At 43.5% G+C, this 476,509-nt stretch overlaps 1 protein-coding gene across 40 annotated transcripts; it reads right to left on the bottom strand.

Annotated features, from left to right (window-relative positions):
• Positions 1-516: 516 nt before the first annotated feature.
• FHOD3 (formin homology 2 domain containing 3) lies at positions 517-455,590 on the bottom strand. 40 transcript variants are annotated; one of them, XM_070220943.1, is made up of 29 exons: positions 455,252-455,584; positions 398,902-399,008; positions 386,039-386,103; positions 252,105-252,172; positions 245,508-245,613; positions 185,398-185,492; positions 169,555-169,666; positions 162,729-162,823; positions 155,953-156,096; positions 142,835-143,073; positions 120,713-120,805; positions 117,645-117,998; positions 117,155-117,229; positions 112,225-112,338; positions 93,565-93,699; positions 91,734-91,784; positions 85,057-85,271; positions 71,252-71,548; positions 62,330-63,210; positions 49,191-49,349; positions 38,725-38,907; positions 36,911-37,030; positions 36,030-36,191; positions 31,510-31,700; positions 25,102-25,294; positions 21,240-21,263; positions 19,522-19,696; positions 12,598-12,759; positions 517-1,118 (listed from the first exon to the last, which is right to left on the bottom strand). In XM_070220943.1, exons 1-29 carry the CDS (start codon positions 455,414-455,416, stop codon positions 1,036-1,038), a joined length of 4,863 nt encoding a protein of 1,620 aa, XP_070077044.1. In that variant the 5' UTR covers positions 455,417-455,584; the 3' UTR covers positions 517-1,035. The 40 variants fall into 40 exon arrangements, with proteins under 40 accessions (XP_070077044.1, XP_070077046.1, XP_023504019.2 ...); XM_070220945.1 differs by having other exon boundaries at positions 93,565-93,663; XM_023648251.2 differs by having other exon boundaries at positions 117,645-117,995.
• Positions 455,591-476,509: the final 20,919 nt, after the last annotated feature.

Raw genomic sequence — 476,509 nt, 5'->3', positions numbered from 1 at the left:
CCGTGCCTTCCTCTCTGAACACCTTAACTTCTGATGACCTGTGTTGAGTGCCAAGGACCACACTTGTCATTCTGAAGTTCTCTGTAGACAAAGCTTTAAATTTCCATTTGTTTTGGTGACTTCGTAAACTTTTTAAGAAAATGAATTTTTACGTAAGAGGCAAGGAAGTGAGTTGCAGAATAGTTCAGATGTTGAAATGCTACTCTAATTTTTGCTTCAGCATCACAATGGAACAAAACAAAGCACATGGGTAAGTGACATATATGAGGTCATCGCTAACATATCCTGCAATAAAGACTGATGCCTAATTAATCAGGAGTTGCAAAGAGCACATTGTTGGTGCTTCTCACTCCATTAACCAAAAAAGCAAAATGAAAGACAAAGGGCCTGGAGGCTGTTCCCAGTCAGGGTCCTTCTGATGAACCTGAGAAGAGGTTCTGCTGATTCAGAAGGAAACGAGCGAGCCCATGGAGCTGTTTAAGGTCCTAAACCCAGGAGAATAAAAGTTTCCAGTTATAGCATTAAACTCTATTTATTTAGTATTTGAAACATGGTGTACACTTATGAATTTGTATAAACATTTAGTACATCTAAAATCCACAACTGGAAAACAATCTGTGCTTTCTTTTGTGTACAATTTTGGAGTTTACATCTGGATATTTGGTGTTGTGGAGAGACCCAGTCTGTGAATCTAAACAAATTGCCTCATATGACCATAGTAACTGTGACAGAGTGATTTGCTCCTTAAACGGCTGTTCCTTGCACAGAAAAGGTGTCACGCTTTGGAACTAATAAACCAGGTGTCAAGGAAAAAAGAGAAACACAGCTGACACGATGAAGAAAGTATGCGAAGGAGACTCCGGAGATCTGTGTCAATGCACAGTAGGCAACACAAGCCACGCGGTGACACTAGAAACGGGCCTCCCTTCAGAACCTTCGGATGTTCACGTAGAGTCTCCTTGTCCCCCACTGGAGGGGCTGCATCCAGCAGGAGCTTGCACTGCTTGGGCACACATCTTAGGGCAGCCACATGTGTCACAGCTGCAGCTCCGAGGTGCCGACCAGGCCCAGGGCTCTGGCTTCTTCTGGAGTCAGGCCACTCTTCAGGGTCCTTCGCACTGCAGCGGCATGGGCAGATCACAGTCAATGAGAGAAGAAGAGAAGGAGGTATCAGCAGCCAGGCATATGGCAGTCAGCACACCAGACCCCTTTCCCCCAAGGACCCCACAGGAGTCACAGGGCTCACGGACGCTCTGCCCCATCCTGCTCCTGCTGAAGTGCCTGGAAGTCTGTCTGCCAGGGCAGGAAAAATCATGGGGCTGCAAGAGGCTGACTTGAAGGTGGCACAGGTGCTGACGTGGGGATCCAAGCAGAGGGGGGACCTGGTAAGAGGGGAGGAGAGGCCCATCCTTACAAGGTTTCTGAGAAATGGGTGCAAACCGCAAGAGTGTAGGTGCATGTTGAGAGCTCAGCCTCAGACCTGCATAAGGAGTGGATCAGAGCTGGAAAAGTAACTACATAGTATAGGAAAATGTGAGTTCCAATGATGCAAATTAGGTAAGATAACCCCACAAATCCATAGGAGGAGCAACAATGCTGGGGACATATCAAAGAACCCGTGGCCCTGCAGAGCAAGGTGGTACTAGAACCCAGGGCAGGGAGCAGTCAGGATGAGTCTCTCCATGAGCATTGTGGGTCTTAATCTCAACTCATCAAAGGGCCTCCAGAGAGAATAACCAGCGACTCCTTGCAGACTGGTTGCCAAGGAGCAAATTACTAAACTTCTCCTGGGTGGATTTGGTGGATGGTCTCTGTGAAACACACGAGGCTCAAGAAGGCCCAATGACTCCTTCACTGGGGCTTACAACTGGCAGTTTGAAGAGCACTCATATTTAACTGACTTAGAATTAACTTGTGTTTAGCTTGGGCTTATGGGTTTTCCCATTGTTCAGTGTTGATCAATTTCTATGTCAAAATAAAGGCTGGATAGGGTGAACGAGGAGGCAGCTGCCCCTTCCAAGACAGGTCCTTTTATTTGAAAGTTGCCTAATTACATTTCCCTTAATTTATAAATTGTATTTGGCCTACTATGTATGTAAGGTCATACAGAGTTTAGGGTATTTGTTCTGTTTTCAGAAGAGATGTGTTACAGATCTACTTCCATCCTAAATCCTAAATCAACCAGAGTCCCTGAGATGGTCAGGGCAAGGCCTTGATTAAAAACGTGGAGAAAGTAAAGCTCACCCTTCCCATCTTCCCTTGCCAGACCCAATTCCCCACATCCCACCTGTGACCAGGGGGCCTGTATCCTCTGAGGCATCCCCAGAGGCCAGGGCCCCACCTCATGTTTGTAGGCAACATCCCATATTCCATGCCTCCCCATCATCCCCTGGGCAAAAGCCCACTTAGCCTGTGGACAAAGGATCTACAAGACCCATGGCCACGGCAGAATGAGCAGGGGCTAATATCTATTAATAAATGGTTTCTTCTCTCCCAGGAATCAGCACTTTGATCAGAGGTCAACACCTAACCCATCAATTGGTCAATCAACAAATCCTTTCTGGAGAACCTACTGTGTGCTCAGCACTTAACGAATTAAAACACTTATGGAAGACTCACAGACATCAAGTGTGGATTTTTATAGAGACTTAAAGATCTAGGGTGAGGGGCACCCTCAAATCATGCCACCACACATTACTTTATTTCCAAGCCTAGCTCTGGGCCCCAGAGCCACCCACCTGTAACTTTTCCTGCACTAGCTCTCCCTTCCCCCACCCCTGGCCCCTTGGGCTCCAGACTGAGTGTCTGACTTGTCCAGACAATATGTTTGGCTCCAGAGCATTGGCTGGAGGCAGATTACATTCAACTGAGTAATGGAATTTGCTCTATGGGGCAGCAATAAAATACTAGTTTGCAATAACCTTTTATATTCTTTAAATACTCCAAGTGTTTGTTAAAGAAAGATAATTTTAATGGCAAAAAAGTAAGATAAAATATTTCTCATTCTTGACTAGGACTGCCAAGTCCTCTTATCCAAGACATAAACTTCTGCCTGAAGAAGTCCATGCTGCACTAGTCGGGCATCTTAAATTTCATTAGTCGCAGAAGGGGGCATGGTCATATGTCTGTGAACTATAATCTTTGCGCCTTTAGGTAGGCATGATTGGCCAAATGACAAGAGAAGTCTCCACAAACTGCTAGGCATTTTACCCATGAGGGCACTTAAAGATGCTTCTTTAACACTTCTGTTCACACATTTGCTTTAATCCTATAACTGTAGCGTTTGGTTCACATAAATACTTGAATAAGGACCCTCGCACCTTACAACACATGCCATAATCTCGTAATAGTTATGGCTATTGGGCCAGCCTGTCTGGGACAGGCTCAGAGAGCAGAGCAAAGCTTACTGATGCTGCACCAGCTTTGCTGCCTGACTGCACAGAGGCTGCACCCTTGGCCTCAGGGCCTACTCGCAGTTTTAATGCGCCAGACCCCGTGGGACCCTCCCTCACCCCTCCGGCCTGGGCTCAAGTGTTCTCTGTGGGGAAAAGCCAGTACAGGCTAAGGTCCCTTTGCTCTTCAGATGTGTCCCTGAAAAGTAGGTATTCATAGAAAAATCTGCCCCACCGATGGAATCCGACTTTCTGTGGGCCTTTGTGACAATTCAGATAAATTGTCTCATAATAAATATAATACATAATAAAAATAACCCCATAATAAATACATTAACTGCAAAAAAGACCTTAGTTCCTCTGTTAAACAGTCAAAGTCAATTCAAGTTACCACTTGAAAGAAGGTGTGAAATGAAGGTGATTAGTTGAATCAGTCTTGTGCCCTGATTCAAGCCATGCATAGCAAAAACTTCTTTAGAGGTCCATTTGGCCATCTCTCTGCTCATCAGTTCACTCATTCATTCAGCAACCATTACTTGAGACTCTACACTGAGCCAAGTGTTGCCGTCAAGGGGGCAGGCGGCTGACAGGGATGTTGTGTGAGGAGAAAGGCGCAGGGCAGCAGACCCTGCCCAGACAGAGAGCTGGCTCTCACTCAGAAAGTTTCCGGAAAGCAAAAGAGTGCTGAGGACATAAGAGAACGAGGAGACCGGGACACAGAAGCTTGCAGGATGCAGGATGCAGAATGTGTGCAAGAGAAACAAACCTTCCATCAAATAGGGGGTTTCTCAAGTGCTGGGGGAGGAGGGGTGGTTCATGTCTGATAATGTCTGAGTCCCCCACCGCCCTCCCTTCCTGCTTCCCGCGTGAATGCTCTTGCTACAGTGTGGCTGCTCCCCAGCCTGTCACACGCAACTGCCTCCCCTCCCCACAGCTGCTTAACAGAGAACAGACCATGGAAATGTTTATCCCTGTCTGTTCGCAGCTCTTCCACAGACGCCGTGGGTCACTTTGCTGGCACCAGCAGCCACTCTATGCCCCAGGCACTTGACAACTCTCACAACATGGCAGGGAGAACAGTGGGCTCTGACACAGGCGCCCCGCTGCTGTCGACATGCAGCATAGGGGTGACTGGGGACTCAGGGGAGAAAACTAAATTTTTTCCCTTTTTTTTCTCCCCTAGAATTGAAAAAAAAATGTTAATCCTACAAAGTGCTCTCAGGTGACTCTTTGCTAAGGCGAGTTCAAGCTGAGAATAATGGTGATAGCGGCCGCCATTTACTGAGCCCTACTGTGGATTATTTCATTTACTCTTTGTGGAAACCCTATGAGATGGGTGCTGTTATCCCCAGGATGGGAGCAAATGGTGGCATCGAGAGATCAAGTGCCTGGCCCAAGCACACACAGTAAGTGGTAGAAAAGGATCTAAGCCAGGACATTTGAATCATAACCCACCCTGGAAACAGCTGTGCCCTACCAAAGCTGGGCAGGACGTGTTCTGACAAGCTTTCAATCGATGGGAAATGGACCAAGTTTTACTTCCATGTGACAAAAACCCATTTGTGCTCTTTCACCTTTGGGTCATTGTCAGATATTTATTTTTCACACATAATGTCAAACAATTTGGAAATAAGTTGGATTTTTTTTGTAATCCCTAAGATTCTAAAGATTTTCTACCGGATATACTGAGAGCAGTATGTCTAGGATTATAGAGACTAATATCAGAACTTCAAGATGTGTTAAATGTTTGTGTCTCGTGGTTGGGAGGTAATAGCCTTGTGGCTATTCAACACTGTCCATTTATGCACTCCTCGTTTCTCGAGGGACCTGTCTGCTGAGCAGAGAAAAATGGTGGGTCCAGTCATGCCCCTTTGGACTTAAATAGAGGGAATTGTTTAAACGTGTATCGTTCTTAATGATGTAATGTTAGACTTTCTGTGTTGTTTTTTTTTTTTGTGGGGGGCGGGGTCAATGTCAATTAGTTCTTTTGCATATTTCCACTTTCCATCTTTTTTTCACATAAAATCCTGTCCATTAAAACCAGAAGTTTCCCAAATTGCCAGGCATTCTACAAAATAACTGACCAGTACTTTTCAAAAGTGTCAAGGTCATGAAATGTCCTCCACAGATCAGAGGAGACTAAGGAGGCAATGATGGCTCAGTGCAATGTGGGATCCTGGGTAGGATCGTGGAACAGAAAAAAGACATTAGTAGAAAAACTGGAGAAATCTGAATCAAGCCTATAGCTCAGTTAATAGTTATACCCATGTTATTTTTATACCAATATTATGTAATTATTATGTAATTATTTATTACACATGTATTATGTATTACATATGTATTATGTAATTATTTATATATAATATATAATTATATTATGTAACTACTTATTATCTACTTAATACAAATATTTACTATTATAAATATTTATTAAAATATTATGTAATTTTTCTACCAATATTATACCAATGTTAATTTCTTAGCTTTGGTAAATTGTCCTATGGTGTGTAGGTACCAACCTTAGAGGAAGCTGGGGGAAGGATATAAGGCAACTCTCTGTGCTATTTTTGCAACTTTTTTGTAAGTCTAAAATTCTTTTAAAATAAAAAGTAAAAAAAAATAAAACTTGGAACAATAACAAGAAGCCAAGCTTCCCAACCTGGTTGATTTAAACTTGACTTCTTAGACTCAGCTCAGACACACACAACCAAGGTCTCTGGGAGGGGTCCCCATACTGCATTTGAATCTTCCCCAGGAGATGCAGATGGCTAGCCAGGTTTGGGGGCCCTGACTCGAATCACTGCCATCTGACAGACACAAGGAAAGGCAGGCCCTCAGAAGGCGACAACTTGGGGAAGTCTACAGATAAGGAGGGAGGATGGCTCAGGATCCACAGACTCAGAGTTGCCAGCATTATTTCAAGCCCTGGGTGGGACAGAACTGCCTTCCCCCTTCCCAGATGAAGTCCAGCTCATCAGTTCTCTGTCTGGGACATCACAACAATACTAGACGAATACTATGCTGACAACCCAGCCTGCAGTGCCCAGGTGCAAGCCTAGTCAACCAGGATCCTGGGGTAAAAAGAGAGGTAAAGATGAGTCTGGTCTGCAAATTGTAGCAGGCCAAGTGAGGTAGACAGTGGTGGGTGGGGATGGTGGCAGAGTGACCACCAGGTAGGTATGGTTTCTATGTACAGGCTCTCTGTAACTTCAACATGGCAGCCCCTAAGCACCTGCAGGCAGCTTCATTCCCAACAGGTCTGGGTCCCTTGGGCAGCAGTGTGACAGAGCCTGGAATGGAGGGAGGGTGGTGGGAACCTGTCATAGGTGCCTCACTTAACCCTCACAACTGACCTGGGAGGCTGGCACTACTGCCCTCACTGTATCTAAGAAGACTGAGACTCAGTGAGGCTAAATAATTGATGTGAGACAAGTCTCCTCCTCTGTTGTATGAATGTGCAAATTCCCGAGCATGGAAATCTATTCCATTCGAACTTGGCAGCAAAGGCAATGAAATACCACGACCTCCTCCTGTGGGTAAGGAGTTTAGCACTTTCCAAAACACTCTTCCAGGAACCCTCTGCTTTGCCTTCAGAGCAGCTCTCAGAGGCAGGAAGGACAGATTCTTAGATTGCTCTTTTTACTGATCCTCCTTCCTCTTGAACCTCCACTCTGCTCTGGGCCCAACAGGTGCCTGGCCCACAGATAGACACGGAAGAGGACACACAAGCCAGCCTCCTCTTTCAATGTGCCAGTTCCCAGTTCGAGAGGGTGATTTGTCTGAAAACGAAACAACCAGAGAGCCACTCATTGCAGTGAACCACTTCCAAACTCTTCCTGCATTGCCTCTCTAACCCTGAGGCCTCTACCTGAGCTTCTTGCCACATCAGAGTCCTGGCCTCTGGCCCAGCCCTGCTCTGGAGCACAGGGCTGCTCCCATCCTCATGGACTTGGGTGCAAGACCTGTATACCCTTGTTTTGGACCCACCTCCGGGGCTGGGTGATTTGGGGTCTGTTTGTAGTCCTGATAGCACCTGCCCTTGTTCGGGCCTCACTTCTCTCCCCACTTCCCAGACTCTAATTATGGACCCCATCCCATCTCCCGCATCCCCTTCAAAGTTCCATTCCTGTGTCCATCCACCTCTGCCTCAAAAACCCTCCCAAGGCAGAGCAGAGGCTGCGAATGCCTTCCTCACTTACCTGCCTTCCTTTTCAAGGAAAAAGGTCTTGAAACCCACCACAGGCTCTAAGCAGGCCCCAGGGAATCCAAGAGCCACTGTCAGCTCCATCCTGTTCTGGTCACTCTAAGCCTGCAGCCTGGAGGGGGCACTGATGGTGGCACTCCCCCCAAGAGGCACGAGCCCTCAAGCTGGCCCTCTCAAATGCAGCGACTCTCCACCCGGGTTTAGGGCAGAGACTTCTGCTTCTCTCTTGGACATGTTCTCTTTAGCCTCATGTCCTGTGTCCAGGATACCTGGGTCGGCAGCCTCAGCTGTCTTTAGAGGAGGGATCAGTCCAGGTTTAATGAGCTCTAAGAATAATTAGTGCTGAGTAAGTAGTAATGACACTGTTGTTGAGAAGATGAAAGTTTGATTGAGAAATTTTGGTCCTTTCCACTAACATCTTATTTTATTGTATCCCAAGAGCACTAGATGTAATGCGTCTGGCCTACTGCCATTGTTAGCCTGCCCTAGCAAAGAATATAAAATTAGTTCTCAGTAAGGAAGGAAGAACTATTTAAGTAAAATGCAGGGAAATTTTTCTTAATGGGATTAGTGGGAAAATCCCTGGATATTATCAAATGCCGCTTTGGAAAAGTAGAGACAACTGAACTAAGTTGTGTACTGACCAGATCCAGAGCTGAATCTAATATTTTGTGAGGCATATCTCCTGTTTTCCCTAAAACAGATTCCATAATTTTTCAGATTCCATCATCCTTTTTCTCCATGAAATTCTACTTAACAATAACATAGCTACATCCTTCAACATTCTGTAAAAGAAAAAAGATTTTAGTTATATCAAATCAACGTGCAATATGTCACATGCCCTTCGAGAAGGCTGAAGCTTCATGAGACACACAATGAGAAGGGAGTCATGGTGTGAGGAGACGAGGGTCAGGGCGGCAATCAAATCAGTTCTGCCTTCCTTTCCCAGGAGTCCCTGGAATCGGACTTCTGCCTCTTTCCTCTGAGAGACTGTTCTCGTAAAGGTGACCAACCTTACATTCTTAACTAGCTAAGAAATTGGTCAATTACTTGTAGGTCACATCAAGGTGATCACATCTTCACAGAAACATAGCCCTGAGCCCAAAACTCCACAGTCACATCACAAGTGGGGCCCAGACTCCCCCTTGCAGGGAAATTCAGCAGGAAAAGGGGCATCCATCCATCCACCTCAACTGTAACAAGATCTGGGCTCCCCTGAGGAAAAAGGAAAGGCAGACTGAGTCCCTCATCTCCACTCTGTTCTGTGATAGTCTGGGTTAATAGCCACATGTAGGCAGCCAGTTGGACAGAGACTCTCTTCCAAAGATGGGTCCAAGAGAAATGAACATGAGGGAGGGGCCCCCTGTCCTCCCCAGCTACCAGGGCCTGTCCTGCTAAATCACCCTGGTAAGGATACCTCAAATGTTGGCCAGCTTCAGGGTTTTCTAGGGAAGGCCAACATCCAGGAGGCCTAAGAGAACAAATAGCCCCGGGACAAAATACCTGCCCCAATATGATGAAAAGAGAAAACAAAATAAGAAAAAAACAAAGAGCTCAGAGAACATTCTCTCCCAGTCAAATCCACCATCTGGAGAGCCTTAGCTAGAATCTGGGGGAGCACATGAGGTGCATTAGATCAACCATTTCACAGCCTAGAAATCAACAGGACAAGTAAGATACGAAACATTTTACTTAATGAGACCCTGATGGCACCAGCTGGAAAAGCAGAACTGTGCCATGGGAACCTGCAAATATATTAAGATGTCCTCGGCGTGTCCCAACCGGCCGCATATTTCAGGTGTTAGCAGAATATTCAGCACGTGGAGGCTTAGTCACCAGCATAAACCATGAAAGCAGACATTTAATTATCTGGAAGGATTCTCAAGTGGCTTGCAGGTCATAAATTTCTAGGTTACAGGATGGATTCTCTTTGGCTTCCTGCAATAACTGAACTATTATTGTCTCCAGCCAAACGAGTTCTAGCCCAAATATGCTGGTTATTCATTATGCACTTGCCTCATCGCCATCATTAACAATCAAATCAAATACAACATTGTTTCAGAGTGAAGCCCAAACCATGAAGTCATGTTGATTTTGCAAATTGTTTTTTTCATATTCCTTCAACCTCATGTGAAAAGCTGGAGTTTATCATCCCTTTATAACAGAAATCGAAGTAACTTTCCCCATCTTAAATTTCTGTTGATGGTACCCTTACTAATAAATTAAACCTGTTACAGATAAACACTTACATACATACAGTGCTGTACTTGTAGTAACTGCATCACAGGATAAAATGTTTGGCTAAATAAAAAGAATATACGGCTGTTTTACATAAAATTGGAATGGAAATGGTACCACACGAAATTATTTTATGTCAACCACAAAAATAGGCAAAATATCTCTCTAGCTAGATTGAAGAAGAAAATTAACTGCGGCCATATTATTGTTCCCAGTGACATTATGGGTCTATCTAAGAATCTGGTTCTCTCTAGATCAGAGGACAGGGCCAACACTCTTTGCCAACAGAGACATGTAACCTGTAGGAGGAACACATATCCTGGGCCTCTGGGGACCATCCAGGCCACTGTCTCATGTCGTTTCCATTTCTGAGGTTCCTGGTCCAACCCTGCCCACCTTCTGTGAAGGTATTCCCTGGCCTGGCATCCTTTCTCTACCCATCTCCCTTGGTCTGACCTCCCCCCATGCTTTTCCCAGCTCCTCCAAGTGGCAATTCTTGCACTGAGGTTGCCCATTGCAGGAAGACCAGGAGTTAACCCGTGCAAGGTTTCTGCCATTTGATTACCAGTTTATTGAAATAACTAATAGGAGGGCAATAAAGGTCAATAATGGAAGATAAAGACCTCAAAAAGTCTTTCATAATTTCATTTTAAAAAGCTATTTAAGAAATAGATTTCTTATCATGAAAAAGAGCAAGAGAAAAATAAGCAAATGATATGGACAAGCCACACACAAAAGAAATACAAATGGCAAGAGGCGCAACCTTCCTAGTGTGCAGGGAAATCTAAGTGAAAACCACAAGGAAGTACTATCTCACACCCTTCAGAGAGGCAAAAAGCGAAGTGTGGCCTTGGTCTGGAGCAACTGAGATTTGCTAGCAGTGTAGAGAGAATGGATTAGCCCCACCCCTTTGGAGAAGAGTTTGCCACCAAGGATGTGTAAACCTGAGGACCCTGCAATTCCACTCCTGGCCTCATACCCCAGGGCTGCTCCACCTTCTTGTGCATGTGAGTCACCTTCTTATGCACATGAGTCACCAGTGATCTTATTAAATGCAGATTCTGAATCAGTTGCCCTGGGGTGGGAACCATGAATCTGCATTTCAAACCAGCCTCCAGGAGATGCCCATATTGTCTGAGGACCAACTTTGAGTAGCAAGTTCTTACAAAGCCAAGTTCTTATATGGGTGCACCAGGAGACTGGCAAAGAATTCATAGCAGCACTAGGAAATAGCAAAATGTTGGAAAAAATAAATGTACAGGTCTTTGATATTGAGGTTAGAGCCCACAAATATATTCTTGAAGGGCCCTAGACCTCAGGGCCCCACCCCAGAGGCTCCAAAGTAGTTGACCTGGGTGCAGCCGAGGTACCTGAAATTTTTAAAGCTCTGCAGAAGGTTCTAACGTGCAGCTATGATTGAGAAGAAGCTCAAGAAGTTACTAGAAATGTGTACCAAAGACCAACAGCATTGACCTCATCTAGGAGCATGGCAAAAACAGACTTTCAGCCACACATCTAACTGAATGAGAATCATATCCTCCCTCCAGCCCCCAAACTCTGTGGTTTGAGAAACTCTGTCTCTAGTGGAGTTGTCAAGTGTTAGTTTCCTTTCTGGAAAAAAAAAATTCCTATCAGAAACTAAAGCAGATGATAGAAAAGGAGCAGCGTCCAATAGTCTGCAGCAATTTGGTTTAGTGTTCTTTACCCTGGAAACAAGCATGTCAATGGGTCATACAGAACCGTGGGGTCCAGCATATGCAGCCCAGGCCCGAATCACCTCCTGTGTGAATCGTAAGGGTGGCACCACTTGGCGGGAGTCTGAGTTTGAGTTCCTTACTGAACTCCTGCCTACTTGAGGTCACTCTCCTTTCACTTTTGGGAGCCAGGACATAAGGAGGCAAGCAGGCTTCCTTCTTGTGAAAGGTCATAAATCCCTGCCCTGGAGACAGAGCTGGCAAAGACTCCAGCTGTCTCTTTAGTGACCGGCAGCAGGCCAGGGCTTAGGGGATGAGCCCTCTTCCGAAATATGTGAGGGCCTTGGCAAACACAGGCGGACGTCAAAGGAGCCAGAGCACCCTCCTTCTTTACAGAGAATAGTCCCTGTGAGAGTCAGTGTGGCGCCCACAGAGGCGACTCCACACCCATCATTCAGTGGGCAGGAGCAGGTTGTAGGCTCAGACTACATGAGAAAATCAGTCACTTTGATTTAGTTGAATTCTCTATTTGGTAAGATAAGAAAAAAAAAAAACAGGTCAACGTAGCCTAACATTAAATATTTTAAGCATCCTAATGATCATAAAATCACTTACTACCCCTGGTTTTCACCTTCAACGTGTTTGTGGGCAGCAGTGAACCCTGGGGGAACCGGTTTCCAGCTCAGAAAGTGGGCCCTGAGGCAGGGTGAGGGGCAGAAATACAGCCTCAGCAAAGCAGCTGGGGAAGTACTCGGCAACAGGCCCCACCACGCCCCCTCCTGCAGGCCAGAGGCATTTAAGGGCCTTTCAGACCTTCCTGGGGACAAAGTATGACTTGAGGGAGGCCTCGTCAGAAATGGCAAATACACTGGACAGGTGTCCTTCCTCCACAATGGCCAACATTGATCGCCAAGCATGAAACCTTGTTAACAAGCACAGGTAGGCCCTGCAGTCACCACTGACAGCTCACTGGAGCCGGCCTCTGATTCTCTGCCCTACCCAGGTCACAGAGAACGGGAGGGCGGATCCCTGAAGGGTGAGTCCGTCACCCTAACTCCAAGGCACTTACAAGACTTCCGGTTGGCCCGGGAGCGCTTCCTCTCCCGTGGCACCACTCGCTGACTGGGCACTTGGGTGGCCGACTTGACAATGCGGTCCATGATTTCATCAGCCGCATCATCCGTGACGTTAGGCGAGTCATCTGTTCCCATAGTCCATGAACTAGCGGATCCTGAAGAATTAAACAACCAGAGAGTGCAACGAACTCAGAGAGAAGGAAAATACCAAAGAAAATACTGCCACACTGCTCCTCCAGCAGCGGGACTCCATCGGCAAAGGATCAGAGCAGAGGCCAAAGTTAGAGCTTGAGCCTGACAGATCTGGAACGCTCAGCCATCCCCACTACAGGGGCACCACTGTGACCTGTGACCATTACCCTCCAGGCTCTGAACTCCCACAAATCCATAGTTGGGGCACTTATGTCATGCTAGCGTGTAACACAGCTGTATTTTTGTCTCTCACCGTCCTTTAACTTTCAACACCTGGATGTGTTGCCTCCACCTGCCAGGTCACGTGATCACAGGAGGACAGACTCCTCACGCTGCTTTGCACATCACTGGATATCTGAGACATCTGAGATATCCAGTGATGTATCTATCCAGCAATGTCCAGAGACATTTGTCACCTCTCTATCCATGGTCGTATGTGCCTAGTGAAGGTCAACTAACCGTTAACCTCCTACTCAGTTAAATAAAAATCAATGGATTTTGTAACATATAGTTTATCTTTGGATAGTCTAGAAAATCATCTGGAAAATCATAACAGGACTGCACTCCTTAAACAGCAAAGGGGGAGCTGATACAAAATTTCTTTTGGTATATTCATCTGCTCCCTGACCAGACAAAAAGATGTTTATAAGTAACTATATGTTAAGACAGTCCAAGTCCAGCATAAAAGCAACTGCCTATAGACAAGCAAGAGGACAGCAAAAACATGGGTTCCCCAGTTATATTAAACAATTAGAAATGAATGCTACTTCAATGTATCAAGGACTGTGCCTTTGTGATCAGTCAACTTCCTTGTGAAATCTCTTCTATAAGATGAGAAATATGCTTCTGTAAGAAATAACGCACAATGAGCTCAAAATTGTGAATTTCCTCTACCTACACTTTCCTTTGTAATAAGCATACAACTTCAAAGCTTGTAGGTGAGTGTTCTCAAACTGTATGCCTCAGGAACACAGCTACCCCGAGCCTAACATCAGCTGAAGCTGAAGGACAGTGAGTTTTCCCAAACCACAGGGGAAAAAATGCTAGGAAATGTGCATCTTAGAGTTCTTCTCTCATCCTGATTTTTCAAAACTTTTGGTGTTTGGATATTGATGGAAATACTTGGGAATAGCTGATCACAGTGCAGTAGAGTGTGATTTTCATGGACATGTGTTTGTGGTTGAAATTTGAAATTTTACTGCAAATATGTAATATGTTATAATTTAGTCATAATTTCTCCTAACAAAATTCATATGACTGAATTAAATACATAAATAATTCACACTTTGCAAAAGGAGTACCAGGATTCCAGGTGCTCTGTCACCTGCATGTATTTGAGACCTGTGGCCATAGGACAATGATGTTCTCCAGTGACAAGGTTTTTGTTATTGTTGTTCATGTCATTTAAAAATTTGTTTTGTTTTAAGAATGGGGGCATACCTACTGTGCTGGCATATACAAAATCAGTAAATTTTACTTTTTCTGCTTATATCCAAGGGAATTTGATATTCTTGCTCCCATCAGAAGACTAGTTTTTTCAGCATCATAAAACCCTTCAAAAATATATTCTGCTCAGAAGTGACGCTTTGAAATTGCTGCTGAATTGTTCTGCATTCTCAGGATGGTCCAGGTGTTCTAATCAGAGGCAAGAGGCCTCACAGGGGCACAGATTTCAGAGTAGGACTCTGCAGAGCCTCTGAACAATGGCCTCCTCAGTGTAAAGCAATCAACAGAGCAACTGTGCTTTGCCCAACAATTTCCTGTTTTCCTTTTCATCTATTGATTTATAATTCTGTGTCTTGAAATGCCAGACTACCTTCCAAAAACACACAAAGTTCAATCAATTGTATTTCTGAAATGCCAGACTACCCTTCCAAAAACACTCAAACCTCAATCAATTGTATTAGCTCATAATATAACTTGCACTTGACGGGCCCAAAATGAAGGCGTCATCTGATCTTCCCACTCAGAATTCCCAATACTTCCCATCTTACACAGCCCTAGGGGGACTGCTTCCACTGTAAGTTGTCAGGAGATGCCTAAAAGGAATATCTTGCTGTATTCCAGGATTGTCAGACTCAGTTTTGTGATGATGTCCTTCTCTCATGACCTCATTCCTGGGTCTGCTTTTTCATCCCCACTCCCCTTGGTTACTGTCCTCACTGCCTGATCACCATTTATACCTGTTTTTCCTGGTCACGTATGTTTCTTTTCCTGGAACCTTCGCATCACATAGAGCCATCAGGGGAACACTGCTTATCTCTTTTCCAGACCCCAAGGGGCCATTTGGCTCACCACAGTCTCCCAAGTATTAGCAAGACATTTACATATACTGAGATGTGGTGGAGGGGATAAAGCACTATAGACCATGATAGCACCATATCACTTTATTTTCACTTCATTTTTCTAAATATGTAAATTGTAGTTTGAAAGAAAACACTGTAATTTATTTTTTCCTTGAAAAATCTAACTTAAAGAAATAGTCTAAAGGAAAATAATTATATCAAAGTAGATATACTGTTTTAATGCTTCAAGTAAAATGTAGAAGAAAATTAGTTCTGGAGCAGTGAAAGCTATAATTAGGAATATTTGTAATATAATTTAATAAAAGTTTGCCTTCATTTCTGAAAGAATTTCCCTGGGTATAGACTCCTAGGTTAGAAGCTTTTTTTTTTTTTTTTTTAGCAATTTAAAGATGTCATTCCACTTTCTTCTGACTGCCATAGTTTCTGTTAACAGTGACCCATCCTTCCTACTGTTGTTCCTTAGACAGTAATGTATCTTTTCTCTCTGACTGTTTTAAAGATTTTATGTTAATCTTTGATTTTCACCAGTTTGCCCATGGTATGCCTAAGTATGGTTTTCTTTGTATTTACTCTCCTTTGATTTGCTACATTGCTTAAATATGTGGCTTGATATCTGTCATCAGTTTGGGGAAATTCTTAGCCACTATCCCTTTAATTATTGCTTCTTACCCATCTTTTGGTACTTCAGTTACACATATGTTAGACCATTTGACAGTGTCTCACATATCTCTTACATTTTGTTCTGGTCTTTCCTTTTTCTTCACCATGCTTCAGTTTCTACATTTTTCTATTAACCTATGTTTGAATTCATTAATCCTCTCTTTTGCTGGGGCCAGTTCCCTGTTAAAGCCATCCAATAGGTTCATTATTTCAGTTATGTTCTTTTGCAGTTCTAGAATGTCCATTTGACTTTTTTAGAAATAAATTTCAATTCTCTGTTGAAATTATTCATCAATTTGTCTATATCTTCCTCCATTTTCCTTAACATTTATAATGGTTAAACCTTGACTGAAAATTTCAACATCTGGATCACCAGTGGCTCTGTTGCTATTCTCTACTTTTCCTCTTATTGATCATATTTTCATGTTCTTCTCTTGGCTCATAATTTTGACTATGCACTGGACTTTGTGTATAAAAGAATGCAGAGACTGAGGTCAGTGTCATCTTTCCCCCGTCTTCACCCATTTTTTGTTAAGTAGACACACTGAAATACTGAGTGGGGTCCGGGCCAGATAGCAGTTTTAGTCGAGAATCAGTACACTTGTCTTTAAATATCTGCATGCATTTGTCAAAGGTGCTTACTCTAGCTTGTTTTTGTTTCCTCACAACTTCAAGAATTCCTATGCTGCCTCATCACTTGGCAAATGTCTCATGGAGAAAATTGTCTGTGTTTGGAGCTCCTCTAGTTCCAATCTGTTATGCCAGCTCACGTGGCTACCAGAAGTTCTGCTGGTTTCTCCTTACTGTTAGAGTCACGCTACCCAGGGCAAGTCCAGGTCTCAGCCTGTGCCCAGACTTGGCAAATGCTCCTTGAGAGGCACTCTCAGCTCACCCAGAGTTCTAGTTTGTCTAGTTTGCTTTCCTTTTGCAGTTCTCTGATGTCTTTTAAAGGAAGCTTTGGTCATTTTTTTTTTCTAGTTGTTGTAGCAGGAATGCTGGCTTGTCACTCCCTACAACATGCCACCTTGCAGCAGAAGTCTTTGAATGTGCAGATAAACTGAAAAGCTTTCCTTTCTAATCCCTTTCATCAGTTAGTGGAAATGAACCCATATTGTACAAACCCAGCAACATCTTTTTCTCTCTGTCCTTTCTAGTCTGGAACAAATGTCTATTTTCTCTTTTAAAATTAGCACAACTTGTTATGTTCCATTAGAGATACTGGACTCCATCTCCCAGGATGGCTTCCATTGCACTACCCTCGCATCACCAAGATACAGGGGCTCAAGACTGCTGACGTCTGGGGTCACCACAATGCAGGCGTTAACGCTGACCTGGATCTCCTGGTGGCTACGTCTAGCCTAACACACAAAGCCTGCAAGAGCTGCCGGGGCACAGAGAGACTCATACATGGGATGTTTTAGGGCTTTTAGGACACCAGTGATTCTTCTCCCCACACCCCACCAACGTAAAGCTGGTCTATGCTATTTTTATCCTTGTTTTACGCTCCATCCAGACTGTCTCTACTGCTCAACATTTAATGATATTATTTTCTTCACCTTCTGACCATCCCCACTTTCTTCTCTTACATTCTTTCTTGTTTACACACTCTTTCTCTCCTGTCACTTCTTGGCTTTTCTGAGAAATGGAGGCCTTTTATAGACAGCACTGGCCAAGAAGAGGGCACCTTTCCTTCCACACAGAAAACCAGACAATCGGAATGTACCATGTTAAGTGCTCAGTAGTTCTTCACAGCTGTATCTGTCTGCTGTTGGTCACCAAAAGGCTGCCTTTTCATTGCCAAATCATATTAATTTGTTTTCTTCTCCTAATTCCGCATCTGAAACTACCTAGAAGTCAGAGGGTTTGGAAAAGCTAAATCTCAAAGAACCTAGTCTTCGATTCTTTGATGTAATACTAATACATGCAAGTATTCGAGATACAGTTTGGGAATCAAGGTTATAGCAGGAGGTATGACTCTTCTACTTGTCATCTATGTCTCAGTTAGGATAACACTGGGGTGAGGGTGGAGGGAGGCAGCCCTTCTTCTGGCATATTCTTAACTGCATATCAAAATAAAAGCCCTATTAAAGGGTAGACCAAAGTCCGACATCAAGAATAGAGGGGCACTAGAGTCAGTGATGCTGTACTTACTAGCACGCCACCTGGAGATCCTTTCGAGACTCCTCCTTTGATGGCAGTATGTGGCCCTTTGGTTCACAAGAAGCTCCAAGAAACCATATGCACTGTGTGACCCACTTTCTTCTGAAGAAAACTTGGAACTGCCTTTCTTTCCTCTTTTATGTTAAAGTTATCTTTACTATTATTATTTTTTCATATTTAACATAGTTGACAAAGCAAATTCCGAAAGCACTGGTCAATCAGCAAAGCCAGTTAGAAGTCAGTGGTGGGCCTTCTCAGGGGTTTCTCCAGATCACAACCCTCTAGATTCCGGCTGCCTTTCTGTCATCGTGTGAGCCTGAATGGTCACTGGAGCCTAGGAAGAGCCTAGGAAGATGGGCTGCAAGCATTCATTTGTTCCTGAGTTTCTGCGATGTGTCCCGCATCCAGTAACCCACAATCCAGTTTACCTGGCATGTTCTGTTTACCTACTGTCCCACTATAATTACTACTGGAACCCCTTTCAACTTTAAAGCATCCCAGTTTGGATAATCAATTATATGGTTCCTTCTAGCTGTGCACATAGTGAGTGCTAAGCAAACACCCAGAGGAGAAAGCCTGTCCTCCAGGAGTTCAGTCTCTTTAGTTGTAAAGTTTATCATCTTTAGAAGGCCTCACCTGGGCTCTCAGGAGTCCAGGGGAGAGGAGTGGCCCTGTGAGGCGAGGAGTGCAGAGGAGGTGGATTCTGGAGGTGAATGGGGACTGGACAGGCAGAGGAGAAAGGGACAGCATGAGTGACAGCAGGCGTTCAGGGGGACACAGGGTGTGCAGAGGAGGGTGGTGCCTACAACGTGGGGACAAGTGAAAGCCAAGTTTGGGAGACGGGCTAGGACCAGACCACAGGGGGCCTCAAATGGCAGCGTGAATAGTGTGGGCTTCATCCTGCAAACTGTGAGACTTAGGAAAGGTTAACGTGGTGTCAGACTAGACCAGGGGAACATGTGTAAATATTCTCACATGAAAACATATCTCAATTCTTAATTAAAATAAAAAATCCCTTCCAAGTTAAAACAAATCTGGAAACTCTGATCTGCCTTTACCATCTTGAAGCTTTAGTTTCCTCTCTCCCTCTAAGGATTTAAATAGGCAAAAGGGTGTTTTAATCCAAGGGTCAGCAAACTTTTTCTGTACAGGGCCAGGTAGTAATAATTTTTGGCTCTAGGGTCCCTGAAGCTTCTGTCACAACTACTCAACCCCGCCACTGCAGTGCAAAAGCACCAAGGACAACACATAAACGAGTGTGGCTGTGTTTCACAGGTGGCCGGCCGAATTTGGCCCGGGGGCCATAGTTTGTGGACCCTTGCTTTAATGCATAAGAATTCATTCACAGTAATAATTCTTCTAGTGTGAACTAAGTTATACTTTTGGGAATGGTTGTTTATGAGATGAAGCTACTGAAGGGGGGTCACAAAGGTGTGAGTGAAAGGAAGTGTGTGAATACGTCAGCACTGGGAGTCCTAGGGAGTTGACAGCCCTTAGCAGCCACTTCCTGGGCACAGTCATCTGTACCCTGTGACAGGGACCAGACCTCCACAGGGTGGCCAACCTGGGAAGACACACCCTGCCCGGGCCAGGAGTTACCTCGGCTTGCTCGGCTGCGTGTGCGAACACCCAGCACAGGGGTGGCATCCTCCACGGCGGGGGACGAGGTTTTCAGCACAGCCTTCATGTTCTCGTGCTCAGCGGCGTCCTCAGCGTAGCTCAGGCCTTGTGGCTGGCTTGGAGGTGCCGGAGAACTGCCGGAGAACTTGCCGGACTGCAAGACCAAAGAGGGGTTAGGGCGTGGAGTGAGGAAAATCTTCTCTTCTTTGTCTCTCTGTTTTGTTTTGTGTACATTCTGCAAACATATTAGTTATAGCAGTCACTGAGGTTGTCGATGAACTAATGACAGAATATCTATGTATACAGGAAGTTCTCTTATCAGAAGAAAAGCCCTGGTCCCAGAAGGACCACACCCATCCCTCCATTGCAGCAGGTCTCTGGGCTCACTGCAGATTCCCTCAGTTGGGGGCCTGCTAGGGGTGACTGACATCAACTCTGGGAAGAATTCAGAAACGGAATCTATTTCTAACACTAAAGCCCTGCTATGAGAATTGAAACATGCCTTGTCAATCAAATGTATTGAGTGTTATTTAATTTAGTGCCAGACAACAGTTAAATTTATTGTATATATTACTTATGATGACAGAATTTTAAAAGTGGGATTCAGTCTCAGAATCATACAATGTTAAGAGTTAGGAAGGATTTTTCCAGCTCTAATCCCTCCTCACTTGACAGAGAAGGAAACTGAGGCATTCCAAGATTAAGTGATGCTCCAAAGGCCCCAGGGCGATTCATTTCAGGGCCCAGCTCAGAATACGACACAGAAATTCATGCTTAAACTGAGTTTGGCAACACTTACTACTTCTGTTCGTGTCAAAAATGTAGTTGTTTTAATAAGTGTTACATGCACACGATGATATTCTCTAATTTTGATTGAACAAAGAGTTGTGGCGTATGTTTTACAAGAAGTTTACTAGAACCTCAGGCCGTATATACGCAATCCCAAACATCTGGATGAAAAATAGAAAGTCACTTAGATTAACATTTGCAAGGAGCAGCTCCATAGATTTCTGACATCCTCTTTTCATCCAGTGTCTCAGCCGTAGTGACAGAGCCCAGGACACATCTGTGACTTGTACCATCTACGCTGCTCCCTCCCCTTCTTCCAGGGCCAGCCAGCCCCGACTTGGTCTTGGTTCTCGCTTCTGCACCAGGGCCAGGAGGAGGAGCCCCTGCCATTCCACCCCTCACACACTGATCCCACCAGATCCAGTGGATGCCAATCGGGGTAAGTGGACACAAGTCAGAGGCTGCCCACAGCTGGTGACCGCTGCTCTGGCCTGGGTCTTTGCCTCTGCCCCACTTCCTCTTTGGTTTCAGGACTCTCTATGTGGTTATTCCAGAATCTAGTTCTCATACTTGAGTTGCCAAAAGGCTCAGACAGGGGGCTGGAGGGAAAATTCTCTGTCCACTTTTCCAGCAGCGGGGAGAGATTCGCTAAACCTGACACTCTTGACGGGGCCTGGAACTCAAGGACGACTTGGAAAATGCAGTTAACCCTTTTGTCCCCGGCACACACAGCATGATGAGAACCTGTGCAGGGAAGTTAGCGATCACACGGAAACCAACCCGAAACGTCCATGCATGGTTTAAAGCACTGAAGGGTGCTAACGGTTCATGCTGCTTTTGTTAGGTTAGATTCTACAGCACGCCTGGGAAGGTCAATGTGCATTCTTCGTGTTTATAAACAGTCGTACCTCAACTTCATCCTCTTCATCAGTCTACCCGAGGGGAGAGGTCAGGATGGAAAAGACAGAAGGGATTCTTAGAAGGCACAGAGTCAGCAAAGATCAGATCATTCCAATGACATGTAAAATTTCAAATAAAGAAGTTGGCTACTGCAACAGGGGAACACCCTCCTGATTTGGGAGCTGCCAGGCCCTGCCTGAATAGCCCGTCTGCCCTCATCTGGATATTCTCTCCTTGAGCCCCAAGACCAGTCCTGACCAAAGTCAGGAGGGACTTGCACAGCTCTAGGCCAATCTCCTGAGGCCACCCACAGGGTTGATAACTGGCTTACCTGGTTCCCTGTCCACTAACGGATGTCACTCCCAGCTCTGTGCCCTGCCACTTGGCAGAACCGACCAGCACCTGCCTCAGTAAGGGGACTGGTCTCCACCTGCCTGGCTCTACCTGTCAGCTGTCACCGCCCCTGTCATCCTGAGTGCTGGACTCTCACCCCCTCCGCCCAGGCTGCTGGGTCTGGGTCTCCTTGAACCCTTCCGCACACAGGCCAGACATGACAAGTGGAACAACTGCCCAAGCCGGATGGGTCCTTCTGTTCTCTCCTTAGAAACATGAAATTAAGTTCTTTTTAAAATCTTACCTGTCCCAGATAACTGAACTGACAAGCCATACTTAACTATCACCAGATAAATTTGTTCAACTACCTTTAAACAAAATATCCCTTTCCTAAACATAAATCAGGGGTGAAAGTCATGTCAATCTCTTGATTTTCAATTAAATACACACTCAATGTAAGTGTTTCTGCTGAGGTTACAAGGCCAGACCAACAAATCAGACACAAGGTTTTCGAGAAATGACTAAACTTTTAGGAGCTGAAATGACAAAATGCTTCCAGTTCATCATGTTCCATGCTGCCCCCAGCCAAGTGGCATCGTGACAAAAGATGATAGTCCTGCTCTGCTATTTTTTTTAATCTTAGAGCTTATTTAACCAGGATGTATGGCCTTTTTCCAGCAATTAGCACATGTGCAGGGTGCTGCATAGACAAAATTTCTAGCCCTCTCAATACCCCGCAAGGTAATTATCATTCCTTTTCATAGAAGAGGAAGCTGGGGTTGAGAGTGATGAAGGGCCTCACCCCGCATTGCCACTGCCCTCCGATGTGGGAGTCCTGGGATTGAAGCCTGAATTCCCACAGCCCATCTGGAGTGTGATGACAGTAGACAGGGCCAACCATGGTTGGCTGCTGCTGCCTTGTCTATGTCACCATTTCGTCTAGAACCAGTTCAGGGCACACAAGGAGGAGGAATTATTTAGTTTCTCACTGACTCTTACCTGGGGGGACCCCTAGATTATAAGAAAGGAGGCCTATTGCATTTAAGAAACCGAGAAAGAGGAGCAGGGACAGGCACACGAGAGCAGACACGGAGCTGACTCTATAAACGTAGGGTCTTCCGATTTTATCCATATTTCTCTGTTTGGAAAATAATGGTTTTTCTAAAGTCATCCCTGTTTAATTGCTACCACTTCCATCCTCATTTTATTCAGCTCTATATTAAAAATAACTTACTGTATAGTTTTCTCTAAAAATCACTTCCAGCTCTAACGTTCAGGGACTCAAGGTATGGCCTGGTTTTGTTTTCAGTGCTTTAAGCTGTATGTACGTTATTTTCTAACCAGATCATAACATCCATGATATGTATAAGTTTGTACAAGCTCGTCTTTTACTGCACACACATCCTCCTCAGGGCCCAGTGCTGTGCTGGGCACATAATGGAAATTTAATTGAGAAATTTAATTGGGAAAACTGGAAGCTGGATGCTTTGTCTTAAGTGACAATATCCTAATCTTCCAGCAGATGGCAATCTTTCTACACAAATGATGCCACTTTGACCACTAAAAACAGGGACTACGTTGAGGATGAACCCTGAAGAAGCCTGTACTGTCTAGATGTTAATGACAATTTAAATACTTTTGAATCAAACTCTGGAAACATTTACCCCGTTTATAAATAGGAAAGCCGAATGTTTTCAGAGAAGGACAGAATTTAAAAATTAGTGGGATCTGTAAAAAAAAAATCTCAAGAATTTGGCAAGAAATTTTGATGTGTTTTCATAAGTACAAGCACATTGGGCTTGCATTTTTCACCCTCCAATGTGTCTCATTTCCACAAAAATAAGTAATCCTCTTTTAAAACTTTTAAAAATAATACTTTGGAATGAAATGTGGGCCATGGTTTGCCCAAGTGGATTCAGTCTGCTTCCCGAGTTGCTGACGTCCAGGAAGCTAAAGATCCTATTGAATCCAGATTCCAGGAGAGGAGACAGAAGATGCTTAGCTGATGGCACTGGCATCCAGAACTGCCAGGGGGCTGTAGAAAAGGCCCCTCCCTAAGTGTCCAGAAAATTCCAAGGGAACAGGAGGTCTGGGTAAGATGGATAGTGAGGGAATTAGTCCATGGTTCTCCTGAGGATTGCCTCAAAATTACAACAAAATTTCTAAGACAATGCATCCGGTCTCCATGTGAAGGTCAGACCCCTCAAGAATGTGGACCCTTAGAGAGCAGTATCCACGTGCCCTGTTTCTCCTACAACATGAGCACCCATCTGGGCACAGAGGCAGCTTCACTGAGGTCTTCTTAAGTGATTTATTTTATTTTATTCCTCCGCAAAGAATCCGCCTGATTTGACTTCAGCTGAAGCTTGTAAACTGATGGCACTGCCTTTGGTTTAAGCCTTTATGCGTCCCATTCCCTGTATCATGGGGAGCCAATGTGCTTCTCAAGTATATATACAGATAAGATAAGATAAGTTTCATAAAGGCATGTCAGAAAGAGGAACCTGCACGGTGTGTCATTGTCTCAGGCATCTTCACACATCCCTTCCCCCTCCAGTAATGAAGCATCTCCCATCTGAATGCCCCCTGCACCCATGGCCTGGGTGGGCTCAGGGCTGAGGTGGGAGACATGAGTGAAGAGCCCAGGAGCAGGGGAGGCATGTAAGTGTGCGGGGCCTCCCAAGGGGCTATAGGAAATTTCTGCTGGATTCACTGTCCTCTGGGATATCTTCCTACCCTGATATTCTCTGGCTCAAGGGACTGCCAGGAGCCAATCAGATCATGTCTTTGAGTAACCACATCAATTATTTCTCTATTCAGATGCCTAGAATGGGTGGTCTATGTGTTAATTGGTTGGTTATACATAATCATTATGATGATTAAAATCCTGAATCAATTCCCTAACCAGTAAATTTGTCTTCCTATGATAAGTGGCATTATCTTTTCTATTTGTAATTCTCTTCCAGTTTTACCCACATCACAGAGGTTGAAAAGGAATCATGCATTTAACGTCATCAGTCTCACAAAACACATCAACATGGGTTATAAGTTCTTCCATCAGCCACACATCCTTAATTCTTCATGACCTGGTTCCTTGTTTGTTATAGAGGAAATTTTCACAGAAATGATAGAGGAGGAGCAGTTTAAGAGTTTTTTTGCTTTTTTTTTTTGGTGAGGAAGATTGGCCCTGAGCTAACATCTGTTGCCAATCTTCCTCTTTTTGCTTGAGGAAGATTGTCCCTGAGCTAACATCTGTGCCAATCTTTCTCTGTTTTGTATATGGGATGCTGCCATGGCATGGCTTGATGAGCAGTGTGTAGGTCCACGCCCCGGATCCAAACCCATGAACCCCAGGCCACAGAGGGAGAGTGCACAGACTTAACCACTTCACCACTGGCCAAGAGCACTTTTTAAAAGAGGAAATTTTTTTCACAGTACAAAAAGAAAAAGAGCACAGCTCTCAAACTGAGGGGAGGTTTTATGGTTGATTATGCTTTCAAAATAAGTGACACAAAGAGGCTGATTTCATGAACTTACATCTGTGATCATCTTCCCTCTGGTCTTATTTCTCTCTCTGTGGTTGGCTCGTTTCTGTTTCTGCTGCAAAACCCTCTCCCTGGTGGTGCGGTACTCCAGTGCAAACTCACTGATGATCCTGCAGAATTTGTTTATATTCACCTCCCGAATTGCATAAGGTGGATGCCCCATAAAGAGCAAAAAGGAATGGAACCTGAAAGGAAAAACAATAATGGCAATGATGCCAGTTTTAAGGAACAAAAGTCAATTGTCTGAAAACTTTCATTAAGAAACCAATCAGCCCAAGACACTGTTCTTCATTCCTGGGACCTCGAGACTGAAGAGTCTTCTCAGTGAAAATGGAACCAGAAGTCAAGTTTAACTTCTTTCTCATTGATGAAGGTTATGTATAGGTGGTAGGATTTCAGGACATTAATTACTTTTTTATTTTTGTTTATCTGTGTTTTAATGTTTTCCTAAAATGGACATGTAAAACTTTTATAAGAAAAATGACCAAGTACTATTTTAAGGAAAATATTACACAGTTGCCAGAGCATATAAAAATTGAATAAGGAATATAGACATGTTGCTTAGCAATTCCTTGGGAACCTGCTTTAATGAATACTTGAACTAGACATGAACATGTTATGAATAATACTTTTGATGGTTTGTAAAAAGATGCTTATAAAGTTTTCTGTGAGGAAATATTCTGAAATATTTTCTTGCAATACTATATACAATCTTAATTTAATTAGGAAACATCAAACAAGCATCACAAAATAAATTTATTTTCAGCCATTTAATTCATAAATTAAAAATTCTTGGATTCTATTTACTTAAAATTTTGTAAAAGAAATTAAGTAAGCAAATAAGTACCCAATTTTTAGATATCAGGAAATGAGAAAGAAGATACTAGGAGACAAAGGGAAATTTTTATGTAGAACAAACAGTAGTGTATAAATGATACCACATTGTAGACAAAAACTTTCATTTTTTGAACACTCTCATTTGTATAGTTTGAATAGGAGTTTCATTTGTTTTCAAATGAGGGAAACTGGCTTATTCTTTCTGTGAAGAATAATAAAGCATACAACCTGTAGTTAAAGTAAAGGGGGCTGAAAAAAATGCTATTTGAAACCAAAAATACTAGCTAAAACTATAAAACTCTTAGAAGAAAAAGTATAAATTTTCATGACTTTGGATTAGGCAATGATTTCTTAGATATGATACCAAAAGCGTAAGCAACAAAAAAACAGATAAATTGGACTTCATCAAAATTAAAAACTTTTGTGTTTCAAAGAACACTATTAAGGGTAAAAGGACAACCCAGACAATGGGAGAAAATATTTGCAAATCATATGTCAGATAAGGGATTTGTATCCAGAATATATAAAGAAATCTTACACCTCCACACAAAAAAGACAAATAAGAAATGGACAAAGGATTTGAATAGATATTTCTCAAAGAAAGATATGCAAATAGTCAATAAGCACATCAGAAGATGCTCATCATCATTAGTCATCAGGGGAATGCAAATCGAAACCACAATGAGATACCACTTTGTACACACCAGGATGGCTACAATCAAACAGACAGACAGTAACAAGTGCTGGTGAGGATGTGGAGAAATTGTAACTCTCATACAGTGCTAGCGAGAACATAAAATGGCTCATGGAAAAGTCCGCCACTTCCTAAAAAGTTAAACATAGAGTTACTATATGACTCAGCAATTTCACTCCACATAAACATGTCCACACAAACCTACACAAATGTTCATAGCAGCATTGTTCATAATAGCCAAAAAGTGGAAACAACCCAAATGTCCATCAACAGATGAGTAGATAAACAATACGTAGTATATCCATACAAAGTCCCACATAACCCGCCCCACTACACTACCTCTCTGACCTCATGTCCTATGACCCCAGTCACATTGGACTCCTCATGATTCCTTGAACAAGCCCACTTCAGGGACTCAGGCCTCCTGTGTGGTGTGTAAGGGAGCCTAGAGGGACATGGCTGAGCTGAGAGCTGAGAGCCTGCAGGGCCCGTGGGGCAGGGAAGATGGGGGAGGGGAGGCCACTCTGCTGGGAGGACCATAGGCCTGACGAGTCATCCAGTACCAGCTGTTGCCAATGCTCACAACACTTACGCTACAGACAGCTGCATGGATCACTCTCTCTCCTCCCACAGGTCTCTGCCCAAATATCACCTCCTCAGAGAAATCTTGCTGAACTACTCTGTGTAACAGCACCTTCCTATCACTCCCTGTCCCACTTATACTTGAGTTTTCTTCCTGGCTCTTACTAACACCTGACATTATATGGAGATATGACGTGACATGATACATGATATATTAGGATAGGATAGTGTACTACATATTTTCCCCCTTATCACTACTCAAGATCTGTGTGCAAGATGAAACCAGGGGAGAATCAATCAGCTCATAACTGCGCCCTCTTTTATACATAAGAACAACCCAAGATTTCTTATCCTCCACTTTCTAGAACATTACTTTTTCCTAGAGGGGATCCAAACTTAACATATAAGTTAGAGATATGATTCAATTACATATTTTGCAAACAAGGGTATGACTTTAAGGGAATAAAAAATGTAAGGGACTTTTGTAAGTTGAGTTTGTAGCTTTCAGAACATGTGACGTGAAGGTCTTACGGTTATGGAGGAGCTGGTTTCCTGCATCAGTATCCTGAGGCGCAAGCCAAAACATCTTTGATCTGTTCCATCATCCGCTCTTTTCCTCACGTGTACCACTGAGTAGGGTGTCTGGTCCAGGATGGGGAGAGTGGATATTGGGGCACCAAGAAGCCAGTGTGGGTGTTCACTTCTCTTCTGCCCATCTCCCTCCCTGGAATGCCAGCCCCTTGCTGAGCTCTCCATGCCTCCCAGGAAGGCCTTCCTCCCCACCTCTCACCTGGTCCCCCTCGCTCCAGTGCCTGCCCCAGTGTAACTGTACCTAATGAATTTTTGGGAATAAATGAGTGGTTTGTACACCCACAGGGTGAGATTGGTCTGTTAGTGCAGCAATGCTACAGGAGGTTAATACGCAGATTCGGACATCCAGCACAAGATTTTCTAAGCCAGGCAACAGTTTTGAAAGCCAGAGTTTACCTGAAGAGAACTGTTTAAGTTCTTTTATCTGCTCCTTCACTAAGAGGAGGCCCACTCGAGTAACTAAAGGAGACAGGAAAGAGAGGTGGAAGCACCTGCCCCTTCAGCTCTATGCCTCAGGGGAGCAGAGAAGGTAGGTGGCCATGTGAGTGTCCTCGTCTCCTCTCGCCAAGGAGGTCCTGGAGTGGGGAGAGGTCTGTTGAGAGGCTAAGGGGATGCTTAAGGTAAAAGAGACTCCTTTCTCATCAGAAGGCTCCCGGGCAGGAAAGAGTGGCTCCAGGTCAAAATGGAGCACTTCCGGCAGCGTACAAAGGGCAACCCAGTCGGGTGAGGATGCAAGAGGGCCTGGCGGGACTCGCCAGTTCCTGTGGGATCCTGTGTGGTATACCAGGGACTCTGGGGAACATGGAGGGTACTGAGCTGAGAGCGGCAGAGCCTGGGGAGATGGATGGAGCAGAGGGGCAGACCAGATGACTTGTCGCTTCAGCTGTCAATCACAGCAGGAGGTACCAGCAGAGGCCAGGCAGAGCCAGTCTTGCCTTTCCATGTGGGAGCCTAGTGAGGTTCCAGATGGCACAAGCCATCTGAGAACCTGTCCCTTTCCCATCAGTGAGGTACAGAAATCACTGTTCTTCCCCAAAGCCAACTTCGAGAGGCATAGGAGGGAGGAGTCGAAATCTGGAAGACCATTCAGGAGACTACATGCTGAGTTGTTTACATTTTTGGCTGGGTAAGCAGACTGTACCCAGTCAGGTAGTGGCTGATCAAGGAGGTGGAAGGAATGGTGAAATAAAGAAAAGTCATTTTCTCTGCACATGTGAGTGTCATGAGAGTAAATGTGCAGCCTTGCTGCCTGCAGAGGTTTGAGTTAATCCCCAGGAGATAGGTATCTTTACACTCTGAGAGCCTCAGCGCAGTGTCTGTGTAATAACTGCTTCTTTGAAAAAGTACCCTATTAAATGAATTCCTAATTACGTAGATAAAAATGTAACTTTTTATACTCACATGGGAGGAAAAATGATGCAGGTCTAGCTACTTGCAACTTTCTGAAGCCTTATATTTAGGCTGATCTGCATGCCAAGATGATTCCACCCGTTAGCCCCTGTCTGACCCTACTGAGTTTGTACTCCCCTCTGGGTCAGTTTCCTAATGTATAAAGGGAATATGTCGGATCACAGCAGTCATAGGCTATGCTCCTGGGAGTACTGGTGGTGGGAGGGGGAAAGAAAAAGCACAACCACTGGGGGTCTAAGTACCCCCGTCTCCATTTCAACAAGATATTCCTGCTTCAATCAAGTCTACATATGGAGCTCCCACGAACGACTTCATATGAACCCAGGGTTCTGTGGTTGAGATGCTTTGGCTTGGCCACCACCTGGACCCCTGCTTTAGTCATGCCCCCTTTAGCCACACACCAAACTACAGTGAGTTCCTGGCTCATGCTGGTCATCCTCGATGGGATGGCCAACAGTGAGCAGACAGGGATCCAGGTCATGCGACACCAACCATCATTGATGACCAGCTTACTAGGGAGAAGAGTACAACCAGAGCAAACATATGCAAAAAAACCCCCACTATACACACTCTCATACATACAGGCATTATTGCTTAAGGAATAGATGTATCACCATAGCAAGTTTTATCTGTCCAAGATAAAACGGTTAGTGTAACCAGGCATAATAGCTTTACAAGACTTTCATAAAATTGCTCCAGTTTCATGACATTCCAAATGGAAACTATTTGTTTATTTGGGTAGTTTTAAGTTGGAAATTGCTTGTATCATACAAAGCATGGAGGCCAAAGCAGCTCACATTCCCTGCCTCCCCTTTCTAACCATGTTAAAAGCAGTGTGCTCTGATTTCAGTGAGAAAATCTGACAAAATCTCTGATAAGATCCTCCTACCCAGAGGGCAGCTCTGAGGTCTAGAAGGAGTACCGTGAGGGGGACGTACAGTTGAACAACTAAATTCCAAAAGTACTGAGTAACGGATGGTTGTCAACCTGGAGGGAAGGTTCTGTTCCTTATTCATGTCCTAACATTTAAAGGCTACCCGCCTACCCACCCCAGTCTGGATCAGGACCCAGGAGGTATGACTACGAAAGCAGCAAACGACACAAGCTGGAAGAGGGCTCACATGCGCATGAGAGAATTAGATGTTTAAAAGTTCTGAATGGGTTCAAGGAAAGAAACAAGGAAAGAAGGTGAAAGGAGGGAGGGAAGAGAGAAAAAATAATCAAAAATATGCAATGTACAGGGATAAATGAAAATGCCACGTATTTGTTTAAAAAAATAATGAAGTGATCGAGCACAGGGCTGGAAGGGTCCTTGAGAAGCAGATCTCTGAGAAAGGCCTGTGGTTTAGACGGCCCCCAGGGAAGGCCACCTTCACAGAACTGCGGTGAGGCCAGTTTCCAAGGGTCTGTCGTCAGAGTCCCTGCTCCAGGTAGACCACAGCCTACAGGTCTGCAGACCCACACCTTTGCTCACCAGGATGTAAGGCCCAGGACAGAGCACTCAGACTCTGGAGGCCAGGGTGAGGGACCCACCAGCACGTTCTGTGATGAGATAAAGGAGAAGAAAGTGGTGAGACATGGTAGGAAATGCCCTGGCCCAGGAAGCTGGAAGACCCAGGTTCTAGCCTTGGTGCTGCCACCACTTACAGGTGAAACAGCCTGGGACAGGCATGGAGCCATCCTAGACCCCAGCCAACCTCCTTGTAGGCAAGCAAGGCCTGACACATCACTGCTGTGTCTCCCAGGGTCCTCCTGGATCCGGTTATTGAGGAAGGCTGGTCCAGAGATGGCACCCATGCTGGGCCCAGGCCTCATCCAAGCAGGATGCAGCACAGAGCAGCCATCAGAGAATCAAGGAGTGGAAGGTCTCAGAGGGCAGCCTGCGAATCATATAAAGAAGGAAACTTTTCTAGCAAGTTGAGCTGCCTTGCAAGGACGTATGCTCTCTGCAGGCAGAACCATTTAAGCAGATGCAGAGATGGAGGGGTCAACTTTCCAGAGATCTTACAGATGCAAGCCCTGATGAAGTAGGATTTTTGGATGACGTTATCTCCGAGATTCCTTCCAACCTCAAGATTCAATGGCATTATATTATCACTGAGTGTTGTGCATGTGTGAGAAAAATTAAGCATTTATGAAACAAACATGTGCATCAAAGGTGCACTTGATTGTACCAAAAATCTGTACTGTACAATTTTTGTAAATTTAACCTCCAGATCTTAGTTTGCAGAATATTTTCAACGTGCCATTTTACTGATGTTTCCATAAGTTCCTCGACTGACTTACCTGTTAATTATTCTTCTATGGACAATCTTTAAAATTATAATTCGCTCTGCACAGTCTTTTAGGAACTCTGACATTCGTTGCTTTAAAACTGGTTTCATTTCATGTTTTGCAATTGCCTTGAGGTGATCCCATGAAGCTTTGCATCTTCTCTCCATCTGACATAAATTATCCTGAAGTTGATCAAAGTCAACCTGAAAATCAGAGAGAGAACACTGCAAACGCTCTGAAACAACCGGACACCGACCTGAACCAGGAAACCGAACTGCCTCCGGGAAGAAACAAACATCAAAACCAAATTTACATCTTGAAACACAAACATATTTATAGCCTAAAAATTATCCACATGTGTATTTTCATTATCTCGACATCAAATTATTCAGTGATAAAACTGTTCTCCACATGAACCCAATGCAAGTGTCACCTTTTTTTTTTTTTTTTTTTTTTTGCCGTATTTGGAAGAAAACCTTAGGAAAGTCTTTGGGAACAGTAAATTAAAACACGATATCAAGGAACCCTAGTACAAGATGAACTGAGCAGATGTCTCATAAAATTTTTCAGAGCATTCTTGTTTGTCAGAGATGCTATTTCACTTAAGGTTGGAGGAACACACCATGGATGGCCACATGGATGGTTCTGATATGCTGGGGCCAGCTAAGGGGCAGCCAGCTTCTCTTCACAATGATCTCTTTTATACTGTGTGACAACTTATTTTATTTATCCACTCATTCATTCATTCAACCAATATGCATGGAGAACCTGGTGTATGCCAGTCTCCACACCAGGCACTAGGAACACAAAGACAAATGCTCAAAGAGACCAAGCTGCTGTTCTCAAGGAGGCTCATCAAGTAGCCAGGTGATCAAGCACTGAGGATGTACAGAACCCAGCAGGCCTATGTGCGTGTGTGTCTGTGTGTGTGGGCATGTAGTCTTGTCAGCTGATGCAAGCCATGTGTACAAAGAATGCATGTCACAGAGCACTCACTGTACTCTTCAGGTAAATGGGAACAGTTTGGATGACCAAGGTGGCCTGTGATGAGGCTTCATAAAGTAATGCTATTATAGAATTTATAGACTAAAGATTATATGAATCAGAGAGTTAGTCATGAAAAAATGAACTTTAGGGCATTTAAGGGAGGGAGATGTGGGATAGGGGAAAGAAATTGAGAAGGCTTGGAGGGAAGGAAGAAATAGACAAATAGGTGAACTGAAGGGAGGAGACAGAGAGGTAGATGCAGAATGAGAGATGGTGGGACAAGGCAAGAGCCAGGCAAACAAAGGTGAGAATGAGAAAGAGAAGATGCGCAGAGGTAAGCCACCATTGCTTAGATGCCATGAGAGCAGGCTCTGGATGAGAGTGCCCAAGGGGACTTGCTGGAGTGACCTCAGATCTCCAGCCCCATCCTCAGAAAGACAATGGACAAGATCAAGTCAACAAAGTTGATTCTGTGAGAGGATCTGTCAGCAGACAGCATAAAGATGTGCTGAGCATAGGGAATGCCCTGGGGGCCAGGCAAGACATCGCATGTCCTGGATTTCTTGGATGCTAAAAAGCCAAAAACAGAAGGCAAGCTTAGGCAGAGCCCTGGGATTCAGGTAAGCAGGGGGTTCGTGGGACTTTGAGAAAATGATTTGCATGAAACCAAAGGAATTCTGGGTCCAGATTAGGAAAAGCTTCACTTTCCTATGATATAGTAGAGCTAAGAAAAAAATCTGGCATTCAGCTGAGAGGAAAAGAAATGCAGATTTAGAAAAGAAGGACTGAATAGTTCAAAGAATAAGTCTAGAAAAAGATCCAGATGACCTAGGATTGACAAGTAAAGTCCAGGAGGTCTAGGAGGTTGTAAGCCAAATGTAGTAGGTCTAACCATAACGCCCTGGAGCTGTCCTCATCTGCATCTGGCAGCTCCCTGGATCTACGACAAAATAACTTCAGTTCAGCGCAGATATGTACTGAGTAGCTCTGTACAGTCCAACACAGAGAGGGTAGTCAGACATGATGGGGGACACGGTTTTTCAGGGAAGAGAGTCCACTGTGAGCCCTCAGCGTGGTGGCAGAAGAAAGTAACTGCGTTGTTAATAGAAACCTGGTGGGGAGCCTTTTGACTAGGGTTGAATTTAATGTAGTGTCGTTTGAAGGGGCTGGAAGGCTGCCTCAGCTAGCTGGCCGCCCACCTGGGCTGACGCAGACAGCACACATGATCTGAGTCTCCACAATTACTTCATGACCTCAAATTCTATTACTAGTTCTGCTTCGTAGGGGAGAAACTGATGCATAGAGAGGTTAAGCAACTTGTGAGAGGCCACACAGCTGGTAAGTGGTGGAACTGGGACTTGAACCCAAACCTCTCTGGCTCCAAAGTCTAAGTTCTCAACCATCATTCCTTAAGCCTAGATTTTCCCCTAACAAATTCCACCCAGGGAAGCTGGCCTGGCCTTCTGTTGCGAGAAGGAAGTCCTTGCCAGGAAATCTCCTGAGGACTGCTCCACATAGGCCACTTTCTGTGTTTAAGAAGATACATGAGCTGCGCTGTGAAGCAGAGTCAAGTCTTATCAAGTCAGTCTTGGATGCTGTGGGGCAACTCAGGGGCACAGTTATCCTGCAGATGCCAGAGCAACCTGCCCCTTGGGGTTTGCAGTGTTGAGACTCAAAATGTGACACCAGGGGATGGGATGAATGCACCTGAAGCTGGGGTTTCATGAAGCTTATATTTTACCTATCTACACAGAAGGGCCCCTCAATGCCCCAAAAGGCTTTGGGAGTAAAGGCTGAGAAGTGGTGGTAGATGGCCTCTTGACCTCCTGGTGCAAGTCACGGGGATCTGGGTCAGCAGTCATCTTTAGCAACTGCCAAAGTTAATGGGTAGGAGCTATCTGCAGTTTTGGTTTGTGCAGCCAATCTTCAGGCAAGGATAAATTATTTAGTTATTAGTTAGCTAATAACTAAATATCCTTTGGGAAATGCCTCATACTGAGGGGGGTCCAAGGCAGTCACAGGGGGCCAGCTACTTCTAAGCCAGGGCTACTTTGTTACAAGCAAGCTCTCCCCAGGGGAAGGCCCTGAGAATGGACAAAGAACCACATGTACAAAGGGCACTGACTTGTTCTGGGTGGTTCTGGAAACAGGATCAAGATGAATCTAGATAGCCAGGCAGACTTTGTCTCTAAAATAGAGTTATTCCTAACAAACTGTCTTCTGAGAAGGTGCTCATGTGGAATGTCAGAACAATTGGAGGCCCCCCCCCCCCCCCCCCCCCGCCCTTGGGACGCTCAGAGGGGCTTTCTGCTTTGGTTAGGATAGTGAAGTAATATCTGTAAAGACTTCAGAACAGTGCCCGGCGCAGAGTAAACAGGAAAAGGGCACCTTGAAAATAGAGGGGTCTGTGTTCTAAGAAGTCCTCTGTCAGCTCTCAGAGCTGGGGGATCACTCGTCACGCCTCTTTCTGCCTCAAGGAGGTCCACTGTCAGGCTGGCTCAGGGCCCCCTTGCTTGGCGTACCTGGCAGCTGCCAGCCTGTGGCTCCTGAGGCAGGCAAAAGAGGGTCCCAGCCCCCAGGTCCCCACAAGCCAGTTCTGTGGGAGAAGGCAGAGAGAGGGAGAGCTCCTTCAAGGAGACTTTAGCAAAGTCCCTTCCTCGTTCCTTCCCCACTCTGCCCAACACTCTGCCTCCTCTTCTCATACCAGATTCCAATGTGTCCCAGAGCTAAAGGTCATTCTGCTTTCAGCTCCTCAGCCCAGGTTGTTTCCAGGAGTTTCCTCCACACTGGCTTGGCTCCTGAACCCTATTCAGTTCCTCCCCATGAGTTTCCTTTTGCAACCAAGACCGTCCACATCTCCCAGTTCTCCTGCGTTTGGGACTCCTTGGGGGTTGTTCAGCCTCAGTGATGCTCCTGCAGTGAGGGCAGCTGGGTGTCCAGCTATTGCGACTGTCTCTTTTCTAATAAACCATAAGTTCATGACGATTTTAACTCTGTACTAAATTTAAGAGCTTGCAGCTGAGGGACCAATGCTATATAGTGTTTACAGCCCTATACAACTGTTCCCTCTGTGTAAGATCATAGGGATGGCCAATGTTTGGGGAGCAGAGGGCCAGGCGTGCACTCTGTTTCCCAGCTCCACGCCTCAGTGCAAGGTCCTATGGAAGTCTTAGGAGGAGCCAAAGAACATCTTTTCGATATTTTTACCCACCTAAAACAAGCTGGGGAGTTTTAACGCTTTGGAGAATCCAGCCCAGTGAGTAACACTGCTCAACAGTGGATGCAGGCATTAGGACTGGGATGGCAGGCTTGCCTCACATCCCTCAGTAGGAAAGAATCTGACAGAGAACCAGAGATGGGAAAATGATCTTAAAAGTCCACTAGAAAGGGCATGACACGAGTCATATTCACAAACTCTAGAGTAGGGGATGCAAGCAGCGCTTGGGCATCTTACTTAATAGAGTTTGTGCTCCTCAGAGATGACTGACAAAGATCCAACACGTGAGGGAAAGGAACAGCCTACTCCTCTGTGTCCAAAGACATACCTTGGCTGACCTGGTGACGGCCCCGATCTCCGAGTACAGATCAGAGCTGTCTGGGAAGTTTTCCACCACCATGGTGCACACATGGTGGAGAAGAGACTGCTTGTGCACGGTGTCTTTGACTTCTGGAACCTTCTCGAGGTAGCTTAACTCAAATGCTTTGGCCTGTTTGGTGAACATTAAATAAAAGACAGGAAGAACAAGTTTTACACAGGCTCTTAGAAAGGCACAAATGGTTAAAATCCATGCCCGGCTAGAGTAGCCCAATATTTAGTTCCTCTGTGACTGAAGCGTCTCAGGCCACGTGCTCCATCATCCTTAGCTAATCACTCATGGACCAACCACAGTGAGAATGAAATGAGCCTTCAGACCTTTCCTACCACAGCCATCAGCCACAGGCTGTCCCAGGTTCTACCCCTAAATACAGATGCTGAGGGCTGGGTCTTTGCCATCTGGGAATCTACAACTTGTTTCTCCCTTTGCCCTGCTGCTTTTCCACTTCCTGGCCAAAGGTAGGCCAATCTCTTTAAAAGTGTGCTTATAATGTGTATAAGGACAAACTATTTAAGCGATAAGCTGAGAAATAAAACAAAAAACAGAGTAAGAGAAAATATCTCCAATGTCACTTTTGAGAGTAGCCAAGATTTGTAAGGAACAGTGTACTTATTTTTGTAAGTTTTCCTATTTATAGCAAGATACAGGTTCCGATAAACAGGCTCTAAGAATTTAAGGACAAAATTCCTTCTAGATTTTTCAGCAAGAAAATAGAAAAGTTTCTTGTTCACTTGTGCTTGAGAAGACCAGAGGTACAACCTCCACCAGCAAATGAAGGACAGGTATTTGTGACAAGGGAGGTAGGAGGATAAGGGATGTGAAAGACTTACATTAGTTCCATTTAGAAAGTTCCCAATGGCTAAGAGAGTAGACAGGATAAAGCCCAATGTTTTGTTGTTCTCCAATTGGTCTATTCCCTCCTTGAGGTCCAAAAGTGGTTCTGCTACTTCCTTTCAATTAAAAAAAATTGAGATAAGATTATAAAGAATGTACACTTTGGCTTTACTTTGTTCTTTTTAACTATTGTACAAGGTAATAACAAGTGGAGTTCTCTCAGTATAAGGCAATCTCATGTGATGGGCACATGCTCCTAGGTATGAAGAAGTGCCAAAGGCAGCAGGGAGAAAGTCTAGTCCCCAAAGTCTCCCCACCGGAGACCAAATGGGTACCTGTGGCTGACTGGAGCTTGTGCTTGGGTGACGAATGCTCTGTCTTCTCTTCCTCCCCGTCTTCCAAGCTCAAGCAGGACACTTAGGCCACACCCTCCTCTCATTCTCTCTTCTGACCCTTGTTGCCTCTGTGACACTCATCCTTCCCGCGTCCCCTCAGCGTCTGGACCACGGTCTTCCTCTTTGCCTTTCTCCTCCAGGCGGACAACACTGGAAACTGTGGCCTCCCTGTCCCTGGACTACCCAGACCTCCTAACCTCCCCTCTGGGCACTCTGTGGCTGGCCACCCCTAACCTGGGTTACTTTCTAGAAGGCCATCATCCTTATGACTCCAACTGCCTTCATAACTCCCACTCTCTGAGACTTCTAGCCTGCCCTGTGGCCTCACGGCCTCAGTGTCCCCTTCCCTCTCTACTGTCATTCTTTGACTCCCCACCCCAAGGTGCGTACTGAGTCTCTCCCCTAGCCTATAGCCCAAAGCCAGATGGTTCAGCTTCATTCTCTCCAGCCTAGCTTCTGCCAGGCTGGCCCTACCAATCCCCAACAAAGGCTGACCCAGTTAACTGTTTTCTCCATGACGTTACCTCACTTTGCTAGAGAATGTCACCTAAACATGCTGACTGGTTTTGCAACCAAGTGACGCCAAGACAACTTAGCAGTCCTAAGCTTTTTCATCTCTGCCTGATTCCTGAATGAATGCAAATACAGTGGTTTCTTCCTGAAGCCCACTAAACCCTCTGCCACCTATTTGGGCCTCAGTAAGGACCAGGCTTCCTCCTTCGGAGAAAGAGGAAGACCACACAGCCTCTCCACCTGTGCTTTGAGTCTGTCTCCTCTGAGCACTTCCTCTCAATTAAGCTCACCTCCAACTCACCTTCCATCTCTCCCTTTTCCTCTCCACTGGTTCCTTCTGCTCAGCCTGAAAAAATACTCACATTGCCCCAGTCCAGAGAGGATGCCTGCTTCTTCTGCTTTCTATTCAAGATGAATCTCCCCATGCCTTCATGGTCAAGGTCCCTTTCTTTCTATTCTCCTCTTGCAATCTGTTTCATAGTCAACTTTCTTCTGAGACATGCTCTCAGAGGGACCCAATGACATGCTAATTGCTACAGTCAATGGCACTTTAGATGATTATCATCAGGTGGAAGGATTACAGATCACTTTCTATATTGTGCTTTTCTATATTTTCCAAATTTTCTACAATGGTCATATGGAGTCAGAAAAAAAAATTAATAGTTTTTTTTTAACCAGTCATCTGGTACCCACAATCAAGTGTCTGAGGCTGTGCCAGGCAGACACTTTAGAATAACCCCTCATTGGCAGGCTGTCACTTAGTATAGACCAACCTCATCATAATCAACTTGTGCCCTTTAAATCCTCTCTCAAGAATGACACTTTACTCCCCTCACCAATACAAACTGACTTTCTCAGTACCGGGGATGTAGGATTGGCTGCCTCTCTTCCGCAGTGCTTACCTTTTCTGTGGTTTCGTAATCCATTTTGAATGCCCAGAGGTGGAGCCGAGCCGAGAGCTCGCTGATGGAGGAGAGAGTGAGGAGGAACTGCTCTGCACTGCCCAGTGGCACCTCAGGGCTGGCCAGCTGAGCTTCCTGGATTTTCTGCTTCTCTTCTTCAGTGGGAATCATGGTTAGAATTTTCTGGAAAGATGGGGTGAAATATAGCATGTTCTCTCATATTAATTGACCCTATCCCACCCTTTGAATGTTTCCAAATTCATATTGTAATTTTCCAACCAGGGAGTAGAGATATTCTGTTGTCAGTGTTCTTATCACATACAGGAGTTATGTCATTATAAACCAAATACACTTTAGGGGGAAAAAGCCCTAGGTAGCATGTAAATTCACATTCATTTGTTTTAAAACCAGCTCTCTCTCCTCCCTCTCTCTCTCTCTCTTCTTTAATCTGTTTCATCAGCAGCTTGCCCAAAATTTTCTGAGTCTTGTACATGAAGGACATTCTAGACAAAAAATGGGGATGGAGGTGAGAAAAAGGTCAAAGAATAAGACAGAAGATTAGAGAACCCCTTCCTGTTCCCTAAGAAATAGCATAAAACATGTCAAGAATATATGCTTTCTCATACTTCTCATGGATTAATTTTAAAGCTTACAAAAATGAATCATTTTCAAAGAACTCAGATTGACTTGTACATGGGACATATTATAATTTTAATAGTTTTAAATATTTAAACTATATTTAAAAATTTATATAGAAATGAAAACATATTAAATAATATCAAACTCAAGTCTGATTAAGGAAAAATGATGGTATTTATAAAGAGTAATACCTATCTACTAACGAAAAAAGTCTATCTTTTTGCTTTGCTTCTATTTGTTTCTGGTTAAAATCAATTGCGGAAGATGGAAGAGGCAAAAGGCACCAGAAGGATTACGATTCTTATAGGCTCAAATTCCTTAGTGATTACATTTTAAAAGAAGGTAAAAATTCCCATCATATGACACTTCACATACAACAATATTTAAGGTAAGGTGTTAATATTTTTCTCTCATTTCTCCTTCTCTAGCATCAAAGCAAAGAAGCACACTTTGTGCCATACTTTTTTGTAAGTTATATTTATTCATTAGTTCTAAGTGGCTTTGGTTACTGCTCTATAAGAGAAAGCATCTGGGAGTTCTGGTTCCGGGTGAGATGGGTTAGGCACGCTCCACCTGTCTGTCCCACTGAATGCAACTGTACATCCTGGACAGCACGCATTTAGCAGCTATTTGAAGACTCTAAAAAATAAATAGTGGCAGGTGGATTGGGGAAGAAGACAAGAACTGGAAGTTCTACTGAATTGGTAATGAGTTGACCGCTTTTCCTCTGGTATTCCCCAGCCTGGGCTCAAGGTAGCCCAAAACCTGGAAGAAGGTATCAGGTGCAGACAGAGAGAGCTCCAGCAGAGCCCTCTCTAGTCCTGACCCGAGGAGCAGGAAGGGGGTCTCCTAGCAGTGGCAGCAGGGGTTGGGAGGCACCTAAATCTCTGAGGGAGGGAACCTTCCTCTTTAATCAGTGATGCTGTGGTCCCAAGAGGGTGGGGCAAACCCCTTCTGCTTTTCTTCTCTCTCTGTCTTCCCTTGGCTTGGCCCCCGACATGGGCACAGTCACAGAAAGTGGAAGGCAAAGTGAGGTAACTGAAGCCCCAGCTTTCATCTGGAAGACCAAAAAGGAAGGGCCCAGAGAACTGGAAAGTACTGGGGAGGTCATGGAAAATGAAGAGCCTGGAAAAGCAAGTGTGTAAAGTTGTTAAAGAATTTCTGGATTCGTTCCTGAGCTGGTCATATGTGAACCTGACCTTAAACAGTACATCAAAGACTTTGAGACCTGAACTAGCCTTTGAAAACTGAGCTGACACTGGAACCACAGTCCGCAAGAAGCAGGTCAGAACCTGTGGCCTGACCCCAACAGGTGAGGGATAGTTTTCAATTATTTCTATGAGATCAGAATTACCCCCAAAGAAAATCTAGACAAAGATAGTGCAAGAAAACTACAGACCAACATCCTTGATGAACCTAGATGCAAAATTCCATAACAAAATTTTTTTTTTTTTTGAGGAAGACTAGCCCTGAGCTAACATCTGCCAATCCTCCTCTTTTTGCTGAGGAAGACTGGCCCTGAGCTAACATCCATGCCCATTTTTCTCTATTTTATATGTGGGACGCCTACCACAGCACGGCTTGCCAAGCGGTGCCATGTCTGCACCCGGGACCCAAATCGGTGAACCCCAGGCCGCTGAAGCAGAATGTGAGCACTTAACTGCTGCACCACCAGGCTGGCCCCAATAAAATATTTTAAATATATCAATAAATGTCAATATGTTAAGACATGTAAATATCTCCATATTTCCTACAGTAATATATTAAAAAACAATAACCACAAGGTTGGTCCCTATGAAAAATCAAACAATGCAATTAATCTACCAGATTAACAGCCTGAACAAGAAAATTCACATAATCATTTCAATTGATGCAAAAAGTTTTAGATAAAATTCAATATCCATTCATGATGAAAAACTCTCAGCAACCCAGCAATAGACAGCATTTCCTCCATCTGATAAATGACATTTATAAAAAACCTACAGCTCACATCATGCTTAATGGTGACAGACAGAATGCTTTCCCTCTAAGATTGGGAACAAGACAGGATGTATAAAACAAAAACAAGACAAACAGATTGTAAAGGAAAAAATAAAACTATTCCTATCACAGATGGCATAATTGTCTACATAGAAAATTACGAGGAATCTACAAAAAATTATAAAACAGTGAGGTTAATAACGTGGCATGATATAAGGTCAATATACAGAAAAATTCATCTTATTCCTACATATTGATAATGAACAATTACAAACCAAAATTTAAGAAAAACACTATCTACAATGAAATACTTAGGTATAAATCTAACAAATCACGCACAAGAGCTGTATGCTGGAAAGTAGAAAATGCTGAGGAAGCAATCACAGAAGATCTAAGTAAACGGAGAATACATTGTATTCATGGACTGACTCAACAGAGTCAACATGTTAATTTTTCTTAAAATTCATCTATAAATTTAACTCAATTCAAATCAAAATACCAGCATGAGTTTTTGTGAATATAGAAAAGCTTATTTTAAAAGTTATTTGCAAAGGAAAATGAATTGAAAGAACCAAACCAATTTTGAAAAAGAATAACCTTGGAGGAGTCATACCACCTCACATTAAAATCTACTGTAAAAGTATAGTAATAAGACAGTGTGGCATGGGCAATAGGATAGCCACATGGACCAACGGGACAAAACAGGGAGTCCAGAAATAGACTACACGAATATGCCCCAGGGATTCTGATAAGGGTGCAAAGGCAGTTCAATGGAGAGAAGATAGTATTGTCAACAAATGGTTTTGGAACAAATGGAATCCATATGCAAAAAAAATTAACTTCAACTTAAATCTTACACCTGATATATAAATTAACCCAAAAGGATCACAGATCTAAAAGTAAAAGGTAATGCTATAAAACTTTTAGAAGGAAACATAGGAGAAAATCTTTGTAACTCATATTACACAATGAACTCTTAGACATGATACCGAAAGAGGATAGGTTGACAAACGAACTTCATCCAAATTAAAAACTTTTTCTATGTGAAAGACACTATTAAGAGAATGAAAAGACAAATTACATTTCCTCAAAAGGCTAAATATAGAGTTGCCATATGACACAACAATTCCATTTGCAGGTATTTATCCTAGAAAAGTTAAAACTTAGGTTCACACAAAAATGTGTACTTGAATATTTATAGCAGCTTTATCCACAATTGTCCAAAACTGAACCAAGCTAAATACTCTTCAATGGATGAACAAACTGTGGTACATCTCTCCAATGCAATAGTACTCAGCAATAAAAAGGGACAAGCTCTAGCTGCCTACACAACTGGGCTGAATCTCAAAGGCATCAATCCTGCTGAGCGAAAGAAGCTAGTCCCAAAAGGCTGCACACTGTAGAATTCCACTTATGTGACATCCTCGAAAAGACAAAACCACAGTGATGAGAACAGATCAGTGGTGACCAGGGGCTAGATGTGGGCTGAGGGTGCAACTAGAAAGGGACAGCAGAAGAGCACAATCTTTGAGGAGATGGGACAGTTTTGAACCCTGACTGCAGTAATCATTGCATGAATTTATATTTATTTTAAAACTCATACAACTGTATACCAAAAAGGTCAGTTTCACTTTACATTAATGCAAAAATTAAAAAGAACAAAAGGAAAAACTGGATCTTTGACACCATAATCAGCAAACATGCAGGTGTTTATACAATTGTGCCTCAGGACGGATCTGGGTGGAGCAGAAGTCATCCCGGATTTGAGGAGTGTTATCAAAGAGGGCTGTCTCAGTAGCTTATCAGAAGCCAGTGATGCCAAACAGCACTGAAGGCATGCGTTCTGTGCTGCAGTCTGAAGTGAGGTCACAGAAGGTAAGACCTGGGTGAGACCTCACGTACCTCCTCTTCCAACATTCTCTTCCTCACGGCCCCAAACACTGAGATAGTGCGGGTGGAATTTGAGCATCAGGGGATACATTCAGTGACAATGCTCCTTGCTCTCCCACAGGCTCATGATTGATCCCACCTGTCCACACAGATGGTATTAAAAAATAACCAAAACAATCCAAGCAGATGTCATCTCTTTAAAAACAGCCAGGATTTGATTCAAAATAAAAACGTAACTAAAATTAGTACTTTAATTTTCGTAATGCTCAAATTGTTATAAGCATGTACAAGAATTCCAAAACAAAAAATTGTCAACACTTTTTCCCCTTCTTCAGAAGGCATTTTCCTGTGATGATTTTAGTTGCTTTTTTCCTTTGGGAAAGTAATCAAATGCTCTTACTTTTGTTTTTCACTTTTCTGACTAATTTAAACCATTTGTTCACTGTTGAAGATTTACGAGGTTGCCATCTGCCAGTTTATTTTATTTTATTTTTTTACACATCACTGGCAGTAAAAACAGCCGTAAGACAGTGGAATAGCAGGTCAAGACACCTCCTATGAGCTGCTGGCTCTTTTTTTCCATGAGCAGATGATAAGGGGATGAGTGTGAGGAAATACCCATAATATGCTCTTCTACCATGTCAGGAGGCTTATTGATGACTTTATGATCACCATTTGGTTCCACGGAGAGAAAAACATCAAACAAGACCACTACATAACAATCTCATTGTTTTTTTGTTTTTTTTTTTTGCTTTTTCCCAGACAGTGTCCCTCCAGCACGTCTTTAAGTATACTTGCTTTTATATCTGAAAGCCGTATGTCAGAGAAAAATGCACAAGTCTTATTTTTTATGAACCCAAATGGTTGAGTCTGGTCATCTCATTTACTCACAGATGAGACTATAATGAAAAACTAATTTGCCTTATGAGTTTTGAACAGAACTCTGGCTATAGCTCTGGATGAGAATCTAGCACAAGGATTTTGGTGACAATACAGAAAGTTGGAGCATTTAGAGCCGAGGCTGGTTTGTATACAACTTGCATATTCTCATGAGACAATGGCTTTCTATTCATCTACTTATTCTCACAGGAGGACTTTTTTTTTTACTTCTCAAAGTATCTTGATACTATCTTTTTCCGTTCTTGGGACTACTCAGTGAGGCACATGGGGCAGAAATTATTGCATCAAATTTGCAGATGAAATGTGTTTTCTGAAGCTAAGTTGGATCAACCAAGGCATGCTGGAAAACCACCCAGGGGCTACTCTGAGTTTCCTACCACCAGCTCCACAGTTCATGGCAATTCAACTGGAAATGCAAAACACTGCAGCTAACGTGCCCAACTATCGGGATGTTTTGGGTCCCTTGCACTGCTGACCGATGGTGGCTCCCGAGCTCAGGGTCATCTGTGTGTGTCCAGCATCCACTCGGGCATTTGCAGACAGGGGTTGAGCAACACAAATGGCTTGAAAAGGTGCTGGAGTTTTGTATGTGTGGCCAAAGGGAACTTCTGTTTCTAGCATGCTGACAGGCCTGGCAGCCAACTGGGCCAAGTTAAATGTCATTTGGCACCATTCAATTGTGCTACCCTTTGAGTAGACACAGACACTATAAAAATTAGAAAAGCAAGAACAAAAGGGAAAACTCTTCATACTTTCATTTGTGATGCCTTGATGACATTTTATTTGGGAAAATATCATTAATACTACTTAGAGATGGCCCCCAAATAATATTCTGAAGTTTAATACTCTGATGAAAAACTACTACTTCCTTAACTAAGTTAGTTAATTACTCCCTCAGGTTTTCATGACAAACCCGGATACATATCACTGGGTTGCTAAGCAAAGCCACAGGACGTCATTTATTACATCCTAATCACATTTAGGTACACAGGGGTTTCAAATGGCCTTACTAAGCCGTGGTGCCATGCTACAGTGCCTGCGTCCAAGAAGCAGATGGTTTGGCAGAAGGCCCTTTGGGTGGAAGCTGGAAATCTTATTAGTAAAGATCTGTAAGGACACAACTTCCATCTCTTCTCAGTCTTGATTTAACTCTTGAACACCAAGCCTAGAGAATAAACTCTGGGCAACCGGCTCAGCACATGGGTCTAGACCATCTACGGCCCTCAGGTCCCTGAGATCACGGCCAGAGACAGCAGGTGACGGATGAGAGTGCCTGGGGCCCACCTTCTCCAAGAGGGCTGGTTTCCACTGGAGTCTTCTCAGCATGACTGACAAGACTTGAAAAATATAGATGTTCTCTGGATTCACACAGGCAGCCTTTAGATCAGGGGCTCTCAATCAGGGTGATTTAGTCCCCAGGGGACATTAGACAAAGTCTGGAAACATTTTGGTTGTCACTACTAGAAAATAAACTAATTTCATTATGGAAGTAGTAGTGTTTCATCAGAGTATTAAACTTCAGAATATTATTTTGGGGCCATCTCTAAGCAGTATTAATGACATTTCCCAGAGTAAAATGTTATCTTGTGGGTAGAGGCCAGGGATACTGCTAAACATCCTGCAGTGCATAGGGCAGCTCCCACCATTAAAAATTGTCCAGCCCAGAATGTCAACAATGTCACAGTTGAGAAACCTTACTTTAGACGAAAACTGTGATAAAAATGTGTGACTGTATGTGTTGTTAGACTAAATATGAATTTACTGAGGACTCATGACACAATAAACTCTCAGGAAGGGTTTAGCAGTGTTTTCTGTGGCTGTGTCCTCTCACTTTACATCATTCCATACATCAACGACTCCCAGTGGAAAACTGTAGGCAGCCCTGTGAAGTGGACTGTGTTCCCTCATGAGTCTTCCCACTCCCCTTTCAGATTCCCTCTTATTTTTTTGGCATATGAGCCCAGGCCCAGAGTGCCCTCCTGGGCCAGTCATCCCAAAGACTTTAGACTCAGGCTCAAGGCTCATATTTCAGCCTGATCTCTTACTGGCTTGTGGGCATGGGCACAGACTAACATTGGGACTCACTCTCTTCCTCTTTAAGATGGGGAACATAATAGTATGTGCCTCCTAGGTTTGATGAGCATCTGCGTACAGCACCTACATGGTGCCTGGCCCACAGGAAGAAACCTGTGAAAGGCAAGTTTAGGGCTGTGTTGCTATTCCTGTATCCATCATCATTACGGCTGCTATCATGACTCCTTCCTGGATCAAAAAGATGCTCAGCTGGAAACCAGTCAGAAAAGGAAAAGTAATTTGATTCATTCTAAAATCTAAGTAACTGATTGTATCTGAAACTCCCACCACCCAGGGAGATCTATGTTTCAGGAAAGAACAAAGGCAAAACCTAAAGGAATCAATCTCTCCTGATGGACTTTCAAGTTCTTATGACAAGAAGGGGAAATATTTTTAAAAGGGGAAGCTGTCATTTTTTCCTTCAATCAGGCTGGCTCTGGCTGCATTTGAGGCCTCTCTTTGTATGAGTCTGAAGCTTTTGCAATTTCTAAAAGACACATTAAGTAAATAGGATGGCTGGAATGTGCACTCAGGCCTACTACATTGTTTGTCCTAGGTGAAAGACACTTTGAACTTGGTTCATCCAGGTTGGCAGCCCCCATTTGCCAAATAGCAAACCAATGCCCTTCTCCCATGCTCCTCCAGGGGTCCCAGAGTAGGAATGCCTCACACTGAGGCCTGGCCTGTCCCCTTCTCGCTGTCTGGCAGCTGCCTCAACGTCCCTCTTTATATTTGCCAGCTGTCACTTGCTCTCTCCTTTATACACTGTCCCAGTCTGCCACATGCCCTCAACTGCCTGGCTGCCAACCTGCATATGTTGACCTGCTCTGCCGCCTGGCCTGACTCCAGGGCTCAGGGCTCAACATCCTTTCCAGCCAGAAGGGAAATGCATTTCCCCCGACCCCCCTTATCTGTTCCTGGAACATGGGGTGTGTGTGCTTCTCAGAGTAGAGCTGCTTAGGCCTTATACTGGTTTCTTAGGGTATAAAGTACCACAAACTTTGGTGTTTTTTTTGTTAGTGCCATTGAGTTGATTTTGAATCCTAGCAACTCTGTGTACAGCAAAGCGGAACCCTGGCCCGTGTTTTTGCATCATCCTCTCACCTTCCAGCACTATATCAGAAGATGCTCCACTGCTATTCATAGAGTTTTCACAGCTAATTTTTTCAGAAGTGGGTGGCCAGGTCCTTCTTCCTAGTCTGCCTAGTCTGGAAGACTCCACTGAAACCTGCCCACCATGGGTGACCCTGCTGGTATTTGAAATACCAGTGGCAAAGCTTTCAGCATCAGAGCAACACACAGCTGGCACAGTATGATAACTGGCAGATGGGTGGTGTGGTTCCCTTACTTGGAAATGAACCCAGGCTACAGGGGTGAAAGTACTGAATCTTAACCACCAGACGACCAGGGCTGGCTCTCGGTGGCCGAAAACAACGGAAATTATTCTTTCACAGTTTAAGAGACTAGAAGTCTGATATCAAAGCATCAGCAGGGCGATGTTCTCTCTGAAGGCTCTAGGGAAGACCCTTCCTTGCCTCTTCCTAACTTCTGGTAGTTGCAGGCAATCCTTGGTGTTCCTTGGCTTATAAACACATCTCTCCAATCTCTGCCTCAGTCATCACATAGCATGCTGTTCCGGGTGTCTCCGGGTGTGCTCTCTGTCTCCACATGGCATTCTCCTCTTTGTCTATGTTCAAACTTCCCTCTTCTTAAAAAGATATCAGTCACTGCAGTCAGGCCCACCCTAATCCAGAATGACCTTATCTTAACTTGATCACATCCGTAAAGATCCTATTTCCAAATAAGGTCACATTCTGAGGTTCTGGATGAGCATGGATTTTGAAGGGACACTATTCAAACCAGTACAGACCTCCAGGAACACGGTTTTTTCTGTGGTAACCTCTTCTTTCCAAAGTACAAAGGCACACGAGCCCCACTGGGTTTAGACATCACCTTGCCCCTTGTGCCCTGTGCTCCCTCCCATACTCAGGGCTGTGGGCTAGTCTGGCGCAGTGGCCCAAGGCCTTCCTCACTTCTAACCCTTCTGTCAAGGGCTTGCTCTCCCTTTCTGCAGTCAGTCGTTATTGGTTCCCTCCACTCTTGAGTCTTTCAAATGACTATGCATAAATGAACACCAACTATGGAGAGGCATTAAAGAAATCCAGGGCCCCTTGCCAGTAGTAGGATAGAGTGGGTGTCACTCAATGCCAAGAAGCAGTGTCCTCAGATCCCCACTCTGACCCAGTGGCCCCAGATTATATTCTGTAGGAATCTGTGGGCTGGGCCATTCGTTCCACTCACTTTTTCTCCCTTATTTGAACATGAGATTGAACTTGCTGCCAACTGGCACCAGCCCATGGTGAAGGGAGAACAGGGCCTCGTGGAAGAGCACTGAACCCTCGCAGAGCAGATGAGCTGTGGCTCCAGCTGGGTCACATACCAGCCATGTAGTCACAGCCAAGTCACCCAACCTCTCTCCACTTCTGCCACTCAGATCAACAAATGCTAAAGACTCAGTTGGCTTGGGTTCTCCAGCTTATCAAACAAAACATATCTCTACATACCCCAACAAGTGCCAAGAGAGAAGCAAAGTCATTTACATGGATGTGAGCACACATTGAAAATCCTACTTCTGAAACTGTTCATTAAACACACTTGGTTTGAAATGACGTGAAAGAAGGTCCTATCAGCCTGCTAAGGAGGTTATCATGTTCTCCCACATAGAGGTAGGTGGAGGGTGGTCAGAAGGAAGTCAGTAAATGGACCAGAGAATGAACAGTTTTGAACTTCATAGGGAAGAGGGGCTTTTTAGCCCCCAGAAGTTAAAAAAAAAAAAATGTGAGAATTACTAACATTATTCAGAGTCTGTCTGAGACAGAAATATGGCAAGTGACCCTGTGGAGAAAGTCATAATGGATACAGTAATGCTTTACATGTGCAACGTATTACAGAACACAAACAATGCTCCATAGAGCTTCTCTTACCTCAATTCCTTCTTTGTTTAAGGCATATTCATCAAAATTCAAAATGGCTATCTTAATCGTTCTTGGAGGGGGAAGCACTGTCAGACCAATATTAATGGCATTGCTCCTCTTGGAATCCAGGACGATGATCTCCTGCCTTTTTCCATCTGCAGCAGTTTTCTTGGTGATAAAACAAGGAGAATCCAAGATTAATGCATCATCTTTGGTCCTTTCTGAGTTTCGTTATTAAAAGTAAACTCACTACTTATTTAGAGATGAAAACAAATGGCCCTGATTCAGCTCAGGGAAGGACTGGCTACTGCTCAGCACAGGAGAAAGTGCTCAGGGATTAGCTCTGAGAAGCCGCCAAGCATGGGTCAGCAATGGAACTTCGCGAGTCAGACACATTACAAAATAAAATTGATTTTCCTTCAATTGGGAAAAATGTGATATTTTGCAAGGAAAAAAAACCTGTTTTTTTCCATAGAAGCAGTGGAAACAAAACTAAAAGCTCTCAGAACTCCCTTCCTGTGGGCTGCGAGGTGTCGGAATGTGCCTTGGTTGGCCCTAGGGCATATAGCGTGTGCCCGGAGACAGAGACAGTCGGTACACATGCGAAGAAGACAGGAGTGATGAGGGGAATCCAGCATTACTGGCTAGTCAGCCCCTCTGGATCCACAGCTGCATGGTCTCAGGCCCTCCTCTCACCATTCAAACGTCCTATATCCCTTATCTAGAGCTTCTGCCACACTTACCCATCTGGGCAGCTGCTCAATGGGTGGGAGAAGAGGGGCCTTCCAAGGAAGGAAATTGAAGGGGCACCTGCTGCTAAAGAGGAATGAGGGACAAACAGGTGCAGAGGCCAAGGAGGGGGACAGAGGACAAGAGGTGTCCGGGTGTCCTCATAGAGCCCTTGTGTGTGTGGCTTCCCTGCTGGCTTGGGTGCTCCTTGGGGGCAGGCCCTGGGCTAGCACATAGCCAGAACCTAGCAAGTATATGAGGTGCTGAGGCAACATTTGCCCACAGCTGAGATGACAAGGCCTCCAGCTTTCTCCTTCAGCTCTAGGGAAGTTAAGGATGGAGGGCAATAGGGGCAAATGGAGGAGACCCAGCTTAGCAAGCTCCCTGTGCACACTCAGGTTTCCCTTGGGGCAAACAGAGCTGGGAGGAAGACTATTTTCATTCACATAACAAGCCTAGGATGACGCTGAGGAATAAGGCACAGTGGATCTCCTGAAGGAAGAGACACATTCAGCACGGGATGAGGCGTGCTTACTATGAGGGGGTGCTCAGTGGCAGGGCAACTAACTCACCTGGTGGTGGAGGGGGTCAGAGTCTGGAGGAGCTGACACTTGACCTGGGCCCTAAATAATGTCTAGGACCTAGCCTGGAGCTCAGGAGAGAACATAGGGAGAAAAGAAGTGGCTTTGTCCAGGTTGCTTGGAACTGCCAGGGATGCAGCTGGAGATTTGGAGGGCCACATCTAGGGGACCTCAGGAGCCAGCTGCTGTGACTGCATTGCAGGTAGGCCCCAGCTGAGTAGCTGACTGCCGCCCATCATTGGTCTCCTGCACCAAAGCCCACCCTACTGAACTGTCTGGAGCAGCTGGCCTGCTGCAACACTAGAGGCTGGAAGCTGGCAAGGAGAAATGGACTGTGGCCCCTTAAGTCCTACTGACCCCTTCCAAACTCAATTGCTAAAATTCTATTTTAGATCCTTCAATATGTATTTGGGAATAAATTAGAATTTCTTCACAAAGAAAATAACTGAAAGCATCCAACTGTTTTGAAACCTGGTGGCCGGGAAGAACACTTCCTGTGGGAGTGATCATCAGCTTTGAACAGTGGATCCCCTGGGACATGCGCTGCAGCACCCCCACTCTGCAGGGCAAGCTTGTCTTCTATATATTTAATCAAACAAGCTAATGGGAGCCCCTGAAATTTAGCTTTTAAATCTAACTTAAAATAATTTGTTTGTGGAACGTTAAGAAGAAACGAGGAAAAGTTTGACAAAATGCTGAATATAGGCAATGAAGAGGGATGTTATGACTTGCAATGCCCACACTGGGGTGCTAGGGTGCCCACTCCTTCAGGAACTGCAGGGCATCTACCCAACATCCACTTTCTCTTCCCCGTTAACCAACAGGACCATAATTTTTTTCAGGATGGCAATGTGTCAGTTAAACCAGTCACTTCCCCTGGACCCTTTGTTGCTAAAGCTGGGTCTGTGACTTAGTTCTGGCTTTTGTTTCCTTGACTAAAAATGGATAGACCCAGTGGGCCATGCCTTTTGCCCTTCCCCCTTTTTCCTGCCTAGAATGTGGACGTGAGGCCTGGAGATGCAGCTGTAGATATCCCGTGAGCATAAGGAATGAAGCCACATAAGGACAGCAGCATGGAAGACAGAAGGAGCCTGGGACAGGCAAGCACCCACAGCCAGGATCCAGTGCAGGAGGCATCTATCAGAAGGCAGGGATTCCCTGGGAATCAATCGCCCTTAGCCCCTCATCTATACAGCCTCCCTCACTGTAGGAGCCTGGAGAGATGCCCGAGCAGGCCCAGCCCAATTCCAGCCTTTGTGTGAATGAGAAAAATATGCCCCACTCTGGGGAGACACAGCCTCACGGCAAACAGCTTGAGAGAGAAGCACCACTCAGATTTCAGCCTTTCCACCTCAGCCAGCAGCTATGTGCAGCAAACGACATGCAGAGACCTATGTGGTGGCTCTGAGCCTGACATGTCCTTGTTTCCATTCTCAACAGAAGTCAATTTACACCAGTGGACACAGCCACACACTCCCCTGTAAGTCAGAGAGAAGTGAGCTGCCAAGCATCCTGAGATAACGGGGAGAGCTGTCCCCACACATTGACTCTTGACTCTACACATTTTTAGAGCACTTCCACCCACATCATGAAGGAAAGAATAAGAATATATATAATATCTGAAATCGAATTATTCAATCTCTGGATTTTACCAAAAGGTGTTTTAAATGCTGTTCTTCATAATCAAAACCGACTCCATTGGAGGCCACTGAGCACTCAAATGCCTTAGGGTCTGTTCTGCCTGAGACGAGGGAGAGGTCATGTGGGACTGTCCAACTCTCTCCTTCCCTCCCACAATCAGCTAGAGCAACGTCTGCAAGGGTAAGACAAAGTTCTCTGTGCCTGGGAGCATGTGTCCATGTCTAAGGATTAGCAGTCATCAATTCTGATCCATTTCAATCATCTTTCAGGGTCAAAGCCCCACATAAGCAAGCGTGACCTTCACTATGTCCTTCATATGGTCCTATGACAGAGTAACTGTTGTCCATACTCTTCCACAAAGCCTCTCATCACCACCCTTCCTTCATTGCCACCACTTCCACCCCGAGCCTGACCCCCAGAGCCCAGACTCCCAGAGCAGTCCACCACTCCTGCTTCCAGTCTCTTCTTGTCCCCAAACCATCCATCTCACTTTTCCCAAGAGTCTTTCCCAGATACCTGTTTCCTTATCAAACCTCTCTGATCAGAAAGTCAGTGACTGCCTGTTATCTAAAATTAGAAAAATAAGAAATTGCTCAATGATGGAAATGGATATAAAAGCAGAGGCCAGAGAAGAAAGAGTGGTCCTTGTGAATAAGGTTAGGAAATGCCCTTTTAAAGGGGTAGGATGTGATGGGGAAAAGGTGGAACAGAGATTGAGAAGACAACAGGAGGCAACACCTCCAGGCAGGAAATCAGGAAGTTGTCTTGCCTTTGATAGGAGACCAGACATCACCCAAAGAACACACCCAAAAAAGGAAACAAAATGCCAAAACCTCTTGAAATATAAATACCAGGACTACCTAAAGGAAAACTTTCTTGAAAGTAATAAAAGAAGAGGTAAATAAATGAGAAACATCACGTTCCTGGATAGGAAGTCCTGATGTTATAAGGATGCTCATTACCTCTCATCTCTCTCTATATATTTAATATAGTTCTAATCAAATTCCCATAAGATTTGGTTTTGGTATTAACAAAATATTCTAAAGTTACTATAAAAGAATATCTGTGTAAAAAATCAATAAGTAGAGTTATATACAATATTTACCCAATCAGCTATAAAAAACTTATTATAAAACTGATATAATTAAAACATATAGCACTAGCACTAGAATAGTTAGAATGATAGAACAGAATAGAATAATAGTACAGAAAAAGCTCTTATACAATGACACAGGGCATTCCAACAAAGACACCTAGAGGAATGAGTCACAAGCCATTATGAAAGCCCAATTTCTAATACAGAACCAAAGAAAGTAACTTTAAGTCAAAAAACGCAATATGGCAGGTTAAGATCATGACAGACTGGTTTGAACAACATCTTCCTTCTTAAGAAGAGAGAAAGCTTAAGAATAGGCTTGTGTGGGAACAGCCGAGGGTCAGCATGATGGGAGTATGCCACACCCCACGAGCACCCCTTCTGACTGGAGTCTCAAGACATTATCAGTGATGGTCCTTGACACCAAACCCTGAGCAGATACAGGAGAAGAGGATGAGAACCAAGCTCAGTCCACAGACAGGCTCTTTCTGATCAGCCATATGTCTTCCCATATTTATTTATTTGTTGCCTCTCCTTAATATAGATCCATTTCCTTAAACAGATATTTCCTGAGGGCCTACTCCTTGAGTGGGGACATTTCCATGGGGACTAATGAAAAATGCACACCTGTGGAGGGCCAGGATGCCCCTGACACCAATAGTCAGTCCTAGGGTAAGAGGAAATAGGGGTTTCTGTCTCAATTCTCTGATAAAAGGACAATCAGTAAAATCTCTGCCTTCTTCCTCAGAAAGTTCCAAGAACTTTCAGGAAGGAAAGGATGATGGAAGGAGGCTCCTGTGGGCCCAGGATCCAGGCACAGGATGCTAGACTAGGGTTGACTGGAAGTGAAAACGGGAACAACTGTCTCAGGGGTGAGATAGTTGGTCAGCAAAAGAGTGGAAGTGAGGCAGTATGGGGCCAACAATTGTGAAGCTGTTTCTGAATGTCCTACTTTTCCAAATGTGTCCAGAACTGTTCAGGGAGAAGAGGAACTTACTTCTTTAAGGGGGAAAGGGTACCTTGGGAAGAAGTTAGGCTCTGTTTTGCTTCCAGAAAGCCTAGTTGAGCTGAACTCCTGAGTGGAACCAGGTGGCGACACTCAGTATATAGCCCAGCACATCCTTTGAAGATCCAACTCTCAGGAAGCCTTTAGAATGCCAACAGTTGCCCTTCCAGAAATATTGTCTTTGGAGAAATCTTCAGGCTTGGATGCCATGTAGGGCGTTTGTTCATTTTTGGTTTTGACTCAGCCAAGAAGACTGCAGGGAGAGGGGGAGGGAGTGTGGACAGGCAAAACGGTGCGAGACAGAGGCCATCCTCTGGGGAAAGAGATGCTGTCAAGGCGAGCAGAGACCTTAGAGAGAAGGGGCAGGAAGGAGCTCACTAAGGCAATTCAGCTCCTTTCTCCCAAGCTGTCCAAGAACATTGAGGGGCCAGCTTCCCGGAAGGCAGAAGTGAGCCCCTCCAGGAAGAGGCTTCAAATAGGCAGTACCCAAAGCCGCAAAAATTACAGGATTTCTGAGAAGCACACAGAGGAGGTAGCCAATTTAAGTAGGGACTGCTAACTGCCAAGGCTTAGGGGAAGGGCTGACTGTTCTCTGCAGCCCCACATTCACCTGGTGGTTGGCTTCCCGGGCTGGGCTCTACTCTCTAGAGCCAACCAGCTCCAAGAGGTAGGGCTCCGCAAACTCAGCCGCTCCTAGGAGCAGAAAGTAGGAGCATACAATAGGAGTATTTTCTGGAAGAGTTAAGCCAGATATTTAGGGCCAATCAGGGGGACTCTTGGTGCAACACCAATCCTTGACACAGAGATGGATGACTACGTGCTTCACAGGGAGGAGATGCGCAAGCCAGGATTTTGGACAGAAGACATTCTTGCCTCCAAGAACAAGTATTTTAGAATCTGCAAGTAAAGAAACAAACTGGATTCTGGATGGTCATTGGGGGTGAGGGGTCACTGCGTAAGAGTGCCCATAGCGGGTTTCATTTAACATCCTGAGAAAAAGATCACAACCCCCGCCCCGCCCCACCCATAATCAGTTTGGGAAAAGGGAAGGGTGAGTATTTAGGCAGCAGTTAGGAACAGGTGAGAAGGAAAATTTAAATGCTAAATAGTAGTCATTAAGCTTAGAGACTAATTTAAAATCTCACAATAGAATCTCAGGAAAGTCATGTGACAAAGGTTAAGAAAATTAATAGCACAAAAATGATAGGCCTGTTAACACATCTACATGGCTTCATGCAGCACACAAGCAGATTCAACCCTGTTGCACTGGATCCACTCAACCACCCCAGAAGGTCAGGGACATCGGATCAGGCCTGGATTCTTGTTTCTCCCCAATAGGGAAAAACAGGCTCAGAGAGGTTGACTGACTTGCTCAAGGTCACAGAATTAGACTCCAGACCAAATGAAATTTAAAACTGCAATAGCAAAGTATATAGATCATATGGGGACAGGGAGGGTCCTTTTTTTAAAATGGCAAGATTTAAAGACCCCCAAAGGAAGAGCATGAGGAAGTGTTCAGAGCATAACCTTGCAAGTAACCAGAACAAAATGGAATCCAGGGATCACATGGACAGGAGCCCTGCAGGGTAACTGAAAACATCCAGAGCAGCGAGTCATCCACATGGGTCAGCCCCATTCACGGCTGTGTGACCTTGGCAAGCCACTGAACTTCTCTGTGCCTCAGTTTCCCCTCTGGCACCTATCTCACAGGGTTTGTTGTGAGGATGAAATGAGACAATGGATATAAAGCAGTGAGAACAATGCCTGGCCCATGGTAAGTCCTATAGAAATGTCTGCTAGGACAGTCAGAATAGGATTACTGGTATTAATACGTGTAAAGTATTTATGGCACTGCCTGGAACATAGTGCCTTCTAAGAATTAGTTCTTAGCTATTTTCACCACCACTGACTCCTTCTTATTATTTTTACTCTACTGACATTATATTTTAAAAATATATGGTCTACCAATGTATATTTTTCATAACTAATGCATCTACCGTGTTTCCTGATCAAAGGCGCCTGCATAAATAGGAACGTCAGATCAAATCAGCGTCCCCACCCCGAATGGCGATAGTTCCAGGGGAAAGTATGGAGACTTGATTTTCAATTTAGCCTGCATAGCTGCTTCTCAAGGACTCGGACCACTCGCATGGGGCTTTGTTAATGACTGCAAACAGCTCATGGATGTTCATTAGAGTCTGTGCAGACCCCCAGGCACATAGAATCCCAGAGTGGGAAATAGATCTAGAAAATGAGCACGCCTTGAGTGGTACTGAAGATCTCCTTGCAAAGGACGTGGTAGAGGACATCTTGGCTTCTGTTTTTAATGAGGAGGATATCATGGTGACTGCCACATGCCAAATTCCTCCTGAGGCTAACAGACTAATGGGAAGGACTAATGGGAAGGGGAGCTCTGGAGAAAGATGAGGAAATTCTCCTTCTTTGCCAGGATACACATCTACCTCCATGATTGATGGCAGAATGGGCAAACAGTAAGTCACTACCACTAACTGGGAGAAAGCAACATCACTTACCTGAGGCGGAAACAGGTCTGATCAATATACTGACACTTTCTGAAGGAAAACCAGAAACCATAGTTTATTTATACTAGTGCTTTACAACTTTGGGTACACAAAAGAATTCCCAGGGGTACTTTTAAACAACAGTGGGTTGGGTCCCATCCTCAGAGATCCTGATCTCCTCAGTCTGGAGTGGGGCACAGGGGTCACAGATGTTTAAAAGATCTCTCTTGCAACTGATTTAGACTTTCGAAAAGTCTGAAGGCTTTTAAGACGGGATTGTTGGATGAGTAGAAAGTTGTTCTTTCAAGCAAAGGAATATAATTCAAAAGTAGGAAACAAAAGGCAGGAATAAGAGAATATTTCTTAGGATAGAAAAACAGTAACAGGGTCACCCCCACCCCCACCCCCCATTCCAAGATGCAGCAAGGACTGGTCCTGCCATTTTTATGAATGAAGTGGGATAAAGTTCCCACATAGACAACGCAGGAAGTTTTTATTGATGTTAAAATGAGACTGACACGCCCACCAAATGCCGAGCTCATCTCACTCCTGGGAGCTGAGTTGTCAGTTACTGAGAAACAATCCTTCCACATTCCAGAGTAAGGCAGCTCAGAAGCTCTGGGCTTGGGCACAGCGGAGTCCTGAAGACGTGGCCACACATTCTGCCACAGCTAACACAACATAACCAAATAACAGGTGTGGTTCTTGGAAATAAAACAGAAAACCCTGTTCCACCTCTCCACACAGGATAGGGCCTCTACCTGTGGCACACCATGATAAGAAGGGCCAAGGTCCAGAGATGGGCCACCCTGAAGGCAGAAACTTCCTCATGAGGGGAGAGCACGAAATGAGAAGAGTAAGGAGGGGAACATGACAAAAGACTGTTGGAGGCATGCAGCCTGGGCAGGTGAACAGGGCTTGTTTTCCAGAGTCTCTTGAAATGCTGCCATGAAGGATTACCCTTTTGGATTTTTAAAGAGTAGTTTTACTAGAAATAAAGAATGTAACCTTTACAAAGTGGAGATTCAGCACATAGAACTTGTCACCCCAGAGGGTGCTGCGACTGAAAATAGAACTGGGCTAAGAACACGATTTATTAAGAGAACTCTGTGAGTCTTGGAGAATACCACTAAGTCTGAGAGCACTTCCATGAAAGGCGACCGACCTCTCAAAACGCTTCTCAGCATCACTGTCACAGACCCCAGGCCTGGCTCAGAAAGCACTAGTTCTAAAACGGTAAATCACCCCTCCCACTCCCCAGCAACTGCCAAAAGAGTGACGCCACGGAATGTTTTCAAAACTGTCTGCTGAGAAAGTGACAACAACAATGATGCCACAATACAGATGTCATAAAGATGTGACAGCTATGGAATTTTCCTTAGTCCTGTTACAAGGGAGACAGCGGTATACATGGGAAAGCATTAAGGCAAAAAAAACAAAACAACAACAACAAAACAACTAAGACTAAATAAAGGCTGAAAATCCTTTAGTTAGGAAAAAAAGTTTCTGAGGAACCTGCCATAATAGGCTTGCCTCACTGTTAAGTTTAGGGGAAAAAAGTATCCATTTCTCACATTTGCCTTTTGAGTCTTCCATAGCAGAGGTCAACTGTAAAACAGTTACATTTGCATCGTTAACACGGTTCATCTAGTCCCTAACCAGGAGACTTGTGAGAGAACAAGGGAGCGCTCCTCATAACTATGCCAGACAACAGGCATACCCCAGGACCACCCTGGGGACACTAGGATGTACACTCACCCCACTGAAGTCCCAAACTTGGGTGTGGAATTTCCAGGAAGAATTCAGGCTTTCTGAGGATGATGTTAAATAAAATAACATTTGCTTACGATCTGACCTTGAATATAGGGGTAGGAAGGATTTTACTCTCAGGAGAATAAAACCAGGCTGGGGATGGCTGAGTCAACAGGGAAAGTAGTGGTGAGAAGAAATGCCCCCTCACTGGTATCTCATTTTTCACTTTAAATCAGTGGTTCACAACTTTGTTTGAGTCCATGGGGAGCTTTTAAAAATAACCCAGGCTGGGGCTCATCCCAGACCAAATAAATCATCATCTCTGAATTTTCTTAAAAAGTCACTGCTAATAGTTTCTGATTTGTTTAAAAATGTCATGGTAAATAAAGTTGAACAAACCCTCCAAATCCATTCTGGAGTGTCTCCCCCTCCCCATGAGAAACCTAATGCACCCAGGGGAGTAAGGCGGCATTGAGTCCTCAGAGGGGAAACCAAGTCCCCTTCTTCCTTCTGGTCTCTTCTTCCACTCCACAACTGTCTTGGTCTCTCTGCAACTTGGGACATAAAAGCTGCCACTTGGGAGCAGGAGGGAATTTGCTGCCCTGGATGAGGCATACAGGTTGGAATTCCCCTTCTGGGGCTCCTCAGGATGATGTCAAGTCCATGGAGGGCACTTCCCCACACCCCCAGGGCTTTCTGCCCTGACATCTTTCTCCAGGGTCACTTTAACTACCTCCTATATGATTCAACACGTCTTAGACCAGCAGTAGAAATACAATATGATGATATGTAGCAAAGGATTTCTGTCTTTCTCCAGAAAACATAATTAAAGTCATCTTACTAAAAAGCTATATATATTTCCTGCTGAGAGAGAAAAGCAGATCCAATCCCAGAAACTATTTGGAAAGGAAACCAAAAAGCACATATTTCTGTTCTTATCATTTCCATTAAGTGGTCACAGAGCTTTGGGTCTGGCATGAATGTTTGTTTTTGGGGTGACTTGGATGGTCATAACCATACCCTGTAACTCTGGTCTGGTGTAAGTTTTCTGATGGAAATTAAAACCCGTTCCCTTGGCTCTGTGCTGTTTTGTGAGGTCTATTTCATTTTATTTGTGTTGTGCTCTATTGTGTTTAATGAAAAACATCTCATGAGCCAGAATTCGGAAGTGGCTGTTTATAGCTGTGGTTTGTGAAAATCAGTCAAGGATTAGAAATAGAAGTAAAATTCGTTATTGTCTGTATTGTTAACATACACATAATGGATTCAGCTCTCCAATGTGATGTGTTTCAATCCTAATTTGCTTTCTCACCTTTTGAAACCTTTGTAAATTAGGCCCTGCTTACAGTTCCTATCCCCTCAAAACAAAGGTATGGGCTCCTGGGTCTCATTGTAGAACATTCTGGAGTTTGGTAAATTTTTCAATATATTACTTTCCTTTTATGCTCTCACTTTATAAAAACTAGGTAAACATTTGTCCTTTAGCTAGGCAATAAAATATTTTATTTTAAAGTAGTATTTTATTTATTAAAGTATTTATTTTATACCTCCTTCAAGCAAAAAGAGATGGACTACTGAGAGGACACCAACCAGACTCTTATCATCCACCACAGTGGGACCAGGAGAAGGAGGGAGGGAGGTGAACCATCCATTTTGCGTCTTTCTCAAGGAAGTTTTTAATCTTGCCATTTCCTTTACAAAAATGAAGTCAAAAGCGCCTTTCCTGCCAAACTGTTACTCCCTTTTATTCCTCCTACCCTGAATCAAGGGCCAGACTCTCCCCGGCAGCCTCCAAGGGGGATGAGTAACCAGGGGAAGCCTAGAGGGTGCAGCCAACCAGATGAGCCCACATGGGGGAGGAAGAGGATGAAGGAGATGGCCAACTGGATCAGCAGGCGGGAGGGAGTGTGAGCGAAGTCAAGTCTTGGGTAACTCCTGGCAACCAGAGATGCTGTTTCAACCCAGCCTGGCCATCCTCTCCCAAATTCCAGGCTTGACCGTAAGAAACGAAGGGGGCACGTGGGTGGCTCAGCATCACATGTGACCAGTCCTGGGAAAGTCAGGACACAGAGACACCGAGAGCAGGTGCCCAAAATCACTTTCCTAGGTGTCATTTTCTAGAGAGGACAAAAGGAGGTCTACTTTCAGCTAAAGGAGAGGACCTATTGGGCAGGATTTTCTGTATTGGATCTAGTGGTTTGGATTTACAAAGAGGAGAAAGCTTTAATCCTGACTTGGGATTCCCGAGGCTGGTAAGAGTTTGGATTCACACCCTCACCAAGACTGGGCAGAAATCAACACCAGGGTCAAGGCCAACTAGGGGAGAGTAGCAGGTAGTTCCAGACCCCTGGTACGTGTTTTAACAGGAAGTCGACTGATTATGGCTCTCCTACCCGGCCTTTCAGCATCACATAGTGGTGACAAGCACTAACTCTGTCACTCGCCTCCTTGTCTGAAGGGCACTCTTGTCCTGGCAATACTGCACATACTTTTTGATTCAGAATTGGTGCCCAACTGCCAGGTCAGGGGGTCTGACTCAGGCAGCTTTATATTCACTCCAAAACGATGATAAAGGGAGCAACGCATGGAGCTAGAATTCATTGGTGATAAGAGGTTCTTGCATGTTTAATCTAAATTATACTTTACAAAGTGTTTTTGCATACCCCTAATTCCTGAGAAGAGAGGACAGTTTCAAATTTGTTTTAAAACTGTAAAATACCCAGAATCACAAGGGTTTCTAAGAAACCCAGTTTTGTTTTTGTCCTCCTCAAAGCCCCAGTACATAGTTGTATATCCTAGTTGAAAGTCATTCTAATTCTTCTATGTGGGACGCCACCACATCGTGGCTCGATGAGCAGTGTGTACATCCACACCCAGGATCCAAACAGGTGAACCCCGGGCTGCCAAAGTGGAACACATGAACTTAACCACTCAGCCAGAGGGTAAGCCACAGGCCCCAAAACCCAGTTCTTTAAGATATGTAAAGGAGACCCTATTATGGTGTTAGCAGTGAGTCATCAGAAATAAAATCTGTGATCCAGTATCTTACAGCTTCTTTATCAGTGTTCATTAACCATGACTTTACCTCTGATGCCCAATAACTTCTTGTACCGTGCTTCTCATTTATAAAAGTGGATATAAAATCTCTGTTAAAAATACCATAGCAGCAACGCCTACAGAATTCTCAAACATTTACAAAAAATAAGAAATCTAGATGCATGTGTCATATTTACAGGATGCTAACTACCTGACTCTTTGGAAACATCCGGATAGTTGCGGCATGCTGATTCAGCCAGGAGATTATCCGAAGAAATGTCACTTAGATTACTGCCTTTGCAAAAGCATTGTGTGGTTATACTGTGTGGAACCTACCACTATCAACGATAACCAATGAAGGTAACAGTAAATAAACACATCCCTGAATAAAGTCGATGTGTTTGAGAAATCAACACATCTACTTTCCTCTAGTTCACGTCAACATCTGCTGTTGGGCTCTGCTAATATTCCCCGGTTAATCTTTTCATCTTTTCCTTCAGGTTCTTCGGTTCTTTGCAAGTTACTATGCCTAATGATGCTGGTAAGCTGCCGTCCCCCTTAGCTATTAGAAATTAGCGTCCCTTACTCATTTAGCTTCCACCTAGCGTGTGGTACAAACAGTACTACTTAAAGGTCAGATTTTTTTTTTTTTTTTACCAACTGCCTTTTTTACCAAATAGCGAAAGCAACATGAAGAGAATTTTATATACAATAAATCTCTCAGTCCTACTCAACAGCAGAAAGTAACTCTGCAAATCAAGAAGCATGCTGGATGCGAGTGGTACCTTCGAGACGGACAGTTCCTTAGATTTAGACTCAAACAGGTGCTCCAGCCTGGAAGTGTCCACCTTAATAGGTTCCAGTTTCGACCACAGGAATTCTCTGCAGCGGCGGTTGTTCTTACACGGCCACTCAAAAGGCCGCACTTCATTCCAGAACAGACGGATGGTCTTCTTTTTCTTGGTGAATGCCGGCTGACCCCTGGGTACCTGGGGCCACCCTAAGCCCTGAGGAGCGCTGAATACTGGAGGAGGAGCCAATAAATTACCGGGGACTGGAGGGGGAGGCACGCTGTCCAACAGGGGTGGAGGGGGAGGGGGTGGCAAGCCCAGAAAGGTGGGTGGGGGCGGGGGAGGTGGCCCCGGGGTATCCCTGGGACCCAGGTCCACGTCCAGGACGTCGATGTCGTCCTCCTCCCCCAGGTCGGTGAAATCCATATCTTGGATTCTGAGCTCCCTCGGATTGGCCATGAGCTGGTCCCAGATGTAGTCAGATTCCGTCTTTGGCTGTGTGGATGCTTTCTCCGGGACATTGTCATTGGGCTCGGCGTCGGGAGAGATAGAGCCTCTCCCCAGGTCCCCACTGTTGAATTTTTCAGCAAAGGCTTTCACGCTGCCCCTATTGTCCAGACAGCCAACGTCCACCCTCCTGACACTCTCATCCTGGGCCAGAGAGTTGGCCTGCAGGGTGGATATCCTGCTGGCCAGGCTGGATACGGCCTCTGCCCCCTCCTCAGTCTGCCCAGTCTCACCCTCGCCCTTCTCCTCCTCATCCGTGGGCTTTCTGTTATGGGCATACAGCATGTCCAGCATGAACCGTTTGCTGGTGAGGATGTCGCCACACTGTTCATTTACACCAACATCCTGAACACCTGCAGACCACAAACCTGAAAGTATACAAGAGAAAAAAATGAGAAAGTGCCAGGGGCCTCAATACCATGAGAAGAGCAACTAGGTGATATGTGGGCTTCATACACACAGTGACTTCAGAGAAGACACTGAAATAAAGCAATTGAAGAGGAATGTGGTCATGGCTGATAAGATGCTCTTGACCAGGAAGACACGCTGCATCAAAGGCCCAATGACACACTCCAGGACTCAAGACTCTTGTAGGTGTGACACTGGCTTGTGGCTCCCACCTAGGCTCATGGGGAGAATTTTCCTAACCTTTCCTGCCCACCCGTGACAGCTGGTCAGCACCTACCCAGCCACAGGTAACTAAGGGGCTTCTGCCCTAACGAAACATAAGAAGGCAAGGAAGATGCTCCCTCGCCCACAGCAGGTGTTGGAAAGGCTGTAGAGTTATCTCTGTTTCTCCCCCTTCACATCTGCACCAGTGCAGCTCAAAGTGCCTGGAGAAAGGCACAAACCATGCCATTGGTTGCACTTGAAGTTTGTGGTCACTAGTCTTCAGGAGACACTTAATGCTGCCTGGCAGTCTCATCGATGACCTCTCCTAGATGACTTTTCACACCCCTCTCCTCTAACCTCTCCATCCATCTCATCCTCACACAAGCATGGCCTTGCTTTCTAGTTCAACAACGTAACAGATGAAGTCAGAAGAGATCTTCAAAGGCCTCCATTCCACCTCCACCTACCCACCTGTACATGAACCCCAACCATGGCCTCCCTCCTGTGACTACTGATAAACTGTCCCTCTCAGCAGGGATCAAGCACTCCACTTGCGCATTCGGAAACCACTCCAGCAATTCCCTGTCCTGCATCTCCCAAACTCCTCCCACTAGACCTTCCTACTGGCATATAAATGTGGTATAATTTCACCCATCTTGAAACAAAATGAAACCTCACTTGACTCCATTTATCCCTCCAGCTATAACCCAACTTTTCTCCTTTCCTTTAAAGTAAAGCTGCTTATAAGAGTTGTTTTGCTCACTGTCTCCAACTTCTCTCTTTATTCTCTTTTGAAACAGTCTAATAAAGTTTTGCTCCCACCACCTTTCAAAGCTGCTCCTTTCCAGGTGACCAATGACTTTTCTGTTGCACTAGACCCAGCTGATCACTCCCTTCTCCTTTACTTTATCTTTTGTTTGGCTTCCAGGACATTGCACTGACCTGGCAAGCTTCCTTCTTTCTGGTTGCTCCTTCACAGTCTCCTGTGTTGGTTCCTTTTTATCTTTAACCTTTGTATGTCCTTGGACTTCTTCTCTCCATCTACACTCACTCTCTCGATCATCATCTCATCCAGTCTCCCGGCTTTAAATACCACCTTCTCCCCTCACTCTCATTCCCCTCATGAACCTACTTCCCCTGCAGTCATTTCCTGTCTCAGACATGGCAACATCATCTATCTTGCTGCCAATACTAAAATCCTCAGAGTCATCCTTGACTCCTCCTATTCTTTCATCCTGTACATCCAGTGTAGCAGGGCATCCTGTTAGCTAAATCTTTGTTACATCCAGGATCCAACCACCTTCCTCATCAGCTCCCATGCCACGACCTTGATCCGAGCCAGCATGGTTTCTTGCCCACAGCATTGCAGAAGTGTCCCCTAGCTGGTCCCAGTGTCCACTCTTGCTCCTTTATAGTCAATTCTTAACACAACAGCCATACGATGTGTTAAAATGTCTGAACATATCTTTCTGCTCAAAGTCTTCTAATGGTGCCACATTTCACTGAGACAAAAAGCCAATAACCTTTCAATGTTCACAAGCCTTGAGTGATCCTACCTTCATTTTCTTTAATTTCTTATCACTACCACTGCTGCCGCCACCACCCCAAGACATACATACATGAACCTCTTCAGGTACAGTAGTTCCTTGACAATCCTAGAACTCACCAGGCATGATCAAGCCTCACAGCCTTTGCCCCTCCTGGGACAAACTGCACACAGTTAATCACACAATTTGCCCCTCAACCTCCTTTAGGTCTTTGCTCAAATAGAGTCTTCTCAGTGAAGCCTTCCTCGACCATCTTATTTAAAATTGTGCAACCCTCCCTCTCCCCAACACTGTTTATCATCCTTTCCTACTCTATTCTTCACCAGAGTGTTTATTACTGTCTAACCTTCCACACATTTTCCTTATTTATTTTATGGCTGCCTTCGCCCCGTCACTGAAACGAGTATAATAACTTGTTAAACCATCCACTTCACTGGGATGTAAACTCTGCAAGAGCAGGGGTTTGGGTTTGTTTTGCTCACTGTTTTATTGCCAGCATCTAGGATGAATGAATGAATGAATGAATGGTCGGGAATGTTATTCCTCTGAGTTTGCTTCCTAAGGGCCAGCAGGACTGCGCAGTAGGCATTTCAGGATGTGAGTCCCATCAGATACCAGGGCTTCCACCGGTTCTTGTATTGGGAGGTATCAGGAGACCCAGGCCATGGGCATGAGCAAAGGAGAACAGCCTGATCGAACATGCTGGGGGAGGGTGCTAGTCTCTCTCACGTGGCCTTGCCTTGACCTTAGAGGAGGCATTGATTGGGGACGCACCAAAGCCCCCTGGTGCTTTGTTCTCCCGGTGTAGCTTTGTCCTCTCTGCTCTGCTCAATGGTGGCCTAACCTCACCAAGGGACTAATGCCAGAACAAGGAGCTCTTAAGCCCTCCTGTAGGTTTCACAAACAAAATACACTTTTGTTTGTCAGGAGATAATCACCATCAAAGAGAGAGGAGATGGCATTTGAGGACAGGACAGAAAATTCTGGTTATTTGGAGCCTCTACAACTAGTCAGACAATCCTGTAAATAGGGAGACTGCTCTGACGCCAGGAGATGGCTGCAGCAGATAAAGTGGCTGAGTCTCTCTCAAGAGGCTGCCTCACTCTTTCTCCATTTATTGGGAAATGTTGGCAACTTCTTATTTTGGCAACAGGGAAAAGAGTATAATCAGGTAATATTTTAAATGTTGGTTTTCTTGTGTACTCTCTTCATTTAACTTAGGTCTTGTTTTATCGTTACGTAGTGTGATTTTTTTGTCCTTGGCAATTTCCTTTGCTCTGAACTCTATCTGATATTAATATAGCCAGTCCTGCTTTTCTTTGATTAATGTTGGCATGATATATCTTTCCATCTGCTTATGTCATTATGATCATCAACCATAAGGTGTTACTCCGTCAATGGAATCAGAATATAAGGAAATGAGTTTTGTATAGACAGCATATAGTTGGGTTGTGTTTTTATCCACTCTACAAATCTCTGTCTTTTAATTTAAAGTAATTAGTGATATATTAAGGCTTACATCAGCCATTTTGTTTGTTTTGCTTATTCCCTTTATTTCAGTTCCTGTTTCTCCTTTCTTGGTCTCAGTGGTTACTTGACTGTTTTTTTAGAATTTCAATCTGATTCATTTATAGTGTTTTTGAGTACACTGCTTTATGTAATTTTCTTAGCAGTTATTCTAGGTATTACAATATACACACTAATTGATCTGTCTACTTGTATTGATGTTTTACTACTTTGAAGTGTAGAAATTTTACTTCCACAGAGATTCCCTTACCTTCCCCACTTTTTAAATATAATTGTCAAGTATTTCCTCTACAAACATTGAACACTACATCAAATAAGTTATAATTTTTGCCTCCACCATCAAATCTGACTTAAGAGACTCATATGGAGAAACACAGTCTTTTTTATTTACCCCTATTTTTATCCATTCTGTTGTTCTTTTCATTCTGAAATTACAAGCCTTCTGTCATCATTTCCTTTCTGTTCAGAGAACTTCCTTTAGCCATTCTTTAAGGGTAGGCCTGCTAGTAACAACTTCTCTGAGTTTTTCTTTAACTGAGAATGTCTTTATTTTCCCTTTATTCTTAAAGGCTACTTCATTCTTAAAGGCTGCTTTTACTGAAGATAAAAGTCATGACTGACAGTTCTAGTCTTTCAGCACTTGATGCTATGCCTCTTCCTGCTGGCCTCCATGTTTCAGATACGAAATTTGCTGTCAACTGAACTGCTGTTCCTCTATAGCTAACACATCAAGATTCTTTCTACTCTCTTTCAAGACCTTGTTTTTGGTCATCAGTTTTCAGAAGTTTGATTATGATATGCTTTGGTGTGGATTTCTTTGGATTTATCCTCATTAGGATTTGCTCAGCTTCTTAAATCTGTAGGTTTATGCCTGTTGCTAAATTTGGGAAATTTTCAGCCATTATTTCTTCAAATATTTTTCTACCGCTGCACCTTTCTCTTCTCCTTCTTAGACTCTGATGAAATGAATGTTAGTTCTGTTGATATAATTCCATAGGTCCCTGAGGCTCCTGTTCATTATTTCAGTCTATTTTTTCTCTGCTATTCAGATTTGGTAATTTCTACTGATCTGTTTTCATATACACTGATTATTTCCCTTGCTGTCTCCAATCTACTATAAAGCCCATCAAGTATTTCATTTTGGTTATTGTATTTTTCAGTTCTATAATTTCCCTTTGGTTCTTTTTAAATATCTTTTATTTATTTGCTAAGATACTTTGTTACTTTTTTTCATGTATTTCCTGAGTGTTTGTAACTTCTCACTGAAGTATTATTGTAACGGCTGCTTCAAAATCCTTGCCAGGTATTTTCAGCATCTGGCTCATCACAGTGTTAGCATCTGTTGATTATCTTTTCCCTTTCAAGTTGTGATTGCCCTAGTTCTTGATATGATGAATGATTTTCAATTGTATCCTGGATATTTTGGGTATTATTTATTAGGCTTTGGATCATATTTAATCTTCTCTTTTAGCAGGCAGTCACCCTTTATAGGTGTAGTGTAGAGGTCTTGGTGGGGGTATTGTTCAGCTCCCTGTTGGGTCCTACTGTCACCACCCCAGCAAGAGGGCTGACTCCCACTGCCTCACTGCAGGTAGGTAGGGTGGAGGTTCAGGACCCCCTTGACTCCACTGGCATCTTCTACTGGCTCACATTGCCTCACTGCTTCCACACAGAAATAAAGGCTCAGCTTCCCACCAGTCCCCACTGATTTTGGGTTGGGGAGAGCAGAGTGCAGACTAGTCCCACTCCAAACCACATAATTCTACTTTGTTTATGCTTGTTTGGGATGGAGGCTCAGCTCCCCACTCGGCCCTCCTGGTGTCAGGGATAAAGAGGGTGGTGCCGAGAGCAGCAGTACGCTGATTAGTCCTCTTCCCACTGCTTCTTTAAGTCTTGTTCCTGCTGGGTAGGGTGAAGGCTCAGACCCTCACAGGACCCCAGTGAGACTACCCTGATGGAAGAATTGGGACACCACTTGCTTCTTCCCTGCAGGGAATAGAATATCAGTTCCCCATTAGGCCAATATTACCCTAGCATGGGAATCAGAGCACTGCCTGTTTTCCTGTGCAGGGGACAGAAGACTGGCTCCCTACTGAGTCCCACTAAAACCACAGGGTTGGGGGAGGAGAACTGGAGCAGTTTCTCCTGTTTCCATGGGGTGAGACTATATAGAAGATCACCTCCTCTTTGGTCCCACTGAAGCCACTGGGTCAGGGGAGAGGGAGGACAGTGGAAGATTTTCCAATAATGCTTGTCTAGGGTACAGCATGTATTAATAGCCAAAATATTTTCTGTTCTGTTGGACAATCCTTTTCTCAATGCTTTGGCTAGGGGAATAGGCTTTACTTGGAGCTGCCATGTTGTTCAAGTCCAAAGGTCCCTAGTCAGTCTGCCGTCTTCTTTCCACCATTCAGAGTCCTCCTGTAACTGATTGTTCTGTTATGCCCAGGGGTTAATATTTTAGTTGTAAGAGGGAAGACCTATGAGCAATGGAGCTTCTCCATCTCAGCCAGCACCTTTTCATTCATTTATTCATCAAGGCTTTAGGAGCCCCTACTATGTTCTGGGCACACAGCTAGGAAGTGAGGACCCATAATAAACAAGACAGACATCCCCATCCTCAAAAAGCTTACATTCAAGTGGAGATAAAGGACAGCTATATAAGTAATTACAACAAAGTGTGACAAATGCTACGATAAAGCCTCTCTCACTAATGCCATGGAGTGGAACACAGGAAACAAAGAAAAAGAAAACCACAGGAGCATAATAAGTTGAGCCTCTTTCAAGCCCCACAAATTCATCTTCAAGTAACAGATACAGTCATTAAAAACAAGACTGGGAATCATTTTGATTGCCTTAATGATTCAACTGAGAACATTCTGAAAAGCAAGAGCTATGATGACAGAGCTGTCCTGACTCCATACAACTGCTGACAGTGCCTGTGAGCAGTGGGATCTTTTAGAAATCAATAAGCTACAACAAATAAACATGATCACACCTCTAACAGCACCAGACTGAAGCAGAAAAAATCACTGCAGAGACCTAATTCCTGAGTCTCTACACTTGGAAACCACCAGCTTTTGGTAGAAAGTCAATGGTTCTTCAGTGGGAACAGAGTCTCCATTTTTGGAAACCTGTCCTTATTTGGAAGACTATTGGACAATCTGATCTAAGAAAGTTCTGTTCCCTGGCTTATTTTTACTAAACCAACTTGTTGATACATTTTAGGCCTGCTAAGCGTAGTTATGATGAATAATTCTTAAAGCTGTTCATATAAATAAAACGTGATTTAAGTCCAAACTGATAAAGAAGTCTTACCTGACACCCTGCACTGTGACCATAATTATATTGAATGTGAATAATAAGTAGAATTTGGGAGATTTACTGTAATCTTACTTGGAAAGAAATTAAGAAAGTATCAATATATGTAACACCTCTTAGCATATACATCTTCAACCAAACAGTTATAAGATTTTCAATGCAATAATTCCTAAGACGTAAACTAATAACGTCTTTTAGTCCTTTTTCACTGCATCATAGTAATCAGTAATATAGAGAATAAAATCTAGTGATATATCATAATTGGTGAAAACTCAAATTTTAGCTATTTTAGACTAAGCCATTGATTGACAGGTCTCATGGGCGACATTATGGTGTCATTAATTCATTCCATTTTCATTCATTCATCTATGCTTCAGAGACACTGTATTCTCAAGCTGTGAACTAACAAGCCATACGTGGGTCATGCCACTGGTTGGCAGGTCCTTGTGGAGCCTTCACACTGCCCTTTGAACCCAAGATGTAGGCTCTTTGAGTGTCACTCTGTAGTTTAATGAAGGCTGGCCCATAAGACATCCTTCACTGGTGAGGAGAGTTAGTTGCAAGAGGCGGCTCCCTACCACCCTGACAGCACATAAGTCACAGGCAGGAAAACCAACCCCACAGTGTAGCATAGGAATCATAATCCAAATGATTATAGAAATCATTTCCAATTCCTATAACCCTCCGTAGTGCCCACTCTGAGTCCCTAGTGAGGACTAACATTCCATTTGTCACCATTACACAGGTGAACTGAATGAATATCAGTACCGTATCAAAAAGGTATAATTCCATAAGGAAAAGCATGCACTTTATACCAGAGAAAAGAATAATCCTGAGTATACTACAGAAAATTACTTAAATTATGAATATTCTAGTAGAAAACATCAAATTGACCTCAGCACATTGTGAACTGCCATTTTTTGGAAGCACTCATTCAATTCACTTTAACAAATTTGCTCTGGTCTGAAATGTTCGGTCATAATGGTTTAACCTACTTCATTGAAAAAAGTCTTTCAAGGGAGTAGATAATATGCCATGTCTCCAAATTAAATTAGGAAAAAGCTACACTTACTATTAACAATCAAACAAGTAGAAGGAAAAGGAATTTCTCTGTTGGGGCTTATACCCTAGGAAAAGTCCTCTGTTGCCCTCGAATCGGGCCCTTTCGGCCCCTGGAGAAGTGATGGTGCAACAGCATGGCAGAGGGCGTGGGAGCCACCTTTCTATGGGACAGGAAGTTGCTGGCTGGCTAAGAGTGTGGCCACATTCCTCACTTCCAGATAACAGGTGACACAGCACAGTGAGTGAGCTGAGCCAGCAGGTTGCCTCAGAGGCCAGCAAACCAGGTCCCCCACCCCAGGGTTCCCTGGAATATGTTTATGGAGAAAAGGGGCTTTATTACCAGTTCCCCTGTCCCTGGAGAGCTTGTCCTCCTTCTCTTCCCTCTCCAACGTGCTGCTGGAGGAGGAGATGCTGGAGGCAGAGCAGTTGTCCCTCTCGTTCACCTCCTCGTTCTGCCTCTCTTTCTCACTGAGGGAGGCTCGCTCTTCTGGCTCTTGCTCCAGTGCTCGCTCCACTTCACTCTGTCTTCCCACGTGAGCAGGGGCTATTTCCCGGCTAGCCTCCTCAGCAACCTGCCCCACCTCTGCCTCTGGTTCCGGTTCTGCCTCTGGTTCAGGCCCAGGATCCCTTGCACTTGCTGGAGGAGACAACAATGGAGATTATAATCACAGCAGGAATCTCTTGGAAGTGTCAAGTGAGGTGTCAGAATGGATGTGAGGTTGACTTCTCTGTGCTGGCTGTGGTGGGCAGAATTCTAAAGGTGGCCCCCAAGACTCCCGTCCCCTGGTTGTTCAATCAGGCACGATCTAGGTACTGCAGGGAAAGGAGGCAGCTGACATTCAAGTCTCAAGTCACCTGACCTTAAGGGTATGGAGATTATCCAGGTGGACCTGATCCAATCCAGTGAGCTTTTTAAAAGCTGAGTGTCTTCTGATTAGCAGTAGGAAAGGAAGTCAGAGAAACTAGAAGCACAGAAGGATTTGACACATGAGTGCTGGCTTTAAAGACGGAGAGGCCACATGACAAGGAATGCAAGTGGCCTCTAGAAGCTGACAACGACTCCTGGATGGCCACCAACAAGGAACAGGGACCTCAGTCCTGCAAGTGCAAGAAACTGAATTTTGCTAACAACCTGAAGGAACCTGCAGGTGGGTTCTTCCCAGGGCCTTCTGATAAGAGCCCAGCCGGCACAACTTTGATTTTGGCCTTGTGGTACCCAGGGCTAAGAATCCAGCTGAACCCTGCTGGACTTCTAACCTATGGAAACTATTCAATTTATGGATAATAAATGGGTGCTGTTTGGAATTGCTATGTTGTGGCAATATTTTATGCAGCAATAGAAAACTAATACATGATCCTTTTACCTCTTCAGGAAAAGAGAAAAAAATCCATGGTGAAACAAGCTGACAAGCAAGCAGCAGCCTGATGTTGTATCAGTGGCTAAACCAACGAGGCCTGCCAACCTGTACTTGAGTCATGTTTGCTCACAATGGGAAGTTAACCTATAATTTTGAAAGCTACTTAGAAGAATCACTTATGGGCACAGAACTATTTGTAAACCTTTCAAGACCGGAGTTTTGATGCTTGTACCAAGGTAAAATGCCCAGATTCCCACGTGTGCCATCCTCTAGGGAGCAGGGAAATGGCAGTCTGGCTTATGCATGCTTTTGCTGAGCAAAACTCTCAGCTGTGAGCTGTGGATGGGTAGCAAAATGATTGAGGATACAAAAAATTCTGAGCCCACTGCTGCACATGAAGGCCAGAGGAGGACGGGTTACTCCTGAGGATCTGACCATCAGGGCTGGGCAAAGCCACGTTGCTTGAATCCAGGCAGCGTGCCCCAAGAGCATGTGCTCAAACAAGCAGATTGGGGAGCTCTCTCTCTGTGGAGGTATCATGCCAGCTCCGGTGAGTGAGGACGGCTGGCAACGGGGTGTGCAGAGCAGACCCCGAGGTAGGCCTGGCAGTGGCATTATTATGGGAGAGGAAAGCTTAGGCCTCACTGGGCAGGGAGCCCAGTTGCCCTCAGCTTCCCAGCAAGAAGTCATTCTGCCAGGACTCACTAGGTCCAGCAGACAACCTCCCCTCCAAGTCTGCTCTCAGGCTGCCTTCCAATTGGGTAGGGAAGGAGGGAGACAATGGGGAGGATGACACGCCAGCCTCTCCTTATGTCCTTGGGTAACTTCCAACCACCACAGGGAAGAAATACTCCCTGTGGGAATCCCCCCAACGCCCTTCAGGTAGGAATGGGTCATAGAGGACAGAGGGCCTCTCCCTTCTGCCTGCCTGTGGCTTGATGACACAGTGTATATCTTCCAGCCTAGTACAAGAACCTGCTTCCTGGAGAAACTGGAGGAAGGGAGGACAGGACAGCAAAGGCATTATGCTGTCTATTGGCTGTCCCTGCTGGGTACCACCAATACGGACTGTTATAGGAACTGGTGATATGAGGGCAAAGTTCCCAGGCAGAGATGCACTGTCTGGCAGTAGCAGAGGAAGCCAAAGGGCACAGAGAAATGAACCCACATGCTCAAGAATGGGTGTCAGGCACTTTTCCTTAAAAGCAAAAACTGGGCTGGGTACAAGGAGAGTGAACAGACCTTTGAGAAAAATTCCCTTTGGTGTTGAAGGAATTTTTACGATAATTTCTTTTTCATCTGATAATAGAGTATTTAGCAAAGAGATACAAAACCCCATTCGTTTTACAAGCATGGCAAAAGCATAGTTGTAGCAAGAGCAATGTCATCATTTGGTTGACAGAAAGCATATGTTCTTGCACACATTTACTTCAGAATAGCCACATCAAAAAGAAAATGTGTTTCCAACAGCCTAGCATGTGGCATGCATTTGAGTTTTAATTGGTGAGCATATGGTGAAAACTGGCAAGGGAGCCTCCGTGTGGCTTTATCACTGAAAGAGAGTTGTGCGCAGTTGGTCGCCATGAGCCTGTGTCTACTCACCATCCCCAGGAGACCAGGCAGACAAAGTAGGAAGAATCCACGATTTCATGGTTGTTTGACTCCAGCCTACACACACTCCACTGTTGTGTTTCCTTCCACTTAAGCAGCAACTCTGGCCCCTGAATAGCCAGCGGCTGCATGGACAGGTGTGGTAATGGACATGCAAACTCTAGAAAAGCCACACACTCTTGGGAATAAACAGTACAATTTCACCCCCATATGTAAGGGCCTAACTTCACGGAGTCGGACATTTATATGTGTGATCTGAACAGTGGGGTGGTTTTTCTTTTCCATTACAGCTGGGGAGGTAATCGTCTCCAACACTATCTCCTAATCAGAAAGCATTGACTTGGTGTCCACAAGGTCTGACTGCAACTCTTTGGGGTGTCAGGCTGTCCTAATGATGAACAAATTAAGCAATATTCACATACATTCAAGTCAAGCAAAACCACCAAAAGTGGAGAGTGAAGGTGATAGAGACAGCAAACGTGCATAGCTGCTCATTCCTGACAAGCTCTGTGCTGTATACATCAGGCAAAATGTGGGTCATAACACATATTGCTGCTTTCAGAGGGCCCACCACCTGGCTAGGAACACAGGACATAAAATTCATCAATGGAGGTTATGCTAGTATGTGGCCAGGCACTCCAGTGAGGGTGCTGGATAACAAGTGACAGGGACTCGCTGGAAGGAGCAGCCAGGATCCACGGCAGAGTCCATCTCAAGCTGTATTAATCAAACACAGGAATAATTGCCCAGAGGGCCAAGACCTCGCCTTCCTCTCATGTCAAGAGCCCCCGGCACGGTCCTGAGGCATCTGATCATAAAGTTCACACTGATACTCAGGAAGTACCCAGGATGGCTCTGGGACTGCACACTGAATTCCAGAACATTTCTGCTCCCCTTTCCCATTCTCTTTCCTTAAGACTTCCCTTGTCAACAGCCCCCTCCCACACACACACAACCATTCCTTTTGACTCACTGCCCCAAGCAGATCGGCTGCTCTCTGAGAAGACACAGAGAAAAGTATCATCTACCCACGCTGAGTCCCTAGGAAACTGGAGGAAAAGTCCTAAAGAGAGCTAAGACGTTTGTCAACACCGAGGGGCAAGAACTACTCACAACCTCCCACTGTTGCTAGTCCCAGTATTTAATGAGGCTTTCTCTGGCCCAACAATGGTGTTGGTGGTGACAGACACAGTGATACACAAGACAGACCCAGCTCTCGTCGCCATGGAGGTTATAGAGGAGCAAAGAGATGCCACCCGTCCTGCCATGGCCTCTGCTGGCAAAGATGGCTGAACCCTAGCACCAAAAGACACAGGGTAATCCCAGCCCCTCAGCTCGCACTAGATACAATTAAAAAATATTCATAAATGTGATGGCTGTCCTAACAGCAAGAACACAGTGCTGTAGGAGGGTACGACCAGGGTCTTTGGCAAGGCCTGGGAAGGGACATAAGTCTCTGTGCCAAAATAACATTTAAGCAGAGTCACCAAGGATGAAAGGATTAAAATGGGGAAAAGTGGACACGAGAATCTTCTTGGCAGACGAAAGCGCACATGCAGAGCCTGGGAACACAGGGTGTGTGGAAGGAATGAAAGATGTCCAGTGTCAGGGGCAACAGGCCTTGTAAGGCAAGGTAGGAACCTGCGACTTTACACTAAGGGCAGTGATGGCTGCTTCAGGCAGAGGTAGGCCATGTCTCATTTTGTCTAAGATGACCCCTGCCTACGCCTGCATCACAGGCAAACTATGCTTCCCGCTGGGCCAGTTGAAGCGTGCCTGGTTGGTGTGAGGCAAACAGTCAGGAAACAACCCTGTAGATAAAGAGACTGAGGAGGAAGAGGTGAATGCCAGTTGGTGGGGCTCAAGAGAAAAAGAAAACAAATAAATGGTGCCACTGGAAGAACACATGGGTAAGTGATTGCGATTCTGGACACTGGGAAGAAGTTTTCCATCCCGGAGATCCACTGGGGGAGGTGCTGTGTTAGCACTTGAGGGGAGCAGGGGGCTGCTGGCTCCCTCTGAGGCGCTGTCACTGAGCATTGCACTTGAAGTGTCTACTAAATCCTCAGACCTCTCTATGGGGAGGGATTGCTTACTGCCCTCAGAGAGCTGAGGCCGGGAGGGAATGGTGGAGACCCAGGCCCAGGTGCCAGGCAGGAAGGGGCACGGCCCCCACTCCCAAGCACATGACCGTAAGGACCCAGCAGCCTCGTCTTCAAGGCAGGCTCAGAGTGACTGTGATAAACCAAACTTGCAAGTCAGGAGCGGCCAGGGCTCCCCACACTTGTCCATAACCACCCACGCCTGCCCATCACCTCAGACAGAGGAAGGACACAAAGCTCTGACCGCATCTTCGGGGCTGGGCAGAGGAGGAGGGGAAACACAAGGAGGATTTGGGCCAGGTGCCCGGCAGCCCTTCTCCCTGCGGTGGGTGTTAGTCTGGAAATGAAAGGAGGACATGGCAAGAAGTGCCTGGCAACATAAAAGGCGTCCAGAACTGGGATCTGTCTTCCTGGACCACGTCCTGAGAGAGCAGACTGATGGGATCTTGGCATGGCCAGAACGCATTTAGCAAAGGCCAGAAAAATGTATTTGGCGAGAACCTGCACTGACCTGATTCAGAGGGCTGTAAACTAAACTTTAAGGTTGGAGTAGAGGGTATAGGAGGAGAAAATAAATCAGAATTAAACTGGATAAAAGGATACGGTAATGGATAATTTATGCGATGTGGAAGAAATAATAGGAAAGAGGAGGTCCACAGTATACAGTATTCGGAAGGAAGTAACAAGGAACCTGGTCATCACCACCCTGGGAGGAAGGACCTATAAGCAGAACACAGCCACTAAAGGGCATTTGCTATCCAAAGGAAACAGACCTTACAGAAGAGAGAGGTTGGAGAGTCAGAATGCGAACCCATTAGCACGAGAACCACAGGGAAAGAGGGAAAATTTGAGTGTTTCTGTTGAGAGAATATAAAAGGTGCCCAGTCAGATGACTGGTCTTTCCCTCAAGCAGATCACAAAGCTGGGAGAGAGGTAAGGAAAGAGCAGACCTTGAGGATTTCAGCCAGCTCATCCCCTGTTCCAAGGCAGCGAGGGCAGACATTGACTCATCCTAGCTGGTTCTCTTTCTCTTTCCAACAGCCCAGCACTTGCTCCTCACCTGGTCCCGCAAACCTCACTAGACATCAGGCCCTGCTTGGCCTTCAAGCCAAATAAAAACAAAAGTTACTGTGTATTGAGTGCCTTCTACCCACCAGTGCAGTCCTAGGAACCACATACACAACACCCTATTTAGTTCTCATGTGGACAATATGAAGATTAAAGGAGGAAACATGTTCAGAGAGGTTAGGTAACTTGTCCAGGGCTACACTGCAGGCTGGATACTCTCAGATTGCTCCTCCAGTCCCATTCTCTGTTCTGCTCTGTGTCCTGGGAGGCTGGCCTCTACAGAGAGTACCTCCTGCGTTTGTGTTCTCTCTCACTTTCAGATGGGTCAGCCCCCCGGAGGTGCCAGCAAAGGTGGGAGGAAGGAGAAGCCGGAGTATTTATGCCCCTGCTCTCTCTCCATGTTTGTTCTCAGTTTGACAGAGGTTGTCAGGCCACTGTTTCTGTCCCGTGGGCTCCCTCCCAAGGCCACAGGCCTTACCAGGTCCCAGCCATTCACCAAGTTCCTCCAGGTCTGGAGGTGGGAGCAGGTTGACAGTTTCCCACTGTGGCCGATCTGGTCTCTGGGTGCTTTCCTATCTGCTGATGCTCCCTTGACCCTCTCCACCCCTTGGCAAGCCCGTCCCTCCACTGACTGCCTTCAGACACCCTCTGAACATGTGCCATCTGCTTCCAACAGGACCTCACTGACAAACACAGCAAATGCTAACAGAGCTGGGATCTGAACCTTGATCAGCCTGACTGAAAAAGCTTGAGCTGTTAATAGTGATGTTACACTGTGTGGTCGGTGACTCAGGACACAAAGGAGAAGCACATAATCATTCCTGAAAAACAAACAAACAAAACACACAGTGGGCATGAACCTTCCAGTTCTTCAGTGTCCCTGACAGTGGAGTCCAGAGTGTCCAATTTTTCTTTGAAGAGATAAATCGCTGGTAAAAAAGATCTGAAGTTAATAAGTCTTTGGGTGGCTTCAATTGATTTCATTCTGTGATGGTGTCTCGATGACTTTGCCAGGGCTTGGCTTTCTGACAAGACTTATGAAACCCAAGTCTGGGCTGGCCAGTTCTATAATAGTTGCTCCAAACTGTGTAGATTCCAGGGACCTCCCCAGTTCATAGCTAATAACTAACACCATCAACTTTAAACTTGTGGTCCCAAGAGAAAAAGCTCACAACTTTGAAAATTCTTTAGAATTTGCCTTTGGTCTTGGGCCAGTTTTGCAAAGCTGTTCACTCACATTCACTCTAGAGCAGTGTTTCTCAGCCTTGGTGCTATGGATATTTGGGGTCAGGTAATTCTTTGTGGTGGGGCTGTCCTGTGCATCGTAGGAATGGCAGCATTCCTGCCTTCTACCCACTAGAGGCCAATATCACCTCCTCCCCAGTTGTCACAATCAAAAATGTCTCTAGACACTGCCAAATGTCCCCTAGGGGAAAAATCGCCCCTGGTTGAGAATCACTGCTCTATAGGAATAGTTTCATTAGGAAGGGCCAAATTCCGTCTACTCAAGCTTTACAAAAGAAATACTTTATCATCTGAAAAATACTGTTTCATCAGTCTAATGAATTTGTATGCCTTCAAAATTAAGTCCAGCTTTGTCCTCAAAACTCAGACCTAGATTTTTCCAAACAGGTTTAATTGAGCCTAAGCCACCTCTTAAGATGAAAACCATCCATGGTCAAAAACTATCTTCAACAGCCCCTTTGAAAGGTACCACTTTATAGCTCTTGTACCTACCCTCACAGTTCCAACAATCAAGGTTTTCATTTAGCTTTAATGCCATAAGAAGTACTGGGCTTATAGTCACGAACCATGTGAGCTCCAAAGACAAATCCTTAAATTCTCAAATCACATTTGACGCAGCAAGTCGTCCACACTACAAGAGTCACATGAGAGTCAGGAATGGCTCAAGAATAAAACAGACCCATGGCCCTCATGTCATGCTTACATGGGGACAAACACCTGAGTTGGATGTGGGGAAAGATTACACACACTATTTAAACTGTAATTTCCACTCCCCACTATTGCCCTTGAGAGTATCCTTCTGATTAAGTTCACTTGGTTAAACATGAATATGATATAATTTCACTGTAGTATCAATACAGGACAAAAAAAGAAGTCAGATTCAGGGGCCGGCCCGGTGGCGCAGCGGTTAAGTTCGCATGTTCCGCTTCTCGGCGGCCCGGGATTCGCTGGTTCGGATCCCGGGTGCGGACATGGCACCGCTTGGCAGCCATGCTGTGGCAGGCGTCCCACATATAAAGTAGAGGAAGATGGGCACCGATGTTAGCTCAGGACCAGGCTTCCTCAGCAAAAAGAGGAGGACTGGCAGTAGTTAGCTGAGGGCTAATCTTCCTCAAAAAAAGAAGTCAGATTCAGGTCCAATTATTCTAATATTGATTAACACATAGATTCTACTTCATGCTATAAACAGAAAGTGAAAAGCAATTTAAGTGATTCAGATGGCAATGTCTAAGGAGGTGAGTATACACATCCCGAGTTCAAGAAGGCCAAGGCTGGAGATGCACACTGGGCAGTTTTTAGTGTATGGATGGTAGTTAAAAATCAGGTGGGTGAGGGCACAGTCAGAGGGTGTGGCATGAAAGGAGAAGGTTTCTAGGAAAGAAGCTTAAAAAACAAATCCGACACTTAGGAAATGGGTGGAAGAGTAAGAGGATTGAAACAAAACAATGAGAAAGATTAAGACAAAATGATGAGAAAACAATGATGAGAAATGTAGAAGACATGAAAGCCAAATAACACATTGAGTCTGGAGATTATCTAGAGGATGCACAGGAATCTAGAGCTGCTGGATCTAGAAAGTCAACAAAAAAGTGACTAGAACTTCCCAATGTACCTGGTGGAGGCAGCTTTCTCTGAGGAAGTATCTCCCTCTGGTACAAAGGGAAGACATGCTTACTGCTGAATCTTCGGGATTTGGGGTCCCTAAGCTCAGGGGTCCTCTCAGTGTGTGTGCAGTATCACTTGGGCCTATTCACACCACCTTGTGGGAAATGGGGCTAAGGAAAATAGCATAAATGTTGATACTCTGGCTACTACTATTGCTTTGGGTAATAAAGTCTATTGTCTCTAACCCAGGAGTTTCGCATCTTCTGCCAACATCTATGAAAATCGTGGAAGACTAACTTACCAGCTTGCAAGTACGGTAAAGCCTCAGACTCACAGTTTTTGATACCTAATTGTTGTTTATGAAATTATCATGTTGATCACATAATACCCTTCTTTAACAACTTTCTCAATGCCATTCTGAGCCTTGTCTTTATTTAAGTATCCTTAAGTAAAATTTATACTTTGTCTACTTCAAAAGGACTCAAGACCATTTAATGTTTTAAAATAGGTGCAAGAAAGCACACTGCAGGCAACTGTCATTCTCTATAGGAGGAAATAAGGGAATATTTTGCCTTTTTCCATTTTTAGAGACAGAGAAATAGTAAGGCAGGAAAAATCCAATGATTTGCAAAGGCTCTCAAAACGTTCCATAGCAGGTGTAAAAGCAGGCAGGGCCTTGGCCTTGGGTAGAGTTCCTAAGAGATTTTGTCTAATTGACCAAATGGCATCAAGTAGCAGCAGTCAAGTGAGGTATGGGAAGATGGGGCAGCCCTGAGTCACAGAACCACAAGGAATCTAGTTTCCTGCCAATTCATGAAATACTGGACTGAAGGTGTCCAAAAGCTTTATGCAAGGGAACCAGCATGCATTAAGTTGATGATTGATGATATTCTATTGCTACTGTGCCAGTTGGAAATAGGATACCAGATGTTTCTGATTTCTTCCATGTGGATTAGGCAACCTAGGAGAGTGTCTACACCTGAAGGAGACTCAAAACATGTTACACAACGAAGGTGACAAAGACGCTCAGTGAGTGACTGGTAACAATGACAACAGCCATGATGATGAATGACACCTACATGAAAAACAATTATTCATTTAAATGAACTGCACATTTCATGATATAATTATACGTCTATATTTTATTTCCAGGTTTGAGGATAAGGAGGCTAGAGGAATTGCCATATTTACCAGTACTTTAAATGCCTGGATCTGTGAGAGAAAATATCAGAATACCATGTCAATAAGTTCCATAAATGCCTCCAGGTGAATGCTGGTAAGTAGCCCCCATACTTGATATCTCTGGGGCCAAACAATGAGATAGTTGGAAATACCTAGGAATCAAATTACAGGTAGAAAAAAATCACTATTGAACACATTTTTCCCTGACATAAAATTAATATAGTGTGGCAAAATTTTCAAATGAATTTCTAAGTATTGTTTCTGTGTGCAATATAAAGAATACCAAGCTTAAAATGAGAAAAATAATCTAGCCATTATGCATGCTTTCCTGGATAGATTAGTGGGTGAAAGCTGCTTGTAAACTCTTGACAGCAGCTTCCTTCCACCCGAATGGTCATCTCTCTCCACCTAGCCTCAGGAGGGACTCAGGTGTCAGGACAAGGAACAACAAAGGAACACAGTTCAATCCTGGGACACCCTGCAGGGACCACCACCAACACCGGGTTTTCAGATGAGTGGTTTTCTCCTCTTTGTTTCCATGAAGTAGGTTACCTATATCTGATACCCACTGAGATAATAGGTTACCTTGCTATATCGACTTCACTTGTGGGTACACAGATTGTTATTAATCCTCAGAGTAACTGTCTCAAGAGTCATATTGAAGAACTCCATCCCAATAAGAACACTATACCTATTTCTCTGATTACTCATAATAACTTGTTTCCAGAGTCATCTGTGAGTTTCCTAAAATAATAGGAAATAAACTTATTAGATAGATATTCTGATGTATACCACCAGGCTCAGTGAAAATAAGGGAAGGATAATTAAAACAATGAATGAAGAGAGGGGTCCTTCCATGTTTACCTAAATTGGGTGCTGTCTCTATTAATTACAGCACAGTGCAAATGAGAACACATGTATGTTTGTTCCTCATGTGGGCCTGGCAGTTTCACATGGTGCAAAAATATTCAGACCATCACCACTAAGTCTGGTCCATATTGGGACAAACATCTGCTGTGAGCCACAGTAGGGTCAGATGGAAAAACAATTCAAGCACACATTGACTTGATAGTGGGTGGCATAATTTATACAAAAGTTACAGCAGATTGAGCTGGGAAGCTTTTTTTGGCTGAAAGTTCTCAGTAGATGGCACATAATGGTATTGGTATTTTACCATTAGGCCTTCCCTCTTTCAAAATATATTTTGTAGGAGAAAAGGAAAAGAAGATTCTGATGTTTTCATATCTTCTGCTATTAAAAGTTCTCCAGAATCTGAGTAAGGAGTTTTACTAAAAGAACCCATAAAGTGATTTTAATACTGAAGTACATATAATTCAATAACAAATATTCATTTTTCCTCTTTTTTTGTCAATATAATTCTGAAATGTGGGCCATAATTTTTGCAGATATTGGGGAGAGGTTAAGCAAAGGGATGATGTGGCATTAACGTGAATACCACCACAAACACTGTGGAACCATGACCCTGATCAACAGCTGGGTTTGGTACCAAAACACTGGTTCTACTTCCAGTGTGGTGCCAACAATATCCGAAGCAAATCTTCCCATCTATTTGAGCCTCAGTAAAACACAGATAATAGCATCTCCCCTACTTATTCAGATGCAAGACATTAAATAGTAACACTTGGGAGGAAGGGGCAGAGCATGCGAAAAAAATGTGAAGTGGATTATTATCAGATTATTCCACAAGAATAAAGTATAACAAAGCAAGTCAACCCCTGGCACATTTAGACCACATAACACCAGGTGTTTGGTGTAGGACAAACATCTGGACGTGTGGTTATATTTTTATTCTTCCTCCAGATGTTGGGATATTGTAAATGTTAGGGATAAGCAAAAAATTACTTTGAGCATTTGAAAATGGGGTCTGGTAAACAGAATAGACTGTTAATTGGATGCCAGCAGAATGTTTCAAAGAACAATAACAAGGTAGGCTGACATCAACCTTTCTGTCACCCAACTTTGTACTTCTGCCATAAGGGCAAAGACCTCCAAACCAGAAGGAAGCCTCAGCAGTTCTTTTTGCGACTATCCTCTCACAGCATTTCTTCTTATACACTTACAATTTCCAATTGTATAATTCAGTTAGCATTAGGATAAGGAGGTTAGAATACTTTGCTGGTTCCAACTGATTTGGATGATAATTACTTAACATATGATTGACAGCCTTCTAGATTCCACAGAGCCATTGCTTTTTTTTTTTTTTTTCAGGAAAAAGCAGACATTATATAATGCTATTTTAATAATTTGTAATTATGTCTAAATTCAAGTTCAGTATTTCTTTCTCAGATACAGGTATCACTTATTCTGTGATTTCAGTCAAACATTCTCTCAGAGTCTATTAATCCCTTTTCTGTAGAGGAGAATGACATTTGCTACTCACCCTTCTTATTACATACTGAAATAACTTTATTTTTCCCAAATGCATATTGAGTATATACAAAATAAGTATCTTGTGTGTTCTTATTGAAGTTTAAAATATTCTGTGCTTTTAATTGGATAGAATGGCCTCAAGTTTGACTATAACTGGACAAAATACTGGAGGAACTGTCTTTTTGCCACAAACAACAAGCAGATTAAAAATTCTGAGGACAAACGATATTTATAGATACTGACAATTCCCTCTTAGCTTGGGGCCATTCTGCATTTCACAGTTTAGATAAACATTCTATCAACTGCTGGAGGTACAACTCTTAGAGTCAAAAAAAGTTCCAAGATTAAGTGCTGAACCACAACTGTGCAAGGGAATATTTCTCATATTGCCTCTGGAAATACCACAATTTAGATAGAGGGTGATATCAGGCAGGGTTTGGAAAGCACAGGGCTACTATAGAACAGTCTGTTTTCTTGATTCTCAGAATCTCAATATTTTAAGACCGACATTACTCATCTATGACTGAGCCATCTGCCTGAGACAATCTTCCATGGCTCGGGGACCAGGAGTAACTGGATGTGATGGAAAGCTGTGGTGGAGCCAGCCTGCTCCTGCAGAATGAGCCCCGAGGCTTGGAGAGCCGACGAGGAATTGGACAGACAAGATTGTTCCGTTACATCCAGTTCTGCTGAGGTCATGGAGTCCTGCCTTGTTTAAATTAAACTTTATGCCATATTTAGTCAACCCTCCTAGAGTTAAAAGTTTAGTGTCTCTGTTGTCTTCAGTTGGCTAAGTCTAGATCAGGCTTCCAGCCATAACACTGGATTCAACCAAACAGTGCTAGTTGCAGGGTTAATCAACACAACACTGTGTAGGCGCCTGTGCCCAAGAACCATCCTCTCTCTTAATGCGAAAGAAAATGACCCACAATTTGCAGAGCAATCAAAAAAACAGCTGATGCTCCAAGGCTGCAGTGTACAATATCATTGTTTTTTTTCCAAATAAAGCTAAGACGACAGGGAATTTCTCCAGGGCCAGCCTGTCTGTCTGCACACAAGCATCTGCACCCACACCCACGCACCAGTAATCTTTACTATTTTCAATTTTTTCTACTTCAATATATAACTTCTATTTTCACTACATCCACATTTTTCTTTGCTTGCTTTAATTAATTTCATTCTCCACCATTTTAATTTAAAGCAGACCGACAATTCCTAGGCTAAAAAAATTTAAAAGTGGTCACTTCATTGGGCAGATCCGATAAATAAATAATACCCAAATTATAGAGTACTAAGTTAAAACCTTATGATTTAGTATTAAATGCCAAAGTCAGTCTAATTTTCGATATTCTCCCTTTTCAATGATCATACATTTACAGTCTTTGTAAATAATCTTGTTTTAATATAAGTGGCTCAGAAGACATCTAGTTTATCAGTGGCAGCACAGGTTGCAGTCGCTCCAAACTTACCCTTAGTTGCCTCTCAGTATTAGTTTGCACATAGGAATGGTTACTATTGCCCAGAAGAAGCTTGTCTGATGTTAATTAACCCATCAGTTTCCCCTCTACTCTCCTTGCACTCACCTTGGGGATGCTGAGGTGTTCCTGGGGAGGAGGATGATACTGTGAGAGCCTCTTGTGAGTCTGGAGACGAAGGGCTATGGCTCAGATGGGCGGGGGAGGCAGGGGCTGCCGGTGAGGTCAGGTCCAAGGAGAGGTCAGCTCTGCCCCGGCTCACACTCCGGCTTCTCAGTTCCTTCTCGTGTGCCTCAGCTGCCAACTGCTCCAAGTATTTGTATCTGAAAGTTAAATTCCAAAGGGTTTCCGTAAAAAGAAAGAGGAGCCCGTGGCTGATGCTTGTTTATGGATGAAACACCTGCAGAGTGAGCTGGTTTCCTGATGCACAGAGCACAGCGCAGGGCTGGCTGGAGGGCCAGTCTGCCAAAAACACCCAGCAAAGCCAAGATGCTAATGATTAAAAATCCCGCATCATTCATAACCAAACAAATAGGGGGAAACGGCAACATCACAGTCTCCAGATATTGGATCGCTGTTACAGAATCCTATTTTGCTCTTTTAGAAAGCATTTGTACAAATAAGCAAAACAGCACTAATGACTGTCAAAAAGCCCTAACAGTGACAGCTGAAAACCACACGCCCTCACTGCTCGCAGCTGTGAGGGGAGGGTGCCTTGGGGTGGCGGAGAGGAACAATGCCCCCCAAATACCAAAACGGATTGTTGGACGAAGGCCTCCCTGAATTTCTGAACCTGCTTCAATGCTAACAGCAACACGACTGGAATTCACTTTGTTCTCTCAGTGTCGACCATGGAAACTTTTTTATACTCTAACATATTTCTGAGTAGGGCTCAGACATCCAATAGCTCGGACCTGACGTCACATATAGTTTATTCATCAAAGTCAGTTTAAGAGAACAAAGATACATCTGTTTTGCATTTCAGGCAGGCAGAACCCACTAACTGTTTATTAAGACCAGCTACCAATCATATTCCTCAGAGTGCGCTTTATAGATCAGACCAAAATAACTGAAATATGTGCCTCTTCCAGATGTCTGCTAATTTTACCCACCATTATTTGTGCAGAAATAAATTTATGAATGCAGCTGTAGCTGGTTTCTATCTTATCTACTGTAAACATTGCAACAGCTTCTTCAAGACCCTCGCTCACATCCATCCAGATTCACTACTTCAATGTCTCCCAGTGGGCAAGCCCCCAACCATACACTGCACATGGCACTCCTAATTCACTCCGGTAAGAAAGGCAGAGCATATCTATAAAACCTTTAAAAGAAGGCATTTAAAAAGCATCATTTCTTCATCCAACCCTAAGGTGGGCGTGGCTCCCTCAGGTCTGTAATCATCACCTCTTCTCCCTGCCAGTCCAAAGCTGTCTGCCTTTCATGCCAGGCTCGCACGCTCCTCTCCCTCAGTGAAGCCGGCCTTGACCACCACAGCTGGAAGCGATCTCGGCCTTGCCTCTGAACTCATGTTGGATATGTAGTCCGTTCAACTCAGATGGCATTTTACATTTAATGCCTGACATATTTAGTCATCTTTTCACATGTGTATGTCTGTTTTCAACAAGCAGATAATAGGGTTTTTGAGAAGAGGAAGATTAACATCCTTAGTTCCTTCCCTCGGCGCCTTGCATTTGTCTGCTGACAGGAAGCAGGGAAGCACGCAGGGAGAGCCTGCCCAGCAGCCCCACCCCGGCAGGGGTCCACCTGCAGCACAGGATGCCGAGGGGGCAAACTACCCTATTTCACTTTCTCGGGGAGTGAGCTGACTTTCATGGTGAATCTCTGATAAACTGTGTGATGGCTCAGCATATACAAACATCTGAGGCTTGGCTCCCAGAGCAGCTGCCTCACGGTTAGAGGGGGAAGCTACACCCAGAGAGAAGGCTTTAGAAACTCTGGACTTTCCTTGTCAACAATGTTGCCTCTCAAAAGGTAGGAGAGGTAACAAAAGGAAGATATTTCTGAACTTAATTTAGACCAGCAAGGAAAAACCGCCTGGCTGTGGAAGTGACGGGAATCTTGGAAGAAAGTGGTCTTGGGAGTAAGTGTCAGAGCCCCGTAGGAGGTATATTTTAAGTGAGATGGAAGACTTTGTGAGTGTAGGTGTCCCTGTACTGAGTCCAAGCCTTCTGTGACAGGAGAAAGGGGCAGGTGAGGAATGAACTGCAAATAAGGGGACCTGCCCAGGTGCAGGAAATCGGAATCTTGGAGCCGGAAAGCAGGGCTCTAACAAAATGAGAGTGAAGCCTTGTGTGAAAGGCTTCAGGCCAGGAGGACAATCCATTTACGACCTGCATTTCAGCTGGCCTGGCCCTAGTCCTGGCTTCTCCATACCCATCCCTGTGGGCAGCAAGGCTGGCAGGCATGTGCTGGCAGCGAAAGGGGTCACCCCATTTCTAGGGACTCCAGGGGTTGGGCAGACATGACTCAAATACTATTCTCATGTGCCCCTCAGTCTCATGGATGCCATCCCTGAGGATCCATGAGACATGGGAAGAGCCATGGGTTTAAAGTGAATTTTCCAAGGATGCGTATACGGTAGGGCAGATGACATGGGGACTGGTTCAATGCGTAGAAAGTTTCAGTTCTACAAGATGAAAAGAGTTCTGGAGATTGGTTGCCCAACAAGGTGAATGTACACAACACTACTAGACTGAACACTTAAAATGGTTAAAATGGTAAATTTTATGTTACATGTATTATGCCACGATTAAAAACTTTTACAAAAGGCAGAGGCAGGGAGGTATGGAGGCCAAGAGCCACTACATCTTTGTGAAAAAGTAGCATTAGGCTTCTTTTGCAATGGCTGGAGTGGTGAGGGTGGACTGGCAGGCACAGGGATAGCCAGGCCACCTGGTACTTACAGCTTTATAACTCAGCAACCTCTCCCACCCCATGACAACCGTTGGCAGTTCTTGGGGAGGAAGCTGGCCCTATATCACGACTTCCCTTACAGAGTGACTCTAAGTGTCACGGCACATAGGGGCCCAACAGTACCTGATCCCAGGAGCTCACTAGGCCATGCAATGATGAGTCACACATCTCTGCTGCCTTGTGACACAACCGCCAACCAACAGACTCTGATGATGCCTTTCGTGTGCAGAACACTCGGTGTTCTATTCACAAACCACAGCTCCAAGAAAAGACTTTTCACCTTTGCTCCCTTCGCTAAACATTTCCATTTGTCCTACCTCTGCCTGTACAATTTGTTTATTCTTTCATCTTGTCATAATTTATTGAATATTTGTTGTGTGACTATCATGTGCTATGAACCACAGTAGGCACTAGAGATTTAATAATAAACAAGAAAAAGTCCCACTCTCATGGACCTCATAGTTCAGTGGGAGGGACAGGCAAACAAACCTTTAGGATGGGCTCACACATCCACCATGGGTGCGGGCTGCAGGGCTGGTCCCGCAGCCAACGGAACACATACAGGCTTAGTCTCTTCACAGAGCCCTAGAGAAACCTTGCTTGACTTTAGATTAACCAAAGCCTACTCACTGATGACTTTTCCTGCCACCCTCCTATCAGAAATCCCCTTACGTTAAACCAGAATCTGGCTCCAAGTTCTACTCTGTCCTCAGATCTGTAAGCAATGTTTAGAATCCTCTATAACTTCTTCACAGATCACTTTCATGCATCATTTCCTAAGTCCTAGTCTAGCCCTGACCTTCCCCTTGCACTCTGTTCCCATAACCCCCACTTGCCATGAGGGATTTCCTCTTCATGTCTTGCTATCTCCCTCAGAGTTATCCAAGCCCTGTTGTTAGTGCCACTGAGTCAATTCTGACTTCTAGTGACCCTGTGTAGAGTAGAGAAGAACCCTGCCTGGTCTTTTTGCGCCATCCTCTCACCTTCCAGCGCTATATCAGACAATGCTCTGCTGCTATTCACAGGATTTTCATGGCCAATTTTTTCCGAAGTAGGTGGCCAAGTCTTTCTTCCTAGTCTGCCTTAGTCTGGAAGCTCCACTGAAACCTGTCCACCAGGGGTGACCCTGCTGGGATTTGAAATACTGGTGGCATAGCTTTCAGCATCACAGCAACACGCAGCTGCCATCGCATGACAACCGACAGACAGGTGATGTAGTTTCCTGACCAGGAAAGGAGCTCAGGCCGTGGTGGTAAGGGCACTGACTCTTTTTTTTTTTAAGGTTTTATTTTTCCTTTTTCTCCCCAAAGCTCCCCCGTACATAGTTGTATATTTTTAGTTGTGGGTCCTTCCAGTTGTGGCATGTGGGACGCCGCCTCAGCATGGCTTGCTGAGCGGTGCCATGTCCGCGCCCAGGATCTGAACTGGTGAAACCCTGGGCCGCCGAAGCGGAGCATGTGAAATTAACCACTCAGCCATGGGGCCAGCCCCGAAGGCACTGACTCTTAACCACTAGACCACCAGGGCTGGCTAATCCCTGCCCTGACTCTGCCCCAATATGTCCCCAGCCTGGATCTCATTCCTTACTACTCCCTGTTAAAAGAAAAATTATTTATGAATGTCATTTCAATCAATCATGATCAGACAAAGCTGCTTCTAATATTTTTTAAAAAATTAGAAGTAGCACCTCGACAAAGACTTACTCTGGGTCTGTCCCGTTGTCAATAAAATAGTTTGAAATGAGATGATATGAAATAAAGTAAATAAATCAAAATAAAATTAAATGCGTCTAGACGGCCACTACACCTCAAGATAGGAAAATACATTTATCTTGCACACTAGATGATATAAACTTCAAAAAACCCTTTGCTGTGACTCTGGCCATCTTTTTCTGAGTCGTTGCATTAAGGGTGAGAGACATGGGACCCAACAAACACGCCTGGCTCTATCCTGAAGAGTTAATAGGTGGATTCCTCTTCCTTATTCCTGAACCTCTTTCCACCTCTGATCTCCATGAGTTTCCCCATCCTTTTCCAAATTCCATTATACTTGGAAATCTTATCTTTTCCTGGCTTACCAGGAACCTCCAACAGCTTTCCAAACAGGGATAAAAGGACATCTCCCTCATTCCCATCTTCACCAGGTAATTCAAGAAGCAAACTAATCAAGAAAACTGGCTGGTCCAAACCAAAGGAAAATGCTTGGCTGCTTCCCCAAACCTCCAAGTAAACAGAGAGGCGGGCTGTAAGGAGCGATCCCACAGGGTAGGGACAGCCTGCTTTTGTACCAGCTAAGAAGGCCCAGGCTGATGGGTGGCATAGGGGTGAGGACTAAGTTCAGAAGGAGAGGAGATAGAAGGGCAATGGCAAACTCCTTTGCACAAATTTTCCAGGCAGAAGTGATGCTCTGCTTTGGAAAAAACAACAGTAAATAATATCCAGAAAGAGGTAGCCTTTGGTGGTTTGGGAAAATTTTGAGGTCAGTCTGAGCCAGCTCAGACCTTGACATCTCCCCAGAGCTTTCAAGCCTCGCCTGTGCAGACATAACCTGATCAGCAAGTTTTCAAAAGCTCAGAAAAGTGCAGAATCTGGAGGGAAAGCTAAAAAATAAAATAAAATAAAACGTGATTTCTTAAGCCTGGGCATAAGGTCGGCAGCATTTTCAGTAAAAGTATATGTCATGCCCCCCAATGTCAAAAACAGGTATGAATTTGAGAAATAGAAGTTTCTTGATTCTTTACCTGCATCTTTCACTCTAAATTTGCTGGCCATAACTGGTTATTAGGACGGCAATAATCTAATAGAACGCTGGAACTAAAGCAATGCCAGAGCTTTGTTTATGAGGCTGACCTAAGCATCTAATTTTTTAATTGAACACAGGCAGACTCCACTCTTCCCTGCATTCAGACTGTCCTGATCTATTTAGCTGATGGTGTCTAAAAAAATTAGCAAAATTCCACTTTTTATTGGCATAGTTCAGAGATCGTTAGATTCCCAACTGGCTCTGGTATGAAATCAGCGTTTTCATCGTTCCATGCAGTAACCCCATCTGGTGGTAGAGGGAATGACTGCAGGCTGTACAGTGCCAGGGGGCAAAAAGCTTCTTTTACTGGTTTACTTCCAAAAACAGTTTCATTGGCTTATCGAAGTTTATCAGACACTGAATACATTAATTTTGTATCTTTTAATGTGATTCAAAGGACACTGTCACTGAAATTAACAAAATGGTTTACAGCTCGGATATTTTAAATAAAGCTGTTGGTTCATCTGCTCATTTATACCATACATCCTTCCTAAGTGCCTACTATGTGCCAAGCACTGTGGTGGGCACTGGGACACCCAGGAAAACCAGGCATGGTTCCTGTCTTCAAGGAACTGAGTATATAGTTCAGTAGAGAGACAAGTCAGGCACATCTAGCAAGGAATGTTTGGCAGCCCAGGCAGTGCCGGGATAGTGTGTGTGCTCAAGTATTTGTTGAAGGAATGCTGAACAAGAGACCTTGGAAGCACACAGTAGGGACCTCTAACCCAGGCTCAGTAGTGGTGATGCAGGGTATTTAAATATATACCATATGGAAATATGCTAAAATAATGTGCTTGTTTGGAGAAGAGTTTTGGAGGAACCAAACACATATATTTCATACCATGATGGGACTAAGTAATAAATCTGTACTTTATTGGAATATTTAGGTAACTAGGACACTCTATTCTGCAAAATGCCAGTTACTCAAGGTCTTGGGTGCCTTATGAGAAGCTATTATATTTTAACACAGTATCCTCTGCATGCCTGGTCAAGAGTGCAAAGTCATGCACCATTTGGTTACAATGGGAAAGAAGAAATATACAAACCTTTCTTCTCTTGCTTGTCTTTGTTCTTCTCTTTTGTCTAAATACTCTCGGCTAACAGATATATGCAGAAGAAACAAAATAGGGAAAGAAAATAAAATTAGATGCTCATAAAATTGCCAACAGACGATTAATAGTATATCATGAAAACGCATTCTTCCTTCAGGAATGGAAAGTGGTTGTAGTTGAATTTTTAAAAAACAAATATAAAAGTTGTATTTTAAAAGACGCATCCAATGAACTTTTTATTTTGGCTATTGTATTTTTCAGGTCTATATGTATTTACATTTGGCTCTTCATTATATCTTCTATTTCTTTACAGAGACTTATCTTTTCATTTGTTTCAATAATATTTGCCCTAGCTTCTTAGAAGATATTTATAATAGCTGCTTTAAAGTCTTTGTCTGATAATGACAACATCCATGTCCTTTTGTGGTTAGCATATTTTGATTCTCTTTTCCATTTAAGATTTCCCTGGTTTTTGTATGACAACTTATTTTGGATGGCATTCTGTACATTTTAAACATTTTGTAATGAGAATCTGGGTCTTATTTAAACTCTGTGAAGAATCAGCTAGGTTAGGTTCAGCCTCTAAGTTCTGACTGCCTTTTGATATTGGTTCCAATGTTGGTTTACTTTACGCAGCCCATTAACCCCATCTTACAAAAGCCAGGATTAGTATTTCACCCACAGACTTGAGATATTTGTTTCCATGGAGTACTGAAGTACAGTTAAGGCAACTTCACAACTCTGCTTATATTTTGATCATTTCTACAATTACTCATATTCTTCCCAGCTCCTGGAAGAAAGTTATTGAAGCTATAAATCCTCATTGACAATGCTTTACAAGCTTTGTAGGTTTAACTGGGAGTAATTGATGGGAATATTGTTTGTCAAAGAAACTGAAATGAGGAAACAGGAAGTGGAGAAATGAAGAGAGAAATGAAAAGAAGAAAAAAGCTATAGGAGAACTATAGGAGAGATGCTGGGAAGAAGAAGGTAAAGATTAGGAGAAGGTTACCAGCAAGGTAGAGGAAAGAAAGGGACAGGAAGAGGGGAGAAAGGAAGAATAGAAGGAATGAAATGTGTAAGGAAAGATTTAGCAAGTGTTTGTATTCCATAAAGCATTGCACAGCATGAAAGGAGTGGAAGGAGGTCAACCAGGAGGATGGGGAACACAGGTGAACAGGCTGAAGGAGAAACGGAGAGACACTGGACTCAGCAGGGGCGAAAAGGTCAAGACATGGAACCTGGAGTGGGCCACACCCAGAAGAACATCCGTGGGATTGGACAGAGACCAAAGAGATCAGTGGAATAACGGGCTGGGAGTGATCAGCATAATGACTTTTTCCTCTCCCATAGGAAGAGAGATTACTGTTTAAAAAAATATATTGAAGATTGCTACAGGGAACAAAAAGCACACAAGAAAATGGGAAAAGCATTTTCTTTTAGGCTTCCAATAGAATATGAATAAAACATGAATAGCTTTAGGGGGAAATGGCAAATTAAGTTAAGACAATTAGGTTCTCTGTCTTGAGGAAGGCCTGGATAAGACCATTTTAGATAATGGAGGACCTAAGAATACACAAGTCCTTAATTGTATTTGGCTGGCTGGCTGTGCTTCCTGCCATATGGTTAGAGAAAAAAAAGGCCCTAACAAACCAGATCTAGCCTATTTCAGGTATGTCTTGCTCTTCCTTGAAAACAGAGACAAAATGTGAAGCGAATACGTTACTTCCTAACCTTTCAACACAAGCATTGATCATATAGAGCTGTGAATGCATGTGCTTTAACGTTCAATTCATTATTTTAAAAATCTTAAAATTCTTCTTACTTGAATTTGTTTCTTTCTTCTCGTTCTATTCTCTGTAATCTTTCTTCTCTCTCCTGTCGCCGCCTCTCTCTCTCTGCTGCCAATGACTCTTGGTGCTGCCTAAAGGATGACGTGAGAAGACCACTCAGTGATGACCTAAAGATACAATGAGTTAATGTTTTAGTGACTTGGCCTATGATTAAAAGTATCAAAGCAGGAATTAGTCAGACCTTGGTTAGAACTGAGGGCCTGCCGGTACCTAGGTAGTGCTTGGGGAAAATTACTGAGTGTCTCAGGTCTTCTGTTTCAGGATCTTCAACTGTGAATGGAGATAAGTAACCTGCTTCATGTGCTGGGAGGACAAAAAGGTGGTAATGTATACAAAATACTAAGTAACATGACTGGCATATAAGCAGTCATCAACAATGAATGCTATTATTACCAAAAAGTATTCCAGGAGTACAGTATGCATAAAATATAACACACTCCCCCCCAGCCCTGCCCCACCTCACCACATATACACACATTTTAAACTTGTTCTACAGTAAGACTTTGATGAGCTGGAATCAACATTCAATTTAAAACTGTTTTCTATTTTACACATACTAAAGATGTTTTACCATACACCAGTTTCTCAATATACTTCTCAAAATAATTATGTCATCTTAAAACAAGGCATTGGGATGACAGATGAGGAGAAAAAGACAGCAATGGTCTGAAATCTGAGTGGAACTAAGGAAATCTCGTTCTATGTCAAGAAGCATTCAAGAACATGCAGCATGTTCAAAGGACAGCACTTGACTCTTTGTAATACCACACAAACAACCTGCACTGTTCATTGAAGATGATGTAATAGGAAGGGTCAGCTGTGGGGAGGCCTCAGTGAGGGACCGTGTGGGTAGGTATTACAGGAAATGTTATGGCAGGAAAACAGGTAGGAAAAGAGAAAATTAGGTAAATTCATGAAAATAAAGAAGGGGTTAGCTGGGAAAAGGCATCTGTTAGAACTCTGGAGAACAAAAAACAATCTTCTATGGACAATTGGGCCCTCATTTATTGAAGAAAATACACTTCTAAAGCTAAGACATAAGTATTTCTGAAATATAGGTTGAGTAAAATCTTACTCGAATTAAATGAAAATATGCTTGCCTGGTGGGGAACACAAGGCCCCTTAGTACAGGAGAAAGATGTGACTATTGCACCAAATAAATTTGCCATAAGTCCCACAGCCATTCTCCCTAGAAAAGGTGAGTCACCCTGGCTATCAGTCAGAGGGGGTAGGATAAGTAGAAGGAAAAAACCACCATTTTGGTAGCTACAGGGAAGGAGTAATGAAATCCCATATTCCAGGCTCACTAGGAAGGAACTCCATCAGCTCTGGATACTCAGGCATAGATAGAATTTTATTTATCTTTCACATAAATGGCGGTCTAGACTATCTTGTATATTTATATGTTGTTTTAGCTACTGTTATTTTTTTTTCTGTTACATGCAGCTAAATCTAATCCACAATCAGAGTGGAGAGGTTTATTATACCTGTTGCACTGTGATAGACAGAAATTGTTATGGATATAATAGATTTGTTTAACCTGATGAATAAGTTATATCTAACAAATGAACATATGTACTCAAGTGCCCCAAATTAGAGAAAACACATTCTTCTCAAATACACAGGGATTATTCAAATACTGACCATCAATTCTGCCACAAAGATCATGAATGAATGCCAAGAATTGGTTTCATATGGGCTACCTTCCTAACTACAATGCAACTGAATTGAAAATAAAAAACAAGAAGATAAATTTGAAAAATCCATGTAATTTTAAACACTTCTAAAAACCTCAGGTCAAAGAAAAAAACACAGAAAATTAGAAAACATTCAAAGGGTACTATAATGAAAAAACTATATATCAAGATTTGTAGGATGCTTCTAAAGGACATTTATTGCCTTAAGTATTTATATCAGAAAAGAAGAAAGAGTAAAAATTAATGAGTGGTCAACTCAACAATTTGGAAAGCAACAATGGAATAAATTCAAAGAAGGCAAAGAAGAAAATAAAGATAAGAACAAAGATTAATGAAAGAGGAAAATAAAGATATATAGAGAAAAATCAACAAAAAAAGCTGGCTTATAATTTTTTTAAAAAACAGACAAATTCTGTGAAAATTATTCAAGAAAAAAAGTCCACAAATAAAGCAATAATCAAGAATGGCAGGTAGATACAAATACAGGTATAAAAGAGACAAAAAAACATGAGGAAATGAGGGCAAATTTTTCTGCCAGTACATTTAGAAGCTTCAAAGAAATGGATACTTTTCCAAAAATATATAACTTGTCAAATCTGACTGAGGAAGAAATCAAATTCTTAGAAAGCCCTATTAACCTTAAAAAAATTGAATCAATTAATTACAGATATATTCACACACACCAAAACAAAAACTTCACTAGGCTCAGATTTTTGAAGGTGATTCTACCAAACACTCAAGGAAGAGTTCATCTTAATCATATGCAAAGTTTCAGAGAACATGAAGCTCCCCAGCTCATTTTATGTGATTAATATTACTCTGACACAAAAACCAGACAAGATCAACGTGAGGATAGAAACTTAGACACTGATAGCAACTATGAACACCACTGCAGAAATACAAAATAAAATAATGTTGGGTTTGTCCAATGAATGCAAGGATAGTTTAAGATGAGAACATCAATGCATGTAATTTACCACATTAATAGACTGTAGGAGAAAAACCATGACTACCTCTGCAGATGCAGAAAAAGCTTGAAATGCAATACTCATTTGTTACAGGAAACTTTTCAGGCTTAGGAGTAGAAGAGTTTTCTTAACCTGATAATGGGTATTTAGCACAGAAAATTTTTAAAAACTATGGTAAGCATCACTCAAAGCTGGAACATTAAGAGCAGTTTAATGTTAGAATTAATCAAGGATACCCTATCATTGCTTGTATTTGACATTATTCTGGTGGTCCTGGCCAGTACACTAAGACAAGAAAAATAAATGAAAAGCATAAGGAAGGGAAAGAAATACAATGCCATTATTTGTAGATAATCTGATCATATACACAGAAAATCAAAGAAAATTTACAAGTTATTAGAATTAAAAGTCTACCAAGTTTTCTGGACATAAAATGCACAAATAGCAATTACATTTTTATATATGAGCAACAATTTGCCAAGTTAACATTAAGCTAACTCTAAATTACTAAACTGATATGAAAAATCTTCATAAAATTTTATTAAAAGCCCCAAATAAATAAAAGCTATATCACATTCATGTATAGAAAGATTCAATATGATCAAGATGCTAATTGTCCTTTTTTCAATTAATACAATTCCAAATCAATCCCAATAAACATCACAAAAGGATTTTTCATGGAACTTTACAAGGTGGCTCCATAGTTTTTATGGACGAACTGAGGTCCAAGGATAACCAAGACAATTTTGAACGAGAACAAAGTGGAGCACTGGCCCCACTGGATATCAAGCCCATTCTAAAACCACAATGATCAAGTGTGAATACAGTCTTGGTTCAAGAACAGAAACATGGACTAACAGAATTGGATAGAGAGCTGGGACACAGACTCATACACATATGGAACTGTGATTCACAACACACGTGTCATTTCATATCAGTGGGGAAGTGCTGGACTGTTTAATAATTGGTTCTGAGACAACTACTAGCCACATGAAACAAAATACACCAAACACAAAAATAAATCCTAGGAGTTTAAGGGAAAAATGTGCAAAGCAAAACTTTACAACTTTTAGATCTCAGGAAAGAATTTTTTACACAAGAAACCAAAAAGGGCAATTAAAAAGGAAAAACTTGGTACATCTGCAAATATTAAAGTGCGAAATCTGTATACATTGAAAGAGTATATAAGAATAAAGAAAAGCCACCACCTGGGAGGAACCACTGGTAACACATATAAACTACCAAGAATTAGTATACATAAAACAAAAAGAATCCCTTCAAACCAGAATGAAAAAGGCAAACTACTCAGTGCAAAAATGAGCAATGGAAAAATGGGCAAAAGATAATGCCATCTTGCTGAAGAAGAAAATTCAACGGCCAATAAATATATAAATGATGTTCATCTTCACCAGAAATCAAGGAAACGCAAGCTAAACCCACATATCGTTTCATACCTCTCAGATCGCAGAATGACAAAAATTAATGTCTGATGACACTAAGCACTGGCATGGAACAAGATAAAAATTCTCACATGTTGCTTCTAAGTCAATACACTCATTTTGGAGAAACAATACATTTAAAGATGTGCATATCCTACAATCCAGGAATTCCGCTTTTTGGTTTATATTAGAGAGTAACTTTTGCATGCACAAAGATGACTGACATGTACAAGAATATCGTGTGTTATACTATTTTGCACTGTTAATGGTTAATAATTAGAAACAACATAACTATATAGGAAAACCCAAATAAATTATAGTATATATTGACAAAGAAATACTCTACACCTGTGAAAATAAATAAACCAGAGTGATATGGACTCACAGGGATGACTCCTAAAAGCACAATATACTGATAGTGAAAAGTAGTCTGAAGAATATGAACAGTACACCATCATTTCTGTGAAGTTTAAATGCACGCAAAGCAAAACCATATACTGTTTAGGGACACATGCACATTTAGTAAAAATATAAAAACATATATGGAAACGATAAATGCCAAATCCAGGTGGTCATCTCCAGAGAAGAAGAAAAATCAAGGGGATGAGGGCTTTTATATTATTTTGCATGTAATATAAAATATATGTATATAATAAATATATGCATATAATATGTAGATAATAATATGTATATAATTTTATATGTAATATTCTTTATTGCTCTATAATTTTCTCTAATTAACTAAAATTTTCTGTAAGCCTGGAATATATTTCTTAAAGTCATTCTATTCCTCTTTAAGAATCAAAAGTCCTTCTCTGGCAGATAAATAGCTTATATTTAATATCAAATATCTTTGAATCTCCAAGCTAGCTGGACATCAAAAGTTATGTTCAGTTCCAGAATTTAAAAACAAAACCAAAATTTTAGGAACTGTTTTTCCCCTACATGGGGAATTTTATTCCAGCCCAGCTTCCCAGCCTGCCCTACGTGGTTGTTTCCTTAGGTACTAGCAGCTTGACCTTCTGAGTTCTCTTTTCAGAGAGAAGAGAGAGCAGCAAGCTTGCTGGTCTATGCTCTTGGGTGAGGAGCAAAATATGGACCTTGCCATTCTCCCTTGAAGTCACTTCTGACTTTAGTTTGTTCTTCTAAATATTTCAGCTTATTTAAGCAAGAACTTAACACATAACTTAATAATGGGTCATTAGTGGCTATACTAATGAAGTCACAGTGAAGCTTCTCTATATCATATATTAACATCATTTCCTGGTTTAAAATGAGAATATTAGAGCTTGTTTAAAATTAGGATAGTATTAGAACCTGAGAAAGTTAAAAGTGTCCAATTTAGTCAAGTGGATGTGTCATTCCTCCCTGGGCACCTCTAAGTAAGGGAAATGCAGACATCCTCCCGCCCACTTGGACCTTGTAACAGCAAATCTCATATTGGCTCTGAGGCCAGAATATAACAATGAGTACACTAGCAGGCAGCATTAACATGCGGAGGCTCTTCCCATAATCATTTCAGTTCTGAAAGAAATGAAATGTGAGCTGCTAACTCAAAGCAATGAGGAATGGTTCCTCTTTTCCTCAAATGAAGCAAAATGCCTTGATCAACTCAAGATCCATTCTCTTGAATATCCTAACACAGATCCTTGTAGCAGGAAGGGGAAATTAAAGGAACCCCCTCTTCTCTCATGAGCTTATCTGTCCCATATACATACAAGCTACTTTGGTCAAACTAGAAACAAAGGATTATAAACAACATTAATAAGCTAAATTTCTCTAGGTCTCCTGCTACCTAGATAAGCCTAACATGTGAGAGTATAAACCCTGGTCCTACAAATCCTGTTTCTGGAAATGGACTCAACCTATGATACCAACGGTGGAACGCATCCAAACCATACAAAGGGGGATAACCCAAATCATTGTTAAAAAACAAGCACACACCAAAATTCAAGCTAGCATGGTAAATTCTTCTCTTTATAAAGGCATCTTTAACAGATTTTTCTTTCATATTAAATTTTCCAAGAAAACACATAGAGTGATTAGAAGTTGCTGCGATGTTTAATCTTGGCCGATCTGAGAACCAGCTGAGGTGTAAAGGAATGAGCACAGGGCTTGGACTGAGAAAACCTGAGTGTAGCCAGTTATTCAGCCTCTCTGAGCCTCGGTTTACTTGTTTGTAAAATGGAGATAATAATACTCCCTACTTATGAAGTACTGTAAGGTTTAAATGAGAGTGCGTGTATGAGTTTGCTCAGAACAGCATAGGGGCCATGGAGGCACTCAACAGATATCACTATATGTTGAGAGTCTAAAATCTGTAGATGGGGGGAAGGCTTGTGCTGCAGTCCCAAGGCCAGGTCTGGAATACTACACTGGCAATTCCCAGCCTGAGAGGCTAGAGCAGGCTGCGGGTTTGATCTGAACCTTCCCATCCTGGCTACCAGCTGTGTCAGTCACTGGGACTGCGTGCCACCCCAGAATGCACCTGGAAAGCTGAAATCATCTAAGTTACATCCAAGGCAGCTGCAATGAAGTGAAGCCACATAGGAATGCAAGTGGCGAGACGCCAGAGAGAGAGTGTGTAAGGGAGCAGATGATCTACTCCGAGTGAGAGGAAGTGCAACATGTAATCTTGGCCATACCAGGCTCTGCCCCAGAAATCCCATCTGGTCAAAGCCTTCCTCGCCGGGACGTCTGGAACAGGAACTCTGTTTCACTGAGTTATGGATGGAGTTAACATTTATGGAGACAACATGGTGTGCCAATTATTTTACATGAAATGACCCTTTTAACCCCTACAACCTCTTTACCAAGTTCTATTATTATCCCCCTTACAGATGAGGAAACCGAGGCACAGAGAAGTTTACATTTAGGATGCAGCAGAGCTGGGCTCTGAAACAGGCCGTTTAGGCCAGAGGCCCAGTGCTGACCAATGTCTTACAGAAAGTTGAAGAGGAAGGAGGATCTTTCATTTCATTTTATGAGGCTGGCATTACTCTGGTGTACAACCATTTTAGAAGACACTTTGGCAGCTTCTTAAAAAGCTAAACATGCACCCAGCATACAACTCAGCCATTTCATTTCTACTTATTTATCCAAGAGAAATGAAAGCACGTTTCCATACAAAGACTTGTACACAAATGTTCATAGTCAAATTGGAAACAACTCAAATGTCCATCCACAAATAAACAGATGAACAAATTGTGATATATTCACACAATGAAGTACTACTCAGTAGTAAAAAGGAATTAACTGTTGAAACATGCCACAAAATGGATGAGTCACAAAACAATTATGCTAATTGAAAGAAGCCAACCCCTCCCAAAAGAATACATACTGTAGGATTATATTTATATGAAATTCTTAGAAATGCAAACTAATCTATAAGGACCGAGACCAGTGGTTGCTTGGGGATGAGGAGGAGTAGCAATAATGACAAAAGGGCATTAAGAAAATGCTTGGAGGTGATGGGCATGTGCATTATCTTAATTGTGATACTGGTTTCACTGGTGTATACATAGGTCAAAACTTCTGCGCAATTTTTTGTATGTCAATTATAATGCAAAAGCTGTTTAAAAATATATGCTCCTTTGGTAAGTCTGAGTGAAGCAAAATCTTATTTGTGAAAGAAGCAAATCTTCAAGACTTTTTATTTTAAAAAATTATAATGTCTAGTTAAATATTAACAAACGCCAAACTAAATTCACAGATTACCGGATATTTGAAATTGTCACTTAATTCACAAGCAGACCATTTAATATGAAGACTTAGAGATCAAAAATAATAATAAAATGGCAATTCAGTGATGCAGAACAGTGAGGTTATTCTCAGAATCTGGCTATGAACTTGGGGTCACCCAAATTAATGATCACAGGAGAAGAGGTAACTCTGGGTTATGCCTAGCTGTAAAAGGCATTTGCTTGCTCTGAAATAAGGAAATGTCAGAACCTTCCTTCACACCTTCAAGGCTGTCTCCCAGATCTCATGATGAAATGACTGCCCAGAGGCAGTCTCCAAAAACAGGCTACTTTTCTCCATCATCACTGCTACAATCCTGGAGACATCTGCCATCAAAGATGGGACGTGGATTTAAGGCTTCCTTTTGCTTTCTCCTCTCCAGCCTGACACACACTGCTTCAGTGCAGATCTGGGCTTTCCGGCCACGGGAGGGAACAGCAGGGCTCACACAACTGCCATGGAGACTGGTCCCCCGGGCAGTCTCACATTACCGTGCTGGCTCATGCTCAGAGCATGAAGCTGTTCCTCCAGGCCTGGCTGGCGTCACGCTTTGGCCTAAACCCTGGCCCCTTCCGCAGGCCCCGACCCCGGGCATACAACTGTTCTTTGCCCATTCCCTCTTACTTTCCACCCTCCTGTCCAAAACCAAGTGAATCCTCCAGAAGGAGGTCAGTCCTCTCCTGTCACAGCTCCAGGTCTACCCGCATTTGGCTTCATAATTAAATCATCCTCCTGGCAGTTTCCAAAAGCACTGATTGCCACCAGCATCTCCTGTGTCCCAGAGTTTCCAGGCCTTGTTGGCCTGGACTGAGGCCCATCCTTCCCATCTTCTCTCTTCCTCTACACTCTAGGCCAAGTCACCCCTCCCTTGCACGTTTACCTTTTCTTTAAATACCAAACGTGTTCCAAACACAGTCTTCCAGCCCTTCCAGACCTCAGGATCAGGTTTTAAAGAAAGAAGTGGACTCACTCTATTTTCTTTTTTTCTTTCTTTCTTTTCTTCTTCTTTTTTTTTTTTTTCTGCTGAGGAAGATTTGTCCTGAGCTAACATCTGTTGCCAATCTTCCTCTTTTTTTTTTGCCTGAGGAAGATTGTCCCTGAGCTAACATCCATGCAAATCTTTCACTATTTTGTACTTGGGTCACCACCACAGCATGGCTGTGGTCCATGCTCAGGATCTGAACCCATGAACCCAGGCCACCAGAGCAGAGTGCGCAAACTTAACTACTATGCCATGGGTCCAGCCCCTCACTCTATTTTCTTATCTCCCTTTTTATCTTCCCTCCCCTGCTGCTGCCCACCCTCTGACCAGGCAAACCTAGGGACAAGGTACCATTTGTCTTCCATCAGTGACTCAGCTTCCCAGACCTCCTACCAGAGGTGTCCCTCACGAGAACAGAGCACCTGTGCTAGGCTCCCCACTGTGATGGCCTCTCTCTTTCTAGCTCTTCTATGAAGGTCCATTTTCTTCACAATATTTACTACAGTGGAACCATTATTTGCTGATGGTTTGCTTATATTCTGTTTCCTCCACTAAAGTGTAAGCCTGATGAAGTCAGGGACAGGATCTAATTCATTCAGGGTTGGACTCCCATGCCAGGCACAGCATGGGCACATTGTGAGCACTCAATAAATATTTGCTAAATGAAATACACGAGTATGTAACACGAGAATGTGTGTGTGTGTGTGTGTACATAGCCCCCACTGGCTGGATTTCCAGTTGTCACTGGCTATAATGGTTTTGCACTGGCACTGTATAAAGAGTGAAAAAGGGTAAGGGGAGATTTTTATCTATCTAGATACCTATCTATATCAGTATGCCCATCTATATATGCATGAACACACACACATACACACACTTTCCAAAATGAACCCAGAAACTCAGTCTCTTCCATTATAATAGAAAAGCTTACTCACTCATGGCTGGGCTTTGTGGGAAGGAGTAGGGAAATGGGTAATGGAACAAATACCAGGGACCCAGGAATACATTTTCTGAAGGAGAAATATGCCCCCATTTCTACCTCTTTTTACACTGTAATCTTTGTATAATGCCAGTGCAAAACCACTGTAGCCCATGACAACTGGAAAGCTGGCCACTGGGGGCTGTGCCCCTAGGAGAGGCTGCACAAACAGGGGTGATGGCACACGGGCTCAGTTTATAGCACGGAATAACTGTGCTGTCTACAGCTCTGTGGGGGTGGGTGCACGTTTTTGATGAATGATATTTGCACTTGCTTGATATGGATCTCACCTAACTCTAAGTGTTACACACAACATTCTCACTTCCAAATGGAATTACAACACATCTCTCTCAAGGTCGCTATGTACATCCTTTATGTAAACAAAGGTGAGAAAACTATCTAATTTTAAAAAATCTATTCTAATCCCACTTTCCAAAGGAAGAAAACAGTATTCAGAGGGGTTAAAGCTGCTCACGTGTTTGTTCACCTGGTTGTTGGACAAGAGGTATGGGGGAGGGCAGTGAGCAGCAGGCCAGGGGATCTCATGCGGGAGACACACAGAAACTGCTGCCGCCCAATAGTGCAGAAACCCTAAAGGCAGAAGACGAGGAACAAGAGGATGGCACAAAGGACCTCCCTACAAAAGCAACAACCTTTATCTTTACAATTCATGTGAATATGGATTCTCCAGTCCCGCTTGTCTTAATGATTTTCCCCGAAGCTTTTAATAAAACGGCCAGGCCAGGAAGGTTAACATCTTCATCCTGTGGCTTTGTGGGACCCATGTTTACTACCACGGACCACTATAGGTTTGGGAACCCCATTTTAGAAAAAAATTGATAAACATGTAATGATTCCAAGGGCTGAGAGCTGAAATCGAGGTATATGAACGCACGGGGATGTCACAATTCATTCTGTCTGAGGAACTCAGAGGCATTTTACAGGACAGATGTCACCTACCTGATTCTTGGAGGATAAGAAGGAATTGACTACATGAAGGATGGAGGGAGGCTAGCAAAATACACAAAGGAAGGGGCCTCAGGAGAGCCTAGTATGTGCATGTGGCATTCCCGTGGGTTTAAGGTACAGTGAGGAAGGGAGACACTGATGGGTGATGAAGGTGGAAGGTACATGCAGGACCCAAACTTGAGAGATCCTGCAGGTGCTGTTAAACAGGTTGGTGTTCACAGGCAGTGGGAGTCATTCAAAGTTTCTAAGCATGGGAAGTTACCTGTTCAGGTTTGTATTTCAGAGAGGATGGACAACACATATCAATGCAATATACAGTCCAGGCACGACACAGATCTCAAACTAAATCTATGGTAGCAGGAACAGTGAGAAGGAGTCAGAATCAAAACATGTGGGAGAAAGAATCTCTAGTGTCCACTGAGGAACAAGAGATCCCCCGCAGGGCAGGGGGCTGACACAGAGCCCGGGCCCCCTAAGCCCACAGTCGATGCATGAAGCGGCCATCAAGAAGCCAGACCCTACTGTAAACTCACTCCTTCAACGGGTCGGGTGCTTCTCCTCCCATGCACTTTGGATGTAACACAATCAATTAATCAGGACCACATTTTGCCTTACAGGAACTCACTATAACAAGATCACTATCAGGAACTAGCAGCAGACAAGTAGGAAGTCTACTTTCTGCACAGTACCGGCAGCACACACTTCTCTGTTTGAACGGTGGGGAATCAGTCCGCATTGGCACCTTTTATTTCCTGTTGGCAGTTGTGGGCCAGGTGCCATTAATTGTGATCACACAGTAAGGCAATGCCTTTTATCCTGTTTTACATGCTATTCAGGATTTTCTCAGTGATGTTTGGCCTTTTTTTAAAATCTACTTTGATGAATTTAAAACTAAACTGTTTAATTAGAGCCCCAGTGGACAACAGGGCTCTTGACTCCACTGACACAATTTTTTAAGACTATTGTGTAGATCAAGTGATGGACCACAGCAAGCAAGTATCTCAGCTCCAGAAAAGCTCTCAATCACAAATCTACAAAAAGGATGATTCAAATACTAGACAAGTAGAACGTCAAGGCACCTGTTGATACTAGTGAGGTCAGGGCAAGAAATGATAAAAGGCAAAGCAGACTAGAATAGGAAAACAGAAACACTCAGATTCATATGGAACACAGTCCCCACGGAGGAGGAAATTAGAATGAGGAAGACACGAGTACCAGCGAGTTACACACAGGGCAATGGTCTACAGGCCTGTCAAGCAGGTAAGAACTCCAAGAGCTAAAGTAACTGAAAATAGGCAGGAAACGCCTGGAAACAGAGACCTTCATTCTGAGGGAGGAGTTACTACACCAATGGTGGCGACTGGTGTTGAAGGGTCACAGGAACTGAGATCCCAAGATGGGGAGATTGACCTGGGGGAGGAGAAGCCACTGTTCAGCGTGGCAGGCTTCCAGTCTCCTAGGCCTAGCTGCCTAGTCCCTGCCTCCCCCAATACTCCCAGGCTCTTTCTTCCAGCACTGTCAATCACCAGACAAAACTCCACAACAGATGATAAAGTAACAGGACGGTTTCAAGGTAGTGCATGATAAAGTCGTATTCCAAAGATTACTAACTGAATGGGAAAGACAAGAGCTGAGAGGAGGAAGAGCTCCTGACAGCCTAGAATGGTTGAACAGACATGGTGGGCAGCAGGAAGAGATGAGAGATGCTCCTAAGGGAACAGCTTGAACACACAGATACAATAACGAATCTGTATTCCCGTTGATTTATCACAAATCAGCAGGGAAATGATGGATTATTCAATAAATGGTATCCAAACAAATGAAAAAATTTAAGTTGGATCTCTGCCCCACACCATATGTTGAAATAGCTTCCAGGTAGATAAAATATTTCAATGTTTTCACATTTCACCTTTCACAAAAGGTGCCAATGTAGAAATACTAGAAGAAACCATGGGAAAAAAGGCTTTCCTCATGAGGAACACAAAACCCAGAAGACAGAAAAGATTAATAAATTTAACTCATAAAAGTTAAATTTTTCTGGGGGCTGGCCCCATGGCCGAGTGGTTAAGTTCGTGCGCTCCACTGCAAGCGGCCCAGTGTTTCGTTGGTTCGAATCCTGGGCGCGGACATGGCACTGCTCATCAGACCACGCTGAGGCAGCATCCCACATGCCACAACTAGAAGGACCCACAACGAAGAATATACAACTATGTACCGGGGGGCTTTGGGGAGAAAAAGGAAAAAATAAAATCTTCAAAAAAAGAAAAAAAAGTTAAATTTTTCTGCATGTTAAAAACACCATAAATGACATAAAAAGACCAATGACTCAGGCAAATAACTGTTACTCCTATCACAGCTTATAAAGAACTTCTCTACTTCAATAAGGAAAAGACAAGTCAGGGGGCCGGCCTGGTGACACAGCGGTTAAGTTCACATGTTCTGCTTCCTGGGGTTCCCCGGTTCAGATCCCGGGTGTGGACATGGCACGGCTTGGCAAAAGCCATGCTGTGGTAGGCGTCCCACGTATAAAGTGGAGGAAGATGGGCATGGATGTTAGCTCAGGGCCAGTCTTCCTCAGCAAAAAGAGGAGGATTGGCAGTAGTTAGCTCAGGGCTAATCTTTCTCAAAAAAAAAAAAGACAAGTCAATGACCGTGAAGCAAAAATTCACAGAAAAGGAAATATTGAAGACTCCTGGACATATGAAAACATGTTCAACCACATTCATAATAAGAGAAACGCAAATTTAAATTTTAACGACATACAACTCTTCATTACCAGGTGAGCAGTGGCTGAAAAAAGTTGAATGACCCTTTGGCAGGGATATGGGAAAACAAGCTCTCTTGTACACTGCAGTTGAGACTCAAAACTGGTACAATCTTTATGAAGAGCAATTTGGCAAAAATCAATCAAAGTTTAAAATGTACAAACATTTTGACTTACTAAATCCATTTCTAGGAATTTCTCCTAGAGATGAGCGCAAAATGACACAGGGACAAGAACTGAGCTGCAGCATCATTTGTAATAGCCAAAGGTTGGGGCCCACCAATATGAGAATGAGTACACAAAGTAGCATCGAAGAAAGTATGATGCAGCGATTAAAAAGAACACAGTAGCTACAAGTACTGCTGTGCAAAGAACTAAGATATACTTTTAAGTGAAAAAGCAGGATGTGGAATAGTTTGTGTAGCGTGGGACTATTTGTGTAAAGATATAGCAATCATGTATATGCTTGTATCAACATAAAACATCTCTGGAAATATATATAAGAAATTGTTAGGAGTGGTTGCTTCTGGGGAGGACAATTAGGTTGGAGGGAGCTTCACTTTCAATATACACCCCTTCACACCTTTTAAATGTCAGACTGTGTTCATGTAAAGTCCATACAAAAGTTAATAAAATAAAATTTAAAGTGGAATCCTTTATTCATCCCTTATTATCCATTATTTCTCCCAAAGGAGGTGTCATTTTATATCTGGATTACAGTTTTCCAGGAAATAGGAAAAACTCCACTTGGACAACTATACAAGGCAGACAATTTCCAAATTCTTCTAAGGGCTCTTGACATTAATCTGAACAACAGGCAGGTGACTGTCATCTACAGTAAATAATGGCACTATTGTAAGGGGAAAAGAGAATAGAAAGAATGCTCAGGGCACATGGTGATCCTTCAGGTTTAAGTTCGATGTGTCCACAGGGAAGTCCTTCCTGGCTCCCTGAAATCTGAGCCTGAGGTTCCTCCAAGGTGCTCCCACTAGAGCACCCAGCATTTTTACCTGCCGGTGTGCCTCTTGCACAGGGCAGGAAGGGCCTGGTTACCCGTGCTCTCTCTAGCCCCAGCACAAAGACGGACTGCCTCAAGGCACCTTCAGCCCCAGGCCCTGGACTTAACTGCTCCCTCACAGTCACTCAGTAACTGCTATCACGACACCAAACAAGCCTCCAGCTGCCATTTCTGAAAAGGCCCACAAGATGGAGACGTCACTGCGGGGATGGAAAGAGAACATGACGCCCCTCCCAACTTCCCAGAGCTGCACATTTGCTCTGGTGTGATGATTGTTTGCTTGTTTATTTGTTTCATTTGAATACTTGAACATGAATGGTTCAAATAGTCCTGTAATTTTGTTTTCTTTTAAAGAGAAAATATTTAGAACTTTTCCACTCAAAAAGTACATTTTCAAAATTGAAGTATTTTAAAAGCCTGCTTTCATTTGACAGTTGCATCTTGTATCCCTGAGGGCCTTTGCAAATAGTTCTGGTTTTCTTGTTTTGTTTTCGGACAACTCAAGTTCTAATTTCATGAAAATTCATGCTACACTCTTCTGTTTCTAAAAGAGAACCCTATAAACGCAGCTGTAATAGGAGATGTGGAGATGGATTTGTTTTAATACCCTTGCCTTAATTTTGTATATTGTTTCTTCAGGTCTTCCTTTCTAGTTCAATTTATCATTCCAAGTTTTATTAACATCCAACACACTAATGTGTTCGGGAAAAACATGGAAAACTCCAAGCTCACAATGACACCCAGTTGTATTTCCAAAGTGGGCCAACACGCCAGAAGGGGTGTTCTGGTTGGCCTGACTTTCCTAGAACCTCAGAGAAGTGGGTCTCATTTCTAAATCAAGAGAATGGAGTTCTAAAGCCCCCCAGGATTGCACAGGGCTCTGGCATGCTATTAATTAGTCAGGGGTATGCTGACAGAAGATGCGGGTTCTCGTTGCAAAAATGCAACTACTGTTCATAATAGTTCAATGTCTTTCCTAAGAAAAGAGTTTTTCTTTTCGGTTTCAGTAATTATGGGTATATAAAACATCTCAACAATAAATCTTACAAAGTCTGCTGAAGCATATACCTCAGTAAAAACAATCATCTATCTTACTAGGGCAGAAAATTTTTGTAAATGTGAAAATAGAATGTGGGTGACATCTAAAGAATTCAGTTGTTGAAAATGCAGAAGAAAAAATTAAACTGTATAAAAATATATATTATCCTCAGGGCTGGCCCAGTAGCATAGTGGTTAAGTTTGCACACTCCAGCTTCGGCGGCCAGGGGTTCGCAGGTTTGGATCCTGGGCACAAACTTAGCACTGCTCATCAAGCCATACTGTGGCGGCATCCCACATAAAACAGAGGAAGATGGGCACAGATGTTAGCTCAGTGACAATCTTCCTCAAGCAAAAAGAGGAAGACTGGCAATAGCTGTTAGCTCAGGGCCAATCTTCCTCACACACACAAATATATATATAATCCTCAATACAGCTGACATAATATATTTGGGCCATGGTGTACAAATACGACTTGGAGTTGAAGGCCCCTCTTACTTTTATTTTTCACAGTCACAAAACAGAAGCTAGCAAGGTGAGAGAGAGAAGTGGTGACGCAGCCAGGCCTGGCGGCTTCCTGGTCTTAGTAATGAAACTGCACATCTGACGTTTCCAATGATTCATCACATGGATTTTCAAAGCCACAGATAGAGATAGTTGAAAAAAAAAGCCCATGCATACGTAAAGGAAGAAATAAACTCTTTGGAACTACTTTACTCTCTAGTGGACACAGTAGATGGCAAAGGCAATGAGTGTCCTGTGGCAGAAGTACACGTGAGAGAGAAGAGGTAGCTTAGAAGAGAAGAGGCTCTGGCCACTGCTGTTCCCCCGTGACTGGCTCTTAGCACAGGCTCCTTCAGAAGGATTTCATCTCACTGCCCAATTCAAGCTGAGGACTGCCTAGTCCACACCTCCCCAGGGGCCCCCAACATCTCCCTGGGTATCACACAGACTCCTCATATCTTGCATGCCTCAGGCTGAAGATTTCACCCTGGATTTGTTTTCCTTCCAGTATCTTCTATCTCAGTTTCTGGTTTCTAACATCCAAACACTCACTCAGCTTCCCTTGCTCCCACCCTCCTTGCAACAGCCAAGTCTGCCTAAACCTGCTCCTCCTCTCAAGCTCCATGGTCACTGCATGGTCACCTCTCTCGGACTGAGAGGCAGCTTCTGGTGGCCCCTGTCCCTGCAGCCTTGCCTCACTGTCTTGTTCCGCACTGATGACAAATTAGAGCATATCAGCCTAACAACTCCACACTCTCAGGATGAAGTCCAGCCTTCCCCAGGGCATTCAAGGCACTCGGGGATCCAGCCCCACCCCTCCTTGTTCAATCCCCCTCCCCACCCTCAGGAGACACACTCAGCCAGACTGAGCAGGGGCGGGGTCACAGACAGGAGTCCTTCAGGAGCCTGTGCTCCTGGACCCACCAGCTCAAACTTGGACCTGGGTTTCCAGGGGTCGCGTAGTGGGCAGAAGCTGGGGCTGCCCCTTTAGGACCTGGGAGGAACTTTCTCTAAAGCCCAGGGCTTCAGAACCCTCTGGACCTCCTGTCATTATAGCTTCTCAACTTCAGGGACCTCCAAAAGGTTTCCCAATCAATGAGTGGATAATTCAGCCCATCTTTCAACCAGCGTTTACCACGGCTCTGCCATGGCCAGCCACCAGGGACCCTGGGGGACACAGCAATGAATGAAGCCTGGTTCCTGCTCCCAAGGAGCTGGCAGCATAGCAGATGTGAGACACGTGATGTAATATGAGTCAGACTAAGATTCCTCACTTTGGCCCCAAATCTTGTATCCTAAAGGACAAGGATCCTCTTTATTGGTGACCTATCTAGGACCACAGGTGACCTCGGCTGATCCCAAGAAAAGGTGACCTAGGGTTAAGGACAGAAGGTGTCTTCAGTGTAGTCAACTTGTTACCTTATTACCAAGACCTAACTGAGCATGGATATGCCCAGCCCAGGGCCACACGGGGCTGTGGAACCTGAGAGTTTGACACTGCAAGGCTTACGTGCCATCTTGGAAATCAGTGGTGATGAGTGGCCAGGTAAACCATCTTGGATAGCCCTCTTCCTGGGGCTGTTAGGTCTTCCCTGCTGTACATCCTGACCACACCTCCAACATTAGCAGCGCTCAGGAAAACTCACTTCAGAAGACACAGGAGAGGATCCGAATGTGGAATATGGGTTCAATTTATTTTAAATTTAGGATTGGAGGCAAATCATCTCTGTGAATTGCTCATGTCCAGATTTCTGATCAATCATGAGCTGCTGGAAGTTATATGCCATCCTCATACATTGTCATTTCTCACAGGACCCACATGGCAGGGGTCACACAGCACTTTCATGTGTACCTTTTCATTTGCTTGTCAAAATCGAGCTTTAAGGTAAGGGTTGGCATAACTGACAACTTACCCTCAGGGATTAAATAACTTCCCAGTGAGTGAGTTGGAACCCCAGCCAGTCTTCAGTAACTCAGCACTCTTGCCTTATAAGGGTAACTGTTTTTAATTGTTCTGAAATTACAAGTCTTACCTTCCCCTTGTAAACACATTCTTGTGCAATCATTCGCTTCTAGGAGTTATAATCAGTTAATTTCTGGTGGTCTAATACTTTTGCCAAGTTAAATTCCCTCCATGGACCCAGAGAATTCTTTTCTCTTCTTGTAGGTCCTGGATTAATTACACAATACCTGAATGGGCCCACTACCTCCTGATTTACATAGAATTAGTCATTCAAAGGTGAAAATTGATGTGTATAAAACAACTTATAGAGCTTACACAAAATCTAGAACAGCATTTAAGGGATGAATCCAAAAATTCACATTTAAATATTTTAGAACCAATTTTTATACTTTACTTAGAAAACAGTGTGAAAGAGAAAGAAAATATTCTTGCCTTCAGACTATATTCTGTAAAGGAAAATATTTCAGATTCTACTTTTTATTTATACTTTTCCTTTAGGCACTGCTAATCAAACTGAGTCCCTTCACTCCAAGACAGTGAAGCCATCTACAGGCTTCTTATAAAACCCACCTTTCCAGCCTGGCCTCCTGTGGGGGTGAAAGAGAGGACATAGGGGTGGTGGGCACACTGGAGCCGGATGAAGGTCTTGAGGTGTGGTAAGAGTTGTTGCCAAAGTTGCTGTATCTAAAGAGGGCAGAGGTTTAAGTTGGGGGTGGGGGGAGATGGAGAAATGAGTACAAGTCAATAAATAAAAATACTTAGCAAACTATCTTAATTTTTGCAAAAAAAATAGGTCTGGAAATGCTAACACTGTCAGTGATTACTCTAACTTAAAGAGATTTAATATCTGCTTAGTTTTGATTATTTCTCATTAGAGAAGTTTCCCAAAGTCCAAACCCATTTGGCAGCAGGATTTATGACAAAGGGTTTAAAATAAAATCCTCATATTTCCTTTCTTTTTAAATGCACCTTAAAATTATTTGCTAACATAAATAAGAATCCAGTTATTTTCATTTGAATCATGAAGGTTTTTCTCGCCTCTCACGGTGGTACAATTAGCATTCACTCCATCAAAGATCTGTAGAAAATATCAGATGATTGGCTAAAGAAACATCTTATTAAAAATTCTGCCTTAAGGATCTCCGAATCAATTTCATTCATTAAATGTAATCTCATCATGTGCCCAGTGATCAAGAAGAAACTGTCCCTAGGCCTTCTGGACTGGCTTGCTGCATAGAGGTGCGTGCATCCATGTCTTCATCCAATATTTCCCCAGAACTAAAATTACAGCCACCAGGTTTAAATGAGCCTTTATAGTTTCCCAGTCATCTCTGACAAGTTTCAGGATTTGTAAAATTCTAGAGTTTTCTTTTTGCTTTTCAGAATAGATGTCCTTTAGTAGTTTATATTTAGCTATCATCATTCAGTGCATTCCCAGAAAACAAATTACCATTTGAAGCCCTTGCTTGGGGGCAGACACCTACGATTAGTTACAGATAATGAGATCCAGAGAGCTTTGCCTCTCAACCTACTCCGTCACAAGGCAGGGCCGACTCTTTCCCCTAAACTGGTTAGGACACTGTGTTTGGGTGTGTGGGACCCCAAGGGTCACTATTATGTAAGTGCACAAGGACCTTCCTGCCCACAGTGAATCCAGTTCAAACTCCCATCAACAGAAATCAGTACTAACTGTTCTGGGAGGCAATTTGCCTCAACATGTGGTTATCCTTTGAATGACTAAGTCTACTTTTGGGAGATTAACATAACCTTATGGTTTCTTACATACTGAAAATGTCATGCAGGTAGATACTCACTGGAGCATTATTGAGATCATGGTGAAAAACTGGAAACTACTCAATCAAGTAACAACGCAAGAAGGGCTAAGAAAGTATGATGATAATATTCATCAATGAAATATTAAGCAACCATTAAAAATGACTACCAATTTTGTAAGCGATAACATGGAAAATGTTTATATATACAGACTGAATGAAAACATCAGGATATAATACTACACACCAAGTTTGATCAGAACTGTATAAAAATATTCTGAAATATCAAAAACTACGTGTAGAAAAAAGGCATAAAAACAGGCCATCTATTTTAAAAACTGGAATACAAAGATGAAATTTCAGTTTTCCTTAATAAATTACATTAGGCAAACAGGAAATAGAGTATTTCTGTTACCCCAAGTCCATCTTGTGTTGCTAAGTCTGGTCTGCTTGACTGCTGCTCTTCTTATTTGTTTACTTGGTATCACATGTCAGGTCTGAGCTCAGTACCAGGCATGGTGCCAGGCAGATGGGGACGCAGATCACACAATGTTACCCCGTCACCCTCCTCTGTTAGCACACCACCTTCACGGGACTTGGTTTCTGGGCAATCATTTTCTCTTCTCTTTAGAAACTCAACACCACATGTCTAAAAGGTTAACTGCCTCTTCAAGTGAGAGTTGGTTTGATTTTTTAAGAGGGTTCCCAATTACACAAATATTGAATCATTATGTTGTACACTTGAAACTAATATGTCAATTATATCTTAATAAAAGAAATAAAATTTAAAAAGAGGGCCCCCCCCCAAACCAGGGGCTGCAGAGAAAGCAGAAAAGCAAACGATGAGAAGAAGGCACAAAGAAAGGAGGAAGCAGAGAAGGGAGAAGAAGCTCAGGAGTGAAGGAGAGAACAGGCAGCAGGCGCTGTGATGTGGGAGGGGAAGGGGGCCGCCACCAGGACCAGGGAGTCCTCAGGGAGGCGAGGCCCGTGTGCTCAGGCTTCAGCCTTGTGTCACCCCACTGCCCGGACACCCAGCTTGTTATTCTATGTAAGCATCTAAAACAATCCCCTTCTGACGAAAAGTGGACATCCTGCAGAATGTTTTAACAGGATTAGTTCCCTAAAATTATGTTTAAATGACGTCATGGAAAGAAAACAAGCATAATGCATTTTTCCCTCCCTTGGTTTTTCTGATGGCTGAGCAATTAATTCAAATACCTCACAGTCTGTCTGGTTTTGCTTCTCAGTTTCATTCAAACTAACTGGATGATACAATTCATTCAACTCACTGTCCAGTTTTTTCTTTGTTCTTTTTAATGACTAACTGGTTGGTCTTTATTATAACCCATTCAATTGCACGCATCCACTGATGGTCAAATCTGTTGCCATACAGACCCACGAAAACCACAGTGAGTGAACATCAGAAAGTTAATAGGAATAAACAACATTTATACGGTATTCAAATTCCCATCAAATGATTAAAAATTATACATTTTTCTCAGTTAAATCTAAGTCAACCTCATTCACAAGCACACAGCTACTCTTCTCCATTTACATGTATATTCATTTTGGCAATTTATATGCTTCTATTGCTCCCATCCTCCGGGACTGTAAGTAGTGGTGAAGCTTGGAGACCAAGTGGGAGGGACACGGGTCCCAGGAAAGCCCCATCAGAGGCTGTAAGACCGTCACCAGAAAGTCCTGGATCACTATGATGGGCTAACACCACCCTGCTGGGGAGTAGGAGGTTGTCAAGATCTTTTTATTGCTATCAAATGTACAGCTCTTATCTCACACATAGACGCTGTTCTTGGGGGGCATAAGAGTTGTGTTGGATGTGTTCCCTAAAGACTGTGTGAAATCACAGTGACTCCAGAAGTTTAGACTTGGAAGAGACTGGTAGAGAACTCGGAGTTTGGAGATGTTCAAACTGGAGTTCACATACTCCTGGCAGTATACAAGCCATTCTGGAAACAGGAGGAAACGAATTTTCAGATCCTCAAGTCCCGTATCTGCTCTTTCTTAAAATGGATCTGCCCGTGATGGCTCCCAGGGTCTCCCAGTTCTCCTTTCTTGCCTCGCCTGGCACAACTGCCTTTCGCCTTTAGACAAAAAAGGGACCCTGTCACCCAGGTTGAATCAGGTGGAGCAGTGCTTTGAGCTGTAAGACCTCCAGGGCGCCAACTGAAGCAATAATATGAGAAAGCACCACTCCTGAGGGAATTCCTTAAGAAATAGTGAGGAAGAAGAAGGTGGTCCTTTATTTATCGAGGGACAAAGTCAGAGGCAGGCCTCATGCATTCTCTCTACCCACCTGCCCACCGACCTGTGGATCAGACCCCAGAAGTGGCATGGTTGTCACAGGGATGCATTAGTTTACTTGAATTGAAACACAAAATCAGACTTTTTCTGACGGAAATTGTCTCATTTGACTAAGGACCGACTTTGCCAATTATGATATGTAGGTGTTTTCTATGATTTAATCAGTTAAATCTGAAACCCAAGGGTTTGATAAAAGTAAATTTAAAGCACATATACAATAGACAAATTATATTCCTTACAATGATTTAAACTTATGATAAAATACTTTAGACAGGCTACTTAAAACTTTGAAGGAAGTTTCACAATTCTTTTAGGTTGTATATAAGCAAAAAGGTTGATGACTGGAGTTCTAGATTAATTCTTCTACTTATTAGATGGAAGATCTGACGCCCACAGTGACTTGTCATTTCTGTGGCGTGAAAGCACTGCCTTTCAGATCCTATGAGCCTTCATTCAAAACAAGGTGTAATTAGTCTTTGGGTGGTGAACACGATATAGTCTACACAGAAATTGAAATATAATGGTGTATACCTGAAATTTATATAATGTTATTAAACAATGTTATCTCAATTTAAAAAAAAACAAAACAAGGTTTAATTTCTTGTCAGGCATCCAGGTTGAGGGTCCCCCAAACACAGACTCTGGCAAGAGCATCTCCCTGACAAGGATTTTCCTGAAGAGCCCCTGTCAGGGGGCGGCCCGGGTTAGGGCCTGGTATTAGGAGTGACAGTGTATACAAGCTACGAACGAAAGAAAGTGACAGATTGCCTAAAAGAGAGGCAGCCGCACATGTACAGACGAGGACCAGACTCTGGAGCAGGCTGTCTGGGGTGGAAACCACTCCCCACTTACCTAGCCTCTCTGTGCCTCGGTTTCCTCACAGTAGATAAGGATTAGTAATAGAACCTACCTCTTAAGGGTTAAATGATATTTAAGAGCGCCAATTTCAAGAAAAGTACAGGGCCTGGCTCTTAGTAAATGTTCAATAAATGTTATCAATGATTATTATTACTCTAATATGGGAGTGGCCATCAGCATTATCAGTTAATGATTTTGGACAATCGATTGTTCAAAATATTCAAACCCTCTGTTCCCCATTCCCCACTCCGCAGAGTCCGTAATCCAGGCAACAGTGAAGGTCAGGCACACAGGCAAGCTGACAAGCACCTGCTCAAGATTCCCTGCGCAGTTTTGATCTGCACACCTCCCTCCCTCTCCACATTGTGTAAGAGTTACTGAAGTGTTCATACTTAAATAATGTCATTAGATTAATGCCCGGTGACTCAAACAGCAATTGTTGGCCATCGTGTGGAAGTTAGGAGCAATCTTTGAAAGAAAAATGCATACATTAGAACAAAAACAGAGAGTTATAGCAAAGAGAAAGAAAATAAAGAAAAGACACCCACCTATTAGAAGAGAAAGACCGAAAGTTGTAAGGCTCAGAGGCGGAATACGTGCTCGAATGGAGAGAATCAGGGGAACTGTTAAAGGAAGGAAAACTCCACTCAAAACATTGCATGGAAGGATGGCAAAGCACTGTGCTGTATTCTGCAGGTCAGAAAAGACTCGGTGCCAGCAGATGAGCGAGAGATGGGTGGATCTTGACAGACCATGCATATTCTTAAAAGCCTTACATTTAAAAATCCATATTTAGTAACTGTATTATAACAAAAGAGCTCTTTAATTCAAACAGATAGCAGTTGTCTTCCACATCTTGCCTAAATACTGGTAACTAGTTAGTTAGTGGTGAGAGAGTTAGTTTCTGACACAACTTCTCTCTGCTCTGACTGGAATCCATGCAAACATGACAGAAGACAAGCCAGATGATGCCGTTAATACGCTGTGTCACCCTCCCGGGGTTAACCTCACACAGGCCTCCAAGCGGGCCAGATCTACCTGCTTTCCTTCTGGGACTCAGCTTCCTTTTCCTTGGCGGATAAGGGCGAATCCTCAAAGTCATAGGAGAAGAGGTGGAAGGGGCTGTGGGGTACATAGGGCAGCTTTTCTATGGTCGGTGATGCCTTCGGGGGGCCAGGTGCAGTGGAGGAGGGCCGAGAGGCAGAGGCAGGGGTCAGGGGTGGCAGCAGGGCAGGCCCGGAGGACCCGCTGCACAAGGCGCTCCCCACTGCAGTGCTGGCTGGAAGCTGATTCCCCTGCGAGGTGGCACTGGAGGCAGGAGGAAGGGCTGAACTCTCCGGAGCAGCATCCTTTCCAGCGGGGTTCTGCTCTGAGGCAGGGCTGGCCTCGCTGCTGGGCCAGCAGGGAGAAGAGGAAGAGAGGGGAAGGAAGGGGAAGAAAAGAGGTTCAGGAGAGAGGGAGCAAAGGTTAGGAAAGAGAAAAAGACACATAGAAAACCCACTACTGTTATGGCCACTTCCTTCAGAATCCAGCTGTTTCCTGAGCTGCAGCATAAAGGCCCATGGCCAGAAGTTTTAGTTTGCCCAGTATTCCTGGTGGCCTGGGCTTGACCATCTGGGAGGTGAGACTGCCTGGCCTCTGGGCACACAGGGGCCCTTGTGAGGGGATTTAACAGAGCCCCAGAGGCTCTTCTGCACCCACCCCACAGCCCCCCAAGTTTCTTCCCCCTGGTTGTTTTGGCACTGGAATTTCCACCACTTGAACTTCTTGGTCAAACAGAGCATCTGTCTTCCTCCTAAAAAGCCCAGCTTTGAGGAAGAGGTATCCCACAAGCCCTGTACTTTAGTCACTGCTTTCAGATCCTTTCTCGAAAGCAAGTATGGATAAGGGAAAAGGCAAAGAGATGCCAGCAAGGAATGCAAAGAGCCAGAAACGAGGGCCCGGCACGATGAAGACAAATTCTGCCCATTTCACACTTTCCCCAGGGCCTTCTCTATCACTAAGCCCTAGACATCTAGACTTCTGCAGGCAGGCCTAATTCTGCCACAGTCACAGTTATAAAAAAAACTTTCCACCTTCAGAGGACTGGATTCAGGCCACTTCAATACTTTGATGCACACCCTTCATAGCCTGAGAATCTATGTTAAACTCTGCATTTTTCAAAACCACAGTCCCTTTCCCAGAGAACTTGACTTCCAGCATGCCCGTAAGGGCAGTGACACCCTGGTTTCCTTGGCCTGATGGGATGAGACCACACTGCAGTGTTCCATGCAGGTCTGGCAGAAGGGGTACACACACATGGTGAGCACACATGGTGGGTACACACGGTGAGCACACACAAAGAAGCAGCCAGCAGGAAGGGGGAGCAGTGGAAGACACCAATCCCACAGAAGTAAGCAGAATCTTTCCCCCGACTTTTAAGTCTGATAGGTTTATGCCAGGAAACAAAGAACATCCAGATCAATGGTAACAAATGCCTTAGTTACTGTCAAGATCAAGCCCTGGTGTTTAACATGCACACCTTTATTTCCTAAACTGAAAACCCTAACTGTAGTCTCTGATCAAAAATGCTCTCCAGCATCAGCCATGTAGTCCAAGACACTCCAGAGGGTAGGATAAACAACCATCTACCTGTGTAAATAACAATCCTGTGTAAAGGCAGCACAACGTCATAGGGACGACTTTGAAGGTGGCCCTTCCCAACCGGATTCTTCTATCTGGTCCATAGGTCCATCTAAACAGTGTGAGCCACTGAGGGTTCAAGAGTTTGTGTGGGTGGGACAGTATAGGCACATGTAAAACCAGTGTATTTAGTGAGAGTCTACATAATTTCCTGTGGCTAATTTTCAACCTAAGGTGGGACTGTCAACTCAACCTCTTCCTTTCCCAGAGCATCCCTAACTAAAAGTCACTACCCACAAGCACGGCACTCAGCACGGGTGAGGGGCTATGGTTAATGCTGATCTTTCTCCCCCTCTCATTCTGAAATACGTAGCTTACTCTGCATCACCAGGTCACTCCTCTCCTCTCTCCACATCTGAGAGAGGCTTCTGCTGGCTTCTTCCCAGACATCTCCAAAGGAGGGAAACAATCATTAGTTTGTCAGTTCAAAGAGAATTCCATGACCTCTGGGAAGGGTGGGTGTCTCAGTGTGTCAAATGAGCCCATCTGAGAACTTTTATGTGCACTGGTGGCCTGGCAAATGAGGCCACAGCAGCAAAGAATCACACTGACTTTGAAATTAGTAAGAGAAAGATTTTACCCTCATTCGTCCAAGATCCTTTTGATTTGGCCTATTTGTGGAAAAACCAACAGTAAAATTGTCCCTTGGCAGTGTAATCAATTAAGTGAAGGAAACCATTCAATTTTAGAATATCAGAAAATGAAATTACCCATGATCAATTTTTATTTTTCATATGAATATCATTTTGGGAAAACACTACAAAATTTTTAAATATCCGCAAGGCACCTGCAATCTGTTAACATTGCCTGAAGACAGAAAGAATGCCCCTCGGAGAGGTGACTACAGAACAGTAAACTCTCCAAAGGGCTGCACAACTATATTACTTTTTCTGGACATGAAAATAAATACTGGGGAATTTTTCTAAGCCATCTGGGGTGAAAAGTGTTCCCATCCATTTGCATAAAAAACAAACTTGCATCATGAAACCCACACATTTTAGCTGATACCGTGCTGGTAAATTAGGAGCAAGAAAGGATCATGTGAAATTCTTCTTAATACAGTGCTGAAAGGGTTAAAATTTTCTGAGCAGAGATGAACATCTCTTTAGTCACTGCCAATCTGACTGAGCCAAAGCACTCATTGAAGGAGGAAACAGTGGAGAGAAAACCAGTTGGGTGAGTCTTCCATAAAGCATGGTTAGGAAAGCAGAATTTGAGTAAAAAATACAGTTCTCTAATGAAAACATGCTCAGTTATTTCTACAAAACTAGTCACTCTGTGGCTCTGTGTACAAGGTCAGTAAAGGTTTGTCAGTGGAAGCTAGTGAGGGAGGGAAGAGACTACTGACAGGGGGCTGCAAACTATCCATTAGGAAGGAGCCTTGGGCTTTTAGTGGGAGCCTGGGAGGGTGCAGCCCTCGGTACCTGTCCTTGCCCTGAAAAGGGACATTGTCCTCTCTCTCTTCCTCTGAATTGGGCTCCGTGACTGGCTGCTCTTCATCTTCCTCCTCCTCCTCCCTGAGAGAGGCCAGGAAAAGAGAAATGCACACAGAGACAAGATGGAAAAATGAGATAAGCATTACAGACAAACAGGAAGATGAAGCAAAAAAAAACTCCAGTTGGCTGAAATGAAAAGAACATAACCTGTTAGGAGATAGGAGGACAGTTCTGAGGTGGGAAAACTTAAATGTGAGGTGGAGATGCAATAACCCAGCACAGGACAAATTTCTTCATCAAGGTGGCTGGAGGCCACTGCCCTGCACCCCCACACACAATTCAGATCAGCTTCTGGCCTCGGGTAGGCCCCCGATGTGGTTTCTTCCTCCAAACGGAATCACGCAGTGAGCGCTCCTGGCGATGCCCAGCTCCTGCAGCAAGCAGAGTCCTCACCTCTTCACTACACCCTTCTTGGTTAGAAACCACAGAAGGTCAGGCCAATCCAGCACTAACCTCCATGATGGGCATATGGTTCTTGCATGCGACTCCCTGATTCTCAGTGAATGCTGTTCAGGGGGGCTGATCCACCCCCACTTCAAGGGTGGATACATGGTCCAGGTGGAGTCACTCTACGTCACCCCTGGGATATCTCCTGGCACCTTCAGGGAGGATTAGCTGTAAGGACACCCTAAGTCTGGAGCTGCCTGTAGCTTCAAGTGGAAGAAAGCTGCCTGTGAGTGAAGCTGACCCAAGAAAGAAAGAGGAAGAGGAAGAAGAAGAGAAAGAGAAAGAAAGAAAGAGAAAGAGAGAGACACACACACACAGAAAGGAAAGTAGTTCTATGGCAATTTTAACACCTAGATCCAGCACTTCTGAAGCTCCATCTTGGCCTGTAGCTAATAGAAGATAAATTCTCATCTTTGCTTAAGGCAGCTTAAGCTGGGGTTTGCCCCTGCAGCTAAATGAGTACAGACTAAAGGCTCTGTGAACTGAATCATTACCCTCCTTTGGCCTCCAAGTCCTGTTGACATCTGACTTACGTCCCTGTCCACATGGAACACCTACTCAAGGCCCTGCTGGGATTCTCAATCCCTTGCCTTCTTCAACTCCAATGACCTTCACTTCAGCCCCTCATACACTGGACCTCACCACCATACAGAACCAGTCCACTTTGGAATTTTACATCCAAACTTCCTACCTTCTGACCATAAGCAACCTTTCAGTCAAATCTCTCACTCCACTCTTCCCATCATAACTCTTCTGCAATCTCAGTGTCCACCTTTTAACTATTTTGCCCCACTATCCTTCAGTTGTATTTTTTCTTTTCACTGAAGTATGAAATACATACAAAAAAGTACAAAAATCACTGAAGATTCACAAAATAAATACATCCATATAACCAGCACTCCCATCCAACTGCTACCCTCCCCTACCTCACTTCATATAGCAAGGTTAGCTTTGCCTGTTTTTCTTCTCTGCCTAAAAGGAATCTTACTGTGTCCAGCTTCTTTTGTTCAATATTACATTTGTGAGATTCATCCACATTGTTAGGTGTACTTTAAGATTATTCATTCTCATTGCTGTATAGTTCTCCCCTATATGAGTATAACACAATTTAGTTATCCATTCTGCTGTTGATGATAATGAGGTACTTTGCAGTTTGAGGTTATTTTGACTAGGCTGTTATGAACATCATAGCACATATTTTTAGTGAACATATGTATATAATACTGTGCAGTATACATCTGGAGATAGGATTTCTGGATCATAACATATGCTTGGGTTCATCTTTATTAGAAACTGCTAAACAGTCTTGTAAAATGATTGTACAAATTTACATTCCCATAAGAAGTATATGAGCATGTTGGTTGCCCCACATCATTGCTGAGATTCAGTATTTTTTGTCTATTTCATTTTAGCCATCTAATCTGTGTGTGGTGATATCTCATCGTAGTTTTAGTTTGCTTTCCCTGGTGACTAACGAAGTTGGGCACATTGCCACACTTTTAACAACCATTTAGATATCCTCTTCTTGAAGTGTCTAAGTACTTTGCCCATTTTTTTTAAAGCAGGTTGTATTTTTCTTTTTGATCTGTAGAAGTTCTTTATATAATTTGGATAAAGTCCTTTGTCATATTTATGTGTTACGAATATCTTTTCCCTCTCGTTGGGTTGCTTTTGCATTCACTTCATGGTGTCTTTTGTGTGTGTGTGTGTGTGTGTGTGTGTGTGAGGAAGGCTGGCCTATAGCTATCATCTCTTGCCAATTTTCCTCTCTTTGCTTGAGGAATATTGTCGCTGAGCTAACACCTGTGCCAATCTTCCTCTACTTTGTATGTGGGATGCTGCCACAGCATGACATGATGAGCAGTATATAGGTCTGCACCCAGGACCTGAAGCTGTGAACTCAGGGCTGCAGAAGTGGAGCATGCGAATTTAACCACTACGCCACTGGGCCTGCCCCAAGGTGTCTTTAAATAAACAGAAGTTCTTAATCTTAATGGGGTCCAATTTATCTTTTTTCTTTGATGGTTAGTGCTTTTTATGTCCTGTTTTAAAAATTTTTGCCTACATCAAGGTCTTAAAGGTATTCTCTTTTGTATCCCTCAAAAAGTATATTACCTATCCCAGTTAGATTTACAATCTATCCAGAATTGATTCTTGTCTGTCATATGACATAGGGGTTAAACACATTTTTCCCCATATGGATACAGAACTGGCCCAGAACCATTTAGTAAAAAGGTCATTTTTCTTCCACTTTGGTATCATCATAAATCAGGTACATATCTGGGGTTTCTGGACTTTTTCTCACCATTGGCCAATTTTGCTATCTTTGCATGAATACCTTGCTGTCTTTATCACTATCACTTTATGACAGATCTTGGCATTGCACAATGTTAAGTCCTTGGCCTTTTGCATTTTCGTGACAGTTTTGAATCAGCTTACCAACTTCCACAAAAACCTTGCTGGACTACTGATTGGGATCGTATTGAATTTTTACGCAGATTTGGAGAACTGACATCTTTACATATTGAGTCTTCCAACCACAGTCATAGTATATCCTTTATTTAGATCTAACATTACAATCTTCCTTAATTTCTCTTAATAATGTTTGAAATTTTCAGTAGAGGTCTTACATATCTTTTGTTAAACTTATCTCTAGGTATAAATTTTTATGCAACTGTATATCTTATCAATTTCTAAACTTCATTTTCTATTTATTTGTTGCTGGTATATAGAAGTAAAATTGATTTTTTGTAAATTTAGCTTGTATTCAGCAACTTTTCCAAATTTATTCATTGTAATACTTTTTACATAGATTCTTTGAGATTCCCTATGTAAACAATCATATCTTCCGTAAATAATGATGGTGGTATTTATTCCTTTCCAATTCTTATGCCTTTCTTTTTCTTGCCTTGTTCCATTGGCTAGGAATTCCAATATGATGTTGAACCAAAGTGATGACAGTATGCATTGTTGTATTTTTCCAAATATCGGGAAAGTATGAGGTTTGCCATAGAATTTTTTTGTAGATATTCTTTGTCAGATTAAAGAAGTTTCCATGTTTGCTAAGAACTTTTATCATAAATGAGTGTTGAATTCTGTCGAATGCTTCTTTTTCCCCATTTATCAAGAAAATCATGTGAGTTTTCCATTCTTCTGTTAATGTAATGAATTACAAAGACTGCTTTTTGAAAATATTTAACCAACCTTGCATGCAAGGAACAAACCTTACTTTGTTGCATTATCCTTTTTATATACAGCTGGATTCTATTTGTTAATATTTTATTAAGAATTTTTTACATATATCATCTGGAAAGAGATTGATCTGTAATTTCCCTTTCTTATAACGTGCTTGTCAGATTTTGGAATCAAAGTTATGCAGGTCTCACAGAGTTAGGTAGGGCAGAGAGGGTGAAAGCTGTGAAACTAAGGAAGAAGAGGTGGATCTGAAAAAAACTAAAGCAGATTTGGCTGAACTTGGTGACTGATTAGATGTGGCAGAAAAGGAAGAACGAAGCATTGGCAAAACCCCATGGTTATATGCACCATATCTGAATTGAGGGGTGCCTCTGTCAGAAACAAGGGGGCCAGAGGAATGGTGAGGGCAGCATTCCTCCTGTAATGCCACAAACCATAAACAAGCACACCTCATCTGTCCTTCTGAGCCTGGTACAGTTTGCCCTCACGCACCACCCCTTACCAGCCTTAGTACTTTTTCTTTCATGTGGCCCAACAGCAGCTAAGTTAAAAACTGTACCCTCAACCTTCAACATGAGGCCACCTTCTCTCAGCTCAATGAGGAATTTGCAAATGTTACTACTGCTGGTCTACCCAGAAGACCTCTACCCTAGCAACCAATGGGCCTCTCCTCTTTAGAACAGAACATTGAGCCCGTCCCTCCAAAATGACTTGATTTCACTTGCTTCCCCAGGTGGTAAAATCATTTAGAAGCAAAGTCTGTTGGAGTTGGAGATGCTTGAAGCCAGGCTGCCTGGGTTGCACTACAGCTCCATCACTTAGTAGCTGTGTGACCTTGGGCCCCACTTTCCTCATCTCTATATGGGATAATAACAATACCTACCTCCTCAGAGGATGGAGTTTATATGTAAAACCACTTTGAAAAGGCATGGAATTTAGTGAACACATTACTTTGTTTTAGCTATTAGCTATCCTCCTCATCATCATCACTGTCTTTTGGGCCCTCTTAGGAAATCTCTAACACCGCCCACTAATGGACACTCAGAACTATGTTTGATTCCCTAAGGGAGAGGGCACAGTACTCTGCAAAGCATTCTACACCACTGACAGAGTGCAACATTTTCCCTTTTATAACATCCACCTGTGTAAGCTCTGTTTTTTTTTGATCCCTCTCTCTTCCACGTAGCTGTCCCATGGACGTTATAGACAGGTATTCTGACCTACATGCCAAGCTGTCACCTCTTTGGGCTCAACATCTTCTGATGCTGCAATAAATCCTCACACGACTTGTGTCTGTCACAGCTTTGCTATCATGATTGGCCGAGCAGGACTAAGGGAAGGCCACACCATGACTTACTCGGAGGGCCATCCTCAGAGGGCCCACTTCCAGGATGCCCTACAGGCAAAGCACTGGCCTTGCCCTACAACCCAAACAGGTGGAGAAGGAAATACCCTCTCATAGGGCACAGGACTCTCTCTGTTTGATTTTATTTAGTTTCATCCTATGATGAAATCAGTCAAACACAACAATATTTTATGCTGATAATATTTAATATTGAAGAATTAGTTCAGACAAATTTACTTTTTCCCTAGCTGAGCTTTCTCCTAGAGTGTAATTTAATTTTCTTTATATTTATGCTAAGGAATTCTGGGTCTTTGGCCTTTGGCCTTCACATACCTCCAGAGTATTTTGCTTGTTTTTAATTGATAAAGAGTTACTCTAGCGCATGGGCCTGTTCTGAACGCAACAGGTACCTTCCTTTTTACCACAAACAGTCCCAGACTGGAGGTCACCCTTTCCACACTGGAAAAGCAACCCAGAGGTCTGCAGCCTGACCAACTCTGCAGGGCACAGCTTCCTTCAAAGCCAACTTAACTTTCCCAAATTTGGGTCTCAGGCTGATGTCACATTTCTTAGCCTTCAAAAAAGAGACAAAAAGGAAAATGAATGTTGCTGAGTTGTTTCAAAAGTACAATGGAAACATTTACAACAGCATTAAAGCATATTCTAGCACCAAAACAGTAAGGATGAGCAAAAGTCAAGGAACAAAATAAAAGAAGGTATTTCAATGCACCTAATAGACATAAACTCAGGTTAATAAAAACACAACTATAAAAGGAGTAAAATACATGATCATGGCCAGTAAACTTGTATGAAGAGAGATTTTAACCTCACTATAAATCAGGACAATATAAATCAAGACCACAATGGATACCATTTTATATCTACTTGGCAAGACTAAGAAGTCTGATAATACCAAAAGCTGAAAATATGTCAATCAACTGGCTCTTATATATTGTTGACAGGAGCGTGTACTGGTATCATAAGCACTTTGACAAAATAATTGGTGCCATCATGTAAAGTTAAACATTCGTATCAGGATCCAGCAATGCCACTGCTATACCCCAGAGCAGTGGTTCTGAACAAGGGTGATTTGGCCTCGAAAGGGACTTTTGTCAATGTTTGGAGACAATTTTAGTTGTCACAACTGGGGAGGGGATGCTATTGTCATCTAGCAGGTAGAGGGTAAGGATGCTGGCAAACATCCTACAATGCACAGGATAGCCCCCCAGCAACAAAGAAGTATTCAGTCCAAAATGTCAGTGGTGCCAAGGCTGAGAAACTCTCCCTAGGGATACTGAAGCACACACATGCCAGGATATGAGTCTAAGAATATTCTCAGAGCACTGTTTGTAGTTGCCAGAAAATGGAAACAACCCAAATTCTCAACAACAGGAAAAAGGATAAATAGGTTATAGTATATTCTAAGCAGTGAAAATGGATGAAATTCAGCTTTACATGACAACACGGATAAACACTGGAAGCATAACGTGGAGTGAAAAAAACAAACAGAAGAAGAAACATACAACATGACACACTTTTTATAAAGTTCAAAAAGGCAAAAGTGTATGGTATTTAGTTATACATATACGTTTGATAATATTAACAAACAAACAACAAAAAACCCATATGACAATGATAAACAATATTTAAGAGTGTTGGTTACCCAAGCCCAGAGATGGGAAAGTTGGAAGCACATTGACAGGTGCAAATTAGGAGAAATGCTCTGGTCTTTTAGCTAGGCCATGGTCTCATTGATGTTCTTTATATCTATAAATAAGTAAATTTTATGTAAAAATAAACTAGGAGAGGGTCACACATGGACCAATGATGACAATCTATCAGAAGGCAAGGATTATGATTAATCCAATTCTGTACAATTGGGATTTTTTAAATAGATTTTGTTTTTAGACCACTTCGAGGTTCCTACCAAAACTGAGAAGAAGGTACAGAGATTTCTCACAAATAAGAAAATAAACCAAAATTTTTTCAAAAGCAAGGAAGTCTAACTATGGGGCAAGACTGCTCTTTTCCTTTATCCAACAGATATTTATTGAGCCTTTATTACATGCAAGATGCTGGGGTAAAGTGGTTAAAAGAGGTTCCCACCCTTGGAGTTTACAGGCCCATGGGGGAGAAAAAACATTAAACAACTAACTGTACCAGGAAATATTCAACTTTGGGGGGCGGGCGGTGGGGGAGGTGGGTGGTGCCTGAGTGGCCTGGAAAGTGAGAAAGACTTCTATACAGTGCTGTAGGAGCAAAACTCAGAAAGCCAAGGACAAACTGACCAGAGAACAAGATGGGCTTTTGCACAGGACATTCCCCTGCTCAAACACATCTACAAACCTTAGGATTAAGTCCAATTCGCCTGGCTAATACTCTAACACTCCTACCATCTCTCTGACTTCACCTCCCATTCTCCCTTCATGAACATCCCACCCCAGTCTTAACAGGTCTGTTGATCTGTCCACCCAATACCAAGAGCATTTCAGCTGCAGGGTCCTTGCAGGAGCCATTCTCCCTGCCTGGAGTGACTTCCCCTGCTGTTTCTCGAGTGGACCCAGCCTCCAGGGACATCCATAAAATACTTGCTGACTGGTGCATTTCTTTGGCACTGTAGACCTAGCATGGTACATTCAGCACGAAGGTACTTGCGATGTGTAGCCAAAGAACAAGACTGGCAAGAACTGAGAGATGACCTTAGAGATCTCCCCATGTTGCAGATAAGAAAGATGAAGTCCAGAGAGGGCAAGATCACACAACTTGCCAGTAAGAACACTGATCTCCTAATGGCAAGGCCAGTGTCCTTTCTGCCATGCCAGGCTATCCATGAAACCCAAGCAGAATCTAAACTGGTTTCACCACTCCATCATCACTGCCCCATTTTCTCTAAGCAATGGTCTCCTGAACTGTGCTTCTTAATCCTCCTCTCACACAGCACAGACAACATAATACCATTTGTAGAGCCCGCTAGAATAATGGACAAGGTTGCCTATGGCCCCCAGGAGACTGGCTCAGGGCCCTAGTCACCCCGGATCTGCCTGGTTGCCCTGAGGGGATCAGTCTTCACATAGGTATTACCCATTTGTTTGGCAACTAGTTGTGAAGCTCCGTCTTAAGGTTTAGATAAAAGGCATACATTTTAAATGTTCCATTTAGTTCTGTAAAATGCATATGACATACCATAATTAGATGAAAAAATATTTCACAGAAATATTTTGTTAAATTTATGACAGAGAAAGTGTCCCCTTGGGCTCCATCTGCATCACTCTGTGTTAGCAAATACTTAAACTGGAATTTGAATTTAGCCTCACAGTGACTCATACTTTCTGTTAACCAAAAGGCTGTTTCTAAGTTACCAAGGGCCAAGATGATATTTGAAAATTTCCAATTAGCAATCTTAATCAGTTAAGACATATATCTGACCAACTAAAGCAGTGACTTCATTCAAAAATAGAGTTTTGTTATCCACTAAATTAAAAAAAAAAGTTCCCTTAAAAGATTTTTGCCAGCCAAGAGAATGAAAAGACATCTAACAGAACCCAGCTGTTGCTCTGATGTTTCCATGGTGAGAACCCAAAGTTAGACAGGAAAGTATTTATTGTCTCTGTAGCATGCAAAGTTTAGGAGTATAAAGTACAGGCCATGGATACTGAATATACCCACGAACTGGACTACCAGCCAGGACCTTAATGCATAAGCCATTATTATGTTATTTTGTTTTAGACTGAAATGCTAATGGATCCAGCACATTCTTTCTGCTGAAAACATGGACATGGAGTAGATTAATATAATGAAATTTCAGTCTGCACAGTATAAACATCAATAGGAAAAAAACACAATTAGTGGCCAGGTTGCAGATTTATTCAGTTGTAAAACAAATCAATACAGTGATAATTTACAGACTATGAGGTGTCTTGCTACTTTTCTTGCATGTGTACTTTGATTTAACGTTTTAAAAACTTTCTTCTGGAGCTGGCCTGGTGGCGTAGTGGTTAAGTTCCTGCACTCTGCTTCAGCAGCCAGGGGTTCACAGGTTCAGATCCCGGATGCAGACCTATACACTGCTCATCAAGCCATGCTGTGACAGCATCCCACATACAAAATAGAGGAAGATTGGCACAGATGTTAGTTCAGTGACAATCTTCCTCAAGCAAAAAGAGGAAGATTGGCAATGGATGTTAGCTCAAGGTGAATCTTCCTCGCCGAAAACAACAATAGCAACAACAACAACAACTTTATTCTAAGCCACAGATACTAGCAAATTGCTGTGAATGTCCCTTAGAGGTCTGAGAGAGCAGAAGAGAAACTAGGAGGAAGGAGAACTGAAATTCTCTGCGAACTTTCGGAAATAGAAAGGATGCCAAGCACAGTCTCAGGCTGAGGTTTCAAGATGGTGGCTACAGAGGTGAAAAGAGCCCTGCCCTGGGGTCTGGCTCAGCTTTATCCTGAGACCCAGGGGCTCTCTTATCTCATTCATAAAATAAAGCAGAACAGCAGAATGGCAGCATCCAGCTCTGGTAGCCTCTGACAGCTGAAGACACGAAATTGTGTGGACATTAGACAAGCTCTCCCATTTCCAGAAGTTGTACAATTACTAGTCTTGTGTGTGTTTTCTGGTCAAGCTTAATTTTAAAGTTTCAATAATGGCACTTCTTACACACATTCTTCCACATTTCTTACACACACATTTTTCACAAATGGGAAAAGAAGGGTACTAAAGAGTAAAATACTTTTAGTTAGAAACAAAAGAGATAGGATATATGTGTTTTTAAGCAGCAGATATCAAATGCAACTAATAAGAGGGAGCCAAATGTGTTTCAGAGTTTACGTGCAGTAACATTACTCTAACTCATGACTCAGTTTGATTCTAGAACTCTGTCTTTTCACATGCTTTGAACTTCAACGCACCACAATAAACTCTTAATATGGTAATAAAGTATAGATAATTGACATCTAGAGATAAACCCCAAATCTTATATTTCAGCTAGGGTTCTTCCCAACAGCCTCATTATCTATTTTCTACCCCGTCAAGTCATGGCCCCAAATTACCAACAGTAACCACATGACTTGTTTGGGCAGCATTTGCTTTCTACTTCGTTGGCCATCTACTGTTGGAGATGCCAATGAAGAACGAATTGTGTAAAAGGGAGATAATAGGAAGACAAAAAAGAGCAGCAAAGGGCCAGAATTATCTACAGAGACCATCACGAAAGGAAGGGATGCATGTCATAGGTCCATATGTTGTCCTGCACAGTCACACAGTTCCCACAGTGTCCCAGTTTTGGGCTCAGCCTGGTCCAGGAGGATGGTCCCAGGAGACCCAGCAGAGAGGGCTACTGTTTCTCCAATGTGTGAACACATTGCCAATAGCATTCTCCAGCCTAGTGATCCTCACCCTTGTGATATATTATTTGAAAATGTGAATGCTCAGGCCCTAACTTCAGGAATTGTATTTAACTATTTTGGGGTAAGGACTGAACACGGGTTATTTCAGAACCCCACAGGGGTGAGAACCACTATACTAGTCCAAGCTACCCAGGTTTTTTTCAGCAGTTCTGCATCAATAGCCACCACCCAGTGTCCCTGGCCCACTCTCCCTCACTTCCAATCTGATCCCCACCAGGCAGACAGGTACCTCTGATCCGCTTACTGGGCGACCTCATCTCACCTCCAAGCCACCTCTCTGTCCCCCTCTACCCTCCCTAACCTTGTCTCTTGAGACTCCTATTTCATACCCAGGTACACCAGGCCCTTTCCTCCCTCGGCCCAGGGAGCACATCTTGTCCTTCAGGATTCAGTCTAAATGCCTGAGGAGGCTTCTTGGACCATCCCCATTCCACCATCCTCTTTTCTAAAGAATCTTTTAAAATTAATATTTAATTATAGGAATCCATACTCCCTTTGAAAAAGTCTACTTTTCAAAGTACTACTGATAAAAATGCAGTCCCTTTGACCAGAGGTAACCACTGTTATAAATTTAGTGGGTAAATTTCCAGATTTAAAAAAATTTAAATATATATTATTCTACAATCTTTTGATACAGCAATTGATGCGACACGTATGTTGGTCCTTCTGGTATGGGGCATTTCTTAAAAGCCCTGCTTGCATTCCTCCCTACGGCTATTCCATGTTTTACTTACCTAGCCAATCCCCAATTCTTTGCTGTTACAAGTGATATTGTAATGACAATCTCTGCACACATTCTTGTGCACTTCTGCAAGTTCTCCTCAAGAGCATATCCTTATACCCCTGTTACACTCTATCACACAGACCAATTTGCTCCCTTCCAAAGCCCTCTTCCAAAGCTACAGACGTTTACTTGCTGCAGTATTTATGTGCGTACTGTCTTATGATGCTGGAAGCTTCCTAAGGCTCATGTTTACCATTGCAGTCGCAAAATCAAGAATGTGGCAGGCACAAGAAAATATGAACTGAATGAATAATGCAGGAATGAATGTGATTTTTCTCTCCTTTAGCCCATGAGCTCGTAATTCCTGACTTAACAAACTCAGGGCCACAATCATCACATAAAGTTCATAAAATGTCAATACTGATGAAGAAGTCTATCAACATAAGGTCACTGTGAAATAACATGCTCAGTATTGGGGTTTCTCTTCTAGTGATTAGGTGGCTTGCTCATCTATTTATGGACGTGAGCTATCATGGATGTGGAACTAAGGCCCTGGCATGTTTTGACAAACACAAAGGCACTTCACTCTTGTTTCATGATTTTTTCCCCCATTTCATGATCAAAATTATTCACCCTTCTATTTGAAAGGCAATTTTACAGAGCTTATTATAGGTGAAAAAAATATAAACAAAGAAAAGTATCTTCTCAAGGCCAGTAAGTCAGTATTCATTCCACTTCAGACAGCAGCATGCCATTGGCATGAAGTCATGACACCCTCCATCCCACTCACCCTCTCCCAGCCCAAGACCTCCGGGAGACAAATGCCTGCATGCAGCAGGCCCTGACTGGCCACTTCCTCGTGGGGGCTCATCTCAAGTCAATGTTTAATCCCTTGTTTATAAAACCAGAACTGCATGGCTAGGGGGAAAAAAAAACCCCTCAGGAATATTATTATTTCTCTGGGGCAAAGTGAATACTATTAATTGAGTATTCCTGAAGTCTGATATAATTGTCTCTGAAGTCCTCGCTGAGTTACTGTGTCTTTGGTGGATCTATCAGGTGGATCAAAAGGCACTTAGGATGCCGATGCCAGTCCCAAATGTGCCCAGCTTCCTTGGGTTCTGCAGGGCACGTGCAGAGGGCAAGGGGCAGGCTTCACTCTTCTTTGCTTGGTTCTGCCTCCCAGGGATGTCTCCAGGGAAAGAAGGCTCTACTGGGAGAGCAGCAGTCACTCATTGACTCTAGTTATTTAACTAACTCTGTGCAGAGCGTTCTCAAGCTAAGCCCTTCGCATGGTTCATTCCTTTAATCCTCACAGGAATTGCTGAGGTACGTACTATTATTACCCCATTCATAGATCAGGAGCTGAGGCACAGAGAGGTTAAGGAGTTTCCCCCGAGTTACACAGCTAGTAAGCCAGGATGTGAACTCAAGGAGTCCAATTCTAGCATCCAAGTTCCCAACCACTATGCTATGCTACCTCTGCCATGATCATTTCTTTGTGGCTGGAAAAAAGAAGCCTCTTCTATTTAAGGACTAGAAGAAGTCATTAATTCTCCCTTCTTTCAGATTCTTTCCTGAATATCAATATCTCTTCTCATTGTATTCATGTGCATAGGGACTCTGCCAGCTCTCCCGCAGCCCATCCCACAAAAGCCCCATTCCACGAGGAGGAAAATCAACAACACCTTGATATAGGGCACCACGAGACATACCTGGACACGACTGTAGCCAACATTAATTCTGATCAGTTTCTGAAACAAACACTATCGCAGTTAGAAATAAGTATTTTTTCAACATGAATATGATGCTTCTTTAATGACTATCAGCTTGCTGAGCACATAGTGTGAGACAAGAATGACATTAGGCCAGGTCTCTCTTTCTTTGGGCCTCCCCTCTTCAATTTCCACACCTATTCCCAAAGGGCTCCCTTGCAGCCTGTTTTACCAGCTTCACCTCTGCCCAGTCTCTCTTTTTTGCTGTGTCAGATTTGGCCTTTTCAACCTACATTTTCAGGGTTTCATTTCCCTGTTCATTCAACACTCATCAGTGAAGAGTTACTGCCAGGCTCCCTGCACAGACCATTGTCAAGCAAAGACAATCTCACTCCTCCTTCCATGACTGGATTCCATCAGCTCGGCTGTGTCATCATTAGAAAGGCCCTGCTCCATTTCCAAAGGGATTCTGGGAATTGCATGGGATATACAGAGAGAGATGCTTACTCTCCAGAAGGACCACCCACACCCATCCCTGCACTGACTGCCACAGAAAATCAAGCTCTTCCAGAAAGGGCTGTGAACATTCAGAACACAGATGGGAAGGTGGGCATTACAGGAAATTTGGCATTTGCACAGGTCAAGGGGAGGCAGGGTTGACCCTGAAAGAAGAACATTCCCAATGCAAGTCAAAGATCCAACTAGAAACAAGAACATGTCCTTCTCTTTGAAGAGTGTTCACCAGCACTTTCACAGTAAATGGCTGTCTCTTCCTGAAACACCCCACCAAGTAAGCCCACCTTAGCTTGACAAACATTCACCCTTGAATTTCAAGGTTCATTGACTTAGAAAGTAAGTGATCTTCTCGGTTTCAGAATTTAATGTGATGGTGATTTTACGCCTTCCTTTCCAGGGCTTTATCTATTCACTTCTCTGCTCATTCAGTTTATGGCACCTAAGTCCAGACTTCAACCCTCACCCATATGTACCTGAGTTTCTGAAGTGCCTATCCAACTGACTATGAGAAGTTCTACTTGTGATCCACAGATGCCTCAAACTTAAAATGCCCAAAGCTTACTGAGTGGCCTTACCACCAGCCCAAGACCCTGTCAGTGGCTGACTGGGAATCACTCCAGTCTCCTTCCTCTTTCTCACCACAATCCAGTCACCATCCTACAAATGATGCCCTTCCTGCATCCCGTCACTTCCTCTACTTGCTATTCTTCCTGCCACTGGCTGAGTCGGGTCCTCTCCACCTCTCCCCCCACTGTTGCAACAGCCCTCACCACTCTCCCTGTGTGCAGTGTGCTCTCTTCCATTGCACTCTGCACTCCTCAGAGTGGTCTTGGCTGAAACACAGCCCTGATCTCACTTCTTCACTTAAAATTCATCAGTCGCTTTGTTCAGTTTTAAGGATAAAATTTTGCCTATTTCTTCAGAACGTAGAGAGATCCCCAAATTCAATTCAGCGAAGTCCAAACCCTGAAGAAATCTGCAATCTGGTCACAGAGAATCTTCAAGAAACCAGAAATCCTGCTCCAGAAATCAGAAGGAGCTTTGCAAAGCAACTTCCTCCTCACGTCTCAATGCCTCTGCCTTTTCTTGATGTAAGTTCTTCCAGCTCCAAGCTCACTCCCCTTTCCCTCCCCGTCTTCCCCTCCTGTCCACTCTTCATTATTCAATACTCAGGAAACAAGGAAGAGCCTCTTGGACACTAAACAGTAAATCTGAATCGCTGGCTATATTCCAATCATACCTACCTCGGGAGGTCACATCCCTCGTTGGTGAACCTCATTTATAATGAATCATTTACCATCAGATAAATCTTTCCAAGTAGTTACTTGCTGCTCATGGTACCAGTGGTTATTAACCTGATTGTTGTGAAATCCTCTAGTGTGTTTATGCCAGTGCACAGAATCTTCTCTCCAGTTCATGTCCATATTTATTTAACAATTATCTTCTTCCATAGAACAATATCCGGGAAAGCCCTACGGCATGGAGTGACTATAATAATAAGAACACAGAGCTAAGCACACATTTGTGCTGCCTCTCTTAATTCGCCTACCCCCTCTATTAAAGAGGTATCATCACTGGGAGGTTGCAGTGGAGGAGTCTGTGGCCAAGCCTGGCGAGGAGGCAAGGTCTGTGGCTGCAAACACCACACCTTTCCTCTCAATGACCTCAGCTGCTGCTCCTGTGTGCATGTGGCCAAACCTTCCTCTGGGAGCCAGGACTGAGAGGGTTACCTGAGTTGTAGATTTTGTGGGTTAACACCAATTATATAACACCTACTAGGTGCACGATATATTTTTTTCTTGCAAATTGATTGCTTATTGCCAACTGCTTCCAAGAAAGACAGAGCTAGGGACTAGCCTGTTTTTCTGCTGCAGATCCTGCAGCTAACTGGAGAATGAATTCTGTGACTCCTGGCAATGAAGTCCTGTGGACAAGGGCATGAGACAGACAAGAGAACAACGCACTGCCCTAGAACTCAGCATCCAAACATGCCTCCTTCCTGTCAAAATACAGGCAGATGAGCTCACCCACCCTGCACGGTTCCATAATTAGGCTCCCTCATTTGCTCACTGGTTCCTGTGGCTGGTGGAGAGGGGCCAACATCCTTTCCTACCCCTGCAGGAAAAAGGAAAACAACACCATCTCCAATTGCCTCTTCCAGCTCCTACCCTGGAGGCTCAGCCCCAAGGCTTGGCTCCCTCTTCCTACCACCCACTGGGCCATTAACTGGTGAACTTCAGCTATGAGCGCCAAAAGGTGAGGACAGCTTAGCCTCCAATAATTGATAGGTAACTGTGGCTTCCTCTCAACCATGATGAGTTCCTGTTCTCTATGTCTTCTTTCCTTCTCCCATCACTAAGCTTATGGTTAGTCAATTTTGATTAACTGGGAAGGCTTATTCCAATCTTGTACTTATTGCTCTGACATTTTCAGAACTCCTCTTCAGAAACTGTCTTCAGTGCCAATTTATGAGAAAAACAAGCAAATCAGTATGATTATTTCGGGATCAAAATAAACAGGGACTATAAACAAAATAGCCCATTATGATTATCAAGTTCCAGTAAACATTTACTCTGAATGATTTTCTGCTTTCTCAACAAATCTAATGCATCCTCGAAAGAGAAAAACTTGTTACTACCGCATGTGTTCTACAGGTCCAGAGACTAGAGCCAGGGATGTTGGGTTCTGAGTGCAGACTCTGGACTAGGACGGTCTGGGTTCAAACCCAGTTGTGCCACTTACCGCCTGTGAGATGTGGGGCAAGTTCTTTAACCTCTGTGTGCCTCAGTTTCCTCATCTGTAAAATGGGAAGGATACTACCACCTTCTTCATGGAAATTACAATACATGTAAAATTGCTTGGCACAAGAGCCAATACAAAGTTAAGTGCTCCATAAATGCTGGCTCCTGCTATCATTACTGGTACTGTCACTTACCTCCTAGAGAGTGAAGGAAAAATAACAAACCATTCACCTAGGATGATACAGAGAGGCTGCAGTTAGAAAGAGGACACATTTTCCTGAGTGAGGGTGACACCTAAAAGCTGCACAGGAAAAAAACTAACAAACTGGACTCTCTTATATTTTATGCACACATCAAGAGACACCATAAATTAAAATATATTTAAAAGATATGGAGAAAGTATTTGTGACATAGTCATCTAAAAGTTAATATTGGGAATGGCCCTGTGGTGTAGTGGTTAAATTTGGTGCACTCCACTTTGGCAACCAGGTTCATGGGTTTGGATCCCAGGCACAGACCTACACCACTCATAAACCATGCTGAAGCAGTGACCCACACACAAAATAGAGGAGGATTGGCACAGATGTTAGCTCAGGGCTCATCTTCCTCAAGCAAAAAAAGAGGAAGATTGGCAACATACGTTAGCTCAGGGTGAATCTTCCTCACCAAAAAAGAAAAAAGTTAATATCTATAAAGTATAAAGAATACATATATTCTCTCTGATTTGTATCTGAAAATTTCCATATTAAACATACAGTAGCTATACATCAATTAAAATAGACAAACCATTCAGGAGACAAATGAGCCAAGGGTATAAACAGGAAATACTCAGAAAAGGAAATGTCAGCAGCCAACACAGCAATGAAAGATGAACAACCTCAGTAGTAATAAAAAAACGCAAATTAAAATGCCGAGGCACCACATCTCACTTTTCAGAATCACAAAACTTCTGAAAAGCTCCTAACATCCAGTTTCGGTGATGGTGTGGGAAAACGGTCAATCACATGCTGACTGTGGAACAGCACAATGGCATAGCCTTTGAGAGAGCAACACAGGGACATCAATATTTAAAATCTAAGTATCCTCTGATCCAGAATTCCACTTCTAAGAATCTCTCCTAAAAGAATGCTAACATACACGCACAAACACATTTGTGCGTGTGTGTTCATTACAGAAAGTTTGGTACTAGGAAAAAATTGTCATCAAGCCATAGCAAAATGAATGAAGGCATTATGGTATTACAATATATCCATATAATGGAACACTAAGCCAATAATTTTTTTAAATGTACTTACATAAAAACTCTGGAAGTAATAATATAGAAAGAAGGCAACATGCATTTGATAATTGGTTACTAATTGCCAAGTACTCAGTATATTTGTTTTATTTCTACAGAATCACCAAGAAAAGGTAGGCTAATAAAATGGTGAACAGTTAATTCTTTGTTGTGGGGGGCTGTTTGGGGCATTGTAGAACGTTTAGCAGCATCCCTGGACGCTACCCACTAGATGCAAATAGCACTCCCCACCTCAGGTATGACAACCAAAAATGTATCAAGACATTGCCCAAGTCCCGAGGGACAAAATCACCTCTGGTTGAGAACGACTGCCTTCGGGGACCAGTGGGACTGATCCCAGCCTGCCTCCATGTCCCTGAGAAGCCCAACCTTTCCTGGACTCATCACAAGGCCCCTGTGTCCCCACAGGCTCTGTATGTCCTCTAGTCTGATTCATCTCCTGCCCTCTCCAACCCCCATTCTTCCACTGTGCCCTGGGAACTCATGAGCAGTCATCAGCAAAATCCCCTCTAGTCTCCACCTCTTCATGGAATATTCCTTGCTTTACCCCTAAACTTTAAGGACGTTATTCTCTACAGCCCTCTTATATGGCACAATGGATTCTTCTCTCACATCCCACATACTCCTCTTTGCCACTTCCAGACCATTTTCCTCCCAACCTCCCTCAATAAACTCAGCCTCTGAGAACAGGGGTTGGCAAACTACAGCCTGTGAGTCAAATCTGGCCCACCACCTGTTTTTGTACCGTCTGTCAACTAAGAATGGTTTTAACATTTTTAAATGCTTGGGAAAAAAATTCAAAAGAATATTTCATGACATTTAAATTTCAAATCTCAGTGTCCATAAAGTTTCACTGGAATGTAGCCATGCTCATGTGCTTACCTGCTGTCTGTGACTGCTTTTATGCTACAAAGGCAGAATTCAGTTGAGTAGTTGCAACAGAGACGGTCTCACCTACAAAGCTTAACATAGTTACTATCTGGCCCTTGACAGACAAAGTTTCCAACCTTTGCCTTTGAGGCACGTGGCAGCAGTCTGTACCATCCACTCCCAACCAGTTATCATCATCTACCACCCGCCAGGTCACACTTCCACGTGTACGAAGATAGACACACGACTGAAAGCTGGATGGCACAACCGCTAATATTAGTGACTCAATGATGTTCAAAATTACCTCTATGGGTTGGAATGTTGTGTGGAAATCAACAGGATGAAATCTAAATTTCATATATTAAGTCCCACGCAATGTTCATTATCAGAAAGACCGACATACAGAGCAGAAAGAAGACCTGGTGTGTGTTGACAGAGACAAGAACCGGGATGAACAGAGTAACGTTAGGGGGAAATTGTATCCATATAATGGAATGCTGAGCAACAAGAGAGCTATAACACTATGGAACAAATTTAGGTCAGATGACTTTCCTAACAAGCAGAAAAGTTCAAGAATAGAATGAAATGCCTCAGGGAGGAGAATGTCTGAGCCTGGAAGTGCACAGTAAGGGCTCCTGCTCTGGGCTAGACAACCTTGAAGACTTTTTAGTACTAAATTATATACTATTACAATATAACCAGAGACACTGGTTCTTTTGCTGATTATATGCTAAAAATAATTTTTTGGCAAAAAATGAAAGTGCCAACATTTTTCTTCCTTCTGATCAAATCTGTACATTTAAGTGCAAAGATGAAACTCATACGGCACACACAATCACAAAAGACAATTTTAGGTGACAGATGACCAATAAACTCGCACATTATTTGGTAAATGCTCTATGTGGAGTTTTATTTCTTCAGAAACCAAAGCAAAGCAATGTGAGTTGAGAGTCATTAGTCCTTGGAACTAAAGCACATAGCCTAGCAGGCCTAAGACTCTAAGGAGACTCGGAGACTGTCTCCTTTTCACCTCTCTTTTTATTTTTTTATTTACCTCAAGAAAAATACACCTACATGGTATATAAATCAAATTCCCTCCCTAAAAAGTCAGAAGTGCAAATCTCACTCAGTGAATACACTTAGTAATGGTTGGTTGGGAAGTGGTTTTGTATGACTCAGACACTGAGAGGCAGAGGCCAAAGACTTGCATTTAACCCATGGCTCAGTCCCCCAGTCCTGTGATTTGTCACAAGGCACCCACTCCCTGATGGTTTTCTCACTTGTAAAGCAAAGATAATGACACTTGTCCTGCCTGGATCCTCCAGAGGGTCATGGTGAAAATTAAATTCAAATTCATCTGAGTGCAGAGTGCCATATACATTCTAGGATGACATGAATCTCTTTCTAACATACTGCTATCTTCTCTTCAAAAGCATTGGCATTGGTTGGGTCACAGAGTTAAATTCCTCACGTGCGGTGTATGCAGGCATGTTGCTATAAGTTAGCAATACATAGGGCCAGAATGTTCACACAGATGAAGAGTAATCTACGTCAGGCATGCTTCTGTGTCTTTCAAGGTCTACAGGGAATGGAACACAATGAACGACTGGATTCTAAGGTAATGTTTCGAGGCACAGATGTGGAGCAGGTGACTAAGCTATGCTCGCAGGGATCATTCCCCGTTTGGCTTCTCGTCACCTCTTCCCGCCATCTCACTCCTACCTCTGCCAAAACTGTACTGTTGCTTTAGGGCCACAGGGCAAAATCCTTCCAAGAGGCTTCATGGATGAAACCACTTCATAATCCTCAATCTGTAGAATGCTATCTGTCTTTACAAGCTGGAAAGTGTATTTTTCTCAAATAAATGCTAAGACATTTACATTAAAATAATAATTTCAGTAAAATTAAAAATCAGTCCTATTTGAAAAGATTGAGACAGTAGCATTCAGAGCATCTGTGGCCTCTTGTTCCAGATCCTACCAAGCCCAGTGTCTTGAAACTGTGAACTGTGCCCAGGATAGTCCACTCCACTGTTGTTACCTTTGCCAACAGATCACAAAGCATTGCCACCTGAACTCACAACGTTAAGTGACCAAAGGCATAACAGCAAGAAACAGAACAGAAACAAACACCACGTAAGTCAGACAGAGCAAAAGAACACTGGGTGCTGCTGACAAGGTCTCCTAACTCCCACCCTCAGCATCTCTGGTGATTTTAAATACAGATTTTTCAGCCCATTGCATACACCTCCCTCAACTCTCTCCATGTTAATATCTCAAGCCATTAGCTAGAAGCAGCGCTAGAGAGAGCTTCAAGCACTGCCTGAATTACTTGAAGATCTTAGATCACAAAGTGCAATGTTCACGTTAGATGTTCTCATTTCTCAGCCTGTTTAGAAGTTCTGGTTTCCTTTTCTCTAAAATAGAGCCTGTTATACACAGACTTTTAGGAAGAGAAAAACCTGTAGATGGAGGGCTATGTGGTAGAGAAGGGTGTCAACATGGACAGTACTTTGCATATCCCTCTCAGATTGATGCCCTCCTCCTCCTTCTGCAATTGCAGGCCCCCAGCGGCATGGGCTAGTTCATACTCCCAGGATTCTATAAGTAGCAGACTGCTCAGGGGACTTCTCAGCAGTGGTGGGGGTCGGCGTTCCCTTAGGGATGGAGAGGAAGGGACACATCTTGATCACTCTCTGAAGGCCATCCAACACATTCTGAGTTAAGTTCTTCTTCACTATGCAACCTCCTGACCTTTATTTGGCTCCCAGGTGGATCTGCATGATGGGGGGAAAATGCTGCAGGCAAATGATATGAGCAGGGCTCCCACCTTGCCTGCCACAGGAGGAGGTGCACTGGCAATCTGGTGTATCACTCAGCCCTGGTGGACCCGGCTGGCATGGACGAGTCCACAGAGCCTCATTATCTTAGCGGACTGACAGCATCCATTTGGGAAGATAGAGCTGGACCCAGACCCCAGAGCAGCGTGACCATCCTTTTGCTGCACTTGTTTTTTATGGAACCACTTCTGAGTTCCTACAGATTTTGTCAAACTTTATATTTTGAATATATATAATTTCTCATGGGATTGTCAATCTTCCTATTTCTTCCTTTCTACTTTCCTCATTCTTACTTTTGCCTAGCCCAGATGTGAGGTTCATAAGAACAAAGATCATACCTTTTCCATTTATATATCTTCACAGCTTCAAATAGTCCTGGCCCATAACAGTCACTTAATAAAAATGTTTGCTGTATGACTGAATGAATAAATGATGGCATCCATATTTACTGAAATTTCTATATAGACATATATAATTATCTATTTTATATTTATACATATTTTAAACTTATATGGTTTTGTTCATTTAACTCAACCTCAACTATGTGTTGTCATCAGTATCTCAAGAAAATACAATCTCACATTTATGTGGCGGCATACCATTTATTTCTAGGCTAAAGTTTTGTGTTTTGAATTCTTTTCCATTTGACAAAGCACAGCTTTTCTGAAGAGATATTAATGGAGATATTAGATAATATAAAAATACAAGTGGGTGAAGAAGAGTTCATGAGGTTAGTAAGATCAAATGTGTACATGTCACCAGTGCCACCCTGCCCTGGGAAGATCCGTGGGAACTGGGGATGGGGTTTTAACGGTAGAGAAGGGGCAGAGAGCAAGTGGGCTGGGTGTGTGGCCAGCGGGGCGCGGAGAGTAGCCAGCACCAATGGGGTTAGGGCCTCCCTCCCGCTTTTGGGTATCCTTTCACCCATTCCCGCTGCTGCGTTAATGCTTACTTTTCACTGAGATCTCGCACTTGGCTGGGGTTCAGGGCGGGAGGTGACTGGGGGCAGGGACTGGTGGGAGCCGACGGAGGACTCTTGATGTTCTGTACCGAGTGCCTGCGGCTCCGCCTGCGGTCCAGGCCCCGGTGCTCGCCCCCGCCGCTGGAGCACACGCTGGCCCTCCTCCGGTCCCGGCACCCGCTGGGAGGTGGCTCCGCTGTCTCGTCACCATCTTCGTGCCGAAGGGCCACCTGAAAAAGCAGAGTGTGCCCAGTGCAACGTCAGACTTGACATCCTTTCACAGCCTCTAGGTGTGACTTTGCATTTCAGCCTCACTCTAATGAGGATTTAACACTGTTTTCCCACCCTGTGGCCTCTGCTTCTCTGCGAGGTCTTCACAACCATGCGCCTCCCAAGCACCGTCTGCAAACTTAAAGGGGCTTACTTACCACTGTATATATTTCCCAATCAAATGGATAAGAAAAGATCAAAAGATGTCATGAGTAGGTCTGAGAAATTTTTTGTAATCAGATGGGATCTTTACCCTGGAGCCCAGCATTGCCCTTTCTGGGGCACATCTCTCCTGGGCGACTCTTTACTCTTCTCTGGTGCAGGAGTCAGAGTCCCTCCTGAAGCCCGTTGGCAGGAAGCCCTGAAGCTCCTGATCATTCCTAAGCTTGCATTCTCAGCAAGGCTGCTCAGAAGAGCAGGGCAAGGATTCTGGTCAGAAGTGAGAGCCACAAGATCCAGGGCAGCAGAGCTGCCTCATGCACAGATCTTTTTGGGAAGCCTAGTGCTGCAGAACGTACTACCTAATTCCAGAATCTGGGCACAATGCTCTGCTCTCAGGCCACCCCCAGCAGCCTGGTCTCAGGGCTAGGGGTACAGCCTGTAGTTATACTAGACAACTCGTGTATGCAAGTCACAAAAATATATACCAGAAACAGACTTGACCTCTAGAATAAAGTTTTAAAAAAATTTCCTCTTAGAAGTGATGCATACTTGCACAGAAGAATAATTGGCTTACACTTTGCCACTTTGGCTTTCATGTGAAAACCTTAGCCAACTGGCACCACACTCCCCCAAACCCGGCCCTCTCCCAAGGATATCTAGTCCTGCTCCTAGCTGATGTCCTCTCCAGAGGCCCAGCTCCACCATCTCTTGATCTCGCCCTAGCCTGGATCCTACCCCGTGGCTTTCTCACCTCACATTAACCCCAACCATCTGTGCTTCTGCATGGCTCTCCTCCTCATCCGTGCTCATTCTTCCCAGCCGTAGGCTATACTCATCGGTACCTCCAGCTTCTTTAATTTTTTCATGCCTACCTTCTCTAAAAATAGACAGTAAGAAGAACACAAGTGGTTGACTGGACCTTTGTGTGTATGCTGACTGTGCCACTAATGAACCAGGTGTGACCTGCTGCAAATTACTTGCCCTCTCTCTAGCCCCCCAAACGAGGATAAAAGTATTGCATTTGTAGGTTTGTGGTAAGAATAACTTATATAAAGATAATTTATGTAAAGTAGCTAGGGTAGGGTCTTCTCTGTGGCTGGGACTCAATAAATATGACTATCCTTTCCCAACCTATGCCCTCAGATGAAGGGGCCTAGCATGCCCACAAATTCCTCCATCACACAGTACTGGTAGGTCAGGCCACCTTGCAGCCCAGATGAGCCAGGCCCAACCAAGTCCAGCAGTCTCTCTGACTTGGCAACCAAGGAGTCACACAGTCCCACATCCTCAAAGGTACAAGTTCTCCAGCCTTGTGGGTGCTCTTGGTCACATTTCACCACTCAGTCCTGACATATGAGAGAATGGAGAAGTAACATAAAGATCCAGATAGTAACCACACTATATGGCTTTAGCATCACCTATCTACTGAAAACCTGGCTACTGCAAAACCAGTGGTCCCCTATGCCCAAAGTTTTGGCCCCTATGTTCATCTAACAAGATGAGCTTGGCTGAGTCAAGGCCAGGTTGGCCACACTCATCCAGGTTCACAGGCATGAGCACCTGGGACATATGGCTGACTTCACAGGAGGGCATCCACCCTTTATTTGCTTCATCTCCAGTTTCCTCCAGCTCCAGCTTCTGGATAAGATCAATTTAGTGAAAACTCTTCTATCTATGTGCCAGATACATTTTATAACAAACTCTCAGAGACATGAAGACAATTTAATAATATTGTGACTATTTTGTTCCCCTGAATTTATTAGTGAGACATAATTTGGGGATGTTTGAGGTAGGAACTGATAAGAGTTCAGAAAAATCTTTATTGTTATAAAGTCTCACTAGAAAGTCTATTTTTTAAGGGTCCCCTCTCCAGTATAACTGCCAGAACTAAGAAAGAAATTATACATTTGGCTAATCACATTTATCTTCTCAACTTTACCACTTTGAATGGCATTTTTCTGGGGAAAGTTCAAGAGAGATTATGCACCTAACCAAGGACAGTATTTCTAGCCAATTACTTTTTCTTCATTTTTAGATATAAAAATTCTAGACCATTCGAACTTATTCTGACCTAAGGTATTGATTCTGCTTCTTATTAAGCACACATTCGGAATGATAAGATTAGTGCCTAAAGTGGAGTTCAGATATCTCTAGTTCCTTGTCTAACCTCAGAGATCCAAGGATCAAGTAGCATTCCGCTCATAGTTCTTTTCAGAGAGGCACACCGAGTGTGCACAAAGTGAAATCCACTTTAACTGCCTCTTGTCAAGGAAGAGGAAGACACTCAGAAAGTTTAAATGAAAAGAAAAAGCTGAAAAAATTATCACAGTGACACTATAAAATGGAATTCAGTGGGGGCTTGCTAAAGTTCAGGTCCTCAACAAAACATCTATCTCCTTAAAAAAAGAAAAGAGTGCATGGAGGGGGTGAATGGGGCACAGAATCTCAGTAGATCCACTGGCAGCCTCAGGCTTGGCCGTCAGGAACAGGGTAACATGAAATCTGGGGCTGGTGTTCACTCACGGTTTTGTTTTTACAAGAAGAATCCTAGACTCACCAGTGTCTGCTGATGACAGGAAGTGATGCTTCACTGTCACAGACAGGGCTACAGTGGCAGCTCCAAACCCTCAGATTCTAGGGAGCACTACAGATTGGAGTCAGGAACATTAAGAGCTGGAAAGACCTGGAGAGAACAACAGCACCTCCCAGGAGATGTTCAGACTGACTCTGTGGTGTCAGATGTACTCAACTACAAGCCTGATGAGTGTGCTGTACGGGAACCCAAGGTGAGGTCAATCCTGTCCTGAAAGATCTCTAATCTTGGCCAAATGATAGAGTGATTCATGTGCTGGACCCCTTGTCAAATACCTTCTAACTCCTTTAACTAAGTGTAGAACGCTCTTTATAAACTAAAAGCCAGATGAGGAGCAAGCAGTTTCCAGAACCCAGGGCTGATTGCTTACACATACTACAGAAAGCAGTTAGGAGCAGCTCAGGGTAGCATCTGTGACAAGTGCCACCTGCCTTTGAGGCCACTGAGTGATGTGAACATTCTTTTTAACTTTTTATTGTAGAAATTTTCAAACATACACAAAGTATGGAGAAGAGTATAAAGACTATGATGTCCTCATCACCCACAATAGTTCAGCAATTATCAACCCTGGCCAATCTTGTCTCATTTATACTCTATTCCCTGCCCTTGATCCCACAGCCAGATTTTTTTTAAGGTAAATCCCAGATCATATTATTTCATCTGTAAATATTTCAGTATTTTCCTAAAAGATAAGGATTTCTAAAAACTATAACCATCATACCTCTGTCCCACTTAAAATGGTTTCTTAATATCATCAAATATCTAACAATCTGAACATTCATGATGGAAGTCAAAAGCTATTAACATTTCTTTGAGTTTGTAACATTATATTACCACCAACATCCATGACAGGCAGCCATCTTTACATAACAGATACCATCCTTTTTCATATTGCTATCCCACATGGTCTTTTTAATTCATATTATGTAACTTGATTCCATTTCTAGGTGAAGTAGATGCCAGTGCTAGTACCATTTCAAGAAGGAACTATGTTGACAACAGGTGCTGACAGACTGTTACAGTGCCAGGCTCCCAGAGAATCATGCTTCCCTGTTTACTCACCCTTGTGTAGCCCCCTTCTACACTGAGTCTAGGATTTTCCATATGACTTGCTTTGGCCAATGGGATATCAGCAAACATAATGCAAGTAGAGGCTTGAAAAGTGTTTGTTTATTGGGACTTGCCCTTCTGAGATGCTGCTACCATGTGAAGAAGTAGGCTAGACTGCTAAAGACACAAGGCCCAGCCAACAGCCAGCACTAAATGCCAAACCAGGTAAATGAGGCCATCTTAGACCATTCAGCCCCAGTCCAGGCATCAGAGAACATCACCTACATGGGAATCTCTCAGCTGAACCAGGCCCAAATTTCTGACCCACAGAATCATAAGCAATACTTGCTGTTTTAGGCCACTAAGTTTTTGGTGTATTTGTTATGCAGTAAGAGCTAATTGATACACATATTTTTTTTCTCACATATGACAAAGAAGGATCGTAAGAGATTGGATCTATTGGTTAACTATTCCTACAAGTACCAATTACCCCTCACCCCCAGTCTTCAGCCTTAAGATGCCTTTCCCATTACCAGGACCACATTTGCAAAATCAAAAGTTAGAACATATGATCTGACAAAAGATATTTTGATTCATGAATTTATGTATTTGAAAAATCATATGAAGCTATAAAAATTCAAATGAATTTAATTAAACATGGATTAAATCACCTTTCTGAAATGGAATTAAATTACATGGAATTGGGCCTGTCCCCAGAAAGTCCAGGACATATGGTCACCAGACGTCCTCCACTATTAGGAAACATTCTAGAGCCCAGTCAAGTTCTCTGCAATTGCTTGAAAACATTCATCGTCTTTTGTGAGGAAAATATTGGCTCTGCTTATAGGCCTCCCCGCTGCCCCTACATATACTCAACTTAGTTGTCCTGTGGCAGTAAATACTTTTTAAAACTGCATTAATTTTCAGAAAGGAATTAAAATCCTGCCTCTGCCTGGTGTCTAAAGCATGCAGGTGTCACCTTGAGTTATTCTTCAGGGCACCTTCCCCCTGAGGTGGCTGCTTTCTGATTAAATCATGGCCTTCCTTCAACCCAGCATCTGGCAAACACTGTCATAAAATGTGAAGATATTTAAAAGAGATCTTTATTCTAGCACTTACTGAACTTCTATTCTGGGCAGGTGCACTGCTGTTCTTGGGGCTCGAGAGAGGAATGAGACATATGACATGAAGTAGCTCAGAGGGAAACAGACAGGCAGGTACACCCTGAGGACTGGTCCGTCAGAGGTGTGGAGATAGGCAAGTGCTCTTCCTTGGCTGGGAACAAGGTGTGGGGACAAGCAGCAGGAGCTCCTTTGACCTTGCCAAGGATGCCTCGTGGAAGAGGGGACATGTGAGGCAACTCCTGCAGGAGGAGCAGGAGTCTGCCAACTTGAGAATGAAAAGGAAAAACATTCTAGGCAAAGAAAAGAGAATGGATAAAGGAAAGCTCCCTAAAGACCTGCCTTTCAAGTCCAAGAAACAAGAGAAGCTGAGTATGGCTGAAACTTCAGAGACATCTTAGGAACGCGGGAGACAAGGCCACAGGGGCATGACGGTCACAGACTGTGTAGGCTCTTGTACCAACTCAAGGTGTTTGGGCTTCATCCTGCTGACCGCGAAAAGCATTTCTATTCACTCACTCATCACTGTTGTTTGTTTTTTCAACAAAGGAATGGCATACTCAGATCTGACTTTCAGGAGGGTCACCTGGTTTTCAGCTGCAGAAAGTTAGGAAAGGGGAGAGAGCAGAGACAGCCCCCATGGGATGCAGCTCCCCCAGGATGCCCATCTCTCCTCTCTCAGGCTCTGCTCACACTGCTCTCCCTGCCCCTCCAGCCACCTGCCAAGCCAGAGAGCTCCAGTGCTCTTCCTTCCATCACTGTCTCCTTTAGGCCATCACTTCAGATGAGCCTTCCTTGCCCCAGCCTCAGTTTCTCGCCCCCACCTCACCCCATGTCTTTTCTTTCTAGACATGCTCACAGTCTCGGATTCTTGGCTTATCCATGTACTGCAATCCATCAGAATGTGCACTCCCTCAGGGAAGTGGCCTTGTCTGTCTCATTCACTGCTGTATCCCTGGAGCTTAGAATAGAGCCTGTCACATAGTAGGTGCTCAATAAAGTTCTGTTGACTGAACAAATTCACAGGGGAGCAAACGAACAAGGAGATATCTCAATAATCCAGGTAGGAAACGATGAGGGCCGGAGCTAGGGGATGACAATGGGAATGCAGAAGGAAGTGCAGTGTTCAGCAGTGAGACTCCTAAGTATGGGCACAGAGGAAAAAGAAGCATCTAGGACAGCTCCAGGTTTGTAACTTGGGAGATTCTGCTTTTTGTGGAGGTGGAGACATGAACAGATTGTGCAGGGTTTTTGTTGGGGTCATGGGAGGAAAATCAAGGTGCAGTTAGGGTGGCTGCATGTCGTGTGCAGCTTCCAGGTGGCCATGTCCCATAAAGTCAGAACTCCCCCAGCACGTTCTGTGTCTCTCTGTGCCATCAGATTTAGCTGCTGGAGGAATCGGCTATCTGCTTGTTTTAGACTACAGAATGAAAGTTCCTTGGGGTAGGGACAGATCTTCTTTTTCTGTATTTTCGTACCTAGCAGAATATGTGACATATAATGGGCTCCAATGAATGAATGAAATATAAGACAACAAGCAGGCAGAGGGGCAGGCAGCCATAGGCCTTGGTGGAAATCTCAGGGTCAAGATATCAGACAGCAGCCTCCAAGGCTGCTGAGCTCACTATGCAAATCACAGGGCCAGCCAGGTAGACTGAGAGTGGAGGTCTGATAAGGAAACCTCAACAGTGACAGGGAGGAGACAGAGAAGAAGGATCCAGGGGAGGGCACTGAGGAGAAACAATCAGAGAAGTACCCTGGAGACACCCATCGACATGGCTACCAGGAGTACGTTGTCCAGAAACAATATGTAAGTGTGCTCTCATGACCGTCAGCGTCCTTTTTATGATGCTAGCCTAACAGTGATGTCTAAACTGATAAAGACGGCATACAAAAATGAGGAAGGGGGGATGAAGAGGAGCCCAATCTTACTTATGAACACTTGTGTAAAAATCCTAAACAAATTAGTATCAAATAGAATTCCAACAGCATAATTTTAAAAAAGAACACATCATGACAAGTGGGTTATATTCCAAGAATGCAAGGATGGTTAAAGGATGAAAAGAAATGAATTAAATATCGAACTCAAAAACCTATAAAAAGAATAGCAAAGTAAACCGAAAGAAAGTAAAAGAAGGACGCTATAAGATAAAAATGTATTGAGTTACAAAACAGAAAAGCAGTGTAAATCACAAATAAATCAAAATTATTTGAAAAAAAAAAAACCAACAAAATAGACAAACCACTAGTTAATCCAGAGAACAATGGAAGAAATTGCAAACATAAAAGGTAAAAAATAACAATGGGAAAGTAACTACTGAAACAGAAAATTAAAAACATTTGTAAGAGATTATTTACATATTTCTTTGCTAATGACTTTAAAAATCCAGATGAAATGGGTAACTTCCTAGGAAACTATCATTTTGCAAAACTGATCCCAGTAAAGACAGGAAGTCTAAACAGATCAATTTCCACAGAAAAACATATAGTTACCAAAGATCTCCTGTCCCCCAACACATACACACAAGATCATAGACCCATATAATTTCCCAAGGGAAGTCCATAAAACCATCAAAGACCAGATAGAAAGAAGAAAAACTTCTAAATATTTTTACAAAGCAAGAATAAAACTAATACCTAAACGGAGGAAGTATTGCACACGTACACAAAGAAAAGTACAAGCACACTCAGAGTAACACTGTTTATCATGGCAACAGAACTGTAAACCAGCCAACATCCATTAAGAGAAGAGCAGATAAATAAATCATGCTATATTCATCAGCAGTAAAAATGAACAAACTAGAATGCCACATAACAACATGGGTAGGTCTCAAAAACATTAAGCCAAAGAGAAAATGGTAGGAGGATACAAATGAGACAATTCCGTTTATAAAAAGTTTGAAAGCAGACAAAATTAAACAATATGTTGTTTAGGGATACAGACTAGGATGAAGGAGTTAAAGCAGCTGGGCTGTGACCTCTCCCTCCTTTTCTGGGGAAAGAAAGCAAGCAAGTAACCCATTGACTCTCTTGTAAATATGCTAATAACTAGACTACCTAATAAATAGACTAATGATATTTGCTAAAATGAGAGTTCTTGTTTCTGGAATGCCCTTAGCAGGATGTTCGTGGCTAAGCATTACTTACAGTAAATAAACCCAGAATTCATGAGTTTATGAGCTATGACTCCCTGGGATACGTAATAGCGATGTTTCATAACTGAATGCTACTCGCTGGGCCAGGTGACTGTGAGTCTCACCTGAAGACCTTGTCTGTTATTCTGGGTCAGAGAGCACATGTCGCATGCATGAAGAAAGGACCTGGGGACTCACAAGGGATGTCCCAGATCTCTTGCTGCTTCTCTGCACTGATATAGCCTATATTCTCAAAATTATTAGCATAGCTAGATACGAGGCAAGATCTCTCATTTATCAACTCTGATTTGATAATCTGATTCTTCGTGTTAACTCACAGAATAAGCTATTTTCAGGTAAAATTATAAAGAGAATAGTGCTGGTGGGTAGTGGGATGACACCAGAGAGGGCTACAAAGGACACTTCCAAGCTATGGGCAATGTTCTAGTTCTTAAAGCTAGCACAAGAGTGTATTAGTCAGGGTTCTCCAAGAAACAGAATAGGAGATATATGGAGACTTCTTATAAGGATTTGGCTCACACAATTATGGAGGCTGAGAAATCCCAAGATCTGCAGTCCAAAGGCCTGAGAACCAGGAGAACCAATGGTGTAAGTTCCCGTCAGAGTCCAGGGGCAGGAAGAAACCGATGCTCTCGCTCAAGCCCATCAGGCAGAGAATACGAATTCTCTCTTCACAGCCTTTTGTTCTATTCAGGCCTCCAACAGATTGGGTGAGGCCCTCCCACACTGGGGAGGGCAATCTACCTTTCTCCATCTACCAATTGAATGTTAATCACATCCAGAAACTCCCTCACAGAAACACCTGAACAATGTTTAGCCAAATACATGGGCATCTAGTGATCCAGTCAAGCTAACACATTTGTTCTTTACATGACGTCTAACTACTTTGCAAATGACGTATACTTGATGCAAAAATAGTAAGCAAATACAATTTGACCAAAGGAAGACAGTGAACACACAACAACTTTTGAAAAGTTTGGCATGAAGAGAAATAGGGACATGGGGAGGTAGCTTGAGAGTCAGGTAGGCTGGAGAGAAGGTGTGCCCTGAAACAGGAAGTAGTTTCCTGGAGTAGGTACAGAGGCTATTTCTCAAAACTCGCACCTATTGGTTCACTTATGGAAAATTCACCTGCATCACACTCTGTTCTGGATATACACTGACCACACAGAATCTAAAGCTGCGATCCTATAAGCCCCTAGTTGAGCAGACTCTTGGAGATGGGCGTTCAAATGGGAAAAGGAAGTAAGGAAGGGGAGATGTCTGTACTGACACAAGTCTATCTTCTGCCTTCATGCAAGCCAACTGTCTTTGGTCTCTTCCTTCTCCATCTTTAGTATTCTTAGTTTATCCTATTTTTTAGGAGCCCTAAGAACATACCCCTCCACCACCCAACACCACGTGCCAGTGAAAATGAAAAACAAAAGTCTGAGCAGATAATTGGGTAAGTGAGGCTTGGCTAGAGGAGAAGATACCCAGAGCAAGGTCACAAAAAGCTGGCCAGCTATGGAAAGCTTTAAACTCTGACAGCAAATATCTCTGGTTCAGTTCCCTCTGATTTCTCCTAAGAGCATATAAAGATAATTCTGTTCTGTTTCTCAACTTGTCACTTATTATGATGGTAACTTTTAGGAAATAGTGAGTTACATGTCAGTCTCTTTACTTATAGCCAGTGAAGATGGAGTCAATTAGCTGGGAAATAGCCTTCTTAAGACTCTAGCTGTGCACAAAAATTTGTGAATAAAGTTGTTCATTATAACAGCATTTATAATTGCAGAAACTTTGGAAATAATCTAAACCTGAAAAAACAGAGGTTATGTGTTATGGTACATGCATATAGACAGAATAATATGTTCCTCATAAAATTTAGTTCTTGAAGTTCTAAGGACAAAAGAAAATGGTTCTAACACATTTACTAATAAAAGATTCAGTACACAGAATCTTGTATAAACCATATATAGACTATTATCTCCATAGTTAAGAACAGACACCTACATATACAAAAAAGGCTAGAAAAACAGACCAACATGTTAACCACGGTTAGTAATAAAACCATGGGTGATTTTTTTCTCTTATACTTTTTGGTATTTTTCCAAATATTCTTCAATGAGTACATATTATTTTTATAAGTGGAAGAAGGAAAGATTTAAAAATATATATCACTATGAATAAGGATGAATAAGACTGATCGGTTAGGTCAGAAGTAAAACAGTACAACTCATAGAATGAGAAAAAAACATTAAAATTTATATTGATAAGGATCTAGTATCCAGAATATATAAAGAATTCTTACAACTCAACAGTAACAAAACAACCCAATTTAAAAATGGCCAAAGGATCTGAATAGAACTTTCTCCACAAAAAATGTACAAATGGCCAATGGGCACATGGAAAGGTGCTCAACATCATTAATCACCAGAGAAATATAAATCAAACCCAAAATGTGTACCATTTCACACCCACTGGGATGGCTATAATAAAAAAAATGGACACTAATAAGCATTGAGGAGGATGTAGAGAAAATGGAACCCTCAGTACATAGCTGGTGGGAAGGTAAAATGGTACAGCCACTTTGGAAAACAGTCTGGCAGTTCCTCAAACAGCTAAACACAGAGTCACCATATGACCAGCAATTCCACAACTAGGTATATACCCAAGAGAATTGAAAACATATGTCCACACAGAAACTTGTACACAAATGTTCATAGCAGCATTATTCATAATAGCCAAAAGATGGAAATAACCCAAATATCCATCAACTGATAAACAGATACACAAAATGTGGTACATCCATACAACGGAATATCAGCACCAAAAAGAACAAAGTACTGATACGTGCTATAACATGGATGAACCTTGAAAACATGTGACCACAAAGACCACATGTTGTATGGTTCTACTATATGAAATGTCTAGAAAAGGCAAATCTACAGAAAGAGAGTAGATTAGTGGTTTGGGGATATGAGGTATGGAGAGCAGCGAGGAATGAGGAGTGTCTGCTAATAGGTATGGGGTTTGTTTTGGGGGTAACGAAAACATTCTGGAATATGATAGTGATGATGGTTACACAACCTTGTGAAAATTCTAAAAACCACTGAACGTTATACTTTCAAATGGTTAATTTTGCGGTATGTGAATGACATCTGGGGGGAAAAACTCTGAAAAAAAAAGTGGAATGCCACTGATGGAATGTCCTCAGGGATAGCCTGGCTCATGCCATTATTATGGGCAAGCTCGGGCCTATAAGGAATAAAGGAATTAAGCTTTCCTGATCAAAGTCACACCACCCAAGAGAAAATACATCTCCAGATTCTGCCTCCCAACCAGCCAAAGGAGGAAACTGGGATGATGAGGATCAGTAAAAAGGAATATCATTTGCTACTCATGAAATGTTCTCTAACCTTCACTGAGAGTTCAGACAATAGCTACATCAGATAAGTAACTTTAATAAGAGGGGGGCATTTGGCCTAAAATTAACCCACAGAGAACAGTTTGAACTCAGATCAACAGTCCATAACACCATGACACATAACCCAAAGCAAGGCTAGCTCCATGGGCATATGACCTGTGCAATTGTACAGGGCTCCATGCTCACACTAGGCAGGGCTCTGTGCTTGGTTTAATGATCTGCTTTCACCATCGTGAAATTTTTATTAGTTTTGTCTTTAAACTTGTGTTTTATAAGTGAAGTCCAATGGGACAAAGGAGCATGTGCATGAGCAGACGAAATAGGTGCAATATGCATGTCTGCCCTTCCTCGCGCCCATGAGTGCAGAGGGCTGGTAGACCCACGTTATGCGGGAGTTCAGTGAGACTCGAAGTTAGCACAAAGAAAGTGTGCTACACCTGTGACTGAGCATCCACTTACGACTGACAGCCTGGAGACCATGCTTTCCATGCAAATCAGAACTTGCTTTGAATGCAGACAGATAGCAACCCAAGGGTCCCACTATCTCCTTTCCTACCTATGTTACTTTCCCGCATTAGCCAACCACACGTGGTGAAATAACACAGAAAAAATGAAAAGATAGGGCAGCCTACAGTTCCTTTCCTTGTCAGCCTTCCTTACTCATCAGTAAGTTGAAGGTAGAGTGTTGATGGAATGAACAGGTATCAAGAAGTGAAGTAAAAACAGCTGAGTTCATGTTGTACAGAGTTTCCACTGTTCCAGTAAGAGCAAAATACATAAGCATGGAGGAGCTACAAACACAAATGGGGTAATTTTTCTGATTCTGCATACAAGTTAAATGCTCTTATATTTATATTTTAAACTGGCATTGCACAATATAAAGATGAACAGTAAAATTGATGCTAACACTTTTACATTTTAATATTGCTTTCCTTACAATGACGTTAAACAGCAAATAAAAAATACCATAACGAGGTGGGAGACTGTAAAAGAAAGTAAAAAGTCATTTAGTATGTTTAACAGCACTTTTTCCCTGCATTTTCATGTTGCACTGAGCCCTGCAAATTATGTAGCCAGCCCTGCCTGAAGCTCTGCCACTTCAAGTACAAGAAATGCGATCTCTGTCTGTCTGTCTGTCTGTCTGTTACCCTGAACAGAAGTGCTGCTGACAGAACGCATGCTCCTTCAAATAAAATAGCAATAAATAAATCAATAAGCAAGCAAGCTACTGAGTTTCTCCTAGATCCGGGGTTCTCACACTTGCGTGTGCATCAGAATCACCTGGAAGCTTGTGCGACCCAGACTGTGGGGCCCGGCCACAGAGTTTCTGATTCAGCAGGTCTGGTTACCTCATAAATGTTCAACTGCTCCACTAAGTCCAGGTCAGTCCCTTTCTTGTTCAGGTGCCGCTGGGACACGGCCGCAATGCCCAGCTCCTCCAGGCAGTCCACCACATCATAGAAGGTGTCTTGGTCTGGCAATCCTGACAACGTCTGGACGGAGAGAACAGGACACAGACATGTCTTAGGAGACTGTCTCAAGGCTCTTGAGGCATTTTTTGCATGGTAGCCAGTGGCTACGACTATGACAATATGGGACAAAGCAAGACAGATGACAAGTTCATTTGAGAAAAACTCTTTTAGTGTGGTAAGCAGAATGAACCCCAAGATACCATCCTCTCGCGTACAGGTGCTGTATAATCCCCTCCCCTTGAGTGTAGACAGGACACTCCCATGACTAGGTTACATTATACGACAAAGGTGAAGAGATATTTACAGATGCCAATAAGGTCCCAAATCAGCTGACTTTGAGTTAATCAAAGGGAAGATTATCCTGGGTGGGCCTGAACCAATCAGGTGAGCCACTTAAAAGAGGCTGAGGCCTTTCCTGAGCTCAGAGACTAGAAGAGAGATTATCCTGCTGGCCTGGAAGAAGCAACAAGCCATCATGAGTCCTACAGCTGCAAGGAAATGAAGTCTGCCAACAACCACAGAAGCTTGGGAGAGAATCCCAAGCCTCAGATGAGACTCCGGCCCTGGTCAACACCTCGACTGCAGCCTTGTGAGACTGAGCAAAAGACGCAGCAAGGCGGTATCTGGACCCTGACCCACGGAAACAGGGAGATGATAAGTCTGTGTTGTTTTAAGCTGCTAAATTTGTGGTAAGTTGTTACATGGTGATAGAAAACTAACATGCTCAGTGATTAGAAACTTGGGTTAAGATCAATCTACCAACAGCTGGCGTTGTAATGATGTAATGACTCCCTTTTCTTTCAATTTGGTAGGCCTGCCCCTTGGACTATGAAACTTAGGAAAACAAGAGAAATTTCATAAAGCAGCATCCCGGAGGCAGAAAGACAACCCAGGAAAGAACAAGCAGACTTCTCTATGAATTCCACCTCTCTTAAAAGAAGGAGGGGATCTCAGATAAGACCTCTGCTCAAAACTGGAAGGACCCTTGAGGTGATTTACTACAAGCCCCTTACATAAATGAGGGAGATGAAGGCAGGGAGGGAAGGAATGAGCCTGACTAACAGGCAGTTTCTGAAGACCTGGGGTCCACCCTGTGCTCAGGGCTACTGTTCTAGCCTTCCTCCTTGGACACTCATGCCTTCCACACAAATTATTCTGGCCTGGCATTTCAGGCACAGGTCTTTACTCCCCATTTATTTTACTACCTTCGCATTTCTAAGAACGCTACATATATTTCAAAAATTATTCTAAAATGATGACTCGCCTAGGAAGAAAAAAGCCTAACACTTTCGTAAGGATCATTTGATAGTACCAATTTCTCTAACACTTCCATTTTGGGGCTATTAATATTGGAAAGTATATCTCTACTCAAAACCCAAATGATGGCTTTTTCCTGTCTGTTGTGAGCAAATTAGACACAAATCACTGCTGTCGAGATCAGAAACGAATGAAAAAATAACTGGGATGTGACAGTTTAGTTAATCAGGACCCCAGCAAAGACACACAACAGGAGGTTGAGAACCAGTTAGAAGCTGTAACCAATAGGTGCTCACACCTATGTGGCCAAGTGTGAAAGCACACGCCAGTGTGTGCAGGGGCCAGGCGAAGTGGTCACCATGGCATTAGCAGGCATCAGTCCAGCGAGCTGCCCTGACTCCTAATGCTCACTGAAAAAGTAGGCACCCATTCAGAGAGTCCTGTCATCATAACAAGTCTATCCTTTGCTTTTAGTGAAAACTCTAGAACTTGTCAAAAGATGAGGAGTGGGAAATGGCGATACCAAGGCCAGGGCACAGCTCACCGTTGCAGGGCCCTGACTGCTGACTCCGCCAAACGCACAATTTGAGGAACGCAGGTGAGTTGACCTTTCATGTTAGATTTAAAACTTTCTACACAACACTGTGGGGGCCGGGATGAGGCACAGAGAGAGGCCTCTGGCAGTCTCCTCACCTCTCGGTTCCACTTCCTTCTTCCTTTTTTTCCCTGCTGAGAGTCAACTGAGGTTCTTTCTCTCAGAGGTTTCCAGGGGGGTTAAATTCCTAGACCTAATCCCCATTGCTTTAGCAAGTCCAACTGTGATGGGCTGGGGGATTGCTATTAAATAATTAAACAATTAGATCTATAGAAGCAAATAAACTCAGGGAGCCATGCTCAGTAATGGCCCCAGAACCAAGGGTATTAAGAGGTCATTTGTCATTTCCACTGTGAAAATCTGGGCTTGAGCCAAGCCTGCATACCACTACCTTTCATGTGTGGCTGCAGGGGAGATGGCCTTCTGCCACAAACAAACACAGCTTCTTTCTCCGCCTGCATGAGGGGGGGCACTATTCATCCTAGAAACACACATCCACCTATTTTCAGCTGATTCTCTAATATGCGCAGCACATTTTGCCACACTCCTATCTCTACCTGGGCTCTGTCCTCCCACTTCTACCCTGACACCTCACTGCTAAGTTGCCTACTCCTGGCAAAGGTGGCAGCTGCTCCGGAAAAGTCTGTGAGGCAAATGTCTGTTGACGTCTTCACTTTCAGAGAACACTCATGACCCCCTTTCTGTTTTCTCTCAGGCCTTGTCTCGCCAGGGCTTGTGACAAGTAAATCTTTACAGGCATGTCTCAGAGTGAGAAATCTCTGTCCTAAAAGACATTTTATTTTCCTCTCCCTGAGTTTTCACTGATTCAATCAAATCTTTCTGGTAGGATAAAACCAGAGTGGCAAAAGCCTGTACACGAATGTTCATAGCAGCATTACTTGGGAAAGCCAAAAGCTGTAAATACTCAAATCTCCTTTCACGAGTGAAGAGATAAATAAGTTGTGGTGTATCTACGTAATGGAATATTACACAGCAGCAGAAAGGAGTGAACTATTAATACACACAATAACCTAGATGAATTTCAAAGGCATTATGCTGAGTGAGAGAAGCCGGCCTCAAGGGGATACATCCTGTATGACCCCATTTGACATTTTTGAAATGACAAAACTACCGTGAGAAAGAATAAATCAGAGGTTGTCAGAGGTATGAGTAGGGGATCAGGATGTCACTATAAAAGGATAACATGAGGGAGATTTCTGGGGAGATGGAACTGTTCTACAACCTAATTGTAAGGATTATCCATAATTATATATGTGTTAAAATGTATACAGTTATATACCAAGAGCAAAAAGTTGACTTTACTGTATGGTAATTTAAAAATAAATAAATAAAATGTGAAAACAGAGGCAAATACTTAGCATGGATCCCATCCAGGTTACTTACCCTCTGGCTCCACTGGAGCACCCGCCCTGCACCCCCCAGGGCTCCCCGAAGCCCTCCTTCCCCAGTGCTCCAAGCCAGCCCCACAGTAACACCTCCTATTATTCATTCCCCCCTCTGCCTCATCCTATTCTACAAGGTGGTCAATATCCAAGCCCCCCAAATGTGGGGGATTCCCGCTGAGTGGATTTCAGCTGGAACAAGACAGCTGACGTCATGTAATGCCCTCACAGGGTGAGAAATGGTTAGTTTCTGATGCTCCCTCATTTCTTCTGACAACATGGGGTTGGGAATAGGGGGAAGAATGAGAGGGTTTAGTCTGTATCTTGGAAACCTCCTGTTATAATGTCCCTGTTCAACAAAGGGAGCAGACTTCAGTCTCAGAACCATGAGCAGGCTAGAATTTGCTACCTTTGTTTTGTCCTAAAAATGTTAATTGCTTGAATTCTGTTATTAGGCCATCTTTTATTTTTTTGACAGTTAGAAAAGCAATACAATAATTTCCCAGATTTCAGAGTCTGAGTTTTTTCCAGATCTATATTAACATTTCAGTGTATTATTTTGTTTGGGATCTCAGAAGATTTTACTCACTGGGGCAATGAACATGACTAAAATTCAACCAAAGAAAACAAACCCAGTGTGGATGTCAGTGGTCTGTTGCCCTTTCTAGGAAAGGATGATATTTGAAGTAATGTCCTCAGGACCTTCCTGGACTTCCCCTGGGCCCGAACTACCAAAAGATAAGAAAGAACTGCCAGAAGAGAAAGAGTAAGCAAGGAATTCCTGGACATTAAATGCCATATGATGCCAAGGAGAGTGTGACAGGCACTGAGTCTTTGCCAGTGGTTGAGAGCAGATGCCCACACCATGCAGATGCTTCTAGGATCATTAGAACAGCCGAGCACCGCCTCTGTCAAGAAGATGGACAGCATTACAATGGAAAACACTGTGCAAGAGTGAAAATTCCATTTTTGCTGAATTGTGTTTTCCAAAACAATGTCAATGACTGAAAATGACAGGAAATAGAGGACAATCTTAAAAAACCAACAGAAAATTGCTTCAAAATTGCATGGTAAAATAAACTCACGAATAGACTGAAAATAAAAATAGAACTCTTAGGATTATCCTACAGAAAAGTGGTGCCCATTCCCCACCAAGACTGTAGAACTTCCTGTGTCCTTATCAACAAATGGCATTTCATTAAAAAGCAATCATTGCCAACAGGACCAGGGGAAAATGTCTTGTTGTTTTACTATCTATTTCTTTTGATCTTAGTAGGTTTAATATTATTTATTTTTCAACTAGTTCTTAATATATTTAGGATGGTATAATTTTCTGCCCCTTTTTTTGCAATTTCCCAATTTGTCACTTGTCTTTAGCTTTTTTTTTTTTTCTTTTTGAGGAAGATTAGCCCTGAGCTAACATCTGCCACCAATCCCCCTCTTTTTGCTGAGGAAGACTGGCCCTGAGCTAACATCTGTGGCCATCTTCCTCTACTTCATATGTGGGACGCCTACCACAGCATGGCTTGCCAAGCAGTCCCATGTCCGCACCCAGGATCCGAACCTGTGAACCCCGGGCCACCGAAGCAGAACATCTGCACTTAACCGCTGAGCCACTGGGCCGGCCCTGCCTTTAGCTTTTATTTGTGGTTTTCATTTTACAAATAACACTTGTTATGGTTTTATGCAGTGAAATATTTCAGTCCTTTCCTTTGGAATCTTTTTGACTGGTTTTATTATTAAAATGACCTTCAACAACCAGAGACCAGTTAGGTGAAGACTAATCTTCACCTCTAGTTTCTTCTCATTTTTTTATGGTTTGATGTGTTACATCGAACTCTTTACCTAGAATTTATTTTGGTATGCAGTCAAAGTATGTTTTTGCCTCTTTCCATTTAGCAAAACATCCCCTGATCATAAATGAAACTAACCCACCCCATTGATTTCGATCACAGGGTAAGTTGTTCTGTGCACTGGGTTCTGTTTCAGAGCTCCTCTGCTCCAATCATGAGTCTACAGAAGAAAGAGCCAGGTTCATATTGTTTTAATTCTTAGAGTTTGCACAACATTTTAATATCTCGTAGAAGTTACTTCTCCTAATTATACTGCTTTCTACTAGATTGTCCCCAGTTCATCAGGGAAAATGTTTCTCCAGCTATATTTCAGGAAGAGATTCTGGGTCTTCTCTGAAGAACTAACCATCATGGCAGTGGGGTACTGTAAGCCTGCATCCAGCATCCTGGAGGGTACAGAGAAAGGCCCATGGGGTGGTTGATGTGATGCCTGGGGTCTAGGGCATAGCAATCTGCAGGAGGTAACCACCCTACCCTCCCTCCCTCAACTATTGAGGAGGAAGGGAACGAGGCACTGGAATAGAGGAACTCTAGTCCTGAGAGTGGGCTGTCCCAGGGCAGCATGGAACCCATTGCCAGAGCAGTGCCTCTGGGGATGGACACTGAAGACCGCCACTGCCCTGTGAACTGGTGACCAGGGAGGGATGTGATGGGAGACATGGGAACACAAGGATATAGACACCATCATAAAAGGAAGGTGGGACCTGCCCCCCAGGAATCCTTATCTCACCCCCAACAATCAGAATTCAACATTCACGAGAACAAGAGCACCTTCATTTCTTTCTGATTTGTGAACTGTTCTCTTAGAGCAAAACTTGCTAATTGATATTCTTAAGGAAAAAAGTTTTTAAGGGGATATCTTGATAGGAAAAGTAGTCACAAAATTCTTGCTGTCATCTTTCTGGTTTTATTAGAAAAAAAACCAAAGCATAGAAAGCATGCAGACACAGGCCTTCACATGTATGCGAACCAGCACACATGTACACACGCCATGGTGGGTGTAAATGGTTTTCTCCTGTGAAGCAGCATGCTGCAACCATGGTTCCCACCACCATGATAGGGGTCCACATGTGGCTCTTATTCAGAAGGCAAATTTTAGATTTTCACATTGTTTGAGCTCCCTAGGGCTGCTGTAACAAAGTATCACAAACTGAGTGCCTTAAAACTACAGAAATTTATTCTCTTACAGTTTGAGAGACTAGAAGTCTGATATCAAAGTGTGGGGGCACCATGCTCCCTCTGAAGGCTCTAGGATAGGAAGCTTCCTTCCCTCATCTAGACTGGCTGCTGGTAATCCTTGGCATTCCTTGGCATGTAGATGTATCACGGCATCTCTGCCTCTTCCTCTATGTGTCTCTTTTCCTCTTCTTTGAGGGACAACAGTCACACTGGATTAGGTCCCACCCTAATGATCTCATCTTAACTTGATTACATCTGCAAAGACTCTATTTCCATATAAGGTCGCATTCACAGGTAACACGGGTTAGGACTTCAGCATATCTTTTGGGGGGAACACAATTTAACCCATAACAAACATCAACCAACCTTGTTGACTAAAGTCATTGCATAAACCAGCAGCTCTGTGTCGACCCCATCTTTTTCCTCCAGGATTTCCATGATATTCGACCAAGGTTTAACTCCTACAAGTAAAGTAAAAATCATTAGAAACAGCAATTCAACATTCCTTATCTAATTCACATCACAGTTTATCCAAAGACTTATCACCCAATGACGGCGATACAGAGTGGATTTGAACATGCCTCTAATTAGGGGGCAATATACCATATCATCCTTGTCCACTTGAAAGTGTATATTCTTCAGTGTCAGGATCCCTATTTATTTGCTTGAAAAGTTCCCTTCGTATTAAACATGTAATTTTTTAAAATCCATTCACGTGCAGATTTTTAGGGCATGTATTTCACTCTCCAGGTACGGACACTCTTGATAAGTACTCTCTGTATGTCTGTTAGCATGCTATGCTCTGATCTCCTAAAAGGAAAGGGGATGCGGGAGATCTTTACATCCATTCTAGCAATGGACTCCAAGAAATAACAGCAAAACATTTGTCTAGCAAACCTTTTAAGAACAGAAGTATATTATCGCTACTCAGTCAAGGCACAAATACTGTTCAAGCATCAACCAGGTACAATGAACTGGGTCTGGTGGGAGGCTGCCCTCAAGAGGTTTATATCTAATAGAGTAGTTAGACATCACCACAAGAACCTGTGTCAGTATAGCGTAAAAGCTCTTAAAAGGCAAAGCACTTAGCTAAGCCTGTCACACAGCAAGGGAGTTTTCTTGCAGTGGGGATGGTCGTGGAGGGCTTGTGCAAGAGGTGGCTCCTATACGGGGCTCTGAAGGTGTAGGCTCATGGATGGTTATCCCCTGATTCCAGGAGAGGGCAGGGAAACCCTTCACATTCAGGATGGACAAGCCAAGGCCAAGGCCACAGAGAGGACATGGTACCCTGATCCAATTTCCTATGCCTGAGATAAATATTTGAAGTGAAGTATCGCCTTGCCCTTAGCATGGTGGTATGGAATATAAAGCTCTTTCCTGCTTTCTCTATAAAGATCCCAAAGGGATATTGTTTATTTTTTGCTGATAAAAGTAAATTCTAAAATAATCTAAGACCAGTGGCTTCCAAATGCCATTTCTTGGATGGGTTATATCAGAGCTGATTTCCTGGCCTTGAGAAGAAAAGTTCAGGGGCAGCAAGGTATCTGTCTCATCTCTGTGCTCTAGCACGGTAACTGACCGGTTGTAAGTGCTCAATAAAGGGTTGGCTGAGTCGTGAAGGGAGATCTCAGAGAGGGCATGAAGTGGGTTAAGCTGGAGCAATTATAGAAGGGGTAGATGCACACATAAGAAAAGGAGAGAAGACAAGGGAATTTTTAAAAGGAACAGGCATCTACTATACAATGTGAAAGACACAGATGTAGTTTGATGTAGAGATCCGTTGGCTTTCCCAGCAAGTGATCGGTACCACTTTTCCTTTGGTCAAGTTGCCCAGTTGGTCGGAACCGGGCAAGCTTCTATCACCCTTTCTAACTCTGAACACAAAAGCATGATCCTTCGCCTGCTAACTGCTGAATTATCTTCTTGCTGATATTTATCATCAAACTATTTTGAAGTCCACACCTGTTCTTCAAATCCCTGCAAAGTAATCATTTCCGCCCTCGAGACAGTCAAACAGTGTGGTCACTAGGTCTTGGGCCTAATTATCCAGGTGCAGTTCAAGCCCTCTAAGTGCCTCTGCTTGTGTTTATAACAAGGGCAACTTCTACCATTCACACTCAGCACCCAACCTCAGCATAAAATCCATGTTCTACTGAGTTACCCAGATATGGTTAAAGAGAAGGCTGTGCAGGAGAGAAAGCACTGAAGCTAAGAGTTTCCAAGGGTGCTAGTGAGCCCAGAACAGCTTCCTGGTTGCTTACTTTAGGGCCAAAGATGCCAAACGGGGCCTGGGGAAGAAAAGGCAGCATCCCAGAGAGAAGGAAGTAGCCAGATTATGTCTCCTCTCTTTCTCTCGCATACAGACACACACATCTGTGCATCATTTTATCCTTTATAATGAAAACACTCAGACACCGGCTTACTTTAATTGAAAAATATGTTCTTCAGCTGTGACATCCGAGTCCCTTATTACCATTTAAGGATTTCAAGTCTAGAAACTTGTATATATTCATACATTATTGAGATGAATGTTCACTTGCCTTTGATTGTTTAGGGCCAGAAAATGGAAAATATTTAGAAGAATGAAGATGAAGGGGAGGAAATATTTTGGTTCAACACAAGAGCCTTGGCAGGGCTCGAGCTGGCCTATGGTAAGCACCAACTTTCCACCTATCAGAGCTGCCACCTGTCAGAACTAAGTGGTCCAGTTCACCCCACCACTACCTTTGCTGGCTCCATAGAGTGTTTATGTGTATGTATGTGTGGGTAGGGGGCAGTCTTGTATTAAAGTCATAAACCATATCATCTTACCCATTCACATAACAGGGAAAGAAACTGAGCCCCAAAGTAGCGGAATGAACAGAGGCTCAGGAGATGCATGTAAATTGGAATGATGGTATCAACCTTAAAGGACTACTGTGAGGTGGCTTTATCACTGAGATAAAGAATTTTGTCTCTTTTCCTTAGCACTGATGGAGCACATTAGGAGACAATAATTTACCTAATCATTATCATCTGTCTCTCTCCAACTCCATGCCTCTCCCTTTGCCCCCAAACACCACAGTGAGTATAGGCTCTGTGATTTTTTTCTCTGATGTTCGAAAGCACCTGGCTGGTACTTAAATAGTTGTTAAATAAATGAGTTTGATATGAAAAAATGCTTAGCATAGTGTCTGTTACATGGCTGCCACTCAAATAGCAGTAGGTGTAACCATAATGGTGGCTGTAGGTGACGTGACACCCACGCTTACCCACAGACCTTCTACACAGGCTCCCAGGCCAGGCCTCTCTTCCCACCAGGCTGCAGTGGCTCTCTCTTAACCCAGAATAAATAAGCACAGAATAAATCACTCAATACTTTCTCCTTCTTACTTTCTCCCTTGATATCTGTATTAAATCCAAAAGAAAATAAGTTGTTTAGCCCAATGCCTTGTGCGCAAGTTGGTCTAACACTCGAACAGAAGGTCCTCACAGCACGTTCCATGTCTTTCAACATGATTGATAAACACACTTAACATATCTACTTCTGCTATATATAATAATGTAAATAGAGCTTAAGTTCTGTCAACCTCTGACTTCCACCATGCTTTGTGCATTCTTCACAGGTCAATATATCTTTGAGCAAAAGTCAAGAGACAGGATTGCTTGAAAGGATGGCTGGACTTTTCCCCCTGTTAATCATGTGTGATACACATGTTTCAGAATTATGTCATATCTCATCACCTCACATTCAAATGGAAAATGGAACTTCTTCAAAAGCAGCACTGAACCAAATTAGTGGGACTCAAGATTTATGACTGAAATTTCAAAATAAGTTACCCAGTCTGGCCACCTGCCCCACCCTCTGTCTGAGAGGCAAGCCCACAGAGTCAGAGGGTTCTCAACCAGCTTCCTTGTCAACCACCACAGGGAAGATCCCAAGGGAAGGAAGTCTCTGATGATGGCAAAATGACAAAGCCAGACCCTCTCATGGGCTTCCTTAGGGACTCACTGCCTTTCTCTCCGCCTGCCAGGCCCTGTCCACTAGAAAGGGAAAGTGACTTGAAGTGGTAAGCAAAAGAGAAGACAACCCAGCAGACTGAGCAGACAGGTGTGACACTGCACCACGCCCCAGAGACTAACTGGAATCTACCTTTTCATTGCAGCCCCTGAGCAAAAAAGCCAATTGCCTGGATCAGTGGAGGCATTTTAAATTTTCATTCATAAATATTTATTAGTCCCTATGATAGACTTAGACCCCTCACAGCTTTTATCCCTATTCTCTAACTGGCCCTTTTGGAGCAAATTGTCCACGCTCACAGAATGAACCCTTCTGGTTAACCCACGTGCGGCATGCGTGATGTTTATAAAACAACCAGAGGAATTTATTCTGGGACAACTTCATTTGCCATAGGTAGTGGTAATTTTTGATGACTCATAGCTTATTTGTTGATTTTCTTTGCTGATTCTTTAAATCAGATAGTTATGATTTAAAAGAATTCCTTTCTATTAAAAAAAAAAAGTCTACTTTAACACGCCCATTCTCCCCCCTATCCCCCAGAGGAATGAACTTAAAGCCACTTTGAGAAGGAGAATTTACAGTTGATTCATACACTTGTGAACAAATGGACATGCTCTGACGGCCCTCAGTCAACTCTGTCCACTGTCTCACCAGCTGAGAAGGAATTGGAGAGCTGCTTCTAAACCCGCTGGGAAGAAGCCCACCTGGAAGTCATGTTGCTCTCTGCAGAACACCATGACACATTTATAAGTTTAATTCCATCATAGGCTTCAAGAACAATTTTGCTAGCAGTAAAATAGGATGATGTTATATGTATGCATTATAAAATCATGGCCAAGACCACACATGTCCTTAGAAAAACATGCTATTGAAGCACATGAGATAAGCTATGTCTGAGTTTTTTCCATTATGCTACTCCTTTTTTTAAGTAGCTAGTGCTCAGCAGCAGACAGACGACAGTAGTTGCCAAAACTTAAGAAATTTTACAGGCAAAAATCATGAAGTTGAGAAAATAATCCATTAGCTGCCCTTTTTCTTCTTTTCTAAATTGGGAAAAGATGACCATTGTTTCATCTTGGAGGAAGAGATTCAGTACAGCAGAGAGCCTCTGGCTGGGCTGGTCGATGGAGTCTTGGATGTGGGGTGCCAAGCTGGGTTCATCTCAGGATCACTCCTCTACCCTACCATGGAACGTGAAGTCCAAGGAAAGAAACTCTGAGCTCCCAAGTCAGCGAAGCCAAAGGATAAGCCCAGGGTTGTGAGAAGGCTGTCCCCTCTAACACAGCCCCCATGACAAGGTCCCATGCATTGTCTGAAATTTGGGACAGGAAAATGAAAAGTCCACTAATTGTCCTAAAGTGACCCCTGGAGTTAGAGGATGGAGTATGACTCCTCCAAGGATGAATGAAAGGATCTGCCTTGCTGTCTTCCCAAACACCCACCTTTGACCCTAAACCGCATTAATCGACCTTGGAAACACCAGCTCTGGTTTCTGAGCCATTGGCAGTCTTCACTAAGAATTCTCAGCTGGTCCCATGGTCTGCTCTTAGCCATAAAGGATTTCAAATCTGGCACCACACAGCAACATGCTGTGGTAGAAAGAAATACATAGACTTGCCCTGGTCTGGGACTCACCTTCCAGACTCACAGCCCCTGACACCCTGACCATGCACTAAGGTTTGTCTTGTCACCGCCCCCCCCCCCCACTGCCCCTCCCACACACACATGCCTGCAGTTGCCTGCGATCCACCATGCCTGGGGCTGACATCTGCCTGTGCATTCATGGAAACGTATGGGAGCCCAGTTTAAGGTCCTGGATAGCTTTCATAAACTTATATTCAAACTCTCAAAGTAACTAATGAACTACTTTCTTTTGCCTTTGGATTCAGCACTGAAAGGTGGGTCTCTGAGCAATACTGAGTCAGAGACACAAATGGTTTGCATCAAAGAGGGCTATTTAGGCCCCTAGTTTCTTTTTGACAGTTGTATCAGAGCTGATTTGTGCATAAGCACGTGGGTGCCCACATACATACACACACACCTACACACACAAGAAACCATAAGGAAATACAGCAACTTGTTAACAAGAATTATCTCTGTCTATGAGATTAGAGGTTATTTTTTCATTGTCTTCTTTACATTGTCTTTTCCAAATTTTCTACAGAATATTACTGTCATAATCATAAAAAAAATGTTATCAAGTTTTTTTGTTTGAGTCTTTATGGGGATAATAATAATAATAATGTCTTACTGGGGAGCAAAACCAAAAATTTTTAAAACAGACAAAACAAAACAAAACACCCCTAGCAGTTTAGTTTCAGGACTCACAATATTATTGGGGCCACAGCGTATTACACAATAAGCCACATCCAAAGCTCGTTCTTCATCAAGTGTGTATGGCAGGCCTGCCCTCTGTGGGCCAGCTAGGTGCTGGGACATCAACAGGAGAGACCAACCCTGCCCTCGAGGAGGCACACACTCATGAGAGATGGGCCATGACAACGACAGAGAGGAGGGACATACGAGGGCTTTGAGAGCACATGACTGTCTGACTCAGCTAGGGAGGGTGTGGTGCAGGGCAGGTGCGAGAAGGGCCAGCTGAAGGACTTGGACCTAATCCCGTGGGCACTGGAAAGCCACTGTTGGGTATTAGGTGGAGAATGATGTGAGCCAATGTGTGTTTTAGAAAAATCCTCCAATAGCAGAGGCAAGGGGAGCACTTCCGGGAGACAAGGGTCCCCAGGCGAGAGATGGTGAGGGTCCCCAGTAAAGTAGGACAGGGGATGGAGGGAGGGAGGGAGGGAGGAGGTGCAAGGAAGGTCTGGAGGTCAGAGCCCATAAAGCATGCGTGAGGGGAGGGGAGGCGGGAGCAAGGGCCGCCCCGACAAGAGGGGAAAAGAAAAGGAGCTGGTTCCACATGTTCAGTGGCGGGGGCTGGGGACAGAGTGTAAAGCTAAGCTCAAGGTCAGATCGATCCTGGGTGAGCCCACGGGTGCCTTTCTTTCACTGTCAAACCACGTTCCATCTCAAATCTTTGTATACTTACTATCTTAAAAATGTTTCCTGCAGTGGGAAGTCCACAAAAAGGGAATTCCATTCATTCTTAATTCTGTGTTGACCTTGTAAAAAGCGGAAGCCTTCCTACATCAGACATTTTTACCTTGATGAAATAAGTGGGGGGGGACCACTCACCTCTTTTTGTGTCAACAGCAGAGACAGCCTGAATCAGAAGAGGTGCATTTGACTCCGAGTACTCCACAAAGACGAGCAGCAGCTTCAGGGCTGTCTTCACCACCAGGCGGAACTGCACAGAAAACATAAAACCATCATGTAGCTGCAGACACGGCCACGCGTGCCCGCAGGCGTGGTCCTCCTAACCACAGGTGGCATCCAGCACTTGCTTCAGCCCAGGAGGTCTTCTCGGCAATTACGTAGATTCCCTCATCAAAGCCTCAGAAGGCAGGTATTAGAATTATCCCCATTGCACAGATCAGGACACTAAGGCACAGTGTACCCTGCTCAAGATCACACAATTAAAAGAGAACCAGAATTTGAACCCAGGGCCTCTGGCCCCAGGGTTCACACCCAGGAGTCTCTCAACATCTGAGGTAGAGGCTGCTGAGTCGGTTACTTCATTTTACCCAGCCTAGAACATTGTGAGGTAGCAATGAACACAATCCTCCCTTTTCTGGTGAGGATGCAGGCACAGCAGGTTATACCACTTGCCCATAGTCACAACAGCTAGCCCAAGTGGGCAGGAATCTGAACCAAGTCCCATTCTTAAAACTGAGCAGAGAAGCCACCTGGGCCCTTAAAGACCATACTCGCTAGGTCCAGGGCACAGTATCTGTGAGGAGTCACACACAGCCTGGGGGCCTCCTTCACACAGGTCACAGGTCACTCACTCAGAGAGATTCCCAAACATCTCAATTGCCGTGCAGCCAGCCCTGGGGCTGTGGTAGGTCTCCAGAGCAACTCCCCCCAACACCACCTCCCCCAAGATGCTCCTGCTGCTACCGTTCACCCACGGTCTCCTTTCCTGGACCCCACTTCCTTTTCAGAACCTCCTCCTCAGGAAACTCATACACCAAGTGCCTTCTGGAAATGGGCTCAAATCATGCATCTAAGAAACAGCAAGCCCACCTTGGGCTGCGTGTCCCACCCTGTTTGCTTGTCAGTGTCCCGCCCCCATAGGCAGGGACACTTTCAAGAGGAGACGGGCTGATTCGCACTGTGTCTGCAGGGCCTGGAACTCACTTGGCACGGAGTGGGCTCAGCGATGTTTGCTCACTGAATGAATGAATCAGTTAATGGCCCATCAATCCATGACCCTCACCTCCATCACTGTGGTTGTAGAGAATCAGCTCCAGGTTCTCCATTTGCAGCCTGAGGAAGACCCAGGCCTCCTGGAGGCATCTGCTCATATCACAGTATCAGGGACATGTGTAGACTTTACAGGGAACTTGGAGCATCATGCATTCCACAGGGAACAGTGTAAAAACACCACTCACCCCAAGTCATTTCTCCAAAATCACCCAAACACCTCTTGCCCTTTCTCATCTGTCTTATTTCCCTAGTAAACCAGGTCCTTTCCTTGATTCCACATCTCTCTCCAGCCCATGCCTCAGTTGTTCTCAGCTCCCTTTATAGAAAGACTTCTCAAAAGAGTTACCATACTTCCTGGTTCCACTTTCTCACTTCCCATTGACTGCTCAACCCAATCTGATAGGGCCTCTATCACCAGTACACAAATTAAATTACTCTTGTCAAGGTTGCCCAATGGCCTCCATGTTGTCAAATCCAGTGATTACTTCTCTGCGTCCATTTTAGCTCAACTCTCAACAGCACATGACAAAATTGCCCCCTCCAGAAACAATTTCCTCCCACCGTGGCCAACCACAGTCTCCCACCTGAGTGGCCACTCCTTTGCTGGCTCCTTTTGGGCATCAACATCTAGGTGAGGGAAGGCCTCATAGTTCACTCCTATGCTCTCTTCTCTTTCCACACACTTTCTCTAGATGAGTTCATCCAATCTCTCGGTTTTAAATTTCATCTATGACTCAATGCTAACTGTTGCTCTCCAGGCCTGACCAAACTCCTGGGCCAGGTGGGTGCATAGCCCCCAATTCCTGACATCTCCACTCAGATGCTAACAGGCACCTCAAATTGAACGTGGCCAAAAGAGAACTCTTGATTTTCATTCATGTTCACTCCATCCCACCTACCACTCCCAGCCTATTCCCTCCACAGTCCCCACCTCAGCACAAGGCCCTGCCATCCACTGACTGGCAAGTGGGAAATACCCTGCACTTCTCTCACCCCATTCCCACAACAAATCCATCCGCCAGTGCCAACAGAGCTTCCTTCAAGAGTTGTCCTGACTCCATCTACCTCTCCATCTCCTTGTTTACCCTGGACTACTGTGAGAGCCTCCTAAGTACTTCCGGCCTTGTCCTCCTGAAGTCCATTCTCCAAATTGCAACCAGAGTGACTACAGCACTCTGAACCCTCCAATCATTCTGCATTGCACTCAAGACAGAATCAATTCCTGCAGGCTTTCTGTTCTGGCCTCTGTGCAGCTCTCTGACCTCCTCTTCTATCATTCTCCCTCCTGCCCAGTGTTTTGCAACCATCTGCCCTTCTTTAGTCATGTGATCACGTGTTGTTAACACATTGAAGCTTGTTCATGATTCATTCTTCTCATTGGCTATCCCCTAACCAGTCGCCAGAGGAATGGCCTTTTGCTCCTTCAGGTATGAGAAATTTCCCCTCATGGTAAATGCCTTCTTGACTACTTCATCTAAAGGAGCCCCTTGGTCACTCTCACATTGCCCTGTTTTATTTTCTTCACATCCTTTATCATGACCTGATATTCCTTTGTTGCCTCCAACTAGAATATAAGCCACCTGGTAGCAGAGAAGTTTTATGTGACACACCAGAAACAGCATCTGTCCCTGAAGAGCTGCTCCGTCAGTACTGCATCTGAAGGGCAGGCAGGCATGCCCTTTTCACTGAGACTTGTTCTTCAAACCCATCCTCCTCATGTTGTGTGGAGCAAGTCACCTTGGCCCCAGCTTCCATTTCCAACTCCATCACGGTCCTCAGCAAAGCTGAGGCCCCTCCACAATTATACTGAGGACAAGCACTGCCTTGGGTTTCCATTCTCATTGCTATGTCCTTTTCAAAGGGAAGTGAGTTCTTTTGAGGGCTTTGAACTCTTCAGAGTGTTTCCAGCTTTATAACTTGAGTCCCACATTTGGTCCTCTACTCCCTGACTAAGAATAAACTAAATTCCAGAATATTTTTCTCAACAACTACAAGGTTGGAGGTAGGAAGGGAAGGCATGGTATAATGAACTGTGCTATCTTTGTACATTTAGAGCTGAAGAAATTTCTTCAAGTAAATAAAACAACCCAGCAAGTCCAGGCCTGGCGACTTCCTCAGCGGGTAGACTGTGATTATGTGGTTTAAGCCTTAATGCCTTCCTGGGAAAGAACCTGGCTGCTGCTCAACCCCACTCCCCCATTAGCTGGTCTCAGCAGGGGCCCCCTTATGCCCATCTCATCAAGGTTCCTTCTGGGCATCTCTGTGGTCGTGGGGCTTTGGCCGACATGGTCTCAGGGACCCAGAATCCCTCAGCCATTCTCTCCCTTATGAGGCTAATTAAGAAAACACTGATTTCTAGAAACGTTTTCTTTTTCTGTTGGTCTGAACATGCCTATTCACATATTCTTCTCCTTTGCTGTGAAGGCTTTATTCGGAGCTCTTTTGGCACTGCAATTTTATTTTAAAAAACAAATCCCCAAACTCTTCTGATTCATGATTTTAGGTTTTTATGAATTTGGCTTCTATTGAGTCTAAGTTTACATTTATATATGTTTAGAAGCCTTACTATGTAAAATTAATAACAAACATATTAGATAAACTATTTTAGAAAAGAGATAGCATTAGAGGATTAATTTTTCAGAAATGCATGGTACTAATTGCAAGCATGTCCTAACTCATCATCAAAATATGTCCACAGGACGACTCCTCAGAAATATCTTATAGCATTACTATATAGATTTGAAAGTAAGAAAAGTACATTACTTCAAAAGATTTCCACCTCAACCCCTCATTTATCCAGAAATCACTTACTTTGATGCCCTCAAGTATCTGGAATGCAGTCGAAACCCTCCAAAGCCTTGGAACAGCCACAATGGAGGCCACACGCCAATTTCTCCAAGTTCAAACACGCTGTGTATCTCAAAGCTCTTCAAATCCACACTTGGTGCCACCTGCGTGTATCTGAGACACATTCTAATAGGAGTGGCTATTGAGATTCCCAGCCCACACCCACTGAGAAGAGGCAAACCAGAGGCCAGTGATGGATCAGGAGAGGCAAGCCCACCCTGGTCGCAGAGTGAGGATCAGGAATAAGGAGGGTAGGACTAAGGTACACGGATGGCAGCGCACACACAACTGCATGGCTCAGACCCTGAAGATTTCTCAAAGGGATATGGTAGTGTCACTCCAGTCTGAACTGTCCGATTTTCAGCTCTGCGTGGCACTCCATCATGTTCTAATGAGGGGTTTCATTGCAATGGTATACGGGCTCAAACACCTGCCTATCTGTCTAGCATTGAGGGAAAATCAGTAAGGATTCTCCTTCTCAGGGAGCATCGATCTGTTGGGAAGATAAAGCAACCAGTCACAAAACAGTTAAACGGAGGTTCAGGGTAACAAGGAGTCAGCATCAGAAGCAGTGGTCCAAAGACAAATGGGCTGACACAGAGGGAGCAAATGCACTCATCTGGAGGTTCTCAATGGCCACTTGCTAAGACTGTTGCAGAAGGAATTCAGAACTGGCCGACCCCATATAAGATCCTTCCCAATCCCAGGATGCCCTGTGCTTCTTTCAATGTCTTCAGTGACTTCCAGATGCCCAGCACTCAGCGAGAGTCCATGAGGGAGTAACAAAGCTATGGCCCTGCCTTCAAGGAGATGGCCACCCTACAGCCAAGAGAGGACCCAGAACACCTCCACCCCACACAAATGAGAGTGTTATTTGTACTAAAGGCCCTCAGAGTCACGTTGCTGACGACAGTGGGCACTTCCCAGAGGACAGCTCTTATAGTGGGGAGGAGACTTGGTCAGATAGGCTCAGAGCTGATTGAGCTGCCCTTCCGGGATTCCATGGAGCAGAACAGCTGTGTGACAGCCTTTGGGTTCCTGCTCACACACTTCCTTAGGGCTGGAGGAAACACACTGGGGGTCAGATTCAGTCGTTGGGCTACATATTACCTACTTTTTATATAATTACACTCTAGGGAAAACTAGTATTCTATTTTAATGCTGTCCATTATAAGAAGTTATGCTTTATATTGCTTTGAAACATGCAGCTACATCATAGCATATAACAGGAATCTGAGACAACCCCTTCATGTGATGGGCGGATAGGAACATGCAGCCAGCTGTGAGGTGCTGTGCTTCTCATAAGTATTCAGCAATTTTGGAGGTGACTGGGCTGAGCTTGACTTTCTTTGGCAGCTACGGTTTTGCACTCTTTGTTCCTACTCAGCATAAAATAGAGGCCATGAGTCTTCAGAGGAACAGAGATGCCTTTTGACCCACGATGTAACATTTGTCAGGTCAAGTCTCAATCAGGGGACTCAGCGTCCAGATTGCATAAACAATTCAGGACCCCAAGGTCACCTCCATGCCAGGGTGGCTGGGACAGAGGGTGGCAGGATGGTGTCAACACAGTGCTTAGCTGTTTTTTTTAAATTTTCTGGGTCAATCCACAGGTAGGGTGTGGAGACACCCTGCACACAACCCAGTGTATAGGTTTTAGATAAAATGTTACCACCAGATGTATGGAAAAGGAATAAAAGGCAGTTTCTCAATAATTTTGCACTTAAAAGCAATCTGGAGCTCCCTTCATGTTTCATTGTACTTATAGAAACCCAAGAACTATACTTAGCAGGTCAAATATGCTGCTTATTAAGAAGAAATAAAAGAATTTCAAAAAATCTCCAAATTCCCACTCCTCTTCTAAAACTTCAACAACCATAAAAAGAAAACAATTTCCAAACCTCAGGATTTAAATTACAAAAGGGGTTAGAAAAACATGCTTCATTCCATTTGTTTCATTTTCCACTAAAAAAAGCATAAATAGCATAAATATGTTATAGAAGTGGATGCTAGTTATTAAAACTGAATTAGAAATTGGTAAGATAACTTCATCTATAAAGCTTTGTCACATTGTTCACAAGCCTACCATAACTAAGAATATGCTGAGTATTTTAACCACAACAAAAAAATTCACGTGACTTAAGTTACTTATCTTTAAGAACTTCTCAATGAAACACTTTATTCCAATGACATATTCCTTAAGCTCAGAATTCCTGAGCAAGAAGCTCAGAATGAGCTGTAAAGCCTTTGTAACTGGTTATCAAACAGTCCAGTAGATAGCTGAGACTGTGAATCTTTCCCCTTCCGAGATGTTGTCTGCAAAACGATGTGGGTCTTATCGGAAATAAAGTATGGGACCAAATATACAACTTGAGTACAGAACTCTGGGTTTGGCTTTCAGGTGCCCATGGGGGAGGAGCGTAGACACCAGGATTGGCACATCTGCCAGGACAGGAAGTCACCTGCACCAAATCCATGTGCTATGGCCTCAGGGCCTGACAGCTGACCTGCTTATGACCCGATACAATTTGCAGAAAGGGAACCAACTTTGTGAGTAATGTAAGGGAATCCCTTAAGTTTTTACTAGTTAGTGAATAGGAAATCTTGCAGAATGTAAAATACAGCCAATTATTAAAAAAATAATTAAGATGTGTCAAAATAATAAATAATGCTACAAATGGACATTTTCTTCTATTGAGATAAAATTCTGGGGCTTAGCTGGAGGTTTCTTTAAAGAATAATAACTAAAAGTGGACAAGAACAGAAAATATTCACTTTGCTAACTTTCCCTTAAGATACTCAATATAATTATGAAGAGTTAGTTGATAATAGGTAACATAAATCCACTCTGTTACTGTTAACTAAGGAATACCAAAAACCCTGTGCTGAAAGCCTGCCTTAAGGAAGACCTTGATGGTATTTGCCAAATGAAGGAGGGAAATCAACAAGGGTGGGTGCTTTTCCAGTTATGGACATCTCCATTTTCAGATGCAAAATCTCATGTTGTAGGAAGCTATGTAGCTTGTCACACAGCTAATTTCTGGAGGAACTCACAGAACAGGCCAGTCTGATTCTTTCTACTATACTAAAGGGAATCCCAGCTTTCCCTCTGGTGCAAAAACTTAAGCCTTGAGGAAATGTGACAAAGCTTCTTTTCTGAGCAATAACCAAGGTTAAAGAACTTTCTTAAGTAAATCCCAGCCTGAAACATGATAGTAGACAACAGCTAAACCTCAGGAATGGTGAATGCGCTGTTAAGCAAGAGTTTGGCAGCCAGCTCACATCTCCTTAGAGTGGGTGGAGAAGGGTTAGAAGGTGAGTGCTGGCAGGTGGAGAGAGGCTGTGGGCATGGGGCATGGGGGTTAGCAGTGCTGGCAAAGACAAACTTGAGCCTGCAGGGCCACTCCAGGGCTGGCTCCAGGAGCCTATGCTTCTTCCAGTGCCCCTGTCCATCCAACTCTCCTCGAACATCTCTTCTGGAGGAAGAGCACACTGGCTACTCTGGATTTTTGCATCACCGCAAATGTTCTTCCACATTAGAAGCACTCATTCCTGCTCTCTCCAGCTGCTAGAACACAGCTGCTCCTCCTTGGCCACATGCCCTAAAAGGGAAGAAGGGTCAAAATCCCACCCCTGCTCCTGTTTCTCAAGTTCATGGGGATCTTGTCTATGTAAAGTAGTAAGCCGCCGTTCTGGTTTATCAATGAGCCTCTTGAGAGTTGTGGTTCCTACCACAAATCAGCTCTCTGAAGCTGATCATCTTAGAGCGGATTGAAGAAACTGCTGTTCGAGCCCTGTGGCTGGAGACCCATCCTGGACCACAGGGTCCCCTCAGCATGCTGGATCCTCCAAGCTTTGACTTGAACTTCTGGTCTCTCCTTCTGACATCTTCCTAAAACAATGACTAGTAAAACAACTTTTTTTTTCTTTTCTTTTTCTTCTACTGAGATTAACCTCATATGGGGCATCCAAGAAACCAAATAAGTGAGAACTTGTTTTCTGGGTGTACATAGTCAAATAACCAGCAGAATGGCAATAGCCCTAAAGGAGAAGCTGGCTCTTTGCGCCCACTGTATCTCTTACACAAACATTACTTGACATGCCATTAAAACTTGTGGAATATTAAAAATCTTACCTAATGAAACACTGATAAACATGGGAAAAATTCAAACACAACTTCACTCACTAAATATATTTTCATGAAATTAGAAACAAAGAGGCTCTTTAAATTTAGCACAGAATCAGTAATAATTTGATTATTTAACAATATGAAAAAAGCCAAATGAATTATGGCACATTTCTATGACTGGTATACAGGCACTAAATATTATGTTTTTAAAATATTGTAATAAAACAGGAAAATGCTTATAATATATTTAGAGTTAACTACGTAAGAAAAATTCAAAGAAAAATCAGAAGGAAATGTTAATCTTTATATCTATGTAGTTGCTTTCAGTTGATTTTTACTTTTTTGTATTTCTAAAATACTACACAAAGAGACTATATTACTCTTATAATCATAAAAAATTCAGTGAAAGTTTTAAAAGGGTCTTTTAATATCAAAATTCCATATTATATCAATAAACTTTAGCTATGTTTTTTCTTCAGTCTGTTAACATTAACTGCATCATGAAAGTTAGTTTTAATCCAAATTTTTATTAATAAAATACGTATTAATTCAAGTAATTTGGAAGGATTAAACACAAATATCCAATTAGTATTCATTGGCTGAGTAGGTCTCACGGTATTTAATATATTTAAAGTGTTTTAAATATACAAAATTGGACCTCTGGCTTCTGCTTAGAAAGCTACAAAGAGTGTACTCCAAATATAACAAGAAAAAGCCAAATGATCATTAAAATCACAACTTTTCTTGAGCCCATTAGAGAGCTGGGGTTTCAGGTCAACCAAGTAGCCTGAAACCTAAGGAGGGGCAGCTTTCCCTCCACCAAGAAAAGATGGGACACCAGCAATGGCCCACCTGAGACAGAGCAGGGGAGAAAGATGGAGCCGCCATACCAAGCAGTAAGACAAACTCAGATAATAGTTTTAACAAATTGCTAAAGACCAAGCATGGGCTGCCATGGGAGTATGGAACCTCTGGGAACTATAGACACATGGGGATTCAGCATCCACTCGCAGGCGCTCTCCAGTGACCCTCATGGCACTCATGGGGAAGATCGGGGGCAGGGCTGGAGATCTAAGAAAGCCTTCCCACGGTGCAGGCCTGGGGATGCACAGCCAAATAACTAGCACAACAGCAACACCCCTACAGGAGGAGGGGAGCAGCCACCACACCACCTGGAAAGGCAGAAACCACACCCAGAACCTTCTCCTCTATGAGACAAAACTCATAAGCCACAGGGAAGGGTAGTAAATCTTGTTGCCCCTGCAGCATAATTGTTGTAGGAGAAGGGAAAAGAACAAAACTCCGTGCTCCTGGGGCTGGGACAGGAAACCATTCTGAGCCCAGACCTTTAGAGGTCCCCCACTACTGACGGAGGTACAGGAGCACCGAGCTCCAAGACCCAGGGACATTAACCCTGCTTAAGACTAATACAGGACAAAGATGACAGAGGAACCCCACTCCACCATCCCCAGGCTAGCAGGCACCAAGCAGGTAACGACAAGTAACAGCAGGCTACTACTGGGGCAGGGGCAGGAGCAAAAAAAATCTTAATGAGCATCCTATTGAAGGTAAAATGATTCTAATGAAGGCACACAATCTCTGTCTTCTAATGTGAAGATCTAAAGACGCATGGGTTAAAAACCTTGGGAAATTATGTACCCGGAATGATAACACATCTGATGCTCCATTAGACTGAGAACAGGAGCAGATAATTACACCTATCAAGATGGAAACTGTATTTCATTTTTTACATTTGAATGTGTTAATTAAAGCAATCCTTCATAATACTACCAAGAATAACCGAGCATATTTGATGTTCTGAGAATTTACGATGCAGGCACTTCAAACAAGGCAAAGATATAATTAGTAATCCTTAAGACAACAGGCAGAGAACAGAAGAAACTCTCCCAATTTTCAGAAAAGGATTAAAGATGAGATCCAAAAATTACATCCTCCACTTTATCAAACCCGCTATTGATCCCTGGCAATATGCTCCAGAGGATTTTTGGATGAATGTCTCATGAGCACTTAGAAAAGAGAGGAAAACACCTGGGACCAGCAGTTTCCAGGTGCACAGGTCCTGGCAAGCTGAGTGCCTCTCTCATTTTAAGAGAAGGTAGGAGGTTGGTGAACTTGTGGGAAAAGAGTTGTTAGCTCACAATACTGGGCACTGATGTGCAGGTACAATGCTCAGTGTTTTACATACTCTTCATTATTATTATCCCAATTTTATAGATTATTACCTCCATTTTATAAATGAAAAAAGAATCGACCCAAAGGATCAGATAGGTGTGTTGGACCCCAAAGCTCCAGAGTTACTACCAGAAGCATTGTACCTTGACTTTGGGAAGGCCTTGCGAACTCAATGAAGGAACGAGGCTGGATGACCACAGAGTTAGGTGCCTTCCCACTACCTGCACCAAAATGGTCCTAAATACCCCGACTGATCAGTGTCAACCTGCAGGCTGCACTGGCTCACACGTTCCTTGTCTCTGCCGAGATTTTGGTCAGTGACACACAAGCTCTGCTTATTAAATTTATGTTACATAAAACTAGGATTAACAGTTAACATGATGAATGGCCAAAGCAAAATTCAAAATTATCTTGAGGCTGGAACTCTGGCCTGAAATCAATGGGAAAAAATGCAAAGCCCTGCATTCAGGTACACAACAGTCAATCACAGAGATGCAGGATGGAAGAAAATGGCAAACGTGGATGTGTGAAAAAAACACCTGGGAGGTTTGGCGGATTATCAGTTTGACTTGAGCCAGCACCCAGAGCTGCTGCTCAGAACCTAATGAATCAGAGGTGGGATTTGTGAAAAAATGATGTTGGATGCCAGGAGGCTCCCATGTTGCTATTCTTTGTACTGGATGGACGGAAAAGTTAGCAAACAGTATGATGAAGAATTGAAAATTACGTCCCCAAGGAGCATCTGTGGAAACCACAGAGTTTAGCCTGGATAGGATGACATGATAATTGCCTTGAAATACTGAAAGAGCTTCTTGGGGAAGTGTGTGTGTGTTGCTCCAGAAAGCAGTGCACAGTGTCTGGTTAGTGACAGAGAGGTGGATGCAGGTCCCAGTAGGAAGGCTTTCCACCCATTCCTGTGTCCAACAATGGCTGTTGGAGGGAAACGGAGTTCACTGTGCCTCCAGAAGTATTAGGAATTCGGTTGGTGAATGTCAGGAACATCTCTAATAAGATTTTGTCATCTCTTTAGGGCTATGATTCTATTATTTTATATCATGTAACTCAACAATCATTTCAGATCTCACCCATGTAGGTAATCTGAGTGGATCACAGAGCAGTGACATGCCAGTGACTCTGAGACCAAACGGCGCACTGAATCTCCTCTCCTCCTCAAGCAGCCAGCATTTCCCAGAGCACCTGGCACCAATGAGGCCCCCCGCTTAGCTCTCCTTGGGAATGTTACCTTCCTCTCAAAAGCAGTGTCAAAGCTTTCCGGCCAACAAACTCCCATTTCCAACTTCTCTGCTCCTGCCAGAGGCAATGCTGTATTCCTAGCTGCCCAGATTCAAAACTGTGATGCTATCTCTGATTCTTGCTTTTATTTTACCATGTCCAGAAACACAATCCTAGGAAGCTATTTCTCAAAAGTCTCCACATTTCCATTATTCTCTATTTCCACTGCAACTCTTGACCAGGCCTCATCACCCCACAGCTTTGGTACTGTGCTAGCCCCCTAGCTTCCCATCCCTGTCAATCAAATCCTTCCCCCTGCCACCCGGTTCTACAAACCATAGTTACTTATTATCTCACCGCCCTAGAAACTTTCAGCAGTGTCCCCCATGTGCGTGTGTGTGTGTGTGTGTGTGTGTGTGAGAGAGAGAGAGAGAGAGGGAGAAAGAGAAAGAGAGACAGAGAGAGAGAGAATGGGAAGCATGGGCGCTCTAGTGTGTATAAGAGACAGTGTATGTGTGAAGGTGGGCTGTGGCCACGGCTCCCCTCTGCTAGGGTTAAGTAGCTGGGGCTGGATGGGAGTAGGGAAGCATCACCATCCCTACATAATACAAAGGAAGACTGCAGGTCTGTGATTAGCAACCTGGGGCGCAGTTGGAAGAATTAGATTCCATGGGGCTGACAGAAAAATATTCCTCAAAATGAGAGAGCAGGTGAGCCGAGGTGGACAGCACTGGAGAGAGGGCAGATTCCATGACAGAGTCAGGAGGTGTCCCTGGAGAACCCCCACGGAGGTGGGGTGTTGCTAGTCACACGGCCCCGGGGCCTCCATGGCCAGAAGGGGATCCATACAGACACCGAGAGACAGGCTTTCTGTGTTAGGGTGACAAAAGGCCATGAGGTACAAGCTGAATCATCTTACCCCAAATAATTAGACTTCCAGATGTATGAAGAGAAAAAAATCCAGATCGTGTGAGAGGTTATGGGATGGGCATCCACTTCTTACCTCTGACTGGGGAATTTCAAGATGGGCTTTTGTAAATAGAATGAAACACTTTATTGAAAACACTTTTTTCTTTCTTTTAAAAAGTAATTATTTGGCTGCAAATGCAACATTTTCTCCTCTGTCTAGGAGTCTCAAATATCTGCAAATGCACATTGCATAATGACCCTCTGGCAGGCTGCAAAATCATGCCTTGTTGCCTTTCATGGAACGAAAAGGAAGAATTATGAAAACAGAATGACAAGGTTTCTCTAACCCAGGATTTCATTTATCAACTCTCTGCCTATTTAAGGAAAAAGCAACAGGATTTCAAGGTAAACCTTTTAGGTTCAGAGAAATCTGACTCTTAGTGGAAATAAACCCCCCAGGAGCCCTAACTTTCCTAATTTCTTAATTTAATTTGAACTGGGAAAACTGTTGTGGCCATATCGCCCCATCTGTATGTTTAAGGAGTGGACAGATGTTTCCTTCTCAAAATCTAAGGGTTTTAGGTTAGTGCATCCATCATTCTTCTTGCAGATTTCTTATGATCCAGACATGCAGCAGTGAGAGGGGAGTATCAGGGGACACTGTGTTGGTTTTCTAAGTAAAAAGTGATTTCATTAGAACTACACTGAATATAAACTTGGTGGCTGCTGCTGTTGTTGACTTCCAGTCACTAGCCTGGAACCAAGCACCCCCTGCAGGGCCCTGGAAGACCTCTCTCTGACATTATATGAGTGGACATGGGATGCGGGCATCACCCACGGTCCCTTCTAACAACACCGTAAGCTCCAAAGCTTAGGCTGGCCCTTGGCTTTATTTTCTTGTCCTTATGGTGACTGGCCCAGTGTTGAACACAGGAGCCAGAGACTATGATGGATCTTCCTTTGGGAAAATGAAAGATGGAGAAAGAAACCAGCCCTGATCCAATGCTGATGCCACAAGTGGCTGGGGAGGAGCAAATGCCCATCTCAGACCAAGGCTCCAGGAGAGATGCCAAGGGTCCTGAGCACTGCATTGCTGCACAGGGAAAGGAGGCTGGGGAAGCACAGTCCCTATGAACTCGTTCTTGAGAGCCTTTAATTGTATGCTTTCTCCATGATACTTAGAAATGCAATATAAGGATTCTCCTGTGTGTTCCTTTTTGGTCGTTTTCCTTACAGAAAGGTGCCAAAGAAAAACCGACAGGACGCTGTTGCAACAGCAAAGTCTCCGAGCCTTCCTCCCACCTACTGAGCAGAGAGAGACATTTCAGTCGGGCCTGTTTCCTTTTTCTCATCTTCTGTCTTTCTTTTCCTCCCCCATGGTCTCTTCTCTCACTTTGTGCCATCTCCCCTCTTCTCTTCTTTGTGCCTTTTCTCTCTGTATCTTCTTTCCCCTTCTCCCACCCCACCACGGGATCTTGCCCTCCTGACTATTCCCCTTCTGATGATGAGCTAAAAGACTGTCACTTTTCCTATGGTAAGCGTGCTAGGCTTTATTTCCTTTCAGAAAGAAAGTTGGTTGTTGGTGTTTTATCATGACCGTAATAAAGGTATAAATATTTCTTTATTCAGCTGTGACATATACCAAAAGTCAGTTTTTACAGCAAAATCTCTTCCTATCTCCCTAGCATTTAGGGTCCTCGAGACCATCCAGAGAGCCCTGGGGAGGGAACAGCTTCCAAATGAACATGAAGTTGGGGAGGGTCCCCAGCAGAAGGAAGGAAAAAACAGCACTGAAACAGGATATGAGATAGAGATCTTCCCTTGGCCTGGCTAAAGCAACCTCGTAGGCCCAGACTTTCACTCAGCTTCTAAGGTCACCTACAGCAGTTTGAAAATAGTCATTTCCATTTTCCATAGAAAACAAAGCCAAATTTAAAAAAAGAAGAAGGAGGAAAGATTTTCAGTCTCCTGAGAGAAACTATGGCTGTTTCTATTATGAAATGGGGAAAAAATGCTATCATCAATAATACCGAGAAAAGGAAAATTGAGAGGAAGATATAAGGGTCAATTAAGGACCTAGGACCCAATGGGTGTTGCACACCAGGGTCATCCACAGAGAAGTAGGCCTGCCCACCCACACAAAGGCACAATCACCAGGACTCTAGAAGTCTGAAAGGAAGATACAGCCTCAAACCAGACCTGTTCTCATCACCAAGTCAAATCAGGGCTCAGCGCTCCTGAAGTACAGTAGAGGCCTTGGGAAGCAGGTTATGCAACAGGCAAGACTAAGGGATGTGACTCACTGCTGGGAGCATGATGCTGGTGCACGCCAGCCTTAGCGGGCTCGCCAAAGTGGGGGTAGCAGTGAATACAGGGGTCAGCAACAGTATGGGCTGACCACATGCTCTCCCTGCAGGGACCCCAGAAAGCTGTGTTGATTCTGTGACCTGTTTAAGTTAGGTTCAAATTCCTCATCCAGGCCCTCGAGACTGTCCTCTGCCTGACCCTGTGGCCCACTACAGTCACTGTGATCTCCATGAGGCCCCACCCTACCTTCACCCCAACAGCTGACCACACACCAACCTTGGTTCATTTCTACCTGCTCAGGACAGGATCCCTTCTTACTCCATCTTCCAAAGGCCCCTCCAGCTAGGTCCCTCACAGCCCCAGCTGAGAATTCAGAGAGGACCAACCAGGGCCTCACCCAGCTTCTGGCACATCTCAAGTGATGGGGTGGAGCTGCTCCCTTGGGGCAGCGCTTCCAGAGTGTGGGGACCTCGCAGCCATGGCTGGTCAGACACATGCCAAGGTCCATGGGGGAATTTAGACAGATTCCCACAACCAAGCTCTATTTTCTCAACTACAAAATGGGGATAACATTATTGACCTTATAGTGGTCTCATGTGGATTAAAGAAGATAATGCTTGTAAAGCACCTACTACAGTGCCTGGTAAATCTTTAATAAATATTGATTACCTTTATAATTGATGGTAGAGTTGAAAGGCAGTCTCAAATTCTTTCACATATATATAGGAATATACATTTGTACAATATACAAAAATGTACTTAACTAACTGATCATCTTGAACAGGAAATACAGCAGGTAAGATTGATACGATATCTACGGTATAATGTTCTAATTAAACATTAAAAAACAGACATGCTGAAAGCTTTTGATTAAATCTTAAAAGAAGAAAAAATAAAAAGGCATTAAAATTCATATGCTTTTTGCAATTTGAGTGTTTTTTAAAATCTATAAAATAACAGTCCTCATTCGTGCTGTGACAGGGCTGGAACAAATAGGGTTTCTCTCTGCAGAACCATCTCAGAGAGGGTAACAAAAAGAAAGGTGTATGATACTCAAACTGAAGAAAATGTCAGCCATGATCCTCTCTTACCTTTGACCCAATGAGAGTGTACAGCCACTGAATGGTTTCATTGTGGTTTATTACTCCATTCATTCCATCCACGTACAGCATAATTTGGCCCAAAGCTACGGAAAAGAAGAGAAAAAGAAGCAAGGAGACATTACGGTTTTATATGTAAATATAATCTTCAATGATCATAATGTCAGTGGAGATTTTCATACCTCAGGTACACAGCGTGTTAAGAACCAAATCTGAAGAGAATTCCTAACATCTGAAATTAGTGAAATCTCATTTCAGAGTGAAAGTGTTGACTACAGCAGAAGAAACAAGGGCTATTCCTGGCATCTGGGAGTTGCAATTAAGGCACCAAATCCCTTGATTGTGTTTCTGTGTGCCTTGATGTATAAAAGCATGTTTTTACGTTTCTATATCTGTGTGTAGACCCAGACGGGACAAAGACATCCACGAGATGGTGTCTGGGTTGTGGACTCCCGCTGGGACCAAGAGGACAAATGAAGCTTCCAAAAGCAACCTGTCTAGTGCCCCAGCCTGTGGTCAGGCAGGTCCCAGATTCCATGGAACCACCCTGAGCTGAAACAATTTTAATCCCTTAAATAAAGGATAAGTTGGTATTTAAATATCATTTGTAATTCTTTTCAAACATTTTCACATTAAAAAAATGTCAGAGAATATGAAAACAATTATTTGGCAGGCACCAAGTCCTAAATTCTTAGTTAAGGGAAATACAGTCACCACATATTGTCATTATTCATCAAAAAGAAAACACAAACCATGTTATTACCTTTTTTTAAACAAATATTAACTATACTTCTTCAGCTCCCTTACAGTATCAAAATAATTTGGACTCTAGATAAAGAACAGAAGTCTAAAGAAGTCAGTTTCCTAAAATCATGTCTGACCGCAAATCTTATTTCACCGTAATTAATTGGCATGGCATTGACATTTTTAGGCAACGTTTTTTCTCCCCGGTAACAGTAGGACATCTCATTTTAGAAAGTTGGAAAATACAGAAGAGTGAAGTGAAAACACTTCACAATCCCTTAACTTAAGATAAGCATTCTCAATAAATTGATATATTTTCTTATACTCTTTCTTCTATGCATTACACACAAAATTTACATGTAGGTTGTAGGAAACAGTCTCGATGAAATGGTGTTGATTGAAAAGAGCAAAACACAAAATACTGAGTAAACGCTCATTCCAAGCACACAAATATATGTGGGATGTTAGAAAACTCATTATTACCCTATTTGGCAAAAGGTCAAATAACAAAACCACATGATCATTCTGAGAGAAATTATGCTCCTAAATACATAAAAACTCAAAATTTAAAAAAATTAACTCAACATATCCTTGACACAATGAACAGTATATTTTTGGAAATAACAGATTCATATTCTATTTAATGGTGAAACACTGGTGACATTCCTATTAAAATCAGGAATAATTAAAAATAGATGCCCAGTAATTCCACGATTATTTAACACTGCCATAGAATTTCAGGCAAATTTAATAAGATGTGAAAAATAATGAGAAGTAGGATAGTTAGAAACAAATGCATAATACTGTCATTATTTGCAAGTAATATTATAGACCCAATAAAAAAATCCACCTACAGAATTTAAAATGAAGAAATCACAATTACAACCACTTTCTCATCTTAATGAGAAATACGTAACAAAGAAAACAATCAAAATTTGATATAAAAACATAATACTAGATAAATGGACATATGACAGCAAATATGATAAAGGATTAAATGATTTATTGTATAAATAATTTACACAAATTGATTGGAAAATACTAAATGCCAGGAGAAAAAAGTCAAAAGCATATCCTAAGAGAGACAACAAGCTGGTTTATGGTAACACACAAAGTTGTTCATTCTCACTATTATAAAAAATGCAAATTAAGACAATAATGAGGTAGCGGTTTCACTTAAATTGGCAAAGGTATTTTAAAAAGAAATGATCAAGTATCAAACGCTAGGTATCAAATGCCTGCTGGTGGCAGGGCAAACTGACACAAATCCTGTAATAAGGCTATTTAGTGTTATAATTGTTGTCTAAATAGTTATCATTATTTAGTGCCTACTGTGTGCCAAGCTCTGAGAAGGCACTTTATGTGTGTTATGAATACAACAGCCCTGTGCAGTGGGTATTAGTACACCCATCTGACAGAGGAAATCACCGAGGCTCTGCAAAGTGAAGGAGTGTGCCCCAAAACCCATCACTACCAAGTGATGGGCCCACTTGCAGCCAAAGTGGAGCCATAGGTCCTCCATGTCTGTACTCAGAGCCTGAAAGGCCTCTCCAAGCTTTTCCCCAGACACTGAGATTTGAGGAATCTATCCTAAGGAAATAACTCTAAGTTTAAAAAAAAAAAAAGATGAACCAAAGACATGCACTGAAGCGTCATCTATGATATCAGAATATTATATCATAGCTCTAGAACTGAGCATGCACAGTAATTTACCAAAGCTATGTCTTAATCTATAAAATGTTTCCGATAAAATAATCAAGAAGTATAAAATTATAAACCTCACATAATTCAATAAAACATTCAAATATTCATGCATAGAAGGAAAGGAAAACCCATGAAATATCAAGCATTATGATTGGGTGTATGTTCTTAGGATGTATTTTGTTCCTTCTTTTTTCTGTTTCCCTAGCTTTTCACTATGAGCATCTATTGCTTCTGTAATAGAAAACAAATATATAAAAAGGAACAAAATAAGATAGTACGATGTAAAGTGTTAGGTGCTTTTCTTGATTTTTAGAATTTTTTACTAGCTCATCTCTCTCAGTGCACATCTCCCTAGCTCCCACTTCAGGGAAGAGCTCTGAGTGTTCAGCACATTTTACCCCGTTTTCCTTTCTCTTGTTTGTTTCCTCCTCCCCCTCCCAAAACAAACTGGCAAGTCTCTGGGACAGGGGAGTTTGCACCACAGCCCTTTCCCCACTCCGAGTTACACTGTTGAAGAAGAAAATCCAGAGGCAGATTTTAGCATCTTCTAAACCAGCTTTGCGGTACAGAGGAGAGACAATCCAAACTCTCCAGCTTCTGGAAGGTACATCCCTTAGAGGGGATCCTCCTCCCATGGCTGAAAAGCCAGCAATGAAGGTCTCCACCCCAACTGTTCAGCACTTCTGGTAATACAAAAGCCCACAAAGCCAGGGCATGGTTACCAAGGGGGAAGGCAGAGGAAGATTTCAAAGCCAATTTGAATTTCTGTAAGTTCTCTCTCTATGATCTGTGCCCCTCCAAGATTCCCTTAACGTATCACATTAGAGCAAGTAAGTCCCAGGAAGCTCATGTCTAATGGGATTTAAGTTTCTGACCACACTGATTTGTCATAATATTTTGGTAATCAAAAGCTGTCCCAGTACATCTTTTGCACGTTAGCTCTAATGCTGAAGCACTCTTTCCTGTAAAACCCAGTGCAGACACAAGATGGCGCTAAATAGATTCAAGTGGGTTGATACCGCACTGACTCAACAGCAAAAAAACCACCAACCCAAACGCATGCCTATGAATAAAACTCAGAGGGAAAAAACAGGAGGTGACATGGGTCACCAGAGCCATGAAAATTAGTGATTTGCATTTTCAAGAAGGATGAGGAGGATGAGAATGTCAGAACAAAGTGAGGAGTAACAGCAAGGTCTAAAAAAGTAACTGCCAAGGCATTCGCTGTTCTGCCACTCATGGAATTCACTCTAGGCATATTTGTTAATTTTTCTGTGCTTCAGTCTCCTTATCTCAAAAGTGAGACAGTTATACTGTAGTAACTATTCTGCTGGGGTGTTTCAGGGATTGAGTTAGAAGAGTGCCTGACTTACAGTAAGTGCTCAATAACCGTTAGTCAGAAAAACTCCCTCCCTGAAGTCGTGTCAATTATCTACAGAACAGGAGCACATGGAGAACAAATCTGAAAGACACGAAGTCGGGGAGTAAGACCTCTCGGCTAACCACACTGGGCTTTGGTTAGGAGATGCGATGGAAGAATTCCTTGCCCGACCCAAAGTTACAAAGGTTTTTTTCTCCTATGTTTTCTTCTAAAAATTTTAGTTTTACTCTTTATATTTAGACATACGATCAATATTGAGATAATTTTTGTATAGAGTATGAGTTTTAGCTTGAAGTTTTTTTTTTATTTAGATGTTCAAATTGACCTAACACCACTTGTTAAAGAGGCTAGCCTGTCTTTATTTAATTGCTTTTTGCAACTTTGCCAAAAAATCAATTGGCTATGGTTGTGTGAGTCTATTTCTGGATTCTCTATTCTGTTCCATTGATCTTTTTGCCAATACCACACTATCTTGATTACTATAGCTTTATAGTAAGTCTTATAATCAGGTAATATGATTCCTACAATTTCATTCTTCTTTTTCAAAATTGCTTCAGTTATTCTTGTCCTCTGGCCTTCTCAATTTTCAAAGCAGCTTGTCTAATTCTACAAAAAAAAATCTTTCTGGAAGTATTATGGGGAAGGCATTAAATCTATAAATTCTGGGAGACGACATCTGCAAGTTAAATTTCTCTCACAGTCATAGTTAACAATAGCTATAGTAATAGCGCAGTCAGGTTATCTTGGGTGAATTTTGGTAGTTTGTGGTTTTTAAGGAATTGGGCCATTTCATCCAAGGTGTCACTTTTGTGTGCGAAGAGCTGTTCATAATATTCTCTTATTATTCATTTAATGTCTGGCATCTGTCATGATAGCCCACCCACCATTCCAGATGTTGGCAATTAGTGTCTTGTCTTTTTCTCTGTTGTTATTGTTGATTTTATTTTTCTTTTCAGAGAACTTTTGGTTCCACTGATTTCAACTCTATTTTTTCTTTCTTTTCAATTTCATTCATTTCCATTTATAATGTATTATTTCCTTCCTTCTATTTGCTTGGGTATATTTTTCTTTCTTTATTCTAGTTGCTTAAGGTGGGTGTTTATATTATTGATTAGAATACTTTCTTTTTTGCCAACATAAGCATGTAATGCTATAAATTTCCTTCCATGCATTGCTTTGACTGCATGCCGCAAATTTTGATTTTTATTTTCATTTAGTTAAAAATATTGTCTAATTTCCATTTGAGAATTCCTCCTCAATATATGGATTATTTAAAAGTATGCTGTTTAATTTCCAAGTGTTTGGAGATAATCCTTTTATCCTTTTGCTATTGATTTAAATTTCATTATGGTCAGAAAACATATCATATGATTTCAATCCTTTTAAAATTGTTATCTTTTTATGATCCAGGATATTGTCATCTTGGAGAATGTTTTATGCACACTTGAAAAGCATATGTATTCTGCTGTAGTTAGGTGGAGTGCTCTAAAAATGTCGATTAGAACTAGTTGTTTGATAGTGCTGTTCAGTTTCTCTACAGCTTGCTGATTTTCAGTCTCCAGTTCTATTGATTAAGAGGAACACTGAAGTTTCCACTATAACTGAGGATTTTCCATTTCTTATTTCAGTTCTTTCAGTGTTTGTTTCATGTATTTTGAAGCTCTACAGGTTTTCTATTTCTGGAGGAATTGACTCTTTTATCATTATAATGTCCTTCTTTATCCCTTGCTATTTTCTTTACTCTGAAGTCTACTTTCTCTAAGGCTAATACAGCCTTCTTTTGATTAGTATTTGCATGGCATTTATTTCTGCATCCTTTTGCTTTTAAACTACCTATAGCATGATAATTAAAGTGAGTTTCTTACAGGCAGCATTTAGTTGGGTTTTGTTTTATGTATCCATTCTGATAATCTTTGCCTTTTAATTGCTACGTTTAGGCTAGTTACATTTAATATAATTCTTGGTGCTTCTGAACTTAGGTCTATCATTTCCAATTTGCTACCAAGCCCATCAGTGAGCTTTTCATTTTAGTTATTGTATTTTTCATTTCTAAATTTTCCACTTGGTTCTTTTTATATCCTCTATTTCTTTGCTGAGACTTTACCTTTCTATTCATTTCAATAGTGTTCACCCCTACTTTTTTATAGCAGCTGCTTTAAAGTACTGGCATTTTTATAAGAACTGCTTTAAAGTACTTGACAAATCCAGTATCAGTGTCACCTTGGCCCCATGGTCTGTTGATTTGTCTTTTCCTATGCAAGTTGAGATTTTCCTAGTTTATTGTATGCCAAGTAATTTTGGCTTATATCCTGGACATTTTGAAAATTATAAGACTCTGGGTTTTGTTTAAATATTACGGAAAATGTTGACATTTTTGTTTAAGCAGGAAATTAACCTGGTTCAGTTCAAGTCACAAGTTCTGACCTGCCTTTCATGGGCTGTGGTTCCAACTCCAGTTCAGTTTTCAAAGCCCTTGCTGTGCCATTTGGATTGGTGCTGCATGTGTACCCTCCAGTCACTGGTCTGGGACCTGGACAGTGGTCTACCTTGTTGTTCGGTTCTCAGAGTCTTTGGCATGCTGTTTAGGGTCAGATTCATGCATGTACAGTTTGTGGGGAGCTCAGAGATTAGTAAAAATCTTTGCAGGTCACTTTCCTGAGCTCCTTCTTTGTTATCTCCTTGATACTTGTAGATTCCCTGGGGCTGCCTTCTTAGTCCTTCTACCAGAGAGCTGAGCCATTATTTACCCTACTCTGCCACTTATTTTCTATGACTGTGTCCACATCTGGGGCCAAGCAGTGGGAAGACAGAGAGGGAAAAAATACAAAAGGAGTTCATCCCAGCCCTCTTGTGACTACAATTCCTCTAAATCAAAGCAAAAGTTTATGCCTCTTTCCCTTGGAGTTTTAGGTGCCTGCAGGCCCCTGCTGTTCTCATGTTATTATCACAGCTGTTCTCACCATGGGATCACCTGGGGGGCAGGGGTGCAAGATAACAGAGAAAAGACTAAGAAACATGGGGGCTTTTGCACTCTGAGTGTCTGGATCCCTTTTCCTCCTACTCAAGTCAGAAGTAGACAGCTTCTTCTGGAACGCTATCTGTCCACACCAATGTTGACTTCTGGATTTCAGGATGATTTGAGTCCACACCAGGGAACACCAGAAGAAAAATGTTAAAAGGACCATCACAATGCTATTTCAAATTGTAGTCTTCTTCCTCAATCTGTCTGCTACCATTTATTTACTCTTCAGAGTCCTCAAACGGTTGTTATGTATTTTTCTCAGGTTTACAGTTGCATTTAATGGGAGAGACAGGTTCATGTGTGCTTCCTCCATCTCATCCAGAACTCCTTGCTCTGTTTTTAGGATAAGAATCTAGCAGCCAACATGGAAGGTGGCCTGGAGCAAGCAAATCCTATGGTGGTGGTCCACTCAGAACTTTGCCTCAACAGTCTAACCCCATGGTTTTCAATCCTTTCTCTCTTCTTCCTTCTACCCTCCTTTTTATTTTCCTTCCTTCCTCTTTATTTTCCTTTCTTTTTTAAAGCTGGAGGCCTTTTACTCCAAGGATCTCTTAAAAGGAATCCTAACATGGACAGCAGGTAACTCCCAGTTGCTCAGCCAGAAGCAGGACTGGTGGGTTGTAACTCTCCCTCCCCGCCTTAACACTTATCACCCCACACCCTGCCTACGGCAGTGGGTCCTAAGGGGCCCTGTTAACAGTACACAGTACCCAATCAATCACCCAGGCTAGATACTGGAGCTCACTGTATACTCGAATTTTCAAACATCAACAGTAGGTTATGAAATCAATCCAGTGAGGGCAGACTAGCAATGTATTTTTTTTTTTCAGGAAACAAAACAGAATAGAAAACAGAGTGCATCTGAATTATTAATGTAAGGATTGTTTCTATTTTTATTCCATTGCACATAAATATGAGGGTTTTTCCTGTAGGTCTCCAGCCACAAAAGTTTAGAATCCACTATTCCAGGCTCCTTCCCTTCCCTTATCCTCCACCTCCAGTGAGTCACCTAGTTCCTTCCATCTTTCCTCTGAAACAGGCCTCAAATTCACCTTTTCTTCCCTCCATCACTGCCTCAGGTCCAGCTTCCATTGTGTCTCCAGGGTTAGAGCCACTACTGATCCTCCCTGGTGTCCCTCCCTTGACATCTACTCTTTTTCTAACCCGCAATAGATATTGTTACCACTGACTTTTCCAAAGCATTAACCAGGTCAGCCGAGGCTGAACATCTGGATCCCTCCTGCCTCAGGACAAGGACAGGGACCCTCACATCCGCAACCAACCTGTCGCCTTTTAGCTTCTCGCCCAGACCACCTGGGCTCCTGTGTCTGTGAATCTCCTGCTACCATCTAAGGGCTTCAATTCTAAGCCTGTCAATTTTCAATTAGTCACCCTGCATTTAAGAGAAGTCCTTACATATAAAATATATATTCATTCTACAAACCAGAGCTAGACGTAATTTTTTTTAAAAAAGGATTTCTTACACATTGGAGACATCCAAGACAACAATCTCACATTGGTTATTTGCCTGCTTCTTCATGTCCTTTCTTTTGGCCAAAGATGTCAAAAATGCCATGGAAGAAGTTGAAAGGTAATTCCTTCCCTGCAGAGTCCCCTGACTTTTTAAACAAAGAGCTCGTAAACATTGCTGCCCTGTGTAGTCTTTTAACAAACCCTCATCCATTCTTTCTTTTCACTAGATATTACAGCAATTTGACAAGTCACATGTATTCTGTAAACAGGCACAGAGATTCAACGGCTACAATAACTTCTTAAGGGAGTTATCCAGTTTAGGCCAAATATTGTTCATACAATGTTGCTGTTTTAAAAAAGCACCATTATAACTATAGGTAAATCACACGTTTTACTATAACCCAGCCCTTTGTATCTGCTAGACAAGGCTTTGGTTTGTAAATTAAGTATCCACTTGCCTATCTGACCCTACAGTTGCACCATGAAACAAACGATTCCCTAGTGAAGTCTGAGTATTTCAATGCAACTTTCTACATCACCTTCCTACTTTTTTTTTTTCGCATTTTTGGGTAAATTTTAATTTTGATATAATTTCAAAATTACAAAAAAGTTTCAGGAAGACTACAAGGAACTCTTTTTTTACCTGTATACACTTATCCAGATTCATTGTTTACGTTGTATACCATTTATCATTCTCTTTTCCTGAGCTTTTTAAAATATGTTTTTAATAAAAATTGTATACATTTAAGGTGTACAATGTGATGATCTGATATAATAGACACAGTGAAATGATTACTAGTCAAGCTAATTAACATATCATCTCCTCACATAATTACCATTTTTGTGCGTGTGTGTGATAAGAGCACCTGAAATTTACTCTCTTAGCATATTTCGAGAATTCAGTACAGTATTATTAACCACAGTCATCCTACCTGTACATCAGATCTCTAGACTTATTCATCACACTTTCCCACTCTTGCTTTTCTTTTCACAAAAGCAGTAGGAAGGCAAGACTATTCTACAGCCATTCCATAAGATCAGATACGTTACCAGTTGAAAATGTGACTGCAAATAACCTTGATTTATTTCAACCAAAAGTACAGAAGAAATAGACTATGAAAAATTAAAGAAAATTGCCTCACTACAAGGGCAATTTTTTGCTGCAAACAAAACCCGGGTCGCTAGGGGGGTTTTTTTGGAGAGAAGGAGGGTGGCCTGCAACTTGCCTACTGGGAGTGAAGACAGATGTTGCTGTGTTGTTGGATACAATCAGCTCTTCCCAGAGGCCATGGCAGCACAAGACTGACCCTGCTTTTCTCAACCAGAACACAGTAGGGGCTCTGACAATCGGCAGTGAGAGTCCTTAACCCAAAGTTATCTCCAGAGAGGAAAACAACCATTACTACCACCAAAACCTTATCTTCTGGAAAGGGCTAATTCATCTTAAAGATGGAATTTCAAGTTATTTTAATCAGATCATTAAAACTCACTCTTCTTAACTCTGAAATAGACTTGCCAACCCCAATTTTCCATTATTCACCAAAGCCTGCAGTAAATATTGAAAAGAGGTTGATAACGTTGACATTCTTGGAACCAAGTGGAGACCTTGGAGTCTGTGTTATTATTATTATTCTCTTCCACTTAACTGTTTGCCCTAAATAACAAGCCCAGGCCCAGTTTTCCCCAAGGGCAACTGTCAAAGAAATACTCTTTCAACACTGATTACTGCATGAATATTAAGGAGAGTAAGCTGCCAATTCGAGACTGGAGACAAGAATTTAATCAGCACAAAGAGCTCCAACAAGGTGTCAAAGTTTCGAGTCCCCTGCTGACATTTAGCAGTATTTGCAATGCAAATTTTCAAAAACACTCTTAGAAAAATTACTAACCTCTCTCCACTCCAGAATGCCTGTTTCCTAAAAAAGTCCCCAAGATAAATTTTTAAATAAATCAGGCCTAAGGGCCTCTCTCAACACTTGCAAGTTTCATCAGTAACTCGCAGAGGAGGGAGAGCCCTCCACTCAGGGCCCCTAAAATAGGATGACTGGTGTGGTTCTTTCTGATGAACCTTCCCACCAGGACATTACGCAGCCAAGCTCTCTGCATCCTCTTCTCCCATCAGATGCTACACACAGAACTGACCTGTTTCTGGACTATTCCTTCACCTTCCCACCAGCAGCAAATTTTAAATCCCAGATTCCTGTACTAAAGGTTTAAAAGCAGTCCCTCACCAGCCACCAACACAGCAGCCGCTGTTGTGGCCTCAATTACGCCTATGCTCCCTGGCCTCTCTCAATCTCTGCCGTTCCACATTCCCCCATTTTTTTAGATAAGGAGAAACCAAAGGAATGACGAAAGGTTTAATAGATTAGCAAGTTTTGAGCTGCTAAAAATTTCTGGCAGACCCCTAATTTCTCCTATGAAAAGAAAAGTAGTCATTTTAACTATCTGTTCTATAATAATCTTTCAGGACTTACATCCAGTGAAATACCAGTGGAACCAGACAGCCTCCCCAAGGTTTCCCAGAGCCAGAAATGAAACGAACCAGAAATGGACTCCAGAGGCTCAGCAGTGACCAAACCATCCTGCTCACCTCATGTGCTCAATGGAACCCTGGCTCTTCCCACAGGGACCTGGGGTGGCACCATGAGTCAGTGACAAGGGCTCACTTGACAGTGACCCTGGGAGAAGCAGCTCCTCCCCGGCCTAGGGGAGGGATGCACAGGAGTTATACACGTGGGGCATCCCCCACAAATGCTTACCTGTATTCTGGGGTGACAGAAGAAAGAGGCGTGAAGCTTGGAGAGAGCAATTAAGCCCAAGCGGGGTGGGCTGGAGCTCATAAACGCCCCAATTCAGAGAAGGGCGGGTTTGGTAGGAGCCTGACTAATTAGAGGCTTTGGTGGAACAGGACAATAGAGCCATAACTTAAAGGATGGGCACACTCAGCTGTGAGAAGACAGATGAGCTTCAAGGCATAAGAAGAGAACAGGTGCCTCAATGGTTCCTTGGATTTCTGCTCTCAGGACAGTGCAGCACCAAGGAGGGTTCACAGAACTTGGAAAGGGAGAAGCTGGTTTTCATGTTGCCTCTACCATTTCCTAGCTCTAAAAAAGTGCAAGTTACCCAGGCTCTTGAGCCTCAGCTTACACATTTGTAAAATGGAAGATAAGTCCAACCTGTATCCCATGTTGTTAGGATGAAACAAGGTTATGGATTAGCACATATAATCCACATAGTGACGGTCAAGCAGCTCTTATTGATGCTGTTATGTGAACTAACTCCTCTGGACTTCAACTCTGTCATCTGAGAGATAAAGGGTTTAACCTGAAGACCTCCAAAGTCCCCCAGCTCCAAAATTCTAGATTTCCATAACATTACGCCAAAGCAGCTTGCGGGGATGCAATATGGAGTGTCTGGCACTAGGGGGAGCACTTCTAATAGGTGTTTGTATATACCTGCAGTCCCGGGCGTCCCAGACGTGACTCCATAAAAATCAGACATATACTTTTGGGCATTATTTAAAGCAATCAGAGCATACTTCCAGCATATTAATTCTGTTTTTCTCACCATTTAGGATTTTGACACTTCTAGAATTTTAGCTTCCTAAAAAACCTCCAGCTTACTAAATTTCCCATCTTGGTAAATTCTACCAACTACTAGTGAATCAGCATCTAGAGGGGACTTGCTGCTGGCCCCCTGCAGGGTGCTGGCCCTCTCCAGGGTGTCTCCTCTGCGGCACCCCAAAAAGAACCTGTGTCCTCTGATGACCTTAGTTGCCAGCGTTCCAGGCACTTACCCTACTCAGGGCTGTCAGGCAGGGCTGCAGGGGAAAATCATTGCCCAGGAAGCCTTAAACCACCACTCCCCACATCCTTCAGCCTCACCTCCAGCACCTGATTTAATTGGTCCTGGGTGTGGACCTGGCGTCCGTGTTTGTCAAAGTTCCGCAGGTGATTCTCCTGCACAGCCAGGGATGTAAACTACTGGTCAATGCTAACCAAACCAATACCTAAGAGCTATGCTTGGGTTAGGGCCCTCTCCCAGCTCAGGATCAGCACCTCCTTCTAACCAAAACCAAACTCAAAGGCAAACACAGGAAAAACCAAGTTCCCGCATCCAACAACCATTTTCCACGCTTTCCCCCGGGGCAGAGCACTGTGGACAGGGACAAGGCAGGTGATGACACTGGTTCCCACTGCTCAGCCTACTTTCCCTCAAAACTCCACATTGCTGGAAATGTCTCCCAGGCCTCATCAGGTTTGACAGCCAGTTCCAAAATTTCAAATTATAAACATTATTTTTAAATCATAACACTATGCAATGCAGTAAATAATGTTTTTAAAGAAGACAATGCTTTAGTTTCTTCTCAGAGGACTTTTTTACTTTATTGTTGGACCTCCACAAGGGGATTTCAAGGACATAGTAAAACTGCAGGTCCAGGGTAGCAGTCATTTGCTAGGACTTAGTTAAACCTAAATTCTTTAGAAGTTTTACAAGCTTGCCAAATGCTTTTTATGATACTATTTTATGTGTATTTTATAACCTAGAACAAACCCAACATATGCTTAATAGTCAAAGATTCAGGAACCTTCCTATTGTGACTCACTCATACTCATTCACACCTGTTGGCTCTAAATCGGTGATATTCAAAGAAGATGAAGAAAAATAATGAAAATTTCGTTAAAAAGAGAAAACTAAATAATATTCAAATCTGTTGATTGTGTATGTATGAAATACATATGACACATTAAACCTATAAATATATTTAAAACTCATAGCAGATACATGCTACAACATGGACGAAACTTGAAAAGAAAATCAAGCTAAGTGGAATAAACCAGTCACAAAAGGACAAATACTGGATGATTGCACTTATATGAAATATCAAGACTAGGCAAATTCATAGGGATAGAAAAGGAGTTGGGGGAGGAGGGAATGAGGAGTTCTTGTTTAATGGGTACAGAGTTTCTGTTTGGGGTGATAGAGTTTTGGAAATAGTGGTGATGGTAGTAGAACATTATGAAGGTAATTAATAGCACTTAATTGTACAATTAAAAATTGTTAAAATGGCAAATTTTGTGTTGTATATATTTTATCACAATAGTAAAAATAAAATCATATCAAAACACTACTTGGCTAAAAACCAATGGCCTAATATCCATAGCAAAAAATTCTAAAAGCAACTAAGACAATATCTCCGGAGCCAGGTGGCCGGGCCTCCTGACCTGGGCGTGTGCTCCAACTGAGAGTGTTTCCCGTTTACAAACAGGTATAAGACCAGTCCAGCCCTTGCAGAGCTGACCAAGGCTACAAGGCTGTGCATCCATGGACTTTACCAACACCCATCCCGCCTCCTTGGCCAACACATTAGACTCTCATTTATTTAATAGCTATTTCCTGGCAGCCCTAATCACGTTCATTAGAACTGAATTGTTTTGCCATGCTAACAGTCATTACAGGCTGTCAATGATGAGGACTTTGTTTTCATTTCTATAAATATATGAGCATTTCACATGTCATCAGCTATTGTAACTGAATAAACACTTCAGACCATACATTGTCAATGGGGGCAAGAACCAAGAAAATTGGTTCTTGGGGGCAAAAACGCCTTCGATATTACAATGGTTTATGGTCCTCTACAGGGACACAGTATATAACAGATATATGGTATGTCTGCAGCATTAAAATTTCATAGGGGTGGGGGGCAAGGGTGATTGATTAAGGAAAAATGCATTAGAAGGTTCTCTAGGGGGATGATAATGAAAAAAGATTGACAAACATTGCTCTACACCCTATAATTAAAGATTTCCCTTAAACCAAAAATAAATAAACAAAACCAGCTGCTCTTCACATACACCCACCCACAGGTTTGTTTTGTTTGGTTTGTTTGCTGAGGAAGATTCACCCTGAGCAAACATCCACTGCCAATCTTCCTCTGTTTTTCCTTTTTATGTGAGCTGCCACCATGGTATGGCCACTGACAGACAGTGGCTAGGTCCACACCCAGGATCCAAACTCTGGCCGCTGAGGCAGAGTGTGCAGAACTTAAGCCCTAGGCCACCAGAGCTGGCCCCTACAAGAAGTTTTAATGGAAGCCTAGTGTAAGGCTTTGCTGCAGGCCTCCCTCTGGTCTTTTCAGCATACTGCACAGCCATCTGTGAAGGGAGTTAACCTTCCCTGGACCCAAACTCTCTGAGTCTTTCCTAAGACTGACAAATGCATTTATTCAAGGAAGCATTTGTTAAGTGCCAGGTACTTTCCTAGGCCCATTCAGCAGGACCCACCTTGTCCAAATGGACAGAACCCCACAGCCAACACGAATGGAGAATGCCTGGACCCCTGGCTCCACAGCAGCCTTAAAGGGAAGAAGCAGGGGGTAGGCCAGGGAAGAGGCCACAAGCATGGGCTCTAAAGCCAGGAAACCTGGGTCTGAGGTCATGTGGCATTGCCTCTTACCAAACAAGCAACTTCGTGATTTGAACTTTGATGCTTCAAATTACTGCTCTGAATAAAAGAGATGGTGATGTTACTTACAGGGTTGCGGTGAGAATCAAGTGAGAGATGACAATACACATTTGTCTCTCGCAAGCTCAAGTAACTACTAGTAATGCCTTACTGAGTGGAATAATAGGACAATCAGAAAGTACACAGCTACTTGTCATGGTTTCCATCCGGAGATACTGTGTACCAACACCCTCATCACTCCTGCTAGGGCCCTGCAACCATCTCTTGGGGTAAGCTCTGGCTTCAAGGTCAGCTTACGGGAGAATGGGTTCTGGCAGGTTAGATGCAAAGCGCAACCTGAAATACCTGGGGATAGACAAGAGCTGCAGAAGGCAGGGTTTCTAAGTCAACAAAGAATTTCAACAATGTGTATTTCCTCTTTTTTATGCTACTTCATCTAGCCAAGATGAGGCACACTCACTCTGGGTGCCCAAGGACACACTGAAAGGATACACTGAGTTCACTTCCCACAAACTTGAACTACTAAGCAGATGAAGAAGTCAGCCGCATTTGTGGCATGACTTCAGGGGCCCCAGAAGGAACAGGCCTTTGAAAAGTGTACCTTTCCCCTGCTTGCTGGAACTTTCTTTTTCAGTGGATACACACTTCCATTACACAAAGGTAAGGTAAGGTTCAAGTGTACATCCCTGGGAGGTTAATAGACTTCATGCTATGGGACAGAGGTGCTAATAAAGCTTATGCTCCAGAGCCCGTCACTCTTGCAGGTTCCTTTCTTAGACCTAGCAATGTGTTCTCATGGTCCTATAATTTCACGCAATTTGCAAAAGGAAGGTACTTTAATAGCAATCACTTAGGACCATGCTGGTTCCCTCCATTACACTCTCTCGAGTGTCAGGTGGTAGCCTGATCATGGACATTTGGGGGATCCAGGTAAAGGAAGTGAAGTGGGGATTTAGTGGGATGTATTTACATGGTTTACCATCTCTTTGGTACACAGTTAGGTTTTTGCTGGTCATTCCAATGAAGGAATGATTGCCCAGAATATTCCTACTGCCCAATGCAGCAACTCAGCAGATTATGACCTGAAAGGCAGGCCCAGAAGTCACACTGCAATATGAAAATGACCCAAGTATGAGGCATGCAAGTACATGAGAAGGAGGAGAACAGTGCTTCAGACGGAAAGAGCTAGAAGCTTGTCTGTGGTATACTTTTCCAATTCCTATAGCTCCCATATGGAAGAAAATTAATACAGGTTTCCCCCATTTGAAAAAAAACTAGACATTTCCAAGAGATTACCTTGAATGAACTATAAAGATAAAAGGAACAGTCTGAAGCAAGGGTTGGCAAATTATGGTCCAACAAATTACAGCCCATTGGCCAAACTGGGTCCACTGCCTGTTTTTATAAATAAAGTTTTAGTGGGACACAGCCACTCCCACTCATTTACATATCGCCTAGGGCTGCTTTTGTCCATAAAGGCAGGGTCAATTAGTTGCTACAGAGGCCATTGTCCCTCAAGGTCTAAAATATTTATTATCTGATCCTTTACAGAAAAAGTCTGCTGACCCCCTAAACTATCAATGATACAAAACATATTCCAATCATTTATATGGGAACAAAGCCTGAATTATCTTCCTGCTTTCTCTATAGAAAATGCTACAAAATCATTGTAAAATTAAGAAAATAGAAGGCATGCAGGCGAAAAACACAGGAAAAACTGTATTATAGAGGCAATTTAGTATGTTTACTAATAAAGATATTAAGGTTTTTTTTCTGGGTTTTGAGATGTTTGTTATCTGTCAGCCTTTTATAATCTGTAATTTGTTGTAACTCATTTTCTCATTCTGAACTATTCATTTTTGTACCCCAAGTCATATAAGCTTCATGCCGCACAAAAGCTGGATATGTGCCTAGTAATGTATAAAGAAGTGACACCTGACCATTACTGTGGCCTCTAGTCACCCCCACGCAGAGCTCTCCTTGACTTTTCCCGGAGAAAAAAATAATTCTGTTAGGATGGAAGAGACCTATAGAGGAACAATGAGTTGGAGACAAGGGAGCTCAGAATAAGACAGAGATGATACCCAAAATAGACACATCCTCAGGGAGCACCAACCTTACGCCAGGAGGAAAAATCATTGTGCAGCTCTGTTTAAAATTTGAGTGTGTTCAGTCCAAGCAAGGTGCTAAAATGAAGGGTAGGCAGGGGTACAGAGGAGGTAGAGTTATTTTAGGGGCTGCAGCTGAATGGTATGTAATCAGTAAGCAAAAATCACATGCAAATTGCAGCCTATTCTAGAGGAGGAAAGGATCAAGTCAGCTAGTCCTATTTTAAAAGCTTCTTTCTGAGCTGAGGGTGGATTTGTGTTGCAGCAGGTGCTGCTGCTCATCTTTCTCTCCTTTCTCTTTCTGCTGAGCCAAGAGAAGCAGCGGCAGAAAGAGGGATCCTGGGAGGACAAACAGTGTCATTGGATCATCAGCTGGTAGGTGGTCTTGCAATAGCAAGGAGATCAAAGGCAGACAGTTTTGAAGCCTTCTGGCTTTTCTACCTCATCCTGCCCTGAAACGTTGAACAAGTTCCAGAAGCATCCAATTCCAAGAAACTGTCAAGGAACATTAGGATGTGATGACTGACTGTGGTCCAAGGAGAAGGTCAGAAGAGAGAAGACAGTGCTTTACAACAGGGGAAGACGAGGGGGGTGGCTGGAGCCAGGTGATCTTCCCGGCCCGTGAACACATTCACGGCAACAGGATAGGCTGCCAGAGGAGGCAGGACTGAGAGCTGAGCAGAGGACAGCTCTGAATGAGATTGTGAGCACAGACCGGAAGCAGGGCAGCTCCACAGAGAAGCAGCTCAGGTGAATTTAGCCTAAAGTGGGTCCAAGAAGAAAAGCCCAAGAGTCTCATTATACAGTGGCTTTATGCATAAGGAGTCACTTACGAATGGCTCCAAAATAGATAGTGAATAAGAAACTCCAATAATTCTAGATAACTAAGTCATAGCTACATGGGTTAGCCATGAAGGTTCCAGATTGTCATTTAAATTTCAGCTAATCTGATTAATAATGCAATTTATGGGGCTTTTCTTTCATTGAGAATCATATAAAAATGTTTTGAATATGTACCTGGAGATATAAAACACGCCTTCTTCCAGAGAACAGGTAAAACGAGAGGTTACGAAACTTAGCTCCATAAAACTTAATTATCGGTCTCCCGAGCCTGTAACTTCTCTCATACCCATACGCTCTGGCCCAGAGAAACTCTCACACACATGCACAAGGAGAGGCATACAAGAATTTTATAACATCACTGTCCCTAACAATGAAAAACTGAGTCAACTTAAATGTCCATCAGCAGGAGATACCTAGTAAAACTGTATTCATACTCATCCATGCCACACTATAACAAAAACAAATACACAAGGCTAAGTCTCTATCAGCATCAAGCCACAGAAAAACACGTGATATATTTATAAAAAGTTTGCAAACTTATACATAGTATTATTCAAGGGTTAGAGATTCATACATGCACTAGTCAGGATAGCAGCTACCTCTGGGAGGAGAAAGACGCAAACTGCTCAGTGCTCTGCAGGGGAGTTTCAATTACTTTGTTAATTTTGATTTCTTAACATTAAAATAGTATGTTTACAGGGGCCAGCACAGTGGTTAAGTTCGCACGCACCACTTCAGCGGCCCAAGGTTTGCTGGTTCGGATCCCAGGCACAGACCTAGCACTGCTTGTCAAGCCATGCTGTGGCAGGCGTCCCACATTTAAAATAGAGGAAGATGGGCACGGATGTTAGCTCAGGGCCAGTCTTCCTCAGCAAAAAGAGGAGGATTGGTGGTAGATGTTAGCTCAGGGCTAATCATCTTCTTCTTAAAAAAAACATAGTATGTTTACAGTACTTATTTCTTTATACTTCTTTGTATGCTTTTAATATTTTATAGCAAATTAAAAAGAATAATTATCAAATTGGTAGATTCTAATACAATGATGAATACATTCTTTAAAGTAGAGGAAAAATACTCAATCTCCCTAAAATGCCATGCCATTTTGTGTACTGTCTTTGAGTCTTTATCCATATGAATGTTTTATAAGGTTGTAATGATGATATACTGTGACATATTTTAACATATCATTAATGAATTTAATATTAAATATTAAACATTTTTAATGTTGAAAATCTTTGAAATTGTCATTTAAAGTGACCCTCTAATATTTCACTGCATAGATAGGTCTTAATTTTAACCACTCTCCTTTTCTTAAACAAAGATTTCTTCTGATTCTCCATTACAAATAATACTGTACAGAATATTTTTGTGTGCGTATCTTTTTCCCTTTTAGAATTATTTAAGCTATGTTCCCAGAGGTAGGATTATAGGTCAAAAAGTTTGATCATTTTTTGTGCATCACTGTACATTGTCAATACATTCTAAATATAAATGGTTGCAAGACTTCTGCTTCTGACCAAGATTGAGCAACAACCATCAAATTTCCCCTTCTGCTTAAAACATACAAAATCCCAGCTGACTGCCTTGAAAAACTTTCCAGGCCATGACACAGGGAAGGGGACCATGGGCCGAACTAGGGAGTCATTAGACCCCGTAAGTTGGGAGACCTGGGAACATATGATGCTTTCTGGTATAAACTCTCAGCAAACAAGGAATAAAAGAGAACTTCCTCAACCTGATAAAGGATATCTACAAAAAATCTCCAAATAACATCATCCTTAATGCTGAGAGACTAAATGCTTTCCTCTTAGTGGGGGAAAAACAAGAATCTCCACTCTTACCACTTCCACTCGACATTATTTAAGCTTACAGCCAGGGCAATAAAGAAAGAAAAAATACAAAAGCATCTAGTTTGTAAAGGAAAAAGTTAAAATGTCATTATCATGACATGATCATCTAGGTAGAAAAATCCTACAGGATCTAATAGAAAAGATTAAGTGACTTTAACAAGGTTGCGGGATACTAGATCAATACACAAAATTCAGTTAAGTCTATGTAGTGCCAAAGAGCAATTAGAAATAGAAATTTTTAAAAATACATAAAAAATATGGAATGCTTAGGTATAAACTTCATAAAAGATATGCAATGCCTGTATGCTGAAAACTACAAAATATTGCTGAGAGAGATTAATGACCTAAATAAATGGAGAGGTATACAGTTTTCATGACAATATTTTGAAGACGTCAATTAGCCCCAAATGGATCTAAAGATTAAGTGCATTCCCAATCAAAATCTCAGCAGGATTTTTTTCCTAGAATTTGATAGACCAAAGCAGAATTCATATGGAAATTCAAAGGATCTAATAAAGGCCCTTTGAAAGAGAACAAAAAAATGGAAAGACCTACACTACCTGACTTCAAGACTTATTATAAAACTACAGTAATCAAAACAGTGTGGTATTGGCATCGAGATAGACAATCAGTGGAACACAACAAAAAGTTCAGAAACAGACCCACACATATGTGGACAAATGATTTTTAACAAAGGTTCCAAGATGATTCAATAGAGAAAATATAGGGTGTCCTCCCCCAAAATGGTGCTGGGACAGTTGTTTACACATAGGGGTAAAAAAAAGAACTTTGATCCATACCATCCGCAAAGATTAACTCAATATAGATCATAGCTATAGATCTAAAATCCAAAACTATAAACCTAGAATAAAACATGAGAGTAAATCTTTGTGACCTTGAGTTATACAAAGATTTCTTAGATACGACACTCAACATACAGTCCATAAAAGACAAAAAAACTGATAAACCAGGCTTCTTCAAAATTTTAAATGTCTGGTCTTTGAAAGACACTGTTAAGAAAATGAAAAGACAAGCCATAGACTGGGGGAAATACCTGCAAATATAGCTGATAAAGGACTGTATCTGGAACATATAAAAACACCAAAAGCTAAAAAGAAAAATAGAAATAATAAAAAATAAATAATATAACAAAATATATATAAAATAATAAGAAACAGACAATCCAATTTAAAAACTGGCAAAAGATTTCAACAAACATTTCAGCCAAAGAGGATGGATAGATGGAAAATAAGTACATAAAACAAGATGTTCAACATCATTAGTCATTAGGTGAATGCAAATTAAAACCCAAGGAGGTGCTACTACTTACCTATTAGAATAGCTCACTAAACAGACTAACCATACCAAGTGTTGGAAAAGATGTGTATGAACTGGACTCTCATATTACCCGTGGGAATGTAAAATTATACAACCCCTTTGGAAAAGGTTTACAGTGTTTTAAAAAGTCAAACATACATCTACCATATGATTCAGTGATTCCCTCTTACTTACCACAGAGAAATGAAGGCATATATCTACAAAAACACTTGTACACAAAAGTTCACAACAGCTTTATTTTAAATAGTCTAAAATTGGAAGCACCCAAGTGTCCACAACAGGTGCATGGGTAAACAAATTGTGGTGTATCCTTACAATGGGATGCTGCTCAGCAATAAAAAGGAACGAACTATTAATAAAATACACCACGGATGAATTTCAAAATAATTATGCTGAGTGAAAGAAGCCAGACAATACAAGAATGCATACTCTATGGTTCAACTTATATAAAATTGGAGAAAATACAAACTAACCTATGGGGACAGAAAGTCGATCAGTGGTTGCCCGGGGAACGGATGAGTGGGGTTGAAGATGAACTACCAAGGAGCACAAGGAAACTTTTTGGTGTGATGGATTCATTCACACCTTGATTGTGGTGATGGTTTCACGAGTGTATACATATGTCAAAAGGTACAAAATTGTGCACTTTAAACATGTACAGATTATTGCATGCCAATTAGACCTCAAAAGCCGTTTTAAAATATCAATGGTTGCACCCAACAAAATAGAAAAAATATACCGCAAAACTAAAAGGACACAACAGAATTACAAATACACCGTCCTCAACAAACTGGTTTGAAACTTCTTACAATCTCAGACATCTTTGCACTCCCAGAGCTAGCTGGCCAATCGTTGACTTTCCATTCACATTTGCTCAGTGAATGAACAAACTAGTTTTAAACACTCACCAAATCGAAATTCCACTCCTCCAGTTTAATCTTTTTTTTGCTCCAAAGCCTAGCTCAAAACTACCCATTTCATGAAGGAAATTCCTACCCAGGTGCCCCCACAATGGGCTCATGCTGGGGACTGACAAGTCACCACAGGGAGGAAGGAGCAGGGAATACACAAAGCTGTCAGCAGGTGATCAACTCCCCCAAATGTTACTTCCCTTTCTGAATTTCTGTAGGGTTTCTACCCTCCTGTTTTCTCTCTCTCCCCTTTCATCTTATTGTGTTCATGGAGATAAATGTTTAAGGTCTTTGTCCTTGGTTTTAAAATTAGATGGATTAACCTGTTATAAATCTACCTGACAGTAAGAAAAACAAAATAACACGATGCTCTTTTCTCCCTTGAGTTGCTCTCCTGTAAGTCTCGGCTGTGATGTTTTGAAACAAGGATGCTGAAGAGAGAGAAGGGAAGGGAGGCTTTCCCACCCATCAGTGCCTCAGACCTTAGACTTAACCTGTGCAATGGACAGGCCCCATGCTGCCGGGGACTTACCCTTTCCTTGCCCACACTCTCCTGTGTCCTCTGTCCCCACAAAGATGCCACTCCCCTCCAGTGTCACTCTGCACCTGTAGGCAGGGGTACAGGGTGAAGGCTCTCCCCTGGAGACGGGCTTAGGGCAGGGAGGGACCAGTTCTGTGAGGTAGCATGAGTTGACACTTTATTCTCAGGTCTGTATGTCATGGGTAGTATTGACGTTAAAGTCCCTAGATCACATTTCTTGCTTTGAGTTTCTATACTGACTTCCCCATAAATGAAAAAAGAATGGAAGGCTTCTGGGAGCCAGCATTTGGGACTCAAAGAGAAGTATTAAGCAAGTATTCAGCGTTAACTTCTTTATGTCATAGAAGCATTAACTTCTTTATGCCAAACAGCACCCGCTAAATATTACACCAAAACGCACTGTGTGTAGTGGGGACACTGGTGCACAAGCAAATACGCGCACCCATGTCAATGTACCAACGAGAATCTGAAGTCTAAGTCAAAAGCAACTCGCTTCATCTCGCAAGAGAAAAACCTGAACTCTCCTTAATGACCATTCCAGCCTGCCCCCTCCCTTCCTGGTACAGGATACGGAACACAGAGAACTTCCCAGAGTCACTCATTAATGCCCTGTCTCTGAAGAAAACAAGAGAGAAACATCTGAAAAATTGCTATCCTCCCAGGAGAGCCATTCTCCGCTGACTGCGCCGAAGCTGAAACTCACCAACCACCACACGTGTGTCTCAAGTTGCTTCAGGGCTCCCCCGGGTCAAATGTTTAAATGAAACATCAAAATTCTGAAACACAAATGACAGGAACTGGTACAAAGAAAGAGAAAACTGTGAGTAATACACAGATGTGGAATAAAAACAGCCACAGTGCCACTAAAAACCTCAGCAGTAAGTATATCCTAGGGGTGGTAAGCAATCCTGATTTGTAGTAACACTGAACACAGAGGATTACCAGAAACATCTACAGATGAAGCACGGTGGAATGACAGCCTAAGGAAACACACCCTGAAAGGGATTTGTTCTTCCCATACGCCTACAAAATAAGGCTCTCGTACATTGAGCTCTAGTACTTATTTCTCCAGAAGGAAGAAACTGCCAAAACACACAAGGATTCGAGACAGATTTCACACTGGTTGCATTCCAAAAGGCAAGCCTACATTACACATGGAGGTTCCTTCTAGGAAAGAGGTTACCCAGGCAGCCCTCAGCAACTCCTCACAAGCAGCCAGCTCTGTACCCTGCTTTTCTGACAGTTGTAGGGGCATAAAACTGTTTTTAAACAGCATTTTTTTTTACATCAAAGTAGTTTTTTTTTTAAAAAAAGACAAAAAGATAAAAAAAGGCAAAAAGATAAAGTTTTTACCTCTTTCCACATGTCAAAGAAGCAATAATTCAATGGTTCATTTCAACCACTACTTTCACCAAAATCCTCTACCGTCTACATAAGTTCTGCTAAATCGTGCCAAGATCTTCTTTCAACAATGTCTTCATAAAGATAAAGCATAATTCATGCCAAGGAAAACACACTTCTCCACAAACACCAAAAACATACATTCATATGTGTGTACACACACACACACACACACACGGAGACGCAGACATGGTTTCCAGAACTTAAAAACATTTCATGATAAACATCTCTGAGCTAATATGTTATCAGCAGCATTGCTGGTTGCTGAGGATTCAGAAAACTACTTCAAATGCCTTAGGCCATCGCTTTTTAAATTTTGGATGGAGAACAACCTCCACTTGCTCCATTCTTTTGGGGAAACGTCACCTCTTCAGAGAGACCGTCCTTGTCCACCCCACACAAAATAGAGCCTGCCCACCTCACAGCTGCCATCCTCCATCCCCAAGCCCTGCTTTACCTTTCCTCACTGCAGTGATCGCCACCTATCATTATTACATATATCCTTACATTTCTATCACCTTGGCCTGAATGGAAAGTTCCATGAGGCATGGCCATATCTGTCTTGTTCACCACCATAGGCCCCATCCTGGCACATGGGGCACAAAATGAATTTTTCTTGACCAAAGGCGATAGGGGGAGGAGGGAGGCTGAGCATGGATAAATTTTAAATTCTGAAGCCTCATGTAAAATTTACAGTACTAACTCTAACATTTTTCCAGTGTACAGTCATGCACGGCTTAATGATGGGGATACGTTCTGAGAAATGCATTGTTAGGCGATTTCATCATTATGCGAACATCATAGAAAGTACTTACACAAACCTAGATGGTATAGCCTACTACGCACCTAGGCTATATGGTACTAATCTTATAGGACTACCGTTGTAAATACGATCCGTCATTGACCAAAATGTCATTATGCGACACATAATGCACAATGTTATCTCAATACACAACAGTGAGATAACCTACAAGCCCTGCTTCATTGAATCTTCATGACAACACTAGGTAGATAGTATTCTTAGCCTACTTTTAGAAATAAGAAAACTAGATTTAGAAACTAAGTTATTTGCCCAAGACTTTAATCTAAGAAATCCCAACTTCTGAAGACAGGCTGTTTTTTGTTTAATTTTTTAAGTGAAAAATCATTTGCAAAATTTGTGTTTAGAGGTTTATATATAGCTGAAAAAGTAGCCATCACTCTCTTCAAAGAAAATGCCTGGGAAAGATGTTAAGAAGGAAGAGACACGCTTAAGAGCTTCCGCAGGATGGGGGTGAGTGCCTGGCTGCCAAGCCCCACTTATCCACCAACACTCACCTGGTTTTTAGGTTTCCTCCAAAACACATTTACTGCTCCACAACTCTGGATGGTTCTCCTTGGCTTTTTCAATCTGTGGCCAATTTTTCAGCTCGCCGAAACTTTGGCAAGTCCAGTGGTACTGGGGTAGCCGGTTACTGTGACAGGGCACTGTGGCGTCTGCAGCCAGCCAGCCTCTGAGTGACGCAGGTGCCCAGGCACCCCAAGCCACAGACTCGAGACGCAACCTGATTCATTGGGCCCGGAGGATGCCTGGACTTTGGACCCAACCAATAAAGCATTTCCCTGCAGACTAGATGCAATTAGACAGGAATCAAACAAGGAGAAGTAAAAAGGAAAATCAACACAGGATGAGCAAGTGGCGTAAGCTCTTCATCATTAACAATCCATGAGTGGGCCGAGCGAAGCAACTGCAATGTGGAGCACGTGTGGGGATGCTGGGCAGGGAGCCTGCACCAGCTTCCGGGACTAACTCTACGAACCCCCATCTCTCTTTAGAGAAGAGTCTGGTCAGGAGTCTTTCTTCAAGTGTGACGCCCTACCTGCTCTAATATTCAAGGGCAATACCGCAGACACAAATCTATGTATCCACCTCTCCAGGGAACAGCCAGAGAATTTCTCATTCACATGACATATTTAATGAATACCTACTATATCCAGAAGCCTATAAAAAGACTTTAAAACAATTTCATGTTTTGCATGAAGACTTAATTTGTTACAGCTATATTCAAGCCTCTCCCTCTACCTCAGACAATTAATCTGGGGTTTGAGCCATAAGGTGCCCAGCTTCTATCACAGAGATAACTAAAGGAGATTAGAAGCAGGATCTTTTTCCATAAACACTTTTATTTTAAGAAGTAAAACTGTTTTTGAAACACTAAGTACTGGCAATACTACCAAATACTATTTAAAGAGCAGAGAGAGCAAGCTTTGGGGAGATCAGGCATGTTGTGACATTTTGGTGCCTCTTTCCACAGCACTCAGCTGGACTTCACACCGGACCTGTTCCTTTATTCCCTCCACCCCCAGAGTCCCCAGTGGGCGGAAGGGCCCCTAGGTCTTCAGAACCTTAGCCCAACTTGTCTTTAAAAGCTTTTCATCATCTGGAAACTTCAAGAATGTTCTTTTGTTCATCCTAGGTAGACTAACTGATTAGGCTTGGCTCAACTATTCCCCGTGAGTGCCCTGAACTTTCCCCTCTGAACATAAGCAGGAAGAGTGCATATGTGATGGCACACAGTCAACCAGGCCATCAAGGAAAACATCGCACAACTTAATTTCTTAATCATACATTTCTCTGCTGGAAAATTTCTCTAAAAGGGAAATGTATTAGTTAGGGTTCTCCTGAGACACAGAACCAATAAGACATAAATATAACCTACATATATATGTATATATGCATGTATGTGTGAGCTCTATATTTAGAGAGACAGATTTATTTTATGGAATTGGCTCACGTAATTGTGAAGGCTGGCAAATTAAAAATCTGTAGGGTGGACTGGCAGGCTGGAAATCCAAGAATAACCGATGCCACAGTTCAAAGCTGAAGGCCACCTGCTGCAGAATTCCCTCTTGCTTGAAGGAGATCAGTCTTTTGTTCTATCCAGGCCTTCAAGTGATTGGATAAGGCCCACCCACATTATGGAAGGTAATCTGGTTTCTCAAAGTCCACTGACTTAAATGTTAATCTCATCCAAAAACACCCTCACAGAAACATGCAGAATAATGTTTGACCACGTATCTGGGCACTATGGCCCTGCTAAGTTGACACATGAAATTAACCAGCATGGGGAGCTATGGCACTCCGTCCTCCCCTCCACATCTACTGCTTCCAGATATACTAAATGTTTTTCAAATATAATAACATGTCTCTTAGCAATACAGGTGCCCCTAGTAACTTTGAACCTTTATAAACTATCTTTGACAATGTACAAATTTACCCCCTTTAAAAAAAGAAGTCACACAAATCTCAAATGTAAGAATTATTTTTTCTAAATATGTTTTTCTCTTGGAGAAAAAAAATCAAATTTTTGAAAATAGAAGAAAAATGTCTGAAGGCAGAGTGGATATTTTTCCATCATAATTTCTTTTCAGCAAATTGATTCTGGGAATAAGATGATAATTCAGGGAGCACCATATATATTTAGCAGGTAAAGGGAAAAATGCTAAAGCCAAGAAACGTACTACAGAACACTCAATAAAATGGAATGACCTTCCCTTTAATTTCTTTTGTCTTTATTTTTAGAAAACACTAGTGTGAAACGGTTGCCTATTATTTTTCTTAGAATTTACAGAAAACTAATGCTAATTTTTTAAAGCCTTAAAAATAAAAATTCACTGAAGAGATTTGAGTGTATAAAAGGGATAAAGGCACCTCAATGCCTGCTCCCCCTGATATTCACGAGATGAAAAGCACATTCACTGTGGAAATCAGGATGGACTGTGCTTTTTTGGGCTCCAGCTCTGATCCGTCTAATTTTCACAGGACATCAGTCTTCATAAAACGACAAGGATGGTACTAACTCTACAAAGAGCTGTGGGGAAATCCCTTAAAATCATCCTCACTATAAATAGCTCTGTCCACAGTATGAGGGCCTATTAACTCCAGCACTATAAACTGAGATCCAAGTTCCCATTTGTAAAAACAGCTTTGATGTGAGGCTGGTGAGGACTAGACAGGCAAGGGACGTTTCCCGGGAGCCTTTAGATGCTGGCACATATCTTCTACCTCTCCCTCAGGCGAGTACACCATTAAAGGGTACTTTATAAGCGTAGAGTATTGGTATCTGAACATCTCTAAGTACCTAAAAGAAAGGGCATTAATTTTTCAGAATTCTCAAGGGGATAATCTGGAGACTTAGCTCAGTTCAACTCTGAGGCTCAGTTCCAATTCTGTCCCATAAAGAGGCACATTAGCTTAAATGCCAACTTTAAAAGGGTTAAACTTTAAAAAGGTTTTAGGTAACTACGGACCCAGGACCTCAACCATGTAACAACTTTCCTGTTATCCTAATGTCCTGGGGCTAGCTCTACATTTTACCGACTACCCGATTGACTTCCCACTTTACTTGAAATAAACACACATACTTCTATATCTTGTTTCAGATTTCTGACTGCTAAAATTGAAAGCAAAAAAATAAACTTATAGGGGCCAGCCCGGTGGCATAGCAGTTAAGTTCGCACACTCTGCTTCAGTGGCCCGCAGTTTGTGGGTTCGGATCCCAGGCACAGACCTACACACCAACACATTAAGCCATGCTGTGGTGGCATCCCACATATAAAAGAGAAGACGACTGGCACAGACGTTAGCTCAGGGACAAACTTCCTCAAGCAAAAAGGAAGAAGATTGGCAACAAATGTCAGCTCAGGGCCAATCTTCCTCACCAAAATACCCCATATATATTTATATATATATATATATAGCAACATTCCTTTTAATAATCTCCCTTTGAAAAGTCACATCAATAGGAAAAGAAACAAAACAGAACCAAATGTACTTCCTGTTGGTGAGGGCAAGCCAGTCTGAAGAAGAGGGTTAAGGGAAATAGAGGCCAAGTGAATGGGAATGGGATTAGGTGTGCTCTGCCCCACCCACATGTGGCCTAGAAACAGGGACCCCACACAGAGTAACCCGGAGGCTGGGGATTGGGATGGCGACACTTCCTGCTCCTTCCCTGAAAGCTGCTTTGTAGCCAACTAGTCCTTCCTGTCCTCACTTTATACAACTCTCTCTTCTCCTTCTACATTCCTCCAGCCCACCCTCTCCCCCATGTCTGCTTAAATAATTGGGTACCACTCAGTAAACAGAACTCAGCCAGGCGAGAGAAGCCATGGATACAGCGGCATTGTCAAATATATTACTTCAAATACATCAACTTCATTTAATCAGCAAGAACCTCAATGTCTCTAAGTTGCATTTAGCACGATGAGCACCATTCTCCCCAAGTGCACCTTCAAACTGTCTATGAAAGCCCTAGCTTGGGCAATCCCAATTTCTGGTCATGAGGGTGCCTGATCCAGCAATGAACAATCTTGGTTCATAAAACAAATTCTATCAACGACCTACACTTTCAGCTGCCACAGTTCTGACAGTCTTTCCAAAAAGAAGAAACGTTGACAGAAACTATACTCAGCTGCCGTGCATGCTGACAAATATAAAGTAAATAGGTGGATACTGTTGCCTTTACACTCAACCTTACCACCATAACTGGAACCTGGCCGAACCAGACATACTTGAGATGCGGAATTTCTTCCTTTCTTAAAGGCCCTACAACTCTGCCTAACATTTTGGGCCAACTCCACCCCATGCCTGCAGTTGTGCGTGTGTCATCGAGGAATCTACTTTGATCTGTGGAAAGCATGCTTGTTGGAGCAACTTAATGAAAGGGATTATTATTTAAATACGGGCTGCACGAAGCCAGGGGCAGCAGAGAGCATTCTGCAGAGCCTCTCTTTGTTCAAGTCCGAGGTTGCCAAGGGATGTACAGAGCTGCATCTCCACCACTGCATCAGAACTAGGCCTCTCCCCGGCATCCAAGCGTTCAGATCACTGCTCTCCATTCTGGGGGCTTTAACAAGCACATCATCGTCAAATCCCACCATTCCTACTCTGGAACTAGTATTCTAACGGAAGCAAAAATAATGCCAGAGAATTACGCTTTGATTTTAAGTTTCTCAAAATAGCAAAGATTGATAAATGGTCCATTTTAAGGTCTTGTCACTCCTGATTCCACCTACTTAGTGATGGGATTTCTTTAATCACAACATGAGCAACGGCTTTGGTATACCATTGAAAGGTGCCATGGAGCCCCCATTTCTGCCAGTGCAGTCACCACCCTGACAGCATCCCTGACAGATGTTCACGGAGTCTCTGCTTCCCACTCCACGCATGTCTGAGAAACAGGAGAGCTGTAGCCTGTTTACTCTCTGTACAGTGACTCAGTTTCCATATACTGAGCCCCATTCTCACTCCAGATACTTTCCATCCATTGGCCCCACTTTTTTTTGAGGAAGATTAGCTCTGAGCTAACATCTACTGCCAATCCTCCTCTTTTTGCTGAGGAAGACTGGCCCTGAGCTAACATTCATGCCCATCTTCCTCTACTTTATATGTGGGATGCCTGCCACAGCATGGCTTGACAAGTGGTGCATAGGTCTGCACCCAGGATCCAGACTGGCGAACCCCAGGCTGCCGAAGTAGAACGTGCAAACTTAATGGCTGCACCACCCCACCGGGCTGGCCCCATACTGGTCCTGCTTTTGATTTTAAGGCCTACAACAGCACAACCCTGTCTTCTGTATCTGTGAACTATTCAAATAGTTAAAGCCACAGCGTGCTCTCCCTTGGCAATCCTTGCCCAGGTTCCCTCAACTGATCATCATGCCCTGGATTCCAGCCAGCTCAACCCATAGAAAATAAAGTGCAGAATAGACTCAAGATGGGTCTAATCAGCATAGACACCCTGAAGACTATGACAACCCCTCATTGGCTACAACAAATGCATTAATGCAACCCACATTGCTTGCGGATTTTTTTGCTGTAGGGTGTAGGGACTAGGGGAGATGGCTTTTATAACAGCTAAGTGACAGATGATGCCCACTGATCTTGTCTTTTTGCTTTTTATTTTGATATATAAATACACAGGAAATTACACAGGTACTGTAGAGAGGCTCCAGGTACTCTTCACCAGTTTCCCCCAGTGGTTGCATCTCATGTAGCTCTAATATCAAAACAAAGAACTTCACATTGGTATAACACATGGGGATAGTTCCATATCATATTACCATTTGTGCAGATTTGTGTAACTACCACCACAGTCAAGACAAAGAACTACTCCATCACTGCAAAGATCCCCCTCATACTATCCCTTCACAGACACATCCACTCCCCTACCCCATAACCATCTCTAACCCCTGGCAACCTTTGTTTTTCATCTCTGTAATAGCGTTGTTTCAAGAATGTTATGTGTATGGTATCATACAGTATGTAAGCTTTTAAATTGGCTTTTTACAATCAACATAATGCCCTTGAGATCCATCCAAGTTGTGTGTGCCAATGGTTCATTCTTTTTTTTTATTGCTGAGTGGTATTCCATGGTATGGATGCATCACAGTTTGTTTAACCATTCACCTACTAAAGGACAATTGGTCCATTTTACTGAAGTTGTCAAATGTGTATGTACAGAGTTGTTTATGGTACTCCCTTATTATCCATTTGATGTCTGGATATCATCCATGTGATATCCATCCCCTCCTTCATTGCTGATATTAGTAATTTGTGTCTTCTTTTTTTCTTTGTCATTCTTGCTGGAGCTTTATCAATTTTACTGATTTTTTCAAATAACCAGCTTTCTTCCCATTGATTTTCTCTATTGGCATTCTGTTTTCAATTTCCTTGATTTCTGTTCTTATCTTGATTATTTCCTTCCTTCTGCTTGTTATACATTTATTTTGCTCTTCCTTCTCAAGTTTCTAATAGTGGGAGCCTAGGTTATTCATTTATGACTTCTCTATTTCCTGATGTAAACCCTTCTATAAACTGCCCTCTCAGTACAGCTTTTACCACATCCCACAAGTTTTGATATGCTGCATTTTCATTTTAATTCAATTCAATACATATTTTTTTTTTATTTCCCTTGAAACCTCCTCTTTGATTCACGGACTATTTAGAAGAGTCCCGTTTAATTTCCAAGGGTTTGGAGATTTTCCTATCATCTATCATTGATTTCTAGTTTCATTCCTTTGTGGCTGAAGAATACTGTATGATTTCAGTTCTTTTAAATTTGTTGAGCTTTGTTTTATGGCCCAGCACATAGTCTGTCTTAGTACACCTTCCATGGGTCTTTGAAAAGATTGCATATTCTGCCTTTATTGGTTGGAGCGTTCTATAAATGTTCGATGGTGTTATTGAATTCTTCTATACCCATGCTGATTTTCTGTCTAATTGTTCTATCAATTGTCGAGAGAGGTATTGAAGTTTCAAGCTATAATTGTGAGTTTGTCTATTCCTCCCTTCAGTTTTATCAATTTTTACTTCACAGATTTTTCAGCTCTGTTGTTTTGTGCACACACATTTAGGACTGCTATGCCTCTTGGAAGACTGATCTTTTCATCATTATACAACGTCCTTTACCACCGCTGGCAATTTTCTTCGCCTTGTTTCAGCTAAGCAGTACTAAAAGTCCTGACTGTCCACCTGGCCTTCTCTGGCACCACTCCCACAAGGAGGAGGAAGGGTACCTCCTTGCTGCCAGGTAGGGGTAGATGTCCAGGTTGCCCAGGTGGTCTCCTCTGACTTCTGAGGGAAGGGAGGCTCCTTAATACCAGAAAGAGATGAGCGTCCCAGCTCCCCATCTGAGAACTGCATTGAGAACTCTTAGGAGGAGACCAGATGTGGTAGTGGAGAAACCCAGAGGAACAGTTTGACATGAAGGTGACCAATGGGGATGCCAAGAAAGCTGGAGAACTTGGGACGCTTGCCCATGGCAAGTGTGAATGATGAGTTTCCAAAGGACCTCACAGGCCACAGCCCCTACCCTGAAGTGTAGCATGATGGTGATGGTGGAAGAGTGGGTGTTGTGTCTGTCGTGAAGACACACGACCTGACTACCCAACAGACCAGCTGCAGCCTGGAGGTGAAGCTGATGCAGCGGGCAGGCAGTGCAAGCAAAAGCCTTGGCTTTAACACAAGACAGGGTGATGGGGGCAAGGCAGCCTGTGCTTAGGGGAAGCCAAGGTCATGTCAGATTTTAGCCAGGTTAGAACACTTTAATCAAACTCTCCTCTGATTCTGTAAGTTTACTTTTCTCTACCTTTGTTTTTCTTTCCTTTTTCATTGTTATTTCTAGAAAAGGTTCCATTTGAAAAATTACAGTATTTTAGCTGAACTAAGGGGAAAAAAGGAATACTTCCCGAGCATTTGTATTGGGGCCAGGATTGCTAGCAGAATTAGTGGGTCCCGACAGGCCGAGAATGATGCAGCCTCCGTGCAGCAAAAACAGACAGGAGTGTGGGAAAAGGCCTGCCCCCGTCCTCGCTGCTTTGATCCTCATCAGGCTGCTGTGCAGGCCCACTCTGCCTCCAGCAGGGGGTCTGCACACAGGGCAGCTTTTCTGGCAGGTGGCTGCAGTCACAGAGGCAGGGCAGAGGCATGTGTACACATGTGAGCCAGCACGAGGCCTGGATGTAGAAAACACACAGGGAGCCAACTGTGCACATAGTAGGAAGAGCTCAGTGGGTGACCCCTGTCCACAGCCAACTATAAATGCCTAAGTGGGCAGTGGGGCACTGACTTCCTTAAATCCACTTTTGTCAATCATGGGAAGTCACCGAGACTTATTTGTAAAGTTACACAAGCACACAGAGCAATGGTTCAAAGTCAAAGTGTCACAAAATTCATAAACATTAAGAGACTATTAAATTTAGATAAAGTTATATTTGTGTAAGACCAGTTACCATGGACCCATTCATGAGGAAGAGGGAGAAATTTTCTAAGCAAATTATTTGTATAACTCAGGGGTCGGCAAACCACAGCCCTTGTACAGCCTGTGACCTAAGATAAACATTGGCAGTCAATTTGATGCAGAAAACACCAACTTTGCACCTCAATTAAGCAAAATATCTCCTCCCACAAAAATTCCATTCATATCATTAGTAGACCTGAGTTACAGAAACACTGTGCTCAATTATTATTATACTTTGAACCTAGTCAATAAAAAATCTGCAAATTTGCTTTCATTCTCATCATAGAAGTACCTACTCAGTATCCTCCATTTTGCCTCTTGGCCTGAAATGCCTAAAATATTTACATTCTGGTCCTTTACAGAAAAACTTTGTTGACCCCTGGCATAAATTAATAATATAAATAAAAAGGCAAAAAATAAATCTTTGAGATATTGTTAAAGCAGCCAAACAAAACATGCTAATTTTAAATAACTACTTGTTCATTAAAACACAGTTAAGCAGCATTCAATTTGCCTATGTAACTCCACAACTTAAAAGCAACAGCCATATTTATTTTAAACTATTCCCTAACTCATACTTTTCCCTCTAAAGACCCTTCTGTTTTCAGCAAAGCAAAATAATATCTGACCTGATTAAAGGGACTCCCTCTAAATGCTTCCCTCACTGACTCAGCTTTTACACTTTTTTTGAGGAAGATTAGCCCTGAGCTAACATCTGTTGCCAATCCTCCTCTTTTTGCTGAGGAAGACTGGCCCTGAGCTAACATCCATGCCCATCTTCCTCCACTTTATATGTGGGATGCCTGTCACAGCATGGCTTGCCAAGCGGTGCCATGTCCACACCCGGGATCCGAACCAGTGAACCCCCGGCCACCGAAGCGGAACGTGCGCACTTAACCACTGTGCCACCAGGACAGCCCCCAAGCTTTTGATTTTTGATGACCTTCAAGGGTTCAACCTCAGATTAACCCATTATTTTTCCCAAAAGCAACTGCTCAGCAACTATTGGAGGCAGAGGAGCGAATGTGGGGAGGGACAGGAACCAGGGAGTGGGAGAGTAGGCTCCTGCCAGCCAGAGGCCAGTACAGGCCTGCCGGCCCTCTAGGGCAAGCAGGGTTGAGAACCCCAGGTCCAGGGACCCATTCTGGATCTTCTAATCTGGGATGAATTCATCAGTCTAAAGCATACAATTTCCACTCTTGGAGAGTGAAAACTGCACATTCAACTTGCACAAATGACCAATTCATTGAACTTTGCACATTAGCTCACAGCCTAATGTCACAGCAACACTGACTTGGTAATGCTAAGGTTTTTTTGTTTGTAACATTGATATTTTTTAATCTAGAAAAGTGGGTTTCCTTGGGTCGCAGTAGTGTGGAGTTTGAAGGAACAAATGGGACAAGTCAGTAAAACAAGAAACACAAAAAGAAGAAAAACATTATAAAGACATCAAAGTGGCCCAGTAGGGTCTCCCTGTCTCACTGCCCCCATGTGGGGTAAACTTTCACAGATGGTCCTGAGTCTTCTGAATGGCCTTATAAGGACAGCAAATTTATAGACTCAAGTAAAAGCTAGACGTACAGTTTCCAAGTTAGCACCGGGAAACAACCCCTCTCTTGTGCTGGAGGTGTCTCAGGAGCCACTTGGCTCAGTAGAGCTTCGCAAAATGGGAGAAAGGTAAAACAAGCAGGCCACACTCAGGTCCCCACAGGTTTTCAAGATACTTGGGGACCCTTCAAAGGTACTGATCAATAATAACAACCCAAGGCAATTAGATAGGCAAATGCTGGACTTACCAGCCACACTAGTACAATTCCATCTCTAATGGTCACCCTCCGAGTCCCTCCGAGGACCACCTGCAGGAATGTCCCTTCCCCCACATCACCCCATGCTCTGGGCCCCCCCTGTACCAGCCACAGCTGGCCATGAGAGGCTGCTCTCCTTTCCCACTACTGGAAACAACTGCACAGTGTTACCCAGGGACAGACAGGAGGAACATGCCCTGACCTAGCTGTGAATCTATCTTCTCCTCAACCGAGAAGTGGACAGGCAACAGGACTATGACCATTATCTTGAGATATCTGGAGAGCTGACATCAGAATGGGGATTAGAGTTGCCTCATGTCCCATATCCAGGCTCTAGAAGAGGACATTACAATGGTGTGGATTCCAAGAAGGAAAGACTTGTATTAGTCAGTAAATAATGATGGGGATGGGTCATCACTCCAGGGGTGGTAAGTTGCCTTTCACGGAGGTAGGAGGCCCCCCAGTCATAGATGGAATCCTAACTGGATTATAGGATCCAGATGACCCTGTAATCCTGGCATTCTCCGATTCTTAACACTAATGGGAAAAGATTTCTCAACAATATTCAGGCATTTTAGATATCATATGACACTATTCGGTTTTCTCCTTTCCCCACTCCTGTCCTCTACACACATACCTTGCTCTGAGAGCCCCTGCTGTCAGATTTTCTGACCTCATGATTTGCCTGCAAGCCCTGGAGGGCAGGCCAGGCTGTGCTGTGCTTTCCTCAATAACTAAGACGTTAAGTCATCTTCCCAGGAGACCTCCATGAAGTGGTTGGCCACCGTGAAGTAGCCAGGGACTACCCACTGATTCCTCAATCCCACCCATCTTCACAATTACCTCAGTTTTTGTTCCTTGTGAAGCTCATCCAGAGACCATTGACAAGGCCCTCACACCTTTTCAGGAGCCGCTGGACATGTAACAGCAGCTTGCACCCCTGAAATCATTCTGTGCCACCCACAGAGCCACAACGAATTGTCCACTTTGAAGACAAGCACTTCTGGACAGAGGCTGTTTCAGCAACATGCTCCGTAAAGAGCAGGTGCTCAGTAAATATCCAAGGAAGGCAGGCTGGCCTTTAGGACCTGGCCAGAACCTCCTCCTCCACCCCTGGCCTGTCCCTTCTTCCAGACATGCCAGGAGTGGAACAAGCATCTCTACAGCCCTCACTATGTCCTGGGATGAATCTAAGTGCATCACACAGATGCATTCATTCAATCCTACAGCAACTTACAAAGGGAATACTTGTTATTATCCCATTTACAGATGAGAAAATCATACCTTTGAGAATTTTGAGTTCCTAGCACTACAACTGGCTGTGTATCATCCATAAATGGCCCAACTCAAGTTCTGAGGCCCTTCAGAATTTGCACAGTTTCCAATGATGAAGCACCAGCAGTCCCACCTTGTCTGTGACCTTGAGTACTCAGGGTGTGGATCCATTCTAGTTTGCAACCCAGGGATCTCCAGCATCTGTTCTCAGACTGCAGGGATGGCTCAATCCTCTGGGTTTCCTCCTGCCTCCAAGACCATTTACTTTCTGCTCCTTCACAGCCTCTGGTTTTTCCTTGTGGCTCTTGAGTGCTGGAGTTGCCAAGCTGTGCCCTTGCCCCTGCATCTCACTGTAGAGAAGTGCACACACAGATCCTGCTCACTCTGGGCCTGATGATAATTTCAACAGGCCCTTGCTGAATCGATCACCCCCACCCCTCAGTCCTGTCAATCCTCAGGACAAAGAGGTGGCAGCAGCCCACCAAGGACTTGAGCTCAGGGAGCTGTCCTCAAGCCTACACCCTGCCTCTTGGTCACCCAGAGAACCTTGTTGCTGCCCAAACCTGTAGGGCCTGTCTCAACCTCCCTCTAGAGTTTTAGACTCAGATATGCAACTGCCTGCTGATATTTCCACATAAATGTGCCACAAGCAGCTCCAACTCAAACACACTCTCTAACTGCACCCCCCCCCTCCACTGCCCTCTCTGCCTCATTGAGTGATGTCATCACATCATTTATTACTCAGTCTGGGCACCTATTAGTCACTGACGCCTCCCTCGCCCTCAAGCCCCACACCAGCAAATACTGATGCTTCTACCTCCTGTTTGGGAAGCAGCTGCTCCCATCACCCCACTGATTTGGTCAGGAGCTTCTCATCCCTCACTACCACCACACCTGCTTGCCGCATTCCACCACAGCAGTCCCAAGGTGATCTCCCCAGCCAAAGTTAGACCACACCCCTCCCACCCAGACCCTTTGAATGCACTGCCCTCCACTGTGTGTCCAAGTCCAAGCTCCTCTACAGAACATCTAAGGTCCTGCACTGTGGGGTCCTGCTCCAGCCTCAGCGTTCCTCACCCCTGCCTCACTCCTGCTCTGACCACCCAGCAGCTGGAAGTTTTTGGCAGGCATTTTACTGTCCCCTGTCCTTGTGCCTTTATTCCCCTGTCCCCTTGCCAATCATGACCACATAGGCTTCCCTCTCTAACCCACCATCCTCCAGACTTGCTCAGTTACCACCTATTCCCTGCTCTTGGCACAGTTGCTACTTGGGCCCACAACACCCCTAGGGATTCTGCTGTTCCAACACTCACCACCTGCGATGACGTGGCAGACTTTTGATGTAACTATTCCCCCAGCCAGACAGCACAGGTAGGGCTTTACCTTATTACTTTATCTCTAGGCCCAGCACTCAGCAGGCTCGCAATAATTGTTTGTGAATGAACGAATTTCATTACTACGGTGCTTGCCTAGAAGGTTCCACATGGCACAGTTCCTTTAGGTCAGAGATTTTTCAACTGTACCACCCACTGCACCCAATCCAACCATGAACCTTCATCCTCTCCTGTTCCAGAGAACTGCCTCCTCGCTTCAGGGATCCAAGTCTGGCTGATGATGATGCAACGTTCTTGAGCCAATGTCAGACTGAATGAGATTAGGTGATGGAACAGCATCTTGGATTCTTTCTCTACGGCTGGTAACACAATTGAACCCCACACCTGGACCTAAGATATAGCTTTCCTCTCTTCTCTCTCTCTTACTTATCTTTTCCCAAATCCTTCTCTATTCCTGTGGCACTGGAGCATGTAGCCATGAAAACTAAACTCACAGGACTCCGGGGTAGTTCCAGACAGTAACAGCGACATGGTGGCAGAGGGGTGCTTCAGGAAACGTGTACAGCATTTCCATATTCAAGCCAGCGTCCAGCCTCCTGAAATGGAGAAATGTGTGGAGGAGGTCCCTGATGGGGGCAAGGACACCGACTGCTCCTCCAGAACCTAGTCCTTGTCCCATAGGCATGAGCCCAGATCCTAAACGAAAAAACTTCAGCAGAAGTCACAAGACAGTGCAGAGGGTATAGTCAGCTTCAGGTGGGGGGCAGGGAGGGACAGGGGTCCTCACAAAGCCCCACCAACACAAGGGGGAAGCCCAGGTGGGCAGACTACCCACCAAGCAAGCATCACGCTGGGGGCAGTGAGAAGATCTTCCACAGTGGAGAGCCATTATGAAGGACCTTGAATGACAGGATGAAATTTTGTCTCATCTAACAATGATTTCTGACCTTTAAATATTTTGTGTTGCTTTAGCAACAGAACCTTTTTTAAAACAACTCTTAAGAGTAAGCCTGAAATATAAAACAGATCAAAGTGGAGGCTCTGTGGTTGAAGTAGGGGTGCTTTCCCTGCTTCTGGGTGGGGGTGGGGTCCTGTGGGGTCTCTGAGGGACCCCAGGATTTGTGGAATAACACGTGGAAGCCCCTGGTTCTGCACACAAATGGAAGCGGGAGAGGATCTGAAGACAACTCACAGAGGTTCTTGGAGAAGTTTTGGCTTCGTGTATCCCACCAAGAGCGGAGCAGGTGAGATTCTCAGAAGCATTTCTAGTGGGGAAGAAAAACCACGAGGCACCCTCTGCCAAGCTGAGAACAAGACCACTGACTGCAGCGGCTCCTTCAACCAGCCATGCCACCCCAAGGACATCTCAGCTGGTTATCCTCACACCAGGAGCCTGCAGAAACCACTGTAGGGGTCTCCCCTTACCTGCCTTCTCTTTTCCAGGGAGAGTGGGACAAAAAGGAAGCGGCTGGGGGAGGGGGAGGGGGAGGAGGAGGACTCCAGAGTTTCGCAAATGTGAAGACCACGACTAAAGACTTTCTGAATGGTAGCAATCACTGCTCTATGTACACTGAAAACCTGAGAAAATGAGACACTCCATACTTTAGCATACTTTAAGCCTTAAAATTACAGAGCCTCACTGATGTTCCAAATCATACTTATGGAGAAGAACTCCATAACAGTAGGGAGCACGATTTGGGGCATGGAAGGAACTTAGGGTTTTCCTCCAATGGTATCATAAAAGCCACATGGTAGGGAGAATTTCTCCAGAAGCAAGCAGGCAACAAGGCCGAGAGTGGGTATGAGAGCAGAGGAAAAGGGGTGGAGACGAGACCTACTGCAGACACGGTGAAAGGATCAAGGGGATGCAGAGGTGCTGACAGGGCAGGCAACCCTGTGACACACATGGGAAATCTTGGGAGGAGCCAGCCCATGGGCAACCAACTCTTGTTTGGGGCATCAGACTTGGGTGGATGCCAGGCCGTGGAAAGCTAAAGACATGGGACAGGAGCTAGATTAAGAGTCAACCCAGAGGTTTCCATTTTGGAGACTTTCTCCTGACTTACATAGGTTTATAACCTGTTCCTCTAAGTTTTGGTGCATCAGCAGGATATTCAAGGCACAATTTTTTTTTTTTGCTATCAAACAGGTTCCTTTTAAACCAAGGAGTTTATGTAATCTGAGGTGTTGCAAATGAGTCCTGGAGACATTCTGTCCCTCCTAATGACACGAGAAGTGCTTTTCAGAGATCCAGGAAGTGGGGGGGATGAGGCTCCCAACAAGGAGAGTGTTACAGCACAGAAGTGACAATGAGAGCTGAAATAAGAGTCAAGGTTGAAAGAAAAGGCAAAGGGACAAAGTGTGAAAGCAAGGTCACCAAGGAGAAACTCATCACCGACGGGGAGGAGTGAGGATGGTTGTGAATACTGGGCCACATCTTAGACAAGGTCAGCCACAGACATGTGGAAGTGCGAGGAAGGCACAGGTGGAGACAGCAGCCACTGGCGCCCATCCTTGGGGGTCTGTTAACGATGTGGAAGCACCAGCTGTGTAACATCCACAGCTCAGCCACTCTCCAGCTGCGAGGCTGTAGGCAAGTCACTTCAGCTCTCTGGGCCTCAGTTTCTCTCTGGGGGCAATGAGAAGGCCGACCAGGAGGCCCCTAAGGCAACTTCTGGCTCTAATATCCTGCGTCCAGGCGGGCCAGCCACGGGACGGGACACTACCCCAGGACAGCCATGGTCACAGAGGCAAGGCCCTGGAGGCCAGTGGAAAGGGGCCAAGGAAAAGTCTCTCCCCAGCCCAAAGACTCCAGGGCGAGGGTCAGCAGCCATCTCAGTCACATGGTCACTCACCGCAGGGGCCTCAGGGAGAACAAGACTCAGAATAAAAGCCCCAACTACTGAGGAGCAGCCCCCTGGGAACGCAAGATGCCTGAGCTCAGCAGCAGCAGTTCCGACTCGGAAAATACACAGCACGTCAGAGAAAAAATACAAAAACTCCCTTGACCCAGCAATTCCACTCCTCTGTGTACACCCTAGAGAAACCCACACATATACACAAGGAAACACACCAAGAATGGGCATGTTAGCATTGTTTACAGTTCCAAAATATTGGACATGACCTAAATGTGGACCAATCTGAGCATCAATAAATCATCGCAATACATTCATACGATGGCTACTATCCAGCAGTGAAAACGGACAGACCAGGGCCATGCTAGCAGCTCAGATGAATCTCATCTTGTTAAGTCCTCTCATCCTTTCAACAAGCACTCATAAGACTGCAATGAGGTGCCATTCTGGGTATCTGGACACCCAACTGAACACAATGGATGAAGCCCCTGTCTAGTGGGGGAACAGAGAAAAGAAACCACCATCAAGTAACACAAGTTGTATGATAGACTACATCGTGCCCTACAGAGCAGCAAGAAGCAAGGAAGAGCGGAATGGGGAGGAGGTGTTATTTTATGCGTGGGCAGGAAAAGCCAAATTGTGTACCACGAGGCTTCTCATCTTAAGCTAAGCCGTGGGCACATATACGAGTTCATTTCTATTACTCCTTATGCCTTTATCTAAGTCTGACATATTTCAAAATAATTTTAATTACAACTATGACTGACAAAGCAAGTAATTAATAGATGAGAATATAGTCAGTCTTCTACCTGTAACTTAAATATATGGCATCCTCAAGATCCTGAGTCCTCTGTCCTCTGCCCCGCTCCACCCCATCCTAGCGCTCACCCACAGTGGGGGCAGCCATGCCCTGGCAGACGCACCTTTGAGCCCCTATGCCATTGGTGGACACAGGCACAGACATTGTAGGACACAGTTCCTGTCTCCCACCCCCACACAACCCAACCTCCCAGCCAGGTGGGCTGGTGTCTCTCAAGGAGCAGAGGCTCTCAAGGTCAAGAGCGATGCTCCTGGAATCCAGCCAATGCTCATGGTGCCTGTTGCCAGAGAGTTCTGCAAGAAACCTTGCCAGAGGCCCGACTTCCAATGTTGGACACGGGTCTTCCACTCCAAATTACACAGGCTTTTCTGGCTTCAGACTGCCTCAGAGTTTTTACATCTTTTAAATACATGTGATACAAAATATCCCCCCCGCCCCAAACCTATATCTCTTTGGTTGCTCGTATTGAAAAGGAAAATCAGAAAGCAAGATGTACGTATTCAGTGAAGGTTCTCTCCCCCTAGAAATAAAACGTGGCTGATATAGACCACTCTCAAACCTGAATCAGGAATATACTGGAAAAAGACATGGCCACTGCCTGACTGTATAATACTAGCAGTGAGCTAAATAACACAGAAAATCACATGTCAAATTCTATCAGTCTGATAAGCAATTTGAATTTAAACCCATCTGTCCTTGAATGCTGCCACATTTCCTGAAGAACCACAGGAACTTGCTATCAATAGGATATTCAGAGCTAAGCACTCTGGCATTTAGCTATATCTAGAGAAACAGTATCCAAAGCCAGCCTGAGTATCACCAACAGCTACATCTATTTATAAAACTCCAAGTGAGAAATCTGCCTGCAGACGTCCTCTTTATAGCAAATGATGGCGATGTTTGCTTGGGGTCAGAATCCCCCCCAGAGAGCACAAGGAGCTACTATGTGTGCGACATTCTGTCCAGCTGACACCAATCCATCAGCAGGGCAGTGAGTGTGTGAGAAGCGAGGTGAAGGGGGACTCGGCACATTGCACTGGCACGGAAGCAGGTGTGGAAATAGGTGAGGTAATGGGCACAAGTCCAGCTTTCAAAAAGGGCAGAAGCTGTGCAATGAAGTCAACCTTTTCAGAACCCAAAACCTTCATGGCACAATCTGACGAAACAGCCATGTTCTTCTGTTAATACCATAAGAAGTCTAGTTAACAAAGAAAGCGAATGGCATTCAGCTGTGCTCGTGGTACTGGCTTTGCGTAAATACTGAGCAAATGAGATCAGCCAGCATCCCGGGGACCTCAAGGGTGAACCTCCTATACTACCTGATCCTCAAAGGGAAAACTAGAGAGACAGGAGACACCAGCTCAGATACTCAGGCTAGGGTGCTTGTAACCCCAAGGGAGAAGGAGCCAGGATATTCTGCAATTTCCTTTGGATTTCTCAGCACTGTGCCCTCTGCACCAGAAAAAAGGAAGTGAGCAACAGAAAGGCAGACTCTACTCCTGAGAAACCCAGGGCTCTGATCAGGAACGCAGAGCACTCTCTTCCCAGAAAACCATTCCAAATGCCCAGAATGGGGCTAATTATTTCAGGTTCCCATTTGTAGTATGGCAGCCTGAACAGGACAAGCCAAGAAGGCCGAGATTCCATCTAACGGTCCACATGTGCATGGACATGGCCTTGGCTCTGATCATGTGCCTCTCTTATGGATCTTCCCGTCTGCATTTCTAGCTTTTGACTGTAAGACTTCCCTGCCTTATCCTTGTTGCATGGATTTGTTCTCCCCTGACATCCTCTGGGCAATAGTCGCTGGCTAATTCCTTTATTGAAGGGCCTAGCAAGCACCAGGCACTGTATGAGGTGCTGGCCTGCTCAGAGCAGGACATGGGGGATCCAGGTACAAATAAGAAAGAGTGTCACGTCCTTAAGGAGGATCCCACCTAGTCAGGGGGAAGGACAAGAGGACAAAGGGTTATGGATATCTTCTGTGAAGTGGGAAGATCACACCCCAGAGGATTTTAGGAAGGGCTCCCCAGAAGGTGTTACAAGAAGAGTGTCACAGGAAAGACGTCACAAAGGGTAAAGAGAAACCCTGCATGCAGTAAGCCGAGGAGGAGGAGGCAGAAGGGTCAGCACGCAAAGAGGTCAAGTGCACAGATTTAGACAATTCCATGTAGCTCAGCATTATGTACACCCAACACAGAGCGAGAGTGAAGGCTGTTTTACCCCCTTGGTGGCATAAATATTTATCTTCTCACTTCCACTGCCATATGCCAGGTAAATGAACGTGCCCTGCAGCCAAACGTGCCCTGGCTACATGCTGCGGCCAAACGGTGCTCATGATGATAACCTTCAGGAGATACCACTGCACACAGGCGAGAGAAGACCAGAAGCTAACAGAGACGCTGGGCTCAGGGAGCTCCTGCATGCCCACCACCCTTGCTGTCAGCCACATGTGGAGAAATAGCCGCAAGCCATTTCCCCCTGCAGTGTCCCGCAACCAACAAGCCTAGAAAGACAAGGAGTAAAGAGAGAAGCACTGGTCATTTTATTCAAGGAGTCCATTAGGTTCCAAGACAGGTTGCATTGCTGCCATCTCTCAAGATTTGGCAGATGAGAGAACGCTCACAACGTACTTGCAGTACCTTGTGAATAAATCCCTTTTTATGAGAAATTATACTTATTTCTCAGTGCGTGACTAGTCAGAAAATCTAATTTAGACCAGATGATTCAGATGATGATACGCCTCTCCCCTGTGGGTTAGAGTGCAACAGCAACCACCTTGCTCACATGTTGACTAGACACATCTCCCCAGGGGAGCAGTCAGAAGGGTCTTAGGCTGAATAATGTGCCTAGGAGCCCTCCACGAGGTACTGGAAGAATAGTCAGTCAGTCACTGTTCCCTTCCCCAGTGCCACGGCGTCCAGATGCCGCATCCACAGAATATCTGCTTGTCCAAGCTGGTGGGGAACTGACCGTGCTTAAGGGGTCTGGAAGGTTACCACTATCTCAACTCTAACTTACCAAAGGGTCAGCCATTCTTGATTCCAAGCACCTTTCACATTAGGACTTCAACTGATAGAGAAGGGACTTTGTAATCCATGTGGAATTCAAAAACAAAACCATAAAATTACATATTTCCTTTATTTTCAAGCCTGACAATGCCTAGAAACCTTTGTGCTGTTTTGCCTACATGAGAATGAATAGTTGATTCGAGTACCACATTTCATGTTTTATGAAATTCCCATGAAATATGATACATTAAGCTGATTCTCTAAAAAAAGAAAAGCTGAATTATGAAAAGCAAACATCTTGAACGACTGAGCAAAGAATAACTGAAAAACAGTTTCCTGTGTCTTTGGAATGGATGATGGAGGATTGAACTACTTAAAATTTATCAACCACCTTTGGAAACATAATGCTGATGCAAGCAAAGTTGAGAGAAAAAACAGGATTTCAGGATTTTCATCCAAAACCTAACTTAATACAATGTTTTTCTGTATATCCATCCTTACTCAATGGCTCCTATCCTAAGGCCACTGCCAAGTTCCTTGTGGTGAGGGGCCTCGGCTGGAGCCCTTCCCCTCCCACTGCAGTTCTCTGCATAGGGCATGTGCTGGATGCATGCACACGCGAAGGAGTAAATGGTGGGAATGCAGAGAAAGATGAGCAAAAATCATCTCTAAAGAGAAGCGAGACGGCCCCAGTTATCCCTCTCTAATTAATGAGCAAGATCACCTCAAGATGATCCAAGTGACTACTTACCAACTGCTCTTCTTTTCCTACAACTCAGCCCAAGCTTTATAAGAGCATCATGTTCTCTCATGACATTGGCAACCTGGAAACACTGAATTTTCTTCTGAATCACCTTCTCCTTTAGTTACTCATTTGTTTGCAGCAGGGAAGTCTTTAACTGCACGGGCATGGACATCAACAACAATTGAGAGACCCAGAGGAGCAAACACTACCCGAGTGAGTGGTGTCAGCAGACCGTGTGAGGGGAGCACACAGGAGGCAGCAGGGGCATCAAAGAGAATTCAGTTTGAATGGATGGCAGGCACGTGGTTGCCTAAAAAGCCCAGGAAGAAAATAAAAAGTCTCTGACCTCATGAAACCTTCCCCTAACCCCTTCCCAAAGTTCTCAGCCTCCTGTGAGGTCACACAGTATTTTGTACCGATTTGAGCAAGTCCAGATGACTTTGTGTTGCGATTCTTTGCATGTAACTGTATTTGTTTTCTATTGCTGTATAACCAATTGCCACAAACTTAGCAGCTTAAAACAAATTTATTATCTCACATTTTCCATGGAGCAGGAGTCCAGGCACAACTTAGCTGGGTCCTCTGCTCAGAGTCTCACAAGGCTGCAATCAAGGTGTCAGCCGAGGCTGTGGTCCCATCTGAGGCTTCGGGTCCCCTTCCAAGCTTATGTGGTTGTTGGCAGCATTTGTTTCCTTGCAGCTGTAGACCTCATAGCAACTTGCCTCTTCAAGGTCAGCAACAGCGAGTCTCTGACTTCTGGACCCTCTTTTAAGGGGTTCACCTGTTGAGGCCCACCCTACCCAGGATAATCTCCCTTTTAACTGACTCAAACTCAACTGATTTGGAACCTTAATTACATCTGCAAAATCATTTCACCTTTGCCATATAATATAACCTAATCACAGTTCTGTGATATTCACACACCCACCATATTCACAGGTCTTGTCCACACTCAAGGGGAGAGGATTATACAGGGTGTACACGAGGAAGAAGGAATCTTTCAGGCCATTTTAGAATCCTGCCTACCACAGTATGCATGTCACTTGCCCTACTCAATTTAAGCTCTTTCTCCTTAGCAACCTTATTCTTGGACTAAACAGCACAACTTGCAATTATTTACCTTGTATTATTCTTTGCTACCCTACACTAGACCCCAAAGTGACTGACTCATATAAGGCAGTCAAGTCACACGAATGAATGAATGAACCAGTCAACCTATCTTTATTTATTGAGGCCTCCAACCACAGAAAAATTGGGGCCACAAACTGACAAAAAGCAATGAAATCTAGAACTTGGGAGAGGTCGATCTTTATGCAACCCTCCAATTAAGTCCTGGGGGAGCTGGAAAAGACAGGAAGAGATTCTGGAAAGTGTAATGGGTAGCAAGATGCACACAGGGAGAGAAACAATTTGGATCAGCGTGGAAGTGGGAGCAGACACCAGGGAAGTCAGGAAGGCAGCAAAGGGAGGCAGCTCTCCCCCGTGGGGACTCTCCTCATGGCTACCAACCTTCTTCTACAGCTCTGCCTTGTTTGACCAATGAGTCCGACCCCATTGCGCTTCTGTGAGCCCTCCTGGCTCCCAGTCCTCAAGCTCTAGAGAAGCAGCAAACCCACCATCGTCTCCTGTGTTCCTCACCTCACCAAGTGCACATGAATTCCTAGATATAAACCAATACTCACCCTGCTAACCCTTTGAAATTCTGCAGATCAATATGAACTCTAGCACCTTAGTGACTAAGGGCAGTTCACCTTCCTTTTCAATGACTTGGCTGGGCCCTATGCCATGTAATCAGATGGCCTTCTTTGAAGCTGAAAAAGGACAATATATGTTTGGTGATAGCCTGGGGATCCTAAAGCAGCTAAGTGCAGAGCACGCAGAAAAGGGAGAGTCAAACAGCTCTGCTGCTTTTTATATTTACTCAGAATCACAGAATCTTAGAGCTGGAAGGGATGTAAGAGGTCATCCAGTAGCACCAATCCCAGCCCTAAGAGGTCATCTGGTCTCTGTTGGAGCATTCCCGATGCAAAGTAGTATGTTCTGTGGTTGGAAAACTCATTGCCACACACCTGTCTGAAACCAACTCAACAAACATTCTGAAAATGGCTAATATTTCCCAGAATAAGAAAATACCATATATAGTATTCCTTCTCTCACTCCCCACCTCTCAGGCTGTTGACAGACAACACTAATCAGTTGTGGCACTCTTTCCTGCTGATGCTGGATGTGGCTTCAGAATCATCAACAGAATGCTCCAGAAAGTCACCACTGATCAGTTTATGTTGGCAAGAGAAATAAACTAATTTTCCAAGTCTGTTCTTGGAGCTTGTCTTCAGGCAAAAACCACTTTCCTATAACTCCTACTCATTGCTCCTAATCTGCCTTTAAAAGCAACAATTTTGTCCCTTCCTCCAAAAACAAACCCTTACTTATCTAACTCCATCTAAACTTATCCCCCACTTAAACCCTTGCAGGCTCAAGATCAGCCTGATGGACAGGGTTACCTGGGAGGGAAAAGGAATAGAGCTCCAATTCTGGGATGATTAGGGTGCCCTGGTAAGGTTTCAGGGATCCTTGAGCCAAGAAGGCACTGGGGGCAGAGATGAGTGTGTGCATCGGGGGGCCACAGAGTACTATTCGCCTGCAGGAACTGGTTCCAGAAATGAGTCAGGCCAACCCTGCGTAGGAGTGGCTTTGGGGGAGTCCAGTTTTAAGGAGCTGGGGAAAGGAGAGGTAGGGAAAAGGAAGCAAAGGACAACGTGGTTGAGATCATGAGGATACTGAAAACCAAATCAAATGAACACCCTCCCAAGCAGGCTTCATCATTTACCATATTACTGCTGTCTCCCCATTTCACATCCTCTGATCATGCATGCCCAGTTCTTGGTACAAAGTATGCACTTACCCACGATCAGTCATAAAACACTGAATAAGACCAAAACAGAGCTCTGCGGCATGGCTCCAGGCACTCCCCTCCCATTCATTCATTAATTTAATCTTTTGCGTTAAATATCTGTTGAATATCCATGAGGCACCAGGGAGCATGCTAGAGCTGGGGCCAGAAAGGCCACAACGACACTAATCATGCCACGACAGAATTAATAGGATATCTGTTTCAGAGGCAGGTAAATAACTTTTTGAGATACAAAAGAAGTTATACAGTATTGTCCACATTTGCGTGTATTTTATCCACAGAAATTATGACATTTAAAATCAAGATATATACTATCTCAATCTACTGAACCAGCAAAATTATCAAAAACAAAATTCCATAATTTGGCAGTTTTTCTAAACAACAAAGACAAATCAACTTGTGAAACAGTGCTTCAGAAACCAGAAGATCTGGTGAGCTAAAGCTTCAGATTAGCAAATGCAGTCTCTCTCAAATTCTTAGAACAAATCAGCAACTTCCTCAGGAGTCGTGAGTTCCCTTCCCCGCAGACATTCTATCACTCCTCTATTCTATCCTTCAGCCAGTTTTCATTGAGCTCCTAAAATGTGCCTGGCATCAAGGATGCAAACTGACATGCATGCAGCCGAGTATGGTGCAGGGAATTAGCCTAGGGTCTCTGGCCCATAGTGTACACTCAAGAAGTATTTATCATCAGTGAGATAAGGGTCAAGACCAGTGCATGCACAGAGGGCCAAAATACCAAGGGGAAATGGAAGATCTCCTGCAGGATATTGTATTTGAGCTTCATCCTGAGGATGAGCAGGAAGCAAGCAATAAAGTGTGAACCAGGTGAAGAAGGGCCTTGCAGGCAGATGCTGGGGTCAGGGAGAGGCCTGAAGTGAACTGGACAAATACAACAAGGACAAGACTGGACAGATATACTAGGGCAGGACCAAAGTTATCACCATCCCATGGAAGGGCCAGGACTCCATCCTGAGGATGAAAGGAGCCAGTGATAAATTCACACCAAGGACTGAGGAGAACACATCAGCACTACAGAAGGTCTACCCAGGAAACAGGGTGTGAAATGAACCAAGAGGAGGCAGGAATGAAAGCAGAGGGACTATTAGGAGCTGGTCAGAGCAGATTAAGAAGAAGCAAATGATGGTCTCAGAACTCAGAAACTGGAACTGGGAACAAAAAGAGATGCAAGAATTTGAAAGGGAGTGAGGAGTAGAGAAGCCCAAATTTGCTAGTTGATGACTAGAGAGAGTGAGAGAGAGGGCTCTAGGAGGCCTCCAGGAAGCTGACTTGAACTTGATGGATGGCTATGCTCTTCACCAAGATGGTGAACGGAGCCGAGCAGGCGCTGACTGCAGTGTGAAGATGAATTACGGTTTGGACATGGGGCATTAGGAATACCAAGGACACAGCTGACTCCACAGGTCTAGGGTAATGCAGAATGACCTAGGCTGGGGACTTTATGTACATCAATGGCAGGGCAAGTCATGGTGTCAGGAAAAAGAGCAGCATCCTGCTGGGGGGGCTGGCCCAACCTACCAAGAGCCCTCAAAACTCCATAAAGCAGAAATCTTGAACACAGCAACTGAAATTTCCCCAGCAAGTGCCAGATAAGAAAATAATTTTAATCCATGTTTGGGGCTAGGTTAAAAATTTGCTTAAGACATTACGTTTTATTATAAGCCTGGATTTGTAAGTAGAAGCCCTATAAAAGAAGACCACATGTTAGATAAAGTTATAGCCAAGGAAACAACAATTGCGATTCAAGGTACACCCAGTCAGTAGTTCCTCTGGAAAAGTCTACTGAGCAAGGAGAGAAGGACAAAGTGAGAAGGCACATCTTCGGAATGAATAAAGTGGAAAAATTCCTGATGAACAGCAATGCAATTTGGTCATGGAAAATTCCACACACATGAATGCCCAAATAACTCTGTTTTTCTTTCTTCCTTCTCATCTTAGATAAAAAGAAGAAGATGGAGACTTCTAATGGAGATAAAAATTCTGGAGAAATCTCTGGCCAAGACTGTGACAAGAATGGCTCTTTAAGTTGAAGCACTCAGAGGCACGAGTGCACAAAACTGCAAGTTTTTTGGGGGGGCGAGGGGGGGAGATGGTCTGCAAACTGGCCTGAATTTCTAGAAGCCTGTGGCTTTATACAGAATGCAAGGTGAATTTTAAAGAAGCATCGAATCAGTCTAGGAACGAGTTAAGATTAAATTATGATAATAATGTTAAGTTAAACCATTCCACTTTGCCATTTCTACAGGTAAAAATGGTCACCTGTCAGCAATTTCATATGATTTGCCTAATGATGCTCCAGGCTGGAGACAATGCTTGTCAGGTAGACCTAGCTGTGTATCGCTTTATAAGGGCTGCTCTACATGAAGTGTTTCTGTTACTATTTAATGTTTGCTGTATTCAGTAGTATTAATAGTTGATTTTTCCTTTAGGAAAATTAAAACTTGAAAGAAAAGATTTATTAATCATAAAGGAAAGTGACCAAGAGACAGGCTTTCTCTAATGACAGGGGAAAAAATACTTTGGAAAGGAGTGAGAGGGAAAATGAAAACCATGTTTAAAGCTGGAAGCACCCTCTTAGAGTTAGAAAACTGAAGGCAAATGTCTGACTTGCTGCCAAAGGTGAAGAGGGGTTTAGGGTCGTGCACGTCACCGCCTCACCTGCGGTCTCTCCCAGCACTTCCTCTCTCACCTGAGAACCCAGAGGAAAAACAAAGGGCACTGTGTCCCATCAAAGGTCAGGACCCAGCCTCCCCTTGCCTCCTTTGGCAGGAGCCCCCTCACCCACCCGATCTGCTGCATCCCTGTGCGCAGCACCACAGACCGAGGGTGTGTCAGGACACAGACCACAAGCAATGATGATTCAATAATTTCGCTCTTCCAGAAAAAACAGCATCACAACAAGGAGCCTCAGAACCACCTTCCTAGCAATCTACCCAGACGATCAATGAGAAATACAAGTAGAGAAAAGATTCCACGAGCCCCAAGGCTAGGGGTAACCAACCATACACCACTAAACTTGAGAGGTCTATCTAGACACACCAGAGACTGCAGCAGGTCCCAGGGTAACATCACGCACAGCATCCAACTCCCTCTCCTAGGAAATGCATTGTTGCAGAAAGTCATGGAGAAGAGTTGGGCAAGTCCACAGTACCCCATGGTCTGGGCAGGCCATGGGAGGATGTGAACTGTCCCAATGTGAGCCCATTTTTTGCCCCTGTGCCCGAATGGGCTGGAAGGGGAAGGACACAAGTGCAGCTCTCAGCTATTCTCTGACCCAGTTTTTTAAGAGGGGTGCAGCCCTGATACAGGGCGGGGATGGAGAGGGTGGCAAGATGGGGCCACAGATGGGACACTCAGAGCACTCAGGGGTACCATTTCTGTCACCACACACCAACAGGAGCAGCAAGAGTGACTTGGCCTCCCTCCCCAAGCAGGGCGGGCTGTGGCTTTCCTGCCTCTGACAAACTCCTCCGCAGGTCTGTGGCTGGTTCAACCTGGAGGCTACATCCCCAACAGCATGCCAAGTGGGTAAGCAGAAAGGTCAGGCGGAGGTCAGGCACAGCCAGGGCACAGAAAACATGAGACACCAAAAGCAGAGGTTGCGACAACTACAGGGGTAAAGAAAAAACAAAGGAACAAACAAAATGCGGAAACCATGTCTCCAGCTATGAGTGGCCCAGAGCTCCAGCCATCCCCAGCCCACATATCACCACTGGTGAATGCCCCGAAGAGACAGACCACGTCTCCAGCAGGAATGCTGCTAGTCCAAGTACAAAAGGAAGGGTTTCAAACATGGAAACACAGAGGAAGAGGATGCTAACTCTCCCTCACTGTCTTCTCCAAGTGCTTCCCACATCTGAGAAACCCAGGCCTCAATGCACACAGCATTCCCTGATTGAAGCCAAACACACCCAAGGAGGGTAAGAAAGATGCTTCTCAGGAGATGACAGCCTCAAACGAAATTTACAAAATTTAGAGGAAAAGGACCCAAGAGAATCTTCTCCATCAAACGGTAAATATCAGGCCCAATTTAAAAATGAAGAAACAAGAAAAAATGAATACAAAAACATCATGGGGGAACATGCATAAAATTCTGTAACAAAAGAGGAGGAAAAGACATTGCACACAAGAATTAGATGGAGAACACATTCTTGAAAAGGATTTGTCCCAGGACACAAAGGGCATGTAGGCAATAGTTTTGAATTTTCAAATTAAGATGTCAATTCTTCCCAAGTTAATTGACAAATTTAACACAATGACAACCATAATTACAAACCACTTTCTAAAAATGATGGTAAAGTTCATCGTTAGGAATAAGTGTGCCCTAATCACCAGGAATGACAAAGATTACAAAGGATGATCACCTCAGGCCTGGGATAAATGAGCAGAAATGGAGAACACGGGTGGGAACATAAATTCACACTTTCTTTCTGGAGGGCAGTTATTCAGTCCAAAACGAGACGAAAATGTACATAGCTTCTAACCCAACAACTTTATCCCCAGCACTTTCACCCTAGGTAACACCTGAATAACTCCCAGAGAGTTTTACGCAAGGATGGTGTATCAGTCTGCTTGTGCTGTGGTAACAAATATCACAGACTAAGGGGCATAAGCAACAGATATTTATTTCTCACCGTTCTGGAGGCTGTGAGTCTGAGACCAAAGTCGGCAGGGTTGGTTTCCTCGGAGGCCTCTCACCTTGGCTTGTAGGTGGCTGTCTTCTCCCTGGGTCTGACACCGTCTCCCCCTTTACGGGTCTGTGTCTTAATCTCCTCTTCTCATAAGCCCACCAGTCATACTGGATCAGGGTCCAATGAACTAATTTTAACTTAATTACCTCTTTAAAGGCCCTATGTTCAAATACAGTCATATTCTGAGATATCGGGGGTTGGGACTTCAATACATAAATTTTGGAAGTGCACAATTCAGCCCATAGCAGGTGCTTACTGCATTGATATCATTGCTTATTATTGATAATAAATGTCATAGCTACAATTCAGTCCTTTATTTAGACCTTTCTATGAGCCTTTTAATCCTCACAACACCCCCATAAAATAGGTATTATCTCCCTTCTACAGGTGAGGAAGCTGCAGTTTAAAGAAGTTAGATAATTGTGCCAAGGTCAAAGAGATGTCACACAGCCAGCTTCTAAGATCCATGCTTTCAAACCATTCCCTTCCAGGAGACACAGCTGGCAACATATCTAAGGACATTTCATTTTTATAAAAGGCATGTGCAAAGCAAGCATGCGTATGTGTGTATAGAAAATGGTCTTGGTCTTTGTTTAGTGGGATTATGGGTGATGTTTTATGTTTCTCCTCTTCATGCTGATTGCTTTTTAGACAACTGTGTGCTCACAAATTACACAATAAGAACAAACAATAAAAGCTACTTCCGGTTTAAGAAAAATATTTACATCACTCAGTTTTTACACAGTTTTCCTTTAGGCATGTCCATCCCAGGCCACCTTTATTCCCCTGGCCTTGACACTCCGACACTCTCATCTCTGGGACCCACCTGGACTGCTCCTTTGACAAGCGGACGATACGGACTTCTGCAGTAGATTCTGAGGCACACGATTTAGGATTGAGATGAAAGGCTCACTGTTATCACCATATAAGTTCAACTAGAGTAGCAAGTTTCCAACAGCAATCTTCTTGCCAACACACTCAACCTCAGTCGGTGGCCCTGCCTACTCCCAGCCTCTGTTTCCCAAACTTGGCTATTCAGACTATAAGACACCATTGTCTGTGTGGTGACAGGATTTCTATCCTTAGATAATCATGTAAGGGCTTGTGTTTGGGAGGAAGCAGAAGGCAGTGCTGAGCTTTACAAATTTTGAGAAATGCCAGGTGTTGGGGGATAAAAAAATTACTCATGTTGGAATTGAGAACGAAGTTTGCAAAGTAGCAATGACACTGCAACTTATGTAAGCTATAATAAAGCCAGGCTCTTCTACTTCGGATAACTGTAACTCTCATTTTACAGATTGTGATGTCATTAGTTAGAGGTCTCAAACTTACATGCCTATGGGGCACAGAGGCAACAAAATAAGTGGAACAGCCCAGGGGTGATACAAAAGGGAGGGTTGGGGACTGTGGTAAACAGAGCCCACGTGCCCCATGTAAAGGGAGCAGCTTCTTCCAATTCTAGCTAATTCTGGCCATGCAGCAATGAGGGCCCTGTGCTGGCTCAAGCATTCAGTTTTTCAAGAGAAGCCAGAATCCATATTTTTATGTCAAATCTCCCAATTTGTAAATGTTCATAATTATTCTAAAATTTTTTAACATACTAGATTAGGCAAACAAAATACCTGAAGATTCACTGTGGCCTCATGGGCTGCCAATTTGTGCTGGCCAACATGATTTCCTACTGGGAATAGCCCCCTGTCACATCGACTCAGCAAGAAGAGAGAGATCAGGTGAGGAAGGACTCCATCCTAGACACTGACCTTTACCCCCTGGGGCTGGCGATAGACACCACCGGGACACTTGTGCAGTTGTGTCATCCACACCAAAGCCTGGCCATGCAGCTGCCATGACTGATCCCTGACCGAGGACAGAAAGCTCCCAACAAGATGCAAGAGAGAGAAAGTTCCTTCCAAGTCAGTCAGGTGGGCCCCAGGACCACTGTAAGTGGGCAGAGGAGAGTCAGGCCAGGCCTGACAGTGGAAAACACGGCAGCAAAGGACCTGACCTCCATTCAGGAAGGAAGCAGCTCCCCGCTTCTGCTCCTACCTCCTCACCTTGGGTCCAGGTTGACCCCCCATACCTTCCTCCATCTATAGTCTGAACCCAACCTCTGCTCTCCTCGTTTTTTCTGAAATGCCAAAACACAAATTTTTTTAAGTTTTTCTGGGATGGAGGATATTGGTTTAATCACCATTTGATCATTTTTTGCTACCACCTTCTCTCTAACATCCTAAATTCTCTTTCTGTGCTGTCTACACTATTTCTGTTCCTGGTGATGTAGATGCTGACAAAAATCATCTGACCAGAAGTCCTGATCCTCATTAAGAGAGCCCCTAAGATGCATGACATTATTCCTATAGTGGAATATAGTTAAGTAATATTTGGCAAGGCACTGAAATTCTCTTGTTCTGGTTTGTCCAAAGAAGCCTGAAATCTGGATTTTTTAATGCCAAATCTCCCAATTTGTAAAGGTTGACAACCATTAAAACATTTTTTAAAACATCACAGGGACAAACAAATTATCTGCAGTTTTCTCTTGAAATGAAAAGGTTGAGTTAAAAGAGTTCTAAGATCTTATCCAGCTCTGATAATGACTAATGTGTTTTATGATTAATGGGTAGTTTGCTTTAGGTGAAATGATCAAATCAAATTTCTCCATGTAAAACTAGCCCTTCAGAGGTAGTTTCCCTTGAGGTACAGCCAGAAAAGGCAGCTGGGCTTACTGACTGTACTTATCACTTTCTCTTTTCTCCCCCAAAGCATACCACTTACATGCAATTTCTAAACATGTAAGCCATATGTGATACAACAGATAAAACGGGCCACATGCACCGCCTCCCAGAGAGCTTCTCCAGGGCAGGGCTGTATCTTGGACTCATCATCACACCTCCCAGGCCTGACGTGGCCCAGAGTGTAGGCTCAGTATGTGTGTAGAAAGCTTAAGTTCCCAGGAATATACCACACTGGGTCCCACTTCAATAACAATAATTGTGAGGTACAAAATTCCACAGTAGATTTATATTAAATACTGGCTATCAAGAAAAACTTTAGATCATTAGCTAGAACCATCCAAGAATAATAAGTCAGATAAATATTATTTCTACATGTTGTGCATTTAAGACCTCTTCCCAGCAGCCGGCTCACATTTTTGGAGCACGTTTGACTACACCGTAACTCAAAACCTAGCTTTACCTCTCAGCAGATACAGCCTCGACTGAAAGCAACAGATTCCCGGACCGTAGAGAAAGAGCTGACAGAGGGCTGAGTACAAAAGTAAAGATAAATTAAACAAGTCCTAAAAGCAGATGTGGAAAGGACTGGGTTCTCCGAATGCTGGTGTTTCCCTTGGATCTGGGGCCTCACACATGGTCCCACAGAGTGGAGTTCCTGAGGTCACTGCACGAAGGGCACGCTCTTCCACAGCACTTCGACATTGACCCACCTTACAGTTTGTAATCTAGTGTTTTCAACACTGTCTTGACCCAGTTTTGAGACCCCGGCTACAGGTCAGTCAGTTCTCTTCTCCAGCAGCTCACCAAGTCACACCTCCAACCACCTGCCATGACAGGCTCTCACACTCCAGGCCTCTACATCCACCCCCCCGTCACCCTAGTGCCAGGTACCAGAGAGCCAGGGACAGACCCTACGACTTAGGGCCCACTGAAATTATTCAAACTAGCCCATCCTAAGCCTGCTCACCCAGTGGAAATCACAGCAAAGGTGGCTGCCCTCTCCCTCTGCCTCATGACCAACCCCCGTGCTCCCCAAGTCAGCCTGGGGGGCATGCTGTGTTCTCCCCAGGGAACGGTGAGTTACAAAACTGTAAACCTCTTCCAGTTTCTCTCTCTTGATCTGCCTCTGGCTTCATCATACCTCACCTAAGGTAATGTGGTTAAAACAGAGTTGGACAAACAAAGAGGCAATTCAAAGGTTGTCCTTGATTGCAAATATCTGGTGGCTGCCGGCAGCTGTTCATAACCTAAAAAAGCCTCTAGGAGAAGAAGTCTTCAAAGTCAGGAAGGGGCGACTCCACATGTGGGCTAGGAAAAACAATAGCTTCCTTGTATAAAAACACGAAAGTCACACCCCTAAGAAATCTGTCATTTACATCCCTCAGAGGTACTTTCCTGGCACGGGCCTCGGTCAGATACACCAAAATATGCTGACGTTTGCACACAGTGCCCGGGGTTACCCCAAGTCCTCTGAGACTTAGCTGAAGTGGGGCAGGCATGCAAAGGCACTCCGGTGCGTGGAAAGCAGGACGTCTTGTAGTAACCTGAATAGGAGCGAGCACTTGCTTGTTTTCCAGGTAACACATGGGGAGCCTTCTGGCCTCCAATAAATGGACACCCCTGGAAAAGCAAAATCTAACGGCAAGGTCCTAGGAGTGGCAATGGAAACGTGAGCCTCCTCACACTTTAGGAAGAGCTGTCTAGAGTGAGCGTCTTACCTCAGTGGCATTTTCTGCACAGCCAGAGAAGTAGCAGGTGCTGGACGGGGATCACCCCTGGTTGTGCTTGGGCATTCTGATTCCTAAACATTTGGTGATTGCCTTTGGCCCCCTTTCTGATGAAGATCAGAACACTGCAAATTAATAAACCACTGCAAGCTTAACAAAAAGCATTCACTGAGGTAGAGAGCTTAGCTGACGTATTCTACGTCAATACCATCTTTCATTGCCAGAAAGTACGATTCACACAATTCACCATTTAGGGCCTTGTGCAGACATTGAGCTCACTTACTGCCTCCTGTTCGACAATACCCTCAGCAGCGGGGACACCTACACCACCTCCCACCACCACCACCACTATACTGCTCACTAGCAGGCCTTCTCAGTTGGGCTGAGTGTTTCCCTCTTAACTCCCTCTATGTGGCAGGCACTGGTAACCCACAGGCCAAAGCCACACCTTTCTCTCTTGCTGCCTCCCTTCAAAGTCCAGCAAGCCAAATACTCTACCTGCCTCCCTTGCAGCCACAGGTGGTCACATGACCCTTTTCTAACCCATGGAAAGTCTTCAGGAGGTTGCTGACAAGAATTTTGCTTTATTCATAAGAGAGGACTGACCACAGCTGGCACAGCCATCCCCTCATCCCCATCCTTGAATGTAGATGAATAATAAAGACAAACATGAAGATGGTTATAATATTAGCTCCATAGAGGGGTGTGGGTGTGTGGGTGGGTGTGGGTGTGTGTGTGTGTGTGTACAAGCACGTGTGCACATGTAAGCACCCAGTGGAGAAGACTTTGTTTTGTAAAGTTAAAATGATGTATACTTTAAAAATAACAAAAAAATATAGTCAGTTTGGATCCCCTATTCAGAATTAGGCAATTTTAGGTATATTTCCTTCCATGTGGTTCAATTTACTGAGCATCCATAGTATAAGGGACCTGGAAAATAAACTAGAGGAAGTTCTCCACCCTTATCTCCGTGCATCCCCTACTCCAGGTGTTGGACCAGTGTGCATGGAATACGACGATGAGCATCAAGGCTTGCACCATCTCTTCAGACACAGAAAGAGAGCTGTGTTAGGATGCAACACAGCAGGACAAAGTTTACGGTTAATTTATCTACACATACCTCAGAAGTTTCCATGTAAATGTCTTAATTATATTGAGGATAAAAATCACAAAATTCATCCACAGAGCATCTCTACTAACAATCTGTAGTGAGTATCTACCACACGCCCAGGAAAAGATTGAAGGTGGACAACAGAAGGTGACTCCTCAGCCACACAGATACCACGGAGCAGAAGAAGAAGAGGCTGAAGAACTCTCTCACACACGCATTTGGCAGTTATCAAAATGAAAGGAAATGATTAACACTGACTTGAAAATACGCCCTTGAAATTTTTTCTACGTGAGCCCTAAGTTTTCTCTTTTCCTTTTGCCTTCTGTTACAGTGGCTCTCCAGGAGTGGGGAGAAGGGGGAAGGACTCAGAGTTTGATGTGCTGGGTAACAACACAGAACATAAGGAATCTTCTCAGGGCAAAACACAACGGGAACTGTGGAAGACTGTTTCATTTGCCTGTCTCAATCAACTCCAACCACTGACATTTGATATTAACTCACACATTTCATGTATTCTTCCTTCAAGAGGAAAAAAAAAAAAAGAGGTATTTTTTTCCCTTATATGAACACAGAATGTAGAGTTGTGGGGTTACAGGCATAGATGCAGAAGGGGGAACAGAACCATGATCAGCTCCATGTGCCCCAGTGCCTGGGCACAGCCCCTGCTTGACCACACAGAGGAGGAAGCGATGCTCGACTTCGTTGAGTCTCAAATTTTTCAACTGTAAAATGAAGTAGATATTGAACTATATATTAAATTTCTCCTTTTCTAGGTCAAAACTATTGATAGCAGCAATTTCATATGGTTCAACCCAATAATTCCTGCCCTGCCTATGCATTTTTTTTACAGGATCAAATAAAATTAATAATATGAAGGTGCACAAAAATACTATAACTATGAAAAGAGCATTAACTTTATGAACTGGAACAGTAATCAGTGTTTCAAACTCCACACGTGGGTCACTTTATAAAAAATGAAATAATCGAGCTAGCTTTCAGAATCATTCCTTAAAATGCAAATTCTAGGCCCACCCAGACCTACTGAGACAGAAAGAGTAGGACCTGCTGAGGAATGTGCACTTCTGACAAGTGACCCAGTAATAACTCAAGTCGGAGAAAAAAAAATTTCCTAGGAAATAAAGCGGCCTCTTTTGTACTGGGTGGCTTTCTGCTGAAATGCAGGCTTTACCCAAGCCCACTTAGTGTGTCCCTTTCCTCACCAAATAAAACAGATTATAAAGAACCTAGTGTGTCGTACGTTCTTTTTTCTCAATAACCAGGAAGAGACTTCAGGTAAAAGTCAATATGGTTAGCTCGGTCACTAATCAGTTACTGGGAACTGATAAAACCCGATGAAGGTTCGTTTGCTCCAGGGTGTCTTCAGCACCTGATTCCATAATCCAAGTCTTCTAAAAAGCTCTCAGTGTTGACGTTCCTGGAGGTGACCCCAGACCTCCCTTGCAGCAGGGGCCGGCTGCCCGCGCCGTCACAACTTACCCCTCAGAATGTAGTTCTGATAGTTCTGATCTGCCTCAGCTCCCACCTTGATCAAACACGTCAGACCTTCAGCCACTACAAATTCATGCACCAAATCCTTGTCATCCTGGCGGGAAAGGGGGAAAAAAAAAAGACTTCAAACACTGTCCCAGTCCATCCTCCATCCAGGCTGTGCTGTTAAAACTATGCACAAGCCTTTGAAGCCAGACCGACCTCTAAAGATTGTTCTGCTCCATTCAAATGAAGCATCTTAACTGTTGCCAGAGGAATTTTACAACCAGTCTTCACATTGATGTTTGCCAAAGACCAATTATTGCCTTCTGGGCAATCTAATAAAGATAAAGCAAATGAATCCCCTGACCGTCAGGAATATTTATAGTGTTCTGTTTTTCATTCTTCAAAAATCACCCGGCTCCACTCCCCCACAGGTCCCTAGGGACTGGCCACATGAAGCTTGCTGGGTTTTAACAACAGGAAACATTCGATTGCAACACAGACCATGAAGTGCAGGATTCAAAGCAACTCACGTGTTCCAAAAGATAGCTCTTAAGGACAGTCTTGTATCTGAGAAAGTAAGGAAGCAGTTTCTCCACCAACCAAGTTGTGCTGCCTTCAGGACAAGCAAGGAGGCAGAGCGCAGCATCAGTCGTGCCTCTGCAGCAGCCATACCACCCGTCAAAAGAGGCCCCTCGGCCAGCCTGCAGACCCCACCACAGAAGGCAGGACATGAAAGGACTCTCAGGGCTCATCTAATCCAGGGCTTCTCAAAGACAGGTCTCCAAAAGCACGGGCAGCATGAGCATCATCTGGGAATTTGTTAAAAGCGCAAACTATCTGGCCCCACATCTGACTTATCAGAGAGGAAACCACTGTGAGGCCCAGCAATCTGGGCTTAACAAGCCCTCCGGGTGATTCCGAGGTGTTCAGATGGTTCTCACTCCTGACTTCTTCACATTAGGATCATCTGGGGAGCTTTAAAAAGGAATAAGAAGCAGAACCCTATCCAGATGGACTTAATCAGAATTTCTAAGGTGGGGCCCAGGCTCTGCTGTTAAATTCCCCAGCAAATCCTAAAGGGCAGCCAATTCTAGGACTACTGATCGAATCCTACCTTCTCTTTACAGATGAATACTCAAGAGTGGCAAAACTTTCACCAAGATCACTGATGTCCAGCCAGCCCCCAAGCCCAGTCATTTTCCTGCAATATCAAGTTCTATGAGAGGGATTTTTCCACTACTGTTTTAGGAGATTTTCTCAGTTGGACAGTGACTTGTCTCAAATACAACTCGGATAAGGCTGGAACATTCACCTTCAATTCTAACAACAGAGTAAAAATTCAAAACCTCAGTGATGTAAATAGTAGAAAGCTTAATGGAATAATGAAAGGTTATTATTATAGAAATGGTCAGCAACCGTGGTTTATCTCCAAAAAAGAAAAAAATAATTTAGATGAACTGGCATAATTCTCCTGTCCCTATATGAAATCAGCCCTTCATTTTGATTTTATGGCATTTTCCAATTATATGGATGGAGGACTTGAGCGAAATGTGGGCAAGCCAGGCAGAGGCTCCCTTTGAACCAAGAAAGCACGTTCAACGTTCAGAGGGCATGGGGGGAGGGAGTGAGCAACGCTTGCCCCGAAGGTAATGAGAGACAGCTGTGTTAACTCAGACTTTAAGATAATCATGGCTTTGGAAGCAAGAGAAAATGGGACAATATCTTGAGTTTTTGGAAAATTACTTTACACTCGTATGTATAAAGGAAATAAAAAATAATTCTCCCTCCATCCATATCCTTTTCCACCAACATATGTGAAAAGCGAACATTTAGATGAGCTCATGTCTAGTCAGAGAGTTTTTCCAAGCATGTAACAAATGTTTATTACTTTAACTAAAACTAGGTTTTACACATGACTTCATGGTGAAAAAGTGAGAACAAGCTCTCAAGAAACCACTCAAGCTAATCGCTAATATTAATATAGCAGAGAGGGAACCGTCTGGCAAAGGCATTTGGAAAACACACTGGACGGGGAGACAGTGTTTATAAAAATAATTCAGAACCCTAACTAAAATGTATGCACATAGGTAGATAAGGCACTGACGAAAGAGAAATTTATGGATAATAAATGTGGAGACTACCTTCTGAATTGGCAATTTACTAGATTTTGAACACATACCCTATAATATATAGGCATTAATAAATGGTTTTTAAAACAATGGTTTCTGACTAGAATGAAATCAAATATTAACACTAACAAAGGATTATCCTGCATTTCAGAATTTTCTATAATAGCCATACTTTAATAATCTGTGATCATTTTTTATGCCTATTAGTCAAGGAATATTCAACTCAGTTCAACCAATCAATGGCTCTGGTTTTTTTTCTTTTACACCCTTACAGGTCTAGTTCCAGAAAGAACCTCCACATCTAGAAAACATAAGACATGATGGAGACGCAGACCTGTGGGTGTGGGAGAAGGTGATCAGCCTGTGTAATCCATTCAATACCCAATGCATCCCTGCCTTGTGGCTTAGAGCTGTTTTGTGCACATGTGTGTGGTCTTCCAAACAGATTACAAACTTCTGGTAGCAAGCACCTTCTTCCTTGCCTACATAACGCCAACAAAGGATGCTCAAAACTATTTGTTTGATGAATAAATGGTAGTAGCAGCATCCCTGAGAATTGAGAGAGCCAACACCACAGAACAAGCTTGGTGAGGGGATGCGCAACAAGACCCTAAACATGTTTGTTTTATTTTTACTTTTTTCACCATGGAAAACATTAAACATATACAAAAGAAGACAAAATAAGTTAGTGAGCCCCAGATACCAATCAATTCACACCAATCCTGTTTCATCTATCATCCCACTGTCTGCTGCCATACTAATTTGAAGCAAATCCCAGACATCACAGCATTTAATCCAGAAACATTCCCCCAAATATAAGAACTTTTTAAAAAATTATGCACTCATAATAAAAAATTTGTACTTTCTTTTTATCAAACATCCAGTCAGTGATGAAAATTCCAACTGTCTCATAAATACTGTTTTTCACACTCTGTATTAGGATCCAAATAAGATCTACATGTGGCAATTAGTTGATATAAATTTTAAATGTCTTTTAATTCATCTTTTTTTTTCCTCGAAATTTATGTGTTAAAGAAACTAGGTCATTTATCCTGTAGAATAGCTCACAGTCTGGATTTTCTTGATTACACCCCTGTGGTGTAGTTTAATGGGTGCCTCTCTCCTAACTCATTGATAAATTGGTTACTGCGTATAGAGGCATGATCAGATCCAGGGTTGATTTTGTTGGCTTGACCACATCATCAATGGTAGTGTGTATTTCCATGAGGAGGCACATAACATCTGGTTGTATCTCATTTCCATCATGTCAGCAGGTCCTGATGCTCAACACTTAAAACCATTAATTCATTTAGGGACGAAAATTTGTGATATTCTAATTCTATTACCACTTCTTACTTATTAGCTAGAATATTTTTATAAGCAAAATATTCCTTCAACTACTGTTTGATTATCCTAAAGTTCATATAGGAAAAGTTAAGATAAATGGGAGATTCTAAAACTTTACCCATTTTCAAAATAATGAGCTGGTTCACTAGCATCTCCCAACAGTGACCAATTCATTGTTGTTTTTTCATATCTTTATGAACTCATCAATGCAAATTTACTTGATGTATTTCAATTCATTGTAATTATCATCCTTATTGATGCTATCGATCTTTATTGTCCCATCTTTAGCCAGCCAGTGGAAGATTCTTGAACATACTCATGAGTTCTTTTGGCAATAATCCTAGTAGTATGTGACAGCTTCCTTGCTAGCTGTATGATAAGATGTTTCGAGTTTATTTTATCCATTTCCTACTCCAGACTTGGAATCAGCTATTTCTCCAAGGAGTGCTGGTTCCTTTTGGTATTTTAAGACCATAGTCTCAGTGCTGATGGGTTGATCATCGCTTCTAGTCCTTTTCAGAAAACTTAGTACTGCAAATATGCTTATTTACTTTTTGTTGTTGTTAAGACAATAAACACCATGGGTTCCTTCTGATAATTCCAATTAAATTCAGGAATACAGAGTTTTTAACTTAACCTCTTCTACTTTTCTATCTTCTCTCCCACATATGAAGAGTCTTAATCCTTAAGAGCTCTATTAGAACAACACACACACACACGTCTCAGAATGGCAATATTGACACTACCACCAGCAATGTGATTATCTCAAACAGCTGATTTTTTGTGTATGCATGGTTCTTTTTGTTCTTAGATTATATCCTAGTCAAGGTGCACAAATTACAGTGTTTTAAAGTGGCTTGGAATAGCTCTTCTCTGCATGGTTTTACCACTAACTGGATACTCAGTGAGGTAAACAGATATTGAAAGAAGTCAAAGCTGAACAACAGAAACAGCAGGCAGACTGAGGGACCAAATGAGTTAGGGTGAGGAGTGGCATTGACATGGCTCTCTGGTGGCACGGTAAGAACGCAGCCTGACTGCAGTCAGGGACCTGAGTTCAAGAGGAGGACATAATGGAGGGTGAAGAAGTTTTGTTTCATTTGGCTAAGGAACAGAGAGACACAGATGGATAAATGGGAAGTGGGACTTTGGGACAAGTAATTAGTCAACAAAGCATTTACTAAATTAGGGACAGGGAAGACTGAAGACAGACATTTGCTGGAAGACTATTCAATCCCCCCAGTCCATTCATCTATTGTGTAAGTGGCACCAGACACTGTGCTAGGCCCCTAAGACCCAGTGATGAAATCCAGAGAGCTGACAGACGACTAGAAGCAGACAAGTGCCATGTGGTATCTCATGTTCTACACTAGAGGTAAGCACAGGGAACTTTAGAAGTATTTGGAGGGATCCTGACTGTGGTGAGGAGTTATTTAGGGAGAGAATCTGTAGCAGGAGGAGATACCAGGAGGAAAACTAAGAGACGTGGAGACTGGATGTGGGATGGCAATGCACTCTGGGATAGACAGAATAGGTCCAGAGACAAAAGTGCAGAAGAGAAAGGGCACAGCTCGCTCCTGGAATGCAATCATGGGTGGAACTTAGGATGCAGCCAAGGCCACAGAGGTAGGCAACAGAGGCCAGATCCACAAGGGCCTCAATGTTATATGGAGAAATTCAGATGTAACCCAGAAGGCTACATGGAACCAACAAGAGAATGACTTCCTCCAACCCCTCTGGCAAGACGCTAAAGAATGGATTGAGTTGGGAAGGACCAAAAGCAGGCAGCACCTATGGACAACTGCTGCAATTTTCCGAGAAGAAACGTCCTGAACCAAGGCAGACCCCAAACCCCTAGGCATTTCTGAGATGTGTGACATGAGGGAGCAATGATGAGATAAGTTTACACTTGTAGCTGTCAGAAGAAGAGAAATGAGAACTCATTTCCAGAAATGTTGACATTGAGAAGGGACTCTATGCTGGAAAAAAGATGAAGGCATGTTGAACATGTTTAAGGAAGAATGGGAGGAGGACAGGCAGTTGGGATGGATTTTTGGCCTGCCCTTTTGTCTGTTCCCTCTCAGACAGGAAGACATCCATGAAGGGGATTGCCACTCTGGCTAGAACCTTCACTGACAAAGAAAATCCTTTAAGGATGTGGGTAAGACAGGAACTGAAGAGAAGTGGAATATACTCTGGAGTTCAAAATCATAACAGAAAGAACGAGGAACGCACACAGGCACAAGCTCAGTGCAAATGCCCATTCTCCATGAAGCCATCTCCTGATCCTGCCCAGGCACAGAGGCCTCGTTCTCCAACCCTGGCTCTTACTCTCTCTCCTCTGCAGTCTCATGTGGGTGACAGTCTCGGGTTTGTCTGCACACCTGTCCTAGCCTGCTTCACTAGGCTTGTGACTTCCTCAGGACAGGGACAGAGGGGAGGCTTACAAGAGAAGGATAACATAGAACCTGAAAGAAGGACTTGCACATATGCACAAGGGAACATGTCTCTAGTAGCATGGTTTATAACAGCAAAACTCTGGAAATACACCAAACTGTCTGCCAACAAAAGAATTAACAATGCAATTTGTGCTTTATTCATATAATGGAATATTCACTTGGAGCTACATCACTCATGCCTACGTCTACCCAGCTCTCAAGAAGTAAGCTGAAGTATGATATATGCAACATAGTAACATACACATAAAGTTAATATGAAGGAATATCACATATCGCTGTTGAATATTCATCATCAGTACAGAAATATGCATGTGCATGAAAAACACCAAATTCGACAATCAGGAGAGAGGGGACCTGGCCCTGGGGTAAGAAGAGGATGGTTGGTATTGGGGAGCGAAAACAAGACTCTAATTACACCCTTCATAGGTTTTTGTTTTTAAAAACCTGAAGTAAATATGGAAAAATTATGATTTGATCAACTGGTCTTTACTATGTTTGAAATATTTGATATGTTGAAAGTATTCTGAACTGATAATTTGACCTAATTTACATTGTAATCTAAAGAGACTTTTCTTTCTGTAACCAGGAAAAGGTATAAACTTGTCTGTATCTAATTCCACAAGCAATGCAAAAGACAGGACTTGAGCATTTGTTTCCTTTTTTACCTGAAAGATCTGCTTCAGGGAGAAAAGGGCCCTTCTTAAATCTCGTCCACTGGAGTTGTACAGTTTTTCTGAAATAAAGAAACAACATACAAAATTAATTAAACTGACTCAACAGATGGTAAAAACACAGAGAGGATATGAACAATTACAGAATTTCCACTGGAAAGGTGAGTGAACAGAATTCATTTCATTTCGGACACAGACTTCGCCTCCAATAATACAAAGAACAGTCTGGTCTGTTAGAGGTAGAAGGAAGGGGGGATGGTGTAAGTTGTGGAGAATGATGCCCATCCCCCTCCCTCCCTCTCTCCAGATCTCTATTTCCAGCTGTATATAGACTATTACACTTGATAGCCAACTATATCCAGAAATTGAACACAGCCAAAACACAATTCCTCCTTCCACCTCCCTCTTTCCTTGCCTCAAAGCCCCTGCACCACCATGCTCTCTGCAGCTGGGTTCGGAAAGCTTTGCAGCACCTCCTTTTCCCTGGGGTATGACGGTTGCCTCAAGAGACCCAAGGGCAGCATGGTGGCTCTAAGGACTGACTGACTCCCTCAGTGACGGCCCTCTAGGCAGGAACCCAGCCTTAGTTCTGCCTGTACCTGGACTCTCACTCGTGTTCAAGGATGGGTCCTGGCTCTGAGCAAGGCAGATGGAGGAGCCCTGCCTCTGTATTCTCTAGCTCAAGATTCCTATCAACTTCTATAACCCACAGCTCAATCAGTCACATTTAACGTGTACTAGCTGGGCTAGGCCTTGTGAATAAGGAGATGAACTCGACCCAGGACGCATCCTCTAGAGGTCACAATGCAGCAAGACATAAAGATGAGTATGCCACAATTACTCTTTGGCCAGTAGGGCAGCACTACAAAGCGCTGAAGGCACACAGGAGGAAGGGAGAGTCTAGTTCTCCTGATGTATGCAGGAGGCCCGGGAGCATGGATCTGCTGCTCTTCCCAGAACCCAAGCTTGATCCTGACCCAGATGGCTCATGTGCCTAGGGTTGGGTTCCTAATACCAGATGCCAGACCACCCCAATGTACATCATCCAACACATAATTACTGAGTACCTGCCAGGCACTGTTCTAGGCACTGGGGATTCAGTAATGAAGAGTGGACCCGTGAAGAGCAAAGACTAAGCAACGAGACGGCCTGCATTTCAAACCTGGTGTCACCACCTACGAGCTATGTGACCTTGGGCAAAGTACTTTACCTCTCCAAGCCTTGGACGCCCCATCTATAAAATGGGAACAGATAACAATAGATTTACATGAAATGGCTTTTGTGTTAAATCAAACACTGATATGATGGAGTTGGATAAAAACTTAACTTAAAATATTTAGATAGAATAAGAGTTCAAAGCAACATCATGCAGGTGGCCGGCCACCCTGGGCTTCAACTCCAGCCTTTGGGGGGTAACGAACAGAGCCACATTCTCCTCTTGTGTGAGTGGCACGGACTTGAGTGGGAAGGCAGGGAACACGCAGATCTGAAGGAGTTGGCTGAAGTCCGGTTATAAGAAGGATATGTCTGCATGGCCTCCAAACACATGAGTATGTATTGGAGTGAACTACATCACTCCGCAGAACCCAGGTTCCTGGGGGGATCACTTCTTCAGTTCTATAGCTAACATCTTGGAGCTCTCAAATCCCAGAGACACAGACTTTGTTTTTTTGCCAGTACCACTTCTAATAAATAAGAATAAAGCTATAAGATACAAGCATGGGGCTACATATACCCTGAAGAAGAGGGGCAGATTTATCCCATCCCGGAAGAACATCAGCAGAAGAGAATCAATTCCAGGTACCTCTTTATAAAGTAATACGGTTTGCTTTATAAGCTAGTTAGGTAATAAAATTTTCTTGCTTATGAACCACCCGATGACAAGCAGAAATACGTTTTAAGAGAATTCACAATATCACAGGGTCTCCTTAGCTACCAGTGATCTGTCATGGCTCTTGATTCATATGAATAAAGATTATGGTTAGTTGTGTTCTATCATCAAAATAATCAGTTTTTAAAACAGAAAAAATTTAGCTAAGAAACACTTGGTATTTTGTGGAGGATTTTTGCATCTATATTCATGAGAAATACTGATCTGTAGTTTTGTTTTCTTGTAATGGGGTTGACATTGAGGCAATGCTGACCTCATCACTTGGGAGCAATCTCCCCTCTTCTACTCTCAGAAAGAGTTTGTGTAGACTTGGTAATGTTTATTCCTTAAATGCTTGGCAGAATTCTCCAGTGAAGCCACCTGAGCCTGGAGTTTTCTTTAGTGGAAAGTTTTCAAGTATGAATTCAATTTCTTAAATTAATTTAGGGCTATCTTGATTATCTATTTCCTCTTGAATGAACTTTGGTAATTTGTGTCTTTCAAGGAATTTGTCTATTTCATCTAAGTTGTTAAACGTATGAGCATAAAGTTATTCTTAATATTCCCTATCATTCTTTTAGTGACTATAGCAAACTCTTCTCTTTTATCCCTGATATTGGCAATCTGTGTCTTCTCTCCTTTTAATTTGGTCAGTCTGGCTAGTGATGTATGAATTTTATTGATCTTTTCAAAGAATCAGCTTTTGATTTCATTGTTTTTTCCATTTCTTTCTGATTTCTGTTTCTTTGATTATTTCCTTTCTTCTGCTTGCTTTTGGTTTAATTTGCTCTTTTTTTCTAGTTTCTTAAGGTGGAAACAAATAATTGATTTGAGACTTTTCTTCTTTTCTAATATAAATATTCAATGCAATAAATACCTCTCTAAGCACTACTTTAGCTGCATTCCACAAATTTTGATATATTGCATTTTCATTTTCATTCTATTCAAAATTCAATGAATGTTGAATATTTCATTCAATTCAAAAGGAAATAATCCAGTGATTTTTGACCTATGGTTTATTTAGAAGCATATTGTTTAACTTCCAAATATTTGCGGATTTTCCAGATATCTTTCTGTTATTGATATCTAGTTTAAATTCTTTATGGTAAAAACATACACTTTGTATGGTATCAATTTTTTTAAAGTTATTAAGGTTTATTTTATGGCCTAGAATATGGTTTATGGTGAATGTCTCAAGTACACTTGAAAAGAATGCATATTCTCCTGTTATTGGGTGGACTGTACTATAAATATCCACTAGGTCAAGTTAAGTAATGATCTGATAAAATTGGCCATGAAAACCCTAAGAATAGGAGCAAACTATGGTCTGATATAGCACTGGGAGATGTGACCATAGTGCAAAAAAGATGGAGCAAGGTTCCACTCTGCGGTACATAAGGTTGCTATGAGTTGGAACAGATTTGACGGCACTAACAACAAAAGTTGAGTGCTAGTGTTGTTCAGGTCCTTCTATATTCTTCTATGAGTTTCTGTGGATTACTGTGAGAGGAGTGTTGAAATTTCTAACTATTATAGTGGATTTGTCTATTTCTCCTTTCAGCTTTATGAGTTTTTGCTTTAGGTACTTTGAAGCTCTGTTGTTACGTGCGCTCACATTTAGAATTGCTATGTCTTCTAAGTGTATTGACCTTTTATCATTATGTAACGTCTCTCTTCATCCCTGGCAATATTCTTTGTTTTAAAGTCTACATTTCTAATACTAACATGGTCACTTTGGGTTAGGGTTGGCATGGTGTATCTTTTTCCATCCTTTTCTTTTTAATCTATCTATGTTGAGCTTTCTGTAGAAATAGTTGCAACTTGTTTTTATCCAATCTGACAATCTCTATCTTTTAATTGGTATATTTTTAATCTCTAGGATATCACAAATGACTCTTCAGTGGCACTAGAACAGAAGACTTCAGGGAGGCCTGACAGCGCCTTCTCACCCTTTGATGAGAAACATCCTTGTACAAATGCCAAAGTTATCTTTGAGTGATGCCAAAAAATTCTCCCCTTACTTTTTTTGGCAAATCTCTTTTAATTAGAACAAACTATAATTTCTATTTGAAAAGTAAGTACTTTCTATCCCAATTGTCTTTAATTTTTTTAAAAAAATTATTCATTTTATTAGTTTAAATAATTATCTATTCCAAACAAAGCTGAATAATAAAATAGTAAAGCTCCCAAATCTTTCTTTTATGCAAGAGAATTATCACTACAAACTTCACAGAGAGATTCACAAATTTTAAAGTAGTTTTTTTTTTTATTATCAAAGCTCAAGAGATCAGCTAATCTTTAAGAATATTACATATTTTGGCTGAAATGTCCTTTAAAATACTTTGCTTTTTAATTCCATATGCTATAAAGCACTAGGTGAGGTCTAGATCAGAAATCTTTTCATCTGGCATCTGTTAAGTTGTAGCTTTTTTTTTTTTTTTCTTTACCCTTCATAAAAGTGACAGGCAGTTAAGTTCCATTTTTATGGACAAAGATACCCTCTCTCAAAGTACTACAAACCTTTCCTTTCTCTCTACAATCAATATTTTAACAAATATCATGCATTGGTCCCTATATCATATGAAAACAATACCACAGTAAACAACACTGTGGTTAAAACCAAAATAACCAAATATTCATTCAAAGAGATATTACTTTAGAGTGCTGCTTTTGGAATAAAACAGTTGATACTATCTCTCTACAAAGAGCCAATATCATGAAATAAAATGAAATCACAGTGCTTAATTAAAACTCAAAGTTGCCATCTACTTTTAAAACATAGTGGTACCAAAAAGCCTTTATGCCCAACCTGACTTGTTCTGTTGATTCTTACAATACATTTTAGGAGACACCACTGTTTACCAAGAGGTTAGGAAGGATTAGGGACCAAGGACGTTTATAAATGACACATAATTTGTCATTTTATGAGAGGCACAATTCCTGCTGGTGGAGGAGGAGCCAGCAGACACTCCACCACGTCAGATATCACGCCCAAACCAACGACTACTGAAAGCCCTCTGATGTGGCTCAGGAGCGGCCTACACAGGCCAAAGGAGCAGCACCCTTTCCCACAGCCTGGTCCTGGCTTCCTTGCTGCAGGGCTAGCTGCACCATGGGAGGTCTCTTCTGGAGCTGTAACTGCTGGAGGACACTCCTGAGTTCAAGAAATTGGGTTTTCCATTTGTGTAACATCCAGGCCTTGTCACGGCTGTGCAGGCCCATTAGACTAGAGTATGAAGGGTTCACCTAGGAACAGGGCCCAAGGTATGCTTCCAAGGTATTCCCAAGGGTATGCTTGACGTGGCTCTTGGATGCATTCCCTATTGTACATCAATCATTCCTTCTTTAGAAGCAGTCTGTCTATGTAGAATTCAGGTGTGATTCCCATTCCTGGGTTACGTGATGTATGCAAGGCTTCCTTGGTGACAAATGACTGATAACCGCGATGCTCCCTTATTCTTCCATCAGAGTCTGCAGCCCCTGCTGTGTGTGGGTCTTGCACATGTGTCTGTGAGTCTGTGTGTGTGCAGATGCAGGTGTACACTTGGCTTCAGCCTGTGGATGGTGGAACAGGGCTTGGAGGTCCTCTGCCTCTTCAACTACACCTGATATACTGTGTAGACTGTCCTAATGGGTTCCAAGTCCCAAGAGAGGGAATTCCACATGTGCCCATTGCCTGAAAGTCACGCAATACAAAAAGCAAGAAGACCCCAAATGCAGAGCAAGGGGAAGGGCCCAGAGCCCACTCTAAGCCAGCAAGAGGACAGCTCCAGAGTCTTCACCCGTACGCAAAACTCCCACTTCTCCCAGGAGCTCAGAGGTTCTCCCTTCTCGAGAACTCTTTGTCCACCTCAGTTACAAACACATGCCAATGAGGGCGGTGCAGCTCCTACCAGGGGAGAGTACAGGGGAGAAGACAGTTCCTGCCACCCCATACTCAGCTTGAGAACACTAAGTCAGAGCAGCAGTGGAAAAGGTGCCTGAGTGAGTAAGAAGCGACACATGAGTCTCTTCTGGGTGAATATCAAAAAAGCACAACAGTCAACCTCAAAGCAGAATCCGCACTTGTAAAATATAGGGCTAGGATCAGCTTGGAAAAGCAAAGGTTTGCCATTCTCCTGAAGCTTTGAGATTGCTAGGCAGGAGGTGTTCAAAGGGGGCTCCCTTACCCCACCAGCACAGCCCCAAGGGGCGGCCAGTAGCTCCTGAGAGCTCAGGCTGTAGATGATCCCATGGAAGAGGCAGGGCCCGTTCCAGCAGCTGCGGGCTGATTATACATCCATTATTTTTAGGTCAAGCACAGCCCTTGCTTAGCCAATAAATGAATGTGTGCATTTATTCTCCCACCCGCTTCCAAGCTGAATGTGCCTGGGGCACAGCCATTTGTGCATTATTAGCCTGTGAATGAAGGGCAATTAGGAGCCTACCTCTGGTGGGAAAGGAGGTATAATCAGAACATCATTTGTTAAGGTTTTTATAACTCCCCCCATCTTTTCTCTCCATGGTTCTTGCCTTTTAAAATGAAATATGTTCCTTTAAAAGATGCAATTAATGTACTACATTCTAAGCTAGCATATAATAACAAGGAGTAGAGGGCAAATTAGTTAAAGGGCTTTGGGGCCCATTCCTGCTTTGTCCTTGGGAAAGAAGCCTCCTGCATGGCCTGTAAATATCAGCGCTGAAAAGCACAGCTAAGGGGTCCTGTGCTTCCTGCTCAGCCAAAAGCACAATGAAGAAACCTCAGTGTGTGGAGAAAGAAAAACCAGAACATTAGAAGGAAGCAGTGAAGAAATCAGAACCCATTTATATCAGTGAAAGAATGTGGAAGGGAGGAACCAAAGGCATCGGAGAGTGTGTCAAGGGAAGTGGGAGAGTGAAAGATACATGTAGAATATCACGCTTTCAGGCCCATAAAAATCACTGACTTTAACACTAATAATTACAGCACTCCCTTCCCTCACCAAGAGTTAAACACATTCACAGAGCACACCGTGGGAAAACGTGGAACAAGAACAAGAAGTCCCTCCTCTGCATGCGGGAGATAATAACTTTCCTTTTTTCGTTTGGGTTGCTACTGAAAACATCACAATGAGAGAGATTTGTTCATAGGTGAAATGTCCACGCTTACATTTAAAAATCTGTTTGCACCAGCTATAGAGAACACAAACATCATGATTTTTCAGGTGTAGCCAGGAGAAGCGAGCCCCTCGTACGCCATGATTTAGCTCTGTGACATTTGCTCTTCAGACTCACCAGTTAGAGAGATCCAAGAAAGAATAACTCTGAAATGTGACAATAGACAGCCTGCAGAAAATCAGTGGCCAACCTTGGATTATGCTCCTTTCCCCAGACAGGAAGCCCACAGCCCAAGTTACTGTCACACTGAGTGAGTCAAAAGAATTCCACTCTGGAACTTCTTCACATGAATTCAAGTGTGCCACATGACACACTGATGACCGGGAAGCCCAGCCGTTTCAACCTGAAATGCTGCTTCATTATTACATGTTGAAATTTCAAAGAAAAAAAAAGGCAGCAGAAACTATTTTTTCAGTGAAAACAGTGGCTTGGTCAGAACTCGAAAATCATCATTCTTCAGCAACTTTTAAGCTTTTTGGAATTACAGATTCATTTGAAAGTCATATACGAGTCATAAAAGAGATTCAGACACAGAATGTTATTACAATTTCAGAGGGTATGGGTACCCAGAAACTTCTGTGGGCCTTCAGGAGATTCCACAGACCACACCACAAGGTAAGAATCCTTGATAGAATCTGACATCTTCATTTTACGGGTGAAGAAACTAAGGCCAAAGAGGTGATATAGCTGCTGGCCCCTGGGCTGGGATTAGAGGCTCTCAGAAGTGGGGGAGAGTAACCGAAAATGGTTAGTAGAAACAGAATTAGCCATATGTTCTGTTTGTACAATAAAAATAAACAACTGGGCCATTGAAACTCACTCACATCCTACTATGTCACCTTGTAAATTCAGAGAGAAACACACACATACAAAAGCAAGGGCTTTTGTTCTGGGGGCTGGCTGTGAGAAGAGCCTGTGGTGATGATGGTGAGTAGGGAGGGATGCATGAGGATACCCCCTACCCCTAATTAGCCAAAAAGTAGCCCATTCAGCCTGAGGGTGAAGAAGCTAAATGTAAATGATGGCAAGATCATGAGACCTGATGAGACAAGACTGCTCGGGTTTGAATTTAAACCCAAATTCCTTTGGGGTGCAATCACACTTTAAATATGTGTTTGTAACATAATCCTTTATTGATTATCTACTAAGCAGGTATTATGCTGAGTACTAGGGTTACAAAGGAAATAAAGACAACTCAGCCATCAAAAGATTTGACAGCCTAGCAGAGGAGACAGACATGTCCTCAAGCAACCCAATGTCACATGAGAAGGTAATGGCCACAGGAAGGGGCCACAAAAGGAGTGGAAAAACCTGTGAACTTGGGGCCTGAGAGTAGAGATTCAGACTAGTTGACAGTGAACAGACTTTGAAGGCTAAGTAAGAATTAACCATGTGAGAAGTGCCGTGCAGAAGGGGAAGTGAGGACGAGAAGAGGGCAAGAATACAGCCTTGACGGCTGCAAGGGAAGTGGTGTGTTCAAAGAGGACAACCACTTCAGTGTGGCTGTGAGAGCATCAGGCTGGAGACACGGGAGAGCCCGCACGGGGTGGGGTCTCGTGCTGCCATGCTGTGGAGTTTCAACTTTCTGTCTCTCAGGCAGTGACCGAGGGCGCTGGAGGGATTTTAAGCAGGGAAGGAATTTAATGAGACAGGGTTTTATCAAGTTCACTGCCGGCATGGCCAGACAGGGTGGGTGAATTGGAGGAAGGAGGGGATAGGAGAAGGAAAGCAGTTAAAAGGCTCTGGAATCATCTGAGCAAGTCTGTGCAAAGTTGGGACAAGACAAGTAGAGATGGTGAAGGGTTGATGTGAGAGATTTAGAGAGAGAGCCGAACGTGGGATGTGAAGAGTGAAGGAGTCTCAGATTTCCAGCTTGGCCAAGTGGGTTTGTGGGGAGGCCACTCCCCGAGAGATGGGACACTGGGGAATATGGGCAATTGTTGCCAGAAACAGAGCCTCTGCCATGAAATGGAGCCCATAAGACAGCTGAATGCTATTCTTGAGCATCTGGGGTCAGAGGAAGCCTCAGGCTCCAGCCTGGAACAGGGTTTCCCTGCTTCCTCCCTCTCCCCCTCCCTGTGTGCCCGGCCAACTCCTCCTGAACACACCTGCCTTAGCCTCTGAAACCCCTCTCTGGGAAGTCCTAGTATTCACCTGCATCGTAACACTAGCCATGTGGGGCTGGAATGAGTTCTGATGACAGTGCTGTCTGGTGTTTTGGTTGTCTTTCACCCTACAAATTAGCCATTGTCATTAATTTTTCACACAGTATTTGTTTAAATATTACCAGCATATAATGATTCTTTTGCAATTCTACCCCCTCACTAAACTGTGAGATCCTTGATGTCAGGGACCATGAATAACTTACCTCTATATCCCCAGTACCTAATACGTCAATAAATGATTGATTACCTAATCGACCAAGTTGACTATGAGGTCTAGAAAAAGAACCTAGGAGGATCACATATTATCCAGATTCCTAATGCCCCCAACACCTGGCCTGGTCACGGCCCACAGGTTAGCCAAACTTAAGAACATTCTAGAGTCTTGCCTTCTGTAAATGGGCCCAGCCCCCAAAGACACAGCCCCACACTGCCATACCCTTTTGGCCACACTGCCAAAAGAGACATGAAAATTATACCCATATGCATAATTGCCACCACCTGGTAACAACCAAGATATCCTTCAACTCGTGAATGGATAAACAAAATATGGCACATCAGACAAGGGAATATTATTCAGCGATAAAAGAAATGAGCTCTCAAGTCACAAAAAGACATGGAGGAAGCTTAAATGCATATTACTAAGTGAAAGGAGCCAATTTGAAAAGGCTACACACTGTATGATTCCAACTATGACATTCTAGAAAAGGCGAAACCATGGAGACAGTAAAAAGATCAGTGGTTGCCAGGAGCTCAAAGGGAAATGGAAAGGGGGAGGGAGGGAGGGAGGGAGGGAGAAGAGAAGAGAGGGAGAGAAGGAGAGAGAAATGAATAGATGGAGCATGGGGATTTTTAGAGCAGTGAAGCTATTCTAAATGATGCTACAACTGTGGATACATGTCATTATATATTTGTCCAAATCTATAGAATGCACAACACCAAAAATGAATCCTAATGTAAAATACGGACTTTAGTTAATAATAGCATATCAACATTGGCTCAACAATTGTAACAATGTACCATACTCACGCAAGATATTAATAACAGGAAACTGAGGGATGTTGAAGGGGCATATGGGAACTCTCTGTACTTTTTACTCAATCCTTTCTGTAAAATTAAAACTGTTCCCCCGAAAAATTAAGCCTATTCTAAAAACTCTATCCAAAGGCAAGGCCATAGGGAGTGAGAGGCCCTGAGCCTGGAGATTACGAAGGGCACGGCTCTCTTTACAACCACTCTGCACACACACGACCTCACTCCTGAGACTCAGCGGATTCTCCAGGAAGCATTACTCTTCTTTCCATGTGCACTTCTGTGATCTCCCGCACCAGAGCCAACTCTCACACACGCCAGTTTCCCTCCAGTTTCTGACAGCATCTCGCATGCAGTCAATGCTCAGAATACACAACTGATGGACACATGTACTTGTTCTACTGCATAAGGCCAGGGATCTGTTCACCTGGGATCCCTAAAAGAGGGTCAATGGGTGAGTTTTGGATATGTCTGGTGTATGTTTACAGCACATGGGTGCAGCTCTCTCTGAATTCCAAACGGCAAAGAAATTTTAGGACCCTGGACATTCCAGGATGCTTCTTTGTAGCCCTCAGCAGGCAATTCTAGCTCCTCTCTTCTTTCCTTCCTTCATACAATCACTGCCACTTACTGTGTTCCAAGGGCCATGCCACGCAGGGGAGTGAAAAAGATACATGAGCTACAAGCTGGTTTCACAAAGCCCACAGTCAGTGGAGAAGATGACTTGTCAACAGAGGACAACTGGGCACTGTAGGCGCTGTGCTAGAGAGGAACACAGGAGGCGCTGGATGTTGAAGTGCCCCTTAAAGTGGCAAAGAGCCTCCAAGAAGCTGTTGACCAAGGGGCTGCATCAGACATCCAATTATGCAACTACATGCATGGTTACTTGTCTGTCATCACCATCCCGCTTAGCCCCACCCAGCTCCACATGTTTTATGGCTTGTTATCCTGGCAACCACCACCTCCACCCTCCTCACCTTCACTGAGGAAGGCAGCCCAGGCAGAGCCCTGTACCTTTGGTTCTAAATTTATTCGTAGGAAACTATTTCCCTCCCTGAATATGAGGCAGCTGGTTAGCTTAGGGCCCCAGCAAAGTGCACTTCCGTCTGCTCCCATCTTTGCTTTAACAAAAGTGTCCCTTCTCAAAGGCAAAAAGGCTGGGGTCAGCTAGCGCAGGCCACTTAATGAATTGGAAGTCTGTTTAAAACACGCCTTCTTTTTTCCCCAGGATCAAAGAATGGTGGAGAGAAGGGTCCTCAGGGACCATCCAGTCATCCGGCCTCCCTCTGCGGAGAAGCTGAAGCGCTTGCCCAGTCCACAGGACCCCTGCACATGTGCCAAGAGGGTCAGCCCTCTGCCACCACCCCTCTAAAGAGGCTGCTGACCCAGGCTAATCAGGTCATTAGCATCTGAAAAGCAGAAAACACACCCTGAGGCAATCAGAGGCGTGAAAAACAGGTGACGGGACCTCTTCAGGGTTTTTCACTTCAGACTGTGTGCGCGTGTGCGTGTGCGTCTCCTGTAAATGGCTTGGCCGGCTGCCCTCCTGCCCCCTCCCTCTCCTCCTCCCTTTCTACATCGTCTTCTTCCCTTGTTCTCTTCTCCCCTGATTAGGGATGTGGAGAACCTTAAAATATTTACTTTATTTATGGGCTTTAATCATTCCCTTTATTTTAGAATTCAATTGAAATGTTGATGCATGTTCTTTCAAAATTACATATATTTCTCTTTCCAGTTCTGTTTTAACAACAACAAAGAAACCACACTGCCAAGTCAGTTTTGCTTGAGTGTGGGGTGTTTTTCCCCTGAGGCGGCCACAGCACAATGGCAGCCACCGCCTGCGGCTCGGCCCTTCTCACCCGCTGCTGACAGGGCACAAGGGAAGAGAAGCTTCCTGAGCAAACGAGCCGATTCTCTCTCTGCTCTTCTGGATGCATCCAGAGTCCGTGGTGGTGTCCATAGGAGACCGTCCCTCTCAATAGGGTGTGAGGCCTAAGTCTGTTTTACTCTCTGGGGAGAAAATTTAGGAGAAGAGAACCATCCAAAAACCACATACCCACCGTACCAGCCCCGAGGACACACATCGAAACTACTCAACTCTTTTACCCAGGCACCAATTATAGCCAGGACTCTCCTAGACTCCGCCTCTGCAAAGCACCCCATTCTCCCCAGCCTCGCTCACAGAACCTGCCACCTTCAGCCCCTGACCTCCTCTCCTGCCCCCTGTTGGGGGCACTGTGTCCACTCCACCGGCCCTCTCCTGCACTGCCAGCTGGCACGGTCCTCGCCCTGCACCGTGCACCACCCTGGTTTGCCCTTGGCCTTCTGCACCACCCCACCACACCTTCGACGATACCACCATCCAGACTCCTAAATCGATGTCGGCATTTCAGAAGAGATTCCTCTCTGTGCCTCGGTTTTCTTATCAGTAAAACAGGATTAAAAATACATATTCCAGGGGCCGGCCCTGTGGCCGAGTGCTTGAGTTCGTGCATTCCGCTTCAGCAGCCCAGAGTTTCACGGGTTTGGATCCTGGGCGCGGACACGGCACCCGCTCATCAAGCCATGCTGAGGCAGCGTCCCACATGCCACAACTAGAAGGATCTACAACTAGAATATACAACTATGTACTGGGGGGATTTGGGGAGAAGAAGGAAAAATAAAATAAACAAATAAATACACATTCCAACATTCTGAAGTGATGCGTTGATGAAAACAGTAATGTTGGTAAAGCACATGGTACATTTTAGTCCCAGCAAAGACTACTTTTCCTTCTCTCTCCAACCTTAGAGGCTTCCATGGCATTTCTAAAATACACCCAAGACTCTCCATACAGTGACTAGTCAGGCCTTCTGGGGGCACTGCACTCACGGCTGGCGAGGCACCTCCTGTCATCTGTCAGGTCCTTCAAACTGTGCGGAGAAGGTTGCCTGAACGCAGACAGCCCAGCTGGGCCCTGGGGGTGCCTCTCCACAGCACAATCAGCCCTCGAAGAGATGGCCTCTTCCTTCCCGGGGTCAATGGCTCTTGACAGGGAAAATGTTCACCATCCCTGCCCTAAACACTTTAAGAAAAAGAAGCGAATGTCTAATCCTTGGAGAGAAGATAAGGATCATTAGCCGGGGTCAAAAGGGAACAATCTGGCATCAATCATGTCACGGAGCAGAGATGGCAGGACTCAGTAGTCCACCTGACCCACCCCATGGGGCCCGGCTCTTCCTTTAAGTATCCTTCAAGATGGAAACTGCCATTAACCCACAGCAAGTATCATATAACGCAAACAAAACTGCATCAGAGAAAAGGGTTTCTAAAACAACTGTTTTGATTAGTGTTTACTCACTAACCAAGGTGGGGGGGGGGTACTGTAAAAGAATACAGTGTTGCATTTTCACAATTAAGTGGGGCAAACCTTAAATATTGGTTTTTTCTTGTAACACATTCACATCTGAACTGAAAGTGTCTCCACTCAAAAGGAGAAGATAGATGCATGCCAGTCACCCCGACCTCTTGACGCTCTCCCTCTGGGTTTATTTCCAGGCTATGCCAAGGAAGACTAAGCCCAGGGTGCCGTGCAGCAGTGAAAATGCGAAAACAGCTCATCCTCTCTGTGGTAACAGCTAGGTGAGCCCAACATATTGGAGAACATAATTAGGAAACAATGTGGATGCGGTTTCACATTTCTGAAAAGAACAGGACCAGAAAACCTAGGGTTAGAAGACTCAGTGGAATCAGTATTTCTGAACCCAATACTTAATCAGAATTTCCTAATAAAATCCGCCACTTGCCTAGCTGTAACTTCTCCCATGAATAACAGAGCCACAGAGAGACCTCATATGGAGAAGGGGGGCTCTTGACTGAGCCACTTGCAGGCAGTTACTTTATGGGGAAGGCAGTGCACCCCAGCCTCAAAAATGAAGAAAACACAGTGCTCCCGTGAGGCACTTAAGAGTCTAAAAGGATAGACTGACCTACCAATAGATACGTTCCATCTAACACAGGAAGTGATGAAATGAGAGAGCCAAGGACGGGTACCCAGTCATCTTGAGCATTCAGGGAAGCTTCCAGAAGCCTAAGACCCCCAGGCAAACTCTGGGCAAGTGAGTCAGGTATTTGGGTGAATCAAGGCAGGCACGGCTTTCCAGGCTGAGGATGCAGATGCAATAGACCCCAAGAAGAGAGAGTGCCCGGCAGTGTTGGGGCGCTTTGCAGTCCCACAATACAAAGGGGAAGAGCCATGAATGGGCAGCATTGTTTCATTTCTCTGGATTAGACAAACGCTAATTCCTGGAACAGTCATCAGCCATGTTCACAGTAGGCTGGCTGAGCGATGCTTTTCTGATACCATCCAACCAACATGCTCCATGCTACGTTTCAGGTTCACCGAATGTGGATGGTGTCTTGCCATGGTGGTGGTGCCATTTATGAGCAAACTAAAGCACTCCAACAGCACTCTCCCCACTTGCCTCTAAGGCCCACTTCTGGGATCCAGCTGACTCTGACTTCCTTTCCCCTCCAGGGTCTCTGCCTCAGGAGGATCAGCTCCACACCGGGATCCACCCAATTCACCTGAGTCAGTTCCAAGGGAAAGCCGTGGAGCAGCCCCTGGATTTTCAAGGAGTGGTGGGGATTGAGAGCTGGGAGCAGCTAAAGATTAGACAGCCCACAGGCTTTGGACCAGGCTTTGGCTCTGTGGGCGGGTGCTCACGTTCTCTCTCAGTGCCCTAACCATCAATTCACACTGGAGTCTGAGCCAAGAGAGCCTTTAAAAGAAAGAGTCACAACCACAGGCCACTGACAAGAGAAGACAAGCAAAAGGACACACTCTTCTAACACCACAATGCAGTCATCAAATCACCATGAATCCGTGCAGGCTTATCACTGGTTGAATTATTTCAGGCAGAGAAAGTGAATCAACTTCTTACCGGAACATGACAATAGTCAGGGCATGTGAGTGGGGAGGCTTAAAGTACCTTTGCAGGAGGTAGAGTTCTCTTTGGCTTGTGGTGATCTACCACCCACCATCCCCCTCATGCCCAAGCTCCACACACACCACCCCCAGATGCAGACAGCGGCCCCCATTCCTTCCCAAAGGCAGACATATTTCCAGGAGTAGAAATGCAAGTGAGTGATAAAGAGAGATGGGGCTGGCTCGGCCACATCCTTTGTGTGACCATTAGCTCGGTGGCAGCTCCAGATGCAGGGCTATAAGTGTGGGTAGCACTTACTATAGAATCAGGAATGGGAAGCTGGCAAGGGTGGCTCCCTTTGGTGGCCCAGTGTGGTCTCCCATGGGCTCTGCCCTTAATCCACACAGACCAGAGCCACAGGCATGGAAAATGTCCTCAGTAATCTTTGTGGTTGGACAGCAGGGCCCCAGACTTCACCACACCCCCCGGGGGGCTGGGGCTCTTTCCTCAGGGAAGAGACATGAAGACCCATCATTATCCCACACTCAGAGGCTCCCTCGAACCCTGACTGCAGATGAAGGTGCCATTAGAACAAAACCCAGCACCCAGACTGCTGCTTTGTAGGGCACGAAAAACAGATTCATTTCGTTTTCTCTGGGTCTGAAAAGTAGGAGGAGGACTGTTTTATATCTTCTCACTGGGACCTGAGACTAGACCTTTAGCCTTAGTCTACAAGTTAACACCTCTGTTTAGAGGATATTTAAGCAAAGTCAGCCTAAAGTCAGGGAAGTACTTTTAGCATCCCCATGAATCAAATAAGAATGTAAAGAGCAACACTTCCCTATCCAGTCCCGTATGTGGCATTTGAGTGACAGAGAAGGGGTACAGCCACACTCTACCTTTGGTTGCAAATCAGCAGAAACTCGGGCTACACATTTCCTGTGACATTTTAAAGGAACTGGACAAATGAACAGAAAAAGGCTTCAAGAAATGAGCAACAGAGATAAGCAATGAGAGGTGCAGTTGCCTATACAAGAGGAGCCCTCATGACTAAGAACCATCCACAGTTGGGGTTGTCACGTGACACGATTTATTTTTAAAAGTAGTCCAACATAAATAGGGGATGCACAGCACCTTTAATCTTCTCACACTTGAATGTGCACAGAAATCACCTGGGAAGGTTGTCAGGTGCAGATCTGGCTCCAGTAGATTCTGCATTTCTCCCAAACTCACAGGTCCCAGGACCACATTGGGAGAACCGCTGACCTTAGGGCATTTAGTTAACACCTGAAGAGCTTGAAGGAGAGGCCACCACCAGGGGTGACTGGTTAAAATGTGACCCAGTCCACGCCAAGGGCAGCTGGTACAAGTGCTTCTAATCATGCCATCCAAACCTGCTCTGCAGAGCTCATCCAGCATCAGAGATGATAAAATACTTCTCCCATGGTGAAACGGATGATATTCAAGATATGTTATTGGCTAGAAAGACTGTGCACACCTCCACCCTTAATCCCCGAGCCAGTCCTTCATCTGAAAAATGGGAGTAATATGAAACCTGCTCTGCTTCTGTGAAAAGACTTGGAAATGTATTTCACTAGCATTAATTATGACTTTTTTCACCTGGGAATAGAACAAAAAGAGTCAGTGAAGAGTGGACTCTTCTGACATACATGATTTTCAAATTCAACAAACAGATCAACTAATCTACAGCAAGACACAAAAAAATGACAGGCTAGAAAGAGTAAAGAGCAGGCGTGAATTTACTACTGCTTCTCCTGTCTTTCCTCAGTGCAAAGAGCCCAGCTGGCTGTGTTGAATGGAACATCTCGCTGAGCCTGACTCTTCTGGGAGTTTTGCTCACATCTAGCAGTGCCTACCCGGACCACTCCTGCCCCTCCTTCAGCCACACTGCCCTGCTGGCTTGTCCTGGGTTTGGGTCACACTAAAAACACTGGGTCATTTTCAGTGACTGGCCTTCCAACCAGAGGTCATACCACCTGGCAAAATCCCAAATTCTTCCAATCCCCTACTTCCAAATCACGTAACTCCACGGCTGCTTCAGAGCCAGGATAGGGAGCCCAGGGGGCTGCATTTGAAGGGAGCCTCTGCCTCTCTTCCTGGTGTTCTGAGCTCACACATCTGTTTCTGGGGCATGAATGAGGCTGGCTGGCTCAGAGAAGAGTCCATCATTGCCCTTGGCTGCCATTTTTACCACAGGTGAGTCAACCATTCTAAAGCTGGTAGGTATTCTACAATGTTCTGTGTCTCTTAAGTGCTGATCTTGGAATAGTCAGTTCAGCTCAAGCCAACAAATGTTTACTGGACTCCATGAGGTATGAAAGAAAGAAGAAAAAGAAATAGGCTTGCTCTCAGGGAACTTGTAAACTAGTGTGAAAATAATTACACCAAGTATAAAACAGGACAAACTGAAAGTCTTAGGTGACTGCTTCAGAGACCACAGCAGAGGGATCAAGGGGCTGCATCAGATACTCAGGTTAGAACCCTTTGGCCAGCCCTCCCACTTGTCTCTCCGACACCTCCAGTCTCATCTGGCAAATCATTCCATCCAACTCCTTTTTACGACAGTCCTGTTACATACAACTCTGGTCTAAGCAATCATCCCTCGCCTGGGTCATGCAGTGACCTCATACCTGGTCATCCTTCTTTCCTCCTTGTCCCCACCTGATTCACAACTCTTACTAAAATATCCTGTTTCTGGCGACCCTATTTAAAATCTCTGACATGCACTCAAATACACACTCTCATTTCAGAACCACTTACCTATTTTTCTTCTCACATCTTTCATCACTGTCAAACACTGTATTTTATGTATCTACCTTATTTATCGTTTCTCTCTCCCACTGAAACGTAAGCTCCACAAGAGCAGGCATTTTTGTCTGCTTTATGCATTGCTATAGCCCCACGATCTTAAGTAGTGACTGGCACATAATAGGTGCGGAATATATTTTTGTGGAGTGAATGAAAGAATCTGTACCCTCCCACACTCCCTTTCCGCTCCCCTGATGAATAGAGTGTTTGAATTCTGTTTCCACCTCCTCCTTTTTTTTTTTTTTTTATCATTTCTGAGAGCTAGGAATAACTTTCAGGATCTTTAAGACAGATAAAGTGTCACACACACCCACCTTCTGCCTAATTCCTTAAAACTCCAACCCAGGTCCTTGCATAAAATAGTAACAAGCTTCCTTCACATCCTTGTTTGGAATTAAGGAAACATGAGTCAATTTGTTCTCACTTTCAACTGGATTAAAGGCACAAGTCACAGGTTCAGAAAGACTGTCTCCGATCGGGTAGTGTAAGGAGCTTTTCTTTAGTGGGTAGAGGGGAAGGAATGCCTTTTAAAATGCCAGCCATCAGATAAAAATACCTTTGTCTTTGGTGGTTTATATAAAAATTGTGTTTAACCTAATTCCAAAGTTTCCATGTTTAACTGACTTGGGAAGCATAATAAAAGTCAAATTTTTATCATTTGCATTTTATGTTTATATGTTTATATGAGGTAAGACTGTAATTCAAAATACCAAGAGGAAAAGTATTTGTTTGGTATCTGTCCATGGTACCAACGGACCACAAACGCTGTGTCACACAACACAGCATGTGAAGGCGGGTTCCACAACCTGCTTTCAGAACCATGTAAAATGACCTCTCTGTTGCAACCAACTTGGGCGGGCAGCAGGGTGAAAGAAGAAAGAGAGGGAAGAGGGGAAGGTAGTGAATGCTGCCTCCCAAAAAGCAGAGTTTTCTGCCTTTTCCCCAGCCACCTTTACAGCAACTTAAGGAAATTTCGCAATCTCCATAGAAGGACCGCATGTTAATACTCCCTTTCTTTTCATTGTCTTCTTCCAAGCCCTACAGTCCTAGCAAGAGTTTTGGCTCACTTGAAGAACTTGGTCCAAAAGGAGGCCTTTCAAGAGTAGATTATAGCTGACTGCAGAAATTCCCAAGGCAATTTACTAAGAAAAGAGATGAAGAGAGCAAACACAGAAGGCAACAATGATTTTCCACCACTCCCCTCCTACCTTCAGTCCTGTTGCTTTTCTCCTTCAGTGAAAGAAAAAAAGCTAAGGGAAATTAAGGTTTATTTCCAACACCAGCTGGAGAATGCTTTAAAAGCTTAAAAAAAAAAGAGTTAACGCTCTTCAAAAGCAAAAAGACTTCCAAGGCCTTCAGCCCCGCCCAGCCCAGTGCAAGAAAACTGTGGTTGGAAATGGCTTGAGTTTCCAGAGAAGTCTGAATGCTTTCCTAATGCCACAAGGAAGGAAGGAAGGGCTCAAGACAGGACAGAAAAACTGCTGGAATCCCAACCTGGAGAAAAAAACGGAGACAGTAAATGGAGGCAATTCACGGCGTCTTACAGAAATTGAAAACCTCCAGAATAAAGTTTAAAAAGTGTAAATAAGTGGAAAAGGGCTTGAATAACTAAAATATTTGTCAATAATGATAATATCCTTGAAGCTATAGGCAAGAGCCTCATGCTGCACGTTCCTAGGCCAGAAGGACTGTAATTAAGTTTGCATTCCCTTCTCTGGGTGGACATTTCAGGTACCCCCAACTTTCCACTATGGAAACCTTTGATGGACATCGGACAAGGAACATGTCCATCCATGTGTGCAAATACTTCTCTGCAGAATTAAATCACATTTGTCCATGTTTCTAATGTGCCTAATGACCTGGACTGGAATACAGAAGATCAGAAGCAGTACATGAAGTGAGGTATGAGGTGTGAAGCCTGGGGGGCGTCCAGAACAGCACTCAGGAAAAGAAGTCTGGCTACTGGACCTCAAACCTGCCCAACACTCAGGGCAAAACCATCTTCCACTGGGTGATCAAGGTGCCACAGCATGGAAGCAGGCCAATTTGCAGACAGTCTATTTGCCTAAACCCAATTTGCAGCATGTACTTGTTTCTCTGCATTATTCATGAAGTTTTAGCAACTTGGTTGGATGTGATGGTTTTAACAGTTCATTGTAGTTCTGGGTGACTGGTTTTTAGGAATGGTTAATTTGTTTCTGACTCAGCCCCTGCAGCTGCAGCTGTAAGAGCAGTGAGGGGGAGGGGGTGGAAGGGAGGGAGGGGACACCAGCGCTGCCTGACTAGGCAGTCGACTGGAGGAGCAGGCAGACGGAGGAGGTGGGTGGGGAAAAGTAGTCCATTCTACATTTATGCATCTAGTCCTTTGATTATAGACATTCCCTCCTGATATAAACTTTCTCCAAATAAAGAAATACATCTAATGTATTCATTCAATATAATCAAAAAGTTCTTAAGAATACATGTCTAAAAATAATGAATGTTCATATTGATCAAATACATTCCAAAAATTATATATTCTTAAAATGACCTTTTATGATCTGACCAACTGAACATTTCTTAAAATGCTGCTATTGGGACAAATGCAAGCCAACTAAAATGTGGCGTAAATTTTCAGAAGCTGTAAACTTTACAACAGTACCAACACAGGTAGCTATAAACTTTACCAATATTAAGGTAACAAGTAAATCTGGAAAACTGATTACTAGACAAAAAGGACCACAGTATTGCAGCTCACACTAGGACCTGAAGTTCACTATGACAAAGCAAAGGTTAAATTATGAGTAGGTCCAGTGTCCTCCATTTGACAAAGGCATAGAAAAAGAAATGTATAGGATCTGTCAGAAAGATTTAGACCCACCAAAATCCAATAAACTTCTTTAAAATTTTTATATCTAAGGGATGTTTAGCTTTACTGAAAATTATTTTATGTATACAGCTCATTGCCATCTCTATAAAGCAGAGATCACCCACTATATCTGTAATATGTGTGAACTGAACACAATGAAGACACACAGGAATGGCCACGGACAGGGGAGGCTACAAGATGTGAAGATACGGAAAAGTCTAGCATGCTTATTATTTGAGCTTCATGGACTAACTGAAGTTGATAGAAGTCCATCAAAACTGGTCTTTACATATGCAGCGTAAGCTATAATTAGAATCCTCTCTTTGATAGTTCTACTGGGTGGGGGGATACAAAATAACAACACAAGTCCTAGTCTAGAAAATCACAGCAGCAAAGTATCAAAAGTTTCTTCAAACTGTTTCTTCCAACTGAGCGGACAGGTAGGAAGAGTAGGGAGGGTTAACAATGGGAGGTTATCAGAAGCATCACAGCCAGGGCTAATGGATGATATTAAGGAGAGGAGAAGATAAATGGAACAGAAAGCAGTTCTATGTAGAGATGTGAGACACAATCCAACGTGTGTGTGTGGGGGGGGGGGGGGTTCTTTTTTAATTTTTTTTTAATTGTGGTGACATTGGTTTTAACATTATATAAATTTCGGGTGTACAACATATTTTGATTTCTGTGTAGATTACATCACGTTCACTACCCAAAGACTAATTACAATCCATCACCATACACATGTGCCTAACCATCCCATTCGCCCTCCTCCCTCCCCATTCCCCTCTGGTAACCACCAATCCAACCTCTGTCTCTATGTGTTTGATCGTTGTTTTTATTTTCCATTTAAGAAGGAGGTTATACAATATTTTACTTTCTCCCTCTGATTTATTTCGCTTATCAAACATATCAACGTACATCCATGTTGTCACAAATGGCCAGATTTCATCCTTTTTATGGCTGAATAGTATTCCGCTGTGTATAAAAACCACATCTTGTTTATATAAACCACATCTTGTTTATCCATTCGTCCCTTGAATGAGCATCTAGATTGCTTCCAAGTCTTGGCTATTGTGAATAATGCTGCAATGAACATAGGGGTTCATATATCTTTACAAATTTGTGTTTTCATGTTCTTTGGATAAATACCCAGCAGTGGAATAGCTGCATCGTATGGTAGCTCCATTCTTAATTTTTGAGGAATCTCCATACTGTTTTCCATAGTGGCTGCACCAGTTTGCACTCCCACCAGCAGTGTATGAGAGTTCCTTTTTTCCCCACATCCTCTCCAACACTTATTTCCTGTCTTGTTAATTATAGCCATTCTAATGGGCGTGAGGTGATATCTCGTTGTAGTTTTGATTTGCATTTACCCGATAATTAGTGATATTAAACATCTTTTCATGTGCCTGTTGGAGATCTCTAAATATTTTTTGGAAAAATGTCTGTTCAGATCTTTTTCCCATTTTTTAATTGAGTTGTTAGTTTTTTTGTTGAGATGTATGAGTTTTTATATATTTTGGATATTAACCCCTTACCAGATATATGATTTGCAAATATCTTCTCCCAATTGTTAGGTTGTCTTTTTGTTTTGTTGATGGTTTCCTTTTGCTGTGCAGAGGTTTTTGTAGTTTGATCTAGTCCCATTTGTTTAGTTTTTCTACTGCTTCCCTTGCCCAGTCAGACATGGTATTTGAAAACATGCTGCTAAGATGGATATTGAAGAGCTTACTGCCTATGTTTTCTTCTAGAATTTTCATGGTTTCAGGTCTTACATTCAAGTCTTTAATCCATTTTGAGTTATTGTGCATGGTGTCAGATAATGGTCTACTTTCATTCTTTTGCATGTGGCTGTCCTGATTTCCCAACACCATTTATTGAAGAGACTTTCCTTCCATTTTCCTTTCCATTGTATGTTCTTGGCTCCACTGTTAAAAATTAGCTGTTCATAGATGTGTGGGTTTATTTCTGGGCTCTCGGTTCTGTTCCATTGATCTGTGTGTCTGTTTTGGGGCCAGTACCATGCTGTTTCGGTTACTATAGCTTTGTAGTATATTTTGAAGTCAGGGATACCTCCAGCTTTGCTCTTTTTTCTCAGGATTCCTTTGGCTCTTTGGGGCCTTTTGCTGTTCCAGATAAATTTTAGGATTCTTTGCTCTACTTCTGTGAAAAATGTTGTTGGAACTTTGATAGAGATTGCATTGAATCTGTAGATTGTTTTAGGAAGTATGAACATTTTAACTATGTTAATTTTTCCAATCCAAGTGCACAGAATATCTTTCCATTTCTTTGCATCTTTCCTCAATTTCTTTCAACACTGTTTTATAGTTTTCCGTGTACAGGTCTTTCACCTCCTTGGTTAAGTTTATTCCTAGGTATTTTTATTCTTTTTCTTGCAATTGTAAATGGGATTGTATTCTTAATTTCTCTGTTACTTCAGTGTTAGTATATAGAAACGCAATTGATTTTTGTATGTTGATTTTGTATCCTGCAACTTTACCGTAATTAATTTATTACTTCTAAAAGTTTTTTGGTGGATTCTTTAGGGTTTTCTATCTACAAAATAATGTCATCTGAAAATAGTGATGCTTTCACTTCTTCCTTTCCAATTTGGATTCCTTTTATTTCTTTTTCTTGCCTAATTGCTCTGGCTAGGACTTCCAATACTATGTTAAATAAGAATGGTGACAGTGGGCATCCTTGTCTTGTTCTTTTTCTTAGAGGGATAACTTTCAGGTTTTCCTCATTGAGAATGATATTAGCTGTAGGTTTGTCATAGATGGCCTTTATTATGTTGAGGTACTTTCCTTCTATACCCATTTTATTTAGAGTTTTTATCATAAATGGATGCTGTATCTTGTTAAATGCTTTCTCTGCATCTATTGAGATGATCATGTGATTTTTATTCTTCATTTGTTAATGTGGTTTATAACATTGATTGATTTGTGGATGTTGAACCATCCTTGCAACCCTGGAGTAAATCCCATTTGATCACAGTATGTGATCTTTTTAATGTATTGTCATATTTGATTTGCTAGTATTTTGTTGAGGATTTTTCCATCAATGTTCATCAGTGATATTGGCCTGTAATTTTCTTTTTTTGTGTTGTCCTTGTCTGGTTTTGGTATCAGGGTAATGTCGGTTTTATACAGTGAGTCAGGAAGCTTCCTTTCCTCTTCAAATCTTTGGAAGAGTTTGAGAAGGATAGGTATTAAAGCTTCTTTGAATGTTTGGTAGAGTTCACCAGAGAATTCACCTGGTCCTGGATTCTTATTTTTTGAGAGGTTTTTGATTACTGTTTCAATCTCCTTAATGATGATTAGTCCATTCTAATCTCTATTACTTCTTGATTCAGTTTTGGAACGTTGTATGATCCTAATAATTTATCCATTTCTTTTAGATTATCTGATTTGTTGGTGTATAGCATTTCATAGTATTCTCTTATAATCTTTTGTATTTCTGAGGTGTCTGTCATAATTTCTCCTCTTTCATTTCTGATTTTATTTATCTGACTCTTCTCTCTTTTTTTCTTGGTGAGTCTAGATAAAAGTTTGGCAATTTTGTTTATCTTTTCAAAGAACCAGCTCTTGGCTTCATTGATTTTCTCTTGTTTTTTTTAGTCTCAATTTCATTTATTTCTGATTTTTATTATTTCCTTCCTTCTACTGATTTGGGGCTTTGTTTGTTCTTCTTTTTCCAGTTCCTTTAGGTGTACTGTTACACTGTTTATTTGGGAGTATTCTTATTCGTTGATGTGGGCCTGTATTGCTATAAACTTCCCTCTTAGAACTGCTTTTGCTGTATCCCACAGATTTTGGCATATTGTATTTTCATTTTCATTTGTCTCCAGGTACTTTTTGATTTCTTCTTTGATTTCTTCATTGACCCAATCATTCTTCAGTATCATTTTGTTTAATCTCCATATATTTATGGCTTGTTGGATTTTCTTCCTGTAGTTGATTTCTAGTATCATACCATTGTGGTCAGCAAAGAGGCTTGGTATTATTTTAATCTTCTTAAATTTATTGAGATTTGTTTTGTGGCCTAATATGTGATCTATCCTGGAGAATGTCCCATGTGCATTTGAAAAGAATGTGTATTTCGCAGTTTTTGGATGGAATGTTCTGTATAAATCTACTAAGTCCATCTGGTCTTATGTGTCATTAAGGTCAATATTTCTTTATTGATCTTCTGTTTGGATGATCCATCCGTTGGTGTAAGTGGAGTGTTAAAGTCCTCTACTACTGTTGCGTTACTGCCTATTTCTCTTTTATGTCTGTAAATAATTTCTTTATGTATTAAGGTGGAATGCATAGATATTTATATCCTCTTTTGGACTGTTCCCTTTATCATTATGTAGCACCCTTCTTTGTCTCTTATTACAGTTTTTATTTTAAAGTCTATTTTGTCTGATATGAGTATTGCTACCTCATTCTGAATGATAACCTTGCTGGGCAGAGTATTTGTGGCTAAGGTTTTTTTCTTTCAGCACTTTAAATATATCGTGCCACTCCCTTTTAGCCTGTAAGGTTTCTGCTGAGACGTCAGCTGATAGCCTTATGGGGTTTCCTTTGTATGTAACTTGTTACCTTTCACTTGCAACTTTTAGGATTCTAATTCTTGACATTTTAATTACAACGTGTCTTGGTGTGGGGCTCTTTGTGCTTCCTGTATCTGGATGTCTGTTTCCTTCCTTAGGGTAGCAAAGTTTTCGGCTGTTATTTCTTCAAATAGATTTCCTGCCCCTTTGTCTCTCTCTCCTCCATCTGGAACACCTATAATACAGATGTTAATATGCTTGATATTGTCCCAGAGGTCCCTTAGACTGTCCTCGTTCTTTTTAATTCTTTCTTCTTTTATTGGTCAGCTTGGATGATTTCCTCTAGTCTTTCATGCAGCTCACTGATCCATTCTTCTGTATCATCTACCCTGCTTTTGAGTCCCTCTAGTGAATTTTTCATTTCCTATATTCTATTCTTAATTTCTGATTGGTTCTTTTTTATATTTTCCAATTCTTTGTTGAAGTTCTCACTGAGTTCATCCACTCTCCTCCCAAGATCAGTGGGCATCCTTATAACTTTTACTTTGTACTCTTTGTCAGGTGGATTGTTTATCTCTGTTTCATTTAGTTCTTTTTCTGGGGTTTTGTCCTGTTCCCTTACTTAGAACAAATTCCTTTAGTTCCTCATTTTGCCTTTTTCTCCATACTTATATCTATGTATTAGGTAGGTCAGCCATGTCTCCCAAAATCTTGGAAAGGTGGCCTTATGTAAGAGATGCTTATGAGGCCCCACAGTGTGCTTCCCTCTTGTCACCAGTCCCAAATGTTCCAGGAGTGTCCCCTGTGTGAGCTATGTGTGTCCTTCTGTTGTGGCAGGGTTATTCTTGCTGCAGGTGCATGGGGAGGCTAAGCTGTCCCCCTGGTCGGCTGGTTGTAATGCTTAGATGCATGTGGCTGCTATGGACCCTTCAGTCACTTTATTGGGTGTGAGGAGCCCCAGCACAGTTGGCTACAAGGTCTAATAGCACATTCCTGTTGTAGTTTTTTTAAGTGAGTAGGCCCCCAGCATCATGGTTGCTAGGCTCAGGGACTTACAATTGCTGTAGGCCTCTGGCCTGCAAGGCTGTTGTCTGTTCTCTCAGGAGTGCAGCTGGGTGGGGTTGGCCCCAGGCATGGGAGTACACAATTGTTTCAGGCTTTGGAAGTTGGAGCTGATTCCCTATGTGGTTGTTTGAGAAGCACAAGTCTGCTGAAGCTAACAAGCCCCACCACCCACAGGGTTACACACCTTGTCAACACAGTCCTGCTCCATGCACGCACCCCAACCCACTGAAGTGGACCCAGTCACCCCACTGCAGAGGCCCCACATACTCCTCCAATGCAGGCCCACCCCTCGCACATGTCCTGCCCCACAAAGATGGACCCACTCACCAGGCTGCAGAGGTTCCAGGCACCCTGCCTTTGCAGGCCCACAAGTTCCCTGTGGGCTTGCTGTTGGGTGGGCCCAGTCCCTAGGGTGGCATGCCTGACCTAGCTGAGCTGGATTAAATTGGTGCTCTAGTGGGTGGGGCAGACGCCTGGGCTAACAGGCCAGGGGAAGAACTCCAATGGCGTCTGCCAGCATCTGTGTCCGCACGCCTGTACTAGGTCACAATAATGGCTGCCACCAAAGTCCTAATACCTGGAGAATTCTTGCCTTTCACCAAGATGCATGCAGAGCCTATCAGGTGAGTCTCTTTTCACCGAACGACAGTGCACCTTTCTTTCTGATGATTCTAGGATGCGTTCTGAAATGGGTGAATCTGTGTGTGGACCCTTTAAGAGCAGGGCTTTTTTCCCTTATGTCCGACAGCTCTTCTAGGGGCATTCCCCATTACAGTTAATAACCAGCAAAGCCAGATATTATGACCTTTGTCTCAGTTGTGCTGAGTCCAAAAGCTGCTTATTGTGGTTATGCTTCCTCGCTCAGATCCCCCGCTCCTCCAAGGAAAGTTTCATACCTTAGGATTGCTACCAGCAGGCCATGAAGCACCATGGCTCAAAGACGGCCTTTTTCTTTCCAGAAACGAATTTCTGCTTCTTCCACCTCAGTCAGCACCATCCCTTGTTGTGGGGGTTCTTTTTATCCAGTTTTCAGTTCTCTCTCAGGGGTAATTGTTCCAAGAGTAGTTATAAATTTGTTGTGTCCGTGGGAGGATGTGAGTTCAGAATCCACCTACGCCACCATCTTGACATTGTCCTCTCCACTATGTGTTTGAGAGAGCTCTCTCTGGCTACATTCAGTGTGGAGAACCATTTGGAGGGATCCACGGTACTTGATAAATACTTGTCCAGTGGACAAAAGGAAGGAGGGAAATCTCTTAAGAGGGCATTACATTTATCAAAGAATGAGGTAATGCTGACCTTGACTAAAGCACTTTGCCAACACTACAAGTGACAGGTGGACTAAGAAAACTGACATTAAAAACCTTTAAATCGTTCATTAACAAACCAGGCTTACAGGCAACCAATTACTGCTCACCTTCCAAAACCTTCTGCTTGACAACCATAGACCTTGTGTTCTCCAATGTCATGCTTTGTCTCCTGGGGGCTCCCGCCTCCCTTCCCAGAGCCATTTTTTGTTCTGTCAGTCTGTCAAAGTCCTGCCCATGTGTCAAGACCCATGAAGTGAGTTTGTAGGGCTAGAGTACTTCTGGAGTCCTTTCAGCTCTGGAATTCCATGATTCTTTGTCTCCCTGGACCATTACAGTCCAAGGACCCTCCTGTCTTTGCCCTTACTTCTGGTGCCAAGAACCACACCCTGCCATGTTAGCTCATCATCTCTAAGTGTGTAGCCGACTCTTCACATATTTGTGCCTTTTCATTGGACTACGAGAATCTCAGGGCTCCCAGGAATTTATGACAGACGTTTGTGTCTCCTATAATAGCTAGCACAGTGCTAGTCATTCCTAGTATTGAACACACACACACTCTCTCCTGGTAATATACATACATTCTGACCATTTTCATGTCACAGGATAAAAATCACTTGATCCCTTAGATCTCAATTACCTCCTCTGTAAAAAAGGGCTTTAAGTTTAACGATTTCTTTGGTCATTTGTGGCCCTAAGATCAATGAAAAGTGATTAACATTCAAAGACAATCTAATCTCCTTTGATATCTGTTTCACCACATTATTCCCACTTAAAAACTATCAATTCTGTTTCCTCCCTCATCAAATCAAATGCTGCCTGATGATGATTCTCTCCTTGACCAAACTCTTGCCATGCTCCTCTAAGCCCTCTTCTCAATTAGGCCTCAACCATGGCCTATAAAGACTTGAACCAACACTAACATAGTTTCTAAGAGCTCAAGCCCACATCCCTAGGATGACTCTACCCCTCCTTAAAGTGCCTTCCTGAGAAAACCCAAGGCTGTGGGAAAGAATTTACTGTTCATTCCAGCTGACAAATGAGGTTGGGGCCCCTGTCTCCCAGCCTCTGTGGGAGGGGAGGAGCTTAACTCTGATAAGTGCCAGTTCACAAACCCGTGTGGGTTTCACATGGACCAACCACTCCTCCCTGCTTTTTGTGATGTTTCCCTTCCCTGACTCTGCTGAGCCCTCACTCACCCCTTCCCCATTCTCTCATTCTCTCTTTAAACTGCCCAGTCACCTCTGTACAAATCGAAGTGGAGCACCGTTCATGCTGAACTCTTCTCCTTATTGCAATAATATAATACTGATTAAAATCTGCCCTTAGCACTTTAACCAGTATCCAGCTTTGTTCATCTTGACATTCTATCCAGCCTTAGGGACTCGTCTTTAATGGGGGCCACTCCACCCATCCAACATCACCTCCCTCCTCACCCCAACTGAGAAGATGGATCTGACCACCCCGTGCATACCCCACGCTTCACCCTCTTCCTCCTTCTTGTGGAGTGCCCCCTCCTCCTCCTCCTCTCCCCAGCTCTCCATACTTTCACAGACCTGCTATGATATCCATCCTCACTGGACAACTCCTGCTACGGCTGCCGTTTTTCCTCTTTGAGGTCTTACAACAATCACATGGTATCACCCAATTCACCATTTAATTAGACCCTGTATAACAGTTGTGCTGTGCGCAGTTCTGCTTCCTCAACTAATGGTGGGCACTTTTCAGACAAAATCCTCATCCTGGACTTCTTCCATATTCTGGCAGCTCCAACATTCCTTGGTAAAGAAAGTGTTCAATGAGTCCTTTGGTTTAACTGACCTCCATTCCTCCACACTGAATTCCATCTATCCAGTTTGGATCTTTACACTTAGGAACAGTTGATTCGGGAAGGAAGAAAGGTCAAGAGATTGTTTCTCTTTGATGTATAATTCAATTTGCTTCCAGATTCCTAATTTTTTCCAAGACTTGCTTTGAAGTGACTAAAAGACATGAAATTACTGCCTTTGATCATGGGGATTCAGTGACTCAAACTGGCTTAAGATCTGACTTAAACATAACAAGTGCCAAGTATTCTATAGCTCTTTCCTAGCCACGGGGGCCAGAAAACAGAGACCCTGCCCTGAGCAGCTTCTTGGAGACTGAGTACCCTGATCCTTTCATCTTCAGTCTCAGGGGGCTTTGAGAAAAGGGCACTCAAGGAACAAAATGCTATTGTGCCATTGATAAGAAACTGCCACTTCTCCATAGTCACTGTAGGCAGGTAGCCGAGAATCTGAGTCCACCACCTCTTCCCATGCACACACAGGTCTCAGGGCTGTGGGAAAGGGTTCCCCTCTGGGGCAGCCTGCACTGGCCTCCCAGCTCACTCCATCCCACTCCGTCAATGGCTTGGCCTCCACCATGTGCTGTCTGGCTATCAGCGATTCATAAAACACCAAGGCTCTGCTACCTCATTAGTTTTGAGGCTCATCCTGCTTTTGCCTGCAGGTTCCCAGTCAGGAGATAAGCCATACAACCCTGATCTGAACCACCAGGGAATTTAGACATAACCATGTTGTACCTAGATTACTTTATCTGGTGCAAAAGTCCTTCTGCGTCCTTTTCCACCTAAAGGTCATTGACCCATAAAAACAAACACAATGATGAAGAAAAATTTTATTTCTTTCCTGTAAGGAGGGATTTTTCAGAGGAAAAACGAGAAAGCATATGGAATATCTGTATTTTTAATTAAGAATAAGAGCCTTCACGTTATTCAATAAATATGGCAAATAATAGAACATGACTTATTTCAATATTATGACACTACGGGAAAGTGAAGGGGAGAAAGGGGGGATTCAATGGAAATAGAAGAGAATCAGGAAGAGACAAACAGAGGGGCCACAGGAAGGAAGCTAAAAGCCCTCCACCAATCTCGTTATTCCCAGAACCTCCCATGGCGTCAAGAGTCCCCCAGTCCGGCCCTGGTAAAGATGACACTTTCCTAGGAGCCCTCCTTGGATGAGACCAGCTTCACAGGCTCTCCTCGAAGCCAGGCTCAGTTTATTAGTGAGGGAAGCCACAGCATGAATCACACCCTCATTCACAATGCTCAGCTCTCTCACTCCCTCAGTCCTGCTGCCCTGCCTGCCCTTGACGACAAGGGCTTGAGAAGCTTGCCCTGTGTGGCATCACAGGCTCCATACAGTCTCGAACCCTGTGGCCAACAGGGGCATCCATGGACTGGAGAGAGAGATTCCTTTCCGCCCACCTGATGGCATCCCGGCCCTGACACCGATGAGCATGCCTTTTGGGGCCCCTCGCAGCCTGTGCAGACATTCCTCACCAGCTGCACCCAGTGGAAACAGGGCTGTCACCATCAGCAAAACTGTCCACTTTGGGACACCAGGCACCTTACTGTCCTCAGGGCACCCTCAGCACTGTGACTGACAAGTAACAGGGCTCAATAAAGGCCTGATGGGTTGATGGAAGGACTGAACGAGTGAATGAAAGAACAAACTTTGTACACCAAAAATCACTACATTAGTGAAACGCTTTTAAAAATAAATTTCTCTTGACCAGTCTTTGGGTCATGCTTTTCCTAACATACCTAGTGAATTGTAAGTTCTGTCAATCACATGTTTTCAGTTCATAGGTTTTTAGGTAACATTATCTAGGCCACCATGATTTTTTTACTGTGTATATTTCCTCTGATTACAAAAGTAATACATTTCCACTGTGGGAAAAGAAAATGCTGCAATTATGCCTAAAAATTAATAAAATGCTACTATTATGTATCCATATATGAAGTAAAAGTATCCTGTAATCCCACCCATACAGATTTTCATCAATACTCCTCCAGATGTGTTAAATGAATAAATTAACATCATATATACACTTAAACTAAGAAGTGTGAATAATAGTTTCTACACCTAATTACGTTAGGGAAAGTTTCTCAAAAATTACTTTATCGGTCTTTATTTCACTGGCAGGTCCTTCCCATTAGAATTCTCAATTCCCTTTGTGTTTCTTCACCTCTGAGATGTGAATTGCTTGACTTGACTACTTAAAATGTCCTCTGTGGCAGCCTTTGAGGAGCATCAGTCACAGCCCTCATCACCCATCTCTGGGGTCTCTGCATGGACCGCAGAGTGGCCAAGAATGCCAGCCAGCCAAGCTGCCAGGGTCCTGTGGGACACCACGCCTGCATGTGGGTGAGCCCCAGGGGTGGCACTGAGCTGCTAAAAGCTCCAAGGATAGGTGAGCACTGAAGTCCATCAAAAATGGGGGCACAGTGACATGTGGGCCGTGAGAGGAGATAAACCATCTAGGGAGCCCATGGTGGGGTAAGGGAAACACAGTCATCACAGGCACAACCTCCCACCCACCCCACAAGCAAAAACACTTTAAGGATTAAATAAACAAATAAAGAAATAGTCCCAAGTGTTTCTGTCCTCCAAGTACAAGGCATAAACCTTGTTTTCTGGTTGGTTTTATTGAGATACATTTCACATACCAGAAAATTCACCCTTTTAAACTGTACCATTAAGTTGTTTTCAGTGTATTCACAAAGTTGAACAACCAATACCAATATCTAAATATGAACATTTTCATCACCCTAAAAAGAAACCCCATACTCGATTAGCAGTCACTCCTCACTTATCCCTCCCCCCAGCCCCGAGCGACCCCTAATCTACTTCCTGTCTTATGCATTTACCTGTTCTGGACAATTTATATACAGAACCGCATTTTGCTTATCCATTCATCAGTTGATGGACATCTGGGCTGTTTGCACCTTTTGGCTCTTGTGAATAATGCTATTATGAACATTTGTGTACAAGTTTTTGTGTGGGCATACGTTTTCAGTTCTCTTGGTAACACACCTAAGTGTAGAATTGCTGGGTCATATCATAACTCCAAGTTTATGAAACCCTGGGTTTTGATTAATGATTTTTCTCCAGCAAATCTCAGTAGTCCCCTCCCACCAACACACGCACATTTTTCATTATCAGTGGCCAGAGCTCATAAGACCCTGACATTTCACAAAATGCACAGGATGTGAAACGCCCAGAAGACCTCAACCCCTGGAATATTCCGGTAGTAGCCCTACTCTCCTTAGAGCCATAGGATATTTGACCTCCTCAAAGACCTTGAAGACTGAGCTGAGCCTCAAACTAGCCAACGATGGCCTGCAACTCCAGGCAGCTTGGGCCTCAGCTTGAAGGGAAACTGCCACACTTTGAAAAGTCCAGAAGGCCCTTCCCTGCCAGAGGATCACAGGCCCTGGGATCCATTCTGGGCCCAGCAAGGGGCATCTGGCCTCCTGGCTCTGTGAGCTTTTCCCACCCCAGTGGCTCAGGCAGGGTCGGAGGCATACGAGGTCTAAGGTGGGGGGGGGGGGGGGGGGCCAGACCTTAGCCGCCTCAAGGTTCTTCCCTGGGGTTCCCAGAGCTTGCCCCACGCCACCCCCATTCTCCAACCAACTGCTCCTCGGCACCAGCCTTCCCAGGTGGCAGCCCTCCTGACCCTCCTCATCTTCCAAGGGCTGTCAGGCTCTCACCTGCCAGCTGCAGGGAAACAGCTCCAGCCCTCAGTTTGCCTCCTACACTTAAATACGCAGCGCACTAATTACAAGGACACACCCAAATGGTGGCCAGGAAAGGACAAAAATTATCTTTGAGGTATTTGCCAAAACCTATGGAAGTAACATCCATGTCTCCATCCTAATTCCCTCCCTCCCACTTCCATTCCCATCATCATCGTGCACCCCTCCTGAGGAACTGAATTAACTTAGGAGACAAAGTAAAGGGACGAAACAAGTGTTCCCGTGGACATAGTGGAATCAGTAAAATAGACACACAGGTAAATCTTCTGGAGTATACCTGTTCCTATTTTACAAGATCGAACAAAAATCAGGATGGCTCTTTAGGGATCTCTAAGCCCCTTCCAAGGTCTTTTAACTGTTCTATGTGGTATAAATACCAGAAGAAGTGTGGTTTCCTAAACTCCATCTTTAAATTAATTGTTCAGGGTCAATAGAAGAAGAAATTCAGAAGCAAAGGAACCAAACACAAGGGCCTGGCTGTCACTGCCATAGGACCATATCACAGCGGAAGGGTGGGATGTGGGATCAGCAATATTGGGATCAGATTTGTTTCCCAAAATGAGTTCCGAGCAGTGATGTCAATTTTTTGCGTCAATTTGACGGGGCTGAGGGATGCCCAGATAGCCAGTAAAACATTATTTCTGGATGTGTCTGTGAGGGTACGTCTGGAAGAGATTAGCATTTGAATTGGTAGACTGATTAAAGATTGCCCTCACCAGTGCGGGTGGGCATCATCCAGTCCTCAGGCCTCAGAACAGGACAAAAAGGACAAAGCAGGGGAAAATTTGCTCTTCTTATGCTTGAGCTGGCACATCCATCTTCTCCTGACCTCCGATATCAGGCTTGCAGACAGGAGATCATGGGACTTCTTGGCCTCCATAATTGTGTGAGCCAATCCCTACAATAAATGCCCCCTTTTATACTCATATCTTATTGGTTCTGTTTCTCTGGAGAGTCCTGACTAATACACAAGTATTATTAATACCCGAGGATGCTTCTCAAAAACGTGTTCTGGAGTAAAGAGCTTTCTTTACCAAGGTATTCTCAAAGCCACTGACGGAGTCTCATGGAATGGAAACTTTGCAGAGAGAGGTTAGACACAGCTGGCCCAGGAGACTTGAGTGCTTAGCAACACACTCTCAAAACGACGAAAGGCAATGCTAAAATATCTTCCTTTTAGTTTTACCTCTTCCATTGAGTCACTGCAGAGAGGGTATTGGTGTCTCCATATCTCATTTTTTGATTCAGAAGGAAATTATTAATATTTTATAGAACAATACATTCTGAAAATGTCCAAAAGTAATACGGAGGAGAAAAGAATCCCCTAGACTAGAGATACGGGAATCACAGCTCCAGACCTAGTTGTGTGACTCAGCAGTGTTTCTCAACCTTTAATGAACTCACATATCACTCAGGGATTGTGTGAAAACGCAGATTCTGATTCAGTAGGTCTGGTGGGATCTGAGATTCTGCATTTCTAACAAGCTCCCAGAAGAAGCGGGTGCTGGTCCAAGGACCACACTTTGAATAGCCAAAGTTAGAGTACCTTATTTCATTTCACTGGGCTTGCGTCCTACCTTCAAGTGAAGGAAGCTCAGAATTGGATTTGGAAACAAATCTCTCAGGACTCTGTCTGTTGTAAAATGCCACTTTTCTCTGGAGTAGTTGCCAAGGATTAGTGACGATCACATGCAGAGTGCAGAATTGTTAAGAGCCAGGCTCAAACTCTAGCTCCTTATGCTCAAACAATCTTCATAGTAGTATTGTTTAGAACAGCCAAAAAGTGGACAAAACGCAAATGTCCACCAACTGATGAATGAATAAATGAAACATGGTATACACAGACAGTGGAACACTATTCAGCAGTAAAAAAGAATGAGGTACTGATAGATGTCACAACCTGAAGGAAGCTCAAAAACATTATGCTAAGTGAAAGAAGGTAGTCACAAAAGACCAAATACTGTATGATTCCATTATACGAATTGTCCGGAATAGGCAAATTGCACAGAGACAGAAAGTAGAGTAGTGGTTACCTTGGGCTGAGGAGGGGAAGACAGTCTGAGCAGTGACTGTTAATGGGTATGAAGTTTCCTTTTGAGTGACGGAAATGTTACGGAATTAGGTACTGGTGACGGTCGCACAACTTTGCGTATATACCAAAATCCATTTATAACACATTCAAGAGGGTGAATTTTACGGCATAACAACTATATCTCAATAAAGCTATTTTTAGAAGTTCTAGTTCCTTCGCTTACTAAATAAATATGTGACCTTGGGCAACTTAATAGTTTTTTCTCATCCATTAAACAGGAATGACGTGAGAGTAACCCGCACTGAATTGCCGTGAAGCTGGTGGCCGTTACCTTAACACCAGCAATGCCAAACTTGCTCACACAAAGCCTTTGACAGCATTAGGCAAAAACACTACCAGGTGCTAATTCATGCTTGAAAGTTCACAAAAGTTGTGTCTCTAATGAGAATCATGTAGGCCAAATAATTTATATTTTTAAGATTATGGCAAAATATGCATTACAGAGAAATAGGATTTGCATTTAACACTCTTTCCGTTTTTGGTTAGAGACTTCCTTTTTTTATTTTCAAGCACCATCATTACTTGAGTTTGATGATTTTCTCCTCTCAACTAATATTTGCTGAGGTTTTGAGAACTCTGGGTATTCAAATGATCGGAAACAGCAATTGGTTCTCCACCTGGTTTGGGTTCTTTCACAGCTATTTTGTTACTGCCCACAAAAGCTATGAAAATCATTATTCATATCATCTAGCTTATGTAAAACTCCCTGGGATGGAAAAAAAAATTGCACTCTGGAAACTAAGACCCTAAAACAAATAACCTTTCCAGGTGCTGAGAGAAAATATCCCTTACACTGTGGATAGACAGACAAGCCATTGTGGGAGTAGCAGAAAGCCAACGTCAGGCATACCTCGTTTTATTGTGCTTGACTTTACTGCATTTTTTTTTACAAGACCCTCCACCAGCAAAAAGATTACAACTCACTGAAGGCTTAGGTGATGGTTAGCATTTTTCAGCAATAATTAAGGAATGTACATTGTTTTTTAGACATAATGTTATTGCACACTAATAGACTACAGTATAGTGTAAATATAACTTTTATATGCACTGGGAAACCAAAAAATTCATGTGCCTCACTTTATTTCAATATTGGTTTATTGTGGTGGTCTGGAACCAAACCCACAATATCTCCGAGGTGTGCCTGTACGTTTAAACAGGGTCATCTTCCCACAGGGAAGTTCTCTTTTATTGTCTTCGCCCTGGTGTTTCTAATTTCCTACAGCAAAACCTCAAGAAGAACTTTCCGAAGTCAGCAATCTGGACAAAAGGAGCCTTTACTTGCAGAAGCACTGAATAGACCATTGTTTGGATCCTAATTGCAAGGACTACTCTTTGTTCTGAATGAGGCCAGTGCTCAGGAAGAGCCAGGGGGCCACTAGTGTGGGGCGGTTGGTGACAACCACTCGCCATAGACACAGGGTGACTGAGGGAAGCATAAGGAAAGGTTTCTGCCCATAACAACCTTGCAGCCTTTGAGAAGGTGCAACCACAGGGAACCTCAGGAGAGCACATGGTGAAGCAGGACGCAAGCCAGCTGGGGTCAGGGAAGGGCTGATAACAAGTGGCAGGCAGTAGGATACACTGGAACATATGAGGAAGCCATTTGGTTTAAGCCTAATTCAGCCTGACCTTGTTTTTTCCAAAAGGGCCTTATGTGGCCATTGAGCATACATTGTATATCTGCTTTAAGCATTTGCTGTGTCCCAAAGACAAGAACAAATGGCCTTAAGGTGCAACTTCCCCCACATTGGCATTCCCTTAAGGATAAGCATCTCTCCCTAGACTAGGAATTGATTGCTGTGCTCACCTGTGACCACCCAGCTGGAGACAGCAGACCTACTACCTGCTGTGTCCATCAATCGCTGTGCCGACAGGGCAATCTCATGACTACTGTAAAAGGCACATTTCAATCATACGTGATACATGCTCTCTGACGGTATCTAACCACTCTGTACACCCCCACTACTTTGGAGTGCTCCATTCCTTTGTGGAAGGACTCTCCCAGGCTATATGGTCCTCACATCTGGCTCATAATAAGTTCACCCCAATTTTGATTTAGAGATTGGTTATGGATTATTTGCATCAACAGAGAGCTGGGACATGGTGCCGCGGTATGAGACTGAGGCAGCGAGGCCTTTACCAGCTCATGACACTCATGCCAGCATCCGCACAGCACGAGCTCCTGTTCCTCTGCCTCATGGAGCTGGGCGGAAGACTGAGGGCAGCTCCACCATCTTCCCAGAGCCACTCCCCCAAAAAAGTACACACCCTCTGCCCTTTTATTTTACGGCAGAAGTGCATTAACACTGTTAACTCTGGGATGCTGCAGTATTTGCGCCACAAGGGCATAGTTGTGGGTGTTCAAAGCCAGGACTGAAGGCAAGCCTCAGGTCTCTGCTCAGAGAGGTACAGCAGGCCTCCCACACGGGACGCCATGGCCTCTCCATGGGACTGTGTCATCAGTCCAGGGTGAAGCTGCCAGCCAACGACCATTCATCTGACAGCTCTTCACCTTACTCTATTTCCAACTCCATGACCTTGGCCTTTTTATCCAAAATTGTCGGCGCAAACATCAATGTCCAGAGGACGTCAACACTCTGCCCGACGTTCCAGAGCTAAGCAGAAATCTGGCTAACTTTGTCTGCTTTCGCCTTCTGGAGGCAGGGTGCTTCTCCTGTTCTGCTCATCAGGGAACATACAAAGTCACTGAATGGATCCAGCCTCTGTACAGATCATCGAGCACTATCCCAGTTAAAACTCATAGACTAATACAGTATAACTATATTAATGATAGCCAATTACAGAACCACGTAGGTTTTAGAGAACAACAAGGACATGAGGAAGTTCCATTAGGAAGTGCATCCTCTGCTGTCCCCTCCGCCACTTCCACCCCAAATCTGTGTCTCAGAAACCTCTCCACAAAGCTCTCCTGTCCTACAAGACAATTGTCGCAGACATGAACGACAAAATCATTTGCCGTCTCTGAGTTACTCCAGTTCCTTCATGTTACGCCTGAGGAGACTGAGGCCAGAAGGACCACAGGATGCTCTTTCGTATTCATACTAATATTCATTAAGTACCTAGTATGTGTCAGGGACCTGTTAAGCCTTGAGGAGACCACGGAGGACAAAAAAGGGTGCAGTTTCTGCTTGGTGGCAGAACACAAACCCCACCCAGGGGTCTCCTAACCTTAAAAGAGTTTGCTAACTTCCACCCCGTGTTCACACCTATTCGTTGTGCACTGTGCTCTGCATGTGACTTTTGCCAGGGTCCAGAGGGACAAAGCAACACACACAAGGCGCCTGCCTGGGGGCACCCCACCCTCTCCTGCCATCTGGAATTCCTGCCAGCTCTCTACTGCAGAATTTCCTCATGAACCAATTTCTTAAACTTTTAGGTCAGCCTCTTGACAAAGAACAGGAACTAGTTTTCCAAAGACCTCTTCCCACATATATGCATTCCGAAATTACACAGATGAGGACACAAAGGGAAATATGCATGAAAATGGCTTGATTTGTGGAAATAATGCTGCTTATTCTGGCTTAGCCACAGAGCGCTGGAGCTTCCCCTGCAGACCCACTGCCACCCCCTTAACCTCCAACAACTTCCTTCAGGGCCTGCTAAAGCCCACAACTCTGGAACACTCGCATGCCCTTAAAACCTGGTCAGTGCACCAACTGGTTTCATATTATGATCCAACCAAACGAGATGAGGCCTTGAACCCCTTATGAAGCCTGGCATTCCTACCGAGTTATTTTCATGTTGGCATCACTGCCCATCAGCGGGCAATAGCTGAGTAGAAAGGGACTGATTTCTGGGAGCTCATGGGCCAGTTCAGATTTCGTGTCCTCAACATGCCATTTTGCACTCCCACTACCAGAAGGCAAGATGGTGGATCCCCTGAGGGGAGCTGGGCTAGCCTGCAGGGCTCAGGGAGGGACAAACGCTCCAGAGCCACTGCCCGCCTCCCAGTTGGAGCACTGGACGGGACAACTGCCCGCACTGCAGTCAGCCAGCTCGGCAATCAAGGCCGCCAACGAGGCCCAGGGATGTGTAAGTGTGGTTTGCACATGCCCCTTAATCTGCACCCAAATCCACAGACCCTAAGCATGGGGGAAATGTCTCCTTAAGTTTCATAAAGGCAGAGTAAACAGTAATCATCCGGCCTCACGAGGTCAATACTCAGTGTCCAGTTCTGTGCCTAGTGCTATGCTAGCAGCTGGAGAGGGGGACAATGGCAGATGTAAAACATAAAATTTCACCCCAGTTCTCAGGAAGCATCAGAGTGGTGATAATTCTAAGAGGAAAGACCCCCAAGTATACCACCACCAAAGTCAGGAACAGCCTCGAGCACATGTTTCTCTTTCCTTCCTAGCGCTCATCACTATCGGAAACCTGCATCATTTGACTGTTCACTTGTGTACTGTCTTCTCTGCTTCCCCAAGCTCCAGAAAGGCACAGGCCTCGTCTGTTGTATTGCTCAGTACAGCCCCAATGACAAGGCCTGGACCTGCAGCCCAGAGTGTGCTCAGTGTTCATCTGGGAGATTAATAACACCTGCACTCTTGCTGGCCCCCACCTGGAGGCGTCCTGGCCTGGTGGTGAGGAGAGGAATTCTACGGGAGTAGCTAGGAGAGCTGGAATTGGACTAAACTCTGCCTCTAACCTTGAAGTGGTCCCTTCATATCTCGGAGCCACAGATTTATCCTCCTATAAAGTGCTGGGGAGGAGACTACATGATCACCCAAATCCTGCTGGCTCTGAAATTCAGCAACTGCTCAGTCTGCCAGCCTGCACTGGCTTGTACCCACAGGGCACACCCAGGAAGGGCTCTGGGCAGCTCCATCGCCCACAGCTGTCAGGGGCACCCTTGTCGGCAGCACGCTCCCACAGCCGTCTGCAGAGCCCCGGCTGTGCATTCCTGTGTCGCAGGCCCTATCTTATCATCCTGTTCTTTCCCCGCCACCTCCGCCTTCCCTGTCCCCAACTGACATCCCTGACCATCTGGGCCCTTATCACTGTGTCTCGCTGGCTATTCTTAGTACCACATTTTCCCCTAAAGGCCCTGTCCTCCTTGCTGTAGTGTGGGCCTCTCTGCTGCATTACCCAGACAAGGGCAGAGGCACCACTATAAAAGTGGCTTCAGGATGCCAGGGTCTTTAAGGTGGAAGGGACACCAGAGACAACCAAGCCAGACTGGGGTCCTGCAAGGGATGAATACCGCTGCCACTGGGCCAGCATTTGAAGGCCGATGTTTGCTAGGTTTCATTTTGTTGCTCCCCCCACACCCAGAAGCTTCACACAGGAGCGCCGGTCTTCATGCCAGTGTAGGGTAGGAGTGGGGAGTGTATGGGAGCCTGAGGCCACCATAACTGTCCAGCTGAGGACAGACCTACTCTCTACCTTCAGACTGCACAAATCTTTCAGACTTTCTTGCCGTTTGTATTTGTTTTAACAAGTGTCTCCATTCCCACCAGGTCTGCAGTGCAGCCACCAGCACCATGGGCAGCACTTAGCCACGTGACGCCTGGTGTCATCTCCGCCCCTGCCAGAAGCATGAAAGCACCCAAACTAAAGGTTAAGTAAGTGGAGTACATCTTTGAGGGCAAGGATGCCATTCATTCAGAAACACAAAGGTCAGCACGGAGCACGTCTAGGATGCTGGATGGCTTGAAAAGTGCTTTACATGCGCATCTCTTAATCAAACCACACAATGGCCCTGTGAGTAAGGAATGATGTTTTCTCAGGTTTATAAATGAGCCAACTGACAATAGGAAAGTCATGTGACCTTCCCCCAGCTATAAGCTGAGAAGCCCTTGACCCCCTTGCTCCCTCCCAGCTGCCCTGTGAGGGTCGGGCTGGACCACCTCGTGCCTCTAGGTTAGGGAGCCACAGGGTGGTGGTACCGCCTCTTTGCCTGCATGGGCCGTTCTCTCTCTCGGGAACACAGCACACATAGAAAAGGGCATTCCTAGCTTTAAATGCTGAAGACATTCTTCACACAATGACCTTCTAACTAACCACCCCAGAAGAAAATTATTCTGCAGAGTGTTAGAAGTCTGTCAGAATTACTAGGAGATCACTGGAGGAGCAAAGCAAAAAGCATGGAGGATGCTTCTGTCTCTTAAGACAGAGGTGAAGGAGGGAAGCACCCAGGAGAGGTTGGGATGTGTGACTTATCTTCCCAGGGTCACCCTCCCCCCATGGAACGCAATGTCTTTTCCACCTCTTCAAAGAGCTGGACTTGCTGGTCAGCAGGAGCGGACAGGGTCTGGGAAGACCAGCCCAGGTAGCCAAACCCAGACCAGGGCTCATGCGGGCTTGAAGGCAAATTTACCCATCTACAGTGAACCACATCCCTGTGGGGTGATCTGAGCGTCTTCCTCTCCCCGAAAACGTGGACGGAAGTAACTCACACAAGGTATGCAGCTCTCTTTAGCAACGTCAGCATTACATAAGATTTGTATGTCTGGGGGAATGGGGAGAAGGCAGGGGCCATAGACAGACAAGAGGGTGAGAGAGCCAGATTGTCTACAAGCAACTGATGAGTATTATCTACTTCAAGGACTTGCTCTAATTTTATGCTTTAGAATTGAGGTCAGATCCAATCTCAGTCTGAGCAGGCAAAATGTACCTATAAATAAATATAAATAAAGGGAGAGAGGAAAACCTAAGTTTAATGTGATTTAGGAGGATTCAGATTAGAGAAGGGAAAAAACTACCTTTGTCACCCACTATCCTCATAGCAGGTACTACTTAATTGAACCCACTGAGCCCAGAAATAACCTCAGAATCACTCTCAACACAGTATTCTGCGAATCCAGTACCAATCAATAGGTGTTGTCCCGTGAAATAAAATTTATTTGGGATTCTTGGTTTAAATCAATGTGTAGGTGATCAATCTCTAACAGATGTTTGATGAGCCTAGAAACTCTAGAAGGACATCAGCCATTACATCCCATTACATCTCTGGGTGACACTGCCAGGAACAGAGCAAGAACTAGAAGGACCTTCACAAGAGCTGGAAGGTGATGCTGTACTTCCTGTGCTAATTCTTGGCTCCCACCCCAGTGCTCTGCAGAAGCAAGCCCAGGCTACAGGCTGACCTCTAGTCAGCCTAGGCCTCTGGTTATTCTGGCTCATTTCTGGACCCACACTTCAGGAAAGTGGCCATAAATGTCACTGTGTGCGCTCCCCTAAAGTTCTGATACCCAGGTCTGTCCTTTTATTACATAAAACTGTCACACCGTTTTTATTATATATTTGTTTTACTTTTTTATTTTAAAAGTTTTAAACATTCTGTGGTAGTTTGCCTCTGTGGTAGTGCGTGCGTGTGTGCAAGAGAGACAGACAGACAGACAGACACTAAGAGCAGCTATCCTGTGTATGTCCAGGACCCACAGTACTAAAGAAAGGAGAAGGGAGGGGCAGAGAGAGAAAGGGATGGACAAGGAACAGGGCTGAGAGATGGGTCTTTGTTCTTGCTTCCACTGAGACCAAACCACCACCACCACCTTCTTCTTGAGGCCTCCCTTGCCCGCTCTGCCTCATCCTGGGCCTCCTGCCCCTCTGAGGACCCATCCAGGTCCCTCTCCCTGACTCTGTGTCTCTGGCACTCTCTCTCTTTCTCCACTTGTGCTCAGATCCTTTCCACTTCTGCAAGTTATCACACTGGCAGTCTCCAAAGGAAAAGAAATGCAATGTCTCCTAACTGTGAGTTGATGGAATTTTTATCTTCTTGACCCAAGTTTCCCTGGCTGAGCCTGACTCACTCTGCAGGAGCCAATCCACCCCTGGCCTGAGGCTCCTGGGTGCGGAGGCCCAGGCTGCACCACAGCCTCACACAGCACAGCACGTGCTGAGCCCCCAGAAGCACCCAGCGGGCGGCCTCACTGCACATCGCCAACAGCAGTAAGCATGCTGCCACCATTCAGAGCCTTTCCTGGAAGAATTTTAAGAGCAGCAAAATGTCCTTAGGAGCCATTTGAACGTTATTAATGAAAGGAATGTTTATTGCTCTGTAACTGACTTGTCCTTTACTAACCCCTTTCCCAGATATCTTTTATCTGAGAGGCACGCAGTTCATTTCTTCGACACGTCAATATTGACACAATCATCTGAAAACTCAAGTAGAGTGGCATGTTTCCCAAGAGAATTATCAACCTGGCCACAGATATGGTCCAACTTGAATGCCAGCTATTGAGAACAGAACGCTCTTCAGACTAAATACAAGACAGTTGCTTTCTCCTACTTAATCTCACTGCCAAAACTCTGCTATATCAAGTGAGAACATTTCCATCAATATTCTGGGTTTCTTTTTAGCTTAACCTATTTCCTGAGTGAACTTTATGTCCCTGAGTATTTTATCAATAAATAGGGACCCGGATAAGAAAAAACAAACTCTTTTAAAGACAATTATTGTATGACTAATCTACACATCTATGAAACACTTACAAGAAATTACTGGATTTTAATTTCTCCAAGTTCCAAAGTCTCCTAAGCCTAAAAGCACCAGAAAGCACAGAGAATGTTTATATTTTCTGCAGATAAATTGGCACTTGGGCTAAATGCTTGCCACAGCCTGCAAAGCCATCAGAAAGGAATTCCCAGGCATCCAATTCTGACTGTACAGAGATAATAGAAACCAAAGACAACCACCTAATTTGGATTTTACTGAAATCATTTAACTCCAGAGACAAAAATTAGTTAATCTCTAGAGATAAAAATTCCCACTAACAAAGTCGTTAAACTTAAAAAAAATCCAAAAATCATGTAAGTCAAAGTTGCAATGAGTTGGTGTGCAACGAGAGACAGATTACTATTTGTTGCTGTTTTTAAAGTACTTGGAACCTTCTAGAGTCAGTAACAGATAATCTGAAGTAATTTGATATAAATTATTTTTGGCCATCTAATACATCAAAGATCTGAGAACTGAAAGAAGACAGCTGGAAGGACATCTACTTGCTTGCACCCGAATGGCTCCACCAAACCCATAGGAGGTGTATCTCCTTTTTTCTATAGCATCTGACCAGTGAGCAATCCTGCTGGGCACACGGGTCAGGATATAAGAAGAGTGAAGGCAACCCAGAACTTTCCACTAAAAAAAAAAAGATAAAGCACCTTTAATGAAAACAGGTTTGTTTAAAATCATCTAAAAATTATCACAATACTTTCACTTTTGCACATTATTCTACATTGGAGCATAAGTTCTTAGATCTGAAAGGGATCTTCAAGATCTTGTAGGCCAACTTGATGTTATTGAAGGAGAAATGAAAAGCTCAAGCTTAGAAGGGATTGGCTCAGGTTCACAGTAATTTGTGATAGATCCATGACTCAGGCAGAGGTCTTCCAGCTCCTAGGCAGCACTCTTTCCACCACATTACCCTTTCTTTGCTGGACTCTTTCTGTTTCTTACACAACAGACAGGCAGAACCCCAAGTCCACAAGGCAAACTATCTACATTCCAGGAACTTATGGGTAAGTTAGTTAGTTGAAATTAAAAAGAAATCTCCCTATGAAAGCAATATTGCCTATGTTGGATGAGTTCCGATGCTCATCCACAAAAGTGAATTTCAAAGCTATAAGAAGCAGAAGTGGGTAACCCTTGAGTCTTGCGAGGTTCCTTAAGTCCTCAAATATCTCTAACTGAGGTTCCAATGCTGAGCAAGCATTAACTCACCAGCCACGTCACCGTCAAACCACGAGGGCACAGTGGGTAAATACGAAGGTTTTGGAATGAGATCAGCCTGAGTTCAAACTCAGGTTCACCCAATCTTAGCAGATAGCTATAGGCTTTATTCTCTCAGTAAGAAACTAATGGAAAAAGAGAAAGAGATCCTTTTACTCTTCACGTGTATGCTGACCATACTGGTGGGTTAGAAATCAAAGTAGCCCTTCTCCCTACAGGAACAAGTAAAGAGAGAGGAATGGTGAAAAGATGCCATCCCGCAGAGGAAGGAGAGAAGTCTTGCTCAGAAGCAATGGATGGTGGCAACGGAAAGGACATGGGCCACCGGCCCCAGAGTGGGAGAAAGAAGCAGAGGACCACCCAAGGACTGGCAGAAAGGCACCTGCCAAGCCCTCCATCCTTTACTCTACAGGTAGGCTCGTGCCACTAGCTATTGAGTCCCTCCCTCTCAACCCCCATCCTGTGACCTCCCCAAAGGTCTCGACCCCATTTTCACCATTTCCAACAACTCTCTTCTGCTATGACCAGCATCTCAGATTCCAGGGAGACTTCACCTTCCTTGATCAGCAGGTGAGGAAGCAGAGCAGGGGAGCAGGGAATTTCAGACACTTTACAGCCACCTCTTTATTCACTTCCCACAACCACCCTCTGACACAGGTCTTAATGTCCTGATCCGACCAATTAGACGCTGACGCTCAGAGAGGTTTCATGACTTGCCCGAGATTACATGGTAAGCAATAGGGAACAGGACTCAAATCTACAACTGAGTGACGGCACAGCAGAAGTGGGAGATGTGCCACTGCCATCAGCTGGCACTCTGAATGCATGCTCTCATAAACCATTGCACACAAAAGTTAGGAGCTACTGAACTCCACTGTCCGTGTTGTGTGTTACACAGGTTGCTGGGCCTCTTCAGGAAACAGCTTATCGCAGTGCTTCATGGGAAAATGACCTCCAGCTTAGCATGCAACAGTGATTATATTAATGTCTCATATTTGCATAGTGATCTATACCTTACAAAATCCCTGCTCAAAAGGGATTATAATCCCTTACACTGGTTTACACCGGATTATAATCCAAAGTAATGGAAATATCCACAAGCGTATTTGATATAAATCAAAGACTGAATAAATAAAGGGAAAAAATAGACAAGTCAGAGCTTAACTCCCACCCGTTGAATTTGGGCTACATACAGTGACTCCCTTCCAAAGAAAGGGAAGAAGAAGAGAAACTTCATAGTGAAGAAGCCTGACAAACATGACCTCAGCTAGGTGATCAAGATATGTGTAAATATAATAAAATGATGCAGCTCCAAACAGGTTGAGTTCCATTAAGAGACGGACTTTTTTTTTAAAAGAGAGGTATCTTTTTTCTTTCTTTTTTTTTTTTTTTAAGATTGGCACCTGAGCCAACAACTGTTGCCAATCTTCTTTTTTTTTCCTTCTTCTTCTCCCCAAAGCCCCCCAGTACATAGTTGTAGATTCTAGTTGTGAGTGCCTCTGGTTGTTGATGTTTTTTTATTTGGCTAGAAAGTACTCAAATATATTCAACAGTTAATAGAAGAAAAGGAGGTGGGCAGGATTCATGGAAACTAGTTTGGTCAAGTCATCCAGATGGTTCAACTGAGCCATTTTAGGATTTCATGGGAGAAAGTCTGACTTTCCACCAAACAACAACAAATGAACCTGCTTTGTTAAAGGCTTCAGGCTGCACCACCTCCCGTCACTGCAGCAAAGGTCACCAGGGTGATGGAGGCAGGGAGGAGGTCCTCCAAGGCAGAGGTGAGCACTGTTTCAATTCAGAGACACTCCCATCCTTGCAGACACATCATTGTAAAGGTGACGAGCGGTGGGTGAGTGGTTGGAAGCTGCATGCTACCAAAAAGTATTTTTTTAACTGTTCAGTTCTCTTTTATTTCACTCTTTACAGGACTATAAGGGGGGAAAGGGGGTGAAATAGCCACCTGAAGAGGCAACCAGAGGGGTCCCCAAGACCACGCTCCTCACCTGCACTGCTCAACCTAATTACTAAGTCTCCACGTCTCTCCTTCTTTCTTATTTCACCAACCAAAGAGCCATTCTTGTGAGTCTGTAAGTTTTCTTTGAACCTCCAAATACCTCCAGAGAGAATTCTGTCGGTTGGTTATTCATGCTACATGAACGATTGCTTTAATGCAGTCTCACAGACAAAGCATCCTTTGATAGAGGTACGTGAGAAGACATGGATCAGAGGAGTTGGAGGTGGCTATCTATTCCTCTACTTTCTCCATCTTTTTATGGATTCTCAAGTGCTTTCCTCCTCCTTGGGGACTCTATAACTTACCCCTCAGTAAGTTCAGGACTTTCTGTTATCCAAACGTTAAGAACAGTTCAGATATTAATGAGATAAGTAGCACATAGACTATGAGGCTGTAATTTGTCAACTTAGATCTTTGCTTACCACGTCGCATACGATTTAACAGAAACGAAATTCTTTTATTATTTCCAGGCTGTAATGTCCTGAGCTAAGTCAACTGTACTAAGCTCTGGAGATCTCTCTCAGAGCAATCAGGGAAGAGCAGGAACTGACTCAGAGAAAAAACACTTCAAGAGCAGACACATCACCCCCCACCTGCTGCAGCAGCTGCTGCTGTGGTTTTCTTCATTCTCGTCCTATCAAGCAAGACTGTCAAACTCCAGGGAATCATGCGCAGCTCTACCAACCCCACCAGTAGAGGCAAATTACGAAAGCTGCTCCTTCTTTTTTTTGAATACTCTGCCTTTTTACTGCGGGATTCAGACACCCTTAGTATTTGAATTTAAGCCAAAATTTTTGCAAAAACCAGATGTCTGGTACAGAAGCTTGTGCTGTACAGAGCTTTTGACCACATCTGAAGATGCTCTTCCCAGTGGACAATCCACCAATGCTGATGGCTACAACTTTCACCAGGAGGTCTGCGTTATGACTCATCACAGGAGGACCCTAACAAAGCTGCGTGATTTGCACAGCTGTGCCTCAGCATGACACTGCACTCATAGAAAACCACGAGTCCAACATCAAGTTAATCCTCAATGGCTTTTTCAATCCATGTTGAAAACTCCTGAACAGGCTTCAACACACAGCAAAACATTCTCAAGGTTTTCTTCACCTGTCTCTCTCACCCAAGTCACACACATCTTGGTAGGTGTTGCCTCAAAACCTCTCTCCTCCCAAAACATTTTGGCCCTGCTATCTCACTTCCCCCTTCCCCACATGCTCCACCTAACCTGTAGCTCCATGCTCCATCTAGCCTTTCTCATATCTTCCTAATTCTTCTCTTCACTGTCCCACAAAAGCAAAGGTGCAGGTGCTAAATAGGAAAACACAGTCTTTCTTTAAAAGGAGATCCCTTTAAAGGGGAATACTTACACACCAGCGTCTTCCTTCTCACAATCATATTCATCAGCACTAAACAGCACTGCGACAAGTCACCCCATGACAGACGGAGGATGGTAGTTGCAATCCTGTGGTTCTACTTCAGATGGGCAAGAGCTGGGGCGTGACAAATCCCTGGGCTTCAAGCATGGCTTTCTCAGGAAGTTTGGTGCAACCCAGAGAGCTCGAAGCAATACGGCAATAGAAGTGGGTCCCCCTCTAACCCTGTCACAGACACTGTCACCCTTGGGGATCCCACAGGCTAGAAACCCTTCCCTATTCCTTCCAGCATCCCCCAAGGAACAGTGGCAGCCTCGATAAGCAGTTCGAAAACTATAGGCTGGACGATTTCTATAGCCCTATCCTCCCACTCCAACTTAACCTATGACCTAAGAACACACGTTTGTTTTTACAAGAAATGACCATCTCTTTTCCAAATACTGTCCAATGCATTACAGTCAACTGCCTTTTCTTTCTCCCTCTCCTTCTCTTGCAAGAAGAGAAGGAAAATCAGCATAGCCAATTTACAAACTCCTGAGCTGGCGCAGCTGATAAAGTCTACAGCCTGAATCCCAGTTCTCTGGGCAAGCTTTTGCACTTGTCGGAAAACTACTCCTTTCTAATCGGTGTCGGAAGTTGATTCATCACAGACCATCAAAGGTCACACAAAGATGGAAAATCATGTGTAGCTAAAAGATCTGCTTGAGACCCACAGTTAATTATAACTGCACCAGGGGCCCGGGAGCTGGACTCACCTGTCACTGTTCACTGCTCCAGACAAAGGAATTCAACAGGAACAGAAGCCCCATTAACTCCACGGGGGGCCTGGAAAACATCGGAAAAGTACAGGCCCTTGGGTGGCGAATCCAAATGCCGGTGTACACTTGGGGTGCACGTGGACTGGGCGGTATTTACATGCAGAGCTTCTGCACTAGGGTGCAGCACCCAGAAAACACTCATGTCTGGCCTGTGGCTCCAGCCATTAACATACCACGTAGAGAGAGAAGGACAGAACCAAACCACAGACAGAAACAGACAAGTTCGCCACTCTCCTGAAGCAGCGCCAGAAGCAAAGCATGTGTGGTGAACACTGAAATGTGCTCCAATACCTGCTGACCCAGCTCAGAGCCTGAGGAAAGCAGGACCCACAGCATAGTTTATATTTTTATCTTTTTAAAAAAAAATTCTTTGTTGGGGCCGGCCTGGTGGCATAGAGGTTAAGTTTACACACTCCGCATCAGTGGCCCGGGGTCTGCCAGTTCGGATCCCAGGTGCAGACCTACACACTGCTTATCAAGCTACACTGTCGCAGTGTCCCATGTGCGAAAAAGAGGAGGATTGGCACAGATGTTAGCTCAGCGACAATCTTCCTCAAAAAAAAAAATTATTTGGGCCCATGACCTAGTGGTTAAGTTTGGTGCGCTCCACTTTGGCAGCCTGTGCTCAGTTCCCAGCTGTGGACATACACCACTTGTCGGTGGCCATGCTGTGGCAGTAACCCACATACAACATACAGGAAGGGGGCTGGTCCGGTGGCGCAGCAGTTAAGTTCGCACATTCTGCTTCTCGGTGGCCTGGGGTTTGCCGGTTTGGATCCTGGGTGCAGACATGGCACTGCTTGGCACGCCATGCTGTGGTAGGCATCCCACATATAAAGTAGACGAAGATGGGCACGATGTTAGCTCAGGGCCAGGCTTCCTCAGCAAAAAGAGGAGGACTGGCAGTAGTTAGCTCAGGGCTAATCTTCCTCAGAAAAAAAAAGAAAAAAACAAAAAACAAACAAAACAAAAACATAGAAGAAGACCAGCACAGGTGTTAGCTCAGGGCAAATCTTCCTCAGGAAAAAAAAATTCTTTGGCTCTTTCCCATGTTAAATACATTTACCTATGGTCCCTAGACAGCTTTAAAAAAAAATGGAAATTTAAAAAACATTGCACCTGCCTAAATGGAAAACAAATCTCTCTTAATATAATTATATGAAAAGGCTTTTTCCCTAAAAGAATCATGATAGATACATTGTCATTTTATAGATATGATTATAACAAAAGAAAACTGAGACACTGAAAATGCTCCCCCCTTCATTTTCCTCCCACTCCAACCTAAGATCCTTCCCTAAAAATTTCTGTTCTCAATCCAAACAGTCTCTGACAATAGACTATTCCTGGGTCAAGGCTGATAAGGTTGGATGGAAACCAGCACCTTGGGTGGGCTCCACGCCAGAGCAGGGAGAGAAGATGCTGCAGGAGCTCAGCAGATCACAAGTTCTGGAATAGTCACTGCCAGGCGTAAACTGGGGAATCAATAAGAAACTGAAGTGACTTCCCCTATACACGGCAGTTTGAGCACATGCAGTTTGGTTTTAGAAATATTCCCAACACACCTGTTCTGCTGTCATTTCCTCTCCAGTTTTCTTTGTTCTTGGGGGTTTATGTCTTTGCTCCATAAAGAATGAACCTCATTTTGGTGGGTTTGAAGAGAAAACAGAGATAAATGGGGATGTGTTCTGACTTTGCAGACTAGAGAAAGCTGAAACCTAAATGTGAGCAACAGGAAGCAAGTCAGTTCAAGATGCAGAAAGCTGGGGGAAGGTTAGAGCTGAAAAAAGGGGCCAGTTGAAAGTTTGAAAAGGTGCAATTAGATGCAGGGATACCCTTTTCCATGCTGACTTCTCAAATTCTTTGGGCTTCTTTTCTTGACTCACATTGACAACAAATGGTGAATGATTCCAAGCCAGACAGGTCTCCTCTGCAGGCAGACTCTTCATTAATTCTCCAAGGAAAACTACCGTCAGACCCCACAGCTCTGGGAAGGTGGCACAAATACTGAAAAGGCGTGTGAGATGCCTTTAAGATGAAAGTCTAACTGTCCTCAGCATTTGTGGCACAAAAATGCCAACAGGTACTCTCATAACGCTCTTAATTCCTGATGACAGTGAGCTGCAAGTGCAGTTTATGATGGTGGCCAGTGGCCAGAGTCCCCCTGAGCTTGGCTCGAAGAAACCTGCAAGCAAATGAGGGTGCTGATTGTGGAGGCACACAAGAAACACTTCCAGGGCAAACTTGGGAGAAGAAGTCATGGGCAGGAAAGAAAGGAACTGGGAAGGTAGTCTGAGGCTGCAAAGGAGCCAACACCAAGAACAGAGGTGTGCTGAGCCACTCTGGTGGCCTGAGAAAGCAAATTTCATTCTTAATCAAATTCATTCCACACACAGGACGTCTCTGACAAACAGGTACTACACGTGCGCACAGGATGGGACTGAACTGTTAGTCTGGAATCCTCCCTCCCACCACAGAGAATCTGGACTTTTCCCTGTGGAGGGCTCAGCTCCTGCCGGGTTTTCTGAATGTTGGTGTACAGAGCTCAGGACACGGGGAGGAGATGAAAGGAGGAGGGAGGCAAAAGTCTGAGGAACTACCAGATGAGCTAAATTGATGTACTTCCTGCCGTACCGGAGCTAAGGGGGGAAGTATGTAGGAAGGGCAATAACAAGGTTGCCAGGTAGGGAGGAAGGGTAAGTTTTCTGGCTTTTCCCTCCCAGGCAGCTTTGAGTTCTGATGGACATGGAGAGGAGAGAAACAGAGATTTGCAACCACTTTGAAGAAACTAAAGAACCAAGTTTAGCTCTTCTGAAATGACTTTTGGCTGCTGGATCCTTTCTTTACCATGGTATGACTCCAAGTCAGCACCTGCTGAGTGCTGGCTTCCGAAGGCAAGACACAACACCCAATCATTGACTCTGAGATCCATGACCTCCGCTGCACAATTTAACATTATGTATAAACTAGTTTTCTTGTACTATCACATTTCCATTAATGAGGACCACCATCGGACCATGAGATATGCATTAGATGAATCTGGGATGTCATAACGGGGTTATAAATATTTTGTTTTTCAACTGATTTGGCTATTTTCTTTTTTGTCCAGGAATAAGGAAAGAAATGAAAGTGGTCTGCTAAGAAAATTCATGATATAACATGGGTATGTTTAGCTTGTAAAAAGAAGGTAAACTGAAAGACTATTTAAGGAGGAAGAAGTAAATGAATGAAAGTGATTATAAATTCTTTTTGTTTTTGTTTTTTTTTGAGGAAGATCAGCCCTGAGCTAACATCTGCTGCCAATCCTCCTCTTTTTTTCTGAGGAAGGCTGGCCCTGAGCTAACATCCATGCCCATCTTCCTCTACTTTATATGTGGGACGCCTGCCATAGCATGGCTTGACAAACGGTGCCATGTCCACACCCAGCATCCGAACCAGCGAACCCTGGGCCGCCGAAGCAGAACATGCGAACTAACTTAACCTCTGCATCAGCGGACCAGCCCCTATAAATCATTCTTATGTAAGACCCCAGACATTGGAACCAGGTTCTGCTTTTCTGGGTTCACTGCTCATTAAGCACTTATTTCACAAACCTGAAGTTAATTAAAAAATTTTTTTAAAACAACAAATGTATATTTCTAAATATTCTCTAACACAGTAAATTTTCTTTAAATGATTAATTATGAATGGTACTGGTCCAAACAATTCCCTATTTTAACCATTTCACCTCAAAACACCGCAGATGACCCTCCCTGAGACCTGGCAGCCTTTGGTCTTCTCCATCCCACCAGGGAGGCCCCCCGGCGGCCCTCCCTCTCACATGAACCCTGCTTCTAGGTTTACCACTGCCTATTCACTGAACATGAAATTTTCTTTCCTTTATCAATCTATAACTAAAACATGATTCCAAAAACTCCAAAAAAACAGAATATGGTCATTTTCAGGTTTAGCATCATATAAAATCTTTATAGTGTTTATTTACCTATTCCAGGTACCCATTCAATAATGAATCAACAATGAAATTGGACTTGGAAAGTATTTTTCCCTAAATAATTCATATTTTAAGATACATGTATCAAGAAAAACTTACTGAATAAATTATTACATATATCAGAAGAGGAAAGGAATGTCATTTTTAAAATTCCAAGAATTCTAGCCAAGCATAAAATATTAAAAGTTCTTTTAGGCTTCATATTTTGCTGCTATTTCAGAAGGCATTTCATGTTCTCCTGTAGTGAAAGTCTGTGGAACAAGTTGGGGAAGAAGGGAGTAAAAGTGAGGACGACAATTAACACAGTGACTCAAGTTCTGGGGTCAGAAGGACTTGGGTTCCAGTCCCGCTTTCTGGCTCTGAGACAGTAGGCTAGTGCCATAAGCTCGCGGAGTCCCCGGCCGACACCTATAACGTCAGGATAACTGGGGACTATACAGCATGGATGTAAAGGGGACACATAAAGAAAATTAAGAATTAAATAGCACTAAAAAGTATTCAAGCTGGATGCTTAATATTTTGTGCTTTCCCTGTATGTTTTAATGTAAAATATATATGCACCATTTCCTTTCAATTATCTAGCAGTCAAGCCCAGTGACAGAATTGCATTTAAACACAGGAAATGTAGGCAACTTCTAAGGTAGAGCGATTTGAGGGCCGCTGAAAAGAATTCAGTGCCACTAAATATCTCCAGTGCGTCCTTGCTAATACAACCCAAAATTCTACCATTAGGGATTAACTGCTTTGGTTAAAACACTGTACGCTTGGAGCACCTTTTAAACACAATACCCCTGTGAGGCCTCAGAGTAAAGGAGTCCTTCCCATCACTTCCAGAAAAGAGAGCACTGAGAAATGGCTGCCCTGAAGAGGGAAGTTGGAGGTGGGAGTGGGGGGAGGATGGGGAGAATGGGGAGCCTTGGGTCGGGTAGAAGAGGACAGGCAGAGCTGCATGTTTGGTCACCGAGTCTAAGGAGGTGAGGCCTCAGAGGGGCCAGGAGCACAGCAAGGAAAGGCCTCCAAGACAAATTGCAAGACCAGCCCCCAGGCAGCCCCCATGGACAGCAGAGGTCACACACAGGCTCCCTTCCAGCACCTTGGAGGCACCTCATCCTGAGCGGTTCCACACACTCTGCCTCGGGCTCCATGGGGCCCAGCAAGAGGCAGAAGGAGAGACAGTGATTTGAGGTCCTATCCCCCTGCCTGGGCCTGGAAGGCTGTCTAAGGAAAACGCCCTTCTGCAGGGGGAAGCAGAGCATCTGCAGATGAAAGATTTGGGAGGCCAGGTCAGCCGGGCCCAGGTGAGCCACGTGGGAAAAGGCACAGTCCCCAACCGTCCACTTCAGGCCTCAACATGGGCCAGCCCAGGCAGAGGCACGTTGACAAGGAGAGCGGGGTGTGCAGAATAAGACTTGATCGTAATAAAAATAGGTCTTCATTTTACAACAAATGTGTGGCTCTGAAACAAATAAAAACTACTTCAGTCCAAAGTTCCAATCAAATTATTGTCACATACCCACTGTTCTGGGTCATCTACGAGATGGCTCCTGCTGCATCCTTTACGCACCAACACAGAAAATGCAGAGTGGACTCTATCCACTTTCTTCAACATTTGAGCAATGCCAGGGAAATTCTTCCTGCCACTTGCGCTTTTAATTCAAAATAATAATAATAGTCATTCTTTTGTATTATTTTAAGAAGCCTGGAGTAAAATGAAAATATTCTTCATGGCACCACCTAACACAACTACTATCCTCCTTTCGCTGTATTTCCTTTTTGCTTTTACATATTTCTCTCTCCTTTATTATTTTTCAAAAGGAAATACATTCATGTGGTGTAAAAGTCAAAAGGTACAAAAGCCTACACAGTCAGCGACCTCTGTCCCCTCCTATCCCTCCAGCTACCTGACTCCCCTCCTCACAGGAAAACCAAAGGAATGAGTTTCTTGTCAAATACGCATTTAATGTGTTTATAAATCAACTTTGAAACCTGCTTTCAACTTACCTTAACAATCCTTTTCCAGGTTGCCACACTGAAAACGATGTTAATGACGGCACGATATTCCATCAATTTAAACTTAGCCTATTGCAATGACACATCAAGGTTGCTCTCAGATTTCCATTATAAACAATGCTGCAGCAGCCATCTTGGGACATTGGCTAGTTTTTGCCATATCGTGGAGTATTTCCTGAGGCTGGAGCTGCACCTCCCCTCCCCATCTCCACCAACCCTTTTGATGCCCGCTCAAGATGAAGAGAAGCACACAGTCCACACCACACAAACTCTACAGTCCATAATCCACACAGCCTTGCCACCCTATTGGAAAAGACTAGCTAATGTGGAAAAAACAAAACCTATCAAATTGGGCCAGGTCAAGCTGATGATGTCCAGACACTGTTATCATACCAACATCAAATCAAACATCATGTCCCCAGACCACGAACAGAGCCATGTGGATAACAGCATCCTGAGAGACTTTCTGGCTTGGGCCCCTCCAACACACGTTCATACCCCAGGGATCCACAGGGACACAGAGTTAATCTGTGCCCCATCCTGAGCATCATTCTTACTCAAAAGATCTGGGAAATGAAATATTACATTTATATGAACCATTGATCCCTTAGAAAGTGGAAGGCACAATCCAAATGAGTTTCCAAACTAAAGCCAAGAAAACAAGAAAATATTTCAACAACATTTTGGTAGAGACAGGCAGTTAAGGCGCAGCCCACTCCTCCCAGAGGTTCTGGATGAGGAATGCTGCTGTAAACTCGACCTCTGTAGAGTAAAGGCACTGTGGTCTTTGATAGAAACTCATCTCAAATCCAAGAGAGAAGGAGCTGCCACGGGTGCTGTGTGGAAATGCCTTTTTTAAGTGATCACACAGGTCCAGGGCAAAGATCCAAGGGCTTTCTGCCACACGCTCCACCTCCCCAGCAGGGGAAATACAAGGCAGCCTTCTCTCTCCGCACCTCCACCCCTGTCAGTCATTCTCTTACTCATTTGATAAGTTTTTATCAAGGAAGACTAAAGGCGATGCACATACTAGATAAATAAATGAATAAGACAGTTCACCTTTCAATAACTCTATTCTCGTGGAGAGAGATGGATGCATTTACCAAGTATTAGAACATCAATTTACACTAAGGGTTCAGGGTAGGGTAATAATAGGAATGAGAATTGAGTTTGTGTATGAACTGGCCAGGGTGAACGGGCAGCTTTCCTTCAAGACGGACCTTGGACAGGATGTGATTTCATAACCTCCCCAACCAGGGCGCCTCCCTCAATTCTCTCTACTTCCTTGCAGATCCTTACTGACTTGCAAAGCCTTTCCATTCAAAAAGGGTTCAATCTGGGACGTGTGGATTAAAGGAAGGCAAAACTTGCCAGTGAGGAATTATCCCATGACCTCCCACGGGAGCCGTCTCCAGTGCTGATGAGACAGTGCGTTGGAAAACGAAAATGCCCACAGAGGCTCACACTGCTGAGTAGGAGAAATCAATACGTAGATTCAAAGCTGTTAGGAGACAGCCTGATTCCGTTTCCAGCTTCTCGTGTTGCTGGTGATTTCAGGCTGTCGCTAACGATGATCCAGCACTCTGATAACTCACAGGACCCTTCGAGGTTGCAATAAGACCAGATTCCCTGTGTTGTGGATCCCCAAGTGTCAGCCTGAGATGACAACATCACATTTTGAAGTCTGGTTTTCGAACACTTTGCTTACCCCACGTGGATCAGTCCTGTATTCGCAGCAGGATTAACCGTGGACAACTCTTCAGCAATTCTAAACCCTTTATTTAATATCTGCTGTCCTAGCAACATGTTTCTGTCCTCAAAGCCTAACCTAGGACAGGAGCCAGGGCAACAGGTCATCAGCAGAAGCCTGGAGGATGTCTTCATTGCTTTGGATGCAATAAAAAGCCCCGGAGAACTCAGGAATCGAGTCCAGACTCTTCATTAGTTGATTTAGAAGAAATCTGCGACTTCAGTTTCAACCTGACTTGTATGAAGATCCAGGAGACTACAATCACAATTGTTGTGGCTAACCAGATAAAACCTCAGTGGTAACTACCTGGAAACTCCCATAGTTCCTGAAACTCACCAACAGGGCATCCTCAACTGGAAAGAGGAAACCCAAGGCGAGGCAGAGACCCAAACCTTCATCATCACACCCATAGCCAGGCTGTCAAATATTGAAGTGAAACAAAGCTTATTTTTATAGGAATTTTAAACACAGCCTCATGATCAGTCAGTGGAATGATTTAGAATCCCTCTTCTTACTCCAAATAAATTAAACAGGATTGGAGAGTGCAGAAGGGAAATAACTTTCACTGTGTACCACTCCACTTATGATTTATTTACTCCTCAGACCAACCATAGCAACCCTACCAGACACCATGAAATGTACTTTCCATACGTTAGTATTTATTATTCTCATTTTCCAGGGAGGTTAAATAAAATGCCTGCTAGGAGTCATACCACTAAAATTCAAGGCAGGACTCAAACTCAGAAGTTTTAACCCACCTCCCACCCCCACCCCATGCTCTTTCTCTAGACTAAGAGATCATTTCATTCACCAGCATGAGCAGCAGCCCGTATGCCCCCCATGTAGCCTGGAAAAGCATGGGTTATCTAAATCCTGAACTGGTCTCCACTCTCTTTTCGCCATACTGTATGTTGGCCTAGAAAACAGGAGGAGGGAAAAGGCAATGGGTCAAGTTCCCCACCCTCCATGCCTATCTCCACAACCAGTGAATGTCATCACAGCCACCACCTTTAGCATGCACGGGTCACATTTGCTAAGCCTGTCGTATTGAAATTATCCTACCACAATGCCTGGAGGGGAATTTAGCAATAGCTCAACTGTAGAGACTCTTTATCTTTTGACTTATCCTTTACTTCTAGGAATTTACTCTGATAATACACCCCCCACAACACGAAAACACACATTATGAGGCTATTCATTGCAGCACTGGTTGTAATTGCAACACATTGAAAACAACCTAAATGCCTACACATAAGAGAGTTGTTGAATAAACTATGGAACATCCACATAATGGAATATAACATAGCTGCAAAAAAGAATGGGGAAGATCTCTGTGAACTGATAAGAAGTGATTTCCAGGCCATTCTCTTAAGTAAAGAAAGCAAATTGCAAAAGAGTACGTATAGTATGCTACCCTTCACATAAGAAGGAGGAGATAAGACCATATTCATGTATCTGCTCATCTGTGCAACAAGAAATCCAGAATGATAACCGAGAAACTAAGGAGACTGGTTATCTACAGGGTATGGGTGGGAGCAAGGTGGAAAGAGGGGGACTAGGAACATGAGAGTGGGATAAGGAGAAAGGAGCACTTCTTCAAGTACATCTTTTTGCATGGTTTTGATTTTTAAAATCATGGTTAGGATTCTCACATACTCAAAAAATAAACAATTAAAAATCAACCAGGATGTGACAGGAACTCAAAATGGAGTACCAAAAGTAACAAATGAATCTATCTGTGCTACAAATGAATAACATGACCACACTGAAGAGGGGCGGTGAGGAGGAGGAAAGAACTAAAGTACCTTTGGAAACAGTAGAGATGAAAGGGACTGTATGATAATAATTATACTCTAGTTAGTAAGTTTTTTTAAACTATTCTACTTTATTCTATATTCTAAGACTGAATAAATAAGTAATATATTGTGGCTAACAGTAGCCAGGTTTCTCTTTCATGGAAAAAGAAGTTACAAATAAAAGAGTGCGGAAGACTAGAATGAGCCCTGTGGGGGTAGATTAGAATAGAGCACATCAGTACAAACTCAAAGCTTGTGATTGATAGACAGATAGATACACAGATAGTGAGAGAGAGGGAGGCATGTGTGTGTTGATAATATATATATATATATTTTTTTTTTTTTCCTACCTCTGTGCTCTGAGAAGGTATAAAAGCAATGATACCCGAGTATCAGTGAGCACATCTAGCCTCTAAGATAGTGGTTTCTAAACACCATTCCCCACTAAAAGAAATTGGGCTCCTCAGAGAAATGGCTGTTTCCAAGACCAGGCGGGACAAGTACAAAATGAGCATAAAATATCTTGAGATGCCAAAAATTAAAAAGTCCAAAATAATACAATAAGAGAATATCTAAAGGACACAGGAGTCAACTTGAAAGATCCCCCAATGGTCAAATCTGGAACAATTTGAGCAACAAAATAAATGATGATAGTAACGGGTAATGTAACCCATAGAATAAAACAAATATCCAGCAGTCCATACTGATATCAGTAAATGAATAAGTAAATAGAGACGGGAAGCTGCTCCTTACAGGAAGAATTCCAATTCACAAATGCATATGGAATAACAGAAATAGAAAACTGCCATTTGGCAAACACCACAGTAATGACTGTTGTAGGGGCAAATTATCAAGGGATTTGAAAGTATGATGTGAGGCAGGATATTTACATAACCTCAAAGCATTTCCTGGTGAGATTTTTATTAATTACAAAAGAGGAAACAGCAACTTTTTAGTGGAGAAAGCTTGTAGACAGCACCTTACCCAAGTGACCAGTTACCATCAGCAACAATGAAATCTATTGGTATCATGTACCTCCTCATATGATGAACTGAAAAGGACACAACATTTCTGTGGTATTTTTGTCAAAAATTCGTAACTTGAATTCAGTCACAAGGAAACATCAAACAAACCCTTTTTGAGGGACATTCTACAAAACAACTGGTCAGTACTCTTCAAAAGTGTCAAGGTCATGAAAGAAAGGGCAAGACGGAGGAATGGCCACAAACCAGAAGTGACTAGGGAGATTTGACAACTGAAATGAAATGTGATCCTGAATTGGACCCTGGAACTGAAAAAAAGACAACAGTGGGACATAATTTGGATAAAGTACATAAAGTAGTTAATAGTCTTGTAGCAATATGAATTTCCTGGTTTTGATGCCTGTACCATGGTTTATAAGATGTTAACATTTGGGGAAGCTGGGTGAAGGGCATAGAGAAAGTCTATGTTTTATATTAGTCATTTTGGGGGGAGGTCTGAAATTATCTCAAAATGAAAAGTTAAAATGTAAAATAAATTTGAAAAACAAAATTTTCCCACCAAATTCTCATTTCTTGGGAAGTTGCATGTATTTTTCCTATGCGACCACATAAGGCGAGACAAAGAAACAGACAATGAAAAATAAGCACATCAATACTAGAAGTCTAAATGTCAACATCAGAAAATCATCTGATAAAAAAATCTAGTAGAGAAAATCTGTTTATAAAGAGAAGAGGAATAAAATCCACTAGTTTTGAGCTAAATGTGGAAATCTATTTTTGTGTACGATAAACATATTGTCATGAATATACCTTTAAAGAAAAAAAAACTGTTGGCCTCCACAGACTATTTTCAGCTCAAAAATTGCCACATACTTAGAAGAATGTTTGAACCACAATCTTACAAACATAGTACATGAAACAGAGCAAACAGGGAGGGAGATGGGAGTGAGGAGGGGGCATTCCAAGAACACATGGAATGTCCAGTGTCTGGCAGTTGCCGAGTATTCCAGTCGCTGGCAATGACATTTCTAAATTGTGAAAAATAATGACATTCTCTCACATCATGACTCACAGAGGAAACACTCTGTAATCAGTAATTTATTATTCTATTCCCCAACTGTATTCACTGACTTTCATGAACTAAAGTAAAATATCCTAACTTGGCATAACTTGGCCTTTCTCATTTCGGGGGAGGAGGGCTTTTTTTCTCATCATGCAACGTGTCCCTGGAACTTAACCAAGGTCCTTTCTAGTTCTCCCAAGCAAATTCAATGAGCCCGCAACTCTATGGGTAGGTACATTCTGTTCCACAGGGTAGGCACTGCATCTAAAATGTGATGGAGAGACAGCACTAGACTGTGTTGTGTATAATTAAGGCACACGAAAGCAATTGCATGGTACCGCTGTTTGAGAGATGTTTCCTAGGTGACATGTGGTTTGCCAATGCACCATCTCTACAATGACCTTAGAAATCAAAATAAAGCAACCCACCAGCAAACACAAAGCTGACAAGAATCCTGCCAGCGAGGGCCCTGCTCACTACAACTAACAGACATCCAGCCTACAGCCAGGGCAGTCAGGACTTGTGTTGAAGACTTCCAGACCCAATTGAGGCCTCCCTGTCTATAGGAAGACTGCCTTTAGACCCCCAGCCTCATCCGCCTCCTCTACGTTCCCACAGAATTCCGCCCCTCCACATTTACTGGCACTTCAAACAATAAAGTATAATTGGCCGCCTTCTTTCCCCAACTCACACTGGACTTGAGCTACCTGGAGGCAGGGTCCACACACACATGCCCTTCTGTACCTCCCAGTGTCTGAGAGGATGCCTGACCCATATAGGCAGCCAAGCGGTGTTGGCGGGCAGGTGGAACCCGTGGGAGGCACATCAGACCACGCGTGGGGTCCAGCGAAGGTGCACATACTTGTTCATCTAAACTACTTCACTGAGCTCCTGCACGCCAGGCAGTGTTCCAGGTGCTGACAATGCTGTGATGAGAAAGATTGAGGAGGGGCTCTCCTCTGGGAATTGAGAATCTAGTGGGGAAGAATGACTTTAAATGCACAACCACACAAGTAATTATCTGATTACAATTAGAGAAAAACACTGTAAAAAACAAAAGTGTAGAAGGGCTATAAGATCATGTAACTAGAAGACCTGATCACATGAGCTATGAATTTTAAAAGCCTACCCAAGGCAATAATGGGGGGTGGAGGATGGGGGAATAATCTCCACAGACAGTCACAACCCCACCGTTTAAAACACATGAAAAAACCTGGAGGTGAGCCAAGCGCCAGCCTCAGGGGAATGGCGACACATGGCTTTATCCAGGCAACCTAAGGGAATGTAACTACTGAGCTATTTAAAAATGACAAGTATGTGAACTATGTTGATATGTGGGAAGATATTAATAGAGTTTATTATGGATTGGGTTTTTTTTCCTACCATAAAGGTGCTTAAGTTCATTAACAAAAACTTCAGAACTTGGCCTGAGCCACTCCTGCCTCAAGATGATCTTTATCCTCCTGGGGGCTAGCAGCACTGGTGACCCTCAGGGTCTTGGGGGCAGAATAAGAGCACCAAGAAGGCTTTGGAGGTTGTCCGTGGAGCCCTTTCATTTCCCAGAAGCAGACTCAGAGGCAGCTGGTCAGAGCGCCCACCTGGGACAGTGCCCCACGCCCTTTCCATCCCATGCGTGGCTCTTTCATGAGGCTCCTCAAATAAGAAAGGGAGGCTGGAGGTCAGGCAATAACCACATCCTCTGTCAGGAGGAGAAGGCTCTCCCCCAGACGGATGTGAAAGGGCTCGCAGAAATGCCCTGGTGCCTGCTCCTACTACAGAAGATGATGGCTTGGCCAGACCTCACATGGTGTGGGCTGACTGAACCTAAATGCCCCACACTGTTTTTTAAAGGTTAGTAGTTTAACCCTTAGGCTTTTCAAAGTATGGAGCCTGGACCAGCAGCATCAGCATCACCTGGGAGGTTGCTAGAAGCAAAGAACCTTGGTCCTGCCCAGACTTACTGAAAGATCATCTGGATTCTTACAAGATCCCCAGAAGAGTCACATAGAAATTAAGATCTGGGAAGCATTGATTCAGTCCTAGAGCACAGGAGGGCTCATTTATTCCTTCCTCAAACCTTTATGGACTGCTCTGCTAAATCCTGGGGCAGATCCCACAATCTGACAAGGCACCTAGAAGGTCCTTTGGAAGAGGGAGCCAGGTGAGCAAGTGATGTGGTTGCCCTTCTGCAACCCCAGGGAGAGGAAATCCACGGCTGAAAAACAAGATCTTTTGAGAAAGAAGCCAGAGTGTCCAAGGTTGGGGATGGATTTATGAAAATCTTTAGAAAAACTATACATTAATTACAATGAAAGGGCATCCATAATAAAACCACTAAGGGCCTTCTGCACAACTTCTGATAGTCAATAAGGTGCTGTACTGTTCTTTCCATTGAGCATCCTCTGATAGCTAGAAACTTTCACATTCTCTCTTACCCAAAGTTTCCATGAGATGCAGATAGATTAACTTCTGTGGCAGAGAACATGGATCCTAAACGACCTGTATCAGCCTCTGACTGTACTCAGCACAACTTGGAATTAAAGGCAGACAGAGAGTCATCCAAGGTGAGACCACATACGCTCAGGCCAGGGCCTCACCCCAAGGCCACAGAGAGGTCAGTTCAGGATAAGAACTGTTTTTTGAGTGAAAACTAGGTAGGTTCCCAAGTGGAGGATGAACTAGAGGAGAAAGGAATCGAGAGCAGTATCTCTCAGAGATGCGGATGAGAGTGAGAGCCCGAGTGGAGAGCAGAGAGCAAGGGGGGAAGGCTTTCAGGCAGCGGAGGCCAGGCACGTGCCTCCAGGACGGAGTGAGTGGGCAGGGAAGGGAGCTGGCGAGGCCTCAGGCTTGGGGGACCGCTGGCAGGTTTTGCCAACAAGAGATACACTGAGCAGTGGACACACTGAGTCTGAGGAGCTGCTAAACATGACATCCTGTGGGCCAATAGAAGTCAGCCCAGAGGAGGGACTGGAGTCTGGGCAGAAGGCCTACTGAATTCACAGCTAGAGGAGAGTGGACAGTGAGACCTGAGAAAAGGGCCAAAGGGGAGTGTGATCCCAGGAGCCAGAAAAGGACTCACAGAAGCTGCCAGAAAGAGCGAGGGAGAAAGCAGGGGAGCCAGTTGTCAGGGGAGCCAGCGGGAGAGACAATTTAAAAACCACAGATGGCAAAGAGCCTCAGTGCTTGAGAGAAGAGACGAGGACACAGGGAAAAAACGTCCCTGAAAAATATCTTTTCAAATGTATATTTTCATGTTCTTTGGGTAAACCCCCAGAAGCGGAATAGCTGGATCATATGTAGTTCTATTCTAAATTTTTTGAGGAATTTCCATATTGTTTTCCATAGTGGCTGCACCACTTGATAGTCCCACCAGCAGAATAAGAGAGTTCCTTTTTCTCCACATCCTCTCCAACACTTGTTATTTCTTGTCTTTTTAATAAAAGCCACTCTGACGGGCATGAGGTGATCTCCCAATGTAGTCTTGATTTGCATTTCCCTGATAATGAGTGATGCTGAACATCTTTTCATGTGCCTATTGGCCATCTGTATCTCTTCTTTGGAAAAATATCTATTCGGATTCCTTGTCCATTTTTTTAATTGGGTTTTTGTTGTTGAGTTGTATGAGTTCTTTATTTATTTTAGATATTAACCCCTTATCAGATATATGATTTGCAAATATCTTCTCCCAATTGTTAGGTTGTCTTTTCGTTTTGTTGATGGTTTCCTTTACTGTGCAGAAGCTTTTTAGTTTGATGTAATCCCATTTGTTTATTTTTTCTTTTGTTCCCCTTGCCTGAGGAGACATGATATTCAAAAAGATACTGCTAAGACCAAAGCGGAAGAGAATATTGCCTATCTTTTCTTCTGGGAGTTTTATGGTTTCAGGCCTTACATCCAAGTCTTTAATCCATTTTGTATTAATTTTTGTGTATGGTGTAAGATAATGGTCTAGTTTCATTCTTTTGCATGTAGCTGTCCTGTTTTCCCAACACCATTTATTGAAGAGACTTTCCTTCCTCCATTGTATGTTCCTGGTTCCTTTGTAGAAAATTAGATATTTGTACCCCTATGTTCTTTGTGGCATTATTCACAATAGCCAAGACTTGGAAACAACCTAAGTGCCCATCAACAGATGAATAAAGAAGATGTGGTGTATATATACAATGGAATAGTACTCAGCCATAAAAAAAGATGAAATCTTGCCATTTACAACAACATGGATGGACCTTGAGGGTATTATGCTAGGCAAAATAAGTCTGATGGAGAAAGTCAGATACTTGAGGTTGTAATGACTTCACTCACATGTGGAAGATAACAACAACAACAAACACACAGATATAGAGATTAGACTGGCAGTTACCAGAGGGGAAGCAGGGAGGGGAGAAGGTAAAAGGAGTAAAAGGGCACATGTGTATGGTGATGGATGATAATTAGTCTTTGGGTGGTGAACATGATGTAGTTACACAGAAATTGAAATATAATGTCCATCTGAAATTTATATAATGTTATAAACCAGTGGTACCTGAATAAAAAAATAAAGTAAAAAAAAAAAAGTCCCCACATTTGCTAAGTACAAAGTCACTGGTAACCTGAAAGCACATTCTCCAGCTGATGGTGTCAGTGAGGAATTGCAGATGGAGGGCTGGGGGTGCTAGCGTGTCCTCAAAGAGGCAAAAGCTGTTGCCGACAACACCTGCCATGCTGGTCTACTGGTGTACCTAAGATAAATAACGCTTCTGGATGACACCTTTTATTGTCAAGTTTTCTTTGTGGAGCAACTTCAGGTCTTCACTGAGGCTTCCCACAGCCCTGTCATGGAAACTGCTAGTAACAGGCCCAGAGGTGCCTGCAGGAGCCACCTCTGCAGAGGTGAGAAGTGAAGATGCCACCTAAAATAAATGCTCCCAAGGAGACGTCAGACATTCACTTCACTGCTTCTCAACTATCCAGATTGAAGGAGCAGTTTGTTAGGTTATAATTTCCAATCCATTGTTGACCAATGCTTTTGTAAATTACAATAAAAATAAATTCTAGTAAAGGAAATGAAACAGGATGTATAAATACATACCAAATATTTTATCATTAGATTCAATCCACAAAATTCTGTTTTAAGAAACATAATCTGAAAAAACATAACACAGAAAAAGAGAATTACACAATACAAGCACACAAAAGAAAGCAAATAGGCAATTAATATAGAGTCGCTATTACCTTCAGAACTTTGTTGTAATGCAACAAAAAGTTACAAGTGAAATAGATCTCCTACATTAAAACCTAATACACACACAATTGGGAAAAGTTACATATATCAGTATTCAGAGCGTTTAACGGGGAAAACTAGCTTAGTGTTCACTTAACTTATCTATTCTAGATTGGAGCAACCAAGCTACTCCAGGGAGTAACATATATCTAAATTCTTTCTATATTTGTTTTTAGTGACACTCATCATAGAAACCAGTCTTACAGAGATATGTTGATGGAAATAGGGGAAGAGATTTTAGTGTAATTTTGGCAAACTCAGCAAATTAGTTTTTAACTTTTACCCAAAATGAAAATAAATGATGCTTTATTTTTAAAATGCATCTTCAATCCTACAGTTATTGCCAGTTGCTCAATCTATCTTGTGCAGTTATAGTTCAATTTAAATTATCTTTTCTTTTGTTTCTTTTTTTTTTGGTGAGGATGATTGGCCCTGAGCCAACATTCATTGCCAATCTTCCTCTTTTTGCTTGAGGAAGGTTGTCCCTGAGCTAACATCTGTGCCAATCTTCCTCTATTTTGTATGTGGGTGACTGCCACAGCACAGCTTGGTGAGCAGTATGTAGGTCCACGCCCGGGATCCAAATCTACGAACCCCAGGCCACCGAAGCAGAGCGCACAAACTTAACCATTATACCACCAGGCCAGCCCCCAAATTACCTTTTGATGAAATAACTAGATACTTGATTCATAAATTTCCCAAGCATGGATTTTTTGACAAAAAATAAAATTCAAAATGCTTGATCAAATTCATAAGGTATTCAGTGATAATGTTTCCTAGATGTGCAATGTCAAGATCATTACCTACTTCACAGATAGCTACAGCTAAATCATGGGACATAACATAAAATCTGCAGACTCTGTTCTTATAAACCTCTAATTTTTGTTTTTGCTCTTTGATCTTATCTGCCATTTAAAAACACATTGCATTCCTTTGCTGCATGCTTGTTTTAATACCTAGGATATCTAACCAGTAGGCAAGTCTGGTTAACTCTTAAAGAATTGAGAGCAAGCTGATTCCTCATCTTCAAGATACACTAACAGCTTATTTCACAGTTCATTTTCGACAGAATTTTTCCAGAGATAACTATCATATCTCAGCATGCAATAACAGTTTTTAATGATTAGCGTCCATATTATCATACAAAAGGGAGGATAATCTTTAATGCCTCTGCCTTTATATAATTTTCAATTCTTAAGCACACTGCTTAGTTCAGATGATGGTTTTCCGTACCACGACTTTCTCCGTGGAGGAAGGATTAAAGCAATTTACATTGTGGTGCGAACTCCTTAATCCATGTGGCTCCTCTAGAATTTTCTCCCATGCTGTCAGAACACTCTCATACACAAAACTTAAATTCGAGACTACACTGGTTGACAGTGTAATTCTTCAGAGTTTTATATACTTCAGAGTTAGTTGTGTTTATCAGCAATAAAGCTGAAAAGAACTCTTACTGTGTCAACATCATGTTCAAATTGCACATTTACTAGAATTGCCACATTAGCATATCTGTTCGTTCTTTAAGCTACAACGAAAAATTCTCTACTGCCTATTCGTTCGATGGGTTGGTTTTTGGCATCAGTGGCCAGTTTCTGAAGACATCAGTGTAAAGTGATACTTGAGTCATCTTCTTTGCCATAGATTTCCCCCAAGCTTTCTACACAGGCATTTTCTATTCGGTCTTTCACCACAGTCTCGAAAACTGTCTATTGTCTTCTTATTCTTAGTGAATCAATGTGTTACTTAATAAGAAGCCCACAAAAGTACCAATGTCGTCAGACGAAATAGTGAACACCTGTATCTGTCAGCTCTTCTAACTGAATGCTTTCTTTCAAAGAATGCTTTTTGTTTTTCAATGTATTTCTTCTGTTTATCTGTACATGCTTTTTAGGTGTTAATGGTCTTCTCTCTTTATCAGCCCATACATGCTCACAAAATAACACACCGTGTTCAGCAGGTGTTTTTGGTTAATTACGGCTACAAAACTGAACTGGATGTATGAAGATTCATACTGTCAACTAAACCTAATATAAAACCTTTTGCTCTTGAAATTATTTTAATTGTCACTCACTATTTAGTTTACTACTACTGTGCATTCAGAAAAGGAGCCTTTTCTTGACAAAAAAAAGTCCGGTGACATTTGCTTTGCCATCATTAAATTAAGGCTAGAAAGAATTAATATGCGTTTCCTGATAAATAATATTTAGCTATAAATTTAAAAGCTATCTTTATTCACATGACATAATTATGTATGTAGAATATCCTAGGGAATTTTAAAAAGCTACTAGAAATAATAAAGGAGTAGTAAAACTGTAGGATAGAAGATCAATATAACAATATCAATTTTATTTCTATAGATGAATAAAAATTGGAAAGTTAAACTTATAATGACATCAAAAATGAAATACTTAGGGACACATTTAACAAAGTATGCACAAGACCTGTACTCTGAAAACTCAAACATTCCAGAGAGAAACTGAAGATGGCCTAAATAAAGGAAATATATCTAAATAAACGGATCAGAAGACTCAATATTATTAAGATGTCAATTCTCCCCCAATTGATCTATAAATTCACTGCAATTCCATTCAAAATCCCAGATGTTTTAATAGAAATCAACAGCCTTGATTTCTAAAATGCATGTAGAAACGCAAAGGGCACAGAACACTCAAAACAACTTTGACAAAGAATTTGAAGACTTACACTGCTTAATTTCAAGATGTTCTATAAAATCACAGTAGTTAAGACAGTAGAGTATTGTCCCAAGCAAAGAAACATAGAGCAATGGAACAGAATACAGAATCTATACCTAGAACCAGAAATACACCGTCATCAATTTTCAAAATTTAAAAGTGCCAATATAATTCAATAGGAAAGAACAGTGTTTTCAACAAATGGTCCTTGAACAACTGGATGTACATACCTTATATCACCCATAAAAATTAACTCAAACTGGATCACAGGCTAAAACATAAAAACTAAAACTATAAAACTTCTACCAGAAATCAGAGGAAAAAAAGTCATCGTAATCATGGGATAGGCAAAAATTTCTTAAGTAGGATACAAAAAATGTGAACCAAGAAGAAAAAACTGATAAACTGGACCTCATCAAAATTTAAAACCTCTGCTCTTTGAAAGATACTTCAAGAAAATGAAAAAAGTAAGCCACATAAAAAGAAGAAATATTCCCAATATGTACATTTGGCAAAGGACGAGTACCCAGAGTACATGAAAAACTCATAACTCAATAATAAGACAAATGACCCAATAAAAATATAGGCAAAGACTTTGAACACACACTTCACAAAGAAGATCTCTGGATGGCCAATAAGGATGTGAAATGATGCTCAACACCATTAGTCATCAAAGAAAAACAAATCAAATGAAAAATGAGATACAATGACAAGCCTATTAGAATGAGTAATATTAAAAAGACTGGAATATCAAGCATTGGCAAGAATGTGGTCCAGCTGGAACTCTCATATGCTGCTGGTATTAATGTAAAATGGTATAATCATTTTGGAAAAAACTTTGTCGGTTTCTCATAAAGTTAAACATACACTTACCATATGAGCCACTAATTCCACTTCTGGGTATATATACAAGAAAAAGGAAAAACATATAAAACTTGTGCATATATATTCACAGCAGCTTTATTCATAATGGCCCCAAACTGGAAACAACCCAAATGTCAATCAACATTTGACATCTGATAAATAACGAAACTGTAGTACATCCATACAATGGATTAGTTATCAGCAATAAAAAGTAATAAACTAGCAGTAACACACAACAACATGGATGGATCTCAAAATCATTATGCTGAACAAAAGAAGCCAGTTTTAAAAAAAGAGTACATGGTGAATAATTCCATTTTTGTGAAATTCTAGAAAAGATAAATCTAATCCATAGTGACAGAAAGCACAGGAGTGATTACCAGTGGCTTGAGAGCAAAGGGTGGGAAGTGGACATGGTCATTTCCTTGATTGTGGTAGTGGTCATTACATGGATGTATAAATTTGTCAAAACTTATCAAATAGTCACTTAAATGGGTGCTTTTTTCTGAATGTAAGGTACACCTCAATGAAGTTGATTAAAAACAAAAATCACACTTTGTAACAGAGTTCTAAAATACATGACTGTTGAACAGCTTACACCCTATGTAACTCACCACATGAGTCCAATAATACCCAACCTGTTCTGTACTCTGGTCAACAGTCTACTGATCACTTGCGTGGATAGTATAACAATGTTAAACTATAAATGTTTCTAAATGCTTACTCTCACATTCTGTGCTTATCTCACTGTGAACTGATAACAGTTCACTAATCAGCAGTCATCTACCGATGACATTTGTGCTGGATCACACGTCCAGGATAATCGAGATTCAACAACACCCCAACACGCTTCAAACTTAGCAAGTTTGTTAACCTCTTTGTTTATGCTCGGAGTAGTACTGAAGCTCATTCCCATACAAGGAGTTTGGTAAAATTCATAATAAAGTACTAATGAGCGAACTTGAGAAGGAAAGAAATGTAAGCTCTGTAAGGAAAAATTCTTACTGACTAATCCTGTGCAGTTCTTTGAGGCTTAAATGAGCAAATGTTTAGAGGCGTGTGGTAATCAGAATTCTAAGCTAGCCCCCAAGATTCCCCTCCCCTTGAATGTGAGCTATACCAGTGAATATGATAGGATATCCCTCACATGGGTAGGTCACACTATATGGCAAAGATGAAGCGATTTTGCAGATGTAATTAAAGTCCCAAGTCAGTTTGATTTCATGAAAGTGGACACTACCCTGGGTGGGCCTCACTTAATCAGGTAAGCTCTTTAATAGAGGGTCTTGAAGGTAAGAGACAAGTAGCAGCAGAGGAGCTTTCCTGTTGACCTTGAATTAGCAACTGCCATGTTGAAGAGAGGGCCACGTGATAGGGAAGGACAGGCAGCCTGTAGAAGCTGAGGGCCTTGGTCTTACGACCTCAAGGAATTGAATCCTGCCAACAACCAGTGAGCTTAGAAGAGGCATCTGAGCCTCAGATGAGACCACGGCCTGGCTGACACCTTCCTTTCAGCCTAGTGAGACTCTGAGCAGAGGACCCAGTTAAGCAAGGCCAGGACTCCTGACCTACGTAAACCGTGGAAAAAATAAATGTGTTGTTTTAAGCCACTAAAGTTTGTGGTAATTCACTCTGCAATGATAGAAAGCTAATAAAAGGGAAATCCAAAAATATAATTTATTTGTATATACAAATAACTTTTGACACGGTTCCATCCCAAGGATGCAGAAGTGTACGGAGATAAAGTCATGAAAGGAAAGCAGATGTGACCCGGAATCAAGTTGTCTCAATAGACAGAAGGGCCCATTCGGAGGGAGGTGACATGGAAAAGTGGTGAGAACACAGTTTCCAGAACAGGCCAGACCTGGTTTCAAATTCAATTTCTTACGACCTGAAGGGGAATAACCTAATTTTTCTACACCTCATTTTGCTTATTTGAAAGACAGGAAGGTTAAACACCTCTGAAAACAGTGAAGTTTCTATGATGGCAAGCAAGAAAGTAACTGGTTAAAATAACACCAGAAAAATAGGGGAAGACTGGAAGGGCAGCTCTGGGAATCAAAAGAAAAGCTAATGGCTGGGGCTTGGGAACGGCCAGAAGCACAGAAGCCCTGGGATGTAGGTAACAAAGTATGAGCAGTCTTTTCAGGGGCCTCTGCTGTTGGACTGATCCAGCTCCATCCTTGCTTCACTCCCCTTGAGATCAGGATTCCAAAGACAGAGATGCCGCAGCGGGGACCCAGAGCCAGGGAGGGCGTATAATTTGAATTGCACGCAGGCAAGTCTCCACCAGGACCTCCCCACAACATCACGCCCAGGGGGTGGGTGGTCCTCCAAGGGAAAGCAAGTGTTGCTATCAGAGAAGGTGGGAGGGAAGCTGGACAGGTGGAAACAGCAGAGAGCCCCCACAGCTCCTCACAGAAGGGAAAGCAGAAAAACAAGGCTTGACATGGGGCAACTGTTCAAAACGGCAGCAATTACAGGTCTCATCCAATTTGTCAAGGACTCATAAAATAATATATTTCGAAACATAATCCAACTACACATTAAAAGTTATATGCTGCTAGACAATACTTATCAGTTTTCGTAATTTGCAGGTTATCTTTTGGCCCTGGTTTCTGTGTTCTTCCAAAACTTCCAGGATATATCCTCAATGAGGTATGCAGCTCTGTGCAATTTCAGTAACTTTCTCCCATCCATCTTCCAGTACAGAATTCTTCCTTCAGTTTTGTTAATCTGATGCTTAACCTGTCCACGGAGTATTTAATTACTCCAGTTTGCATTTGACTGTTTTAAGTCTACCTTTTCTTTTTTATAACATATTTTTATTCTTATCCTATAAATTTCTTCTTTTAGGTCTCCAAGAGTTTTAAACATACCTATTTAAGATTCACCATCCAGTAGTCTGATCTAACTCTGTAGCCTTCTAACCCCACTGATGACTGCATGTACTGAGTCTAGGGTGTGGTAGACAGTTCCCCCAGGGGGCTACAATCCTGGATTGTGAGCCCATCTTTAGGAGTGTTTGATATGTGCGAATCCTGTGCAGCCTGACTACGGTGTGTCCCTCAAGAAGGGCATCACCAGCTTGGGACCCCTCTTACATTAATTTATCAGTTTGGGCTAATGCAATTCAAACCCCAAAGCCAAGTGAGGGCAGGCCTCAAGTTACAAATCCCGCCACACTCAGCCCCAGGCCAGAGTGGGTAAACTTCCTGGTGATCTCCCCAGTCTGGTAGACACATTTCCTATGGTCTATTCTTTCATCAAGGATGTGGACCTGAGGGGCCCCACCATCTTACAGCTAAGGTCTCATCTTCTAGCCCCACACGCCCCCTAGGTGCCGTTGGGTCACCAAGACTTGCCAACTTTCCCGGGGCTGGTCTAGCATCAGCTCACACAGTTCTCATTCATGAAAAGGTTTTGGGACCCTGGGGATTTCCTGTGATTTCTCGTCATCTCTGCCACACATTTAAAAGGATGGTCAATGTTTTATAGCCAGTGGTACTAAGTGTTCTATAAGAGGAGGGTTTTCAGTATATCCCATTTATCACACTGCCAGGAACAGAAGTCCCAGGATATACAATCAATGATTATGAGAGATTTTAAATCAAGTGATTTTTTCTTACACTATCTGTATGTGCAAAACAATTTAAAGTCCATGTAGTTTAGCCTCTCACCTGCAAAAAATCTGATCTTGTGACCCACTAGCTGTTGGAACCAGTCAAATGAACACATGTAACAAGACGCTGAACATGCCGACAAACAGAAGAAATAACACCAATCCCCCTACTATTAGACATCTAATTTGTTTACAATATTTATTATTAGAATTCATTATTATAAATAACACTTTAAAATAAACATATCTGTGTTTTATATTTCATAACATTTGCTTAGGATCGATTCCTAGAAGTTAAATTACTGACACACAGAGAATACATTTGTAAACGTCTTTTCTAAATGATAATAAAAATAATAGCTAAATAGATGTTGCTTAATTGCTTTTCTGAAAGAACCATCCTTCCAAACCAAGAGCAGAGTTTGAGAACACCCACCTCATAGTGGCCTATCAAGTCTAGATTGTATCATCATTTTGTTCAAGAGTCAATATGTGGGCCTTAGACATTAAGGCACTTAAACAATTAAAGAAAATGGGCAAGAGAAAGATAAGGCTTTAATCTAAACTGAAAAGGCAGAGAATCATAAAACCAGAAAGAAAAGTCATCTCCCCCCAAAAATACAGCCCAAACATACGATAAAGAGCACTGGACAAAGTCAAAACAGCCATTATTATACACAACTTAGCATTTGCTTTTCAAAAACAGCAAGAAAGTGCCATTTACTGCGCCATTTACTGCCCTCTGCGGTTGACACGGACCCACGAGTGCAAGCACCATCTTGGTCCTGCCTGCCCGCCTTCCTCCCTTCCACGTGTGACCCCAACATGCCCAGAGAGGGACAGGCAGAGCCGGGCACCCAGCACACACTCAAAGGGCCCCCTGAGATCACAACGTTCCAGGCTGTAATCGGAGGACTAATTCCAGAAACCCACTGCTCCTTCCCTCCTCTGTGTAGGATGAAGTTGGCCAAGGCATCCCTGCCCCTTTTGTAGAAAAAAAAAGATCTTTATCATAAATCTTAAAGTGGTGATTTTGTTTTCAACCTCCCCATCCACTGAAGTTAAGGAAACCGAAAGATGCATCCCACCAATTTCTGAACAGTAAACACCAAAATTGACAGTCCTATTTAAAATTTAGAAAGTAGAGAAAGAAAAGAAAGTCTTTAAACTAGCATCCAGCTGGCACTCTGCAGAGACTCTGTATAGTGGATTTTAAATTACAGATTCGAGTAAAACAACACAAGCAAAAATAAAGAGTCATCAGGGTCTCTTTCTGAAGAAAATCTCCAGGACAGCCATGGTCCTGACGGTCGTTGGCCGCCCGTGCCAGCGGTAATAACCACTCTGGAAAACACAGCTCCCCGAGAGGCAGAGCTTTCTTGGTAAATCAAAACTATGATTACTGGAAAGCGGAAATGCCAAAAAGAATCATCAGAGGGAGAAAGGATTTTTTTAAATCTTCAGATTTATCAAGTGGAGTCCACCTTTACCAACTAAATGCAAAACACCTTCTTGGGGACGCATGTCACATGCTGCATGTGTCTTTTGCAATCTCTCCAGGCACATATATTTTTCAAGTAAATTATCATCACAAAGTCCTTCAACAAAACTCGCGCTCTGCAAAAACAGTCATGGCTTCTCCTGTTTCTCTGGAAACTTCCTTGAGCCTTCCCACTTGAAAGACAGTCATATCATGGTTTCCTTTTATAGTATTACACAACCCAAATTATAATGATAAACCCATTTCTAAACCATATGTTAGTGACTTTGAAATTAAAACAAAATGTAGAATTGCAGTATTGCAGAATCGAAGATTTGGAAGAGACCTCAGAGGGCACCAAATTCTACTCTCCACCCACTGAAGACACGGCCTAACTCAGCAATCTGTCCACTCTACCCACAGAGGTAGTGCTGCCCTCGGGAGCTGTTCAGAACAGGCCCGCTCCTTCTCCAGAATGGACGTGACCATCAGGAAGAGGCTCTGCACTCTCCTGGCAGGTTTCCAGGCCAGGCCTCCCCAAGACCTCTGGCCATCCAAAATCTTCCTCCTGCATGCTTTCCAGGACACCCGCCAAACAGTCAGGGGTCCTCCTAAGATATGGCTTGCAGAGGACTGCAGTTGGGGGTCTTTATATCCCTTTAGCAGAATATACAGCTTTCTAGGCCATCTCATCCTATATTGCTTTATAATCTGTAAATGTAGTCAACTAAAACATATCAGCTCTGTTTTACAGAAATGCTGTTTTTCTAGTCTCTTTCTATACTCACGTAATAAAATGTTTCACCCAAAAGGTAGGACATTTATTTCAATTATGTTTCACCTTTTTAGTTGATTTCAATCTATTGACATCTTGGCTTGTCATATAACATAGATATTCCTAACAGCTTTCTGTCATTTGAAATTGTGCTGAGTATGTCCTCTAGATATAGAACACTGATTTTTTTTTTTTTTTTTTGGTGAAGACATAACCGCCTCATAGCCTCCAGTGGGTCTGCCTGCTCCATCCTAATGACAAAAAAAGAAAACCAAACACATTGTTTTCAAACAAATAGTGATTTCATCTAACTAATACTAACATCTAGCCTACAAAGATATAACAAGAATCCTTACCAAGAGTATTCTCAAAACAAGACCTACCAGCCCAATGTTATCTCCAGTCGGAGGTTGGCTTAGCACTGTTTACTCTTTGCTAACCCACGCATGTTCCCAGTAATTCTGCAATCATTTAGAAATGCTTACAATATGCTTATCAATTTGCCCCAAAATTTCACTCTTGATTCAAAAAAATATTACCAATTATCTACTATGTACTGGGTGATATAGATTTCACTAGAGATTGCTGTCAGACTTCTAGGAATCAAACATTCTAACCTTGTTGATTTCCTATTTTTAAAAACTGGTTTATTTACCCAACCCTAGTCTCCTGGCAAATGGATCTCATTCACAATGATATAACCTGTAATTTAGGTCAATGCCAATGAGCCCTCAAAGTCCCATATCTTTTTCTTTCAAATGAAGATCCTTGACATGCGAGAAGAGATCAAATTATCTCCTGTGTTCTGAGGTCTTTCAGCTTCACATGAGAACTTAAAGGTCTCTAGGCACAAACCCCAAGGTTTAGTGCTTTCCTAAGGAAACAAGAGGCCTTTTCCAACAGTGAGCTCGTCACCCCGTCAGCAAACAAGATGTCTAAGTCCGCTAGCCCTTCAGCTCTTCAGGCAGCCTGTTTCTCACCTTTTCTCGCTGCAGAATAAGATTTCTCTCCAAGGCTGGCAATGTCACTCTACCTTCTGGATGTTCCAGGGAACACGAGAGGTATCTTCCCAAGAAATGCCTCGTTTCTTCAAGCAGCTCCACCAGCTGCTGCTTCCCACCCTCGGTTCCACTGCGCCCTCCTTCTTGCCCTGTGTGCGTGTTCGTCTCCTGTCTAGCCTTGAACTCCTTTTCACCTTGACCCCTGATTACTTCTCCAATCCTAAGAATTCCTTAACCTGTGTTAACAAGCTAAAGATAGACATTTTTTAAAGCTGTTCATTTCCCCTACAGCCAAGGAATGAGCTTTATCTCATAACAGATATAACTGGTGACTGCTTCCAAGTACAAAGGCAATACGGAGGCCCCTCTGCAGCATTTTGGTTGCCTATAAGAACTGAGTCCTGTGTGGCTCTCCTGAGGCCTGCCCTAGAAAACTGGGTGTTTTCTACACCCATTGTGGCTAGAACTCTGAACTCATTCGTTATGTGTCTACTTGGCTTCAGCTCCCTTTTCCCACTGAAGTTTGCTCATCTTTTAAGACCCATAGCAAATAATACTATGCAAGGTGTCCCTCCCATCCTCCTCCCACAGACAGACACAGCAGACACACATAACACCCTAAGGAAGCCCTATACCTCACAGCACTGCTTCTCACAGCAGAGTAAGCCACAGAAACCACACTCCAGCCACTGCTTGCCATGCTAGTTTATCACCCCTTCCTGGTGGCAGGGATTTCGGGGACAAACAATCTTCATTTCTAATTGCACCTCAAAACCCTTCATGAGGTGCCACTTCCCAGGCTGAAGTTTCATGTACCAGCATGGTATATCTCACTCTTTATTCCAAGCAACGTTGGCATGTAGCCTCTTAATTAAAATTCTTGTCTCAACTGACTCCCGCTGAAACATATTTTAAATTTCACTGAGAAGTTTGGCATCCCCAGCCAGCCCACACTGTCTTTTGATGATGTGTTCTCACAGTCCTACTTGAAAATGTTAACACACAGTGACCGCAGCTGACTGGATTAGGGAAGAACATCTGACCTAAGGGAATCAATCAAGTTCCTCCACTTAAAAACTTATTCTGAAAGTCAGAAAGTGTAGTATGGTCCCCCGAGTGGTCATTCTGGCTGCCATGTTCAAAGAGCGAAAAGCAAGACCCAGTCAACAGAGAAAATCAGGAGGGTGGGGCACTGGCCCCAGGAGAAGGAGGGGTGAAAGACCATTCGACAAGACAGGCAGACACACATTCATTGACTCGCCTGGTTTCTGAGGACTTACCATTTCCCACACCCTCTCTCAGGAGGCCCCACTGCTCTTCTGTTCCATGACACACTCTTGTATCCTTACAGAAAACCCCCTCTCCTGAAGTAGGGCTGAATGGGGCTCTGTTTCTCACAAGCATGAACTGAGAATGGAGGAAGGGCCATTTTGCCATTTGCCAAGACAAAATAAGAGAGTGACAGACTCATCAACAAAAATTTCTTTAATGCTTACTACACAGGCATGCTTACCTCTTTAGACATGCTGACAAGTGGCAGGGAAAAGGATAAATGTGGTCCCTACCCTCTAAAAATTTACCATCTGGTTGGGGAATCAATAGTAACCAAAGACAGAATTAATGAAAAGTAAAGTCATGATTTATACCTTAGAGACAACCAAATAATAACTGACAACTATGGCTCTGGATGTTCCCTGAAAAGGCTGGTCAAGAGAGGATAAAGCAGGTGAGTGGGGAGTTCACCTGCAACCTAGAAGGATGACCAGAATTTGGAGGGGCAGGAAGGCAAATGCACAAAATCTTAACATTTCCTAATTGTGGCCCAATGGAAGATTTGTATCTATAATGTGTCTTGTTCAAAACCTATTTTGCATCCTAATTTCTGAGAATGATTACTTTTCAGAAATAATGAAAAAATTAGTAATTACATTCATTATGGATAAATAATTCATCCAGTGACAGTGGCCGCAATAGTTCCTAATTTAGAATAACTTATTAACCATGTCTCACATTTTTTATGGGATCATTCAAGCATTTTATCCATTCATCCAACCATCCACCCACCCACCTACCCATTCCACAAACACTGACTGAGTATACCAGATTCTGGGGCAGGCACCAAGGAGCATGGACACAGACAAGAGGCTGGATCCATGAAAATCTCTGAACTCTTCAAAGAATCAGCCAATAGTTGCAAACCAGTGTACTGAACTCGTAAGAGTAAGATGGGCAAAGACCTGGGATAACAGAAAATGAAAACAAATTTTGCCCAAGGTAATAAAACTTGGACGAGATTTTGCAAGAAAGAAAGAGGTGGTGCCTTTGGGGAAGAGAGAAGAGTATTAACTGCATTATCATAAGGAAACACACAAGAGAGCATTCAGGGCTGGAGGGAGGAGCACTTGTGTGAATTGTCAGAGGAGGTGGCAGGAGACTGACCACAACAGCAGACATGCCAAGAATCATACTCTGCAGACAAGTGGAACCAGGAAGGATTGTCTTCTGGCAGGAGAGAGACAGGAGCAGATCTGATTTTGAGAAGGATCCCTCTGCTGGCAGGGTGATCATCCTTGTCTCATAGCTACCATATTTTAAATCACATCTCTGTAAACTATGACAACTTGATCATTGTTTTTCTTCTAAATATAAGATCTCTGTTATTCTAAGTACACATTATTTTTATTGAGCTTTGTGGGAACTTAATCACTTCTGTCTCAAATATCCTCCCATATTTTTTCTAGAAACACACCTCAACTCACCACTTATAATGGGAAAAGCAAGGCTGTCAAGACAGATCTGAGTTCAAATCCTAACTGTCTTCATTTCTAAAAATAACTCCTACCTCACTGGTTGGTGGGTGAGGACTAAACAAAGCCAGTTACTAACTGCGTGACTTTGAGCACATTCTTTGAGTTTTATAGAAACTGAAGAGAACCAACCTCAGGAGTACTCTAAAGATCAAATGAGACAAAACAAGTGAAAGCACTTACCACAAAGTCAAGATCCAAAATCAGTTACTGCTAAAATGTATAAAAAACAACTAGTCCAGTGCTTAGCATGAAGTAGGAATCAAATAAATGCTAGTTCCTTCCTTCACAAATGTATCTATGCTTTCTGCCTCTTTGGGTATTTTTGGCTCCTTTCAAGGTAGAAGGCACCTTCCAAAGTACCTAGTCAACAGATAGGGCACCCATTACATAAAGCAGTTGAGCACCTGCTCCCTCACCGCCACAATTCCTCATGCTCTGCTCGCTTGGGTATAAATCTCACTGTTATTTTTTATTTACATCTCCATCTCATCTTCCTGGAGGGCAGGAGACAAGTTTTCTTAATTGGAATCACCAGACTTACCATAGTGCCCTCAACACATGGAGGCATGAGCTCTGTATCCAAAATCCTGAAGTCCCTGGTCCACCACTCTTCAGCTACGTCCTTCTCAGTAAGTTACTTAGCCTCTCTGGGCCTCACTTTCCTCATCTGAAAGATGAGAAAAATAACAGCACCTACCCTGTCAGGTTGTTGTGAGAAAGACATGAGATAACGCACACAAAGTGCTTCCCAGAGTATGCACCAAGTTACATGCATATATGTATCTGTGTGTATATGCACATACATCCATATCTACCATTATAACAGTTTCATATGCATATTCCATGCATGCCTTCATTACTGAACACTAACTGTATACATATTTTAAAATACAACACAGGTGCTGAAGTAATGATGCAAAGACTTAAGAATTTTAGTTAAAAAAAAAAACTTGGGTTCTTCCTAACAGCTGATCAAAAATATCATCTTTCTCAATTTAAAAAATCCCTTTTTCATTTATTAAATCCTTTTGGAGTCAAACACCACCATTAGGATCTCTTCTTTTTCACTATTTTTACTAAATGAAGATAACCTCTTTTGTGGGTCTGGCCACTTTTGCTCTTATTCCAATTGTTCTTACTTTGACTTTGAATATATTGTTAGACTGTTTCTTCTCCAATTCAAATTCTAAAAGACTGTGTGACCTATACTCCACATTTCCATTCCGCCTTCCCTTGATAAACTATGTCCGCCAAAGAACCAGACACATTTGCCAAACTCAATTGCTATACTCTATGCCTTAACTGTAATAACTTCTTTTTTAAAATAGAACAATTTGCAACAGAATATGGCTAGAATGCTATTTCCAGTAAAAGATCTGATGATTCATTCATTCAGCAAATATTTGTTGAGCCCCTGCTCTGTGCCAGACACTGTGAAGGTGCTGGAGGCACATGACTGAGCAAACGATCAGAAGATGTGCCCCCATGAACTGACACTAGGGGGAAGGGCACGGAGAGACAAGACAATGAAGATCAACCTAAGAAGGCAGCGGTACTCCTGCAGTCAGTTCTGCTAGGACACCACATACGCGTTCCTAAAAATCACCATGCCATGCAAAAATCACACACTAAAAACCAAAGGGCATACAGGCAGGAAAGACGGGAACCTAACAAAACTGCAGCACAGTTTTATCCATGCTGAACGGTTAAGAAATACATAAATACTGCAATCAATGTGGCACTTTACCATGAAAAAAAAAGTGCACTTGTGGAAGTGGGCTTCAGAAGGACTGCGGCCCATGAGTAATGGTAGAGTGGTAGGAAGATAGAAATTGTGCAGAAAGTTGTAACAACACGGGGACAGAATGTGCCACATAAAGCAAGACATGAACCGAGACAGCGGGCAGATGTTGGAGGTGTGCGCGCATGTGTGCATTTTGTGCATTCCTATGTGGCTTGGCTCAGCTGGGGTACAGTTTTCCGCGTTCTGGTGCTTTTGCAAAGAAAATCACACATACGCGCATAAGAAATCCATGTTACGCTCTAATATGTCAATCGTGTTAGAACAAAGATGTGTTTTAAAAACAAGAGTTATACAGAACTGAGTGTATAATATAAAGTGATAATTGCTGTGATAAACCATAGCAGGATAAGGCAAACTGAGAATGGGAATTTTGTCTGTATTTTTAATGTATTATTCTATACTACTGTATTCATTCTATACCAACTCTTAATAAAAGCCTACGTGTGTGCTGCATTTATGCACAAGCCTGCAATCATTCTGGAGTTTCTTCCCACTTCAGAAGTACATGCTGTTGTCACACGGCCTCCTGACATTGTGCCCATTGCTTGAAGCCCTTCTGTAAGGCCTCTAGGTAATTTCTACTATTATTCACTATTATAAGGCAATATGATTCAATGCATTGAAATGACAGCAGGGTATTTGCAAATCAGCCCCTCTGTGTGATTAGTGACCCCAAACACATTCTTAGCATCCACCATCATTCTCTTCTCGCTGTGTGCTCAAGAATTCTCATCAGATTCACCCTGGTAAAAATGCTGTTAGACTGCCTTCTTTCCCTGTGGTCAAAAATGTGGTGAGATGATTTCAGCTGTTCCACACACTTTGAGAACTTCACTTCACCCAAATTCAACTCAGGCCATTTCCAACCTCCTTTTCCACATCTGCTCATTCCTTATTCTAACCCAATCTAATCTCTAACAAATCCCAAAATTATAATCACAGCTTTAAATAATAAATATTATAAATTTTCTATCATAAACGTGTATTGTTCTTATTATCAGAAAAAATTTTCATTACTCAAATTTTAAAATTCATAGCAGAATGAGGATTCTGACACAAGGCTACAGGAGGTGGAGAGGCAGGTGGACGTGAGGGGCGTCTGGGGATGGGAATAGATACAGTAACCCCCCAGGAGGCTGCCTCTGAAGCAAGGAAGGGCAGGGAAGCGGGGGCAGTGGGAGCCACAGGAGGTAACACAGGGCCTCCTGGGCTGTATTTCCCCAAACTACCACCCCTGTTTGGTGGTTTTGCTCTCCTGTTAAAATGGTGGAAATGTTAACTCTTTTCTGCTCAACATCAAAAATACTAAAAATTTAAGCTGATTGCTCATCTCCCTGGTACACTCCGCCTGCACCTCTGATAAAGACAGCTTCAGTCAGCATTTAATTTAACCAAATTCAAGTTACCAAGGGCTTACTCAGAGACACTAGTTTATGTTCTCTAATCTGAATTGGATCCTCTTTGTTTCTCAAAAGGCTTTTTCAGCCAGGGCTGCTGCTAGGGGATTAGAGAAAGGCGTCCCGCTGGGCAGCCTGGAGGGTAAGCTGGATCTCAGACCCCTTCACACTCCAGTGGGTGGGTGCCTGGGCAGAGTACAACAAACACTACTGTCCAGGGCCGGCCTGTCGCACACAAAATCCAGACTCGGTGGGTCCCCTGTACTGTTGGGAAGCACATTTCTGATGGTGCTTTCTGACCTGCACACAGAATATGCCTTTTGTATCCCTATTTGATGCCCCCAAAGGTATTCCAACACATCTGAATTGATGAACCTTAAATTACTGGTGGAAAAGGAAATTAGAACAAGTCCTGTGGAAGGCAATTTGGCAAAATCTATCAAAATGATAAGTGCACAAACCATTTGACCCAGAAACCCCACCTCCTGGAATTTATCCTAGAGATAAACGTGCACATGTACAGAACAACATATATACAAAGTTACTCATTAGCCAAGAATACACAACAAACCAACTATTCATTAATAGGAGATAGATTAAATAAAGTTCCTATATACGTGTAATACAATATTATGCAACTGTTAAAAAATAGAAATAGGAAGCTCTTTATTTACTAATACGGAAAGAGCCTCAAGAAGTACAAAGTGAAAAAAAAATACATATGATATGTTACTTTTAAAAGGTAGGTAAATTATATATATTTTTTTTCTTCATGCATAAAAACACAGGGAATGAATAACACTGATCATGTGTGGCAGTGAACTGGTAAGTTCTGGGGATGGGAGTACAGAACACGGCTGAAGTCAGAGGGTGGGATATCTTACTATTCATTATCCTATAGTTTTCAAAGTTGCAGCCAGATGAATACACCACTTTTTCAAAAAGATTAAATATAGAGTTTAATTAAAGAACTTTGAAAAATGGCCCACCTTTTTGAAATGCCATCCCTACTCCAAAACTAATGGTCGTACACCAATCTAGGAGGGAGACTTTGGGATGTCCTGAGATCCATGGGACCCCGGCTCTCCTCTTCCTGTCTCCATTCTGGCCCACGGTCTCCCCACCCATTCCTATGCTGACTCCTTCATAGTCCTCTTTCTTCAGGTAGCACACCCCGTCTCCCCATTATAGACTGTCTATCCACGCAGGTGCTGCCACCCAGGAACCAGCATGGCCCTGCTGACCCCTAGAAGTGGCATGTGACCCAAAACCCCCAACAACATCCATGGCAGCCCTGGCTGGGTATAAAGGTTGCACATCACTGTTGTCTTCCTGTCGACTACTGATTGTGGAGAATTAGTCCAGCAACCCACAGGACTCAGAGCCTCATTTATATGTTTTCAACAGCGCATATCACCTTTATTACTCTGAAACATTTTCTAAAGGGAGAAAAACTTTAAGCCAGTCACCACTTTACTTATTGTATTCTCCATTCTAAAATTCAACCCATACGAAAAGTCGTATACAACCTCAGTCTTGTTTTAGGACAGTCTTCTTTAGGACAGAATATCTATAACATTCTCTCACTGAAAAAACACTACAGTTAAACTATCTTGCTTGTAGCTATTTAGGAATATCTTCTTATAAGACATCTGAAACATTTCAGTAAATGTTTTACAAAATGGCTCTCATCTTCTTACAATGAAAGAACACAGTGTTGAACCCAACTTGCAGGAGCTGTTTAGGAATATCTTCATGTCAGACTTATAAAACATTTCACTACAGGTGTGACAGAATAACTACAACATTCATTCACTGAAATAACACTGTTTTTCTTGTTTTACACTTTAAGATCTTTGAAATAGCTCCACAAACTCTTAGTTCAACTGAAGTTAAGTTTTCAGGGCCAACTAACTTTGTAAGAATGAGAAAAGTCTTGCAAAAGCTACCCAACTTCCTCACTGGTTACTGCTTAAGTATTTGAAAAATCAAAAGCATCTCTTTTTGTGTTATCTAAGCAGAAAAGTTAAATTTAGTTCAATTGTGTGTTTTTCCTCGCACATGAATGTCACATGGCAAGTCAATCTAAACTATGTTTTCATTTAAAAAATGATTTAGTTTTTGAAACATGCCCAGGAATACTTTATTAGCTTATTACCAGAATAAGTTGTGATAATGAGCTATTAAAATGTGAGTGAAAACTAGGAACAGTTGAAGGGCCTGCATGCCAACTGTAATAAGACCTGTGACTACGACACTGTCTTTCCTGATGGTCACTATGGGTTTTGGCTGAGCGTTGGCTGAGTCATGGCCATATTTAACCCCACCATTTGTCTTTTGGGTAACAAAAGGGTGGGGATAAAAGAGACAGGGACAAACATCCAAACTCCAGCACCACTGTGGAGTCATCAGCTGAAATGAAAGACTAGCAAGACATGTCTCCACTTACTATTTACACTACTCAAGCTGTACGACTTCTTACTTATTATCCTGAATTGCCACCAGACAGTCGGACCCTGACAGTCATAAAGCTGCTGGAATGGGAAAAGAATTTATCAAGCATCCAAGCTAATCACAGATAAGCTAATGGACACTAGCCAAACACTAGGGCTCCTGCCTGACCCGTTCCCAGAAGCTGGTTCTTATTTTAGGCAAACACTGCTTTCTAAAAAAACCCTAAAGTGTGGTGATGAGAAATATTTAACACTAAATTTCTAACTGTTGTTATCTAAAGGCTTGTTATGAAACTAGCTGTCCCGTGCTAACGAGGGCCAGCCACAGGTAAAACTGATCATGAGCTTATTTAATAGACCTGCTCCCAGCCTCTCCCTCAGATCCCACAGGGCCATCCTCCTGAGGCAGCACACACAGGCACTGGCGCTCCACCACGTGTGAGCAGACTGGCACTTAAACAAGTGTTCAATCATGCTGGAGGGGGCAATACCACACCAGGAGGCAAGCAAGAGATGCGATTTAGATGGGCACACAACGTACAATCCATTTCCTGGTGTTTGCAATTGGTTCATGACTCACAGGCTATAAGACTCAGTCCACATGACACCTGACTGTATTTGAGGGCCATAAACTACACTCTCAAATTATGGCTCATCTGCTTATAAGTGTGCACCATCAATAATTTGACACTGACACGTGCCTGGCACTGTCATGGAGGACCAAGAGGATGAAGACAGATCTGGATAAACCCACAACAACCGTAAGGTATGTCCAGGGCCCACATCCTCCCTTTCTAGCCTCTACATTCAAAGAGAAGATGACCTTCATAAAGTAGTGAGTACAGGAAGAGACAGAAGAGTTAATCAAGTGTAAGGTAACATGATAGGCTGTCGGGAGCTGTCTGATGCCTCCAAAAGTCAGGCAGCCCAATATCTCCTTCAAGAAAAGGGGTAACTCCTTTCCCAGTCCTATTTTTAGGGCATCCCCCTAGCCTGCACTCCAGAGCTAACACTCCTCAGTAGGCTAATTCCGTGACTTAAGCATCTGTTCTTCTTGATACATAACGAAGGGCAAAACAGTGCACACCCTCTTGCCCTCGGCCACGTTCCTCCCCAGACACACAGGACAACGCTGGCCCATGGAAGCCCTCCCGTCTCTGAGGTCCCTCAGACACACCAACTCGCTATTTATAGACGCCCCATTCGCCCATTACTCAGGCACTTAAAAGAGCCTGGCTTACCCCTAATCCAGTGTCAGCACAGATGCAGGGTTGCTTTCAGCATTAGCTCTTACAGAAAACCTAAAAATTATAAGTAACAAGTTGCTACAGGGCAACTATTGAGTATCAGCATTCTTTCCTTCCATGGTTTATGTCAACTCACGAAAACATGTGTGAAGCATCTGCCTTTTTATTTAAACAGAAAGCAAGAGCTCAGATTGCTGTGCTGTGGCATTTTATGCACAAACCCAACAGCTAAATTGGGAGATCTGTGGGAGGGGCACACTTCAGTTGGGTCACCACAGCTGCCCTGGCCACCAGCTGCCCAGGAGGCCTCCACTTGAACCAAAGGGGAGACAGTCAACAACACAGCAAGGCCAAGTATTTAGAGAAAAAAAGAACAGTGGTACCTTACAATGGCTGCACAGCTAGAGTCAGATGCCAAAGTACCTTGACTAAGAGAAGACAGCAAATTATAATTATTTTAAAATTCCTTTTATTGCATCCAGTGTTATTTCACAACATTTTCCTTGAATTTGATACTGCTGAGAATGTAATATGTTTATGGCCAGACCTATTGTAAAACTAGTAAACCTTAATTTTAACAGTGTAACTTCTTCTTAGAGCCCTACACATTTTCAACCCTTCATTCCCATCAACACCAAGAATTTCCTTCCAGACCACTGTTTAGTCCTATTTATGAAAATGAAATTCCCTTTTACCAAGAGAATGTGAATTCTGACCAAAGGGCCTGACTTCTGTCACACAGTAAGAACCAGGCAGCAAAAGTAAACACTTTGCCACATCCTCTCCTGCACACTTTTCATTGTCAACCTCATCCCCTCTGCAGCCTCAGTTTCACAGGGGTCACCCCAAATCTGCAACGGTCTCATTCTTGAGTACAAAGCATTCAAACTAGGGTGGAATATCTTCAAACTGCCTCCACAAAAGCAACATACGTGCTTTCCAAAAACTGCAACAGAGAATAAAGTATTTTATTCCATCCTTCTACCCCTAAAGTCTTCACTGGAAATCAGACCAACATTCTAAACGCTAACCTCCTTGAAACTCCTTCTCAGAATACATGAGATGTGAAGTTGTTATGAACATCTCTTCTCTGAGATAGCTGCCACCATGCTGAACCTATTAACAAACGGGTATGTTTGTCTAAATTGACTGAAGGTACAGCATTTCCAAATTCCAGATGACAACCCACCTGCAGGAGCAAAAGTGTCAGTGAATTCACTGAGGTGAAACTAACAAGTCTCAATTTTGGTAGGAAAACCAAATATGCCCCTTATAATATGCATAATTATATGCCTAATGCTTTTCCTTTTTGTTAAAAGTAACATTTTTCAGCCTAAATTTCTTGAATTAGTGGTAACAATTAATTGAAAAAAAACCCTCTATAAAAACCAAAAAAATTTTCCAAGACAATTAATAGTAGTTGATTAGATTCATTTCAAGGAAATGGAAAATTGGTAAAAGAAATTAAGGCCAATATTATAATCTTCTGTAAGGCAGTTCATTTGCTGAGTGGTTTAATTGTTTTCCAAATATCAAGGGAAGGAATGTCATTGAAAGTTCCATATTTGTCTTCTTCCTGTCTGAACAATCCATTGCTGGCTCAGAAATATACACAACGGCCATAAAAGACAAAGCATGTGGTTACAGAAAGGTTTCTAAGGTATGTAATCTCATGAAATACAGTCATGTGTATTTATATCCTTGTTCCTTCAGTACCTCTCACCCAAGGGGGGAGAAATTGAAATAAAATTAAAGAAGTAGACCTCTTCAGTTTTGAAATGGTTCTTGATGGACAAGGGAAAGCTGACAGCCAAGGAGACAGGAGGTAGGGCCATTGCAGGCAGAAGGAAGGTCAGGCCAGGCTGGCAGCAGGGGGTGCCTGTACACTGGTCTAAGGGCACAGAGGTGGCCTCAAGGCAAGGCTCGGGGTTGGCTTTGAAAGGCTTACAAGCATCAGAATGTCCTGTTCACCTGCAATTTCAGGAAGATCACCTGCAAAATGCATGAAGGGGTGGCAGAGAATCCTGCTGGAGACCACAGAGAGAATGTCGCAGAAACCTAAAACAGAGGTTTCAGGACCCCAAATTAAAGTGGTACCAACTGGAATGGAGAGAGAGGGCTCATGGAAACTTTACAAGTCAAAATTATATATTCTTAGTAAGTAGAAATTAGAGATAAAAAAAATAAGTGCTATTAACCAAATAGTAGTGGAAGGAGGGTGCCCTAATGAGTACATTTGGGGCTCACTCAGTCACCTGTGTCAGCAACACAGGCCACAGCTCCCTGTTGTGAATGAAGATGCCCAGAATGGGGGTTAAGGATATGTCAAACTTCCTATGTGATATCCAACCCACCTTTTCATATTTCAGTATGATGACAGATGGTTATGAAGTGACACTCATGTCTATGATACTCAGACATTTAATGGGTTTGAGATTTGTTTAAAAAGCAAATTTATTTCCAACTGATTTACGAGTTAAGCAGTATAGAAGGCAAAGAGATCATTTGATGATCATTTGGTTAGATGATCAAACTTCATCAAAGAGACCAGATTCCTTTCTCTTTCTCTTGTGGGGATACTGTGGCATGGAAAGGAGAAATACCACCCTTATTATGCGGTCTTAGAAAAAGAATCACTTGTTGGTGGAACAAGAATGTCTGTCTGAAATTAAGAATATACAGCCGAATGTACCCCAGAGCTTGGTATTTCTTTTAGGATTTGAGAAACATGCTGATAATTCTAATCCTATTGAAAATGACTTACAGTGTTACCAGGGTTTATGCTAAATATAGATTTACTGCAGCCTGGTAAACTTAAAATGTCAACCAATTAAATATTTGTTGCTTGAATAAAACAGTTCAAATGAAATGAAGCCGAAAAGGGACTGTTTGTCCTTAGTGATAGACTGAATCATATCATTTAAATTTTAATGATGAATTAATAAATCCGTGCACACTAATAAGTTTTTTAAGTCACATTTTCCTCCTCTTAATCTTCTTTTCTTCCCTTTCCTCTCGCTGGCAGCATAATCAACGCTCCTCCTACGCCCCTACCTCTTGCTGTCGTGATTGTCTTTCAAAGGAGCCTCACCACTCCCTCTTAGTTGGATTTTACTGATTTGTTGTGAACTAAGAAGCGAGACCATAAAGCTGATAGAAATATATGCTAAATAAGAACAAACAAGTGTCACATGAGGGTCCTTCCCACCTGCGACGTGAATTAGCACTAACACCCAGAGTTTCAGAAGCTGACTTTCATTCTGACTGCCCTGGCCATCAGGGCCTGTGCCCACCTCAGCCTGTGCTGTTCACAAGGAGAAAGAGGCACTCAGCAGAGGTCCCACACCTCCCTGAAACACTGTGAGAGTCTCCCAGCCACGGGGTCCAGAAATGGAGGTGTCCAACACCCCTCCCCAGGACTCCCTGCTCCCCAGGCCCCCAGTACACCCCCTCCTGCTGGCCAGGTCCCTTGGCTCTTTGGGTATCTGAGTCTTGCCCAGAAGAGAGGCCTGGGACAAGGAGCCCTGCCCCACCCCCTTTAGAGCGCAGGGCAGAATCAGCAGGCTAGAAGTCAGGCCCCGGGAGGCCCCCCAAGAGGCCCCATGACCCTCCTGAGCCCCATGCTGCCACCACCAGCCAAGTGCCCTCCGGACAGCTTCAATTTGACCTCCACTTCCCCACTCCAAACCCACTGTCACCTCCCTGGTGGAGTGAGTTAAAGATAATGCTTGTGCAACACCCCACCCAAGCCCAGTCCATAGGATGTGCTCCATAAACAGAGCCAGGAGGACAGTAGCTGCTACTGTCACCATCATTGCCATCATCACAGGCAGCCATCTGGGGTCACCGGCTCATCCCCCATGGCCCGGCACATGGCTGGCACCAAAGAATGACTGAGGATGAGCTGATATGGGTGAACAAGTGCCTGAGTGGTTGGTGGCTTCAGGTAGGGCAGAGGCTCCCCTCACACTGCCCTGGTATTGCTCTAGCCCCCTCGGTACTGCTGCCACCTTTGGCTCTGGAACTCACTCTGCTAAATATACCAATGGATAGAAATGCATGGGCCACCCTTACAAAGCGTCCTTGGTGCACCCTGGAAGACAGAGTAACACAAAGAGACGGACAGAAAGATTTGGTCTTCAATCTCTGCTAGTAAGAGGACTTTCATGTCAATGAATTTTACAGTGAAAATCATTTTCTTCATCTTAAAACAGGAATGACTCACTTAGGCTGCCATGTGGAGCTGCTGAGATCATGGACATCCATGCAGCTACTCCTGTGCTTGATACACGATAGCTCCTCAAGAACTCAGTCACGTTTGCCTTCATCTTCTGTTTGTCTCTCCTAACAGTGCAGTGAAAAATGAGGTGGATCTGCTGATTTACATGTGCTAAACCTGAAGCACTCTTTCGGAATTCTGAACACTTCCATAAATTTTTCTTATAAGACCAATTTAAAATAATTTTTAATTAAATTTTAGGGGCCAGCCCCATGACATAGTGGTTAAGTCCGGCACGCTCTGCTTTGGCGGCCCAGGTTCGTGGGTTCGGATCCCAGGTATGGACCTACACCACTTGTCAAGCCATGCTGTGGCGGCGACTCACATACAAAATAGAGGAAGACTGGCACAGATGTTAGCACAGGGCTAATCTTTCTCAAACGAAAGAAAAAAGAAAAATTTGGGAGCCGGCTCTGTGGCCGAGTGGTTAAGTTCGCATGCTCCGCTGCGGCGGCCCAGGGTTCGGATCCTTGGTGTGGACATGGCACCACTCATCAGGCCACGTTGAGGTGGTGTCCCACATCCCACAACTAGAAGGACCTGCAACTAAGATATACAACTGTGTACGGGGGGGTTTGGGGGAGATAAAGCAGAAAAAACAAAAAAAAAGAGGAAGATTGGCAACAGTTGTTAGCCCAGGTGCCAATCTTTAAAAAAAAAAAGAAAAGAAAAGAAAAATTTTAAAATTACAAAGGCAAATTCATAGAGACAAAAAGCAGATTGGAGTTTGCAGGGGTCGAAAGGAGAGGAGAATGGGGAGGTATTGCTTAATGGTTATAGAGTTTGGGAAGATGAAAAACTTTCGGAAATAAATACAGATAGTTCCTGACTTATGATGGTCTGACTTCGATTTTTTGACTTTACAATGGTGCAAAAATGATCCACATTCAGTCAAAACTGTACTTCAAATTTTGAATTTTAATCTTTTTCCCAGGCTAGCAATTTGTGGTAAGATACTCTCTCCTGAAGCTGAGTAGTGCCAGCGAGCCACAGCTCCCAGTCAGCCACCTGACCATGAGGGTCAACAACTGATACACTTACAACCATTCTGTACCCATCCATTCATTCTGTTTACACCATCAGTACAGTATTCAATAAATTACGAGATATTCAATACTTTATTATAAAATAGGCTTTGTGTTAGAGATTTTGCCCAACTGTAGGCTATTGCAAGTGTTCTGAGCATGTTTAAGGTAGGCTAGGCTAAGCCACAATGTTCAGTATGTTAGGTGTATTAAATGCATTTCCAACTTATGATATTTCCCACTTACAATGGGTTTATCTGGATGCAACCCTACCATAAGTCGAGGAAGATTTGTATTAGTGGTGGCTGTTCAAAATTGTGAATGATGCTACTGCATTGTACACTTAAAATTGTTAAAATGGCAAATTTTACATTATATATATTTTATCACAATAAAACATAATTAAGTTATAAGTAGGATATGATGAGTCCTGGAGAATAAGGGGAGCATAGGTATTTTGATAAATGTAAGTGGCATGCCTTAGCATTGGCCATGAACGAAACATATAAATCTGGGCTGCCTAACATTATGGGTGTGGCTGTGCTTGGAAAATGGATCTCTGTTGTGGGACAGTCCATCTTGACTCCAAAAGCAACTCACCATCCACAGGGAAAGCAACCCTGGTCACCCCAGGCCTGCCAAACACAAAGGGCTCGCTGCTACAGTCAGCAGGCCTGACTTCAGAGCACAGCCCACAGAACCGCATGGTGCCACGTTCCTAGGCACCCAGTTAAAATGTGTGACACTTTCTATTTTACTCAAGGTAAACATTAAGGAAACCTCTGGTGTGTGTGGGGGGGGTGGGGGGTAGCACGCCGGAGTCTCACATGGGTCTCTGCAGGTACTCTCGAGGTGGATCTGACACAGGCAGCACTTAGCTACTCGCCTGGGAAATAAGCACCTTTGCCTCTGGGTAGGTAGGACATCACCAGCCATTTGTCACTTGTCAATCACCCTGATTTTAAATTATGTGCATAAAACATGTTTACTTTTGTTTTAAGAATGGTATCACCTTTTCCCTTTAGAGTCAGGCATATTTCTCTAAATTTTAGTTTAACTTTAAATACTAAAACTAGGTAGTCTTCATTTTCTTGATAAGTAGCTTTGTCTCAAATTGCTCTTCAAATGCGTATGTGAACATACATACGGAAGGCCCCTGCATTTGGACAGACATCCTTATCATAGTTGTTCTAAAAATGCTAAATAAAGGGCACAGTTTGAACAGCTCTTCTGTCCCCCTGCCACCCTCCCCCTAAGGCAGTGGCCCTGAGCACTATTAACAAACCCCCCCAACTCTTGCTGTCTGTGTGGAGTGGGGGTGGCAGGACAGTCTTGGTTATAATTAGGAGAGCAAAGAGCATACTCTATACAAAGGGCTCAAACCCTACTCTGCAGCTCCAGGGATCCATCTGTCACCCCACAGATGGCCCAACCAAGGCACTAATCTATTTTAGGAGCATATGGGTCGGGGTGAGCGAGGAGGAGCCAAAGGAGCAACACTGTCTGGAGCAGGGGCTGCTCAGAGGGAGAAGGTCAGCAGGAAGGCCAACCTCCCAACGGCCAAGTGGTGGCCTTGTCTTAGGATCAGAGGCAGGAGAGTGCCAAATAGCACTGGAATGAGGTGCTACTTTCATTTGGGTAAGAGGAACCATAATCTTGGATCTTCTTTCCTTTTGAAAATTAACTACCAACTGCAGCATTCTCCTGGGCCACTCAGGCCAGGCTGTGGAGATGAATCCCCAGGAGCACCTACTCTATTTTGTGTTCCAAATACTTTATGTGGGCACTCTATACCATACCAACAAAAAGCAGACACAAATAAGCAAATAAACACAGGAAACAAATAGTGAATAAGAAGAAAAACAGCTGCTAAAAAATAGGAATAAGGTGTCTAGAGGCCAGACCTTTGTGTGCTTTAAGAACTAATTCAATGATTAAATATCCTTTTATAAATGTTAGTTTCAAATAGCAACAGATATGAAATCAATTGATTCTTCATTCAGGATCACATCATAATAATAAATGTTGCCTTTTGAGGAATTACATTACTTTAATAACTTTCTTTACAACAGATCCCAAGGAAATTAACAAAAGCATTTAAAAAGTATAGAAGTGAAATTGAAAATGTATTTATTAATTCATCAAAAACGTCTGAGGATAGTCTTTTCAACAAATGGTGCTGAAACTAGATATTCATGTGCAAAAGAATTAAGTTGAACCCCTACCTCACACCATATACAAAAACTAACTCAAAATGGATCAAAGACCTAAATGTAAGAGTTAAAATGATAAAACTCTTAGAGGGAAACATTGGAGGAAACTTTTATGATATGTTATTTATGATTATGATATCTGACTAGGTGATGGTTTCTTACACAACACCAAAATCACAAGCAAAAAAAGAAAAAAAGAAATTGGTAGTAGGGAGTGGGGGCCCAGGGCAATGTTCCTTCCCTCTCATCATCTCTTCTCATGAGCATTGTTGCTCTGACTGCTATCTTACTCCAACACCAATGCAGCGAACTGGCAGAGGGCTTCAGGGCAGAGAGGACAGTTAATTTCAAAGTTTGAGTAAGAACGGGACAAGCTGCAATGAACATAGGGGTGCATATATCTTTTTGAGTTAGTGCTTTCATGTTATTTGGATAAATACCCAGAAGTGGGATAGCTAGATCATATTGTATTTCTATTTTTAATTTTTTGAGAGGTCTCCACACTGTTTTCCATGATAGCATTATTCACAACAGCCAAGACTTGGAAGCAACCCAAGTGTCCATCAACAGATGAGTGGATAAAGAAAATGTGGTGTGTGTGTGTGTATATATAATGGACTACTACTCAGCCATAAAAAAAAGACAAGATCACACCATTTTCAATAACATGGATGGACTTTGAGGGTATTATGCTAAGTGAAATAAGTCAGCCAGAAAAAGACAAATACCATATGATTTCACTCATACGTAGAAGATAAACAAACAAAAAACATATAGATAAGGAAAACAGATTGGTGGTTACCAGAGGGGAAGGGGGTAGAATGCCACCACAGCTGCCAGAGCAGCCTCACCAGGCCACACTGGCAGTTGTGAGATGAATACCAAAGCTTTGGCTTTTCCCAGTGACCAAAGTCTGTGTCTGATGGTCAGTTCTGAAGACTGACTACAAATTATGTCCTCTTTATTCATGCACTCAATAAAAATTTACTGACCACCTACTACATACGTGAAATAGACACAGTGCTTGGCACTGAGAGCACAAAGATGAGAGACAAGGTCAGGAAGCTTTGAGCCCAGCAGAGGAGAAATCAAGTCAAGAATAACTCATGAGGGCACCTGCAAACATATCTGTGGGGCACCCAGACCAGGCAGAGGAAATGAAGAATGTTTGCTGGATGAGCAAGCACTGATCTAAATAGTGAAAAACAATTAGGGGGCTAACCAGGTGAGGAAGATGAGGAAGGATAATCAGCGTGGAGCAGACATGACATCCAACAGCATGAATGAAGAGCTGTTACAGACTCTGGGAACTCCCAACCTTGTGTTATCGTCAGTCCTTACAAGAGTCACTCTTGCCTGTTTATGGATATCATGCCTGCATCCTTCAGGCTAGCAGCTTAATTCTTCCGCGCCTTAAAAAGCACAGGCTGATGAGATGAACATACCCTCAGCCACACTCAAGGAGGAGTTACTCCCAAAGAAGGTTTCCCATGGTCAACAGAGGATGGCAATTCCGGTGGTCTCCTCCTGGGAGGGGAAGGAATTTGCCAGGCTGCAAGGCTCAGCTCCATGAGAAGCACTGGACCAAGGCCCCAGTTCAAGTCTTTGCCCTGCTTTTAACTGGTTGTGTCACCTCAACCTAGTCACCAAAGCTCCCAGGCCCAGCTTCCCAGCAGGAAGAGTGAGCAAAGAGTTTCAGGAGCCCCTCCCAGCAATAGCAATTTATAATTCCATGACCTAGTCAACTTATCCACATTGTGACCACTTGCCTCAGTCATCTCTCATACCCTTTTTACTTAGCCAGCCCATTAATGTGTCCCTTTAATGGCAGAATCATGAGGCATGCCCTTTCCAAGAAGATGATCCACCACACACTATGGGCTTGGCTCCTGGGTCCTGAATGTTCTCAGTCTTCCTCACGATGGACACTTTCCAGCCCTGGACATATGCCAGTATCTCTACACCTAGCTCCTTTCTGACAACTCCCTAACTGTGTTGGTGCCCATCCCTGGCTATCTAACCCTCACTCCAGGTGACCACTGGCTCTATGTCCTGGGGATGAGCCAACTCAGCACATTGATCTTCAGCTTCATTCCTTGGTGACGCCACCTCTGTCTGCCAAGAAGTCTCTGGAAGGCATCTTCCCATTCACTGCCATCAGCGCTTCCTTCCCCTATACCCCCTTATGCTCTTCATACCTCTTTCCCAGCAACTCTCAGCCGCCCTCTAACACCTATCAGCCCTGCCCACACCACTTCCACCTAAAGGCATTAACCCCCTACCTTCTCAAGCCTCCCTATCTTGGGCATGCAGGACCATTCACCAACTTGGGCACTGTCCTGTACATCCTGCCAAGTGTGACTGAGTTTCACTAGGCTGATGTGGACATTCCTCTTAGTGACCAAGATCACCTTTAAGAGTCCACATTTACTTAACCCGATTTTTATACACCATTCAGCTTTTTCTTTTCTTTCCTCTGCAGCTGACCATACTAATAAACAAGTAAATTTCCCCGTTATTGATTTTAAAGGTTTGTAAACAGACAAGACAGAGGATTACACTGAAGAAGGTGTCATCAAGTGCAGCCCCAGTGGCTCTGCAAGGGGGTCTCAGGGCCACAGGGGCCCCTCCCCACAGGAAGACAGCAGCCAAGGCCTCACTTTCCTCATCCTCACCCAAACAGTCCCAACATCATCTACCTTCCATCTTTGTTTCTTCATACTGTGTCATAAAAAGGATTGTGCTGCTTAAAAAAATATTTGACAATCATTGATCATGTACCAGCCCCCAGTCAGTATACAACAACCTTATAAGATAAGTATTATTATCACCATTTTACAGATGAGGACATTGAGGGACCAAAGGTAAATAGGATATTCAAGGTCCTGGCGAATGCACGGCAGGGCCAGGATTCAAATCTAGGCAGTTTGACTCCAGAGTCCACACTCTGAATCCTACCCTACATTGGATGACTTGATGTAGGGCGTCTGCAGAGCTCAAAGCAGAGTTTAGTGAAGCAGCCTAACAGATGGCAAGAAGAGGGCTTTGGAGTGAGACCTCAATTCAAATTCTTGCTCTACCACTTATACCCATGTCTTTGTCAGCCCAGGAATCTTTCTGAGCCTCAGTTTTCTTATTTGTAAAATGACGATGACAACACCAATTTTGCAAGCCTGTTAGTCTTGAATTAGACTGAAATAATGAGCATGAGGCTCCTAACACAGCGCAGTCAGCTGGCGGCAGATGTGCTCCTAAAGCTTCAGAGCTGTTACTACCAAGATCACTGCTCATGAGCACAGACAGCGGGGAGAACACTAGTGGGGAAATGCAAAATGAGGGAAGATCCATGAATTGGTAGAGACTGGAGCAAAAGGAGATTTTGTAAAGTGGTAATGCTTAATTCTTAATTTGGCTGTGGATTGAAACCACCCAGAAAGCTCTGTAGCCTTAGAAAAATCCCCCTGGGCCTGCCCTACATTTGCTTTCTCAAAAAAGCTCCACAGGTGATTCTGGCCCACACTCCTGTACAAGTGGGGAGGAGCAAGATGAGAGGTGAGTGGAGAGGGAGAGAGAAACCAGAGGATGGCAGACACATCCTCATCACCGTGTGACCCAGTAAGACCATGTACTTACACTGCGTGTCAGTGGACCCTGAAGGCCAATACTATACACAAAACACTGGACTTATACGTGACCTCATCCTTCACAGGCACAGAAGCATGTGTGCTTAGCAAATGTTTACTGCTGGCTGGGTGGGTAGGTGGTGGGTGGACGAGTGGGTGATGTGACAAGGCAGGATGAGAACCCATGTGTGTCCCGATAACACCCAGTGAGTGCCCTATTGGGGCCCCATTAACATATAGCCTTCTGCCAACAGCCCTTCTTCTTTTCCAGCCCCTGAAGGTGGTTTATTGACTGATTTGACTCCCAAGCAGCCAGACAGAATATGCAGCATCATTAATTCCAAAATTCCCCAATAACACTCCAAAAACAAGAACTCCCAGTGCCAATGGCAGCCGACCTCAAGTAAAAGACAAATCAGACCAAACCCGTTCACTCTGAGGTGAGGAGGACTGACAGACTAGACGGGCAGATTTTCAAAAAGAAGAGTTTGTTAATCCCAATGCACCTCCTGTCAATGAAAGAGTATCTGTATTCGTGTCTAACCACCCACCCGACTCCTAATCCCTCTGCCCAAGGGTCCCGACACAAACACGTTGCCCTGGTCCCCACACGTGTCCAAGGCCACATTTTCAGGCACACACAGAAACTCTCCGAAAGGAAAACTCTCACAAAACGTATAAAATTTAGCTCTCAAAAACATGAGGATAGGGGCCAGCTCGGCGGCGCACAGGTTGAGTTTACACTTTCCACTTCAGCAGCCCAGGGTTCGCTGGTTCAGGTCCTGGGTGTGGACATACCCACCGCTTGTCAAGCCATGCTGTGGCAGGCGTCCCACATATAAAGTAGAAGAATATGGGCATGGATGTTAGCTCAGGGCCAGTCTTCCTCAGCAAAAAGAGGAGGACTGGCAGCAGATGTTAGCTCAGGGCTAATCTTCCTCCAAAAAAAAAAGAGAGAATAATAAAACAAGGCAAGAGGACTGGTGGGTTAATGAGCTATCCAGCTCAGAGCCTAAATCTGTATCTCTGTGGCAGGCCAGAATTCAGCAAGACCATTTGCAGTGGCAATGCCTGTTAAATGCCATACACAGCCACCATGTGACCAGAGCCAGCCAGTGAGCATTCCATGAAAGCCAGCACTCACTTCCCTTGCTTCTAAAAGCGTTTGCAGGTATCACCTTGCTTTAAAGAACACACAAGGCCACAGTGTGAACTTGGGGCAGAGCAAAGTCCACACTCTTGAACTGAATTTGCCATCTGGCCATTATAAAGAACCTACCTCGTGCTTAGTAATGCTGGATGCAGACCCCTTCACAGCTGATTCAACTTCTGGATCCCACAGGCAAATCTGACATATCATATTTGAAACAGAAACAGAGCCTTGCTTCATTTAACCAACAAAGAGGGAGAAAAAGGAAAATAATTATTATGCCATTCCCAGCATACGTGAACCTTACAGCCACAAACAAGCATTACTCCTCCATGTGGACGAGAAGCACATCTGTTCCATATTTTGACACATTCACAGTCGTATAAAAACGTCCTCACAGCCGGCTCCTCAGGAACCTTATGAAGATGTATTCTTTGTTCTTCCTGAGGCCTTAAATATCAGTCCTGAGCTTTATTCCTCTTTGTTTTTGATTTCCTATTTTCATCTGCATTTTACATATTCAAGAAATCCTTCATGAAGCTGTCACACATCCATCAAATAACATAGGCCAAAAAAATAAAACTTTAAAATTTAACTGCATCCTATGAGCATTTCATGCCTATCAATTTGGCTCATAGCATGACACCTCCCCCCACCACTGGCACCACCAAAGAAAATGCAGGAGGCAAGAAAGAGGAACATCTCCAGAGCTTTACAAATATATATATATATATATATATATATATATTTTTTTTTTTTTTTTGGAGAGGCAGATCAGCCCTGATCTAAAATCTATTACCATCTTCCTCTTTTTGCCTGAGGAAGACTGTCCCTGAGCTAACATCTGTGCCCATCTTCCTCCATTTTGTATGTGGTAAGCCCCCATAGCATGGCCTGATGAGCAGTGTATAGTTCCGCTCCCAGGAACCAAACCCACGAACCCTGGGCTGACAAAGTGGAGCATGCAAACTTAATGACTACGTCACCAGGCCGGCCCCCAAAAATATATTTTGATCTTTGAACTAAATCCTTCTGCAAATTAAAACTTTTTTAAAAATATAATTAGCCAAAATGGTGGACTCTGAGCCTCCAGATTGCTTCCATTTAAGAACCCAGTGCTGTGGGTACTGTTAGGCCCATTTCAAAGATGCCCAAATGGAGGGTCAGAGAAGTCAAGAGAAACAGCTACTAAATGGCAGAGCCATGAATTAACCCTTGAACTTCTAACCTCATGGCCATTTCTCATGCTACTTGATGGCAGCTGATGTTTTATGAATAAGAAATGAACAGTAATGACTTCAAGAAAGCCAAAGAGAAGAGCATCAGATGCACTATCACTTAGTAGTCCGTTTGTTTTATATCAAAGAATAAACATATACTTTACACTTCTTCTAGTAGATCAGTAACTAGAAGGACTGAAAAAACTGCACAAAAGCTAGAAGTACTCATAGCCACAGCAGAAGAACAGCAAGCACAGCAGCCCTCAGGTCCAGGAACCAGAGGAACCGTACTGTGAATACACAACATCTCGGCTCACCTGGTGGTTATGGCTGTGGGACCCTGCTAGCTACTGCGGTGGGTGCAGGAGAATGCTAGGAGCTGACGCCGCAGGCCTTGTCATCACCTAGGAACCTGTCAGGAGCACAGGCTCTCAGGCTCCGCCCCAGACCTACCAAACCTCCATCCCCAGGTGATACACAAGCCCACCGCTGGTTGAGAAACTGCCCTTCAGGTATTTGGAATCTGGTCAGGGGTCAGACCATGTCACACATAACCCTTGTCCTTTTTTTTTTTTTTTTAAAGATTTTATTTTTTCCTTTTTCTCCCCAAAGCCCCCCAGTACATAGTTGTATATTCTTCGTTGTGGGTCCTTCTAGTTGTGGCATGTGGGACGCTGCCTCAGCGTAGTTTGATGAGCAGTGCCATGTCCGCGCCCAGGATTCGAACCAACGAAACACTGGGCCGCCTGCAGCGGAGCGCGCGAACTTAACCACTCGACCACGGGGCCAGCCCCAACCCTTGTCCTTTTTATGTGTCAGCTGCCTTGCCAAGTCCTTCATATTTCTATCTTACATAATCCCCCATCAATCCTAGAAGGTGGGCACTACAATCTCTGATGTACAGAAGAGGAAGTGGAGACTCAGAGAGAAGTGAGGTCACAGAGCAGCAAGAGGCCAGGGCCCAGGGTCTGCTGCTTCCATCCCAGGAGGAATGTCACCAACACCCCAAGCAGACAACACCTTAGCATCTGCCTGACCTGGGGCTGGCTCTCCAGAGAGCTTGCTGAATGAAACGTTCTCTAAAGGAGGGCTCAGCAGGAAGCAGTACAGCCCAGTAGGTGGGGGAGAGCTGGGCTAGGGACCAGCACTGCCTAAACTTTCAGGGAGCAGCCTGAAGGTGCGGGAGTGCGCCTTAAGTTACTTAACTTGGGGAAGCTCAGTTTCTGCCTCTGTATGAAGGAGCTGAAGAAACCGCCCTGCTAATGAGGCAGAAATGTGATCCCATAGTGGAGTGCTTAGCGGAGCAGAGAGCAAGGCTCAGCTGCAGTTACCCTGAGGGCAGTGGGTTGTGAGTTAGTGCCCATGAGAAACACCTGGGGAAGCTTTCAAAGGACACCAGTGCCTGGTCCCACCCCTAGAGAGTCAGATCCCACTGGGCTACAGTGAGGTCCAGGCACCAGTTCTTTTTAGAAAATGCTCAGATATCCCAATACAGCTACTAGTATCTCTACCTTAAATTGAAGTGCCTTTGACTGATAGTTGCTGGGAAAACTCTGGAACAGTTTACAGATTTCATTAGAATAATTTTGCTGATCTTTTCTTATGACTTTTTATATTTTTGTGTTTTTTACTAAAATCTCAAGTGTTAGAACTCTTGACTGGGGCATATCTTTAATTACGAAGATGAACAGCAGTCTCTAAATGGTAAATTCCACTTTGAGAGCATGTATTTGTAAAAATGCCCCGGCACTTAGCAGGGCTTCTAATGTTCCAGTCTTAGAAGGGGCACAGAAGAAGGACTTGCCACTCATACTATAGATCATCTCAGAGACATTTTGTCAAAAGTGGGAACTAACCTTTGTGAACTAACCAGGATTCTTCTTTCTACACTGACACACCCTTGGGTACGAGAGCCACTTCACCTTAAGCGATGCCCTAGTCTATTCTGCCAGTCTCATTCCAAAGGGTTAGGCTGTGGGAAGGCCGCAGAGGACAGAAGACAATGCTGGCGAGCTGCTAAAGGAGACAGGAGGAGGGCAAGCCAAGAGACACACTCCCAGTACCCTCAACTCGCCCGGGGCTTTCCCCACTGGGCTGGGGCCTGCTCCAGCTCTGGCCTTGGACAACTTTCACTGAGCAGTTCAGGAGGAGCCCAGGATCCCGCACGCTGCACCCCCACAGCCCCCTCCCAACAAAACTGCCCTCGCAGATTTTCACTTCATTGTCATGACTTAGCAAAGTCTATCCCAGGAGAGCTTTCCTACCACCCTGCCAGCTGGAGTTTCTAACTTGCGTCACCATTGGCCACAGCCTTGGGCCAAGCAGACACGCCTCTCAGCAGATGTGAAACAAAAGATGCTGCTATGTATAAACGTTGGGTTTTCTGCAGCTGATGGAAACTCACTGTGGTTCTAGTTCAAATACTCTGAAAACTGGAACATATTTGTTAAGGTTTTAAAATTCAGAAAGATATGAAATTCCACTCTGCACCACAGCATTTCCCTTCCAGACATAAAGGAAGGGAATGCTCAAAGGGCTCCCACAAGGTCACATCAAAGGAGAAGCAGTGAACAGCAGGAAAGAGGACTGGTCTAAAGTCACAGAAAAGTGTACTCTAGTTCTGGCTTTGCCAGGGATGCTAGCTCTGTGACCTTGGCCAAGTCACCTCTCCTCTCCAGGTATTTGCATACATATATCTAGATACTGAATAAGATATCTAGATATGGACCAAGAGGAGCATTCAGGTTCTTTGCAGTCATCAAAGTCCATGAATCTTTACTCAGCAAAGGTTCTTTGCTGCCACGATGAAAGGAAGAGCAAGAGATGACTGGCTTTCTTCACCCCGGGAGCTTCATCACATCTTCCACTTTTGAAAACAAAAGAGCAAAGCCCTTCCAACTCATATGTCTCTCCTACCCTCCCTGCCCCAAAGGCCACTGCTTCCTGTCATTGTCTCCTGTTCTCAGGGCTATAAACGAACAATCACAACTTCAAAAGCACTACATTTAAAAGATCCCTGCCTAAAGAGACCAAAGGACTTTTTAAGTGAATTTTAAAAGAATACATACAAGAGAATTGAAAATGCATGTCCACATAAACACCTGTACATGAAAGTTTATAGCAACATTATTTCTCATCACCAAAATGGTAGAAACAATCCAATTGTCCATCACCTGAGGAATGGATAAGCCAAATGTGGTAGATCCATACAATGGAATATTATTCAGCCATAAAAAGGAATGAAGTACTGATCCATGCTACAATGTGGAGGAAGCTTGAAAACATTATGCTAAATGGAAGAAACAAGACACAAAATGCCACATATCATATGATTCCATTTATATGAAATTTCCAGAATAGGCAAATCCACAGAGACAGAAAGATTAGTGGTTGCCAGTGACTTGGGGAAGGGAAGGGTGAGTAACTGCTAATAGGTACAAGGTTTCTTTTGGGGGGTAATGAAAATGTTCTGGAATTAGATAGTGGTGCACAACTCTGAATGTACTAAAAACCAGGGTGAATATACCAAATGCCTTTTATCAAAGGAGGGGTGAGTTTTATGGTATGTGAATTATATCTCAATAGAACTGTTACAAAAATTTGAGTACATGTACCTCTAATGTGTGAGATGCTAGTGTAAAAATCTTCATGATTCTGCTGGCAGCGTCACTGAGGTGAAACCCGCCCTGCCTCATAGCCTCCAGCTCCTATGAGACAGGCTGGCCACGCTGGGCTACACCCATCTGACACCATCAAATACCTGAGTCACGCAGCTAACAAACCTCCCCCCTCACACCCAAATGTACTTCAGCTCCCAGCCAGCAGACCTCTGAGGAGAGAGCTGAGCTGGTCTCATTTATGTGAGCATCTCTGCTGTTTGACTAACATATCTCTACATGTAAATCAATAAATTGTCAAAATGGGTATTCAGGTTTGTTTAGCCAACTATGGTCACCCCATGGTGCACCCCATGTGAGATTTCCTGCATGAGATGCCTCATCCATAGAAGCTGAAGAACAGATGAAGCACTGCCCTCACAGGCTTCCAGGACTTTTAATTCCTTTATTGTGTCTGACCCTCACAAAAGCCCAGAAAGCAGAGGATGTTGTTGTGCCCATTTTATAGATTGGGAAACTGAGGATCAGGGAGGGCAATGATCCAACCAAAGTCACACACTAGTAGGAAATGGTGCACAGAGAAAGAACCTAGGGAACCAGCTTCCTGGTCCAGCTCTCTAGGACATCTGCCTGCCTCTCCTTCCCATGCTATTGGCAGTTGAGAAACACACCCTTGTCAATGACACGCGGTGCATTATGCCCTTCAAAATGCCCCTCCTCCGTAACTAGTATTCAGTGGCTCACCTCTGGAATGAAGAGTCATCCAGCTGTGCCCCAGAGCAAGAGGTCAGCCAAACTCCCAGCTTCACATCTGGGACACGAGAGAGACGTCTATGGCCCTTACACTTTCCTCCTTAAAATGCCTCCCTCAGTATTAAATGTCTTCACGATCCTTTTTCTTTTCTGACCATTGACTCTGCTTCTGGGCTAGGTCCTCTCCCCCTCTGTCCACGGAGAGAAAAGAAGGATTCCATCCCAAAGGAGATGGCTGCGGGCACCCACTTCCTAGTCACGTTCAGTTAGACCTCCACCCCCAGCCACCTTCACTGTCTCAGGGCTGGCCCTGCTCTCATCTCCGCGGACGCACTGAGTGAGAAGAGCACCTTCCTCGTGCCCGCCCCTTCAGGCCCCCCTGCCCCAGTGTCACACACGCCTCCCTCACAAATCAACCAGAGCAGCACTTCTCAGACTTCAAGGTGCCCACCATTCACCCAGGGATCTAGAGAAAATGCAGACTCTGGGTAAGGCCTAAGATACTGCATTCTAACCAGATTATGCTGATTCTATGGGCCTGGAGACCATATTTTGAGTAGCAACATCCTGGGGTCTCCACTAAAGAGCTGGCGAGTGGGGAGCAGACAGCAACCAACTATATTTAAAAGAAAATTGCCCTGCCCATTTAGAAGAGAAGTGGACAGGAGCAGTGTTTCTATTTCTTCCCCCCCGTCCCGGACAAAGGGGTAACAATTTGTAACTACTTTTTAAATGATATATTTTTATTTTTTTGCTGAGGAAGATTTGCCCTAAGCTAACATCTGTTGCCAATCTTCCTCTTTTTGCCTGAGGAAGATTGTCCCTGAGCTAACATCCATGCCAATTTTCCTCTATTTTTTCCTATGTGGGACATTGCCACAGCATGGCTTGATGAACAATATGTAGGTCTGAGCCCAGGATCCGAACCCGCAAACCTCAGGCCGCTGAAGTGGAGCACGCGAACTCAACCACTACACCACCAGGCCAGCCCCTATATAATTATTTTTAAAGTCTAACAAATAGCACTTCTAGCACATAAAATTATCATTTATTCAAAAGCATGCTTTATTTCCAGTTCTTCTTTTCCATGGCTCTACAAATACATACAAAAATAAGCCTTGAAAATTAATTAAAATCATCCATAAATTCTATGGTTCAGAACTGGAGCTGGAGAAATACATTTCAGTTCACAGTAAGATGCACTGCCAGCCCAGAGGGGACTTATGTCTCACAACCTCTTCCTACCCAGTTCTGGGAATATTCCCATATTATTTCTCAAGGTGATTGAAGGTTAGGCTCTACGGTTCAGAAGAAACAAAGTCAAATTCCGCTTCAGCCCTCAAGCGGGAGCCTGGCCTTTCAGGCCGTCAGCTGGCTTGTGATTCCAGATCCAACATCGCCCTTTAATTGTGTCCTTGATCTGGTCTTCCTCCTGACTGGAGTGAGAACCTAGGCCACCTTCCTGGTGGTGGCTGTAGAGAGTAGGTTCTGGATTCCCAACAACAGCTTTCTATGGGGTTCTGAGCACAGAAAAGCCACCCCTGGTAGGGTCACAGAGCCTCAACAGGGGACAAGACAGGAAAGGAGGCAAGAACACCCTGAGCACAGGGCTCCTGGGCTGGATAAACTGCCTTTAGCAGTCATTCACCCAGTGCCATCCAGCCAATAGCCTAAGGAGAGCTCTAGGTGCCTCACAAAAGACACACAATAGTCTATATGTGGACACATGAGATTAACCCAGTATCAGAAAACTCAAATTCATGTCCGGTCATATCCAAGTGAGACAACCTACAGTCCTAAAGAAGGTACAGGCTGGGAAGGGCACTGCCTGGCCTGGCATGGATAACAACCAAAATGCTTGATTCACAACCTGGCTTGGACACTTGCCCTCATTAGGACAAGTGAGCAGGACATTTAAGTTGGGCCAGGCTGGAAATCCAGGGCCACAGAGAGAAGAAGCACATGACCTATACCTTCCAGTACTCCGTCAATGTCATTTGAAGTCTCAAAGCCAAGGAATGTGTTAGGCCTGTTTTCATAACAGCAACGCCCCCTTCCCAGAAGGTTGATGTCCTTCTGTCTGCTTGGTGTCAGACACAAAGCCCTAAGGCTCTCCTGCAATCCTGGAAAATACGCAGCTTTGGAAAAACAAGGCCAGGGTCACAAAAATTGCACACTGTCTCCCAAAAGAGTGAGTTCAGAGCTAGTCTTAACAGTGGTCAGACTGAAAGCCAAGAGACCCAAATATTCCCCACATGCCACACACATTCCCCCTCTGTTCCCCGCCTCTGCCCTGTGCCTCCGTCATCCCAACACACTCAAATACATTCCTCCAGAGGGGGCCACAAAGACCCCAGGCACACACAGTACACCTTCCTTGTGGAAAGTGGTCAGGCTCTTATTTATTTTGGTAGGAACTTGGAGCAAAGGTTGAAGAGAACACAAAGCACATGTGGATGAGTGGAATTACAAGGGTCACTGGCTTAAAGTTCACTCAACTGACGTCTTCACGTGCCCACTCAGTCACCAAGCACACAGGGAGCGACAACCGTGCACTGGGCGCCCGTCTGCCCTAGGGTGCTCCTTAAGCAGTTTGACCACCCTAACGGAACAGCCATTCAACTCAGCCACAAGACCACAGGCCAGCTCCACTGCCCTCAGGCTGCCAGCACCTACGTAACCAAAATCCAAACCAATATCAGATAGCTGCATTTTCCTTCTCCAAAAACAGTAGTTACAGAATTACCATATGACCCAGCTATTCCACTCCTGGGTATATACCCAAAAGAACTGAAAGCAGGGTCTCAAGCGATATTTGTGCACCCATGTTCATAACGGCACTATTTACAATAACAAAAAAAAAAAACGGATGAATAAGTAAACAAAATGTAGTATACACACAATGCAATAATATTCAGCCCTAAAAAGGAAGAAAATTCTGACACTGCTAAAACATGGACGAACCTTGAGAACATTATGTTAATTGAAATAAGCCAGTCACCAAAAGACAAATACTGCATGATTCCACTTTTATGAGGAACCTAGAGGAGTCAAATTCATGGAGACAGAAAGTCGAAGGATGGTTGCCAGGGACTAGGGGGAGGGAAGAATGGAGAGTTAGTGTTTCATGGGTATGGAGTTTCACTTTTGCAAGATGAGAAGAGTTCTGAAAATGGATGGTGGTGATGGTTGCACAACAATTTGAATATAGTTCATACCACTGAACTGTACACTTAAAAATGGCTAAGATGATAAATTTTATATGTGTGTATTTTACCACAATTTTTTTTCAAGCAGTGATTAAAGGGAGAAATGGTCAATAACTTGCTTGCAAACATGCGTGGAATGAAACAAGCGTGGCTTGGAGGGTGGATATTTCAAAATGTGGAGATTCTGAACAAGCAAAGGGAAAGAGCAGGAAATACACAGCACCAAGGAAAATGACAAAACAGCAGAAATAACGGTGAAACTGAGAGCCAAGACCTATTGTTTTACTCGAGATAAATTGTCTACCTAAGAAAGAATGCCAAATTTTCTCAAAGATTCTGGGTGTTTCTGACAAAAGGACTTCATTTGTGTTGCCACTGAAGGACCTGAACCAACACCCTGCCACAACGGTAGCAGGACATTAGTTACATCACAGCTTCAGTTGGGAGAAAATCAGATGCAGGCAACTGCAGTATGCAGAGCTTAGCATCTCTCCCAATTAAGCAGAATTTTTATTTTTAACCTTTTGAAAAATGGCAAACAATTTTGAAGTAAGCAATGACAAGACCTTCTTTGCATTTAATAAAGCCAAAAAATTTCCCCTATGCTTCCAAAGATTTTATCACAAAGGCAATTTACTTTAGTTTCTGCGCTCCTGCTGTATTTTCTTTTTGCAAAAGACATATGGCCCCACAGCACAATTTCAATGAGGTGACAGTTTCAGTACAAGAGTTGGAAAACGACTCTGTGAAGTGCAGAGGAAGCTTCTTTAAGCCCAGATGACAACACCTGGACCACTTGAAAACCTATAATATTCCAAAACAAAAGCCCATTTAACACATAGAGAATGCCGTAGGATGTCTCCATTTCAAAATAATTAAAGATTCAAAAATATAATGGCAGAAATTCAAATCAAAACTACAATGAGATATCACCTCATACTCATTAAAATTGCTGCAATAAAAAACAGAAAATAAGTGTTGGCAAGGATGGGATAGGGAAACTAGAATCCTCATGCACTGCTAGGGGGAATGTAAAATGGTGCAGCAACAATGGAAATCAATATGGTGGTTCCTCAAGAAATTAAAAATAGAATTATCATATGATCCAGCAATACCACATCTAAGAAGACACAGTCATGCACCACATAATGATGTTTCGGTCAACGATGGACCGTGTATACAACAGTGGTCCTGTAAGATTAGTACCATATAGCCTAGGTGTGTAGTAGGATACACCATCTAGGTTTGTGTAAGTACACTGCACAATGTTTGCACAATGACGAAATCACCTAACAACGCATTTCTCAGAACACGTCCCTGTCGTTAAGCGATGCATGACTGTATCCAAAATAATTGAAAGTAGGGTCTCAAAGAGATTATTTGTACATATGTCGCATGTACCCATGTTCACGGTAGCATTTTTCACAATAGCCAACACACAAACGATGGTAAAGAGAGGGTGCGCCTTTTCATTACCCCAGTTGCTAAACAACGTCTGTGTCTCCTCACACTTTACATAAGAGTGAGCCCAATACAAAATTTTCCAACTCAACATCAGACTTGGACTCTGCAAAATTCTTTGACTCTAGTAAATCAGGGAACTACAACAACTCACATGAGGATGTCCCCATTTCAGCATGAAAATGGAAAAGTCATGCCCTACCACTTACTTCTCTCCATGGTACATATGTTTTAAAGGCTATATGGATGCTTACCTATCTAAATAGACAAAGTTAAGAACCCAAGGAACCCTTTAAATCCAGTCACCACAGCTTCGATGGACTCAGGGGTCAGCATTATCACCACATTTACAAGACAGTGACTCAGGAAGTACCGCTAGAAAGGTGGAAAGGAGAGCCATCTCTCCCCTCCCACCACTGCTGCCCAGACATTCAAGATCTACACCAAGATGCCATCAGCATCCCGAGATATGTGCAAAATGTTTAATTCATGGCACTGAATTGTTTTTATTTGCAGAACAGCACAAATTTAATAAGAAAAATGTATTAAGATTAAAACTGTACTCAAAAAATTAAAAATAGAACTACCATATGATCCAGTGATTCCACTTCCGGGTATTTATCCCAAGGAAATGAAAATAGTAATGTGAAAAGATATATAAACCCCTATGTTCACTGCAGCATTATTTGCAATAGCCAAGTTAGGAAGCAATCTAAGTGTCCACCAATAGATGAATGGATAAAGATGATGTGGTGTATATATATACAATGGAGTATTATTCAGCCATAAAAAAGAATGAAACCTTGCCATTTGCAACAACATGGATGGACCTAGAGGGTTATCATGCTAAGTGAAATAAGTCAGACAGAGAAAGACAATTACCATACTACTTCACATATATATGGAATCTAAAAAGCAAAACAAAACAGTCTCATAGATACAGAAAACAAACTAGTGGTTGCCAGAGGGGAGGTAGTTTGGAGAGTGGGCAAAACAGGTGAAGGAGATTAAGAGGTACAAACTTTTATCTATAAAATAAGTAAATTATGGGAATGTCACATACAGCATGGGGAATATAGTCAATAATACGGTAACAACTTTGTATGGTGACAGATGGTAACTTGACCTATCATGATCATTTTTTAATGCATATAAATATCGAGTCACTATGATGTACACCTGAAACTAATATGATATTGTATGGCAATCATATTTCAATTTTTAAAAAGGTTAAAATCATACTCAAATGTTCTTTTAATTTCTTACATATTCACTTTCTGTAAGTTTGTGTTCAAGTATACAGCAGGAAAAATCCATTTGTTTTGAGTGGCCTATCCCAATATCCACTCTCTCATTCTTTCTCATGAAAATAATCCCAGTTTTACTTAGGGTAGCCATGCAGCCAGCTAAAAAATTTCATTTCCATAACTCCTTAGCAGTTACCTGTAGCAACAGGACTAAATTCTGGCTAATTCAACATAAGCAGAAATTTTTGGAAAGTCTCTTAAGAGGATGGAACAACTCCTTCCTCAGCCCTTCCTTCTCTCTGCCGCCTGGAATAGAGAAGCGATGACTAGCGCTCAAGCAGTCATCCTGGATTGTGAAGCAATGTGACGAGAATGACAGAGAAACAATAGAGAGAGAACCGTGACTATGATGACCTTGGAGCTGCCATACTAGCCCCAGAGTGCATCCCCAAGACTTCTTTTACATGATAGAGAAGGAAACATCTATCTTTAAACCATACACTATTGATTTGGGGGGATTGTTATACAAAGGTAAACTGAATTCTAAGTAACAATTTTAAGGAAATTCTTTTAAAAATCACCGATGGGAAGAGGATTCTATGAAGATGGAGGCAGTGGCAAAGGCATACTTCTCGAATCTTCCAAAACCCCACACAAAAACAGAGAAACCAATGAGTGATAGATATACGGGATCTCTCTGTATGATTTCTTACAACTGCATATTAATCTACAATTATCTCAAAATGATTTTTTAATTTCTAAAATCTATCTTTAAAAAAGCAACCAGATTACAAAACAAAAACTCTATAAACAACATTTACAGTAAGATGACAAATGTCAAATGCAAGTGGGTGAGAAAAAATTCCACAAACACTAAAATATAATTGGAAGAGGACAAACCACCAACAGTTATAAGACATGCATGGTATTGTCATCTGTTCAGCAAAAAATAGAGGAAAGCAATGAGGCATCTGACAGAAATGAGAAACAAGAGAACCCAAAACAGCTAACAGGTATCTACTGGAAAGTATGGCAGGCCAATTTGAGAACAGCAGCTGAAACTGAGAGGGGTATTGACCAATCCAATACCAGACAAGTCAATGAGCTCATGGTTGGGACTCAAAGGTCTGGAGCAGTCCAGTCCCTATGAACTCTTGAAACTAGGCCCCAGGGCACCCTTCCAGGATAGGAGAAACTGCTGGGAGTGGAATTGAAATTAAGCAAGATAGGAACAGTAATACAAAGGAAAGAGATGGCCCAATTAAAATGAGAAACAGGAACAGAGCCCAGAAAACTCAGAATGCAACCAGCCATGTTTCTTAACACTATACTAAAATAGATGAGGATGCTCTGTGAAGTTAGAAAAACAACTCTGAACCAAGCCTCCTTCTAAAAGTTCAGGAAAACTAATTTCACATAAAAATGAGCAACATAAAGGTATAAAGGTCAAATCATATGCAGTTATTTTAGGGAAAAAGTGAACAAGGAGCTGAATAACATCCTTTTATGATGAAAGCATGCCAGAAAGACATCCTGGAGAAGAAATCAAATTTGTAACTACTTTTTAAAAAAATTAGAGAAAAGGTATAGAGAAGTGATATAAGACAAGAAAGAATAATACAACTCAGAACTAGGAAAACTCAGAAATGAAATGACAGAACTCGGGTATTTGAAATAAAAGGAAATCATTTCAGAAAGGAATATTAAACTAGAAGAAACACAAGAGTAAATAAACACAACAGATAATGCTTTAAGATATGTGTAAAGTTAAATGTAACTTTTTTTTTAACTCAAAAAGAAAAGAAGAAAATGATTCAAAAGAAAGTGAATTACTGCAGGTAGGCAAAGCAGATCTAACATACAGAAAATAGGAGTCTCTGAAGAACACAAGCAAAACAAGGAAACAGAGCCAATATTAAAAACTATAATACAGGATAACTTTCCTAAAATTAAAAATATACATATGTGAAAATACATACTGAAAGAGCATACTACGTACCTGAGAATACCCGCCCAGAATGACCTATACCAAGATAGAGTCTAATTACTGACCTTTACAGAAAAAAAACATCCTTTGGGAGTCTAAGCAAAAACAAGTGACTTATAAAGGAAAGTGCATCATCCCCAGATTTTTCAAAAGCAACACTTCATATAAAAGAAAATAGAGTAACAAGGAAAGAAAATGTGAACCACGGGTAAGATACATAGCAAAAATTTTCAGTATAAAGTGCACCAATAAACGTGCAAAATCTCAAAGCCCTTCCTGAAGAATCTACTAGAATAAAGATCCTCAAATTTTTTTATCCCCAACTCCTTACACTCTTCAAATTATTGAGGAGCCTGAAGAGCTTTGTTTATGTGAGTGATACGCACATGATTTACCTATTAGAAATTAAAACAAATTTTACACATTTTATTATTAGTCAAAAAATAAACCCACTATACACTAACATAAATAACATTTTCGAAAAAATAACTGTTTTAACAAACAAAAATAATTAGTGAGAAGAGTGGCGTTGTTTTTACTTTTGTAAATCTCTTTAATTTCTCTCAATACCAAAGAAGGAGACACCCCTATCTGCTTATGCACTCAATTTATTGTGATATTGCAAGTCCTATAGCAGCTTCTGGATAACTCCACTGTACAGTCATGAGAGAAACAGAGTAGGAGAAAAAAGGAAAATATTATCTTAGAATTACGAAAACAGTTTTGACCTCAAGGACTTCCTAAGTAGAGAACGAGCTGCAGACACACAAAATGACTAGAAAGCTATCAATGTAAGGACTGGTGGTGAACTTTTAAACATGAAGCTACTTGTATAACTAAGGGTAAGTGAGGGCTAAAGTGGAGAGGATAGTTTGAAATGGCTATACATTCATTCAAAAATGAGAGCAAATGCAAAACAAAAAAATCTTAACTCTTCTCAGTAATTATATTGCTGGTGTAATAGCACTGTTATTCTGATATTTCTGTGAGTGTGATGTAAATTAAATAGGTAAACATGAGCTGTTCTAATTCTGTCCACTCCTGTGTTTGTGTGCAGCATCAGAAGCAACCCTAACCTCATAACCCAACTCACTCTCTCCTCTCACATGCCTCCAGGACCATCTTTCTAAGCAAGGTATCTTGTCTTTATCCTAAAGTCAACATGCCCAAAACTGAACTCATGACTATCTCCCCAGATCAGCCAACCCTGCCAGGTCCTCTATTTCTTTTAGAGTTTATAGTCATCTTCCCACTGTGTGGGGCTGGAAACCTCTGGGTTTTCTCTACCTGGCTTTCTCTCCAGGTCAGCGAAATTACTCAGAAGGTACATTGTCTTGACTGTTTTCAGGCATCCATTTGAAGTTTATGGATCCCCTTACTCAACAATTCACTATCACTGTGTGGATTTGCAAGAGGATGGTTAAAAAACCACGGTAACACCACACAGTCAAGCACTATGTGTGCCTCTGTATGGGCACTCATACTTGCTCACACACACTCAGACCATCTCTGAAAAAATATACAAGAAACTGATGATGCTGACACGCTCGAGTAACTGGGTAGGGATAAGGAGACTATTCATTTTTTGTCCTTTATGCCTTTCAATTTTCAAACCATTTTATTATCTATTCAAAATAATAAAATTATAGTTTAAATGCTAAATTCAACAAATTTGTATTAAATGCAAATGACCCTATACACGTAAAGACTAAGTTACTAATTCCAGGGAGACTCAATTTATAAAACACAAACCAATTAAAAGACAGAACAAGCCTTAAAGGCTAGAAAAAATAAAGTATATGGATCCCTTTCCACCAAAACTTCGAGTGAGCCATCAAGGGTCTGCTTCTGTCTGGAGAGGCAGTAAGTCCCACCCGATGAAAGATCCCTCGCCACAGCCCATGCTGGAGAGAAATCGACTATGGGGCACGTGTATTCACTCTTCCTCAAGACTTCTGTGAACCCTACTTGAGTCCCTTCAAACGCAGTTGTGAGCTTGGTTCTCTGCAGAATTCAGCCTACGTGAACTCCAGTGAAACACATCTGGACACCAGTAGTATACGCCCCATAGCACTTAGGGACTCTGCAAGAAACTAGAACCCATGCCTGCCACGCTCCATTGGGCACCAGCTGAGCCTCATAAAGAGTTTGGTAAAAACAGAAATGACATCACTAAGACCAATGAGGCAAGATTTTAAAGTGTGCCTCCATTTTTTCAAAAAGGCTAAATATAAAAAATGTCCAGGGGCTGACCCATGGCCAAGTGGTTAAGTTCGTGCACTCTGCTTCGGCAGCCCAGGGTTTCACCAGCTCGGATCCTGGGCACAGACCTAGCACCGCTCATCAAGCCATGCTGAGGCGGCATTCCACATAGCAGAACTAGAAGGACCTACAACTAGAATATACAACTTTGTACTGGGAGGATTTGGGGAGAACAAGGGAAAAAAAAGAAATGCCCATTTTAACAAAGTTTAGGTGATTTTTTAAAACCCATAGCTCAAGACACATTTTGTGCCTTTGTATAACGATCTAAATTCAGAAGCAAAAAACCAGTTCCTTCCTCCAGACTATCTCAAATGGATACCCCCAAACCAAGAGAAACATCTAGGTTCTAAGGCAGTGGTCTCCCTTTGCCACTAAACTACCAGAAAGTTTAGTGTTAATGTTTAACGACCAATTGCAGTAACTAATTCATCCCAGATGCCTGGTAACATTTATTTGTTTGTTCCTTATAATTTATTGTGATCCATATTGTTTGTTTAATATAACGTTTTGTGTTGTTTTAATACTGTACACCACTTCCTATCACTTTAGGAAGTAGGAAAATTCAAACTGCAGTCAGTTAATCATGGAATCAAGGCCAACTGCTGCTCCCTCCCTGACACTTTTCACCTGGAAGCTCCTCCCCACCACCCCTCAAGACTCCCTCCAGTACTCTGGGGGTTGGGGAAGCTGGTCAGCTTACCAGCATCCTTTCCTCTGCCCTGACCTCTAAGTTCCTTCTCACCCAATTCATCCTATATACCATTTCCAGAATATTCTTCCTTAAATTCTATTCCCATCATATTACTCCCCTGCTCAAAATCTGATTTCAATGATTCCCTTATTTTCTATTTAGCAAAGTAAAAATCTCATCATCTATTTGTCAAGTCTATCCACACAAAGACCTTAATAATCATTATTATTTGGGCAGCCCAATATTTAAATTGGTATAATCTTGTTTGAACCTAAGAATGAACCCATGAAACACATAGCAACCACCCCATTGACAGCCCAGAAAACTCAGGTATTTCTCAGCCTAGTATTTCATATACATATACACACACACACACACACACACACACGCACGCACTTTCCTGCCTTGATCTTCTCTCCAAGTAATGGGATCCTCTGCCACCAAATTCGCTCTGCTCCTCCTCACACTCATCTAGATGTTCTTTCTCCAGTCCCTCCTTCAGCCTCCTCCTTGTTACCTACGTAAATCCTTCCAGGCTTTACTCAAACCACTCTCCTTCTAAGACCAATTTATGTGTAGACCCCAGGCCTATGGATCCAGGTAGATTAGCTCCCTGCCCTCACATAGGATACCATCACAACCCAAATTTTTCCGAAGGTTGGGGCCTATTATCAGCCCAGTCGGGAGTCAGGAGAAAGCCCAGTTAGTACAATTTAAGGGGAATCCTTCTGGCCCCAATCAAAACACATATCTTCTGAAACTTCTTAGAGAGCCAGGGTCATCTTCCCTCACCTTTGTATTCTCTGAGTCTAACACAGTACCAGGCACACAACTGGGGCTCTGTGATTACTGGTTTCCTGAGGGAATGAATTACCAATTGTCTGTGTGGATCAGTCTAACCAGGCTCCTCTCAATTCACCACACTACTGTCAGGATCACTGCAGCTTCTTATCCTTCTGTGGCTCTCTCGGGGGCAATGTGGTTCTCCACCGGGGCCATTTCTGCCTCCTAAGGACCATTGGGCAATGTCTAGAGGCATTTCTTGCTGTCACAAGTAGAGGGGTTGCTACTGGCATCTAGTGGGTAGAGGCCAGGGATGCTGGTAAACATTCTACAATGTGCAGGATGACCCACAATAAATAAATATCTCACCCAAATTTCAACACTACCATGGTGGAGAGATCTTGCTCTAGAGGGAACAAACAAGAAAAAAAAAGTGCTCAAAAGACCTAGGCCCTGCAAGAGAAGTGATGGAAGCAGCACAATGTTAGTTGCCACATCCAGATATATTATAAATGCTTTCAACATTACGTGTAATTATTTAACTCTAAAATTAAGCAACACAGCCTTCTGCCCTGCAGCCATCCCAGAACCATGTGGCGGGCATGGCAGACACTGTGGAATGACCACATCACAAACTACTGGAGCTGGCTTCTGTGTTTCTGCCTACTAATTTTAATCTCTTTCTCAAAGGTCATGAATATTTTCAGACCTTTTAGCACACGCATATTGTGGGCAGACTTGATGTATGTTGCTTCCAGTTGGCAAAGCATTTCATTCGCCAGCGCCCCAAGCTTAGTTACAGGCTTAACTTTGTCCCTGTCACTTTCCAAGGGACTTTTTAGTCCATTATCTTAATTGGTAAATGATATGTAAGTACCAGAAGGCCATGTGCCCACAATTATATTTATAATGAAAACTTAATCGCCAAAAGAAAACAGTAATTCATTAAAACCGCCCTTCCCATCTGCCATTGCAGCAGCCAAAGAACAAAGAATCTGCTCCGTGGTGAGGTACAATGAGCTGCGCGAGCATGAAACACAGACAAGGCCTGATGGAAGGGAAGCAAGAGACGCATCCCGCTTGGTTCCAGAAAAGCTTTGCCCTTGCTCCACGCAGCCTTGCCACATCCCTAGGGAAGGGGTAGGGGAGGACACAGTGGGTGAAGGTCAGGGCCCAGGAGGGCAGGAAGCAGTCCTTCCTCTGTCCCCTGCACAAGGTGGGCTTTTTTAGCAGACACTTCAGTTTTGGCCACTACATCTTATCAGCACTTCGGGGAAACATGAGAGGGTTTCAGGAAGAAAATGAAGATGACTCCATGGTATGGTATTTCAGCTCATCTCTCACCATAATCCCAAACTCTGCTGCCCTTATTATTCATATAGATATATATTAAGACCCACCATGTGCTGTGCATTGTGCTGGGGAAGCCAGTAATAACTGCCCTGTGGTGTTCACCATGTGCCCAACGGGATTGCAAGCACCTAACATGGATTAATTTATTTAACCCCCCAACAACCCTATGACTGTCTCATTTCACAGATGAGAAAAGGGAGGCAGAAGTAACTTGCTCAAGGTCAAGCGGCATGTTAGCGGTGCAGCCAGGGTGTGAACCAGGTGGACTAGCTCCAAAGTCCACACTCCTAACACGGGGACCGGCGCCACTGCAGGAGGACAGCCAGCACCCACCATGTGCCAAGGGCTATGACAAGTGCTTGACGTGCCCCATCTCATCTGTGGGGAACACAGAAGGCCACACATCATTTTCCCTGTGGTCTGGCAGGATATTTGAGCAAAGCCTGGAAGTCTGAGTAGGAGTCAACAAGGGTAGGGCCCAAACACGAAGTCGTGGGGCCACATGGACTGTCTGGGAAGCCACCAGCAGTTCTCCAGCAGAGCAGAAGCTGGAGGGGCTGGAGGTGTGTTGTCATCTTATCCTGGTTACCAAGCCACCTGTGAAGTGTGCACCATGACTGACCACCCCCTTACAACAGAGTCACCTGGGCAAGGCTGCCTCAGTCTGGCCAACGGATCCCCATCTAGACTCCGAGACACTGCCCATGCACCCACAGCACCCCTTCAGATGCAGAGACCCTGGTGCTTGTGCAGGAACTGGGCCAACCTTTGGCAAAATGATCCCTCTCCACCTGTTCCACAAGCCCTCCCCCTTAAAAGTGGGTATACTTTGCCCCCAAGTGCCAAGTGCCCCTGTGGTCCTCAAAACCTATTCCATGGAAAGGCTCTGAACCTTGGCACGCTGCAGATCCATACCTGATGACAATGAAGCCACGCCTCCCAGAAGTGCTGGCATCATGAAGTGAAACCAGGACTTACACTTATGGGAAGATGCTCCAGCAGCACAAACATAACCCTGACTGATGACTACAATTCCAGTTCTCGGGCTCTCTGCCCTCCAATTCCTAATTTCCCAAGGCATAGGCAATAATCAGTTTCTGAGGAATCCTCGTGGGCCATCTTTCACAGGCAAGAGGGAAGAAAGCTAAGGCAATGTCATTTTCTGTTCACATAGGTAAACTCTTGATCTTTCCAAATTGGTCTCATTCATGAATTACAAGTTATTGATCCATATGGTCTAGTTATTATTTTCTCCCAAATTTTGTAATCAGTCCTTCCATAAATTCTATTACATGATTACTGTAGATCCCAAAGTTTGATAGTTTAATAACTTCCTACTTCCCCTCAAAACGCTCTGAGTGGAGACTCATGCCAGACATAATCGAACCACCATAATTGGTGGTAAATGTCCTCTGTTCCATCAGTCACTCATATAGGGACTTTCCTAAAGCAAATTTGCTACAAACGCACTCATCTCAAAAACACATCTTGTTCATACCTTGATACACCAAGCAACAGAGGTCAGAGTGTGACCCTAAACTGCTTTTGTCACATTATTCAAACAAGTGTTTACTGAAAATATCAAGATATAGAATGTCCTCCCCAGAAAACCAAAATGAGCAGAGCTCAGCACAGTGGCCACGAGGCATGTCAGAGCAGGACCAGCACTGGGACAGGCTCAGTCTTTTCCTCCAGAACAGCGAGCATGAAGAGGGCATCTGGCTCACATCCCAACAGGCACATTTTATTTTAGACTCACTCCCTCTCTTTAACCTCAAATACTCTAGCCTTAAAAAGAATAAAGCTCAAGATACCTCCACTTTTAATTTAGCCTGGCACAGCCACACCACTCCAAGCCAGAATCCTTGTGGAGGGAAGAAAGGCAGGAGCAGCTGCCTGTCATCCGGACACGTCACCCCTTTCTGCTGTGTACACAGCTCATCTCTCTAAGCTGCTTGCTGATGCAGCTCTGTGCCTCAGGAGGAAGGCACCCACGTTCCCAACTCCTGAGCCTTGGCTGCAGAGAACTGCTCTGTGGGGCTGCAGGGGTCTGTAACACTGTGGTCTTTCTCTCTCAAGTTCAGAAGCACATGGGAAAAGAGGTGTGCTGGGCAGACTAATGGAGCCTTACCGTTGATGCAGCTCCTGAGAGAACCAGCCTCACATCTGGGGCCAGACAGGCTCCCTAGCAGCTCAGAGAATAACCACTGGCTCCCCACAGGGGCAGGATGCTCGCCCGTGGCTAAGCAAAGACCTTGAATGTCCTCAGAATAGGACATTCAGAGAAGAGGGAAGCCTGAGCCTAAGCTGCTCACTGTCTTCTCCCAAATCCACCATCTTGCCTCAGTCAGGAGAGAAGGGGAAGTGGAGGGAAGCTGAGTAGAATCCCCTGCTCTCTCTGGAATTGGGAAGAGGGGGACCTAAGGGTTCCCCTGAGAGGTAACCACATTAGAGGAAAATGAAAATCCACACCACATCACCCTAGGGTCTATGTGCACAGGGAGCACATTTTTAACAATCAATGCTCCAGGAAAGGGCAATGGCTAGTAACTACACAGGTTCATCTAGAAATAAGGAGGTAAATTCTTCAATTCTTGGGTCTGGGAATGTTGCCCTCCTAAGGGATAAGAGAGGAGAAAAAGAAATGCGTCTTGCAGGATCAGGCAGGAATGGAGGGTTGCCTGGCCCACTCTGACACCCTGAGCTTCTCACAGGGCTGAGCTATATCCCAAGAACACATTCGGTCCATTTTCTGTTTATATCTAAGAAACAATAGACTGGGGGAGGCGCATGGGGCTCCAGGGGTTTTGTTTTGCTTTCTCTGCTTAGCTTGGGCCTTACATCTAGTTTAAGAATCAGGGCAACATCAGAAAGATACTGGAAGAATCAGAAGGAGGGAAATGAAGAGCATCATTAGAATTTTATGAGCAAAGATCCTTGGAGAAAAATAGAACAAAAAGACAAAAGGTTCAAGAGACAGTCCAATGCAATCAAACCATTAAAGAGATTTTTAAAAATATTTTTTAAATGTATATAGAGAATTTTCTGATTTTTAAATGAACTATGTCTCAAGTCTAGGTGGGGAAATTGAGGCTCAGGGCAGCTCTACGATTGGCTCCTGGAAACCCAAGACTCCTTCCTCCTTCAAGGCCCCTTTACCCCTCCACCCCTGAGAGAGAGGAATGTCCTCCATCCCTGCCCCTAAGGGTCACACAGCATCGCTGGGAAACAGGACAGGTCGGATCATACAACTGGAGAAGAGGTGAACGATTAGTGTACATTGCTAAAAGCACTGGGGACATAAGGAGTGTGGGGGTTGGAGCCCTTCCAATGAGGGATGGGAGGTGGATGTGGGATGAAGTTCAGGTATCCAGTGAACACAGCACACATCTCAACGACAGATCCAGAACTCAGGGGAGAGCTGGACACTTCAAGCATGCAACTTCTAGTTAGAATCATGAGAGCGGATGGACGTGCTTCCTATTTGTACTGCATTTACTTATGTGCCTATTTATTTCCTTTATAGCACTTAACACAGTGGTGGTACCCAGCAGGCTTTTAATAAATGTTGTTGACTTATTTTCTAAGTCAGGTGGAAAGCTGGATATTTCTCACGTTACAGTAACACAAATGATAGTGACGTTCTCAAGCCCACCCATAAGACATTGCTGAATCTTGACAGTAGCAGCAAAAAAGCTCAAGTTCATAAAATCCTGCCGGGCTGCCAGATGCCAGGTTCTTCACCTAAGACAGCCCCACACCTCGTCTGTCCTTACAGTAGCTCATGAGGGTCTCCATTTTTAGAGAAGTCAGTGCCATGTCTCAGGTCTCACTGCCTGATGATGCTGGCTCCAGAATGAGAATTCTGCCTCCCACTGCTCCCCCCTCACCCGCCATCCCCCCTCAACTAGGACACCCATGAAGAGGGACCAACACCCTCAGCTACAGTCTGGGGCCCCAGACCTGAGCAGGACCTCTCTAGGGTACTTGCTTTTTAATTTTTTTATTTTTTATTTTGCCTTCTAAGCCATTTGTTTAAGCAAAATGAAAACATGCCAAGGAGGCTTATAAAAAAAATTGTGTTTTTAAATATTTAATCTTGGATTCTAGGCACAACCTCATTTGGAGGGGACAGGACTGATATCACAGTCCTTCCCGTGAGGCCCAATTCAGCAGGCTCCTGCCCCACCCATGAGTCAGGTGCTGGACTCAGAACCCCACATTCCCCAAGCCCCCCTGAGACAGACACCACAGGCTGGAGTCCCCTACAAGTCCTGACAAATGCCAGGCCTGGAGTCAGACCCAGAACTGAACCCCAAACCTTGGAGGACAGCCAAGGGGAGTCAGGGCTGCAACCAGAACCCCAAGGCCAAGCGGCCCTCTGAGGAGCACCATCCTGATAACAGCAATGGGCACATATCAGCAGTTCTGCCCTTGAGAAGCCTGGCCTAGTTGTTCTGGGCATTCTGTGAAGCCATCTCAACAGACAGACTTCTCTTCAAGATTCCACTATCTTTCGTCCAAAACAATCCACAGCACAAATTGCATCGGTGACTCACACTGCCTTGGCAATGCCCAGCCAGGTCAGCTTTGTGCAGTTCCATTTCCAAGTCCCTAATGAGCTGGTAATTGTTTTTATGGCTTTCTGATGAAGTGGGAAGTATTCCTCGACACTCTCTATTGCTTCCTGATGGCCTTAGAGGCCTTGGAGCCGATGCCTGGTGAAGGGGACAAGTGCCTGGTCAGCCCATCCTGGGCCACCAGTGTCACTCTCACCAACTCCAGCACCCATGCCCCACGCCTTGGGCACTGAGCTGCTGAAGGGACATGAGGCAGAAGAGAAGCCAACAAATGACATCATGGGACAGCATTTTAAGGTATCTCAGGCCAAATAAGTCATTAAAAAAAACCTCCAGATACTGAGGCAGCTGATAAAATGACTGGAAAACGTGTAGTGAAGTTATCATCACTAGCCCAATTGTTGTAGGCAAAACAAACTACAGATTATATCTTTAGGTGCGATTTGAACAGCTTATCTATGTGAGCATTTTGTAAATATCAACTCATATAGAATATTTTGACTACTCTGAGAGCACTCAGAGCACACTTTTTCAACTTTAAAATCATTACACCATGCAACCAGCACTTGGTGTTATGTTCTGCTGTTTACATTCCTCTTCATGCCTTCACCTGTCTTGTTAAATGCCTGGGCACATGTGCTATGAAGCTTTATTCTGCATTTTAGCAGTCCCTTCGAAAGAACGTGATCTGCGAACACACAGAAGGATGGTGGGAAGCTGCCTTCACTATCACAAAACCCACTCAATTTCGGTGAAGATGAGAGCATTTCAGTAAACAGGCTCACTATTCAGTGCTTGCCAAAACTGGAACATTTTTTAACATGTCAAAAAACAGGATAACTGAAGAGAAGAGAACCACCGAAATGACCCCAACACCACTAGCTAAACAGGAAGCATGGACTCAGAATAGCCCTTCAGGCCCTTTGGGCTGGCCAACTCCATTCTGTAATATCAAATAAAAGGTTAATGGAAATTTGACCTACAGTTTCAAATCTGTCTGCCAATCAGAAAAGAGTAGCAGCTAAAACATACGTTAAGCACGGTGGTTGAGCATTATTTGAGTTTCATATTTACACGTTCTATAATTTATTGTCCCAGTTTAATATTTAATACAATTCTATGATCCAGGTCTGGATAAGGAAGGTAGAGTCCTTCAAGAATTGGAGGCAAGATACGCATTTCATCCAAGTCAGTTCTGTCTCTCAATCGATCAGACACTGTAAAGATGCTTTCCTTTGAGAACCACTGGATAATCTCAGTTTTATTTTGTTCTAACAACTTGTAAAGCAACAAAACACAAAACTTCTCTGAGATGATGGTAATTAATATGATGATGATGACAACAAAGGTGATGATGATATGCACCACCATTCACCCAGGGTAGCACGAGCTGGGCACCACGCTTGGACCTGCGCACACACTACCTCCATGAATACTCCTATCACCGCCAGGAGAGAGGCACCAGGACCCCCTTGTCCTCACTGTTAGAAATAAGCAGGCAAACCTAAAGGGGCTGAGCAACTTTTTCATGGATACATAGAGGCAGGGCTAGAATTCAAACCTGAGTTTCTCTGATTCTCAAGTATACACCCACAAATCAATACCCAGTAGAAATACATGGTCTTTAAAAATTGGGTCCAGCACCAATGAAATATTTATTTAATCCTCACAATTTTTTTTTTTTTTTTGCTCGAGGAAGATTCACCCTGAGCTAACCCCTGTGCTAATCTTCCTCCATTCTGCATGTGGGTCATGACCACAACATGGCTGACAAATGGTGTAGGTCTGAGCCCCCATTTTGAACCTGCGAACTTGGGTTGCTGAAGCAGAGCATGTCAAACTTAACTGCTATGCCACAGGGCTGGCCCCAAAGCATCCCTTGTGATAAATGAGGACACTGAGGCTCGAGAGGTGAGGTCATTTGTCTAGGGTCACACAGCTCCTCAGGGGTAGGTGTGACTCTGGAGCCTGTGTTCTCTCATCAGCCCAGAGCTGTGCTAGTGAAGGGCTCAGCCGGATCCTGGGAACACAATATGTTCCCAATCAAAGGCATCAAGTGCTATTGTGGGCACCAGAGCACAGAGGTCCAACACAACGCCCTGGAGTCAGGCAGACCTGGGTGTGAATCTCAGCTCTGTCACATCCTCCCCTCCCGACCACCAGCAAGCAACCGGACCACTGAGTGCCTCTGTCTCCTGGTCTATTAAACGGGAACGGTGATTCCCACTCAGGTTGTTGTCAAGATTAAAGGAGATAAAATCTGTGGAGCACTTCGCTGGGTGTCTGGTAGGAAGGGTATGCATCTAGTGCTCAGTGGAAATTTCCCTTCCTGATTCGATAAAAGAAAAACTTTTCAAAAAGTAAACTGCCTATTGTAACAAAATGGAACTTTTCCATTTAACAGTTAGATGTGCATTTGAATCCCAACTCTGCCATTTAGCTGTGTCCCTGGGGAGCTAGCAAACCTCTTTGAATCTCGCTTTCTTCTTCTGTAAAGTAAGGATGATACAGGTGTCAGGAGGATAAATGGGGTACCCTGTGTTCGGCACCCTGCACAGAGCAGGTGATCAATAACAGTGGCTGAGGGGGTCTGAAGATGACTCAGACGCAGCACAATACCCCAAAAAAGCAAAGCCAGCGTGTGTCCTCCCTGCAGCATGATTCATAATGACGCTAATCTGCCTCCAGACAAAAATCTCAGACCTAAACCCCCGTGCTCCTTCCTTTCATCTGTTCCCAGGTGATACCCCAGGGCGCGTACCTCGCCCACCCAGCAGGAAGCCTGACAAAGAACAGAGGACAGTGGGCTAGAAGGCCTCTCAAAAAATTGTCAGCGTCAGACACCAGCACGGAAACCATCACCTGCATAGGTCACCCACCAGGCCTTGGCTGCACCCCACTCTGCGAACCAACACTCCCCACTGGGTCACACTCTACCACACGGTCACAGAAAGATCTATGGACCACCCTTAAATGAAGCTTCGCCTGCTTCTTCCTTCACTCATCAACAGTCTGTCATCAACTTGTTGCATTCGGGGACAACAGCATCCCACCCCAGTCCCCAAAAGAAGTGAAGCTGGCACTGTTCCACAGAGCAGCCTTGTATCAGGCCGTTAGCCCCAAACCACCATCATTTTACCTCCAACCTCAGGACCAAGATTTATGCTCACAGCTCCACGGAGGCCCCAGACAGCCCAGAGTGGAGGCAGCAAGTGGTGCCCCAGCCCCACGCATATTGCTCTGCCCAGCACACACATATGCCACCAACCCTCACAGGCAGTGCACTTCCAGATCCACACAAGACCCCGCAGAACCGAGAGCCTGCCTGGAAACACTCTTGAAAATGACGTTCTACCCTCTTTCACAGCTTTGTTCCTTTCTATTTACTTCACATTCTATTTTCTGCCTTTTGTTCTTCTGAGAATATACCAAAGAAATTCATTTCTGAACGCATTAAAGTTAAACCCTTGTAGTACCAGGAACATTTCAGCAGCTTTCTTCAATCAATAAATAATCTGGGGTCTCTTTTTGTGGGCCAGAAACTGCAAGACAGGGCACGAAGCAGCCTACCTTCAAATGCTCAAGAGCTGGCTGCTCCCTGGCACAGAATCCCTAACTCATAGATCTTCTCAGATAAGATGATCTCCAAACCAGGCGCAGGAGGACTCGTGGTCTCCGGCCCAGAATCTCCTGTTCCTATCAGGCCTTTCTAAAGCTAGAGGCAACAACGTGCAATTCTCATTAGCTAAGAGCCTTAGTTTTCAGGGACTTCCCAATATGAAGCCCCCAGCAAGAGGCCATCTGTTCAGCTGGTCAGGATGGAAGCATGGAAGGGACGTGGAAGCTCCAGTTCCATCTACAGGAGTTGGCAGCCTGGCTTGGAAGAAGGGCGGGCTTTTAACTGCATTACTACACACAGTCAGCTCTTGAAGGGTGAAATCCGTTTTTCTCCCTGATATACTTTCCCCACAGGCAATCTGTGAACCACACTGGAACTCAGCTGGAAAACCATCCTTTGGTGAAACTTCATTTAGGGAAAATGTTTCAAAAGACATTTATGTAGATGTTTTGGCAGCATTTCTCAGACTTTTCAAACCAGAAGGGATGCTTCAGTCTCCACAATCACATATTTAGAAAAGGGCTAAAGACTATATAAAATGGCCTCACAGGAGACGTAGCAAGTCTGTGCAAAGAACACTAGTCAGGGGATGGAGAGCTTCAAGCCTTAGTGTCATCACCTCCCAGGCACGTGGCCTTGAGAAAATGCCCACCATTCCGGGGCCTCACCTTTCTCAGCCCCTCAAGGCTCAGGAGGGGTAGTGAGGGTCCGTGAAACAGTGGGTGGGAGAAGACCAAACTGCAAAGGTGTCATTCAGTGAACATGGTTCCCATTACTTTTTTTAAATGGCTCAGACAAATAATCAGGATTTCCTTTTCTAGTTTTTTTAGTAGAGTTCCTCTCAAACTAATCATCTTTGTAGCATTTTACAACTTTTGAAATACTTGTAGATATATTACCTAATTTCGAGTGTTATTAGGTCGACCACTGAATCTAAAGTGGAGTCTTTTTAAAAGGATGAGAGACGACTGAACTATCAGCTTCATGCCCAGCCTTATACCTGTCCCAAAGATTTCCCTAAATCCCAGCAAATGGATCCTCTTCCTGCCTACTCCATGACAATCCAGTTACTAGGATACAGATAAATCATGTCACCTCTGGGTATAATTAACAACAGAATTTCTTTTCCCTTTTTGAATTATGCTAACAAGATTTCAATTATGCTAACCTTTTAAATTTTCTCCTTTGCTAGTCTGTCATTACTCTAGTATATGAACTTGAGACTACAGCGCTTGTAACAAACTCCCCAACATCTTTTTTTCTCCTTTGAATTAAATCTTGCACTGGTTGCATGTTTTGCTGAACCTCAAATGCTTTCCACATGTTTTCTTCCCCCAAGTAAAAATACTTCCCATTAGGTATTTCTAATACAACAGAAATCAGTAAAACACCCAAAGAATCCCCCTGCCCAGGAATCCATTCTGACTCTCTCAGCAAGACCTGAAAAACACATGGGTGCTCACCTAATTCCTGAAGAACCTCCATTTAGCAGGACATGTGCAAGCCATCCATCTACTTTTCAGCTCCCACACCCTTTGGATATCAAAATTACTAGTAATGAGACAGCATTTTGTTTCCTGACACACACTTCCATTGTTCCGTGACAAAAATGAAGTTGTGTCTTCCTAGCGATAGCCACAGGAGCAGAGAGCCAGTCCCTAAGGCTTGCATGACCCCTCACAAGCAGGTCAGACCCGTGAGTGGAAAGGATGTGCAGAGACACTCGATAGAAATCACTGCAAAGCACAGTGGTTTCCTTACCAGGGGTTGTTTTCTGGCTATAAATGAAGGTTCTGTTGGACAGCAACTTTGGAGTCTAACTGCCAGCACATGGTCCGAACTTGTAACGTCTGCTACAGGTGTCCCACCAACATGACTGCATTCTCTACTGTCAATTTTTTTTGGGGGGGCCAGAATTTTATGTTCCTTGTTAAGGACATAAGCAATTATTAGGCCAGTGCAAAGCAAACAGCTTGATAATGGTTCTAACGTGATGCTCAAATTCTATTATCCAACATCTGGAGATCCTTAGAGATAAAAGGTAACAAAGTCCTAAAGAGGCGATGAATAAATAATTCAAATAAAGTAAAAGTGAGGGGAGTGGTCAGAGCACAAATATGAAATAAAGCTGCCATAACAGACCCTCACATATCTGTTTTCTTTCCCGTGGTTCAATTCACATTTGCTCACACCCATATTTCCTTTCTTGATGCCTCTTGATTCCCATGGCTGAGCCAATTTCCAGCTGTATCTGGAAGGTTCTCCTGCTAACTCCCTCTCACAGGTGTGTGTCTCCATCTCTTTATCCACCTCTTGTATTTATGTTTACCTGCATGTGTGCAATTGGTAGGGTCCTTCTTTAAATTCATTCTCTAGCGGCTTTTTTCATTTTTGGTGGGAAATCGTTCCTGATCTACATACTCTAAGGTTACAGCATTGGTGGATAGATATGTGACAGACCTGAATAGTTACCAGCATTTAAACACTCAAGTCTCATGCAGTTTAACAAACCTAGTGGTATGTTTTACATCCTTCCCACATCCTTTCTCCCTTTTTTTTTTTTTTTTTTTTTTGCAGCAGGCACATCTGTCAATCACTGTTTAATGATAGGCACCTTAGAAGGAGCCACCCACACAGAGGGGAGAGAGGCTGACAGGCTGACCTCCCCCAGTCCAGACCCGACAGCCTTCCAGACACGTGGACATTCTGTAGGGTCTGCCCCCTGGGAGCTGAGGCAGATTAATAGGAAACAGATGATGGGAGGTGTTTATCTGATTAATCCACAAAGCTCGTTTTTACCTAGAGAACAGAACTCTGGACAAAAATGGGTCACAGACTTGACGGGGTATAAAAAGGAGGAGATTTTAAAAAAAAAAACGCAGGCACCAGAAGTCTCCTGCCACAAAGGGAGACTCAGGATTTCAAACCCAAGCCCATCTTGTGCCAAGGCTGCAGTCAGCCACTCAAGGGGCTCTGCAGGAGATGCCTGGAGCGGGAGATGGGCTCCTGGATTTCTGCAGAATCAGTGGGTCTCAACATCAAGGGACAGAAAATAGGAAATGTGACCCACTGGACCTACCACCAGCAGGGAAAAGTATGGCCAGGACACCGTGAGCTTGGTCAGTGTGATGACACGGACAAGGCAGGAGGGAAACCCCCCTCAACCCAAGGCTGCAGTGGCAGAGGCAGGGCAGGAGCAGAAGTGGCCTCCTATGGGAGTACAGGACAGAATCAGCAGGAAACCCAGGTCAAAGCCTGGAGTTAGAGAAAGCAGGGTGGGGGAGCCAAGAGGGGAAAAAGAATGGCTTGGGAGGATCTCCTGGCCAGAAAACCGCCTGTTTTACTGTTTCTGCAGTCACACAGTGGACACCTGCGTGAGGGACCTGCCATCTTGGACAAGAGAGGGCCAGCAGCACCTTTGTGGACCCCACAGCATCTGCTGAGCACCCAAGCTAACCCACTTCACTGCACAGGCCCCAGGGATCTCAGCACCACAGTGCTAAGAGGCTCTTCGTCTCTATTAGCTAATATAAAAATACCACCCAGATGCTATTAGGCCCAAGAATGTCAAAAAGGCATTTTGATCTTTCCAGGAGGAAACCTCTAGTTTTAGTGGAAATTCCCAATGGTCAGAGTCAAGAGGCAGTAAGAGACACACTGGAATCCAGTTAATGCTCCAAAGGCTAGTCACTCAATAGCCCACCTGAGGGGCCAGCGTAACATCAGAAAAGGAAGCTGGAGGGGAGCCTCCCTGGAGGGCCAGGAGGGCTGGGCCACAGGAAACCAGCTCAAACTGAGCAGAGAAGGAAAAGACACTCAGAGGTGGGGGAGTGCTACTGGGCCCAGTCAGAAAGCTCGGGGAGGTATGAGAGGACAGGGGAGCCATGCCCATATTCACAGGCTCAAGAAGAAAGGTAGAACCTGAGACATGGATTGGGGAATGAAGCAAGGGTCAGTGGTCATGGATCACAGCTCCACTCCCCCACCCTCTGAATACAGTTGCCCAGGGCCCTCTACACCATAGCTAGAGAGGGTTCGCACACTGGACTGGACAACATCTACACCTCACCCCGAGCCCCTGAGCTGTCCTCCACACCACACAGACTCACACCACCTCCATCACCACCAATGAAAGCCAGCATTGCTACAGGACCCTTTCCCATTAAGATTGCACACAGCCTCAGGATCCTTCTCAACACTGTGCCCCAGGGAGCCACCTCCTCTAAGTCAGCTACCACATGAGATGAATCCCCTCACTCACTTTTGCACTAGAAGGTTCTTCTCGAAGAAATGCTCCACTTTGTCATTTATGTTTTTGCTGTAACAGTACAGTATAAAGCACATAGCTGCATGACTTGGCTCATAAGAGGAAAATGCTTTGCAAATGATATATTGATATCTTGTTTCATTGATGTTTCTGTTGCTGGAAATTGACTACTTTTCTGCATCAATGGACGAAGTGGCCTTCTCCTACGTTGTTTTCTTGCCTTTAAAAGTTGTCTTTATCCCTGTGATTTGACCTTTAATGAGCAATGAGACTGATCTCATGGAGAGAGAATCATTTCAGCTACCTTGCCAGCTTTTGCCTGCCCCATCTCTATCTTCATGGGCAGACCTCATCATCTCATAGCTTTGGGGAAAATGCCCTAATGATCCTTCGTGCCAAGTTGTTCTTCACAACTACAAGCATAATGACATTTCGGGATATTCGGCCAATTTTTTATCCTTTTGTTTAACTCAATACTGGATACTTGAAAGCGTCGGCCTCATAGGTCCCAGGGAATCAATCAACAGAGTTCATTTTCTTAATGGGAGACAGGGTCTGCTTCAGCAAACTGAAGCACAGAGGTTGTAAGTCAAACAAACGCCTTCAAAGTCAGCTGGTAGAAAACACTAGGATACTAACTTCAAGATCCTAATGACTTCAAACCTTATTTTTTTAAATCCTCGATTCCATTCCTTACCCCACAATTCATCCACTCCTTCTCTCTTCATGATGAGATTTAGTCATCAGGGCCAGTTGGTCCTCTGCACATTTTTCTGGTGTCTGGAAATAGGATCACTTACAGGGACCAAAAAATTTATTTTCTCAGTTAACCTCATAAAATGCAGACGTCTCATGCCTATCACAGATTTTTTTTTCATTCATATCAGTAAGTTCATGCCCTTAATATGACCATTGTTTTTTTGAGAGACTGAAGATAGATTAAGATGGCAAGTCATGCATTGTTTGCCACGTTATGTTACATCAAATGGTCATACTCAAAGTGTGCAACAAAGCAAAAATTACAGTGGGGAGGAACATAGAGGTACAAAAGCTTGGGACTTCTCTCTGTACCAAAATCTCACTCCAACCTCCTGCCAAATGCTTCAGAACTGCTGCAATATCAGAAAAGACCTGTCTCGGCTGCTAGCCGTGACCAGCAGAGCAGTGGCCCTGCGGCCTTCATTTTTTGTGAATTTTGCTCAGTTGCAAACCATGAAAGCTCCACTCCACTCTCATCCCAACGGGTGAAGAGTTCCAAAGTTAACACTGGAGAATTCCAAAGGCATGTCACCTCCAATTCATCAAAGTGCAGTCCTGGATTCTAAACTTTCCCATATTTAATAAAAACAGGAATGAAGGGGAAGAGAATGTAGGGTGAGGAAAACATTATTTTGGAGAAATTTACTTGATAGCATTTTAAACTCATGAGACAAAAGCTGATCCTGGATCCTTCCAGTCCGATCACAGGGTGGGGAGGAACGTCCCTAGGGGAGCCACATACAGTGCTAGGCCTAAGACAGAAGCCATCGTCCAACGTCCGTAACAATTCAACTGTTTCTCTTATGGTGAAGAGGGGAAATAATCTTGAAAAGAAACAACGACTCAAACAACTGATATGAAAAAGGTTTTTTCCCCCTCCCTTGTCATGTTTTCCTTTGTCATTTCAACTGAAGACTTTTCCAGGTTTGGTTTTTTTCATCCCAAAGAAATTTCACCTAATATCACTATTTGGAAAGGGAAAGAGTATGTCACAATGGGGGCTGGTACTTCATATACGTGATGCACGCATTCCATCTTCTAAAGGATAATATTTAGTGCTGTTATAATAAATCTATTCCAGATCTTGCCAATAATAGGAAATGGAACAAGAAAGCTTTTTTTTAATACAAAGGAAACACTTTGCTCTCTTGGGTGCTGATGTTAATTTATACAGTCAAACCCTCTCATCTGCCATACTCAGGCCTGAGGTAATCAATGGTGAAAGTGATTAAAGCAGAAAATCCTTTTAAAATGAAAAATACACACCTTAAAACTTTATTTTTACTTGCAGCTATGGTGACTGACCATCCTGGTTGCCTGTGATGGGGCATGGTTGGACACCTGGCTTACAGCACATAAGGAGACACACCTTCACATCCTGTTTTGGGCCTCGACTTTCTCTGAATGAGGGTCTACCAACTGGAATTCTGTGTGGACCTTCTTTCGTAAACCATTCCAATCATACGGTTTATGATTTCCAACCTCAGTTTCTTTGAATTCAAGCAAGAACTGAAGATACTGGCGAAGACGAGAACCCTTCTATATTAGTACAACATTCCCCCACCTTTTATAGGTGTCACAACCCACTGACGTTGACAGAAATGCTTCTGTACTAATTTTGAATCTTTTCCAAAATATTCAATAAATTTTCAAAGCAGTGACTTTTTACACTTGGATTTAATCGGTTTATAAAATATTCACATATCATTTCATTAAGTTACAAAATTCCAATCATAAGTACAATTGGCATAAGGAGGTTTGGGAACAAACACTGACCCCATAAGCACCCAGTTCAACCCCTCGAGCAGGAAGATGCATGTCCTAGGAAACAGAGGGCTGGAGTGGCTGCCAGTGCTCCATATGCTATGGAAATAAGACATGTGTTTTAAGTGGATTTCATGGGACTATAGAATACATAAGTTAATGGAGTGAGCCTTTAACATGGAAGCTGGTCAGAAAATCTCATATACTGAAATACCTGAATTCATACTGCAAGAGAGAATTTTCTCAAAAGGACTTAGCTCCTTAGGATTTTGATCTGGCCCATTTTAGTGTAAATCTGTTTTCCACTGCCTAACTATTCCTGGGAAACACCAATTCATACTCATGTCCCAAATCTCTACTAGTTATCAGCTATATTTCAACCAATATTGGCTTCAACAGTGTTTAGCGTGGTATGTGCCTGGATTTGTTTTAGATCCAAGATGAGGGGTGGGAGAGAGTTTATGCAAAGTCACAGGCCTTTTCGTCAGGTAGACATGGCTTATATGTATGAAATAACTTGGAAAATGTAAAGCAGGTAAGTAAATTAAAGCAACTGATTAAATATAATCAAGTGCCCATACATGTTTTACTGTCACTCTGTGCTACAGGTAGTTGAGAAGCAAATGGTCAACGTTGCTGAAGGTCCTACAGACCTTACTTTGTTTCCAACAAGATTATTAACCTTCCCAACACCCTGATCCTCTGGCCCTTGAGGTTTGAGTCTGCTACACAATTAACTCGCTGGCCACCATCAGACAAAGGTTGTCACTCAAGACACTTGCAGTCTCACCACACTTAACACCAAAAGAAGTACAATCACACAGATTTCCCTCCACCTCCCAGCCACTCCCTCACCCCATCTGTGGGTCTCCAACAGGGAAGCAAGGAGAAGGAAGGCCTAGAAATGATTCCTTCCACTCCACCTACGCACAGCACACCACAGGTGCAGACTGGTCCTCAACAGGATGATTTATGGTCTCCTAATTAGAAGCCTGAATTAAGACCACAATGTATATTAAATAAAAGCAAAATTACTCAGATATGAAAAACACCTACTCATAAAGTGAATTTTAGTGTCTTTTTTTCTTTTTATATTACATAGTTGCCTCAACTTGGCCCAATGCCAGGAGAAGAGCAAGCCACAGTTTTAGAAACCCTGCACATAGAGATTGTCTGCTTAGCATAAATAACTGCTTTCACTGCCATTCAACCCACATATCTAGGTGGGGAAACCAGGGGGTCCACAAAAAATCAATGGCTGCAGGAATGGCCCCAGTGGGGTTCCTGAGTGACCACAGGAAAGCCATTCTGAACCACAAATACACCTGCTCAACGCCATATTGCTCTGTATCCACATGAGCCATGTCCTGCACTGACATGAGATTTCCCTTTCAATAACCTGAGCAGAACCTGGGACCTCAGACCCCACTTCCCCACAGAGAGCTTCACAGAGCCACCAGGAGGCACGTGAAGGTCACTTCAGCTGCCTAGAGGTTCACACTGGCACAGCCCCAGGAAGAACCTCATCTCTCCCAGCATTGCCAAAAAGAACCTCATCGACAATGTCCTACTTCGAGCTCTATTCACTAGCCAAACAGCCAAGAAAGTCAGAATAAACAGAGTTTCAAAAACTATTGCTAGAAACTGCTTCACTAAAAACTAACAATCCATGATAGGGGCTAACCCAAGTAAACAGCATAACAGTGAATATTTTATTCCCGTAAGTGGCATTTCTCATCACATGTTTAAGCACTGAGGGCAGATGGCAAGCATCCCTTTCTGCAGATGTCACTCACCAATGCAGGCATGGACCCTCACAGACAGCTGTGTCCTTAGGATGATGCTGTGCTTCTTGCCCCGCCTAATGGTGACAGGAGACAAAACATACATGGGCATCAGAGGAGCTGGCAAGAAGATACCTACATGATGTCAATCAACTTGAAGGTTCTGACATACCCACCTGAAAGAGGCTCCAGATAAGCAGGGACCTAGACAGAACAAGAATCTATCCTGAAATAACGTGACATCACAGGGCTTTACAGAAAATAAAAAATAAAGTTTGCCTTTGTTGGATCGGCACATGAATTTTATTGCCAAACACAGTCAATTCATTCCATCCACAGAGTTAGTACATAGTCATGCTTGACCATCTTGGGAAAATTTTAAAATCTGTACCTGTGAAGTGAAATCCCAGGAACGTAACAACACAAATCTGCTTGACCATTCCCGTGGCTATTTTTAAATTTTTTTGGATATAGGAAAAGGGTACACATAGTGGGGTCATCAGAAAGAGCGGCTTTGCTATCTACCAATTCAAACTTACGGCCTTTCTCTCTTATAGGAAGACGGGAGCCTTTCAAAGAGCTCATTGGCTATTTACTATCAAGAATGCCAGTTTACACCATACCTTGTCTCCTCTTTGCTTCCTTCTCACTTCATTTCTTATGAGGAAGAAAAGAGGATGGCCCCTTCCCCAGTTCCACTCCTACCAGGGCTCATCCTGCTCTATGCAGAGAAGGACTAAAGCAGAGCAATTGATAGAGAAGAGAAATGGAAGAAAACATGAGTCCTGGCTACCTGGGGTAACAAGCCTTTGAGGTTTGGGGAAAGGGGGAAGTCAGTGGACAAAGGTTAAATGGAGCCAGCCAACCAGCACGGCCCCAGGGAACCTGCTGGGTCTCTCAGTAGCTGAATTCCCCTTCGCTGTCACTCTTCTGGCCGCTCTCATCTCTCCCATCAGGCTTCATTTACACCCGAGTCTGGCAGCGCTTTCCTGCTTCCTGGTTTTGAGGTCGTGTTGGAAGGAGAAGGAACATACACCTCACCAGGGCACATTGTTAATATTGTCATGAGCTCACAGTAATCCTGAAACAATTATATTTTTTATTCTTGAGATCAGATAAGAAGAGAAAGTAAGGGTTTTTTGATTCTTTGACAGGAAAAAGGGAAACCAGTTGCATAGTTCTATGAAACGGTGCAGTAGACTCCAGCCTGGCAGCTGCTTGTAGATAAAGGATCTGCCTTCACGGTCCCTTCAAGCCACTCCTTTAGACTTTGTTTGTTCATCTGATTGTTTTACACTCGCTATGTGCAAGGCACCAGTCTCAAGGAGCTTACAAAAATACACAATGCTTGACCCATTTCAGAAGGCAAGTTTGAGATCCTATAAACACAGCCTTCTTCAAAACTTTCTTCCTCACTCACAAAAAATCTTTTCTACTCTCGACAATCCTGATGTTGACAGTCCTTCAGTCTTGTGATCACACTAGGAAGTGTGTCGGTTAAATGCATTCAACTGAATTATTAAATAGCCTTTTGTGCGAACTTCCAGGAAAGGTGTTCTAGGGGTGGGGGCAGCCAGTCTCAGGCATGCAGCCTCACCCCAAGCTGGGCAGAGGCCGAGCTGGGAGCAGAAACCACTGAACCCCCAACGGTGGCCAAATCCTCACTATGAGAAATGGCAAACCGTAAGTCCTCAAATCTGGAGGATTTTCTGTAACTCATATTATCAGCAGTTATGAGTCAATAATAAATATCAAATGAATGGTAGACAAAGTACATGCTCTAGATGCCAAGAGGGAGAAAACCATGGGATGGCCAGGGAAAATACCTCGAGTTCTGGAGACATTCAGAAAGGGGCCATTGATAGCCTCTACTTCTATCTCCAAACAATGCAAAGTTGCATTCTTGAGGAAATGCTTACGTTTTCCCACAGAATCCTCGAGTCCCACAGTGAGTGTGTGGCGTAGTCGCTCTGGGATTCCAGGCGCATGCATGCAAACTAGGGCAGTCTTTCCGAGGAGGCCATGGCAGGCCCACCATTCTGGAGGTGTCATCTTTTCTGTGCTTGTGCATTGAGACACCAGGCAGTTGGATTGGCTAAGGTAAACCCTAATGGAATCTAAAAGAGCATAGAACCAATAAAGCCTATTTTTCAGTAGTTTTATCAGTTATAATTGTTCTGCTTCAATATTCTACCTCCTTCCCCGTCTGCTTCTATACACAAAATCCCATGATGGAAGAAACCTGTGTGGAATTGGGAGTCATGGGCTGTGGAAGCCACCTGACAACGGATGAGGCCCACATCCCAGGAGTTCCTGTCAAAGGAGGGGGCTGGCCGAGGCAGAGACAAGGGGCTGGTGAGTGTGGCCAGGTCCTCAGAAGGTGTCCTTCATCTCACCCCACTTGCACTTTCTCTCACCTTTGGTGTGGGTAACTATTGTTGTGCCCATTCTGCAGATGAGGAACGCAAAGCTTGTAGAAATGATGTAACCAGCAGAAAGTCACATGGCTGGTGGAAACAGAGCCTAGCTGAGTGCAGAGTGTCTGACTTCACAGTCACCTACACCACCCCGCCTTTTGCTGAACAAGTGACTCACGACATAACTTTCTCCTGGGCTGACTAAAGATAAAGAGAGTCCCAGCTCTTTCAGAGAGCTGGTTTAACCTCAATACTGAAATCTAACAAAAAGGACACACACAAAAAATTAAGATGCAAACATCTAAGAAAACATTGGCAAACCAAATTATGCAATACGTGAAAATAACACAACAGAACCAAATAAAGTTAATCCTAAGAATTCAAGAAGTCCATGTTTTATTTATATCAAATATCAATATAGAGAGGACACCCATCACGAGGTCCCTTCAAATTTCATAGCTCAGGGGCCAGCCCGGTGGCACAGTGGTTAAGTGCACGTTCTGCTTCGGCAGCCCGGGCTTCACCGGTTCAGACCCCGGGTGTGGACATAGCACTCCTTGGCAAGCCATGTTGTGGTAGGTGTCCCACATATAAAGTGCAGGAAGATGGCATAGATGTTAGCTCAGGGCCAGTCTTCCTCAGCAAAAAGAGGAAGATTGGCAGCAGATGTTAGCTCAGGGCTAATCTTCCTCAAAAGAAAAAAAATTGTCATAGTTTCCTTCCCTCCACCACTATATTTTCTAATTGGTTAATGCTGACATATTGGAGAAAGGTTGATTATTACATATTTCTTTTATATATGACTATCTCGCTGCTATTATTGATTCCAAAAATCTTTTGGCTGATTCTTTTGGCTCCTTTTAAGGAAATAATCATATCACCCTTTTTATAATAACCATTTTATCCCCACTTTTCTAGTTAATATGCCCTTGTCTTCTGTTTCATGGCTAAAACTTCCAAAGGAAAATTAAACAATCATGGGTATACTTTCCCCTGCCCCCAGTGGGATACTATGTCAGTTTGGGTTTAGAAAATAATAGTCATAATAGTTGTTAACATTTATGGAATGCTAATCATGTGCCAGATGAGGTTCTAAGTACTTTATACAGATTTAGTCTTCACAAAACTCCTATGAAGTAGGTAACGTTATTGCCATTTTTAAAATGAGGAAATTGAGGCCCAGAAGAGTTTAGCAACATAGCTCAAGTCACATAGCTCGAAAGTGACAGAGCTCGGACTCAACCCAGGCAGCCCAACCCCAGAGCCTGCTTCCATCACCTCCCTGTAGCTGCCTCCCAGATGGGTGTTCCTCCACTCATTCCCTCATCCCACACATGTTCACTGGCACCCTGTGTGTGCTGGACTCCATATTAGGAGCACAAAGCACGTTCTGTCAAGACAGCAATGTAGAAACTCTGCCTGCTGGGCTACCATACAGATTTTAGACTCAAGATCACAACATCAATTCTTACCTGAATTTCCAGCCTGCTGGCCCACCCTACAGATTCCAGACTTGCCAGGCCCCATAATGGTGTGAGCCAATTACTTGAAAGAAATCTCTCGATAGATAGATAGACAGACAGATAGACTAGACGGATTAGATAAAATAGACTAAATAGATTAGACTAGATGGATAAACAGATATCTTATTGGTTCTATTTCTCTGGAGGACCCTAACAGAAACTTTGGTATCTGCCTTCATGGAGCTTCCATGTTCCAAAAATGAAATCAGTGAGAGGCTGCTGATGTGGAGTCACTCCAAGCACTTTAGTGATCCTGTTTTTTTCTGATACTGGCGTGCCGCATCAGTTTCATAGCTGCCACTCCTTCTGAACTCGCCTGCTTGTAGCAGAGTGAGATGGAAATGCATTGAGTAGTAGGATCTGGGGACCCAGAAGGCAAAGGCACTTAAGTTTGACCTGAAACTCCCCAGGGAGATTCAGATTCCATTCCTATCAGCACAGCCACTACCAGGGAAACATCGCCAGCCTAAGAAACCAGCCATAGCCAACAGGCTGCCCGCATCCAAGGCCAGTGCTACCCAAGTGATGGGAGCGCTATCTAAAATAGATGCTCAGTTCAAGGAGACTCCTGTTGAAACAGACATGCCAGGGATATAACAGCACTATTGCTAAAAGAACTTTCCAAAACTTCCTGGTTTCTCAGAATACACAAGTTTCTCCTACAATAATGTCTATGGCCTTGGGGAAAAAATCTGGTTTAACCAAATAAATCTCACAGAAACCATGTGTTTCAGTTCCATCCCTGTCTCTCAAGAGAATATTTTTACAAGAATAACATATAAAGTCTTTTTGCGACTGTAAGAACAAGTGTTTACATTATTTTATTGAGTGGCATAGAGCCAAAGGCTTGGAGACTTTTTCTTAAAGCCAACAGCAGAATCGATGCCTCCAAATATTCCTCTACTCAAATTAGAACTAAACTATGATTTCAGTCAGGAGTATAAAACATATGTTTGACCATGCGTCAGAAGCAGAGATGAGGGCCCCCTGAGCAGCTGCCCCAGGAATAAGCTTCCTCATATTAAGCTTCTGGAGCTGTGAGACTCAGCCAGTGCTCTGCCTGAGGGATAAAGAGATGAAGAAGGATTTGAACAGTCATCAGCTGGTAAAAGGATGGTGCTAGCTAAGATTAATTTGCTCAGAAGCCCAAAGTCCAAGAGAGCCAGTTGCCACTACATTCATCTCCAGATGCATTCTGGTCTCCCCTAGTAGACAGTAGAGGTGAAAAGCATCAACTCTGAAGCCAGCTGTGTGATCTTGGAAAAGTTACTTAGCCTCTCTGAGTCTCAGCTTCCTAGTCTGTAAAATGGGATAATAATATTATGCTTTTGGTATCAAATCTAAGAAACAAAGACTTACTCCTATTTTCTTGTAAGAGTTTTGTAGATTTAGCTCTTCCCCCGCAGGTCCCTCCAATGGGAAAAAAGCCTTTGTTCAACCCGTCACAACTCCTAGCTCCTGTGCAATCCTGCTGTCCCTCCTTCTCAGCCCCACATTATCTCTTGACCTATCTCCATCTGCCCCCATCCCACAACTCTTCTGCCTCCTCTCTCCCCAAGGACACTGTACATCTCCTTCTTACTACGCCCCGACCTTGCCTTGGTCCTCTCATAACTTGATTTCTCTCTGGAATGATGTTCTTAACTGTCCCTTCTTTGAAGTTCTCTCTCTCCCTGCTGAGGCAGACACTGCTGGGTACCTACCCAACACCAATTTTCCTCTTTTGTCTTATAAAGGGAACCCAATTTTGTTTAAGATGATAATGTACCCATCTAAAACTACATTCTCCAGTCTCCTTGGCAACCAAGGGTGGCCACGTGACATAGTCCTCTCCAGTGAACTACAGGTAGAAGTTGCTGGTAGAACTTCTGGAAAAGCTGTTTAAAAGGGGCAGATCCAGCAGGCACCATTTGCTCTTCACTCTTCCTATCTAAGGCAGGGACCATTACATCCACAGTAATAGAAGAAGAGGGTTAGCTGGACACAAGCCCACAATTCATGGTATGACCATGGACCTAATTTCTGGCCAATGGCATGTGAGTGAAAGCTATATGCACAAAGAATGGACTTGCATTCCCTCTGTCCATTTCCTTCTTCCTGATGGCTGGAATGCAGATGAGGACATAAAAGCTAAAACAAGTCTGGATACAAAGATGGAATCCTTATTTTGAGGATGGTATTGCTGCTCTACCAGTCTCAGGAAGGATTGCCTAAATTTGGACTCTTACACAATAAAGACATTTTTACCTTATTTAAACCGCTATACTTAGGAATCTCTTGGTTACAACAAAGAAAACTGTACCCTAACCAACCCATGCCTTCCTGCCTTGATGGGATGCTGGAGGGAGAGCAGCCATATTGTACCTATGATGAAGCATGGAAGATGAAAGCCACACCCTAAGGATGGCAGAGCAGAAAGATAAAAGAAGCCTGGTTTCTAAGAGCATCTTGTAATCAACATTTTACCCTCAAAACAGCCTAACTATCCATTTTCTTTTTAATAGACTTCATTTTTTTTGAGATGTTTTGGGTTTACAACTCCCTTCCTCCAAGGGATCCCCCCCAGCCTCTCTGGTCCTTGATGCTTGTCACCTGGGTCCTAAGCCAATATTTCTCACCTGGCCACATCTCACCTTGAGTGTGGCTTGACAAGAACTCAGACTAACATGTATAAACCTCTTCTCCCCCTCCCCAAACTGCCCAACTCTATAACCTCACCACTTCTCTAAGCAATCCACCATCTGTACTCTATCCATCTAATGTCATGTGTCCATTTTACTCTCCTGTTTCCATCTACTCAACCAGTGCCACCTCTCCAGATTCACAGCTCTCTCCCCATCCAGTCCAGGCCCCAATCCACGGACCTTCCTCAGCCACCAGGTTCAGGTCCATTAGGTCACCCCCTTCTCATCCCCACAGTGGGCGACATCTGACTGCAGCTTCCCTTCTCTAAGTTCTGTCCACTCACCTGACCCTCCCTCTTACTTGAGAAGGTCTGTGAGGGCTCCCTCTTCGCAGGTAAGTTCTACTCTGACTCCAATCCATACCATAAAGCCCAGTGCCCACCTGGGCTCCCTCACAACCACCTGCTGCCGTCTTTGTCCCGTCATACAATCTGGCATTTGGAGGCATTTAGAGCCTTTCCAATTCCACAGTCCACTCCCAGTACAGGAGTTCATCCTCTCGTCTGACCTACCGCAGCACCTCCAAGAACGGTGTCCCTCATGTACTGCAATCGCCTGGGGGAGGGGGGGGGTCCATTAAAAAGCACGCTGCCTGGGCCCACCCCCAAGTTCCAATGTCATTGGTCTGAGGCTGGGGGTGGGAGGGAAGTTTTTAAGGTTCCTCAGATGGTTGCAATCTTCTCCAAGATTGAGAGCCTATGCTGTAGGTTCCAGATGAAGCACCCGACCACCTGGGGAGCTTTTTAAAAGGGGAAATTCCCCAGGCCCCACGCCAAACCTCCTGATGCAGGCACCTAGAAACCAGCACCTCTTAGAAGCCAGCCCAGCACTGGTGTGTGGGGGGCTCCAGGCTACCCAGCACAGCCCAGCACTGAACTCACCCTGACAGCACCCTCTGTTTGAAAGGGCCAGTTTTCTCCCGACCGTGACCAGGGGCAGGGCTTAGTGGTCTGCACTTTGAGCCTTGCACAGCACTGAGAAGAAGGAGACCCTTAATGTCCATCACTGGTTTGCCAAAAAAGCCTCAGACAACAACACACCTGCACCCTCAGCTGGAGATAATCGCTCCAGATGAAAAGAGGGGAGAGTCGTCCTGGCTTCCCATCCACTCCCCAACCAGAATCTCTCCTTTAACTTGAGGGTTTTGTCTGTTGTTGGCTTTGGTTTTTCAGGTTCGGTAGGTTTTTAGATTTAGATTCAAGATGTATTTTAGGTGATTTCCCATTCCACCAGGTCTAGATGCAGAGGAAACCCAGACAAAGATGGGACTGGATGAGGCTGATTTTTGTATCAGACAGGAACAAGGGAAAGCTGCTTCCTATTCCTTCTAATTTGACATTCTGGGATGCAAAGAACTCTTCAAGAATCTGATGAAAGGCTGTGAAACTTCCCCACCCAAAAACCCTGCATACCCACAAACTGTGCAGAAATCCCAGGGTATCATGAACCCCCACAAATGTGGATCCTTGGGGCTCATGAGCTGCAGGCTGAGAAGCTAGGAGTCTGAGAGTCAAATCAGAGCTCTCCTCAAACCCCTTCTTACCCTAAAGCACATCCACTGCACAGCTGGTGGGGTTGGGGTCGAGGTGGGGGCCGGGTGGGACCCACCCACCCCTGCACAGGGGCTTCCTCGCAGCCCTTCCTGTCTCTGACTGGCCTCCCATCCGTCATTTCTGAGCCACAAGCCTCACACTGCCAGGTTCTCCCCACCCCCACTCCACAGGGTTTCCTCGGACTTGACCACCCACACACAACCCTGCAAGGACAGGAGTCGGGGGTCGGGGGAGTATTTCCCAGCCCCTGTGGCAGAGGAGGAAACAGAGATAAGTAGCAGCTGTCTTCAGAGCTGAACCTCTGGCTCAGGCCTGAGGGGAGTCAAGTCTAGGAAAAGGTGAGTACACCAAGTTACTCAAAGTCAACAGCATCTGGGGTTACATACAGATCCAGCAACCTCACTGGTCCTCACAACATCCCTGAAGCAACATGCTTCTCAGGCCCACTCAGCTCTGCCAAGCTCCCACCTACTGCCTCTTCCACCTCCTGAAGCCACTATCTCCCCTTCAGGGCTAACCTCAAACCCCACCTTCTTCATGACAGGTCCCTGTGGTCCTCAGCTGGCACTAGTTTCCTTTCAGAGGCAGTGGGGATAGGAATAAGCAAAAAGGGTGGGAGGCTCTGGCCCAGCTCTGACCTCAAGGTCTAAAATCCAGTGAATCCCACTTGAATGTATCATCTTCTCAAATTCTGACTGTAACTATAGTAACGGCTACTAGTTTTGAGTACGTATTATATGCTGGAAACTAGCCTAATGTTTAGAGACATCATCACATTTTACCTCACAAGCCAAAGAGGCAGTACTATGGTTATATTATACCCACTTACAAAGAAACTGAGGTTGCAAGAGGTGAAGTAACATCCCCAGGGGCACACAGCCATGAGGCTAACCGTGAAACCCCTGTCCCTAAACACTAGGCGATGCTGCTCTCTGCTATGCTCTGCTCAGGTACCAAAGGCACTGTTGGGATCCCTGCTGATACAGGGAGGAAAAAGGGATTGGGTAATACTGTCCTCATTTTATAAATAAATTATATAAACTCCTATCAGAGGTCAAGTGGCTTGCCCATGGTCACACAAAGGCAGGGGCAGGAAGAATAATGCAGAGGCTTCTGGGGCTTCTGTTTCCACTACACCATGCTATGGTTGCTAATTTCCCTGGCCTTGGAAGGCAATGAACAGACCTAGCTCCATTTTGCAAGCATAACAATTGCTTTGTCCTTCCACGTTTGAAGGTCTTTCTCCTGTTCCCTGATTAGCTACAGCTTGAGTGATAATTCTAAACAAGGAGTAAGTTAATTTTTAGTCGTGGCATAAAAGAGCAGTGTAATGGACAAGAACAAAGAAACAAACTCCTCCAGCAAGGAAAACTCACTCAGAACACACTGTACAAAAAACACCACTATTTTCACATAGCCTGCCAGACATCTTCATTAGATGGTCACATTAGCAGATATTTTGCTATAATTTACACAAAGAAATTAAGAGAAAGAATGGTATTTCATTTGCCCTTTTCATGCCTCAAAAGGGTAATTCTTAACTAGGAAGAAATTATATTTTAACTCTCATTCGTGGGAGACACAAGTTCTCAGGCACACAACTTTGCCAAATGCCACGCTTCTAGGAGAGGACCCAGGAGGGATGCTCAGTGCAAGTGACGCTGTGAATGTGCCCAGACCCCTCTCACCTGTGCAGGAAGGCTCAGTCTGCAGGCTGCTTCCAGCCAGCTCCCAGCGATTAGCCCAGGTGCTGCCAGTGCTCAGTGGTGGTAAATGACCTGGGGATAACTGGGGTGACCCAGAAATCCCAAGACAGTCCCATCCTGGCATGCCTTCTGCAACCCAAGCCAAGGACAGAGGGGCCTCCCCACCAGAGATCAGTAAAGGTGTCTTCTTCACAACAAAGAGGTATGTCATCTGAGCACATTCCAAAGAACTAGGGTGGGTCACCACAAATGAAGACTATTTCAAAGACACAAACTCTGGGGTGAGTTTGGGGCACATCTGTGAAATGTGCAGCTACTCGACATCGTTTGAGCTACCTTCCCCTGTTTGCAGTTTCCCACGTTGTCAGTCCTGCCTCTCATCTTGCCATAATTCATTTCCCCAGCATCCCGTGCCGTTTAGGGTACAGAAATGTGGTCAAGGCTGTACCTATCAGATGGACCCATGGCCAGGGGATGATTCAGAAGGGAACAAAGTAAGAAATTCAGCCCCAGGGTGTACGCTGGTGAGCTTGCAACAGCGTCCCTGGCTCTTTAGGAACAACTGTAGAGAAACTTCCACGACCTGGATGCTGGCATTGACAGTGCGAGCTGTACTATCAGAGCCAGATGATGGCAGCAAATGCGTCTTCCCTGGAGCCATCCTGCAGTGAGGCTGGGTGCTGTTTCAACTGGAGCCAGTGTCTTAGCCTGGGACTGATGATGTCCTTGCATGAACCAACCTTATGTCACCAAAGGTGCACATGTACATTCTGAGTGGAACCTGAAGTGCCTTTGCCCAGAAGCTCCTGGGATGATGGAGGAATACCAACCTGGGAATCGGTCACACCTGTGTTCAAACCTGGCTCCACCATCTACTGGCTCTGCTGTCCTGGACATGTAATTTAACTCTTGACCCTCAGTTGTTTCAAATGAAAAATGGAGACAATAAAATCCAATCACATGACTGGTAAGAGAATGAACTATTCAACAAACACACTGGGAATACAGTGCCTAGTGTAATGGTTGGCATAGCAGGTGTTCCATAAATGTTATTTTCTTCCTCACTCTTAACTCTTGATACTGTTATGTAATATTAACACTTTTTCCCCCCAAGCTGCCATCTCCAAATCATTTAAGTTTTGATAGAAAAGAAAAAAAATCAAACAGGACATGGTCTGCGAGCATAACACTACTAGAGACATTTTTCTAGTTGACGATGATCTACTCATAACACTCCTGGGATATGTTTGATAAATAAGCCAAGGAATCATCCAATTAGACTGTCATCCAGCCTGAATTCTGACATCTTATATAAAGGGATGCCATTGTCAAATACTTGGTAAGAACTATAGCAATGGAATTTCCCCAAGTCTATCAGTCTAATAATGTTAATTTTGAAAATGATGACGCGTAGAATCTGGTGTGACTTAATGATACTCCTCATGTGTGGATGGCCGCATGAGGTCGTTTCCAGCATCTCTTCCCACACACTGTTGGTGTGGCCCTTGGAACCACTTGGAGGACAAAAAGGACATCCTCACAGAACCTTGCTGTTTCCTACCAAGAACTCTGGTCTTCTTGGTGCTCATGGTCATGCCATTTAGGACTCCATTCTGGGATCCTGCCCTTCACCTGGCCATCAATGTTCACTAAGTGCCTATAACATGTTGAGAAAATGCCAGGCGCTGGATAGTCAGACAGGCCCAGCTCAGACCTAGGAGAGTTTTAGCAGCAGACAAGAAGGAAAATTAAGGGGGAAAGGACCATAAATTGTGATGGGTGTTAAAGCAGGGGAAACCCAGGAAGTCACCAGAACACAGTAGAGTCAGGTTGGAAAGTAACACTAAGAAGGTTCCCATTTTTCCTCATTTTTCAAGCCATTCATGAAAAAACAGCACTCTCAGATAATATTCACCTGAATGTAATATATTTTTAACTCTGGCAAGGTAGCTTGAAAACAGCTTTTGGGGAGTTCCCTGAACATCAGATTAAGATAGCCGAGCATCACTGGGAAGGCAACAGGGAGCCTCTGAAGGTTTCTAAGGAGGAAGGTGATGAAATCAGAAATATACTGGGATCTAGATGGATTAGGGCTAGAAAGGGAGGCAAGGGGCCCCATCAAAAGGGTATTTCAATAATCTAATAAATATAGGAATGGCTGATTATATGGGTATATTCCTACAGTGATTTCACTTTCTGCACACATTTCTGATTTCTTTGTGTGTGTTGCTTTATTCAGCCTCATAGCAATCAGAACTATTAAGCAATCCTACACGTAAGCTAAAAGTAACTTGATATTAATTAACATAATTATTTTCTCCACTATAATGAGGTCAAAAGATGATAGAGCATAAAATGATCTACTAGGGTATCTGCCAAGAAAACTAAATATCCAGTAAGTTATCATCAAAAACAACATTTAAGGGGCTGGCCCCGTGGCCGAGTGGTTAAGTTCGCGCGCTCCGCTGCAGGCGGCCCAGTGTTTCGTTGGTTCGAATCCTGGGCGCGGACATGGCACTGCTCATCAGACCACGCTGAGGCAGCGTCCCACATGCCACAACTAGAAGAACCCACAACGAAGAATACACAACTATGTACCGGGGGGCTTTGGGGAGAAAAAGGAAAAAATAAAATCTTAAAAAAAAAAAAAAAAAACAACATTTAAAACAGTTGTCAATCCACTAAAATCCGGAAAATATTAATTATATTTGGTTTGGAAAAAAAAGCTTAGAAAGTAACTGCCATGCGCTTAAGTAAACTGTACCGGACATCTTCCTACCCTTGAGTCGCCTCATCAAGTAGAGTTTCTCAAAACGCAAAAGGGTTTGCAGTTACTGCTGGTGAGTCACTTGCGTCTCCCTTCTTTTAGTGTGACTGGGAGCGAAGAGAAGCTCAGAGCTATGGTGGTTTCTCCCAAAGACTTTAAGGCCCCCGTGGACCCCCATTTCTCAGAAGGTCGGGACTAGTCGGCAGTCACAATTGTCACTCTTACCCAGTGTCATCCTGGAAGCCTTCTAACTCGTCCCGTTGCTCTGCCAGGGTGGCTTCCAAGTCCAGGTAGGTGCCATTGTGGGAGAGCTGCAGCGTGCAGTCGTCGAGCTGCAAGAGAACAAGCCTGGTAAGCCCAGCCCGCTCCTGGAATGGGGACTCTGTAGGGGGAAATCACTTCATGTTGCCCTCACGCGTTTTTTAAAATCAAGCATTATTCTGAAATTCAGATCATAACTGGAAGAGGTAGTGTGTTCGTACAAACAGACTGGGAGCAAACTACATAATGAGTAGACAGAAATGACACCTATTAAGGAAGTGGCATTGACAGGGCCCAAAAGACGTGGACGGGGATGAGAAGGAGCCCGCTGGGCACTGGGCCAGTGCCACTTTCCACTCTCAGGGGCCCAGGAGAAGCCATGGATTTGGGGAGTTGAAGGCAAGATCACAATGTCCATGTGATTAAAAGTCACAGAGTTTAAAAGGCAAATTTGGTGGGGAAAACATGCTGTTTCCTTTGATTCAGGGAAAACCCTACTTATTCAGATTCTACGGTCATACTTGGGACATTACAATTAGTAGTTGCTCAATAAACATTCTTACCATTGAACTGAAAGAAAGATTCTCCATCTGAATGGCAACATATCCAAATTACAACATACCAAAGTGGACATTAGGTCTCTTTTTCACTAGTCTCACTTTTAAAAAATTTATTTAACAAATACTTACATGTTGTTAATTATGTTCTATGCATAATTCTAAGCATTTTACATATGTTACACCATTTGATTCTCACAGGAACCCTATTAAGTTCTACTGCTACCCCCATTTTACAGATGAGAAAACTGAGGCACAGACAGAGACAAAGTTACTTGCCTGATGTCACATCTGGTAAATGGTAGCACTGGGATTTGGATACTGGCAGTTTGATTTGAGGCCATGCCGTCGACCACTACTCTCTGCATCCTCTCTATGGGCAGAGATCTCAAAGGACTTGAAAATATTATGCTTACAAAATGCAGCTTGTGTCATCTTGAGCGTTCTGAAGTGGCCAAGGCAATGCCACGTATTTGCCAACCCCATTCCCTTTTCCTCCTGGGCACAGAGACCACATATCCCGGCCTTATAGTTGGGCTATGGCCATGTAACTGAGTACCGACCAATGGAATATCCACAAAAGTAAAGAAGGCTCCCAGCAGGTCTGGCTGTAACACCCCGCCACCTTTCTTCTCCTGCCTGTGGCCAGATGCTGAGAAGCCAGAGGAGGACTCTGAAGGCTAAAAACCAGCAGAGCCCCAGACAGAAGGAGCGCAGGTTCCTGAATCACTGCGTGGAAGAGAGAATTCTGCCACCCAGCATACACTGACCCATCCTGGACAGTGACAAGAGCCAGACGTGAGCCTTTGCTGTGGTAAGTCACTGAGATTTTGAGGTTGCTAAAGCTGCCAGCATTACATGACATTTACAACGATCAATACACTTAAAAATACAGGAAAATAATTTTACCAAAGATTAAGATGAACATGATGAGGAAATCCAAGTACATAACTTCATGCTTGATCTCTCCGGCTGTCAGCATGGCTCTTATTATTCATCTACTTGGTGAGTTAAGGCTCTTATTCCAAAATGACAGGAGATTGGGGAAAAGTGGAAACAAATACATGGCTACTTTAAAACATCTAGATAAATGCCTAATAATCCTCCCGCTATAAGTGAGATTTCAAACAAGGAATTAGTCTCTTTTGATAGAAAAGCTCTGCTTATTAGCCTCAACAAGAAAAATGAAGACTGTCAACTTGTCTAAAATTAGTATTTATAACAGGCTGCTAATTCTTATAAACAGGCCCGCACTTCCTTGTTTCTGATTATCCTGAACAGAACGAAAGGAATTTGTTCTTTAACATTTGTAAGAAACACCTAGTCAAATCCTTTGAAGGGGTTAATCCTGCTTGATTCACTTGTTTTATCGCTCTAGGAATAAACCGTTCCTCCTAACTACTAAAGGCGTGCTGGGGAGGTTCAGCATTCTTCAGCAGCATTTACAGATGGATCATCTGATCTGAGAAAGCATTTAAACCCAGGGATCAAATTGGCCAAACTCACTGTGCTGTGGTGTCAGAGGTGCGCCCAGGGTTTAGGGGCAACACAGAGAGGATCTGCCTTCCCAGCCTGTGGACGAAGTAGACAAGAAGGATCTCCTGCAGAAGGTCTCCCCTGGGTCACGGTCTCCCATGGACTGAAATCAGACTTTAGCATTCCAAGGTGGAAAATTCCATTAAAACTGGACCTGTGAACATGTACATTGGACCATGTGTACAGCCGGAATCACTGCAGCTGATTCTTGCTTTTAACTCCTACTGATGTTATTAACTAATAAAGCTTGCTTGGTCTGTTCTGTTGATAGCATCAACACTTTTTCTTATTTTTAATCCCACATATAATCAACAGACTAGAAGATGGGGATAATGAAAGCCTTTTAAGCTTTTCTTTTGCCTCAGCCCCTGGAAATGTGTGAGCCCAGAGAAAGAAGCATTTGGAATAAAGAGTTTCTGCTTCTCTCCAAGTGAGCGCCTGAGTCATCCCTACCCTGTGGTCCACACTCAGGCTGGACAGAGAGAACCAAGTCAGAGGGGAAGTGCTGCTCCGGGGTGGAGAGAGGCAGAATGTGCACGTGGACGTGTTATAGATACTCCACCGTGACTGACTTCAAGCTACCAACGTGAAGTCACTGCGCATGGAGTTGGAAAAAGACACAGCAGTTCACCGGTATTTTTACCTCACAGATACAAGAGATGTAAGAACCTCAAAAGCAACAGTAGCAGTAAAATGTAATGAAACAATGAGGAAGTGACAGATTTTGAATATTTATTACCTTTGTTTTTAATATAACATTTAATTGTACACTGATAAAATTTAACTTTTAATAATGGCTATGTTCAACAACTAGCTCACAAAATTCCCAAGAATTTCTCAATCGGCCCTCTCAAGCCACCCAGGCCAGCTCCAGCACATGCTCCCAGGTCATTAATTTGAAGCACCTGTGGTGGAGATAGCAGGGACTGGATGAAAGGCTGAGAGACCATGTCCTGGCCTTCAGTCCTCACAGACCCCACCCAGCCCTATGCTCTTCTCCTTGTTTGGGGCCGAGGAGGGGTTTACTGGTGGCCAGCAGATATAGCCCTGCCCTTCCTGGCAACCGTGGCCATTTTGCACATCATCTTCATCCCATACCTTCCGATTTTATTCTCAGCTGCCCAAGGCAAATATCTAGTTTTCCTCCACACTCACCTTGGCCCAACAAGAATCTGCTTCAACATGCTCCCAGGCAGCCCTGAACCATAGCAAGAAGCCCCACAATCTCCCCAGCTTCCTGACAACAGAATCCCAAAACCTTAGCAGAACTACCCATTCTCATCATTCCTCTCCTCCCATTCGGGGCATCATTAACTACTACCATTTCCATAGTTCAATTTTAACAAAATTATATGTCAGGCACAGGCTGGGCACCAAGGAACACATAAACACTTCTTTCCCTCAAAGATCATATTATCGAGTAAATATGACACACAAATAGAGCACAGAAGAGAATAAAAAGCCACTTAAACCAACTGTCAAATGTGTGGAAGTTCATCCTCCGTTGTATTCTTTCTCTATAATTAGCAGCTGCAGCCTCCCGAAACCCAAGCATTCTCCATAAAACTGGCCCGGTCTCCCTTCCCGAAGAAAGGCCCCCATTACTTCCTAAGCCAGTGTCATGATTCTGCTCCTCTAATTAGCGGTTGGGCAATTTGTGCTGGCGAGTCCTCCAACTCAAACAGAAAAGATGAATATATGCCTTTGAATCCTTCAGGAAGTGTGTGTGGAGTCCTTACAGTAGGGCCATAGGAAGAGGGCAAGGTCAGACATTGCCCCCTTGAGCAAGCCGGGACACGCATGCACACAGGGGGGTCCCAACAACACAGGTGGCCCGTGAACATACCAAACAAGTCAACACACACTGCCCACTCCATTCCACAACACAAGCCCTGTCTCATCATTACACCTGAGACACGAGATTAATATTTAAACCATCACATGAGCCAAGGAGGAAGAATAAAGGGCTTCTTTGCTGGACTGACACATTGAAACAGGAAAATCCCCTAAAAAGTTTGGGGGTTTGGCTTTAAGTATTATTTTTACAAACAAATTGATAAGTACACTAAATGAGTTCTTCAGTCCTGTAGGGGATAACTAAGTAACAGTTATAAAAGAACGTGACAATGTGAATAGACAGCGAGTGGAAGTTAATTCCACTCTGGCTAAAGATTTAGACAGAACTATCCAAACTTTGCCTGCGGAGTAGAGGACTCAGACACCTCCCTGCCAGACCAGCTCCTGACAGGCAACCTCAATTCCTACTTACACGGAGGCAACCTGATCCCCTCCCTTGGCCTCTCATGTCAACTGTCTTCCTGAATGACTTAAGGGCCCTGGAATTTCCTGACTCCAACAATTTTCGTGTCAACCCTGATCCCCTGGCAGCATGTCCCCTGCACTCCTTTCCTGCCTCTAGGTTTGGTGGCCAGGACACTGCCGGGCACTTCAGGACATAAGACAAAGCAGGGAGCCACGTGGGAAGATAACATTACAGGGCTATTATAGAAGTGCGGCCGGCCGGCCGTTAGAGAAATTAGGGGCAGAGACAGTGGCTCGGCAGGAAGACTTCAGATCAGGTTGCAGGCTGTAAACGTGTGGCTGGGATTCTGGTGGGGGGTGGGGTGCTCATAGGGAGTCAGTCACAGATCCACATGAAGGACCCTTCCAAACACCCTGGAATTCTGTGTCACTCCACCTGGGTCAAAACAAACCATTAAAATGGGTCCTCCATCTCTGGAGACACAGAAAGAGCCCTCCACTCCTTGTAGACAGGGTGCCCCAGGTCACCCTGGGGTTCTTTTGACTGTTCCTTACAGTGCACTGAAAAAGAAAGGGCAGGCTCACCATCCTGAAAAAAAAAACAAAAAAGAAATCTAAAACAAGGCTGATGTCACGTCTCGATTTATATATTCTTTTCTTTCCTTAATCCAGTGAAGTGGCATATTACTGAGGTGGTTTAATGATTATCTGGGTTTGGCAGCAGGTCCACAATGATCCTTAGTCTAGGCAAGAAAATTTCTGTGTAATCCTGAAATAGATTCACATAGAATTATTCCATCAATATATACGAGGGCTATCCTTTAAGCTAATTTTGATCATAGTTCAGAAGTGGGAAAATATATGCTGATTTTTAAAAGAGAAAAAAAATCAAGAAGAGCTAACATAAAAGTCATTTGCTTATGTCTTTTGACTGGTTGCTCCCGGCCCTGCCTCCACACCTCTCGCAATGTTATTCTGCAGCTTCCTCCATCAAGAGGTAGATTCTTTCTCTACTCTTGGAATCTGGGCTGGCCTCTTTCTTGCTCTGGCCACCACAGTAGCAAGTGTGACATAGCAGAGACTTGAAAGATACTCGCTCACTGGGGCTCTCCTCTTTTGCTGTTCTTGGAACTCTGCCACCACATGGAGAAGCCCGGGTTAGCCAGCCTCCGGGACGTCTGGTTGTTTCTGCTGCCCCCGCTCATAGCCTGCCAACTGCTACACACTGAGTGAGGCTAATCCGGATCATCAAGCCTCCAGATGACCCACTGGCTGAGGACAGACACATGAGAGAGCCCAGCAGATATCAGCCAAACTGGCCCAAGCCAGAAGAACTGCCCAGTAGACCTAGAGACTTGTGAGCCACATTTTATGGTTGTTGCTTTAAGTCAATCTCCTCTTCCCACGAGCCTGTCACCTCAATGCACAGCAGACAGGCAGCCCCCACGGGGACTACATTTCTCCCTCAAAGTGCTCGGTGCCTGGATTGGTGGTGGATAAGAGGCTCGTCCCACCAAGGTGCCCGCTAAACACACCATGACACAGCCAGCTGAAGAGAGGAATGCCACCACTATGCCCAGCCCTCAGATGCCACAGAGCATGCACACCTGGGCCTGCCCCTCCCAGAGCAATCCCCCGCTGGGGACAGAGGACAGTAGCAGTTGCTGAAATGAGAGGCCGGTAGCACCAGGGAATGAGAGAGCAGTCGGCTGAGAAGTCAGCTTACCAGGGAGGTAAGGAGGCAGCAGGAGGCAAAACCAAGTGTGAGCGGTGGCTCCTGTTTCATTGCCCCATTGTACTTCACTTACAGAACACACGAAGGTAAAAGTATGAAAACTTTCAAGATAGCAACTGCAAGTACAGAGTCCCTCTGACAGCACTGCTCGCACGCCCACGAAGCCAGCCCTGCTCCTGCCTCAGAAAAGAAGCAGTGCTGTGGGCCTCGTCTCTCTCCAGGGCCAGGTTTACCGTGGGTCCCCTGAGTGCCCCACTCTGGGCTCATCCCAGCTCCAAGAGTGGTACAAAGACAGTCAGAGTGTGTCAGTCTGTCTGTTCTAAGAGAGCTACACCCGTTTCCCCCTCAAATGGTGCTTCTGTTGCTAAGCAGTCATGAAGCTTGTGGCTTCCTTCAACTTTGTGGTTCCTTCTAAAGGCAGCAGACACAAGAAACTGGACTTAGGTGACACGCAAAACAAGTTAGGAAAGAGAGCTTTCCAACAAGTAGTGCCACATGTTCCCTTCATAATTCTTAATAAAAATTACGTAAAACCCTGGCTCAGCTACTCTGGCTTTTGTGGGCTATGGTTCCCCCATACCCATAACGACCACTGCAAAGGGACAAGGGGAAGGGTACACCTGGCTGCCCTCTGCGATTTCCTAATATGGGTAGTAAAGACGTGGCATTCACTTCATTATCCTTCAAACTATACATATCCTTCCTTCATGTTTGTTCCTTTGTATGTATAATGCATTTCACAATAAAAAATTATTCGTTTCATATAAAGATGTAATTTTACATATTTTAAAAATACAAGTAAGACTTGGTCAGTTTTCTTAACAGAAAGACCAAATGAAACTGATTTACATGATATCAGAAGAAAACAGATCCTGTTGGCTAACCCCAACAAATCATATTTAAACTTCTAAATCCCTAGGGGCCCATTACAGGTATTTTAATAAATGTTTTAGGGTGAAGCACAAGGATATTTTTGAAGAACCAGCATATATGGGCCATGAAATAATATGAATGTATTTACTTTGAAAGCAGTTGGATTTTACTTCCTCAGAAACCTTTACTAAGTTATGTTATTCGTGGCCACCAAACTCAGGGAGAGAAGCAATGTCCTGAAATTGATTTAGGCAGTTTCCAAATCAAGCCCCAGATTTCTATTTAAGTCAACAAAATTGCACAGCTCACCACCCAAAGGCAAGGGCCCCTGCCAAAGTCTACAAGAAAGACAAAGGCCAGGTTTCTCCCATTTAGAGCTTGAACTGAGGGCGTGTGATCGTCTGGTAAATATTTGAATTATTTTAAAAGACTTTTTTATCATTAAATAACCAAAAATGCATTAAAATTCTCTCTTGAAAAGTCTGGACTATATTTGCTTATGTTTACAGCTACCTTTTTCCATTTTTCTCTTTCACTTTAGACAAGTTGAAAAATAGTATCAGCACTAAGTTTCAGGATTATTATTGATCCATTACCACTCATTCATTCACTCATTCAGATTAATAATCCTTTCCTGTGCTCCTCCTCTGTGCCAGGCACTGTGGGATGTCCTAAGGAGCTGCCACGAGCATGACAGACCACATCCCAGGGAGCACGCACAGTGTGACAGGACTGATCACCAAACAGCTGGGGGGAATTCAGAGAAATGAGGAAGACAATGAGTTAGTCTCCTTTGTTGTTTCTGTTCTTGTTATATTTGAGGGAGTTTGGAGAGCATGGAACTGAAGTATGATGGATGCAAAAGCTCTGACACAGAAGGAGTTTGAGTAGTCAAGGCACTCAAAGAACAAGACAAGGACTCCGGAGGGGGCGCCTTCCTGGCCACAGTAGGTTTTAGACTTGATTCTAGGGCAACAGAAGCCGTGAAATGGTTGTAAACAGATGCACACAGGACCAGCTTTGCAGTGTGGGGATGGGAGGGAGAAGACAAATGAAGAAGCTACTGCAGGAATTGGGGCGATTTGAAGGTGGCTTGGACAATGATGGAAGCAGTGGAAATGGAAAGAAGAGAAGGGAGAGGAGTGATACAGGGAAAGTGGGGGACGAGAGGAAGGAAAAGTCAAAACTACTAAGTGATTGATCAGAAGTGGAGGCATCCAACGGGAAGTTTCTTACTTGAGCAAATTAAGAAATGGGGGCACCATTTACAAACACAGGAAACATTAGTCAAAAAGCTGCTGAGGGCAGGGAGATAGGATAAAATTGAAAATTTTGTTTTTAACATGTTATGTCTAAAACAAGTGGAGATGTTGAATAGAAAAAGAGATTTGGAGATTTGCACATGAATAAAAACATGGCAGTTGAAACCCCACAAGTGCATTGGCAAGCGTAAAGATAACAGGTAACTTTTTGTCTTGATGATCTATAGTGGTATTCCCTTTTTCACTCCTGATATTGGTAATTTGTGCTTTCTCATTTTTTTCTCGAACAGTATAGGAGAGGTCTGCTACTCATTCATTAGTCTTTTCAAAGAACTAACTTTTGATTATATTGCTTTTCCACTACCTTAAGTTTGTTCTCTATCTCATTAATTTCCATTCTTATCTTTGTTATTTCCTTCCACACTCTTTGTGTTTAATATGGTTTTCTTCTAACTGCTAAAATCTTAAGATTTTCAGTCTTCTTTTCAATTATGTGCATTTAAGACTATCATATTCCTCTAAACAGAGTTTAGCTACAACCCACAAGATCTGATACGCCATATTTTCATTCTCTTCAGTCCAAAGTATATTCTAAAGGGATTTCTTCTTTGACCCATGTGTTATTTAGAAGTGTATTACATAATTTCCAAATATTTAGAAATTTTCTAATATCCTTTTTTTTTTTTTTTTTTTTTGCTGAGGAAGATTCACTCTGAGCTTACATCTGCTGCCAATCTTCCTCTTGGTTTTGTATGTGAGCTGCCATCACAGGATAGCCACTCACAGAGGAGGGGTGTAGGTCCATGCCTGGGAACGGAACCTGGACTGCTAAAGTGCAGCGTGCTGAACTTAACCACTAGGCAACTGGGGCTGGCCCAGAAATTTTCTAGTATCTTTTTTATTGATGATTTCTAGCTTAATTTCACTATGGCCAGAAAATATATTCTGTATGATTTCAATTCTTTGAAACTACTTAAGGCTTATTTTATGGTCCTACACAGAAAGGATGTATACTCAACAGCTGCCGTGTTTCTTACAGGGAATGTTCAAATCTCCTCTATCCTTAGTTCTTTTTATCTGCTTGTGCTATAGAGAGAGGTATTAATCTCCCACTACGACCGTGAAATTTTCTATTTTTCCATTTTAATTCCATCAATATTTGCTTTATTTATTTTGGTTATGTATTAGGTGAATACAAATATTTCCGAGTGGACTGACTCTTTAGCACTATGAGATTTCCTCCTTATCTCTAGAAACATTTCTTGCCTTGAAGACTACATCATCTATTATTAGTACCACCATCCCACTTTCTTTAGGTTAGCATTGTATGGCTTATCTTCTTCCAACATTTACTTACAACATTTGGTGCCCATATATTTAAGATATGTCTCTTATATGTAGAATATAGTTCTTGAAATCCAATCTGACAATCTTAGTTTTTTAATAAAAGTACTTAATCAAAGTCTGTTAACCTAAAGTGATTGCTGATGTTTGGGTTCAAATCTACATGTTCGGTATTAAATCTACATGCTCTAGATTCCTTTTTCCTCCTTTCTTGCCATCTTTTGGTTTAATCTACTATTCTTCATTATTCCATATGTCCTTCCTGATATTCTACTTATTCCTAGTTATGCATTCTTTTATTAGTTCTTTCAGTAATTTACCCTATAGATAATCACATGCCTCTAACTCCGTAGAACCTACTATAAATCAGTGTTATCACTTCCCAGACAATTTATGGGTGCTGGACCACTTTAATATGGTCTACACCTGTTGCAATATTGAGAAATGTATTTTGAACCCCATGACATAGTATTTTTTGAGCAGTCAATATTTATTTAAATTTACACACGTATTTACCTGGTCTCTTCCACTTCATTCCTTCCTGCATTTCTGTGCTTCTAGCTGTGATAATTTCCTTCGGCCTGAAGAACTCTCTTATTTCTTTAGTGAGAGTCTGCTGGCAACAAATTTCCTCAGTTTCTATTTTCTAGAAAGATCTTTACTTCACCTCCATTTTTTCAGTAACAGCTTCATTGAGATATAATTCACATACCATACAACTCACCCATTTAGAGTGTACAATTCCCTGGCTTGTAGTATATTCACAGAGTTGTGCATCCATCACCACAATCAATTTTAGAGCATTTCCATCACCCCAAAAAGAAACCACATATCTATTAACAGTAACGCCTCATTCTGCAAACATACCCCCTCCAGCCCCTAGAAATCACTAATCTACTTTCTGTCTCTATAGATTTGCCTATTCTAGACAATTGATATAAACAGAATCACAGAATATGTGGTCTTTTGTGACTGGCTTCTTAGCATAAAGTTTTCAAGGTTCATCCATGCTATAACATTTATCAGCACTTCCTTCACTTTATTGCTAAATAACATTCCATTGTATTTGATTTATCCATTCATTAGTTGATAGACATTGAATTTTTCCACTTTTTGGCTATTATGAATAATACTACTATGAACATTTATATACGTGATTTTGTATAGACATATATTTTCCTTTCTCTTGGGTGTACACCTAGAAGAATCACTGGGTCACATGGCACCTCTATATTTAACACTTTAAGAAACTGCCAAACATTTTCCAAAGAGGCTACACCATTTTATATTCTCACCAGCAATGCATGAGGGTACCAATTTCTCCATAACTTTGCTAATACTTGTTTTCATTTTGATTTTAGCCATCCTAATGAAAGTGAAGTGGTATCTCATGGTTTTGATTTGCATTTCTCTGATGGCTAATGATTATGAGCATCTTTTCGTGCCTTTATTGGCCATTTGTATATTTTATATGGAAAAATGTCTATCAGATCCTTTGCCCATTTATAACTTGGGTTGTCTTTTTCTTGTTGAATGGTAAGAATCCGTTTATATTCTGGATACAAGTTCTTTATCGGATATATGATTTTCAAAAATATTCCCCCAATCCATGGGTTTGTCATTTCACTTTCTCAGTGGTGTCCTTTGAAACACAAAAGCTTTTAATTTTGATGAAGTACAATTTAACCTATTTCTGCTTTTGTTGTTTGTGGTTTTGGTGTCAACTCACCTTCACTTTAAAGGATATTTTTGCAGGAATTACTCCACTGTCTTCTAGCTTACATCATTTCAGTTGAAACATCAGCTTCCAGTCTTATTGTTGTTCTTTTGAAGATAATCTATTTTTCTCAGGCTGCATTTAATATTTTCTTTGTCTTTAATTTCCATCAGTTTTACTATGAAGTGCTAATGTGTGGTTTACCATATATTTATCTTGCCTGGAGTTTACAGCACTTCTTAAACTTGTGGTTTGATGTCATTTGTTGGCTTTTAAAAATCTTAGCCATTATCTCTTCAACTATTGATTCTGCCCCATTTTCCTTCTTCTCCCATATGGGACTCCAATACATGGAGTATTTTAGACCCATGTCCCATAAGCCTAGTAGGCTCTTTTCTGCATTTTCCATTTTTTGCTCTCCATAAATTGGTCTCAATATCTTCTACTGACCTATACTCCAGATCATTAATTTTCTCTTCATCTGTGTCTAATCTTCAGTTAAACCCATCTGTTCCATTCTTAATTTTTATATTTTTCATTTCTATAATTTCCATTTGCTTCTTTATATTACACAGCCCTGTTTTGTTTTCTTAAAATTATCCATCTTGCCTATTTTCTTGAATATATTTTTTTAATTGTTTTAAAGATCATATCTGATAACTCTAGTATCCGGATCACATATAGATATTTCTATGATTTTTTTCCCCTCTTGGTCATGTCTCTGGATTTACCAGGTATATTTTATTGAATACAATAATGGATGGTTTATGAAAAATTTCAAGGTTCTAGGTGATATCTTCCTCCAGAGAGGATTTTCCTTAGCTTCTGGCAAGCTGTAGGAGTAGATCACCTTAATCCAGTCAAGGAGTGAGCTCACTCAAAACTGAGGTTCAGTCTTTTAGGCCTAGCCTGTTTTCAGTTAACCCTTACTTCTAGGGTATAATCTTTAGGGGCCCAACTGAATGCATGGGATGTTTATTTGGATCCATCTATCTTGGTGAGCTCTGATCTCTGTTTTTTTCCTCTCCCATACTAGAAACTTCTAATAGCTTTGTTTAACTTGTCAGCCTCCTCATAGTGACTTTTTGCTTGCCTTCATGGTCTCAGGTGCCATTGATGAAGTGATAAATGCATCAAGGTGAAAAGCAATTTAGAATGTCTAACTCATTGAGTGTGACCTCAGTGAGTCTCCCTTCTCTGGCATCTTGGCCTCCCAAGTTCTGGCTGCCTTGGGAGCTCTCTAATGCCTTCATACAGATGGTTTTTAGTCCTTTGTCTGCCTTATCTTGTTGTTCTTGGTAAAAGTATTAGTCTGCTACAAGCTAGTTCATTATAGGCACAAGCAGAAGCCCAAATCTCTAACTTTTAATAGCTAAAAACATTTACTATTCACTTGACATGAATTAACATGAATTATTTAATCCTCACACAGGCTATGAGGAAGGTACTATTCTTATTATCATCTTATAATTGATGTAAAACTGTGGAGCACCAGCTCACAGCAAACTGTAAGTTGACCCAACAAGTTGTCCAAGATCACCACAATTAGTAGCCACTGAATCCAGCCAGCCTGGCTCCTAAGACTGCATTCTTAACTGCAACAGGATATAGAATGAGGAGGAAAGAAAGGTACAGGAGTAAGCCCTCTGCAATTCCAACATGTAGAGACTGAGTCAAAGAAAAGGAGACTGAGAAGCAACAGAAAGAAGGGCCAGAGGAAAACCAGGAGAAGGCTCTCCTACAAACCAAGGGAGGAGAGTATTTCAAGTAGAACACGGTCAACTGAGGCACAGACTTAACAACTTTCATTTGAAAATAACCATGTGGAGTGTTATCAGCTGCTCATCCCTTCAAACAGTAAAAGATAAGACCTTTGCAGTGATGCTCACACATCCAATCCTCACCTCCCATCCTTCCACAAACATTCACTGAGTGCACACCACATCCCAAGTGTATCCTGCTTATTCCACCTGCCAAGGGCAGGCAGTGCAAAATAGCTAAACCTAAAGCTAAACTCCTAAATAGCTAAACCACATAACCAAATTCATGCAGTTAATTTAAAGTGGAAAACTTAATTAGAGAAACCATGTAAGCATGATAGCTCTCACTGATTCTCTTTAAAATCTTCAAAACTCTTATGTAAAATTTTCAAGGGAATTTTTAATATATTATTGCTTTATTCTTTAAAAATCCCTGTTATTCAAATTCATGGAAAGAAAAAGACTATAATGTATGATACAAAGAAATCTGTTAACATACAGAAGATTACGATCTTCCATTAACTTAGGATATTACGATCAGAACAAAGAGTCGGTGAAACCGGGAGAGAGGCGATCCAGGGGAAGGGGCACATTATTTCACTCCTGTGAGCCACCAATAAAATAGAGCCACTAAGAATAGAATTTATGCATAAGGTCACCCAGGCGAGCTGTATAATTTGCAAGACCCAGTGCAAACTGAAAATGTAGGCCCAATGTTCAAAAAGCTGAAAAAACTCTTTTTCCTTTCTCAGTGGTTTCTCTTTTTTCCCGTCATTGTGTTTTTGCTTTTGTTTTTGTCTATTTACTATTGCGCTTCCTCGGGCTCAAGGATACTCATGCGGCACGCGTAGACCCTCACAGGCACCCACAGCCCCGCCCCCACAACTCAGCACATGGGGCATGCGCCCACCTGCACACAGGCCGCTGCTGGGGCGGAAGACAGTGGAAGTCACTGGGCAGGGTTGGGTGGGGTAAGGTGGAGTGGGGAGCCTGCAACAGAGATCTGGTCGTGGGCAGGTGGGGAGGCAGAGGTTGGCAAAACTGCACATGAGCAGGGGCTCCAAGCCCCCAGCGCACGCTCCGTTGTCTCATCAGCCTTCACTTAAAAGACGCAAAATCAAAAATAAAAGTATTAATAATTTCAAACTGTGACCGCAGAGCATTAAACCCCAAGTGCAGGAGCCTGTAGGACTGCACTGGTCATACCCATAAAACCAGTCCTGGCGTCACGACTTAACGCTGCCTCTTGGGTTCCGGGCTGTGAGCCAGAACCCCACTGACCCGCCTGCTCCTCTGATCTGCTTGCCTTCCTGTACTTGGAGCCTAGAGAACATGACTTGGACTCACAAGGCCCTATTGCCCAGTGCCTCTGCCATCCCTAGAACAGAGGTTCTTAAACTCCTGTGTGCACAACCACCTCCTGAGGGGCGTCTGAAAGGGAGATTCCCGGGTCACACCCCAATATTCTAAGTCTGAGCGTCTGGGTGGACGGGGCTCAGGACACTGCTGTTTCCCACTCCTCAGGTGATCTCATGCAGAGGCCTGGGACTCCACTCTGAGAACAGGTGCCCAAGAGACCCACCTTTACCTCCCCTGGGGGAGGGCAGAAGTCTCAGGTTAGGCTGAAGACCAAGAGCAGAAACTCCAGGGTGGGGTCCCAATCTCTTGAGAACTATTCCCTTTCGCCCAGTCCCCAGCTCCTCATTCCTATTCCACCACATTCGTGGGCAGTGTTCTTCCTGCCGAGCAAGTATGTCTCGGGGTCCAAGTGTGTGGACATTAACCCAGCACCCCAGGGAACGTCCACTGATATCCTAGGAAAACACACAAATGAGCCAAGCAACCAGCTCCACCTGGCATGTGAGACATCGACACCCACGCCTCAGGGGAAGTCCAGCTGGCCGTGACTGTGGACTTCTAGGAAGAGCTTTCAAGAACTCTGGAGGGTGAGCTGCCAGCTAGCCAGGAAACCCCAAACACCTTAGTCACTCCAGAGCATCCCCAGAAAATGGCCCTTCGGGAGAAAGTAAAGTCAGCCTCAGAAACAAGAGACTGGGCCTCCAGGCCTCAGGCTACCACCAAGCCAGTGGCGGAAGCTGCAGCCAGCTGGTTATCACATCTGTAAAATGAGGGAGACTGGCAGACGTCAGAGTCCAAACTGGCAGCTCACTGCCACACTCGGTTTGGCCTGCGTGGCATTTTAAAATATTTTTGGTTCGTTGCCAATCGTTGAAAGAGGTTGTCCATAAAGTTCCAGGTTTCCAGCTTCTCTTGAAGAATGGGAAGATCCAGAAACCCTGGGCCATCCCTTCCAGGCCCAGGGAGGTCAGGCTGAACAGCACCCACCCTTTATTCGGGGCACATGCTACCCAGGTCCCCAGGGTCACCTGTCCACCTGGCTCATTTCCATTACTTGTCTGGACCCTGGCTCAGATGCCTCAAAAGTCCTTTTTCCTCAAACACTCTATGATTAAATGTGCAGTTTCTTCATTTAGTTTCAACCGTACATAACACTAATGTTCTCTGCCTAACACCTTCTCAATAACAGAGGATTTCAGAATCAGCAGTGTGAAATCAGCAGAGTAGTTTACTCCATTCCCTTAGTAATTCATTAACTATATGCCAGACAGCCCTAGTTTAGTGATCAGTTGAAACCCCTCAGTGAGGTTTGTACTGCCTTTAAAATCCTCAGCGTCCCAGATACCCAAGTCAGATCCGCTGCTCCACTGTTTCCTCTCTTCCATTGCCAGAGCACACAGAAAGCCCCAGTGTGAGATGCCTGACGCCCTGGTTACCAGCGCCCTGCTCGGCAGGGATGCCTCCCCCCACCTGGCATGACAAAGTAGAGGGCTGGTAAGAGCTGTAATTAAAGATTGGTCCCTGCACTCCTTGCCACAACTTTTTAAATCCAATTTAAAAATCCACAGGCATCCATGTATTTCTAAATTACAACTTGTCCATTTTTAATTGACGGAAAAAAAAAAAAAAAAAAACACTGCTCTTGCTCCTGAGCAGAAGATCACACGTCTCTCGGGCAGATCTCTCCTGGAGCTGCCAGGCACGGAAGGACGGCGTTCCACAGAGCCGCACGCAGGAGACAGCAAAGTGAAAAACTTCCATCTGAGATGCTATATGGGCCAAGTAAATATTCCCTGAGAAACTACCAAACGTATTGTCATCTTTAATTAGTGTTTGATAAATGTTTGGAGAAAAAAAGTTGTCACCTCTTCTGGCTTATTCACGTTACATAGCAGCCTGGAGCAGAGCTATCACAGTAACCAGGTCTGGGGTATTATTTTGGGGATCTCATTTACTCTGCAGGGTGTGCATTTCTGTAACCAAAAATAAAAATTATCAGTACATGACTCTAGGTAGGTTCTGAGTTTGCTCATTTGAGAGTCTGGAAAATCTGACCTTCGAGACGAAATAACTTTCACTCTAACATTGTTGAGGATCAAGTTTTTAGAACCAATGAAAACTGTAAACCTAGTATATTTTCTGGCAAGTGAAAACCCACTGTGAAATTTTGAATTTATAGATTATCACCTGTGAAATTCAGATCAGTCATCATCTTTTGGGACTTAGAGATACTTCACAGCTAAAAAGTACACTGTAATGTTGGCTCTAAAAATATCAAAATCAACATTTTCTTCATGTCCCAGAAACAGGTCTAGTGGCTGCAGTCACAAGCAGTGACACATTTGTGACAGGACTCAACTCGGGTCCCTTTTCGGTTATGCACTCGAGGCAAAGGGACTCTAGTGTTTCTGAAAAACAATTCATATCTGCCATTTTCATGGAGGAACAGACAAGAGCAAAATTGCTTGTATTTTGGGGGGGATATAATTGATATATAACATTATATATCAGATGTACAACATAATGATTCAGTATTTGTATATATTGCGAAACAACCACCATAATGTCTAGTTAACATCTGCAACCATGCATAGTTACAGTTTTTTTTCTTGTGATATAAACTTTTCAAATCTATTATCCTGCTTATTTTTTTCACTCGCCTAAATGTGGAGTTTCTTATAACTGCTTCATGGTTTGGTTTTAGGCAGAGAGTAATTATTCCCAGATGTTTAAGAGAAATGCTGAGGCCAGGCAGATGCTGCAGCACCAGACGTGTCTGGGATACAAACATGTCCTGTGTCCTGTAAGGTTGCCACCAACTCATGCTGTCCTTCCAGCAAGATGACCAGACCATCATGTGCACAAACACAGCAGGTGAGACACACCCTCTGGCACCCTCATAGAGGGTAACGGCCCAATGGGAGGCAGTCTCTCACACTTAGGTCCCGAGTGCTGATGCTTCAGAGTCACTGCTCCCTAGCAACAGAGGTCTGCCAGGAGCACAGGAGTGCGCAAGTTTCTGCCCACCTGGAGGCCAGGAATATGATGTGGGCAGCAGCATTCACGTGGAGGAAGCTGGGCACTTCCCCAAGGAGCCATGTCTGGTTCTTACCAAGGAGGAAACACAAAGAAGCTGGACAAAAGGGACAGAGCTTAGAAATGCTGGACAGGTCTAGAACCTTGAGATTATGAGTCCAAAGTCACAGCTATTTCTACTGGGCAACTCCCATGTGCATCCATGAGCCCAGACCAGGCCCTGGAGACCTGCAGCTGCTCCCAAGGCCAAGAGGGTGGGGACAGGCCTCGGACACAGCTCCTGAAAGACAGGGGCGCGCAGCTAGGGGCGCTGGGCTGAATGAGCTGAACGTGGACTCTGCAATGCTCCTTACATGGTTATGTAAATTAGTCCCTCAGCTCTGAGCCCAAGTGGCAGGTGGGACGATTCCTTCTTCCCAACCCCCCTCATTCACACTGAAGAATTCTAGTAAAACTTGCAATCACATTATCAGCCATAGTTCTCACGGTAGGTCAGAAGCTGTGCGTCTTGATACAGAGCATGTGGACCACGAATAAGAGGTGCATGCAGCAGGTTTTTTTACCAAGCTTCACTCTGCCTCAGGGAAGCCACCCATAGAGGTTTCAGAAGGAGACACTCCTGTCACTGCACCAAGATTTAGCAGCCATGAGAAGCTCAGCCCAAAACAGCCTTAATCTAGCTCTTTCGTATGCTAGGGACTCCAACTTCTAGAAAAGGGACAGTGCCCTTATAGTAGCAGAGAATTCTTCAATTCCCTCTTCTGTGTCCTTAAATAGTTACTGAACACCTGCTTTATGCAAGACATGGTGTTAGCTGTTGTTTAAAGCATAGCTTCTGTCTCAGAAACAGGTCATCTGAATATAGCACCTCCCGGGACAGGTACATTAACAACAAGCCCCAGAGAGTCTGCTCATAGCAGCGTGGAAGGAACACGTTACCTCGCCTGAACTTGGCTGCCTTGGCTTCTCTGGGTTTTTCTGTATCACCCATATTTTCCCAATGAATAAGTGTTATTAAAAATGTAATCAGGAAAAACATTGATTTCTTTTAGTACACTCCGGATGATCAGTGCTTCCTAAACTTTAAAGTGGTTAGGAATCACCAAGAGATCTTGTGAAATGCAGATTCCCACTCAGGTGGGCCAGGGCCAGGATTCTGCATTTCTAACAAGCACCCAGTGATGCTGGGGTTGCTATGGGGGGACCACATGCAGTGAAGGTATGGGAGGCTGGGAGGGTAGGGCAAGGGAGTTGGGGGGAGGAGAGGAGAAAGGAGAGCAAGCACACATCAAGTGACAGAGGGGGAGTCAGGCAAGGCCTCACGAAGGAAGTGACATCTGACCTTGGCCAGGAATGTGGATGTGATTTCAAAAGGCCCACATGAGGAATGGAGGGATGGGTAGGGATAAAGTCTTGGAGGGTAAAAACAAAGAAAGAACCAGCTGGACTTGTGGTGCACTGAGGCATCCATCTCATCCAGTTTGACTACTGGATAGGGCAGCAGTTCTCAAACATGAGTGTATCAGTCATCTGGGGGCTTCTTACAATGAAGAGTGCTGCCGCCTCCCCCCGCCAACAAGAGTTTCTGGATCAATGCGGGGGTGGGGGGAGGGCAAGAATTTTCCCTTCTAACAAGTACCCAGGTGATGCTGAAGCTGCTGGTCCAGGGACCACACTTTGAGAACTGCTCAGATAGGGTTTGTCAAACAAAGAAAAGGACTCTCCCCACACCCACCCCAACTATATTCCAGGGAGGACAACCAGATTGTCTAAAAGAGGGGGACTGTTCACATCTGGAAATGGCCACGACAGCTCATGTCAGAGCCTGCCAAGGTAAAAATGGTCATAAACCCAAAAAGGGCGAAATCATATGTTCCTACAAATTAGCTTTACAATGTTTTGAATCCATGCCACCGAATTAAGTGGGGACTGCATGGAATCCTTTCAGTCTGTAAATGAACTCCTGGAGAAGAGTTCGAGTTGACAAGCAACCTCCACTACCTGTCAGCAGGTCAGGTATTCAAGACAAAGTTAGCAAGGGGCAGTTGTCCTTGCCCCACAGCCATCCTCTCCAAGACTGATGTTCCTCATTCTCTCCTTTGGCAAGTAAGAATTGGACCCTGAGAAAATCAGATCTCACAGGTGGAGACAGTGAGCTTCCAGGCTGACTCTGAGAGAAACCAGGGGCATCAGCAACTCCACTGACTCCAGGGAACCAAGGGCTGGTCGGGGCAGTGAGTATGAGTTATGGAGAGGCTGACACTGGCCAAGGATGGTGTGGGGAACAGATATACAAAGAGGGTGAGAAAGTCTCTGCCTTCAAAATGCTCACTGGCCACATTTGAGTGAAATGCACAAACAAGTAAATGGAGGAGGCATGAGCCAAGAAGTGCCCCCTCCCCAGGGGGCAGAGACTGGCTCCAACCAGAGTTCTGTCCTGGCTGCACTTCCAAACCACACAGTCAGGGTCCAGGTGCTATTCAAGCATAAGGATACCGGAGGCCCAAATCCGATCAATTAAGTCAGAATGTCCACGGGCTGGGGCCCTGGCAGAGGGACACTGAGGGCATAAGTCCTTCCAAACCTAAACCAGGCACATCCATCCACCTCAGCTGAGCCTGAGAGCTGGGTCCAGCCCTCAAGGCAACAGGCACAGAATCCGCCCTGGTGCCTGCAGTGCGCCAATAAACATTCCTTCCAGGAACTGCCCGAGCTGTGATCGTAGTCCAGGACTGCAGGAACACACGTCCTTCAAGTGTTTGGCACCTCCAGTCAGCTCAGAGAGAGGGAGAGAGGGAGGCGCCCTCTGTGAGTCGTCAGAGATGCCACTGCCCCAACCACAGTGCATCAAGTTAAAGTCATAAAGTGCACTTCTCTGGCAGGAGCGCGGGCCCACCAGGTCATTCCTGACAACACATCCTTTCCCGTCGAGCTGTGCTGCAGGCCTATAAAGGGGGCCATGATCCTCCTCCTCTGCCCTCCTTAGCTGCCCCAGCTGCCAAAGGAGAAGCTGTGGCCCCTGTGTGAGCCAGTCTTGAGAAGCAAACAGGGCAGCCTGGAGGGAGGGGCACCCTGCATCCTCACAGACACCCGGGGGGGCCACAGGTGCTGCAGGAAAGGGGGACCCAAGGAAGCCAGTTATCAGCGTACTTCCCTTGCAGCTCCAGATTCATCCTTTGATACATGCCCTGTGATAATGGAAGGAATTTCTTGTCCACAGTAACATGATGTTAAGCCCTCTCAGCAGAAGGTGCTAGAGGCCTCCTGCCCAGACCAGCACCCTGATCCCTCTGCTCACTCAGTGTCTGTCCCCCGCCCCAGGTTTGTTTCCTGTGGTTCTCCTGACAGTACAGCCTTCTGGACAGAGGGATCTGTGCTCCAGGCCTCCTGCCTGCACCGGGTGCCCCATTCCCACTGCACTACCACACCACTGCGGCTCACCCACCCTGCCGGGACGCTGGAGGCTTGCTTCCTGTATGCCCAGTGACTGCAGACCAGCTAAACCAGTGAACTTCTCCACCATCCAGTGCAGTCAACTACTCCTTCTCCAACAAGGTCTGTACCCCTTCCAAGTCTACCCTCCCCAGCCCTGGGGTACCAGAGAGAGTTTTCACATATCCCACAGTTAAGCCTTCAGCAGAGTTTCATAATTCTTCATATGAAGCTTCCTCTGTTTAAATCACCATGTAGTTTCTGCCTCCTGAATGGCTCCAGACTACACCAGGAAGACTGCCCCTGACACACACCCCACAGAAGCCCTACAGTTACAGGGGGTGGCACCCAGGCCAGCAGACCCTGTGTCAATCATCTGCAGACACGCATGTACTCAGAGGAACAAGGGGGCCCCTATAAAGTAGACAGACTAACTTCTAGTGTAGTTGGTGACAATCGAACCTGTTTCTTTGTCAATTGAGTATATACAGAAGCCAAGAACAGTGACTCAAAACCCTCTGTTGAAGATTCTCAAATTATCCATCAATTCAAAAGCTTTTTGGAAGCTTACTAACAATGAGTATTTCATAGCCTGTTTCTATCAAACACCAGCAGGGAAAATTATTTGTACCTCATTGTTTATAATTTTTCACCTCTTTACAAAAGAAAAGAGGAAATAATTGGATATACACCTCTTTGGAGGAAATCAGAAGAAGCAAAATCTTACAAAGAGACTAGTACTCAAGAGCATTTGTGATCTGGATGCAGTCAGAACTGAAAGGGTAGGGGAGGGGCTCTGGAGGGAGCCATTCCCTTCTTCAGGGCAAGGGGAGGCTCCTGAGCGTGCTCAGTCCCCGGCCTGCCAATGCCTGTGAGCCACCTCATTGCTCCAATTCCACACACACTCATTTACTCACTCACTCACCAAATGGTACTGAGCATCCAGTGGCCTGGGATGAAAAGAAATACGTACTTTGATGCTGTATGCACCAAGACCCCCCTGACCTCGAGGTGGTTTCCCCAGGAGGCCTCCCTGCTGAGAGGAGACCGTACCCATAAACAGCGGGCTACCCAGCAGGCAGTCATTTGCAGGGACTAGGCTGGCCTCCCCATATGAAGCCAACTCACTCAAGCCAGGAGGCAACAGCCAACTTTTCACAGACTGGATCCCCATTGGATAAACTGGTCATCAAAACGACAGACAATGGGCCCCGCAAGACCACATGGCCCTGTCTTCAGCCTTCCCTCACCAGCAAGGACTTTATTCAGGTCAGGCAAAGCCCATCCTCAGAGGTTCTCTTCAAGAGGAGGAACTTAATTGTAGGAGGGAATCATAATAAGGAGGTCTGTTCCGTAATTGTTAGCATTACAGCTGAGCTGGTTTTCCTCAAGCGATGTATAATAATAAGTCCTTACATTTATAGAGCACTTCACAGCGCTCAAAATACTTTTTGGTGAAGGAAATCTCCTGCTACTTTGGATATTTTTTTAATGAGATGCTTTGTTTTCACTTCTTTGGAAGCTTCTGTGTCATTCATTCCGTGATGTAAAACACAGACCACAACAATGTTAAGGGTCGCTTCCAAAGCATGAAAAGAAAACCTGTGACTTTTTTTAAAAAAACTAATAGATTTGGTTAGTTTTCACTTAGATTAGTTCATTTCAAGCCAAATCTAACTTGGTGAGTGTCTGGTTCACACAGCACGATTCCCCACAGGTCTATGGGCAACACCAAGTACTCCAGCAGTCCCGACAGCTGTCCATCAATTCAGAAACACCCTCCAGGACCAGAATGGCAAGCCCAGCCCCAAACACTCCCTGGTCGACATGACTAATCAATCACCAAATTCTTTCTTCTGAGACCTGACTGCCAACTGCACCCCAGGCAGGCATGATCAGTTGATTTGACTTGGCATAAGCAAGTGAAAGCTATTTGCCCTTTCTAACTCTCAGGCTGCTGTGGGTGGACCTAACAATGCCCTGGGCACCCTGCTTAAGTTCTACCCTGGGATTCCCTCTCCCACTGGGTTGTGGCTCCTGGGTCCACACAGGCATCCCCAAGAAGTCTGTAGCATTGTTGGGAACCTGCCCATCCCTGAGCAGGGCCACAATACCAGTTATCTTTATCCGTTCTTCTTTTTCACAGTAAAAACTCGACTCATGCACTCCTTCTTTTTACATCTCCCTAACAGGATCCTGGATTCCCAAACCACCCCATCCCACATCACAGCAGCTACCAGACCACAAAAGCTACAGCAGGTCTCTGATCACACCTCCAAAACTTTCTTCATCATCTTGAGGGATTATTTTTAAAAGACGTTAAGTCTTCACACTGCAGTGATTTACATCTCTCTAGAATCCTTTCAAGTCTTTAGCACAGTGGCTACATATTTATTACATAATCTTGGGTAAGGGATTGGTTCTTCCGTGTGGGAAGAATCCTAGAGATTCGGGGCAGGTGAAGAGAGCTTCAGAACTTCATTTTGCTTTGCTCATAGGCAGAGCATGGGTGAACAGGGGGACACAAGAGAGGATGGAAGGGCAGAGTAGGGCAGATCGTGTAGGACAGAGGCGCCTACACACTCTTCTGCAGGTTGTGCAGACACAGCAAAGGTTTCAGAGAGGAGGGACATGCTGGCATTGAGCTCCAGGAATCCACAGTAGCTGGGTAACAGGCTAGGAAGGAAGCTCCTGGAGTGGTTTTAGGTAAGAGCATTGAGGCATGAAATGGCAGGGCGGTGGGGGCAGGAGGAGCAGTGGCCTCCAGTTGAGCCCTTCCTTTCTCTGCACTCACTCCCTGAGCAATCCCAGCCAGCCTCTGGCTTCGAAGACCTCCCATCTCTTGCCAACCCCCTTCTGTGCATCCCCAATATAAACTCTGAACTTGAAAACCCATTGCCTACTTGACATCTGCGCTTAGATATCCAAATGACAGCCCCAACTTAACACATCCAAACTGAACTCCTCATCTTCCCCACAAACCTGCACACCCACAGTCCTCCCATCTCAAAAAAAGGGCAGCTCTGACCTTCCAGCTGCTCTGGCCAAAACCTGGAGTCAGCCTTGACCCCTCTCATCCTCCCACATCCTGCTGCAATCTGTTGGGACAGCATGTGGCCCAGACTTCAGAATATATTCAGAATCTCTGAGCTTCTCCCATTATCATCCTCCTAGTAAGGCTCCCAGCATCCACCCTTACTTACTCTACAGTCCCTCTCCACCCAGCAGCCAAAGGGATCCTTTGTAGTGTGAGTAGATCATGACACTCTGCTGCTCAAACCCCCCTCTGGTGGCCCACTATAAAGCCCTACAAGGGAACTGCCCCTTTTCTGTCTGCCTCTCTCCCTCCACTCTTCCCCTCACTCACTGCACTCCAGCCACTCTCAATTCCTGGATGGTCCTCAAACATGCCAAGCACATTCCTGCCTCAGGCCCTTTGCACTTGCTGTTCTCTCTGCCTGGAACGCTCCTCTCCCAGATAGCCACATAGTTTATTCCTCCCTTCCTGCACACCTCCGTTCCAATGTTGCCTTTCAGAGCCCTTCCTTCGCTGTTTCACATAAAACAACAGCCCTGTGGCTCTCCATCCCCTTGCCCTATTCGTCTTACCCTTCACCACCTGACATACACCTGCCTGTCTCCCCACCAGTTTGTCAGTTCCATGAGGTCAGGAACTTTATTCTGGCCACTGCCCTATCCCCAGTGCCCAGCACATGGCAGCCACTCAAACAGTAGTAGAATGTGGGACTTTGACAACTGAGCACATAAAGTAGAATGCTTCCAAGAAGACAGACAGTAACACTGTTAACAGAAGTCAGAACACCCAAGGATGAGGGGCCTGAAGAGAAGAGAAGGCAGCACGGACAAAGCAGGGTCAGCAAACTACGGCCCGCAGGCCAAATCCAGCTCATTCCCTGTTTCTGTAAATGAAGTTTTACTGGAACAAAGACATACACATTTGTTTAAGTCTTGCCTGCGGTGTCAGCTGCAGCAGAAGAGATAAGTAGTTGCAACAGAGATTGTATGGCCCGCAAAGCATAAAGCACTTACTATCTGGCCCTTTATAGAAAATGTTTGCCAACCTCTTGCACAAAGCAGTACTTTTCAAACTATAAACCCAAGACAACCCCTCTATGAACACTTCCACAAACCTTCCAGGAGGCTCACACCCCAGTTTGAGAAACAGTCATAGAATGAATATGGCAGGTGGTGGAGAAGAAAGACTTGGATTCAGTCCCCAGTGCTGCTGTTCAGCAGCTGTGTGACCTTACATAAATTACTTAACTTCTCAGAGGCTCTTCTTCCTTATCTATAAAATAAGAAATACTACCAACCAGCTTGCAGAACTACTGAGAGGTGTGGCGGACCACTTGTAGGTGAAGCATCTACCAGTGGCCAGCACACAATATACCTACACGACCAACCATTTTTTGATAATTTACTGTATTCCAAGCACAGTCTAGATGCTACACATGTATTAATTCATCTAATCCTCACAAAAACTCTAATAGGGCTGTGCCAGCATTCAGTGGATTTTACTTACCTTTAATGAATACAATGTGGAAAAAAAATTTTTAATAAAGATGATGAAGTCCATGGTTTCAGCACTGCTGTGGGAAAAGACTGACTTTGGGGAACCAGGGACAAACCTGAGCTGCCTTGGAGAACCGTGTGGATCCCTGTGACAGTTGGCACCTCTGCCAGTCTCCTCTTCGGCTTCCCAAATTGGCAGGAAAATCTCCCTATTCAAAGAAACCTCGTGACACACGTTGCAGAGATACCCTGCAAAGCAACTGATTTTGTGCCTATTTTGGGCTGGTGAGCAGATAACTGGTCATCGCAGAGGCAAAACTCTTGACTCGCTGGATTAAAGATGCGCGGCTCAGAGCAGCACACAGCCCAGCACAGCAAAGGCAGCTCGTGGGACACACCTGCTCCTCCAAGCCTCCTTTTCCTAAACCTAAAAAAGATGTTCTGTTGACTTTTTTGCAAACCAAATAAGCCGTGTTATTTTTTCAAGAAGCACAGCAATTTGAACTACTTTATTAGTGTGAAATCTGAAGAAAAACTTCTACACCATGGGAACATACTGTCCGTTAAATCAGAGGAAAGAATTTTCAACTCTGACTTGATACATAGAAGCAGCACTAATTAAGAACCAAGAGCAAATTCTTTTATAATAACTTTTTTAAGAGTAAGGTTTTTAACTTACTTGGTTAGACCGAAAACAAGCAGAATTAAAGGGAACTCCTGATTTGGAAGTCACCCTAATTATGGCACTACATGCATATTTATATCTTTCTGTTCCCATAAATTCAAGTGTTTCTTGTTTCTTTACTTGACTTTCTCATTACCAAGATGGGGTGAGTCTGAAAACCCTAGTGCTTACGAAGGGCATTTTTTAATTTCAATTCAACCGCTATGCTCACAAAAGACAGACATGGCTGTGCTGCTGAGTGGTCCCAGCCGACAGCACTCCACAGATAGACACCCTCAGGGAAGAGGGGACTGTGTCCCAGTTTGCAGAATCAATGCCCCTAAACCAAGGGAAGTTTTATTTCCCTGTCCGAGCCAGCTCAGGCTTCTCTAACAAAATACATAGACCAGGTGACCTGAACAACAGAAAAGTATTTCTCCAGAGAAGCTAGGAAGTCTAAGAGCAATGTGCCAGCAGATTCGGTTCTTAGTGAGGGCCCCCTCCCTAGCTTGTAGACAGCCACTTGATCCCTGTGAGCTCACACGGCCTTTCCTTGGTGGAGAGAGGGAGCTCTCATGCCAATTAGGTACATTTAAGGGCACTATTCCCATCAGGAGACCCCACCCCCATGACCTCATCTAATTCTAATCACCTCCTAAAGGGCCCACCTCCTAATACCACCACATTGGAGGCTAGGGCCTCAACAGATGGATTGGGAGGGAAAAAAAACATTCAGCCCATAACATCCCCTGAATAAAACTTTTAAAATATCTTTTCATTTGGTTTCTGAAATTGGAATTCTTGCCTTCCTCAAAGCAGCCCTCTCTACTGCCCACTGGGTCTACATTCTACTACATTCTGAAATCTTAGCATTTGTGTCTCAGTCTACAAAATACTAACTTACATCTGTCCTTTTTCAAAATAAATGTCCTTCTGTCTTTTTCGTCTGTGGGTGTGGGCTCCCCAGCAAGAATTCTGACTCTTTGCAGCAGAGTAAGAAAAGAAGAGGGGGAGGGGGAGGGAGAAAGAGAGAGGAAAAGGAGCCCTTGGTTTCCTTCGTCCTGCCCACATCACTCCACACGCTGCCAGCATCGTCTATTAAGGATAAAGCAGACACAATGGAGCTCTAGTGTCTCCAAGGGAGAGAAAGGGCCACAGAAATGGAGGTCTCACTGCGTCCTGGTCCTTGGGCTCCACAAAGATCACGATGCTAAAGCACTCACTGAGCTCAGGGACAAGGATAAACCTGAGACTTTATCATCACCCCTCTCTTTTCCAGATGGCCAATTCCCATGTGGCAAAGGCAAGAAATTCTATACCAACTGCTTCCATCCTCTGTTTTTTGCTTTGTTTTTTTATTACTTAAGTGTAACACATTTAGAAAAGTGTACAAATCAATGAATTTTCACAGTGAACACACGCATGTAACCACCATTCAGATAAGAAAATAGAACATTACCAGTACCCCAGAGGCCCCAACCAGCCACTAAACCTCTTTCTCACCAAAGGTAATTGCTGTCTTAACTTATAAAACCGTAAACTAGTTTTCCCTGTACTTGAACTTGATATAAATTACATTAGGTTCTCCCCTGTATCTAACTTCTTGCACACAACTATATGTCTGTGAGAGTCAGTCTATGTTGTTAAATGGATGTAACAGTACATTTTCAGTGCTGTATAGTATTCTATGTATATACTATAACATAATTATCCATTCCACTGTCAATGAACATTGAATTGTTTCAGGTGTCTTTGTTTTGTTTTCCTATCACACAGATTGCTGTGAATATTTTTAAATATATCTTTAGGGGTGTATATATATATATATATATATACACACATATTTATTAGGTCTCTATTTAGGTGTGGAATGGCTGGGTCATAGAGCATGCAGAAACTCAGCTTTGTAGCTGCAGAAGAGTATTTAAAAGCAAGTATGTGAGAGTTCCTTTACTTCCACATCTTTGCCAACGCTTATCATTATGCTTTTAAATTTTAACCATTCTGGTGAGTGTGCAGTAGTATCTCTATGGTTTTAATTTGCATTTCCCTGATGAATAAAGTCTATTGGCCATTTGGATATCATCTTGAAGTGCCTGTTAAGTCTTTTGCCCATTCTTCTGATTGTGTCTTTTCTGATTTATTTAGTAGGAGAAGGGGCTCTTTATAGATTTTGAATATGAGTCCTTTGTTGAATACACATATACACAGAGAGAGACCACATGAATTTCCTCTCCCATTTTGTGACTCGCCTTTTCACTTGTATTGGTGTCTTTTCATCAACGGAAGATCTTAAGTTTTAATGTACTCCAAATTATCATATTTATTCCTTTATGGCTAGTGCTTTTTGTGTCTTCTCTAAAAATCCTTGCCTCCCCAAAGCTGTGAATATATTTTCCTTGTTATCTTCTAAGGGCTTTATTGTTTTACCTTTCACCATTAGATCTATGATCCAGCAGGAATTGAGTTCTGAATATAGGGCAAGATAAGGGGCAAGATTCGTTTATTTCCATGTGGATATCCAATTAACCTAGCACCATTTACTGAAAGGACAACCCCTTTCCCACTACACTGCAGCGTTACCTCTGTCATCACCAACATGTGGGGTGGGGGGGGGGGGGCTTGTTTCTGGACTCTCTACACTTCCAATGGTCCAGTTATCTGTCCTCCCACCAATATAACAATGTTTTAGGTACCATAACTTGAAAACAAGGCTTGATCTCTACCATTGTAAGTCCCCTAGTTTTGCCATTTTTGGCCTTTTGCATTTCCACATAAATTTTAGAATCAGTTGGCAATTTCTACAAAAAAGAAAATTTACTAGGATTTTAATTAGGATTATATATATTAACTTGGGACAAATTACATCTTTACAATACTGAGTTTTCCAATTTATGAACATTGTATATCTCTCCTTTTAATTTGGCTTTTAAAAATACCTCTCAATTTTCTAATAGAGGTCTTGAATATCTTTGGTCAAATGTATTCCTAGGTATCTGATGATTTTACTCTTTCGTCATTTTTTATTTTCTAATTTTTGTCACTGTAATATAGAAATAAAGTCGATTTTTGTATACTGATCTTGTACCCAGTGACTTTGCTAAATTCATTTGTAAACTATAATTGTTGAACTACAGATCATTTTGAATAATCTTTGTATATAATCTTGATGCCTATAAATGACAATTTTATTCTTCCTTTCAAATCCTTACACTTTTTATTTCTTTTCTTCACCTCATTGTACCTGCCAGGACTGCCAGTACCAGGTGAAAAGAAGTGATTATAACTGACCTCCTTGTCTCAGTGCCAATTTCAGGGCTTTCAATATTTTACCATTAAATATGATGTTTGCTCTATTTTTAAAGAGAGATCATTTACCAATACCTGCAGTTTGCTGAGATCTAAGTTTGCTAAGAGGCTTTTTTCCCACAAATGGGTGCAAACTTTATCAAAAGCTTTTTCTGTATTATGAGCATAAGTTTTTTCTGTTTGAGCCTGTTAGCATATTGAATAACACTGATTTTTAAATATTAAACCAAATTTTCATTCCTGGAATTAATCCAACTTGATTTGAATATATTATTAAACTTATTCTGCCAATATTTTGTTTAGATTTATATCTATATCTGTGATAGAGATCTTCCGAGGCAGTTTTCCTTTCTTGTAATGAAATTGTCAGGTTTGGGGATCAGGGCTATATTAGCCTCATAAAATGAACTGGGAAATGTTCAACCCTTTTCCATTCTCTAGAGGAGTTAGTATAAGATTTATGCTATTTCTTTTTAAATATATGGCAGAGTTCAGTAGTAAAGACATCTGAGCCTGAGATTTCTTTATGGAAAGAGTTTTACTTATGGATTTGATTTCTTTAAGACCTGAATATGGTAAATTTTGGTAAATGTTCCATGTACACTTGTAAAAAACAGTGTGTGTTCCCCAGTTGTTGGGTGTAGTGGTTTATACATGTCAATTAGGTTATATTGGTTAAGAGTATTCAAATCTTCTATAACCATACAGATTTAATTGTCAGCTTCTGCTATCAGTTAGTAAGAGAGTATGCTAAAAACACTCTAATTATAAATTTGTTTCTCCTTACAATTCTTTCAAAATTTGTGTTATACATTCTGTAATTAGGTGCAAATAAATTTAGGGTTTCTGGTGTCTCCTTGGTTGATTGTCCCTCCTCGTATCTAGTAGTGTTTTCTGCCGTACGTTCTCCTTTGTCTCATTTGCCTATATCACCTTATTTGCATGGTATATCTTTTTTTTTCCATTCACTTACTATCAGTCTTCCTATGTCCCTATATTTAAGTTATTTTTGTAAGCAGCAAAAATGCTCTTTTTAGTTGGATTTTGCTGGGTTTTTTAAAATTAAATGTCAGAGTTTTAATTGGACTATTTAGCTCATTCTCAGGTAATATAATTACTGATATATTTGGATTTAAATCTACATTCTATTTGTTTTCTATTTGTCCTGTATGTTCAATGTTTCTTTTTCTCTCAATTCTCACCTTCTTTTGAATTAATCAAGTATTTTTAATATTCCTTTCTCTTCTATTAGCCTGTTAATTATATATTATTTTACTATTATTTTAAGGGTTATCATGTAATAACACCCTTGACTTATTATTGATGGGTACTTTTCCTACTCTCCAGAAAATCAAAGGGCTTTAACACACTGCAATCCTATTTGTCCCCTCATTCCTTTCATACTATTGGTTGTTGTGTATTTTGATTTTGCATGAACTTGAATCCTATGAGACATTACTATTTCTTGGTCCAGTCAACAGCCATTTAGATTTACTCACATATTTACCTTACCAATTGCTCTTCATCCCCTCTGCATTTCCACACTTCCACCTGGGATCATATGCCTCTTTCCGAAGAGCTCCTTTTAGTATTTTTTTAGGGTGTGCCTGCCAGCAATAAATTCAGTCTTTGTTTGTCTGGAAATGATTTTATTTCATTTTTATCTCTGAGGAAAATCTGGGTATAAAATTCTACTCTGGCATTTATTTTTCTTCAGCAGTTTAAAGATATATTTCACTGTCTTCTAGATTCCATCATTTCAGTTGAGAACTCAGTTGTTTGTCTTCTTGTTGCTTCTTCATAGATAATATGTCTTTTTTCTCAGGCTCCTTTTAAATTTTCTTTTTGTCTTTGTTTTTAAGAATATGACTGGCCTGTGTCTGTTTTTCTTTACGTTTATCCTGCTTGAGGTTTAAAGCACTTCTTAAATCTGTGGCTTGGTATATTTCATTGGTTTTGGAAAATTCTCTGTATCATATTTCTTGGATTCCCATGACATGTGTGTTAGACTTTTTGTTATTTATCATATATCTTTTGTGGATATTTCCTTTATTTTTCATCTTTTTTTCTCTCCCTGTTTTGGGCAGGATATTTTCTACTGACCTATCTTCTAGATCACTAAATCTCTCTTCAGCTGTGTTTAAGCCACTGTTAAGTCCACCTACTTATGCTTAATATCATTGATTCTATTTCAGTTCTAGAATTTCTATTTAATTTTTTACGTAAATAGATTCCAGTATGCTAGCGAAATTCTCCACCTTGTCATTTATTTTCTTGAACCTATTAACCACTGATATTCAAGCCCATGTCTGACATTTGCAGTATCTGTATCACCTGTGGGTCTGTTTTGAATGTCTTTTTCTTCTCTTGATCCTTCCTCTTCATATGCCTGGTATTTCTTTAACTGAATGATGGATATTTTACATATATATTTAAAACTACGAAGGATTCAGATGTTGTTAAATGATTTTCTGATTTTCTTTAATTTGTGGCAGGCAACTATAGCAGGAACAGGTCATCTTGATCTAATCAAGGGTTGAGCTGATTTGAGGCTTGGTTTCAGTCTTTATAAACTCGGTCTATTTCAGGTCAGCCAATTTGAGGCTGGGTTTCAGTCTTTATAAAGCTGGCCTATTTTTAGTAAGCCATTTCTCCTAGGATACAGTCCTTCAGGGTTCCTGACTGAAGCAGGAGGATATTTATAGGCGTGAGGTGTTTCCAGGATCTCTCCATCTTTGTAAGCCCTGAACTCTCATTTTTATCTTCTTAGCATCATGAAATTGTTTATAGTTCTGCTCAGTATTTCAACCTTTCAGCCTGTGCTGCTAATGAATCAACAATTTTTTTTTTTTGGAGAGGGGGCACCAGAGACTAGAAAGTAACATATGAGAAATTAAATTTAAGATGAAAGTGACCTTTACAGATTTAGTCTTCAGGTCATTCTCTAAAATACATAAGAAACGTAGAACCAGGATGGAGAACTCATCAAAAATATTTTGAATACTATAAATCTGAAGCAAAGAAAAGAAATGGCTGTGAAAATGTTGGGGGAGGCACTGGCGATCACTTCAGGGGATACAAAGATGGCCAAGAGCAGGATCCTATCCGAAGAGCATCCCTCCTCTCCTGAAGGAGAAGGAATTCACGTTATCATAATCTAGAGGAAGGAAAACCTGAGAAAGGTGGAGACCCAGCCCTGGGAAGGCGAGCAGGAGGATGGTTACTTCTGGCCAGGGTCAGCAGAGCTACCTCCATGAAGACGACAGCATCTACCTGAGCCAGCCCCTGAAAACGGGGAGGATTTGGGAAAAGAATAGCTAAGCACTGGTGTCGGGGTGCAGAATGTGGCTCAGTCAGAGAATGGCTCTAGAGGGTGGGTGCAGCTGCCTGAAACCAAGTTATTTCCTGCATTCCCAAACCTCCCTTCACTAATGTATACAGTATGGGGAATACACCAGGAGACAATGTCCCAGAATCAGCCTCCCTTTGCTTATTTCCATGGACTTCCACTTATGGAATATTATTGATATGTAAAAGAAAGAAACTGCAGAGGGGCAAGAAATGACTGGTGGATCAACGTGTCAGGGAACAGTGGGATGGAAGACAGGCTGAATCCAGGTTCTAGAGGGTCAGGAATATGAAATTAAGACTATCAAACTACTTAGGCCTTTGGCCACAGGATCCAAAGCAAAGCTCTTCTAACCAGACCATCTTCCTGCTCTGAACTCAGCTCAACACAGTTCTCTCATGGGCACCATTTACCCAGGCCGCAAAAAAGTAGGGAGTTGGCAGCAGCAAGCAAAGCAGATGGCAAGGAAAATTTAGAACACAAAGTCCAGCAACGGGGCACACCGTCAAATTCTTCCACTTAACAGCATGGCAAAGAAGACATTTTAAAAAAAGACGCACTGGATGGGATTATATGTGAGGCAAAATGGCAGATAATGAGGAGACTTCAATAGCATGTTTTACTACTCACAAAATGCAGCCCTTGTGGGTTTGGAGGTCACAGCCCCAGGCACGTCAGGATGCCTCTACCCACCCCTTCAAGCACCCCAGAGTTTCCTTGTGGTCAGGCAAAGTGAAGCTCTTGATCCCAGTAACAGGAGACTCCCCTTCACTGCAGAAATTCGGTGCCTGCTTCGCGGTTCCCATCACCGAGGCAGCTCCAACCCCTCCTGCCCTCCACCCCAGCCCTGTGCCCTCTCAGAATGAGGAGAGACCCAGCAGCAGCTCTCTCAGGGCAGTATTCTGAGGGTGCTGAAATTATTTCTCCCCAAATACTTTCACCCCTCAGTCATAACATCTATCACATAAGATCATAACGGCCAGTTCAACTGCCTTCCTAGATTACAAGTAACTGGCAGACATGTACTGTCTAATGACTCCCTGGAGATTTAGTCCATATCTGACACTCAGAGTACATTGGTTGCATTTCTCAGTTTGCTTGAAAGCGTTGGAACTTGACCCCCAGTCTGCTTATCATCAAGACTCATTATGGATAGACCAAATCCTGGCTTCAAAGGCCAGAACCTGGGCCTGGCATCCCAGGCCCTTTATAGATCAGCCTCTACTCATCCCACACTCCCGTCTCCCAGCCTCTAACCTCCTCTGCCCTTTCCCACCCACCGAATCGCACCTCTTCTTTCCAGACTTGACTAAATCTTACCTCCTTCTTGAGGCCACCCCAGTCTACATCAGTCTGACTCCCACAGAGGAAGGGACCCAGTCAGGGAATCCCAACCCAGAGATAACCCAAGGAAGAGGAGCAGCAGCAGCAGGATGCCCCCCTTTTACTGAGGGGGCCAAGCACCATCCTAAATGCTTTCCAGATGTAATTTCATTCAAGGCGTCAATCTCCCTCTGAGGAAGGCACTAATATTCCCATTTTACAGATGCACAAATTGAAGCTCAGAGAGACTGGAAGCATGTCTTGGGATCCAAAGCCTGAGTTTTGAACCCTTATGTTGCACTGAACAGAAAGCCAAAGGAGCACCCAGGAGGGGCACCCACACAGCCTTGGGGGAGGAGGTGGCAGGTGGCAGTGTCCAGTAGCCACATCTGGCACTTAACAGGCAGCAATAAGTGTTGGTGGAATGAAGGAGTGAGTTAATGTGAGAGCCAACTGTTTAGGAAGATGAGGAGGACCCAGCCAGAGGAAGGGGGCTGGGGCAGGAGGGAGATGACAGAGGGAGGGCAGAAGCAAAGGCAAGCAAGCATGATGCAGCGAGGAATGTGAGGGACTAAGGGAGTCGGACTGCTGAGGCATAAAACATGAGGCAGCAAATGGGAAGGGGCAAGACCAGGCAGAGGGGACCCTGCAGGTCACTGAAGGCTGAGGATGCCTCATGAAGCACACAGGCCTCCAGGTGCTGGTGACGAGCAGGAACAGCAGGGAGTGGCTGGTTGGACCATGGAGCTCCCACTCAATGTGCCTACTCTGAACCCACCAAGTCCCCCTTGAAACCTGTTCTTCCTTTTGGGCCCACAGGCTCCAGGATGGCTCCAGCTCCTTCCTGGTGCCTCTGCTCCCATCTTTCCCCTTCGTCCATCGCCTACCCATCTGCAGGTGGGGCCTGACTTGGGATTCAGCAGTGAAGAAAACAGGCACAATTTACTGCCCTCCTGGAGATTCCCCTGGGATGTCCCTCCCCTGTAACCCTTTCAGTGAGAAGCAGTGTGTCCAGGCCCAGTGCGCCTCAGAGCTGGTTTAGAAAGTGGACAGTTTTCCATCCACCCATTGCTCTTTCACCTTTGAGGGTGGCACCATCCAGCTCCACCATCCCTCCTCATACCTGACCTCAGGACACTGGCATCTGCTCACAATCTTCCCTCCACCCCAATTTCTGCACCATCTTGGAAGACCTCAGCCCTCCACCCCCCCATCCCCCAACCAATGGCCTAGCACCGTGTTCCTCAGCAAGAAAGAGGTGAGAGGAGCCACACTCATACTGGGTCCCATTTACCAACCACACAAACTCACATCCATAAAATTGACAAATTCACATTCAAAACCCCCAAGAGATAGTGTCCCAAGAGGCAGGCGGTTCTGCTGCTAGGAGTGGTCAAGTGGACAGCAAGGCTTCGCTGTCTCTCTGTCATTCTGACCAGAGGAAGCATCCAAAATGACCTGCAGCTCTGCATCCTTCCTCGTGGCTCATGGGAAAACGGCAGAGTGGACACAGGTCACAGAAAACCAACTCCCCTCCTCTATGGACGGGAAACTGCTCTCCCTGCATATTCGCCACTTAGCTCTCCACCGCTGTAGATAGCACCTCGCACAAAGGGCCCACAGCCCTGGGCACTGCTCCTGGGCACTGGGCCGCCCCCAAGGGGCTGTATGCTACTTCCCTACCTTCTCATCCTCTGCACCTGGCCCATTGACTGGCATTAACTGTTTCATTTAAAGTGAGAGGAAGGCAACAGTTCTATACATTCCAGAAGGGCAATACAAATTAATGAGGATTAGCGCCAGTCCCATTCTCAGAAGGTGCTGAGCGAGGAGACAAAAGACAGACGGATTACTCCATGGCCCCACCATCCTGAAGCTGTGGAGACTGAGCTGTGGCCTGAGAAGACCTGGGTCCCTCCATCCTCCCCCAGCCTCTCCAGCCCCCTGCACACATCACAGAGGGGAGCACCCATTTCTAAGTTTACCTGACTGCCTTCCCACAGGCCACACTGGGCTCAGCAAAACGCACAATAGCAGGGATGGGTCCTGGCCTCATCCTGCAGATTATGGAGTCACACCACTTCCCAGTGGATCTCTGGAAAGACACATCCTGTCACTGTCATCAAAAAGAACAATGACACAGACCCATACTGTTGGGAACATTTCTACGTTCCCACGAAGAATATCGGCAGGTAAGAAAAACTACTGGATCTCCTTATGAAGCGAGGCAAAAACTTCATATGGAAATCTAGAGAAGAGCTGGAAGGAAGGAATGCTGGGGTCTGGCCATTTGCTTATTTTGCAGATGATGAAACTGAGGTCAAGGGAGGCCAGCACAGATCACCTCCTAACACACGATGTAACTTGCTCTTGTTTTATTTATTGTCTCTCCCACTAGACTATAAGCTCCACGTAGATCAGGATTTTTGCCTGTTTTGTTCACTGTTGTTTCTCTAGTGCTTAAAACAGAGCCTGGCACACAGCAGGTGCTCAATAAAAACGTGCCAAGTGAACGGATAACTGACCAACACAGCTAATTATCCACGTTCATGAGCAAGGGGCTTTGAGGTCACGATACTGCTTCTCAACACACTGCTGGGTACTGATCCCAGAGAGATTAACAGTAGCCTCACCTAAAATGTGAAGCACACCCTAAAAGAAACCATGCTGCAGAATTGGGGGCACTGGGGCGGGTGGCACAGTGTGCCTTATCGGTTCTGTCCTCAGTCCACTGATTCCTCTGGAACTGATGTAAACTGATTGGAAACTAGTAAAACACTAATGACACCTAAGGTGCTTCAATCAACAATGACTCACCAATATGACCAAGATACACCGCGGAATATGCACACACAGCTCCTTACGTCCAAATTGCTGACCCTCTCCCTGTCAGATGGATTTTAGTCCCAGTGACCCATGCCGGAGAATTAGAGCAATCCCATCTTTGCCGGCGAACAACGTAAACATGGCAGAGCCCTCCTGAGGGGCTCCAGTCCCATCCCACACGCTCGAGAAGGCAGAAGCCAAGCCTGGTCCTGGGTGTGCAGTGGGAAAAACCTCTCTCTGCCCCCTCGAAGATCCCTTCTGCTTTGTCAGACTGTAGTCACCAAACACTGCCCAGATTCATGAAATTTAAACTGTTTAGACTTTGCAGAACTGCGTCCGTTAATTTAGCGGAGCTGGCATGTTCTGCTTCAGGGACCAGGCAGGCCAGGGAACTTTTTAAAAATGAAAGCAATGGCTCTCCAAGAGAGTGGGGGAAGAAAAGAGGCTTAAAGACGCCACGGCCCCCAGACACAAAGAACCCTCGCCCGGGCGCAGCCCCCCTCTCTCCCCTCCCGCGCCTCAGCCTGGGATTAGCTCGTGGCTTACTCATGGCTGTCTCACCAGCAGCCCGGCATGTGCGGCCACAGCAGGCAGAGGGCTGCCACTTTGGGGCCCGGCAGATCACAGCATCAGGGAGCAGCTCACCAAGGAGGAGACAGGCATACACACCAAACTGGGAAACCAAAATCATGTTTCCGAAAGTCAGGGTGACGACAGAAGTGATGGGGAGTTTGCCCGGTTAAGCGTCGCTGGTGTTCACCGGACATCACAGATCAGGGGGCTCTCTGCAGGCCAAGCACAGGGCGGGAACTAAGGAGGTGCACACGTCAGCACAGACAGGTTCTGGGCTTTCACCTAAGTCTTCCCTCACCGCCCATGTGAGGCCAGGCCTTTAACCAAAGGTCTGTTCACAATCTCTAACATTACAAGCAAAGTTCAAAATCTCAGGATGCACCAGAGGCCCCCCAGCCCTACCTAACCCCCTCATCCCCTCTGCAGGAGCCCCCACATTCATCTCTAAGGGAACCTGGTGAAAGTGTTTGCATACTGGGTGAACGAGAGAACCCAGGGCCTCAGGGTGAGGTTGATGCATCAGAGGGAAAGACTGGCCACATGGGGCAAGATCTGGAAAGCAGAGTTCTTAAAATGGGGAGAGACCAGGAAAAGCCAAAAGAGAGAGAAAGAGAGACTGACTTCTCAGGGAGGCAGCTAAGAGGCACGGTCCTAAACATCTTCACACAAACCAGGGTTCACTGAAACTCAACTAACATAGGCCAATCACAATTTCCTGCATAAGCACAGTCCCCAACTTACACTGAGTGACATTCAAAAGTTCACTATGACTTGGCTATCTTGAACTCTGAATGCCTTTTTCATAGAAAGAAAGAGATAGCTACAGTTAGATATCAGGCCAGCCTGTCACCATCATGGCCTATAAGTTCTTGGCAACAAGGCCCATGCTTTATTCTTTTTGATTTCCAAGTGCGCTGCAGAGAACCTGACAAAGAGCAAGAAGTCACATCTGCGTAGGGCGGGTGACATTCTGCATAGGTCAGGCATGATTTCACATTTAACTGCCTCGTGTACACACGCAGATATCCTCTGTTTCTAAAGGTACTTGGAGAACCACACAGGACTCCCCCAGTTTAGGTCCTTGACCTAATTTATGACTATAATATCCTTAGGAAAGTAAGTATTTCTGGATAACCCCACAGAAAAGAAAGGGAGCTACAAGGTGGGCTCTGCTTGTGCATTTCAGGCAGGTCCTCAGGCTGGGGGTTTCATTTAGTCAAGTACAAAAGGAACGTGTGAGAAGTCCTGAGGAAGGCGTCCTCCACTGAGGGCCACCTTGAGGCCTTGGCAACCTTCTGACTGAAGGTTGCTGAATTTTCCCCCAGTAAAGAGAAGGCAAAGTTCATTTAAAAACCATATAATACGACGGCACAGTGGTGTATTGGTTAAGTTCACGCTCCACTTCGGCAGCCCAGGGTTCGCAGGTTCAGATCCTGGGCGCAGACCTAGCACCACTCATCAAGCCATGCTGAGGCAGCATCCCACATAAAATAGAGGAAGATTGGCACAGATGTTAGCTCAGCAACAATCTTCCTCAAGCAAAAAGAGGAAGATTAGCAACAGATGTTAGCTCAGCAACAATCTTCCTCACCAAAAACACAGATTAATGTTCTAGCCTCTGAACTTCTTCAATATTTCACCCCCTCCCATTGTTCCCACCGCCATCTCCGTCACTTCAGATCTGTTCTCTCACTTAACAGAAGAAGAGAACCACATCCATTCACACATACCCCCCTTATTGCTTACTTCATCACTATATTCAACGATCAAAGTGCATTTTCCATACTCTAACATTCTCCAATGCTCTTGCTGCTTCATTTACTTATAGTATTTTGCCAACTGATAGAATTTCTGGTAGTCGGTACTCCATGGGCTTTGAAAAATGATTCCCACATAGCTCTGTCTCAGGTGTTGTCCCTTCATGAAGTTGTAGAATGCGGGTATAGGGTGAGTGCTGGGTGACGTCAGAGCTCAGGGTGGCGAAGCTGCAGGGGCACACCAGGGCTTTGCTTTGAAATTCATCCACAACAGGGCCTGTAAAGGCTTAAGAATAAAGAGCAGTCAAATAACTACAAACAACAATTTTTAAATGAGTGGTCCTTTCTGTGGGCAGTGTTTTAAAAGGTACTTATACTCTGAAGTCCAAAGACTCAAATAACACATTCTTCTGACAAAGGGTAATTAGCCTAATAAGTAAAGACCTCCTGACAGTCTTGCTAAGGAGAGAGCCAGGTAATTCTCTGCCCAAAAGCAATCCCACTTCTAGGTATTTATCCTAGAAAAAGGAACACTTACGTTCACACAAAATCTCTACACAAATGCTTATAGAGAAATGGCGGTATGACATCTTGGCCATGAGATCAGCGCCCAGATCAAACATTTACAGCAGCTTCATTTGTAGTCACCAAAAAGTGGAAACAACAACAAGATGCCCTTCCTCGAACGAATGGATAAAGAACTGGTACGTCTACAATGGAATACCACTCAGCATAAAAAGGAATGAACCACTGATGCCCCAACAACTTAGGTGGATCACAAGGGCTTCATGCAGAGTGAAAAAAGCCAGTCTCTAAAGGTTACATAGTAAATGATTCTATTTATACGGCATTTTGAAAAAAGCAAAATTATAGAGAAAGAACAAATTGGTGGTTACCGGGGATCAGGGGTGAGGGAAATGTCTGACTACAAAGGGGCAGCCCTAGTGAATTCTTTAGGTTGCTAGAACTGTTCTGTATCCTATGGTAGTTATAAGAACCTATGCATTTGTTAAAACTCATAGGACTCTACACCAAAAGTAAAAGTGAATTTTACTGTATACAAATTTCTTTTTTAAAAGCTCACAAATTCTTTGACACTCCTCTCATGAAACAATGGTGTCTAATTCCCCTGCCCTTGAACGCGGGCTAGCCTTGGTGAGTCACTTCTAACAAGCAGACTACAGCAAGTGATGGTTAGAAAAGCTGATGCAGTGTCCCCCAGCCCTCTCTCTTTAGAGCCCTGAGCTGCCCTATAAGAAGTTCAGCTATGTGGAAGCCACCATGCTAAAGAGACCTTGTGAAGATACCACAGAGAGACAGAGAGAGATGCCCGAGGAGCTCCCAGCTATTTGCACCATCTCAGCCCAGACGCCAGACTTGTGACTGAAGAAGCCTGAGATGGTCCTGGGCCCAGCCGTGATCTGGCTGCAACCTCATGAGAGACTCTGAGCCAGAACCACCTGGTGAGCTGCTCCCAGATTTACGACCCAAGGAAACTGTGAGAGATAATAAAAGTGTTTAAGTAACTATGCCTTAGAGTGACTTGTTTACAACCATGGATAACTATATGGGCACATTTTTTGAGAAATTCCCATGTGACAGACACTTTCTCATCTATTACTTGTTTATTTTTCATTCATTTCATCATTTACTGAGCACTTTCTATATGCCAAGGAGCATACATGGAATGGTTAGAGAAGCGCCAAGAGGCAGCAGAATGCGAGGGCTGAGAGATGGATGTCTGAGCCAGGGAGAGGTGCTTGGTCTGCACAGCTGGCTGGATGGTGATGTTCCTCACTGAGGCACACGGGTCTGCAAGACAATAACAAGATCCGATCTAGACAGAGTGTGTGTTTGGCATCTGTGGGACATCCAAGAGGAGCTGTCCAGGCGGCAGCTGCATAGTTGGCCTCGGGACCAGAGAGAATGCTGGGCCAAAGACATGAACAAAGGGTCATCAGAAAGCCCTCAAAGCCACCCAGGAAAGGAGGCCAACTGCAAGGAGGGGCATGGTCTTGGGACAGAGCCCCAAGGAAGGTCGACATTCAAATGGCAGGAGGGAGCAGAAAGATTGAGAAGGAATAGAGAGGGAAGGTGAATCTCTCACCATCAAACTTAGAACAGCAAGCGTTCCTCAGGACATGCAGAAATGGCAAGCGCCGCTACTCTTCATCTTTAAATAAGATAAAGATGAAAAGTGTCTACTGCATTCAAGACAGGTACCTTAGCAAGAGCAGTTTCACTGTGGTGGTGGGGACGGAAGCCAGAATGGACCAGGGAGGAAAGTGAGGTAAAACAGAGGAGCTTAGACAAGATTTAAGATGCTCAGGAGTTAAGGTAGAAGAAAGAAGGCCAAAATTGGGGGCCAAGGAGGAGAGGTTTTCTGGATGAAAGAGGCTTCAGTCCATCTCAGTGCTAAAGGAAGGATCTCAGAGCCAAGTAGAGTTTTCCAGTACAATGGAAAGGGGCCCAGCAACAGCCAGAAGGGACACACCTGCCCCTGTCAGGAAGGCAGGCAGGCACATCGGTGCAGGTAAACAGGGAGGTGGGGGTAGGGGCTGCATCTGAAGATTTTGCTTTGTCTCTACGGTCACAGGTGTGGCAGAGGAGATGAGGTGCTGAGAAACAGGAGCATGACCTACTCGCGCCCACCAGGCAGCTGGGGCTGGAGGCCACATAAGCCAAGTGGCTGATTCCCATGACATGAAACAGTAGGATCCTTTTTCATTTTTGTCCATAACAGCCCCATAAGGGAGATGCTATTGTTCAAAGGTTCTAGGAGAGAGAATATGAAGTGCACAGGCTGGGCTGGAGCCCACCGCCATTTTGCTGACACTTGGTTTCATTTATTTTGGTTACTGTGCTGGTCCTAACGGAGTCACTGAGCAGACACCCCATAAACATTTGGGAAAGAGAGGAAGGAGGGAGAGTCCCTGGAAAGCGTAACATCTGAAGCCCTCGTTGGCTTACTAACACCTCAGCTCACCAGGAATCAGCAGTGACCAGGGGCAGCAGACAGTGGGAGACCCTGCCCTCTGGGCCCAGGCCAGGCCCATCCTGTCGCTTGTCCCTGACTCTCTTCCTCTTCCCACACACTCTTCAAAGGTAGCTTTTCAGTGACTGCCTGTCCATCCCTCTCCTTTCTTCTTTGCTCCATTTTTCTTTCCCTCACCTTGTCTTTGTAATCATTTCCTTCCCATATTTCTGTTTTTCTCTCCTCTCCTCTCACGTTTCCATTACACATAATGGAAGTAACTTCTGAAATGGTTTTGTGCTCACTGACAACAGCCGGGTGTACCAGTCCAGCCCTGCAGCCCACCACTGTGGATCACCACCCTCAGGCGGGCCATCCTCAGTTACCTAGGGCCATCCGGCCTGATCCTGACTCCTGGGTCCCTTCTGCTTCTCACCCGCATGGAACGCCCTTCACCTTTCCTTTCATGTACTCAAACCGCCCTCCCACCCCCCGCTCTCTCCAGGAGGCTTTCTGGACTGTGCAGTCCATGCAGATTTTTCCCATTTCTGACATTTCTATAGCCCTGACCGCCTATATCACGCTTGGTCATGAGTCACATGCTGCCCTCAGCTGTTACTTCACTTTTTGTTATGTTTATGACTTACTTCCCCAACCTATCATAACAACAAGGGAGATACTTTTCATGTCCTGGGATCAGTGGCATTGACAGAAACAAAGCTTCCCACTTAGCCAAGCTCTGCTCCCCAGGATCATAAAAATAATCACCAAGTGATTACCTACGATGTCTATGAACTCAGCCAAAATGTTCCCCTGATTGTGCTCACTTTACAAACTTCTCTGGGTGTCAACACATGTTCTTCACACTTATCTCTGACAGGCTGAGGCGGGGAGCCCTCAGGGGAGAGAGCTGGGGCCTAAAGGTCAGAAGATGTGTGCCCGGATTATACCCTCCCACCCATTAGGGGCCGTTATTGTGCATCAGTCATGAAACCGACCTGATTTTAGTTTTCTCATCTTGGAGATGGAGCCTAAATGCCCCATCTACCCTTTCAGGGCTGTATGAGGATCGGCCAGGCAAACCTCTGTCCCAATGCCTTGTAAACTGTGCAGACATGCTGTGGCTCTATTACTGGCAGATTCGATGATGAATCATTGTCCACAAAAATGCACCCAGTTCTGGGAACAAAAAACCACTCATATCCTTGACTATTGTTCAGACAGGGTGCCCAACAGCGCTCCTTTCCCTGCCCCCAGGCACACGTACTGCTGAACTTGAATGGAGGACCCCCAGGACAACTTCTCCCACCTCCAGACACCGGCCACTCAGACACTAGCCACTCCAGTACAGCCAGGTCCGCAGAAGCCAGGGAGTTGGTGATTTATGGAAGCTGTGGTCAGGAGCCAGCCTGGGCACTCCTGCAACCTGAAGCTATGATCTGATTCTGCAAAAGGGGAATACATCCCTCTTAGGTGAGGGACATCACCTGAAACAAAATCTACCCTGGGCCTCCGAGGTTGGCAAAAGGCTGAATCTCTGTGTGTGAGAAGAAGGGCAGTTGGACTCTGCAGGCACCACTCTAGTCTCCCAGACCCACCTTCCTCTTGGACTTTCCCTCTAATCACAGCTGCTGTGGCCACCCCGGCCTCAGGGATCCTGCCCCCCACACAGCTCACAACTCTCCTCTCCCATCCCACGGCTCAGCATGGGCAGGAACAGTAAACAAGGCTGTGCAGAAGCCTCAGGAACAACAAAGCAAGCAGGGACACCTGGCTCGTGAGGTGGCACTTCCCCATCTTGCACTGCGGGGCTCAAGTCTGGCCCCGTGGAAGATACCTCACTACCCCAACCCAGGAGAGCCCCAGGGCATGTGCACACCCCTCCAAACCCAACAGGAAAGGACACCGACAAGACGATAGGTCTTCTCCTGTCAACCCGAGGCTTCCTGTATGAGGACCTAGCATGGATCTAGTGCCAAAAAGACCAGAAAACAAGGTTTTGATACATTGAAAAGTCGGTTCTACCTCACTCACCTGCAGTTTGAGGGGGAAATCACAGCATGCAAATCATGTTTACAGATTAGGGATCTGACAAAGCTTTGAGGATATCAGCTCTTGAAGGTTAAGGGTCTACCTATTGTTGCAATCATCACATATATAAACATATACAGCACTTTTTCCACTTAACATTCTTTCAAAAATTATTTCTTAAGGTTTATCATGTGTCAGGCACTATCCTAAGAACTCTGAACTAAAAGGTGAGTTAAAATGCACTTCCTGCTATTGGGGGTTTACACCTGGTGGGGAGATGGTGACATGGAATGAAGTAAGAACCAGGGTGTCAGGGTGAGAGGGCACACAGAGCACAGCCCGCGTAGGTCTGGGGACAGCCTGGAAAGCCCAGCAGAGGTGACCCTTAGATGCAGTCTCACCCGGGGCTGGAGGACTGGAGGGGCAGTTAAGGTGGAGGTAAGAGCTTGACCATCATCCAGGGCATCCTGTTAGGAGAACTGCACGCATTTCAGTACAGCCAGGGCTCAGGAGGGAGAACGCAGGAGTGGGAGACAAGAGGCCAGGTCACAGAGAGCCCTGAGTGTCTTTGTGAAGAGCTGGGATTTTATCCTGTAAATAACGGGGAACAACCAGAGAATGAGGAAGGAGGAGGCAGGGAAAGTAGGTCAGAGGTGGATCTGTCCACTGTTATTCAGAGTCGGGGTCCAAATGAGAGCCAAGAAGATTTGGGAATGGAAAAGAGGGCACTGGATGGGAGCAGAAGAATCAAAGCTGATGTGCAGTTCTCGTGATGTTTCTAATAAATAAGACGCAGAAAAGGGATGCTGAGTACGTCTGGCAGAAGAAAATTACTCCTACCTATATTTCCATATGCACAATTTTACGATTCATGTGGGTCATGATGGACTGACTGTTTTGTATCTTCCCAGAATTCACATGTTGAAGCCCTACTCTCCAGGGTATGGCGTTTGGAGGTGGGACCTTTGGGAGGCAATTAGGTTTAGATGAGGTCACAAGGGTGGGGCCCCCATGATGAGATGAGTGCCCTTATAAGAAGAGAAAGAGACACCAGAGCTTCCTCTCTCCACCATGTGAGAATGTAGCAAGAAGGTGGCCAAATGCAAGCCCTCACCAAGAACCAAATCTGCCAGCACCTTGATCTTGAACTTCCCCGCCTCCGGAACTGTGGAAATAAATGTCTGTTGTTTAAGCCACTGGGTCTGTGGCATTTTGTTATAGGAGCCTGAGCTAAGATATGAGCTGTTTTAATAGCTACCCAATATTCTATTCATAACAAAACATAATATACTTAATATCTCCCTTGTCTTTGGACATTGAGTGTTTTTAGCTTTTCATTATTAAAACAATCCTCAAACATCTTTATACATACAGCACTTTTATCATTTTTATTTATCGGTTCAAATAATTCTTGTAAGTAGGGTCACTGGATCAAAAATGATCATTTTTATGATTTGTATGTGTGGCCCAGTCCCTAGAAAGAGGTAGTGCCGTTGACGACATAACCTGAAGCACATGAGTGCCTCTGTTTCCTCAAAGCATTAACAACTACTGACATGCATCTTTGTCCTATTAATAAAATATTGTTACTCATATGCATGAAATGTTATAGTTCTAACTTTAGCACTGACTTTTAAAATACAGTCATGATTTTGTCCCTCAAAATAGGGAGAGGCAATGGGATACAGAGACATAATTTATTCAGGGTTTCAACAATCATCTCAGGGCCAGCCCCGTGGCCGAGTGGTTAAGTTCGCATGCTCCACTTCGGCGGCCTAGGGTTTGCCAGTTCGTATCCTGGGCGCAGACCCACACACCGCTCATCAAGCCATGCTCTGGTGGCATCCCACATCCCACAGGAGCTAGAATGACCTACAACTAAGATACGCAACCACGTACTGGGGCTTTGGGAAGAAAAAAAAAAGAGGAAGATTAGGAACAGATGTTAGCTCAGTGCCAATCTTCCTCACCAAAAAAAGCATACTAAAAAACAAAAAAAAATCATCTCTGAATACCACCTGGTGGTATTCCTAAAAGTCAAACATCACTCTCAGCCATCACACCAGATGCACATGAAAGGAGTTCAGGCTGGAGCTGGGCTTCACAACTTGGCCCAGCTCTTTACCAGCCCTGCTGACTCAGGCACCACCTTTCCAACCAACTCCAATGCTTAAAATAGGGGAAACTGCTCCCATCCAAGATGAATTCTTTACCCTTCTATTCAGCAATTAAACATCTAGGAGTTCACCTCAAGGAAATAATCAGATATGAGCACAAAGACTTTTTTCTGCAAGTATATATATAACAGCATTGTCTGTATTTTTTATTGACAACTACCTAAACATCCAATGGTTCATTCATTCATGCATTCATTTAATGAATATGTATTATGTACCAAGCATGAAACAAATAATCATTGAAGAAGACAGAGCTCTTTCCCTCACAGAGCACGGGAGTGATGTTTACACAGACCATGGTGCACACACAGACTGGATTACCATGCCGTCATTAAAGATGATATGCTCCAAGAATATTTAATGACACGGGAAAGTATTTGGGTATAATGTTATATTTTAATATGCATAGATATTAAAATTCTGGTAAGATACAAAAGTGTTAAGAGCGGTTCCCTTTGGGTGGTTATATTTCTTCAGTGTGCTTTCCTGTTTTCTCCAAATTTATACATGTGCTCATTTGGTGATGGGAACAGATGCTCTGTTTTTAAAGGGTAGACTCCTTGCTGCTTGGCCTTTCTCTCATTGAATCCAGCTTTGTTAGGGGTAACCTCTCTCCAGCAATGCAACCCTGATTTCACACACACAGTTCAGGTTCACGGATAAATGGAAGCCCAAAGGTAAAGATGCTTTAGGGAACCCAGACATATACATATCAATATATATATATATTGACTTGAGTAATAAAAACAGTACATGCTACTCAGCTTTAACAGGAGAAGAAAGCAGCTTTTTACTTCTGCCACCACAGGGAAAAGTAGCTGATTTGATACTTCTAGCAACCCCCTCCAGGCACTGTCTACATGTCACAGGTCACTGCACTAACCAAACCCTGGATCATGGTTCTTCTGCTTACCCATCCTATTTCCACCCTCTTGGACACACTCAATCAATTAGCGTCCAGACCCCCTCCATCCCCATCAGTGGAGATATGAGCATCCACCTCTCCAAATAAAAATCAGACACAAATAAAGAATAAATTCTAACAAAGTTCAAAAATGGAAAAGGCCATACTTGAAGGGAGAGGGTAACTGTTCACTGTCATACCTGAAGAAGCAGCTAGAACGAGCTTGACTAGAGGCTTTACAGACGGGACTTCTGCACGCAGACAGCCTGGAGAAGGAAACCACTCTCTTCCTTCCCTCCAATTCTAAATTTTATGATAACTCACTCATTCAGCAACTACTCACTGTACACACAGTCTGTGCCAGGCACTGTTCCAGGCTCTAGGGCTATATCAGTAAACCAAAGAGACTCTAAAAGAAATCAACCGACCAACCCTGCCCTCACGGAGCACTGGACCAGCCACTCAATGGCTTTGGAGTTGACCCACAATGACAGGGGGGCTGAGGGAGGTTTGGAGGAGAGGAGCGACATGGCCTGACTCTCTCCTTCCTCTTTAGCCCATCAAACAGGCCTGCTTCCTAGGCTGTTCCTTCCCATTAAAATGCACCAAGTGGAGCCTATCTGGTCCTCTCTAACCTTTTACCCTTTTCCTACTAATGGCTATGTTCCAAGGCAAGGAGGAAACTGCCGTTCCACCAGACATGAAGACTGACTGTAAAGTACAGTCAGTAAGACAGTGGGGTGTTAGCACAAGAACACACTGCTAGACAACAGAGCAGAGAACCCAGAAACACACCCCCAAGGCTGTAGACGCAATGTGGGTGAGGGCAACACTGGAGACTATGCTCCGAGCCCTCCACGTTCCCCGCGTCTTGGATATCGCCCAACCTCCAATCCTCAGCCAGCTGCTTTCCAGGGAGTCTGGCACCCTGGCCCCTTGAGCTGCATGCAGCCTGTGTGATGAAATGAGAGGACCCGACAGCAGTCCTTCGTCATGCTTCATACGGACTGAAAGCTAGGTTTTTTAAGATGTAGCACACTTAATATTAAATTTTACTTTTATCTAATAAAACCACAGAAATAGGAGGAGGGAAAGCATTGTTTAAACCAGTTGTCTCAACTCCAGTATCATGACACACTCCTGTTTTCATGAGTTGTAAGGAATGTCATCATCAACTTCAGATTAATAATTATAAGAGGGGAGGGTTGAAGGAGGTGACCTCAACGATAAGTAAAACAAAACTTGTGCTACAGTGGCATAAAATGTAATTGGTATAAACTTCTTTAATCAAAATTGTGGCCAGTATTAGGCAGCCACAGTGAATGGCAGCAGAGCTGTGTGTGACCCTGGTTTAGCCAGAAGAACCCTCCTCCTTATTCTCTCCTCCAAGAACCCACTGCTCAGTAGCCAACCTGCTTTAAACACGTCAGTGTCTAACCACTCAGGAGCATTTGTCATCAACTCATCTGCTACGAAGCCCAAGCTGCTCTTGGGCTCTGATGAACCAGTCAGAAGATGCGTCAATTATCTTCTATTCTGAGAACTTCAAAACAATCTTTGGCTTGTCCCATGCACTCTGGTTAAGACCCTGGGATTTCATTCCCTGCCATAATACCAGTGCATGAAGAGTAAGAGTAGCCTAATCAATAACAAAAAGTCTTTTTCTGGGTTTTCTTCTTTCCAAGAATGCAAAAATATTTGATGCAGCGATCAAGTCAATTTTTCTGTGTCCTTTCTATCAAATCTAGGAGCATTGTTCTATATTGAATTGTAAATTGTTTAAAATTTTCCCTTTTCCCAAAGTGTTTAACAATTTTGAGATTTTTTTTTTTAACACTAAGTTCTAAACATTTTCCCTTAGAGTCCAACATTTTGATTTCTGGTTCCAAATCTAAGTGGTGAAGAGGAGGTATGTTCCCAAGTTGTAAATAGAAACAATGCAGATTCCAATTGTTACTACGTGGCTCCAAAAATAAACTTCTGGGTATATAATTTTGCTGACGCATGGTAACTTAATTTTTTTAATGAGCTTTCTTCCCCCTCCCCAACAGCTAATCCACAAACGGGTTAATCTGTCTACAGAAATCACAAGTTGCCTGTAATAGTAAGAGTAGCAATGTATATAACCAACTTACATGATCACATGCAGTACAGCATCACTGCCACTCACTGCATTCTGAGATGCTCTCTTGAGGCACACTGAAGGTGCAGGCAGAGTTGCTCACTGGGAATTGGACAAGACCCTGGTGTGGCCATGCGAGCATGTCACAGGCTCCAACAGCCATTGGGAAACCAAGTGCCTTCATATTGGTATCATTAATCGTAGCCTTAGCAACATCCCAGTTTAGTGATAAAAATTTCAGTGCCTCTACTGAAGCTATATGTCTAATATCTCTACCATAACACTTCCTTTACTAAACCAGCAGTTTATGTAACTGACGATTGCTAACTTCATCATCAGAATTGACTGAGCCTAGAAAGATACCCTGAAAATAAAAAGACGGATGTCCTAAGCTTGTTTTTTAAAGATTCTAAGGAGAACACGACCATCAGAGTGGGAAGAAAAGTATCAGTGGAAGCATGACAAAAAACTGCTGATGGCCAGCCATGTCAGCCATCGCACACACGCTCAGGACACACAGTGACACTTAATGAAAGGACTCTGATCCCACAGGGAATATTGGAATTCGTAACCCAATTATTTTAGCTCTTTTATTTAAAAAGTTCAATGTATGCAAAACTACTGAAAATAGTATAATGACACCCCCTATATACCCATAATCCAGCTTTAACTCATGGCCTATCTTGTTCCATCTATTATTTTGAACATTCCAGACATCATATAACCTCATCTGTATATATTTCAGTGTGTATCTCTGAAACATACAAACTCTTCTTTAAACATAACCATAATACTATTATTACACTTGAATAATTTTTAAATATCAAATATCTTTATTAATTTTACTTTATTTATTTTTTAACTTAACTTTAATCATTTTTAATATCAAACAGTCACTCTTCAAGTTTCCCCAATAATCTTGAATATTTATTTACAAAGTGTTTTGTATGAATCAGTATCCAATTAGAGCCACATACTGCAATTGGTTGATATAGCTCTTAAACCTCTCTTAATCCAAGGTTTCCTTCTATCTTTTTTTCTTTGCAATTTAATTCTTGGAGAAACTGTAACTTCCCAAAATCTGGATTTTGCTGATTGTGTCTCTGTGGTAAGGCTTAACATTCATTGTAATTTAATTTTCCTCATACTTTCTTTCTTAGTTCAGAACAAGGCCCAGAAAAACTTCCCAATAAAATAGCCAAAAAAGCAAAAACAAAAACAAAAAGCTGTCTGTCTCTGTAAAGGAGCAGATGCTGACAAACCCAAGGTTCTGAACATGTGCCACAGAAAGAACCAACTACTCTGATTAGAAAGCCAGGTTTAAATAGAGAACATTCCTGAGCCAGCCACTGGCAACAGGGCATCACCTGGGGATGAGGTGTGGAGGTTGCCAGGAGTGGAACTGTCTTCCTTCTGAGGACAGAAAAGTTCACAAGAGTTCAAAAGTTTCATCTTTAGGGAGAAATAAACCATGGAGGAGAGAGGAGGCTGGGGGAGGGGTGTTCCTGAGTTGGCCTCAGCATGTTAATCAGTTTTAAATCTGCCACCATTAAGAACTAACATTTCAGAGTCCGGAGTGGGAGGGTGAAGGCGAGGGCAGTCCTGTTGTTTTCCAGAGAAACGCAGGTTGGACTCTGAGGACAAAAGGCCCAGACTCACAGAGCTTCAACCCTGGAAGGACTTACCAGAACACAACCATTTAAGTCACAACCCTGTGACAGGCAGCGTGTGTAAAGGCAATGCAGTCAGCCCCCTCCCCCACCATACACCTCCCCCTGCACAGCCAGCCTGCACTCCGCTGGTTTTCTAATAATGGGACACAGTTGGCTACGGGCTTGGGAGCAAAAAGACTTGACCTTAAAGCCCAACTCCTTTACTTAAAAGCAGTGTGACCTTAGATAACCTGCTTAACCTCCCTGTGCCTCAGTTTCCTCATCTGTTAACTGGGGATACCATTGTCTGTCTGCTAGAGTTGTTGTGAGGATACATGAAGTTATGTGTGGAGGCCCTCAGTGCAGTGCCCAGCAGGAGCTCATTATATGCTAGCCTTTTTCCCCCGCCAAAGACTTCCACCAGTCCCTTCCAACCCAGATCCTTGCAGGGAGCCATGACAGTACCTGCTGGACGTCTGGATGGGTTACCGAGGCTGTCTGTGGCCATGCATGAAGCAAAGCCAACTGACCCATAAAGGGTTCAATCCCATGATCCTGATCTCCACAGCACGGCTCCAACCAACTGAGCTAATTATGGTAGAGGCAGATTCAACTCAGCTTGCAAAGAGACACTCTGAGCAATTCATACAACATTCTTACACGGTTTTATCCTAAGACACTATGTGACACAACACACTTGCCAACTTTACTAATGATCTCAGCTTTTAAAAAATCTTAATGTAATGTAGCCAACAGATGTCTCCCTTAAGAGGATTAAGGTGGAAATTCATTAGAGCAATAATACCAGTGGATTTGTGTTCTAAAACTAACACCGATCAATCAACTTAGCACACACTCCGTCTAAGCACTACTCAGCTTCAAGGGAACACTGGCGAACTGGACAGCCAGGTCTTCACCCTCAAGGAAGTTATCTGCAACCAGAGCAGTGTGAACCCCCACATACTAACAGCCTGACCCAAGTGACCTCTAATCCATTCTGCTCCGACTGCAGTGCGCGGGAATCACCAAAGTATCTTGTGAAGATGCACATTTTGATTCAGCAGGTCTGCAGATGCCTGAGAGAACATTTCTAATAAGAGACGAGGGGATGCCCAGCCCACACTTGGAGGACTTCTCTGCAATCGGCTGTTTTGCAGGTGGGACAGCCGAGGCAGGGAGGTAATCACAAAGACAAGGGTAGTGAGAAAGGAAGGAACACAGTGTAGTCAAGGCTAATCCAATGAGAGGATGGAACTCTGGAACATAGACAGGCTGCCTGGAAGGAGATCCTTCAAGACACAAAAGTGGAATCATTAAGAGCTCAGACCTGGTGTCAAATGCCAACTCTGGAACTTCCCACTCATGTGCCTTCCCTCCGCTCTGGGTCTCTTCTGCTACGAGATGCAGCAGTACCAGTACCGGACGCACGAGTTGGTCGTGGACTCGGTGAGAGGTTGCATGTCTAAGACGGCACTTGGCTCAGGCAAGGGCCTAGAACACAGTAGCTATTATCACTCCACTCTGCCTAGTTCACAGCAGGCACCGAAACATTTCCTGAATTACTAAGTCATAATTGCCATTTTGACATGTAAGCTACTTATCACTCTTTTTATACAAATATTCTACAATTGCAGTTTTGTCTATCAGAGGGAAACAAGAATCCTTAGATCCTTAGCCCCCAGCGTCAATACAAACATATTTAAGTTGTGAAAGGCCTATGATTTATTAATTCTACTACATAGTTTTTTCTAAATTAGAAGATCTGTAATTACATTTTTTATTTTAAAACACTACACCAAAAATAAACACCTGTTTATGAAGCATTTGAAAACAAAAGGCCTCACCAAGTCCAGACAAAACATATAACCACCAAAATGAACATCTCCCCAGGGAGAATATGGCATCTGTTTTGATCTTTTTGTTATCAAACTAATCATTTATTTAATCATCTTCCCCGGAATTACGATAAAAAGTTGGGGTTTTTTTTTTCAATCTAGCAGTTTGAAAAAATAATGATAAAGCATAATAAGCACAATACATTGTTTTTGTCCAAGACACAGTTTAAGTTAAATGAACAACTAACTTCTAATGGAGTTGGCAGACATGAGGTAAACTAATATATCATTAAGAAAAGATGCACAGACTGAAGTTTTGGCTGGGAAAGGCCTGAGAGGTTATCCAATCAAGGGCTCCCAGCAGAGGAGGATCCCTAGGGGAGCCCTACAAATTAGGACCCTCTGTGGGGACCTTCCAGGGGCTGGTTGCACAGGTGTGTTCACTTAGTAAAAATTCATCCAGCTGCTCACTTAGGCCCTGCACACTTTTCCGTATGTGCGATCTGCTTCAAGCAAAAGTTCACTCCCTCAGGGTCTTGAATGTGCAGGACTGAGAACACTGAGAGTGTCTGCATGTTCCACAGTCACGCTTCCCCCCTCCTGCCACCAAGCAAAATGCCCTGCCCCAAAAAACTCCCCCTCTTGCAAAGGCTGGGCTCAGTGGGAGCTGGGAGAAGAGTTCCCCATGGTCCTAGAAGCCTTACCCATGACAGATGCCTGGGGTGACAGCTTGCCCACTCCCTCACCATTAGCTAATTCACAGCAGAGTTGGTAACTATCTGTTCCAACTGGTGAACTCTACCAGGCCAGGAATTCTGCTTCAAGGCTCTTACTCACGCTTGCATCATTCACCTGCCCCAGGCCCAAAAGCTCCTGGCACACAAAGGTGATTTGGTGAACTCCCCAAGTTAATGGAATGGAAGGCCCAGGAGGTGCTGCTTCTGCCCACAGCCACACAGCTGGTCCAGCGAACAGAACAGCACTGGGGAATTGAGTCACACAGGCCTTGTTTGAATCTCAGCTCTCCACTCCTAGCAGAGAAAGTAGGTTACTTAAGGGTTCTCTGCCTCAGTTTCCTCATCCGTAAAACAGGGATAGTAAAAGTCTCTGCCTCACAGAGCTGTGTAGTGTTAAATGAGATTATGCACTGACATCCCAGGTAGAGCACACACCTAAATGCCAACTGCTCAAAACTCATTAGCTCTATTTTTTTTTTTTTTGCTTGAGGAAGATTCGCCCTAAGCTAACATCTGTGCCAATCTTCCTCTGTTTTGCATGTGGGTCATTGCCACAGCATGGTTGATGAGTAGAGTAGGTGCACACCCAGGATCTGAACCTGAGAACCCAGGCTGCCGAAGCAGAGCACGCGGAACTTTAACCACTGGGCCACAGGGCCAGCCCCTCGCTAGCTCTTTCTATCACAGGTGGATCCTGTGATAGATTCCCTGATGGAAATTAATCAGCATAGTAAAATATAAATGTGCACCTAGGTACACCAATACCCTGAATTCTGCTTTACAGAACCTGCCTAATAAAATCAGCCACTCACTCAGCTCGAGATGTGAAAAACAATGCCAAACATCCAAATATACTGCAACGGTCTTTGGGCAAAAGATTGTGAGACTAAGGCTGGCTGGCCTGCAAGAGGAGGGGTCAAGGGTCTCTGTGAGATATCCTCTGGTTTGTTTATTCCACAAGGGACACCTCAGAAACTTCTATGAGCCAGTGTACCTGCTGTGCTGGCTGGGGGAGGAGGGGGGGTGGCGCAGTGGGATCATGAGGATTTCCTCCTACCAGACCAGGAACACTGGATCAAGACTATGGCGCTATTCCACGGAAACATAAAAACGTACTTCAGCTTCCAGCTTGAAAGGTCATCCTACGTATATAGGGTTTGAAATCCAAGGAAACCACTTCAAGGTCATAGGGCCACAATTATGAGTCTTCTCTGGTTTCCACAAAAGATCCCTGTAATCAGAGACCATAATGAATGGAATATTATGATGCTGAAGAAGCCCTTCGAAAACTTTTAACTGAGTCCACTGATTGAGAAGAACCAAATAATTTACAAAAGTAATTCTGATAAGCTGAATCTACACTATATCATTCTATCCTTCCATCTCCCAATCCAACCGGCTTTTACCGCCAGAGAGGTTTCCACAATCAGTGACTGTACTACCCACCCCTCTCGAACACAGAGAGAATGACACAGAACTGACCCATTCCTCATTCTTGAAAACAGGTTACTAATTAAGTGGGGGGGGGGGACACTGATATACTACCAATAGAGGGAGAGAAATACCACTGCCACAGCCCACCGGTTTCTACATACAACCTCCCCCTCTACTTCCAAGGCAGGTGAACATCATACAGAAATCTAAAGAATTTTTCAAATTCAATTTTCTTCTTTTTGGCATCAAGGGTTATCTCTTCCAAATATTCATCAACGTTGATGCTCAAGGAATAAATCATCTCCAAGCTTCGATATGAACCCTAAACAGAAAATGTATCGGGGAGGCAAGTCTCCAAGGTGCAGTAAATCTGTTTAAGTGGGAGGAAGCGTTCTCCTGGGTAACTAAACGGTTAGCTTTCAATGCTCAGCTCTTTGCAACCCACACTTTGGAAGATGCCTGTCCTCCTGCAAAGGGTTAAAAAGAAAAGAAAAAACCTCCATCGGGTGTACGGAGAAGCCATTCTTCCCAGGGGACACTCATTTCGGGCTGCAAGGCACAGGCTTTGTGCGCGCGCCGCCCCTCTGCGCCCCCGCCCCTCCTCCCACAGCGACTGCTCCTCCAAGGTTCCCAAGGCCACCTGCTTCTCCTATGAAAAGGGGGCTATTCCGAGCGCCACCGCAGGGCGAGGTGGGCGTCCTCGGCTGTGCCCCCCCGGGGAGGAGGAGGAGGTGTCCCTGGGAACCGTGCTTTGTGGCGAGGGTCGCGCGGCCGCCCGTAGCGGCCCCAGAGGCCTGAGAGGTTTTGTCCCGGACGTAGCTCAGCGCTCTCCTGCGAGGGACCTGAGTCCCCCGGCGCCCCGGTTCGTTCTGCGTCCCGCGCGGGTGCCGGGGCCGACCGCCCACGTCCGAGCCCCACCCCGCCCACCCGGCCGAGCTAACGGCGCGGCGCCGGGGAACCTTCTCCATCCCGCCTCCGGCCGGCGCGGCACCTGCTCGGCTCCGCCTGCTCCAGGCTCGTGGCCGGAGCGCAGGGCTGTCCTCCTCGCGGGCACAGGAGATCCCGCGCCAGCCAGAGGGTGCCCGGGGCCCCTCTGCCTAAGGGGTAGGGGGGAGGTCTGTCCTTGGGCGCTTGTCCCCGGGGACCGCGCCCAGCCCAGCCGGCCCGTGGCGCCCCGACCCCGGCGAGCCCCGCTGCGGGGGCTGCGTCCAGGGGGCCCAGCCCACCCCGCCGAGCCGTACCTTGTGCGGCGCCCGCAGCAGCCGGTGGACCCCGGCCAGCTGGGTGCCGAGCGCGAGGTCCTCGCGGAACGTGAACAGCGGCGGCCGGCTGGGCTCGGGGAAGTTGGTGCTGTTGAAAGGGTCCGTGTCGTCCAAGAACTGCACCCGGCAAGCCAGCGTGGCCATGATGCATCCCTGCCCCGGCGGGGCGCGGGCCCCGGGATCAGCGGGGCCGCGGACCGGGACGCCGGGGTCACAGCGCGAGCAGAGGAGGCCGCGGCCGCCGCTCGCTGGCTCGCGGGCTCGCAGGCTCCGGCGCGCCCGGCTGCAGCCCGGGCTCCGGCCGCGGGGGGCGGGGCGGGGGCGGGGCCGCCGGGCCACCTCCTTCCCCTCAGTCTCCGGCTCCTCCCTCCTCCGTCCCCCTTGCGCCTCGCGCGGCTGCCGGGATCGACGGGACTCGCCGCCGGGAACGGGAAAGGGAGATCGGCTCACGCGGCATCCGCAGCCCTGCGCCAAACCCGCTGGCGGTGGCAGCCGGGCGGGGACCCCCGGCAGGCAGACCTGGGCAGCTGCTTGGGCCGCCGGCTGCACGTGCGCCCCGCGGCCGGGGGAGACCTGGCCCAGCTTCACCCCTCGGAGCTCCGGGAACCCGGGGGGGGGGGGGGCGGGAGGGGGCGATGACGGAGGGGGGACATGGCCGTTCTCTGGCTTCTCTCCCATCCGGGAGAGGGCTTAACTATTTCCAGATGAAGACGGCTGCGCCTGGGCTCCTACCGCCCGGATTCGGAAAACCCCAGCTCGGCACCAGAAGGCGAGGGAGTCAGCCCCTGGCAGCAAGCGGGGCGGTGGCAACCACCTGGAGCCCAGGCGAGGGTGACGGGGGAGGTTTGCCTTGATGAGGAGGAAGCTAAGAAGGAGGACGGCGAGCTGGGGAACCCGGGCAGATTTCTTAGGACATAAAGCCAGGGAACGGCAGGCGAGAGGCCTGGGGGGCTGCGAGGCTCCGCTTCGGGACCCCAGTGCGGGGCCTGGCACCCGGGCCGCCTGACGGGTGCTCGTTGACCCTCCGCATCACTGTGGCCTCTTGACCAGTTGGGTCTCCGAAAGCCCTAACTGGACTTTGTGGGGCAGCGGAGGCCGCTTCTGGGGAAGTCACCGAATTGCGGAGGGGTGGCGGAGAGCTAGGGACCCGGCATAACCGAGGGACTTGGAGGGAAGGAGTGAAGCCTGTCCGCCTTGGCCTTGCTAGAGCAGCGAGACTCATGTCTGCCTCCCACCGCTCTCCTCGCTGCTCGCGGGCGACCCCCTTCGTTTCCAATAAGAATTCACAGTTCTCTCCATTCCCAGCACATGACCAGGTTCGCGGTTCCTCATGACTCTTAGAGCTTGCACGGATAATACCCAATCGCTCTTAACATCCACGTCTTCACAAGGCGGCTCTATAACGTGTCTCTCTCTCTTTATTCTGGCTTCAAGGGGATAGAAACCCTTGCCCCATACTTAGCCCCTTCACCTGCGCCTTCAACCTTCCCTCTCCATGGACTCTCCCTGTCACACATGCGCAGTTATGCCTGGTCTTAAAATAATGATGCATGACGCTTCTGCTCATTCCACCAGAACTAGCTCTCTTCCCTTTTGCTGCTTAACTCTTTGCATGAGTCCTCTAGACAGGCACCACACCAACTTCACCATCAGCTCATGGCCAGAACACTAAACCTGCAAATTCTACTCCTTTGAGCCCTCCCTCCTACCCTGCCACTTTCATTGCCAACTCCCTCGGCAGTGAGAGAGCCCTCCAGTCCTTCTGGCCACCCTATTTCTTATTGCTGACCCAGCATGAATCCCAGCCCATCATCTCACCTGTCCAGCGGGTCCCTGGCTTGCTCCAGTCCCATCTCCCAAGTGCCTGCTGGCCGTGGGGCCACTCCCACTGACCCATTTCCCGCCCCCCAGGTTCCCAGCGCTCCTGTAGTCTCCCACTCTCCTCATATTGCCGTAAACTTCTGCCACTTTCTTCTACCTACAGATTATTCCATGAAGAAAATCATCTCTCTGGCAGGAAGTCCTCCCCTTCCAGCACCGCCTCCTGTCCATCTTCCATCTCCCTCCTCCATCTCCTTCATCTCAGGAGATGACCAAAGACCTGTTTTTCCTCATGCTCAAGACTCTACCTCCATCTGGAGCCTGAGTCCCGCCCTTCTCGATTGCTCTAAGGCCAGGCTCTGTCACTGATCCGGTCCTCTTCTTGCTTCCTCCCTGGGCTCATTCCCCTGAGATTCAGGGCTGGCTTCCTGGCGTGCACCCTGTGCAGCCACACAGGGCCCTGCACTTAAAAGGGTCCACACTGGTTTCATGCTCTGCTGTTGCTGTCTTAAAACTCACTAAGTTTTTAACAAGAGGCCTTGAATTTTCATTGTGTACTGGGCTCCACAAGTTAAACAGCTGGGCTTGATAAGAATAAATACTCAAGGGTTTTCCATCTTAAAAGCTACATCTTTATGAAGTCTCTCACTGGTTTATCTCTTCCTCACTTCCTGACCAGCTTCTGAAAGAGAAATCTACATTCATCTTTCAGCATCTTCACCATCTCTTTGCTCCACACCCTAAGACATCTGGTGAGCAACCCTCTCTGCTGTTCTGAGATCATTAATGCTATCCTAACTGCCTCATCCAGGGGACACCTCAGCCCTGCTACCCATTTGCTTGGCAGCATCTGTCACCATGGACCACTCCTTTCCCAAACTCTCTTCCTCTCAGCCTCGATAGTTCTAGGCACTCTGGGTTTGCCTTCTTCCTCTTTGGCAGCTTCTTCTCAAGTACCTCTGGGCTCCCTTCTCCTCTTGAGAATAAAGCATCACAGCTACACTTACTGCTCATTTATTCTCTGTTTCCACTAAATGAAAGCTCCTCTAGGGCAGGGAGCATGCTCTATTCAACCCGAAACACCTCAGTGCCTGGCAGAGTGCCTAGCACAGAAAAAGTACACAATAAATATCTGATCAATGAGTGAACATCAGAGTTATCTTTGAATCCTGTGTCTTTCGATTGGCCACTAGGACCTGTCACTGAATCAGCTTCTGAAATATTTCTCAACTCTCTCCTCCTGTCTAGCCCTCACTTCCTATGCTAGGCTTCTAATAAGTCTCCCTTCCCTAGTCTCGCATCCTGCATTTATTCCCCCACTGGCTTCCCCAGAGCCTCTGATCATGCTAAGATGTGCATTTGGTGTGTCACATCTTAGGGTAAAATCCTTACATGCCAACTCCCTTAGCTTGATTCACAAGGCCCTCTAAGATCTGCCCCAGTCTAGCACTCCAGGCTCATTTCTGGTCAATCCCCCACTTCACACCCTGTTTCAAGCCACGCTGAACTTATTAGCCTTTCTCAAACGTGCTTAGATTTTTCATGGTGAACTTCTCTACTTGAAATGTTCTTCCCTGTCTCGTTGGCCAGCAGAACTCACTTATCCATCAACACTCATTTCTAAGGTCCACGCTTCTAGAGAGCCATCTCCGACTCCACCCAAAACGAGGATCGTCTCTGTCTCTCTTTCCTCTCTGGTCTCAAATTACTTTCTACACGTCCCTATTGTACCACTTTTCATGTTGCATTGTCAATACTTGCTTACCTCTATGCCTACCCTACTAAACTATAAGACTTTCGGACTTGGAATTTGCCTTACTCAATTTTGGTCTTAAGACTTCAAATAGTGACTGGCATCTAAAATGCAACGTTTAAAATTTTTAATCACATAGGTTATCCTTAATTCTGTTTTAAGGATTTTTACCCTGACAACTCCCTTGAAACTGCTGTTAGCAATAATTTTTTTCTCTGATTAACAGCCAATGTGTTTTTTTAACCTATTTTTTGAAATCATTCTTTTTTAGTAACATTATACTTTCTCTTAGTTTAAAAGGTCAAGAGTAATAAAAACTAATAAGAGGAAAATCAGCCCCCTATTTTACAACCCCCACTCCACCTCACTTCCAAGAGGCACTCATTTCTAAATAATCTAAGTACACACTTATGCTTTGAGCTGTGGATTTTAGGCAATACACTAATTTTCCTTCATGCTATATAAGGATTTTAGCTTCACTGCAGACCACTTCCCTTTCCCTATCTTCCCAGTATAGTTTTATCACAATTTTAGTTAAATTCTTATTCAGTGATTTTTAAATGATGATTGTGTTAATATCGTTTACTTTTGTCCCAAGTATTGCACATGATTACATGGCCTTTCTTGTGCAACTTTTTGTTTTTCCTGAAGTTAATATCTGCCTCCATTTTTTTTTCAGTTACATATTTTTTTCTTAAACAACTGGTTAGATCTTTTCACATCCTGCCACAACTCTGAAAATTCCTCTCTCACTACTGTCAAATAGTTGATCAGTGCTATATTTTCCACCAAGACATCCTTCTTGGAGACATTCCTCTGGGAGTCTTCCATCCTCTTTCTTCAATTTGGAATGTGGCTCTCTCAGGCCTATCCTCCGGGAGATTTCCTTGGTTTCTGTCTTCTGTGGGAGCCGTTGATTCCCAGATCACTTGTCTTATTCTTTCTTGCTTTACACTCTCAATTTTTATAAATACATGCCCCAGTAGCTTCCTGAGAAAAGATAAACTTTTGAGAAATTTTATGTCTGAAAGTATGTTATTCTCTATCTCACACTAGCCTTGGTGTGGTAGTTTTGTGGGCAAAGATGGCCACAGTAATTATTCCCACCCCTTTTATTCTCACCATTTTGCAATATGACTTTACCACTTCTCCAGAGCATCAAAAGGTGGAGTCTATTTCCCCACTCGTTGAATGGGCATCACTTTGTGACTTGCTTTGACAAATAGAATATGTTGGAAATGGCATTGTGTGACTTCTAAAACTAGGCATCAAGAAGCCTTACAGCATTTGTTCTCACCCTCTTAGAATGTTGACCTGAGACTACCATGTGAAGATGCCAGGTCTAGCCTAGGAAAAGTGCTAAGAAAATTGCTACTGAAGCCTGGGAATGTGGTTACCTGTGTTATGTAGCAATGAAACAATTGGCAAAACAAATGCCTATAGTAATTTGGAAGATAGAAAATGTATCTAATGAACTTGGGGTCTTGGCTAAGGAGATCTTTAGACAGTATGTTGAAAGCATCTTTTAAGTGCTTCTAGCTGCATATAATAAGGTATTTGTTTGCAAGCAGAATTTAGAGGAAATATAGAGGGACTAAGACTTCCTGGGTTGTAAAACAAAACAATTTCTCATCCCCAGTCTGTCCAGCTAGCAAATGACCTTGGTAAAGATCAACCCAAAAATGTGGCTCTAAGATCCTTTGTCAAGACCTCAGAGAGATATAATGCAATGCTTAGTAAATCCTCTCATTTAGACAAAAGGGCCTCTAAGAATCTTAAGAGTGTTGTGCCATAGCAGCCTGACAGGCCCAAATGAAAAAGAATTATGGAGGTAGCATTTGGAACATGGAGTAAACTCCAATAAGACATACAGAAAGTCCAAAGTTTTAAAGATAGTTATATTGATGAAATCACAGCAAGCTTGGACTAAAAGAAACTGAGATTATTCAAAATAAAAAGAAACTTCTGGGGGGATGGTGTCAAGATGGCAGTGTAGGCGGACTCTGGGCTCACCTCTTCCCATGGACACCACAAACTTACAACTATTTGTGTAACAATTATCCCTAAGAGAGAACTGAAAACTGGATAAAAAGAACCCCGACAATAAGGGACAGCGCTGACCGAGATGAAAGAGGCAGAAATTCCTTTCTGGAGAGAAAAAACCCACCCTTGAGTCAGAGCACTTCATAGCAGGCCGGGAACAACCTTAAGGTACAAAGCCCTCCCTGGAGGAGTGAGGGATCTGAGCAGGGGAGCATTACCACAATAAGCAGCTTTTGGATTCAGCATAAGCAGAACAAGTGTCATGATACCTGGCCTTGCTGGCTATTAACTACAATGCGGAATACCGCCAGATAAGCTATCAGACATAGGGAAGAAAAGCCTGCTCTTAAAGGGCCTACACACAAATTCACTCATTTCAGAAAGCAACCTAAAATCAGCAGAAAGGTACACAGTCCTTTGGTGAAAAGAGACTCACCTGGTAAGCTCCAGACACATCTCAGTGAGAGGTGAGACCTTTCCAGGGACTGAGACATTGGCAAAAGCCATTATTATGACCTAGTGTAGGCATGCTGATAGAGACCCTGGCAGACGCCCCACCCACTAAAGCACCAATTTAATCCAGCTCAGCCAGTGCAGGCAGCCCACCCTAGGGACTGGCCCCACCCAACAGCAAGCCCTCGGACAACTTGTGGGCCCATGTAGGTGGGGTGCCTAGAACCTCTGCAACCAGGCAAGTGGGTCCACCCTGGCAGGGAAGGACACGCTCAAGGGGTGGGCCTGCATTGGTGGCATGTGTGGGTCCCCCGAAGGGGGGCAGCTGGGTCCACTTCAGTGGGTCAGGGTGCACGCATGGGGCAGGACTGTGTTGATGGAGTGTGTGGCCCTGTGGACGATGAAGCCTGACAGCTGCAGCAGACTTGTGCTTCTCAAAAAGCCACATAGGGTATGAGCCCCACCTTCCAAAGCCTGAAACAATTGGGTGCTCCCATGCCTGGGGCCAGCCCCACTCACTGCAACCCTGAGAGGACTGACAACAGCCTTGCAGGCCAGAGGCCCAGAGCAATTGTAAGCTGCTATAGCAACCAGCCATACTGGGGGCCTAGTCACTTAACAGAAAGGCTGCAACAGGAATGTGCTATTAGACCTTTCAGCCAATGGTGCTGGGGCACCATAAAGTGACTGAAAGGACCATAGCAGCCACAAATAACTGAGCAACACAACCAGCCAGCCAGGGGGACAGCATAACCTCCCTGGGCACCTAAAGCAAGAACAACCCTGACATAACAGAAGGACACATGTAGCCCACACAGGGGTCACTCCCAGAACATTTGGAACTGGTGACGAGAGGGAAGCACACTGCTGGGCCTCATAAGGGATCTCTTATGTAAGGCCACCTTTCCAAGATCGGGAGATGTGGCTGACCTACCTAATTCATAGATATAAGCACAGAGAAAGAGGGAAAATGAGGAGACAAAGGAATACATTCCAAGTGAGGAAACATGACAAAACCCCAGAAAAAGAACTAAATGAAACAGAAGTAGTTCTGTTTCTGACAAAGAGTTCAAACAAATAGTCATAAGGATGCTCACTGATCTTGGGAGAAGAATGGATGAACTCAGTGAAAACTTCAATGAAGAACTGGAAACTATATAAAACAACCAATCAGAAATGAAGAATACCATACCGGAAGTGAAAAATTATCTAGAGGAACTCAGTAGCAGAGTAGATGATACAGAAGAACAGATCAGTGAGCTGAATGAAAGACTAGAGGAAATCACCCAAGCTGAACAGATAAAAGAAAAAAGAATTAAAAAGAACAAGGACGTCTAAGGGACCTCTGGGACAACATCAAGCACGCTAACATCCATGTTATAGGCTTCCCAGAAGGAGAAGAGAGAGACAAAGGGGCAGAGAAAGGGCCAGTCTCATGTCTAAGTGGTTAAGTTCACACGCTTCACTTTGGCAGCCCAGGGTTTTACTGGTTTGGATCCTGGGCACAGACATGGCACCACTCATCAAGCCATGCTGAGGCAGTATCCCACATAGCATAACCAGAAGGACCTACAACTAGAATATACAACTATGTACTGGGGGGCTTTGAGGAGAAGAAGGAAATAAAAGGGACAGAAAATCTATTTGAAGAAATAATAGCTGAAAACTTTCCTTAACCTAAGGAAGGAGACAGACATCCAGGTACAGGAAGCACAGAAAGCACCAAACAAGATAAACCCAGAGATACCCACACCAAGACACATTATAATTAAAATGTCAAGAATTAAAGATAAAGAGAAAATCCTAAAAGCCACAAGAGAAAGGCAACAAGTGACATACAAAGGAAACCCCATAAGGCTATCAGCTGATTTCTCAGCAGAAACCCTACAGGTTGGAAGGTAGTGGCACAATATATTTAAAGCACTGAAAGGAAAAAACCTACAGCCAAGAATACTCTACCCAGCAAGGTTACCATTCAGAATGGAAAGAGAGATAAAGAGTTTCCCAGACAAGCTAAAACTAAAGGAGTGTATCACCAAGAAACCAGCTTTACAAAAAATGCTAAAGGGACTTATTTAAGTGGAAAAGAGAAGACCACAAATAGGAATAAGAAAATCTTTTTTTTTAAATTTTTTTTTTTAATATTGCCACCTGAGCTAACAACTGTTGCCAATCTTTTTTTTTCCTGGTTTTTCTCCCCAAATCCCCCCAGTACATAGTTGTACATTTTTTAGTTGTGGGTTCCTCTAGTTGCGACATGTGGGATGCTGCCTCAACATGACCTAATGAGCAGTGCCATGTCCACACCCAGAATCCGAACTGGTGAAACCCTGGGCCACTGAAGCAGAGTGCAAGAACTTAACAACTTGGTCACAGGGCCGGCCCAAGAAAATCACTTTTTAAAAAAAGGAATAAAATCACTGGTAAAGGTAAATATACGATAAAAGTAACAGATCAACCACCTATGAAGCTAATATGAAGGTCAAAAGACAAAAGAACAGAAATTATCTATTTCCATGATAAGAGGGTAATAGATACACACACACACAAAGAGGTTAGATATGATATCAAAAACAAAAATGTGGGAGGAGGGGAGTAAAAGAGTACAGCTTTTAGCAAGAGGTCAAACTGAAGAGACCATCAACTTAGTATAGTTTGCTATATACATAGGTTATTATATATGAAGCTCATGATAATCAGAAACCAGAAACCTATAATAAATACACAAAAAATTAAGAGAAAGTAACCTAAATATAATACTAAAGAAAGCCATAAAACCACAAGGGAAGAGAACAAAGGAACAGAGAAGAACTACTAAAACCTCAAAAAAGCAACAAAATGGCAATAAGTACATTCTTATCAATAGCTACTTTAAATGTCAAAGGTCTAAATGGTCCAATCAAAAGGCATGGTGTGGCCGACTGGATAAAAAACAAGACCCATATATATGCTGCATACAAGAAACACACTTCAGAAAGATACTCACAAACTGAAAGTGAAGGGATGGGAAAAGATACTGCATGCAAATGGCAATGAAAATAAAGCTGGGATAGTAATACGTATATCAGACAAAATGGACTTTAAAACAAAAACTGTAACAAGAGATAAAGAAAGGCACTACATAATGATAAAAGGAACAGTCCAACAAGAGAATATAACACTTGTAAATATCTATGCACCCAACATAGGAACACATAAATATATAAAGCAATTATTAACAGATGTAAAAAGATAAATAGACAGCAACACAATAATAGTAGGGGACTTTAACACTCCATTTACACCAAGGGATAGATCATCCAAACAGAAGTTCAATCAGGAAATATTGGCCTTAAATGATGCATTAGACCAATTGGACTTAGTAGATATATACAGAACATTCCATCCAAAAACCACAGAATATGCATTCTTTTCAAATGCACATGGAACATTCTCCAGGATTGGTTGCATATTAGGCCAAAAACAAGTCTCAATAAATTTAAGAAGATTGAAATAATACCAGGCATCTTTTCTGACCACAACAGTATGAAACTAGAAATCAACTACAGGAAGAAAACCAGAAAAGCCACAAATATGTGGACATTAAACAAAATGCTACTGAACAATTATTGAGTCAAAAAAGAAATCAAAGGAGAAATCAAAAAATACCTGGAGACAAATGAAAATGAAAATACAACATGCCAAAATTTTTGGGATACAACAAAAGCAATTCTAAGAGGGAAGTTTATAGCAATACAGCCTTCCTCAACAAACAAGAAAAATCTCAAATAAACAATCTAACAGCATACCTAAAGGAAGTGGAAAAAGAACAAAAAAAGCCTAAAATCAGTAGAAGGAAGGAAATAATAAAAATCAGAGCAGAAATAAAGGAAATAGAAAAATAAATTTTTTTAAAAAAAAGAAGAAATGAAATAGAGACTAAAAAAGCAATAGAAAAAATCAATGAAACTAAAAGCTGGTTCTTTGAAGAGAGAAACAAAATTGACAAGCATTTTGCTAGACTTACCATGAAAAAAAGAGAGAAAACTCAAATAAATAAAATCAGAAATAAAAGAGAAGTTACAACAGACACCTCAGAAATACAAAAGATTATAAAAGAATATAATGAAAAGCTCTGCACCAACAAATTGGATAATCTAGAAGAAGTGGACAAATTCTTAGAATTAGACAACCTTCCAAAACTGAATCAAGAAAAAATTAGAATTTGAACAGACCAATCACCAATAAGGAGATTGAAACAGCAATTAAAAACCTCCCCAAAAAATAAAAGTCCAGGACCAGATGGCTTCCCTGGTGAATTCTAGCAAACATTCAAAGAAAACTTAATATATTTTCTTCTCAAACTCTTTCAAAGAATTGAAGAGGAGGGGAAGCTTCCTAACTCATTCTACAAAGCCAACATTCCCCTGATACCAAAGCCAGACAAAGACAACACAAAAAAAGAAAATTACAGGCCGATATACAAAAATCCTCAACAACACACTAGAAAATTGAATACAACAATACATTAAAAAGATCATACACCATGATCAAGTGGGATTTATTCCAGGATGCAGGGATGGTTCAACATCCACAATCAATCAATGTGATACACCGTGTTAACATTAAAAATGAAGAATAAAAATCACATGATCATCTCAATAGATGCAGAGACAGCATTTGACAAGATACAACATCCATTTATGATAAAAACCCTGAGTAAAATGAGTAGGGAAGGAAAGTACCTCAATATAATAAAGGCCATATATGACAAACTACAGTTAATATCATTCTTAATGGAGAAAAACTGAATGCTATCCCTCTAAGAACAGGAATCAGACAAGGATGCCCACTTTCCCCACTCTTATTTAACATAGTATTGGAAGTCCTAGCCAGAGCAACCAGGCAAGAAAAAGAAATAAAAGGGATCCAAATTGGAAAGAACTAAGTGAAACTATCACTATTTTCAGATGACATAATTTTATATATAGAAAGCCCTAAAAAATCCACAAAAAAACTTTTAGAAATAATAAATGAATATGGTAAAGTTGTAGGATACAAAATGAACATACAAAAGTCAGTTGCATTTCTATACACTAACAATGAAGTAGCAGAAAGAGAAATTAAGAATACAATCTCATTTACAACTGCAACAAAAAGAATGAAACTTCCTTTTCTTTTTTTAAGGAATAAACTTAACCAAAGAGGTGAAAGACCTGTACACTGAAAACTATAAAACATTGTCAAGAAGATACAAAGAAGTGGAAAGATAGTCCATGCTCTTGGATTGGAAGAATTAACATAGTTAAAATGTCCATACTCCCTAAAGCAATCTACAGATTCAATGCAATCCCTATCAAAGTTCCAACAACACTTTTTGCAGAAATAGAACAAAGAATCCCAAAATTTGTATGGAACAACAAAAGATCCCTAATAGCCAAAGGAATCCAGAGAAAAAAGAACAAAGCTGGAAGTATCACACTCCCTGATTTCAAAATATACTACAAAGCTATAGCAATCAAAGCAGCATGGTACTGGCACAAAAACAGACACACAGATCAATGGAACAGAACTGAGAGCCCAGAAATAAACCCACGCATCTACGGACAGCTAAATTTCAACAAGGGAGCCAAGAACATACAATGGAAAAGGGAAAGTCTCTTCAGTAAATGGTGGGAAAACTGGACAGCCATATGCAGAAGAATGAAAGTAGACCATTATCTTACACCGTACACAAAAATTAACTCAAAACAGATTAAAGACTTGAATGTAAGACCTGAAACCATGAAACTTCTAGAAGAAAAGATAAGGTGAAGTGGTCAGAGCAAAATGGCGGGGTGAGCTGACCCGAGATTCTCTCCCCTCCAAAATACAAGAAAAGATTGGAAGAACTGAATTTCAGAGAATAAACATAATGCCAGCTCGTTAGAGACCTACAATACCAAGAAGGCGGAGATCATAACCTTGCTTACACCTTCGGAGGCACTGGAACAGTAGGAGAGGACATCGCTCCCTCCCCTAGAGTCTGCGATCGCTGCGGCGCGGGTCAGGAAGGAGCGGGGGAGGGGCCGCGCGACCCGGGGATCATCCAGGTCTCCTGCTGCTGATTCAGTGGAGACCCGCTGACGGGGGGGGGGGGGGGGGGGGGGGGGGGGGGAGGGGGGAGCTTCCATCTGCGGGCACCCCATAAATCAAGGGCCTTGGGAGACCAGAGAACACAACTGATCTGAACCCAGACCAGCACGTGTGAGTAACAGCCCCTCCCCCCTAACAAAGCCAGTGGGCGCAGCCATCTTGCCCCAAGGTGGAGAGCTAACATGCCGCTCTCCACCCCCATCTAGTGGCGACAGGCTGTAACTGCAACTGAATTCTACCACCATGAGAAAAAACTGCTCCTCTACCATCCAGCAATTTATAAAAGCCCCAGACCAGAAGGAAAACAATAAAAACACAGAATTAAGTCCTGAGGACTTGGAATTAGGTAAACTAAGTGATAATGAATTCAGAGTAGTTATAATCAAAAAACTCAATGAGGTAGAGAGAAAGATAGAGAAACAAGCTGAGTTCTGGAGTTACTTCACAAAAGAGATTGAAATCATAAAGAAGAATCAAACAGAATTACTTGAGATGAAAAACACAATGGACCAGATAAAACAGAATACAGATTCCCTGAATGCCCGTGTAGACAACATAGAGGAGAAAATTAGCATAATCGAGGACAGACAGGCTGAATGGCGCCAGACAGAGGAAGAAAGAGAATTAAGAATTTAAAAAAATGAGGAAAATCTCTGAGAGATAATGGATTCAATGAGGAGTAAGAACATAAGGATCATAGGAATTCCCGAGAATATGGAAAAGGAAAATGGAGCAGAAAGTGTGCTTAACGAAATTATTGAAGAGAAATTCCCAAATCTAGGGATCAACGGAGAAATGTGTGTAGAGGAGGGTTTTAGATCTCCTAGATTTGTCAATGTAAAAAGACCTACCGCAAGGCACATAGTAGTAAAGTTGGCAAATAGGAATGACAAGGAGAGAATACTCAGGGAAGTAAGGAAAAAAAAGAGAATAACCTATAAAGGAGCCCCTATCAGACTGTCAGCAGATTTCTCTACAGAAACCCTACAAGCTAGGAGAGAATGGAGTGATATATTCAAAGCTTTAAAGGATAAAAACCTTCAGCCAAGAATACTCTATCCAGCAAGAATGTCCTTCAGATATGAGGGAGAAATTAAATCTTTTCCAGACAAACAAAAGTTAAGGGAATTTGTAACTAAAAGCCCTCCATTACAAGAAATCCTCAAGAAGGCTCTCATACTTGAAAAAATAAAAAAGGGAGAAAGGGGACACAATCCACAGACTAGGGAGACCAATGGATAGAACCAGAACAGGATAGCAAATATTCAATTATAGCATTAGGGTAAAAGTAAGGAAACTACCAAAACAAGGACGATCTTAGCACTCTAACTACAAATTAATAAGACGAGTTGGAATAAAAAATGAAAATAATTATTTAGGAGGGGAAGAGCAAAGGGTCTAAATCAGTATTGGTCGAGTAGGTAAGAGACCACCAGAGAATAGACTATATTATACACGAGATTCTAAATACAAACTTCAAGGTAGACACTAAAATAAAGTACAGAACAGAGTCACAAATCATAGATAAGGAAAAATCTAAGAAACCCAGCATAAGAAATTGCAGTATTAAATGGGTAGTCTAAAGCACACAGGAAAAGAAACACAGGAAAACAAGATAATGAGCGACAGATTGACAGCGTTAAGTCCACATGCATCAATAATCACTCTCAATGTGAACGGATTGAACTCTCCAATAAAAAGACACAGAGTGGCAAAATGGATTAAAAAACACGATCCAACAATATGTTGCCTCCAGGAAACACACCTCAGCCCCAAGGACAAACACAGACTCAGGGTGAAGGGGTGGAGGACAATACTTCAAGCAAATAGCAAGGGAAAAAAGGCAGGTGTTGCAATTCTCATATCAGACCAAGTGGATTTCAAAATAAGACAGGTAAAGAGAGACACAGAGGGACAATATATAATGATCAAAGGGCCACTTCATCAAGAAGAAATAACGCTTATAAATATCTATGCACCCAACACAGGAGCACCAAGATTCATAAAGCAACTATTGACAGACCTAAAGGAAGGTGTTAAAAACAACACAATAATAGTAGGGGACCTCAACACCCCACTCACATCAATGGACAGATCATCCAGACAGAAAATCAACAAGGAAATAGTGGAGCTGAATGAAAAACTAAAACAATTGGACTTAATAGACATATATAGATCACTCCACCCTGAAAGAGCTGAATACACATTCTTCTCAAGTGCACATGGAACATTCTCTAGGATAGACCATATGTTGGGAAACAAGGCAAGCCTCTACAAATTTAAAAAAATTGAAATAATAACAAGCATCTTCTCAGATCATAGTGCTATAAGGCTAGAAATGAATTACAAGAAAAAAGCTGAGAAAGGCACAAAGATGTGGAGACTAAACAACACACTACTGAACAAGCAATGGATCATTGAAGAAATTAGAGAAGAAATAAAAAAATACCTGGAAACAAATGAAAATGATAGCATGCCATACCAACTCATATGGGATACAGCAAAAGCTGTATTAAAAGGAAAATTCATCGCAATACAGGCACATCTTAACAAACAAGAAAAATCCCAAATAAGCAACCTTAAAGCACACCTAACTGAACTAGAGAAAAAAGAACAAATGAAGCCCAAAGTCAGCAGAAGGAGAGAAATAATAAAAATCAGAGCAGAAACAAATACTATTGAAACGAAAAAGGCAGTAGAAAAGACCAATGAAACAAAGAGCTGGTTCTTTGAGAAGATAAATAAAATTGACAAACCCCTAGCCAGATTTACAAAGAAAAAAAGGGAGAAAGCTCAAATAAACAAAATCAGAAATGAGCGAGGAGAAATAACAACAGACTCTGCAGAAATACAACAGATTATAAGAGAATACTACAAAAAACTATATGCCAACAGAATGGATAATCTAGAGGAAATGGATAAATTCTTGGACTCCTACAATCTCCCAAAGCTCACTCAAGAAGAGGCAGACAATTTGAACAGACCAATCACAAGGAAAGAGATTGAAACAGCAATCAAAAACATCCCAAAGAATAAAACCCCAGGACCAGATGGCTTTCCTGGGGAATTCTACCAAACTTTCAGAGAGGATTTAATACCTATCCTTTTCAAGCTATTCCAAAAAATAGGGAAGATGGAACACTTCCTAACATTCTATGAGGCCAACATCATGCTGATACCAAAGCCTGACAAGGACACCACGAAAAAAGAGAACTACAGGCCAATATCACTGATGAACATAGATGCAAAAATTCTAAACAAAATTTTGGCAACCAGAATTCAGCAATTCATCAAAAGAATCATGCATCAGGATCAGGTGGGATTCATACCAGGGACACAGGGATGGTTCAACATCCGCAAATCAATCAACGTGATACACCACATCAACAAACTGAGGAATAAAAACCACATGATCATCTCAATAGATGCAGAGAAGGCAGTTGACAAGATCCAACAGCCATTTATGATAAAAACTCTGAACAAAATGGGCAGAGAAGGAAACTACCTCAACATAATAAAGGCCATATACAACAAACCCATAGCCAACATCATACTCAATGGGCAAAAACTGAACCCCATCCCCCTGAAAACAGGAACAAGACAAGGATGCCCTCTATCACCACTCTTATTTAACATAGTACTGGAGGTCCTGGCCAGAGCAATCAGGCAAGAAAAAGGAATAAAAGGAATCCAAATAGGGAGGGAAGAAGTGAAACTCTCGCTGTTTGCAGACGACATGATCTTATATATAGAAAACCCCAAAGAATCCATTGGAAAACTGTTAGAAGTAATCAACAACTACAGCAAAGTTGCAGGGTATAAAATCAATTTGCATAAATCAGTAGCATTTCTATACTCCAGGAATGAACTAACAGAAAAAGAACTCAAGAATACAATACCATTCACAATAGCAACAAAAAGAATAAAATACCTTGGGGTAAATTTAACTAAGGAAGTGAAGGACCTATATAATGAAAATTACAAGGCCTTTCTGAGAGAATTGGATGACAACATAAGGAGATGGAAAGACATTCCATGTACATGGATTGGAAGAATAAACATAGTTAAAATGTCCATTCTACCAAAAGCAATCTACAGATTCAACGCCATCCCAATCAGAATCCCAATGACATTCTTTACAGAATTAGAACAAAGAATCCTAAAATTCATATGGGGCAACAAAAGAGTCCGAATTTCTAAAGCAATCCTGAGAAAAAAGATCAAAACGGGAGGCATCACAATCCCTGACTTCAAAACATACTACAAAGCTACAGTAATCAAAACAGCATGGTACTGGTACAAAAACAGGTGCACAGATCAATGGAACAGAATTGAAAGCCCAGAAATAAAACCACACATCTATGGACAGCTTATCTTTGACAAAGGAGCTGAGGGCATACAATGGAGAAAAGAAAGTCTTTTCAACAAATGGTGCTGGGAAAACTGGAAAGCCACATGTAAAAGAATGAAAATTGACCATTCTTTTTCACCATTCACCAAAATAAACTCAAAATGGATTAAAGACCTAAAGGTGAGACCTGAAACCATAAGGCTTCTGGAAGAAAACGTAGGCAGTACACTCTTTGACATCAGTATTAAAAGGATCTTTTCGGACACCATGCCTTCTCAGACAAGGGAAACAATAGAAAGAATAAACAAATGGGACTTCATCAGATTAAAGAGCTTCTTCAAGGCAAATGAAAACAGGATTGAAACAAAAAAACAACCCACTAACTGGGAAAAAATATTTGCAAGTCATATATCTGACAAAGGCTTAATATCCATAATATATAAAGAACTCTCGCAACTCAACCACAAAACATCAAACAACCCAATCAAAAAATGGGCTGGAGACATGAACAGACATTTCTCCAAAGATGATATACTGATGGCCAATAGGCACATGAAAAGATGCTCATCATCGCTGATCATCAGGGAAATGCAAATCACAACTACACTTAGCTATCACCTTACACCCGTTAGAATGACAAAAATATCTAAAACTAATAGCAACAAATGTTGGAGAGGTTGCGGAGAAAAAGGAACCCTCATACACTGCTGGTGGGAATGCAAACTGGTGCAGCCACTATGGAAAACAGTATGGAGATTCCTCAAAAAACTAAAAATAGAACTACCATACGATCCAGCCATCCCACTACTGGGTATTTATCCAAAGAGCTTGAAGTCAGCAATCCCAAAAGTCCTGTGCACCCCAATGTTTATTGCAGCACTGTTTACAATAGCCAAGACGTGGAAGCAACCTAAGTGTCCAGCAACAGACAAATGGATAAAGAAGAGGTGGTACATATATACAATGGAATACTACTCAGCTGCAAAACAGAACAAAATCATTCCATTTGCAATAACATGGATAGACCTTGAGAGAATTATGTTAAGTGAAATAAGCCAGTGAGAGAAGGATAATCTGTGTATGACTCCACTCATATGAGGAATTTAAAATTATGGACCAAGAACAGTTTAGTGGATACCAGGGGAAAGGTGGGGTGGGGGGTGGGCACAAAGGGTGAGGTGGTGCACCTACAACATGACTGACAAACATTAATGTACAATTGAAATTTCACAAGATTGTAACCTATCCATAACTCAATAAAAAAAATAAAAAAATAAAATAAAAGATAGGCAGTACACTCTTTGACATTGGTCTTAGCAGCATATTTTCAAGTACCATGTCTGACCGGGCAAGGGAAACAATAGAAAAAATAAACAAATGGGACTACATCAAACTAAAAAGCTTCTGCACAGCAAAGGAAACCATCAAGACGAAAAGACAACCTAACAATTGGGAGAAAATATTTGCAAACCATATATCTGGTAAGGGGTTAATATCCAAAATATACAAAGAATTCATACATCTCAACAACAAAAAAAACTAACAGCCCAATTGTGATGATCTGAACAGACATTTCCCCAAAGAAGATATACAGATGGCCAACAGGCACATGAAAGGATGTTCAACATCAATAATTATCAGGTAAATGCAAATCAAAACTACAATGAGACATCACCTCATGCCCATCAGAATGGCTATAATTAACAAGACAGGAAATAGTAAGCGTTGAAGAAGATGTGGACAAAAAGGAACTCACATACACTGCTGGTGGGAGTGCAAACTGGTGCAGCCACTTGGAAAACAGTATGGAGAATCCTCAAAAAATTAAGAATAGAACTACCATACGATCCAGCTATTACACTGCTGGGTATTCATCCAATGAATGTGAAAACACAAATGCATAATGATACATGCACCCCTATGTTCATTGCAGCATTATTCACAATAGCCAAGACTTGGAAGCAACCTAGGTGCCCATCAAGGGACAGATGGATAAAGAAGATGTGGTATTTATACACAATGGAATACTACTCAGCCATAAAAAAGAATGAAATCTGGCCATTTGTGACAACATCGATGGACCTTGGGGGTATTATGGTGAGTGAAATAAGTCAGAGGGAGAAAGTCAAATACCATATGATCTCACTCATAAGAAGATAAAAACAACGACAAACAAACACATAGAGACAGAGACTGGATTGTTGGTTACCAGAGGGGAAGGGAGGAGGGAGGAGGTGAAAGGGCTGATTAAGCACATGTGTATGGTGATGGATTGTAATTAGTCTTTGGGGTGGTGAACATGATATAATCTATACAGAAATTGAAACGAAATGATGTACACCGAAATTTAAACAATGCTATAAACCAACGTTACCACAATAGATAGATAGATAGATAGATAGATAGATAGATAGATAGATAGACAGACAGATACAAGAGACTTCTGGAACTCCAGCCTGCAATGGGTAAGAAGCAGACTAAGAAAGCTAGTCATGGGGCTGGCCCGGTGGCACAGCAGTTAAGTGCGCGTGTTACGCTTCGGTGGCCTGGGGTTTGCCGGTTCGGATCCCGGGTGCGGACATGGCAACCACTTGGCACGCGATGCTGTGGTAGGCGGCCCACATATAAAGCAGAGGAAGATGGGCATGGATGTTAGCTCAGGGCCAGTTTTCCTCAGCGAAAAGAGGATTGGCAGCAGTTAGCTCAGAGCTAATCTTCCTGGGCGGGGGCGGGGGTGGGGGGGGGGTGGGGGGAAGAAAGCTACTCACTGCAAACATGGAGCCATTGATCTATCAGAGGGTGGACCTAAGAGCCATGGAGAACAGAATATTAAGAACCATCGCAAGAAGTAGAACTAGGCACTTCTTTCCCAGAGTAGGAGGAACTGGCAACATGTGCTTGGCTGGAGTTCAGAATTGGCTGCAGATCAGTGACTGCTCCCCAGTCTCTGTATTTTTGAATGAAAGTGTATGTTGAAGTTATTCTGTCCCAGTCTCACCATTGTATACTAGCTGTTTAAGCAGCAGAAAACTTATCTATTTAAGTCACAGGTCTCTGGATCAGAGGAGTTGTATCTGTGCCCTTGAAAGACCTCACATGCATGTACATTTATTTATTTTTTTTTTTAAAGATTTTATTTTATTTTTTCTCCCCAAAGCCCCCCAGTACACAGTTGTATATTCTTCGTTGTGGGTCCTTGTAGTTGTGGCATGTGGGACGCTGCCCCAGCGTGGTCCGATGAGCAGTGCCATGTCCGCGCCCAGGACCCGAACCGACGAAACACTGGGCCGCCTGCAGCGGAGCGTGCGAACTTAACCACTCGGCCACGGGGCCAGCCCCACATGCATGTACATTTAAATAGCAGTTCCCTCAGCACCTTTCAGCCTCTGCCCCCTGCCCAGTTCCAAAACCAATACCACACGCTTTAGGTTTTTGCTACGGCAGCACTCCACTTCTTGGCACCAACTTCTGTTTTATTTAATCTCTCTTGCGTAACAAACTAACCCAAAATGTAGTAGCTTAAAACAACCACCATTTTATTTGCTCTCAATTCTATGGGCGAGCAATTTGAGCTGGACCCATGGGGTCACTCACATAGCTGGAGCCTTCTGGAAGCTTGACTGGGGCAGGTTAGACTAAAATGGGCTCCATCCATGTCTGGTAACATATGCTGGCTGTCAGCTGCTTGGTCTCAGGAGCTTCAGTGGGGGTGGCTCATCTCTCCTCCATGTGGCTTCTCATCCGATAAGGTAGACCTGACTTCTCATTGGCAGTGTAAGGGTGGCATTCTGACAGTTTAAGAGCAAAAGCTTGGAGGGTCTCTTGAGCCATGGGCTCAGAATATACGCTGTGTCACTTTTTCCACCTTTTTTTTTGGTCAAAATAAGTCAAAGCCAGCCTAGATTCAAGGAGGGGGCTGAAATAGATTCTATTCCTTGATGGAAGGAGAAACAAAATCACATTGCAAAGAGACATGAGTACCCAGATATGAGGAATCGCTTACAATCTAACACACGTGATATATATTTGTAGGCTGAAAACGATTTTCACTCAGCAGTTTGAGGCATTGCTTCATTGTTGCCATTGAGAGGATCTGTGGTATGGTGATTATCTACTTTGCATATATAAATTTTTCTTTTCTCTCTCTGTGAGAGGTTTTGGAAACTTCTCATTATTCCCAATAGACTGAAATTTCATGATGAGGTGCCCTGGTGGGAATTCTTTTTCATTTGTCATGTTGACACTCCATTGGTATTTTTGACCTAGAGATCCCGTTCTTTGATTTCTGGGAATATTCTTATGTCTTTGATAATTTCTTCTCCAGAGCTTTCTCTGCTGGCTCTTTCCGGAACTGCTATTATTTGGATGTTGGACTACTAAACAGATTCTCCAATTTTCTTAACTTTTCCATTGTGTTAATCTCTTTGATTATTTTATTCTACTTTCTGAGAGATTTCCTCAACTATATGTTCCTTCTCTTTTCCTGAATTTTTTATTTCAGCGTTCACGTTTTTAATTTTCAAGAACTCTTTCTTGTTCTCTGATTTTCCTTTTTAACTATCTTATTCTTGTTTCCAGGATTTCCCTGATATTATTAATCATCTTTGCTTTAAGTTTTCTTCATTTCTTTGCACTGTTTCTGTGTTCTTTGAAGGGTTTTTTCTTCCATAGGACCAAGGACCATAGGACCAAGAGGTCGTGC

This window comes from Equus caballus, chromosome 8 (genome assembly GCF_041296265.1).
Source record: "Equus caballus isolate H_3958 breed thoroughbred chromosome 8, TB-T2T, whole genome shotgun sequence".
Classification (NCBI taxonomy): Eukaryota; Metazoa; Chordata; class Mammalia; order Perissodactyla; family Equidae; genus Equus; species Equus caballus.
Note: the sequence above shows the minus strand (reverse complement) of the source record. Positions and strands in the feature narration are given on the sequence as shown.

Coding starts and splice junctions, on each gene's coding strand:
- FHOD3 (XM_070220943.1), bottom strand. CDS start 455,416: ATGGCCACGCTGGCTTGCCGGGTGCAGTTCTTGGACGACACGGACCCT. Junction 162,824..169,554: donor TGCTGTTGACACAAAAAGAG/GTGAGTGGTCCC, acceptor CTTTACTTGTAG/GAGTTAAACCTTGGTCGAAT. Junction 63,211..71,251: donor CTCCAGGGACAGGGGAACTG/GTAATAAAGCCC, acceptor GTATACTTTCAG/GTTTGTGGTCTGCAGGTGTT.